The sequence below is a fragment of the Muntiacus reevesi genome, chromosome 6, assembly GCF_963930625.1.
Source record: "Muntiacus reevesi chromosome 6, mMunRee1.1, whole genome shotgun sequence".
Taxonomy (NCBI): Eukaryota; Metazoa; Chordata; class Mammalia; order Artiodactyla; family Cervidae; genus Muntiacus; species Muntiacus reevesi.
Genome location: NC_089254.1, coordinates 107,981,007 through 108,557,722, shown reverse-complemented (window position 1 = coordinate 108,557,722; position 576,716 = coordinate 107,981,007). Strand labels below are relative to the sequence as shown.

Sequence of the window (576,716 nt, the reverse complement as noted above, 5' to 3'; positions counted from 1 at the left end):
CTGAATAAGAACTGGGGATCTCCCCTAGAAAACTCCTCTCACCTGGCCTCATACTTCTTTGTTGTCCACTGATACTCTGGAACTACCTAGGAAAATACTGCTGTATCTAACCAGAGTACTCAGAAGATATTCATCAGTAAAATGAAATATTTCTCCTTTGCCATTTCCAAACACAGAGTTTGGACCTGTCACAAAATAGGCTTTTATGCATTTCCCACAGGTGGAGATACATCACACAAGTTCAAGGTGTTTCTGCTTCTAGGCCTCTGTTCAGTTGCAAAGTCATGCCTGACTCTTCGTGACCCCACGGACTGTAGCATGCCAGGCTTCCCTGCACCTCACCATCTCCCAGAGTTTGCTTAAGTTCATGTCTGTTGAACACGTGATGCCATCGGCCATCTCATTCTCGTGTTGCCCCCTTTGGAACTGAACATGACTTGCCTCCTTCTCGAATCTCTTCATCTTACCTCCTGCTCATCATTGCAACCACTCATGCCCTTTCCCCCTTTCCGATACTTATTGTCTGAGTTGAAACTTCCCCTAGTTTCATACATAGCTTCTTCTACTCTGCTTCCCTTCTCCTCACTTACCACTGTGTGTGGTTAAGGAAGATGTGCAACATGAACACTTAACAAAATACTTTACACACATTTTTATACTCCCCCCTCATCCCACCAGATGGTTAATGCTGAAATCAGATTGATGACATTCTTTGCAGTTGAAGATGGAGACGCTCTATACAGTCGGAAAAAACAAGACCAGGAGCTGCCTGTGGCTCTCAGATCATGAACTCTTTATTGCAAACGTCAGACTTAACTTGAAGAAAGACGGGAAAACCTCTAGATAATTCAGGTATGACCTAAATCAAATACCTTATGATTATGCCGTGGAAATGAGAAATAGATTCAAGGGATTATCTGATAGACAGAGTGCCTGAAGAACTATGGAGAGAGGTTCGTGACACTGTACAGGAGGTGGTGATCAAGAGCCATCTCCAAGAAAAAGAGCTGCAAAATGGCAAAATGGTTGTCTGAGGAGGACTTACAAATAACTGAGATAAGAAGAGAAGTGAAAGGCAAAGGAGAAAAGTAAAAATATATCCATCTGAATGCAGAGTTCCAAGGAATAACAAGGAGAGATAAGAAAGCTTTCCTCAGTAATCAATGCAAAGAAATAGAGGGAAACAATAGAATGGAAAAGGCTAGAGATCTCTTCAAGAAAATTAGAGATACGAAGGGAGCATTTCATGAAAAGATGGGCACAATAAAGGACAGAAATGGTATGGACCTAACAGAAGCAGAAAATATTAAGAAGAGGTGGCAAGAATACACAGAAAAACTATACAAAAAAGATCTTCATGACCCAGATAACCATGATGGTGTGATCACTCACCTAGAGCCAGACATCCTAGAGTGTGAAGTCAAGTGGGCCTTGGGAAGCATCACTATGAACAAAGCTAGTGGAGGTGATGGTATTCCAGTTATTTCAAATCCTAAAAGAGGATGCTGTGAAAGTGCTTAACTCAATATGCCTGCCAATTTGGAAAACTCAGCGGTGGCCACAGGACTGGAAAAGGTCAGGTTTCATTCCAATCCCAAAGAAAGGCAACGCCAAAGAAAGTTCAAACTACCACACAATTGCACTGATTTCACATGCTAGCAAAGTAATGCTCAAAATTCTCCAAGCAAGGCTTCCACAGCACATGAACTGTGAACTTCCAGATGTTCAAGCTGGATTTAGAAAAGGCAGAGGAACCAGAGATCAAATTGCCAACATCCATTGGATCATAGAAAAAGCAAGAGAATTCCAGAAAAGCATCTGCTTCATTGACTATGCTAAAGCCTTTGACTGTGGATCACAACAAACTGTGGAAGATTCTTAAAGAGATGGGAATACCAGACCACCTGCCCTGCCTCCTGAGAAATCTGTATGCAGGTCAAGAAGCAACAGTTAGAACCAAACATGGAACAACAGACTGGTTCCAAATAGGAAAAGGAGTACATCAAGGCTGTATATTGTCACCCTGCTTATTTAACTTATATACAGAGTACATCGTGTGAAATACTGGATTGGATGAAGCACAAGCTGGAATCAAGATTGTTGGGAGAAATATCAATAACCTCAGATATGCAGATGACACCACCCTTATGGCAGAAAGTGAAGAGAAATTAAAGAGCCTCTTGAAAATGAAAGAGGAGAGTGAAAAAGCTGGCTTAAAGCTCAACATTCAGAAAACTAAGATCATGACATCTGGTCCCATCACTTCATGGCAAATAGATGGGGAAACAATGGAAATAGTGACAGACTTTTATTATTTGGGGCTCCAAAATCATTGCAGATGGTGACTGCAGCCATGAAATTAGAAGACTTGCTCCTTGGAAGGAAAGCTATGATCAACCTAAACAGCATATTAAAAGCAGAGACATTACTTTGCCAACGAGGGTCCATCTAGTCAAAGCTATGGTTTTTCCAGTTGTCATATATGGATGTGAGAGTTGGACTATAAAGAACACTGAATGCCAAAGAATTGATACTTTTGAACTGTGGTGTTGGAGAAGACACTTGAGAGTCCCTTGAACTGCAAGGAGATCAAACCAGTTCATCCTAAAGGAAATCAACACTGAATATTCATTGGAAGGACTGATGCTGAAGCTGAAGCTCCAATACTTTGGTCACCTGATGTGAAGAACTGACTCAATGGAAAAGACCCTGATGCTGGGAAAGATTGAAGGTGGGAGGAGAAGGAGATGACAGAGGATGAGACGTTGGATGGCATCACCGACACGATGGACATGAGTTTGAGTCAACTCTGGGAGTTTGGTGATGGACAGGGAAGCCTGGTGTGCTGCAGTCCATGAGGTCACAAAGAGTCGAACATGAGTGAGCGACTGAACTGAAGTGAACTCAACCCACCCAGCAAACTTCTGAAAACAATACCCTCTGGCAGTCTAGATTCAGAAAGTAAATAATTTATCCAAGAACAGCAACTAGCAAATTGAGTTAAATATGAAAAAAAAGTGAAAGTGTTAATCACTCCATCATATCCAACTCTTTGCAACCCCATGGACTGTGGCTCGCCAGCCTCTCTGTCCATGGAATTCTCCAGGCAAGAATACTGGAGTGGGTTGCCGTTTCCTTCTCCAGGGGATCTTCATGATCAGTGATTGAAGCCAGTCTCCTGCATTGCAGGCAGATTCTCTACCATCTGAGCCACCAGGGAAGCTCATTTATTTAAATCTAAGGCCTACCAGAAGAAGTTGGCCATCTACTTCTCATGGACTACAAAGCCCTGGGCTAGACTTTTTCCCCAATACAGTGCCTGTGTTAGCACTCCCCAGATGCTGGTCTGAATTCTGTTACTGAAACGGTCTCCAGGACCACACACCCAAAGAAGTTCCATTTGCATTTCTGCTGGTGTTCCCCTGGTCTCTCTCAAACTCACCTCCCCAAGCTCGGGCGGCGGGAGGAGCGGCCGCGGTCAGGTTACTCAGCTTCGCGAAGGCTCTCGGCGCGCCGCGGCCCTCAGGCACCCGGCTCAGCCGCCCCGCCGCCACGATGCCCGAGAGGAAGGTCAGCTCCGCCGAGGGGGCGGCCAAGGAGGAGCCCAAGAGGAGATCGGCGAGGTTGTCAGCTAAACCGGCTCCTGCAAAAGTGGAAACGAAGCCAAAAAAGGCGGCGGGAAAGGATAAATCTTCAGACAAAAAAGTGCAAACAAAAGGGAAAAGAGGAGCAAAGGGAAAACAGGCGGAAGTGGCCAACCAAGAGACTAAAGAAGACTTGCCTGCGGAAAATGGAGAGACTAGAAACGAGGAGAGCCCAGCCTCTGATGCAGCAGAAGAGAAAGAAGCCAAGTCTGATTAATAGCCACACACTCAGTCCTGTCAGTGGCCCGTCTCCCTTCTTGTACAATCCAGAGGAATATTTTTATCAACTATTTTGTAAATGCAAGTTTTTTAGTAGCTCTAGAAACATTTTTAAAAAGGAGGGAATCCCACCTCATCCCATTTTTTAAGTGTAAATGCTTTTTTTTAAGAGGTGAAATCATTTGCTGGTTGTTTATTTTTTGGTACAACCAGAAAATAGTGGGATATTGGATATGGGAGGCTTTGATTGTCTTGGGTGTCAGCTTAACATTCCATAGATGGGGGGTAGCTTTTATATCCTATAATACAAAAGCATACTAAATGGCAGTTTGGAGTCAGTTGTGCATTTAATGTCTGAACACTTTAAATTACTTCTCTTCCCATATTGTTTTGGTAGAATTATTTCCTACAGCAAACCACTTTTTGATCTTGGCTCTCCTGGTCAGAATTTTGTGCACTATACTATAACATCTTTGGTCGTGGTAGTCCAGTTTTCCTAGTAACTTGGTTAATGTGCTGTGAACGATTGACAGTTTGGGTATGTAGTGTATATGATATTAAATTGTGAATCAGTGGGACTTATGTAACAACATATCAATATTTGAAGATATTGGTACTTGATATCCTGTTAAGGAAAGTTTGCTCCAAATTTTAAGCTGGAAAGTCACTGGAATAACTGTTAAGAATCACAACTACATGATATTTTAGATTTCTGGTACGTATGTGAAGAATTGTGTACAAATTGAAATGTCTGTGTAGTGATCCTCAAAACAACCAATAAAATCTCAGTTATAAAAGAAAAAAAAAAACTCACCTCCCACTTGTTTCTCAAGTAAAGAAGAGGCACATTTCATTTACCTAGAGGATTTTGAAAGACTTAAATGAGTCTGTTGAAGAGCTGAGTTACCCAGATTCCATCTTTGATGTTATGTTCACTGCCTCTCCTATTTTGCCCTCTGAAGTTTGTGTAAATATATTTTTGAAAGGTATTAATTTAATTATGTGTCCATGTTTACTTATCTGTTTATCCATCTGTTTACTTCCTATCCATCTGTTCTGAAAATAATAGTCTCATACACTGAATTATTTGGATCACATTTAGGTTTTTGCATTTAATTTAAAGAGACTTTTTTTTTGAAATGGCTATGGTGTTTAGAGATTCAGACATTTCCTCATTTAAAGAAATGGGTTAATCCATTCTAAAAAGAAATAAAGAGAGATTTGATGCCTGGTCTTGAATATTTGAAGAACTGTTTAACACAAGAAGAATTAGATAATTTATTTGCTTTTAAAAATGTTACCAGGGCTTCCCTGGAGGTCCAGTGATTAAGAATCCATCTTCCAATGCAGGGGACATGGGTTCAACACCTGGTGGGGGACTAAGATCCCACATGCCACGGGCAACTAAGCCCACGCACACAGGTACTGAGCCCTCACACACAGCTACTGATCCCACGCGCACACCTACTGACCCCACGCGCACACCTACTGACCCCACGCGCACACCTACTGATCCCACGCACACACCTACTGATCCCACGCACACCTACTGACCCCACGCGCACACCTACTGACCCCACACGCACACCTAGTGATCCCACGCACACACCTACCGACCCCACGCACACACCTACCGACCCCACACACACACCTACCGACCCCACACACACACCTACTGACCCCACACACACACCTACTGACCCCACACGCACACCTACCGATCCCACGCACACACCTACCGACCCCACGCGCACACCTACCGACCCCACGCGCACACCTACCGATCCCACGCGCACACCTACTGACCCCACGCGCACACCTACTGACCCCACGCGCACACCTACTGATCCCACGCACACACCTACTGATCCCACGCACACCTACTGACCCCACGCGCACACCTACTGACCCCACACGCACACCTAGTGATCCCACGCACACACCTACCGACCCCACGCACACACCTACCGACCCCACACACACACCTACCGACCCCACACACACACCTACTGACCCCACACACACACCTACTGACCCCACACGCACACCTACCGATCCCACGCACACACCTACCGACCCCACGCGCACACCTACCGACCCCACGCGCACACCTACCGATCCCACGCGCACACCTACTGACCCCACGCGCACACCTACTGATCCCACGCGCACACCTACTGACCCCACGCGCACACCTACTGACCCCACGCGCACACCTAGTGATCCCACGCACACACCTACTGATCCCATATGCCGCAATTAGAAACCCATGTGTTGCAACAGGGAGCCCACCTACTGCAACTAAGACTCATCACAGCCAAAAATAAATAATTTTTTAAAAAATGTGTTACCAGGTGCAGGCATTCAGTTCAGTTCAGTTGCTCAGTTTGTCCAACTCTTTGCAACCCCAAGATTCACAGCACGCCAGGCCTCCCTGTCCAGCACCAACTCCCTGAGTTTACTCAAACTCCTGTCCATCAAGACAATGATGCCATCCAGCCATCTCATCCTCTGTCATCCCCTTCTCCTCCTGTTCCCAATCCCTCCCAGCATCAGGGTGTTTTCCAATGAGTCAACTCTTCGCATGAGGTGGCCAAAGTATTGGAGTTTCAGCTTCAACATCAGTCCTTTCAATGAACACTGAGGACTCGTCTCCGTTAGGATGGACTGGTTGGATCTCCTTGCAGTCCAAGGGACTCTCAAGTGTCTTCTCCAACACCACAGTTCAAAAGCATCAATTCTTCGGCGCTCAGCTTTCTTCACAGTCCGACTCTCACATCCATACATGACCCCTGGAAAAACCATAGCCTTGACTAGACGGACCTTTGTTGGTCAAGTAGTCTCTCTGCTTTTTAATATACTATCTAAGTTGGTCATAACTTTCCTTCCAAGGAGTAAGCGCCTTTTAATTTCATGGCTGCAGTCACCATCTGCAGTGATTTTGGAGCCCAAAAAAATAAAGTCTGACACTGTTTCCACTGTTTTCCCATCTATTTGCCATGAAGTGATGGGACTGGATACTTCAGGTCAAAATGACTTCTTTTGGGACTTCCTTGGTGGTCCAGTGGTTAAGACTCTGCGCTTCCACCACCCAAGGGGTGCGGGTTAGATTCCTGGCCCAGGTGGCCCTAGTGGTAAAAGACCCACCTGCAAATGCAGCTGACTTAAGAGATGTGAATTTGATCCCTGGTTCGGGAAGATCCCCTGAAGGAGGGCATGGCAACCCACTCCAGTATTCTTGCCTGGAGAATCCCATAGACAGAGGAGCCTGGTGGGCTACAGTCCATAGTGTCACAAAGAGTCAGACACGACTGACGTGATTTCGCACACACACTGGAAACTAACATTCCCTACATACATTGTAGTGCAGCCAAAAATAGGGGGGAGCAGCAGCTCTTTCCTGGTTGGAACCATGGAGGGTTCAGAAGAGAAGAAAAAGAAGGTTTTTGCTTGGCCAGAAACCCTTAAGAGCACATAAAATATTTTCGCAGAGCTTAAGATCAAGAGCTTGAGAAAGAAGTCTGCCCTAAAGATGCTTTGAAAAGCAAAGAGGAAGCTTATCTATGAAAAAGTTCTAGAAAAAGCTAAGCATTATCACAGGAATACAGGCAGATGATATCACAGGAATATAGGTAATAGACACATCCACCACCTGCAAAAGTTTCGAATGGCTAGGATGGCAAGAAAAGCCAGCAATATCTATGTACCCTCTGAACCCAAATTGGTGCTTGTCATCAGGATCAGAAGTATCAATGGCGCTTGCCGAAAGGTTGGACGGTTGTTGCAGCTTGTTCTCCTCTGTCATATCTTCATTGGCACCTATGTGAAGGTCGACAGCACTTCAGTTAACATGCTGAGAACTCTGGAACCATACACTGCATGGGAGTACCCAGACTTGGGGTCCGTAAATGAATTAATTAATCTACAAGTGTGCTTACGGCAAAACCAACAAGAAGTCAACTGACCTGACAGGTAACTCATTGATTGCTCAATCTCTTGGCAAAGATGGCATCATCTGCATGGAGGATATGATTCATGAGATCTGTACTTTTGGAAAATGTTTCAAAGACGCGTGCAACTTCCTGCGGCACTTCAAGTTGTCTTCTCCACGAGGTGGAATGAAGGAAAAGACCACCCATTTTGTAGAAGGTAGAGATGCTGGCAACTGGGAAGACCAGATCAACAGGGTTATTAGAAGGATGAACTAAGATATCTACTGTGATTATTTTTTTTCCATTATTTTTATTAGTTGGAGGCTAATTACTTCACAACATTGCAGTGGGTTTTGTCATACATTGACATGAATCAGCCATGGAGTTACATGTGTTCCCCATCTCGATCCCCCCTCCCACCTCCCCCCCCCCACCATATTCCCCTGGGTCCTCCCAGTGCACCTGGCTCGAGCACCTGTCTCATGCATCCCACCTGGGCCGGTGGTCTGTTTCACCATAGATAATATACATGCTGTTCTCTCGAAACATCCCACCCTCGCCTTCTCCCACAGAGTCCAAAAGTCTGTTCTGTACTTCTGTGTCTCTTTTTCTGTTTTGCATATAGGGTTATCGCCACCATCTATCTAAATTCCATATATATGTGTTAGTATGTTGTAATGTTCTTTATCTTTCTGGCTTACTTCACTCTGTATAATGGGCTCCAGTTTCATCCATCTCATTAGAACTGATTCAAATGAATTCTTTTTAACAGCTGAGTAATATTCCATGGTGTATATGTACCACAGCTTCCTTATTCATTCGTCTGCTGATGGGCATCTAGGTTGCTTCCATATCCTGGCTATTATAAACAGTGCTGGGATGAACATTGGGGTGCACGTGTCTCTTTCAGATCTGGTTTCCTCAGTGTGTATGCCCAGAAGTGGTATTGCTGGGTCATATGACAGTTCTATTTCCAGTTTTTTAAGAAATCTCCACACTGTTCTCCATAGTGGCTGTACTAGTTTGCATTCCCACCAACAGTGTAAGAGGATTCCCTTTTCTCCACACCCTCTCCAGCATTTATTGCTTGTAGACTTTTGGATAGCAGCCATCCTGACTGGCGTGTAATGGAACCTCATTGTGGTTTTGATTTGCATTTCTCTGATGATGAGTGATGTTGAGCATCTTTTCATGTGTTTGTTAGCCATCTGTATGTCTTCTTTGGAGAAATGTCTGTTTAGTTCTTTGGCTCATTTTTTGATTGGGTCATTTATTTTTCTGGAGTTGAGCTGCAGGAGTTGCTTGTATATTTTTGAGATAATCCTTTGTCTGTTGCTTCATTTGCTATTATTTTCTCCCAATCTGAGGGCTGTCTTTTCACCTTACTTATAGTTTCCTTTGTTGTGCAAAAGCTTTTAAGTTACTGTGATTATTTTTGTAATCTGGTCAGTTATTAAACAGAGGCTGCTTTCAAATAAAAAAACTTAAATGATAAAAATAGGGAAAGGATCTGAGTGGACATTTCTCAAAAAAACTGGCTAATAATCTCACAAAGACCTGCTCAATGTCATTATCTATCAAGGAAACGCAAATAAAAACCACTCTGAGATGGCACTTCTCATCCTGTCGAAAAGTAGATAATCCAGGTGTTGTAGAGGATGTGGAGAAAATGGAGCCTGTGTCCATCGTAGGTGGTGGTGTAAAGTGTTGTGTCTGCTGTGGAAAACACTCTGGAGCTCCTCAAGAGGTTAAGCATGGAGTTTCTGTCAGTTCAGTTCAGTGCTCAGTCGTGTCCGACTCTCTGAGACCCCATGGACTGTAGCACGCCAGGCCTCCCTGTCCATCACCAACTCCCGGAGTTCACCAAAGCTCATGTCCATCGAGTCGGTGATGCCATCCAACCATCTCCTCCTCTGTCATCCCCTTCTCCTTCTGCCCTCAACCTTTCCCAGCATCAGGGTCTTTTCCAGTGAGTCAGTTCTTCGCATCAGGCAGCCAAAGTATTGGGAGTTTCAGCTTCATCAGTCCTTCCAATGAACACCCAGGACTGATGTCCTTTAGGATGGACTGGTTGGATCTCATTGCAGTCCAAGGGACTCTCAAGAGTCTTCTCCAATACCACAGTTCAAAAGCATCAATTCTTCTATGCTCAGCTTTCTTTATAGTCCAACTCTCACATCCATACATGACTACTGGAAAAACCATAGCCTTGACTAGACGGACCTTTGTTGGCAAAGTAATGTCTCTGCTTTTTAATATGCTATCTAGATTGGTCATAACTTTCCTGCCAAGGAGTAAGTGGCTTTTAATTTCATGGCTGCAGTTAGGACACAGCAATTCTTTTTCTTTTATTCCATTTTTTGAGGTATTATTGTACATCATTGTGTGTGCGTGTGCACTCAGTCACTTTAATCCTGTCCAACTCTTCAACTCCGTGGACTGTAGCCCATCAGTCTCCTGCATCCATGGGATTCTCCAGGCAAGAATACTGAAGTGGGTTGCCATGCCCTCCTTTAGGGGATCTCCCCAACCCAGGGGTGGAACCTGTGTTTCCTACAGCTTGTGCATTTCAGGCAGATTCTTTACTTCTGAGCCAGTTAATGGATACAGTTTGGTGAATTTGTACGTATGTATAAACCCATATTATTAACACCACAATACAGGTATTAAACATATCCATCACCTACAAAAGTTTTGCTGTGTCCATCTGTTGGATAACCATGTTATTTTTTAGCAATTCACATGTTCAAACATGTGAACTCTTCAAAATTGTCCTCTTCCTTCCATCCTCTGGACACAGCAATTCTAAGAATATTCTTTTTTTTTTTTTCTAAGAATATTCTAATTCTAATCCTCAGAATATAAGAAACAAAAACATAGGTCCACATAAAATCTTGTACACAGGGCCCCCCTGGTGGCTCAGTGTTAAAGAATCTGCCTGCCAGTGCAGGAGACACAGATTCGATCCCTGATCTGGGAAGATCCCACATGCTGCAGAGCAACTAAGCCCATTCACCACAAGTACTAAGCCTACACCCTAGAACCCGTGACCCGAAACTGCTGAAGCCCACACGCCCTGGAGCCCATGCTCTGCAACAGTAGAAGCCACTGCAGTGAGAAGCCCGTGCACCATAACTTGAGAGCAGCCCCCACTCTCTGCAACTAGAGACAAGCCCTGGCAGTAACAGAGACCCAGCACAAACAAACATAAAAAATACATAATTTTTTGAAAAAAAAAAAAGTGTGCACAAATGTTTGTGTGTGCTGTGCTTAGTAGCTTCAGTCATGTCCAGCTCTTTGCGACCCCATGGACTGCAGCCCGCCAAGCTCCTCTGTCCATGGGATTCTCCAGGCAAGAATACTGGAGCGGGTTGCCATGTCCTTCTCCAGGGGATCTTCCCGACCCAGGGATCGAACCCGAGTCTGCCTCATCTCTGGCACTGCGGATGGATTCTTTACCAGTGAGTCCCTGGGGAAACCCACACAAATGTTTTTAGGAGCACTATTCATAATAGCCAAAAAGTGGAAACAATCCATCAGCCGATGAATGGATAAATGAACTGTGCTGTGTCCATGTGACTTACTGTTACTTGACAATGAAAAGGAATGAACTTTTCCTGGATAGCACTGATACACACTATAAACTGGATGCACCTTGATAACATAGCTCTAAGTGAAAGCAACCTGTTGCTAAAGGCTACATATTTCATAATTTCCTTTGCATAAAATATCGAGAATGGCCAAATCTATAAGATAGGAAACAGATTAGTGATCAGCAGGGCAACTCCCCTGCGGTCCATTGGTTAGGACTTGGCACTTTCACAGCTGAGGGCCTGGGTTTGATCCCTGGCCCGGGAACAAAGATACTGAAAGCTGTGTGGTGAAGCCAAAAAAAAAATATTCGTGATTGACCTAGGGGTGGGTTGGGAGTAGAAAATGGGAAGTTACTTCCAATGGGTGTGAACTTTCTTTTTCGGTTGGTGAAAATGTAAAATTGATTTGTGGTGATGCTTGCACAACTTGGTGAATACACTAAAGTCCGTTGAATTGTATACTTTAAATGACTGAATGATATTTCTATAAAGCTATTGAAAAAGAAAGTAGAAGTATACCACGTGAGAATGTTTAAACAGTAGAAAGGTATTATCTAATTATTAAACAGTGTTCCACTTTATACTCAAATGTGGAAAATGAGTGTTTTGCCAGGATTTCAGTTTTTTTATGTTGAAGTTGCCTTTCCAAGGATGGAGTCAGATACTCCGTCTTTATCTGAAAGCACCCAGGGCTTGTTCCCAAGTTCTCTGCTTTGTGACTCTAGTGTGATTCTTCTAATACTTTTTTCTCATTAACTCCTGAGTCTACTGCTGTCTCTTAACTTCACACACTGGGTTGGATATTTTTTAAGTTTAAAGACCTATTCACTGTGAGATCAAACGAGGGCTTTAAGGAAGATTTTGGGATTCTTAGAATGACAAGAGTTCAAATAAGGACAATGGAACCAAAGCAGAATAACAAGTAGCCAGCAAGTCCTGCTCTACCAAGGAAGGTGAAGTAATCCTAAGAAAGAAAGTGTAGAAAGTGTTAGTCACTCAGTCGTGTCCGACTCTTTGACCCCATGGCCTGTAGCTCAGTAGGCTCCTCTGTCCATAGAATTCTCCAGGCAAGAATACTGGAGTGGGTTGCCATTTCCTTCTCCAGGGGATCTTCCCTACCCTGGGATCAAACCCGGGTCTCCTGCATTGCAACCAGATTCTTCACCATCTGAGCCACCAGGGAAGCCCAGAATTACTCCTAAGACGGGAGCAATTGAACTACCAACTGGACTTCAGAATTCTCCACTTCACACTGAGATTGCCAGAGTTCCTAAAATCCTGTAGTAGGAGGACTTCTTTTAAAAGTTAGGTAAAAATAGAACATGAAAGTTTAAGATCAAGTTAGGATCTAGATTTTTATTTCAGAATTCTTCTTTGTTTAACAAAACTTAAACATAATCAAATGTATCAAGTTTGAATGATATTCTGGTTACTAAAATGGGATTCTAGTTACTAAACAGTAAAACTGTCCCACAGTTTTGAGGTAGCAAATCAGTAACACCTGATACATCTGCTGATTCCTTTTTCAACACCGTCTCATACCCAGGTTTCCAGGTAGCTCAGCAATTTTGGGGGCTTCCCAAGTGGCGCAGTGGTAAAGAACTCACTCGCCAAAGCAGGAGACACAAGAGACCCTGGGTTGGGAAGATCCCTGGAGTAGGAAATGGCAACCTTCTCCAGTATTCTTGTCAGGAAAATTCCCCCGACAGAGGAGCTTGGTGGGTTACAGTCCATGGGGTCACTGAGCATGCACACACGCAGCAATTTCTGGATTACAGGAAATTTACATAATTGAAAAGAAAAGAGAGGAAAAAGTAGAGGAGAGAAATTAAAAGCATCCAACTGAGATAAAGGATAAATAGGGAATGGGGAGAAAAAGGAAATAAAGAGACAAATTTAGGGGAAAAAATAGCAAAGTCAAAAGAATAGCGAAGGATGATCAATGGATTAGAAACAGAGAATCCGATTCTGGCACCAGCTCTACTGTTAGTAAATTGTGTAGTCTCGGGCACAGCCCATCCCTTCTCCCAGCTTTATAGGCCCATATAATCAGTGATACTGGTCTTCTTTGGGTCAAATGAGTAAGTATGAGTTCTGAGTATTAAAAAAGGAGATTTGATTTCCTTTGCAGTTTATAAAACCTGTCTCCTTACTTTGTAATTGGAGTATTTTATGAAAACACTCTCTGAAAAAAAAAAAAATATAGTACTTAAAGAAAGTAAGTTTGCCAGTCACTGACAAGCTCTAGTCTCTTGATGACTTCCTGAACCCAGTTACTGAAACTTATCTGTCACTTTCAGTTTCCTGCATGACTTTGTCCGGATTCAACAACACAAAGTAATGGTAAGATTCCCCTCCTATCAGAAAGTCTTCTGAACGAAAAGTGTTGATAACCTTAGAGACGTAGCCGTGCAGAGTAACCCAGATCATCCCCCCCCCCCCTCCCCCCGGGATCTTTCTGTCCCTTCCTGTGGCCCTTGTCCCGGGGTGGGGGGCGGGGCAGGGGAGTCCTCTAGGAAGTTTAAAGATTTCTTTGTAAAATGGTTACGGCATTTGAAGTCATCTCAAGTCTAAATTAAACAGCTATACAGTACTGCTTTGGGAAAATCTGAATCTTACTGTTTTAACAGAAGTGCAGTTAATTATTAAATATGCACAGCAACTTAAACGAGTCTTTGCTGTCTGACTTGAATAAATGGATCGTTTGTAATGAATCTGACTTTAAAGCAAATGAATACTCTGAAGTGCTTTAAAAAGTTCTAGATTATATTTGAGGTAAATAAGTTAAGAACACATAGTGATCTTTAAAAAACAAAAAAACAATAGTTTTTCTTTAATGCTTTTCAGACTTTTGCATTCAGTGCAAGAAGATCAAGAATTTGCGTCTGCACCAAGTTGCAAAATAACAGTGTAGTTATTATTCTCTTGTCTGATTTTCACAAGGTTTTTAAAGGAGGCATTTTATTTCTGGAGAAACAGTCACAGTTTGATTTAGTCTTCATGTCCAATACATGGAGGAACTTTTAGCTCCTGAATACCAGATAAGCAAGGACTTTTTGTCCTACTTGTGAAACTTACCTAAAGTAAGCTCAGGAATGTATTTTCTCAGATAATACTATCCAGACTTCATTATAATATCGTTGAATTTGAAAATAAGTAAAAACTCAAAGCTCCTTGTCCATATGTGTGGTTCATTTTAACAGAAATTTCAATTAAGTGAGAAGATACAGTGCTGGGTTAAAAATCCTCCTTAGCTCGTTCTCATAAGCAGTTTGAGTAGCCTTTCTGTGATGTCTGTTTTTGAATTCGCATAGCTCACAGGCTTCCTTGGGTGTCAGGACCAGATCTTAACAATCTTTGAGCTCTCAGAGCTCAGCCTTGTAGTCAGTGGAATTCTTCCCATGAAAACCCGCCATCCTCTGGTGCCCAGTCACAATTTCAAACTGGCAAGGGTCTAAAGTGAGTTCTTTCAGTAGCTACCAGTGCGTCTCAGAACTGAATCTACTTGATGCAGAAGAGCTGTTCTGAGTAAACTCCGGAGGTCAGCTGAAACCGCACACCGGACGGAACCCTGTCCCAGCTGCAGGAGTCCCCTGCCCGCTGCGCGCTCCCGCTACGCGCGGCGTCTCTAAGAAAGCCCCCGCGCGAGGCTATTCTTGGCGGACACAAGCTTCTTTCAGTGATAGACCAACATCGCGGGGGAAAGAAGGCTCTCTTTGCGGGTCAAAGGGGAACCACGAGAGTGTTTTAGCAGTGTAGTTCCCCAGGAACACGGGCAGGGTGGGGGTTCCCTTGGCGCGCTCGGAGAGCTCTGGAAAACACGCCTGCAGCTCCGCGGACGCGCGCTCTCCGGAAGGCAGTGTCTGCCTGCAGCGCTTTTTCCTAATGGATTTCCATTTCATCGATCGGGGCCTAGATGCTGGCGAGCAGTTAGTCCTAACCAGGCACCGGGAGCGCCCTGGGGGACTGCCGGCTAGCCTCATTGCTGGCAGCTGCGGTCGCCCCGCGCGCGCCGCGGGGCACGGGCTGTTAACCCTCCGTGTCCCGGGCTCCACACGGAGGCTCGGCCCGGCAAAACCGCGGCGGGTGTGGGCATCGGCGGCTTATCTTTATTCTGGAAAACTGCACGGAGAAGCTTGGGTTACTTTATCTCCATAGATACTTCAGGATAAGGAGTGAACTGTAGAACCCTGCTCCACAGCAGAAATTCATAGAAGGACTGAAACAGGATTTCTTAAAAGCTCTGTCATGAAAACCATCAGAAATTCACAGAAGTGGAGTAGTGGAATAAGTCCATACATCCATCAAATACTGCTCGACATCCTGCCATTCTTTTTCATCTATTTCCCACCTCTGTTTTTCTTTTTACTGTAGTTGCTTTTTTTTTTTTAACTTTTTAATACATGTTTATTTGAAATAAATGAGCTTTGTTCACAGTTCTTCTGTTCCTTTTTTCATAAAAGCTGCCACCTCTCTTTCCTTTACATTCTGTCCTGTTTTTTTCATGATAGGTATTTTAGAGGGATGACAGTTTTTCTCCCCACCCACTGTAGAAATCCCCACAACCACCTCACACAAATGCAGATGACCAAATTCTAATGAAAACTGACTTCATAATGGATTTCCAACCTCTGAGCAGTAGAGACAGCACAGTCTGAAAAACAGGATGGGACAGTAACTTGTCTCCAAAGATGAAGAAGGGCACTTTTGGTTTCCAGAATAGAACAGACTTGCTCGAGAGGCCCACAGAACTCAGCAGATCACCAGAATCCACTTGATCTTTCTGCTTGGGAGGACCGTCACTCCGTCTGGGATATCACCATCCCCCACCCCAGGCCCCCTGCCCTGGTTCATCAGCTGTGCTCCCAGGGCTCCTCAGCTTACTGGACTATTTTAAAGCAACTCGCAGACTTCTTTTCACTTCTAAGTGCTTTAGTGTATGATTCTAATATGTATACAATGTAACACAAAATTTACTACACTCAACAAAACAGCTAATAATTAATAATTCCATTGAATTTGCCTGAATCAAGGATCTAGTCAAAGTCAGATATTGTCTGTAGTTGTGACTGAGGTGACCATTTGTTCTTTAGAATTCACATTCTAAATTTGGGAGATTATATCCTCAAGGCGTACTTTCATGTCTTCCCCATATTTTTTGTAAATCCACAGTAAAATCTAGAAGCTTCATGAGAATTAAGTTTGGGGTTTTTTTTCCAAAGAATACTGCATAGATGGTGCTATGAAGTTCTATCACTTCTTCCTCAGGAGGCACAAATGTCTAACTGTCCAATCTCAGTGATGTTAGGATTGACCACTGAGTTCAAATGTCATCAATCTGATGCATCCATTGCAAAGTTCTCCCCTTACTTTACCTGATAGCTTCAGCAGACATTAATCATCCTTGCCTAGAATGATCCTTTCATTTGGGGTTACTAAGTGGTGGTATTCTAATCTTTTCATTCCTTTGCCATGTATTAATATTAGCCATGATTCTTAAAGAGAAGAATTTCCCTCTCATGTTTGTTAAGTCAGGATAAATAACTTGGTTCCTTTCTCTTGTATCAGATTGATTCCCTGCTAATGCTAAGTCACTTCAGTCGTGTCCAACTCTGTGCGACCCCATAGACGGCAGCCCACCAGGCTCCCCCGTCCCTGGGATTCTCCAGGCAAGAACACTGGAGTGGGTTGCCATTTCCTTCTCCAATGCAGGAAAGTGAAAAGTGAAAGTGAAGTCGTTCAGTCGTGTCCAACTCTTAGCGACCCCATGGACTGCAGCCTACCAGGTCCTCCGTCCATGGGATTTTCCAGGCAAGAGTACTGGAGTAGGGTGCCATTGCCTTCTCCGGATTGATTCCCCAAGACACCTCATAATGTAACTATGAAAAAAGTTTTGAGTTTTTATGTTTGATGTGTTTCAGTCCAATGTAGTCCTAGTTTTTTAAATGCTTAATCATCTCAGATTTATTCAGTGGGGCTTTTCAAACTTATTCTGTACCGTTTTGATTTGTCTCTGTTAGCCTTTGAGACTTTTCTGCCCTTTGCCTGGAATAATAGTTTTCCAAGGAGCCCTGGTTGCTTTTAGTAAACTGGGAATGATGGGTATTCTGTCTAATGGATTGTCATTGTTTCTAGTCCAACACACTATGTTTAAAGAAACAAAATGAAGCTGTATTGAATTCAGGCTGGTATTAGTCTCCTAAGGACATATACACAACTGTACTCATCTTAAACTCCTTCCTGTCCCAAAGCAACAAGTGTCTATGCTTTTGGTATCTCCAGTTCGAGGACATATGGAACTCACCTCCTCGGTCATTCTCATCCTCTCTATCAGCGAGTCAGGGACAGCCACTCGCTCCTCTGTCCCCTAGCTTCCCTCCCAAACTAGAATGAATGCTCTCTGGAAGCGATAATGATTTCTACTCACTTGGGAATCCTCCGTAACACTGAGCACAGAGTAGGTTTTCAATAAAGTTTTGCAGTTAATTGTCACAGATCCCAATCTGTGCTGCAAATTCTCTGCTTTACATCAATCAACCTCCCATCCAGGGACTGGTTGTTTTTTTTTCCCCTCAACACAAAAGAAGCATCATTCCACAACCATTTTATAGAGATGGAATAAAATAAAACTCTGTAATTGATTCTGCTCCAAAGAAGTCATGCATTAGAGAAGAGAGACCGTGCCTTGAGGAGCTGTCGGTTTCATTACAGGCTCCGCAGAAGGCCACGTGGGAGGGCAGGCAGGCTCTGTGGAAAGGAGCCCCTTAATGACCTCCAGCCCTCCTGAAGCACACTCCAGCCTGCACCTCCACGGTGCTGCCAGAAACCAATGGGGTGGGGGGGATCTTCACTCCGTTCTTTGATATTCCAGGATTATTAATGATTTCTCGTGTTTCCTAACTCCATATAAAGGAAGATTATTTCATGGAGCCAAATAAGATGATCCCAAGATAAACCAGCTGTATATCCAGAGAGCCCCTGGACACCACCTATAGATGTCCTGTGTGGGTCTTAGTGGGGAGACCTCGGGAGGAGCAGATAAAATAGCACAGAGTCCTCCACCGCAGAGAGGCATGGGCCCCCCCAGATAGGAGTTCCAGAATTAACCTCCACTGCTGTTTCTTCATTGAGCTTCTAATCACATGCTTCACCCATTATACTATTGATTTGTCTTTTTCCTCCTTAATTAGTAGGTGGAGTCTTTATGTTCTGTGGTTATTGTATGCCAAGGGCAGACAACCCATCAAATTAGCTTAATAAAAGAGTGAACTCATGGACTCTCATAATTGGGAGTCCAGGAGTAGCTCTAAACTCTGGCACAGGTGAATGCAAGGACCCAGACAATTAGGCAGAACTCTTCTGCATTTACCTTTCGGGTCTTCTCATCTCTGTTGCCTTGGTTTGATCCTTCTGGAGTTAGGTTTTCCTTGTGTAGCCAGAAACATCCATGGCAGCAGGAAAACGTTCTTCTGTGCCTCCAGAGCTTGTGCTGTGTGTCTGCCCAGTCACTTAGTGGTGCTTGATTGCGGCTCTGTGGCCTGTCGCCCGCCAAGACTCTACCTGATGATTCTAATGTTTGAGGAGTGATGGGCCAAAGAACGGGGTCCTGAACCGCTCACCCTATTAGAGACATCAGTCCCCTCAGCATATACGTGACATGTGACCTTTCTAAGCCTGTTTTCCCTGCTGTAAAATGGAATGATTGAAATCGTAACCATACCCGTCAATAATAATCGTAACTATATAATTCATATAAAATACTTAGCATAATTCCTGGCGTATAGTAACCCTTGTGTTAATCTTGGCTCTTATTATTTTTTTAATCGTTATATACTTTTTCTAGATGGTCATTTCTTTATACTGCATTCTTCTATTTATGTGAAGTTCTAGAACAAGAAAACTGCTTTTTTTTCTTTATAAAATAATGGTTATAATTTCCTGTACTATACAATGTACCTTTTTGTTTTGTTATAATTTTTTAGTTAATTTATTTTAAATGAAACAGATGACTATTTTTAATGTTAAAAGGTATAATTCTCGAAGAAGATAGACATCATAAACCATTAGATGCATTAACAACAAAGAAAGAAAGGTACATAAAGCAAAAATCAGAAAGGGAAAAGAAAAAATATATACTCATAGTGAGACATGTTAACATTTCTCTTAGAGTATTTTATCGAGTGCAGAAAAAATAAGAATGAGAGCATCTTGAATGATGTCATTGATAATTTAAATATTATAGATTTATATTTAGTTTATATGAATCATATCCTACACAAATACATTTAAAATTTTGTATCTCATATGTTATTAGATGTCCATAGGACATTTAGAAAAACTGGCAAAGAGATCGGCATTACTAAATTTAAAAACTTAGAATTCTTTTTTGTATTTGTAATTCAGTTATACATATACACATGTTATTTTTGAAATTATTTTCCATCATAGGTTATTTTAAGATATTGACTGTAGTTTCCTATGCTAAGAGTAAACTTTTGTTACTTGTTGCATATCTATTTTGTTAATTAGAAGCCTAGCATTCTATTCATACTAAATCAAACAAGTGGAATCAAAATGTCATTAATTTTTTATGCAAAAATTCATACGTTTTCTAAAATATATATTATACATATTATTTATATATATGTATACAAAAGCTTTTCTTCTATGCTTGATAAAGGCTTGAGAAAGAACATAAAAAAAAGAGATGGAGAAATTAGAAAACATAAACTAAATGAAATGGGAGCACTGAATATGAAATAGAAAAAGTGAAACAAACTAGGTGAAAGTAAAAGTTCCTTATGTAGTCCAGTTGTTTTTAAACATGACTGCTCATTAGAAGTATATCTGGAGCTCTAGCAAAAAAAAAAAAAAGGACTACCTGGGCATTTGTATTTTTCAAAAAATTCCAAGATAATTCTGACATGCGTCTGAATTTTTAAAAGTGATTACAGGTTTTTCTATTAAATGGTAGTTTTGATGATATAGAATTCTATCATTTTCTGTTGACCAATCATGATTTTTGTTTTAAGAAGTCACTCAGTCGTGTCTGACTCTTTGTGAGCCCATGGACTATGTAGCCTGCCAGGCTCCTCTGTCCATGGAATTCTCCAGGCCAGAACACTGGATTGGGTAGCCATTCCCTTCTCTAGGTGATCTTCCCAACTCAAGGATCAAACCCAGGTCTCCCGCATTGCAGCAGATTCTTTACTATCTGCACATACAATGGTATTAAGTGAGTAATAGTTACATATGACAATAGTAAAAGATGTTCATCAGTTTTCACAATCAATAACCAGATGAAAAATAAATAATTACAACTGCAAGCCATAATGGGAATAGGATTAACCTAACAATATAAAATAATTACACATAATTTAGGGGGTCAAGCAGAGTGATGTGGTAAGTGGAAGTGCATACTTGCACATGTTTTCATCTGCTCAGCCAGTCTTTGCCTTTTGATTGGTGCATTTAATCCATTTGCATTTAAGGTCATTATCAATATGTAGGATCCTATTAGCATTTTCTTAATTGTTAGGGGTTTATTTTCTATAGGTAGTGCTTTTCCTTCTCTCGTTTTCTGCCTAGAGAATTTCCTTTAGCATGTTGTAAAACTGGTTTGGTGGTGCTGAATCTTTTAACTTTTGTCTGTCTGGAAAGCTCTTGATTTCTCCATCAGATCTGAAGGAGAGTCTTGCTGGGTAGAGTGTTCTTGGTTGTAAGCTTCCTCCCTTTCATCACTTTAAATATGTCATGCCATTCCCTTCTAGCTTGTAGAGTTTCTGTTGAGAAATCGGCTGATAACCTGACGGGAGTTCCCTGGTCTGTTACTTGTCATTTTTCCCTTCTTGCTTTTAATATTTTATCACTATCTTTAATTTTTGTCAGTTTGATTACTATATGTCTGGGTGTGTTTCTCTTCAGGTTTATCCTGCCTGGGACTCTTTGTGCTGCCTGGACTTCGCTGTTTATTTCCTTTCCCATGTCAGGGAAGTTTTCAGCTATTATCTCTTCAAATATTTTCTCAGGTCCTTTCTCTCTTCTCCTGGGACCCCAATGATGCAAATGTTGGTGCATTTAATGTTGTCCCAGAGGTCTCTTAGGCTGTCTTCATTTCTTTTCATTCTTTTTTCTAAATTCTGTTCTGCGGCAGTGATTTCTACCATTCTGTCCTCCAGGTAATTTATCCATGCTTCCGCCTCAGTTATTCTGCTATGAATTCCTTCTAGTATATATCATTCATCTCTGTTTGTTCTTTAGTTCTTATAAAGTGAAAGTGAAACTGAAGTTGCTCAGTCGTGTCCAGCTCTTTGCAACCCCATGGACTGTAGCCTACTGGGCTCCTCCGTCCATGGGATTTTCCAGGCAAGAATACTGAAGTGGGTTGCCATTGCCTTCTCTAGGAGATCTTCCCGACCCTGGGATTGAACCTGGGTCTCCCGCAGCGTAGGCAGACGTTTTACCCTCTGAGCCACCAGGGAAGTCCCAGTTCTTATAGGTCTTTGGTAAACATTTCTTGCATCTTCTCAATCTTTGCCTCCATTTTTTTTCCAAGATCCTGAATCATATTCACTATCGTTTTTCTGAATTCTTTTTCTGGAAGGTTGCCTACCTCCACTTCATTTAGTTGTTTTTCTGGGGTTTTATCTTGTCCCTTCATCTGGTAGGTAACTTTCTGCTTTTTCATGCTGGTTAACTTTCTGTGATACGGTTTTGTTTTAGTTGCTGTGGAATTGTGGTTCTTCTAGCTTCTTCTATCAACTCTGATGGAGGAGGCTCAGAGGCTTGTGTAAGCTTCCTGATGGGAGGGACTGGTGGTGGGAAAAACTGGATCTTGCTCTGGGCAGGGCCTTGCTCAGTAAAGCTTAATCCAGTTATGCTGATGGATGGGGTTGTGCTCCCTCCCTGGTAGCTTTTTGGCCTGAGGCGGCCCAGCCCTGGGGCCTGCGGGCTCTCTGGTCGGGTTAATGGTGACCTCCAAGAGTGCGCCAAAGGGGACCTTCGCAGACAGCTGCTGCCAGTCCTCCCCACCCCCCCGTCCCTGCGGTGAACCCCTGCTGACCCATGCCTCCACAGGACACCATCCAACACTAGCAGGTAGTTTTGGTTCAGCTTCCTGTGGAGTCACTGCTTCTTTCCTCTGAATCTTGGTGCATGCGAGGTTTTGTTTGTGTCCTCCAGTCTATGGGGTCACAAAGAGTCGGACACGACTGAGCGACTACACTTTCACTTTCCAAGCCTGGAGTCTCTGTTGCCCCCAGTCCTGTGGAAGGCTTGTAGTCAAATCCTCCTGGGCTTCAAGATCAGATTGCCTGGGGATTCTCAGTTCCTTTGTTGGGTCCTCAGGCTGGAAAGCCTGACGTTGGGTTCCAAATCTTCACAACAGTGGGAGAACTTCTTTTGTATTATTGCTCTCTAGTTTGTGGGTCACCCACTGCTGGGTATGGGATTTGATTTTATCGTGATTGTGCCCCTCCTACCGTCTTGCTGTGGCCTCTTCTTTGTCTTTGGACATGGGGTATCTTTTTTTGGTAGGTTCCAGCGTCCTCCCGTCCATGGTTGTTCAGCAGCTAGTTGTGATTTTGTGCTCTCAGAGGAGGAGATGAGTGCACATCCTTCTTCTCCACCATCTTAAACTGGAAGTCCTCCCCTAGGTGGTCATTTTTCACATTATTTATGGTATCACCTATTGAACAGAGCTTAAATTTTTTTCTGTAGCAACATCTAAAACTCTTTTCTATATGATTTCTAAGTGATGCTCTGCAGGAGCCGGGCCTTCCCTATACCCCCAAATAAAAAGAAAACAAAAATTTTTTTTGGCCACTCCTCACAGCATGCTGGATATTATTTCCCTGACCAGGAATCCAACCCATACCCCATGTAGAGAAAGCAGAGTCCTGACCATTGGACCACCAGAGAATTTCTTGCAGTTTTATTTTTAGTGTTTAAATCTTTACTTCATGAAACTAATATAATGTTATATGCCAATTATACCTCGATTTTTTAAAGGAGAGGAGGGAAAAAAGTGCTTGAGTCCACCTTCTTTTCCCCACTCATTTAAAATTTTGTTGTTTTTATTCAAATTTAATCTTTATCAAATGCTAAGTTTCTACTGTGAACTGACTTGTTTCTAATTTCTTCTGTGTGATTCTTTACTTCTTCCTATGCCAGTTTTCATTGTCATAGTTTTATACTAAATTTGATATTTAGGAGGATAAGTTTCCCCTGCCGTCACTCCTGTTTTTTTAAATGTGTTTGGCTGTTCTTCCACTCTCTGCTGTTCCAGTTAATCTTTAGAATCAACTTATAAAGACACAATTAAAAATTCATTAGAATTTTATTTAAAATGGCATTGAATTTATGGAACAATTTGGAAGTAATTAATATCTTCCTAATAATGAGTCTTCTTGTTTAGAGAACAAAATAAATCACCAATTTTTAAGGTATTCTTCACGTTCCTGAGTAAGTTTTAGAGAGTTCCTTTACAGGTAATGCCTCCAAGGTAGTACCAATGGTAAGGAATCCACCTGCCAATGCAGAAGACTCAGCTTCAAATCCTGGGTCAGGAAGATCCCCTTGAGTAGGAGATGACAACCCATTCCAGTATTCTTGCCTGGAGAATCCCCATGGGCAGAGGGGCCTGGTGGGCTGCAGTCCATGGGGTCACAAAGAGTGGGACATGACTGAGCACTCATGTGACAGGTAACAGAAGTGACGTATTTATCATTATGCTTATTCAGAGGTACTTTATTTTGTATTTTTTGTGGGTTTTTGTTTTGTTCTTGCAGTTGCATAGAATTCTTCTTTTCCATTAGATTTTCTAATTTATTGCTATTTGTGTCATGACTATTAGTTTTGTTTTTTTTTTTTTACTTATAAGCTGCTATCCTACTGTGATCTTTCTACCTGAAAATCTTAGCTTTTCAGTGGATTTCCATAGATTTTGTAAGTGGCCAGTCATGTCATATGTCAATAAAGATAAAGAAGTCACTTCTGTCTGTAGCTGTCGTTGCCTCTCTTTGTTTTACGGTCGGGGTTGGTCCTGCACTGAAATAATGGCAGTAGTCATGACAAGCACTCCTGCCTTGTTCCTAGCAGGGTTTTTTCAGCTTTAAGTATGGCATTTGTGTTAATTTTTTTTTTAATCAATTATCTATTCCTTGGTTTGTTACTGTTCAGTTGCTAAGTCGTGCCTGACTCTTTGCGACCCGGTAAACTGCAGCACACCAGGTTTCCCAGTCCTTGATTGTCTCCCTGAGTTTGCTCAAACTCATGTCCATTGAGTCAGTGATGCCATCCAACCATCTTATCCTCTGTTGCCCCCTTAACCTCTTGCCTTCAAACTTTCCAGCATCAGAGTCTTTTCCAATGAGTTGGCTCTTTGCATCAGCTATCCGAAGTATTGGAGCTTCAGATTCGGCACCGTGAGTCCTTCCAATGAATATCCAGGACTGATTTCCTTCTGGATGGACTGGTTTGATCTCTTTGCTGTCCAAGGGGCTCTCAAGAGTCTTCTCCAACACCACAGTTCAAAAGCATCAATTTTTCAGCGCTCAGCATTCTTTGTGGTCCAACTCTCACATCCATACATGACTACTGGAAAAACCATAGCCTTGACTAGATAGACCTTTGTCGGCAAAGTAATATCTTTGCTTTTTAATATGCTGTCTAGGTTTGTCATAGCTTCTCTTCCAAGGAGCAAAAAAAAATTGTCTTTTAATTGCATGGCTGCAGTCACTGTCTGAAGTGATTTAGGAGCCCAAGAAAATTAAATCTGCTACTGTCTCCACTTTTTCCCCATCTATTTGCCATGAAGGAAAGGGATCAGATGCTATGATTTTCATTTCCTGAATGTTGAGTTTTAAGCCAGCTTTTTCACTCTCCTTTTTCATTTTCATCAAGAGACTCTTTATTTCCTCTTCACTTTCTGCCATAAGGGTGGTGTCATCTGCATATCTGAGGTTATTGATATTTCTTCCAGAAATCTTGATTCCAGCTTGTACTTCACCCAGCCCGGCATTTCACATGATGTACTCTGCATATAAGTTAAATAAGCAGGGTGACAATATACAGCCTTGATGTACTCCTTTCCCTATTTGGAACCAGTCCATTGTTCCATGTCCAGTCCTAACTGTTGCTTCCTGACCTACACGTAGGTTTCTCAGGAGGCAAGTAAGGTGGTCTGGTATTCCCATCTCTTTCAGAATTTTCCACAGTTTGTTGTGATCCATACAGTCAAAGGTTTTAGCAAAGTCAATGAAGCAGAAGTAGATGTTTTTTGAAGCTCTCTTGATTTTTTGATGATCCAGCAGATGTTGACAATTTGATCTCTGGTTCCTCTGCCTTTTCTAAATCCAGCTTGAACATCTGAAAGTTCTTGGTTCACCATGTGTTTTTCAGGAATGATTGTTGAATCTATTGAAATACTTTTGTTTTTCTGCTTTTCTTTAATAATGCAGTGAATCGGTAGTAGATTTCACAATTTTATGTCATATTAATTTTATGCACAATTTTATGTATATTAATCTTTTTATTTTTGTTTTCCATTGAAGTATAATTGACACACAGTATTATATTAATTTCAGGTATACAACATAGCAATTCAACATTTATATACATTACAAGGTGATCAGCACAATAAGCCAGTTACCATCTGTCACCATTTAAATTTGTCACAATATTGACAATATTTCCTATTCTGTCTATTAGATCCACCATTCTCCCAATCCTTCCACTTCATTCCTCTCTGGTGTCCACTAGTTTATTCTCAATATCTGTGAATCTGTTTCTGTTCTTTTGTTCATTTATCTTATTTATTTATATATTTTAGATTCCTCATATAAATGAAATCATATGGTATTTACTAATCTTTTAATTGATTGGTAGATTTGATTTACTAATATTTTATTTGGCATTTTTCATCAGTTGTGTCCAACTCTTTGTGACCCCATAGACCATAGCCTGCCAGGCTCCTCTGTCCATGGGATTTCCCAGGCAAGAATACTGGAGTGGGTTGCCATTACCTTTTGCAAGGTAATCTTCCCAACCCAGGGATCAAACCTGGATCTCCTGCATTGGCAGGCGGATTCTTTACCACTGAGCCACCTGGCAAATCTCCTCTATGTTTATAGCTCTCCTTTTTGTATCTTTGGCCAATTTTTTGATCAAGGTTTCACTAGGCTTATAGAATGAATTGAAATTCTTTCTTTTTTCTTTCTAGTATCGGAAACAGTTGAATACCAAAAAAATTATAGTGTCTATAACTTTGGAAGATTTAATATAATTTACCTACTATAACATGAAACTGGCTTGGAGTATCGTGGGGAGATAAATCTGTGACCACACTTTCAATTTTTTTCTGTACTTAATAGTTGATGTTTTCCTAAAAATTTTGAAAAAATCGTATCTATGTTTTCAAGCTTATTAAATTTTTTAAAGATTTGATGTCTCTACTTGTGATTGCCTTGTCAAATTTTAGTATTCATAGCAATTTTTACTTTATGATTTTAAAGCTATGTTGCTCAATTCATGAAGAATCATTGTTATATCTTCATAATGAATATCTTTTGTTAGGATAAGTGTCTATTTTTAGTCCCATTAATGCTTCAGCATCCTGTTTTCTTTGTTTTTCCTTGTCTTTATCCATCCCTGGCTTTTCAACCTTCTTGTGGAATTTTGTTTTAGATGTACTTCTTATGAAAAACATATAACTTTTAAAAATGCAATATAAGATTTTTTGTATTTTAATAGAATTTAATCTATTTAATTTTTTACTTAGTCTATTTAAATTTTTAATGATCCTTGATATACTTGGTCTGATTTTTAATATCTTCATGTTTTCTATTTCAGTGTATGTCTTGTAAAAAGCTTATAGCTTTTTTAATGCAATCTGAGATTCTTAGTATTTTTAGGGAATTTTAATAGAATTTAATCTATTAAAATTTTTAATGATCCTTGATATGGCTGATCTGATTTTTAATATCTCCATGTTTTGTGTTTATCTTGCTTTTTATAGTTTCGCTTTTCTCCCTCCTGGCTTTTGCTGCATTGATCTAATTTTCTTTATTCCTTTCTCCCCTCAATTTAGTAATTCTAATTCATTTTGTTATTCTGTTGGCTATATTGCTTTAGCTTGTGTTTATAGTGAAATGGAAAAACACTGTATACAAATAAGTACTACAGATTCTCTTCAGCAAAATGATGACAATGGCAACATCATCAATGAAACTATCTTAAATCTTCTAAATCCACTTCACTTTGCTGACATCATCTAAAACAAAGTTCCTAGTTTTAGGGTTCTCCAGTGGACTTTCTCCTTTTGATTCTCGGACTGCCTACTTGCGTGAATGCTGCTGCCTTGCTTAATGCCTCTTCACACATGTTGCCCGTGACTTTCCACATTTGGATGTTGTTCTTTGAAGTGGAATTCTCTTATCATCTGCCTTGCCATGTAGTTCACTCCATGACTGACACAGCTTCTGTCTACTAAAACTTAAAAGTGGTAATCATAAGTAGTTTCTGAAATTCATTCAACTAGTACTGAGTTTACGGAGCACATGAGATGGCCAGATGATGTTCTACGTTGTGTAGGTACAGGAGTAAACAGATGAAGGGGGGTCAGATTGGCAGTTAACAGATGATAGCAAATATATAAACAGTTAGGTATATAATACAATGTCAGAAGGTAACAAATGCTGGGAGGAACAGTAAAGAAGAGAGAGGTGACAGGTGATAATGAAGTTGCTTCATAAAATAGAATAAAACTTATTTATTAGTTCTCTATTTTTTTAGCCAAGCCACACAACTTGCAGGATCTTAGTTCCCCTACGAGGGTCTAAACAGAACCTGGGGCCTCAGCTGTTAAAACACCGAGTCCCAGCCACTGAACCACCAGGGAGTTCCCTGAAATTGCTGTTTTATTTTATTTAATTTATGTATTTGGCTGCACCAGGTCTTAGTTGCGGCACATGGGATCTTCACTGTGGCCTGTGGAATCTACTTCCCTGATCAGGGATCAAACTTGGGCCCCCTATATGGGGGCATGAAGTCTTAGTCACTGGACCACCAGGGAAGTCCTGTTTTAGATAAGGTGGTTAGTGAAGGCATCTTTGAGGAGGTTCTGTTTCAGCAGAACCCTGGATGCAGTGGTGGAGAATCTTGCAAATATGTGGGAGAGAACCTTCCAGGCAGAGGAAGCAGCAAGTGCAGAGGCCCTCGGGGTATGGGGGATGGGGGGCTGGGCTCACCTGCTCCAGGAGTCCCAGGCCTTTATCAGCAAAAGTGAGGGCGGGGGGTTCCCTCAGGGATGAGTCATCGCGGAACATGGACTGTCTGGGTAAGGATTTGGGGATTGTATGTTAACCATAATCAGAAGGCACTCGAGAGTGTGGGCCTGGGCAGTCATGTTGTCTGACTCGGGTTTTAGAAGGTAAGTCTGGCTGTGGCAGAGAGCAGATGGCCAGGAGCAGGGCTGGCATGGGAGCAGTTAGGAAGCAAGTTCAACAGGAAAGACGGGTGCTGGTGACCTGGACAGCTGGTGGCAGGGCAGAAAAAGAGACACCACACATCCAGCCCCACGGACTGCAGCCCGCCAGGCTCCTCTGTCCACGGGATTCTCCAGGTAAGAATACTGGAGTGGGTAGCCATTCCCTTCTCCAGGGGATCTTCCTGACCCAGGGTTGAACCCAGGTCTGCTGCATTGCAGGTGGGTTCTCTACTGTCTGAGCCACCGGGGAAGTCCTTGTGATATTGTGCCGAGGATTTGATGTAGAATGTGAGAGAGAAACAAACTTCCGTCAGAGATGATGCCGGCATGTTTAGGGTTTTGTTTTTTTTGTTGGTTTTGCTTTTGGTTCTTTTGTCCGTACCATGAGGCTTGCAGCATCTTAGTTCCCCAAACAGGGATTGAACCCACGCCCTCAGCAGTAAAGTGCAGCGTCCCAACCACTGGGATGCCAGGAAATTCCCGATGCCAGGGTTTTAGACCTGAGTCAAAATGATGATGATATTTACTCAGGAAAAAAAAAGACAAGGAAAAAGCTGGCTGCATGATCTTATAATCATGAAAATTTTTACTTTGGTAATCGTGTGCCCAAAGAGGGTGATGCAAGGAGAAACCAGAAAGCAAGATGTTGCGAGCACCAAATGCCGGCCAGATTGTGGAGCCACGGGAACTGCGGGAATGCACAATGGCACAGCCACTTTGGAAGGCAGGCAGGTTGTTCTTACAAAGCTAAACACACTCTTAGCTTGTGATCCAGCAGTCACACTGCTTGGGGTGCACACAAGTGAGATGATAAGTTAAATCCACACAAAAACCTGCATGTGAATGTGAATAGCTGCTTTATTCTTGGAAGCAAACAAAGTATCCTTGAGTGGGTGAATAAACTATGGTACGTCCATACAGAGGAGATAAAATGATAGGAGATTCAGTGATAAAAGTAAATAAGTAATGAACCACAGAAGAGACACGGTGGAAGCTTGTGTGTGCACTCAGTCGTGTCAGATTTGCGGCTCCATGGACTGTAACCTGCCAGGCTCCTCTGGCAGGCCAGAATACTCTGCTAGGCAAGAATACTGGAGCAGGTTGCCTTCCTTCTCCAGCAGGTCTTCCCGACCCAGGGATCCAACCCACATCTCGTGTCTCCCACATTGTCAGGTAGGTTCTTTACCAGCAGTGCCACCTGGGAAGCCCACGTATTACTAAGTAGGAAAAAAACCTATCTTAAATAGCTTCCCCACGTATAATTTCAACTATGTGAGACTCTGGAAAAGGCAAAACTCTGGTGACCATAAAAAGATCAGTGGTTGCTAGGGATTTGGGAAGAGAGAGGGACGGATAAACGCCCAGAACAAAGGGGATTTTTAGGGCAGTGAAACAGTTCTGTATGATACTGTAATGGTGGATACATGTCATTCTACATTTGGCAAATGCATAGAATGCACATCACAAAAAGTGAAGCTAATGTGAACTACAGACTTCAGTTAAAACTAAACTATGGGCTTTAGTTATTTGTTAATAACTATAAATATTGGCTTATGGATTGTAACAAAAGAGAAAAAAAGGAAGCAAGAATTATCATGCATCTTCTGTTAGGTTTACAACTAGCAAAAATGAGCTCACCCAGGAAAAGCCAGAGAACCTTCTTCTACCGACGCTTGGAACGCGGGAGCTGACCAGGTCATTACTCCAGGCTCACTGGGTGGCTTACCCTCTGGCCTCTTTTAAAGATCAGTTTCAGATTCTCTGAATCATTGCCTGAAGAAGGTTGTTTTTGTTTTTGTTTTTTCCGGTTCAGAAAGCACCTCTTGACTTCCCTGGTGGTCCAATGGTTAAGACTCCTTGTTTCAAATGGAGGGAGCACAGGTTCAATCTCTGGTTGGGCAAGTTCCTGCATGCTAAAAGGCCAATGTATATATATATATACACGTAGGCCTTGAAGTGGCTCCTGATACTCAGATGTCCTGCTGTTTACAGAGAAGATAGGCAGGCCAGGCTCTTTCTTGCCCTGCTTTTTGGTGGTTCATCACACATGAACATCCCCCAAATATCCTGTTGATGTAAGATTTGACAAAATTATAGATATAGTGAGTGGCTTTGGGACTGTATCCTTCTTCAGAGACAATAAATTTCTTATAATTCCAGGGTCCAAATAAAATGAATTTGTTATATCACTTCTTAAAAAATAAATTTTATGATATTGATTCTTTCAGGTTTAACATATCAAGCTGTGCAAGCAGAGCACATTTTAAATGAATTGTAATTCATTATTCCCACTGTTTGAAAAAACACATTCTGGTCACACACGATCTTTGCTTAAGGTCTTTGTGCATGCACACGCTGTCGGGTCTTTACTCCGGGACTACAGCAACGCTGGTGGGGATAAGGCAGTAGTCACTTGCTGTGAGTGAGCCAAATGGCTTCTAAAGACCAGTGGGCAAGTCAGGCAGTGTGCAGTAGCCCAGACTGCCTTGGCGTAAAGTTGTTATAGGCCTCCCCTGGTGGCCCAGTGGTTAGAAACCACCTTGCAACGCAGGGGACCCTGGCTCAATCCCTGGTCCGGAAGATCCCATCTGCCTCGGGGCAACCTAGCCTGTGTGCTACAGCCACCAAGCCCCTGCTCTAGAGCCGTGCGCCCCAGCACCGAAGCCCGCATGCCCTAGCGGCCCTGCCCTGCAACGAGAGGAGCCACCGCAATGAGAGACCCACACGCCGCAGCTAAAGAGCAGCCCCTGCCTGCCAAGGCTACAGGGAGGCTCTGCGTAGCAGTGAAGACCCAGTGCAGCCAAAAACAGAAATAAATAACTTTTTAAAGAGCTTTTATAAATTAATAGGAAAAACACTCAGAAAAATGAACCCAGTATGTAAACAGACAATTCTCAGAAAGTACATAAAAAGTCATGAAAAATAATGAGACTAACTGATAAGCCAGAAGTGCAAGTTTAAATGCTGTGAAACAGGACTTCCCTGGCCATCCACTGGTAAGACTCTGTGCTTCCACTGCAGGGAGCAGGGTTCAATCCCTGGTCAGGGAACTAAAATCCTACATGCCTCGTGGCACTGCAAAAAAAAAAAGAAAGAAAGAAAATTTAAAACTAAATTAAATTAAAATTTTAAAATAGTAATAATATGGAACATCATTTTTAGTCAATTCAAGATGATAATTTTGGGGAGAGTGGAATTAAATTTTCAAGCACTATGATAGAAGTGAAAGTCAGTGCAAATGTGAATAGCACTTTGGAAATCCATTTCTAGATCCTTAAAAATCCCTATCCTTTGATCTGGGAATTCCCCTTCTCAGACTATCTTCAAAATATTTTTTCAATTGTAGAAAATAATATATAAAAATGCTGAAGTTATTACTAATAATAACAAATATAATTGAAAACAACCTTATCATTTAAAAATAAAAATCTGATAAATAAGCTAAAATATATTCATATAATGAGATATTATGCAGCCATTTAAAATGATGTGTTTTAGCTATTTTGTTTTAGATGGTTCCCCAAGTTTTCTGCCTGAGTACTAGTGGTAAAGAGCCCACCTGCCAATGCAGGAAATGTAAGAACTGAGGGTTCTATCCTTGGGTCGGGAAGATCCCCTGGAGGACGGCATGGCAACTCACTCCAGTATTCTTGCCTGGAGAATCCCATGGACGGAGGAGCTTGGCAGGCTACTGTCCACGGGGTTGCACGAGTTGGACACAACTGAAGTGACTTAGCATCCATGCGCTCACAAGTTCCTGCCATCTGCCTAACACCTAGAGTCTTCTCTAAGTTTACCATATAAATTTAGCTTATTTTCTATTGGGGACATTTAGGTTATTTCCAGAGAAGGCAATGGCACCCCACTCCAGTACTCTTGCCTGGAAAATCTCATGGACGGAGGAACCTTGGTGGGCTGCAGTCCATGGGGTCACTAGGAGTCGGACACAACTGACTTCGCTTTGACTTTTCACTTTCATGCATTGGAGAAGGAAATGGCAACCCACTCCAGTGTTCTTGCCCAGAGAATCCCAGGGACGGGGGAGCCTAGTGGGTTGCCATCTATGGGGTCACACAGAGTCAGACATGACTGAAGCGACTTAGCAGGAGCAGCAGCAGGTTATTTCCAAGCTTTTTTCCATTTTAGACAACACTCAAGCAATTATTTATGTGAACATTCAGATGCACTCTAAAGACCAAGAAACACCTTGAAAGATGTCTTCAAAAGCAGATCTACCCTTGGAATCCCATGCTGGGTCTCTGAACCAGCCCCACAAGCTTGGTGAGAGCCCCAGCCTCCATCACTCCTTCCAGACCCAGAGGAAATGTTCACAGTCCCTCTTAAGATCACAGCTCCCAGGACCTCATGTTTGTATCAGAACACCATGTTTGTCTTCCCTGAAGTCTCCACAGGCAAATCTGGAAACTGCTAGGGGACAAGCATCCTTGTTCCTGGGAAGAGAGGTAAATCCCTCCGAGGTGTTTGCGGGCAACTGGGCCGCCAGAGAGAAGAAGCAAACACTGAATCGTTCTCTAGGGAGGAACCGAAGGTGCCCGAGTGTAGTCGCAGATGCAGAGGGAAATAGACAAGCGGGGGTGCCTGAGGGGGCCCTGGGGAGGGAGCCACATTAACACTCTGGTCCCCAGTTACGTGCTCTTCAGTTGATGTGGTTCTCCTGCTAGCCAGTTGTTCCAGTACCCTCCCCCGAACCCCCAGGGATGCTGCCCTGCGCTCCGAGGACCAGGGAAGGGGCGGTTACAGCGGTGGGGCTCTGGTCTCGCTGCGCTTCGTTTTGACAGGAGGACCAAAGTTGCAGCAGGAGCCTGAAGTGGCAACTTCTTAGTTTAGGAAATGCACTGTACAAAGCTGGAAGCAAATGACCCAGTTCTTTGTGAACATCATCTTCACAGAGAATTTAGTGATGGGACTTGCCTGCTGAGAGGAAATACAATTGTTCCCCCAGTTAATGAAGCGTCCCAGGTCTTGCTGGTGATGGAGGAACCACCTGGAGCACTGAACAAGCTGCTTGCCTGGAGATGTCATAGTTAGGGTTCCGGCTGTAGGTGTGGGACCGATGTGTCAAGACAGCATTACTTTTTCTGAGAAGCATGACAGGGATGAGAGAGATGAATCCAAGAACGCACAGAGGCAAAGGGAAGTTAAAGGGCAAAGGCCAGTTCGGGGAATAAGTGGAGCCGCTGAGCTGCCTACTAGCGACCTTTACCTGGAAAGTATCAGAGAGCTCCGCCTCCGGGTACCGGTCATGCCAAGGACCCTACAACTACCCTGGGCTATTTCAGTACACCTAGATCACCAATGACATGAATGTTAACATTTTATCATTCCAACTTGCACTTCTAAAAGTCCTCATTAATTTTAGATAAAAACTGGCAAGCACACTGGTGCAGATGAGAATCACAGCCTCCTTGCAGTGTCTGTGTGCCAGCTCGTCTGGGAGCCTGGGATGATTTGCCCTCCCTTTCTCTGCTCCATAAAGGGGCTAATAATTAGCATTTGGAAGCCAAGTCACGCTTCCCCACTGGAGGCCATTTGCTGATTGTTCATTAATTAATTAACTGATTGGTTAGCACTTCCTCTAGCACTGGCTAGTAAAGACCTTTGAGGCACTCTCCCCCTCCCCCCCCCCACACCCTGGTGGGAGAAGAATTTCCATCACCTCCTTGAAAGCCTTAGATGTGTGTGTATGTGTCTCGTGTTGTGTAGCTTGCATAGTGCCCTGCACATGAAAACACCTAAGTAGTGAATGTGTGGATATGTGAATAAATAGACACAGGAAAATATATACTTTCTAGCTTTTTCCCACATAGTAAATTTTCCTTTAAACTTTAGCTTGAAAGAGAACTTCAAGAGTGAAAGTGTTAGGCGCTCAGTCATGTCTGACTCTTTGTGACCCTATGGACTGTAGCCTGCCAGGCTCCTCTGTCCATGGGATTTTCCCAGGCAAGAATACTAGAACAGGTTGCCATTTCCTTCTTCAAGGGATCTTCCCAACCCAGGGATCGGACTCGAGTCTCCTGCACTGCAGGCAGATTCTTTACCATCTGAGCCATCAAGAAAGTCCAGTATCACCCAATCTAATCTCATTTTAAGTCTTAGGAAACAAGAGAATACATATGTGATCTCAGCTATTAAGAGCACAGACTAATCTATATGGGAAAAGAATCCGAAAAAGAATAGATATATGTATCCCAGGTGGCGTGGTGGCTAAGAATCCGCCTGCCAATGCAGGAGACCCAAGAGACTCAGCTTTGATCCCTAGGTCGAGGAGATCCCCTCAAGTAGGAAATGACACCCCCCTAGCCTGAAAAATTCCATGAACAGAGGAGTCTGGCAGGCCACAGTCCATGGGGTCACAAAAAGTCAGACGCCACTGAGCAACTGAGCACATGTATGTGTATCACTGAATCACTTTGCAGTATACTTGAAACTAATGCAACATTATAAATTAATTATGCATATAACATTATAAATTAATTATATTCCAATAGAAAATAGAAAAATTTTTAAAAAAAGATGGGACTTTCCTGGTGGTCCAGTGGTTAAGACTCTGCTCTTCCACAGGGGGCGAGAGTTCCATCCCTGGCCAGGGAAATAAGAGCCCACATGCTTCGTGGCACAGCCAAAAACAGAACCACAGACTAGACTATAAATTCAGTCTTTTTCCGCTAGAGAAAGGTGCCTGGTCTACCTGCCTTGAGCCCCTGCACAAATGCTGTGTATGCCTTCTGCCTCACCCAAGCTGAGTATACTGACACTCCTCCAGGAAGTGTTTGGACAATGAACCAGAACGAGGGAGTGACTGAGGGTATGGGCAGATCATTCTCCCTTGCTCACGGGCAGCTCTGAGTGTGAAGAAAGGTGAGACTTGCCACATTTTGAAGAATCCTATAACCTTCCAGGTAATTGCAGCATCGAAATGAGAGTGGCCACCATCTCAGAAACCCCTGTGTTTCAGAGCTAATTCAGACTGTTTTCAGACCACTTCAGAGCCTCTGGTGTTAGAATTCAATATCACTATAATTATTTAAAACCTAGGATGGAATTAATTTTAAGATGATGATTCTTCAATGAAAAAAAAGTTAAATTCAAATTAGTTGAATCAGGTTTCCTAAAAGATTACAAGATTTAAAATTTTAAACTGTTGACCAAAACGAGGGAGTGAGGCTTGGGAATGTTTATCTTTGCTTTTCATGAGGCACAAATGGTAACCCCCTTGTACTGCACTTTCAACATTTCAGATCTGTTATCTCATTTGATTATTTGAGATGGGTACAGAAAATGTCACTATCCCATTTTAGCAGATAATGAACTCTAGAAATTGAAATAAGTTCATCATGAAACCACCAGTTCAGAGTTGGATAATTAAAATGAGAAAAGATCTTAGAAATTACCTATCCCAATACCTCATTTTTGGAGAAGGAAATGGCAACCCACTCCAGTATTCTTGCCTGGAAAATCCCATGGACAGAGGAGCCTGGCAGGTTCCAGTCCATAGGATCACGAAGAGTCGGACATGACTGAGCGACTAACACTATACATCATTTTAGAGATGAGGAAACAAATGTTCATCCTCTCTTTCATCTTAAAATAACATTTCTCTTGATATCATCATCTTCACAATTTACAGTAAATAACTTCCTGTATCATTAGCGACTAACCAGCCTTATATAATGCTTTGATTGAATAAAGCCTATACCATGAATTCTCATCACTCCTGTACTAAAAGATAATTTGAAAGGTATTATTATTTTAAACATATAAATTACTATTCCTGGGTGAGTCTAAAATGAACATATATCAAAACTTTTATTTAACTAATGGGGAACCAGTAAAATGTTACAACTGATTCAAAGGATAACTCAGAGAATAGGAGATGATACAAAAATGATTTTATAATATATGCAGAATAGATCTGTATGCAGGGTAATGATTAACTTGAGTTTCTAAGGACAAGAATTATTTGCATTATTATCAGTTTTCTGCTGTTTACAAAGTTGTAAAACAGCTCAACGACAAAGAAAGATAGCCTAGAAGCATGAGCTACACAGGATACACTCAGTAATCGTTTGAGCACATTTCAGTCTTTCAACATTTTTTCCTACATTTGTAAGAATTCAACTTGAGTACTCCCAAATATTGAATAAGTAAATAATAGTCATTCTATACAAAATTTTCCAGAGGATCAAAAAGGAAGGAATACTTCCCAACTCATTCTATGAGGCCAGCATTACTCTATTACCAAAACCAGACCAAGACATTACAGAAGAAAAACTGTCAACCAATATTCCTCATGAACATACATGTAACTATTCTTACCTAATTAAATATACCAATATATAACAAGGACAATGCATCAGGACTAGGGGGGTTTCTCCCAGGAACACAAGGTTGGTTTAACATTCAAGAATCAGTTAATGCTGGGACTTCCCTGGTGATCCAGTGGCTTAGACTCCCAAAGCAGGGGGCCCAGGTTCAACCCCTGGTCAGGGAACTAGATCCCACAGGGTGAAGGTGAGAAGTTCACATGCTGCAACTAAAAGATCCTGCATGCTGTGACTAAAGACCCACGTGCCGCAGCTAAGACCAACAGAGTCAAGTAAGGAAATAATACATAGTTTAAAAAAGAATCAGTAATGTAATTCACCAAATAAACAAATTCAAGAAAAGAAATAGCATCTCAGTAGATGCTATTGAGATGCAGAAAAAGCATTTGACAATATTCATCATCCATTCCTAAGGAGGGTACTTCTTCAACCTGATAAAGGGCATCTGTGAAAAACATACAGTTAATATCATACTTGACTTCCCTGGTGGCTCAGATGGTAGGGAGTCTGCCTGCAATGTGGGAGACCTAGGTTCGATCTCTGGGTGGGAGGATCCCCTGGAGAAGAAAATGCAACCCACTCTAGGATTCTTGCCTGGAGAATCCCATGGACGGAGGAGCCTGGCAGGCTACAGTCCACGAGGTCACAAAGAGTCGGATACTACTGAGCGACTTCACTTTCTTTCTTTCTAAGGATGAGAGGCTGAGTGGTTTACTCTGTGATTAGGGAAAAAGCAAGTGTGTCCACTCTCATCTCTTTTTTAACAGTGTACTGGACATTGTAGTCAGGGGAGTAAGGCCTAAAAAATAAATAAAAGAAAGAAAGGAAGCAGTAAAGGAAAGAGAAAAAGCTGTCTTGGGAGTTCCCTGGTGACCTAGTGGTTAGGACTCCAGGCCTTCACTGCCATGGCCTGGATTCAATCCCTGGTTGGGAAACTGAGATCCCATAAGCCACTCAACATGGCCAATTAAAAAAACGGGGGGGGGGGGGGAAAGCTATTCTATTCATAGATGACATCATCTATGTAGAAAATTTGATAGAATCTACAAAAAAGATAACAGAACTAGCAAGAATTTAGCAATATTTTTAAGATGCAATATTAATTTACAAAAATCAATATATTTCTATATGCAAACAATAAACAATTGGAATTTGAAATTTGAAAAATTACATTTATGATCACATCAAAACAAATGAAACAGGGATCCATCTGATGAAAGATGTGTGAGCTCTGTACACTGAAAACTAATAAAACACTGCTGAAAGAAATCAGGGGAGACCTAAATAAAGGGAGAAACATATTTATTTGGAAGATTCAATCTTGTTAGAGTCAACACAATTCTAATCAGAATCCCAGGAGACTTTTTTTAGGTATTGACAAGCTGGTTTTAAAATCCTCATGGAAATGCAAAGGACCTAGACTAGCTGAAACAAATTCAAAGAGAAAGTGTGAGGAAGTGCATTACCTGATTTAAGACTTATTATAAAACTACAGTAATCAAGGCAATGTGATATTGGTGTAAAAGCAGACAAACAGATCAATAGAACAGAAGTCCAGAAACCCATACGCTTATGCAGACATCAGTTATTTTCAACAAACCTACAAAGGCAACTTAGATGAAGGATAATCTTTTCCACACATGGTGCTAGAACAATTTGATATCCATATGCAAAAACGATAACTTAGACCCTATACCATACACAAAAGTTAACTCTGAATGTAAAACCTAAAACTTCTAGAAGAAAATCTGTTGACCTTGATTTTATCAAAGATTTCTTAGCTAGAAAACCAAAAATATATATCTGAAAAAGGACTTCTATCCAGAACTTTTTTTTTTAACTCTCAAAACTCAACACTAAGAAAGTAAATTGGGAATCCCCTGGCAGTCCAATGGTGAGGACTCTGCGCTTTCACTATAAGGGACATCGGTTCAATGAACAAAGATACCACAAGCCATCTGACAAGGCCAAAAATGAGAAAAAAGAAAGAAGCCAGATATGAGAGACTCCATACTGCATGATTGCATTTATATAAATCTGTAGAGAATGCAAGCTAATCTGTAGACACGGATCAGCAGTTACCTTGGTTCACGACTAGGAGCCTGGTATGCAGCGAGGCGTGGGCAGAGGCAGAGAGATGGGTCAGAAGGGGGCCTGAGGAGACTTTGGGGTGATGGATGTGCTCACTGTCTTGTGAGTTCACAGTATCTTGTGGCAGTTCACAATATATGTCAAAACGTATCAGACTGTACCTTCAAGTGTGTGTAGTTTATTGTATGTCAATTACACCTCAGTAAAGTTGTTATTAACTAAGACCTACCATTAGAAGTCTTCATTGCTTTTTTGTGCAATTTAGGTTGCCACCATGGTTTGGGAAGCTTGCTTTGGAATGTTAAGATGATGTAACAAGATAGTCCCATCCCCAAATCCCAACGCAACACCCATGTCCTTATCTTTGAAACTGGATCCACACTGCTGTCCCCCCACAAAGCACAGAGTATTCTTGGGGCATCCCTCGGGATGGTGCCTACTTCAGCTCTAGGTAGCAGCGGCCCCGCACAGACTCACCTTCCACCTTGGTTTGCTGGATGTGTTGAGCTACTCCAGCGGCTGGGCAGGACCTCTCACGCGCCCTCATCTGAAGAGAACAGTCTTCCCTGATGGAGGAAGACTGTTTTTCAGCCAGTTTCAGGGAGGTCTCTGGGCAACCACCACCAAGACAGGCCTGGGTGGGGGATCGGGGTAAGTGCCAGAACCCAAGCTGGGAGACTTTCTGTACTTCTTGTGCTTTGGAAGGCAGGATGTGGCCTAGGGTACCAGTTGGAAAACCAAAAGGATGAGCTCAACTAGATTTTTTTTTTTTTTTTTTGATACTTGAACCTCTTTGACATAAAATCAACCCAGAATATTTGTCACCAAGATAAAAAAGTTGAATTAACCCTACTTCCTTTCCACATGTACCTGTCAGACTTAATTGCTCTATTTAAATTTCATTCCCTTCCACGTACATTTTAACTATGTTTTCTCCTGATGAAACGGTTGGGAAACATGTGAGAGCCACACAGTCTACACCCCGTACTTTTAAGAGGATGTAAGATGGCAGCCCCATCCTCAAAGACCAGTGCCATCTCCCTTTCCTTGTTTTTCGTCTGCAACATCTGTCTATAACATTCATGAACAGAAAAAACACGTAAAACATACATCCGCGTGCTTCTAAGTCTGAGGTTATAAAAAAAAGTCAGCAAAGTTATCTTTTGATATCCAAAAGCAGTGAGAATGAAAAGGTATTGTTACTTAGGAGAGTGGAAATGAGATTCCCGCAAAAAGTATGCTTAGACAGCAGGAAAGTGCTTCCCTCTTATTAATGACTAGCTGCAACCTAGTCCCTTAAAGTCGAGAAGCTTCTTCCCAGCAGCATGAGAATCTCCACCCAGGAACAGAGAACTCTGGGAATCAGGCAAATGGACTTCGTGTCCCAGAGATGAGCACCGCATACCCCCAGGTCCAGCAGAGCACCACTCTAAGGAAGTCACAGCAAAACTGCCAGTGCAGTGATGAACCTCAACAGCAGCAACTGCAATGAAAGCTACCACATACCCGTCACTTACTGTGGCCCAACACCACGCTAACTGCTCTAAATACATTCTTCTATCCAGTCCTAGCAATCAGCGGAGGGGGCGTTGATGAAGGATGTCTCCAGCTCTCTTTCCAGATGAAGAATAAGAACCCAGAAGGATTGGGATGATTTTTCTAACACTGATTCCAGAAAAGTCAAGGAGAACGGCCTGGCGAGAACAAACAATAATATTACGTAGGACCTATTTTTAGAGTTGCAAGCTCTTCGGAGGCAAACAGGCACTGGCGTGACACAGTAAAGCCCTGTGAGATGCAAGAAAGGTGCTGGGCTGGTTTGACTTTGGGACCCACTTGCTGCTCTTTGAAGTCTCAGTTTCTCTGCTGCTGCTGCTTTTTAAAAAATCTTTCATTTATTTATTTTTGGCTGTGCCGGGTCTCTGCTGCCGCACAGGCTTTTCTCTAGTTGTGGGAGTGGGGGCTGCTCTCTAGTTGTGCTAGGGTTTCTCACTGCTGTGGCTTCTCTCTTTGCAGAGCACGGGCCCTAGGGCGTGCGGGCTTCGGTAGCTGCGGCGTGTGGACTCCGTAGTTGTAGCTCCCAGGCTCGAGAGCACGGGCTCAGCTGCTCCCTGGCACGTGGGATCTTCCCGGATCAGGGGTCGAACCCGGGTCTCCCGCTTTGGCAGGTGGATTTTTCACCCCAGAGCCACCAGCGAAGCCCCTCTGCTTATCTTCTTGATACAGAGATATAGGCTCCGTCTTCTCTCCAAATCGAAAGCCATGATAACCAGACATGTACTCCCACCTCCCGTATTAATTCACCAGCATGTAAGGAGGGCTCGCTTAAATGCTTAGCGTACACTGGGCGCGGAGTTACAGACGTACACAGGACAGCTCCCCAGGCTTGCCGCGACCAGAGAAGAAGCAAAAAGAAGCAAAAGGCCATGACGCAGTGGGATGAGTAAGATGAATAAATGGGCAGAACCTGGCATGGTGTCATGGAAGCTTTCCGGAGGCCCAGGATCTCAGGGGAGGGGAGTGCCCTGGCCAGGCCTTCTTGCTGTTCGGGGTACTGGTGGTTCGTTCAGTTTGTGTTCAGGAGAGGTGGTTAAGGAAGGGACTAAGCCAAGTGTTGGAGAGCAGAAACAGCACTTAGGTACCGGAGAGTGGTCAACGCTTTGTTACCAGGGGAAGTCTGAGGTGGGAGCAGCAGGAAAAAACTGGTTAAGAGCCACTCATGAAGGACTGTCTGCGCTCTGTTAAGAAGCTCTTTTTCTTTTTTAAAATTTTATTGTGTGTGTGTGTGTGTGTTTCATTGACACAGAGCTGATTTACAGTGTGTAGTTTCACATTGCATAGCAGGTGATTTAGATTTCTTTTCCCTTCTAGATTATTACAAGATATTGAGTATAGTTAGTTCCCTGTGTTATAAAGTGGGTCCTTGTTGGTTATCTACATTTGACTGTATATCTCTAGACAGTAGTGTATATATGTTAATCCTAAGCTCCTAGTTTATTCCTCCTCTTTCCCCTTTTGTAAGCATAAGTTTGTTTTCTTTGCCTGTGAGTCTATTTGTTTTGTAAATAAGTTCACTTACATCACTTTTTTTTAGATTTCAAATGTAAGTGATCTATCACATAGTATTTGCCTTTCTCTGTCGCTCTGACTTCACTTAGTAGGATAACCTCTGGGTCCATCCATACCGCTGCAGATGGCATTACTTCCTTCTTTATTATGGCTGAGTAATATCCCACTGGGCTTCTCTGGGGGCTCAGATGGGAAAGAATCTGCCTGCAATGCAGGAGACCGGGGTTCAGTCCCTGGGTTGGGAAGATCCCCTGGAGAAGGAAATAGCAACCTACTCTAGTATTCTTGCCTGGAGAATCCCGTGGACAGGGGAGCCTGGCAGGTCCATAGTGTCGCAGAGTCTTGAGCACGACTGAGTGACTAACACTTTCACTTTCACTAATGCCCCACTGTATTTATATACCATTCATTCTTCTTTATCCATTCATTTGGCAATGGACATTTAGACTGAAGAAGCTGTTTTTCTCTTTTAAAAATGTTTACTTAGGTTTGGCCACATCTGGTCTTAGTTGCAGCGTGGGGGATCTTCAGTGCAGCACGCAGGCCCTCTCTGATTGTGGCGTAAAGGCTCAGCAGTTGCCCCATGGCATGTGGATCTTAGTCCCCCAGCCAGGGATCACACCTGGGTCCCACACACGGCAAGGTGGATTCATAACCACTGGACCACCAAGGAAGTGCCAAAAGTCCTTTTCCTTGATGAGCACAGGAAGCCTTAAGAATTTTAGGCAAGGAAAAGCATTGTTTTTCTGGTTCAGTTACTAAGTCGTGTCCCACTCTATGTGTCCCCATGGACTGTAGCCTGCCAGGCTCCATGGAATTCTCCAGGCAAGAATACTAGAGTGGGTTGCCGTTTCCTTCTCCAGGGGATCTTCCCAGACCAGAGATCAAACCCACGTTTCCTGCATTGGCAGGCAGGTTCTTTACCACTGAGCCACCAGAGCTTTAGGCAGATGATTTTTGGTTTAAAATGATCACTCTGTTGACAGTGTAGAAAACTCACATAAGACCAGCTCCTATGTGACTGATGATGGAAGGAAAGAAGGTGGGTCTGAAGGTGGACACGGGATTTTGTTGTCATGGAGTGAGGACAAAAGTTTAAGGGCTCTTTGTATTTTGGGGTGTTTGAGGGGAGAGGCAGGTCCCTGGGCCAGGGCGGACACTGGTCCATGTGTCCTGCGTCTCTGTCCACTCTCCCCACTTGCTCACTGCAGGCCTTCCCACTCCTCTGCTTTTGGATAGCGCCATGGATGGAATAATTAACTGATTAATCATTCTGCTGAGTAAATTGCAGCTGAATGTAAACACTTTTTTCCCTTCTTTTTTGCCAGAGTGGGTGTGGTGCGGAGAGAAGCTTAGAGTCTGTTTCACGTTATTGTAACTGAAATTAAACATTTATGGGGTTCTCTGTGGTTGTAGAAAGGGGTTTCTCATGCGTGGGAAAGGGCAGGAATTAACCCTCCCCATTGTCTGTCTGAGATAAGCTTGCCTAGGGCAGCAAGATTTAAACCCTGCAGGGCAAACTTGAGAGGGAATGTTCTGGGACATCCTAGACCCTCCCAGAACCTTCCCACTCCAGAGAAGACTACAAATGGACATCTTAAGATGGTCAATACCAAAATCAGATTGATTATATCCGTTGCAGCTGAAGAAGGAGAAGCTCTATACAGTCAGCAAAAAGAGGACCAGAAACTGACTGTGGCTCAGATCATGAACTCCTTATTGCAAAATTCAGACTTAAGTTGAAGAAAGGAGGGAAAACCACTAGACCGTTCAGGTATGACCTAAATCAAATCCCTCACAATTGTACAGTGGAAGTGACAAACAGTTTCAAGGGATTAGATTTGATATACGGAGTGCCTGAAGAGCTATGGGCGGAAGTTTGTGACATTGTACAGGAGTCAGGGATCAAGACTATCCCCAAGAAAAAGAAATGCAAAATGGTTGTCTGAGGAGGCCTTCCAAATAACTGAGAAAAGAAGAGGAGCTAAAGGCAAAGGAGAAAAGAAAAGATCAGTTCAGTTCAGTTCAGTCGCTCAGTCGTGTCCAACTCTTTGCGACCCCATGAATCGCAGCAAGCCAGGCCTCCCTGTCCATCACCAACTCCAGGAGTTTACTTAAACTCATGCCCATCGAGTCGGTGATGCCATCCATCCATCTCATCCTCTGTCGTCCCCTTCTCCTCCTGCCCCCAATCCCTCCAAAATCAGGGTCTTTTCCAATGAGTCAACTCTTAGCATGAGGTGGCCAAAGTTTTGAAGTTTCAGCTTCAGCATCAGTCCTTCCAATGAACACCCAGGACTGATCTCCTTTAGGATGGACTGGTTGGATCTCCTTGCAGTCCGAGGGACTCTCAAGAGTCTTCTCCAACACCACAGTTCAAAAGCATGAATTTTTCGGTGCTCAGCTTTCTTCACAGTCCAACTCTCACATCTATACATGACCACTGAAAAAACCATAGCCTTGACTAGATGGACCTTTGTTAGCAAAGTAATGTCTCTGCTTTTTAATATACTGTCTAGGTTGGTCATCGTTTTTCTTCCAAGAAGCAATTGTCTTTTAAGTTCATGGCTGCAATCACCATGATGATGTTGAAATTGAAATTCCAATACTTTGGCCATCTGATGCGAAGAACTGACTCCTTTTAAAGGCCCTGATGCTGGGAAAGACTGAAGGCAGGAGAAGGGGATGACAGAAGATGAGATGGTTGAATCGCATCACCAACTCAATGGACATGAGTTTGAGCAAGCTCTGGGAATTGGTAATGGACAGGGAAGCCTGGCATGCTGCAGTCCATGGAGTCACAAAGAGTCGGACATAACTGAGAGACTGAACTGAAGAATATCCTTGGGATAAAGGTGGTGCTTAGGTGTCTGCACTGTTTTTCTGTTTGGCCTCTGGTGGATCATGGAACCATTGAATTTTAGATCCTCTGATAGGCAGACCCTTTTTTGAGTTTTCTGTGTTTATAGCTGAGAGAAATGAGGCCCAGAGGTTTACTTGCCCAGGTCACAAAGCTAGTTAGTGTGAGAAAAGAAGCCTAGACTCCAGATCAGCAAAAACTTTATAGCTAAGAACAAGCTTTCTAGTATCCTGAAAGCTGCTCTGAGCTAAAACAAAAAACAAAAAACAAAAAAAAAACAGTAATGTATGGCAGAAACCAACAAAATTCTGTAAAGCAATTATCCTTCAAATAAAAATAATAAAAGAAAGGTAAGACTCCCAATAAGCTGTGCAAATCTTCCTCCACACTCCTCATCTGCAGGGAAGAGACCAAACCAGGACTCAGTGGCTCTGAGAACAACTATGTCTGGGGTGAGTGCGGCTCGGCCGTGTCCAACTCTTTGCAACTTCATGGACTGTAGCCCGCCAGGCTCCTCTGTCCATAGGATTGTCCAGGCAAGAATACTGGAATGGGTTGCCATTTCTTACTCCAAGGGGTCTTGGAAGCATGTCTGGAGTCAGTCAGTCAGTTCAGTCACTCAGTCATGTCCAACTCTTTGAGACCCCATGGACTGCAGCACGCCAGACTTCCCTGTCCATCACCAATTCCCAAAGCTTGCTCAAACTCATGTCCATCCAACCATCTCATCCTCTGTTGTCCCCTTCTCCTCCTGCCCTCAATCTTTCCTAGCATCAGGGTCTTTTCCAAGAAGTCCATTCTTTGCATCAGGTGGCCAAGGTATTGGAGTTTCAGCTTCAGCATCAGTCCTTCCAATGAATATTCAGGACTGATTGCCTTTAGGATGGACTGGGTGGATCTCCTTGCAGTCCAAGGGACTCTCAAGAGTCTTCTCCAACACCGCAGTTCAAAAGCATCAATTCTTTGGTGCTCAGCTTTCTTTACAATCCAACTCTCACATCCCATTATTACTGGAAAAACCATAGCTTTGACTAGGCGGAACTTTGTTGGCAAAGTAATATCTCTGCTTTTAATATGCTGTCTAGGTTGGTCATAGCTTTTCTTTCAAGGAGCAATTGTCTTTTAAGTTCATGGCTGCAGTTGCCATCTGCAGTGATTTTGGAGCCCCCAAAAATAAAATCTGTCACTGTTTCCATTGGTTCCCCCATCTATTTGCCATGAAGTGATGGGACCAGATGCCATGATCTTCATTTTTTGGATGTTGAGTTTTAAGCCAGCTTTTTCATGCTCCTCTTTCACTTTCATCAATAGGTTTTTTAGTTCCTCTTCACTTTCTACTAGAAAGGTGATGTCATCTGCGTATCTGAGGTTATTGATATTTCTCCCAGAAATCTTGATTCCAGCTTGTGCTTCATCCAGCCCAGCATTTCGCATGATGTACTCTGCATATAAATTAAATAAGCAGGGTGACAGTATACAGCCTTAATGTACTCCTTTCCCAATTTGGATCCAGTCTGTTATATCTGGGGAGGAAAAATGTTTTTTTTATAAGCCCTTCATTAAATTTCCTTGGAAAAAGATACTAAAGTTTTTAGCAAGCAACAGATGGTAAAGAGAATTTAATTATACATTAACTACCATTAGTAATTTAAAATGTGGAAAATGTCATTGATAATCTCTTGTTTGAAAATGCTTCCTTTAATGCTTCATTTTATTGAAAGTAAGAAATATTTACAAGGTTTTTACAGAGGTTCATTCAAAGTTTACAGCCCTGTTCTCCACTTTGCTCCAGAGGTCTCATGTCCTGAAGTGCAAGTTGTAGCAGCTTCAGGGAGGTATTCTGCCTAAAATAAGTACAGTTGACAGAAAATCTCAAGTTATCAGAGTGAGTTTGAAAATTACTCTGCTCCTATAGGCAACTGCCAGTGTTTTGAGTAGGCAGTGAAGGGATTAAAGCAATATTTTAGGAAAATTTAATCTACCTCAGTCTGTAGGATAAATTAGATGGGAAGGGAGAGAAACTAGAAAGGGTGTGGTCTGGAGACACAGCTACAAGTGAGGGGTGATTTTCTGCTCTTAAGAGAGAACATGGGGGAATCCCCTGGCCGTCAAGTGGTTAGGACTTCACTGCCGAGAGCGTGAGTTCAAGCCCTGGTCAAGGAACTAAGATCCCACATGCTTCACATTGCCACCAAAAAAAAAAAAAAAAAAAATAGACCCGTCATATCATAATGATGATGAGGACAGGCTTTCAAATTAAATACAGCCTCCTTCAGATCCAAGCTGTTTCCCTTGCAAATCATGTGACCTTGGATAAATTGCTTAACCTAATGCTTCAGTTTCCATGTATAAAATTGGGTAATAAAACCTCTCTCACAGGCTTATTATGAGAATAGGACAATGTGCTCTAAAAACTGGAGCCTTGTACTTGGAACATGGTATACCCTTAAATAAACTGGAACTTTTTCTTATTGCTGTAGTTATTTATGATATTATGTAAAAGCTTAGAAAATTCTGTTAATATTGACAATAAGAACAAAAATATCCCCCAAAGACACCACCCGACAATCTATTTTTTTCATATCTGCTCCTTCTCAGAAAGAAGCACAGATTCGTATTGGTCTGGCCTGGTTGCTGCTAACCACAGCTCCCTCAAATTAAACATGGACCCTTCTACTACCAATAGCCCAGTCCTCCCTGACTCTGCAAGTTTGTCCTAGAAAGACTGCATCAGGTAGAGAGCACCCGTGAGCAGGGGTCAGGCCTGGAGCCCAGGCTCCCGGGAGTTCCCGGCAGAACCTTGCCGGTACAGTGGTGCTCGCTAGCAGGACTCAAACAGGGCTTCAGGGCTGGGCTGCAAAGCTGGGCAGGAAGGATGTAACCTTTGCAGGTGGCACATCCATTCTCTTCCTGAATCTCAGCACAGTGGATGGAGTACCAGAGGCAACCATAGCAGCTGCATGTCAGCTATCCCATCAGCAAAGACTCTTCCCAAAGCTGAAGAAGATAGCCCTATTTCCAGCCACTGGTCAGTTTTCCAAGCACCAGGCAGTCAGATGAAAGTGGGGAAATCAACTGAGAATCCACATGTTATTAACTCATTGAAACCTAAAAATCCAGACCTTTACAACCTAAAGTAATGTTTCCTGGGTAAATATTCACTCAAAGTGATTCAAGTTTGCATTGATTTGTTTAGTTCAGTTTTTTTTTTAAGCTTGTTAGAAAACCTGTAATGTCTTACCAGAAACGCCTGTAGAGCCAGTCGAAGAGCTGTTGGGTTCCTGGACACGTAGAAAACTCACTTTTTGGGCAAGAGGAATACCTGGGCCTGATGACCTCAGAGCTTGGTTCGCACAGGTTGTCTTAAAATGGACTCTGGACAGTCACCCCACATCGGCTCCCCGCAGAAAGCCCCCGGACAGGACGTGGCCTCTTTTGTGGAGTAACATGCTGGCTTTTTCAAATAATGGTTGGTGGATGCCAGGCATTATCTGTGCTGTGACTACAATAGGAATCTGTAGGATGGAAGCAAGCTTTCATTCAGTCAACAATCATGTATTTAGTACAAACTGGCCACTGGAAAGGCCCAGAGAATGCAGGAATGCAAGTGCGATCTCTGCTCCTTCCCAGGGCCCAGTCTGTAAAAAACAGAGACAACTAACTGCAGTAGGAGAGTAAGTCTACGAGGGCACAGGGCCAGTGGCTGTAGATACAGACTAGAAGCCTCTGTTCTTCTCTCCCTTTTTTAAGTGAAAGTGAAAGTCGCTCAGTCATGTCCGACTCTTTGCAACCCCATGGACTATACAGTCCATGGAATTCTCTAGGCCAGAATACTGGAGTGGGTAGCCTTTCCCTTCTCCAGGGGATCTTCCCAACCCAAGGATCGAACCCAGGTCTTCCACACTGCAGGCGGATTCTTTACCAGCTGAGCCACAAGGGAAGCGCCCCAGTAAACTCTTTGAGCCTCAGTTTCCTCATTTGTGAAACGGTAATGAAATACCTAATTGGCCAAGTTACAGTGAGTTCCGAAACGTGTCAAGATATGGCAGGTAACTACCATCTGTCATTTACCAAGGTTATTTTAACAAAGGAGTACAACAAAACTATACTGTCACCCTGCTTATTTAACTTACATGCAGAGTGAAGTGCAGTGAAGTTGCTCAGTCGTGTCCGACCCTTTGCGACCCCGTGGACTGTAGCCCACCAGGCCCCTCAGTCCATGGGATTCTCCAGGCAAGAATACTGGAGTGGGTTGCCATTTCCTTCTCCAGGGGAATCTTCCTGACTGAGGGATTGAACCCAGGTCTTCCACATTGCAGGCAGACGCTTTAACCTCTGAGTCACCAGGGAATCAGAGTACATCATGCTAAATCCTGGGCTGGATAAATCACAAGCTTCAGTCAAGATTGCCAGGAGAAATATCAATAACCTTAGATATGCAGATGATCCCACTCTAATGGCAGAAAGCAAAGAAGAAGTAAATGACCCTCTCTTAATGAGAGTCAAAGAGGAAAGTGAAAAAGCTGGCTTAAAACTCAACATTTATTCAAAAAGTGAAGATCATGGCATCCAATCCCATCACTTCATGACAAATAGAAGGGGGAAAAGTGAAAACAGTGACAGATTTTCTTGGGCTCCAAAATCACTGCAGATAGTGATTGCAACCATGAAATTAAAAGACAATTGCTCCTTGGAAGAAAAGCTATGACCAACCTAGACAGCATATTAAAAAGCAGAGATATTACTTTGCTGACATAAGTCCATCTAGTCAAAGCTATGGTTTTTCCAGTAGTCAAGTATGGAAGTGAGAATTGGACTGAGCACCAAAGAATGGATGCTTTCAAACTGTGGTGTTGGAGAAGACTCTTGAGAGTCCTTTGGACTGCAAGGAGATCCAACCAGTCCATCCTAAAGGAAATCAGTCCTGAATATTCATTGGAAGGACAGATGCTGAAGCTGAAACTCCAGTACTTTGGCCACCTGATGAGGGGAGCCAACCCCTTGGAAAAGACCCTGATGCTGGAAAAGATTGAAGCAGAAGAAGAGGGTGACAGAGGGTGAGATGGTTGGATGGCATCACCGACTCAGTGGACATGTTGCTGTTCAGTCGCTCAGTCGCGTCCTATTCTTTGTGACCCCATGGACTGCAGTATGCTAGGCTTCCCTGCCCTTCACTATCTCCAGGAGTTTGCTCAAAGAATGGTGAAGTACAGGGAAGCCTGGTGTGCTGCTATCCATGGGGTCACAAAGAATCTGACACGACTGAGTGACTGACAAGAATTTTAATGACAGTGGAATGGATAGAGAGGCCCCATAGAGGGAGGAGGGCTCAGAGGAACCAGAAGGGCTTCGTAGAGAAGGTAGCATTTGAAATGACTCTCAAATGAGATTTTAATCATCTCTGGTTCCTGGGCCTCTATGGAGTTCAGGTTATAGACCTTGGAGTATGTCCAGAGCATCTGAAATTGTATTCTAAACTTCATGTTGTCTGCATGTCCAGTTTTGGAGGGGCAGAGGACCCATAGTTTGCAAATTACTCTTAAATGGGTTAACGACCATCTCAAAACATTAAGAACCACCACGCTGATCTAGGAGTATAACTAGAAGTTCGCCAGGTAGGCAACATCAGAAAAGCCATTTCAAGCGGCACAAGCAGTTCACAGGAAGCACGGACGTGCAGAGGAAGTAAAGCGGCATGCGGGTGCGCGGCCCTGCCGCCCGCGCTGAGGAGGGTCTTGCTGTCAGTTTAAAGCGCGGCTGTCGCTGCCTTGACCCTCTTGGTTTCGTTTGTGTTGCTTGTGCCACGTCATGTGCAAGGTCTTAGTGCCCTGACCAGGGACTGAACCCAAGCCCCCTGCAGTGGAAGCCATGAGTCGTAACCATTAAACCACCAGGGAAGTCTGGACTTCCTGATTTTTTGACAAAAAGCCCAGTGTTTTCATTTTGCGCTGGACCTCGTAGATTATATAGTCAGTCCTTAGACGAAACGTGATATTTTCAAAGAATTCCCAATAGATGGCGTGAGATAAGGGTAAGAGGTAAGAATAGCCACTTGAAGGAGCTACTATTCCAGCCAAGAGACTTAAAAATTTTTAGAAGTGTAGAGACACGGGAGGATTTAAAAAGGAAAGTAGCGTGGCATTTTACTGTGGAAAAGATCACTCTGGTGGCTTATTAGAGGCAGAACTGGGGGCGCTGACAGCTGTAGGCTGAAATCGGGAGGCAGCTACCACAGTAGGTCAGGTAAACTACAAGAGGGCTTGAATTGGACGATGGTCGTAGAAGAGAGGAGGAGGGCTACTAGGTCAGAAGATGGGGTTCAGTGGAACACAGTGACATTCTGGATGTGGGTTTAATGGACAAGACCAGCACAACTGCTGTAAACCTCACCAGAGCAGTGGATTTTGAAAGAAAATTAATTCTGTTTGGGACCATATCAGGGCTTCCTTGGTGGCTCAGCTGGTAGAGAATCTGCCTGCAATGCAGAGACCCTGGTTTGATCCCTGCATCAGGAAGATCCCCTGGAGAAGGGATAGGCTACCCACTACAGTATTCTTGGGCTTCCCTGGTGTCTCAGATGGTAAAGAATCAGCCTGCAATGTGGGAGACCTGGGTTCAATCCCTGGGTTGGGGAGATCCCCTGGAAAAGGGAAAGGCAACCCACTCCTGGATTCTGGCCTGGAGAATGCCATGGACTATATAGTCCATAGGTTCGCAGAGTCAGGCGCGACTGAGCGGCTTTCCCTGGGTGTCTCTAAGTGTCCCAGGTCAGGAAGTTTCCTGCACAGCTGATGTCTAAAGGATGGAGAGGGAGGGAGGGAGATCTGAGATGGAGAGTTTTTCTTTCTTTCTTTTTTGGACACGCCAGTGTGGTGACCGGGGATCAACCATGGGCCCCCTGTATCGAAAGCATGAAGTCTTAGCCCTTGGACCACCAGGGAAAAATCCCTGAGATGGAGAGTTCTGAGTCGTCAGCCTTGGTTGTGGAGAACGTTCAAGGGAACATCAGAGACCCAAGCCCCAAACCCTGGCGACCGCAGTGGCGGCGAAGGGAGGGGGTCCGAGAGGGAACCCGCCGTGAAGCAGACAGACTGAAGGGCTCCAGGGACCCCGAGGGGCAGAGGGGCCTGGCGGTCAGAGAGACCCCTTTTCAAAAGGGGAGAGCCTCCAGCTCATCAGAGAGGTGACGAGAGAACAGAAAACCGTCCTGAGGGTCTGGCTGTGGGACAGTCTGGCGATCACTGGCAGGAAAGGCTTCTGGAAAAGCCAGCCCAGGGCGGGTGGAGGGGAAGCTGAGAGCCGTGGAGACACTGAGCTAGGGCCCTGCGGGGGGACGTGACCCCGAAGGGCTGAGCAGCTGGAGGATGGAGCAGCACTTGGGGGGCTGGGGGCTGAGCGAGGGGAAGGGGTGAGCCAGCCTGGACCGCCTGTCCTGAGCCTGAAAGTACAAAGTCAGGCATGGATACTCGCGGGGCGGGAAGTGGACTGAGACCACAGTTTTTCTCTGTAGAAGCTGCAGTCACTGCAGGGCAGAGGGCCCAGGCAGGACAGGGGGCTTAGGGAAGGATGTGCCGGGCAAGTCCAGCTCAGCAGGAACAAGAGGAAAGGTGCTGGTGTTAACTGAGGATCTGCTGGAGAGCCTTTTTACAGCCTCTCTGGGCTTCCCTCATAGGTCAGTCAGTGAAGAGTCCGCCTGCAATGCAGGAGACCCCGGTTCAATTCCTGGGTTGGGAAGATCCGCTGGAGAAGGGATAGGCTACCCACTACAGTCTTCTTGGGCTTCCCTGTTGGCTCAGCTGGTGAAGAATCTGCCTGCAATGTGGGAGACCTGGGTTCCATCCCTGGGTTGAGGAGATCCCCTGGAGAAGGGAAAGGCTACCCACTCCAGGATTCTGGCCTAGAGAATCCCATGGACTGTATAGTCCAGGGGTTCGCAAAGAGTCGGACATGTCTGAGCGACTTTCGCTTTGCCTTTGTTCTGTGTGGGCCCATCAGGTCCTCCCCATCTCCTCCAGGCTCACCGGAGCCCAGGCAGCTATGAACTCCAGGTTCCTGCCATGGTCCCCCCCTCTGCCGTCCACCCCTGCACACCAGGCAGTGAGTGTCTGGTCTGATTTACTTCCCTCCTCAAAACCATCCAGGGGCTTCTGCTGTCCCTGGAATAAAACGCGAAGCGCTCCCTTATGTTATTCTGAGGCCCGTGAGCTCTGGACACTTGCCCACCTCTCCAGGGGTGTCCACCACCTGTCCTCTCATCTGGCTCCAGCCACAGGGGCCTTCTCACCCTGCAGACGAACTGAGCTGTTCTCGTCCCAGGACGCTGGTGACTGTTCCTCCTGCTGAGAACGTTCTCCCCCATGGATCTACAACGTGGCTGCTTGCTGCTCAGCATCAAATCTCCCCCTCGTAGTCATTAATACTGAAAATGACTCTATGTGTGTATTTGTTTGCACACTTACTGTCTGTCTCCCCCCACCCCTCTTGCTTCATTGCTGGGCTGATGCTGTTGGGCATAGGACAGGCTGGAGGTGAATGTGTGCTGGCTGGTGGCTGTGGAACAGAGAGGGGGCAGGCAGTCCTGTTGAAGCGGGAATCTGGCCTGAAAGTAGCCGCGGGACTGTGAAGCCCTTGCAAGAGTGTATTCAGGTGTCACGTGTAGTTAAAGATGAGTAAACGAACAGGTGCTGCAGTGGGAAACTAGGAAAATATTTCAGCCAAAATATGGTGAATCACACAACTTTAGAATTGGAAAGAACCTTAAAGATGGAGTCACAATGGTCCCACCAGACAGATTAGCAAAGGGAGTCTCCTCTGGAAAGGCAAGGGACACGGCCTGTTTAGGCTGGCGGTCGGCATTACAGCTAAGGCAGGGCTCCCGTCTGTCTTGCTTTGATATTTTTTAAAATTGTTTTTTGGAAGATAATTGCTTTGCAGTATTGTACAGGTTTCTGCCATACTCCAACACGAATCAGCCACAGGCACACATATGCCCCCTCCCTCCTGAACCTCCCTCCCATCTCCCTCCCCATCCTCGCACCCCTCTAGATTGTCACAGAGCACAGGCTTGAGCTCCCTGTGTCACGCAGCATAGGCCCAGTGGCTGTCTAATTTACGTATAGTAGTGTATATGTTTCCACGCCACTCTCTCAGTTCACCCCACCCTCTCCCTCCCACGCCGTGTCCACAAGTCTGACCTCCAGGTCTGCGTCCGCACTGCTGTTCTGCAAACAGGTTCTTCAGAACCATCTTTGATTTCGAACTTTTGTGGAAGCCCGGTAATCGTCTTCGAAATTAGCTGGGCTATTCAAGATTTCTCTCCACTCCTTCTGAAAGACTACAGTGATCTCTTATTCCCAGGAAATAATGAGGGGAGCTTGCCCTCCTCTTGACCTCTGTTCTCCCAGCATCAGGAGATGGTGTGTGGACGGCTGCTTCATCAGAGCTGACCATGGAGGCTTCTCTCGGCTCCCAGTGACTATTTCTTGTGACGGCTCAGGTTGGGCGTCAGAGTCAGATGAAGTGAGGAGGAACTGCAGCAGATTTTTCATTCATTACATTGATTTTTCTTTTCTTTTTTGGCTGCATCGCGCAGCTTGTGGGGTCTTAGTTCCCTGACCAGGGATCCAATCCCAAGCCCACAGCAGTGAAAGAGCTGAGTTCTAACTACTGGACCACCAGGGAGGTCCCTCCATGGCTTTTTCGTGAAGCAAGAAGTGAGGCCTGCACAAGGAGAGATCCGCTTGTTTTGTAAAGCGTCTAGACCTGACCCGGAACATGGAGCTAGAATGCCCCACGTGGCACCCAGTCAGGAGGAAGCCTGGACTCTCCAGACATGTGACTGTCCCCTCCTGTTCTCTCTCAGGAGCAGAGGGTTTGCTCAGAGGTTCTTGACCTCAGGCCTAAGAGGCCAAACAGAGGCATTTTCCCAGGAGCCTTGGGAAGGAGCACAATTCAGACTTGACTGTGGAGCAGTCAGGCAGCGAGACCCTCCCTGGCTGCACACACCCCAGCCCACGGCTGTCGTGACCTCAGTGGGGTCATGGAGGCGGTAGCTCTCACTCTGTGAAAACACTAACATTCCGGAAAGGCCACATACTGATGGAACCACTCAGCAATCCACACACGTGCTTTTGCGGCCATCAAATATGAAGTGTCCGTGGTGTGTCCGGCCCACTGCTAGACACTGGGGGACAAATGGCTGGAAGCTTTGGCTAGGCGACTCTTCCTCTCCAAACCAGTTCTGAAACTTCAAAACAATTCTCCATGAAGGCTTATTGCACAAAAGCCCTTTTGCTAATTCCTTGGTACAGGTCGATTTCTTGCAACCCGTTCTCTTTCAAGATTCCTCTTTCTTTTTCGAGATGTCCTCCATTCATTCTCTCAGAGAGGGCTTGTAGGTCATAAAACATCTTAGTTTTGGCAGGTCCAAAGATGTCCTTATTTTCCTTCTAATATTGAACAGGAGGCTGAGAAAAAGAGTCTAAGATCAAAGGTAACTTCCTCAGCACTTGGCTCTACTCTTCATTATCTCCTGACAGGCCAGGTGGCTGATGAGGCATCTAGTCCTCATTCCTTTGTAGGCAATCTGTCTTCCTCTGATAGCTTTGGGATTTCCTCTTTAGCTAACTACTACATGTCCAGATGCGGAGACTTTGTGTTTTTATTCTTCTCAAGCCTCAAGAGTTTCTTCAATATGACCATGTGTTCTGGGACATTCTGTGGTCTTTTTCTTTTTTTTTTTTTTTTGGTTAAGAAGTGAATTTATTCAGATACAGAGAGAAGCCCACTCCACAGACAGAGTGCCGGCCGTCGCAGAGGGCGAGTGCGGCCCCGAAATTTGGCGTGGTTAGCTTTTACGGGCTGGCTAATTTCATGTGCTAATGAGTGGGAGAGTTATTCCAACTATTTTTGGGAAGGGGCAGACATTTCCAGGGAGAAGGCAATGGCACCCCACTCCAGTACTCTTGTCTGGAAAATCCCATGGATGGAGGAGCCTGGTAGGCTGTAGTCCATGAGGTCGCTAAGAGTCGGACATGACTGAGCGACTAAGCGACTTCCCTTTCACTTTTCACTTTCAAGCATTACGGAAGGAAATGGCAACCCACTCCAGTGTTCTTGCCTGGAGAATCACAGGGATGGGGGAGCCTGGTGGGCTGCCATCTATGGGGTCGCACAGAGTCGGACACGACTAAAGCGACTTAGCAGCAGAAATTTCCAGGATCTGGGCCACCGCCCACTCCTTGGTGTTTTAACAGTGCCTTGGAGCTGTCAGGGCACCTCTGGGTGTGTCATTTCACTTGCTGATTGAGGATCAAGGTCTAGTCTTATCTGCCAACTTGGTCCCATCTGATTCTAATCAGTTTCTGTTGTGTCCTTGAGCTACATCCTTCTTTCAGAAGTTGTGTTCTGCCCCTTTCCCTCCGGTTACATTCCCCACTCAGAGATGTTACTCCCGTATTCTTATGGGAAGCAGAAGGGCGAAGGTCCATCTTCTGTAATTGCTTCAAGGCTGAGTAGGGGCGTTGATCCTGCCTATCAGGGAGTAAAAATCTCTGGAAACCTGATCTAGGGGCCCCAGGGGCAGGGCAGCTCCTTGTTTTAGTCCACATGGGCTGAAATCCCTGCAGAGCCATCAACGTGATATAGAACTGTTGTAACTGTGTCCTTCGTCTTCTTCCGTATCTTCTTGATGATGAAGCGTTTTTGTACCAGTACCAGTATACAGAAACATCTATAAATGGCAAAAGACTCAGAAGGAACAGTCAAACATTTGATTACAGTGTACGATAAAGTTTGATTACAATACCAGAATTACAAGTGATCACATTTAATATAACATACCAAATAACCCAATTAAACATTTCTTTTTGAGATACCTCAGGAGCCCTCTAAAACATCCCAAAGTTAGTTTTTAATCAAATAAGATCATAAGTCACTGGGAGAGAATACTTATTCCCTAACCTAAAGATTTTTTTCCCTAAAGATTTCAAAAGCAAATACAATTCACTTACAGGCAAAGAAACTCACCTCAATCTGTTTTGTTTTTTTTTTTTTTTAATCTGTTTGTTAAAAGCAGCATTTCAAGAATACTTTGGAGGGAGAAACCAAATCCAGTCTCATCTTCAGTTCAGTTCAGTCACTCAGTTGTGTCCGACTCTTTGCCACCCCTTAGACTGCAGCACGCCAGGCTTCCCTGTCTATCACCCACTCCCAGAGCTTGCTCAAACTCATGTCCATTGAGTCGGTGATGCCATCCAACCATCTCATCCTCTGTCGTCCCCTTCCGCTCCTGCCTTCAATCTTTCCCAGCATCAGGGTCTTTTCCAATGAGTCAGCTCTTCACATCAAGTGGCCAAAGTATTGCAGTTTGAGCTTCAGCATCTGTCCTTGCAGTGAATATTCAGGACTGATCTCCTTTAGGATGGACTGGTTGGAGCTCCTTGAAGTCCAAGGGACTCTCAAGAGTCTTCTCTAACACCACAGTTCAAAAGCATCAATTCTTCAGCGCTCAGCTTTCTTTATGGTCCAACTCTCACATCCATGAATGGCTAGATTTTAGATGCTGCCCCTTCCAAGGGAGTCTCCCAACCAGTTGTTAGTGCCCAAAAGTTGTCACAGAGAAATGGCACAAAGACATCCCCAGTGGTGTTGACGACTAGCTGGAGGTGGTTTAGCTGTTAGTTGGAAATAAAGGGTCAACCTTTGTAAGGTTAGAGGGAGGGGAATAAAAGCAATCTTCTGGGCCTAACAGAAGAAACAGTGCAGAAATAAACAAGAACAACAACAACAACAACAAAAAAGAACAAAAAAAAAATGTAGAAGGAAAACCTCAGAGACAAAAAAAGTATAATTTTGTCCTGGACCTGCTGTTGGACTTGCATAAGCGTACAGGACTGGCCTGCCAGTCACAAATAAGCAGACAACAGCAGAGCGTTTTCCTCACAGGCTCACAGTGTCCCAGAGACCTCTTTAGGACCAAGGCCTGACTCTACTCCTTTTCTTACCTTATCACTAGCCCTTTGTGGTCGCCAGCTGAAACTGTTTATCACAGATTGGGACTCGAACCCACGTGCTGGGACTCATTTCATTTCATTTCAGTTCAGTCACTCAGTCATGTCTAACTCTTTGCGACCCCATGGACTGCAGCACGTCAGGCCTCCGTGGGACTCAAACCCAGCCAAAACCTGGTTTCAGGACCTAATGAAGCTTGGGTTCTTGATGTCTCGTTGCAGAAAGAATTCAGTGAGAGACCAAGTGATAGGTAAGAAGTGGGTTTATTCAGACACAGAGAGAAGCACAGTCCACAGACAGAGGGTGGGCCATCCCGGAGGGCGACTGCAGCCTGTGGGCTTTACTTCTCTAATTCCCGCCTCTTCCAGAATTCCTCTAATTCTGGCCTCTCCAGAAGGAGAGCCTTCTGGGATTCCTGTTTACGGAGCGTTAGAACTCATGTGTCCTTCGTGCTTCTTTCCTTGCATATAGTAATGTCTGTTCTTATTTTTGCTGTGATCTGAGAGAATACATTCATTAAATCTTCCAGGTTTACTTTTCAGCCCTTATCTAATCTTTTATTTATCCTACCTACTGCTTTTAAATTTGTATTTTTTTAATTTCAAAGATATTTAATTGGCCCTCTTTTTAATAATAGTTTCTCTATACCTTGTTTTTGTTTATTGAATGTGATTCCAACTTTTCACAGACCGATGATATTAAATGTACTTTACTCAAGTCCTATTTCTTTGGTGTTAACTGTTTCCTGGGGTTGAAGTTCTTCTATCTGTTGTGTAATTTTTTCTCTTTATGTGTTGATGTTCCTCAAAAGTGCAGTGACTGGCGCTAGCGTTTTCAGAGTGTTTAGTTGCTCAATGATGTCCAAATCTTTGTGACCCATGGACTGTAGCCCACCAGGCTCCTCTGTCCTTCGAATTTTCCAAGCAAGAATACTGGCGTGGGTAGCCATTTGCTTCTCCAGGGGATCTTCCCGACCCAGGGATTGAACCCAGGTCTCCTACATCACAGGTGGATTCTTTACCATCTGAGCCACCAGGGAAGCCCAGTGATTTTGGAGGAGGGTCTTATCTTGAGCAGCCTAAGCTTCCCTTACCGCCGGTTTGTCCTGGATGGGCAGGCACTTCTTGCTTTAAACTCAGCAGCTTCCCCCTGTAGTCTTAGGGGTTCCTGGCTATCGCCTCAGTGAAGTGCTACAGCCTCCTGTCTCCTTTCCTCATTTTAGGGATCATCATAGCTTTTGGTCACAAATATTCACCTTCTCTCCAGCAGTGACTGTACACTTAATGATTTTTCACATCTTCTTCTATCATTTCTATGGATGTGAAGCAGAAAGCGATTTCAGTGTGCGCCAATCACCTTCTTGAAACGGAGTCTGTCATAGGGTTTGGTTTTTTTCGTCATTGACTTTTCAGCTTGAAGAGGGAATGATCAGATATGTGTTTTAGAAAAATTATTCAGTTGGCTATGATGAAGGACTTGAGATAAGCATAAAGTCCTCAAACTGAAAGTTATGTCAACAGCCTGTGCCGGCGGGACTGGAGGGAACAGACTCAACATCTATAGAAATGACAGAACCAGGAGCCTGGTTGGGAGACGAGGGTGAGGGGGGTTGTTTTGCGATAAATGTCAGGTTTCAGACTGAGCTCGAAAGGTAAACAGCGACAGCATCCTCTGAGAAAGATTTTATAGAAGGAAAAAGCAATGATGAGACGTGAGTTCAGTGTTTGCCGTATTAGGTTTGAATTTGAGGTGTCTATAGCTGAGCCATCTGTAAGTGTCTAATTGGCAGTTGGAAGTAAGGGTCTGAGCCCAAGATTGGAATCTGGGAATCTGTACGTAGATAATAATCGAAGTCCTCAATATGGAGTACGTCAGGGAGGGAGAATGTGTAGACTGACAAAAGAAGAGGAAATAGGAGAGAACCTTTATTAAAAAAATATGGATGGATTGATTGATTTTTGGCTGTGCTGGGTCTTCCCGAATCAGGGATTGAACTCATGTCTTCTGCACTGGCAGACAGATTCTTAACCACTGAGCCCCCAGGGGAAGCCCAAGAGAGAATCTCGGGTCACACCAACATTCAGTGTGTGAGTCAAAGAAGAGAAGGCATAAAGGCAGAAAGAGAAGGTATCACCGGAAAGTGATACTGAAGAAGTCAAGGAAGGAGGTGGGTGAGGGAGGGGGCGACCACAGTGTCAGGGATGCAGAGAAAACTAGTCCGATAAGGACTGGCAACTATGAACAAGAGCAGTTGTAGTGCATTTGGGAGAGTAAAGCCGACTCCCCATGGGCTAACTAGGAGGTGGAAGGGGAAAACGGAGAAGACAAGAGCACTCAGGTCAACCATGACCTCCTCCTCCTAGAGGCCTTTCAGACCACACAGCACTGTCACATCACTTTTTATTATTATCATTGTCTTTCATTATCAACTTTTAAAATGTGTGTGTTTGCCCCTTTGTTGTCTGGCTTTCCCCTGACCTCCAACAAGAATAGGAGTTTCTTAATAGGAGAACCTGAGCCTAGTACACTGCTGTAAGCCCCGCTTCTGGAGCTGTATCTGGGCAGAACAGGTGCTGCACAATCATTTGTCGAGTGAAGACAAGGTCTGCTATGAAGAATGAGTTTGGGGAAAAGGTGGAAAAGGAAAGGAGAAGGCTTTGGACAACCCTTGAAAGGGGCGAGGAGGCCAGTGGGCAAAGGAGAGTGAAAAGGGGCCTGTAGCACCCAGCGGTGCTCAGGGCCAACTGGAGTTGACGCTCAGATTAGCAATGAGTCCATTTGCTTTGCTCTTTGTGATTCTTTTTCTCCAGCAGGGCTAAAGAGTCCTGGAATGAGAGTGAAAAAACAGGTGGCCCCTCTTTCTTCATTTGAAAGATGCAAGTGTTACAGTAAATAACCTTTAAGGTCCTTCCAGCTTTAAAAATCTGTGATAATTCAAATATACTCAGAAAGCTAGGTATTAAAAAACTCTTTTGTTAAATGAATAATCACTTATTCCTTATCTATCCTCCTGAAGTTCTGAGTTTGACACATTCAGTTTCCTCAATAGACTCTCCCTTTATATATTTCCCCCCAGCTTTACTGAGGTATAATAGACAATTTTCAATTGTATAAATTTAAGATGTACAATGTGATGACTTAATATATACATGTGAAAAGTCACCACAATCAAGCTAATTAACATTTCCATCACCACACAGTTACCATTTCCTTCCTTCCTCTCTTTCTAAATTTTGTGATAATTAACCTCAGCTCTATACTCCTAACTTCAAATAATATAACGATCTTGTACACAGGGTTGTACTTTTTAAACGTTTTCACATGCCTTCTAAGAGTCGCTGTGCTTTCTTATAGCGACATATTTTCAGTTCGATTTGGCACGTTAGTCTGTCAGTCGTGTCCGATTCTCTGTGACCCCGTGGACTGGGGTCCATGACTCCAGGCTCCTCTGTCCATGGGGTTTTCCAGGCAAGAATCCTGAAGTGGGTTGCCGTTTCCTTCTTCATGGCACTGGCATCCATGGATTTTCCTTATCCGTGGGTTTGGCATGGATACACTTTACTTCTCCCCACAGGTGTAAATTCCTGAAGGGCACACTCTTGTGTTTGAATGGTTTTCCTCCAGCGTCCCCAGTGAGGACAAGAACAGTGGCCACCCAGATGACTGACACTCAGTGAAAGGAGGCTGCTTGTTCAGACTCCATTAGCAGAAGTGGTCCAAGGGTCGGGGGCCCAGGACGCTGCTGTGCTGCACAAACGGAAGGTGCTCGCAAGCCAGAGGACTTGGCACGGGATGCTGAAGTGTGCGGCCTGAGAGATGATGTTTAATGGGGCTGCTGGAGAGCAGCCGGAACCAGGCTCCTGGTTTAGAGGGAACATATACTCAAAACACCAGGCAGGTACGTATCATCCCATCACGCAGAACTGTTCTGTTTCTCAGGGTTATTGTATACCTGTGTGTGTGTATTTACATTGTACAAAATGTACACAAGTCACTCTCACATCTTTCATTGACTCATTCACTAAATATCTATTAGACATCTATAACATACACAATACTGTGGTGCATAGGTCACAAAGAGTTGTACACGACTGAGTGACTTAGCACAGGGCTAATGAGAATACAAATGAATTTCGTACACATTCTTCTTTCAAAAAGCAGAACGAATAGGAGGAAGAAAGATGCACTCCAGTGACCAGAATCCGGAGCAGGTTGTGACATGCTTCGGAAGTTCAAATGAGGGGGGATTCACCTTTGCTTAGGAGAGAACCTAAAGAAGTGCTTCATGGAGGAGGGGGTGTTTGTGTTGGGCCTTGAAGGAGAAGCTTTCTAAGGGCAGGGATGGAGAGGTGGAAAGGTATTATGGGCTATCAGGGAATGTAAAACTGTTGCATGGAAGAGGGTTGAGAATTCTCACAAGTGTCATTGTAGAGGGTAAAGCTAGGACCAATGATTAAAATCATTAAATTTCAGTTTCATGTCAAACTGTTTCGGCAAATGAATACTGAGCCGCTTGTGCACCAGAAGAATTTCTGCAGTGGATGAAGTGTTGGACTGGGTCAGTGTTTTCCATACTGAGAAAGGTACAGGTCCATCTTAAAGGGAAAAAATTCTCACATATCCCCAGATATTACTTTATTACAGCATTATTTTAAAATAGTAAGCATTAGCCTAGGTATAAACTCATGATTATAAATCTTATGCTACACTGAAAAAAAGAAAAGGCAAGTAATCTACAAATACAAGTACAAAGCAAATAAAGTCAGGTGGATAACTTTAACTGAATAGCATAGTTGATGTTGTTTTGCTGAAACAAAACTCAACACTTTGTTTTCTTCATACAAGATTATAGTACAAGTTGCCTGTACCTGGCGTGTCCCGGCCACCGCTGTGAGAAGTCATTTTCTCCTGTGCTTTTCTTTTCTAAGGTGGTCTCTAAATGTATGTCTTATATGTGGATGAAACACAAAAAGCAGGCCTGACTCAGGGCAATGCCAGCGTGAATGCAGAGAAGGTAATAGGTCCTAATGACTTTGGATGTTGAGGTTGGGCCAAAGTGGGACCATGGGTGACGAGACCCACAGTGGGAGAGAGGAAGAAGCAACAGTAAAAGAGATGGGAAAATGACGGCCGCACAGGCGGGGAAAGTGGGAAGATGACGGACCAGTGAAGAGACTTATAACTTGATGAAAAAGTCCAAACCCCAGTCTCCTTCTGCTCATGCTAATTGCAAGTCCACCGACTCAATGGACATGAGTTTGGGTAAACTCCGGGAGCTGGCGATGCACAGTGAGGCCTGGCATGCTGCAGTCCATGGGGTCGCAAAGAGCTGGACACGCCTGAGTGACTGAACTGAACTGAACTGAACTGAAGAGAAAGAACCTTCAGATCATCTGCCAAGTGGACTATGTCATCAATAGAATTGATAGTCCTCAGAGGCATCTAGAAAGATCATATCTATTTGAAGAATGCCATTAAATTACTACACACACACACACACACACACACACACACACACACACTTTAATGGCATCATCTGCCAAGTGGACTATGTCATCAATAGTATTGATAGTCCTCAGAGGCATCTAGAAAGATCATATCTATTTGAAGAATGCCATTAAATTACTACACACACACACACACACACACACACACACACACACACACACACACTTTAATGGCATCATCTGCCAAGTGGACTATGTCATCAATAGTATTGATAGTCCTCAGAGGCATCTAGAAAGATCATATCTATTTGAAGAATGCCATTAAATTACTACACACACACACACACACACACACACACACACACACACACACACACACACACACACACACACACACACACACACACACACACACACACACACACACACACACACACACACCTTAATGGCATGTCCCGTCCTCCTAGGACCCAGAGAGGAAGGGGGAGGAGGCCCCGGCAGAGAGGAGTTCTGCTTTGCGGCTTCTCCTCCTCGGGGGTTCAGAGCCCTGGGAGGAGCCCAGCTGTGTGGGCAGCCCCGCAGGTTCTCCCCCACACTGCTCTTTCTTCCCCGGCCGCAGGGAGGGCGCCCTTCTCCCAGCGGCTCTCAGCACAGACCCCGGCGCGCCGGCTGCCTCAAGCTGTCCGGGAAGCCGCCCTCAGGCCTGCGAGTCTGCGGGCCTGGGCAGCTCAGCAAGCACGCGCTGCGCCTGACAGGGGTCCCCAGGAGCCCCTGACCTCCTCACCCTTCAGACAGGCTCCTGGAGCGAGTTTCAGCCCTGAGCCGCCGTTAGTCCTGGAAAGACTCAGCAGTTCAGTTCGGTTCAATTCAGCCGCTCAGTCGTGTCGGACTCTTTAGGCCTCCCTGTCCAGGGGAAGAAAATGTCTCCTCAGAAAGTGGCATTTGTCTGGAGACCCTCGGTCCCCTCTAAGGGGTGTCTGCTAGACGTGACAGAGAGGTCAGCTTCACAGTAGGTGTCTTCCCCTCTTCAGAAACGTTGGTTGAGACAGAAGCTTACCCTTGTGGGAGTCCACGCTTGGGTGTGGACGCTCATGGACTCATTTCAGGAAAATGAGGAAGGATTTCTACTTAGGATTCCCTCACCAGCAACTGTCCCCACTACAAGAAAAGCACCGCATTCTGAGGGGAGTTTTGCTTTATACTATAACCACCTTTTCTCAGAGACACCCCGCCTCCCCTCTGTGGACGGTGACAGCCGGCGCCATGGGGGCAGCGGAGTCCTGGGAGGGGCCTCACTGCGGAATTTTCTGCTCGTCCTCGCCTTCCTGTTTTTAACTAAAGGTACCTTTTATTTTGCCTATCACTACATTCTTATGTGTAGAATTTAGGGAAAAAATATAGCTACAGTAGACTCAAAAAAGAGCATTAATGTCACCACTACTCTGTTCCTTAGGAGAAAACCATTATTCACAATTTGGCATATCGCTTCATGCTCATTTCTCACTGTGTATATAAACAATTGTTTTATTTACCAAAAAAGGAGAAACAGCAGTTTGTTCTTATAACAAAACCTTGGAATTTTTTCACTTATAGCATATGTATATACTGCCATATTAACATTTCCTTTGCATGTTTTTCTACTGATTGCATGGCATCCCACTCCACGGAAAAGTCCTGCCTCGTTTAATCAGTCTCTCAGTGTTGAACGATTGTGATTTTTAAAGAGTTTGTATGTGTCTGGCTGCTCCGGGTCTTAGCGGCAGCACTCTGGATCTTCAGTTGCCATGTAAGGGATCTAGTTCCCTGGAGGACGCGGTGGTTTCTTGTGTGCTCAGTTGTGTCTGACTCTTTGTGACCCCGTGGACTGTAGCCCACCAGGCTCCTCTGTCCATGGGAGTCTCCAGGCAAAAGTACTGGAGTGCGATGCCATTTCCTCCTCCAGGGATCTTCCCGGCCCAGGGATCGAACCAGCATCTCCTACACTCGCAGGCAGATTCTTTACCACTGCCCCACCTAGGAAGTGCTTGTTCCCTGACCAGGGATCAAACCCAGCCCCCCTGCATTGGGAGGACAGAATCTTAGCTACTGGGCTCCAGGGAAGTCATGAACATTTTTATTTATTTTTCTAACTGTTCCTGGGCTCTGCTTCTGTCTCACTCATCAGCCGTTCAATCTCAAACAGGTAACTGTGCCTCAGTTTCCACGTCTGTAAAATGGGGATAACATGTGACTCACAGACTCACTGTAAGAATTCCGAGATTTTCTATTAATACATGCGAAGCACCCCAGCTCATGGTAAGCATTGGGTAAGTGTTAGTTATTTTTTTGCCATTAAAAAATAGACATGTAAGAGCACAGTTGTACCTTTCTAGAGGTTCAGTGGTAAAGAATCCGCCTGCCGATGTAGGATACGCAGTTTCGATCCCTGGTTCAAGAATATCCCACATGCCTCGAGACAACTTCCCCCATGCACCACCAACTACTAAGTTCTCACGCTAAAGCCCGTGCTGCACAGAGGAGCCTGTGCACCACAACTAGAGAGCAGCCCCTACTTGCTGCAACAGCAAAAAAGACCCAGCACAGCCAAAAATAAAAAGAATAAATATATATATATGTTTTAAAAGAGCACGTAACTGAGAATAACATACCTTTACCATATACTTTGCAATTATTTTTGCCTTGTCCTTTTTTTAGAATTTTTCATGATAAAATCGTAAGGAGAATTTTGACAAGAATAAGAAAGAAGGTTTTTAGAATGACACTATTCCCTCCAGCTGTTACCATGATCAGTGTAATATTGTGTATCCTGAAGGCCTTAGTCAGGAAAGTGAACTCAAGTCTTAGGGGCTGGAAGGGGCACCTTGATGCGGTGCGGGGTGAGGGGGGGGGGCCTGCCCCTAGCCTAAGTGAACTCAACACAGTACGAATTTTCTTCTGCTAAATTTTGTCTGAGAAGAGAGTATTTATGGGACTTAGTGACTATCTTCAACTGCTGGAAAGGTGATGGCGTCGAAGGAAGAGAAATGGAGTTGCTTTTCTTGTTCCAAAGGGTAAAGATTACCAGGAAGTTAGTTTAGGCCTAATCTAAGAAGGGACTTTTTAAACCACCCAGGCATCCTGGCATCACTGACTGGATGGACATGCATTTGAGCACGCTCCGGGAGTTGGTGATGGACAGGGAAGCCTGGTGTGCTGCAGTCCATGGGTCACAAAGAGACACGACCGAGCAACGGAACAGCACCAGGCGACCTGAAGGCATCCTCCTCCCACCAGACTCCCAGAGCTCCCAGGCCCTGCCGCGGCAGCGGGGTTCCCAGGACAGCAGAGGGGAGCCTGGTTTTGCTTTTAGCCGTTTGTACTTGGCCACATCGTCCCACATTATTTTGCTGACGAAGGTCCGACTAGTCAAAGCTGTGGTTTTTCCAGTAGTCATGTATGGATGTGAGAGTTGGACTGTGAAGAAAGTTGAGCACTGAAGAATTGATGCTTTTGAACTGTGGTGTTGGAGAAGACCCTTGAGAGTCCCTTGGACTACAAGGAGAGCCAACCAGTCCATCCTAAAGGAAATCAGTCCTGAATGTTCATTGGAAGGACTGATGCTGAAGTTGAAACTCCAATACTTTGGCCACCTGGTGTGAAGAACTGACTCATTGGAAAAGACCCTGTTGCTGGGAAAGATTGAAGGTGGGATGGGAAGGGGATGACAGAGTATGAGATGGTTGGATGGCATCACTGACTCGATGGACATGAGTTTGAGCAAGCTCCAGGAGTTGGTGATGGACAGGGAAGTCTGGTGTGCTGCAGTCCATGGGGTCACAAAGAGTCAAACACAACTGAGTGACTGAACTGAACTGAACTGAACTGAGCACTGTCCCGAGCTCTTGTCTCCATGAGGCAAGTTTTTCCCATTATACCAAAAAGCTCCCTTCTTATCATCGTGAAACTCAAGGGTTTCTTTGTTTACCCTCCCCCTCCAAAAAGCCACAAAAGACAAGCTAATAATTTATTTGCAGAGATATTCAGGAAAATTAATTGGAGGAGTTACATCTTCTGTATTTGTACATAGTACATTCTGTGTTATTGTTGACAGAAATCCCAGACCCAGATAGGGTCCTGTTCCTACCTCCAGGGAAGACAAATAGGGGTCACTCCTAAAACCTCACCACTGTGCATTCTAGGTGAGGTGTCTTTGACCACCTGATGTGCAAAGAACTGACTCATTAGAAAAGACCCTGATGCTGGGAAAGATTGAAGGTGGGAGAAGGTGATAACAGGATGAGACGGTTGGATGGCATCTCCAACTCAATGGACATGAGTTTGAGCAAGTCCAAACTTTGGTGACAGCTATGAGCCTTCTATTTCTTATAGTATTCCTGAAAATTCCTTATAGTATTCCTGAAAATGTGTGCCAAATCAAAGAAGAGTTTACCTTAGATCACATCTTGGGAAGTTTTGATAGAGCTGTCCCTGCTATATGAGAAACGAGGTGGTTGGATTGGAACCCACAAAGGAGGCAATTGGGTCCCACACTGGAGAGAGGCCTGTAGGGAAGGAAACAGTGAAAAACATTTCCCACCCACCACTAAGAGACCCCTCCCTCCTTTTCATTATCAAGGCCCTTCTCTAAGCTCCCTTTTCCTTCCTTTTATCTGATGGGGAACATTAAAACATTAGTTGGGAATCGAGGAAGCAAACAACACTCCTCCAGAGCTTGAGTCCTTGGGGAGCATCCTACAAACCTAAATTGTCATCATCTTAACCACCGTCATCGCTATGGCCCCCCAGGGCCTCCCTTCCTCTGGTAAACAAGAGGAATCAAACCAACCCCCCAAACATTTCTTGACTAATCAGAAACACTCCCAGAGAACAGTGTCTGGGAAAAGTCCACCCTCCACCCGGGGCCTCTAGACCCGGCCTGGGTTCTCCAGCTCCTCCCCCACTGGCCCAGTTTCCTGTCACTCACTGCCCCACGTGGCCATCTCGCCCGTGGAGAATAATTAGCTGTTGATGAGCACTGGTTGCGTCTTCATCAGCTCCATTTCCAAATTCCTGTAATTTCCATCTCATCCAGTTAGTATATTTTGGCCCATTCTCTTCCAGTAGCCTGGGAAGAGAGGCCTCACCCACACAGAAATAGCAGCCTCATTTCTAAGAAACCAGAAGACACTGCTGTTGGGGTGTTTGGCTACACCCCATTTTTCCAAGGCCTGAAAAATTAACTTCAGTTAATCTAATATTCTAATTCTCTACTGAAGTGGATGCCCTCTCAAGAACGAAATTACCTCAAGTTTCTGGGAACAGTATTTCGGTGGAACTGTAACATTCTCGTTCTAGTCCAGATGTCGAACAGCACACGCAGGAGCAGCTGGTCACGTCACCCCTCACCCACACCCCAGGCTTGCGTTTCAAGGGTCTTCCCACCCAAAGTGTGAGCCGCGCCACTCTGGTCCGTGAGCTCCTCCCTGGCCACCGGGCAGGAGTTCCATTCCATTTCGGTGAGCGTCAGAAGCCTCGGTTCTTTTTAATCCAGTATTTCTCAAACTCCCTTAACGGTGGGCCCTTTCGTGAGGTCAATGCTCAGTCCACTTTCAAGCACTCAATGAACATCTGTCAGATGAATAAATGAACCTTCCACGGAATACACACTGGGAGAGGCTGCTCTAAACCAAAGCATGAAATGGGACGAGGATGTTTTTTCTTTTAAAAAGGTGGGAGATACTTTCTTGGCTAAGTGGCCTGTTGTTGTTCAGTCGCTCAGTCATGTCCAACTCTTTGCCACCCCATGGACTGCAGCCCACCAGACTTCCCTGTCCTTCACTATCGCCCAGAGTTTGCTTAGACTCATGTCCATCGAGTCGGTGATGCCATCCAACCATCTCATCCTCTGTCGTCCCCTTCCCCTCCTGCCTTCAGTCTTTCCCAGCATCGGGGTCTTTTCTAAGGAGTCTGCTTTTTTCATCAGGTGGCCAAAGTATTGGAACTTCAGCTTCAGCATCAGTCCTTCCAATGACTATTCAGGGTTGATTTCCTTTAGGATGGACTGGTTGGATCTCCTTGCAGTCCAAGGGGCTCTCAAGAGTCTTCTCCAACACCACAGTTCAAAAGCATCAATTCTTTTGTGCTCAGCCTTTCTTACTATCCAACTCTCACATCCATACATGACTACTGGAAAAACCATAGCTTTAACTAGATGGACCTTTGTAGGCAAAGTGGTATCTCTGCTTTTTAATATGCTGTCTAGGTTTGTTATTTCTTGTCTTCCAGGGTGGCCTGTTACCCCTTCAAATCACACTCTAGGCGGATACGTGCCCCAAGTCAGCCCTGGGTATCACAGGCTCCCCTCCACCAGCATGGAGACTCCTTGACGGATGAGACCAGCTTTTCGTCCTTACCCCTCTGTTTCTACCATGAGACAGGGGGCCTGGCGGCTAGTAGGTGCTCTTAGGAAATTAATAATTCACCTAATTACTGCCTGCTCTGTGCTGTGCTGTCTCTTCAGTCGAGTCTGACTCTGTGTGACCCTATAGACCGTGGCCCACAGGCTCCTCTGTCCAGGCATTCTCCAGGCAAGAGTACTGGAGTGGATTGCCATGCCCGCCTCCAGGGGATCTTCCTGACCCAGGGGTCGAAACTGTGCCTCTAAAGTCTCCTGCAGGAAATAAATAAATTAACAAGTAAATATCACCCTTAGTACCAGAGACTCTCGCAGCTAAGAGGGAATACCTTCTACGGAATCCTTAGAAGTCATCTCTTCTGGCCCTTATTCTATAGTTGAAGAAACTGAGATCCCTAGAGAATTGAGTGGTTTGCCCAAGGTTATGCTCAGAATTAGTCATGAGGGTGCGTTATCACTACTCTTCCCACAATAATACCTAACCCTGGGGTACTGATCCAGCCAGCATGGCTTGTTTTCAGCTATACACTAATACTATACTATATCGTAAAGCAGCTTCTTCAGCTAAGCAAATACTGGATGCAGGCACTGTTGTTAACCCATAATTATAATACCAACAAGCATATTATAAATACATGTATAATAGTATTAGCTCCAAGCACAGAAATGTTCAAATGTCCGAAGGATTTTTAATCTTGGTAGAATTGCTTTAACAACCAGGTTATGCCGGGGTTTTTCCCTTCGGTATTTCTTACATTTTATGAGAGCTTCCCCAACACAGAATTTTTGGAGGGGTAGTCTCCCCATTAAGTGCTTTGAAAGCTCAGAAGAAATCACATCTATTCCCTTCTGAAATTGGCTTATTCTCCAGGGAACAGTGGAAGGTTTGTTTTGCTAGAAGAAGGATGAATGATCCTCCACAAACTTCTGGCCTTTTGCTGGTAAAAACTGAAGAGGGATAATTGGCTTGGCCACTGGAGTATTGAATTGGTCTGCAGAGAGCCTGAGGGGTCCTCTCTAACCCATCCGTTCCAATGTTCTTACTTACACAATTGCCAAATCCATATAAAGGAGAGATCAGGTGATATAACTTTAGGAGTAACAAATTAGCCCTTATGTCCAAAAAGATTATCTCTCTTATTTTCCCCAGTAACTAAATTCCACAATAAGATTTTAATAATTTGCATTCAAGTTTTGGCCATACCTTCCAGTCCACAAAATATCATGATGTGTGATAGAAAGTTGGATGTTGAGGATGGGCAGGAGAACAGCTTTAAGCCAGACAGTGACTGAGTATATATTCAAGTTTTGCTGTTGTTAGATATGAAACTATGGGTACATCACATCAGCCTTTACTTCCTAGGCTGGTGAGAAATGGAAATGCTATGATGTTCACCTCATAGAAATGTTGTGACAACTGCAAACACAGCAATGCATGTAAAATGATCAACACGGTTTCTGGCTCAACAAATAGTAGCTATTGTAATCCTGTTCATTATCTCTCTCCATCCTCCTATTTTGCCAAATTGAGAAAAGAAGCATTCAAAACTCCCAACTCCATCTGTATATCAGAGGTTTCAGTGTCCTCTGAACCTTGGAGTTGAACCCATTTGTCAGATATTTCCCAGTCTTGTGGACGACCTGAGGACAAGACCTTTTGAGAAGCAGCTAAAATGTTAAAGGGTATGTGGCGTGCCTTGATTGGTGAGAAGGTCACTGAAAGCAGGGGTGGGAAGCTTTCCAGACATATTTAAAAAAAAAAATTGACATTATCAACCTTGCTCAACCTTACTGGTTTTGCTAAGGGTCTGCTCAGGCTGCCTATGATTATTTTCTAATTTTTCAAGCCAATCAAGGATCAGTTAAACTAATCCATGATCCATTATTGAAGCAAAAAAAAATCAGTAGATGTACGACATTGAGTTTATGCCTAGAGAGACTGCTTATCTTTCAGATTCTTTCAATTACTATTGATTAAACGGGACTAGGAGCAACACTAGTAAAGAATAGTGTTCAGGTAAAGAACCCCCCTGCCAGTGCAGGAGACATAAGAGACACGGGTTCAGTCCCTGGGTTGGGAAGATCCCCTGGAGAAGGAAATGGCAACCCACTCCAGGATCCAGGAGGCTGGGAAATCCCACGGACACAGGAGCCTGGAGGGCTACAGTCCATGGAGTCGCAGGAGCTGAACACAGTTTAGCAACTAAGCCACTGCCAAACAGGACTAGAGCACAGTTAAGTCCACTGCGTGCCAGGCACGGGGCTGCCTTCTGGGAACACCGCGATGGACGTGACCCCTACCCTGCCCGCACAGACGTCACCGCAAACGGCGAGACAGGCCGTGAACGAGTGAGTCCCTGCCCTGTGACAGGGGGAGCGCTGCAAAGAGATGGAACAGAGGAAGCGCCGTGAGAATGAAAAAGCGCCCGTCTCCTGAGCTCTTCCGGGAGACTGGCGACTCTGGAGTGTGTCTAGGTGAATGGGAAACTCTTCGCAATTAGGAAGGAGGAAATTCACTACATATAGGAAGAGAAAGAAGAACTGTCAGAACAGGCTGGGCAGCCATGGTGAAGACCCAAGCTCTGTAGTCAGGTTACCTCTGTGTGACCCTAACTAACTGTGTGACCTGAGGAAAATCACTTAATGTCACCTTGCCTCAGTTTCTTCATCTGCAAAATGGGAGCAAAAAGTCTCTGCTTCATAGAGTTATTAAGAGATAGAAAGTACTCAGAGTAGAGTCTAGCCAAAGAAAACACTTACTAATGTAAGCCTTTATTATTAGCAATGTGGTGGTTTAGTTGCTAAGTCACATCTGACTCTTTCGACCCAGTGAACTGTAGCCCGCCAGGCTCCTCTGTCCAGGGCATTTTCTGGGCAAGAATACTGGGGTGGGTCACCATTTCCTCCTCCAGGGGATCTTCCCAACCCAGGGATCAAACCCATAGCTCTTCTGTCTCTGGCATTGCAGGCAGATTCTTTATCACTGAGCCACCGGGGAAGACCCAGATTATTAGCAAATAAGCATGCAATGTAGTCTGAATCCAATTTTTACTCTGAATAAACAAGTAAAAGCAACAAGTTAAATACATTTCTTAAAAGTTCCATTTATTTATCTAAATAGTCTGCATGTTTTGCTTGACTGGCCAGTACCTAATAATATTTAAATCATATGTGTGTATACTGGAAAAAACAAAAACAAAAACCCTAGTATCTTTTGTTGTGTTGCCCATAAATCCAGTTGCCCATAGATCCTCACGAAGGAGTGACATAGGGGCTTCCCTGGCAGTCTAGTGGTTAAGACTCCCTGCTGCCAATGCAGTGTGGGCCCAGGTTCAATATCTGGTCAGGGAACTAAGATCCTGCATACACATGGCTCGGCCAAAAGGGAAAAACAAAGAAGGAGTGAGGTAAATGGTCGTAAGCAAGCCTATTCCAGCTCTAGGTCTCAGTTTTTTATCTATAAAAGGAGAAGGCTGTACTGTTTTATCTTGAATGCTTTTTCAGCTCTCACTTTCTGTGCTCTATTACTGGCTATATTCATGATTGTAGAAAGAAGGCAAGCCCCAAATTTATGGAAATTAAATGTAAATTCCAAGAGTAAAGACAGGGAAAAAGAAAGGAAAGAAACAAACCCTGAATGGTAGATTAACTTTTGATTTCTAGGGTTTTACATAGATTACTCTATAACTACCTGTTCAGCAGTTAAATATGGAATTTATTGCACTGACTTTTAACAAGTTGGAAGTGGTACTGGTGAATGGATTGACTGCAGTCCTCGGTCAGCAAGCAAGCGCTGTTTCGGGTCACAGACTTGGGCAAAGGACCAAGGCAAGCAGCAGGAAGGCCAGTGTGCCTCCAGGAAGGAGACTGTGGGAGTGGGTCGAACCGGCTCACGTCCAGGAGGCTGCAATCAGAGGCGAGCCAGGGCTGCGGTTCCGGCTGAGGGAGTGGCGGCTCAGAGTCCACGAGGTCACAGAGACGAGGTGGCAGATACAGAGGGATGCGTTACCACATGTGAGCAGAACACACAAACAAGAGAACAGACCATGAACAGAAGACAAAGCCAGCTAGTGAAAGGGAAAGTCGCTCAGTCGTGTCAGACTCTTTGCGGCTCCGTGGACTATACAGTCTGGGGAATTCTCCAGGCCGGAATACTGGAGTGGGTAGCTTTTCCCTTCTCCAGGGGATCTTCCCAACCCAGGGATAGAACCCAGGTCTCCCGCATTGCAGGCAGATTCTTTACCAGCTGAGCCACAGGGGAAGCTGGCTAGAGTGGGAAACAAAAGAGAAACGGTAACTCCAAAGAAGCGCTGATTCTGAAGCACACCCCAGGCCAGACTAGATCCTTCTTCGACTCCTCCTGCCATGTCAGAATCAACGCAAAGCCTTTGCCAGCCGCAGGCCTATTATCAAAGGCAACAACACAGTGGCACCTAGACAAAGTATGTGGGTTGAAAAACAGGGACAGACCTTCAACGTTGCCCGGTCAAGGGTGAGCTGTGTCTGGTGAGATCATTTAGAAAAGGCAGCAAGCAGGACCTAGGGGGTGAGATGGCTACAGCCAAAAACAGAACAGGCCTAGGGAATGCACGGAGGCCAAAAGAACAAGAACCAGAAGTGGGCTAGAGGCTGTGTGGATAAAGGTTTAAATCGAAAAGCTACGACTTTAAGAACATTCATTTATTTGTTCATTCATTATATGCCATAAATATCAACTAAGCAGCTTCCATGTACAAGGCATAGTTAATCCAATAGCAACACGGACCTACATTGTCATCACGGGACATTGAAGATCGGATTCCTTTTGACATGGGAGGATTCAGACCAAGGTAGGAAAAAAGATAATAGGAAATTATAATGTAATGAAATAGGAGTCTTAATTCAAGTTCACAAGCAGGGCTCGGGTAATCTAATCCAAACTGGCAACACTCAGCTGATTCTGAAGGATGAACACTAAACTGAATTGGTCAGACAAGGAGCCTGGTGGGAGGAGCTGGAGAGGATGGACAGAAGATTGGAAGAAAAGTGTCCTAACGTTGCGTTCGTGCAAGCTCAGTTGCTCAGTTGTGTCTGACTCTTTTTGACCCCAAGAACTATAGCCCACCAGGCTCCTCCACCCATAGGATTTCCTAGGCAAGAATACTGAGGTGGGTTACCATTTCCTTCTCCAGTCCTAATGTTGCAGATAGCAGCAAATTTCTTTTTTTTTTATATACTTTATTTATTTTTTTCATTTATTTTTATTAGTTGGAGGCTAATTACTTTATAAGGCAGCAAATTTCAAAGAGGAGAGGCACACATTCTAAGAACCATAAATAGAAAAGTAATAAAATTGACTCGTATTCTATAATTAAATAATTGAACAGAAATACAAGGAGAAATAGTCAAATCTACGATTATCCTGGGAGAGTCCAACTCACCCCTCTTCAGTAATTAATAGAACTTTAAAAATCAGTGAGAATATATATAATTTGAACAACAAGATTAAGAAACTGATTAAGGGACATAAATAGAACTCTTCACTCAAAAACTGAAGAATATATACTAGTTTGATGCACACAGAGAATGTTTACAATTGGTCATATCCTGCCTCATGAAGGAAGTCTCAACAATTGTCAAATGATTGAAATAAACAGAATACTTTCTCTGAGCACAGTGCAATTATGCTAGAAATCATTAATAAAAGTTTAAATCTCCATATAGTGCAGGTTTGATCCCTAGGTTGGGAAGATCCCCTAGAGGAGGGAATGGCAACCCACTCCAGTATTCTTGCCTGGAGAATCCCAGACAGAGGAGCCTGGTGGGCTATGGTCCATAGGGTTGCAGAGAGTCAGACAGGACTGAAGCGACTTCACACGCACACACACAGCACACGTATTGTATGGAAAGTAAAAAAAAAATCTAAGTAATTCATGGGTTAGTAAAAAGAAAGCAGTGGAAATTATAAAATACTTAAAAACTGAAATGATAATGAAAGTATTCCATATAAATCTAGCAGGATACAGGGCTTCCCGGGTGGCGCCAGTGTTAGAGAATCTGCCAGCCAATGCAGGAAACACAAGAGAGGTGAGTCTGATCCCTGGTTGGGAAGATCCCCTGGGGGAGAAAGTGGCAACCATTCCAGTATTCTTACCTGGAAAATTCCATGGACTGAAGAGCCTGACAGGCTTCAGTCTATGGGGCCACAAAGAGTCAGACTTGACTGAGCAAATATTTGGAAAGACTATAGCCTTAAATGCTATATTAACAAAGAAGAAAGACTGAAAGTTAATGAGTTAAGCACCTATTTCAAAATTTAGAGCAGGAATAGCAGAAAACACCAACTGAAAGTAGAAGGAGGAAAATAAAGAATATACATTTAATGAAATAGAAAACAAATGTAAAATAGAAATAAATCAGTAAAGTGCAAAATTGGTCCTTTAAAAAAGTTTGTTAAATTGATAAATCTCTAATGAGATTGCCCCCAAAACAGGGAAGAAGAACCAAAAGATGTATTTGTAATGAAAAATGAGATGTCAATACAGATTTTATAGACATTAGAAAGATGAGTATAATATAACTTCATGTAAAAGATTTGAAATTTTTTATGGAAAAACTGACACGAAAAGAACTAGAAAACCTGAATAAGTCCTATAACTATAAATGAGGTTGAATGTGTAATTTAAAAGCTTCCCCTGGAACTTCCCTGGTTCTTCAGTGGCTGAGACTCTGTGCTCCCAAAGCAGGCGGCCCAGGTTCACTCCCAGGTCAGGAACCTAGATCCCACATGGCTCAACTGAAAGATCTATCATACCTCAGCTAAAGATCAAAGAACCCACATGCCGCAGCTAAGACCTGGTGCAGCCTAACAAATAAGTATTTAAGCAAAAAACCTTCCCCCAAAGAAAACCCCAAGCTGAACTGGCCTTCCCCGTGAATTCTAACATGTAAGAAGGAAATAAAATCAGTTTCATGCAAACTTTCCCAGGTAACTGAATAAAGAAAGGACATTCCTCAGCTTCACATATGAGGCTATCATAACTTTGTATGAAAACCTGTTGAGGATATTACATGAAACGGTATAGTTTAAAAATTACAGGGACTTCCCTGGAGGTCTGGCAGTTAAGGATCTGCCTACCAATGCAGGGGACACAGGTTCCATCCCTGATGGTAGAACTAAGATCTCACCTGCCAAGGGGCAACTAAGTCCCATCACCACAGCTACAGAGCCCCCAAACTCTGGAGCCCGAGAGCCACAACCAGAGAGAGACCCACACACTGCAGTGAAAGATCCTGTGTGCCAGGGCCCCAGAGACAAATAAATAAGTGAAACGTGTTAGTTGCTCAGTCGTGTCCAACTCTTAGCAACCCCATGGACTATAACCCGCCTGGCTCCTCTGTCCATGGGATTCTCCAGGCAAGAATACTGGGGTGGGTAGTCATTCACTTCTCTAGGGAATCTTCCCTGACCCAGGGATCGAACCCGGGTCTCCTGCTTTGCAGGCAGATTCTTTACCATCTGAGCCACCAAGGAAGCCAATTAAAAAATAATAATAACATATTTTTTAAATCCCAAATTAAATATTGCCAAAGTGATTCCAAAAATTTAATGCATTAAATGTTAATACATTATGACCAATTTGAGTGTTTACCATGAATGTAAAATTGGTTTGCTAGAATACAGTGTAATTTTAGCATGCTAACAAAATAAAGGAGGAGAATTGTTTTAATCAAAGCATTGAGGTGTTTGATAAAAATTAACCCATGCAAAAATATTTGATAGAAAATGTTTAGCTTTCCCTTTGAAATCAGAGATGAAGAAAGATGCCCGCTCTTGGCACTTGTATTCACCAGTGTCCTGGAGTGGGAGATGGTCTGAGGGAGCTGGAAAGACAAGAAGTTACAGTTTGAGGGTGATCCTTCTTTTTTCTTTTTATTTCTTAATTAATTAGTTTACTTATTTATTTTTGGCTGTGCTGGGTCTTTGTTGCTATGAGTGGGAGCTACATACACTTCCTTGCAGCGCGTCGACTTCTCATTGCGATGGTTTTTCTTGTTGCAGCCCACCCCCCCACATACACACCCCCACACACACACCCATCCCCCACACACACACCCATCCCCCACATACACACACCCACCCTACACACACACACACCCCATGCACCCCCCACCACACACAGACTCCCCATCCCCCACCTGACCCTCCGAGCTCTGAGCACAGGCTCAGTACTTGCAGCTCACGGCTTTCTTGCCTCATTGCCATGTGGGATCTTCCCGCACCAGGATTTGAACCCATGTCTCCTGCACTGGCAGATGGATTCTTTACCACTGAGCCACCGGGGAAACTCTTTTTTCTTACTTTATTTTGCAGGAGGCAGCACCACACAGATTTGGGGATTCCAGCTCCCCTACCAGGGGCTGAACCCCAGGCCCTCAGTGAATGCTCAGAGTCCCAACCACGGGACTGCCAGGGAACTCCTGAAAGTGGTGTTTCTGACAAGCCTCTCTAGTCCCAGGGATGGCAGAGTTTAGGCAGACCACCGGAACAGGTGGCTGAGAGAGAAAGAGGTGACGGCTGTGGGAGTTCGGGGTGATGTGACCTCGGGCTGGAGTTGTATACGGGCTATTCACATGGGCCCCGAGGTCCCTCCAGATGACAAGATGGGAGAGTAGACCCATGCCAAAGCCTTCAGTGAACACAGAAGGGTGGCCAGGACTTGAGTTGACGGTACGGAGGGGAAAAAGTAACACACCCAAGTGGCACACCTTCAACAAGCTTAAGGAGTATTATACTAAGAGATTGTATAATAATTCAGAAAAGTCGGCGGTAACAAGAACCAGCAGAACACAGCTCTCAAGTCCTTGTTATGCAGGGTTTGCATGGACAAACCACCTTCACCCACCACAGCTCTAGAGGGAGCCTGTCATTAAACAAGGAGGTGAAGGGTTTGCGTCAATGTATACAGAGCAGCTCTTGCTCTGTCTGGCTCCCAGAAAAGGTTGAGTGAGTGTCAGCTAGAGGCTCTGTGGATCTACAGGGGAGAGGGGTCATGACGAGTACATCCGGGGAAGGGGCTCCCACCAGTGGGAGGATGAGAACACGCTGGGCGCAGGTGGTGAGCCTGAGCAGGATGTGAGGTCTGTGGAATCATCTGGCCTAACCTGGTTCTTGCAAGTTCAAACTCTTTTGGGATAGCGTCTGGAAAAGTGACATTGGTTCAAGTTCTCCAAGGAGCTTGTGAGGCCTGTGCATTTAGTGGTCACTGGGTTCTATCGTGACCAGTTCCAGGGTATCACTTACATTTTTTTTTCATTTGTGTTTCCATTAACAACATCCTGACTCGGGCCCCCATGATTTCCATCCTGGACAACAGACAATCCCAGCTGTTTTTTCTGCCTCCAGGTCGTTTCTTACTCACTACTTCACAGTTCGTCTTCTGTCATTTCCCTTCTCAAAGCTCTTCAGTGCCTCCCAACTAAAGTAAAATTCCTCACTTAAGGATCAAGACCCTCTCCCATGCTCTGATAATGTTTTAATTCCTGTTTCCTGTGATGTCACCAGTTCCCACTCGTGGTTCCCCAGTTGGCTGTGTTCTTTTGTTTCCTCCCTGCCTTCGTTCATACCGTTCCTCGCCCCTGGCTCTGATTTCTTCTTGTCAAAACCCCTCTGTTCTTGTCAGGGTTGCTTCGGACACTAGCAAGCTCCCCCCTTATCCATCACGCACAGCCAGGGTGGTGTTGGAAACGTGTAGCCACTGCCACACACAGGCACCGTCCAATCAGGACAGACTCTGGCCTGGGTAGAGGAGGGCCTCTGGGTCCCTGCCATGCTGGAGTGCGGGGCCTCTGGGTTCCCGGGGAGGGAGCCAAGGCAGGTGGGGAGGAAAGGAGAGTGGGCTGCTCGGAGGAGCAGGATTTCTCCATTCTCACTGTGGCCCCAGCAGTGCGTGTGCTTAGTCACTCAGTCATGTCTGACTGTCTCTGACTGTGGCCGACTGTTTCTGACTGTGGTCAGCTGTTTCTGACTGTGGCCCCAGCAGTGCGTGTGCTTAGTCACTCAGCCGTGTCTGACTGTCTCTGACTGTGGCCGACTGTTTGTGACTGTGGTCAGCTGTCTCTGACTGTGGCCCCAACAGTGCGTGTGCTTAGTCACTCAGTCATGTCTGACTGTTTCTGACTATGGCCCCAGCAGTGCGTGTGCTTAGTCACTCAGTCGTATCTGACTGTCTCTGACTGTGGCTGACTGTTTCTGACTGTGGTCAGCTGTTTCTGACTGTGGCCCCAGCAGTGCGTGTGCTTAGTCACTCAGCCGTGTCTGACTGTCTCTGACTGTGGCTGGCTGTTTGTGACTGTGGTCAGCTGTCTCTGACTGTGGCCCCAACAGTGCGTGTGCTTAGTCACGCAGTCATGTCCAACTGTTTGTGACTATGGCTGACTGTGACTGTGGCTGACTGTTTCTGACTGAGGCCCACTGTATCTGACTGTGGCTGGCTCTTTGTGACTGTGGCTGGCTCTTTGTGACTGTGGCTGACTGTTTGTGACTGTGGCCGGCTGTATCTGACTGTGGCCGACTGTGACTGTGGCTGACTGTCTCTGATTGTGACTGGCTGTATCTGACTGTGGCCCCAGCAGTGCGTGTGCCATGCTTAGTGGCTCAGTTGTGTCCGACTGTTTGTGACCCCCATGGACAGTAGCCTGCCAGACTCCTCTGTGCATGGGATTCTACAGGCAGTAATACCGGAGTAGGTAGCGTATCCCTTCTGCAGGGAATCTTCCCGAACCCAGGTCTCCTGCACTGCAGGCAGATTCCTTCCCAGCTGAGCCACCACGGAAGCCCGCAGCAGTAAATACCACCGGGCGTTAGTTCCTCGAACACCCTCACGCGATCCGTGTCTTTTGGCAACTTGGAATTCAGCATCTAACCCATTCTGCTCCCCGCGCCGTCGGGGGCGGTCCCGGGCGGGGCTGCGGGAGCGGCGCGGCGGCCCCGGGCGCAGTCCCGGGATGCGGGATGCTTCGCCAGCTGCCTCGCCGCCCGTGAAGTCGCTCGCCCTCCGCCCGCCTCGCCGTCCCGCCAGCCCGTCCCAGAGGTAAGAGGGACCTTCCGGGGGCGACCTGGGGTGCACCCCCGCCGCGGGGTCCCCGGAGGGTCCCTGGACCCTGCCGCCCCACTCCCCGCCGCGTACCGTCCCCTCCACGTACCCAGACAGTGTCGTCTCCGCCTCTCCGAGTCCCGACTTCAGCCTGCACCTGGCGCAGGCGTGGCCGCACGCAGATAGATGGGCGTTGAGTCCGGAGAGTTTGGGACCCTTGAAAATCAGCGTCTGGGATACTCTGCGTTTCAGAACAGGCTTGCGTCTTTCCAGAAAGAAATCCTTTGTGGGGTACAAGTAGTGTAAGGTAAGTGCCGTTTTAGGAGGACTTTGGGCTGAGGACGCTGGCCGCCTTAGGTTTCCAAACGTGACCTTGACCTGCGGGCCTGGGGAAAGCTGGGTGGACGCGGGGACCAGGCACCGCCGACTCGGCCGAATACATAAATGCACCCTGCTTGGAATTTAGGGATTTCCTTTTAATATATATCATTAGACGTCCCCAAAAAATAAAATAAAATAACCCATTCTGCTTTGCGTATAAGTGGTGTCCACTCCCGCCCCCACCCACAACAAGAGGATAAGCTCCTTCGAGACTGTCCCCCTCGTCGCTGTGCGGCTCTGCTACATCTGGCACATCACGGACACGCAACAAACGTTTGCCCCTTGGCAACCAGCAAGCGGAGACTGTTAACTTTCAACTGTCCACAGAGGAGGGTTCCTAAGGACAAAAAGGAAACGATAAGTAATTCTTAATGAATGCCTGCCCTGTACACGTTATTTCGTTTCATTCTGGCAGTAAATCTAAGAGGTTGGTTTTCTTAGTCCTATTTTACAAATGGGTAAATCAAGGCTTAGACTTATTCAGTTGGTCCAGGACCACCCAGCTGGAAGTGGCAGAGGGGAAACGGTCATCCTGTTTGTCTCTAAGCTCATTGTCTCTTTTTCAGAATTTGGTGGGCAGTCATTTTGTTTATTCTATGGTTCAAATCAGAGATTATATGGACTTTACAATATTAATCTGGTGACTTTTTTCAAAATGTGCTTTCAAAGTTAAAAAAAAAAGTCTCCTACTGGACTGGTAACCTAAATGAGCCTTAATAACAGATTCTATGGAAAGATCCCTTGTGTTCAGTCTTTTCAATTACTTTACCACCATTTTCTCTTTCACCAACTCAGTTACATTTGATAGAGTTCTTTTGAGAGAGATCTCTTTCTGAATCTTTGCAAAAGGCAGAATTTCAGCACAGTCAAAAAGTATAAGGGGAAACCATTTTAATTTTTTAATTCAGGCCATTATTAGCTCCCCCTTGCATCAGCTTCTTCTAATTATGCAGAAGTGCACACATCTGACAGAGTGCCTGGCCCTGACTCATGACTTACTAATGAGATCATATTTTTCATTACAATTCCAAAATCCCATCAATCTTTTCTTAATTATTTTTAAGTGAATTTGCTGCTTTATAAAGAGAAAGGGCGCATGTGGTCCTAGCAAGAACTAGGAAAGTTTCATGCGATTTCAATTTCAGAAACTTTGTTGGCGAGAAGGCCTGTAACCGTTGCCAATGTTAATAAATCAGATTTCGATGTCTAGGAACGGGTTTAATGCCATGCACCGCTCCCCCCCTCCACCCCCCATATACCAGAACTCACTCTCAGACTCAGTGAATCAGACCTTCAAGCACTGCCACACCAAAACTCCTTCCAAGTGTCTCTGCCAACACGTATCCTAGTCATGGGTACAGCCGGGGAAACGCTCGCAGAGCCTGACAGTGGATACTAGCTGTAACGCAGACTCGGGCTCCTGGGCACCAGCTCTGCCAGACTTCACCCTTTAGCTGCCAGACATGAAGAAGCTCCCGGAGGGGCCTGGAGGGGGCCAGACCAGACGGATTTTTGAGAAGGTGTGGGTCGCAGCAGCAGCTATTTTAATGACTGCTGGAGGGGTATTTGAATAATTTAATATGCAGTGTGGTTCGGGCGCCTACCAGGGCCTGGCAGCCCAGGCCCCGCAGCAGAGGCTGCCCCAAAACCTGGATCAGGGGCCCCTTTCCAGGCATGTTGTTCCACCACATCCAACACCCCGGATGGGACTTCATTAACAGTTGCAACCTGGAAACTGCCCCCAGCTATCCTCCACCCCTTTGCATTTCGTCAGCTGCCCTGTAAGCTGGTCCTCTCCTCCTAGTCCTTGCCCAGCATATCCAGCAAATACCCACTTGTCTGAGGTTTACATAAATGAGGGGAAAACCCAAGGTGGCTGGGGAATCTCCTCTTCCTTATGAACTTTCATATGTTCCCCCGTGAGACCTAGGTCCTCAGAAATGAAACTCCAGTTGTCTGATTACAAATTTAAAAGGTCTAATTAAAAAAAAAATTTTTTTTTTAATGTAAAGCAGATGTTTGATATCAGTGCCATGTCATATAGCCCTTGGAGGCTTAAGCCCCTTGAAAAGGTGACCGAAGGAGGACATGAACACTGGACGGGAAGGGGCCCCACGGTCGCGAGTTCCCGGCGAGGTTGCCCCTTGGTTCAGGCAGAGAGGACACCTCCCTCCATCCACAGACAGCGTCCCCCAGGCCTGACCGGCCTCTCTTCTCCCATCTTCTCCAACAACAGTCCTTTGCCTCTAACGGGAGCAGTTTCCTTTTTATCATTACTCGTATTTTTTGGCCGTGGACTATCTCTAGTCGCAGTGAGCGGGAGCCCCTCTCTAGTTGCGCTGCGCGGGCGGCTGGTGGAGGGGGCTTCTCTTGCCACGGGGCACAGGCTGTAGGCGCTTGGGCTTCAGCAGCTGTGACGCGTGGCTTTAGTTTCTCCGAAGCACGTGGGGATCTTCCCAGATCAGGCATCGCACCCGTGTGCCCCGCATTGCAAGGCGAATTCTGAACCACTGGACCACCAGGGAAGCCCCAGTTTCCTTTCTTAAGTGTGTCCGTCTTATCTACTGGATTTCGTGCCTGGGCTGCGGCTGAGCCGTCTGCCTTACTCCTGCCCCACTCTGTGCTCTGTACTCTTTTGAGACATGTCCTGGGCTGGTAGGGGCCAGAGCCCTAACAAAGAGGCCGGCCCGGGTCTGCTCGGGGGGAGTGTGGCTGAAGACCCCCAGTGACGTCAGGGCCATCCCCTCAGACTCCAGTGCCCGGCCAGCCTCCAAGTCTTTTCTGCCCCCCATCCAGGCACTGTAATAACGAAGTCAGCTGGAAAAGAAACACTGAAGAAAGACTGAAGGAGTGGCCGGGGCCAGGAAGGAGAGCGCGGCAGACCGGCACAAAGGACCATTGTGCTGGGCCCCGCGGCCGCGGGCGGACTTGGCACCCAGACCAGCTGGGCCCGCGATGATGCGCGTTCTCTGGAGGTAGAGCCTGGGATCCCAGCTGAATAAAGGACGGCTTGGGGTGGGGGTGGGAGGTGCTGGGGGGCTGTCAGGAGGGTCAGGGGCCAGGCAGAGGAGAGGGAGGCCTGAGCACAGAGCCCCTGTCTCTGCTCCCTCACCACCCGGGGTCAGCCAGGGTCCCATCACCTTGGCAGCTGTCTACAGGAAGAGCGATTTTCCCAATGACTCGTCCACGAGTGTGAAAAGCGTGTTCTTGCAGGAAGGAGGGGAAAAGGAAAGGAACTGGGCCTCCGTTGCCGCTGGGGTCCATTGTGAGGTCATGACTGCCAGGCTTAAGCATCCTTTGAATGAATGTATAAGGAATGGAGGAAGATCACGGAAGAAAGGATGGTGGGAGGTGCGGGGTGGGGGTGTCAGATGCAGGGATTCTTTTTCACTTGGTGAATAGCAGCGCCTTCTTCTCAGCTTCCTGGTTTGGGGACCTTCTCCCTGTCTGCCTCCTGCTCATTTCTGGGGGAGATAACGTAGAGCCAGGACTGTCCTCTGAAAGCAACAGTAATTGTTCAGAACAAAATTTACTGAGGAATCAAGAGAATCTGGGAGTCCAGTGCCCAGGTAGGCTTTGAACCTGAGCTCCCCTCGCTTGTGATGGCTCCTCAGCCCCTCACCTGGCAGGCGGGTGCATGGGGTGACATCCAGTCTACCCTGTCCTTTCCAGGGAAAAACCCAGTTCATCCTGGACCAATGATTTGCCCCCAAGTTGGGGGAGGGGGAGACTGGGACGAGCCCCAAAAAAAGAAGTGTTAAAAGAGGGAAAGAGCTGGCACTGGTAAATGGAGAAAGGTTCCAGCAGCTTAATCCATCTTGAACAGAATCATTAATCAGGTGCAAAACTCCTAAAAGGAGCAAAATTAGGACCAGTGCCTTCCAAGGGCAGCCTGCCCATTTCCCCCGCTGGCGTTTTCATGTCCAGATCCTTGGCGTCTTTGTATCAGGGCTGGTCCCAGCCAGCCCAGTCAGGAGCCACCTGTTCTTGCCCCCTCCACCTCCCTGACCTCGGAAGTGAGAGGAGAAATGATGGGAAGCCCAGACAGCTGCTATGAACCCCTCCCCCACAAAACAAGCCGCCTGATTCTAGGAACTGGGCCAGGCCCTGGCAGACGAGTTACTCTCTGTGAAAAATGCTTCTGTAAGCACATTAACTCTTTCCTTCACTCAGTAACTCTCTTGTTTAATAGAAGACACAATCAGGGCTGGAAGGGACATCATAGATTCAAACCTTGCCCTTGTCTTGTTCTGCCCAAGGTCATGACCTGGCTTATCTGCAGAATCATGGAAGCCAGCCTCCAAAGTGGTCTCCAGCGATTCCTGCCACCCAGGGTCCACAGCCTTGGAGCCTCCTCTCAGAGTGAATAGGGCTGGCCTGTGAAATTGGCAGAACACTGCAGAAGTGACCATGTGTGACTTCCAAGGCTAGATCATAAAAGACATGCAGATCTCTCTCCTCTCTGCATTGAGAGGGAGGAAGTCAGCTGTCATGCGGCAAGGGTGCTCAAGCAGCCCTGTGGCAAGTTCCGTGAGGCGGAACTTGAGCCTTCCCGCCAACAGCCAGCACCAGCCTCTCAGCCACGCCGGGGGAGCTGCCTGGGAAGACCCTCCAGCCCCAGTCGAACCTTCAGACGAGTGCAGCCCAGCTAATGTATCTTGGGGTCTCAATCCAGAACCACCCAGCTAGACTTTGCTGAATTCCTGGCCCACTGAAACTCCTCTTACGTTAACAAGTGTTTACTGTAGTGTCAAAGAGAAACATAGCCGCACATTCATTAAAGGCAAAAGTCAGATTTCATGCAGACTGCTGCAGCAGGGGAGCAAGATAAACAGCTCAGCTCCACTCCGTGCAGAGAGACAGGGTTTTCAGGGAAGAAGGAGAGAAGAGGAACTACTGAGGGCCTAGGCAGAGTCAGAGAAGTAGAAACTTACAAAAAGAGGGAAATGGGCTGTTTTCTGAGAAATGTTAGACTAGGTACTAGGTGTTGGGTGAAGGCAAGCCTCACACAGAAAATTCTTTCGGCAACCTGAGCTTTCCCAGGCAGAAACTCGGGAGGGCCGGGGCTCAGGCCAAGGGCACAGTTGTTATAAACCAGGCTTGTATTTGTTCCAGTGTCAGCGTGAGGAGCTGGTTTTGTCCCAAACTGTGCCAAGGTTTTGCTCTTCTCGTAGGTCACACCTGAGATCTGGGGTCAAGAAGTTTCAGAGATGCATGACTGAAGTCAGTCAAGCAGGGAGTCTTTGTCATTAGTTCTCACCACTGTGAGTTCTGGGAGAGTTTGGTGTGCAGCAATAGACGACTCTACCCAGGAAAGATGCAAAGCCAGATTTCCAGGGCCCATGTTGTGTGCTTCAGTCCAAACATGCAAGAAGTTGGGGATCATCACCTTTCCATAACTCATTCTCACAATCACTCAGGGCCCAGTAGATAATCCAATACATTTCTCAACCTGACAGTCCTCATAGGGTCCTTCCTCACAGTGAACTCCTCGCCAGATGAAATTCCCCCAAGGCGGTGCATATTCCTGTGAGTGGCATGCAAGAGTCATCAAAGCCAACACATAACCAACTTGCTGAGCACTTCCATGTGTCAGGCAGGCGCTGATAGTGCAGAAATGCACATCCCTACCCCCAGTGATCAGCATTCTGGAACCCAGTGAAAACTTCCCCTTTAGACGGGGTTTCAGAGTAGGAATCAGGGTCTGCCAAATGCAATGTGAGTTTATCCATCAAACTATTCTGTCCCCAGCTGAGCCGAGGGGCCCTCAAGGGAACACTCACAGCCAGAAACACTTATTTACTTACTTCATGTTTTAACTGTGGGGCAGAACAGAGGGCAGCACCATCATAATCATACACAATTGAGACATGAGATGTTCACAAACAGACACCAAGTGGACTTTGTCTTCTTTCTTTTATTTTTAATTTTATTTCTGTTTGGCTGGGCTCGGCCTTCACTGCTGTGCAGGCTTTCTCTAGTTGCGGTGAGCGGGAGCTACTCTCTAGTTTCAGCGATCGGGCTTCTCGCTCTCTGCAAGTGGCTTCTCTGGTTGTGGAGCACAGGGCCTAGGCACATGGACTCAATGGTGGCAGTTCCTGGGTTCTAGAGCACAGGCTCAACAGTCGTGGCTCACGGGCTCAGTGGCATGTGGGATCTTCCTGATCAAGGGTCAAACCTGTGTCTCCTGACTGGCAGGCGGTTTCTTCACCACTGAGCCACCAGGGAAGCCCTATCTTGTTTCTTAAGTGAAGACATTGCAGACAGGTGTGCACCTGCCCTTAGACCAGCTGAACATCCATCATTAAGCGTCCACATTCAGGGTGGAGTGGCATTCAGGGTGGCGACTACTGCAGCTTGAGAAGGCAGGTCCTCAACAAGACAGAGCAAGGACCATTTCCTCTGGGGGCCCCCTTCAGCCTCTTCCAGCAGAATTAAGTGTCCACACCATCGAGCTTCGGGTCCTTGTCATACCTCCCCGTCTCCAGTCGAATGAACCTCTGGTTTCAAGGACTTTGTTGTCCACCCTGGTGCCTAGAATAGCAACTGGTAGATAGTAAGCCCTTAACAGCGAGTATGTGATGAATGAACAGGATGAGTGAATGAATGAATAACGAAACATGTACAGGCTGACAGCCAGTCATCCTTGAAGTAAATTCTAAATAAGTAGGCAGCTTCAAGGGCAGTCCACAAGGTATCAGAGCGATGGTCTAAGACCATTCCTTAAATGTGGACTGTGTTTTCCCCAAAGGAAAAATGTAGTAAAACTGTGGGAAACATGGTGGTCAAGCCACTAATTCTGTTAACTCACGATGTACCGTGATGCAGGGAAAGACCGACAGCAGGTGGAGGAGGGGGTGACAGAGGGTGAGGTGCTTGGACGGCGTCACCGACTCAGCGGACATGAGTTTGAGCACGCTCCAGGAGATAGTGAAGCACAGCGAAGCCTGGCGTGCTGCACTTCTTGGGGACGTGACCTAGAGCTTGAATAGCAACAAACAAAAACCATGTACCTTGAAAGTGCACTGTTTCAACAACACATAATCTCCACTTTTAGTCCAGGTTCTGAACAACAAATACTTACAGATGAACTCCATTCATTTATTAATTAATTGAGCAAAAATGAAGAAGGCATCAGTTATTCATAGGGAACACCTACTGTTTGCCAGGGTCTAAGAGATAGATGGTGGTGACAGAGAGATGAAAAGCGACGCTCTACCCCAAGGTAAAGCTTTACCCCACCATCTACTGGGGAGAACCCAGGTGTCAAATAGAGCACGAGGGTGAGCATGGGGTACCCCAAGCAGAGAGGGCCCTGAGCCTGAGAATCAGGAAAGGTTTCCTGGAGAAGACACTTGAATCTTAAGAAAAGCGGGCAGAGGAAACAGTATTTTAAAAGACACAGGTAAAAGAGAGTTCAAGATTTAGAACAAGGCTTAAGAGTCAACAGACCTGGGCTTCCTGTAATGCCTCTATGCCTTCCAGCTGTGCTGGCTGTGGGTCCTTAGCACTCCCAAATTTACCTTCTTGTCTGTAAAGGGGGTGACCGCAAACTCAAGGGGGTGTGAGTGCTCGAGCCAAGATGGTGTGTGGAAATGCTGGGGCGGCCCCTGACACAAGCCCTGCGCCTGGTGGGCTTCAGGGCCGGAACGGCACACGGACCATCCTCTAGGCAAAGGGCCGCCCCACTGCACAGGACTCAGGGCACTGGAAGCCAGGTTGGTGCCTAGAGCGATCGGCGTCACAGGAAGAGAGGCGCAGAGGCGGAGCCAGCAGGCGGCAGACAGGAAAGGAGCCTGGGAAACGGAAGAACCTGGAAGGTTACCCGGTGAAAATAAGCAAACCGTGAGCCCATCGCCTGAAAAAGGAAGCTGGGAAAACAGGAAGGCTCTGTGCATTTTGGTCCAAAACCCAAAGCAGAGACACCAAGGAAACTACTGTTCTAGCTGCTTCTAATTTCAACTTTCCTGCACCTTTATTTTAGGTGCAAATTACCCAAGTGAATGGCCATTTTTCTCAGAGCTGTAGATAATATGCCAGAAGTGGAAGAATTAAACTTTGAAGACGAAAGATTTAATTAATTTTTAAGATTCCCAAATGGGCTTTTAAAAATGAAATGGCTCAAAAGTACATTTACATCACAGTCAGATCTCAGGAAAAAAAAAAAAAAAAGGATTATAGAGGGTGCTTGCCTGTCTGCAGCTCACTGTTTGGAGTCAGGCTTAGCCTCACCATCCAAGTACTGTAAAATTCACTAGTAGCTGCTTTGGTCACTTTCTTAAAAATGAAAATGTCCAGTTCCACTGTGAAGACAAGGATACATGGATGTATATATGTAAATATAGAATTGGTACAGGATGATATGGTTCGATGGCATCACCGACTCAATGGACATGAGTTTGCGCAAGCTCTGGGAGATGGTGGAGGACAGAGAAGCCTGGAGGGCTACAATTCATGGAGTTGCAAAGAGTCTGAACGTGTTAACATCAGGTTAACATGTATTAACTGGGGACACTAACTGTCCCTACTCCAGAGAGTTGCTATGAGGAGTAACAGCATGCAGTAACTATAAGCAATAGTGATAAAACTAGGCTTGTCAGTCTTGCCTCGGAAGTATCTCCTGAATCCAGCGTGTGTGGCTTGGGTCCCTGGGGAAGGGGAGGTCCAGAGAGCCCTGTAGGGCATCCCCAGGCCAAAACTTCGTCACTCTCATACCAAGACAGTGTTTGTCTTTTCCACGTCACTCCCTCCCAAGTGTGCAGCAGAGCCCTCCAGAGGTAGCGTGGCAGGAGGTATTGCAGCAGATCAAATGGGAAGCGGACAAGGATTCTACTGTCTCCTGACAACCCAGGCATTGAAGAGATTTATGAAAATATAACATAAGGTCACTTGTCACTAAATTTTGCTTTGTTTGGGAAAACACAGCTATTACTTTTCATAAAAATTAACTTACCAGGGACTTCCTTGGTGGTCCAGTGGCCAAGACCCAATGCGGGGGGTACAAGTTCAGTCTCGGGTCAGGGAACTAGATCCCATGTAGGACAACTAAGATCTGGAGCAGAGGAAGGAAGAGAGGACTTTTTTTTTTTAATTTAACTTAACTCTGTAATGGGTTTATTGTTGTTCCTTTGAAATTGGTTAGAAAGAAAGTGAAAGTGAAGTCGCTCGTCTGTCCAACTCTTGGCGACCCCACGGACTGTAGCCGGCCAGGCTCCCCTGGCCATGGATTCCCCAGGCAAGAGTACTGGAGTGGGTTGCCATTTCCTTCTCCAGGGGATCTTCCCGACCCAGGGATTGAACTGGGTCTCCTGCATTACAAGCAGATGCTTTATGAAGATCTATTTGGGGGGGGGCTGTTTATTTGATAAATCGTACCGCTAAGACCCACATGAGCAAGTCACTAGGGTCTCGGTAAGCACGACCAGGGAACGGGGCCGGGCCCACCTCCGCCCTAGGTCCATGTGGTCACCACCTCCCGAGCCCGCCCCACCCGAGGTCCACTCGGACCCCCTCACCCCACCCTCCGGAAACATCTAAGGAGCCGCTCTGAACCAGACATGGTGTCAGGCGAAGGAAATGCAAACGGTCACAGTCTCTCCCTCCTGGATCTCACATGAGGAATATTGCAGGCAAAAGCAAGTCAGACAAAAGCGTTGCAGGTGCAAGAAGTGTCCCCACCTCCGTCAGCACAGTCCCTCGCCTTGGCCGCCCTCTTGTCATCCCTTGTCCTCAATGACCACAACCCAGAGCTCCTCGATTTCTCCGGTGTCCACTCCTTCTGTAACTTCTCAAGGCACACTGACCTCCTCTCCCCCTTTTGCGCAGTAACGAAAAAACACCAGGAAATAAGCCTCCACCGAAAAACGGCTACAGACACGGGGAGACGTTGCCGAGGGCAGCCTGGAGTGTCCGGGCCCTCCTGGGAAAAGGTGGTGCTGGACCCGCTCCACCCTCTAGGTGCAAGTATTTTTTTTAATTGAAGTATATTTGATTTACAAGGTTGTGTTCCAGGCGGACAGCAAAGTGATTCAGTCATACATACATACGTATCTACTTTTTTTCAGATTCTTTTCCATTATAGATTATTACAAAATATTGAGTACAGTTCCCTGGGATATACAGTAGTCTCTTGTTACTTACCTATTTTATATATAGTGATTTACGTCTATTAATCTCAAGCTCCTAATTTACCCCTCCTTCAGTTTCCACTGTGGTAACCTTAAGTGTGTTTTCTAGGTCTACGGAGGATCTGTTTCTGTTTCGTATATAAGTTTATTTGTATATTGTTTTTTAGACTCCACGTGTAGGCAGTATTGTACACTATTTGTCTTTGGCTTGCTTCACTTAGTGTGATAATCTCTGGGTCCACACATGTTGCTGCAAATGGCGTTATTTCATTCTTCTTAATAGCTGAGTTATATTTCCTTGTATGTATCTCCCACATCTTCTTAACCCATTCATTTGTCGATGGATATTTAGGTTGCTTCCAGCAGGTATTTATTTGACTTTGAAATTTTAAGGGAACGATTAGGCTGTTTAGACTCTGGATCCCTCCTGCCTGGGTGTGAATCTCAACCTTACCCCTTACAAGCTATGTGAGCTTGGTCAAGTTCCTTCACTCTCTCTCCTTCGCTTTCTCATCTGTAAAATTGCAGCAACTACAGAATCTTTCTGACTGGATTGTTGCTAAGATTAAGTTAGCTAGTAAAAGAAAAATTATTTAAGACATTACTTGCCACACAGTAATGACAATTTATCATCATCATCATTAGGACAATGTCCTCTCCAAAAAGAAACCAAATTTTACACACACAAATATGTATTTGCCTCTGTCCTGAATTCCACCTAAAGCTGTAATCTATATGTTTACTAGACACACAATTATATACACTAGTTACCTTCAACTTTGATAGCATTCTCTCATATATGTTTTAAATATCTTTCCTTTTTATTTTGCCTTAAGTATAGATATGAAGTTATTCAAAGTAGGGACATGAAGAAAATCTTCAAAATTCCTGATGACCTTCTGTATTTTTTTTTATTATTATATATACTTGGTAACTCAAGAATTTTTGCTTTGGTTTGAAAATTTTAATTCAAGATAACATAAATCCACCCATTTTTTTTTTATAATTTATTTATTTTTTAATTGAAAGATAACTGCTTTACAGAATTGCGTAGGTTTCTGCCAAGCATCAACATGAGTCAGCCATGGTCCACCCATTATTATTGCAGGCGATTCAAACACAACAGAAGCCTATAGAAAAAAAAACAAAGACTGTCCCATCTGTTCCCCCGCTTTGCCCCATCCCCACTCCAGAGTTAGTAGCATCCCCACCGGGGGTGATTTGCCATCCACTTCTGTGTCCCCACATGTAGAGAGTTTAGTTTTTTTCCTATACACAGGATTATCTGTATACTGATCTTTCAACTTGCTTTTTCCACTTACTATATCATAAACAGCCTTCCGTATCAGGACCTGATGGGCTGATAGATACCACTGCTCTAACTAAACCCGTTGATGCATAGACATCTGTTTCCAATTGTTGTTATTGTAAGCAAATGCTGCAGGGAGCATCCTTCTTACTTGTTCACACGCCCCTTACTACTAAAAAGGCTTTTTTATAGCTAAAAATTATTTTCTAAGTTGAATCCAAATCTAGAAGATGCCAGTTGTGATCCTAGATAACAAGTTGGGGGGAATCAATTGAATGTCAGGAAATTCATAAGTGAATTAAGCGGAAATGCTAATGTGGAGAGGGTAAACCAGATGGGGCTGTGTAATGCGGGATCCAAAGGTTTCTGGAGACACGTTTGAATCAGAAGATGCAGCATGAGCTTTCTTGGCAGCAGAAATTGAAAGCAAAGTGATGTTAAATTGATTTTTTCCCCCCAAACAATTACTCCCACCAAATCACCCTTCATCATTCTATTTTTAAGTAGCAGCAAGAATGTTGTACACATTTCCCATAAGCGAATGTTATTTAATGAAGTTTTTATTTATGAACATGTGTGTGTGTGCTAAGTCGCTTCAGTCATGTCCAACTCTGTGCGACCCCAAGGACTGTAGCCCGCCAGGCTCCTCTGTACATGGGATTCTCCAGGCAAGAATACTGGAGTGGGTCGCCATGCCCTCCTCCAGGGGATCTTCCTGACCCAGGGATCAAACCAACCCTCTCCTAGGTTTCCTACATTGGCAGGCAGGTTCTTTACCACTCGTGCCACCTCAGAGTCCTTATTTATGCACATTTTCCTTTTGAATAAATAATTTCAAACTTTTCCTATCTTTTCATTTCTAATGTTACTAGAAGTGTGATGAGAACCTTGCCCTGTCCCTCCACACTGGCCAAATTAGAAAAAGGGATGAAATCAGCCACACATTTTACTCCCCATGGGAAGATACACACCCATGAGAAGTCTATCCAAAGGCATATAGAAGAGACCCAGTCGAAGAGGGCCCTTCCACTCCCAAACTCTCTAAAGAGATGTTTGGTAGAGACATCGCTCTAAAGGGAATTCCTTCCAAGAGTCAGTAAGGCCAGAGAGTGAACCAAAGGCGGTACTCTGAGGATACACAATAAATCCTGGGAGGATGACTGGCGATGATGTTGGGGAGGGGCCATGGGAAGGAAACTTGAGAGAAATTCAGCAAACAGTCAAATGGGATTTTAATACAAAGGAGGGATTCTTGCCTTCTTCCACTGTTACACTTTTTCTACAGTTAAATCATCTGTCACTTGGTTCTTGTTACCATCCTCCCCAGAGAGACTGCCTCTGCTCAAGCTGGGAGGTCCCCAGGTGACCTCCGTGCCCTAGGACCTGCTCCACCCCCTTTCATTTTTTTTTTTTTTTTTTTTTTTTTTTTTTTATGAGAATACATTTTATTTTAGTGGATAACATATTCAGTACCTTTTTTTTTTTTTTTTTTTTTTTTTTTTAATATTATTTTATTAGTTGGAGGCCAATCACTTTACAACATTTCAGTGGGTTTTGTCATACATTGACATGAATCAGCCATATAGTTTCCACCCCCTTTCAAATCACACAGTTAGGCATCCAGTGATGACTGCCTCCTGTTCTCAAGGCCTTCCCTTCCTTAAGACTGTGGCCCTTGCAGCGGCCAACCTCAGCCATCTGTAAGCCAAGCTCATCCGGTGTGATCGCAGCTGGACGCCTTCAGTGTCTCTCCTGTCTGAAGTCTGGGTCTCTGCCGGGCACCTGTAGCAAACTCCTCTGTGTTGAAATCTTGTTGTTCAGTCGCTCAGTTGTCCGAATCTTTGCGACCCCATGGACCACAGCACGCCAGGCCTCCCTGTCCATCACCAACTCCCAGAGTTCACGCAAACTCATGTCCATTGAGTCAGTGATGCCATCCAACCATCTCATCCTCTGTCGCCCCCTTCTCCTCCTGCCCTCAGTCTTTCCCTGCATCAGAGTTGGAATCTTAGTTCAAGGGTAAACTCGGTATTACTAAACCATGGCTCCTTTCCTCCTCCCCCAGTCATTACGATAAGGACACTCACCTCAGGCAAACGCTGTGCCCGGGGTCGCGCTGGGGGCGTACGGCCCACCCCAGCAGCCTGCAAGAGCAAACTGGTACGGGTCAGGTGTTCTGCAAGCAGAGGGCATCATCCTGGTAGCCAGAAATCAGCCATGGCGTGGTGTTTACACCTCAGAAATCATCACAGAGGGCTCCCCTGCTGGTTCAGTGGGTAAGAATCCCAAGTGCCAATGCAGGGGACACGGATTTGACCCCTGGTCCGAGAAGACCCCACAGGCCGCAGAGCATCTAGGCCCGTGCACCACAGCTTCTGAGCCTGTGTTCCAAAGCCCGAGAGCCACAACTCCTGAAGCCCGAGCGCCGCAGAGCCTGTGCCCTGCAAGAAGAGGAGCCACCGCAAGGAGAAACCCACGCACCGCAACTAGAGTAGTCCTCACGCACCACATTCAGGGAAAGCCTGTGCAGATGTAAAGACCCAAGACAGCCAAAAATAAATAGATAAACAAAAAGTTTAAAGTAAAAAGAGCAAAGAAAGCCTTAAAAAAAAGAAGAAAGAAATCATCAAAGAGTACAAATCAGAAAGAAAAAAAAGAAACGCATTCCAGGGAGTTCCCTCGCAATCCAGTCATCAGGACTTTCACTGCCTGAGGGCCTGGGTTTCACCCCTAGTCAGTGAACTAAGATGCCACAAGCCTCGTGGGGTAGCCAAAAAAAAAGGAAAGCATTCCAGAGAGCTATTTATTTAAAATCATCAGCAGATCGCAGGTTACGTCTACGTCACTGAGACAACTCTCTGAACTCGCTTCTCACTGATAACTGCAGTGACCCCTCTCATATGGGCCCCAGGGGAGTCGGCAATCCTTTTGAGGCTGTGTTTTCAAAGAGCCAACCCGCTTTGGGTGAAATCAGCTAGAAGCAAGCGAGGAGGGGTGGGCACTGGAGGGAGGTGCCGTAAAGCTCTGGCAGATTCCTGGCTGGCTCTCGCACCTGCCCACAAAGCCCTCCTTCCGCACAGGTGACCAGGATCTTCACCTCGTGCCAGGCTACAAACGGCAGAAGGCAGCCAGTGTGCTTCCAAGCTAATTACGGAACGCAGAAGTGGGGGCAGGCGCCAAACCAGCCCGTCGGGTTTCAGTTAACCCCATGGGCCGGACAGAGGCCCTGGGCCTCCTAAACTGACGCCTCACATGGTTTTTACGTTCCCGTTTCGGCTTCATTGAAAAACAGTTTTATTTATTTCCTTGACTGTGTCAGGTCTGAGTTGTCACGTGGGATCTCTCGTGGTCGTCCACGGACTCTCCAGTTGGGGCGTGGGGTCAGCAGTTGAAGCGCCGGCTCAGTGGCTCTGCAGCACGTGGGATCGCCGCCCCCCGACCAGGGATCAGAACCTCTGCCGCTGCATTGGAAGGTGAATTCTCAACCACCGCACCACCAGGGAAGGACCTGGTGAAAATTTTTGTTAGTTGTTTTAGGCAGAGAGAAAAAGAAACAAAGAAACTACAGCGGGGGCAGAGTGCCCACTGGACTAGAATGAAGCATAAATGTTTTGGCTGCCTCTTCTGAATTTCTGGGCTTCCCTGGTGGCTCAGCTGGTAAAGAATGAGCCTGCAATGCAGGAGACCTGGGTTCGACCCCTGGGCTGGGAAGCTCCCCTGGAGAAGGGAAAGGCTACCCACTCGTCTTCTGGTCTGGAGAATTCCACGGACTGTATAGTCCATGCGGTCGCAAAGAGTCGGACAGGACTGAGCAACTTTCACTTTCTGAACTATCTCTTGTGCACATACTTTTTTTTTTTAATATTTATTTATTTTTAATTGGTTGATGATTGCTTTACAGTATTGGTTTGATTTCTGTCAAAATGCATGAACAAACCACAGGTGTTTATATGTCCCCTCCCTTTTGAATCTCAGGAAACTCAAACTAGGGCTCTGTAGTAACCTAAAGGGGTGGGATTGGACGGGGCGGGGGGGGGATTGAGGGGGGCAGGGAGACTCAAGAGGGTCAGCGCACACACTTTTAAGAGCAGCTAAATGAAGGATTGTAGGGATGTAGGTTCAGCGTCCAGCCTGGGTCGGACCCCACTCTGCCCGCTGGGGCAGGCTTCTTACTCCCCGTCTGCCTCAATTTCCTTATCTGTAAAATGGAGATGATAATAACACCTGACTTCACAGCCTCACTGTGAAGCTTAGAGAAGTAACCCCACAAAAGGCTGGCTGCAGGGGCGCACAGTGAAGGCAGTGCCACGAGGCCCTGCCTCCAAAGGGCCCCCACACGCGGGGTGAATGCTCTGGGTCGTGTTTTTGAAATTCTTAGTAATTTCATCTTTGGAATTTCTTTTTTAACTTAAAAAAAAAAAAAAAACAACTTTTTTGTGGCCATGCTGCACGTTCAATCCCTAAACCCAGACCCTTGGCATCGAAAGCTCCAAGTCCTAACCACCGGACCGCCAGGGAACTCCCGAGTGGTTGGAGTTTCCGTTTTGTCGGTGAAGTCTCGTGGGACAGGAAAAAGGCCAGGGCTGCCCTCCCAGGTGGACCCACCCGGCCTGTCTTGCTCGGGAAGGTTCCCAAGCCCCTGCCCCAGTGCCCCCAGCAGCGGGATGTGTGCCCCACCGTGTCTGGGACCCGGGCCCACTCCCGACCCAGGCGCCCAGCGTGTCCAGGCGCCAAGGCTGCAAAGCCCTGGGGGGTCACCTGTCTGCCAGGGATTGGTTGTAGCCGCCCCGTCCACAGCCAGGGCTGGTGTGGCAGCTGGTCGGAGGGGGGCTCAGCTGCTGGGAGAAGCAGACGTGGACTAACAGTCGGGACAGGGCCCCAGGGCACTGGAGGGTCTACCCCGCCGCAGGAGAATGACCTCAGACAGAAAACGGAAATCCTCAGGACAGGCTGACCACGCAAGAAAGCAGCCATGCTCTGGGCGTCAGTGCCTTTCACGCGCTTTCCCTGCTGGCCGAGCAAGGGCCCCATGGCTTCATTCTCTGCTGGACCCTGAGAGTCCAGGCTGGACCCGGCCAGCCCCGCTGAGACCCGTCCCTGCTCACAGCACGGCACGATGAAGGTTAGCTGTCATGATAATTACTCAGCTCCGTGTGCTCTGCGTGGACTCACATGTCTCGCAGGCCTTTTTCCTGTCCTGGCCTGGGAAGGTTAGAAAGAAAGGAAGGAAGAGCGCTCAGTCGTGTCCAACTCTTGCAACCCCATGAACTGTAGACTGCGAGGTTCCACTGTCCATGGGGTTCTCCAGGCAAGAGTACTGGAGTGGGTTGCCATGTCCTTCTCCAGGGGATCTTCCAGGCCCAGGAATTGAACCCAAGCCTCCCGTGTTGCAGGCAGATGCTTTTACCGACTGAGCTACGTGGGAAGCCCGAAAAGGGTAGGGGCCATGTCTATTCAGGGTCCCCCCGGGGCCTCACACAGCCCCCTCCCACTGATACGGACGCCCCCCCAGTGACAAAGGATGACATCCATCATGGAGATGAGTTTTCTCATTGATTCTGACAGGTTAAACCACCACGTTCTATCAAAGCAGCCAAGCACTGAAGCCCTCCTGGATGTCCACAGGGGAAGTGGGGACGGGGCCGTCTGTTCCCCTGCATCTGGAGAGGCCCACCACCCAGGAGCCCTTTCAAAGGAAACTGGGCTCCAAGTGAGACACTGTGGACACTAAATGCCGTCAGAGCTGGTGCAAAGGATGAGGCTCAGCTGCACGCTGCCCCTTGGCCTCGTCACCCAGCCTTAGCTCTTACGAGAAATGGTAACGGCAAATGCGCTATTAGAGTAGGATTTCTGACTTCATTGTAACACTGGAGTTGTGAGCCGTAGAGGTGTTTTTTTCCCCCTAACCCTGTCACAACCTCGGTATGTATGTGAAACACCAGGTCACAAAGGACAAGAACACTTCTGGAAATTAAAACGTTGGTCCCTTAGGGTGTGTTTCTCTATGTCTTCTGATTTTTTAAAAATTGGGTTTATGTCACTCTTCCACTGTAAACATTCCCTTTAAAAGCTTTAAGTCTTTAGATGTTCCCAGTATTTATTTATCCAAGAGTTTCAGTTGAAGTGCCTAGTGGCGATTTTATTTTGATTTGGTCTCCTTTGCCAATCCTGTAATAGGACAGCTGCTGTTTTTCTAAACATTCATGGTGAGAAGGGTAATTTACTGAAAAATATCAAGGGTTTTAGAGACAGGCTGAGCTTTTCCATGGATTAGGAACTTGATGAATGTGTCAGGAAAGTAGAGATAAAGACACCTGTTCGTAGCGGGCAGGGGGAGGGTCAGCTGCAAGGGAGTAAGCACCCCCAACAGTAGATAGAGGTTCACTTCTCTCTCAGGTAGAATGCCAGGGAGATGGCTAAGGCAGGTGTGGTGTTTGGGACATGGACTCCTTCTACCTGTTTCTCTGCTGAGCATCACCAAGTTGGCCTCGTGTGTCCAGGCTGGCTGCTTCAGCTCCTGCCTTCTCCTCTGCAAGCTGGTTAGAAGGAAGGGAGTTTCTAGAAGCTGCATAGACTAGCTGTAACAGGAGCTGAGCTGGGAATTTCCTGGTGTCAGGACTCCGTGCTTTCACTGCTCAGGGTGTGGGTTCAATCCCCGGTCGGGGAACTAAGACCCAGCAGGCCATGCGGTGTGGCTTTAAAAAAAGAAAAGAGGAGCTAAGCAGTGTAGTTTCACAACCTCGTGTCCAGCAAAAAGTCAGGGATACCGTTGCTAAAAAAGAAAGGGGTGGGGTGGGGTAGGAAGGATGAATTAGGAGTTTGGATTTGAGTCTTTTTTAGTTTCTTTTATGCTTTTCCTACACACTACCAGATATAAAATAGATAAACAACAAGGCCCTACTATATAGCACACAGAAGTACAATCAACATCTTGTAATAACCTGTAATGGAAAAGAATCTGAAAAAGAGTAGAGATATGTAAATACGTGTAACTGAACACGGCTATACAACTGAAACTAACACAGTTTTGTAAATCAACTATACTTCAGCAAAAAGTTGTTTTGAAAATGAGAAAAAGGATAGGAATGCAGATACTGGGAAGAACTCATTTAGATTGTATCTGTAAAATGCCGCTGCGGTGCTATACAAAGAGAGTTGTCGAACACTGACCTTTATTATCATCACTGTATGTGTTTCTCCTGATCTTAAACATACCATGAAATTCTGACAAGAAGTCAGCTGTCATTCTTACGTTTGTGCCTTTCGACATACCATGTCATCGTCTCTCACAGTTTTTCAAATTTCTCTTTAATGCTAGGTTTTTTTTTGGGGGGGGGAGGTGTGGTGGATAGTGGCACTGTTCTGGGTCTTAGTTGTGGCATGTGGGATCTAGTTCCCTGACCAGAGATCAAACCTGGACCCTCCACATTGGGAGCTCCAAGTCCCAGTCACTGGACCACCAGGGAACTCCATCTTTTTCACTAGTTGTATGCATCTTTACCATCAGGGGCCTCAGTGCTTCAGGCTTCCCAGCCTGCTCGGCGGTAAAGAATCCTCCTGCCAGTGCCAGAGACACAGAACACACAGGTTCGATCCCTGGGTCAGGAAGACCCCCTGGAGGAGGGCATGGCAACCCACTCCAGCGTTCTTGCCTGGAGAATCCCATGGACAGAGGAGCCTGGCGGGCTAGAGTCCACGGGGTCGCAAAGACTCGGACACGCCTGAGCACGCACATACGCTCTGTTCTTCAGCAGCGCCCAGATGCGTGTGAACTTTTTTTGTTTCTTTGGCTTGGGGTTCATCGTGCTTCTTGGATCTGTGGGATTGGAGTTTTCATCAAATTCAGAAAATTGGGGGCCATTATTTCTTCAAATTTTTTGTTGTTCCTCTCTTCCCTCTACTTGGGAATTCCACTTCCAGGTATGTTAGGCCACTTGAAGTTGTCCATGTTATGGATGTTCTGTTAATTTCTTAAAGACTCCTTACTCTTTGTGTCTTATTTGGATTGTTTCTGTTGTCTTCAAGTTCACTCATCTTTCCTCGGGTCGTGTCTACGCTGTTTATTCCTTCCAAGCGTGTTTTTCATCACAGATGTTGTAGCTTTCATCTCCACCTTTGATTTGAGTCTTTTTAAAGGCAGGTTCTTTTCTGCCTATCCTAACAATGCTTTTGTTGTCCTCAGCCTTCTCTGCATGTAGAGTTCTGTCGCAGTAGCTGTTTTAACCTGCTTGTCTGCTGGCTTCTGTTTTGACCCGGTCGGTGATTTTCCCTCACTCCTGGCCATTTTATTCTGTTCTTTGTATGCCTGGTAATTCTTTATTACAGGCTAAACATTTTGGAGTTTGCCTTCTTGGTGCTGGATATTCTTTTTTTTTTTTTAAATATGCTTATCTTTGCTCTGGGACACAGGTCAGTTACTGGGGGATGGTTTGATCCTCCCGGGGGCTTTATCGGATAGGACCAGGGCAGCCCGTGGCCTCGGGCAGATTCTTCTCTGCTTCTGAGGCCGTCTCTGGCTCCTCTATCTGATGCCCCGCGGGCACGAGGTTTTTCTCCAAGGCTGGGGGGAACACCGCCTATTCCTGGGCCAGGATTCCTCGGCCTGCTCCTTTCAGGGAGTCCTCTCCTTGGCCTCGGGCAGTTGTCTCACCCACGGGCTCCAGTCAGGGAGGGACTCTGCAGATCCCTGCAACTCTGGCTCTGGGGGCCGGTTCCCCCCACACACACACACCTGCCCCCAGCACTCTGTCGAAACTCTGTCTTGGCTTCTTTGGACTCCCAGCTCTCTACATCCTCAGGTTCCAGAGAGAGACCCCCGAATTCCCCAGCCCCTAGGTACAGCAGCGCTCACAACAGGCTCTCTGGACACAGGAACACCAGCCCCACTTGCCTGCATCCTGGAGATGGCTTCCCAGAGGTCTCGGACATGACGCCAGGCGCTCTGGGCTTCATTCCTGCAGCAGCGCCCCCAGACCCCCCAGTGCCCGCTTCTGCGCCCACCTGTGCGCTCAGCCTCTCGCAGTGGCGGCCGTGCCCCCCGGGTCTCTTCTCCTTGCTGCGACTAGACCTGGCCCAGGCGCTCCCAGGACTTCTAAACCATCCAGTGGGTTACAACCACGCCTTCTTCAACGAGGTCCAAGGCCCCCTTCCAAGTTGGTCCTTTGGGGCAGGGTCCCCCACCTCTGGGCTGCGGACTGGTACCTCCTGTCAGATCGGCAACAGTACTGAAGTGCAAAATAAATGGAACATGCCTGAATCATCCTGAAACCACCCCCACCGCCCCTGGTGCCTGGGAAAATGGTCTTCCACAAAATCAGTCCTTGATGCCAAAAAAGGTTGGGGACTGCTGCTTTCAGACTTCTAGAATTTTCTTCCCATCTTGACAATTTACTCACCTATCTTGACTTAATTATCCTTTACGCAAAACTTTCCCCTCTGAAGTTATGGTGTGGTTTCTGTCTCCTGGATGGACCTAGATTGCTAGAGACACTAATTTTTTTTCATAAGTTAATCTTGAACCTGGCATCATTGCTGAATCTCTCATTAGTTCCAATAACTTGTTGATTTTGCTAGCTTTTTAATAGATGATTGCATCATCTCAAATAGTGACAATCCTGACAGTCCTCTTTCTCTTCTTACAAACTCTTTCATCCAGCTCCACTTCTCCTGTGTTGGCCAGAATCTCCAACACTGTGTCCAGTGCTGGAGATGATGGACAGCTTGGATCCTGGTCATGTTCCCTTGAAGGAATACGCCTAGAGAATCCTGTCAGTCCAGTAGTTAGGACTCTGTGCTTTCACTGGGGGCCCAGGTTCAACCCCTGGTCAGGGAACTAAGATCCTATAAACTGTGCAGTGCAGCTAAAAAAAAAAAAAGGTAGAAATTATTTATCACCTAGAATATCTGCTACAGATTTTTGGTACCAGGTTAAGGAAGTTTCTTCCTATTCCTAATATTTTAATATTTTTTAAATTCACAAATGGATGTTAAATTTTTTCACATGCTTTTTCTGGAGCTTTTGAGATAATCCTGAGGACTCTCTCCTTTAGACTATTGCAAACTTATTGATAGATATTCCCCTAATTGAGAGAAAGACAAGGGGTACAATAAACTGTGGAGGAGATCCCAGTTAATATTTTAAAATATTGTCTTCTAATCCGTAGCAGTAGTATCTAGAAAGTATTATCCTATCCAGAAAGAAAGAGGTTCTGGAAAACTCCCTGGCGGTCCAGTGGTTGGGACCCTAAGGTTCAGGTTCAATCCCCGGCCCAGGAACTAAGATCCTGCAAGGTATGCCATACAGCCAAAATTAAAAAAAAAAAAGACTCTGCTTTATTTAGGATCTACACTTGTTTTAAAATCTGACTCTTGATTATAAAATATCAACTAAGAATAGTTTTTATTTCAAAACAGTCTCAACCATAACAGTATAGTATTATAGGTAACACTTTGAAGTTAGGATTATCTTTTTTCTAGAATAATACTCAACAATGGGGGAATTTTTTTAATCAAAAAGTCTTGATTACAAAAGTAAGGCATGTTTACTGCATAAAAACTGAGGCAGTTGTCAAGGTACAAAGTAAAAACGGAAAGTTTCCAGCCTCCTCTTTCTTCTCTCATTCCAGTTACCAAGGCTGGTTTATAACTCAGAACTTGGGGAAACCTTTTTTTACCATGCCAGTTTAACAGTATTACCCATCAATTTTCTGAAAACCAAATAGATATTATAGCAAAGAATACTTATCTGTTAAAAGTAAGGAAGACCCCACATGGCAATCCGTTTTTAAACACGCTAAAATGTCGTCATCTCCACTGAGCTCCTATTCTTATATCATAGCAATAGCCCAGAGGAAGGTAAGGAGGAGGAAATTACTTTTTTCAGTCCCACGAAAACCTGAAGAGACGGAGCGGTGCCTTGCGTGGGTGTGGAGAGCGACAGCGTTCCCCGGGGGGGAGCAGAGGGGTACCTAGAGCAAAGGGCTGAGCTGGGGGAAATTCAGCAGTCCCCGGAGCCCTCCTCTATCAGCCCTCCACGGAATGAGTTCACTGTTTTGCTTGAAATATCATGATGTCCCCAAGCTCTACACCGACTCAAATTCTGATGCATTTATGAAGAACACTTTCAACGCCAACAAAAAAATAATTTAGGACTGGCTGACGCTTTGGGTTTACCCCCGCTGCTGTAAATAAGGACAAAGCCAAGATCTGTCAGTGAATGTCCTGGAAAGCGTCGACCCCATTATAAACACTCAAATAAATGTTAAACCACAGCAGCGACAAACCATGGCCCAGGAGCCTTTGCTCCACAGCCTTTAATTAACGATGGAACAGCGGTAGCTTGGAGCAGGGGTGTGAGGCCAAGGGTTTGGGAAACATGCTGGGGTTCCCATTAGTCTTCATCACCCAGCTCCCTTCCTGTCATGTTCAAAAAGAGGACCGAAAAACACTTGGAGGGAAAGCCAGATATAGGAGCATGTTTGAAAGACTCCCAGATTATGGTGGAGGATCCACAGTATCAGGGATTTTTTTTAGGTTTGTTTGTCTGTTTGTTTTTTTAATTTGGAATTCCCTGGTTGTCCAGTGGTTAGAACTCTGCACTTTCACTATTGAGGGCCAAGGTTCGATCCCTGGTCAGAGAACTAAGATCCTGCATGCTACAAGGTATAGCCAAAAAATACAATTCTGACTGTAGCACAGAGAGGATTGGAAGAATAAATGGGGGAGTCTCAAATAGTCAAAGATTGAGGCTGCAGCTGTGACTTGAACAGGTGGCAGATGATATTTTCTGTAGATAAGCTCAGTTGCCCCTGGAGGAGGGCATGGAAACCCACTGCAGTATTCTTGCCTGGAGAATCCCATGGACAGAGGAGCCTGGCGGGCTACAGTCCATGGGGTCGCAAAGAGTCGGACACGACCGAAGCAACTTAAAACGCATGCATGCAAGCTCAATGGCATCTCCTGTTCTGTGTTCTTCTGCACTGTTCGCACCTGTTTCTCCTCTACCCCTCGAGCCTGGGTGGGCAGTGGGATTGCGTCCACTGTTGCAATGTGCGAAGGGACACTGTGCCAGTTGCAGGCAAAAGCTTGAGCTGGCCTGGCAACTGCCACCTCCTGCTTCTTGGCGCCGTGAGAAGCCCAGGTCCCACGGAGAGGCACACGGGAGACTCCACTGACAGCCCCAGCCAAGCTCCCTGTGAGAGCCCTGGTTGAGACCAGCCCCAGACAACTGCAGCCCAAGCCACCGCCTGAGCAATTCTGAGCAGAGCCACCCCGCTGAGCACAGTCCACCCGCCGGCCATGCGAGATGCCAGTTGTGCTGGTTTGCGAGGGATGCTGCTACTAGCAAGCTGGGTGCTGATACAACAGAAATGTCTTGTCTTGTAGGAGTTCTGGGAACAAGGGTCTGAACCGAGACGTCAGCAGCACAGACCCTCCTGAGGCTGTGGTGAGGGTCTGCTCCAGCCGTCTCTCCTTGGCCCACAGGTGGCCGTCTGCTCACTCTGGCTCTTCCGGCCCCCTGCATAGCTCCATGTCCCAGATTCTCCTTTTTAACAGGACACTGGTCGTACTGGATGGGGACCCACTCTAATGACCTCAGTGTAGCTCGATTACCTCTATCAAGGCCTTATTTCCAAATCACGTCACATTCTCAGATACTGAGGCTGAGGACTTCAGCATAGGAATCTGAGGGACACATAATGATGATAAATTGCTCTCTGAAGCTCTCCAGTTTTGAGGTGGTTTGCTGTGCTCAAAATGTAACCAGTCAGCACTCCTTCAAATCATTTCAGTCTTCATTTTTTTTTTAGACCTGAGAGACATATGAAAAATTTTATTTAGATTTATTTCATCATCTCTAGTTAAAGTGGTATCAATTTTCTATTAAAAATGAGCAAAGTTTAGCAAACGTTTCCCAAAAAAAAAAAAGGTAACCGGAACAGGTGGTTCTGGAGATGGAAGCACATGCTTCAGGAGACAGTAAAAGTCCCTAAAACGGGTGGGATGGGAAGGGAGGTGGGAGGGATGTTCAAGTGGGAAGGAACATGGGTTTGTAAACCTATGGCTGATTCATGTTGACATTTGGTAGAAACCAAAACAATATTGTAAAGCAATTATCCTTCAATTAAAAATAAATAAATTTTTAAAAAATCCCCAAAATGTGGTCATTGTATTGGAGGTGAAGAAGACACTACAGATTTCCTACCCAGACCTCATCCTTCTTTCTCTTTTCTATACCACTGCTGGCTTCAGGACCCCATTTAAGACTTCTCTGGGGGTACAGTGGATGGGAATCCGCCTCCTAATGCTGGGGACGTGGGTTTGATCCCTGGTCCAGGAAAATTCCACATGCCTTGGAGCAACTATGTCCCTGCACCACAACTACTGACCTGCACTCAAGGGCCTGCGAGCTGCAACTACGGAAGCCCGCACTCTCTGCAGCCCGAGCTCTGCAACAGAAGAAGCCACCACAATGAGAAGACTGTGCCCTGCAAGGAAGAGTGACCGCTGCTCGATACAGCTAGAGAAAGCCCGTGTGCAGCGAGGAAGACCCAGCACAGCCAAAATTAATTATTTTTTTTTTAAAAAAGAACTTGGACTTCCCTGGTGGCTCAGTGGATAACAATACGCCTCCCAACGCAGGGGACTCGGGTTGGATCCCTGGTGTGGGAAGATCCCACATGCCCTGGAGCAATTAAGCCCATGTACTACAACTATTGAACCCAAGTGCGGCAACTCCTAAAGCCCGCACCCACCTAGAGTCTGGGGTCTGCAGTAAGAGACTTCTCTGGTGGGCCAGTGGCTAAGATTCTGCACTCCCAATGCAGGGGGCCCAGGTTCAATCCCTGGTCAGGGAACTAGATCCCACATACTGCAACTAAGACCCAGCACAGTCAAATAAAAATAAATATTTAAAAAATAAAAATAAGAGAAGCCCCCCACTTGCTGCAATTAGAAAAAGCCCATGCAGAGCAACGAAGACCCAGCAAGGCCCAAAATAAATAAATAAATAAAAAGACCCCATTCTTCCCTTCTGGTTTTTTCTTCACTAAATTCTGGCCCTATTTACCTCTTAAAAGAAGAATCCTAAATAAGCTAAGGGAATCACAGTAATTATGTTTGGTGATGGGATTAAGGCTCAATGCTGAGAGAGAAACATGCTGAAGGTGCTTCTGGAGAAAGTTTCTCATCTCTTAAATGGTACACAATGAAACAATCATCCCTTCTCTCCCTCTGGATCTTTCTGTGTAAGGATGTGATACCTGGAGGGAGCCAGGCAATACTCTGAGGATGGCAGGAAAGAACGACGAGCTGCTCCCAGCTTCTTGGTGAGCTGGAGTCACTGCATGGGCAGCTGGAGTCAACCCAGCTCACAACTTCTCTTTATGAGACTCTACATCCCATCGTTGCTTAAGCTTTTTTGAGTCAAGTCATCTCTCACCTATGGTTTACAGTTGTCCATCAAACGGATAATTAACTATTTAGGAGCTCAGAAGTTTGAGATGGAAATAGAAAATTTCTGGTCATTTAAACATGAATGGAGTTGGGTGCTGGTAGACACAGGAGACTTGGGTTCAATCCTTGTGTGGGAAGAACCCCTGGAGGAGGAAATAGCAGTGCACTCCAGTATTCCTGCCTGAAAAATCTCATGGATAAAGGAGCCTGGCGGGCTACATCCAAAGGGTCACAAAGAATGGGACACCACTGAGCGACTGAGTACATGCAGGTATATGAACAGGAAGAAGGGCAAATTGCAAAAGAAAATGCACAAGGGATATGTATGGAAAGTTTCTGTTCATTTACCTAATAAATATTGACGGAGTGCCTAGTATACGCCAAGCACTTTTCTAGGCTCTGGGAATAAAGCAATGAATGAAAGAATGCAGAAAACCCCACTGTCATGGAGCTTCATTCCAGCATTGGTATTTAGTGGGGGAAATACACGAGCACAATATCTAGTGTAGACTGGGGAAAAAACACACAGCCTGAAAGTCAAGAACCACGTTTTTTTTTTTTGTGGACAAACCTGAGGCCGGTAGCCCAGGATGCAGCCTCTCAGGGAGCTCCGAAGTCTGGCTCCACAGAGGTAAGGTAGGAGCCAGGATGGGGAGGAGCTTTTGCAACAAATACCAGGCAGTCGGAACTTCAGAAGATTCCAGTGAATTTAAGAAAACCAAGCATCTCAAGTTAAGGAATTTAAGCACTTTTCTATACATGGGAAGTTGCAAAAGTCGGGGCTCACTGAAATCATCCCTGTGATCTGCACCTCAGCTCTCTGGGGCCAGCGTCCTATGCTTCCTCATCAGACGTCTCCTAAAGATGAGGAGCTCCCTTGAGGCTTGGCTCACCGTCAGGGCAGCTGGAATGTGATGGCCACAACATCCTTATTTACTGGTGTAGCAGGCAACATTCTTTTTTTTTTTTTTCACTCACAGTAGAAAATGCTTAACCTCAACCATTATTGCGTACTCTGTTGCTCAGTCAGGTTGGACTTTTTTGCAACCCCAAGGACTGTAGCCCTTCAGGCTCCTCTGTCCGTGAGATTTTCCAGGCAAGAATACCGGAGTGGTTTTCTTCCCCAGGGGATCTTCCTAATCCAGGGATCAAACCCATGTCTCCTGCATTGCAGGCAGACTCTTTACCACATAGCCACCAAGGAAGCCCCTTATTATTGAAGAGGTACAAATAACATATATTTATACTCACTTACCAACCTGGCAAAAGTAAAAGATCTTTACAGTACCTGGCACTGGCGGCAGGGTGGTGAACTCTCGTCCACAGTTGGTGGAACTACAGCCTCATGCAACATTATGGAAGATCAGCTGGGCACAGTTACCAGAATTGCACCAGGATGTTCATCTTCACAGTAAAACCCTGGACCCCCAGCAAAGTAGCTGTCAACACAGCACGGGCTAGACAACTTATTCGTGGTCCATTTTACCAAAAAGCAGCCCTGTATATGCAAATTCAGAAGCACTTAAAGATAAATTATTAAATGAATAGCACAAAATGCAAAAGAGCATGATCTGTTTGTATAATAATTTTTTAAACATTATAGAAACTTACTATAATAATTTAATGTATATTATAATTATTATTTATTATAATATAATAAATGTTAATATGCCTTAAAGTTTTGTGAGTTTTTTTTCCCCCCAGAAGGAATAGTAAGAAGATGCTCCTAGCATTTACCCACTAGGGGCAGGAAATCCCGGTCATTGACGCTGCTTTTCAGCTGTAGCAGACCCTGTGGATGGTTCCCTCGTGGCATTTGTAGCCCCGCCCCGTTGCCTCCCCTCCGGTAGTGCTGGGAGGGCAGGAATGCCCCTGTCCTTAGATTCCCTTGCAGCGAGGCTGGTCTTGTCGTCTGCAAATGTTCGACCCAGGAAAGGAAAGACTGAGCCAGTCATTCAGAAGGGACTCACGGGAAAGCGCTGCGGGCACCTCCCTGTTTTCCCCAATCAGCCGCGTGTGGAAGAAAGCCTGACCTTTGCTCCCAGGGTGACTTCCAGCCCTCATCTGGATTACGGCCACATCCTGGGGAGCCCTGGGGAGGGGGCGAGGCAGCTGGTTCCCCCACTGCCCCTGGATCCTTCACTGCCCACCGCTCCCACCTGAGATGAGTCAGCCACAGAGGCCAACACCCAGGTAGATGCCACTTGCACAGAGAATACTGGAGTGAAGTTTGTGCAGTTGAAGTGGTTATGTTTTATTTGAAAGAACCGATGACCCGAGCCCTCAGGAAGTTCAGCATCTCCAGGGAAGCAACAGCATCACAGCCAGTCATCCCGGAAGTGAAGCCAGCGCTCCAGGAACTGGAGCCACCCGCATGCCACCCACGGCTTTGCACGAAGATTCTGAGCTTCGGAACTCTACACCTACTAAACACAGCTGATTGTTTTTAGTGTCAATAGAGGATTACAGACGGAGAAGGCAACGGCAACCCACTCCAGTACGCTTGCCTGGAAAATCCCACAGACGGAGGAGCCTGGTAGGCTTCAGTCATTGGGGTCATGAAGAGTCGGACACGACTGAGCAACTTCACTTTCACTTTTCACTTTCATGCGCTGGAGAAGGAAATAGCAACCCACTCCAGTGTTCTTGCCTGGAGAATCCCAGGGATGGCGGAGCCTGGTGGGCTGCCGTCTATGGGGTCGCACAGAATCGGACACGACTGAAGCGACTTAGCAGCAGCAGCAGCAGCAGTGGGTTACAGAAGGTGACTTCCAGACACGTTTTTCAATGAGGCATCTGTCCTGGAGAGGATGTAGAGTTATGGATCTTTCCAAATTCCTGGGGGGTGGGGAATGGGCTTTTCTGGACTCGGATGCACAAAGATGGACTCAGCAAGTGTCTATCTGACTTGAAACGAGAGAAATGCTAGCTTGTACCTGCAGCTTTAACACCAGGTCCAGCAGCCAGATTAAAATCCTGAGACCAAAGCCCAGCGCTGAGGACGGCAGAGGAGGCGGTGGGAGCAGTTTGGAGCCTGGTGACACCCTGGACGGGCCGCACCAGATCCTGCAGCTCTCCCCGAACCTGTCACTGCAGGAGAGAAACAGACCTCTCTGCTTCAGACGTGCTGGTCTGGTTTTCTGACGGTTGCAACCAAGCTTGTTCCTAAAGGCCACTCAAAGTTTTCTATATGCCTCTCCAGGTCCAGGTTCAGGCATTGCCTCCTGCAGGGTCCCAGGAGGAGGATCCGTCTGGACTGGAACAACACAGGCTCCCTTGCCCTCCAGCTTCTGCTTGGGCTCAGCTCACAAATTCTACTGCCTGGAGTTTACGCTGTTAAATACTTGCAAAGTCCACTAGGATCTATTTACAAGGATGATCTCTGCAGTACTGTTTAAAATGGCAAAATACTGGAAACTGCTTAAATGTGCTTCAATCAGGGGACTAAGTGAAATAAAATAAAATATTGTGTTGCCTACATTGGAACACTTCACTGGAAATAAAAAACAGCTGACATGGAAAGTTCTTCAAGATTTTGTATATACATTTTGTTTTTGGTTTCCCCTGTCTTAGCTGCCACTTGCAGGAGCTTGAGCTGTGGCATGTGGGATCTAGTTCCCCAACCAGGAATCAAATCCAGGCCCTCTGCCTTGGGAGCATGGAGTCTTAGCCATTAGAGCACCAGGGGGAGTCCCTCCAGGACATATTTTAAATGGAAAAAAAAAAAGTATAGCATGAGCCAATTTATGTAAGTAAATAGGAGCATATATGGATTTTTTTTCAGAAAAGATAATAAGAAACCCTGGTTACCACTTTGAAATACTTAAATATTCCTACCACATTAGTGATACTACTTTAATTTTTATTAATATGTTTCTGAAATGTCAGTAAGGCCATTTAGGGACCCTCTCATCCTGGGTTCCCCAGAAAGTAGAGCCCAAACCACAGTCTTAGTGCTCCTGCTTTAATGGGTAATATAACCCCAGGAAGGTGGAAGGGAGGGACCCCAGAAAAAGCCAGGAAGGGAGGGGGCCAGGGTCCACATGTGCTATCACACGACCAGTAAGCATGATGGATTGTTCAGTCCCACAGAACATTCTCTGAAAGCAACATGGTTCACATCTCAGGATAATGTGTCCACGGCAGAAAGGGGGAGAATTTACTCACTGAGTCCAGCTCCCTCCTTTAGGACCACGCGTGTGCATCTGGCGCTGGGCCGGGCCACTGGCGGCTCGGACCGGGAGCCCCGAGGACGGAAGCTGGGAGGTACTGGGATGGTACGAAGGTATCAGGGCCTCGCAGGCCTGGTTGTAGGACCAGGAGAAGGAAGCAGACGGGTCAGGAGGATGAGACGCAGCACTCAGGGGTCTAATGTGTGGATCTTCTTTCACTGTCTTTTTTTTTTTTTTTGGCCAAGCCAAGGCTTGCAGGATCTTACTTCGAGGATCAGGGATCTGTATTAGCGTCTAAAGGCCATCTTAACAAATGATCACAAACGGGATCACTTAAGCTCCGTAGGAAGCCTGCAGCGTTTGTCCCGTCTGGGGTCCCAGGAGACGGCCGGGTTCCCACCCTCCTGCTGACTCCCAGTGGTCGCTAGCAGCCCTGGCTGTTCTTGTCTGCAGGCGAGGAGTTCCAGCCCCTGGCCTGGCTTCTCACGGCGGCCTTTTCCTGCCTCTGTGTGTGTGTCTGTCTCTGCCTCTCTTCTCTTGTGAGGATGCCAGTCATATTGGATTAGGGCTCACCCTGTTCCAGAATGACCTCATCTGAATTTGACTAATTACATCTGCCTTGACCCTGTTTGCAAATAAGGTCACCTTCTGAGGTTCTGGGAAGGACATGAAATTGGGGGACGGGGAGCCACGATTCAACACAGTTCAATATGTTTATGTATTTTTAAAACTAAGCAACATTATTTTAAAACTGAAATTAAAAGAATGTTATCAAAATCTGAGTGAATGCTCATTCACTTCACTCATGTCTGACTCTTTGTGACCCCATGAACTGTAGCCTGCCAGGCTCCTCTGTCCATGGGATATCCCAGGCAAGAATACTGGAGTGGGTTGCTATGCCTTTCTTCAGGGGATCTGCCTGACCCAGGGATCAAACCTGCGTCTCCTGCATTGCAATTGGGTTCCTTACCACTGAGCCACCTGGGAAGCCCGTTACCAAAACACTCATCTCCCAGAAAGAAGTCTGTGTTGAATGTGAGGATGATTTATCTGCTTTTGCTGTCACCACACTGCTCACCTGGACCGCTTTCATCTGTTTGAATGGACACAAAACTCCCTTTCTCTTTATCACCCACGTATAACCCCCTTTGTCAAACATCTATGAATGGCTTTGTTGTGGTTCAGTCGATAAGTCCCCTACTAATATCTGCCAATTTTTTTTTCTAGTGTTTCAGACAAAAATTAGTTTACTTAATGGAGTTGGCAAAATAGTTTAGAAAAAAGTCCTAGAAGCAGTAGCCTAAACCAGTGGTTCTCGAAGTGTGGCCTCTAGAGCGGCAGCACCGGCACCGCGGAACAGGTGACAAGGCAGATTCAGAAGCACCAAAACCCAGGGAACTGGGAAATCTAGTAGAACAAGCCCTCCAGGGATGTACCGTGATGCACGTGCAGGTCAGAGTCCCATCGGCCTAGACCAGCTACATACTACACACACCACAGTAGGACCACGCTTAAAGCTAGAGAACTCTTCATTTCACAACTTTGACTTCTTTCCATCCAATATGAAAACCATTTGCAACCTTTCTGTCAAAGCAAAAAGTTCTCAACAGAAAGTTTTCCAGTTTTTGGTTTCAGGACAATTTGCCCAGTTAATAATTACTGAGTCCCCAAGGAGGTTTGTTTATGTAAGTTATATTTACCAACACTGAAAGTTAAAATTGAGAAAACTTTAATTCCTTAGCTTATTAACTCTTTGTGTGTGTGTGTGTGTGTGTGTGTGTGTGTGTAATAAAGTTTTATTAAAGTATAAAGGAGATAGAGAAAGCTTCTGACATAGGCATCAGAAGGGGGCTAAAGAGTACCCCCAACTCATTTTAAAAGAACAATAATAAACCTTGGCATGTTAATTTATATAACACATTTAATGAAAAATAACATTTTCTAAAACAAGAAAACCTTGAGTTAGGGTGGCATTGTTTTACAGTTTTGTAAAGCTTTTTGCTATCTGGTTTAATAGAAGACAGCTGGGTCCTGATATCTGCATTCAATCTACTGCAGTAAGATGTTTGGAGTTGAATTATAGGAAGAAAATCTGGCCTCACACAGAACATAGTTAGAAAAGAGAGGACCTCACAGACCCCCTAAAAGGGTCTCCAGGACCCCAGGGGTCCTCTGACCACACACTGAGAACTTCTGTGCTACATATATATATATATATATATATATATATATATATATATCTTAATAAAAATGGGGTAATGGTGGGAAACAAAAAGCTTCACTCTGAGAGCTTTGTATTAATAACTGCTTACAATTCAGTCATTTTCATGATATCTCAGTTGGAGGTTGAAAAATTCTCCACTTGTCAATTCTTCCCCATTTCCAGCACAGCATAAAATATGTATAAATAATAAAATTAAATAAAGGACTAAATTTATCATTTAAAATACAGTTGTTGGCATTTAATGGAGAAACTATATCTAATCATTTCCCTGAGAATTAAAAGTATGAATAAATGTGTACAAATTTTTTTTTCGATCTGTAAATTGGTAGATAAGGCAAAATTCAAACATAAACTGATTCACAACATTTTTAAAATATACGACTCAAATAATAAAAGTAATAAAATTATAGGACTAAACAGGATAAAGATCAAAAAGGCAATTTCTTCAGCAGATAAGAAAACTACTTCACCAAGGCACAAATATTTGACCAATTTAAATTAAAAATTAATTGAAACTCAGCTTATTTAAAAACAATTTGCTTAATAGGGACTTCCTTGGCAGTCCAGTGGTTAGGACTCCAGAATTTCACCATGGATAGCTTGGATTCAATCCCTGTTTGGGGAACTAAGATCCCACAAGCTGCATGGCCAAAAAAATATATATGTTATTTCACTGCATAAAGGCTAGAGCCAATGGAGAAAATCTTAGAGAGTTTTATGAGATTAATTTTGAACTCAATAAAAACAATAGCTGATATTTAGTGGTGCCAGGAATCTTACATAGAGCATATTATTCAATTTTCACAAGAGAGAAAGTAATATAAGTCTTGGTCAGTTCAGGCTGCTCTAACAAAGTACCATAGTTGTTGGTGTTCAGTAGCTAAGTCATGTCCGACTCTTTGTGACCCCATGGACTGTAGCACGCCAGACTCCTCAGTCCTTCACTATCTCCCAGAGTTTGCTCAAATTCATGTCCAATGAGTTGGTGAAGCTTTCCAATCATCTCATCCTCTGTCACCCCCTTCTCCTGCCTTCAATCTTTCCCAGCATCAGGGTCTTTTCCAGTGAGTCAGCTTTTCGCATCAGGTGTCCAAAGTATTGGAGCTTCAGCTTCAGCATCAGTCCTTCCAATGAATATTCAGGACTGATTTCCTTTAGGATTGATTGGTTTGATCTCCTTGCTGTCCAAGGGACTCTCAAGAGTCTTCTCCAGCACCACAATTTGAAAGTATCAATTCTTTGGCTTCTTTATGGTCCAACTCTCACATCCGGACATGACTACTGGAAAAACCATGGCTTTAACTAGACAGACCTTGTCAGCCAAGTGATGTTTCTACTTTTTAATATGCTGTGCCAGACTGGTTAGTACCATAGACTAGTTAGCTTAGCTGGTTCTGGAAGCTGGAAGTCTGAGATCAGGTGCCAGCACGGTCCAGTCCTTAGGAGGGCCTCTCCCAGGTTATGAATGGTAGTGGTATCCTCACAGGGCAGAAAGAGAGTGAGAACAGTCCCTGGGAGTCCCTTTTGTAAGGGCACGAATCCCATTCATTATGGCTCCACCCTCAGAATCTAGTCACCTCCCCAGGGCCTGACTTCCTAACACTACCACGTTAGGGTAAGGGGGGTGGGGACACATTCAGTCCAAAAGAATATAGAGATATATTTACCCCATTTTTCTAATCAGAGAAATAAATGTAAATAAGTTTAAGCAACTTCCCCACAGTCACAGAGTCTGAAAGAGAAGAAGACCTGTCCCTCTGATTTCCAGATCCATACTGTGGACAGCACTGCCTCTCAACAAAGTGTTTGTTCAGCTTCATATATTTTTAAAACTATTTATTTGGTTTATTTCCTTGGCTGGGCCGGGTCTTAGTTCTAGCATTCAGGATCTTTTAGTTGTGGCATACGAACTCTCAGTTGCGGCATGCAGGATCTAGTTCCCTGGCCAGAGACCAAACCTGGGCCGCCTGCACTGGGGCTTCTCACTGCAGTGACTTCTTCTGTTGCAGAGCACAGGTTCGAGGTGCACGGGCTCAGCAGTCATGACTTCCGGACTTAGTGCCAGGGAAGTCCCACCTGGGGAACTTTAAAAAATGCTGATGGCTGGATCTCACCTCTAGAGATTCCAATATAACCGATCCTGGGTGAGGTTTCTGCATTTTCTGGAAAAGATATATTTATCTGGCTTGTCATAGGGTCTTAGTTTCAGCACACAGGATCTCTCCTTATGGTTCTTGGGCTTTCTCTAGCTGCAGTGATCTGGCTCCAGGGTGTAGTTGCCTGGAGGCTGGCTTTCCAGGTGACTCAGGGGTAAAAAATCCACCTGCCAATGCAGGAGACACAGGTTCGATCCCTGGATTGGGAAGATCCCCTGGAGGAGGATCTTCTGGAATTTCCTAGACATGTATCTGGGAAATCCCAAAGACAAAGGAACCTGGCAGGCTACAATCCATGGGGGTGTAAAAAGTCTGTTCATGACTGAACACAAATGCATGCACCCACATGTGGGATCTTGGTTCCCTGACGAGGGATTAAACCCGCCTCTCCAACATTTGAAGGCAGATTCTTAACCCCTGGACTACCAGGGAAGTCCTCATGCATTTTTTCAATAAGATTTCCGCCCATGCTATCTGGTATGCTGCCTACTGAGAACCTAGGTAGCCAGAAATGTCAGATGTCCAGGCAGGAACAGAGATCAGGAACACAGGATATATTGGTTTGGGAGAAAACAGGAAGTCCTTCTGGGTTCAATGAGTCAAAGGAGTGGTGGCATTTAGAGGTAAAAGAGCCCAGGAAATGTTGCAATTGCAGACCAGGAGGGGCTGAGAAGGTTAAATTAGAAAAGTAGATTTAAGAATTCACTGGGTAGAGGTGCTAATTGAAAACGGCTGCTCTGGATATTGTTTGAAAGTAGGTTGGGCATTTGGCAAACAGTAAGTAAGTTACAAAGTTGTCCTGGGAGACAGAGTCAAAGATGGGCTAGTGCTAGAACCTGAGGAATATCACATCGGTGGGACTAGAGAAAGCCGACCGTTTTAATATTTAACACTTGAATGAACTCCCTACCTCCATCCTTTCTTTTTCTTCTTTCTTTGTGTATGTTAGGAAAAGTAGAAAGTGCTGAAGTTACCCACTTCGATAATTAAATTCCCAACCTGACCCACTTTGGCCTCTATCCTGGGTTGGCTTTCCCCAAACATTACACCATCTTTTGGGGGAAAAAAAAAAAAAAGAAGAAGACGACTCCGCTATAGGTGTGGAGTTGACTGTAGAGAGTGCCAGGTATACTGGCCAGGGTATGCTGGAACTCAGCTGAAACTAATTAACCTCTCAGACGGCCAGTAAGAAGAAATCGAGCAAGTCCTGGAGCTTGGTCATGGAGACCAGAATTCACTTCTATTTGGGAAAACGCTGGCCTGTAGGTGTTTGCTTAGCTGTACAGCCGGGGCACCCATCTGGGTTGCCAGGGGCCTCTCGCCTCCTCTTCCGGTAATTCTCCCGTTACTGTGTTGGAGGGCATGGCCGGAGGTGTGGCCTCAGGCCCAGGCTGTCATTAATTTCACACAACGACTTCTTCAGGAGCAAGTACCTTTATTGATTTTTCTGGTGGGGGAGTTCCTGAGGGGAGCAGGTTCTGGAGGGGTGTGGAATCGTCAGCGACGGAGAAGGAGGTCTACTTGCCACATTTTCACCCTCCAAGGAGGCAAAGGAGCAACTTTTGGTACCTTGGGGTCCTAAGAGCCACCTCTGTCTATGCAATAATTGTGAGTGAAGCCAGTCGTGGCTAAAAAGAAACAAGCAAAAAACCCCACACACACTTAAATAAATCAGTTTTGCCAAGGGCTGACCTGGGTGCAGCCATGAAAAGCACCCCAAAGGATGTCAGGATCTCATCCATGTGTCGTTCAAAGGCACACGTGTGCTCCAGTTCTCTGGGATGCAGGTAACAGGACTGAGATTTCCATGGTAGCTCATACTGACACAGAATTAATTCATCTGGATTAAATTTGTTATAAGATTCAAAAACACTATGATCTTGTTTTAGCATCCCCACCCTTACCTCAGCCCTGAGAAGTTGGTAAGGCATGTCCTGGTGGAAACTCACCCTTTTAAAGAGGAAACCCAGGTGTGGGAAGTGCTGAGTGATTAGCCCAAGGTCACACAGGTAGTTATAGCCAAGTCAGAACTGGAGGACAGATTCCTGGGATCTTAGCTCTGAACCCTTGTCATCAACTTGCTTGTTCAACATCATCGTCTATTAATTAACTGATGAGCCGACTTTGAGCAGATTTTCTTTCCTACCCAGTCAGAGCCTATTTTGAATGAAATAGAGAACCAATTCAAGAGTGCCCTGGCTTACTGAATCCTTATGTTAATTGTCTAACCTAAGTTTTGAAATATTTGATATATTTGCTATTAACTTTGTTCAGTAAATGTCCTGCATTATGACTGGAACACTTTAAAAAGTCCTCTGACCCTTTTACTCATCAAAATGGGCACAACTGTAGTTAAACAGAGCCTTTACCTTGCTGCCCACGGATGTCAGACTCCTGCTTTGCTGGGGGCGTGGGGGGCAGGGCCCCCTGTGTCATGAATCCCCCATGCCGGTGCCAGTGAACATCAACAAGCCAATGAATAAACACTGTAAATACAGACTGGTTTAAATGCGTTGTTAAAAGTGCTCTGACAAAGAATAAAAGGTGACTTATTTTCCCCAGAGAGGACTGGGTGTAATTTCTTCAGAAAAGAAGGTGATGAAGAGATGATTAAGGTGCAGGCTTGGACCCTGCAAAGGGAGACAGGCAAATGCTTGGACAAGCCAATTCTATCAGTCAGCCTTGGCTGCCGTCCTGTAGACTGGCTGGCCGAAACAACATTCATTTTCTCACAGCTGCAGGGTCTGGGAAATCCAGAATCAAGGTGCCCACTGACTTGGTTTCTGGTTTTCTGGCTCATGGCTTTCCAAAGGCTGCCTCTTTGCTGTGTCCTCACACGGTAGGAAGAGAGGGAGCTCTCAACCGTCTCATCTCAGAAGGACACTAACTCTGTCGGATCAGGGCTCCACCCTATGACCTCATTTTCCTTAGTTACCTCCTGAAGGCCCTGTCTCAAGATGCATCACACCGGAGGCTAGGGCTTCAGCTTATGAATTAAAGTAGGTATAGGTCAGTCCATGCATGAACTTGCCAGGTGGGTCAGCGGTAGAGAATCTGCCTGCTATGCAGGAAACCCAGGTTCAATCCCCGAGTCGGGAAGATTCCCGGGAGAAGGAAACGGCAACCCACTCCAGTATCCTTGCCTGGGAAATCCCACGGACAGAGGAGCCTGAGGTGCTACAGTCCATGGGGTCACACAGCGTCAGGCATGGCCGAGCGACGGGGCACTGAGCACAGTTTAGTCACTTAAGCATTATTTAAGCTGTCTGTGCCCCAGGTCTGCAGCAAAATACAAATCCTGTGAGGCCTACATAAAAAGGAGTACAGTAGACAAGAAAGTCAGAGTTGACCCAGTGCCATTTGCTTAAGCTGGCTGATTTCCTCTGGGTTTATACTAAGTGATATGGGTGCCAGGCAGTTTTTTTTCTTTTAATTTTTAAAGCTTTGCTTTAGACCAACTAAGCAGTTTAATATTGAAACAAGGGAGAGATGGTTGCTTGCACATGCAGGTTTTTTTTCTCCTGAAGCCAAATATGGTGATATTATTTATTCATTATATGTACCCTTACCTCTTCCAAAAGGGACCGGAGCCTGCTACAGAACGAAATGGAGACTTCTTTGGCTCAAATTCAAAATTCTCTTACGGCAGGCAAGGCCAAGTCAGGCTGGAGTTTGTCTTGTTGTTGTTTATCGTTGCTCTACTTGTCCTTGTTTTTGCTTTCACCTTCTTGAGATGCCACTTCATCTTTCATTACAGACAACACAAGAAATGTGCCAGGACCCAGAGTGCTACAGCGTGTTGTCACGTAGCCGCGAGTTCTTTGGGCGCAGTTGTTGGTGGGTGGTGTACATGTACTTTCTAGGAGATTCCCAAGTAGGCAGGATGCAGTCCTATACATTAAATAAAAGGAGGTACTGAGAAGATCATTTCAGGTATGCAACAGATCTGCTGTTGTCTTACCTTCCTCAGTTCTAATAATCCTCTAGATTGGAAAGTCCTATCTCGAGGTTAGGCCTTAAGATGGTTTTCTTCCATGCTACAGAATTTAAATGGAGCCAACTGGCCAAAATTTTCTGAAAACACAGCTAACTACTCCAACCAGATATTTCCTTCCTTCCTCTCGAAGGCCGCGCCCCCTTATAGTCACACCACTTTTCTTACTAGGACCCAAACAGCCTCATTTCCATCCTTCTGATTCAAGGATACTCGCCCAAGTGTCTCAGTAAACACTGCCAACTTCCCCAACCACCCTGACCTTCGGCTACAGTCTGCACTGTGTCACCCCAAAGCTCATATTCAAGCCCTAACCTCCAGGGCCCCAGAAAGTGACTGGTTTTGGAGACAGGTCTTTGAGGGGATAATGAAGTCATTAGTGTTAGTCACTCAGTCGTGTCCCACTCTGCGACTCCATGGGCTGTAGCCCATCAGGCTCCACTGTTCACGAGATTCTCCAGGCAAGAATACTGGAGTGGGTATTCCCTTCTCCAGGCATCTTCCCAACCCAGGGATGGAACCTGGGTCTCCTGCATTGCCAGCAGATTCTTTACCATCTGAGCCACCAGGAAAGCCCCATTAAGATGTGTCCTAATCCAACCTGGGTTGGGTTTGTATCTCATATGGGTCAGCAGTGGCCTCTGCCACAGGGGCAGAGGTTCTGGGTGCAGCAGACCTGGGTACAGCATAAGCCCTTTTGGAGAAGGTCGCCATTAACCCCACCATAGAGCTGTCAAAACTTACACAGGACTGGGGAAACAGACTCTTGGAAGGCACAAACAGAACCTTGTGCACCAGGGCCCGGGAGAAAGGAGCACAGACCCCACAAGAGACTGACCCAGACTTGCCCGGGAGTGTCCAGGAGTCTCTGGTGGAGGCGTGGGTTGGCAGTGGCCTGCTGCAGGGCTGGGGGCACTGAGTGCGGCAGTGCATGCAGGGGACCTTTTGAAGGAGGTTGCCATTATCTTCATTACCTCTGAGACTTCCCTGGTGGCTCAGAATTACCTCCACGATAGTTTGACCTCAGGTCAAACAACAGGAAGGGAACACAGCCCTGCCCTTCAACAGAAAGCTTAATTAAAGATTTACTGATATGGCCTTCCCCATCAGAACAAGAACCAAATTTTTCTAAGAAAACACACTGGTCATAGCAAACACCCTCTTCCAAAAACACACGAGAAGATTCTACACAGGGACATCACCACATGGCCAACACCAAAACCAGACTGATTATATTCTTTGCAGCCAAAGATGGAGAAGCTCTATACAGTCAGCAAAAACAAGACCAGGAGCAGACTGTGGCTCAGATCAAGAACTCCTTATTGCCTAATTAGGATTTAAATTGAAGAAAGTAGGGAAAACCACTAGACCATTCAGTTATGACTTAAATCAAAACCCTTACAATTATACAGTGGAAGTGACAAATAGATTCAAGGGATTAGATCTGGTAGACAGAGTGCCTGAAGAATGATGGATGGAAGTTCGTGACATTGTACAGGAGGCAGGGATCAAGACCATCCCCAAGGAAAAGAAATGCAAAAAAAGCAAAATGGTTGTCTGAGGAGGCCTTACAAATAGCTCTGAAAAGAAGAGAAGCAAAAAGCAAAGGAGAAAAGGAAAGATACACCCATTTGAATCCAGAGTTCCAAAGAATAGCAAGGAGAGATAAGAAAGCCTTCCTCAGTGATCAATGCAAAGAAATAGAGGAAAACAATAGAATGGGAAAGTCTAGAGATCTCTTCAAGAAAATTAGAGATACCAAGGGAATATTTCACGCAAAGATGGACACAGTAAAGGACAGAAATGGTATGGACCTAACAGAAGCAGAAGATATTAAGAAGAGGTGGCAAGAATACACAGAAGAACTGTACAAAAAAGATCATCACCCAGATAACCACGATGGTGTGATCACTCACCTAGAGCCAGATTATCCTGGTATGTGAAGTCAACTGGGCCTTAGGAAGCATCACTACGAACGAAGTTAGTGGAGATGATGGAATTCCAGTTGAGCTATTTCAAATCCTAAAAGATGATGCTGTGAAAGTGCTACACTCAATATGCCAGCCAATTTGGAAAACTCAGCAGTGGCCACAGGACTGGAAAAGGTCAGGTTTCATTCCAATCCCAAAGAAAGGCAATGCCAAAGAAAGTTCTAACTACCCCACAATTGCACTCATCTCACACGCTAGCAAAGGAATGCTCAAAATCCTCCAAGCCAAACTTCAACAGTACATGAACGGTGAACTTCCAGATGTTCAAACTGAATTTAGAAAAGACAGAGGAACCAGAGATCAAGTTGCCAACATCTGTTGGATCATCGAAAAAGCAAGAGAGTTCAAAAAAAAAATCTACTTCTGCTTTATTGACTACACCAAAGCCTTTGACTATGTGGATCACAGCAAACTGTGGAAAATCCTTGAAGAGATGGAAATACCAGACCACCTGCCCTGCCTCCTGAGAAATCTGTATGCAAGTCAAGAAGCAACAGTTAGAACTGGACATGGAGCAACGGAGTGGTTCCAAATCGGGAAAGGAGTATGTCAAGGCTGTGTATTGCCATCCTGCTTATTTAACTTATATGCAGACTACTTCATGAGAAACGCTGGGCTGGAGGAAGCACAAGCTGGAATCAAGATTGCTGGGAGAAATATCAATAACCTCAGATATGCAGGTGACACCACACTTATGGCAGAAAGCAAAGAAGAACTAAAGAACGTCTTGATGAAAGTGAAAGAGGAGAGTGAAAAGTTGGCTTAAAATTCAGCATTCAGAAAACTAAGATCATGGTATCTGGTCCCACCACTTCATGGCAAATAGATGGGGAAACAATGGAGACAGTGAGAGACGTTTTTTTTTTTTTTTTTTTGGCTCAAAAATCACTGCAGATGGTGATCGCAGCCATGAAATGAAAAGACACTTGCTCCTTGGCAGAAAAGCTATGACCAACCTAGACAGCATATTTAAAAACAGAAACATTACTTTGCCAACAAAGGTTCATCTAGTCAAAGCTACGGTGTTTCCAGTAGTCATGTATGGATGTGAGCATTGGATTATAAAGAAAGCTGAGCACTGAAGAATTGTTGCTTTTGAACCATGGTGTTGGAGAAGACTCTTGAGAGTCCCTTGGACTCAAGGAGATCCAGTCAATCCTAAAGGAAATCAATCCTGAATATTCATTGGAAGAACTGATGCTGAAGCCAAAACTCCAATACTTTGGCCACTGGATGTGAAGAACTGACTCACTGGAAAAGACCCTGATGATGGGAAAGACTGAGGCGGGAGGAGAAGGGGCTGACAGAGGAGGAGATGGTTGGATGGCATCACCAACTGGATGGACACGAGTTTGAGCAAGCTCTGGGAGTTGGTGATTGACAGGGAAGCCTGGCGTGCGGCAGTCCATGGGGTCACTCAGAGTCGGACAGGACTGACTGAACTGAACTGAATTCAGTCTGAGTGGTGTCCTTTTAAGAAAAGGTTCAGACAGATAGAGGGACAGCCATGTGTGGACACATCAGAAAGGCCGTCACCCACAAGTCAATGAGAGAGACCACAGATGAAACAAGCCCTGCAGTGCCTTGGTCCCAGTCTTCCAGCCTACAGAATGCTGAGAAAATAAACCTCTACTGTTTATGCCCCTCAACTGGCGGTACCTCATTAGGGCAACCCTAGCAAGTTGGAATAACTTCTCAGATGCTCTGGATCACATACGAATCCTTCTTAAAGGAACTGGGGGCCAACAGGCTCCAAGAGCTGCAGTAGGGGGCCACATTATATGCCATCCTTCTCTGCTCAGAGCTGGCATCACAGGTGAGGCATCAGTGGACGTGTACTGCAGGTTTCTGCTCCAGCCCTGGGAGGAGATTCTGCTCAGCCCTCCGTCCTTTCTGGCCCAGTCCCCTGAGATGCCTGGAGAACACTTCTGACATCTGGAGATGGTAACCTCTGTCAAAGCAGGATATCATTTTTCGTTTCTTTCATGGAACTAAAGCTCAGTAGGTCCATTTTTCTCAGCTTGATTTTTAATTTCCCCCCCTAGTTCTTATTTATCTTCTTTTGTTTATCTAACTACTTTATGATCACTAGAAAATTTCCTCGAAATCCAGACCACTACTTGGAGAAGGAAGTTCCAACCCACTCCGGTATCCTTGCCTGGAAAATCCCCTGGACAGAGGAGCCTGGCAGGCTACAGTCCATGGGATCGCAGAATCGGACACGACTGAGCCACTAACCCACACAGACCACTACTATTTTGACAAGCTTTCTTCTAACCTTTTATTTTTTTTTTAGTTCTACCAGTTTATTGTTACCAACCCATCTCCCTGCACCCTCACACACATGTGCTCAGTCATGTAACCCCACGACTGCAGCCCGCCAGGCTCCTCTGCCCATGGACTTTTCCAGGCAAGAATACTGGAGCGGGTTGCCATTTCCTTCCCCATCTTCTAGCCTTTTAAATATGTAGATAGAATTATATATGTGTGTGTGTGTGTGTGTGTGTATAATTTTATTAATTTATTTTTGGCAGTGCCGGGTCTTCGTTGCCACTCAGACTTTCTCTAGTTGCAGTGAGCAGGGGCTACTCTCTAGCTGCAGTGCATGGGCTCCTCACTGCAGTGGCTTCTCTTGTCTCGGAGCAAGGGCTCCGGGGCTCGTGGACTTCAGAAGTTGCCGCATGTGGGCTCAGTTGTGGCTCCCAGAGTCTAGAGCACAGGCTCAATGGCAGTGTCATTAGTTGTCCCTCGACAGGTGGCATCTTCCCGGATCAGGGATTGAACCCATGTCTCCTGCATTGGCAGGTGGATCCTTTACCACTGAGCCACCAGCAAAACCTGATAAAACACCTTAATCAATTAAAAATCTGAAATAGTATTTTAACTCCTAAAAATGTGTGTGTGTGGTTTTTTCCTGGCCTCACCTTGAGACCTGCAGGAACTTAGTTCCCCAACGAGGGATTGGACCCAGGCTCTTGGCAGTGAAAGCACGGAGCCCTAACCGCTGGACCGCAGGGGACTTCCCCTCAATATGTTTTCCTAGGTGATTTTATTTTCGGCTATTTCTTCATCTGATACGGCATTGAGCCATCTTACTAAAATGTTCACAAATGTTCTGTTATATGAAAGTGCATTCTGTGTGCTCTTCCCCCAGTGGTGTACCTGGACTCCACCCGAGTGTAACTGCTCACGTGGTCTCCTCCACACTCCAGCAGTCGTCAGACACACAGTCCGCCTGCACACAAGCTTGGGGCCTGCCGCTCTTACTGGGCTTGTTGCTTTTGATGATGGTGGTGTTATGGCTGGAAAGAGCAGGCAGTGGCTTTATACGTCCTGAGCGCTACCCATCTTCTTTCTGTCTCTTCCTTTTACATCTGTTGTCCCAGTCTCGGCTGATTTTCTCTCTTCTCTGCCCTAGAAAAGGAATATTTCAAAAAAAAAGAAAAAGAAAAGAAAAGGAATATTTCCTGGTGTGGTGAGAGGTCTGATGTCGACAGGAAGACACACAGATCATGACAAGAAAAGCCCCAAGACAGGGCAAGAAACTCCAATACTTTGACCATCTAATGCGAAGAACCAACACCTTGGGAAAAAGCCCTGATGCTGGGAGAGATTGAAGGTGGGAGGAGAAGGGACGACAGAGGATGAGATGGTTGGATGGCACCACCGACTCAAAGGGCATGAGTTTGAGCAAGCTCTGGGAGGCGGTGACGGACAGGGAGGCCTGGCATGCTGCAGTCCATGGGATTGCAGAGAGTGGGACATGACTGAGCAACTGAACTGAACTGAAGCTACAGGAAACTAGAGTAGTCACCTCATGTCTAGGTCTTAGAGGGTTCAAGGTAGCTTCAAGAGGACAAGGAAGATGAGGCAGCAAATGGGAAACTAAAATATAATAATGATGAATTCTCTCTGGTCCAGTGGTTAGGACCCCGAACTTCCACTGCTGAGGGCCCGGGTTCAATCTCTGATCAGGGAGCTAAGATCCCGAAAGTCACGTGGCATGGCCAAAACTAAATAATTCAGATAAAACACCTAGAACAATGCCCAGCACATGGTCACTGCTCAGTAATGTCAAGGCATTGTTGTCATTATTGTTATGATTATTCTGTAGTGTTTGGGGGATCCCTTCTTGCACAGACTTTCACAACTGACTACTGTTCCTGGGTTCTACTAGCCAAGACTTTCAGTGAAATTCATTTGAACCAAGGCAGTAACTCTGCAAGCAGAAAGCACAGCACATACACACAAACAAACAATTTCCATTTTTAATTAAAAATTTAACTTGACACAACCCAACATTGCCCTGTGCCAGGGGCCTGATAAGGGGCATCATGAGATGCAACTAGTTGCCATATATAATTCCACTGACTTTTCATTTCTGAGCTCATTATGTTTACTCAGAGCAAAAACCTAGGGTCATCTCTTCTTCCTAAGTCTACCTTCTCCCTGTGATGAAGACTTTCACAATTTTATATGCCTAGAGCAGGTATTCCAAACACTCATTCCTCCAAGGGTCAGGTAGCCAAGGTAACTGATCGCACCAGGCCGAGGGTATAGCATGTATGTGTGGGTGTGCTAAGTTGCTTCAGTCACCTCCAACTCTTTGTGAGGACCACAGGCCGCCAGGCTCCTCTGTCCATGGGATTCTCCAGGCAAGAATACTGGAGTGGGTTTTCATGCTTTCCTCCACGGGATATTCGCAACCCAGGGATTGAACGCGAGTTTCTTACGTCTCCTGCACTGGCAGGCGGGTTCTTTACCACTAGCACCACCCCCGAAGCCCATAGCACGTATACCCCGACTGAAGAGGGAAGCGGCTAGTCAGCCAGAGCACCGCGTAACCAGGCAAGAAATGAGCCGTATTAGTCTAATGTTCAAGAGAAGCTACAATTCTGTATATTCATCTGAAGTCTCCCATTGTTTAAAAAATCTCGGGACACTAATTTTAAAATCTCTAAATATCCTGAGAGGCAAGCAAAACACCCCTGGAGACCACAGGTTTGCAACCTTTAACTCAAGGCGTGTTGGCTCCCGATTCATAGACTCTTTTACCACTTTTGGTCCGAGCTGAATCCCCAAGCACAAAGCCTAGGCTGAGCTGGCCTGAGGACGTCTTTTGTTGCTGTTCTTCAGTCCCTCAATATGTCCGACTCTCTTCGACCCCATGGACCGCAGCACACCAGGCTCCCCTGTCCTTCACCATCTCCTGGAGTTTGCTCAAACGCGTGTCCACTGAGTCAGTGATGCCATCCAACCATCTCATCCTCTGCCATCCCCTTCTCCTGCTCTCAACCTTTCCCAGCATCAGGGTCTTTTCCAATGAGTTGGCTCTTCACATCAGATGGCCAAAGTACTGGAGCTTCAGCTTCAGCAGCAGTCCTTCCAATGCATATTCAGGGTTGATTTCCTTTAGGATTTACTGATTTGATCTCCTTGCAGTCCAAGGGACTCTAAAGAGTCTTCTCCAGGACTGTAATTCGAAAGCATCAGTTCTTCAGTCAGCCTTCTTTTTGGTCCAGCCCTCACATCTGTACCTGGCTAGAGGATGTTTTTACCCTGTGGGAAAGCCTCGCACCTTCCTCCCCAATAGAAGAGGTTGCCTACTTTTTCCTCTGGTCCAAGAAATGCACTCAGTGCTCATTCACTTCACTCATGCCTGACTCTTTGTGACCCCATGGACTGTAGCCCACCAGATTCCTCTGTCCATGGGATTCTCCAGGCAAGAATACTGGAATGGGGTGCCATACCCTCCTCCAGGGGATCTTCCTGACCCAGGAATTGAAGCAGCAACGCCTGCATTTGCAAGTGGATTCTTTACCCACTGAGTCACCTGGAAAACCCATGAAATCCACTACCAACTGAGAAATAAAGCTGTTCCAAGACATTTGGGTAGGGAATTATAAAAATCCTCTGTATAGGAGGGAATTACACATGCAGTGTTTAGGCAAAACAGTAACTCCATTTATAAAGGTAATTAATTTTCCCAATCTATTCCAAAAGGATTTGCTAGCAAGGGGTAGAACAGAAGAAATAATTAAGGCAGAATGTTTCTAATTTTCATATTTGAGGAGAGAAATGGAAGGAGTTAGCTTGCTTATGAAATTAGAACTTTAAAAAGTGTGACACATCTTACTAAAATACTCATTTTAAGAAATGCTGTTTTTAACCCTTTGTTAAAGGAGTGAAAGTGAAAGTGACTCAGTTGTGTCAGACTCTTTGTGACCCTGTGGACTATACAGACCATAGACTTCTCCAGGCCATGGAGTGGGTAGCCTGGGTAGCCAGGGGATCTTCCCTACCCAGAAATCAAATCCAGATCTCTCACATTGCAGGTGGATTCATCACCAGCCGAGCCACAAGGGAAGCTCAAGAATATTGGAGTGGGTAGACTATCCCTTCTCCAGTGGATCTTCCCGACCCAGGAATCAAACCTGAGTCTCCTGCATTGCAGGCAGATTCTTTACCAACTGAACTGTCAGGGAATCCCATGATAGGAGAGAAAGTATACCCTAAAGCAGCGAGATGATTGTTTCACTACTGTACTTGTTTAAACTTAAAAATCTCTAATTTTACTTGCTAATGTGCACTTAGTTCTAGTACCTAAATGCAACATGCAAGTTTTGTATGTGCTGTGCTGTGCTAAGCTGCTCCAGTCATGTCTAACGCGACGCCACGGACTGCAGCCTGCCAGGCTCCTCTGTCCATGGGATTTCCCAGGCAAGAATACTGGAGTGGGTTGCCATCTCCTCCTCCATGGGATCTTCCTGATCCAGGGATCAAACCCAAGGTTTCTGTGGCGCCTGCATTACAGGCAGATTCTTTACCGCTGAGCCACCGGGGAAGCCCGTGTTGTATAAGGATGTAAATTTCATTCTCATGTTTTCAGTGGCTATTTTCAGTAGACTATCGTGTGGTTCATTTGTTGAAGAAAAACACATTGTTTTATTGTCTTCTTAGTGCGTGCTCACTCAGTCGTGTCCGACTCTTTGTGACCTGATGGACTGTAGAGCCGGCCAAGCTCCTCTGTCCATGGAATTTTCCCGGCAAAAATATTGGAGTTGGTTGCCTACTCTAGGGGATCTTCCCTTCCCAGGGTTAGAACCCGAGTCGCTTGTGCCTCCTGCTCTGGCAGATGGATTCTTTACCACTGTGCCACTTGCAGAGCCCCTTCTCAGAGAGCATTAACTGTAAAAATGTGACGTGCTAAGTCGCCTCAGACAATAATGAAATCTAAGAGCTCTTTTTATTGTTAATTTTTACTTTATCTTATTTTTCATTCAGTCATTCATTAATTATTTTAGCTGTACTTGTGGCTTGCAGGTTCCTAGTTCCCTCACCAGGCATGGAACCTGAAGTCCTGTAGTGAAAACTCTAAGTCCTTACCACTGGACCACGGAATTCCCAGATTTTAATTTTGTAAAGGTTGGACGTCTTGACCAACCCTTTATGATCTTATATTATAGAATAATAAATACCGTGTTTCTTCAGCCTAATTAATGATCATGCTCATGTATGTTGAACTTAAAGGACATTTTAGTTTTAAGGGTTTTTTTTGGTTTGTTTGTTTGTTTAACGTTGTCCATAGTTTTCTTTCTTGGTGACCATGATAAATGCAAAAATGTACATGTGTAATTCTGTACACTGATGACATAGTATATTGTTGTTTTCTTCCCCCCCAGTGTGTTAGCTAATATATGTTTAATTCACGGCTGAACTTTTAAAAGGAAAAAAATTATTTTATTGATGAAATATGCACTTGGTAAAGTAATAAGAATGAGCACAATGCTTCACCTGTAAACACATGCAAATATTAGCACACAACGCCTGTATATATTCAAGAAATATTTATTCAAAGAAATGTGAATGAAAAGTAAATGTTTTTCCCTTTGTTCCACTTCACAGTAATATTGCAGAGAAACACTTCAAATAACTGTCAAAAATTTAAATTTACTGTTCAAATTTTAACGTTTTTAATCTACATTTCACCCTTAGCTCACATACAGTTTGGGAAAGGAGTAGAGGAGTTGGTCACCGTCAGTTCAAACAATGCATCACCTTGTTTAGGGGAGAAATTAACCTAATTTGAATGGTCAAGTAGTAAAAATAAAACAAAGACATTCTGTCTATTCAATGCAAAACTCCTCAGCAAAACTGGCATCGAGGAATATCTTGAAGGGACTCAACATATGAGCATAAGTATTGCTTACTTAAAGACTGTGCATCAACATCCATTTTGAAGACCTTAAAAAAGATGGATCTAGCTCTCTTCTGGATCCGTGTTGAAGAGAAGTGGACTTATGGTCTAAGGAGGAGACACACAGGGGCATAAATCCTACGCGACGATGTTGGAGCCAGTTTATGATCCCCGACCGGGACGAGTGCTGACTTCTACGTGAGGCTTTTATTTCACTGCATTCGCCGGGGAACAGTCTAAGCCCTACGTGTCCAGGTGACGCGGGGAGCAGCGTCTGGACGACCGACCGACCAGCTGGGCCGGGCCGGGGGACAGCGAGCGCGTCCCTGCTTATGCCCGCCCGGACACAAAGCGCCGTCCTCGGCCTGCCGCCCAGTCCGCCCGCGGCTCGTGTTGCCCGCCGCCCAAAGAAGGGAGCCTAGTGCCCCTCCGGTGGACACCGGTGAGCGGGGACGAAAGGCCGCGAAGCTCTGGACGGCGGCGACCCGTCGGGGCCAGGCGGGGTACCCACAGCAGCCCGCAGTCGCCCGCGAGACCCGGCGGCGGCGGCTCTGGAGGCGGTGCGCGCGGGATCCCTCCGCCGCCCGCGGGTCCTTCCGCGCCAAGTAGTGCGCGGGCGGCTGCTTCCGCAAACGCGGGCCCGGCCAGGACGCGTCCACGGCCCCCTCGGTCGGGCGCCGTGAGGGCGGCGGGGCTGAGGCGTGAGGGGTGAGCGGGGCGGGGTTCTCAACTCGGCGCGCCCGCTCAGGAGACACACGTTTCCAACTGAGGAGCCGCGGCGGTGGGCCCGGTTCGTCAGGGAGCGACCGTGCGGACAGGCTCCTGCGAGCGGCGGGAGGCCGTGGATCCGGGGAGGCAGGTGTCCCGGCCGGCCACCCCGCCCCCACCGCCGGCCGGAAGAGGAAGCAGCCAGGCCGGGCCCCGCGGGGCCACCCGCCGGGCCTCGCGGGGCTGGGGGAGGGTGCCCTGGCTCCGGGAGGCGCGTGACCTAGTTCGTCCCCAAGTGGATTTGACAGGTTGTCAGCCCGTCTCCCCGCCTCCACCGCCTTCCGGGTCCCTCTCCCTCCCTTCCCCCAGCGCCGGCGCTGGGCCGGGCGGCCGACAGCGCGTTGCGGCTCAGCCGCCCATTGGTCCTCTCGCCTCCACCCCGCGAGCGCCCCGCCTTCGCCCCTGGCTCGGATTCCCATTCGCCCGGGGCCCCGCCCCCGCCCCTACTCCCTTCCCATTGGCCCTCGAGCGGCCCCGGCGCCCCGCCCCCACGCCGAGTCGTTCTCCCATTGGCTCCACGCCCGTGGCCCTGCCCCGTTCCGCCCCGGTTCGCCCTTCATTGGCCTCGCGCCCGCCGCCCCGCCCCCTCTGCGGCGGCCTTAACCCCTACCACTCCACTCTCGGGGAGCCGAGCCCGGGAAGGTGTCTCAGCTCTCGGCTCCTGCGGGCGTACTCAGTCACCAGCGTCCCTCCCGCCCCCTTTCCGCCCCTGTCTCTCGCCTCTTCTCCTCTCCCAATATCTAACATCTCCACTATGTCTTTCTCCCCGCCTCGCTTCCGTCGTCCGGGAGCCCGAGCCGGGAGCACCCCGCCCTCCTGCCCCGCCTACCCCGGGTCTCCGCGTCCAGCGCTGCCCGCGCGCTCGCCTCCTGCCCCTTTCCTCCTTTGCGTCACTTCGCATTTTCCCTTTCTTTCCTGAAATCTCTTGCTCACTCCAGGTTTCCTCCCGGGGTCCAGGAAGACCATCAAGTCTTCACCGCGCCCCCTTTCTCGGCCCTATGCTTCCATTCCCTCGTCCCCTCCCTGGCTTCACTGCCCTCCCACCACCCTGCCTTCCCCTGAACTCAACGTAAAGGGGAGAGGCAGAGATAAACAGAAATATCAGCGTTGAGATGGTTATTGCTTTGTGTCTTTGAAACGGAAAATGAACTGAAACGCCCAGATCCACCCAGCCCTGGGATCGAGATTGAGTTCTTAAAGGACCATGTGAGACTAGAATGACAAACTTGATTAGCAGCAACATAACCAGTTATCTTTCCTTGAGGAATCTACTCTTAATATCTGTTGTTTTAGCAGTACGGTTATCTGACAGTTTAAGGAGTGTGTGTGTGTGTTTAATTTGTGCCAGTTTTGTTAAGTGTCTGCGTTTGTCTGTAAGAATGAATTGTCTGAAAGAGCTGAGGGTTGGAGCAAATCCCCACACAAGTCTTTTCCTTTCCTGCAGGAGAGCCCTTGATGATTCAAATGAGGACACTCCGGTAGCTTTCCCAAGCTTATGAAAGAGGGCGGTTGATATCGAACTTAAACCCAGGTCAGACTCCAGCGCTGCATGGAGAGATTCCATCAGACTTGTGCGGCTAACCCCCGTTCCACCTGTCACAGAGGGTCTTTACAAATCTGCAGTGGCCTCCAAAGTTCTGCCTTAGAGGATCCTGGCTGCCTCTCCTGCCTCTGGTTACTGCACCCCAAGAACAGTGACTTCTTGCCACAGGGCCTTTGCACTTGCTGCTGTTTCCTCGCGTCACCCTGGGAGGTACTTCTCACCCTGTATGTAGCGTGATCAGTTACTGCCATATCACCCTGTTCCTTCCTTCATAGTATGAGCATGGTCTGGAATCATCTTGTTTATTTTCCTGTCTGGCCCCCTGGACACAGGTGCCTTTTTGGTGTTTTTCCAGAGCTGTATCTCCAGGGCACAAAGTAGGCACTTGTAAATCCTTGATGAATAAACACGAATGGAACATTAGCTGTGGTCAGGTGAACTAACCAAACTGTCCTTCTCATCTGGTTCCACCAGAGCTGAATAGACACACCTGTGAGTAAGTGAGCTGGAAAATGGCTCTTCTGTTGGCCACTATTCTGTCTGTCTTTGTGTGCTTTATTTCTGGCTGTTCTCTGACAAGGAGAGTGAGAGACAAGGCCTGTGGCCCCCAGGCCACCCGCTTGCCCCCCTCTTCTCCAGCTGTCACACCGTGTGCTCGCTGCCTGCTCTCACCCTGACCCCAGGTGGGTGGATACTTGGCTGGCAGCGCTTTCCTCCTCCAGGGCAGTCTCAGAGGCGCTTTGCTTGGCCGAAGGGAAGGAGTCAGTGTTGCCATGAGGCTCTGCTGGGCAGCTGGGGCCCTGTCCTGGGTTCAACCTTAAGCAGGAAAGCAAAATAGGAATCCGCCCCTTCTAGTTTCCCCTTCCTTGGTCTCCCTCAGACGTACTGCTGGGGTTCCGCTCAGCAGTGAGCTCTCTGGACCCCTGCACAGGGTTGCATCCTCTACCTGCTTAGGCCCAGAGAACCCCGGGTAGGTTGCTGGAAAGATGAAATCTAGTCCTAAGCACCCCAAACAGGCAGTGTGAGTCTGGGCAAGTTTAGTAACTCCCTGGTTCTCGGTGTCCTCATTGTTCTTTGCCTCTGTTGTTTGCTCATAGTTTTAGAGATACAGACGTCTCATAGAAACTGTCAGCCCAAAGGGCAGTCCCGCGGCTTCCCCTCGGGGCACAAAGAGGCTGCTGGTGCCATAAGGCCAGTAGTTCCTAATTTAGGTTCAGTAGGGGACAGTGCACTTCCCAGCCTGCATTCCAGGCCAGAATCCTCCAGTTCACTCTGCTTGGACCCCCTGGCCCAGGCCTTCAACCGGTGACTGGCCAGGAGAATGGAAAGCCTTGATCAGGTTAAACTAACCAGCCAACCAGAGCATATCCTTAAAGCAAGGGTGGGGTCACTTCCTGATAAGTGAGTGTAGAACTGAAGTCTACATACTTTTAGATACTGGGGTGCTGATAGGCGTCTGCAGTACTCCTGTGAGCAATTAGCTCAGGGCCAGGCAAACAGGGCCAGCTAAGAAATGGTAGCCACTGCAGTTGTCAGCAAAGACAAGGCTGTGTGGGAGAAAATTCATCTTCATCTCAGATCACTAATCCACTAGCCACTAGCTCTGTGACTTCAGACAAATGACGGAAATCGTACCATTTTACAAGTAGAAGAAGACTTAAGATATCATAGGGTTCAAGCCTTCACTGGGCAGACTTGGAAACTGACCCCCACCCCACCCCCACCCCGAAGATTAGTTTGGGTCTCAGTTTCTGCGTCTATGAAGTAGGTCTGATCATATTGGTTCTGGCTACTCTCACAGTGTCTATGTGGATCAGGTGAGGTAATGTTTTTTTAAAGGATTCAGTGTTAGTCGCTCAGCTGTGTCCAGCTCTTTGCGACCCCACAGACTGTAGCCCACCAGGCTCCTCTGTCCATGGAGTTCTCCAGGCAAGAATACTGGAGTGGGCTGCCATTTCCTTCTCCAATAAAGGGCTCAGGAAAGAAACAAAAATGCTGTTTTTATGCAAGACATTTTATTATTAATGTAGTAATAATGCGTTAGTAAGAGAAGAAAGGGATAGTATATTCAAAAGATAAGCTTACTTGCCTCAAAGAGATGAATATTGATACTTACAAATGAGGAAGGGGTGTGTCTGGTTAGGTGAAGTGGGGGAGGTGTGGGGTGTGGACTGCTGCTCCCTTAGGGAGTGGTGTAGGGAGTGGCTGTGAGGGTGGGGAGGGCTGGTGAGGTATTTGGTTATAAACTGAAGTTATCTCTCCTTGAGTGATTTTTGAGAAGAGGAAGGTCATTCACTCAGGAGAACACATCTAGATTTCAAGGTAATCTTACATTTCTTACAGAGGACCAGATCAGGTCCTCTGCTAAATTGATGCCAAGACAGGATTTTCATGCAAGAGACTGATAGGAGGAAATAGCCACAAGGGAAGGAAGGGGAGAGAGTTGGAGGGGGCAGAGATCTGACCCCTGGGATGGGAGGCGGAACCTGTCGAGTAGATCGGCAGGTCTCTGCTTGCAGGGCGGCTTTGAGAGGGCTTTGAGACTGGCCAGAGTGCCAGTCCCTCTGAGGAGCCAGCTTCCCTTTGAGGAGCGTGCTGGTGGATTCCAAGGAAGGTGAGGAGGCATTCAGTTCCTCTGCCTGTAGCAGGGGATGGGAGTTGGGTGTTTACACAGCCCCATACCATCCAGGAGGTTTCAAAACAGCTTCTTCATTCACTCGCTCCATAGGCTGATCATCTACCCAGTGTCATGAGTCAGTGGCTGTAGCAAGAGATGCATGTGACTCTTGTCTTTTCTAGTTATCTTCCGTCTACTTTCTAATATCTCTAAAGGACAAGTTTGCCTGATTGAGATTCCTTGCCTGTTGGCCAAGTTAATTCCTGGTATCTGGGTAGTTCCTAACACTGAGTTGGCACGGAATACATGTTCAAGTTGCGATACTGAATCCAAATGTCCCCCAATCTTACTTGAAATATAAATGGCTACATTTACTTCTAGAACTCTCCACAGTTTACTATGAAGAATGAAGAAAATTTTGGACTCTCAGCACTTCTAGAAACCCATTATTTCGTTAAGTTCAAAATAAGAGAGTTTAGTAGAAGAAAAACTTTATGAAAACAAAATGCTGAAGAGAGTGGAAGAAAGAAGAGAAATTTAAGAAAAAACAATTTTTTTTTGGCCACTTGGTTTGTGGGATCTTAGTTTCCAGACCAAGGATAGAACCCAGGCCCTTAACAGTGAAAGTACAGAGTCCTAACCACTGAACCACCGGCGAACTTCCAAAGGAGGAGAAATGTAATTTATGAGAAGGAAATCCAGATCTTGGGGAGAAAATAGAGAATCATGTTTCTAAAACTGCCAGAGGAAAAAAAAAACAAAAAACTCACCCAAGATGGAAAAGAATAAGGTTGAGCAGGCATTTCAAGAAGCCAGAGACAACAAGCAAAGAATATTAATTACTTGTTGTAATGAGAGCCCATTAAACTGATGGAGAAGTAGAAACCATGGGCAAAAAGAAATGAAGAATTGGTTGCTTAGGGGTTTGAAATAAACCAAGTGAAAAGACAACACAGAAAATAAAATGTCGGCGGGAGGAGAAAAGCAATTATATCTAATGAATTTGTAATATAATAGAAAATGGAGTAAAATGAAACAATATTTTCTCTGAATAAATGTTGTATTACTATTTCTATATTTCAAATCATTGATGATATTCTCATTCTCTCCTGCTTAGTGCCTATCATCGTATAGGGCAAAATAAGCATTTGCACAGAAATAGGAAAGTATCATTTCGAACTGTGACATTAACACCTCAGTCTCTATGGATGGACCTCTGTGATGTGATGCTGAACATCTGAATACAGACTAAATTTCAAAGAAAAGCTCACACAACTCAAAAGCAAAAAACAAACAATGTAATTTAAAAATGGACAGAAAATCTGAACATTTTTTTCCAAGAAGACATAAAAACGCCAACATTTGAGTACATGAAAAGGTGTTCAACACCACTAATCATCAGAGAAATGTAAATCAGAATGGGGAGGGGAGGGATAAATTGGGAGACTGGGACTGACATATACTCACTGTTATATATAAAATAGATAAGTCACTGCTCATTCACTGCTGTGTATACAGTAGATATCTGATAAGCACCTATTGTATAGCATAGGGAACCTTACTAAATATAATGGCCTATATGGGAAAATAATGTTAAAATCGATAAATGTATATATATAACTGATACACTTTGCTGTACACCTAAAACTAACACAACATTGTAAATCAGCTCTACTCCAATAAAAATTTAAAAGAGAAAATCATAATGGGCTATCACCTCCCACCTGTCTATTATCAAAGAGACAGGGACTTCTCTGGTGGTCCAGGGGCTAAGACTGCTTGCTCTCAGTTCAGAGGGCCCAGGCTCGATTCCTGTTCTGGGAATTAGATCCCACATGTTGCAACTAAGAGTTCACATGCTGCAACTAAAGATCCAGCATGTCACAATGAAGATCGAAGGTCCTGTGAGCCGCAGCTAAGACCCCATGCAGCAAATAAATAGATAGCAAAAGAAACAAAAGACAATGATAAGTGTTGGTGAGGATGTGGAGAAAAGTGACTTATACTCCTCTGGTAGGATGTAAATTTGTGCAGCCACTATGGAAAATAGTATGGAGATTTCTCAAAAACTTAAAAATAGAACTGCTGTATAATCTAGCAGTTCTACTTCAGGGTATTTATTGGGGAAGAACAGTTTTAATCACTATCTCGAAAACATACCTGTACCCATATGATCATTGCGGCATTATTTCTAATAGCCAAGCTGTGGAAACAGCCTAAGAGTCCAACAGTAGATGAATGGATAAAGAAGAAGTGGTATAGATACACGGTGGACTATTAATCATGCATAAAATGGAAGGAAATTCTACCATTTGCAACAACATGGATGGACCTTGAGGGCATTATACTAAGTGATAGAAGCCAGAGAAGGACAAATACTATATGACCCACTTATATGAGGAACAACAACAGCAAAGAAACGAAAACTAGCTCAAATACCGAGAACAAATTATCGATTGCCAAATGTGGAGACACTGGGGGTACATGTGGAGAGTGGGCAAAATGGGTGAAAGAGGTCAAAAGGACAGACTTCCAGTTATCAGACACGTGAGTCCTGGGGTGTAATAACATGGTGACTCTAGTTAATATTGTATATTTGAAATTTACCAAGAGAATAGATTGTAAGCGTTCTTATCACACACACACACACCCCCCCACACACACACAAATCGGGGACTTCCCTGGTGGTCCAGTGGTTAATATGCCTACAGCTCTTGGGCTTGGATCGAGTTTGCTGCAACATGATGAAACGCACCGAGGACGTCAGAATCATGGGTAAATACAGGACCAATCCCGGTGCCTCCCTCAGGAAAATGGTGAGGAAAATTGAACTCAGCCAGCACGCCAACTACACCTGCTCTTTCTGTGGGAAAACCAAGATGACGAGATGCGCTGGGGTCACTTGGCTCTGTGGTTCCCGCATGAGAGCAGTAGCTGGTGGCGCTGGACCCACAGCACCACCTCTGCTATCACAGGCGAGTCAGCCGTCAGAAGACTGGAGGAACTGAAGGGCCGGCGGGAGTGTCACCATTTGATCATGTTGCTGCTGCTACTGCTAAGTCGCTTCAGTCGTGTCTGACCCTGTGCGACCCCATAGACGGCAGCCCACCAGGCTCCCCCGTCCCTGGGATTCTCCAGGCAACAGCAGTGGAGTAGGGTGCCATTGCCTTCTCCCGATCATGTTGCTAGCCTGTAATAAGTGGGTTAATTTATATAACAACAACAGAAAAGAAGATGCCTGCCAATGTAGGGCCCTTGGGTTCGATCCCTGGTTGGCGAACTAAGGTCCCACATACTGCAGGGCAACTAAACCTGTGTAGCAAAAATCCCATGGGCCGCAACTAAGTCCCGATGCAGCCAAATAAATAAACACATTTTTCTTAAAAAAAAAAAAAAAAAAACACAACACTTGTAACTACGTGTGGTGATACATGTTAGCTAATCGTTGGTGATTGTTTCATGATATATACCTGTGTCAAATCATTCTGCCATATAGCTAAAACTAATATGTCAATTATATCTCAAGCGAGACTAAATTTCAGTAACATCTTGGTATATTTTGAAATGTTTTCTATTTAAGTTTCAGAAATTATAGGAAGTGCAGATTTTTCTCAGGTTAAAATCTAATGTAGGAAAAACATTCAGGTCTTTTTGTAAACTGTTTTTCACATGAGACAATATTGCAATGGATTATTACAACTTCTGTAAACAAATTGCATTAATAAAATTGAGGGAGAAGGAGGTTTTCAATCAAAGTGAATGTAGGAATGAAACGTGAAGCGTGTAGTATTTGACATCTACACAGGCAAGACCTCTCCTCGATGCTGGGGGTGGGGGCGGGGGTGCTCGGCCAGAGCTTGGGGTGCTTCCCTGGAGGGCAAGCTCAGGCACGCGGCCACAGTGGGGGTCTCTGCAGTGCTAGTTTCTGGAGTCAGGGAGCACCAGAGACAATACACAGGGGTAAAGATGTTTTTAAAATGTGTAATGATCTGGATATGAAAACGTTTTCCGTTGCGCGTTCAGTGAAGTTCAGAGAGGCGCTTGCCGGAATCCACCTCTCCTTTCTGATGCATTCATCGAGTTAGAAGAAAACTTGTGGAGATAGCCATGATTTTGTTTTTCACCTGTGTGATGAATAAAACGGCATCTCAAATCTGTGCTTTGATACAGAAAGACTGCCACTGTAGTCTCTCTTACTTAGCTTCATAGTAACCAAAGGCAAACTCTGCTAGAGTGTCTGAATTCTCATTCGGTCTTTCCATGTGTAGAAAGTTTGAATTTCCAAGCCCCAAGCTCAATGTGTTGAAAAGGTTTCTATAATTAAATGATCTTAAAATTTCTTTTTCCAGTTCCCTTTCTCCCTGATGGTAGAATATTTCGTTTAGTTAATTCCAGATAAATTTAGTCCCTTCACAGTTTTTCTTGATCAGTCTTCAATTTTTTTTAATTGTAGTTGATTTACAGTATTGTGTTAATTTCTGCTGTACAGCAAAGTGATTCAGTTATACATATGTATATTCTTTTTTAGAATGATTTATCACAGGATATCGAATATGGTTTCCTGGGCTATACAGTAGGGCCTTGTTGTTTATCCATTCTGTATATAATAGTTTGCATCTGCTAATCCCAAACTCCCAGTCTATCCTTCTCCCACCCCACCACCCCACCACCCCACCCCACTTGGCAACCACAAGTCTGGTCTCTGTGTCTGTGAGGCTACTTCTGTTTCTATATATACATAGAGAAATATATATATACATAATTGTGTGTATGTCTGTGTGTGTGTGTATCTGTCTGTCTAGGGGAAAGGAGATGGTAATGTTACAGTATGGTTTCTCCCCAAGCAAATTATCGAAAAAATCACTTGTGTATCCAAGTTAGGGCATTTAAAAGATACTAAGTTACATTATTTGACTTACATATGTCTTGGATCTATAACTAAAACGTTCTCTGTGAGCAGGAGCCATCTTTATTTTGCAAAATGAATATGGCTTTTTGCCTAATTTAGAAAACACTAATTGTACATTTCCCAAGGGCCATTTTGAGACACACTTTCTTCATAATCATAGGGGTTATGTCTATGAAAACAACACAACAGAGAAATTTGATTGGGGCAATAAAATAATGAATAAGAGAATGGGTTTTCCACTTCTATTTATTTTGTAACTTTGCCCAATCACTTAATTTCTCTGAAGTTCAATTGTGTCTCCGGCAGCTGAGCGATAACAAGCTTCTTTCTCCTAGGTTTGTTTTGATGATTAAATAAAATGAGTACAAAGTACTTTTGAACTGGTTTATAAAGTTAACTATCTCTGTCATAATCACTATGATTATGGAATTTGAGACTCTGAGAACAATATGGAACCTGAGGGCAGGGGAGAAACATGAGAGCATTTAGTTATATTTGCTAAGATTTAATATTGAGGACAAAACAAGGACAGACCCACCCACGGAGGATGTTGTATAGATCTGAAGTTTCTAACAGCGAGTCTAGTTCTGTACCTTTTCATCCACCATCCATTGTTCACTAACAGATTCTCAGGATTTCGCTTCCGGGTTTCAGAGAATCTTTGCCTTCTGTAAGACAGCTGTTTCTGGAGTTTGGTTCTCTCTCCAAATGCTTAAGCTTTTTTGTTTTGATTCTAAGAGACTGCAGCCTCCCATCACCTCACTTCTACCCCGACATGCTGCTCTCTTCCCAGAGGCAGAGAAACTCAGATGGCTAAGTGGGAAAGGCTTTGGGTAACATGCTCTGGCTCTACTCAAACCCCTCTTTATTGCCCAGGTCACCAGCTTCCCTGGTGGCTCAGACAATCCCTGGGTTGGGAAGATCCCCTGGAGGAGGGCATGACAACCCACTCCAGTATTCTTCCCTGGAGAATCCCATGGACAGAGGAGCCTGGTGGGCTAGAGTCCATGGGGATGCAAAGAGTTGGACACGACTGAGCAACTCAGCACAGCACACCACCTTGTCATAATCACAGCCTGGCCAGAACACCCTGGTGCCAGGTGCTCCCCACCACTCGTCTCCTCCTCCAGAGCTGTGTGTGGTTGTAAGGAGTGTGTTCTTATCTTTTGTTATACATGCTGAGGATGTATATTGCCTCCCACCTCATTTTCTTCTATTGATTTTTTTGCCTTATTTTACTCTTCTTCCCTTTTTACAAGTAATCACAACAGAAATGAGTGGCCACTCCTTTAAGCTGAAACTGATGTTCTCAGATTGTCAGTGACATCTGGATAGAAATTCACATATATTTGAATTCATGCAGGAATACTCAAAATAGTTGAGAAGAGATACCTGCACTATTTTTTTTTTTTTTACATTCCCCAAATCCAGTTACTCAATTTAAAAATCTTTAATGGGATTGAATCTTGCTTTTCTTGGAGGGAAGGTACAGAACCTGATGGAGAGAAACAGGAAATGAAAAAAGCCAAGAATCGGAAAGGAAGTAAATCAAGAAGGACAACTCTGCTTATGATTCTTTATATGTTGTTTTTAACTAAAGAAATGGACTCAAATAGCACCAAACTTGGAGGCAACACAAGGCAAGCATTCATTTTTGGGGGTGGCAGCGCCCTTCTTAGCGACCCCACTTTATTGAGGATGTTGCCACTTATTTTTTCCAAGGGCTCCCTTTTTCTTACAGGGGACGGGCGTGCCTCTTCTTGGGTTCAGGAATCGCGTCCTGCGGAGATTCGGGACTTTTCTTGGCCACGACAACATCATCAACCGTCAGAAGCTGCTGAACCACGTCGGCCACGGCTCGAAGTCCTTCGGCTTTGGCTATGAGGGTGTCCCACACTTCTTCCTGGGCCACGTTTATTATCCCCTCGACCCCCACTCCTATGAGGAAGTTTCCAGCCTGGTGAGCTCCGTTCATTTCTGCCATCACGTCGGGGACGGTTAAGCCCGCGTTCTCTGCCAAGGTTTCGGGAAGAGACTGCAGGGCCTGGGCGAACGCCAGGAAGGTGGGGCCGTTGGGCCCTTCCAGTTTGGTTCCTTTCTCCGAGAGCATCTTCGCCAGGGCCATCTCTGTGGCCCCAGCTCCGGGGAGCAGTCTGGGGTCCTGGCACAGCTGGAAGTAGGCGTCAATGCCGCTGTAGGCGGCCTGCACGGCCCCCCGCAGCCCATGGGCGGTGGCCCCCCTGAGGACCAAGGTGAGGGCAGGGGTGCCTGGACTCTCCCACTCAAACACCACGGCCAAAGCTTCTCCCAGCTCCTGCCCGTACACCCTCTGACACTTCCCTGGCTCCAGCGGAGGAAGGAGGTAAGGCGTCAGAGGGGTGTGCAGCACCTCGCTCAGATAAACCATCTCCCGCCGGGACGCGACCTGGATCACCATGAGGCCGTACTTGTCCGCGTGCGTGAGGGTCTTCTCGTCGATGTCCCCCGAGACCACCACCACGTTAGCCGCAGCGGCCAGCTGGGCCACCTGCTTTTCTATCAGACTCTCGCTGCCTTTCCGGAACCGGATCAGGTCCTCGGGGCTGGAGAGCCGGGGGGTGGCCGGCGCAAGGGAGCGGGCCGGCCCGAAGTCGCAGGCCAAAAGGGCCACGCGGGCGCCGCTCAGCACCATGGTCACCTGGCCGCAGGGCTTGCCGGGCAGGGCCAGACCAGGCAGCAGGCACGAGTCCTCCTGCCGCGCGCCCGGCAGCGCGCACACGCCCACGCGCTCCGGCCGGAAGCCGCCGTCCAGCTCCCGCGTGGCCCAGCACGCATGCGCTACCAGCCCGGCCAGGTGGTCGGTGCGCCAGAGCGCGTGCGTGTTCATGACCGAGCGCAGCGCCCAGACCGGGTCCTCCAGAGGCCCCAGCGCGCGGACGGCCAGCGACGGCAGCAGGGCCAGCGTCTCCGCGGCCACCGCCGCGTAGGCCTCGCGGAGCTGGGCGCGTGGCAGGCCGGCCCGCAGCAGGCGCTCGGCCTGCGCCAGCAGCGCCTGGGCCAGGAGGACCACAAAGGCCGCGCCGTCGCCGCTCTGCTCCGCCTGGCTCTGCGCCGCCTCCCGTAGCAGCCGGGCGGCCGGGTGCTCCAGCTCCAGCGCCCGCAGGATGGCCGCGGCGTGCCCTGTGAGCACAGTGTCGCCTTTGGCGGTGACCAGGAGCTTCTGCCGCCCCTGGGGCCCGTAGCAGGGCCTCAGGACTCGGGCCAAGGTGTGCGCCGCGGCCAGGCTGCTCAGCAGGTGCTTCTCCTCGGCCGGCAGCCGCTGGGGCAGCTCTGGTGCAGCTGGAGGCGCTCTGCGGTCCATGGCATGCGCGGCGGCTCTACGGGCCGCACACACGCGCTACAACAGCCGCGAGGCGCCCAGGGAGACTATCTTTGAAGCCTCTCGAGGGGTCAGTGGGAAATGCAGTCTCTAGAGAAGCAGGCACAAGGGTGATCTGCTGAGACCTCAGCCCTAAAACCACCGCCCGCCCCCCCGAGTTATCTGCAAAGGGACGAGCCCTCAGGGCCTCCCGGGCTTGTGTGCCGAAACAGATTTTATCTCGATTAAGTCACAGAGTGGCACTTGGAACCAGGCAGGGAATGAGGTCACAGAAGGACGGACCATGAGTTGGGAGGCTCTGGGGCAGGCGGCCGTCAGGCCTGTTGTCCAGCAGAGAAAGGATACCGGTGCCCGAGGCCCCGGAGTTTCTTTTAAACTTTGGAGACAACAGATGAGGACAGAGAAGAGAAAACCAAAGGAAAACACCCACTTTCTTCAGATTCTGGGTGATGCTGTGGCTCCTGTTTGGTTGGTTGGTTTGGGGTTTGTTTGTTTGTTTTGAGGAGGAAACAGTTTTGTTTACTTTTTGTGCAGTCCTCTGTAACCCTAACCACCTCAGCTACCTGTGTGCCCGGCCTCTTTGGCTACCTTATCCTCATCAGGTTCCTTACGGTGTCTGCTGGCCTGTTTGTTTTTCAAGCTGCAGGCGTGAGAGCCTGCCCCGCGTGGGACAGCTCTTCCCAATGACAGTGACTGACCTGGCAAAGGCGGGTGGAGACAAGGAAGGGCAAGAGGCGACAGCCTGCAGCCGGTAGTAGACACGTAGTAGACACGGAGGCAGAGGAGTGAGAGTGCGGAGGAGGGCGGCAAACCAGAGTGAGTGGCCCAGCCCTCCTCCGCCCTTAGATCTGAGCTCCTTTCTCCCGACCTCCGTCTCTTCTCCTGCTCCTTCCTTTCTGCAGGTGGCACCTCCTGGAGTAACAGTTGCTTCTTTTTAAGTCTGTGTAACAAGTATTTATGAGCATCCAGCTCATAGTTCAGTGTACTGGGGACACAAAGATGGCAGGCACGTGAGACCAGTGCAGGAAAGAGATTGGTACCAATTGAGTACGGCTTCCTTAGGTGTTGGCGTGCTGGCTGGCGGTGATGAACCTGGCTGTTAAGATGAGGGAAAGACATGTGACATCCGGGGACCCTAAAAAGAATTGACACAAATGATCATTCATAAAGTAGAAACAGAGTCACAGACGTAGAGAAGGAATTCATGGTTAGCAGCCGGCAAGGACGAAGGGAAGGGATCGTTAAGGAGTAGACATACACACACTGCTTTCTTTAAAATGGATCACCTGCAAAGTCCTACTCTACAGCACAGGGAACTCTGCGCAGTGTTCTGTGGAAGCCTGGATGGGTGGGGAGTTTGGGGAAGAATGGATATGTCTGGCTGAGTCCCTTGGCTCTCCGCCTGAAACTATCACAATATCAGCTATACTCTGATATAATATTTAAAGATTAGGGAAAGAGAGGAAAACCATTTTTCATTTGGAAAAACCGTTTTTACTTCATTTAATGGCAGATGAAAAAAAAAAAAAAAGAAAAGTTCTAAAAAATAGGACTCTGAAACTGATTATACCAGGCAGGATTGGTGAAAGTTTTTTTTTGGTTTTTTTTTGTTTTTTTGTTTTTATGGGATTGGTGATAGTTTGCTGAGTGTTGGTTTAATATTTCCACAGACAAGCGGATAGTAATAAAGAAAAGGAAAAGGATGTCACATGAGTGTTAAATACAATCAAGGCAAAAAAAAAAAAAATTTGGAGAAAAACTTGTTCTTTGAAAAACAACTTGATTGCTTTCCTAAAAATGATAGCCATTCATCACACAACTTAAAAGGAAAAATAACAATGTAAACCTTATTTGGAATCCCAGCCCAGAGACAGTCTTTGTTTATATTTTGATGAACATTATTACTTTATGTACATATGTATATATTGATTGTTGTGGATTTACACAGTTTTACATAAGCGGGTTACATGATACATATTGTATATGCTTGACTGCAATAATTTCCCCCTTGATATTATCTTGGATGAGAAGTGTTTCTAAGGACATACTATGTTGCCAGAAGACTGTGGGCAACTATTTTACCTTTTAAATTTTAGAGACTCCATTAGAAAAGGCGTGATCCTCTATGCCCCGTTTCTGAAATCCAGTGCTGAGGAGTGTCACATAATGAATGCTGGTTATAGGGGGCAAAGAGGACTTGCTTGTTTCCTTATAGAAAAGTAAAATGTAAAGACCAACAATGTAGCAAAGTATGGGTGTATACTTGTATACCTCGATGTAAATAGTTTTTTTTTTAAACTTAAATACTCCTATAAGGGATCATCTTAGCTGTATTTCTTAAACGTAACATTTCCCCATTTATTTTACTTATTCAGCAACTCTCTTGGGCCTCTGCTGAGTCATAGGCATAGAAGGTGAGTAAGGCAGACACGAGGGGTGGTCTCCTGTGGACTTAGGCTGGGAAGCAGACAGCTAAGGGGGCCATTCATTACCGGCCAGGACAGCCGTGATGGGGAGGGGATGTGTATTGTAGAGGAATCGAGGGGGACTGCAACCTTCATCATGGCGAGAATGGTGGTCAGTTCTCCCCCTGACTGAGGTGAAGTCTAAATAGAGCTGAAGGGCTTCCCAGGTGGCTCAGCGATAAAGAATCTGCCTGCCAATGCAGGAGATGCAGGAGACGTGGGTTTGATCCCTGGGTCAGGAAGATCCCCTGGAGAGGAGGAAATGGCAACCTGCTCTGGTATTCTTGTCTAGGAAATCCTAGGGACAGAGGAGCCTGGCAGGTGGGCTACAGTCCACAGGGTTGCAAGAGTCAGACACATTGTAGCGACTAAAACAACAACAGAAAGTTGAAGGGGGGAAAAAAAGGAAGTGGGAGTTGGCCAAGGGCTGGCGGGCTGGGAGGGGCTGGGACGACCTAGGGAGGTTTGGAGCCCACCAAAAATAGCCCTGAAGACTGGAGTTCACAGGAGTGGTGGGCCAAAGGAAGAGTAGCACTTTGGAGGGTGGCAGGGACTCTCCAGGACCTCGTGAAACATGTGGAGGAATTTAGAACTCAACTTGAAGGCCGATGCCTGGGACTGTAAGTTCCATGTCCATATTTTTGGTTTTGCTGGGTCTTTGTTGCTGCTCCAGCTTTTCGCTAGTTGAGGTGATGGAGGGCTACTCTTCCTTGCAGTGCCTGGGCCTCTCCTTGGGGTGGCCTCTCTCGTTGCGGAGCACAGGCTCTGGGGCACATGGACTTAAGTAGTTGTAGCATGAGAGCTCAGTAGCTACGTTGCATGGGCTTAGCTGTTCTGCCGCATGTAGGATCTTCCCAGACCAGGGATGGAACCCGTGTCTCCTGTGTCGGCAGGTGGGTTCTCAGCCACTGAGCCACCAAGGAAGCTCTGAACTGAAATTTTCTGATGTACCTCTACACAGATCAAACCAACCACGGAACTACTGAATCTCAACTTTACTTGTTACTGTGTGGACACCACGCAGAAGGCAATGGCACCCCACTCCAGTACTCTTGCCTGGAAAATCCCATGGACGGAGGAGCCTGGTAGGCTGCAGTCCATGGGGTCACAAAGAATTGGACACGACTGAGCGACTTCACTTTCTCTTTTCACTTTCATGCATTGGAGAAGGAAATGGCAACCCACTCCAGTGTTCTTGCCTGGAGAGTCCCAGGGACGGCGGAGCCTGGTGGGCTGCCGTCTGTGGGGTCGCACAGAGTCAGACACGACTGAAGTGACTTAGCTTTGGGGACACCATTGTTAAATTCACTTTGATTTTATTTATTTGCATAAGTTGATTCCATGTAAAATAATGTAAATAACTTTTGTGTGCATCAAGAAGAGCTTGCATGCAGTTAACTCATATAAAAATTTCTAACAACATACACTGTGATCTGCTAAGATGGATAGGCATCAATATAGGCTGTTTGGTGGTTATATTGGGTTGACTATTCCCATTCCTCCCCTGCCCTCCCGCATTCACATTCTCTCCCAGAACCTCAGGATATGACCTTATTTGGAAGTAGGATTGTTGTGGATGTAATTATTAACTAAGATGAGGTCATACTGGTGGAGGAGACCACCAGTCTCCAGACCACATCAATGGAGACCATTAATCTAATATTCCTTACAAGAAGACACACACACAGGGGAGCAGCACGCGGGAGGACACAGAGACACTCAGGGAAGATGCCAAATGATGATGGAGGCAGGTAGGAGAGGTGCATCTGCAAGCTGAGGCACGCCAAGGACTGCTTGTCACGTCCACGTCCCCCCTGACACTGAGGGACGTGGAACCAACACTTCCCAGAGCCCACCACGAGGAACCAGCCCTGCTGACACCTTGGCTTTGGACTTCTAGCCACTGGGACTGTGAGAGAAAACATTTCTGTTGTTCTAAGCTGCCTATTTGGGGTCGCTTTTTGCAGTAGCCATAGGAAGCTAATAACAGTAGTCGTGGGTATTGCTGCAGCAAGGAACCTAAGACAGTGTGTGTGTACTAGGCGGGCCTGTCTACTGCCTTTTCCCACCCCTGCCCTTCCCCCACATCCCCAGATGCATTTCTTTTAAAACTATGGTCTTGTACACAGCAGATGTAAATATTTAATCTATTTGTGTGTTTTCCCATGTTTATTTTTCAGTTGCCTGACACCCTTTTTGTGGTTGTCTTGTTCAGTAGTGCTAGGTTTGAAGTATAGAACCCTAGAGGGCCAGATGCATATCTCTGTAAAATGAGCTCTCGACCATCTCAAACTCTGATACACAGTTATTTCTGAAGGTGATTATTCTGTTTATTTCCTTCTCAGTTTCTCCCCTTAATTTTTCCACCACACAGGTACATGTACACAGGTATGTTATTGAGATAACTTATGTAATGTAATATGAATTTTTAAATTTAAAAATGCACTGTGGACTAAATATGAACTCATTTTAAGTGGCTGAAATTCTTTTATTTATTTATTTTCTGAAATTCTTTTAAAAACATTTTTTTCCCCCACTGAAAAATAAAGGACCAAAAAAGACAGCAATTACTGCAACTTTTTGAAGTGCAACTTTAATAGTAAAAATATGAACAGAAATTTTATAAGATCTAGAATTTACATTTTAGTGGTCTTTTTACACAATCATAAAAGTTTGGTTCCTAAAACACTGAGGAATTTAAGACTATGGGAATACAAAAAGAGAGAGATACCATTTAGTAGTGAACCTATGGGAAAGCCTCATAAATACTTTTATATTCACTGAAGCAAAGTGATAAAGGCTGCTCTCTAAAGAAAGACATATCAGTGACATTTTATAGACCTTCAATTAGTAAGAAAGTCTACTGTATCATGAATTTTTATTCCGTCATTTGTATGTTAGACTCTTTGAGAATCTCCTATGCTTATTGGAGTTTCATGAGATGTTGCTTTGTCTTTTTTGCAGATAACAACCCTCACTCCCCATCCACATTTTGAACATCTAATATATATTTGTGATTAGACTACATCTGCTCTGGAAGACTGATATAGAAAAAATGTAAGAAGTGCAAGTCCAGCCCTTTAGAGTTAATTGCTGTTAACACTGTTGCATACCTACTGTATTTTTAAGGTGCCTATTTAACATGTCTACTTATTAGAAAGAAGGCATTCTATTTTTTTTTTCTTTTTTGCATTTGGTCCTTCCAGATGCTCATTGACTTTCTGATTTTATAATTTTGAGGAACCTACCTCAGCTGCCTGCCTCCTGGATCTTTGCCATTGTGGTCTCAAAGCTGTGTAATTTGGATGACAGAGACGGAAAAACCTTTGAAAGACCTTTATTTATGTTGAATAAGTATTCCTTGAATACTTCCTCTGCATCCCAGGTTATGTTTTGCCTGCTCTGCCCTCAATAAGTTCAAGCTGATGAGCCTCCCATCAGTCCTGTTAAAACAGCTTCCAGTCACCTGTCTACTCACAGCAGCAAAAGTTTACCTTCATCATCTTCTGTTTCTAGAAGCACAGCCTCTGTTTCTACCCTTCCATTTATCCTACCCACTTTTCTCTTCCCAATCCCTAGGTGTTTCCTTTTAAAACTTGTCTCCAGCAGGAGTGACTTACAATTTGCACATTTCTGACCCTTAATTTCTCCAAAGAGCTGACAAGTACACTGAAGTAAATTGCCCTGATGTAGAATTTTGTGCATATGAAACACACAGTTGGAAATGATTCTTCTCAACGCAGTACTTAACGAAGATAAACATTTGGATCGATAATCCAATTTTTGAAAGTATGTTTGTAATGTACAGAAAATGAAAAAGCATGAGTAATAATAAGCATTAAATATCACTTCTTACATTTATCATTAGTCATGTACATGTTGTATTTCTATGTACAAAGTCAGACACTTAAAGTTTGTATTTACCAAGCCAGCGTCTCCTCAGTCTCAAACTGTAGATTTATTAAACGTGGAAAAGTCAGCAGGAACCAAACTCTGAAGGAATTCAAATTCTTATTGTAGTCCTCATTTCAAAAAACGATGATTTAGTCAGAAGAGGCTCTGGAAATCAAACTGTATTTGCCCAAATAAGAAAACACAATTGAAAGTTTATATTCTGGCTACTGGGGAGGAAGTGAAGGCAAACTACAAAGCAGGAAAAACGGCGTATTATTTTTACCTTATACTAGAACTGTGTTGTGAAAACTGATGACAATCCTGAGAGTGCCTTGGGTGTCCGGCCTAGAGTGTATGCCTGGAAAATGAGAGTTTACTCTCTGCTTTCGCAAACGGTTGCTAGTTCTTAGTATTTTGTCCCCACTGAAATCTACGATCTTTCCACTCCGCTAGTGAACGGGAAGGCAGGCTCACAAGAGCACATTGTCCCAGGGTTGATCCCTGTTGGAATAAGAAGCCCAGGATTCCACATCTGTAACTCTCCTTAAGTGTCTATTTCAGGTTTCTGACTCTTAGCCCCGTTTTTCTTTCACCCTTTTCACGTCTTCTAAGAGGCAGCTTACAACTCCTTCGATTTTTTGTCCCCGCATCGCATCTCACCCAACGTTCAAACCAAGTTGTCGGTTTGTTTTTTTTTTTTTTTTTACTGGTTTATTATGTCTTTCAGCCTTTTTATTCCTCAGAATACCATAGTTCTTTTTGTCTGACAGCTTTATAAACCCTTTCAGGATCATTTGGAAAACGACGTGGCAATAACGAAAGTACCCCTGGAATGGGATTAGGACGAAGTTGCACTCCATTTCTTTTTTCTCCAGAGACGCGCATTAAAAAAACGAAAGAACGCTGAACGTGCGCCCGGCGCAGTCCCTCCGGGCCGGTCCCCCGGCGCCCCGCCGAGGGTGGGGCGGGGTGGGGGCGGGGGCGCCGACGGGGGAGCCCGGGCCGGCCGCGCGCCGCTGCGCGACCAGCTCGCACCCACCCGCCCTCCAGTCCTCGGCTGTCGGGGAGTGGGGGGGGGGGGGCCGAGCGCCTCCGGAGCGGGGACGCGGCCCGGCCCCCGTCCTCCCCCTGCCTCCGCGCGCTCCCCGGGACCCCGATCCCGGACTCTCTCCTCCGCAGCTTGGCGCTCTCCTGGGGCCGGGGCCGGGGCCGGAGCCGCGGCGCAGCCGGGGCCGCCGCGTCAGAGGAGGAGGGAGCGGGAGCGGGAGCGGGGGCGGGGGAGGGGCGGTGAGGTCAGCGGCGGCGGCGCGTCCGCGGGCGGCGCATGCGCGGAGCGAGCCCCCCCGTGAGTGGCAGCGGCGGCGGCGGCGGCGCGCGGGGGGCGGCGGGGTGGGGGAGGGGCGGGGGCGTCGCGGCGGCCGTGTGTGGGCGAGACCGGCGGCGAGTTTGAGAGGGCTGAGGTGCGGGGGCCCTCGGGGCAGACCCGGCGGCGGCCCTCGCGCGACGGCCCCGGTCGAGTGTGTGTGTCTGTGTGTGCGTGTGTGTGTGGTACACGCACACCCGCAAAACTTCCTCCTCCCCAGCCCCGGAGGGCGGGCGCGGGCGCTGAGGGGCCGGAGCTCTCGCGCAGCCCGGAACCCACAACAACAACTGGAGCAGCTGTCAAAACTTCGCCGCCGCCGCCGCCCGGCCTGACGCGGCTCGCGCAGGGGAGGGGCCGCCGGCGGGGGGCGCGACCCCCGCCCGTCCGCCCGCCCGCGGGGCCGCCGCTCCCCGAGCCGCGGCCCCTTTCTCCTCCCCGCCGCGGGCGGCCTGGGGGAGGGGCGCGGGCGGAGACCCCCGGGGCCGGCCGCCCCCCGCCCCCCGCCCCCACCCCCTCAGGAGCCCCGCCCCGCCCGGCGCCGCCCGCGCCCGCTCCCGCACCGCCCGGCGCCCGCCCGCCGGCCCCGCCCGCGCTCCCCGCCCCGGCCCGGCCCGGCCCGGCCCGGCCCCTCCCTCCCGCCGCCCCGCCCGCCGCCCCCCGCCCGGCCCCTGCGCGCCGAGGTGCGCGCGCCCGCGCGTATGTGTGTGAGTGCGTGTCCTGCTCGCTCCATGTTGCCGCCTCTCCCGGTACCTGCTGCTGCTGCTGCTGCTGCTCCCGGGGCTGCGGGAAATGCGAGAGGCTGAGCCGGGGAGGAGGAACCCGAGCAGCAGCGGCGGCGGCGGCGGCGGCGGCGGCGGCGGGAGGAGCCCCCCAGGAGGAGGACGGGGATCCATGTGTCTTTCCTGGTGACTAGGATGTCGTCGGAGGAGGACAAGAGCGCGGAGCAGCCGCAGCCGCCGCCACCACCCCCCGAGGAGCCCGGAGCCCCGGCCCCGAGCCCCGCAGCCGCAGACAAAAGACCTCGGGGCCGGCCTCGCAAAGATGGCGCTTCCCCTTTTCAGAGAGCCAGAAAGAAGTAAGTTGAGTGTGAGGGAGCCAGGCCGGGAGCCAGCGGCGGCGGCGGCGGCGGCCGACCCGGAGCTGTCACCGGCGCGCCCCGGGCCCCGCAGCCCTCGGTCGCCCCCGCGGGGTGGGGGTGGGGCCCCGCCGGCCGCGCGGCTCCGGGCCCCGGGGGCGCCCGCTCGCCCCGCGCTCCCGCCCCGCGCGCCGGCGCCCGGCCTCCCGCGGGCGCCCCGCATCGCCCTCCGCGGCCGGGGCCCCGACGGCCCGCGCCGCCGCCACACTTTACTTTTTTTTTTAGTTTGGGCCCGGGCGCCGCGGTTTCTGGGGCTTCTATGTTTGGAGAAATATCTCGTTAGCCGCTGCTGGGCCTCGCCGGTTCGTTGGCTGTCCCAGCCAGAGGTGCAGCTGGGGAGTCGTTAGTCGCCGCGGCCTCGCGGCCGGCACCCCCGGGCGCTCGCCGAGCTGTCAAAACGCCGGGGCCAGGTGGTTCCCCGGGCCGGCCGGCGGGCGGCTGGCTGCGGCCGGAGCCGGGCTGCTTTTGTCAGCCGGCCGCGGCTTTAACTTTCCTCGCCTCCCCACCCCCGCCAGCCTCGGGCTCCGGGGCTTCGCCGGCGCGTCGGGAAGTCTCACGGCCGCTCCCCTCCCCCGCCCGGCCCGCAACGCCCGGCCCGAGCCACTCAAACTCCGTGTGGTGGCCGCGCGGGGACCGCGAGCGCCAAGTTTTTGGAAACGTCGCTCCCAACCGCCGGCCGAGCGCGGGGAGCACGTTGGTGCAGCTCCGGACGGGTGGAAACCGCGGCCGAACTCGCCTCGAGGAGCCGCCTCCGAGCTGTGAGCGGGGCCGGAGCAGCTCTCGGGTGCTTCGGCACCGGCACCTCGGGGCTGGGCAGCGCCGGTTTTCGGTGGTTAGAAATGCTTTTTTGCAGTATGGTTCTCGGACAACTTTGCCCGTGGAATCCAGAAGGCCGTTTCGTATCGGGGAGTGGCCGAGCGCTCGTGGCTCTCGAGGGTGCCGAGCAGGTCCGTGGCCGCCCTCGGAGTTGTAGAATGGCCTGGGTGCTTACTCATTTCATTATATGGTCGTCTCCTGCTAGTGCAAGGGTGCAGCGGACGCCGCGGAGAGCAGCTCACTTACGGATTCTCTCGGTTTTTGTTCTAGTTTGGCTTTTTTTTTGCTTCGGATGGGGTGCATTCATTTAGCAATAGCATTGTTAACGTTTGGCGATACATAGTAAAAATAGGAGCGTGAACCCAGGCAGAGAACAGGGTTGTGGGAACCCCATGAAGCCCTGGACTAAATATGGGCTCTTTCTTGCTTTGCTCTCCTCCTACTGTGAAAGCGATTCAGGGCCTTCGACTTGCCTCCATATTTTATGGCCAGCTCTTACCTAGCAGTGACACATCGCGAGGGAAACCAGTACACTATTGCATTAGCTCCTTTGTGATACAAAGTTAGGGGTTACTGTATCACTCGCATTGTAGTGTCTGGTAAAAAATGCCATTGTTATTCCTGTAGTAACAAATCTGGAGAAGGAAGGTGCAGGTTTAAGTAATTTTAAACTTCTTTGCCACTTTTTGAGTATCCTTTAGAGCAACACATAGGAAGCCACAGTAGGGTTTTAACTTCATTATTTCCCATTTTCACCATTGCATGGTTTGTGAACATTAATTTTGGATTATTACATGTTTTAGACTTGTTTTTAAATTTTTACCCTAGAAAGAGTAGACCTATCGGTGTTGCTCTCATCCCTACACATGCAAGTGTGTGTGTGCATGTGTACGTGTACACTTCCCCTGAAATTGCAATGATCTCATTTGTATTAGTGCAGCTCCCGAGGACACCGGAAGAAAGGTTGGTTTAGGGTATTGTCACTTTATTATTTTAGTTTTTATTATTATGAAGGAGGAGAAGGTAGTCCTTCGAGAGATTAAAACTTTTCTATAGAATGACAATAGTATATCAATATAAAAATTTCAACACTTTGGAAGATGTTTAGAGCAGTTCTAAGTCTTGAGAGTTTTCTTTTTTAGGTTTGAAAACTGGTGTGGTAGTTCTTACAGGTAATTAAATCTAGTGGTAACTTGGATGACTCCAAACTTTTTAGTGAATTGTTTAAAATTAGGTATGTCTTTTGAAGAAGGAAATAAACTCCAGTCGTTTTAGAAACACGTAAATGGAAGCTAGTATCTGAAATGGGAGGCAAGGAGAGGGGTTTTCAATTGTTAAATCCATACTGTACTAAGGTACATGCAGAAAAGACCATGTAGTTAGCTTGATAGTGCAGACCCTGAAAGTGAAACTGATGTGTAACAAATGTAAATTAGGTTTGTAAATATTAAAATTATGTGGCATTGCAAATAATTACCTCAGAAATGAAGATTAGTATTTCTGTGGAATGCAATGGAGATAAACATGTTTAAATTGTTAGTGTTATTTAGATGATTAGTAAGTGGGTTGTTTTACCCTAGAGAAGAGGCCTTATGGTAGTATTTTTTAAAAGTAGGTTAGTGTATTTGTTTTGGATTAAAAGAAAAAGCTAACAATGGATAGTAAATACACATTCTTTTGGGTTTAAATTTTTTAATAATTAGGTAAACATTTCTCATAGTGTTAGATCATTTTTATGTTTTAATCACATTTGAAAAATGCGCAGTTACTGATTTTATAGTAACTATTGTCACTTTAAAATGATGTATACAGAACTTCCCTAGTGGTCCAGTGGCTAAGACTCCAGGCTTTGAGAGCAGGGGGCCCAGGTTCAATCCCCGGCCAAGGAACTAGATTCCGCATGCCGAAACTAAGAGTTTGCACGCTGCAACTAAGTCCCGATGCAGCTAAATAAACTATATATATATGTTTACAACCTAAAATCAAGAAATTTGAACTGAAGTTATTAATCTTAGAGGCAGAGTTTGAAAAGTGGGTATGAAAATGGGGAAATACTAAGTGGGACGGTGAAGTTTGCACATGTCTAAAAGTTCTTTGGCGCAGTAAGGACTGTCTGTCACTTGGTCGTAATCGGAGGTGCAGGTCTTCCCATTGGTACGGAAACTTCTGCTGCTGGGCAGGCACTACCAGTGCCTGGAGTTATTTTTCTGTTAAGGTTAAGGAGACGCTTCCTGAAGCTTTGGTTTGTTCTGTTCTTCCTGAGAATATATATTCCCATCAGTCAGTTGGGAAACCAAGGAAGCATTCCACCCTGTTTCTTACCAAGTCATTAAAGTTGATGTTCAGCTTGGGGGTGGGTGTGGGGATGGCACAGAAGCAGCAGGTGGCGGGGATAGGATTTCTGAGGCTCTATTCTTGACGTTTTCTGAATAAACTTCTTATACCCTGAACCAGGTTTCTTTGCAGAGGTCAGTTAGTGTTATTAGGAAGTCACCTTGAGCTTTATTGTAGAAAAAAGGGAGGCATAACCAGTGATGTCTTCCAAGGGACCAGCAAACATGGCGGTGCTGCACGGGACTGTTGCTCTCCTGTGTCTGTAGGCACATTTCCCTCTTCCCCTCAGAGTTCTCATTTCCATGGCTGTGAACTTGAAATCAGCAGAACAAAAACAAAAAAACTGTATTACATTATAATATATGCAGTTTCATAAAACAGCAGTTTTATAGTTGAGGGATACCACTATTGTTTGTGCTTTTTGAGATGATGCAAATTTGTAACTTTTATGATAGTTGTTCTTTTTCTTATTTTTCACGAAATTAGATACGTGGGAATTTTCAGTAGTTATTGGTCTCTAGCACTTAAGGGGCACTGAGATGTTTTAATTTACCTGAAGAGCTGATCCTGGAATGGTAGCCTCTCTGCTCTCTGAGGTGGGCTCATTAGTTTGCTGTTGCCCTGCTGTTGGTCTTCTTTATGGAATCTCTTGTCTTTCAGAATGCATTTTTAGTCTAAAATACAAATTATATTTGACATAATTATTAATATGTAAACTTGGTCAACATGGATTTCCATGTAAGTTTAAAAGTATTACAACAATTTGCTTTTCTCATTTTACAAATAGTGGTTTAGTACGTTTTCCTATTGTCAGTTAATTCTGCCATGCCAGATTTGTGGTCACTTTGCAGGGTGACAAGACACACTCCTCTAACCTCTCCTTCACCTTGTTGCAAAACTGCATATTTATTCCCCAGGCCATAGTCAGATTTCCTCTGGGCAGAGAGCGATTGTCCAACCTTGTATACTTGAGGCATTTGTGGTTAGGACTGAGGGGCTTCAATGAAACTTCATTGACCTTCCAAAATGGAAATGATCAGTTTTTAGTTATAGAGAACTTCAGATGCTCTCACCTGGTGAGAAGGTGTGTGAAACCCTTGACAGGACTCGACATAGTTTTAAACTTATGAAACATTAGGACTGAACATAATTTTTAGTTGATACAGAATAAACTTTCCAAACTGTGTGTGTCCCTCCCATCCTCCCTCCCTCTCTTTTATAAAAAAATTTGTTTTGGCCCGTCTTTTAATTTCAACAAGCAGATTAATCCCTTCCTCCTTTATTTTAACATTTTCTGTATCATGTTTGTGCTGCAGTGTTTATTTTCAGAACTTCTTGGCAGTGTAAGTTCAAAAGTTGTGGAGTGAAATAGGATTTTTTTTCTTCTCTTTGGTAATGGCATGCATATAAATGTATACTTGTGGTTAGTGTGAATATTCAGTAGAAAGATTAATCTTGAATTTGTAATTGGCAGTGTCAGTCTCTCCACTTGCAGAATTTAAAGAACTTAAGAACACAGGTTAAGAGAAGGAAGAATGACACAGCTCTTTTTGCACTTTCTCTAGAAAAAGCTTCGTATAAAAGACAGGAAAATTGTTTGACTTTGCTTCTGGTATTAATTTTGTAGTAGCAGTAACTATGTATGATGCACAAATGTGGCAACTGTTTGAGAAATACACTTCTGTAACTTTTTAGATCTTTCATGTGACATGTTATTCAGAGAGCATGTAAGTGCCAAATGTATGCTAGGAGGGACAGTCAAATCTGGAAGAAGGTTTACTGTGGCCCAAAGGGTCCTCAGAAATGTGGAGGAAGTAGTGCATGAATTATACCTTGAAGAGTCGATAACATTTAGCCAGTCGGGTGAGAAGAAAGTTGAGAGGGTGTTCTGGGGCAGCAGAGTGAATAAAATTATTGAGGGAAGTGTAAAAGGTGCTTTCTTGGTGGGGTGTGACTAGATCAGGGGCTTAATGTGGGGTTTGGGGCCAACCTGTGATGGTTCTTGAATACAGGGTAATGAGTTTGGGCTTTATAGTTCAGGCATTGTAAACTGTTTACAGGGACCAAGTAGGTAATTTAAATGAGTTGCATGCAGCTTGTAAGCTCCTGAATGACAGCTGCTATCTTTGAGGCCTTAAGTTGGGGAGAAAACGGTTAGTAAAAACAGTCTGAAAAGTCTTAGGGGTCTTTGTGCCTTGCTTAGGAGATGCTGAGAGACAGTTGTGGCTGATGGCTGCCATGTGAGACTGTAAGATGTTGCTAGATACCCTGGTTTTTCAACAGAGGTTGAAAACTTGGATGTTCATGTGAAATCTCTTGACTTTTAAGTATTTTCACCTAAGATCTAAAATGCTATTTGGAACCATACCTTGTGGGCTAGGTTTAATCTGTAGACCACCAGTGGACAAGTTTTTCATCTCTGTGTTATACCTGGACTATTTTATTAAAAGTAGATGTCTCCAGTCTTCCTGAGGACAAGAATGGCTATTATTATATTATTCTGTATTTTGTGTCCATTTTACAGTTGAATGTAGGCACTCTGATACTCGATGATGCCTGGCATAGATGTCTACAAAATAGAAATGTCTAGAGTATTGGAGGGTTTGGGAGTAGAGTTGAGGAGCTAGCTTAGGATGTGTGTGTATTCACTTGTGTCCGACTCTTTGTGACCCATGGACTGTAGCCTGCCAAACCCTTCTGTCCATGGGGTTTTCCAGGCGAGAATACTAGAGTGGGTAGCTATTTTCTCCTCCAGGGGCTCTTCCCGACCCAGGGATCGACCCTAGTCTCCTGCATCGGCAGGTGATTCTTTACCACTGAGCCACCTGGTAATCAATCCCTAGTATGATTTACTTGAAATCACTGAGACTGTGGAGAATGTGTGGAAAATAGTAAAAGGCTTAGAAAGCTCACTTACCCTTAGGAGATGGGGGAAAAGGGTCAAGAAAGGCTATAAAGATGAGAAATGAGATCAGAATATATTCCCAGTAGAAATGAGCCAGTATATACATGTAGACATGTTCATGGCAGTAAAGGAAGGTAGAAAGCTAGTAGAGAAAAATCGGCAAGAACAAAATGCCCATCCATGAACTACCACGTAGTTTTGTTTTTAAACCGTTTTTCTTCTAAATTGAAGTATAATTAATTTACAATGTTGTGTTAGTTTCAGGTGTACAACAAAGTGGTTTAGTTATGTGTGTGTGTATACTTTTTTAGGTTCTTTTTTGTTATAGGTTAAAAATACTGAAATAGTTCCAGATCCTTGTTGTTTACTTATACATTGTTATGTATATGTTGCATAACAATGTGATGTAATTGTTTTTTATTTTATACATAGTAGTATGTACATGTTATCCCAAACCTCTTAATTTGTCACCCCCCATTCCCTTTGGTAACCATAAATTTGTTTTCTATGTCTGTGAGTGTATTTCTGTTTTTTAAAAAAGTTCACATATTATCTTTTTAGATTCCAGATATAAGTGATATGATATCTCTGGCTTACCTCACTTAGTCTGATCATCTGTATGTCCATCCATGTTTCTGCAAATGACTTTGTTTTGTTCCTTTTTATGGCTGAGTAATAGTCCATTGTGTATATACCACGTCTTCATTATCCACTCATTTGCTGATGGACATTTAAGTTGCTCCAGTGCTGCTGTGAGCATTGGAGTGCGTGTATCTATTCAGGTTAGTTTCCTCCAGATATATGTCCAAGAGTGGGATTGCAGAATCATGTATCGCGTAGTTTTTGTCAGGGCAGAGAGGTTGACCTGTGGGTACCAGAATGGGAGCGTATCTGGGGTACATCTGTTGACTTCTGGAAAAATTTTCTCAGGAGTTGCAAAGCAGTAAGTTTATTACTAACTATGTTTTGTAAAAAGCATACAAACACAAACTGTGTATATTTCCTGTATAGAAAATGATTTGGAAGAATATGTAATGAATATTAATACATATGCTCTCATGTACATCTATGCAATATTTAAAAAGCCAATAAATTTAAAACCATAGTCTCTTTTTACAAATGAGAAAAGTAAGTTCTTGGGGTATTACTGATTCTCGAACTAAGATCACCTGAATTCAAATTTAGGTTCTACTACTTGCTAACTATTTGTTGTTGGGAAGTAACTTTTCTGTGCCTTTGTTGCCTCATTTGCAAAGTGTTCTTACCACCACATCTAGTTTAGGATTGTTGTAAGTTTATATATGTGTAGAGTTCAGACCGTGTCTGGCACAAAGGAAATGCTAGCCTGAGGTGGTATTGTAAGAATTTGCTATTAGTGTTATGGCCACTGTCATCAGTGATCATCAAGTGTTATTGTGACGTCATTGAATGTTACTGGCTGACATGTGATGAGGTACCAGACTCACTTCAAAAACACCATGGTGTCAAAAATAAGGTAGTAGTTACGGTAGGGGGAGGTGGGTGATAAAGAGTGCCCTTCTACACAGCTATCCCTGATAAAGAGAGAATACAAAAAAGCTTAATCAGCAGAAATCTCTATAGAATGTTTTTTATTATGAATAACACATGAGAAACAACCAAAGCAACTCCCTAGAAGCTATGTATGTATAAAAATATATGTAGTAATGTTATTACAAAATCATTAAAAAATTTTTTTATTACCCAAACTTGTGAATGTTGTCATAGTGGTCTTTTTATTTTACATCTCTGCTGACCACAGTTTTATTAGTATGTCTCCCTAAATGAGATGAATTATTAGGTGGTTTTAAAATGATTTCTTAGTCTTTTTAGACTGAATCACTTTTAATCTTTACACCTTAGTGTATGTAACCAATTTACATTAGTAACAATATAGTTGATTGTCATGGTGAAGTTTGTGTGGTTTGGTTCTTAAGTGTTCTAATGGAGCCTAGCAAAAAAATCTTCCTTGATTTCCTGATCTTTGGGGATCCTAATGACTTGCAGACGTGTTTGGAGTAACCACCCGGTTGCATGTGAAATAGCAATATGAAACATATGAAAAAATAACCATATTTTTCACCTTAGAACTCTCATCACTGAATTGTTCTCCTAGGGTCGAAGCATTTGGTTAGTATGGCCTAGTTTTTCTCCTGTTAGACTGACTTAGAGTTATAACTCAGTCTCCCAGCTGAGTTTAATCCCTCATCGTCTTGCTTGTTGAATCCAGCTTCAAAACTGACTCCACTGAGATGAGCAGAGGCCCAATCAGCTCAGCCCCGCCCAGATTGCAAAATTATGAATAAATGGTTGTTTTAATCTGTTAGATTTTTCTGGTGGTTTGTTACATAGCAGTATAGGATGGAAGCAGATGACTTTGTGGAGTCAGAGACTCAAGAATAAAAAAATACTTGAGATACAAATGATAAAAATTATTGTTTTCCAGCTTTTACTGAGATACTTTTAAAAATTTATTAAAATTTATTTTTAATTGGAGGATAATCGCTTTGAAAAGTTTTATTGGTTTCTGCTGTACAACCTTGTGAGCTGGTTATAAATGAGCTAGTTAAGCGAGGTTGCTCTCTACCTTCTGCTCCTCATTTCACCAGGGTGCTTTGAAGTAGAGATGGATTTTTATTATTGGGGAATTTAAATGGTGTTTAAAAATATAGTTGTTACAGTACAGATTGGACTATGTATATATAGAGAAATACTAACCTCCTCTTTATGTGTATGCAGAATATCTAGAGTGTGCTGGGGTAACAAACAACCCCAGTTCTTAGTGTATTCAGGCAGCAGAGGTTTATTTCTCGCCAAGGCCACACATTGATCATGGGCTGGCGTGGGAGCTTTCCTCTACAGCGTCTCCAGCCAGGTGCGGGCAGACAGCATCTCTGCCTTCCATAATTGCCACGACAGGAGAACGAGGCAGGTTGTGCTGACGCTCAGAGACTCCAGAAGGGGCATGTGTTGGACCCAGAAAGTCACATGGTAGCATCTAACTTCAAGGGGGTAAGGAAATGAAATCCCCTGGTATTTCTGGAGAGAGAACTGGAAATACTTGGTGAAGAGCCCTGGTAAATGCCACACAGAGTAACATTTAACTCAAACTTAGTCTGAAATTGTGTTTTTTTTTTTTCACTGCACTGAGAGGCATGCAGGATCTTAGTTCCCCAAAGGGGTCGAATCTTGCAGTGGAAGCTTGGAGTCCTACCTACTTGGACTGCCAGGGACTCCCCCCAAAATTCATCTTTGACCTTGGAGTATGTTACCTATAGTTGAATCTGACCATCTATTGGACTGTTGTATTACAACATATCGAGGGGTGTGTTTAATAGTACTGTAAATATAAAAAATGTTTTGTAGAACTAGAAATAAAATAAGAAGCATGGGGTTTGGGCTCTTGATTCTTTTTTCCTTTACTGTACTTCATGCTTTCTGCCTTTCTCCCACCCACATGACAGGAATGTTACTTGCTCTGCTGTGTCTGACTCTTCGCGACTCCATGGACTGAAGCCTGCCAGGCTCCTCTGTCCTCGAGATTTCCCCAGACAAGAATAGTGGAGTGGGTTGCCATTCCCTTCTCCAGGGAATCTTCCTGACCCAGGGATCAAGCCTAGGTGTCCTGCACTGCAGACAGATTCTTTACCGTCTGGGCCATCAGGGAAGCCTCCATGACAGAACAGAAGGGATCACGTAATAAAACCGCTGTGTAACGTTAGTGAGGTTAGAAGTGACTTAGAATCTTTCCCTCTCAAAGTAAGTTCTTAAAGCATGCACCTTATTTTCAGCCAGGGTTCCTTTGTCTGTGTGGTTCTGTTATTCACCTAGGGAAGATGTTACCGAGCATCTGCTGTGCACTAGGGAGACCAAGATGCGATGCGGTCCCTACCCTCATTTCATTCTGCCAACTGGACTGCAGAGTGACAGACGCTACAGTGGACGACCACGTGTAGTGCTGCGAAGCTTAGAGGAGGAGGGACTTTAAGGCAGGGGCCTGAAAGAAGACATCTTCTGAGTGGAGTCTTGAAGAACAGAAACAAACTGGATTGAAGGGAACAGGCAGGTAGGAACAATTACCCAGTGGTCGCTTTGGGTTAGGCGTTTTGGTGCCTGCCAGAGAAATTATCTCTTTTGAAACTCAAGAGTAACATCAGTGGAATCATTAGTTCCAGTTTTACAGGTGAACGAGCTAAATTGCAGGAAGATCACGTAGTTGGTAAGTCACTGAGTCAGGATTTAAATCCAGGTTTGTCTGCTGCTGGTTTTTGCTGTTTAAGAAACTCCAGTCCAACTTTCACCTATAAGATGAATAAGGTCTGAGGTTTTAAAGTACAATGTGATTTCTATAATTGATAACACTTTCTTATATAATGGAATTTTGCTATGAGAGTAGAAGGAAAATAATGTCTGTTACAAACACACACATATGTGAGGTAATGGATGTGTTAACTAACTGGATGGGAGGAATCCTTTCACAGTGGATACGTATATCAAATCATCAATGATATCTTACAGTTTTGTCAATTATAGCTTCAAGAAAGCTGGAAAAAATGCTTACCAAAGAAAGAGAAGGACACTCCAGCCCATTTTGTGAGTAAATGAGGAAGGGAAAGTAAATTGGGAAGTTTGACTTTTTACCATAGGCAACAGGGTGCCACTGATGGTGTCTACAGGAGAAAAGCCTTGTATCTTTGTTAGAAAAATAGCCTTGCCAGTAACAATTGGGAAGATGGTATGGAGGAAGTATAGATTCCCCATTTGCGCTGTTACAAGGACCCAAATGAGAACCCAGAGTGATTTACCATACTGTTTTTTTTCTCTTCCAGTTTGGCTGAGGTATCATTGACATACAGCCTTGTATAATTTTAAAGTGTGTATGGCATAGTGATTTGACTTAACATACATCATGAAATGATTGCTACAATAAGTTTAGTGAACATTCATCATCTTATACAGATAAAAAAGGCAAAAGATTTTTTCCTCGTCATTGATGAGGACATGTAGGATTTCTTCAGTTCTTCCATATACAACATACAGGAGTGTGATGTCAGTCATGTACCGTACATGTGTTGTTACTGTTCAGTAGCTCTTTGTGACCCCATGGCCTGTAGCCCCCCAGACTCCCCTGTCCATTGCTTTTCCCAGGCAACAGTACTGCAGTGGATTGTCCTTTCCTCCCCCAGGGCATCTTCCAGACTCAGGGATCAAACCTGCATCTCCTGCATTGACAGGTGGATTCTTTACTGCTGAGCCACCAGGGAAGCCCCATTACAGCCTTAGTACTTAATTATTTTATAAGTGCAGGTTAGTGCCTTTTGACTACCTTCCTCCAGTTCCCCTCCCCCAGTCCCCACTGCTGATAACCTCAAATGCCATCTCTCTTTCTTTGAGTTTGTCTGTTTTTGAGGTATAATTGACCTTCCATAGTTTTTTCCATTGAGAAATAGTACTTGCCTAGCTTCCATTTTCAGATTATCCAGCCCCTGAACTAGAAAGAGCCTCAAAATTATCTATTCTAGTATCTTCAATTTGTGTATTAAAAGTTGAAGTGCCGTCAGAAATGTTTGACGTCTACATTGTTCTTTCCATTTTTAAAAAAATGTATTTATTTGGCTGTGTTGGGTCTTAGTGGTGGCATCGGGATCTTTGTTGCATCAAGTGGTATCTTTCATTGAGGTGCACGGACTCTACTGTGACTCAGGCTCAGTAGTTGCGGCTCTTGGGCTCCAGAGCACGCAGGCTTCAGTGGTTGTATATGGTATGAGGTAAGGTCTAAGTTAGTTAGTCTGCATGTGAAAGTACAATTATTTTGAGACAGTTTGTTGAAAAGACTATCCTTTCTTCATTGAGTTGTCATGGCGCCTTTGTTGAAAATCACTTGATTATAAACGTACGGGTTTATTTCTGCTGTAGTGCAGGCAGGTTGTTTACCGTGAGCCATCAGGGAAGCCTGGATTCTATTCTGTTTCCTTGATCTTTTTGCCAGTTGTTACGCCAATGGTATATTATCTTCATTACTCTAGATTTATTGTAAGTTTTAAAATCAGGTAGTATAATTCCTCCCAGTGTTCTTTTCCAAAATTATTTTGCCCGTTATAGGTCCTATGCATTTCCATGTAAATTTTAGGGTCAGCTTGCCAAATTCGACAAAAAAAGTCTGCTGGGATTTTGACAGGGATTATAATCAATCTGTAGATTAGAGGGAATTGATTCCTTACCCAGTACATGAAATCATATGTCTCTTCATTTTGGTTGTTTTTAATTTCTTTCAGGCCTTCCCAGGTGACTTGGTGGTCTGCATTGCAGGAGACATGGGTTTGATCCCTGGGTTGGGAAAATACCCTGGAGAAGGAAATGGCAACCCACTCCAGGATTATTGCCTGGGAAATCTCTTGGACAGAGGAGCCTGGCGGGCTACAGGCCACGGGGTCAAAAAGAATTGGACATGACTTGGTAACTAAATAACAGCAATTTCTTTGAGCAGTATTCTATAATTTTCAGTGTGCAGATCTTATGCTTTTTTTGTTTGTTTAAATTTATTCCTAAGTATTCAAGGCTGTTATAAAAGGAATTTTTTGAATTTTATTTACAAATTATTGCTAGGAATACTTTTTTTTAAAAGATAGTCTGACTTTATTTAGGGAGGACTCTACAGTGGTGGGGTTTCGTAGTAGGAGAGATTGGGCTCAATTCCTGAAGTATCATATATATATCAATTCCTGAAGTCTCTATATATGTCATGTATTTTGTTGTCTTGCTGCATTTAATTAGTTTTAGTGTATTTTGGTAGGTTCTTCAGGATTTTCTACATTCTAACAGGTAATCTTTTAACTGATCAGATGCTTACCTTAAAAATCCCAGACCAAGTTTTATCCTGGCCAAAATGTCTTTCAAGTTTCTCTTCCAACACTTGTGGAACTTAAGGTCTTTCTTGACTTGAATGATCTGTCTGTGTAACTGGCAGCCTAGCAGAGATAGGTCTTTTGACGACAAAATCATTTTTCTTGCTGACTAAACTAAAGTTAAACAGAAAGACCCAGTAGCTAGAAGTAGGAAATGTGCACACAAGATAACAGCCATATTTCATTTTGAGGAGTTTTACAGTTTTTAACAGAGCCGCAGTGTAGCTTTTGGCAGATGATTTCTTGGTGCTTTAGTTGTTTCATCTGCTAAATGGGATAATACCAACTTCACTGAGTTGTAAGAATTTAAATAATAAACTAATGTAGGTAAAGCACTTAGAGAGTGGTGTTTGATATACCAATCACTTTTAATATTGGTAAATTTTATTAGCATTAAATAGGTAGAGATTAAACAAGGATTAAGAAAGGAAAACAGCTTAACTGATCTGAGTTCATCAGAGTGTGGGTGCAATTAAATCTTGGGTGGCTCTTAATCTGTTTTGGGGGCTTCTGAGGTAGGTCAGTGGTAAAGAACCTGCCTACCATTGCAGGAGACAGGAGATGTGGGTTCGATCCTTGGGCTGGGAAAATCTGCTGGAGAAGGAAATGGCACCCTACTCCAGTGTTCTTACCTGGGAAATCCAATGGACCGAGGAGCCTGGCGGGCCACAGTCCATGGGGTGGCAAAGAGTTGGCACCCATGTTGTTTGGTGCCGACAGCAACAGTCTTATTTTGGGTTACAGAGTCCTTTGGGTATATCCTCACTTTCCATAGAAGGATGCATTCATGAGTGTAGATATATACATTTTATAGAATTTAAGGAGGAGAGTTCAGGACCCCTGAAGCTCATCTGAAACCTTTCTGGGGTTCATAGCCTCCAGAGTAAGAGCCCGTCCTCTCCAGAGCATGGGCATAGGGGCTCAGTTGTTCTGCAGCATGTGGGATCCTCTGGATCAGAGATCGAACCCCAGTCTCCTGCGTTGGCAGGCAGATTCTTTACCATGAGCCACCAGGGAAGTCTGAAATGGAGGTTCTTCCTCACAACTGAGTCCTGGAAGGGAGTAGTGTAGGAAGTAAACGGCATCAGTGCTTTTTCTCATGGGAAGTCACTTGGTGATGACATTCAAGGTCATGTTCTCTTATGAGTATTCAGATTTCAGGGGACTGTGGGTAATGTGCATTCCAGAGTGTATATCCTGATTGTACCCAGGAAAGCATGTTGAAATACACTGAGTGGAAGTGAGGTTGTTACAGGCATAGCCTTAAATCACCCCAACTTAAAGTAGATTTCCACAAACCTCAGTGCTTCAGATGTGACTAATGAGAAAGCGCTGGTGACAAGCCTTCTGTTACATTCTCCACTGGGGTGTAGAAGTGCTGTGGGTTTCGGGAGTTTTGCAGGTTAGCCAGGACACAGCGGAGGGAGGTGATGGATCACACCGCGAGCTGCTTGAAGGTAGAGCCTTCGGTTTTTCAAAGTTGTATCCCCAGTAAACAGAGCGCAAAGTTTGGGATAGTCTTATGTTTATGTTTTTGTTGTTGTTTTTTAAAGAGTGATGAAGGTTGGTAATAAACCAAACTGTAGCTGTTTATCCTTCAGTAACAAATTTTTATCAGGAATTATTCTCTTTCTGTTGCTGGCTTCATTTCTCTTTCCTTTGTCTTTATCATAAAGCCCTCTTACTGGCCTCTGAGTGGCTCTTTACTCCTCCAATTAACGCTTCTTTTTGAACCACTGTATCTTTTGTTTCATCCTTCTTGAGGCAGGGAGAAATCCCCCTGGAAGTCGCTGGGCTGTGGAAGCCCTGCAGTGGTGCAGTGTTGGGGACAAGTGTCCTGAGTCTTGATACCATGCTTGACCCAGTGCTGCCATTGCAAAATGATCTGGATAAAGAACTTAATACACGTCAAGGTCGGTCTGTCTGTCTTTTCATCTTGTTTCCTTTTGGCTGTGCTGTGTCTGCTGCGGCGTGGGCTTTGCTCTGGTCGTGGCGAGCAGGCCTGCTCTCTGGCTGCGGGGCACGGGCTGCTCGTGGCAGTGTCTTCTCGTGTTGTGCAGTACAGGCTCTAGGTGCTCGGGCTTCGGTAGGTGCAGCGTGTGGACTCAGCAGGTGCTGCTTCCGGGCTTAGTTGCTCTGAGGTATGTGTGATTTTTCCAGACCAGAGATGGAACCCGGTCTCCTGCATCGGCAGCCGGATTCTTCACCACGGAGCCACCAGGAAAGCCCCATTTCAAGTTTCAAAAAAGGGTTTTTAGGCTGTTTTATTGCCAAAATTTCATGTTGGATGTGCATTTTTGAGCTCTCATTATAGTTCTTAATGCTGATATTTTTGATGTTTTGATAAGAGTTCATGGTAATTTTAGAATATTTTTTATTGGCTGCGCTGAGTCTTCCTTGCTGCGTGCAGGCTTTCTCTAGCCGTGGTGAGCAGGAGCTGCTCTCTGGTTGGGATGGGAGGTCTTTCCACTGGTGGCTCCTCTTGTTGCAGAGCGCAGACTCTAGGCTGCGTTGCAGGGTGTCCCCGGCGTTGCAGGGTACATTCGTAACTGCTGGGCCATCGAGGAAACCCCTGTGGTGACTTTTACCTACCTGTGTTATTAAGAGGCTCCTGTCAAAGTAGGCCTTTTCTTTGGAGTAAAGGGCATTGAGGTGATAGTGAGATAGGTTGGAATTAACTTGAGGTTTGGTTAAAATAGAATTTGTTTAGTTTAAAATTAGCATGACGGGGATTATATTATGATATATACAATTCTTTTCTAAAGTTTTTGAAGTCTTAACTAGATTATTTTACTTACTAAAATATGTAGAAACATTGTGTTTTTTAATTTGAGCCTGAATTTCTTCTGCTGTCATTATATAAATTATGAATTTCTAATTGTAGAAATCTGTTACTTCTTAAATTTTGTCATTTAAATTTTATTAAGTGTGGAATAGGGAGAAAGTATGGAGTAAATGGAGAAAAAGAAAAGTTGACTCCTTTTCATACCACTCTAACATAGACACTAATTTTTATGTTTTCTTTCCAAGTTTTTTCATGTGCATATTTTGTTTTCATTGTATTAATCACTGTATACATAGGATTTTATAGCTTACTTTACTCCTTAACATGTAAAAGAAAAATTTCTTGTTGTCAATCTTTATAACCTTTTTGAAAGGTGCTTAATTTTCCATTGAGTAGACTTCCCTGGTGGCTCAGATGGTAAAGAATCTGCTTCCAGTGCAGGAGATGTGGGTTTGATCCCTGGATTGGGAAGAAACCCTTAAGTAGGAATTAGCAACCCATTTCTGTATTCTTGCTTGAAAAATTCCATGGACAGGAGAGCCTGGTAGCCCACAGTCCTTGGGGTCACAAAGAGTTATAAACAATTGAGCAAGTGAGCACACACACGTAATTTACAGTGCTGTGTTAGTTTTTGCTCTTCGTCTCTGGCTTCTCTTCGTATTGTTATTACTGTTGCTTATTATGCCACATAGAGTGCTTGACAGCATTTTTGTAGATAAAATCCTTTTTATATTTTGGATTATATTTATAACATAGATTTTCACAAGCAGGATTACTAATCTAAAAAAAGCATTTTATGATTTCTTTATACATATTTAAAGGTGAGGGAGCTCTAATGTTCTAACTGCTGGATCTCAAGTTCTGGCTGTATCACTTTTTAGATATTGAACTTAGTAAAACCAGTCAATCAACTGGAAAACCAGGAAATTAACTCTGAATATTCATTGGGAGGACTGATGCTGAAACTGAAGCTGCAATACTTTGACCACCTGATATGAAGAGCCAACTTATTGGAAAAGACCCTGATGCTGGGAAAGATTGAGGGCAAGAGAAGAAAGGGGTGGCAGAGGATGAGATGGTTGGATGGCATCACTGACTCAGTGGACATGAGTTGAGTAAACTTCAGGCGATATTAAGGACAGGGAAACCTGGTGTGCTGCAGTCCATGGGGTTGCAGAGAGCCAGACACAACTTAGTGACTGAACAACAGCAAGCTATTTAATCTGTGTGTTTACGCGTCTGTAAAATGGGGGTGATGATCAGATCCCTGTCATAGGGTTTTTGAGAGCAGTAGTGATGGTACATGTTCAGAAAGCCTGTATAGAACAGTGCCTTTTAACTCTGTAAGTTTCTACTTAAATGTGAACTCTTTCTTATTTTAAAATGCTTCCCAAAAGGGATGAATTGAGTTATGATGTTGACAGCAATGACCAGTATCATCCATCTTTGCCATGTGTGGTATACTGAACCCTTTATACAAACCTTTTTATTTGTTTGTTTAATAATTGAGAAACAATACTTAAATTTTTGCTTATTTAATTAGTAGGACTACTGGGCATTTCTGAATTTTATTACTTGTATTTCTTGTGTATTGTTCAATCATGTTTTGTCCATAGTTCATTGGTTGAGGGTGTTCTTAATGTTTTACATGTTATTTTATTTATTTATTTTTGTAAAGTTAATTTTCCTCTACAGCTTCTCTTTTTTGGCTTCGCGCAAGGTCTTAGTTGCCGCATGTGGAATCTAGTTCTCTGACCAGGGTTGAACTTGTTCAGTCTCTCTGTTGTGTCTGACGCCTTGTGACCCTGTAGACGGCAGCACGCCAGGCTTCGCTGTCATGCTCCATCTCCCGCAGCTTGCTCAAATTCATGTCCATTGAGTCGGTGATGCCATCCAACCATCTTACCCTCTGCCACCCTCTTCTCCTCTTGCCCTCAATCTTTCCCAGCATCAGGGTCTTTTCTGAAGGGTCAGCTCTTCTCATCAGGTGACCAAAGTTTTGGAGCTTCAGCTTCAGCATCAATCCTTCCAATGAATATTCGGGACTGAATAACTTTAGGATGGACTGGTTGACTCTCCTTGCAGCCCAAGGGGCTCCCAAAAGTCTTCTCCACACCACAGTTTAAACACCATAGTTTAAAAGCATCAATTCTTCGGTGCTCAGCCTTCTTTATGGTCCAACTCTCACATCAGTACGTGACTACTGGAAAAACCATAGCTTTGACTAGATGGACCTTTGTTGGCAAAGTAATGTCTCTGCTTTTTATACATTGTCTAGGTTTGTCATACCTTTTCTTCCAAGGAGCAATGTCTTTTAATTTGATGGCTGCAGGCACCATCGGCAGTGATTTTGGAATCCAAGAAAATGAAGTCAGTCATTGTCTCCACTGTTTCCCCATCTATTTGCCATGAGGTGATGGGACTGGATGCCATGATCTTAGTTTGTTGAGTTTTGAGCCAGCTGTTCACTCTTCTCTTTCGCCTTCAATGAGAGGCTCTTTAGTTCCTTTTTACTTTCTGCCAGAAGGGTGGTGTCATCTGCGTATCTGAGGTTATTGATATTTCTCCCTGCAGTCTTGATTCCAGCTTGTGCTTCGTCCAACCCAGCATATCGCATGATGTACCCTGCATATAAGTTAAATAAGCAGGGTGACAATGTACAACCTTGATGTATTCTTTTTCCAATTTGGAATTAGTCTGTTGTTCCATGTCCAGTTCTAACTGTTGCCTCTTGACCTTCAAACAGATTTCTCAGATTTCTCAGGTGGTCTGGTATTCCCATCTCTTAAAGAATTTTCCAGTTTGTTGTGATCCACACAGTCAAAGGCTTTAGTGTAGCAATGAAGTAGAAATAGGTGTTTTTCTAGGATTCTCTTGCTTTTTTTTTATGATCCAGTGGATGTTGGCAATTTGATCTCTGGCTCCTCTGCCTTTTCTAAATCCAGCTTGAACATCTGGAAATTCTCAGCTAACATACTATTGAAGCCTGGCTTGAAGAACTTTGAGCATTACTTTGCGTGTGAAATGAATGCAGTCATGCAGTAGTTTGTTCATTTTGTGGCCTTGTCCTTCTTTGGAATTGGGATGAAAACTGACCTGAGGCCACTGCTGAGTTTTCCAAATTTGCTGGCATGTTGAGTGCGGCACTTTCACAGCATCATCTTTTAGGATTTGCAGTAGCTCAGCTGGAATTCTGTCATCTCCACTAGCTTTGTTCGTAGTGATGCTTCCTAAGGCCCACTTGACTTCACACTCCCAAGATGCATTGGGAGCACAGAGTCTTAACCACTGGAAATGCGCGGACGTTCCTGTTTTTAATGTTATTAATTTAAATTTTTTATATTACATATTTTGAGACATTTCCATTAAGTGTTTTGGCTCCTTTGGCTATATAGAAAATCATCTTTTGTGTAGTTAGTTTTATGTCTTTTAATGCATTATGGTTTTTTTTATTCAAGTCATTGTAGAAGGAATGAATTTAAAAAAATTGTGGATTAGGGTAACGACGCCTTATGATTTTTGACTCTTTGGAAAGTTAAACATTTGATTTAGTGTCCTTTTTGTTCAGTCTTATTCTTTACCTCATTAGTCGGGCACAGTACTTGGGAGGAGAAACTTTAAGTTTTAATTACCATGGTGTTCCTTTGTTTTTGTTTTTTTTTTTAAATAACCTAGGATTAGTAATGAGTTCCTCTTTTATCAAGAAGCTAACTTATTTTACAGTCTCATGAAAAATGAGTAAATGTATTACATACATACAGACCGGCTCTCTTTACTGCCGCACAGTCCTCTCTGAGTCTCACTGTTTTCTTCCCTCAGTGTTTGTACTGGCAGTTGCTGTAGAGCAGCCGCATGCACTGTGCCTACAGCTTGTTTCCTAGTATCTGTGATTTTAGGGGAAGTAGTGGGGAAGCCAGGGGAAACACAAAGGGGGTGAGGGGAAGCGGTAAGGTAATTATAGGCAGTGGCGCTTGATTAATCTGCTGCCACCAACAAGGTTCTGTGCAGCGTCTTAGAGTTTGTGCCTTGGTGGAAGGCTGTGAAACTAAAAATGATTACGTGAAAGAAATCTGTTACTTGATAGATAATAAGAATTATTTGGGACTTCCCTGGTGGCTCAGGTGGTAAAGCGTCTGCCTACAATGGGTTCGATCCCTGGGTCATGAAGATCCTCTGGAGAAGGAAATGGCAACCCACTCCAGTATTCTTGCCTGGAAAGTCCTGTGAACAGGAGGAGTGTGGTAGGCTACAGTCCATGGGGTCGCAAAGAGTATTTCCCCAGATACATTATTTTTATTAAATCTTATTGACTAGTTTTCGCTACTGACCAGTCTTTGTGCTTCATATCCATTTTCTAAAAGACTTTTGTAAATTTAATTAGGATAAAAATCTTGATACAAAATGTGTAGAATTTTATCCATATTTGAACCTTCATTGCAGTGGAAGTAAAAATAGAAATTTTTGCATGTCTCTTCTAAAACCATTTAAAATAAATCCAAGGTTCATTACGGATAATCCTTTGGAATGATGTTATTTAACTTGGTGATAATCAAAAGATAGACCTCTGTTGTTTTAGTTGTTTTCTTCTGACCAAAAAACCTAGTCTGTCTGTGTATGCACAAGCATCAGTCATGCGATCAGTATTTTTATAGAAGGGCTGCTTTCTTGGTTGGGTAACTCCTTTAATTTTATCATTCCGCATTTTAGTGGGATTACTATAACTTTGTAGGTTTGGAGAATATTGCATGGAAGATGATGGTCATATCTGTAAGCAGTGTTCTGAGTTGGTAAGATTTCACAAGATACCAGATCTGGGGAAAAAAATTTTCTTGACCTGGCCTTTATGGAAGCAAAGTTAAGAACTTGATTCCTATTTCCTGCTCTCCACCCACATATTGACAGTCTTTAAAATATTTGTTTATTTAAAAATAGGCATTCTTTAGTAACCAAGACCACCAGTTAAGTCATAATTTAAGCTAGTTTATTAAAACAACAGATGTAGGCTGAGGTTACATAGTGTTTCTTTTTATTTGTTCAGTGCCAGGAGCAGAAAATATTGGCCAACTTCCTAGAAGATTAGAAAGTTTGAGGAGGAAAAGTAGAATTGCTTGTTTATTGAGGACGAGGGTAATTGTTTGTAATTACAGATGCTTGTTTTGAGGCTTGAAAAAGGTTGTTTTTAAAAAAACCTTATATTAAAAAAAAACCATAATAAACACCTGTAAATAAAAGGAGTAAGAAGAAATTGTCAAAGTATAGTTGCTGCATTTTAAGTAGACTTGTTTCATGAAAACTTCTTTGTTAAATGGGGAGGAAAATGGCTCTGGTGTGGGTGAGTGATGCCCAAGTGAAGCCCAAAAATGATGCACATTTTTGGTAGGCTTCTAAGACCGTTTTAGGTTGCTAATATTTCAGTGTTGACCAGATAGAATAGAAAGAATTGGTGGAGATGTACCTGTAGGGTTAACATAAGGTTTTAATGTTGTTAAAATGCAAAATGTGTCTGTTTCCCTTTGTTTCATATGCTGAACTTCCAACAAAATTTCATTAAATAGTATAAAACAATAAAATGGACTTGTTGGTTTGTTGGAAATGAAGCGGTAGAGGGGGAAGTTCCTGTGAACGGTTAGCAAAGAGTTAACGTTAGGGACTTTCTCTGTTGGCTGTCTCCAGCAAGGTTCCCGATCTGGGCTTTCAAGAAATCCATCCCACCTTTTTGAGGCGCCTGCTACGCTCGGATCTACTTTCTCCAGTCGTGCCTTTTCCTCCACCTACCCCACCCCTTCCCTTTCTTGTAGGGTGGGGGGGTGTGTGTGTGTGTCTGTGTGTGTGTTTGGTGGTGGGTGTGTGTGGCGGGAGAGCCTCAGAGTGGTAGGCGAAGTTGCAAGAAAGAACGTTAGTGCTCATTTATTGCGTCGTGTGTGGACGGGTGCTGCACGGGGTAGGGTTGGCAGGTCTTGGTTGGGAGCCACGGAGCCTGCCGTACTGAATAGAGCTGCCAAAGGGTGGATGGTGGAGCTCGAAGTGTTCTCATCAAGTAGTGTTGGATCTGGGAGGGTAATATGGCTGATCCGAGCGGTGATAGCAGCTTTCCAAGACGATTTAAGTACAGAAATGTAAAATGACAATAAAAAGAGTCAGAACCCAGAATGCCCCAAGGGCAGAAAGTTCTGTTTCTTTTCAGAGGGTCGTATTTTTGCATCTGGTTCCGGAGGGTGACTTGGCTTGAATTGTTCCTGTAAAAAATAAACAAAGGGAAAACTAACAGAAGCATTGCAGTTCTCTATGATGGATTTAACTGTATTAAAGCATTAACTGTGATGGCACCAGATATTGAGATGTGTGGTTTTATTGTGGCATCGAATCTGGGTTTGTTAATAAGTAAAGAACAGATCACACAAGTTTCATATTCTGGATTTGGAATTTGCTTGGTTGGAGAGTGATGGGAATAAAGTAGTATCTTTAACAGCCTTCTTTGGTTGTCCAAATTTTTCACTTCATTTCTTTAGTAGTTTGACTAGCTATTATAGAATAAATCAGTGTTTTGGTTACAATTCTGTGTAAGTCTACTGTATACTTCTGTAAAATATTTCAATGGATAATATGAATTTGACACATTTTGAAATGTTTATATAATTTGACAACTCTGAAAAAACACTTGGATTCAAGTATTCCATAGTAGGTTTGAGAATCTTCAATGCATTTCTTCATGTGTATTTAGTGACCAGTTTTAATTAAAAAAGCAAAAAAAGTAAAATCTTTAGTCCTTTCACCAGCATCTTAACATTTCTTCTGGTTATCTGCTAGAATTTAATTAGAAGAAGAAGGGGAAAAAAAACACACCACAAAACTGTTTTGTAGCTATTGTGTTTTAGAGAACTTGTTTCAAGCTGAGAGAAAAACAGTTTGTTGAATTTAAATATTTAAAATACATGTTCCTTTGTTGTTAACTGAAGCTATGACAGTATAGGGTTAATTGTATTATGTTACAATTGAACTCATAGTATTTAGACTGCTACTTCTGAAATATTTAATACTTAATAATATTTATATATAATAATGTATTTAACTTCAGCTGATATTAGTTACATCTTTTTTCTTACAACATGTTGTATATGTTAAGTATGATAATCTGGAATAATTTTTTATTATATATTGAAGCTGCTGCACTGATTAGTATAAGTAGATTTTTTTTTTTTAAACTCAGGGGATAAAATCCTGTCTGATCACTTTTCTAAAAGTAAAGTTAAATGATACTAAAAATACATGTTTTATTTTCTCCAAGGCCCATTGGTTTGGAAACAGTGTATTTTAGTAAAATTAGTTTGAATTTTAACTGTTTGGTAGTGTATATCTCAGAATAAACAGTTGTTGCTTCCAAATGTTAAATGTTACATTTATCACAAAATCATGATCGTTCTAGTTGTGTAGTTTCTTTATGTACACATCTAGACCTCTGTGCAAAACAGAAAATAAATACAAGATTGATAAAGCAGAGTCCTTTCTGAACTGTCCAGTGCCCAAAGAACACTGAATCCTTGTTTTCTTCCTTCATGTTAGTGATAACAAAGATGCAATTTCTCTCAAGTGTCAAAGTATGCAGTAGCTTCCTATACTTTGATTTGAGAAGAGTTTGGTAAATTATTTTTTGATGTTTCTTAGCTGTTTGTTGTATTTCATGGATAATGGAAAAGTGCCTGTGACTTAGCTGAAACATGATGTATGAGGTGCTCATCTTGTTTCATCACAGGCAGTTGGCTCTTAGTGGTAAAGTGGAATGTGAACTGTTCTCCCTACGAACAAGTGCACTCATTTATGCTGTTTAATTGATATTGATGACACTGTGCTGTTACAGAAAAATCTCGTCATCATGTGGAAGCTCCTTCACAGTGTAATTTGTATTATGAAGAAGCTAATTTCAGTCTGTTTTTAGATGTTTTGTTTATTTATTTTTTAAAAAGCTGTTTCTTGAGTATTGTTAAACAAATGGTAAACTCCATAGACTGAAGTAATGCTGCCACTCCTCACAAAAGAGAAGCCCTCTCCTTTAGCAGCAGGAAAAAGAGAAAAACAAAACAAGAACCCCAGAAAACAAAAGCCCATTTTTTTTTTTAAAATCTAGGAAGATTAAATGGCTTATTTAACATTTTCCTGTAGCCATTTTTGATACCTCCAATCTTTCATCATGGGTTAGAATTGAGTGTATTTCTCTTAGAATTTGTTCTTATCTTTGTATTTGGTTCAGCTGTCAATCTGTTACTCTCTAGTTTTGCATAAACATCCTTTTTTAAAAAGTAAGTTGTCTCTTTTGAATAGTAATAAATGATAACTTGCTCCTTTTTGCATGTTCCCTTTTCCTGAAAGATTAAAAATAAATAATGAAATAAACTATATTACCAAAAAGTAAAAAGGACAAAGGAAAAGGTGGAATAAAAACTGAAGTAAATTTAGGTCTGATGAATTTGAAATGCTTTTGTATTTACTACCAACACCAGTAGAACCCAAAGCAATCTAGAAAAAGAAATGTTAAAGATACACTTCCATATTTATGGTAAAATAATTATTACAATTGAGAAACTGTGGGAAAATGTGGATGTTTAGGCTTGGTTGATGTGCAGCAAAATTGTGATTTTGATGATAATAATATATACATCCTGTAACTTGAATTAGCTTGTCTACAAATACCTCTAAAGATAGTGGTAGCGTTTTAAAAAATACTTAACATGGCACTTAGAAATATTTGAAAGTTTTATCTGTTACATTACAAGGAAAAATGTAGGCAGGATGTGTTATGAATTGTGTTTTCAAGATGAGATTAGTATTCATTTTGGTTTTTTTTTCCTTAAGTCCATTGAAAAATTTTAGAAACTAACATATGTGCATCTCTGAAAGAAGTAGGGTAGTCTAAATGTTTGTAATAAAAGTCAGCAACCCTTCCTAACTCCTTAGTGCTATTCTCCACAGGAACTTTAAATTATTTCCTTGTGTGGTTTTGTTATGACTAAATAATAAGCTTATTTTATGATTGATCAATTTTGGATTGATTTCAGCTCTGATAAATGAGGATTTGGTTCTTTTTGTTTGTTTTTTCAGTTACCCAGTAGGTGTATCACTTTTAATTCCCCTTTTCTTTTTGCAATATATGTAATATAATAGCCTTTTTCTTCATGTTTATATAGATTGTTTATCTTGATTTCCCAGCAAGCTGTTACTACTTCTGAAGCTGTTACTGCTATTTCTTTTCACATTTTATTTCTTCTTTATGCCATTACGCCTGTCGTTTCTGCTTTGGATTCTCAGGGTTGAGAACGTTTGTATTCTGTTCTATTCTTCCTTATAGTTTACTTTGCCTGTGACTTGGTTTTAATAGTAGGAAATTGATGAATAGTTTCTACATTATTGTGGTGGTATAAATATTGTTCATAGCAGAGGCAGGAGAATACAGTTACATTTCCTATATTGGCTCTTGGTTTGTCTGTAGTTGCCTTTTTTCTTATATTATTTGTCACTATTCTTTCATGTTACCCTCTTTCCACATAGTTTGTTCTTATGACCATTACTTTGAGTACCTTTCCTCCTGAGGAAAGGCTTCTAGTCCTTTATTCTGGACTAGGTGTTAGACTTGGTAACTTGTTGGTTTTAGTGTGGGGTGGCGGGGCTGGGGGCGGGGGCTTGTTTCACTGCCTTTGCAGTTTGACTCTGCTCTTATTGTATCTTTATTGTTTGAGTTTCTTCCTTGTCTTAATTCAGTACACCCCCACAGAAATCTCTAGAAAGAATACGTGGACAATACAATTTTTGAATCCTGGCATATCTAGAAAAGTCTTCATTAACCCTTACGTTGACTGTTGCTTTTATTCAAGCCAAGCTTAGTTGCAGATTATTCTCCCTCAGAGCTCTGAAGGCACTGCTCCAGTGTCTGTAAGCTCCCTTGCTGCTGCTGAGGAGAAGTCCGATACAGTGTGACTCTGGTTCCTGTGTGGTGATGTGTTTTGTCTTCCTCCATGGAAGCTCTCTAGAGCTTTCTTTCTGTGCTTTTTAAATAGAAGCTGCTCAAAAGATGTTTGGAGGTGGTTATTTTCCATTACTGTTAAACTGAAGACCCATGTTTTATAGTTCTTGAAAATTCTCTTATTACTGCTTTAATTTTCTTTATAATTTCATTTAGTTGGTTACTGGGCTTTGTGGATTCATAGCCCCTCCCACCCTCATTCTTTTGTCTTTTTGTTTTATTCTTCTGGGCATTTCCTCTATTTTATTCTCAGACTCTTTTAATTTTATTTTGGCAGTCATATTTTATTTTTTGAAACTTGTAGTCAGTGTTTATTAAACAATGTGTGGCAGTCATATTTTCAGTTTTCAGGATTCCCCCAATCCCACCCCTAGCATTCTTTTTCCATTTTTATGGATTCATAATCTTTGTTAATGTCTTTGAAAACATTAATGGTTTTCGTTAAAGCTGATCCTCCCTCTTAATCTGTTTGCTTTAGGGTAATTGTTGTTGTTTATCTTGGTCTCATTTATGTTGTAGGCTTTTTAATCAGACATCTATTCATTCTTATCACTTATTATTTAAAACCAGTGGAAGGGCTTACAGTGAGTTCTTGGTGGGAATTAATGGTTAGCTTGAAGCTTATAGCCTTTGTATTCTAACATTTAGGAGTCCACTGTTTTACTCTAAAGTGTCTCACCAGTTTCCTTTCCCAGCCCATGATTTCTTTTATTTAGAAAAAAATCTCTCCTTTTAATTTTGTTAAATGATGATTCCTTTCTTAAAAAAAGTTTTAAAACCATTTCAATGATTTTTGATTAAAGGAAGTTCAGTTCAGTTCAGTTGTTCAACCGTGTCCGACTCTTTGTGACCCCATGGACTGTAACGCACCAGGCCTCCCTGCCCATCACCAACTCCCGGAGTTCACCCAAACTCATGTCCACTGAGTCAGTGATGCCATCCAACCATTGCATCCTTTGTTGTCCCCTTCTTCTCCTGCCTTCAATCTTGCCCAACATCAGGGTCTTAATCAAATGAGTTAGTTCTCTGCATCAGGTGGCCAAAGTATTGGAGTTTCAGCTTCAGCATCAGTCCTTCCAATGAACACCCAGGACTGATCTCCTTTAGGATGGACTGGTTGGATCTCCTTGTAGTCCACGGGACTCTCAAGAGTCTTCTCCAGCACCACAGTTCAAAAGCATCAGTTTTTCAGCGCTCAGCTTTCTTTATAGTTCACCTCTCACATCCATACATGACTACTGGAAAAACCATAGCTTTGACTAGATGGACCTTTGTCAGCAAAGTAATGTCTCTGCTTTTTAATATGCTGTCTAGGTTGGTCATAACTTTTCTTCCAAGGAGCAAGTGTCTTTTCATTTCATGGTTGCAGTCACCACCATCTGCAGTGATTTTGGAGCCCCCGAAAATAAAATCTGTCACTGTTTCCATTGTTTCCCCATTATTTGCCATGATCTTAGTTTTCTGAATGTTGAGTTTTAAGCCAACTTTTTCACTGTTCTCTTTCACCTTCATCAAGAGGCTCTTTAGTTTTTTATTTTCTACCAAAAGAGTAGTGTCATCTGAGTATCTGAGGTTATTGAATTTCTCCCGGCAGTCTTGGTTCCAGCTTGTGCTTCATCCAGCCTGGCATTTCACATGATGTACTCTGCATATAAGTTAAATAAGGAGGGTGGCAATACACAGCCTTGATGTATTCCTTTCCAGTTTTGGAACCAGTCTGTTGTTTCATGTCCGGTTCTAACTGTTGCTTCTTGACCTGCACACAGATTTCTCAGGAGGCAGGTCGAGTGGTCTGGTGTTCCCATCTCTTGAAGAATTTTCCACAGTTTGTTGTGATCCACACAGTCAAAGACTTCGGCATAGTCAGTAAAGCAGAAGTAGATGTTTTTCTGGAACTCTCCTGCTTTTTCGACGATCCAACGGATGTTGGCAATTTGATCTCTGGTTCCTCTGCCTTTTCTAAATCCAGCTTGAACATCTGGAAGTTCACAGTTCACATTCTGTTGACTCCTGGCTTGGAGAATTTTGAGCATTGCTTTGCTAGTGTGTGAGATGAGTGCAATTGTACAGAAGTTTGTGCATTCTTTGGCATTGCCTTTCTTTGGGATTGGAATGAAAACTGACCTTTTCCAGTCCTATGGCCAATGCTGAGTTTTCCAAATTTGCTGACATATTGAGTGCAGCACTTTCACAGCATCATCTTTCAGGATTTGAAATAGCTCAACTGGAATTCCATCACCTCTACTAACTTTGTTCGTAGTGATGCTTTCTAAGGCCACTTGACTTCACATTCCAGGAAGTCTGGCTCTAGGTGAGTGTTCACACTGTCATGGTTATCTGCATCATGAAGATCTCTTTTGTACAGTTCTTCTGTGTATTCTTGCCACCTCTTAATATCTTCTGCTTCTGTTAGGTGCATACCATTTCTGTCCTTTATTGAGCTCATCTTTGCATGGAATGTTCCCTTGGTGTCTTTATTGTCTTGAAGAGATCTCTAGTCTTTCCAATTCCGTTGTTTTCCTCTATTTCTTTGCACTGATCACTGAGGAAGGCTTTCTTATCTCTCTTTGCTTTTCTTTGGAACTCTGCATTCAGATGGGAATATCTTTCCTTTTCTCCTTTGCCTTTCATTTCTCTTCTTTTCTCAGCTATTTTAAGGCCTCCTCAGACAACCATTTTGCCTTTTTGCATTTCTTTTTCATTGGGATGGTCTTAATCACTGCCTCCTGTACAATATCACGAACCTCCTCTGTAGTTCTTCAGGCACTCTGTCTATCAGATCTAGTTCCTTAAATCTATTTCTCACTTCCACTGTATAATCGTAAAGGATTTGATTTAGGTCATACCTGAATGTCTAGTGGTTTTCCCTACTTTCTTCAATTTAAGTCTGAATTTGGCAGTAAGGAGTTCATGATCTTGGAGAAGGCAGTGGCAACCCACTCTAGTACTCTTGCCTGGAAAATCCCATGGACGGAGGAGCCTGGTAGGCTGCAAACCATGGGGTTGCGAAGAGCCAGACATGACTGAGCGACTTCATTTTCACTTTTCACTTTCATGCTTTGGAGAAGGAAATGGCAACCCACTCCAGCTTTTTTGCCTGGAGAATCCCAGGGACGACAGAGCCTGGTGGGCTGCTGTCTATGGGGTCGCACAGAGTTGAACCCGACTGAAGTGACTTAGCAGCAGCAGCAGTTCATGATCTGAGCCACAGTCCGCTCTTGGTCTTGTTTTTGCTGACTGTATAGAGCTTCTCCATCTTCGTCTGCAAAGATATAATCAATCTGATTTTGGTATTGACTATCTGGTGATGTCCGTATGTAGGGTGTTCTCTTGTGTTGCTGGAAGAGGGTGTTTGCTATGACCAGTGCCTTCTCTTGGCAAAACTCTTATTAACTTTTGCCTTGCTTCATTCTGTACTCCAAGGTCAAGTTTGCCTGTTACTTAAGATATTTCTTGACTCCCTTCTTTTGCATTCCAGTCCACTATAATGAAAAGGACATCTTTTTTGGGTGTTAGTTTTAGAAGGTCATGTAAGTCTTCATAGAACCATTCAACTTCAGCTTCAGCATTAATGGTTGGGGCATAGACTTGGATTACTGTGATAGTGAATGGTTTGCCTTGGAAACAAACAAAGATCTTTCTGTCGTTTTTGAGATTGCATGAAGTGTACTGCATTTCGGACTCTTGTTGACTATGAGGGCTACTCCATTTCTTCTAAGGGATTCTTGCCCACAATAGTAGATATAATGGTCATCTGAGTTAAATTCACCCATTCCAGTCCATTTTAGTTTGCTGATTCCTAAAATGTTGACGTTCACTCTTGCCATCTCCTGTTTGATCACTTCCAATTTGCCTTGATTCACAGACCTAACATTCCAGGTTCCTATGCAGTATTGCTCTTTACAGCATTGGACCTTGCTTCTGTCACCAGTCACATCCACAACTGGGTGTTGTTTTTCTTTGGCTCCATCTGTTTCTTCTTTCTGGAGCTGTTTCTCCACTGATCTCCAGTAGCATATTGGGCACCTACCGACCTGGGTAGTGTCCTGTCTTTTTGCCTTTTCATCCTGTTCATGGGATTCTCAAGGCAAGAATACTAAAGTGGTTTGCCATTCCCTTCTCCAGTGGACCGTGTTTTGTCAGAACTCTGCACCATGACCTGTCCGTCCTGGTGGCCCCACACGGCGTGGCTCATGTTGAAGGGAGACAGCATGTGTGTGTCTGATCTGTTGTTTGAGCTAGGGACTCTTCGTCAGCTTTTAAGCGGGACTAAACCCAGAGCTAATGAACGTTAAGATGTGTGCTCATCCCGCGTTCCAGAATGAGTTAGGTTGTAGAATAACTGGGTGTAAGTGTTCTGGGTGTTGAGAGAAGAGAGTACCCACTTTGTGTATTGGGCCTTTTACAGCAGGTGGAGGAATAGGAGTTATGAATATGCATAACACAAAGGAGTTATGAATATGCTTCCCAGGTGGCGCTAGTGGTAAAGAACTCACCTACCTAAACAGGAGACGCAAGAGACATGAGTCTGATCCCTGGGTTGGAAAGCTCCCTTGAAGGAGGGCACGGCAAACCACTCCAGTATTCTTGACTGGAGAGTCCCATGGACAGAGGAGCCTGGCGGACCACAGTCCAAGGGGTTGCAGAGTCAGGCATGAGTGAGTGCCTCAGCACACACATATACATACGTGTGTGTATATGGGCTTCCCAGGTGGCACTTGTGATATAGAGTCTGCCTGTCAGTCAAAGAGATGCAGGAGATGTGGGTTTGATCCCTGGGTCGGGAAGATCCCTGGAGGAGTGCATGGCAACCCACTCCGGTATTTTTGCCTGGAGAATCCCATGGACAGAGGAACCTGGTGGGCTGCAGCCCATAGAGCCACAAACATTTGTACATGACTGAAGCGACTTAGCATGCATTCATGCATGATCCATGCTGTTGAAAATATTCAGATAGCTTAGGAGAGTGTCCTTAATTAAAAAGTGTAAGACTTTCTTCCCCTCTCTTCAACCCTATGTTTCAGAGAGAATTATTGTGAACTCCATCTTGTATCCTTTCTGACTATTGCTGTGCGTACATGTTTTCTATTTTTACATAATGTGCTTACACTCATTTTCACACAGATGGGATCATTTTGTGTGTATGCTCTGTGATTTTTTTCTGTCACTTAACAGTTTATCTTGGACATTTTTCCATTTTAGCATCTGTACATCAATATCATTCTTTTCAAAACCTGCATAGCATTCATCCAGCCAATATGAACGGAATGCGTGCTTATGCCAAGGAGTGTTCTAGATTCTTAGGATTCAGTGGCAGGCAAGGGAGACCAAGCTCTTTCTCTCATTGGGTGAATACTTCCTTTCCTTATAATTAATTTCAGACAGTGAGAAGTACCACGAAAAACATAAAATTGTGGTAATGGTGTCGAGAGTGTGTCCTAATGGTTCTGAGAGACAGTAATGCATGTGGTGAGGTTGTCAGGAAGGTCTCATTGAAGTGATGATACTGAAATAGACCCTGGTGATGTGGAGGCAGTTAAGAGAAAGTTTGGAAGCACATGGGTCATTGTGAAGGCTTCCAGACAAGAGTGAGCTTATGATACTCAGGGGACCCTATGGTACTCAGGGGCCCCTTCTGCCTCTCACAATGCAAGACTGGTGTTACTGGATATTGAGAAGAGCTTAGGAGATAGTGTCTGAGAGGCAGACAGGAGCCTGATCACTTGGTGCCCTGCTGGCCATGGTGGGGAGTAGGAATTTAATTCTCAGGGCAGTGGAAGCATTGGAGGGCTTTAAACCAACAAAGCTATTGAAGTAATCGCGACAGGTATGGCTTAGAGTAGGCTTTTGACAGAGGAGAAAGATGATTAGGTTTCATATGTGTTTTGAAAGCTACAATGATAAGGTCTGCTAAAGGATTTGATGAGAGGGATATGGAAAGAAGCAGCAAAACTGTGGCCTAGATTTTTGTCTTCAGCAGCTTAGGTGGACAGTAGTGTCATTTAGCTTAGAAAACCTAGTGCAGAAACGTTTTTTTTTTAAAAAACAGAATTGGAGCACTCTAATTTACTTAACTGTTCCCTTATTGATTGCCATTTAGTTGATTGTCAGTTTTATTGCTATGTTTGTAGCAAACATCCTTGTATTCTGTATAGTTCTATCAGTACTTGTTGGCATATTTTAGAAGGTAAATCTCTAGATGTAGAGTCCTCTTATTAAAGAATACTTGTGTTTCAAATTTTGGTAGCTGCTGACCGGTTGCCCTCCAAGAATGAGATATTGATTTTGACTCCCACACCAGAGTGTCTTTTTCGCTGCATCCTCGCCAGCAGCTCATGCTGGGGTGGAAGCGGTGGGTGAGGGTGGCGTCAGATGGGGGCACAGAGCCTGCAGTTCTGAAAGTGGGAAGGGTAGTTCTGATAGAATTTTCCTTTCCTGAGTCACTCGAGCAGCGTGTGCCCAGAATGAAAATCATTGGCACTCAGCTTTTTCTTTCTGGTGTCCCTGAGGTCATAACGCGCCTCTGACCTTTGTTTCTTCCAGCTGCTGGTCATACAGTTGTTGGTCAGTTCTTCTAACTTTGGTGACGTTTATGAAGACCTTCATCATAATTATGATAATGATGAAAATTAAAACTGTTGATAAAACTGTTGATTAAAGGTAAATTCTATTATGTCTCCGCTTTTTCAGTGGAGATAACTGAGACAAAGGACTTCTACCAGTCTTTGATTGTCTTTTCGTTTTTATCTTCCTTTTTTGTCAAAGTGTTTCTTTCTGGTACGTGTCAAGTGCACTGTCACTTGAATTCTTTTGTTCAGTCTGTGTAGGTCAAAACCCTAAGACACAATGAATGGCAGAAAGAGAGGCAGGGCTGGAGTAAATGCGTAGCAGAAGTTAGGTTTGGGAGGAAGCTCTGCTTGCTGGGCGTCAGACTGCCCGAGTTCAAATTCTAGTCTTACAGCTTAGTAGCTGCTTTATTTGAGGCTGATCATTGATCTATCTATTTCAGTTTCATCAACTTTAAAATGGAAGAGCAATAGTAAATATTTTGTAGGGTTACAGTGGGCAATAAATAATGCATGTAAAAGTGGATAGCATGCGGGTGGGGTAGGGAAAGTCCTTCATCGGAGTTAACTGTTGTTTTTACGTCACTGCTCAGGCGTAAACAATCCTGTCTCACATTCAGAACACGGGGGAAAAGAACAGGCAATGCGATATCACAGTCTTAAGAATTACGTGTTTATGTGTAAAATTAAAAAATACTAAGTACCACTAGTGTTTACCACTGATGTTGGCTTGGGATATCCATGTGTTATGCATTTATGTTTTACTGGGTGGAATTATTTCATGGTAATTCTAACTTGCATGTTTAATGGTTGAGCTCAAATGACTGTGTTAGTCGCTCAATCATGTCTGACTCTCTGTGACCCTTTGAACTGTAGCCCACCAGGCTCCTCTGTCCATGAGAGTCTTCAGGAAGGAATACTAGAGTGGATAGCCATTCCCTTCTCCAGGGGAATCTTCCTTCCCCAGGGATTGAACCCAGGTCTCATGGTGACCCACTCCAGTACTCTTGCCTGGAAAATCCCATGGATGGAGGAGCCTGGTAGGCTGCAGTCCATGGGGTTGCTGAGAGTCGGACACGACTCAGCAACTTCACTTTCACTTTTCACTTTCATGCATTGGAGGAGGAAATGGCAACCCACTCCAGTGTTCTTGCCTGGAGAATCCCAGGGACGGCGGAGCCTGGTGGGCTGCCGTCTATGGGGTCGCACAGAGTTGGACACGACTGAAGTGACTTAGCAGCTCCTACATTGCCTGCAGATTCCTCACTGTCTGCGCCACCAGGGAAGCCCATGTTTGTCACTAGCATTTCTTTCTTTTTGGCCAGTTATCTGCCTGTGCCCGGTACCAGGTGCCTTTTGGTTTCAAATAACAAAGCTCGGTGAGACTGTGGAGGACCCAGAGACTGTCCCCTGTCCTGCCCACCCTCTTCTGCACCGCACAGCTTGTGGGGCCTTAGTTCCTTGACCAGGGATTGAACCCCAAGCAGTGCAAGTGCAGAGTCCTAACTACTGAACCACTCGGGAAGTCCCCTCTCCTGTTTTTTAAAATCTTCAGCCTCTCGTTGATAGTTGCTGGATTAACTCACTTACATAATTATTGAGCACTTGTAGTTCACCAGACAGTAGTTTGTGTATATGGAAAATCATAGCAGTGATCAAAACTGACCACAGTTACCGCCCTCAGAAAGCTTACATTTCAACAAAAAGGAAACCGGGAAGGGCTTGGCTGGTGGTCCAGTAGTGAAGACTCCATGGTTCCAACGCAGGGGACCTAGATTCCGTCCCTGGTCAGGGTATTAAGATCTCACATGCTGTGTGGCATAGCCAAAAGATTTTTAAAAAAAGGAAAGCTTTTATTTTGGAGGTGAGGGAGGAGGCAAGGAGGTAAGCTCTAAAGTATGGCACAGATGTTGAGTGTTAACGGAGAAGAATAAAGCTGCGACGGGAGTAGGCAAGGCTGAGTCTGGTTGTTGTAATGAAGTGATGAGGGAAGGCTTCATGGCGGTGACATGGTGACATTTGAGTGGCGTCTCAGAGGCAGTAAGGATGCACGGGCCCAAGTACCGGGGAGAGCGTTTGAGACAGCGGGCCCCTGTTGAGCGCACAGGCGGGACAGGGGTGTGCTGGCGCCTTCAGAGGTCCAGAAGGGGAGCCCCGAGGGAGCTGAGCCGTGGCCTGTAGACGGTGGTGAGAGCTGCGGGCCTTTATTCTGGCTGAGGTGAGACACACTCGGGGGCTTCTGAGCAGAGGCCTGACCTCCTCTGATGAGCACTCGGAAAGGGTCCTGCTGGCTTCTGTGTTGAGACTGGGATGGAGGTCATGAAGGCTAATGCAGGCATGGTGGTTGGGAGAATGCTGCAGGCAGCCAGGTGAGAGGTATTTTGGAAAAAGAGAAGTCAAGAGGAGTGATTCTGCACCTGTATCGAGGGTTGAGCTGAAAGGGTTTGTTGAGGAGTCAGGTGTGAGATGTGAGCAGGGGAGATATATGTTCATGTTTCTGGTAATCCACTGACCACACCTGTCAAGATGGGGTTCATCTGTTTTATTCAGGAGAAAAGCCTGTCCTGGACACCCTCAGGGTACTTCGCCCTCGGATTCTGTAGGCTGTGATTGTTCGGGGCCAGGATAGCCAGCATCTGTTCCTTTGAGGCTTTATGATAGGAGGTGGCTTCTGACAGTAAGAACAAGTCGGGGGGAGGGGTGACTTATGAGAGTAAGAACGAGTTGGCGAAGTAGGAGGGGGTGTCTGTTGGCTGGATAACATAGTGACTTAGACATGTCACTGTCCACTTTGCTGTTGGGTTGGCCATCGTTTAAAATATTTTTTTGGAAAATGACTTGTAAATAAATAGTTTTCGCACGTTAAGACAATAAGCTCTTGTAATAATAGGCTGTAAATATTTTTAAGCCATATCTTTTATTTCATTCATTTATGTTTTGAATTGTTTGCAGTAGATTTCATCAGTTACCTCCTTTAAATGTATACCGCATTAGCTATTCTGTTTTTAACTGGAGAATAATTGCTTTATAATGTTGTGTTGGTTTCTGCATCAGCATAAGTCAGCCATAGGTATACACGAGTTCCCGCCCTCTTAAACCTCCCCCCACCCCCACCCCACCGCACCCCTCTCGGCGGTCACAGAGCGCCAGGCTGAGCTCCCATGTTAGCAGCCTCCCACCAGCTATCTGTTCTACATACGGAAATGTATATGTTTCAGTGCTATTCTCTCAATTCATCCCCCCTCTCTCCTTCCCCGACTGTGTCCTCAAGTCTGTTCTGTGTGTCTGGGTCTCTATTCCTGACCTGCAAATTGGTTCATCAGTACTATTATCAGTTCCATGTTACACATTAATATACAATATTTGTTTTTTTTCTGACTTCACTCTGTACAACAGGCTCTAGGTTCATACACCTCACTAGAACTTACTCAGGTTCGTTCCTTTTTATCAAGCCATATATTTTGGTGATACTTTTAACCCTGAGAGCAGTTTTCTAATTTTGAAATAAATGAATCCTTTGAAAGTTACAAGTTGGGGCAGGTGAATGCAGGGACTGATGCATAATTTATAGTTTTTCCTACTCTAGGTGCAAGTGTCATTTTAACCTGAATGCTGGCTAGTCATTCTTCATAAAACTATCATTTGTGGTCTTGTAAAGGCAGCCACAGTGTGGAGGGGAAAATCAAAACCGCCCCGATTCCTCCCTGCCCCTTAGGTCTGTCTGTTCTCCCTCCCTTCTGGCCCTGGAGCGGTGCAGCTTCAGCCAAGGCACATCCTCCAGTGAGGCTGTTTCTCCTGCTTCTCTCCCCAGCGGTCACTGTCTACTGACTTGTCCTTCCCTCCCTCTCTTCCTTCATCAGCAAGGCTGATAACCGGCTGATTATCTCACAAGAGGTTTTTGTTTTATTGTGCGACTGCTTGTTCATCCTTCAGTTTCAGCTTGAGAGGCAGTGTGTTCTTTCTCATCAGACACAGCAGGGTTTTTGAGCTTCAGCTCCACTCACTGCTTGCTAGTGGTATGAGCCAGACTGCTTCATAGCACAGCTCCTTCAGTGTTGGGCTGGGGTGGCATTCCCTTAAGAAAACCATGCAGTTGCTGCTTTCTGGGGTTGTACAGTTTGCGTTCTGATGTGACTTTAGACAAGTTAACGAAACTCCGAGCTTTCAGCGAGGTCGTGAATGTGGAATTCTAAAAACCTTGCGTTTAAGAGACTTACGGGCAAATCATGAACAACTCCTTAGCCCTCCCTTTTTACTTTTGACTAAGGGTAGATTACTAGTAACTAACTGAGTTGGAAGTGGGGAAGTAGGGTCATTGTGAAGTAGCTGTGAGCTATTACGGAAGGTATATTATAAAAAGCTCTATTTTTTTGCCTCCTAACTATACACCTCACTGTTAAAAAGAGAAATTGTGAGTATGAGTTGGGATCATTTCCACAGTTGACCTGGTACTCTGAGACTGTTCAAGGCGCAGTTGTGTTGATACACAGGGTGGGGGCTATAGATAGGTGAGGTACATTTGCAGTTTTTGTATGATAACTTATCATGGCAGAGCCAAGAGAGAGAATTCAGTGCAGGCTAGTGAAAACATACTTAGTTTTCCTTTTCCAGAGTGTCCAGTTTAACATACTTTTGGTAGGATATTAGAATAATTTCCAAGTTCTGTACTTGAAAGCAAGAGATTCCTGAAGGAGTCACTGACTTACTTTGTGTTGTTGTTGTTCAGCTCCTCAGGGGTGTTCAGCTCTCTGTGACCCCATGGACTGTGGCACGCCAGGTTTCCCTGTCCTTCACCATCTCCTGGAGCTTGCTCAAACTCATGTCCATTGAGTCAGTAATGCCATCCAACCATCTCATCTTCTGTGGCATCCTCCTCCTGCCCCTAATCTTTCCCTGCATCAGGGCTTTTTCCAGTGAGTTGACTCTTTTGCTGGCCAGAATATTGGAGCTTCAGCATCAGTCCTTCCACTGAATATTCAGGGTTGGTTTTCTTTAGGAAATTTCCCTTAGGATTGACTAGTTTGATCTCTTTGCAGTCCAGGGGACTCTCAAGAGTCTTCTCCAGCACCACAGTTCTAAAGCATCAATTTTTTGGCCTTCTTTATGGTCCCAGCTCCCACATCTGTACCTGACTGCTGGACACACCATAGCTTTGACTGTGTGGACCTTTGTTGGCAAAAGGTATTACATTATGTCCCATGATTCAGATAGAATTACCACACCGTTACAGTAGTTGGGAAGTTAGGATTTTCAGGCTCACAATAAATACACATTTACTTATGTACTTTTTTATGCAGAATATTTTTTCTGGGGGAGGAGGGTTTAAGTTTAGATTCACAAGGAAAATCAATTTAGTGCATGTTAAGTACAGTGTATTCTGATCAAAATTTGCCTAAAGGAATTTTTTCTAGGAAGTGCACCTAGTCATAATTAAGATTGTTTCATTCTTAATGAAGTTATATCTTAAAGCAAGAGAAGGCAATGTAATCTTTTCCTTGTATTAGCCCTGTGTTATACTTTGACTTACAGCCTTGTAGCTTTAGATGTGTAGTGAGTGAAGTGAAGTGAGTGAAGTCGCTGAGTCGTGTCCAACTCTTTGCGACGCCATGGCCTACCATGCTTCTCCATCCATGGGATTTTTCAGGCAAGAGTACTGGAGTGGGTAGCCATTTCCTTTTCCATTAGATTTGTAAGGTGATCACTAACCACCTGTTACCGTGCACATCTATAAAGACTCCGTGGTTAGATGAATGGCTGTCTGCTGAGAAGGATAGGGGGAGTTTTGTGCTGGTGGATATCTGGGCAGAAGGAACAACATAAGGACTGGGGGCACAGACCTGGGAAATTGCTTGGCCTATTTGTGAACTTTTCTGTCTTAATAAAAATACATGTGCTGTATATCATAGTTCCCACGTTCAATTTAACCACAACTGATGATACATTGTGGCTCTAAAGCAGTTGTGTCCAAACTTACATTTGAATCCTGCCTCCATTAGTAAGAATTTGAATACATGATCTTAGCATCTATATCCTTTCTATTTTTTCTTTTCAAAATAAACAGTATATAACTATCACAGTCTTTATTGGTTTTGTCAAAAAGTGTGTCTTTGGTTTTTTCCATGCGATCTTAACACGGGTTGCTAAATTTTAGATCTGAATTTCGCATTCCTTGTTAATCTCAAGTTCTAGAATTTTCAAGCCCACAATTAGGAAGGATGTTTAAGTATCATGTGCACTCTCTGCTTTGGAGGCCACTACTGTAAAAGACTGTCGTATAAAGAATATTTTTCAGAATGTTTGTTTTTCTGCTTTGAATGCTAAGTAATGGTGATGTAGATGAGTAGGATAGAGTGAGTGATGAGTGTAATCTTTGCATCCCAAAGAGGCCATTGGAGAAATCAGAGTATTCATGAAATAAAAAATTTGAGTTCTGGGTCTGCTTAACTCTGTGAAGGTTGTAAATGAATATTCATGTTTCCTTAACATTTATTTAGTATCCACTGTGTGCCAGGCACTCTTCCAAGCAATTTCATATATGTTGCTTAATCCACAACCCTTTTACTGATGAGGAATTCAACTTGTTAATTTATGGAAGTAGAAAAAAATCAGAATTCTTCCAGGACCTTGACTAAAAGCTCTTTGTTTTCCCCTTTCTACTATAGCTATTTGGAAGAGCTCTAAAATCTAGTTAATGAGATAGGAAAAATAGACATGCAGCACAGTATCAAAGAGGAAGTTCTAAGTCCTTGGAATAGTGCCTGTTTTTTGGGTCAGAGCTCCAGCTAGAAAAATGCATACAGCAGATGTTTAATAGGTATCTGTTAAGTATTCAGGAGCTCTTAGTATCAAGCAGTGTGCCGTTTTCAGGCATGTGGAGTGGACTCCAGACTTGTGTCTGTGTGATCTTGGTCAGTTACACTCTCTGAGCCTGAGTTTCCTCATCTGAAAAACGGGGTACTTGATCTCAGCTGCCCTGGGTGGTTATGAAAATTAAATGATAACGTATTAAGATGCTTAACTCACGGAGTCTATCGTGTGGTACCTAGCTTGTGTGATGACGTTTAACGCCTCTGCGAGAAGGCTCTGTGCTCTGCTGTACTGTTGGTTCTCTAGTCTCCAGCAAAGTGTTTAACAACGGAGGTCTCCTCCAGTTTCTACCTCCACCAGTTCCTTTTCGAGCTGGTAAAAATTAAAAAAACACAAGCCTTATTTTAACATAGTATATTGTTATGTTTCAGATGATAAACAGTAAAATAAACTGTAGCTTTTGTGGTCAGTGTATGGTAAATTCTGATGCTCAGGATATTCGATTATGTCATTTAATTTAGTAATTGCTTTTTTGGGGAAAGTCAAAGTGAAATTGCTCAATTGTGTCCAACTCTTTGGGATCCCATGAACTGTACTACCAGGCTCCTCCATCCATGGGATTCTCCAGGCAAGATTCCTGGAGTGGGTTGCCATTTCCTTCTCCAAGTGATCTTCCTGACCCAGGGATCGAATCCAGGTCTCCTGGTTTGCAGGCAGACACTTAACTGTCTGAGCCACCAGGGATGCTTTTTTAGGAGAGGGGGGATAAATACAGACCAATGTGAAAAAGAAAATAAAAACGCCCACAGTCCCACTGTTCACACAATCCTTGTTGGCTTAAAAAAATTCCATGTACATGGTTGGAAATTTAAATCTATAAACCAGAAGTCCCCTCTATTAGCTTGGGTGTCACAACAAAACACCACAGACTGGTGGCTTAAACAGCAGAAACTTATTTTTAGCAGCCCAAGATCAAGGTGTCCGCAGGTTTAGTTTCTCCTGAGGCCTCTCTCACCGGCTTGCGGCTGGCCACCTTCTCACTGCGTCCTCACCGGGTCGTCCACGTGTGGTCTGTGTCCTTGGCTCCTTTTCCTGAAATGACATCCACATCCGTCATGCTATGTGAGGGCCCCCCTGACGCCTGATTGTAACCTGGTCCCTTATTAAAGGCCGTATCTCCCAATGCAGTCTCACTGTGCCATCTGGAGGTGCGGGCCTCAACCTGTGAATTTGGGGGGCAGAGTTCAGCTCATGCCTGCCCTATCCTTAAAACCACTAAAGCTTTTATTTCTATATTTCCAGAAAAAGTTCCTGTTCATATCTGTGGACATATGAATTTAAGTGACTAGGAGTAATTAGTTTCTTTGAGCTCAATGTGGGCAGTATACATAGGAATGAAAAACTGCTGTAGAGTTGTGCTAGGTTGGGGAAATGAACTTATGTGGAATCAGACTTGATGGTATATTTTTGTGGAATCAGACCTGATGGTATATTTTTGTGTATATATGTGTTGTATATGTGAGTTTGTGTATGTAAATACCAATATATTAAAGCCTATTCAATGTAAAATTGACCAGTTTCATATTTGTCTTACGTCCTTAATGTGCTAAAACTGTATGTGTGTGTGTGAATCTATGAATTCGATTTGTCCATTCAGTTTTTATTGAGCATTGTTACTATGCTGGGCCCTCTGTTAGTCATGGGAAGTATGCAGAGTCGGAAGATGAGATCCCCACCCAGAAGCTCTGAAGTTGGCTGAAGGGGCCAGGGTGGAGAGATGTGTGATGTGGGCAGACTTCTGAGTCCTGTCTACAGGACAGGAGAGGAGGAGCTGCTTGTCCCCAGAGGCTTATACGGTGCTTTATGGAGGAGGTAATGCTAGAAGGTAACTGAAGCTTGTACCGTCTGTCCAAAGAGCATTTCAGGCAGAGGGGTTAGCACATGGAAAGGCAGAGAGTTTTGAAGAGGATGGTCAAAGGTTAAATACAATGAAAATACAGCCTGGAGAGGAGTGACAGTGGGTGATGCTGAACTGGTGGCTTAAGTTGCTTCTTCAATATGCAACTTTTATGCTCTATTCTTTTCTTTTTAAGAACTGTATCTGTCTGTAAGACTTGCTATTTGCAACCTTTGAAGGATGAAAGGAGGAGGGTGACGTTGTATTTGCATTTTCAAAGTGACTATCTTGCCTTGGTATGAAGGATAAACGGAGGGGGATGGGAAGTGGTTGGGTGTAGGCAGGTGAGAGGGGAATGGAAGTGAAAGTCACTCAGTCGACTTTGCCGACTCTGCGATCCAGTGGACTGTCCATGGGATTCTCTAGGCCAGGATACTGGAGTGGTAGCCGTTCCCTTCTCCAGGGGATCTTCCCAACCTAGGGATCGAACCCAGGTCTCCTACACTGCAGGCGAATTCTTTACCAGCTGAGCCCCCAGGGAGGAGGGGAATGACTGCCTGAAAGAAGACAGTTCGGGGGATGACAGAGGCAGCTGGCAGGTTGGAAAGAGGTTTCACAGGTGGGATTAATAGGACTTCCTTAGGACAGGAAGAAAACTGGAATGATTGAAGTTTCTTGGTGGATGGAACAAACCTGGGTAGAAGCCAGATGATGCCTGAGTTTTGGATCTGTGGAATTGGAAGTCCTTTTATCCCACTCAGGTGAAGCTGCTCCCTGAGAATTCGGGTGGATGGGTAGTGGGTGTGGACTGGAGCGGAGACTCCCTGTGAAGGTGCGCGCTGAGGCAGAAGAACCTGTCTAGTGAAGAGAAGTGGCGGGGACTGTATTCCTGGGAGCGTTAGCTTTGTCCCTGGTGCTCAGGAGGAAGCGCCGTGAAGTGGCCAGGGAAGCCAGGAGAGTGAGCTCTCTGGTGGGACGGTGTGTGCTGTCCAGTGTCAGGGCTTCTGGGGGTCCCCGGGAGGGGGAAGGTAGAGACGATTTCAAGGGTGTCTGATAGATTTAGATTGGACAATCTGTCTGAAGTCAGTCAGCAGTGGGCTTGTTAACCAGATCGCAGGAGGATCATTGGTGAATTGGAGACGAGAGAAAGAATAGGCGTGAAATAACTGATGGAGCTTTCCAAAGAAGGAAAAGTACATGGTGTCAAAGAGGGGGGGAGCGGGGCTCAGGAATTATGGACGTTTAGGAGTAGATGAGACTAGGTTTGTGGTGGAGATTGAGTGGCAGGAGTAGTGGAGGTGGGCAGAGGTGAAAGACCCAGAACAGGAGGGTGTTTTGGAGTGAAGGGTTGACTGGGGATCCACAGCCCAGGGAAGGGTGGCTGCCTCAGTGTTGCTCACATTTGGTTCTTGAAATGGCGCTGCTGCGGATGTTTTTATTTATTCCTCCTCTACTAAGTGCTTACCTTATAATGTCTTGATTTTGAGTTGGAATATCCTCATTTGTCTCAGGAAAAAGGTGTATTCTGGTCTGGGGAATGAGTTGTTTTTTCTTTCTTTCCAATGATACCTAAGTAGGCAAAGTTGAATTAGTGAGTGTCACACAGCACTGAGATACGTGTCTGGTGCTGGGGAGAGGAATCCAGCTAGCACACGAGTGAGCATGTTCTTTGGGGAGACGGTGGCTCTAGAAGTTTCCTAAGACCCGTGCAGCAGAGCACGAGAGACTGGGTGGCTTAAAGTAACAGGAACTGATTGTTGCACATCCCTGCCGGGCCTCCCTCTGGTTTCTGGGGGTGGCTGGCAGTCCGTGGGGTTCCTTGAATTCCAGCTGCGCCACTCAGTCTGTCTTCTCCATCACAAGGTCTCCTGTTGTGTCTCTGTCCGAACCTCCCTCCTACACGTACACTGGCCTTCCTAGGCTTAGGGTGCATCTTCCTCCAGTGTGACCTTGTCTTAACTTGATTACATCTGCAAATACGGTCATATTCCTTGGTTCCAGGCAGACATGAATTCTGGGGACACCATTCAACCAAATAACAGTAGTTTTAGAAACGAATTTCTAACGTGAAATTTCATGCATCAACTAAAGTTGTGTAGAGGGTTTTCCTAATGAAATTATTAAGGCAGGACATTAGAATTGTTTGAACCTATTTAGGGCTTAAGTCTCTGTGATTATCTGCTTTTTAGTATTGTAAACCAATTCAGATGAAATCCTGTAAATCTAAATCTGAATGATAAATGCAGACTTCCCCAAATTTGTTATTTTTAAGTGTAGTGAAAGTGAAAATGTTTGTTGCTCTTTATTGTCTGACTATTTGCGACTGCATGGACTAGCTCGTCAGACTACTCTGTCTATGGGATTATTTTAGGCAAGAATACTGGAGTGGGTTGCCATTCCCTTCTCCAGGGGATCTTCCCAATTCAGGGATTGAACCTCGGTCTCCCGCATTGCGGCAGATTCTTTACTGTCTGAGCCCCCAGGGAAGCCCTTTTTATGTGTAAGAATGCCATTGTTATCAAGGAGAGCTCATTGATGGTAATATTTTCTGAAAGAAAAAGAAATGCAAAAAGGCAAAATGGTTGTCTGAGGAGGCCTTACAAATAGCTGAGAAAAGAAGAGAAGCTAAAGGCAAAGGGGGAAAGGAAAGATATACCCATTTGAATGCAGAGTTCCAAGGAATAGCAAGGAGAGATAAAGCCTTTCTCAGTGATCAATGCAAAGAAATAGAGGAAAACAATAGACTGGGAAAGACTAGAGATCTCTTCAAGAAAGTTAGAGACACCAAGGGAATATTTCATGCAAAAAAAGGGCACAATAAAGGACAAAAATGGTATGGACCTAACAGAAGCAGAAGATATTAAGAGGGTGGCAAGAATACACAGAACCATACAGAAAAGATCTCATGACCTAGATAACCACGATGGTGTGGTTATCACTCACCTAGAGCCGGACATCCTGGAGTGCAAAGTCACGTGGGCCTTAGGAAGCATCACTACGAATAAAGCTAGTGGAGTTGATGGAATTCCAGTTGAGCTATTTCAAATCCTAAAGATGATGCTGTGAAAGTGCTGCACTCAATATGTCAGCAAATTTGGAAAGCTCAGCAGTGGCCACAGGACTGGAAGAGGTCAGTTTTCATTCCAATCCCAAAGAGAGGCAATGCCAAAGAATGCGCAAACTACCACACAGTTGCACTGATCTCACATGCTAGCAAAGGAATGCTCAAAATTCTCCAGCCAGGCTTCAACAGTACGTGAACCGTGAACTTCCAGATGTTCAAGCTGGTTTTTGAAAAGGCAGAGGAACCAGAAATCAAATTGCCAACATCCGTTGGATCATAGAAAAAGCAAGAGAGTTCCTGAAAAACATCTACTTCTGTTTTATTGACTATGCCAAAGCCTTTGACTGTGTGGATCACAACACACTCGAAAATTCTTGAAGAGTTGGGAATACCAGACCACCCGACCTGTCTTCTGAGAAATCTGTATGCAGATCAAGAAGCAATAGTTAGAACTGGACATGGAACAACAACTCCTTTCCAAATTTGGAAAGGAGTGCACTAAGGCTGTATATTGTCACCCTGCTTATTTAAGTTATATGCAGAGTACATAAGTACAACTTATATGCTGGAATGGATGAAGCACAAGCTGGAATCAAGATTGCTAGGAGAAGTATCAGTAACCTCAGATACGCAGATGACACCACCCTTATGGCAGAAAGTGAAGAGGAACTAAAGGGTCTCTTGATGAAAATGAAAGAGGAGAGTGAAAAAGCTGGCTTAAAACTCAGCATTCAGAAAACTAAGATCGTGGCATCTGGTCCCATCACTTCCTGGCAAATAGATGGGGAAACAGTGGAAACAGCGGCTGACTTTTTTTGGGCTCCAAAATCACTGCAGATGGTGATTGCAGCCATGAAGTTAAAAGACGCTTGCTCCTTGGAAGAAAAGCTATGGCCAACCTAGACAGCATATTAAAAAGCAGAGTCATTACTTTGTCGACAAAGCTCTGTCTAGTCAAAGCTATGATTTTTCTAGTAGTCATGTATGGATGTGAGAGTTGAACTATAGAGAAAGCTAAGTGCCAAGGAATTGATGCTTTTGAACTGTGGTGTTGGAGAAGACTCTTGAGAGTCCCTTGGACTGCAAGGTCAAACCAGTTCATCCTAAAGGAAATCAGTCCTCAATATTCATTGGAAGGACTGATGTTGAAGCTGAAACTCCAGTACTTTGACCACCTAATGTGAAGAACTGGCTCATTGAAAAGAAGGCAGGAGGAGAAGGAGATGACAGAAGATGAGATGGTTGGATAGTATCACTGACTTGATGGACATGAGTTTGAGCAAGCTTTGAGAGTTGGTAATGAATGGACAGGAAAGCCTGGCGTGCTGCAGTCCATGGGATTGCAAATAGTCATACACAACTGAGCGACTGAACTGAATATTTTCTGATGAGAAAATGATGAGAAATGTCATTGTATGTTTTAAAGTAGATGGTTGTAAAATGCTTACTGTTGGATTCTCTTCTGACCCCCCCCCGCCTCCCCCCCCCAAAGACCAGACTGGTTTGTGAAAAAACAAACTTTTAATCCCAAATATAGTAGTAAATAAAGAGTAAAAACAACTTGACTAGTCTGGGTTGATAGATGCAACTGAAGATGGAACTCTTCAGGTTCCATCTTCTTTATTAGACTTATTTAATAAATACATGTGGTAGCCCTCCTTGTTTTCTTTTATTTTGACTTAGTCTTGGTCTCACAGCTTTATTTCCTATGTGTTTACCTCTTTTTGTGACTAAAACTCACATTAGAGCTGGTTAATTCTTTCCAGTGAAACTTAGTTTTGAGTGATGGCACCCAATTCTAATAACCAAGCAGATGGTCCCATTTGTCATAAAGCAGGACTTGTAATTCAAACTTAAAAGTTGAAATTTTCATTCTTTCCTCTTATAGTTACTGGTATCAAGGAAGCTGGATTTAGATTGAACCATATGAAATTATCCTTTTTAAAGGGGATGAAGATGGTCACATACTGGCAGTTTTACGAGGTCGAAACTAATTGACTTTTCCAATCCCACCTAGGAAGCCTGGCTCAAGGAAGGCTGCACAGGTAGAGGGGTTCACAGAGGGAAGCTTGGCTAAAGGCGGTGCATCCGCGCAACACCCGCTTAGAACCGGACGCAGGGTCAGGACCGTGCTGTCATTGATACTTCCTGCTGAAGCATCTTTTTTTCTTAGTATAGCTTTATTTTTAGACATTTTCTTTTCAGAATATCAGAACATTTCTTATACTTAAGCAGATGGGTTGAAAAGACATTTTGAAGCTAAATAGAATTTATTTTAAATGCTTGTTGTTTTGAATTATCTTTATTCTAGTTTCTCACCCCCCCCCCCCCCCGGTTATATTAATATGTGTAATAAAAATTTGTTTCTTGTTTTGCTGTCATGTAGTTGTATGAAATTCTTGGTTAAGGAACATTTATCTTAATATGCTTTAATTACAATAATAACTATCTCTGAACTCTTGACAAATGCTGTTTCTGATGAATGTGATACGATCTTGTGTTAAAGAATCTAGAATAGTGTTTGAGACACAGTGAGGTCCTTGAGAAATGATATTTGAATTTCTCCTTTCTTTTGAAGGGTCTTAAACTTTTGAAGAAAGCATAAAAACTAAGATAGTCTCTGAAAACGTTATGAAGTTGGAACCTAAAATGAAACCTTTAAAATTCTGATCCTGTATTGTTTCTCCTGATGTAGTCTGTGGTATTCTTCATATTGAAACTACATTTCACAAAAAGAAATGTACTTGGTTAACTATTTTCAAAATCCCTTGATTAAAATATATGCCTATTTGTGTATCTGTGTGTGTATTTAAATGTATTAAGAGATATACTGAGATGTGTAGGCAAACATATATATCCACATATATGAGTGAGATTGATCAAATGATATATTCGTTATAAGGGGCAACATTTTTTTTCCCCCTCCAACCTAAATGCTTCACTCTGTGTATAATGATAGTGTGGAATTTGATCACTTTACTGTAAATCATAGATACATCTTTAGTATTTCATATTCTAAAAGTTCATATGCACATCATAAATTCAAACTCTTAAGAAGAGGTATAAATCACAAGCTTAGGTTTACTCCCCAGAGATAATCACTGGAAACTTCCTTGTGTTTCTTTCCGGATGTTTTTCATTTGTGGGTAAGAAATGGATGTGTGTAGGGAGAAAAAAAAAGACAGACACAGGTATATGCTTGTTGACAACAAATGGAATTATGCTGTAAACTTACTTCTTTTGCTTAACAGTATATCTTGTACATCATTTTATAGGTATATGTTGACTATTAATATAGGTCCAATTCAGTGATAAAAATGGAAATAAATTCCCATTTACTGAATCCTATTTTTTAAAATTACTCTTATTAAATCATGTTGTATAATTGTCAATCAACAGGGATGGCTTGGGTAAAATCTAATAGGAAAGATTGGATTAAAATTGTAAATTTGTACTGTATATGGCTTTTTGCAGGGGTAAGGAAATGTGGTCTTTTTAATGTACATGATCTTTTAAAAATATCGTTTTCTAATGTCCCTTGTCTGTTGTAAAACCCCTTAAACTTCTGGGAGCTGACTTCTGTCTTTTTGCTTTAAGGTAACACTGCTCTGTAGTTATTCTTCTGAGAGATTAAAGTGACTTATTTTTTAAAGGAATACATAACAAAATTCTGTATTAATTGTGTTCATTGTAAGTTAGAAATCCTGGTTCCGCTTACTGTTCTTATGGTCTTAGAAGATGCTTAAGAGCCTGAGCCCTGTGTTAATCCAGTGCTGGTTCAAATCCTGGATGCACCACTTAATAATTAGTTGTGTGACCAGGATCCTCTCATGCTTCAGTTTTCCCGTCTATAAAACGAGGAGTGATGATTGTTGGTTGTGATGGGTCCATAAAAAGAATTATGTTAGTTGAAGTTATGTCAGTTGCCGAAACAGATAAACCCTGAAATCTCAGGGGCTTAAGAAAATAATAGTTTATTCTCCTGGGACTTGAGTTAATCTCGTCTCTGATGTCTTCTGCACAGGATTTCCAAGATTGCCCTGGGCATTGATGTCCACCTGGCAGATGGGGGAGGGAGACCTGCAGATTGTGTGGGAGGTTTGGATGTAGGGCCTGGGGGTAGTGACAAGGTCTCCAGCACATTTGCCCACGTGTCATCATCAGGAGCTCAGACAGAGGGCAGGGAGGTTGGGAAAATGTAGCCGAAACTGCTTGCCCGGGAGGACGGGGGAGTGCGTTTAAGTGTGTTTGGTGAATAGTCAGCCAGTCTGTGCAGTAAGTACTCAACCTGAAAGATGGTTCTAAAGTAGTTAAGCAAGTCTCTGTACCTCTTGGGGGTCCGTAAGGGGAGGGTGGTGATGCAGAGGGGAGCAGTTAGCATTTGTTGAGAACTGCCATGAAACACTGTTTTAGGAGAACTCTATATTATAACCGTATTCATTCACTTCATTCTTTAAAAAGTCCTCTAAAGACTATTATTATTATTTTTTAACATCCAAGGAAACTAAGGCACAGGCAGAGTTATGCATGGAGTTAGGATTTGAACTCTGGCAGTGTTCACTTCAGGGTGTGTGCTTTTAACACTCAGCTCAAAGTCTGGTGCAAACGCAGCTCCATTTAAGCCCTGCACGTGGCTGTGTCCTGAATCTTCCTTCTCTTGGTGTCTCGTCTTCCGCAAAGATCTTCTTTGTGCCAAAATAATCCCTTTCAAGTTGCTGCTACCTCCATCCGTGACCCTCTTCCTCCCCTTCACATGTCTTGATATTCAGTAATCACTCCTTTTCTCTTCGCACCGTTTTCTTTAAAAAAAAAAAAAAAAGTTGTTTTGTTTTTTTTTAATGTGGACCATTTTAAAATTCTTTATTGAATTTGTTAGATAAAGAATTGGCTTGCAATGTGGGAGACTTGGTTATGTTCCCTGGGTTGGGAAGCTCCCCTGGAGAAGGGAATGGCTACCCACTCCAGTATTCTGGCCTGGAGAATTCCATGGTTTGTATAGTCCATGGGATCGCAAAGAGTTGGACACGACTAAGCAATTTTCTGTTAAAAAAAAAAACAACAAACCAGTTTGTTTGAATCAGGAGCTGAATAGGGCCCTCACATTGTGATTAATTCTTCTTTAGTCTATACATTGCTGCCTGCTTTTTTCCTTGCAATGTATTTGTTGAAGAAACAACTTACTTGCCCCATAGAGTATCCTCCTTGTCTGGATTTTGCTGATTGTAGGTTTAACATGTCTTTCTAGTCTCTGTATATCCAAGTTGAAGTTGACCCCCCACGCAGTGTTGGGGTCGGGGTGCCTATCCTCTGCACAGTTGTAATTCTGTATAACTTTGAAGTGAGCCCTCCATATCTGTGGTCCTGTATCCACAGACTTGTCCGGCTGTATATTGTGTACTGGGGCAGGACCTATTCACTGGAGAAAAAACCCATGTGCACGTGGACCTGCGCAGCCCCGACCTTTGTGGTGCAGGGGTCAGCTGTAAGTAGTGGAGCTTAGAGGCTTGATCAGACTCAGGGTCAGTAAAATATCTCCCGTGGCTGCTGCTTGCCGTGCGTTCTTTTCACCTGGAGGCACATGCGGGCTGCTTGTCTGTCTGTGACCCTGGCGGCTACTGATGACCAGTGTCAGGGTCTGGTTTATGCACTAGGTTGTCAGGTGGTGTGCTCTGATTCTGTTATGCCTTCCTTTTATTAACCAGAATGCTTTTTTTTTTTTTAATAAAGGGAAAAGTCCCCCACATCTCTTGGTTGCCTAGTGTAACAGTTTATATAGGCAAGGCAGGATAAATGTTTGATTCTTTCTCTTTCTTTACCAGTTGGTGGCGCACTCAGTTGGTCCACAAGCATTTCCCAGTTGTGCTAAATATGTTTTTCTTACTCTTGTTTTCTTACGTTTAAGTCACCACAGGAAAGTATCTGAAAGGCGACGGACAGAGGCAGGGTTGCACCAGTGTCCCTGTCTGGTGGTGGGCCAGTGCGGTGTGACCGAGGTGGTGTGGTGCACACACCGGGGGCGCAGCACGGGGTGCTCAGCCTGCAGGGTGGGGAAGGCTCAGTGCTTGCTCTTGAGCTGTGTTTGAAGGCTGAGTAGCAGTTCGCTTCTGGAGCACGCGACTGCTCTCCAGGCAGAGGAGCCGTGTGTGCGAAGGCTCGGGAGGTGGACGTGTTTGTTAAATGTGGGGATCTTGTGTGGCTGGGGCCAAGTGTGCTCGGCGTGGGAGGGTCAGGAGAGGAGGCCGTGGAGGTGGTGGGGTGGTCAGTCCGTTACGGAAGAGTTGTGACTTCGCTCTGAAGGCCGTGGAGAGCCTCTGAAAGGTCCTTGGGCAGGTAATGACAGAGAAACACGCCTTTGGGGGCGCCCTGGCAGCCTGTGCAGAGCGGCGTGCGGCGCCCTTCTCTGGACGGCTGACAGAGACCAGGTGGGTTCTCTTTCTCGGTGTTGCTCCCTGCTCCTCTTCCCCAGTAAACCCACACACCTGCCTCAGGCCTCCTCGAGTCCTGGCTCCTGGTCTTCTCAGGGCTTGGTCCCCGGGCAAGGCTAGGAAGGAGGCTGTCTGGGGGGAAAAAGTGGTTGTGGTGTTTCAGGAGTCACTGCTGCTGTGCACCATATGATTTCACTTATATGTGGAATCTTAAAAAGAAATGACCAAGCATAGCAAGACTGAAACAGAATCATAGCAGAATAAGCAGGTGGTTGCCAGAGCAGAGGAAAGGGGTGAGGGGATGAGAGAAATAGGTGAGTGAGATGAAGAGGTGCAAACTCCCAGTTTTAAACTCAGTGAGTCACAGGTATGAAATATATAGTGTGGGGAATACAGTCAATAATTATGTAATACCTTTGATGACAGATCATAAGTAGACTTTTGGTGGTAATCATTTTGAAGTGTACAGAAACACTGAATCATGTTGTGTAACAGGAAGTAACAATGTTGTAGGTCAATTATATTTCAAACGCACTTGTAGGAGAAGATTTTTTTATTGGAGGTGGGGAATAGGGGAGTGGGGAATTGGATGAAGGGAGTCAAAAGGTACACATTTCTCATTTATAATAAGATAAATAAGACTAGAAATGTAATGTTCAACATGAAAATCACTCTGTTATATATAAAAGTTAAGAGTAAATCCTGTGTTCTCATTACAAGAGAAAAAATTGTCTTGTTTTACCTGTATAAAATGATGAATGTTCATGATGTATGTAAGTCAAATCATGCTGTACACTTTAAACTTACACATATGTCGATGATATATTGATAAAACTGGAAGAAACAAAAAAAGAGCATTGAAGGGTTTGGGAATGTAAGTAAATACCCCTTCTGTCCCTCATTCAGCTGCCAAATGAATCAATCCCAATTTTAGCTGTCTGCATGTAAAAGAGAGCTAGTGAAAACGGCCCGAGAACCACGGGTCCGGGGTGAGATGAGGCAGGTGGTAGAGATCAGATGTTGTGAGAATTGTTTACAAAGGTGGTAAATTTGGGTTTCCCTGGTGGTCCTTGGCTACGGATCTGCCTTGCAGTGCAGGGGACACTGGTCCCACCCCTGGTCCAGGCAGATGCCACGTGCTGCAGGGAAGCTAAGGTCTAGAGCCCGTGCGCTGCAACAAGAGAAGCCACCGCAACGAGAAGCCCACATGCCACAACCAGAGAGGGCCCCCGTCTGCTGCAGCGAGCAGAGACCCGGCACAGTCAGAGATAAATATTAAAAGAAAAAAGATCACAAATAGGATGGTAAATTTGAAGGGTAAAGTTAAGTTCAGAGGGGGAAAGTTGAACAGGGCTGTTTTGAATAAGGACCGTGAGCTGGGGGTGGGGGTGGGGTGGAGCGCTGTGGGTGGATCAAGATTCCCAATAAATGGATCCCTTATTGCTGTGCTTTAGTTGAAAGCTTATCTCTTAACTGAATGAAGCCCGCGTGGCTTTTGGTTTCTCTGATCTGGAAAGGTTGTTTGTGTGCCTCAGTAACTCATTTTGCTGAAAAAGACTATTCCTGAGGGTAGCAGTGAGGAAAAGAATTGGAAAGGTGGATCCTGGCCAGCTGAAACAGTCCTTGAATGCCAAGCTTCAGGAACTAGGTTTTTATTTGGTATGCTGTAAACCATGTTGAGCAGGTGGGAAATGCAGCGTTACTGAGTCAGATAGCTAGGGGTGCTAGGCACCGGGAATGCCAGGAGCTCCAGAGAACACGCCCGCGAGGTGGTACCGAGGAGGGCATGGGGCATGGGAGGGGGTGTGCTGCAAGGTGAGGCATCGCACGGCAAGAGGAGGCAGAAGGTGGTGATTTGCTGACTTAGGGACACAGAAGGAAAGGGATGATCAGGCTTTATGCAGAGCTTGCAGCCTGAGCTTTTGAGAGTCGTTGTCAGGAAGACTATTTTATTTCTAAAAGGTATTCTGGAATAAGTGTAGTTTAACCAAACCTTGAGATTCATGGTATGTTTAGTTTCACTTGCTAGATTATTAAAATGGTGTTGTGCATTTAAGATATCTTAAGGCCTCTATTGTAGAATAGTAACTGGAGAAAATGGAAGGAACAAGCATTGATAAGTCGGGAAGAGGGAGCAATGTCCCCTCGTGCTTGGCCAATTCCTTGTGGGGGCTGTGTGGGCCCTGAGGGGTGTGTGTGCACTGAGAGGTGTGTGTACTGGGGGCTGTGTGCCCACCAGGGCCTGTGTGGGTCCTGAGGGGTGTGTGCACACTGGGGGCTGTGTGTGCACTGGGGGCTGTGTGTGCCCTGGGGGCTGTGTGTGCCCTGGGGGCTGTGTGCACACTGAGGGCTGTGTGCACACTGAGGGCTGTGTGGGTCCTGAGGGGTGTGTGTGCACTAGGGGCTGTATGCCCACCTTAGGGGTGTGTGTGCACTGAGGGGTGTGTGCACACTGGGGCCTGTGTGGGTCCTGAGGGGTGTGTGTGCACTAGGGGCTGTATGCCCACCTTAGGGGTGTGTGTGCACTGGGGGCTCTGTGTGCACTGAGGGCTGTGTGCACACTGAGACCTGTGTGGGTCCTGAGGGGTGTGTGCACTAGGGGCTGTATGCCCACCTTAGGGGTGTGTGTGCACTGAGGGGTGTGTGCACACTGGGGCCTGTGTGGGTCCTGAGGGGTGTGTGTGCACTAGGGGCTGTATGCCCACCTTAGGGGTGTGTGTGCACTGGGGGCTCTGTGTGCACTGAGGGCTGTGTGCACACTGAGACCTGTGTGGGTCCTGAGGGGTGTGTGCACTAGGGGCTGTATGCCCACCTTAGGGGTGTGTGCACACTGGGGGCTGTGTGTGCACTGAGGGGTGTGTGCACACTGAGGCCTGTGTGGGTCCTGAGGGGTGTGTGTGCACTGGGGGCTGTACGGCCACCTTAGGGGTGTGTGCACACTGGGGGCTGTGTGTGCACTGAGGGGTGTGTGCACACTGAGGGCTGTGTGGGTCCTGAGGGGTGTGTGTGCACTAGGGGCTGTATGCCCACCTTAGGGGTGTGTGTGCACTGAGGGGTGTGTGCACACTGAGGCCTGTGTGGGTCCTGAGGGGTGTGTGTGCACTGGGGGCTGTACGGCCACCTTAGGGGTGTGTGCACACTGGGGGCTGTGTGTGCACTGAGGGGTGTGTGCACACTGAGGGCTGTGTGGGTCCTGAGGGGTGTGTGTGCACTAGGGGCTGTATGCCCACCTTAGGGGTGTGTGTGCACTGAGGGGTGTGTGCACACTGGGGCCTGTGTGGGTCCTGAGGGGTGTGTGTGCACTAGGGGCTGTATGCCCACCTTAGGGGTGTGTGTGCACTGGGGGCTCTGTGTGCACTGAGGGCTGTGTGCACACTGAGACCTGTGTGGGTCCTGAGGGGTGTGTGCACTAGGGGCTGTATGCCCACCTTAGGGGTGTGTGCACACTGGGGGCTGTGTGTGCACTGAGGGGTGTGTGCACACTGAGGCCTGTGTGGGTCCTGAGGGGTGTGTGTGCACTAGGGGCTGTATGCCCACCTTAGGGGTGTGTGTGCACTGAGGGGTGTGTGCACACTGGGGCCTGTGTGGGTCCTGAGGGGTGTGTGTGCACTAGGGGCTGTATGCCCACCTTAGGGGTGTGTGTGCACTGGGGGCTCTGTGTGCACTGAGGGCTGTGTGCACACTGAGACCTGTGTGGGTCCTGAGGGGTGTGTGCACTAGGGGCTGTATGCCCACCTTAGGGGTGTGTGCACACTGCGGGCTGTGTGTGCCCTGAGGCGTGTTGGCACCCCTGGACCCCACCCCCTCCATGTCTCCAGACATGGACAGCAGACCTGGGCAAAGGAGGGGCAGCAACTGTCTCTCCCCCAGGTTGAGGCCGTTGCTCTCGAGTTAGAGCCAGAGTCACTAAACAGAAACTGTGGGCGTGCCTAGAGCACTGTCCAGCACAGAGCTGGCTCTCAGATAGTTGTTGAAGTGATGAATGATCATATTTTGGCTTTGAATTAAAACTCCAGAACTTGAGGTACATTACCACAGAACAGGATGTCTGACGAGCAACTCTTCCAGGTCTCATCTTCTCACCTGGGTTATTAAACTGATAAGGTTTTCTCTCCTTACGTATAGTTGGTTCTGACCCTGGTTAGCTGTAGAACTTTCCGAGACACTCTGCTGACATTTGCTCAGATTTCCCAGCTTGACATTCAAGTCCTTTCCATATCCTGGGTCCATCTTACCTGTCAACCTTTGTTCTCTTCTGAACATGCCTGAATTTTACTCCTACTTGTGCCAGCCATTCCTGCGGCCTGAATTAATTACTCTCCTCTCCTCCCTTCTCTGCTTTCATCCCCTTTCCATTTCCTGTCTGAAGTCTTATGCATCCTTCTTCATGAAGTCTTTGCTAATCATAAAGTGGTCTCTGGTCTCTCAGATGGATTAGTTGCTTTCATGGTGCTGTGTTCCTCATGCGCACATCCCTTCAGTTTGATGAATGTCTCTATTCATATTTGTATCTCCATCTGGATGTTATTGTTGTAAGCTCTGTGTTGATAGAGGTAGAGACCAGATGTCTTGTCTGGGATGTTGTAGGAGGAACTCATTCATTGGGGAACAAGTTGAACAAATCCTGCAAATCTTGAGATATTATGATACTACTTTAGATATGCTTTTAGTCATACTATCAAGTAGTAAACAAGTGTTTCTAGAAGCTTTTCTAATTGTAAACATACGTAAAAGTAGACATGCTTCTATGTCAGACCCGTGCGCCCACTGCCTAGTTGTTCTTGTTTTTCCTTGCCTTGTGGTCAGTCAGTCGTGTTTCCTCTGGGCTGGCCTTCCGCTCCCCTCTGCTCCCTGCCCCTCCGTTTTGAAACAGGTTGTTTCAAATGATCAATAAATACTTCGGTATGTGACTTCTGTGAAATGTTGAACATGACTTCTGTAAACTGGTTCAACTGAAATAGCATGCAGGTGGAGTTTAGAAACTGCTCAAAAAGTGGCCTTGAAAACAGTTTCATGGGTGGTGTGAGGGTCCCATGAGGGGGCGGGTGGGAGGGGAGGGGAGAAGGTAGGCAGGGTGTGGGTTCTTTCCAGAAACTGGGCCTCGAAGGCTCGGAAGAAGTCAGGAGAGGTTCTTTTTTCTGTCTTCTCTTTCTCTCTTTCCTTCTCGCCTTCCTTCCACACAGCATACAGGATCTTGGTTACCTGACCAGGGATTGAACCTGTGCCCTCTAAGTCTCAGCCACTGGACTGCCAGAGAAGTCCCAGGAGATTTCTTTGAAGAGGGAGAAAACTGAGTAACTTGTATGCATTTAATTTTTTTTGGTATCTTGTAAGTTTTTTTCTTTTAATTTCTTGTAAGTTTTTAAAGGAAATAGAGTTTGTATTACTTCATCAAAGTTGAAGAAAGCACAGAAAGTTAGAACACAGAAAGTTAAAGGTGCAGTACCTGAAAAAACCCCAGGACTTCTGACTTACTTAACGCAACAAAGAAAATACTTATTTCAGAGTGAAGAAAATACTGGAACTTGAATTTCTTAATTGGTTTGTGTGGTTCATAATTATTGTTTCACATTAACTGGTTAAGGAACTTGAGACTGGGGACTAGATAACCCAGGTATATGCAGATGTAAATCTAGAATTGGATACAAAAATGAATAAACATCTGGATATCTTCTTTGAACAAAGAAAGGTTCTGGACAGGGCAGGAAGCCCAAAAGAACTGTTTCTGCCTTACAGAGTGTAGTCTAGGTAGAAAACAAAAAGTCAAAAGGAAAAAAAAACTAGTTAACAAATCGCAGTTTAATAATAAAGAATGGCATGTGTGAAAGAGATGTCGAGTAGGACATAATTAATGGTACGAAGTTGAATAGGCCTTGAGGGAAGAAGAGATTTATAGTCAAGGATATTTTAGAAGTCTTTAATTAAGGATTGGAGGAATCTGCAATATTCAGAGTGGAGGGAGATTCTGAGTTAGCTTTTTAAGTTGTGAAATTTCATATTCTTTCTTCTACATGTAATTTTATTTATAATTATATGTAGTTTAAAGAATAACAAGTATTTAGAGATACCTGTCTTACAGACTGGGGAAAAGAATATTCCCCAGTATTCTCTGAAGTTCCCTAAAAGCCTCTCCCTGATCACACCCCTCTTTCTCCTCCAGAGTAATCATTCTGAAGTTTGTTTTTAATATTTTCTCAGTTGTCTTTTAAGGTTTTAGAAACCACATGTGTGTGTCTCTCCATATGCTTTGGAGAAGGAAATGGAAACCCACTCCAGTAGTCTTACCTGGGAAATCCCATGACCAGAGGAGACTGGCAGGCCTCAAGTCCGTGGGGTCATGATAACTGCATATCTGAGGTTATTGATATTTCTCCTGGCAATCTCGATTCCAGCTTGTGCTTCATCCAGCCCAGCATTTTGCATGATGTACTCTGCATAGAAGTTAAATAAGCAGGGTGACAATACACAGCATTGACATCAGTTCAGTTGCTCAGTCATGTCTGACTCTTTGCTACCCCATGGACTGCAGCACACCAGGCCTCCCTGTCCGTCACCAATTCCTGGAGCTTGCTCAAACTCATGTCCATTGAGTCTGTGATGCCATCCAGCCATCTTATCCTCTTTCTTCCCCTTCTCCTCTTGCCTTCAGTCTTTCCCAGCATCAGGGTGTTTTCCAGTGAGTCAGTTCTTTGCATCAGATGGCCAAAGTATTGGAGCTTCAGCTTCATGCTCAAGATGAAGCCTTGACACAGTCCTTGCCCAATTTTGAACCAATCTGTTGTTCCATGTCCAGTTCTAACTATTGCTTTTTGACTCATACAGGTTTCTCAGAAGGGAGGTAAGGTGGTCTGGTATTTCCATCTTTTTTTTCTTTTTTTTTTAAATTTCAGCCTAAAGGAAGATCTTTAAACAGATGGACTTCTAAATGAACATGGACTTGGGAAATTCTCATTCAAATGAGGTATCCACATAAATGATAACAAGAATGTCTTATTTTCATCCTACATTCAATTGCTTAAATAACGGCTTTTTCCCCTGAAGTAAGCATTAGTCGCTCAGTCATGCCCGACTCTTTGCGACCCCATGGACTGCAGCCCACCAGGCTCCTGTGTCCATGAGATTTTCCAGGCAAGGATACTGGAGTGGGTTGCCATTTCCTTCTCCATTCCATCTTTTTAAGAATTTTCCAGTTTGTTGTGATCCACACGGTCAACAGCTTTAGCATAGTCATGAAGCAGAAGTAGAGGTTTTTTTGGAGTTCCCTTGCTTTTTTCTGTGATCCAGTGGATGTTGCCAATTAGATCTCTGGTTCCTTTACCTTTTCTCTCTTTACCATTCCCTCTTACATCTCAGATTTTCCTTCTGGGACAATTTTCCTTCTTTCTGAAACTTTAGAGATTAATTGGCTGGTGTCTTTAGGGTGGTATAAATATCTGTTTTGTTTTTCTAAAAAATTGTCCTTTTTAAAAAAAATTTATTTTTTATTGAAGGATAATTGATTTACAGAATTTTGCTCTTTTCTGTCAAACCTCAACATGAATCTTTGAAAGATAAGTTTTACTTCTGTGTAGTGTTTTGTGTATATGCTTGGTCACAACTTAGAATACATTTCTTACATTTCTAAAATATATTTCTCAATCCATTTTGTACATCTGGAAGGTCTCCGTTCATGTACTGTTGAAGCCTAACTTGAAGGATTTTGAGCATTACCTTACTAGCATTTGCAGTGAGATCAATTGTATGATAGTTTGAACATTCTTTGGCATTGTATTTCTTTGGAGTTGAAATGAAAACTGACTTTTTCCAGTCCTGTGGCCAGTGCTGACTTTTCCAAATTTTCTAGCATACTGAATGCAGCACTTTAACAGCATCCGCTTTTAGGATGTAACTGTATATCAGAGGTTAATATTAATTTGCTTTAATGCAGTCAGTGTTTGTTTAGAAATAGTGATATGTTCACTCTTTTTCTCTTCTTACCTTTCCCTCTATATCTCAGATTTTCCTTCTGGGTCAATTTTCCTTCTTACTAAAATTTTAGAGGTTAATTGGTTGGTGTCTTTGGGTAGTATAAGAACCTGTTTCGTTTTTCTAAAAAGTTGTCCTCTTTGAAAGATAGTTTTACTTTTCTGTAGTGTTTTGTGTATATGGTTGGTCATAATTTAAAATAACATTTCTTACTCTTAATCATGAGTAAAAACTATGCCAGTGCCTCTTAAGCTGTGTACACAGGTCACTTAACTGGGTAATATGGAGTATTTTTTTTAATGATTCACACTCCCATCAGAGTCTGAAAGTTTCTATTATAGTTTCTTGCCACTTCTTATTATTATTGGATTTAAAACATTTCCAATATAGTAGATAAGTATCTTTTAATACTATTTTAGATTTCTTTCTTTCTTTCTTTTTTTTTTTTTTTTGATTATCTATAAAATTGAATTAAAGCTCAACATTCAAAAAATGGAGATCATGGCATCTGGTCATTTTATTTCATGGCAAATAGATGGGGAAAAAAGTGGAAACAGTGTCAGATTTCATTTTCATGGGCTTCAAAATCAACGATGGCGGTGACTGCAGCCCAATTAAAAGACGGTCACGCCTTGGAAGGAAAGCTATGACAGGCCTAGCCAGCACATTAAAATGCAGAGACTCCACTTTTCCGACAAAGGTTTCTCTGGTCAGAGCTGCTGTTTTTCCAGCATCATATACAGATGGGAAAGCTGAACCACAAAGAAGACTGAACGTGGAAGAACTGATGCTTTTGAACTGTGGTGTTGGAGAAGACTCTTGAGAGTCCCTTGGACTTCGAAGAGATCAAGCCTGTCAGTCCTAAAGGAAGTGAAGCCTGAATGCTTATTGGAAGAACTGATGCTGAAGCTGAAGCTCCGATACTTTGAGCACATGATGCGAAGAACTGACTCGTTAGAATAGACCCTGATGCTGGGAAAGATTGAGGGCAAGATGAGAAGGGGACAACAAAGGACGAGATGGTTGGATGGCGTCACTGACTGAATGGACATGAGTTTGAGCAAACTTACGCACATTTGTATGCACTTAAAATATTCATGGACTCATGTATTTTGTAATGTATCTTTTCCTCATGAAACTGTGTCTCAGAGATCTTAGAGAGCTTTCTATTTTAGTACAAATAGGAAGTCCAAATACATCCTTTTATTGTTGTATTGTTTGTGATTGCTCAGGCGCTCAGTCGTGTCCAGTCCTCTGACACCCCATAGACTATAGCCCACCCGGCTTCTATGTGTGGGATTTTCCAGGCAAGAATACTAGCGTGGGTTGCCATTTCCTCCTCCAGGAGATCTTCCTGACCCGGGGATCGAGCCTGCATCTGCTGTTTCTCCTGGATTGGCAGGTGGATTCTTTACCACTGAGCCTCCTGGGAAGTCTTTGTAGTGATCAGAAAGTGCAAATCATTGAGTGGGTAGAGTGTGCTTTATTTAAATATTCCCTTGTTGAGCTTTGAAGTTGCTTATGGGGTAGTGAACATACCTCTTCTCTGTATATTTATGCAGTGCGGTAGAATAGGTTTCTGCATGTGGACCTGATGGATCAGATGGTGTGCGTATTCTGTGTTGCGGTCGCTGTTGGTGAATGGCCTCCCGGGGCATGCTGCACTGTGAACATCCTTGCCAGCTGCTGTGAGTGAGCATTTGTCTCTGCTGCTCCCATGGTCACTGGATATTGTCAGTATGCTTCATTTTCCATCTCAGTGTTTGACTTCCTTGATTGCTTGGTGAGGTTGAACACTTCATCATATTTTATAGGTCAGTTCTTTTTGTCTATGAATTGCTTGTTTGTATTTGTTGTCTCTTTTTTCCTGTTGGGTTTGTCTGTCAATTTACTTCGTTCTTCCATTATGTCCATAAGTAAAGTTTCATTGTATTTCTCATTAAAGTTATTCCTAGTAACTTGATTGTTACTGCATCTCCTTTCATTACGTTCAAATTGATTATCGCTGCTGTTTGTTCAGCATGAGGTATAGGAAAGTCGTTGATATTTTTATTATGTTACTCTGCTGACCAGTCTTACAGAAAACTGTTAGCTTTTCAGTTGGTTAACTTGTGTTTTCTAAGTTGATGTTGGTGATGCTGTCTATCAGCGATGACAGTTTTGTCTGTTCCCTTGTGGTGTTAAAACTTCTTTCTCTTTACCTTAATGACATAACATTCAGCATTAGGTTACATGGCTTTTCTTTAAAAGTTGTCTCCGTATGAAATTTTATTTTTCTGTTCAGTGGGAAGCAGGACTGTAACTTGTGTATCTTTAGAATGGTTAGATAGTTATCTCAGTTCTAGTTATTAAATTCCTATTTTCCTCCTGAGTTGTAGAACCATTGTTACTCATTTAGCAAAGCACATATTGAGTGACTGTGAAATGTCTGGTGCTGTTAGGTGTGGGGGGGTGCAGTGGTGACTAAAACAAAATTCCAGCCACAGTGGTGACTACGTTCTATCTTAAGAGACAGGCAAGCTAGAGATGGTGATAGAACAGTGCCTCTCACGCGCTAAATGCTCAGAAAGGTTAGTTGTGTGATTCCCAGTTGTAATGGTAATAAGAACTGGTGAGTCTAGGCTGTTAGCAGTCGTAATTCCTGAGAAGTTCTCATGTTTGGAATGCCCATTTCTTCTGCCTTCAGAAAACAGAGTTTTCTCATGAAAGCTTTCATCAGATGGAATGACAGAAAGTGAAGAAGCAGTCACCCTATCCTCACCCTCTTTCTTTGAGAAGTGAAAATCCTCTTCGGATTTGTTTTGGTTGGATACCAGTGCCAGCCGCTTGTAAAAGCGACATAAAGTGAACTTTTTGAGAAGTGAGGGATGCGTGTGTGTCTTGAAGGTGCGTGGACGGTATTTGCTGACACGATGCGTGGGAACAAGAGACAAGGACCTGACTCATGGGGCTAGTCAGTCCCGAATGCCACAGTTGAGGGAGGCGGGAAGCGTTGGAAAAGCAAGTTTCCGAGGACAGGGTGTGGAGTCGTGTGTGTGTTTGACGTGTTAGCGTAGAGGTGCTCCTGAGTCGGCAGTTGCTGAGTTGTGACTGAGTAGCGGTAGGCAGCGGGGAAGTGCAGGAGTTACCAGTGTGTTCATAGAGACGGTGCGACGCGCCTGTGCAGAGGAGGGCTCGGTGACGGACCCGACGCTCGGCCATCGCGGGCCAGAGGAGCCCGCAGAGGAAGTGAGAAGGCGCCCGGTGTGGTGGGGGACTCTCGGGAGAGTGTTGTGTCCAAGGAGCTGGGGAGAAAACGGGCCCTGGTCTTACGGTGTCTGACGGGTGGACAACTGGCATGTCGTAGGTTCTTGGCAGTTAGATAACTCAGCGATCTGACCAAGACGTTGTTGAATGTGGCAGGAGCTCAGTCAGCTATTCGAGAATGACAGGCACAGTCCAGACAAACCCAGCTGTCTGTCAGCCTGTTCTTCAGTGACTCGGATCCGGGCCCTTCAGGGGGATGAGGGGAAGGAGGATCCAGTGGAGCTGAAGGGCGGGCCTGGGTCCGGAGCGCTCAGGGAGTGCTGCTCTCAGAGAAGTGGGGCAGGCGCCAAGAGAGGATGTGGCCTCCGGGGAGGGTTTCTTTTTCTCTGTTTTTTTAAAGAAGACTGTGTTACTGCAGTCCATTTGTATGCTGCTCGGAGTCCTTTTTCCGAGGAAAGGTTGGTCATTCAGGAGAGGAAAGGAGTCAGGGCAGGTGCAGAGTTCGCGAATGGGAAAGAGAACGTGATCCGGAGCACAGGCAGAGGGATGGGTGTCAGCAGGGAGGACCGGATGGTCGGTTTGGCGGGAGGGAATGTGGGTTCAACAGGGAAGCTTTCAGGGAAGTCGAGGGTTTGGTCGGAGGAGGATAGGAAACTCTGACTAGCTCTGTGTCCCCACTGAAGTAGCAAGCCAATTCTGTCAACTGAAGGGTGTAGAATGGAGAGTCTTCAATTGTTTGAAGACAGAAAGTATGAAATAAGTATCTAAGGAAATGGGAGAGTGAACCGATTCAAGTGGCGATTGCTGGGAGTAGTGAGGGGCCCGGCGGGGTTGGAAATACAGAGTGAAGGCAGTGACTTGGCTGTGTCTTTTCCCCACAGCTTGAGCTCCTGGGCCAGAGTAGACAGAAGGTTCGTTTTAATCAGTATTGAGGTTTTACCAGGCAAATTTAATGGGATGAAATAAAGGGAGGAAGTGTTGAGGATGAGTGTTAGACCTGCTGATCATGGGGTCCAAGCTGGGAGAGGAGGTGGTGAAGGCCTGGATGAGGAGAGGACCCCAGGGAACCGGCGTTGGAGGCGCTTTTCGTTTAATCCTGAAAGTGGCCCTGTGAGGCGGTTCCTTTACACCGTTTCACTGATGAGGGGTGTGGGGCGCCGGGTTCAAGCCCCTCACACGTGGTTCTGCAGCGGGTGGTCAGCCCTGTGATCCAGGCAGCCTGGCTCCGCAGTCTCTGCTCGTAACGCTGTATTACCGCTGCCTCCGAGCCGGTCACCCTCACAGTTCAGCTGGTAAGAAATCTGCATGCAGTGCAGGAGATCCTGGTTCGATTCCTGGGTCGGCAAGATCTGCTGGAGAAGGGATAGGCTACCCACTCCAGGATTCCTGGGCTTCCCTTGCGACTCAGCTGGTAAAGAATGCGCCTGTAGTGCGGGAGACCTGGGTTCGACCCCTGGCTTGGGAAGATCCCCTGGAGAAGGGAGAGGCTACCCACTCCAGTATTCTGGCCTGGAGAATTCCGTGGACTGTATATAGTCCATGGGGTCACAAAGAGTCGGACACGACTGAGTGCCCTTCACTGAGCTGGATGGTGAGAGGCTGGTAGGGGAGATGAACCAACAGATGCTGTTTAGTTTAGCACCTGTTGGAATGAGGTCCTTGAGGGTGTAAACTCCTGTGAACACGGCTGTAAATCTGAGATATAGAGGGAAAGGTAAGGAGAGAAAAGGAGTGAACATCTCACTGTTTCTAAACAAACACTGACTGCCTTAAAGCAAACTAATATTAATGTCTGATCTACAGTTACATCCTAAAAGCGGATGCTGTTAAAGTGCTGCATTCAGTATGCCAGAAAATTTGGAAAAGTCAGCACTGGCCACAGGACTGGAAAAGGTCAGTTTTCACTCCAATTCCAAATTCCTGTTTAAATTCCTGCTTTCAGCCCTGTGTTTTTTTGAGTGTGTCAGTCAGTGCCCTGTGTTTTTTTGAGTGTGTCAGTCAGTGTCCTGTCCAGTGGAGTGAAATCCTGAGATGCTTGAGGAGAGCTGGTCTTGATGTGTTTTCCCTTTGCCCGTTTTGATGCGTGCGGGACTGAGCAATGGGGTTCTGACTCCGGTTATGTTTGGTAGCAGATACAGGCACTGTCCCAAGGTGGTTAGCTTCCCCACCCTCAACAATTTTTTTTTTTTTAAATTGAAGTTTAGGGCAAACCAGTAGTTTTATAGACCTCAGCAGGGCGAGTTTGTGAATCTTCCCAGTATGTTGACCTCACTACAGTTTAGCTCTGATCAGTTGAGTGACTTTGGGTAACCTATTTAACCTTTCTTAATTTCAATTTGGGGCTTCCTAGGTGGTTTAGTGGTAAAGAATCTGCCTGCCAATGCATGAGACACTGATTCAATCCCTGGGTCAGGAAGATACCCTGGAGGAGGAAATGGCAACCCACCCCAACATTCTTGCCTGAAGAATCCCATAGACAGAGGAGCCTGGTGGGCTACAGTCCATGGGGTCGCAGAGAGTCAGACACGGCTGACAGATTCAGTTTGGTTATCTGGAAAACAGATAATGCCTACTTCAGCAGGGTAGTTATGAGGATTCAGTGAGGAGAATGTACTTTAGGGGTTTTTTGTTTGTTTTTGCTTCATGTATTTTGAAGTTCTGTTGTTAGGTTTACATACACATTTAGAATTATTTGTTGTTGGGAATCAGTATTACATGTAATATCCTTTTTTATCCTTGTCATTTGTTTTGAAATGACATACTGCTTTGTATGATATTAACATATCCATTTCAGCCTAATTTTGATTATTGTTGCATGGTCTGTTTCCTTAAATGTGTCGTCATATTTGATTTCAGCTTCAAGTAGATAGCATATAGTTGGGGCATGTTTTTTTATTTTTTGGGGGGGCATGTTTTTTTTAAATTGATTCACACACAACCTCTGTATTTTGATTGGAGTGTCTAGGCCACATAGTTTTAATGTAATTATTAATTTGTGCTGTTTTAGGGCCATCATTTATTTTTTATTTCTACTGAGTTTTTAATTTTGGTTTTGTAATTTTTTTCTTTCTAAAATTTCCTCTTGTTTCTTCTTTATGTCTTTTCATTATTTGCTGATACTTTCTATTTTAAGCTTTAAATGTTCAGAATTGCTCATACAATTATGATAGCTGCCTTTTGAAAGTGTTCATAAGATCAACTTCTGTCATTTTATCATTAGCCTCTTGTGTTTATTAGCCTCTTGAGTTGTATTTTTTCGGGTGATTTGGTTTTATTGTAGTTCTTTGAGTATCAAGTAATTTTGGATTGTTTCCTGAACGTCTTACATATTATAAGACTGTGGATTTTAGAAACATCTTATGGAGAAGGTTGGTAATTTTGATTTAACAGTCTCTTAGCCTGGGTAGGTACAAGCTGCAGGTTACAGCCAGCCTTTTGTGGCCTGTAGTAAGGTCAGTTTAGCTTTCAAAGCCTCTTGCGGAACTGTTTCTATTTGTACTGTGTGTGCAGTACCAAGTCACCCCTGTGGGACCTGTTAGCCCAGCTCTCAAAGGTATTCTTACACTAATTCGGATCAGGCCCACCCACGGGCAGGTTGTGGTCAGTTCAGGCAAGCTCTTTCTTTTTCTGCACCTCAGCACTGAGTTCTGGGTTTCAGACTTCTTTTAGTTCAGGCCAGGGGGTATGGGAGAGGTAAAATGGTAGTAAACTTAGTGATACTTAGTGAATTTTGGTATCTGTTCCGGGACAAACTGATGTTATAAGTTTTTAAGGCAACTCAAACAATCGTTTCATGAATTATTTACATGCTTGTAGTTAGATTCAGTGGGAGAAAAAGTTTGGCATATATTTCTCCCATCTTATTTAGAGGTGGAGCCCCTTGATAATCTTTTGTTTGGAGTTCTTAAATTGAAAAATAGGCTGTAATTTTATTTTCTTTCATTACCCTTGATTTGATTTGGTGTGTATGACAGTTGTAATATCTGCAAAAAATGGGTGGAAGAGTGTTCCTTTTTTATTTTATGGAACAGGTCTTTGTTTATAATGGATATTGGTTTTATGTAATGTCTTTGATTTTTGCTGTCAGTGGCATGCCAGCCTCATAGAATGAGTTGGAAAGTGTTCTTTTCTTCGTTATTTACAAAAGATAGTGTAGGATTTCTTAAAAGCTTGATGGAATTCATCAGTAAAGCCATCAGGGATTGGATTTTCTTTTCGTGAAGGCTTTTGCTTACAAATTCAATTTTTAAAATACGTAATTGGGTTACTAGGATTCTCTATTCTTAAGTCATACATGGTAATTTGTGCCTTCCAAGGATTTTTGTCCATTTCATCTAAGTTTCTGTTTTATTGACAAAGTTGTTTGTAATAGAATATCATCTTCCTTTAATGTGTGTAGTCTCTCTAGTGATGACCCTCCCCTTTCAAATTTTTTAATTGGTAATTTGTGAGGCTTTTTAAAGTTTTCTTGATCATTTTTGCTAGTTGGTCATCTGTTCTTTCAAAGAACTATCTTTTGTTTTCAGTTTTAAAACAAACTGTTGTGGTTTTATGTCATCAATCTCTGCTCTTTATTATTTCTTCCCTTCTACTTATTAGTCTTGATTTTCATTTTTTAGTTTCTTTTAAGTGAAGACCTATGTTACTATTAAGATGTTTTTAATATAACTTTTTAAAAATTGAGGTGTAATCGATGTACACTATTTCAGAAGTGTCAGATATATGATATAATGATCCTCAATTGATTTGCAGTTATTAAAGGTTACATTACTCTGTTTATACATGGAGTAATATAACCTTTAAAGTAATTTATAAAATAATTATTATAAAATATTATATTTCCTGTGTTGTACTATATACCCTTATAGCTTATTTATTTTATACATAAAAGTTTATACCTCTTAATTCCCTACCCCATCTTGCCCCTGATATAACTATTTAAAATTGTAAGTTTCCCTCATTCACTGATTACCGGAATGTTAGAAATCTTGAAATGCCATGTTTTCGTTTCCATTTGCTCAAGCAATTTTTAAATTTTCCTGGTCATTTCTTTCTGGACTAGTGGTTGTTGATATTTCTCCCTTTCTGAACTCGTGGTTGTTGATATTTCTCCCATCAATCTTGATTCCAGCTTGTGCTTCATCCAGCCTGGCATTTCGCATGATCACTCTGCATATTAGTTAAATAAGCAGGGTGACAGTATATAGCCTTGACTACTCCTTTCCCGATTCGGAACCAGTCTGATCTTGGGATCATGTACTTGAAAGGAGTAGGTGTTCTGTTGTCCTTAGGTAGGATGTTCTTGAACTGTCAGTTCAGTCCATGTGGTTGGTAGTAGTGGTAAATCTTCCATCTCTACTGAGTTTTGTGTCTATCTGTAGCAGTTACTGAGCAGAGGGTTGTGCTCTAAGGTATAATTGTGGCTTTCCTTTCATGTTTTGGAACTCTGCTGTGGAGTGCATGCATTTTTAGGATTGTATCTCCTTGATGAAGATTCTTGCCGCCTTCATTTAATCTGACAAGTTTTGCCTTTCAGTTGTTGGGTTGAGACCATTTACCCTTGACACAATTACTAATGTGGAGGGCTGGAAGAAGTCAAGCTGGAATCAAGATTGCCGGGAGAAATATCAATAACCTCAGATAGGCAGATGACACTACCCTTAAGGCAGAAAGTGAAGAGGAACTAAAAAGCCTCTTGATGAAAGTGAAAGAGGAGAGTGAAAAAGTTGGCTTAAAGTTCAACATTCAGAAAGCTGAGATCATGGCATCTGGTCCCATCACTTCATGGGAAATAGATGGGGAAACAGTGTCAAACTTTATTTTTTGGGCTCCAAAATCACTGCAGATGGTGATTGCAGTCATGAAATTAAAAGATGCTTACTCCTTGGAAGGAAAGTTATGACCAACCTAGATAGCATATTAAAAAGCAGAGACATTACTCTGCCCACAAAGGTCCATCTAGTCAAAGCTATGGTTTTTCCAGTGGTCATGTATGGATGTGAGAGAGAGTTGGACTGTGAAGAAAGCTGAGTGCTGAAGAATTGATGCTTTTGAACTGTGGTGTTGGAGAAGAATCTTGAGAGTCCCTTGGACTGCAAGGAGATCCAACCAGTCCATCCTAAAGGAGATCAGTCCTGGGTGTTCATTGGAAGGACTGATGCTGAAGCTGAAACTCCAATACTTTGGCCACCTCATGCAAAGAGTTGACTCATTTGAAAAGACCCTGATGCTGGGAGGGATTGGGGGCAGGAGGAGAAGGGGACGACAGAGAATGAGATGGCTGGATGGCATCACCGACTCGATGGGCATGAATTTGAGTAAACTCCGGAAGTTGGTGATGGACAGGGAGGCCTGGCGTGGTGTGATTCTTGGGGTTGCAAAGAGTCGGACACGACTGAGCGACTGAACTGAACTGAGGGATTAAATCTACTTGTGCTTTGTTTTGTATTTGTTCCTTCTCTCCCATTTTCCACTTTGTTTCCTTCTATTCATTTCCTATCTTTCTTGGGTTAATTGAATATATTTTTAGGATTCCGTTTTTATTTTCATTGGACTAGAAAACTGACAGTGTGTGTGTTTACAAAAGACTTAGGATTTACATTGCACAGTGTTAACTCTTCAGAGGGTGCCTCAGTTATTGAGATGTGATATAAAACCCATACATCAGCACACTTTTACACTCCTATGTTTTGAACTATTTTTTCCATACATTTAAATTTTCTGTGTATTTCGAAACCCACAATAAATTATTATTTTTGCTTTCAATGGTGAATTAATTTTTAAAGAGGTTTAAGTATAAAAGTCTTTTATAAATTTACTCACATACCATTTATATCACTCTATTCTTTTGCATACAGGAATTTTGGTCTAGATACTTACTGAGTATTGTTTTCCTTTTGTCTGAAGAATTTCCTTAATATGTAATGAAGATTTCTTTCAACTTGTTTATTTTTTGTTTTCTTTTTGCTGTTTATCTTTATTTGGCTATATCAGGTCTTAGTTGTGACACACAGGGTGTTGTTTGCGTCGTTTAGGATCTTCTATTGCGCTGGGCTAGCTTCTCTGGTTGTGGAGCGTGGACTTAGTTGCCCCACTGGTGTTCGGGATCCTAGTTCCCTGACCAGGGATCAAACCTGCGTTCCCTGCATCACAAAGTGGATTCTTAAGCACTGGTCCACCAGGGAGGTCCTACTGTTATTTTTGAAGGATGCTTTTTGTTGTATGTTTTATTCAAGGGTTTATGGGTTTTTTCCCCACCTTTAATTTTCTTCCAAGTACTTTTAAATATGTTGTTTCAGAGTCTTCTGGCTTACATCCTTTCAGATGCAAAGGTTGCAGTCGTTACTTTTGTTACTCTGTAAACAGTAAGTATGTCTTTTGAGGGGAGTTGCTTTTAGGAATTTCTTTTTCTTGCTGTTTGTCAGCAGATTGACTGTTAAGTGCCTTACTGGGGGCTGTGTGTGTGTGTGTGTATTTGTGTGTTAGGAATTTTGTTGTGCTTCTTGTGTCTGTGTTTTGTTTTATTTCTTTTATTTATTTGGCTGTGCTAGGTTTTACTTGACTTCCCTGGTGGCTCAGACGGTAAAGCAGGTTTTTATTTGGCAGCATGTGGGATGTAGTTCCCTTGACCAGGGATCAAACCTGGGCCCCCTGCATTGGGAGCACAGAGTCTTAGCCACCAGATAGCCAGAGAAGTCCCTGTGGGTTTTATTTTTTCTAATTTGTAAGATTTTGTTGCTATTATTTCTCTAAATATTTTTTCCACTCCCTTCCCTCCTACTCAAGCTTCACACATATTAGAGTGGTTGTTATTGTCCCAGAGGGCATTGCATGTAGCTGTGTTTGTCTTTTATTTGGGGAAGGTTTTTGTTTGTTTGTTTTGCTATGTTTTAAAGGTCAGTCATCTTTCTTCTGCAATTTCTAATCAGATGTTGATCTTTCAAAGTGAAGTTTTCATATGATGTCATCATTTGGTATTAACCATCATCATCTTCCATTTTGCTTCTGTTTTCGTGTTTTTCGTACTCAGTAAGCATGAGGCATAGTGATGATAGCTGGTTTAATATCCATGCTTGTCTGTCTGTCATCTCTGTTTTCTGTTTCTATTCCTTGATTTTTCTTCTGGTTATGTCTTTTTTTTTTTTGGTCCACCAGTTGAATTAATTGTGGGTCATTTTGATTCTGTTGTTGCTTTTGTTAGCTCCTTTATGACTGGTCTAGAAAAGTGTTTGTTCTAGGCTTCATGTAGCCCTCTTCCTAAAGGCGCGCTCCAGATGCATTCTATGTAGTCCCCGAGGTCTTAGCGCTCTGGCCAGAGGGAGCATAACTGATTCCTGGCTCACTGTGAGCTCTGGGACTTGTCCATATTGCATCTTTTCTCTATTGGTTCTTGCCTTGGAAGCAGTTCCTATTCAGCCTTGTGAGGTTTTACACCACAACGGTACAGTTTGGTATTCAGATTAAAACTCAAGGGTACTCTTACGCAGATTTCTGGAGCTTTTTCTCTGCTCCCTCATTTTAGTGTTCTCTGCTCCGCAAATTCTACTCCTTCAGCCCCCTTGACTAATGGTTTCTTTCTGCCCATTTCAGCATAGCTGCCAGCCCTCTGTGTGCTGCAGTTCATAAGTTAAGTCCACACAGAAAGCCTTTGTGAAGGTGGGGCTCACCTTTCTGCTTTCCTTTTTCTCGGGGGTTACAGTTCTCTCTCTGCCTGTTGGCCAGTGTCTGATAATTACTGTTTCTTATACTTTGTTTACCACGAGGGTGTAAATCTGAACCTTCTTATTTCTGTGTGACTTTAAGTAGAAGCCTCCTTTGCTGTTTTAGGAACTCATATTAGTTTTTTTTTTTTTAAATTAGTTTTAGTTTTTAAGATTAACAAGAAACATTGAATTTTGGAAAATTTTCTCAAGTAGAATTAGTTGTATTATTTTACTTTTATTTCTTTGCAGCAAAGTGAAACAAGGAAAAGTAAAATGAAAAGGTTATGTGATACAAAGGAAAAAGAGAAGAAGGTAGAAAAACTAAAGAAAGATTAAAATAAATAATCTTTGTGTTATCATTTGTAATTAGACTATTTAAAACCAAAACTAAGAACATGTGAATGCACTATGAAAATGTATGGATCTATTTTGCTATTTAAGTTTGGAAATTGCCAACCGCTATGGGTTTGACAATATGACCTTTATGTTTCGCATTCAGAAAAATAAAATTCATGATGTCGATACATTGATCCATTGACCAGAAGCAATAGAATTCTGATGGATTGATGAATGTAAAAAGTATGTTTTCAGTGGTGCCAAAAATCAAGAATAGAAGAAATAAGTAGAAGCAGGAGGAAAAAGCAAGGCAAAAATAAAAATTTATTTTTTAGGAGTAAATACCACCGTTCAGGGGCTTCCCTGGTAGCTCAGTGGCGTAAAGAATCTGCCTGCCCGTACAGGAGATGCGAGTTGGATCCCTGGATCAGGAAGATTCCCTGGAGTAGGAAATGGCAACCCACACCAGTCAGTATTCTGTCTGATAACTCCCACAGACAGAGGAGCCTGGTGGGCTACAGTCCATTGGGTCACAAAGAGTCGGACAGGACTTAGCAACTAAACAGTAACTACCACCGTGATGCAGACAACCAACATTGAGACCCTAAAAAGATAAAACAGGTTTGACATAAAAGCCAGTTGTGCCCCAAACTTACAACTAGTGATGGCCAGGATGGTGGCGAGAGAGACTTAAAATAGAGCAGGGCATTGGCCTGGAAGATGAGGGTTAGCCAGCAAAGCCACGTGTGTTTCAGTTTTTTTAGCAATGAGTGTACACAGTTATGAAGAACATGAAGGAAAGATTAAATGTAAATTTTACTTCCATAATCTCTTTTGAATTAATTTCTTATTTTCTTTCCCGTTGTAGTAGTCATGTTGGGATTATTTCAAGAGTTTCCTGTCTCCCTGTATCCAGTCATTATATTGGACTGCAAGTTCTCAACAAGTGAATCCCCACCCCCGCCTTTAAAAAGATTTCTTAGGCGGCCCGTCTCCTCGCAGCTCCTCTCAGTCCGTCTGCTCCAGTGGTGTGTCCTTGCTGTCCTGCCAACTGTTCTCTCAAGAATTTAGCATTTGCTGTTCCTTCTACTGCAGAGCTCTTTTACCAGATATCTGCCTGGCTTGGGTCCTGTTCTACTTCACATCTGTACTCAAGTGTCTCTTTACTCAGATGAATTTTATTTCATGAAGTTTATTTTATAAATGTAAAAGTGTTGGACACGACTGAGTGACGGACTGACTGATTTTATAAATGTATTTAAACAGATAGCTAGTCCTTCATTCTTTGCCTGTTTTTCCCTAGTATTTTCTTGTGTTTTATTTGTTTTCAAGAATAAAAAATATATCTTCCTACTAGAGTGTAGTTTGGAGAAGGCAGGGATTTTGTTTTGTTTATCCAGTGTTTTAACAGAGCCAGACACAAGGAGGTTTGATCAAGTTGTCTAACGTTGCTTGTTAAATGTATTGTCTAAATACTTGCTTAAAATGCTTTTAATGTTTCATCTATCATTTTCTGAGAGTGAGATGTTAAAATCGCCCATAATGATTGTGAAGCTAGCAATTTCTTTCTGTTGTTCTTTGTATTTGTGTTTTATGTAATTTGAAGTTCTGTTGAGTTATGTTACACTGCTGAATTATTTTCATTGTTAAGTAATGGCAGCATTAAGTTTTAGGCCATTTATATTTGCTGTGTAAACTCAAATTTATTTCTATCTTATTTTCTATTTACCATGAGTTTTTTTCCTCCTGGTCTGCCTGCTGTTGGACCTTGGTTCCTCTGTTCCTTTTTTCTCCTGTAATTGTTTTAATTTAAACATAACAAGTTGCCTTAATAAATTCTAAAGATAATTATTCTCTCCCTTTTCCCATGAACAGTAAAATCAGCCTTAGCCCCAATCCTCCCTTCCCCAAATTTTTGTCATCTTATTCTGCCTCTTTTCCCTCTTCTTGTGAATGATGGTGTTTTGACTGCTTGACTTGGCGTGTTATATTGGCAGATTTCTAATATTAAATTATGCTTGCATTCTGATTATTGGTATTTTATTTAGATTTTTTTTCATCCATAGTTTTTGGATATGTTAGGGTTTTGGTTCAGGTATCCTTTTTTAATTTTGGTGAGGGTGAGGATGACTTTAAACAGTTTGTAGTAATTCGCTTATCAAATATTTGAACTTTGATTACTCTAACTTAAAAGATTTATATATTTCCTTTATTAGTTTTTATGGATTTCCTTTAAAAAGTAAAATTTAAATGGGTCTCCTGTTGTTTAAAACAGCCTTTTGCTTTATTTTTTTTCATATTATTTTCTCTATTTATTGTTTTCAACTCTTTTGATATTTTTCAAATACTCAGTTCATTTGTGCCTTTTCTCTTTAAGTAATGAAATATTAAAATTATTTGAATACTGATTTATCAGTTTCTAAGTTTTTTTTTTACATGTAGTGTCTTACTTTTTTCTTACTTTATGTGTTTAAATTTTTTTGATTCATTTATTTATGAGACATCAAAGACGTTAAAGGCCTTAGTTTTTTTAATTTGTATTGGTTAAAAAAAAATCTTACTTTACCATGATTCTTAACATTTATTTGACTTTACTGAAGTGTTTTTTAAGTTAAAATCCATCACACTTGTAATGTGATTCAGTTCAGTTCAATCGCTCAGTCGTGTCTGACTCTTTGCCACCCCGTGAATCACACCACGCCAGGCCTCCCTGTCCATCACCACCTCCTTTTCCATGGGGATGGTCTTGATCCCTGCCTCCTGTACAATGTCACGAACCTCCATCCATAGTTCATCAGACTCTCTATCAGATCTAGTTCCTTAAATCTATTTCTCACTTCCACTGTATAGTGGATTTGATTTAGGTCATACCTGAATGGTCTAGTGGTTTTCCCTACTTTCTTCAGTTTAAGTCTGAATTTGGCAATAAGAAGTTCATGATCTGAGCCATAGTCAGCTCCTGGTCTTGTTTTTGCTGACTGTATAGAGCTTCTCCCATCTTTGGCTGCAAAGAATGTAATCAATCTGATTTTGGTGTTGACCATCTGGTGATGTCCATGTGTAGAGTCTTCTCTTGTGTTGTTGGAAGTGGGTGTTTGCTATGACCAGTGCGTTCTCTTGGCAAAACCGTGTTAGCCTTTGCCCTGCTTCATTCCGTACTCCAAGGCCAAATTTGCCTGTTCCTCCAGGTGTTTCTTGACTTCCTACTTTTGCAATCCAGTCCCCTATAATGAAAAGGACATCTTTTTTCGGTGTTAGTTCTAAAAGGTCTTGTAGGTCTTCATAGAACCATTCAACTTCAGCTTCTTCAGTGTTAGTGGTTGGGGCATAGGGCTTCAATTACCGTGATATTGAAAGGTTTGCCTTGGAAATGAACAGAGATCATTCTGTCATTTTTGAGATGGAATCCAATAGTAGTGTGATTAAATCATGTTTAATAGAGGTTTTTTTGAAGGGGGGTGGTTTGCACGGGTATGCCTCACTTTCTCCTTAAGGAGTGAAATTTTAGAAATAGAGATCACATTACTCAGCCGTTAAAAAGAATTCATTTGAATCAGTTCTAATGAGATGGATGAAACTGGAGCCCATTATACAGAGTGAGGTGAGCCAGAAAGATAAAGAACATTACAGTATACTAACACATATATACGGAATTTAGAAAGATGGTAACGATGGCCCTATATGCAGGGCAGAAGAAGAGATGCAGAAGTACAGAACAGACTTTTGAACTCTGTGGGAGAAGGGGAGGGTGGGATGTTTCGAAAGAACAGCATGTATATTATCTGTGGTGAAACAGACCACCAGCCCAGGTGGGAGGCATGAGTCAAGTGCTCGGGCCTGTTGGGCTGGGAAGATCCAGAGGAATCGGGTGGAGAGGGAGGTGGGATGGGAGACCGGGATGGGGAATTCGTGTAACTCTATGGCTGATTCATATCAATGTATGACAAAACCCACTGAAAAATAAAAATTAAAAATAAATAAATAAATAAATAAATAAATAAATAAATAAAAATAAAATTCCACATTAAAAAAAAAAAAAAAAAGAAATAGAGATCACAGATGTCACTCCCCAATTTCATTAGATCTAGAGGTATAACCTGGTGTGTGCACTTTGAAAAGAGCCACCTAGACAGTTAAAAGTCCCCTGCTGTAGACAGGGAGTCATTTTAAGGTCTGGTGAAAGAGGGGAAAGCCTCATCTGAGGAATATGTGGAGAAGTGAGTTATGATGACACGGACATAGTAATGTGCGAGTGTCCCATGTTTGGGTGTAAAGAGAAGCTGAATTTGTGGGGAAAACAACTATGAAGTGTGACATTTACTGTCTGACATGGTAAAATGAAGGGAGAATTGCCTAAATTATTTAATTCCATGTACCTTTCACTTGTGCTTTATTTTGAGTAGAATTCTAAGTCTTAAAATGTACCATTTAATTATATGTGTTTATTCTTTGTCTGCAGGCCTCGAAGTCGAGGAAAAACTGCAGCGGAAGATGAGGACAGCATGGATGGACTGGAGACAACAGAAACAGAAAATACTGTGGAAACAGGTATCAAAACTTGATTAGAAAATTTAAAAATTTACACAGTACTTTGCACAAGTAGCGTTCGTCTGTTCACTGAGTTCTAAAGTGTCCACGTGCTGAAGTAGTTTGACAAGTAATGACAAAGTGAAAAAACAGAGTTTTCTTTCTTTTTCCCCCCCAAAGCTCTGATTTAGTAGAAATAATTTAAACTCTGTATAGAAATATTTTATTAAAGCAAAATTAAAACTAGAATAAACATAATTCTGGGTCATTTGAGTGATAACTCTTGGTAAATTTCTGGCTTATGAACCATCTGGTGTTTGTTTATTGTGTTAGTATGTAGGTGAGGGAAAAAGTACATTTCATGAGCTAATAATGCTGTGGAATGCTGGGTTAAAGCAGACCAAATACTTTCTTGTCTCCTGGACTTCTGGGTGCCTTGAGGAAGCTAATGTGTTTTTGCATCTGCAAGAGGAAGGTAGAGTAAGTTGCCAAGGTGGTTTCCAAAATTTACCCTAAGTTAGTGGTTTAATGAGCTGTCAACGGGAGTAGGTTTCATATCGTGTTCAGAGCTTTGTCTCAGTGAGGTGGCCTCTCTCTGTTTTTACGGTCGTTGGATAGAGTGTAGACACAGTTGATAGGCTTCTTCTCTGAAGTTGAATGGCATCTCCTTGATGCTTAACGGAGAAAATTAGAGAAAATACAGAGAAAACAAGAAATTGCTACATCTTTTAAAGTATTATTTTTCACAAAATACTCTTGGTTATCCGATGTGTTCCTATTATATGCCTGTAATTCTTGAAAAGCCTTCAGAAGTCCAGCCATTTTCATTGCTTTTCCCTTAGAGTCTAGTTAAGTAGATAGACCAGAGAGAAGCTGGAAGTTCAGAATGCATCTCCTTACATTTTACCCCTTTGGTGCACGTTCATTGCCACGTTAATATTTTATACTTGGATTTATTTCCGTTCCCCACAAGTTGTTTTTCATAGTTTTCCCCTGAATTTTAATTTTTTTCCTGTACGTTGTGCTGTTACTTTCCTCTCAAAAGTTACCTGTCCTTTTGAGTAACATTTATGGGTAAGCACATGTCCCTCTACTTGTACTTTTGAGTAGCATTTATGGGTAAGCACGTGTCCCTCTAAGCCGGTGCTCTGACTGCCTGCAGCCCCGGCTCACAGTGGCACGGTCTCCCCGTCTGTCTCATCTTCGGAAGACTCAGCGCCTCCCTGTCCGCTTTCCTCTCCTCCCGTCATCCTTTCTCATAATCTATTCAGTACCCAGACCTAGTGGTGCCTTCCTTTCCTCAACAGTCCTCTCTCCAGCCCACGTGAGACACTCATTCCTTTTATTTATTCATTCATTGGACTGCGCGGGGTCTTCCTCACGGCCCTCGGAAGCTTCTCTTCGCCCTCTGGAGCTGGGGCATGTAGGCTTAGCTGCCCAGTGGCGTGTGGGATCTTAGTACGCTGACCAGGGATTGAACCTGGGTCCTCTGCCTTGCAAGGCAGATTGTCAACCACTGGACCCCCTGGGAAGTCTCAGCCTCTCCTTATGGCCGTACTTTAGCCTTTTAATATTGTACCACTTACTGGGACAATTGCTGTTTCACTTCCAAAATCTCAGTTTCAAGTCTAACTCTGCTTTTACCAGCTCTAGCCACACCACGATAACCCTTCAGCCATAGTGACTTGTCCAACTTAACCTTACCGCTGGGATTTGTCACCCTCTTTTTCTAGTTCAGATTCTGTCATCCATTTGCGTAGTCTCTCTCTTATGCACCTTAAACTCCCTTGCCATCCTCCTGCTATTTTGGTTTCATAACGAAACTCAGACTCTGCATTGCAGCAGCCAGACTGACTGGAGAAAACCTCAGCCCCCAGTAGGTCATGGTTGACCTTCCGCTTATCCCACTTACACCTAGAGTTCTCTCACCCATTATCAGTGATCATCCTTTCACTACCTTCTGTTCTTTCAGACTTTTGACACCTCATTTTCCATTTTCAGTTGATGATCTTAGTTATTTCAATGAAAAAAAAAATCGAAGCAGTCAGGAAAGAAATTCCACCGTTATCCACCATCAGATCTTCTTTCCTGCTCTCATCTCTACCCCTCTGTCTTACCAGCCCTCCTGTTAAAATGGGATGAAGAGTCTCTGGGGTTTCTGCAGCCAGCCCCTCTGCCTGTGTCTGTCCCCCTTGCACTTCAGTTTTCCTTGGTTTCCAGCATCCTGAACTCCCTTCCTGAACTCCCATCCTGAACTCAGGGAATTATTTCCATTAGTGTTAAGCATTTGCTACACTGTCACTTTTTTTAACTTTTTATTTTACTTTGGAGTGTAGGTGATTAACAATGTTAGGTTAGTTTCAGGTGTACTGCCAAGTGATTCAGTTACACCCATACATGTATCATTCTTTTTCAAATCCTTTTCCTGTTTAGGTTGTTAGATAACATTGAGCAGAGTTCCCTGTGCAGTACAGTAGGTGCTTGTTGCTTATCCATTTTAAGTATAGCAGTGTGCAGTATCCCCCCTCTTAAACAAGAGTACCTTCTCTTGATCGGATAACGCTTTCGGTTACTGTGTTGCTTCTTTGCTCATCTTCACAGCAAAAACTCTTGAAAGAATTGTCTGTACTTTACAGTTTGGTTCTGTTCAGCTGCTCAGTTGTGTCCGACTGTTAGTGACCCCATGGACTACAGTATGCCAGGCCTTCCTGTCCATCACCAACTCCCAGCGTTTACTTAAACTCATGTCCATTGAGTTGGTGATGCCATCCAACTATCACATTCTCTGTCATCCCCTTCTCCTCCTGCCTTCTATCTTTCCCAGCATGAGGGTCTTTTCCAGTGAGTCAGTTCTTCGCATCAGGTGGCCAAAGTATTGGAGTTTCAGCTTCAGCATCAGTCCTTCCAATGACTATTCAGGACTGTATGGTAGTTGCTTATTTTTGTTCATTTTCTTATGAACCTGGCTACAGGCAAGCTTTCTACCTCTCGCTCTATTAACGCTGTTTTGATCTCATGTTGCCAAAACCACCATTGAATCTTTGTTTGCCTTAAGTATTCAGTCTCATTTTATGCAGCTGACGTTTTCAGGAGTGAAACTCTGTCTCTTTTTTTAATTTGACTTTCAGGATACCACATTCTCTTGCTCTTTCCTATCTCACTGGTCTCTTCCTTTCTCTTTTGCTCATCTTCTCACAGATTAGGTGGTCTCATTCAGTTTAGTTGCTATAACTACTATCTGTGTGCTGGTGACTCTCAGAGTTATATTGCCAGCTCTTTTCTTACTTTGAGCACAACCAGTATCTTCACCTTACTTCTTAACATCTCCTCTTAAGATGTCTCCAGTGGATCCCTAGCTTAATATGTCTTCTGTGGAACCATTGATTGTTCCCAAACCTTCTCATCCAGTGGTCCCACTTCAATAAATGACATCATGCACCATTCAGGCTACAAACATGGACCCTGTTGGAAAATGCTTCGGGCTTTACCTTAGTACTCCGTACTGATTTCAGACAGCTCTCATCTGTTTACCACGGTCACTCGAGAACTCGCACCACCACTGTTTGTGTGGATTGCTGCCAGGCTACCAGCTGGTCTCACTCTCACCCATTCTAGTTTTGTTCTCTATGTAGTGGCAGGGTGAGCTTCTAATACCCCAAGTAAGGACTTCCCTGGTGGTCCAGTGGCTAAGACTCCAACCTTCCAATGCAGGGGGCGTGAGTTCAGTCCCTAGTCAGGGACCTAGATCCCACATACCACAATTAAGATCAGCCAAACAAATAAATGTGGCTGTGCATTCAAATAAATTAATTAATTAAAAAAAAAAAAGACAAAGCCAAGAGTCTTCTGCTTTCCTTCTGTCAGCTCTCCAAGGCCTCCAGTGACACTTAAAACCCTAAGTCAGTTTGTGATCCTCAAGCTCCCCTGACCTTGCTACCTGTCCAGCCGCATCTCCCGTCTTAGCTCAGAACGCCTTTCTCCCAGACCCTCATGGGACTTACTGCCTGACTTCAGTCAGCTCTCTGCTCGGTGCCCCCTTGTCAGAGAGGCCTTTCCTGCCCAACCTGTCAAAAAGCAGCCCTTGTTGAGCTCCGCCCTCTGCTCCCGCTTTACCTTTCCTCCTGGTGTTTAACAGATGAGGCGTTTTGTATCCTGGAATGTCAGCTTCCTGAGGTCAGGGGTTTGTCTCCTTCCCGGGCTTGCTCCCAGCGCCCGGACGCTTCACACACACAGTAGGCATCACTAAGCAGTGGTGCATTCTTGTGTTTTTCTTACGTGTTTCCTGAGCTACTGCTGTTCTTGGAACATCACCACATAAGTAAAATTTTGGCATTTAATTTTTTCTTACCTGAGGAGCCCCCAAATAGACTGTCTTCTCTTGCTATTTTCTGTGCAATTTCAGAGCAAATAAAATTTACTGAAAGGATTTAACAGGAGCGGGATGATATCTATCTACCTATCTTATCTATCTATCTATCTCATCCTGTCCTTGTGTATGAAAGTTAAATAAAGCCAGACGTCTCAGTCTTCGCTCTGTCTGTGTGCTTGGGGAGACCTTTGTCCAGTTCCTTTAGTGAACACACAGAGCAAAAAGAATAGTAAAGAAAAAGACAAAGAACAATTGTTAAAATCACCAACCTGCAAGCAAAGAGAAGAAAGAGTTCCATAAATTTGTAGTCAATTAAAAAACCCATTCCAGTTTTCTGCAGGGCTTTAGCATCTCTGCACATTTCTGTTTCCAGGCCCAAGATTCATTGGAAGGTCTCTTACCTTGTGAACTGTGTGCCTTGATAGGTTAAAAAAAATGATTTGTAGTAATTTAACATGGTTTATTAACAGTGTTTATTCTTTAGGGTGTGTGTGTGTGAGGGGTAAGTGGTGGGAATGAGTCTTCTACAAGTGGTCATTGGAAGGTAGCAAGAAGCTTCAGTTTTTATGGTGAGAACGTTCTCTCTTTGTAGCTGGTTGTTGCCAGTTCTGTGTGCATTTTTCTTTATAAATAAAATCCACTTGAATGAAGTGCTAGCTGCTTGAGAGAAATTCCACTTTTTGTTTTTAAAGAATCATTATATAATCAGGGCTTTGCAAACTTGTTTTAGTTAATTATAATTGGTTAATTATAATTTAGCTAATTACAATAAAAGTTTTTTTTTTTTTTTAACTGTTTACATTGTCTTAGTGTGGCTAGTGGGAACCTATTTTTGTCTGGCATTTGAGTCCTTTTTAATATCATCTCAATGTTTCAAAGCTACTGTTTGCTGAGAAGAGTATTTTTCAGGCCCATCTTCAATATTCTCTGGGCTTCCAATTATGAATTCGATTATTCCATCAGGTCTCGTAGTTCTTTTTGCTGGAGAATAGTACAAGAGATGAAAGTCTAGGCTCTCAGGATGCATACCTATTTCTGCTGAGAATTGGTTATGTTGTCCATTCTAGTGATAGACTAGTCGTTACAGAGATGTGAGGCTGTCTATATGTGCTTATATATTGCAGTTCCCGCTGATATCTTCAGTTTGTCTCTAGCACAGTTTTAAATAGACTTTAGCTTTTCCAGCAGTTACAGGTTCACTGTGATTATAGTTCTGTAACTATAGCAGTTACAGGGTTTGAGTGGAAGCACGGTCCCTTCCCATTTACTTCCTGCCCCACACCCCCCTGCCCGGCTGCCCATTTCTCAGCTCCCCCACCAGCACTGGCGCATTTGTTCTGATCAACAAAGCTGCATTGCCTCTCCCTTTCGCCTTCAGCCCCTAGTTCACCTTAGGCTTCACTCTTGGTTTTGCACACTGTGGGTTTGGGAAAATGTATAATATGATGATATGTGTCCGTCAGAAAGGTATCGAAACAGACAGATACTGTCCTAAAAGTCCTCCGTGCTTTGCCTGTTCATCCTTTCCTCCCCAACAACCATTGTTCTTCCCACTGTCTCGGTAGCTTTGTCTTTCCCAAAGTGTCATATAATTGGAATCATACAACATGTAGCTTTTTCAGATTAGCTTGTTTCACATAGTAGTATACATTTAAGTTCTTTTCATGGCTTAAAAACTCATTTCTTTTTATTGCTGAGTAATTTTCTGTTGTATGTATGTGCAACAGTTCATCTGTTCACCTACTGAAGTACATCCTGGGTGCTTCCAGGTTTTCACAGTTTTGAATAAAACTACTATAAACATTTGTATACAGAGTTTTTGTGTAAACATAAAACTCCTTTGGGTTTTCGACTCCTTTGGGTAAATACCAAGGAGGATGACTGCTGGATCAAATGGTGAGAATTAAGAGTTCTTCATATATTTTGGGTAACAGTCCTTGATAAGATACATCTTTTGCTAATATTTTGTCTAGTCTGTGGCTTTTCTTTATATATCTATTGGCTGGCAGTTTTTCCTGCAGAGCAGAAATTTTAAATTTTAATCAAATGTGATCTGTCATTTGTTTCTCTCATTATCATACTTTTGATGTTGTATCTAAAATGTCATTGCTGAACCCAAGCTCATCTAGATTTCCGTCTGTGGTGGTCTTAACTATTGGACTGCCAGAGAAGTCCACCCTGAGTGTTCATTTTAGGATCAATTCGTTGATATCCACAAAATAACTCCATAGATTTTGATTAGGATTGCATTGAGTTTATAGATGAAATTGGGAAGAACTGACATCTTGGTAATGATGAGTTTTATATTTATAGTTCAGTAACGTGGAATAACTTCTTACTACTTCTGTGATTTTTCTTCATCAGAGTTCCATAGTTTTTGTCATGTATTAAATAGATCTTGTGCATATTTTGTTGACTTTATACCGAAGTATTTTTGGGGGAGAGTGCTAATGTGAATGTATAAATTTATTTCCAGTTTCACTTGTTCATTGCTGGTGTATAGGAAAGTGATTTACTTTTGTATATTAACCTTGTATCTGGAGACTTTGCTATATAGACAAAGAGATTTTGTTGATTCTTCCAGATTTTCTACATAGGCAGTCATGATGTCTTTGAACAGAAGATACTTTTATTTCTTCCTTCTAAATCAGTATACCTTTCATTTCTAAGTCTTGTTGCAGAAGCTAGAACTTCAAGATGGTGTTCAGAAGGAGTTGTTCCTAATCTTAGTGGGAAAGCTTTAGTCTCTCACCCACTAACCATGGTGTTGATGTAGGTTTTTTGTTAGGAATTCTTTGTCAAATTGAGGAAGTTCCCCTGTATTCTTACTAATAGTTTGTTGAAAGTTGTTTCGTTGGTATTTAAAATCATGAATGGGTATTGTGGTTTTTGTCCGATGCTTTTTCTGCATCTATTGATGTGATCATGTGACTTTTCTTTTTTAGCTTATTGATGTAATGGATTACATTTATTGATCTTCAAATGTTGAACCAGCCTTGTGTACCTGGGATAAATCCCACTTGGTTGTGGTGTGTAATTCTTTATATACATTTTTAGATTTAATTCATTAAAAATTTTGTTGAGTGTTTTTTGCATCTGTGTTCATGAGAGATATTTGTCTGTCAGTCCCCATCCCCCCCCGCCCCCCTTGATATCTTTGTCTATTTTTGGTATTACGGTAGTGCTGGCCTCACAGAATGAGTTGGGAAATAATCCGTCTGCTACTGTCTCTCAGAAGAGATTGTAGAGAATTGGTATAATATCTTCTTTAAGCATTTAGTGGAATTCACCAGTGAACCCATTTGGGCCTGGTGTTTTCTGTTCTAGAAGCTTATTAATTATTGATTCAGTTTCTTTATCGGATGTAGGCCTGTTCAGATTGCTGCTTTTAGTGATGCTTTTGCTTTGCTTTGAAAGTTGCTCAGTTGTGTTAGACTCTTTGTGACTCCGTGGACTGTACAGTCCATGGAATTCTCCAGGTTAGAATACTGGAGGTGGGTTGCCTTTTCCCTTCTCCAGGGGATCTTCCCAACCCAGGGATTGAACCCAGGTCTCCCCGCATTGCAGGTGGATTCTTTACCAGCTGAGCCGCCAGAGTGTTGGCAAATTGTGTCTTTCAGGGAACTGGCCCGTTTCATTTAGGTTTTCAGATTTATGGGCATAGATTTGTTCATAGTATTCCTTTAGTATCTTTCTTAATGCCCATGAGACCTATAGTGGTGGCCCCTCTTTAATTTCTGATTTTAGTAATTTCATCCTCTCTCTTCTTTTCTTAGTTAACCTTGCTACACCTAATCAATTTTATTGAGCTTTTCAAAGAAGCACCTTTTGGTTTCACTGATTTCATCGGCCCCCATCCCCCCACGATTTTCTATTTTCAATTTCATTGGTTTCTGCTCTAATTTGTATTATTTCTTTTCTTCTGCTTTATTTTGGATTTAACTTGCTATTCTTTTTCCAGTTTTGTAAAGTGGAAGCTTAGTTTATTGGTTTTTAGATCCTTCTTTGTTTGTTATGTATACATTCAATACTGCCAATTTCCCTTATTCTGTTGTTGTCTGAGACCAGCCATTGTATGACTTCTATAATTTTAAATTTGTTTCAAGGCACAGAAACAAATTTTTATGGTCTATTGGTAGAAGTTCCATCTGAGCTGCGGAAGAATGTGAATTCTACTGTTGTTGGATGAAGTAGTTCATTATATACAGTTGATTGATGGTGGGTGTTGAGTTCAACTGTCCTACAGATTTTCTGTTTGCTGGATCTGTCTCTCTTTGATACTTGGCTATTAATGTCCCCATATGAATCCATGATAGTGGATTCATAACATCTCTCCTTTTAGTTCTGTCAGTTTTTGCCTCATGTGTTTTGACCTCTGTTGTTAAGTGCATATATGTTAAGAATTGTTATGTGTTGTTGGAGAATCGATGTATCATACATACATATAGTTATGTAATGTTCCTCTTTATTCTTGAGAATTTACTTGCTGTGAAATCTGTTGTGTCTAAAATCGATATAGCTTCTGCTTTTTTAAAAAAAATCTGTTATCTACTCTCTTAGCAAGTTTTCAGTATTCAATATTACAGCACTATTAACTATAGTCATTATTTCTAGTACATAGATCTCCATACGTATTCATTCTATATAACTACAACTTGCTACCCAATGGCCAATAACTCCCTATTTTCCCCACCCCCAGCCACTGGTAACAACTGTTCTTCTCTCTGTCCAGCTTTATATTTTTTATTAGAATTTTGACTTAGATTGTTAGTTTTTCTAGGCTGCAGAGTTTTAAAATCCCGCTGGAGGGAACTTTTCCCAAATTGTTCTGGTACATCAGTTCTATTCTCAAAAACCTGAAGAGTTGGTGAGCTTTGGCTTGAATCCTTCCTTCCATATTTTGATTAACACATGGTTAAATGACATCTTTAAGACTATATCATTAACAGTTTTATCCAGTACTTTCAGTTCATAGTAAATGTCAGTCTTGGCTAGGGGACCTCATTTTTCATGATGAAAGAACATAATTAAAATAGGTGGTGCTTGTATCTTGGCTTTCTCTCAGTATAGACCAATCTCTCAATTATCCAAGTCTTTTTCTAAGAATCACCTCAACTCTTTGTGAGTACCCACTCCAACTTCCTTTTCAGAAATTCTGCCTTGATCATTAGACTTCACTAAGCCTATTTCTCTGGAGTTTCTGTGTAGCCAGAACTGTCTGTACAATAATTCTTTGTGGAGACATTTTTAATGGATATTGTGTTTTACCTGAAAGTCTAGACATGATATTTAATTAATCTTTATATTTGAATGAGTTTAGCAGATCTAGAGGTAAAACTCACTAAAAACCCCAAGGAGGGGAGCTGTTATAAATGACACACACACAAAAAGACATGCTCAGTTGCTAAATTGTATCCCAACTGTTTTCGACACCATGGACTGTATCCTGCCAGGCTCCTCTGTCCATGGGATTTCCCAGGCAAGAATACTGGAGTGGTTTGCCATATCCTCCCCCAGTGGATCTTCCCAACCCAGGGATAGAACCTATGTCTCCTGCCTTAGCAAGTGGATTCTTTACCACTGCACCACCCGGGATCCACCCGCCCGCCCCCAGCCCCTGGGGGTGGGGGTGGGGGTGGGGGAACACCCAGCACAAACTGACCTCAAATTATACATTACTGATATATGCAAATATAATTTATTTTTGTATGTTTGATTTGTATTAAACTTATTTGTTACATACTAATTGTAAGAAACTTTTGTGGATGTTGTTTCCAACTTTTGGAGTAGATGTTTGATTATTAGTATTACTTTTTTTTTTTAAGTAATTACTAAACCGAAAGGAGAAAAAAGGTGTTTAAGGTTGGTGTTTCTTTTAACATGATTTCTAGTGCTTTCCCTAGGTTTGAATATTATAATCCTTATTTTATAGATGGTTTTTGATTGTAATTTTGGTCTCCTCTTTGACTTTTTGAAATTAATTGGAGGATAACTGCTTTACAATACTGTGTTAGTTTCTGCGTACTTTAACATGAATCGGACACAAAGTATACATACGTCTCCTACCTCTGGAAGCATGCATCTCCTCTTTTACTGCTAAGCTGTTTAAGAGAGTTTAAAAAATTTCCAAGTGTTCATGTGAATTTTATCCTTGTTTTATTACTTTTCATTTCTAACTGTTGTATTGGTTTGGTACACTTTTTATGCTTTGGAATTTGAGATTTCTGGGCATATTCATCAGCTTTGAAAAATCCCCAGCTATTACATACTCAAATACTGCTTTTGTACCACTCATTCATTCTTCTACTTGAAGGTTCATTAAACTGATTCACTGTGTTTGGAGTCATTTACCCTCTTTTTGATTTTTTGTACTTTTGTCCTGTGTCCTTTATTCTAGACAGATCTTACAGTTTTCTGACCCCTTTTAGCTATCTAACCTCTTGTTAAACGTATCAATTAAGTTCAAGTTTTTTTTTTTTGGCAGCTCTAGACTTAAGTTGCGGCATGTGAGATCTAGTTCCTTGACCAGGTATTGAACTCAGGCACCCTTCACTGGGAGCCCGGAGTCTTAACCACTGGACCACCAGGGAAGTCCCCATGTATTATGTTTTAAAAGTTCTTTTTTTTTTTTTGGATAGTTTTTAGTTCCCTCCTGAAAATTTTAATACTTGAATTCTATTACCTTTAACATAATACATACAGTTAGTTTAGAATTGTTTGATTATTTTAATATCTGGAGTCTTTAGGTTTGTTTCAACTGTTTCTGCTCCTTCTTGCCCATGTCATCCTGTCTCCTCAGGTAACTGATTATCTGTTTGTGTACAGGATAATACACTTGACAGTTTATTTGTAGAAATAGATTGAAGATTATGAAGATTATCTTTTCCCCTGGTGGTTTTTCTTTGATTTCTTTTTTTCCTGGCACCTAGGGGCACTGGTTTCTAAGGACCACCTCTTACACTTTTGCAGCTCTGTTTTCTGTTCCAAGCATGTGACTCAGAGCTGTGCGGCGGTCCTTGCAGAAACTGATTTCTGTTTCACTCTTCTGTTAATGCCCAGCCCTCTGGGGCTCCTGCCATACTGAGTTCCCAGGGTGTTGCAGGCTTCTAGAACCACCCACGAGCCTTGAGAGTCAGAGCGAGTGCTCCTGGTTGCCTCTCCCCGAGCAGCTGAAGCCCCCTGGGAAAGGCAGCCCCGAACTCCAGGCTCCCCTTGCTCTTTGCCCCTTCCCTGCAGCTTCGTCTCATAATTCCTTACTGTCTTGTCAACTTTGTGATGCTTGTAAGACTCTTCTCTTTAAAAAATATTTCACTCAGTTTTCTTATTTGTGTTCAACTGGAGGTTTGTTTCAAATTACCTAGTCTGCTGTTAGTGAAGTAGACGTTTTTCTGGGGTTTTCTCTGCATTCTAACATGTGCTAGTTAATGTAAATTTGGGGGGCACTTGAATAGAATATATAGCTAGCCTCTTTTGTTTCCTTAGATAGTATATGAAACTTGATACCTGTTTATTAGATTCTCTCAGCCAGGATATTGTTATTAAAGGTTGTTCAGTTGCTAAATTGTATCTTGACACTTTGTGATCTCATGGACTGCCAGGCTTCCCTGTCCTTCATTATCTCCCGGAGTTTACTCAAACTCATGTCCATCAAGTTGGTGATGCCATCCAACCATCTCATCCACTGTCACCTCCTTCTCCTCCTGCCCTCAGTCTTTCCCAGCATCAGGGTCTTTTCCAACGAGTCAGTTTTTGCATCAGGTAGCCAGAGTATTTGGAGAGGAAATGGCAACCCTCTCCAGTGTTCTTGCCTGGAGAATCCCAGGGACGGGGGAGCCGGGTGGGCTGTCGTCTCTGGGGTTGCACAGAGTTGGACACGACTGAAGTGACTCAGCAGCAGCAACCAGAGTATTGGAGCTTCAGCATCAGCCTCCAGTGAATATTCAGGATTGATTCTTCATGTTTGACTGGTTTGATCTTGCTGTCTAAAGGACTCTCAAGAGTCTTCTCCGATACCACAGGTCAAAAGCACCAATTCTTCGGCGCTCAGCGTTCTTTATGGTCCAACTCTCACATCCATACATGACTACTGGAAAAACCATGGCTTTGCCTATACAGACATTTGTTGGCAAAGTGATGTCTCTGTTTTTTAATACACTGTCTAGGTTTATTGTAGCTTTTTTTCCCAAGTAGCAGGAGTCTTTTAATTACATGGTTGCAGTCACCGTCTGCAGTGATTTTGGAGCCCAAGAAAATAGTCTGTCACTGTTTCCATTTTTTACCCATCTGTTTGCCACAAAGTGATGGAACTGGATGCCATGATCTTAGTTTTTTGAATGTTGGTTTTTTAAGCCAGCCTTGAATATTCTTTTCATTCAGTGTGTTTTCTTTGTCAGGTAGTAGAATGTTACGCGTATTTGTTGTGTGTGGTGTTCTTCCTTGACTAGTCTTGCAGCATTTCCACTGTTTCAGATTCTTCTGTGTCTTTTCTCCAGTCCATCCACCACATTGCCAGCGTTACCAACATTGTCTTCAGAGTGGTTGTTGCTTCATGTGATCTTCTTTTTTAAAAAAAGCATATAAAAAATGTTTATTTACGGCTGTGCTGGGTCTTGACTGCTGCCTGGGCTTCTCTGTAGTTGCAGCGCGCTGGGGCTGCTCTCACCGTGGCATGTGAGCTTCTGGCTGCAGTGGTTTCTCTGGTTGCAGAGCGCAGACTCCAGAGCGTGAGAGCTTCAGTAGCTGGGGTGCACGGGCCCCAGAGCCCAGGCTCAGTCGTTGTGCCAGGCTTAGTTGCTCCGCATCATGTGGGGTCTTCCTGGCCCAGGGATTGAACCCGTGACCCCTGCATTGGCAGATGGATTCTTAACCCCTGAGCCACCAGGGAATCCCCTTATATAATCCTCTTGTTTTCAGTTCTGCAGTTACTTGGATTTCTTCAGTTTTTTCACCTCAGCTCAGATTCTGTGAAGTAGTGATTAGTCGTTGAGGTTCTGGAACCACACTGCCTGTGTTTGAATCCAGACCCCGCTGCTGATTGCCTCCTTGAGCAGACCCCTTCACCTCTCAACCTTGTTTCCTCACGTGTGAAATGGAGATGTGCTAGTAGCTGTGGTGGGGGTGCCCCGCCACACCCGACAGGCCTTACTGGGTGTGCCGAGAACGGAAGGCCTGGCCCGCTTCATGCCTGGGCCTTTCCCCAGGGCTGTGTTTGCAGTGGGCAGCCTTGAAGCACGCGGTCATGGCTCCCTCGGGGACAAGGCGCGGGCCTGTTTAGCGCTCACTCGGAGAGCAGTGGCTCCCCGCCCTCTCTGGTCTGTAGCACAGCTCGCTGCACGCGCAGACGGCTGTTCGGGCCCACGGTTCTGCCCCCGTGACACCTGGGGGCCAGCAGTGAACCCCAGCGGCACCCTCACACTTGGCTGCTCGCTGCAGTGAGGGGCACAGTCCTTGTCTTTGATGCAGGAGTCTCGTGTCTCCTACAGCATCTGCGACCCAGTAGCAGACTAACTTCCTAGCTTGTGTAAACCCTGAGGCCCCGCAGCTGTCTTCATCAGGCAGAGTTTAACTGAGTTCACGCATTTAACCACCTATAACAATTACCTAGGAGAGAGGAAGCATGTACTAAACGTTAGCTGTGAAGATGTTTCTTTAAATATTTTCATATTATTTTTGCATTGGATTTGTAGGCCGAAATAAAAATAAGACTCAGAAGAAGATTAAGATTGCTATAATTTTTGCTATAATAATTTCTATAATTATATATATTATGTGGTGATGATGTATACTCTAGTTTGTTGGGTTTTGTTTAATTTCTTCTATTAGTTGCAAAAATTGAGTATCCATTAAAAATTTTTTTTAAAGGTATGTAGAAAAAACTAAAGGAAATATTTCATTTTATTTTTTTCCTATACTGCCCTCTTTATTTTTATTTTCTGTGATGATAACATTTAACATAAGATCTACCTTCTTAGCAAAATTTTTAAGTCTACAGTATTGTTAGCTATAGCTCTGTGCTGTAGAGTAGATTTCTATGACATAATCATATTGTATAACTGAAACTTTGTACCCTTTAAGTAATACCTCCCTATTTACCATCTCCACCAATAACCCTTAACAGTCACCAATGTAATCTCTGCTTCTATGAGTTTCACTATTTAGATTCCTCATGTAAGTTGTATTAATTCTATGTAGTACTTATCTAAAGGAAATATTTTAAACTAAATAATACATCCAGAGAGCAGTTGGATTTTAACAATTACTATTTTAACTAATGTCACTGCGATTCTGAGGCCTTGATAAGTGTTAGTCTTTTTCTTAATTCTTTTGTGCTTGCATCAAAAAATCACATTAAAAGTATATTAGTAATGTATGTTTGTATTTATGAAACTGTGGGTAAGTTACAGAGAGAACTAAGTTAGCTGTATTAAGTGTTAGCTTCTAGGGAACCACTGTTTGACATTTTTGTGTATATATTTATAGTCAGCTTACATTTTAAAGTCTTTACATGCCCTGTGAAAGCAGTATATTATTAATCAGTGTCAACATTTTAAGTAGTTTAGTGAATAAAGATATGATAAGTAAAATACTTGCTATTTCTGATTTTGTGCTAATTGTTTAGCTTTGTAGCACATTTTGGATTTAGTGGATACATTAGATTCAGTAAGCTACAAACACAAATGAAAAATGTAACTCAGAATGCATACTTTTTTTGAGCACCACTGTTCGAAAGAAGGAAAGGACATGATTATCGAGTTTCTTAGATATGTTTTCTTCTGTAGTCTTAGTATTATATATAAAGGAAGCAAGAATAGGGTTGCCAGTTGTGTGGAGATGAAGTTAGGAGAGAGAAAAATAATTTTTACCCTACTTAGTAGTTGCCGAAAGTGTAGAAGCATGTGGTTTGGCTAACTAGTAGAAAATGGATGTTGGTGTTGATTAATGTAATTACCAAATAATAGCCCTTTAAAGGGCTTCCCAGGTAGCACAGTGGTAAAGAATCCACCTGCCAGTGTAGGAGACACGAGAGACACGGGTTCCATCCCTGGGTCGGGAAGATCCCCTGGGGAAGGAAATGGCAACCCACTCTGGTATTCTTGCCGGGAGAATCCCACGGACAGAGAGGAACCTGGCAGGCTGCTGTCCATGGGGTCACAAAGAGTTGGAGGAGCCTGAGCATACATAGCCCATTAAAATTTTGGTTTATTTTTTCTTGTGCTTTTTCTAATTTATGCGTTTCCTTATAATAAGGTTTATTCGCTTGCTTTATATTACACAACATAATTAATAAGTTAATTAAACAATTACTGAACATCTAGGTTTTGTGCAGCACAAATACAGTAGCTGCTTTGTAGAGTGTATATAGTGGGGTGCTGCCTCCTATGTTTGGTACACTCATAAGCAATAGACGGAACCCCCAGATTGTTTATGGTGTTATGTATTTTCTGTTGCAGGGGGATAAAAACAAGGAAATACCTGAGATTGTGCCTCGACTTGCCAGAAGAAAAGTTTTAACTAGAGGCCCGAGTGGTACTTAGCAGGATATTAAGAGAGAGCAGGCAGGCCATACCCTATTGGAGGCTCCTGACTTGTGGGTGCAGGCTAACTGGAGCTGGCTCTCAGCAGAAACGTGTTCTGACAGGATGTAGTGCCATGGCCCTTGTCTGCCTGACCACTGTCTGTAAACTTCTGAGGCCCTCTTCTTATTCCTCTTTTATAGTTCTCATCTCTTCTCTTGACGCTTACCCTTTCTTGTTACCTAGTAATGGAAATGGTACACACAGGGCATATCCCACGTGTGCTCTGGGCATCTCTGGGTAGAAATGAAATGCTTCTTTATAAAGTGTTTTTATACATGGTCACTTTATAGTATTTTGTCATTTTGTAGTGTTTGGGGGCTTCCCAAGTGGTGCAAGTGGTAAAGAATCTGTCTGCTAATGCAAGAGACATAAAGATGCAGGTTCAATCCCTGGTTTGGGAAGACCCCTTAGAAGAGATAATGGCAACCCATTCCAGCATTCTTGCCTGGGAAATTCCATGGACAGAGGAATCTGGCAGGCTATAGTCCGCAAAGAGTCGGGCACGACTGAAGTGACTTAGCCTGCAGAGTATTTTGGGTATGTGTGTGCTCAGGTGTGTCTGACCCTATGGGCAGAGAGCCTCTCTCAAGCAGTCCATGTTCCTTTCTGCCTTTGGCTGCAGAGCGCTAGAGGGCAGGCACCACAGGATGGTTTCTGTGTCTCCGGATGCTTGCCCTAGAGTTCAGGTCACTGCAGGTTGCAGCGCTGCCGATGCTTCGATACAGCGTCAAAGGTGTCAGTTGTTTTCCCAACGCCACTGTCACTGTTTCCTTGCCTGCTCGCCAGCCCACCCACTTTCTGGGTTAATTAGCTGGGTTAAACTGATGTAACAGAGATGCCCAGATACAGCAGTGGCTCAGATATTCATTTTTCCTTCATGTAGTAGTTCTGAGAGGGAGAGGTCCAGGCTGATGGGATGTCTTTGTTTCTTGTGGTTGGTTGTGGACCCAGGTTCCTTCCGTCTAGTTTCTCTGCCCTCCTCAGAGTGGTGTTTTCTTCTGCATTGTTGCAGAAGGGTTGCCGACACCTCCATGGTCCAGTCCATACGTAAGATGGAACACAGGTTCGTCCAGAGCACCTTTCCTTTAAGGCAGTGAAGAGATTGCATGGTTCCTTCTGCTCACGTTCTCTTGGTGACAGTGTGCCGTGCTTAGCTGCAAAAAAAGGTTGGGAAATAAAGTCTGTGGCTGAGCAGTTACATGCCCTACTAAGACTTGAATAACAGAAAGAGCACGTGCATTTTTGTCCATTGTCCATTTTTTCCTACAGGGTTATGTGCCTTGTTCATCTGTGGAGTTCTTTACATATTCTGGACTTGAATACCTTCTTGGGGATACAAATCACATGTATTTTCTCTCCATCTGTGATATATTTTAAAATTTTGTTCATGGAGTCCTTTGTTACACAGAAATTTAACATTTTTATATACTAGAAACTGCAGAACTTTTTCTAATCCTTCTTTGATACAAATGTATTTTGTATTTGTAGATTTGATCCTATACCAGTTTTGTGGCTAGGGTAGATAGGAGAGACACTATGATTAATAGGCTCCACAAGCTCTTAATTTATGGTCAGCTTTTCTGTTTCAACTTGAAAAAGAACCATTATTTTAAATAGAAAAGTCAAAACCATCTCTGATGCCTCATTTCATCATTAATTTAATAATTTGACAGGATTTACAGTTATAGTTATCTCTAAACAAATTGCTAGTTCTCAAAATCATTTGTTTGTCAGAATGAAAGTGAAAGTGAAGTCCCTTAGTCATGTCCAACTCTTTTTGCGACCCTGTGGACTGTAGCCTACCAGGCTCCTCCGTCCTTGGGATTTTCCAGGCAAGAGTCCTGGAGTGGGTTGCCATTTCCTTCTTCAGGGGATCTTGCCGACCCAGGGTCTCCCGCATTGTAGGCAGATGCTTTACCGTCTGAGCCACCAGGGAAAGTGTTTGTCAGAATAGCTCCCTAAAATTCATTTTGAATCTAGAAGACTTTGATAGGGAAGTCCTAGTGAAGTGGTGATCTGAAGGCAGAAAATCAAATTTGATGTCTAAGTGGGTGTTGAACCTGCTAGATGTGCCTTGTATGCAACAAAAGTGAGGTCTGGAGCTCAGGAGAGGAGTTAGGGTTAGAGATACTGATTTAAAAATCAGGAAGACAGGAGACTGTTGAAACCTGGATAATTATGCTCGTCAAAGATGAAAATGTAAAGGACACATAGAGAGCTGTACTCACATTTAGAGGTCTCAAGCTAGCTGAAGGGACAGGTGTTAGACCTTTTAATCTCTGTTAACAACCTCATGAGCTATAGGTAGTTTTCTAACTTTACGGGGAGCAAATTGAAGCTGAGAGAGGTGACTTCTACATCAAGCTGCCTAGTTAGTAGCTGGTGGAACTGGTACTTGAGAAGAGGCCCTCAGGGCTCCAGGCCGGTAGTGATCCCTGATGTCCCTGCATTTCAGAAGTGAGGGGGATTTCACTCAGAAGGGGGAACTCCCTTGTGCAGCTGCATCTCCAGTGTTGAGTGGACCCTGGGTGGTTCGTTCTTTTGCCACCTGTGGAGGTGGAGAGAACTGTGCGGGAAGACGGATGCGGTGTAGGAAGGTCCGTTGACGGAAAAGGTAGTGCAGGGCAGCCCCTCCAGAGGAGGAGCGACAGGGGGAGCGTAGACTACTGCAAGCTGCTGTTTTTTCGGTTTGGGGATAGCGGTGCAGAAAGCTGTAACAGGTAAATTTCACATCAGAAAAGAAAGATGGAAAAAAAAAAAAAAGGAAAGATGGCGCCATGAGCATGGGATTTATTGCATTAGGAACGCTGGTGGAGGAATTGTGCCTGTTAATGTCTAATAGTACAGTGTGAGATACAGTGTGGATTTTCCTTAAAGAGAAGAATGATATCAGGAATAGTGGTGTTTGAAAATCCTATCCGAGTTAGGTTGCGTCCTAGGAACGTCTGTGTGGTGTTTAGGGTGGGAGTCTTGAACATGACTGAAGAAGGCAGTGGGGTCAAGGTGTGTTCTGTTCAGTCATTGTGCTCCTAGAATGGCTGATAATTAGAGACTGTGGCATGATTGTTTTAAGTTAATGGTAATTTCAATTAATAAATTATGAAGAAAATTTTTTACGAGTCACCTTAAAGTGTGTTTGTTTTGTAGAGGACTTGCTGTAATCCTGAAAATAAGTTCTTAACAGGTTTTACTAAGATCGAAACTTAAGTCAGCGGCAATTTGGAGAGCTATGCTGTTTTACATTATTTTGATTACATGTAGCCTGACGTGCTGCAGTCCGTGGGGTCGCAGAGTTGGACACAGCTTAACAGCTGAACAACAAATATAAGTTTTTCCTGTGTTTGTTACGTATTGTCGTTTATTGTTTGGTTATTTTTCCTTCATGCTATCTGCATTATAGATAAATTCACTGAAGAGTGATGTAATGCAAAGTGACTTTTATATTCTCTTGTTTTACTATTAAGCAGAAATCAAAGAACAGTCAGCAGAAGAGGATGCCGAAGCAGAAGCGGACAGCAGCAAGCAGCCGGTCCCAGCCCTTCAGCGCTCTGTGTCTGAGGAATCTGCAAGTTCCCTGGTCTCTGTTGGTGTGGAAGCCAAAATCAGGTTCGAGAAGGAATGCAGCTGGGTCAGAGATGAGTGACAGGAAGAAGGGCAGTGAGCTGGCCAAGAGGAAATTCAGAGAGTGCAAGCTTAGGACGTAAACCTGGGTGGAATTTGAGAGCTGGTGGCTCTGTGTGTCCCTGGGTTGGAGCGTGTCTGGGGCTTACGTGGCTGTAGGACAGAGCAGTGGTCTGGCATGTTACTCTGCTCCCCTCAGACCAGAACAGAGTGTTTGCAGTGTGCAGCTCCTCGAAGAAGAAAAAAGTCAAAACTTTGAGCATAAGGACAGATTTTTTATTTACTTGTAAATGTAAGCTTATACTCTTGTTCTTTACTCTCTCTCATTTTTTAAAAAAAGAAATACAGGATGTTATAACCTCAGTGTATATTTTAACTTTGGAGTCTTGTTAATTTTTTAGATCTTGAAGACATGAATAAAACTGAAACCATCCATCAGTTGACTATTCCCGTCGTCTTGAACTGTTTTCTGTCTTTTGCTCTTGGCACATCTCCCTTCTTGTTTTGTCTTTTGCTGGCTTCTGTGGAGACCTCCCCCGACTTTGTAATGTTGGAGTCCTCAGGTTGAAGTCCTCACCATGTTCACTTCTGTTCAGTCTGATAGCTAGGTCCTGTCTGTGTGCCGATGAACACACATTTGTATTTCCAGGGCCAACCTTTCTCTGCACTCTGGACTTTCCTGTCCATGTCTCTGCCTGACATCACTATTTGGAAGTATTCTAGACACTGCACTCATAACACGTCCAAAAGCACTCTTGATTCTTGACTCCATGCCTACCCCAAATCTTCTCCCCAGGATTTCTTAATTTGTATAAATATTAGCAATATTCATCCAGTTGTTTAGACCAAAACCTTTTGAGTTAATCCTGATGTCTATCTTTTCTCGTACCTCACACCCTGAATTTTGTAGCTCGACTTTGGAAGATGTCCCAGACAAGTACTCACCATCTTACCTTGCCTACAATCTTGGTTCAAGTCCCTGTTATCCTTGCTACCGCTAAGTCACTTAAGTCGTGTCCGACTCGGTGCGACCCCATCCCTGGGATTCTCCAGGCAAGAACACTGGAGTGGGTTGCCATTTTCTTCTCCAATGCATAAAAGTGAAAAGTGAAAGTGAAGTCATTCAATCATGTCTGACTCTTCACGACCCCGTGAACTGCAGCCTACTAGGCTCCTCCGTCCATGGGATTTTCCAGGCAAGAGTACTGGAGTGGGATGCCATTGCCTTCTGTTATCCTTAGGAGGCAACAGTTACCTTTAGCATAGCTGCAGAAATGGTCATTCTAAAACATAAATTAAGTTTCCCTCAAACTCTCTTTAATGGCTATCTCTTCTATTTACATTAAATGTTTCAATAATACTAAAAATTTCAAATCTCTACCATGATCCGCATCTTGGAGAAGATTTGAAAATTTTCAAAATGAAAGAAAAAAATTAATAGGCCACACTGCATTTACCCATTATTTCTGCTTTATTTCCCTTTGTTACACTTTTTATTTCCTAGCAGTTCATTTGATTATTTGTCCCCCTTACTTTTATGTGAGCTCTGTGAAAGCAATACTTTTCTCCACTTTTTCTGCTTTTTATTGCACTGATAATTTTTTTCTATTGATTGCACATTATATTTTGTTTTAAAGATGATATCCCTGAAGGCTCATGTTTCTTTTTTTTTTTCCCTTGGCCACACCCTGAGGCATGCAAGATCTTAGTTCCTGGACCAGGGATCAAACCCCCAGCCTAGCAGTGAAAGTGCTGAGTTCTAACCACTGGACCCCCAGGGAATTCTCAAGACTCATGTCTTTGTTGTTGTTGTTTTCCGGACGCTAAGTTGTGTCTGACTCCTTGTGACCCCATGAACTGCACCTTCCCTCACTTTCACTGTCTCCCTGAGACTCCTCAGATTCCGGTCTATTGAGTCGGTGATGCCATCCAACCGTCTCATCCTCTGTTGCCCCCTTCTCCTCTTGCCCTTAGTCTTTTCCAGCATCAGGGTCTTTTCCAGTGAGTCAGCTCTTCGCATCAGCTGCCAAAGTATTGGAGCTTCAGCTTCGCATCAGTCCTTCCAATGAATATTCAGGACTGATTTCCTTTAGAATTGACTGTTTTGATCTCCTTGCTGTCCAAGGGACTCTCAAGAGTCTTCTCCAACACCACAGTTCAAAAGCATCAATTCTTTGGTGCTCAGCCTTCTCTATGCTCCAGTTCTCACATCTCACATCATCTCAACTCACAACATCTCATATCAGTTAGTAGTAGTGCCTAACTATTGGAAAAACCATAGCTTTGACTATGTTTCTTTATGAATTTCATTTTGAAAGAACTTCAGATTTACAGTTCTAATTGATTTCTTAGATTTAGCAGTATAAATGCTTTATCACTTTCATATCTCTTTGCATTATCATCTAGCGTTTCATTTTCTAGTGATTTAAATACATCCTATTTCTGTTTTCTTTGTTGGCCCCCCAAGATTTTGCTTAGTTTTAAAAACTCAGCTTTAGTTTATATACAGTAAAATGCACCCATTTAGTGGGTTTTGACAGTTGCATACTGTCATATATCCATATAACCCCAAAGGTAAAGAACAGTTCCGTCATACTGAAAAATTCCCCCAGGCTCATTTGCTGTCACCCTGACCCCACCTTCTGCCCAAGGCAGTCACTTACCTATTTTCTGACTCTGTGGTTTTGCCTTTGCAATAACATCATGTGAACAGAATTGTGAATCGTGTGTCCTTTTAATTCTGGCGTTTTAATTTAACATTATGCTTCAGAGAGTTATCTGTGTGGTTGCATATGTCAGTAGTTGTCTCCTTTTTATTGCTGAGGTGGCTTCTGTTTTATGGAGGTGCCTGCCGCAGTTTATCATTTCCCAGTTAAGGGATGTTTGGGTAGTTTCTGCTTTGGGGCAGTTATGAATAAAATTGGGATAAATATTCACCTGTAGGTTTTGATGTGAACCATAGCGTTTTTATTTCACTTAGCTAGCTAAGTACCTAAGAGAGAAGTAATTTTTAAAAGAAAATGCTGAAGTCTTTTTCAGTGGAGCTGTACTGTTTTGCTTTCGCACACATGGTGTGGAGTGGATTGGCAGGACATTTCTTGTTCTGCTTCACCTTCGCCCTCCCGTGAACACTGTCTCTGCGTCCTGGGGGTCCTGTCATTGCCTCGCGAGAGGAGACCTGGCCTGGTCTGGGTCTAGGACGGAGCCTTGCCCCTCCTCCGCTGTAGAGGTCTCCTTCCCACCCCACAGTCCTCCGTCTGCAGCTGGGCTTGAGCATTGCAGGTGGAAACTTTTTCTCTCTCTCTCTGCCTCCCTGTGGCTTTTGTTCCCCCTGGGAAAATGGAGGAGGAGGAGCTGGCTGGGTCTCTGTGTCCTCCCCGAGTGGCTGCGCTTCGGCCCCCAGGCTTGTCCCGTGACCCGTGCGTTCCCAGGGCTCCTGCCCAGGCCCTGGTGGTGGCCCTGAGCCCCCGGGGAGGGGCGTGGAGAGAAGCTGGTGATTGGGCTCGAATTCACCGCGGGTCTGCAGGCCCCAGATGCAGGTCTCTTGCCCCTCCGCTTGGCCTGGAGCAGTTTGTACGGTTGTCACTGAATTCATAGCCTGCTTAGACGACACCCAGGGGCCTCTTCCTCAGGTTAAGCAGGTGCTTGTGTCTTCTCTGGTCTTGGAAGCGCCTTTCGTCCAGTTGCAGGTGAATTGGCTGCTCTAGGACTTCTGTAATCAGAAGTGTTCAAGAAAAGTGAATTTGTATGTTGTGACCATGGGCCAGAGCTCTCTGTGACTTCCACCTCCAGAACAGAAGCTGGGAGTTGCCTTGTGCATCCTTTAAACTTAGCAATAAATTACTCTGTCTGTCTTTATATCCTACATCTCTTGTAACATTCCTGTTTCTTTAATAATTTGAATATTTCTCTAAAAAATGTTTTCGTTGTGGGTCTGTTGCGTGGTGAAATTTCTGAGGTCTTCTAGAGACCTGGGGATGATTTTGTTATACCATCACATGTGAGTGATAGTTTTGGATATAAATTGAAGGTTAAGCTATTTTTTGTTAGTATTAACGCTTTAAAAGTATGGCTCCATTTCCTAGTTGATGTTGATGTCCATCTGATTGTTGCTCATCATAGGTAACGTTTCTAGGGGACAAAAAAACCAGAAACAGGGTATACCGAAGAAAATGTAAATTTTAATAGCTTAAAGAAAATTATAAATAAGAAAATTTAAAAATTAATAAAATACTGGCCAAGGATATTGATGGATAGCATCCTTGAGGCAAGAAGAACATGTTTCCCAAAACATTGGACTTCATTTTTCTGAAAATAGACCACATGTAATTGTGTGTGGGGGATGTGTGTGTGTGTGTGTATATCAATAGACAGCACATTTATTACAAAATGGAAGTAGATAATATTGAAAACACTTAAAATAGATAACTTTTATTTTTTTTAAAAAAGCAGTTTGTCAAGAGAGGTCCAATATGAATTTAACTTATGTTAAACATTATCTGAAAAGATTGTAGACAGTTCTTATCACCTGTTAATGCAAGCCTGGGGTAGAGACTACAGAGGTGATGGTGGAAACTTCAGTACTTGAGAAGGATTTGAGGGTAGCAGCCATAAATATGTTAAGAAGAGAAAATATATCGAAGTGGAGTGGTTCTTTTTCATTCTGTTTTTTTCCTAAGACCCCTTACTAAGTGTATTTTCCATAAATATATATATTGTTTTTTGTCCTTTAGCTTTTAAGGTGCTCTCTTTTTAAAAGAAATAATAGATTTTATTGTTTAGAACTACTTCAGGTTTACAGAAAAATTAAGTGGATGGAACAGAGAGTTCCCAAACCCAATCTCCCCCTGCCTCCCTGCCCCCTGTTGTTAGCATCTTGCATTAGTTTGGTACCTGTGTTACAACTGATCAACCAGTATTGATACATTATTATTAAAGTTCTTAGTTGCCTAGTGTTCATTCTTTGTGTTACATAGTTCTGAGTTTTGATCAGTGTGTGATGTCATGACGCCTTAGTTACAGTGTAGCAAATGAAAGGTCTCACTGCTCCAGGTCACTCCCTTCCCCTGCTCTTGGACCCTGTCAGTCCCTCCCCTCCCTCCATCACTAACTGCTCATTAACCCACTTACATTTTTATTTGTATATCTGTGTGTGTGTATCATGCATAATGAATGTTCCATCTGGTTAAATAAAATTTGGTTACCACTTGCTTTACACAGCTGGGATATAATTGAGTGGCCATTAAACCATACCCTCTTGCCCAACCTTAGCTTTTACTTTATTCCTTTATAATACTTTGATTTTTTTTGGAATCAGATTTAAAGGAAAATTATTTTTCTAAGTACAAAATATAATTTTGGGGTATATTTACTATTTCTAAAAATAATGCTGTAGAAAAATAGAATTGTAAATGTATAATTACTATAGATTTAAACACTTAGCTTGCACTAAAGACAGTACTTAATTTTAAAGCACAAGTATTTCTGCAGTTGTCTGGAGCTTGAGATAGTTAAATAAAGCTGCGTCTCTCTCTCCCTTTTCATTTTGCCAGTGAACAGCTCTGCGCTTTTTGTTACTGCGGTGAAAAAAGTTCCTTAGGACAAGGAGACTTGAAGCAGTTCAGAGTATCGCCTGGGTTTATCTCGCCCTGGGAGGGTCAGCCTGCTAGCAGGAAAGACGCTGGCGACAGCAGCGACGGAGCTTGTGAGAAAACACAAAACTCAGCGCCACGAAAACAAAGAGGACACAGAAAGTAAGTGGTTTTGAATATAAAGGGGTCAGATCCAGTAAGACTATATATCGTTTATTTTCATTGAAATGTTTAAGACTATGTGAATGGGATTGTTACCAAATGATTTCTTGTGTTTCCAACATCCATACAATGCTTTATGACTCACCATTAACCCAGCAAACATTTTCTCAAAAAATTCTTTATTTTAAAAAAAGTTTAGTTGTATATTAACAAAAAAGAAGAAAACTTTAAAGAACATAATAAAAGCCTACAGGGGATTCATATAAACAGAATGAAAAATTTTAAAAATTAATGAGATCTTTCTTTCCTTTTTCTAAATGTTTTAAATAGTTTGTAAGAATATAACAGAATTGGAAAACCAAAGTGGTTTTTACTACTCATGTCCTTTAAGTGTCATTTATTTGTTTGTGTTTATGCTTTAGAGAATGGTGAACTGTCTTGTAAACATTTACACTATAATACAGTGTTAACTTTCTTTCCTTCTGAGTAATCATATGCTGCCCTTTCTAAAGTTAAAGAAGGTCTTTCTTAAATAAAAAAATTTATGTATGTGGTTACCTCTGCAACTAATACATGTATATAGTTGTAAATCAACTGTAATTAAAAAACATTTACTGTTTGTATAATCATACATGTATGTCTATGTTCATGGATGTTTTAGTTCCCTGAAACTCTTATCTAATATGTTTATTTTTGAAGTTAAAATTTTTTTATATGTTGTAGTTTTGTTTGAAGGCCATCTTCATATGTGGACTTGCCTCTGGTAGTTGAGGGAGTAAAGTGTAAAAATTAATTTAGCTTGGAAGGCTCACCAGCTCTGGCCCTTGAGGCTGATGATGTAATCACCCAAGTGCCTGCCTGGCTGGCGGCCAGAGTTAAGTACTGAGGCATTGTTGTGTTGTACTTATTTGATTGGCTCCTTCTTTTGGACTGCTGCCAATGCCCTGAAGACGTGAAGTAGGAAATGAAACAATAACAAGAAAAACTCTTTTAAAAGAATTTAAGGTGGAACAGCTTAAGGAAGTTCAGAAGTACTGTATTTAGAGTTTTGATGTTTTAAAGGCCATGCCTTGCTTTACCTTTCGTAATCAACTTGAGTGCTCACATTCTAATAAAGTATATCAGAAGTCCAGGAAACTTAAAAGTCCATCAGTCATTAGTAAATTTAATGGATTGGACCAGGTTATACCTTATATTCTGGTGTTCTGCCTTGAATGATGGCAATTAGTGAAGAACTGTCCTGGGAAGTACAGTTGGGTTTCATTTATTTATTTATTTTATAAGCTTAGTTAATTTTTAATGTAAACTTTTATGAGCTAAAAATAATTATGTAAAAAATAACCTTGGTTTAGTGAAAGTCTTTATATGCACTTAAGTGTTTAACTAAAGTTATTAAGTGATGATAACAGGCCAGTTAATGGACCTTAGGAATAAAGCATGTTTGCAAAATTTGGAAATTATTTAGCTTGGTAATGATTTTAAATATTTACAGTATTTATGTTGCTAAGGAGTTGTAAACCAGATAGACAGCCAGTTAATTTTTTTAATTTGAAAAGCAGGATTTTAAAATAGTTTTTCCCTCGTAGTGTACTAAATATAGGAATATATAATCAAGGGATCATTTCCTCTCTTTTTGGTTTGTTTTAGACTTAAACTTTGGGGTAAGGGTTGTGTATTTCTGCTGTTCTCTAAGCCAGGCTTCTATAACTCTTAGGGTTGACCTCACATTGTCTGCATACACACTGACTGTAAAACCTTAAGGTCAAATTTGACTAACTTGCTGGTTGGGAACTGGTTAGTAATAGAATATTTAGTCATTCCATTGGTTTTTATATCTGTGCCCCCATCAAATTCTGGTGTAAAGAAAGTATGTTTAAACAATACGTTCATCGTTATAGACAAACTGTTGGTCTTTTTTTTCCTCCTAATAAATTGACAATGATTAGTAATGAAGGTATATTTTCAGGAAGGGAGAGATCATATTTATAGGAGGTTTGTTCTCATTTGTTTCACCGTGGGCATTCATAAAAATGAGATTTGGAATTAGCATAGCATGGTGAACTTAAAAAAAAAAAAGTCTGTGCATTTCTAATGCTGCACATAAAAATACAGGTTATTTTTTACGTGGTTTGATATTTAAATGTACTTACTGAAAAATGTTAATACTTTTTCCCTTTCAATGATTCCAGGTATAAAAAAGTTTAGTTCCCTGGTCATTGTGCTGATTTTCTCTTAATAGGAATCATGATAAATATCCAGCAGACAGATGTGCAGTGAGTTATGATCTGTATTCAATAGTGACTTAATCCAGAATTATCATCAGACTGAATACTTTGATATCAGGAGAAAATTGAAGTTTTAGTGCCAACCATCTGATTTCCTGTGTTTACTGTTAGACACAATAGCAGTCATTGTTTACTTACCAGTCTCAATGAATATCTGAAGTTTTAGGGCTTTGAAAGTCTGAAACCTCCCATCTGTGGTATATCTTATTCAGCGTTCACTTTTATCAGGAACTTTTTGCTGTTGTTACACTATTTCCCTTATTCCCAAGTCACCGGTAGGTAGCTGTTTTGGTTTTGCTTTTGACTTCTGGTTTGTGAGGTGAAGTCTTAGCGGAGGGTACATGTAGCGTCGCAGCATAGATCGGCTGTCAAAATTGCCGAGGGGACATACGAATGCGCCGGCTGACACGTTCCCCTCCCCTTGCCTCCCGTGTCACACTTCGTAGTGGGTTTTCACCTCCCCCGGGAAATAACCTTTCTTTCTGTAAACTTAACTGCTGACTCTGTTGTTGGTAGCCCTTATCTTAAAGCATGTTAGAGATTTCTGATTTGCTCAAGTTATGTTTTTTAAGCATTTAAGTAAGGCCAAAGGGAATATTCATTAGAATGTCAGTTAAAAAATTACAGATATATAACATTTCCTTATGGATTTGGAGACTTTTTTTTTAGTTGTTGCTTACATGATATAATATAACTTCCCAGTTTTATATTAATATTGATGTTATGAACAATGACATATATTCTAGAAGTTGTTTTATAAGCAGTTTATGCAAAATAAAATTGATTTGGCAATACCTTATATTTAAGTCATTATGAAGCGAAACAGTTTTCTCCTTGTTCTCATTTTCACATTTGTTTTGTTTTCTTTTCCAGGGAACGGCCTCAGCAGAGTGTCGTGACTTGTGTCAGTGTGAGCACGCAGACTGCTTCAGACGATCAGCCTGGTAAACTGTGGGATGAACTCAGTCTGGTTGGCCTTCCCGATGCCATTGATGTCCAAGCCTTATTTGATCCTACAGGTATGAGCCAGTCTTCAATAATAGCTACCTCTTGATTCTGCAAGGCCAATTATCAACTTAATATTAAATAGCATTCATCTAGAAATAATTATTGCCATTGTTAAAAACATCTGTGTTAAATATGCCTGCTTAGGTAAAATAAGTTGTCTAATTATGTTTATCTAACTTATTTAGCATCTGCACAGGGCCATAACTGGGCTGGACGCTTTTATAAATATTTGCATTTGCACTTGTGTAGACAGCAGTGCCATGGAAATCTGACAGTTGCAGAAAGAGAGATTATAAAGGGATCTGTGAAAACTTGGGAGTATGGCAGTCTGGGTCTTCCTAAAGTAGGAGTGAAGGATGACAGATCTTAGCCATGTGGATGTCCTATAATACAGTGTAGTAGCCCATATTTATGACTCAGTGCTGTTGGGGCTTTGAGTAAATTTCATTCTGTAGTTGAGCTGCATATAATTGTTCAAGTGATAGAGAATTTAAAGACTGAGCTGTTATCAATGATTGGTGTGGAATGCAGTGGAAGAGTGGTGTATATGTAGTTTGTCATAAAGTATGAAATAAATTTCCTTTATATTTATGTAAATATACCAAATAATACAGTAATATTTAAATAAAATGACTAGAAATTAATTTCTTTGTTGAAGAAGCAATCATTGATACAGTGTGCATTAGACTCACTTGGAGGGCTTGTTAACATAGGTTTCTGGTCACCATGGCAAGAGTGTTTGATTCATACGTCTTGGTTGTGATTTAAGATTTGCATTTATCACAAGTTCCCGAATGATGCATTTTGAGAAGGGCTGCTTTAGTGGAATCACAAATATAGGATGCGTTGTATATTCACATTAGAATCGACTGAAGGATTTTACATCTTTAATTATTAGCGTTAATATGTTTAATGTTTACTTATTTGCTTCTTTTCACTTTAACCATGTTAGGCACTTGTTGGGCTCACCACCGTTGTGTGGAGTGGTCACTGGGGGTGTGCCAGATGGAAGAACCGTTATTAGTGAACGTGGACAGAGCTGTTGTCTCAGGGAGCACAGAAGTAAGTAGAAGAAACACATATTTAAACCATAACTTTATAACATTTGCTGTGTCAACATGAAGATTCACTTGTAAGATTTATTAAATGATTAATGTAAAAACCCTTAAAATAGGAAATTATTGCTATCCAAGGGTAGTTTGTGCAGACCACTAGATAATATAGTATGTTAAGTTGTGCAATAAACACCAATCTTTAAATAATTTACATTTAAATAAGAAATTAAAATTTTTAGAAATGGAGATTACTGACTGTACTTAGGCATCTTACTCTTTTAAGACAAAACTCTCTGACAAAGATTTAAATTAGGAGAGACAGGATTTGACACGTCTTTAGTCCACAGTGTGAGCTAGTTCTGTTTGCTATTTTAAAAATTGATTAAAATAATTTCTTTTCAGTCAAGTTGGCAGTTTAGTTTGTCTTTCTGGCACTATCCCAAAGCGATACCATATACACAGTCTGCCGTCTTTCAGAGATTTCACTGTGACTTTCAATCAAAAAATAAATGCAGCATGTACCTTCTATCTATAAAGGCAACAAACCCTGTGAAGTAAAATTGCTTTGCTACTTAAAAATTCCCCTTGGTTTTTGACAAATATGTTTGGGAGACGTGAAAACAGGCCTTCCAAAGGAATATTAAAAGTGGAATTTTTTGCCATAGAAATTACACAGATTTAATACAGGTAAACCTTTCAAAGGTATAGTTGAGACAAGGATTTAGATTTAAGTAATTATTCAGTTATTGTAACATTTGCTTTACTCAGATGATCAAATTGACCTAATTTAAGTGGACGAGTCGCTCTCACCTCACGATTAGTCAAGTTAGAGTGTTTGTTTTGGAAGTGTGACCTTACATTTAAAGGCTTACATTATTACCACATTTTGAACAGTATAATGCCAGATAATGACTTCCATAGTCTGAGCAGACTTGATGGCCAGGTCATCGTTGTGATAGGTCATGGAGCTGATTCTTCCATGAGCTTCCATGAACTTCCATAGGTCATGGAGCTGATTCTTCCGTGAACTTCTTAAAAGTAGTTTTGGAATATTTTGTGACAGTGAGAAGCAGAAGCGTTATAGGAAAGGCGGTGAAGAAAAGTGAAAGGGCCCTTTGTGGTGCTGGGTTGTTGAACTGTAGCAGCTTATTTTTGATAAGGCCGTAGGGAAATGGGCACTCATATGCCTTGTGGACAGGAATGCAAATGGGTACATATCTTCTGGAGAGAAGGTTGGTAGTACCGCACAAACTGTATGTGCACTTATTTTTTGACCTTTCTGAGATTCTGTCCTGAAAATATGCCTTCAATAATACAGAAACTTGTGCCATTAAAGGTTAATAATTGCTAGCGTTGTTTAATTTGCAAAATACTGTAAAAAACCTAAATGACCAGACAGAATAGAATGGTTGAATAAGCTATATATATCTTTTTGTATAGCTATGATTCCTGGAACCATAGGAATGTTTCACTTAGCCTGTAAATAAGCAATTACAGCTGTCTGGGCTCTGGGGGAACCTTAAAAGGAAGAGCAAAATTCACAGTGAAGGGGGTAGAGAAGAAACTAAGCGCTGAAAAATAGTATATTGACTGGACACCCATAAAGCTAAAGACAAAATCAAACAAAAACCGCACACACATGCCGTAAGCTAGTGAGCACTATTCTAAAATGAGTTTTGTTGTGTTAGAATGGTTATCAGAGTTTATCAGTATAAACTCATGGTTTTTAGCATTTACATGGACAGATGCTACTGAAATCCAGGTGCATGTATATGCAGGTGTTAGTATGCATGTATTTAACTCCTAGCTCTGTCCCTCTGAAAGCCTAGAACCAGTGACTTCTAGCAGTGAGCCTGTCAAGTGCCCGGGTCTTGGTTTGTAACCAGTGTTCGGCTCTTGGAAGTGACTCACAGTGCAGGGGGAATACAAGATGAGGTGCCGGAAAGCAAGGGAGAGCTGATTGAGATGGAGACTTGTTAAAAGCATAGGAGCCAACCTCAAGGAGCTCCTAAGAGCTGGACCAGTTTGAGCAATAACAAAAATTACTGATAGTCTTGGGTTTTCATCCACAGAATGATCCACACTGCCAAATAGACAAATAAGTAGCGAAGGTCAAGTTACATCACTTCTCTGCTTAACACTCTTCAACTACTTCCCATTTTATTAAGAATAAAAAAAAAAGCCAGTCGTTACTGACCATCTGGGCTATCATGATCTTCACGATCCCCTCAGGCGCTTCTGAGACATTGCTCACAGTAACTCTTCCCCGGCCTCGCTTCCTTCAGCTGCCCTGACCTCCTGGGTCTTACTCAGAACCGTCCACCTCTGGGCCCTTGCAGTCACTGTTCCCTTTCCATTGACCATTCTCCTCAGATACATGCCTGGTTTCCTCCCTCGTTTCCTCAAGTATTTACTCAAGTTTACCTGAGGTCTTTGCTGGGCTCCCTGTTGAAAGTTTCAGGCGCCTCATCCCGTCACACCCTGGTGGATTGTCTTCCCCTCTGTACTTAGCAGCCTCTGCCTTGTCTGTCTCTCCTCACTAGATGGTAGTGCCGTTCTGATAAGTGTCTTTTTCTGTTTTGGTCGTTCCTCAGTAAATATTTGTGGCCTAAATGAATAGCACTAAAGATCATTCATGGAATCATTCTTAGTTACAAGAAAAAAAATAAGTGCCAGAATGTTAAAGGATGTCACCAATGTGGTGAATTTTATTCACGTTTATACATTTATACTCGTCAGAGGAACCCTTGTAAAATAGAGGACATTTGTACAGTTCTGCTTAAGTGATGGGAGTGCGGAGGTGTGACAATGACAGTCTCTGAAATCTCAAAAGGTTCCTTAGGGGCAAAGTATGTAAAAGTGCTGTTGAGCCCAGAACAGGCTTTATTTTACAAAAAAAGAGGTGTTACAAATTTGTTGAGCATTATTAGGACAGCATGTAACTGAATGAATTATGGTCCCTGCCTCTGTAAAGAAAATAAACATTTAACCTGCCTCTTCAAGATAAAAGTGATGTTTCAGCAATGAGAATGTAATGACTTCTCAAAGAAATACGTGCTGGTGGTTGAGCATTTTGGTAACAGATGTTTGGAACTGTGTCTATTGTTAGTTTATTGCCAGAAACAATGAAAGTTTGTACTCAAACAAACAACACAATATTCTCACATTTGTTGCCAAAAAATCTTGGACACAGAATTTCCTGAGTAGAGTATTCTAAAGCGTTGATGTATGTTTTAAACCCATTTGTTAAAAATTAATATTTTTTGACTCTGGAAAGGGAAACTCTGCTGGCTAATTTTTGAGAAGTTTGACTGGGATTGAAAAATGGTCGTTGAAAACATGTGCCTCTGTTTAGATCTCCCTGTTTTTGTGGGAATTCTTTTTTAAAAAGCCTTTGACAGATGCTGAAATACACTGAAGTAGAATTGGACCTTTCAGTCCGAGACGATGGAAAAGAACAAGATGCAAAGCTCAGATGAGGGTGTCTGTACGCTCTAAACTTTTGGATTGTTCACATCTTTTAAGAAAGAAATGCTTGAGTACGTGTCCTTCTTGTTGTTGGAATATGTATCTCTCCTCTCTGTCACTTACCAACATGTGTAAATTCATGTTGTTTCTGTGAGCACTTAATTACTGAGCGCGTGGATGCTGCGCTGGTGTGACATTTTATCTCTGGCGCCGCACAGAGTACCCGGAGCGCCAGGCGTCGTGGCCGGGATGAGCGGATCCGAGCGGAGTCTGTCAGTGAGGGGCAGCGCTGAGCGCGGTGGTCCAGGGAGGCGCGTGCGCGGCTGACACCTAGTGGCCACTGCCAGCCATCGTGCGCTGCGCTCAGAGCCCAACTGCAGTGCTGCCGAGGCTGACAGCCCCCGGGATCAGCAACATCATTCCCATTTTAAAACCAGTGCATCATCTCCTCAGTTGTTAAAGTGCATTCAGTATCCAGCAGTTGAGTTTTTCTGGAATTTCCCTGAAATTGTTCTTCAGTGTTTCCACAGGAACTTTTATCTTTTGCTAGACAGAAGAATATGCTAAACCGTTTTTCTCTTTTAATTTCCTCTTTGGATTCCTGGGGGTACTACCAACCATTAAAACATTACTTGCAGCATCTCTCCACTTAGAATTGATAGTTTCTCGTGTTTTCTTCACCCTCATGATTGGGCTTCCCTGGTAGCTCAGATGGTAAAGAATCCGCCTGCAGTGTGGGAGACCTGGGTTCAATCCCTGGGTTGGGAAGATGCCCTGGAGGAGGGCTTGGCAACCCACTCCAGTATTCTTGCCTGAACAATCCCCACCAAGAGAGGAGCCGGGCAGGCTATGGTCCATGGGATCACAAAGAGTCGGACACAACTGGGTGACTAAGCACATACTGCAATTCCATTGTGTTCTGCTGATTTTGTGCCACTTGTGTGTGTAAAAACTCAACTCATTTCTGCAAGAAGAGTTGTAAGTTTTTTAAAAAGTACTTTGGGCTCTTTTTGTAGACTGAAAAAGAGAACAAAAATAGCTTTTCTGTAATAAGGTGGGAGTACAGATTTACAATGTAGGTAAACAATGTAAATGTAATTTTTGTTTAAAAAGCCTTAATGACAATGACAGTAAAAACCTCCATATACTTCTCTAGCCAGTTGAAAGTAGGTTTATATAAGATCATTGAAAACATGGTCTATATATATGTAAGATGGTCCCAGGTACCTATTTTATGAATAAGGTTATCTAATACTGTTGTTTTTTATATAATCCTAGTGCTTTGCAGTGTAAAATAAAAAATTATCAGTTATTTAGTCTGCATTTTACCTTGCAGTTTTTTAAGAGGAAGGAAACGCTCACATACCTGAATTCTGTGTTTGTGTTGAGAGTTCACATGACCACGTCTACACTGGAGACTGACTCAAACTCAAGGGCCTCATCATAGAGTTGTACTCATTATGGCTCAGGCTTACTGCCCTGATGCGGTAGAAAGATCTTAATGGGAAAAGATGTTGACGAGGTCTAGAAGAATCTGTGTGCAGGCTTCCTTTGGTGTTCTCCCTCCCGTGAGGGGTCACACACAGCACCCTTGTCCTCCAGCAAGAGAAATACGGACACTTGTGTGGTGCTTCTGCCCTGAGCTGCTCAAGGTCTTTACTGGGGGCTGGTCGTGTAGGCCCTCCTGCCAGTCAGGTACCAGAAGGGAAGACCACGTTGTTTGCACAGATAATCCAGGCACAGTAAATTACCCTTACCCTTATCACCTCTGGAGCCATGGGAAACCTCTCCAAATCCAACCTCCTAGATGCCCTCTGGGCAGGCAGGCCTTTCTAAGTGGTAGTCTTGGGCATGCCCCCCAAGACTTAAACGCCTCCCCTGCTTTTTTTTGCACTGAAATAAAATTGAATTGTGTCTCAGTTTCAGCCTGTTTCTGTCTGTAGAACTATAGTAGGTGCTTGTTAGTTTACAGCAATGAATTCTTCCACATCCTGGGGAGGCTGTTACAGATTTAGTGGTTACATTAAAAGAACTTCGTAAACTTCGATCAAAGGGACGCTATTGATAAGGATACCTGTGACTATAACAGAAAAATCTTGTATTTGACTCTGAAAGCTACTTTAATATTAACATACCCATCCCAGCTTTCTTTGGACTAATGTGAATATGGTATATGTAATTCCATCCTTTTATCTTACCCTATTTGTATTTTAATATTTGGGGCATGTTTCTTGCAGTAGCACATTAAAAAAAAAAAATCTAACCTGACAATCTTCTGCTTTTTATTTGTAATATTGAGACTATATATATTTAATGTGATAAAGGCTTCCTCTCTGCCCCATTTGTGTTTATCTGTTCATTTCCTTTTGCATACATTTTTAAAAAAATACTTTATATTTTGGCTGTGCTGGGTCTTTGTTGAAGCTTGTGGGATCTTTAGTTGGGGCATGTGGACTCTAGTTCCGCCCTCCTCCCTCTCCCCACCCCCTACTAGCCATTCCCCTGTCTTTCTCCCTCTCTTCAGGTTTCCCTATTCCCTCAGACCCAGCAATATTGAGATGAGGCCAGTTAATAACCCTGCAGAGGTCTCTTAAGTGCTCAAGCGAAAGGAAGAGTCTTAACGTCTCTCACTTTAAATCAAAAGCTAGAAGTGATTAGGCTTAGTGAGGAAGACACGGAAGGCTGAGATAGGCTGAAAGCTAGGCCTCTTGTGCCAAACAGTTAGCTACGTTATGAATGCAAAGGAAAAGTTCTTTCAGGAAATTAAAAGTGCTACTCCAGTGAAGACACAAATGATAAAAATGCAGCACAGCCTTATTGTTGCTATGGGAAAAGTTTGGCGTTCTGGATAGAAGGTCAGTTCAGCCACAAAATTTCCTAAAGTCAAAGCCTAAACCAGAGCAAGGCCCTAACTCTCTTCCAGTCTACAAAGGCTGAGAAAAGCTCCAGAGAAACACCTTGAAGCTGCAGAGGTTGGTTCATGAGGTTTGAGGAAAGAGGCCATTGTGATGACTTTAAAAGTGCAACAGGAAGCAGCCAGTACTGATGTAGGAGCTGCAGGTCTTCCAAAAGATCTGGGGAAGATAATTATAATGAAGTTGGCTACAGTAAACCACAGATTTTCAGTGTAGACAAAACAGCCTTCCGTTGGAAGAAGACACCATCAAGGACTTTCATAGCTAGAGAGGAGAAGTCAGTATCTGGCTTCAAACCTTTGAAAGACAGACTGACTCTATTGTTTAGGGTAGTGCAACAGATGATTTTCACTTGAAGCTAGTACTCATTTACCATTCAAAAAAAAAAAAAACACCCAGATCCATTAGGGATTATGCTAAATCTACTCTGCTTATGCTGTATGAATGCAACAATATTTATGGATGATAGCGCATCAGTTTACAATATGGTTTACTGACTATTTTAAGCCCACTGTTATTACCTTAGTGTTCAGAGAAAAAAAGTGTTCTTTCAAAATCCTACTGCTTATTGACAGTTTATCTGGCCACCCAGGAGCTCTGATGGAGATGTATAAGGAGATTAATGTTCTCATGCCTGTGAACACATCTGTTCTGCAGCCCATGGATCAATGAGTAATTCTCTCTTTCAAGGCTTATTATTTGAGAAAATAGGTTTCATAACGCTATGCCTGCCATAGGTAGTGAGTCTTCTGATGGATCTGGGCAAAGTCACTTGACCTTCTGGAAAGGACTCACCATTCTAGATGCCATGATGACTTAACAGGAGTTGGGAAGAAGTTGATTCCAGCCCTCATGGAGGACTTTGAGGGCCTTAGGACCTCCACAGAGGAAGTAACTGCAGATGTGGTGGACGTGGCAGGAGAACTAGAATTGGAAGTGGAGCCTGAAGATGTGACTGAAATGCTGCAGTCTTGTGATAAGACTCAAGCAGATAAGTTGCTTCTGATGGATGAGCAAAGAAAGTGGTTTCTTGAGAGTGAATCTACTCCTGGTGAAGACGCTGTGAAGATCATTGGAATGACAACAAAGGATTTAGACTATTCCATGAATTTAGCTGACAAAGCAGCAGCAGAATTTGAGAGGATTGACTCCAATTTTGAAAGAAGTTCTACTATGGGTAAAATGCTGTCAGACAGTGTTCATGTTACAGAGAAATTGTTTGTTGAAGGAAGAGTCAGTTGACTTTACAAACTTCATTATTGTCTTTAAAAAATTGCCATAATCTTGCCAACCTTTGGCAACCACCACCCTGATCAGATAGAAGCCACTGAACATCAAGACAAACCCTCCACCAGCAAAAAGATTATGACTTGCTTAAGGCAGAGATGATGGTTAGCACCTTTTAGCAGCAAAGCACTTTTAAATTAAGGTATGTACATTTTTTATTTTAGACAGTGCTGTTGGACACTTAACAGAGTGTAGTATAGTATAAATATAACTTTCATATGTACTGGGAAACAGAATTTGTGTAACTTGCTTTATTTTGGTGGTCTGGAATTGAACATGCCCTATCTTTGAGGTATGTCTATAAGCCTTGTTATTTTATTGATTTCTTTAAGTTTTATAGTATACATCTTTCACTTACCACAGTCCACCCTGAAGTGATATCATATAGTTGTATATATTATAAAAGCATGCTTTCGTTTCCTTCCACTCTCCCTCCTGGACTTTGTGCTGTTGCTGAAACGCATTTGACTTTCACATGCTATAAACTCTTTAAAATATTGTTATTTTTGAGTAAACATATCTTTTAAAGAGAAATAATGAAAATAATTTAAAATATGTTTACCTGTGTATTTACCAGTGCTGTATTGTATTGTATTGTTAGTCTCTCAGTCGTGTCTGACTCTCTGTGACCCCATGGACTGTAGCCAACCAGGCTCCTCTGCCCATGGAGTTCTCCAGGCAAGAGTACTGGAGTGGGTTATCATTCCTTTCTCCAGAACCCGACCCAGGGATCAAACCCAGGTCTCCTGGATTGCAGGCAGAGTCCTTACCGTCTGAGTTATTCACCAGTGCTAGTCTCTTCATTCCCTGGTGTCGATCCAGATTTTCACCTAATATCAGTTTTTTTTTTCTGCCTGAAGAAGTCCTTTAACATTTTTTGCAGGGAGGTCTGCAGGTGATAGATTCTTTCAGCATTTTTATTTCCAAAGTGCTTCTGTTTTCCTTTGAAATGCATGTTTGCCAAGTTCAGAAATCGAGGTGACTTTTCATCCCAGTACTTTGAAGATGTGGTGCTTCAGTCTTCTTGCTTATGTTGTTTCTGACACAGGATGGCATAGTCTGGTGTCATCCTTGTTTTTGTTCCTATGTACGTATCATGTCTTTTTATATGGATGATTGTAGTTCTGTATCACTGATCTTGGACAGTTTGATTATGTTATTCCTTAGTGGAATTTTCTTCATACTTCTTATGGTGGTGTTTTGTCACAGTTTTGGCGATCTGTGAATTTATAGTTATTATTATGGTTAGAAAGTCTTTGGCAGTTATTTCTTGTTATCACAAGTGACGTGATTTCTTTTTTTCTTTTCTTTTCTTTTTTTTTTTTCAGTAAGTGACTTAGGGACTTCCCTGGTAGTTCAGTGGTTAAGACTTCACCTTCTGATGTAGAGATTGTGAATTTGATCCCTAGTTGGGGAGCTAAACTCCCCATATGCCTTGCAGGCAAAAAACCGAAATGTAAAGCAGAAATAATGTTGTAACAGATTCAGTAAAAGACTATAAAGATGGTCACATAAAAAAAAAATCTTAAAAAAAAAATCGACTGAGTGGTATTCTATTGCAGATATATGCACCACATCTTTATTCATTCATCCACTTACGGGCACTTAGGTTGATTCTATATCTTTCTATTGTAAATAATGCAATAAACATATGGCTGCATATGTCTCTTTGAGTTCATGTTTTCATATTGCCAAGTGGAACAGCTGGATCATATGTTGTTTTAGTCTTAATTTTTTGCGGAATGTCCGTACTGTTTTCCATTGTGACTGCACCAGTTTACATTCCTGCCAGCACCGTAGGAGGGTTCTCTTTTTGCCACATCGTTGACAACACTTGTTTTTTCTTGCCTTTTTGATAATAGCCATTTTAGTGAGGTGATAGCTCACTGCAGTTTGGATTTGCATTTGCCAAATGATTAGTGACATTGTGCATCTTTTCATGTGCCTGTAGGCCACCTGTGTGTCTCTGAGAAGGTGTTTATTCAGTTCCTCTGCCCATTCTTTGGTTGAATTGTTCTTGTTACTGTTGTTGAGTCACTAATCTTGTTACTGTTGTTGAGTCACTAATCTTTTCGTCTGCAATTTCTGCTGTTATAATATCCAGTGTAATTTCATCTTCGGTGTTTTTATTTTATGACGTTTGACTTGGACCTTTTTATACCTTCCATGTCTCTGCTTAGCTTTTTGAACATATTCAATATGCTTATAAGAGCTGTTTTAATGTCCTTATCTGGTAATTTTAACATTTCTGTCAATTTGGGGTCAGTTTTCAAGGTTGTTACCGATACGGGTCATGTTTTCCTGCATCTGTGTGTGCCTGGTGGTCTCTGGGTGTCAGGCATTGTTGAGCTTTACCTTGATGACTGACGGGTTTTCACTGTAGGAAATGAGAAGCTACGGTGATGAGTAGCTCACTGGCTTCATGATACCAGGTTCTCACTATCTTTACGTTGTGTACGTACAATGTGTTGGTCTTTTCTTTGGTTCAGTTTCTCTCATAATCAAAACATGGTGAGCAGGAGCTCTTAGGGTCATACACTCATTATAACATTCATAGACAGAAAAAAAAAAGAGCTTTTCTTTTTTATTTTAATTCAGGGAAATCCTTTCCATATGATTTCTCTACCGTAGCAGATTTCTCCTAACAGCTCATTAGCTAGAACTAGTTCCCACTAATTGCTTTAACCCAGTAACTAATACAAGTGTTGGGACAGCCACCATTTGGTTAGACTTTGATTCTCTTCTGGGGCAAGCGATGGTACCTACCTCTCTAAAGCTCATTGCTGCTTGGAAGGGGCCGTGTGAACACAACTGAGAGCCTTAGGAAGGAAGAAGGTGGAATGGGTGTTTGTAAAAGTACGAAATAGTTTAGATGGTTTTAGAGTATGGGTTAAGCTTCAATAGATGGACATAGGAAATCTCGACAAAGGGTCATCTATTTGTTATTGGCAGATTTTTCATTGATAACCATTTTTACAAGTTTTTGATTTTGATATGCATTTCTCTGATGATTAGCAATGTTCAGCATTTTATGTGCCTGTTGTCCATCTGTATGTCTTCTTTGGAAAAGTATTTATTCTAGTCTTCTGCCCATTTTAAAAATTAAAGTCTTTTTTTTTTATATTTTGTATGAGCTGTTTATAAATTGTGGATTTTGACCCCTTATCTGTCATACTGTTTGCAAATGTTCTCCCATTCAGTAGGTTATCTTTTCATTTTGTTGATGGTAAAAGTTATAATTAGGTCCCATTTATTTAGTTTTTGCTTTTATTTCTTTTGCCTCAAGAGACATATCCAGAAGAATTATTGCTGTAATTTATGTCAAAGAGTGTTTTGCTTGTCTTCTCTTCTAGAAGTTTTATTGCTTCAGATCATGCATTTAAGTCTCTTAATTCATTTTGTGTTTGTTTTTGCGTATGGTATGAGGAAATTGTTCTAATAGCCGTCTTTTACAAGTCCAGTTTTCCCAGCACCACTCATTGAAGAGACTGTTTTCTCCATTGTGTATTCTTGCTTCCTCTTCTTAGATTAATAGACTATAACTGTGTGGGCTCTCTATTTTCTTCCATTGATCAGTCTGTTTTTGTGCCAGAACCGTTTTGATTATTGTAGATTTGTAGTATAGTCGAATGTGATAGGCAAAGGGTCATCTTAAGTTTGGGGATATGTGGACTATGAAAGAATGTCACACATGAGAATGAGCAGGTAATTAGTATGGTGGGGAGTAGTGAGAAATGGAAAATGTCCTTAACTTCACATTCCAAGTGAGGAATTTAATTAATAAAGTTTCTTAAGAAGAGGAGCCGCATTAACAGGTCTGAACCTTTCAGCCATCTGTAGTTAAGTTTGGAGATGTTTATTTGAACACAGAAATACTTAGGATTGCTGCTGTGATTAAAGTAAGTGTGGGTTTCTGGATTTAGGTATTATATGTGAAATATCAAGATGGAATGTCATAGAGATGCGATGAGTTACATTTTGAATTAGTGGAGGAGTTGCAAAATATCTCCATAATTTCAAGTGTGAGTGTATGGGAACATTAGGAGTTTGACTGTAATGAGCCTTAAATCCCGTGAAATGTTTTTGGAACTGTGTCAGGGTTGGAATCTTAGACTGTGTTGCTAACTAGCTGTGAGAGCAAATCAAGCTGCCGATGGAGAATGTTCAGCAAGAGGACAGAAGAAGGACAACCGACCCTTTTGGCCATGTTCTGAAGAGGAAGTCCAGTGAGGAGATGGCTGTCACATAGCGTACCAGTTGTGGGAAGGGTACTGAGAATGACTGAGTAGGTGTCAGGGGATATGGCCGTTGATTTCACATGGCTTTTTTTTTTTGTATGATAAAGTTTCCTAAAAGTGTAGCATGTCTTTCTAAATAAAGCATACTTGCTGTATTGAATGGGGCAGGATTAGAAATCTTGACTACTTCTTCCGTGTCTGACATTGTTAGCTAATCTCAACTGGCATCCTCGACAAGCAGGTCTACCTGTCTGCACCTAGTTTTTCATTTTGCGCAGTAAGAAGTTACACGCTGTCTTCATTCTAGAATCAAGGCTGTGAGGAGGACATCAGGGTCAGTACGGCTTCTTTCCTCAGGATGCCATACTAAGTGCAGGGTCTGCGTACAGCAGGACAGTTGAAAGTTTGACGACAGTATGCTTTAGGTACACCTAAGTGTAAAAATCCGTGGATTTGTTTACATTCGCCCTCCAACTTGATTCTTACCATTTATTTAGAATTTAAGTCCTGGGCGGAAGCTAACAGGAAACTAGAAATTTCTGTTACAGAGCTATTAAAGAGTTTGATGTTCCTGTTTGGTTACACATAGTTAAATTTTGAAGGCCCATTTAGTGAAAATGTCCTTAGCCTTAGTGTTTCTCTTAGTAAAAATCATATTTAGATTTTAATCATTCTTTTTAGTTTTAATTAAGTTTGATATAAAGAAATGACCTTACCTTTGCACTGAGGTAAGTGGTGGTATTCTTGGATGTTATAAAGAGTCCCTTTGTAAAACCAGGGGGTGGGTGGAGAATATCATGAATTACGATGTGCATAGGCTATTTGAAGGCTACACAGGAAAACGGGCAAAATTCTTTGCCTCTAGGGAATTTATCCCACATGGCTCTACACAAAGTGACTTTTCCTTGTGTACCTTTTAGAATGTTTTGAATTTTGAAGTTTTTTATAATAAAAAAGTTCCTAATATATAATTAGAATTAGTATAGAATTAATATAATTAATATATAATTAGGATAATTTCTAATATATCCCTGAAAAATGTGTTTCAGAAGTTCATTTCCATAGTTTTGCCCTAGCAATGTGTTTTTTATATATTGTGCGATATAAGTGTCCAAATTCATTTTCTCACATGAGGAGGGCCAGTTGTTACTACCTCGTTTATTGAAACCTCTTTCCTTTCCCCCCTCATCTGAAAGATTACTTCTGTCAGCTAGCACATGTTCAGTAAATGTATGGATTGTTTCTAAGCTCTGTATTTTAGTTTATATTCTTTATCCCAGTGACACTACCTCCACACTGTTAAGGTACGGTTACCGTAGCTTGGTAGTAAGTCTTGGTAGCTGATCAGGCATGTATTACTTTCATCTCTACCTGTAGCAGAGAAATTTGTAGTAGAACAGTCCTCCCACTGTGAATAACTAGAAAAGCTGCATAAAATCTGTTTTCAAAGAAACATTTAAAGGCATTAGAGAAGTGAGGTGAGGACTGGAGGGAGTGAGAGATACCCCAGAGGGGAGGCTCATGTCAAGAGAGTTTCTGGCAGTCTGTAGAGCTGGGAAGACAAAAAGTTAGGGTTTAGGGGCAATTAACGTAATAGACTTTCATTTGGGACCCTTGAAGTCTACATTTGAGGTCAGCATATTATGTATGTGTCCTTTTGTTCAGACCCAGCCCACCATCTGTGTATATGGTCCAGAAACCCAGATAGATTTTATTTTAAAATGTTAAAAAAATTTAAAAAGAGTGTTTTCATCACACATGAAAATCATATGAAATTCAAATTACAGTATCCATAAATAGGGTTTATTGGAACACAGACTTGTTAATGTGCATATTATCTGTGACTCGTGTTGCTCTACAGTGACACTCGGCCTTTGCTGCAGCGACCACTTAGGCCCTGTGTTGTGGGCAGGCTGCAGACCACAGTGACCCAGTTGTAACTCATCAACTTTGGATTGCCACATGTGCTCTCTTGGAATCTTCTCTCTCTTATTACTGCATGCCTTTCATGTTAAAGAAGAGAAAATGAGAAGAGTGGACTTCAGCTATAGCGCTTTTGAGGTATTAGTGGAGTGGATTCAGTTGATACCAAATTAGATGGCAAAGCATTATATTTATTGTGCTGAGACACTATAGCTGTGCCAAAAAAAATACAGTGTATGTCAATATTAACCTGATTGAGCACATACCATGCTAATCCCAACTCATAGGAAAAGTAGTGAGCAGAAAAAAGAGTAAGTTAAAATGGACTGTTTTGGATCCCCTGGAGGAGGAAATGGCAACCCCCTCCAGTATTCTTGCCTGAAAAATCCCATGGACAGAGGAACCTGATGGGTTATAGTCTCTGGGGTTGCATGCATGCAACAGATCCTTTTCAAAAGTGAAGGATGAAAATGAGTTGTAACTAAAGGTAAATTTCTGAGTGGCTCATTTGTTAGCCAAGTAAGGAAAGCCATTTATCAGTGGAAGTTAATTAAATCATGTTTGACTACAGCAGTTAAAGAAATGCGTTCACAGAAAATAAACCTTTGACCGTTAGCCTTTCAGTAAGAATAGTTGTTTTAAAAGTTGAAGACACCTTGGGTAATATCAGTCAGTAATCATTTAAAAAACAAGGCACATGATTTCTAATGGTTTTTATAGGCTCTTGATGAGTCAAGAGATGTTCAGCACTGCTCAGTTGTTTATTTTAGCTGTCAGTGCTCATTTGAAGTGACTGAAGAATTAGTCTTTATGAATAGTCTGCATGAAAATATTTTCAAAGCAGTTGAAAAAATGGTTTCAGTATAACCTGAAGTGGAATCTGCTAAGATGTATGCAATAAATATTAGTAAAAATAAGGATGGAGCATAAAAAAGCCTTAGTTTGACAAATTTGCAAAACTCGTTGAAACAAAAAGGTGTTTAAAAATCTATGCTTATTCACTGTATTCATTCATCAGGAGGCACTTTACAGGAAATATTTAAATCTGTCCAGGTTACTAAATTTACAGTATCATTGGTGAGTTTCATTTGCTCTTGAAGATGTCACCATCTCAATGCTAGAAGTTTTTGTTGGAAATCAAAGCTGAATGGACTGAATTGCCCTACTATGCAGCAGTTTGATGACTGAGCAGTGGTAATGTTTTATTGCAGTTTTTAAAATTTGGGGATTGTGATTAAATTTTTCTGAAGAAGATTGCCCTCATACTGTAAATCAAATACTTAATGGATGTGGAAGTTAACTTCTGTTGCAGGATTGGTAATATTTCCTAGTGAACTCAGTTTAAAATCACAAGACAGAGCACTGCTTTCATGTGAAACCTATACCGTGATAAATTCATTTGTACAGCAACCAGTGTTAGAATCACAGGTAATGTCAAGCTGCTTTATGCACTTTTCATGCGATCAAATTTAAAGTGAAAACCAGAATTTCCATTCACACACAAAAGTTTGATACAGAAATATTTTCCAAACTCAAACTACAGTTCCGATAGCAGTTTTTGGGCCTTGAGGCAAATACAAAGGAAATGTTCATATTTCAGAATCTATTTAATTATGTAATTGAGAGGCTTCCACCTGTGCTTTAATTGAAATATAATTACATGCTAAAAGCAAAGATCAAGACTAATAAAAAATTTTAAGTACCTTGCAAAGATGAATATGCCCAAATGAAATTTTATGCTTATGTATTGGTATGTGGCTGTACTTCTGTGTGAAAGATTTTTTCAAAGATGGATATATAAATTTCATTGTGTATCAGAATGAACAGATGAATATTTACAATCCATTTAGTTACAGCTTTGGACTCATATTAAATGAAGTGTTATCCTCTCTTCAGATCCATTCTTCTCGTTATTAGGCTAACATTGCCCCCTCAATTATATTCAGTTATAATCACATTTTGAATAATTAGTAGTTACTTAAAATTTGTAGAAATTTGTTTTCTCTCTTGATAGAGAAATACTTGTCTAATATTCTTAATTTTGCCTTTGTCATACAAAGCATAAAATATTTACTGTTTGGCCCTTTTGACAAAGGTTTGCTGATTCCTCAGAATAAGAAAAAAACTGGTGGCATGGGAGGCATGGGATGGGGTTGGGAGTGGGAGGGAGGTTCAAGAAGGAGGGGACATGTGGCTCAGTTGTAAAGAATGTTCCTGCCAGTGCAAGAGGTACAGGTTCGATCCCTGGAGAAGGAAATGGCAACTCACTCCAGTATTCGTGCCTGGGAAATCCCATGGACACAGGAGCTTGATGGGCTATACAGTCCATGAGGTCGAAGAGAGTTGGACACGACTTAGTGGCTAAACAGCAACAATCCAAATATCCAGTAAGTTTTTTGAAAAGATACACGATCCCCTTAGCAATCATGAAATGCAAATTGAAGTTGCACTGAGATCGTATTCCATACCTATTAGAGCAGCAGAGATTAAGTCTGAATGTAGCAAGTGTTAGTCTGGTTTGGCCTGTACTCTCAAACTCTGCTGGTGAGAGTGAAAGTCGGAGCAGTCATTTGGGAGAACGTTGTTAATTATCTGGCAGAGTTGAAGAGACCCCTATTTTATGACCCAACAGTTTCATTTCTCTTTATTTACCATCATGACACAGTGTTCTCAAAGTTTTTGCTCTCAGGATACCTTTATGCTCTCGTTTTGAAACACCAATGCGTACAATAACAGAAGAGAGCTGAATTCTCCTATGTGCTCTGCGTTCAGCATGTTAAAATACGCTGGCTTGGTTGAAGAATACAAAGAAAATCCAGCCTCAAAGCACCTCGGAGTCCTTTCAGGACTTTCTGGTTTTCAGCAGTCAGCATGCTGTGCCTGGGGGTGATTTTCTCTATATTCTTCCTGCGTGGGGTTTGTTGAGCTTCTGAAAATTGTAAGTTTTTTTTGGTTTTTGTTTTTCCCCCCATTATGTGAAAAGTTTGGCCTCTTACTTTGTATTCTGTTTTTGGTCCCATTTTCTCTCTCCTCTTCAACTCTGATTACATGTGTATGAATACGTTTGATAGTGTTGGGTATTGATGTAGGTTGCTGAGGCCCTGGTAATTTTTCAATAATTTTCGGTTTCTTCCTCAAAAGGGGTGAACACTTTGTTTTCAAGGTCAGTGACTATTTCTTCTGTCATTTCCATTCTTTTTCTTAAGCACATCCACTGAAATTTTTATTTAAAATTCCTATGTGAAGGAATCTCTGTTGGGTTTCACTGTGTAACTTTCATATCTTCTGTTCTACTGCTAGTTATGACTGGCTTTTGCCTGTATGTTGTTGAATATATTTCCAATAGCTGCTCTAAACTCTTCTGTTTATCTTGTCATTTTCTATTGGATACATATTTTTTTTCTTTGTGGGTCCCATTTATCTCTTTTTGTCAGTAGGTATCATTTTTGTTTTTTTCTTTTTTGGGAGACTTTGATTATTGCTGGCCTTACAGTCCAAACTACATCATCTCAGCAGTCAGTGGCACTGGAAATCTCCCTGCAGTTCCTTCAGCTCACAGCTCAACTGTGATTTTTCCCGAGCTGCTCAGAGTCCCTCTGTGAACGTAATCTCAGTGGTTTTGAGAGTGTGGGGGGCTTGCTTCACTGTGGCTTCCACCCTTCTAGGCTTCCTCTCAAGTTCCATCCTTTCTGTCATTGTGGATCTTTCCCTGTCTTCTCACACCAGTAAGACTGATGCTGTCAGTTTGAGATCTAATACCACTCTGCCCCTTCTGTGCACCCTGGGAGACGGCCTCAGCGGAAACCCTTTTAAATACGGACCTTAGCCTGTGATGTTTTTTCCTGTCAGGAGTCTGATGTCCTACCATTGCAGGCTTGGTTGTTCACAAGTGACTTCAAGTATATAGGTTTTGTATGTTACTGAGATTTTACAGATTTTACTTCTAAGAAAGTTATTCTGATACTGGCCTGTTTGCCCTTACCCAATGAATAAATTACTGTTTTTCTCCCCCTAAGTGAGTCTTTCTTTGATTAAAGTATATTTTATATACAATATAATTTACTCCTTACAAGCACACCATTGAACATATTTCAAGAAATAAGTACAGTGTATGTAACTACCATCATAGTTAAGATACAGACTCTTTCCTTTACCCTACAAAGTTCACTCATGACCCTTTCATGTCAGTCCCCTCCCACTTCTCCAGCTGCTGGGCATTCACGATTAGATCTGTTTCTCTTCCTGAAGTTGTCTTTTTTTTTTTTTTTTTTAACTTTTTCTGTCTTCTCCAGACTGATTTGTAAATGGAATCATCCAGAAATCTTTTCTGTCCTTTGTACTTAGCATAGCTGTTTGGGGATTCATCCATTCACCAGCTGAGCGGTTTCTTCCTGTTTGTGCTCTTATATTTATGAAGTGACTGTGAACATGTATGTAACACGATGTTCTGCATTATTACCACCACTGGACATTGTTGGTATTTCTAAGTTTCAGCCATTTTGGTTGGTGTTTAGTGATACTTCATTGCGAGCTTGAGGGTGTTGCATTTCTGGATGAGTAATGAAATTGAATACATCTTTAGTGAGGTGTCTGTTCAGATCTTTTGCCCCAAACTCCCCTATTTTCTAGTTGATTTGTCTTCTTACTTTTTGAGTTATAATAGTTCTTTATATTGTTGCCTTAGAAGACATTAAGTATTTTTTGAAAGAGCAGAGGGTCTAATTTTGATGGTTTGTCATTTGTTGTTTTGTCTTATGATTATGCTCATTATGCCTTATATTAGAAATATTCCAAGTTTTCCTGCATATTCCAAGGTGGTGGCGGTTTAGTCGCCGAGTTGTGTCTTGACTCCTGCAACCCCATGGACTGTACCCTGCCAGGCTCCTCTGTCCATGGGATTTTGCAGGAGTGAGTTGCCGTTTTCTTCTCCAGTTCTAAAATAACTTTAAGATTATTTATCCATTTTATAGTTAAATTGCATGCATGATAGTGAGAACATAAGCTAAGGTTTAAGGTTCTTTGTTTCCAATGTGGATATTTAGTAGTTCCAGCATAATTCTAAGACTGTGATTCTCTTGAATTGTCTTGACTCTTGGTTAGAAATAAGCCACACACACAGAGAAAAAGATACATATTTTCAAAAACATGAATTCATATTGATATGTTTAAATTCAGTCCAGTAGCTTGTTGTAACATTAAAAATTTTTTTATTCCTCTGTCCAATCTATAATTGTAACTTTTAACTTTGATTAATAACTCCTCTACCTAAATAAGTTACAAGAAAAAGGTAAGTTGTTTATTTGTGCATCAATTTAAAAGAACTCTGAAATAAATATATTAGTATTACACATTCAAAACTAGTAGATCTGAAATGAGATTTAATAATTTCATTGCTTTTTGCCTTCCATCTTTTGAGCCTACTATGAGTATAGACGATATTTTGAATTATTTGCTATGATTGAAAGTGAAGTAGCGAGACAAGTACTCAGGGCTGGTGCACTGGGAAGACCCAGAGGGATGGGATGGGGAAGGAGGCGGGAGGGGGGATCGGGATGGGGAACACATGCAAATCCATGGCTGATTCATGTCAATGTATGGCAAAAACCACTACAATATTGTAAAGTAATTAGCCTCCAACTAATAAAAATAAATGGAAAAAAAAAAAGTGAAGTCGCTCAGTAGTGTCCGACTGTTTGCGAGTCCGTGGCCTGTAGCCCACCAGGCTCCTCCGTCCATGGGATTCTCCAGGCAAGAATGCTGGAGTGGGTTGCCATTTCTTTCTCCAGGGGATCTTCCCGACCCAGGGATCGAACCTGGGTCTCCTGCATTTCAGGCAGACGCTTTAACCTCTGAGCCACCAGGGAAGCCCGTTTGCTATGATTAGGTAAATACTATTTAATACATAGTCAGTTGCTATAAGCATCTTAGTTGACGGTATTAATGTTTTTACTGATCATACTTCTGTGAAAATAATTGCTTCCGATAGCTCTTACGTGTCAGTGGAGAGTAACGGAAGTCTACTCTGTCACTACTCTGTCTGTCTGTGAGACAGGTGGAAAACACTGAAATTTGTTTTCATGGCTCCATTGGATCACTGCTTGCAACTCCTCCAAGGCGAGCTCTGTTATCACTGCCTACAGCAGAGATGAGTCTTGCCTGTGTTAGTGCTTGATGTAATGGTGCTTCCAGGTGGTGCTAGTGGTAGAGAACCCTCCAACCAGTGCTGGAGACATAAGAGATGAGGATTCCATCCCTGGGTGGGGAAGATGCCCTGGAGGAGGGCATGGCACCCGACTCCAGTATTCTTGCCTGGAGAATCCCATGCACAGAGCAGCCTGGAGGGCTCAGTCCACGGGTCGCACAGAGTCGGACACGACTGAAGCGACTTAGCCTTGTTGCTGTTCAGTTGCTCAGTCATGTCCGACTCTTTGCGACCCCATGGGCTGCAGCATGCCAGGCATCTTTTTTTTTTTTTTTTTTTACATGCCATTATACTTGTGAGATTCATTAAAATTATTGCTTGTAATATTATTCATTTATTGTCATTGTTGTATAGTATTCTGTTGTGAAAAAACCATAGTTTATCTACATTTTTCTTATTGGGCATTTGGGGGAGCTTTCCAGTCTGAGACTGTTAGGACTTCTGTTTTGTGAACATTCCAGTGTACTCTTTCTGTTAGGCACCAAGATTAACGTTTAATGGCATTCTAATTCAAAATGATTACCTTCTTTTCTTATGAGTGAGAGTAATCATGTAAACAAGACAAAGTATTTATTATGTTCTGGGGTTAGGTTAGTGGAATTTGCGTTACTTACCCATATCTAACTATTTGTGAATTCCTCAAGTTCAGTTCCTCTTCGTGGCATTGTGAGCATGGGCAAGGTTTGACCTCTGTTCTTCATTTATAAAAATGAAGTCACGGTACCTACCTAAAATGGTGGTTGTTAAATAAGGTAATATTTGTTAAATGCTTGGCGTAGTTGCTCACTTCATCCTGCATGTTATGTATTTTATTGGCCAATTTTCTGTCTTCCCTAAATTATTGGTGTGTATAAAGTGTCATTGTTTTAAGTTCATTTTCATAATCTTTCATTTTTATAATCTTTAAGTTTTATATATTCAGCATACTAGAAATTTGTAATTAAAATTCAGAGGTTTTTTTTGGTAATTTGATTTTCTCTAAGATGTGTATGTGTTTACCATATAAAAGTTTAAAAGTTCTATGAAGCCAGATTTATTCGTGTTTTTATTTTTGGTTAAAACTGTTAGGGAGCTGTAGATTAAAGATGATAGAGGGCTCTTGGTTTAAGGCTTCTGATTTGTGTGTACTTTTGTTGACCAGAAATTTCACTGTAGCCTTGACCCAGTGGGGAGAGGGCACATTTGTGGGCTCAGGAATGCTTGCCTTAGGATAGCCTCTGAGGTTTTGCTTCTATATGTTGAAGATGGAGTTTAAAACATTTACCCTATTTACTGTGGATGGTGACTGTAGCTATGAAATTAAAAGACGCTTGCTCCTTGGGAGGAAAGCTATGACAAACCTAGACAGTGTATTAAAAAAGCAGAGACATCAGTTTGCTGACAAAGGTTGTTGTTCTGTCAGTAAGTCATGTCTGACTCTTTGCAACCCCATAAACTGCAGCCCTCAAGGCTTCCCTGTTGTTCATTTATCTCCTGGAGTTTGCTCAGACTCATGTCCATTGAGTCAATAATGCCATCAAACCATCTCATCCTTTGTTGCCCACTTCTCCTCCTGCCCTCTTATCTTTTCCAGCATTAGGGTCTTTTCCTGTGAGTCAACTGTTCGCATCAGGTGGCCAAAGTATTGGAGCTTCAGCTTCAGCATCAGTCCTTCCAATGAATATTTGGGGTTGATTTCCTTTAGCGTTGACTGGTTTGATCTCCTTGCTCTCCATATAGTCAAAGCTATGTTTTTTCCAGGAGTCATGTGTGGATGTGAGAGTTGGACCATAAAGAAGGCTGAGCATCAAAGAATTGATGCTTTTCAAATTGTGGTGCTGGAAAGGACTCTTGAGAGTCCTTTGGACTGCAAGGAGATTAAACCAGTCAATACTAAAGGAAATCAACCCTGATTATTCATTGGAAGAACTGATGCTGAAGCTGAAGCTCCAGTACTTTAGTGCCTGATGTGAAAAGCCAACCCATTGGAAAAGGCCCTAATGCTGGGAAAGATTGAGGACAGGAGGAGAATGGGGCAACAGAGGATGAGATGACTAGATAGCAGCAGCGACTCAATGGTCTTGAATCTGAGCAAACTCCTGGAGATAGTGGAGGACAGGGAAGCCTGGTGTGCTGCAGTTCATGGGGTCACAAAGAGTCAGACATGACTTAGCAATTGAACAACAACAACCCTGTTTACTTCACAGCATTGAGTAAGGAAGACATTGTGTAATATTAAGTATCATGTACAAAAATTTCTTAAAAATATTTGCTTGGCGGAGACTAAGTCATGGAGGGCCTTGAAATACTGTTATCTGTTGCTCTATAAAAATTACTGTTTAAATTTAATGGTTTAAAACAGCACCCACTTGAAGGCGAGAAGTTTGGGCTGGCTCAACAGTGCTTTTTGTGCAGGGCTCAAATTAAGAGATCTATCAGGCTGGGTGTTTATCCAGAGGTTTAGGAGGAATCCTCTTGTAAGCTCACTTAGCTCGTGGGGGCAGAGTTCAGTTCTGTGCAGGCTTAGGACTGAGGTCCCCATTTCTTTCTCGGCCATTAGCCTGGGGTTCCTTTCAGCTCCTCGGGGCACTCTCTGGTCTTTGTATGTGGTTTCTTTCATCTTTACAGACATGACTGTGGTGCTGAAATCCTTCGCTTGCTTTGAATTTCTCTGACTTTGCTTTCTGCTACCAGTTGAAGAAAAATCTGTGCTTTTAAGTAGTCATGTGATGAGACTGCGTGCGTGCATGCTAAGTCGGCTTCAGCCGTGTCCAGCTCTGTGCTACCCTATGCACTGTAGCCTGCCAGGCTTCTCTGTCCATGGTATTTTCCAGGCCAGAATACTGGAGTGAGTTGCCATTTCCTTCTCCAGGGGATCTTCCTGACCCAGGGATTGAACCCGCGTCTCTTATGTCTCCTGCATTGGAAGGTGGGTTCTTTACCACTAGCGCCACCTGGGAAGCCCCTGAATGTCATTTATCATCTTCCTGAACAGTTTTAGGGTGGTTTTACTTCCTTAGATGGCTCATCCTATGCTGATTCTTACTGGCTTAGTTCTGGTGTCTAGGTTTACTTATTTTTGTTTGGTCTTGAGGTTTGCCTGTTTGCCCACGTTGCGCGACAGACATGTGGGATCTTATGTCCTTGAGCACGTGCCTCCGTGGTGGAAGGACAGAGTCCTAACCAGTGGGCTGCCAGGGAAGTCCCCTGAGTTTTGCCTTTTTCAAGCTGTATTTTTTACTTCTGAGCTAAATTTGCCACATCTCAAGGATTTTGACATGTTTCTTATTTAATCACTTCAAAAATAATATATATATTCTTTTGATTTAAAGGCCATCTGCTGCTATTGAAGGAAATTTTCAGTTTTTCTAGTGGATGGATAGATTTCAGGAGTTTATCCTTATATTGTGAATTTATAATTAATAATGTGTTAGGTTTAGGGCATAAGTGCTTTAAAAAACAAGAGCTAGGAAATACCTGATTTTTTGAATTGGTTGGATTTTATTATAGCCATATATGAAGGTGAAGGTGAAAGTTGCTCAGTCATGTCTGACTCTTTGCGACCCCATGGACTATAAAATAGTCCGTGGAATTGTACAGGCAAGAATACTGGAGTGGGTAGCCTTTCCCTTCTCCAGGGGATCTTCCCAACCCAGGGATCGAACCCAAGTCTCCCACATTGCAGGTGGATTCTTTACCACTTGAGTCACAGGGAAGCCCCGGTATTGTGAGTTAAAAAGAATTCTATGTACATTTAAATAGATTGTATATTTACTATTTTTGGAATTTGGAGATCTATCTATGTGTAAATTGGAATTAGATTTGACCATCGTTAATAAATTATCTTGATTTCTGAGAGCTGTGTTAAGTCCAGTCTATTTATATATTTCTATTTAGCTTTACTTTTTTTTGTAAACAAATTTTTATTGTAGTATTGGAGCTTTTTTTTTTTTAAGTTAGCTCTATCAAGGAAATTCATTGGAAATTAATGACTTTATTCTTCTGTTGAGATTTTCACTCTAACATTAGACTCATTTAATGTGAACTTTATCTTTGCCCTGCTCACCGCTTTTTGGTTTGAACCCTATTTTTATGATCAATAATTGCTTTATCTGCTTTAGTTTTGATAGCAATTGTCTGCTGTTTTCCTCTAGCTCCTTATCTTTGAATATCTTGTGTTACTGTGCCTCATTCACATTGTGTGTATATATATTTCTACAGATAAACAAAAGCTTCATGTGTATTTATATCTAAAGTATGTGTGTGCACTCGCATATATATAAAGTATCTTTCACACATTTTGAAAGGTGCTAATTTTGGGGTTACCTGGTGGCTCAGTGGTAAAGAATCCACCTGCCAATTCAGGAGACACAGGTTTGATTCCTGATCCGGAAAGATCCCACGTGCCTTGGAGCAACTCAGCTGGTGCGCCACGGCTACTGAGCCTGCGCTCTGGAGCCCAGGAGCCCAGCCACTAAACAGCGCACGCCCCACAGCCAGAGCAGCCCTGCAGAGGAGCCCCCACACCTCCGCCAGGAGTAGCCCCTGCTCTCCACAGCTAGAGAAAAGCGCGGTCAGCAACCAAGACTCAGTACAGCCAAAAATAAATACGTAAAATTACCTGTTTTAAAAGTTGCTATTTTTTAGTAGGGACTTTATCCTATCTAGTTTTATTATGTAAATTTTATAGTAATGTCACAGGTATTAAAATTTTAGGTTCAGTTAATTTTTTTGTAGACTTTGGAAGACCCTGCTCTTGGTTTTTGTGTTTAATATTGCCAGTGAAAAGCAACGCCTGATTCTCCTTCCTTTGTAAATGCCTTGTTTTCTTTTTGGTTGGGCTACTAAAATTTTCCCTTTATCTTAAAAGTTTTGCCAGTGTTTCTAGGTGTAAGACATTTTAATCGGAAGCTAGTCTTCGTTCAGGCAGTTTTATTTTGTAGTGATACAGGTATCAGTGGAATAGAAAAAAATAGGCTCTTGTCTTTCAGCTTCCTCATCTATTAAATGGAAAGTATGCTTAATGAATGTTACCTCTGATGTGAGATATATTATAAGTTTTCTTCCAGAGTACTTTCTTTGACTATAATTGTTCTATTTTCTCTTTTCCTGGTACTCTACTAGACAGACATTGGACCATTCTGATCAGTTTCACATGTCTGTTTTATTTTTTTTCTTACTTTCTGTCTTCATTTTTTACTACTGACTACATTCTGGGAGAACCCTAGTTGACTAATAAGAAGAAAATTTGGTAGAAGTTAAAAACAGTTTTCTTCCTTGGAAGAAAAGCTGTGACCAACCTAGACAGCATATTATAAAAGCAGACATGACTTTGGCAACGATGGTTCATCTAGTCAAAGCTGTGGTTTTTCCAGTAGTCATGTGTGGATGTGAGAGTTAGACTATAAAGAAAGCTGAGTGCTGAAGCATTGCTGCTTTTGAACTGTGGTGTTGGAGAACTCTTGAGAGTCCCTTGGACTGCAAGGAGATCCAATCAGTCCATCCTAAAGGAAATCAGTCCTGAATATTCGTTGGAAGGACTGATGCTGAAGCTGAAACACCAATACTTTGACGACTTGATGCGAAGAACTGACTCACTGGAGAAACCCTGATGCTGGGAAAGATGGAAGGCAGGAGGAGAAGGGGACGACAGAGGATGAGATGGTTGGATGGCATCATCAACTTGGTGGACGTGAGTTTGAGCAAGCTCCGGGAGTTGTGGTGAACAGGGAAGCCTGGCGTGCTGCGCTCTGTGGAGTCACAGAGTCGGACAGGACTGACTGGACTGGACTGAACTGAACTGAAAAACAGTTTGGTGTGTTGAAAACTAGTAGGATTTGATACTTCTTAGAGCACGTAGACAATTATAGCAGTTGGTATAGAATAAGCACATGATAATTAATTGAACGAGCTTTGAAATATCCTGAAACTTTTTGTTAGTGCTTCATATTCATCTTTAATTTCGGAAATTTTGTTGATTGTGTTTTATTGGATAGTATAAATTTATTTGGTAAGAGCCTTCCTTATTTTTATTTAGTGACATTAAAGTTTTGGAAATTCCTCAGACTCTTTCTTACAGGTGAGAACTCTTGTATTATGAACTGTCATTGAGAGTTTTCTCTTGGATGTGTTCTTGGACAAATGTCAAAAGATATTATAACACTTTGCTTTTTATCTCCCCGTCTCCTTTCTTTTTTTAATGATTAAAAAAGTAGAAAAAATTATTCAGGAATTTTAAATATTGAGTCAAGTCAATTGTTTAGTTGATAAACTATTTAAAGGCTATTTATCTTACCTGCTTTTCACTAGATGTTAATTCGCTTTGCAATTGTTTATAATTTGTTAGCTTATAATTTGCTTGATTTCTGACATGTGGTATATGAGGGTGCTGATGTTTAGAGAAGTTTCTTTTGGAAATTTATTCTTTGACATTTTCTACAATTTTACAGATGTATTTATTTGATTGAAAAAGATTTATTACAGTCTATATAGAAAATATATATTTTCTTTCAATGCCAAATGTCTTTCATTAGCTGTGCTGTTATAACAGATGGGTTTGAAGCGTTCAGTTAAATGCAGCTAGTATTTTATTTCCCTTCCTGTATTCCCCGATATCTTTATATGTAATTATAAATTAGTATGTTGGCTACATTCCAGATCTTCACATAGTAGTTTAGCCAATGTCATGCAATATTTTCCATTGCAAATACGATTAAGAGAACATGTTGATGTTTCTAAAATGATACAGACAGTGGGAAAAGAATCAATTTAAATTATTTTGTTTCCTTATTATGCAGTTAAATAAAAGTCATTATATTTTATTTGCCAAAATTATTTTTAGAGCACAAGGCTTCTGTACAACTTGCCATGTGCTATAAAAACAATGGAGATTCTGAATTTTAACAGTTTAGCAGACTTATTTTGTGATGTTAGTCAGTTGATGAAAGAGTTTCAGTGGTTGACTGGATGTATACATCCACTTTCCTCCTTCAGCATTATCTTGGCCTTTCCAGCGTGACTCAAGGATACTCAGATTACCTAGATAACATATGTGTCTTTAATTCTGGGTTCTGTTAGTATAACTAACATGTTTAGATACCATGGGAGGGTATGACAAAAATATATTTAGTTTGTAAAAAGCCGATTATTATACTTTATTTCTTCAGTTTTTTTAAATGCAGTAATATCTTTGAGTATAAAAGGAGAGCTGAAATGAGTGTTAATCTCTGAACTTGAGGGCATTATATAAAAAGTAAATGTCCCAAATATAGCTAGCGTTTGAGTTATTTGGGCTTCCCAGGTGACTCAGTGGTAAACAATCTGCCTGCCAATGCTGAAGGTGGGGTTCAGTCCCTGGGCTAGAAGATCCTCTGGAGTAGGAAACAGCAACCCACTCTAGTATTCTTGCCTGGAAAATTCTATTTAAAGAAGAGCCTGGTCGGCTCTCGTCCATGAGGTCTCAAAGAGTAGCACATGACGGCCTCTGAGCGTGCACACATAAGTAACTTAGAAGGTGGAGTGATCTGTTGCCTGCAGCTAAAATGTGTAGAAGACACACGAAGAGGCAGTTAGCTTTCTTACATTCATTTAGTGTATTGGGTTGATGGTTATGAGCGAGAGTTTGATGGTATGTGATATCTTATGTAGATTTACTTGCAAGACATTGAAATTATTTATAACTTAAAAGCTAAGGTATTCTCTAATTGACTACCAGAATATAGAATCAGTATATTAGCATGTGAAGATATCCATGGTAATGTTAGCAATTTTACCCTATTACATGAAGCTCAGTTTTACCATATATTGTTCTGTTTGACTTCAGTTATTTCAGCTCTTCTGTTAGCAAAAATGTAGTTCATTTAGCATACATAAATATGAACATCAGTTTATTAGTGCCTTTCTATGTCAGGCAGTATAGCATTGATGGTGCTAAGAATACAAAGATAGCACAGTCTGCTTGCTCTACTCAAGGATCTTGGACCAAGGTGAAAAAAAGACCCATAAGCAATTACCATGCAATAGCATAAATGCTGAAACAGAAGCATATGGCAGCTAATCATCTATATGCAGAGGGAGATTTTATACTGTGTGATGCAGGCCACCCAGCAGACTCCTGATGCCCAAAGTGGGCTTGGGAGGATGAGGAAGTTTATTGATTATTCTTAAGGAAAGCTGAGTAAGTACATTGGCGAAGTGGATCATCATACTGACTGCTTAACACATTTCAGGTGCCCTAGACTTGCTTTGTTGTTTGTTTGAGACGTTCCTTTGATTTTACCACTTGCCAGTGATTAGAGGCGGATGGCCATGGGGAAAGCAGGAAGTCAGAGGGCTTAACTTTTCTGCACACCTCCGACTTTCTAAGGAAGCTTGAAACTGACTTCTGCAATGAAGTATGTAGATTTGTGTGTGTGCCTTTGACAATGTAGCTGCCACTCATTGGCTAATTCTCTGCTGCACTAATTTACTTCATACTGATTTTTGTGTGTGCTCATGCTCAGTGGTATCCGACCCTTGCGACCCCATGGACTGTATCCTGCCAGGTTCCTCTGTCCATGGACTTTCTCAGGCAAGAATACTGGAGTGGCTTGCCATTTCTTTCTTAAGAGGATCTTTCCAAACCACGGATCGAGCCTATGACTCTTACGTCTTCTGCATTGGCAGGGATTCTTTACTGCTCGTGCTACCCAAGAAACCCCATATTGATTTATAGGCAGGGTGAAAAGAGTAAGAGGTTTTGTAACTAGTTTTTCTCTGTTTTATCTGCTTATTGATGGGGTTTAATCACCTGTTGAAAATAACCCTCGACTAGAAAACTACCCTTTTAACCATATTATTTTTTAAAGAATGGTAGTTGTATGTTTTCGACAAAGTCAGTAGAAAAAAAGTGAGATGCTAACTTTCTAAACTTGATGGAAGAATGAACATATATTAAACCAAGCACTGAATGGAGACTTTAGATTTTACCATTTTCACTGTTTCTTTATTTAGTATTTATTTTGCAGGCTTCAAAGTGTTTCATTAGCAATGTACAGGGACTTCTTAAAATCTTCCTTGCCCCATATTTGAATGTTGCTTTTCCGGATTTTATAAGGAAGTTTCTTTATGCTCTGCTCCCTTCCAGCGATGTGCATTTTGTAAGCACCTTGGAGCCACTATCAAATGCTGTGAAGAGAAATGCACGCAGATGTACCATTATCCTTGTGCTGCTGGAGCCGGCACCTTTCAGGATCTCAGTCACTTCTTCCTTCTTTGTCCAGAACACATTGACCAAGCTCCTGAGAGATGTAAGTTTACTACAGATCCATCTAAAAACACTTACCAATGTCGTTACTTAAAATAACAAATGTTGTAAGTTTCCTAAGTGTCACTCCGCTTGTGGTAAAAGGTAGTATCATATAGTACTGAGAGAGGGCTTCAGAAGAGATCCTTGCGGGGTGGGGGGGGCGAGGAGCCGGGGGAGAAATCTATTATCAACATTATCTTTGATGGTATATCCGAAAAGTTACTTGCTTGAAAACTCATAGTTTGCATGTGGTTTTTTTTTATTCTTATTTTAAGAATCTAATTACTGTATGCTGAGTAGATTTGCTGAGTATATGGTATTTTAATATGTACTATAAGGTATTAACAGGTCATTTAAAAAATTAAAATGTCTTTAATTCAATGTCTTTTACACTAAAAAAGAAAAACGAAAACTCCCTAGTTGGAAATTTGGAAGATGGTTCACTCAGGTATTATTTCAGGATGTATGTTGATAGGATCACCAAAACACTTTGGAGAATCTTGGAAAATGTATGGTCCTGATATTTTGTTAGTGCTTCTTCTTGATTCATCTATCTTGATTATGGTTATCTATTATCCTCAGTTGTCTTTTTTTCCCTTTCTTTTCCAAACAGTATTTTATAATTAGGTGAAAAGGTTTAAGTGTTTTCAATTTATGTTGTACAGAAAATTATAGCTCCTTCCTCTCCCTTTCATTAAATAGAGATCTTATTTGTTTCTTAGTATATGGATTTCCAATGAGTATGCATGTTTTGGGATCTTTTTTCCCCTAGTAAATTGAATTTCCAATCTGCTTGTGAAATCTCTGTAATTCAGTCTTTTTTTTATTTTTTTTTAAATGTCATCTCTTAGTTATCTGTTAGCTTTTACCTGTTTCTTAGAATGTCAATAAAGGCTTTTTTCCTATGTTTTCCAGCTTTGTGAAACATAAATACAGCTACCTAAGGCTTAAACTAATCTCAAACACAGTGAGACTTCATAATCATTGTTTTTTCTTTGTTCAGTACCATAATTTTATCTTTAGTTATTTTGTGTCTACATGTATAATCATATTGCCCTTAATCCCTGTACAGACATAAATTATAGGGAAGGCAGACTGAAATGTCAGATTGTATTTAGGCTAATAAGGAATGTAAAGTTTTAAACATGTTTTGGATTATACACCGTTTCATCTGGGAGAAAAAGAACATTCATGCACAGGTACTATTATGGGCGTTGTTTATTTTAAGACCTCAGGAAGTGAATTACTTCACTAAGTGCACAGACTGGGATGCCAGTTCAGAGCTGATTATATTCTGGGTGTTACAACACACTTTTCCAATTGAATAAAACAATTGTGGGTGTGTTTGCGAGTTTTTATTTAGCCTTTTGTACATCATCATGATTTAGACTTCACTAAACAACATGCAAACTTTTCTATGACTGTGGTTCCAACACAAGAAATTCTGTTACTTATTGACAGTACTACTTTCTCTTGCAGACTATGTTCACATAACATACATGATTTATATACATTTATATGTTAGGGATCATAAAATATTTTGTAAAATAATGAAATGTAAGAACTGAGTTGAGATGAGCTGTCAGTTACCATGCATAGTTCCTGCTGCCAACATAAAGCTAAAAAGATATACTTAAATTGTTGGTGCCTTCCCTTGTCCCAGAGTAGACTTACAGAGACTCAAGGTAAGAAGAGAATTTGGCCAGTGGGAAGAGAGAATAGGGGGAGGATGGATGGGAAGGTTACGGTGAGGTCGACTCCCAGAGGAAGTGCACTGCCTAGGCCTGGGCCGCACAGCCGGCTGTGGAGCGCCCCAGCAGTCAGTGTGAAGAAGGGTGCGTTAGCGGCTGCCTGATTTGTAGTAAAGAGTTCACTGAGACCGTGTGTACACACTACAGGGCAGTGAAGGTTTGTCTCACAGCAGCTTGAGTAGATCCCACAGGGCGGTTTCTTCTAACAGCCCTCAATATAAGTCATTGGTGTAAAACCAAAGCCCAGCCGAGCAAATTCTATTCCTTGGGGATCTTCAACAATGCAGCCTGAAGACACAGCTTTCTGACTCTGTTTCAATGCAAGGAGGTGAAGAATATTGCCAGTAGCGTACTTTGCAGGAATATACAGAGGAGGTAATCCTATAAAATCTTTCATTTGTATTTTTAGTTGTCCTAGTTGTCTGTCACAGCATGAAGCACTTTTTATGTTTTAAAAATGTGGATATCTTAAATGACAGCGTTATTATTGATGCTTAAATGACAGTCAGTGAAAATCATATACCCTTGTACCATATACATGTGTATATATATGAATTACTGTACTAAAAGGTAGTTCTTTCAGCTCTTAATCTAAGGCTCCAGTTACGGGTATACACCAAGTGTAATACTTGGTCCTGCTGGCTAAACTCAGAGCCGTGTGCAGTGGTAGTGAACTGAGTTAGTATGATCGATATTTTTTTTATGAAAGTTGAGAAATCTTAAAAAAAAAAAAACACACAAAAAAACACATGGACCTCAAAAAGAAAAAAAAAATCCCAGCAAAGAGAGTGTCTGTGAGCAGGACCGAGCCTTTTATCAGAAAATAATTTTGGGTGCTGCGTCCTGGAGACACACTGGTCAGGATTGTCACCTTACTTTCATGCTGATGCCAGTGTCCGCTAGCCTAGCCTGGAAATTTTACACTAAATTTCCATCTCGGAGACACAGCCACATGTCCTTCCCGGGTAGTATTCTGCCCCCGAGGGAAGCCTGAATGGCAGAGAGCCAGCCGTGCAAGATCAGAGGAGAGCATTTTCCAGGCAGAGCGAGCAGCTGCTGTGCAGGCCCCGTGGCATGAACTTGGCGTGGTCGTGGAGTAGGCAGGAGTCAGTGTGCTGGGGCTTGGTGCCTGCCAGGTGCATGGTGCAGAGCACGTGCCGGTGAGCGCAGGCCTTGTGAACAAGGGAAGGCATTTGGATGTATCCTGTCAGCCATGAGAAGTCTTTTGCAGGGTCTGAACCTGGGAACTATGCATCTCAAGCCACTCTGCCTCCCCCAGCGTGTTTGCTCAGCTGTAGCTGCTTCTACTTCGTTTTAACTCCCTAGCTGATATCTAATGTTAGCTGTGTTTCTCCTGACACCGCGTCCTGCAGCTTTTCTGTTCCCTTAAATCTGTCAGCCCAGTGACCTTTGTTCCTTACCTTCCTGCCTGCTGTGTGGGCCACCCTCTCTGGACAACATCCATGGTTTGCCTTTTCTTTTTGGAGATTCCATATTGATAGGCAGATCACCCTGCAGTGTCCTACCAGTGATGAAAACCTAGGTCATAGAAGTTGTAACGTCGATGGAAGTAAGAAAGCCGTGCTGGTTTAGTCCTTTTTAAATTGACTGTCTGATGATAATTTCACTTCTGTTCTTTCTTCCTGTGTGCTGTCTAGGCTCTCTTAAGCAGTGGTCTCCCCTTCCAGTTTGACCGTGTTTAGAGATCCATGATAAGCCCCTGTGTAATTTAGGTTCCATTTTTCTGTCTTTTCCTCCATTTCTTCTCTTGTCACCCGGCTGTCACTTAGGCAGTGACGTGTCCAAAGCTTGTCCTTCTGTCTCTCCCCCTCTTTTCTTGCTCCCCTACGTCATTTAGCTCCTTCACACCGTGCCTGTGCTGGCGCTTCACCTTCTACTTTTGTGCGTACTCGGATATTCTTTGCCCTCTTTGCCCTCCCAGTGGGCATCAACATCTTTGGAGAGAGACTGAGCTGGATTTTACTCCTGTCCTTCCTTAAATTGTCTTTAGCTTTGGTCTACTCTGTCTGTTTTGCTTTCCCAATTGCTTAAAGAAAATGTTCACTTAGTCATTTGATTATTGCTTCAAACTTAAGCCTCTGTGACTTTCAGACATACATGTATGTATAAGTACATGTACTTATGTCTGACATGACACGCTATCCAGTAATATCTTCTTATGCATGACCTTCAAAAGGCTGTTTTAATATTTCTACATATTCCTGTATGTTCTCACAGGTTGAACAAGTGGTTGGAACCAACTTTTTTCTATTATTATTTTTATATAATGCTTAATAGATCTTTTATGCTGAATATAATCATGTGGAATTTTTTTTTTGGCTCAATTTATTACATGAGGCATATTAATCAAGCAACATGACTATTGTCATCAAGGAATTGGTGGAAAATGTCATAGAATAAAAAGTAATCCCTGCCACAGTGATGCACACAACTGTCTTGTTATAGAGTGAGCTTTGCTATATAAAACAGGGCTGTGCAATAGAAATATGATGTGATCAATATAGGTTATTTTAATTTTTCCAATAGTTATGTAAAATTTTTTTATTTGAAATTAATCTTAACAGTATATATTTAATCCAGTATATCCAAAATGTTAATATGTCAACTTGTAATCAATAAAATTTTGAGCTATTCACAGTAGTATTTTTTCCTGTTAAATCTTTGGAATTCAGAGTGTGTTTTATGTAAAGCACTTGTTAGTTTGGACTAATTACATTTCCATCGTCCAGTTAACTACACATGACTGGTAGCTCCCAGGCAGGTTGAAGTTGCAGAGTAGCAAACTCTAAAAGTTTCACAGGATGAACTGAATATCTGATAGAGTCCAGTATTTGCCACAATTTCTGTATGTTCTGAGGGTAAGAAAAGTCAAAGGTTAGTTTTTAAATGTACTTGAATGAGTTAAATATGGCACTCTCTTTTAGTATTAAGAGAAATAATTTGCTCTGTTTTGTTGCCATTTCTATAAAAATGAATTAATACGTGTAATTGCATTTTTAAAAGTAATGCTTTCTTTTAAGTATCTCATAATTAACTGGATTATATAACAGTTTCTTCTAAGCATATGGGGAGAGAAATAGTCAACAACCAAATGGGCATTTAGGTGTGGTAACGTTAGACAGTCAGGGTTGATGTCTGAGCAAGAGTTTTAAAGGCCTCTTTGGAACGGGCTTGCAGTGCAGCAAGGGAACAAACACAGTTACAGGCGGAAGAAGCAGGATGCGTGCGGCCTCACAAGGTTGAGCCGTCTGTGGTGTATTCTGCGCACAGCAGACTGCTTGCTCTATCCAGGAAATAGTTCTGAGATTCAGTTGGAAAAGGAGATAAGGCCCCCCTTCCTTTTTTTTTTTTTGCCTCAAAGCCTCAAGAAACTTTTGGTTTTTTTAAGGTGAGAAAGGAGGTATTGATTGATAAAGTTTAAATTTCGGCAGGGCATAATAGTTGCAGAAAATTGCTCTGGATGTGTGGGTGATTAGGGAGAAGGTCAGAACCCTGGGCAAACATTCCATTCAGCAGGTGACTGCAGTTATTAATACCAAGACAGAGTGTGATGGAGTGAGCTGTACAGATGGATGGAAGAGGGATATTTATATAGAAAGTTTACTCGATAAGAACTGCTGTCCATTTGGGTATGTTGGGTCAGGGACAAGTTTAGGGTCAGTAGTGACACTAATACTTCTTCACCCAGCAGGTCAAGAAAGAAGGGGGAGGTTTAGGTTTTAAAAATAAGTTTCATGCTAGAGGTGTAGAGATTGGCTGCTTTTAGAACATGTGGCTATTGAAGTCCGGAAAGACTTGAAAATAACATTTGAGGGTTAGATAGAAAGAAGTTTGGGGCGAGTGATAAGAGTTGTGGGAGTTATGGTGTTTTTATGGTGTAAAGTTGATGTGATTACAAAGAAAAAGCTATCGGGGATTCGGAAAGGAGGAAGAGAATGGAATCCTGGGAACCTCCAGCATTTGGAGGCCTTGTAGAGCTAAGGAGGAGCACAGGTTTGAGACGGAGGCGTGGGAAGCCTCGGGAGTTACCAGGAGAAAGCGGCCATCCTAGAACTCAAGGTAGGACACTCTGTGAGTGAAATGCCGGCTCTAAGTGCCGCGACAAGGCCAGAAAGGTAAGGCCCGAGAAGTTACAGGAGCTTCCGAGGAGTGGCGGTTGCGCAGCCACCAGGCCCAGCTTACATCTCGAGACAGCCCAGGGCCTGTCTGTGCACTGCCGTCACACCGCAGCTTTTGTTTTTTTAACCATTCTAAAAGGACTCTATACACAAGAGATCTGTATGCCAAAGACTTCTACAGCCCACAAGACCAGCTGCCAACTAATTCCAGGTATAAGGAAAAGGAACAGATCATTAAGTGTTTCTAGACTGGGGAAAAGGCAGGTACGTAGGAAGGACTTGAAGCCAGATAGGACTAACCAGATCTTCAGAAAGCAAAAGAGAAAAAAATACTATGTATGATTTAAAACAGTCCTCAGACAATCAGCTGATCAGACCGTTTAATTGAGAGCATACTAAATGCAGATACAGGCATACTCATATATATCATCAAATTGGTACGATTTTAGAATACATTCTTTTCCTTATTATATTGTAATATGCATGAGCTTAAGTTTGTGGTTAGCAAGGCAGTTTATTCTTTATTTTAGATGGTACAAGAAGTGTTAAAAAGTGCCATTCCTTTTAATCCATATTTAGTGATAGATGATGGTGATAATTATATAGATTTTTAATGTTTTGTTTTACAACTCGCAGTTAATATACATCAATATAGAATTAGTATATGAAGTATTGTATTTGTGTATGAATATATAGCTTCCATCTTTAATGTTCTCCCTCATATGATATTTTCCAGTATTAAAAAACCCTTATTTGATTTGAATAAAAATTAGTCTGTTTATGCTTAAGAAGCATCTTAATCTACTTGATACTAGCATTTCTTAATTTTGTCTCTTACTTTATTTTGTTAATTTCAAAACCTTATGTATAACATCCAGATAAAAATGTTTGTCTTTGCACTGCAACGCGTCTCTCAGTTGATATTTTCCTTTTTGGTTCTTTTCAGCAAATATATATTGAACATTAACTAGGTGCCCAGGATTATCATTGGTATTAGGGATATAAAATAAAATAAGAACAGCATATGGTCTCAGGTAGATGTAGTCACAAATAATTGCAAAACTATATGATTAAATTTAATGTGACGAAAATTAGATTAAAGATAGTGTAATGTTTTTATTGAGACCTTATTCTGATTGGATATCAGTTCAATGTGGATAATTTCACGTGTCTGAAAGATTTACCATGAAAATTCCCTTCGAGTGATTTTTTTAAACTGTAAAGTCAGAGAAATATTAAATTCTTATACAACAATTTCGTTGTTTCACTGTTAATTATAGCAAAGGAAGATGCAAACTGTGCAGTGTGCGACAGCCCGGGAGACCTCTTAGATCAGTTCTTTTGTACTACTTGTGGTCAGCACTATCATGGAATGTGCCTGGATATAGCGGTCACTCCATTAAAACGGGCAGGTTGGCAATGTCCTGAGTGCAAAGTGTGCCAGAACTGCAAGTAAGTTTTAATCTCAACTCAAAGGTGTGTATTGAGTTTAAGACAGACCCTCTCATTAGGTCCTAAAGGTTTGTGTAAATATGGTAAAAGTTGTTCATGCTCTAGCTGTATTCGTTCACACTGACTCCATCATGTCTTTAAAGCTTGCTAGGTATTTATTAACTTTTATATTACTTTGAAACAAGTCTAAACAAAAAATAATTTTAACAGTTTAAATTCCTGGTTGCCTAAAAAGCCAGTTTAAATTTGCCAACAATTTTAAATGAATGATTTTAACAATTAAAAGCAAACATTAGAAAAATAAAGCAACTTCCCCCTCCCCCCCTTCTTCCTGAGGGACACTGGGGGTGAAATTTAATAGGAAAATAAACCACTAACTATGGAAAGTAGTTATTAGAGTGAGCCAAAGAATCGGTGATAAGTTTCAGTTTCTATTCCAGGAGGAACAATTAATACTAAGTCTACTGTTTTAAAAGAAATTTCCATATATCTGAAAGGCAGTTACCTTCATTGTAATCCTGAAACAAAATGTTATATGGATGTAAATGTTTGCAATGGGGTTATCTTTTCTTGTTTGTTTTATTCCATCCTTTGATCATTGCTCCTGTCTTCTCTGTGATTTTTTTTTTTCTCATGCTACTAATTAATTAGCATGATAATTTGGGGACGTTACCTCCATCTACGGCGTCTTCAAATTGTTTACAAGCTGAGAACTTGTATAATAAGGAGAAATGATGCTCACTATTGCCACGTTCAATCTGTTTTATTTGTAATTTAATTTGACAACAATAAGCATCAATATCTTAGAATTATGTGGAATAAATAAGACCATGTGAAAATATCAGTAAACACTTAGTTGATACCTTGTATCTATGCCTAGCTTCTTGAGAAGGAATAAGAGAACGTGAAGAAAACAGTGCTGTTCTTCTAGGGTCTTTCCATGTAGCTGAAGAGAGATACAATGTGCAATTTTACATGTAGAATTTATTAAATTAAATAAGAAATTACTGAAGGCCAACTAACCGATCTTCCTTTTTACTTCTGTTTATCCCCAGGTTTTATTCACCGGTTCCTCTCTCAGCTCTTCTTGCATTCCCTAGTTTTTCTTTTCCCCTCCTCTTGAATTAAATTCTTAGTTTCTGATAGGGATGAACAGTCAAGAATCAAGGCAGAGACTATGGACAGGACAAGGGCCCAATCTTCGGAGTAAAAAAGTGTTCAGGGAAAGATTTTAGATTTTTAATTACAATTCTTAATAATTATGACAAGATTATTATTCTTGTATCTGTTTATTTAGCATTTATTATTTAATGGATGTTCTTAGCTCTTCAGCCAGAATTATATTGAATCCTCATGGTAATCTTTGATTTTCATTTACATTTTGTACTTGAAGCCAAGAGGACTCAAGTCTGAGTTATTCAGGAGTCTCACAGCTAGAAAAATAGAAGTCTGAACGCAAATGTAGGTCGGATCCAAATCTGATCCTGTCTTTATTATATCACACTGTTCTTCCAGTTCACTGTGCTAGGATTTGTTCCTTACCATGCAGCATCACCTATTGGTTACAGCTCCTTGCCCAAAAGAGGATGGGTATGGGATGTTTAAAAACTAAAGATCAAAATCACTCATCTTGCCTTAACCCCTCCTTTTCTGCAGGAATCCTAAAGTGACCAAAGCAGGTTCACCACAGGTGAACGTTCAGTAAGGATAATCCTTTAGCGACCTTTGGAAGACTGTCTCATCCTCTGGAGGGTTTGCACTGTCATTATCTGGGCATAGGCAGAGCTGACACTGAGGGCATTTTATGAACTGGGCAGTTCCCAGGACAGATTCTTCTCATGATTACTTATGTCACAAACATAAGTTTAAAGATAAGGCATCATTAATGCTATCTTATTTTTTAGACAATCGGGAGAAGATAGCAAGATGCTAGTGTGTGATACGTGTGACAAAGGGTATCATACTTTTTGTCTTCAACCAGTTATGAAATCAGTACCAACCAATGGCTGGAAATGCAAAGTAAGTTGTTTATTTTTTTAAGAAAAATATCATCTGTATGTTTTTTTTTTAATATATAGAGCAGACAAATCAGATACCTATTCAAATCTGTATATTACATTCAACTTACAAAAATTTAATTGATGTATAATTGATATACAGTAAACGGCACACATATAAAATCTGTAATTTAATTAGACACATGTACATTCATGAAACCATCATCATCTTCAAGATAATGAACAGATTTACAACCCCCTAAAAGTTCCCAGGTACCCTTGGGACTTCCTCCGTTCTCACTGTTCACTGCACTGCTCCCTCTGATTTTCCAGACAGTATGGTTTCTCTCATCATAGATAAGTTTGCATTTTCTAGAATTTTATGTAAGTGATGTCATATAATATATACCCTTTTCTTTTGGGGGGGGGTGGTGAGCATTTTTTAAAACCCAACATAATTATTTTGAAATTCACCCATAATGTTGCACATACCAGTAGTGATTCCTTTTTGTTGCTGAATAGTAGAAGTACCAGAATTTGTTCATTGAGTCACCTAGTGGTGAACATTTGGGTTCCTTACAGTTTTAGGCCGTTTTCAAAAGTGCTGCTATGAACCTATCATCTAACATATATCTATATGGTACTTCATGGCTAAGGAATTGTTTCTGGATGGTTCACCTTCAGTCTTCGAAACTCTTTGAAGTAGATAGTATCGCTGTATGTAGATACTAAAATAGGTATATTTTTTAAATCTATTAATTTAAAATCCAGAAATAAAGCAGAGTATATTTGGTTAGATTGACTTTTAGATGATGTTACTTTGATTTTACATGTATATATATTTGTGTGTATTTATGTATAAACTTATATTAAATATTTGGAATCATTGTACATGCATATGTATATTGTTCCTCCCCCATAGTAGTTTTAATAAGTGCTTATTCATTTAGATCTCTGTTGTTTTTAGATGTAAAATTTCTCTTAGGTTTTGAGAGTTAGGATCTGCAGAGATTTTCCCACTTCTTTTTCATTACTTACAATACCAGTCTTTCTGCTTGGTAGGATACTTTTCATAAGGTGTATTTTCAGCTATTTAAATTTTTTTCTAGGTAAGTCGTTCAGTCAGTGATTCCCCCCAGTTCCATCTCTTCTGTTGCCTTTGCATCTTTATGATCTTCAGGTGTTGCCGCCTGAGTTTCTCTAAGCTTCCTGAAGAACTTATGGAGGCTCTGTTGTCTGAATCTCTAAATGCTATAGGCTAGCTGAAAGCTCCACCCACTGGGCAGTTAGTACAGTACTGGACAACAACAGATTGAGAGTTACTTGTTCATGGAAGCCAGAATATTCACATTCTTAAAGGGAAAGTAGAAGATGAGAATAACAGGTTTACCTTTAATTCCCAACTAGCTGAATAAAACTGTATTTTCTGTTAGGAAGTTGTTTACAAACATTATTTACTTTGACTTTTCTTTGAATGTTCTCTAGGATGAGTCAATCATAAAAATAGTTAATTTGCTTCCTTTGACATATGTAGGGTAAAGTAATAAATTTAGAACTGGTGAGGGACTAGCAATGAAGTGAATTGCTTGAGTTACTAATTTGCAGAGGTAAAAGAGAGACTAAAATTCAGGTTTCTCGTGTTACATTTTAATAGTTTATCCAATATATTATGCTCCCTGTGCTATCATAATAACTTGAGCAACAGAGTAGTTCTTTTTTACCCTGGGCAAGAAGGGGGGTGGCTTGTGGGCTGGGCTTTTGGGATCTTAGTTCCCCAGCCAGGGATTGAACCCATGCCACCTGCATTGGAAGCACAGTCTTAACCACTGGACCACCAGGGAAGTTCCAAGGAATATTAATCTGATTTTCATCTATGTTAGGATTTGGATCCTACAGAACTAAAGACTAGATCCATTAGGCATCTCTACATACCCCCTCAGGCTGAAAGTTTTTTTTTTTCCTAATTATTATTGTAGTCTTAATTTCACAGGGTAGACATGAAGCTAGGCATAAAGTTCTTTGATCTATGGTAATTACACTGGCTTAACTTAGAAAATATAATTAAAGTAATTTTGCTTTTTAAACTACATTGCCAAGATATGGTTTAATAGAATGGCATTCTTTGTCTTTAATAATGTTCATATAAAGAATGCCTTTTGTATAATAAGTATTGTGTAAAAGTAGTTTGATAAAGCCAGGAGTGGGTTTACTGGTTCAGAGTTATCGGACCTCAAAAGTGCCAACCAGCAATTCCTTGCACGGCTGATGTAATGAATAAAGTGATACTCAAAAACTTCAGAAACCTTTTGGTTCACAAGTGCACTGTAACGGCACAGTTGAAATCTGTAGTAAGCGGGGGTATTGATTCAATTATTTCTAACACGCAAGTGTTTCTCTTCTTAAATGACCCGTGTGCTGTTTGCAGTTCCTGTTGTCAGGTGATGTGTGTGAAGAATCCCCTGGCTCCGTGGGTGCTGCTCACTGCTGCCCAAGCAGTTTCCCTGTGCGGTCCACAGTCTCATTCTTACTGTGCAAAATCTTGCATCTTTCACATGTCTTAGAGAGCACTTGGGACTGACATAACAACAAATACAAATGCTAAGTGCAGTTGAAAGTGCAAGTGTTAGTTGCTCAGTCGTGTCCGAGTCTTTGTGACCCCATGCACTGTATAGTCCGCCAGGCTCCTCTGTCCATGGGGTTCCCCAGGCAAGAATACTGGAGTGGGCAGCTATTCCCTTCTCCAGGGGATCTTCCCGACCCAGGGACTGAACCCGGGTCTCTTGAACTGTAGGCGAATTCTTTACGTCTGAGCCACCAGGGAAGCAGTTACATTTTATATTAACTTTTTTAAGAAAATTGACTGATTGATTGATTGTCTTGTGGAACCCTTTTCCCGACCAGGGATTGAACCCCAACCACTTGACCGCCAGGGAATTCCCTGTATTTTTTAGAGTTAGCATTTCCATGAAAAATGTCAGGTTCTCAGGAAACGTAGAGCGCAAAGAATACACCTGTGGTCTCCCTGCGCCCTCGCACTCTAGTCCCAGGGATACAGAAACGCGCTTCTGTCACCTCTGCCCTTGATTTTGCGCTGGGGTTCCCGGTGGTGTCCGCATCCTTCAGGCTGGAGGGGCGTGGCCTTCAGGAGCGGGAGCGGAGTGGGCGGGGCCTTTAGGGGGCGGGGCGGAGACCGAGACGGTCGTTGGAAGCCGAGGCCTCGCGGGTTTCCTGGAGGAGGCGCACTCGCGCGGGGCTCGCAGGCATTGAGGTGGCGTCAGCCTGGGGCTGCTTCCCGAAGCTGCCTGTGGGGACGCGGTGCTGGCCAGTGGTGCGGTAGGTGTTGGTGGTCCCTCCTCGGAGTGTGCTGGAAAGGGCGGCGATCCTGCCGGTAGGTTCCCGGGAATAGGGCCTGAGTGGGGCGGTGGGAGCAGTCGCCGGGGGTCCGCGCCCCGCGCCCCGCTCCACCCCGTGGGAGCGCCGGCACCTGGACTGCCGGCGCGCACCTGGTCCTGGGGCGTGGGGCGTAGCAGGGCGGGGCCGAGCCCGCGGGTAACCGCTCTCAGGTGTGGCCGCCTTGGGAGGGCGACCCCGGGGCGGAGGAGGCTCGGTCTCCTGCAGCCCCGGAGCAGTTGCTTCCTGGCTGCGGGACCCGGCGCTTCCGCGGGTTGTCCCATGGTTTGGTTCGGTTCCGGGATGAAGAAAGAAACCTGCGTCGGGTGCGTTTGTATGTTTACCCTTAATCTCTGCCACCGCTCCTCTTTTTACTTTTCTGAAATAGGAAGTTGAATTCGTGATCTCTTCCTTCGCTTTCCTTAGGAAGAGATATTTCAGACTATAAATTTACCTTTGATTATAGCTTTGGCTGCACTCAAATTTTTTGTACTGGTAACTTTAGGCACATTAATTTTTTTAGGTTGGACTTGAAACATATTAGATTCTGCTTTAATTGTGTTAAATCAGACAGTTTCGCTAGTGTAGCTTTATGACGTATATTTGGATGCCCTCCAGTGGTGACGTTTTAAACTTGTAGTATTTGTGTTTATTAATTAGATGAAGCTCTTTTTCTCTGTTTTTGGCTGTTTGATTCAACAGCATATTCAAATGTAGTTACAATTGACCACTATCAATTTCTCCTTGCATTTTGCTCTTTTTTTTTTCCCTTTAAAAAACTATTTCGTGCTGGTTATTAAGCAGGTAGGTCAGGCTAATGATGATCTGCTTTTTATCAGTGTAAAACTGTACTCTGTATTCTGTGTATGCCCCCTTTTTGAGAGGAGGGAACCAGATATTTTGCTTTGCTTGACAATATGGCCGTGCGGGGTTTTAGTTTACACGTTGAATGTGATCTTTTCACATCGTTGTATTGTATCCTTCTGTGTCATTTTAACTGTACCTTTTGAAGGGTTTAATAGTCAAGCACTTAGATTAATGGATGTAATTGAAATGCTTGGCTGTTTTAAGACAAGTCTGTTCTTTTAGCTTCCTGTTTTTCAGTTCTTTTTATTCCATGCAATGATTGCAATTCAGAATCGTATTTTATGAATATTAAGTTATAAATGAAACTATAAAATTTTTTGCTCCTGTTTCCCGTTGAAAATGAAGCAATCAGAAGTTTTCTCTCTGCCTTCTGTCATGAGTTAACCCGGACTGTAGACCATGTCACTTTTTCTTTGGTGGGGGGGAAAAAAGTATGTAGTTTCCAATGTCATCTCACCACTACTAGTCTTTTGGAGACATGGTTATGCACCTCTATTTTAAAAAAATCTTAAATTTTCTGGACTCTTACAAACGTGAAAGAGACTATTGACTTCCACCTATAACATGAACTTTGGCAGAGTTTTGCATTACAGCTTTTTTCTTTTTACTCTGGAAACTTTTTCTGTGTTGACCATCATTCTCCTTTTAGGCCCAATGGAAAGACCTAGAGAAGTGTTGATTAAATTCACCTTTTTTTTTTTTTTTTTAAAAAAACATATTCACCTTCTTTACATTCTCTTTAATAACTTTTAGTAGCATCTAGGTAATTTTGTTTCCTATTTTAAATCATTATCTTCTTTGTCGTGGTTTTCATTATCTTGGAAAATGTGTCCAGAATTCTGAGTTTATTTCTGGAGGCTGTTCTCTGGCTTCCTTTTGTGCTGCCCTCTTACTGACTTGCTTTCTGTAATTGCTGCTGTTTTTCACATGGCAGAATTATTTATAATACTGCTGAGGATGAGGAGATAGGGCAGTGTGTTTTGTTCTGTTCTATGAAGGTATTATAAAGTGATTAAAAAGATTAGGCAGTGGAGTCAAATCTCAGGTTTCTCACTTAGTAAATACAAGATCTTTGGCAATTTATTTGATTTCTGTAAGCCAAGTTTCATTCTGTAGCTAAAGTACTTACCTCACAGGGGTGTTGGATTTAGTGAAACGATTGTAAAATGCTCAGCATATTGCCTGACATAAGTGCTCAATTATCCTGGGAGTTTTTCATAGGAATACTTATCCTCTGAGCAGTTTGAAGAGTGATACTCTTTCTCTGCTGTTGAATTCTTTCTTATCTGTTTATAGTTTTGAGTCAAATTCAGACACTGTGGTGGAGGCTGGAGGTACAGGGGCAGCTAGGTTTGCCTTCCTGGGGGTGTCAGTCTATTGTGGCTGTTTGAACTCAGGTAAGGATGCTCCTTTCAGGATCTTGTATACCAGTCATTGTCCCGCAACTTTCTTTTCTCTCTTGAGAATGCCAGTGTGTTGGTATGTGATGCATTTTAAAAGGCTTTATTTGGAAGTAATTTCAAAGTTTAAAAGCAAGAAAAAATAATGCCCATATGCTATTTACCTAGATTCTTTAGTTGTTGGGATTTCAGCAGGGTCATCCATGCCCTTTCTCCTTTGTACCTCCTCCCTGCCCACCCCACCCTATGAATTAATATTTTTTTTCCCTGAATCATTTGAAGGGTGAGTTACACACACCATGTTCCCTTTACCCTTAAGTACTTAAATGTGTATTTCCTAATAATGGGGATATTCTTACATAATCACGACACTATTATCACTCCACATATTTACATCAGTCTAGTCTACCCTTCGTATTTCAACTTGGCACTAGATTTAATGTCCCATCCAGCGTTTCCCTCTTCCCTGTAGGTCCTAGGATCTAGTCTAGGGTCAGGTGTTCCATTTAGTTGTCATGTTTCTTTAGACTCCTTTAATCTGGAAAGTTTCTTAAACCCTCCTTTGTCTGTTTGATATTGATAGTGTTGAATAATGGAGTTTTTCCTCATATACCTGGGTTATTTGTTTTAATCACAAATGGAACTTGGCTCCTTTTGTCTGTGTCTGACATATCCTCACGATTATATAGTCACTCATTCTTGGCCAGGAGATTGAGCAAGTCTGTGCCCTTGGCAGGCCCTCACCTGGACGCACCTGGAGCTTCCCTCTCCCTCAGAGGCGCTGTGAGTTCTGAGCATCTGCTCAGGCTGCTGTTTTTCCACTGGTTTTTCTCTCTTGTCTCTAAAAGTGTTCTGTGAGGAAACACTTGAAGACCTTGCAATATCTTATTGCTCCTCAAAATTTTCTCCATGATGATAGGAACCAATGCCTGATGCAGTGTTTTAAACTGTTAACTGTAAAATACGCTTTTCTAAGTAAGCATTTACCTGTCAACCTCTGCATTCTATTGTAATCCAGAGTCCGCTCTTCTTTCACATGTTAAAATTCTTTATATGTTGTCAGTACTGACCCATAAATTCTTGTTGCTGTCAGTAATTTACTACTGTACCTGATTAGTTTTGTGCTCAGATTGCTCCATTTTGCCTTTGGTGGTCTCTCCATTTTGGCTCCTGTGTCTTTGTGAGATGTCCTCCCATTTATGTGAGCACTTCATTATATTTGGGCATAGCAAGACGTTCCAAAGTCATCTTCTACCTTCCCTGCCCCGGAATCGGTGGTCCTCCTTTCTGTAGGTAGGCCATGTTCCTTTAGTGGGGGCGGGCTGCTGGGTGTGCCCACTGCTCTCTGGGTGTGTATTGCTCTGTGGGTGTTTGCGTCTTTGTCCTCCCAGCAAGTGAGGCAGGAACTACATGCCTGTACACACACTTACACATGTGCATGTGTACACATACACACATAAGTGTGTACCTACATATGGACATCACTTATAAATGATGAATTTATACCAGTACCCCAATTCTGATCCCTCCCGTGAGTTCTTTGCCTGCCCTCATTCTTACATATCCATTCTTGTATAGTGTACGCTGAGAATCCTTGTGCTTTGCCTGTTATTCTCGAAGTGTTTTTAATTTGTCATTCTTGGCTTCTTTAGTTTTTAAAAGTACATAGGATATTAACATTGTTTCAAAAACTTTTGGTTTCTCCTTCCTGTGTGTGTGTTTTTTTTAATGATAAGCAAACATGTTTCCCTTTTCTACACTGAAGGTAGCATATTATTATAAGTGCTCTTTGATATGTCACTTCTTTTACTTACTCTCTGGAATTCATTTCAGTTTATAAGAAATCTTCCTCATTCCTTTTTTTTTCTTCCCTCTGTATTTGAAACACAGTTTTTCAACCTGTGTTCTATGCTTCAATATTTAGGTAGTTTTTAGTATTTTACATTAGAATGATTCTGTAGTCAGTAACTTTGTGCATGTGGGTTTTTGAATTGTTGGGAGCAAATCTCTAGAATAAATTCCTAGAAGTGGGTTTGTTGCCTGGGTTGGGGGGATAAATGCATATGTAGTTTTGTTTGGTCTTGTCAAATTCCCTTTCATGGGATTTGCGTCAGTTCCTGTTGCCGCCACTCATGTGTGAGAGAACTTCTTTTCTACGTTCTTGCCAATAGGGTGTCATATTTGGCTTTTGATTTTTTGCCTGTCTGAGTGAAAAATGTTACCTCAATGTAGTTTAATTTTCATTTCTCTCTTGAGTGAAGTTGGCCATGTTTTCTTATGCTTAAGGGTCATTTTCACCCCTTTTTATGAGTAGTCTTTTCTTGTGTTTTGTATGTTATTCTTGAAGATTTTGACCCCCACCCCACCCCAATTAAGAGTTCCTTGTATAGTCAGGATATAAGGTCTTTATCTGTGTTGTATGATGCAAATATTTTCTTCCAGTTTCTTACTCGCCTTTTGACTTCATCTGTGTTTTTGTGTTTTTTTTGCCATATAAAAGTTTATTTAAAAAGAAAAAAAGTTTATTTTTATGTAGTCAGATTTCTCAATCTTCTATTGCTTCTGGAGTTTTTAGTTAAAATTAGAAAGCCTTTGCCTATACTGAGGTTATATGAGAGTTCATTTTTTTTTTTCTAGTTTCTGCATTATTTTTTTACATATGACTCTCTAATCCAGTTTTAGCAGTATCCCACCAGGCTTCTCTGTCCATGGGATTTTTCTGGGCAAGAATACTGGAGTGGGTTGCCATTTCCTCCTTTGGAGGATCTTCCAGACCCAAGGATGGAACCCACATCTCCTGCTTTGGCAGGCAGATTCTTTACCCCTGAGCCACCTGGGAAGCATATGAACTCTAGGCTCCATGAAAAATCTTACTGAAATTTTTATCAGGGTTACTTTAAATGTAATGTTGATAGTGACATCTTGATGTTAGGACATCCTGAGAACATGGTATGTCTTTCCATTTGTTCAAGTCTGGTTTAAAGTCTTTTAGGAATGCTTTCCAGTTTTCCTTGTATAGGTTTTAGACATTTCTTTGTTGTTGTTCAGTCGCTCAGTCATGTCTTACTCTTTGTGACCCTGTGGACTGCAGCACGCCAGGCTTCCCTGTCCTTCACCATGTCCTGGAACTTGCTCAAACTCATGTCCATTGTGTTGGTGATGCCATCCAACCATCTCATCCTCCATCGTCCCCTTTTCCCGCCTTCAATCTTTCCCAGCATCAGGGTCTTTTCCAGTGAGTCGGCTCTTTGTATCAGGTAGCCAGAGTATTGGAGCTTTAGCATCAGTCCTTCCAGTGAATATTCAGAATTGATTTCCTTTAGGATTTAGGTCCAACTCTCACATCCATACATGATGATCTCGGAGCCCACAAAAATAAAGTCTCTCACTGTTTCCATTGTTTCCCCACCTATTTGCCATGAAGTGATGAAACCGGATGCTAGGATCTTCCTTTTTGAATGTTGAGTTTTAAGCCAGCTTTTTCATGACCTTTCTCCTTCATCAAGAGGCTCTTTAGTTCCTCTTCGCTTTCTGTCATGAGGGTGGTATCATCCGCATATGTGAGGTTGTTGATATTTCTCCTGCAATCTTGATTGCATCTTGTGCTTCATCCAGCCTGATGTACTCTGCATAGAAGTTAAATAAGCAGGGTGACGATATACAGCCTTGACACACTCCTTCCCCAATTTGGAACTAGTCTGTTGTTCTTTGACCAGTTCTAACTGTTGCTTCTTGACCCACATGCAGGTTTTGCAGGAAGCAGGTAAGGTGGTCTGGTATTCCCATCTCTTGATGAATTTTCCAGTTTGTTGTGATCCACACAGTCAAAGGCTTTAGCGTAGTCAATAAAGCAGATGATTTTCTGGAATTGTTTGGCTTTTTCTGTAATCGAACGGATGTTGGCAATTTAATTGCTCACTCCTCTGCCTTTTCTAAATCCAGCTTGAACATCTGGGAGTTCTCTTAAGTTTCTTCTTAAACATTTTCTCTATTTTATTGATGTTACAAATTGGACTTTCCCATTCATTATGTCTTTTTAACTGGTTATTGTTTGCGTATGTGAATTCTATTGAGTATTCATTACTAATTTTATATCCTGCTATTTGTTAAATTCTTTTATTGCATTTAAAATAGATTTTTTTAGGATTTCCCAAGTATGCTGTCATCTACAAGTACTGTTAGCTCTTCTCTTCCTTTTCTTGCCTCTGTTTTCATTTGTTTCAGTGTTTACATTGGTTCAGAACCATGTTAAATAGTGGAGATAGTAGACATCCTTGCTTCCTTTCTGACCTTCTTGGGAATGTCTCTAGGATTCCCCAGTTAGAAACAAAATGCTGGCTTTTGAGTTGAACTTTGTGTGTATTTCACATTAAGGAAATACCCACGCTTTTTTATTGTCTGCAAAGTGTTGTGTTTTTTTTTAAATTAGGAGTGGATTTTAATTTTTTTGCAAAGGCCTTTTCAGCATCTCGTGAAATAATTTATCTTCTCAGACCTAATAATACGTTAAATTTTATTATCAGGTTTTCTAATATTTAACCATCCTTGCATTTTTTTTCAAATAAACTCCACTTGGCATGGTTTTATTATTTTCTTAATTTGGTATTGGAGTTTGTTTTCTAACATTTTAGGGTTTTGGCATCAATATGTATCAGCACATCCACTTTATAATCTGTATACAGACTTTAGCAGATCCATGGTTCATGCTAGTCTCTCTTTTTTAGTGAACATCTCTTTTATATCAAAAGATAACAGCAGCTCAAGAAGAAAGTTCTTTTTTATTGATGATTTAGATTGCAAAGTTGGGGGTTGGGTAGTGAGCGTCCCGCAGTTTATGAGCCTCGTGCCCTGGATGTTAAGGCCACCTCTCTCACAGGCCCAGAAGGAGGTGTCGCAGGCCTCTGCCGGCCTGCCATCAGTAGTTCTTTGCTAAGGATGGCACCACTCTCTGTTCTGAAAATACGAGCAGCCATATTGGATTTTGGTGTTGAGTGATTATTTTCATAATTTCAGACACCTAATCATTTGGAGTGGATCACCGTTGTTTCCTTAGCGCGAATTCTTCTTTTTAGTTTCTGAGCTACACATAAACAAACGGAATTCCCTAGCAGGACCATTTTGCTTTCACAGTAGGGAGTGGAGCAGAACTTACTCAACACAAGCTGCTTCCTGATTCTGGATCGTGTTTCTTTTTTTGAAGTTTGGATTGCCATGTTTTTGGTTTTCTTCCCTTGTTTATGTTTTCTTGGATGTCTGTCCCCTACTTAGACTTTCCAGGAAGTTTTAGTGTAAATTGAATGATACCAGATATTCGAAACAAGCAGCTTTTTGAGAAACATACACCCTAAATTTAGTGTCATAAAAATTAAAGTTTAATGTATGATCTACAAATGTTTCATTGATTTTTTACAAAGATGCACACCAGAACTGCAGTACACACGCAGAGCAAACTGTTTCTGTTTCCATCTTTCCCGGTGTTTAGAATTGCAGAATCTGTGTAGAGTGCGGCACGCGCTCTAGTTCCCAGTGGCATCACAGCTGCCTGGTCTGTGACAGTTGTTACCAGCAGCAGGAGAACTTGTGTCCTTTCTGTGGGAAGTGCTACCACCCAGAACTGCAGAAAGACATGCTTCACTGTAGTATGTGCAAAAGGTAAGAAGACACAGTTATTCTACTGAAGTATTTGTGTGTGCTTCTATTCACGTAGTCATGTGCTCTGCCATGTATTTTGAAATCCAAGCTTTTGTCATTCCAGTAATCCTTTTAGTACTGATTGTTGTTATAGATGGAATTAAATGTTTTTCATGAGTCTGAAAGACATCATGATGTAAGTGGGCAAAAAATAAGACCAGAAGCAAGCATTGGGAGGGCAAAAATAAAGAGAAAATAGTTTGAAAATATGGGTTTTTTGGTTTGTTTTTTTTTAAGTCAACACCTTTGGTGACATCCAAAAATGACATCTCCTCTTCTAGAACCCAACGACTGCTAACTCCTCTAACCTCTCTTCTGTCACCTTAGCCCTTTCTGTATCCAGTTTTTCAGTCATTATCTCTTTTCCTTAGGTATTAATTAAACTTTAAATTAGAACATTTTATTTAAATATATTTATCATTGCAGATGGGTTCACTTAGAATGTGACAAGCCAGCAGATCATGAACTAGATCTTCAGCTCCGAGAAGAGTACATCTGTATGTATTGCAAACACTTAGCGGCTGAGATGGACCCCTTGCAGCCAGGTGAAGAGGTGGAGATGTCTGAGCTTCCTGCAGGTACCTGTGAGACGTTTTTTATGATGATGTGCCAGGCAGCCCCCAGTGTATCACTAAAGTACAGTGAGGGACTCCAGTTTCTGTACAATTGTTCTTGGTAATCTCAATCTCATGGCTACCATCTAATCTAGCATCTTTACAACTACTCACCTTATATTTTAATTCCAAGACAAGTGTACTGTCCTGTTTTTTGGGCCAATAAGTGGAAGTTCCTTAATGTTTGGCCATATGACCTAATTTGCACTTCATACTCTAGTTTTATTTTACTCCAAACAAATTTCATATAGTTTTATTAGTATACCATTGATTATAAATGTAATAAGACTCTAAGATTATAAGGGGAACAGACCTGCTTATCAGATTGGTTTTCATTTTCATCATCACGAGTGACAGCATCTATAAAAGTTCTAATTCATCATCTGCAAGGGGTTTAGATAGACATATCTTGGTTACTAGCATTTTCTTTCTAGTATGGCATCAGTATACAGTTGTGTGATGTCCTTTTAAAATAGTAAAATGCGAGTTACCTTTTTAATTCATTATATTTTCCATATTTGAAAAAATAAGATTATGTATTTGGTTCAAAGTAGACAAATCTGAAGAATTCATGGCATTTTTAGTGATAATTTACTCCCATTAGAACAAGGGAATGATTGTTGACTTAGCAAAAACAGAAAAGCTCATTCTAAAGTAAAGGATGAATAATTTTTTGTTAAGATTATAACAATGAAATGGAAGTTGAAGGCCCTGAAGACCACATGGTATTTCTGGAGCAAGCAGTTAATAAAGATGTTGCTGGTCAGGAGCCCACACCTGGAATTGTTCCAGATGGTAAGGATGCTTTTGGTGATATAGTCTGTTCTCTGAAGAAAATGTGTGTATAGAGTGAATATGTGAACATATACTGAAACTTTAATACCCTAAATAAAATTTTGCCAAGACATCCTCATGTACTAAATTATTTAGAGAGGTGCCTTTTTAAGTAAAATAAACTTCATTAAATTTTTATAATTTATTACAGTTAATCAGGTAAAGAGCATGTATATATTATAGCTAGCTGTAATCTAGACTTAAATGTATGCTTTGTTTAGGGATCAAGTGATTCTCATTAAGAAGCAATTTCTTTAGTTATATGATTACTAACTAGAGCTGTTGCTGATTGTGAGATGTTGCATGCTGAGATAATGAAAGATTCATTGTTTCAGATTGTCTAAGCAGTCCTCTTGAGGATTATTTCAGTTATTTCAAGAATATTTCAGTTATGGTTTTTGCAATATTAGTAATAGCTATTATTGTACCTGAGGATCTGGAATTAATGAGAGATCAGGTTGGGGAAAAACCACTTATTAAATTTCATCTTGGTCTCCCCTCAAAGTCCCTGGGGTTGTATGTGATACTGTATGTTATATAGGTTGAATTTATACATAAAAAGTTCTTGAGATTTTTTGAGGTTAAATTTATATTTAACAATTGTCATTGAAAATTATACTTCATAAAAATGGAAAGTGAAGAAAAATAAGACAAAACTATAATAGTCTTATCATAATATACAACCAGATTCCTTGTTTCATCTTCATATCCTACTTCAAATGAGTAGTAGTAACAAGATATTTTATGCTTATATTTGAAATTGGTATTTGGCAGTAGGATAAATATCTTACTGAAAATATTGTTGAGAAAGCAGCATTAGAGAAATACAGAAGTTTTGACTCCTTTCTGGAGCTCCCACAAATGTGTTCTTCACAGCAGTTCACGTCCATCCTGGAGAGCAGCAGAGGAGTAACCCACCGGAAAGCTGTGACGTGCGTGGACTTCTCCTTTCTGGTAGGCAGCACATGATGTTGTTCTGATTGAGTTACATCCTTGCACCTTTATGGTCACTGTGCAGATTTAAGTCATTGTCTTCTCAGTTCGTTTTTTCAAAGTAGAGAATTGTTCAGTACCAGAGAATTGATTACTATTGCAGTATTCACATTATGGTAGTTAAATCTGTGGTTCAGTGATCCTTTTCTTGTAAACATTTGGTAGTGGATTTCTAAAGCAGAAGTAGAGCATGTTTATGCTCTTAATCCTTCCTGCCTAGCTCAAAAGAGAAAGAACATACTCATGTTTCGTGTGTGTCTCTTTACTGGTGAGACTTGTGGTACTTGGTCTCCTGGTAGCTCGTCATTAGGCATTCCAGATAGCACTAAGATCAGTTTGTTTTACTGGAGTCATTCAGATGGTGGAACGTTTGGTTTTAAACCTATAAATGTTTACTTCATTTATGTGTATTTTCTGTTTTAAAATTTTTTTATCACTTTTTAAATATTTTTGAAGCACTTTTGTTTTTAAAATTTTTAGTATGATCAGATCTGTTATTTACTGTTTTCTTTTCAACTGTAGTCTTTTAGTAAAGCAGGAATGAGAAGTGAGGTTTCATCTCAATACCAGAACATATAAAAATTTCAATCACCTTGGTAAATAGTAAATAAGGAAATTAGTATCCTTATTAATGTGCCTTAGAAATTAACCTTGATGGCTTTTGAAAGAAGTGCTGTTTATCGTCAGTGCTCTTACTTAATAGAGCCACTTAGGGTTCATGTCAGTTGAACCTCTGACCTTACTCTTAAGTATATTGGGTTAAAGTTTTAACACACTAGTACCCTGATTTAAAATTTACTGGTCAGTGACTTTAGATACTTCTGATGTCTAATTTTGTTTATTGATTTGTTAAGTCTCTTTGGTTATATAGATGATGAGGAAGAACAAGAATTATATCTACCCCTCCCCCCCACGCCAAAAATATGTTGATTGTGTTAGCAAGTATAGCTAAGCAAAATAAGTCTTTTCTGTCTATGGTCATTACTTTTTTCTCTCTACAGAAGCTTTGTTAGATCTTGTGTCTGTTTATTGCAAAATCCTTTTTTGGACTAATCTTTACTCTTTAAACTTGGACATACTGTGTAATATCACTGAGCCTCATTTTCCTAACTATAAAATGAGTATAACTTTACCTACAAAATTTTAAATCCTTTTGTAAGTGGCTCAAACTGTAAAACATTATATATGTATAATGGTTATATTAGAAATTGACTGTTTCAATATTCATACCAGAAATTACCTTAAACTCTGGGGATCCTATTAAGGCAGTGTAGGTTTTCTGGTCTGATCTGTGACTTATTCTAATCCATAAACCCTGGTGTGTGTTGACACTTATTAAACTTAATAATTGTCTTTCTTGATGAATCCTTTCTGATTTAAGGTGTGATTTTAACCAAAAGTAATGTTTTGGAATCCCTCCCTCCCCCATCTTTTTTTCCATCCAAGCCTGTTACTTTTAAACCATAGAGCTACAGACATTTAAGGCATTGATGTTTTATACCTGCTCATAGTTAGGAATTTTAAAATTCATACGTACATTAACATAATAGATATTCCAAATTTTATAGAATCATCCCAAGATAAAATGAATCCTGAATCGGAAAATCAGATTTCTCGTGAAGTTGATGGTGAAGCAGTAGAGACGTGTCCGAAAGTGACGCGTTCTTGTGAATGTCCAAGTGAGAATAGCATGGAAGTGACCGAGAGCGTCGAAGCCCTTCCTCCCCAGCTGGTTGTGCTGCAGGAGGAAGTGCAGTCGCTGGAGGAGCCAAATGTGGTGGTGTCGCTGGAAGAGTCTCGGCCTCCCGAAGTCACCATTGAGTCTGTCATTCTCCCGTTAGAGACCTTAGTGTCCCCGGATGGGGAAAGCACTTCTTTATGTTCTACAGAACACTTGGCTGTGGAAAGGGAACAGAGAGAAAACCCTGAGCCTTCTGCATTTATGGACTTGGAAGCGGCTCCTGCAGTTGAAGGTCAAGTGAAAGATGGCTTATGCCAAGAGGGCAAATCTGTAAAACGACCGTCTGAGACCGAGCCGTCGTCTTCCTCAGCAGCGGACACAAGCAAGGCTCACGTGTCTTCCTCTCCAGCACTTTCTTCCGACTTGCCTTCCCGTGACATGCTGCACAGTTGCCCTTCCACTCCCAGCGCCTCTGTTGGAAACATCCTGCCAACCACGTACATCTCAGTCACCCCCAAAATTGGCATGGGCAAACCAGCTATTACCAAAAGGAAGTTTTCTCCTGGGAGACCTCGGTCCAGACAGGTATGCTGATTTTAATGATTCTGACAGAAAAGATGCTGGAGCAATTCTTAAAGTAAAACAGTGTATGTGTAGCTTTGGTTTTGAGGGCAATTTTTTTCTGTCTTTAGGTGGAACTCAGACGTAATGTTGACGTATGTGCTTTGGCCACTTAAAAAAAAATTACTATTAATGAAGACTAAGTTACTGAGCTTGAAATGATCTTATTGGAATTAAAATGCAACCTATTAGAAACCACTAAAAATTTTTATGTTGTGGGAACAGTAGAGCTTTAAAAAAGTAAAGTTGTGGATTTAGTGTAACTTTAAAAAAGTTTTGGATATACTGTGACATTTATTTTTCCCCTCAGATGTATTTGTTTATTGGTACTATTCATTATACATATTTTAACTGCTTAAACAACAAATTTTACTAAGGGAATTTTTCATGCAGGAGGATTTCTCAGTTTGGTTTTCCTGTTGTTGACTTTTTGTGAAAAATTTCAGTGGTTTCATACACAAAAATTTTAGGGTTATACTGTTGATCTTCAGGAAGTGAAGAGAGTTCCACAATTATTCTGTAAAGTCTTGTGGGCTCTGTCCTTGATGGGTGCGTTTCAGATCTGTTTCAGTGGGATTTGAGTGAAACTGCAAGGCACAGTGAAGATGCTGTAGCTCAGATTTATGTGTTCCCCAAAATTCCTACTTTCTGAAGTTTTTTTAGAAAACAGCAAGATACTAAACAGTGCAAAGTGTTTAGTCACAGTAGTAGTTTGGCGTTTTAAGTCTCATTATTTAGATTGCCTTTAGTGATTTAAAGTTTAACTTTTTATAGAAATAATAAGTATCTGGTCATCTAATTTTGTAATGCTAAAGAAAAGTAGAAAGGTTAAATTGAATTTTACTTTAATGTGAAAATTGGTTTGTTCTATTTAAAATTCATATATATTTTATTTTTTAAAGGCAGCAGTTTATACCAGAGGCAAAGGAGTTGCCACATGAAATTTACATATTTCTCTATGGCAAAGACACACACAGTAAATGCAAACACTCTATACGTGCCTTTCTCTAAGTATTTTACTTGGTACTTATTTTCTCTTCTACCAAGAGAGATTTTTCTTTTCAAACTAGTTCCTCCCTAGTTTTTTATTTTATTTTCCTTTCCTTTTTTGAATAGCATATACTAATTGTGTAGTTTTGGCTCTGAAAAGACTTTTGCAATGGAAATTTGAGTCTCTAATTTTGGTTCAGAAATTTACAGCCTTTAAGGATTTTACATCATAAATATTCCTATTAAATTTTACTGATAACTCTCCTTAGAGTCTTCTGCTCCAACTGAGAAAACATGATAATTTTTCTGTTGACTTATGTTTTAAAATGGTATGGGAGTGTGTGTGAGAGAGAAGGTACATGTATTTTTTTCTTCCTGGTTCATTCCAATTTATATGAGCCATGTCTTCATATTTGTTACTGCCTCTACTATGTTCTGTTTCAATTCTGTTCGGAGTCTCCTTTCTAGTTAGCTGCCACTGTCTGATCACCACCTAACAAGTTGCTGCTGATCTCAAGCAGCTTGTCGGCCATGTTTTAGTTGTGTAGGAAACGGCCTTCACTTGATGATTCAAAGCTTGTTGATACACTGATGCTTTGATGTGGAACAAGGTACTCTTTTTGTATTACTTTATGAGAAAATATTTAATGAAAACACATGATGGTGATCTACTTCAGGTACTCATGTACTAATTGCTTTCATGGTAATACTGAAAGTTGCTATTAAATCTCTTGTGAAATATGTTTTTAGGCACATTTGATTGAAGTATTAAATGTATAAAGAAAGCTTAAGTACTTTTAAAAATACTTTGATAACTCTATAAGAATTTATTCTTCATTTTACCTTTCCACCCTTTTTTTTTTGTTGCTGACAAATAAGTGGAGGCTTAGGGATGTACGCAGGTTCTAAGACTGACATCTGCTGAGAGAGTTTCGTAGAGAAGGTGAAATTTCTTCAGCAGAGGAGGTTTTCAAAAATAGTACTTCATTAGATCATAACCACTTGGCCATTATGTTGTGAACTGAATTTCTTGTTTTCATCGATTTAAATAGTTTATTAAGAACCTTAGAATTTTATAATATACTTGTGTATTGCAATAGCATTTTAAATGACGTGTTTTAAATTAACAAATCAGTTTCATCGTGTATTCCTGTGAGAGCAAACCCGGCCTCCAGTGGTGAGCTGTAGAGGATTGTAGTTTTGTTAACAATTAATTACAAGTAAGCAATCCCTCCCCTCTCTCCTTTCTCCTCCCCTCCCCTCTGCTCACCCGCCCTCCTTTCCTTTCTTTTCTTTCTTGCATTTCTGGTTTCTAAATGTAAACCTTTTAGTAAGAAGCACTGTTGGCATTTGGGGGGCGGGGGTCAGTTTTGCTATTAAATGACAGGTTGGTAAATCATATCATCCAAATAAAGATTCAGTTCTTGATAAATTATTTCATATCCAACTTATATCTAAAATTTAAAATACCACTGATACATATAACGATAATTCATTAAAAGAAATTACCCTAGTAGTTAGAATTGTCTGTTCTTGATTATTTATGAGTTAAACTTTCATGCTTATATTAAAAAAGTTTCATTAGTAAGTAGATAAATATTCTTTATTCTTCATGAGGAATAATAACATAGAGTGGATGCCAACAGTGATTTTTTTCACATATCTTCTAAATACTACACCACATTTTATAAAAATGACTTTTAAGAACCCTATTTAGTATCATTTATATATATTTGTAGCATAATTAATTGATACTAGGAAAGATTGATTATTATAAATTCACATGAAGATTTCCATAGTGCAGTTTGGCTTCAAAGCCTTATTCTTTGATAACTGTATGTGGACACCAAGCAACTTAGGTTGTGAACTCTCTTGATTTCTTCATCCATAAAACTACATCAGTTGCTTATTAGAATTTAATGATATATAAAGCATCTGACACATAGCAGACCATGTCTGCCCTGTTTTCTTAATTTGCAGAATAATGCAGGTATCATGTCAAAATGGAGACTTGAGAAGGATGTCATATTTATGTGTTAAATGTAGTTCTGGAGAGGTGGTCCTGAAACCCAGCACACTGACTCATAACTATTTCTAAAGAAACGTGCCAGTGAAAATAACTGGAGGCCTGACCGAGTCAAACACTGGTCACAGAAAATGCAAAAGGGTAGTAGGTTTTCAAGTTCAAAGCTGCATAATGGCTGCACACATTTTAGAACAAAACAGCTGTTTAATTATTGTGTGTGTGTGTGTGTGTGATACACAGTAGAGGAGACCACAAGATGCCGTGGGAAAGCAGACAGCAGGAAGAACAACTCTACTCAGGCTTAGGCGTGTTTTCTAGGAGAAATGACCAAACCCCTGCTACTCAAAGTGTGACCTGCAGACCAGCAATATCAATATCACCTCGGAGTTTGTTACTCTGAATTTCAGGCCTCACCTTCGCTTGAGTGGAAATGTTATTTTTAAGAAGAACCCTATGCAGCTGTAAGTCCAAGAAGCACTGCTCTAAACCACTGAGAGACTAGTTTTCATCCCCAAAAGCATCTCGCCCTTTGGGGTGTCAGGCTACAACACGTACAGATTAGAAGTACGCATCCCTGTCAATTTTATTGTGCCTGTTACATTTTTTAAGCCATTACCAAAATGACAGCTAGCACCAGCCAAGTTTGCTTTCTTAAATTACTGAAGGCTAAAGCTGGCCGCAGCTATTTCTCTACTTTATATAGTATATATCTTATCAAATCACTCTCAGGACTAAGCTTTTTCTATTTGATGTTGAACTCAGTTTTGTATATGACTGACTTATGTTAAAAGAATTCTGTAAGTCATAAAAATGAATTGGTTCTGTAATGGCTGTAATGTACATGAGTGAATGTGTATACCAGAAAGACAAATTATAAGCAGTTATGTCTTCAGTTTCTCTTACTGGTTGCCCTCCTTTCTCTTCTCTCTTCACCATTGTCACTTTCTCTAAATCAGACTCACCTGTTAGTAGCAGTCTTGGTTTGCATAGTATATTGGGAGAGGGTGCACTTGAGACTGACTCAGGTGTGAATCTCCCCAGAAGACTTGAACATTCTCTGACCACACTTGAAGCTGATTGAGTATACGAAGGTCCTCGTGGACTCTAACCGTGAGGTTGGTCACACTTCACAGTCAGCAGCAGGACTCGATCTCTGGTAGGAAGTTGCCCATAGAAACCTACCCTCCACCAGTCCTAACTACTCCCACTTGCTTCTTCCTTGAAACAGGAACAGCTGTGTAATTTACTAAGTTGAGCGATTGGCCTCAAAGCAGAAAGGTGAATACCAACATAAAACAGTAATTATTGTTGGAACCTAAATCTGTGCAGAGTAGTATTTTTTTAAAGTTTCTGTGGCATTTGAGAGCAAGTTTGTTCTATTAATATTTACCTCTCTTTGTAACTTAAATTCTCCTGACATTTTTTTAACCCTCTTGTTTCTAGTTCAGTTTGTAGATAGGTTAAGCATCACAGTGCGTGGGATGTGTTGGCAAGTTTTTAATAGGTGAAGAAATCTAAGATTCTGGTCTACCACCGATGGAGTTGGTGTTTCATATTGCAGTACGGTGCTTATTGATGTATTTTGAATATATGCATGCAAAAAGGCTACGTAGAAAGTAGATGTTCAATAGGTGCTGAACAGAATGCCTACTTCACTTAGCAGTGAGCAAAAATAGCAGTGTCTGCCATCAAGCTTATGACTTTAGATAAATACAGGTGCAGTAAAGGTAAAATCAGGTGTAACAATGGGATAAACCACATTGTAGTAGATGGGGAAGCTGACCTCTTCTGAGTGGCCTTGTACATGCTTTTTGATCAGAACTGAGATCTGAAGGATAATTTATAACTGAAGTTGATAATTAAGGCAGTTTCTAGTTTTGAGATCTCAAGTATATATTAGGTAATTTCTTCTTTGTCAAAATATCTAAGAGTAATCATAATTTTTCTTAATCTTCTATAAAATTGCATGGGCTCTAGTTTCCAATGCTTTTTGATAATGCACTTGTTAAAGTTTGTAATGTAATTACCCATGCTTTTTTGTATAAGTTTTTCATAGCAGTTGAAAATGGCATCTAAGCAGTCTGCATCTGTAGAGCCCTTCATTTCCTTCATCCGTGTTATGTGCTGTGAATGCTTTTTGAAAAGAGATACAGCTATAGCATCAAACTGACTTTTAAATTATGATGAATAAATATTATTTTAGAATATGATCTTTTATGGTATATTTTAAGAACTGTCTACTGATACAATAACATTAAATGATCTATCAAAAGAAATTTAAGATGTGCAACACTAGCAAATCTCCTCAGAGAAAAATATTGAGTGGATATATTGAGAGAACTCACTCTAGATGTCTGTCGTCCCGACTCTACCACTGAATAATTCAAGACCCCATGTTGTGTTCATTATGAAGATGCTTTAGGTGTGGTGAGGGAGACCATGGTTCGTTGGAGTGCTAGGGAAAGGCCTCTCTGAGGAGGACGAGGTAAGGCCGTATCCGAGGAGCCGCAAGACGCCGGCCGTTGGACGGTTGGTGTCGCTGTGAGGCAGGAGGAGCCCGCGTGTGCCAAGCCAGGGGAGCTTGGTCGGATCGGCGGCCGCAGGTGAGACTGCAGAGAGGCAGTGGGCAAGGTTTGACTTTAAGTGTCCCAGGAGCTATCAGAAGGTGTAGGAAAGGGGTGGAGGGTCTTGCTGGGCTGGGTTTACAGCTTTTGGGGGTCCGTCTGATTGTCGTGTGGAGAAAAGTGTGAGGAGGCGCAGGCGAGCTGGGACGTGGTGCTGGCCGCGGGGGCGCAGAGAAGCAGGACTCTCAGGACGGCTGGAGGTCAAACGGCTAAACCTCCCTGGAGATCAAACGGCTGAACATCCCGGTGGTTCGGCTCTCAGGAGTGGTGGGGGAGGTCTGAAGGGGCCAGAGGAGAGCACTGAGGGAAGAGAACAGGTCTAGCGACCACCCGTGTACTGACTCGACTGGGATCCACGTCCAAGGGTGGGGAGATGGGGCTTGTGAAGGGAGAGAGGTTAGATGTGGTGAACTGGAGAGGTTTAGCGTCACCAGAGATGCTGAGAGCTTGGAGCTTTCAGAACATGACTGCCCTGGCAGCTCACGTGGTGAAGAGGCGACCTGGGGTCAGTCCCTGCGTCGGGAAGATCCCCTGGAGGAGGAAATGGCAACCCACTCCGCTATTATTCTTGCCTGGAGAATCCCATGGACAGAGGAGCCTGGCGGGCTACAGTCCATGGGGTCGCAAAGAGTCGGACATGACTAAGCGACGACTGACACTTTAATTTTCAGAACATGCTAGAAACAGAAATGTGAATTTGGGGAACAGCAACATCCAAGATGGTGTTTACAGCCCTCATTATAGATACCATTTAGGACAAGACCAGAGAGAGGAGAGTGCTCCAGGCTTCCGAGTCAAGTGGAAGGAGGAAGGTGCCCTGGAGGCTGAGATGGGTCAGTGAGGGGAGTGGAGGAGCCCGGCAGAACTACACCAACTTGTTGAAAGTTGGAGTAAAATTGCAGGAGAAATGGCTTTCGGCAGCGCAGAGGTTACAGGAGACCCTGGACACAGCAGGAAAGAGGCCAGATGTGGCCCGAGATGCGGGATGATCCGTTAGTGGGAAAGCGACTTGTCAGTGAAGTCAGTATAGCTATTAGCTGAGCCAAGGAGAGGTTAATTAAAGCAAAGCCAGTCTCCCTTGTGTGGTCCTTCGCAAAATACTGTTATTTCATTAACAGTCTCCTCCCCAAAGGGTAGTCACGTTCTTCTAGTTGATTATTTAAATTCCCTGGTGGTATTTTAATGTGATTAATAGGCAACTACTTGTTAGTTTGTTAGTGTTCTAGAAACCTGGTAAGTACCATGTTTTTTGTCTTTAGTTTTAATCATTTAATTTGGTAAAACCGTAGCATGCATTGTTGAATTATCTAATTAAAAATAGGTTCTTTATTGTTTGACATTTGTTTTGTGTTTTTCTTTTAAAATGTTAACCTTTGTGGAGTAAACGTTTTTCTTTATGCTGCTTCCTTATCAGATTAGTTCAGGTTATTTCTGAATGTGATTGTTTGGGAGCAAAATGTGTTAAGTTTTATTTTAACTAGTTTGATAAGTACTATTTCTCATATAAATAATCAGATACTTCAGGCATTTTAATTTGCAAATTTAGGACAATTTGCTTTTAACAATTTTCTCCTTTTCAAATTAGTTCCTTGGATGTAATATAAATGTAATAATCTGCTAAATAAAAACCAAAGTCCACAACTAGTGATCACTGAAGGAACAGTAATTAAATGGTAGGATTATAATGGTGTTTACATCTTATGGTTGCAAATGGACTTTCCAGATTTTACAGTGAATGTAAATGTCTGTGATGGCTCATGTTTCTGATTGCATTTTTTGGCCTACTGTTTTGGTGGTTTATAGCAAGACGTATACCTAACATTCTTTAAGTTTACTCATTCTCATTTCTGGCAGAGTGACAGTCATTAGAAGGGACTAATGCCCAAATAGTTTCTTATAGTTTTAATATTTAAAGTTTGATTGACACTTATTTATATCTTCATGCTATAATTGCAGTTCCATAAGTCAATGGTGATGACACATAAACCTTAAATTATTATGCTTTATTGTACTGATGTTTCAACCAGAATATAACATTTAATGTAAATTTGTAGCTGCAAACATTTAAACATAAAGTCACTGTTAAGTGATAAGCTTTCTTTCCTTACTTCCTTGAAGCAATTTGTCCTAAGTTTCCATACGTCTGCATTTGTTTTTGCTGTTCTAAAATTCCTTAGTTGCTGGCTTTGACCTTTTACGTTGCGGAGTTTTATACATCTATTTTCTCACCTGCCATATCCTAGGGGGCTTGGAGTACCCATAATACAGTGAGCCCACCTTCCTGGTCCCCAGACATTTCAGAAGGTCGGGAAATTTTTAAACCCAGGCAGCTTCCTGGCAGTGCCATTTGGAGCATCAAAGTGGTAAATAAAACTGCATTTACATTCATATGTCATTTCTTTCTGGTTGGTTTTGTTCGAATAGAAGTTAAGAATTAAACCTTTCTTGTCTAGTTTCCAGAGCCACTTTTTACATCTAAAATTTTTAATATGAAGCAGCAACATGCTTGCCTGTAAAAACCTGGACTAGGAGGAAATTAAATTGCCATTTTACTTGACTGATCTTAAGTGTAAATTTCTAATACCTTTTTAATGCTTCCTTTTATATTGTAATTACCAGTATTTTTTCTGTTGGGGGAAATCCTTGTCCCATAGGCTATAAAGTAATTAAGGATTCATTCATGATACAAAATTTTGTTGCTCAGAAAAGAACAAAAGGAAAACTACATTAATGTTTTATATGTGATTAGAGAAGAAATAGCAGAATTGCAGATTTCATTGTTAATAAAAATTATAGGAACTTTTTCATATCTTTGGTGGATATTTCTGCTAGTCATTGAATGTTAGTTAAGCAACCTGATGCATTTTGAAGGGTGAAAAATTAATTTGAAAAAATGTTAATCATCTGAAAAGTTAAAACGTTAGTGACTAGAGAAGACAGTATTTCATCTTCTTTAATATAATTCTGGAATAATGGTTTTTAGTTTAAGGATTTCAAAGGAGTTCTAGATTCTGCTTTCTTATTTTCTATCACTATTGGAAGAACTAGTTTTCAACTCACTCAGATACCAGTGCAAGGTATTGAAAATGTAAATATCTTTTTAAGAGCTTAGAAGTCTTGCTTGACCATTTTGAAACGCATACCACTCATTTTTTACTTTTTCTTACCTGTGTCATTAGATGCCGAGGAAAAATGAGTTGAGGGATTACTATAGTCTTGATTCAATCACTGACTTGTAAAAAGTCTTTTATACTGATTAAAAAACAAAAACTATCCAGTTCAACCCTACCGTGTCCCTGTTCTGAGAAGCTTGATATTTGAAGGGGAGGAGCTTAAGAGGATAAAGAGAGACAGATGGAAAACTGGAAGCTGGCTGTACTTACTAAACTGAAGGGAAAAAAGACCCCTTTCCCCTTTGTTCATGTGTCTTTCTTATGCTCACAATATAGCCATAATTTATGTACTTGGAAACCATTCTGCCAAGTAGGTAATGAGCTCAGTATTTCAAACTATAAGAAGTGAGATCCATTGAAGATGTGGCATATTATTTCACTTGTGAGGGGAAAAAAATCAGAATTTTCCCAAGCATTTTAGTAATCTTAAATATATGTAAGTAGGTATGTAGATGCGAGGTTTTTTTCAGGTAGTAATAAATAAATCTGAGAATAAGAAAATCATAAAAACAAATAACCTTAGTACTTATTTGTTGAAATATGAGGGAATTCAACATGTTTTTCTAAAGATTTTTTTCTTGTATTAGGTAAAAATTCATATGAATTATTTCCATTTCAAGTCTTTATCATCTAGGTGATTTAAAGCAAGCCTTTTACTTTCATCAGCTTTTGAATGGTTAAACTCCATGGCTGATTCATGTCAATGTATGACAAAACCCACTACAATGTTGTAATTAGCCTCCAACCAATAAAAATAAATGAAAAAAAAAGAAAATTGACAATTTTAATGACAAAAAATGACTATTGCACACTTAAGAATTATTTCTCATGCACTGTGGCAGTACAGAATACTGGTTAGGAATGTAGACACTGGAGCCAGACCTGCCAGCTGGGTGACTTTGGGCAGGTTACTTCACTGCCTGATACCTCGGTTTGCGTGCGTGCTCAGTTGCTTCAGCCGTGTTTGACTCTGGCTGGACTGCAGCCCACCAGGCTCCTTTGTCCGTGGGGTTTTCCAGGCAAGAATACTGGAGTGGGTTGCCATGCCCTCCTCCAGGGGATATTCCCAACCCAGTAATCAGACCCAGGTCTCTTGAGTCTCCTGCATTGGCAGGCAGATTTTTTTATCACTAGCCTCGCCCGAAAGCCCATATTCCTCAGTGTACTTCTCTCTAACATGGGGATAATAAGATAGTACTGACCATACGAGATTGTTGAGAGGAACAAGTGCTTCGAGCAGTATGTAGTAAGTACTCAGTATATCTTAACTTTTAGTGTACTTAAAAGAAGCCAGCTTCTTAGAAAGAGTCCTTTCCTACACTTGCTGTGTATGTGATAAAATTAGTTGCATGTGAAAGTACTTGGATAGAGGTGTGTCTGTTCTAACCACCTTGGATGTAAGGTTAGGAAATGGAAATACAGTGACAGGGGTTTACTGATGCAGGGCATTCACAGTGACAGACACATGTTTGATTTTTAAGGTTATAGATGTTCAGGTTGTAGAACACGTATCGGAAGATGTAAATGATAAGCCTGGTCACTTAGTAGCTGCCATTCGATCAGAATAAAAGAAGCAGGTGTATTTGTGTAACATTTCATATGATGGTTTATCTCACATTTGGATTTAAAATTCTTCCGAGCTTTTACAGAACGCTGACTTTTCCGTATCTGTTGTGTAGGGCCGGGGGTCTGGATTTCCAGGAAAGCGGAGACCTCGCGGTGCAGGACTGTCTGGACGAGGCGGCCGCGGCAGATCAAAATTGAAAAGTGGAATCGGGGCGGTCGTGTTACCTGGGGTAAGGCCTGTTCCCTTTACATTTGCTGTAGTCGTTAATTTGTCAGCTGATGATGATAATTTCATTTGTACCAGGTTACTTAATGGACATGAGTTTGAGCAAGCTCTGGGAGTTGGTGATGGACAGGGAGGCCTGGCGTGCTGCAGTCCATGGGGTCACAAAGAGGCGGACACGACTGAGCGACTGAACTGAACTTTAGATTCTGAGAGTCACATAAATAGGCTAAAGTTATCTCTGTTTGCGTATTTATTTATTTCTGACTGTGCTGGGTCTTGATTGCTCTACGGGGCTTCTCTCTAGGTGCGGCGGGCAAGTGGGGGCTGCCCTCTAGCTGTGGTGCAGGAGTTCTCGTTGCGGTCCCTTCTCTCACTGCGGAGCTCGGGCTCTGGAGTGCAGACTCAGTGGTTGTGACCTGCGGGCTTGGTTGCTCCGCAGCATGAGGTGTCATCCCGGATCAGGGATCGAACCCGTCTCTCCTGCATTGGCAGGCAGACTCTTATCACTGAGCCAGCTTTCTTTCTAAACCTTTGATGAGGTTTTCTTTTATATTTCCTGCCTTCTCACCCCTTTTTTCTTTTTTTCCCTTTGTCTTTGACTCTCACCTTTCTGTGCCAATCATTCTCAAAATCCAGTATGCAATATATTTGCCCTTCTATTAAAAAAAAAAAACACAAAAATTCCTGCCGTATTCTTGAGTTTATATGAAGAATTTAATTATGTGGGTGCTTTAAGTTTTTTTATTGTAGTTGTTCTCAATGTTGTAATGTTACTTACAGAAGACATTAGGAATGTTGTAGGTTAGTGTGGACTCTTAAAAATGTTGAAGATTTTGATTGTCTTTTAATTTGAATTTCAGATTGGTAAATATTTGCTCACTGGCACATTATGAGGCTTTACTTAAATGTGTTGAAAAAACTGCCCTTGGCAAATAATGGCAGACATTTCATGCAGCGACTTTACTATTTTACTGATACCCTGTTTTTTCAGATTTTAATTGTCATTTTAAGTTCAGGAGACAGGTAGAATTATTCAGTTTTCCTACTAAAGAAGTAAAGAAACCTGGATTCTGGTCCTTTTTCATAAAAGCAAATTCCTCCTTCACTTTCTTCCTCCCTTCCCTCCTCCTCCCCAAAACTGGTAGACTTACTCAGATAAAATTAATATAAGGTACAGATATTTGAAGTGTACAGTTGTGTAGGTTTTGACATATGGTTGCACCCGTGAAACCCACGCTGCAATTAACAGCATCCTCAACCCCAGAATTCCTTTGTGCTGCTCCGACAGCCCCTGGCCTCACCCTTGGGTAGTGCCTGTTATGATTTCCATCGCTATTGATTAGTTTGCATTTTCTGCAGTTCATGAGTGAAATCATACTGAATATTCTCTTTTTGATACAACTTATTTCACTCAGTATACTTATTTTAATATTAATTCATGCTCTTGTATGTTAACAGTTCATTCTGTTTTGTTGCAGAAGGGTATTACATAGTATGGATGTGCCACAGTTTGTATTGTCTTTTCACCTATTTAAAGGCATTAAGTTTGTGTCCATTTTTTGTCTCTTAGAAATAAATATGCTCTAAGCCTTTATATCTCAGTTCCCATGTGGGCTTTTTTTTTTTTCCTCTCTCATGGATAATCACGTAGAGATGGAATGCTGGATATATGGTAGGTATAGGCTTAGCTTTTCAAAGAAAGGCTGGTTTTCACATTGGGTGTGACATTTTATATTTGTAAGACTGTACAGGCTCCATTTCCTCCACCTACCCACCCACATTTGGTGCGGCTAGTCATCTTAATTTTAGCCATTGCAATAGTCATGTTATTAGTGTCGTCTTTGTGCTTCTCTAGTGACTCCTGATGTTCACCAGCCTTTTAGGTGCTAATTTGCTATCTGTGTATCTTCTTTCATAAAGTCACTCTTCAGACCTTTAATATAGTAAGAAGAAAAAAACTGAGTAGTTTTTTTTCTTTAATTTACTGAGTTGAGATTTCTTTATGTATTCTGGACACAAGCTTTTTATCATACATATGATTTGCAGGGGCTTTTTTGCGTTTTGATGTTTGTCTTTGAATGTTCCTCACTGTGTCTTTGAAGAGCAGACAGTTTAATTTTGATTGAGTCCAGTTTACTGATTCCCGCTTTGGATTGTGCTTTCTGGTACTGAGCGATACTACGTAATCTAGGGTCACAAAGATACTCTGCTTTCTTTCAGAAAGGTATTGCGCTTAGATCTGTGACTCAGTTTGAGTTTTTTAGCTACAATATGAATAAGGATGAAAGTTCATTTATTTTTACATGCTGAATAAGCCAGTTGTTTGAGCACTGTTTCTCTGAATGGCCTTTCCTCATTCTTAAAAATTAGCGATTATATTTGTGGATCTGTTTTTCTAATCTCGCTGTGGCATTGCTCCGTTTTTTTAGGCCAGTACTGCACTGTTAGATTACTTCTGCTTTACAGCTACTCTTGAAATCAAAACACTATTTGTCTTCAGATTTTCTACTTTTCAAAGTTGTTTTGACTCTTCTAAATCCTTTGTGCTTCTGTATTAATTTTAGTGTCAGCTTGTCAGTACCTATAAAATAAACCTGCTAAAATTTTGACTGGGTTTGCGTTCAAAATATAGATTAACTTGGCAAAAGTGACATTTTAACCATATTGAGTTTTTGAATCCATGAACACCTGTATTTCCATTTCTTTAGTTCTTTAGTTTCTTTCAGTGATGTTTCGTTTAACAGACAGGTTGAACAGGCACTTAATCAGATTTATCTCTATCTACTATATTTTTATGCTATTGTTAATGGTAGTGTTGTCTTAATTTCAGATTGTTTTTGTCAGTTGCTAGTATTTAGAAAATACTGCTTATTTTTGTGTATTGATTGTGTACACATAAGGTTGTGTATACTACAACCATATCAAACTCCCTTATTCTTTTTGCTTGTTTCTAGAATCCATTCGATTTTCTACTTAAATGATCATGTTGTCTGCAAAGACAAAAATAAACTTTGACTTTCTTTTTAATCTATAGTCCTTTTGTATCTGTTTTTTATTGAATTTGCGATAACTTTCAGTACAGTGTGGAATAGAAGTGATGAGCTTAGGTGTCCTTGTTTTTGACCTTGAGGAGAAAGCAGATAGTTTTTCATAATTAAGTATGGTGTTTAGCTTTAATAGACATCCCAAATCAGTTTGAGGAAATTCTTTTCTATTCATAGTTCACTGTGAAATTTTTAAAATCAGAAGTAAATGTCAGAAAATAGATTCATTTTTTTTTTTTTTTTGCATTTGTACAGATGATTATGTAGCTTATTTGTTGATAAGTGAGTTACATCAGTTGTTTTTTATGTATGTGTGCTAAAGCAGTCTTGTATTCCTAGGATAAATTCTACTTGGTTATGATTTTGGGTTCAGTTTGCTAAAAATTTTGGACTTCTTATATCAGTGTTCATGAGGAGCACTGGTCTGTAGTCTCTTTTTTCTTATCATGATTTTGTCTAGTTTTTGTATCAGCATAATCCTGGTTTCATAGAGTGAATTGAGAAATACATTCTGCTTTTCAGTTTTCTAGAAAAGCTGTGGCGTGTCGGGCATTCTTTCTTATATTATCTATGCATAGAGTCATTAGTGGACCCATTTTGGCCAGGAGATTTGTGCTGGAGATTTTCAGTTTCTTTCATAGCTGTTGGGCTTTTTAGGTTATGTGCTTTTTCTTGCATGAATTTGTCTTTTAAGGAATTTGTCTGTTTTATGTAGGCTGATAAATACATTTTCCTAGAGTAGTTAATAATAGCCCTTTACTCTCCTTTTAATGTCTGTGGAATATGTAGTTACGTTATCTTCCTCATTCCGGATATTAGTAATTTGTGTCTTTTCTCCTTCCTGGTCAGTCTTGCTTGAGGTTTATCAATTTTATTGATCTTCTGAGCCAGCCTTTGCTTTCATTCATTTTTCTGTATCTTTTCCTACTTTCTAGTCCACTGATTTCTACTTTGATCTTATTTCCTTTTCTCTTGCTTTGATTTTCATTGCTCTTCTTTTTTATGTTCCTGCTTGGAAATGCCCAACTTGTGAGGTTTAGGTTAGAGCTTTCTAATAATGTAAAGGTTATGAAACAAAGTATGAAAAACAGTTGGGTCACTAAACTAGGTGATAGTTTTCTTTCTTACATGTACAAATTGCTGGGGTTTTTTTTTTCTTTCTTTTTTTTTTTTTTTTTTTAGTCTTGATGTATGGCAGAAACCAACACAATATTGTAATTATCCTCCACTTAAAGATATTACGAAATTTTTTAAAACCTTGATTTTTATTTTTCTTTTTTAGTACTTAATAATTTAAATATGACCTTCCCCCCACTTGATCTGCATCTTCCCACCAGACTTTATTTCTGGTTTATACTGGGAATACTATATCCTTGTTTTTCATTTTAACACAAACATTCTCTGGGTACATTTTCCTTCAAAAATAAGAATGTTTTTACCATTTGTGAGCTGCTCCATTGCCACCCCATTGTAAAACCCTTTTTGTGTTTTGTGTTGAAGGTGGGGGTGTGGAAACAGGTACTTACTGCAGTATTCTTCTGTTACCTGTGTTGTAACTGTTTTCAGTTACGTATTTTAATGACATTCTCTGTGTGTCATCAATTCTGTAGTCAAAGGGCTGGTTATTCTTAGGCACTTAATTTATCACTGATGAAATGATTCTACTTTTATGAACCAGCTTGTTTGACTGAAAGTTAACTAGGGGATACAAATATAACGTATAGCTATCTTTCCTCAATTTAAAAATTTTAAACATTATAAATAGATCAGAGTGTTTCTATTGCTGCTACCTCCTGAGTCCTAATTCTCTCACTTTCACCTGCTTTGGGCATTTACATTTTAGGCTGATTCATGTGAGAGTGCCAGCGTTGAACCACCTTTGACCGGCACAACCAGCAAGTTCTTAAGCTTGAACCTATGATACGTGTCCATAGGCAGGCACATGATCGTTTTGCATGTGTTTAATGCCATGGTGCTGTAGCTCACATATTTCTCTGCAGCTTATTTTTCAACTCAGCAGTGTTGTGTGATGACTTTCTTTATGGAAATCCATACAGATTTCTGTCTTACTATTTTTTAAAATACTGCATAATTCTTAATATGTTTGGATTTTTTGTAGTTTTAGTCATTCCCTCGTGCTGAATAATTAGGTTGCTTACACTTTTCCCTTATTATCTTTAGGCCTTTGTGACTGTAAATTGTTTTTATTGTTGACATTGTGAAACAATAGAAATGTCCATTAAAACTGCGTTTAAACTCACGTGTATTGAGTATATATACCTTCTGTTTAGTTACTCTTTTGTCAGTCATTTGTCAAGAACAATAATTCTGTTTTTATTTTGTGTTTCAGCTCAATTCTTCCACACTAGATTGTAAGCTTTTAAAGCAAAGAGAATATATAATTTTGGCATTGGTTTTCTTATCCTCTTTTTTAACATCCAGTTCAGAGCTTTTATTCATGATAAGCACTCTGGAAATAATTAACAAGCCAGCGTGTACTTGATTTGGTCAAATTTAAGTAAGTCCATAACTTAATGACTGTGGTTGATAATCCTTTGGCTAATACTGAAATTTTGACAAGTTACTCAAAATGATTATATTCTGAAGCATTGCTGCCCAAAAAGAAATATGTGACCCATGAGGTACTAAGATATTAGTCTCTCAGTCATGTCCAACTCTTTGTAACCCCATGGACTGTAGCCCACCAGGCTCCTCTGTCCATGGGATTCTCCAGTCAAGTATACTGGAGTGGGTAACCATTCCCTTTTCCAGGGGATCTCCTTGACCCAAGGATTGAACCCGGGTCTCTTGCATTGCAGGCAGATTCTTTACCAGCTGAGCCACCAGGGAAGCCCCGTGTGACCTATATATGCAATTTAGAACTTTCTAGGGAATTTCCTGGAGAAGGCAGTGGCACCCCACCCCAGCACTCTGGCCTGGAAAATCCCATGGACAGAGGAGCCTGGTGGGCTGCAGTCCATGGGGTTGCTAAGAGCCGGACGCGACTGAGCAGCTTCACTTTCACTTTTCACTTTCATGCATTGGAGAAGGAAATGGCAGCCCACTTCAGTGCTCTTGCCTGGAGAATCCCAGGGACAGAGGAGCCTGGTGGGCTGCCGTCTGTGGGGTCGCACAGAGTCGGACACGACTGAAGCGACTTAGCAGCAGCAGCAGCAGCAGCAGGGAATTTGCTCTACCCACTAAAACAGAAAACCTTTCTAGTAGCTACATCAAAAAGAAAAAAAGGAACAGTGAAATTTAATTTTAATATATACCTTTTGATTTAGTATGTCCAAAATAGCGTCATATGAACATGTAATTTATAAAACGTGCAAAATTATTTATGAGCTATATCTACATTTTTTGTTTGTTACTAAGTCTTTAAAATCTGATGTGTGTTTTGTATTTATATCTTTATACATCTCAGTGTGGAGTGCACCCATTGCAGGCTTTAAGAGTGAATAGAATGATATATATGTGTGTGTTCGTGTATGTGTACACAATAATAATACACCCTTTGTTTCTTGACTAGAATTTCTGGTTAATCAAGTCTTCTTAAAGACAGATTTCTTTTCTCATTACTTCCTGATCTGTGAGACTTGTAACTCTATAAAGAAACAATTAAGTGAATAAAAAATGCCATACTTTACATGTTTATAAAAGTATCTTGACAATAATAACCTAATTTAGAATTGTTAGTGTGATCTCTGGCAAAAAAGTTACATTTTAAATATGAATCTTCTTAAGCTTTCCAACCAAGTATAATACAGGTGAGAAGTATGACTTCATATTTTGTATATTTTGCTTTTTATAGGTGTCTGCTGCAGATATTTCATCAAATAAGGATGAAGAAGAAAACTCTATGCACAATACAGTTGTGTTGTTTTCTAGTAGTGACAAGTTCACTTTGCATCAGGTTTGAACTAAGTTATTTGTCCTCCACTTTTATATTGCTCCTTGTGCATTCTGCTTCATCTCATTCACACTAACATTGGTGTCATCTGATACTGGATCAGCCAGAAGGTTTGTTAGGTTTTTCCACAGCATCTTACAGGAAAACCCTAACAGATTTTTTGGCCAACTGTTTATTTAGCTCTAGAGCTATATCAACGAAGAAGGTGATTTATACAAATTGTAAAATTAGCATGTTAGCATATTCTTAGTTTGGTCTCGGATTTAAAATATGTTATTGTGTTCTTAATTTCAGGATATGTGTGTAGTTTGTGGCAGTTTTGGCCAAGGAGCAGAGGGAAGATTACTTGCCTGTTCTCAGTGTGGTCAGTGTTACCATCCATACTGTGTCAGTATTAAGGTAAATACACTTAAATATAAATATTAAGATTTGATCTGAGTAGTATCATGCTACCTGTCAGTTCTTATAATTAATCAATGATTGTTTGTTAGGATTATTATACATATGTGACAGTATTTAAGTATATACTTTAAATATTGCCTTTAAAGTGTTACCTCAAACTCCTATAGATCAATGATCTTAATTTGTGGTAATTATCCTGCTTTGCCTTGAAAATGTATAACAACAAATGCATACATTTAATTTTAAAAGATACTTTATACTATTTTTTGGTAAGGCATGAAGTTGATTCATTCTGTCCATTGATCATAAAAGTTGAGAACTAGAGTATGTAGTAAAAACTCTTTATTTCACCCTGCTCACTCTCCACTTTCACCAAACCCTCATTCATATGCAGAAGGACATTTTCTGTTACCTGGATCAGTGGGTTGATAGTTTTCATCAAATTTGGAGCACATGGATTGATATTTTTCATCAAATTTGAAGCACATGTTTTGGTTCACCAACCTACTCTCCAATTTCCACCGTCCACTTCACACCCTCACAAGTTCTTGAAAAGTTTTAATTGTCTGCTGCTTCTATCATACATGTCACATTATATTAACTATTTTTTCTCCTCATTAGGATATGTTTTCCAGCCTTTTTTAATATCTAGTAATTTTTTATTGCACGTGGACATTGTGCAGTATGTTAGCATATTGTTGACAGTCTGGATTTTGTTCCTTTAAAAAAAGGATTGAGTTGTTGTCGTTGTGCAGGCAGTTGTTTGAACCTTTTGAAACTTCTTTTTAAGCTTTAAGGTGAGTCCACAGAGCCTTCACTCTGCGGTGGCTCGTCACAGACTTTGACATTGTTGTTGTTCAGTCACTCTGTCGTGTCCAACTCTTTGTGACCTCATGAACTGCAACTCACCAGGCTTCCCAATCCTCGCTACCTACCAGAGTTTGCTCAGACTTATGTCCATTGAGTTGGTGATGCTATCTAAGTGTCTCATTCTCTGCTGTCCCCTTCTCCTTCTCCCTTCATTCTTTCCCAGCATCAGGGTCTTTTCCAGTGAGTTGGCTCTTTGCATCAGGCTGCTGAAGTATTGGAGCTTCAGCTTCAGTCTTTCCAGTGAATATTCAGGGTTGATTTCCTTTAGGATTGACTGGTTTTTTATCTCTTTGCTGTTGAAGGGACTCTCAAGAATCTTCTCCAGCACCCCAGTTTGAAAGCATCAATTCTTTGGCTCTCAGCCTTCTTTATTGTCCAACTCTCATATCCGTACGTGACAACTGGAAAAACCATACCTTTAATTATATGCACCTTTGTTAGCAATGTGATGTCTTTGCTTTTTAATATGCTGTCTAGGATTGTCATAGCTTTCCTTCCCAGTAGCAAATGTCTTTTAATTTCATGTTGGTTATGACTCCATAAATGTTCACTGAAGACCTGAATAGTATATTATGAGTTTAGTTTGTTTTTCGTGGAGTTTTTTATAGCAAGAAGAAAATAATGATTGATGATTTTCCATTAGTTTTTGTTGTTTGTTTTTACCTACTATAGAAGCACGATAGCACGTTATTTCAGCAAGTGCCTGTTTTTCTGGGAAAGGCCCGCCCCTTCTGTACTCTGCTATTCTCTGTTCTGAGCTGGGCTGGAACCTTCTGGGCCTGTTGCTCAGTTCTCATCCTTAGTATCTCTGGGCCGACGTTTTCTGTCTGGTTCATTGCCCTCAGGATCCCATGTCTTCCTTTTTCTTCCCTCACATCGCTAACTTCACTAGAGAGAGTACTCAGGAGCTGAAGTTTGTATGTCTAAAAGGCTTTTCAGTTTAACACTTAATTGCTGGTTTATCTAGGTTAAGGATTGAAAAGTATTTTCCTGTAGAATTGAACACTATTAGTTTATTTTAGGATCTGAAGTTAGAAAGTTTGGTGCTATTTTGATAGTTGTTCATTTATTTAACTACTCTTTTCCTCCCATGTAGCGTCCTCATGGTCTGAATTTTTATTATGTATCTTGATCACTTGCTATACTATTATTACACAGATTCTTTGTTGTCCTTTTTACACATAGACTCTAATCTTATTAGATTTTTTTAGTTGATTCCAGATTCTTAATATTACATATGTGGCTGCTTTGAGGAATTGAGGTTCTCAAACTTTTCTACTAAGTTAGACCCTTGAAGGAAAGGAGATTAAAGAGAGGAGTGAATGTGAACTTAAAAGTCCTAGGTTCATAGCCTAAAATCCTCCAAAACCATGAAATCACCTTGGGAATTCATGTTATACCGTAAGAGTTTTCATTTTTAATGTTGATTTTAATATACAAGTCCTTACATCGTATATACAACTTTCAGAATCATGAATTCATGAAATGTCATAGATTGAAACCGTATCAATACATTTTCAAGTCCTACATTAAAAATCATGGGGGGACTTCCCTGGTGGTCCAGTAGCTAAAACTCCATACTCCCAGTACAGGGGACCCAGGTTGGATTCCTGGTCAGGAAACTTAAGTTTCACATGCAACTGAAAGTTCACATGCCACAACTTAAGATCCTGTCACCATCAAATAATATGGGATAATTTACTTGATTTCTTTAAAATCCGTAAAATCCAGAGCACATGGTGGTTATATAAACTAAGGCGTGAAAATATGTCACTTACTATGTCCACTAGGCAGACTCCTAAAAGTACATGAATGTGGCCAGCCCAGCATTGGGCCAGTGAGCGTTAGCTGCTCGCCCCTCTCCTGCTCCTGGGCTTGTGAGCACCAGATCAGTTTGTAGGGTATACTCGAGTCTGTTTGTGTGAGGCGCGGGTTAATGTGTGAATGACACGGCTTGGTGGTTTCCTTTGCAGATCACTAAAGTGGTTCTGAGCAAGGGCTGGCGGTGCCTTGAGTGCACCGTGTGTGAGGCCTGTGGGAAGGCGACAGACCCAGGACGGCTCCTGCTGTGCGACGACTGTGACATCAGTTACCACACCTACTGCCTCGACCCTCCGCTGCAGACCGTTCCCAAAGGAGGCTGGAAGTGCAAATGGTACCCCGGGACTTTGGTTTCCTCATTAGATGTTTAAGTTAAGAGCTGAGCCACATCGTTATAGTTTTCACAGATTAACCACTTCTGCTTAATTGTGTGATATGTGTTAACAATGATAGGTATCACTAATAAGAAAGTATTTCCAGTCTGCATTGACTACCTCCCCCTATTCTGTTCATGTGTAGCTCTGTGAGTTTCAGCCACGCCGTTAACTCGATTAAATAGAGCTGAGACCTGTGTGTGTTGGGTTGCAGGTGTGTGTGGTGCAGACACTGTGGAGCTACGTCTGCAGGTCCGAGATGCGAGTGGCAGAACAACTACACCCAGTGTGCCCCCTGTGCGAGCTTGTCTGCCTGCCCCGTCTGCTGCCGGAACTACAGAGAGGAGGACCTGATTCTGCAGTGTAGACAGTGTGACAGGTGCTGTGCTCTCTTACTGCCCCTCTTCTCTTGCAAGCTTCTCTCCCTTAAATATAGGAAAAGAAAATTGGAGAAGAAGTTTTCTTCTATCTTAAATTTAAGAAGATCTTTTCCTTACCAGATTTTTTCATTTGGCTAGAAACTTTTTCATATTCTCAATTCCAGGCTTAGCATGTTTCACTTGGCGTTTCCTGAGGGCTGATTGCAGTGGCCTGTTACTGTGCTATGTTAGCACCGTTCACATAGTGTTGGTCAGCATATCATCTCATCAGTAGCGTAGGAGTCTCAGGACTCTGCCTGCCAATTCTTTGTTGTAAGGCAGAGTGACATCGTTCGTTTCCCACTGACCACTCACTGCTGTGAGCTCTGTCCCCCTCACAGTAGACGCGTCCCCTGGAGCACGCGCATGCTCCACCATGCACAGTCTTGTCTGTTCCTTTCTGCTTGCCCTGACCAGCTTCCTTTGTGGCGCAGACTGTACAGAATCTGCCTGCAATGCAGGAGACCCAGGTTCAGTGCTTGGGGCGGACTGGAGAAGGGCATGGCCACCCACTCCAGTACACTTACCCGGAGAATTCCACGGACAGAGGAGCCTGGCGGACTACAGTCCAAGGGGTTGCAGAGAGTCAGACATGACTGAGTGACTGACATTTTCACTTTGAGCCAATGTCCTGGCTATCTGTGATAGATTACAAAGTGATTGTCCGATCCTCCTCAAATGAAGTGCTTCTGCTTCTTTCCTGATATCTGTTCCCATTCCTTTTTTCTTCTCAGCTCTGACGGGTTTTGTGGGCCAGCAGGGATGGTTAGGAGAGAAACGTGGGCTGGATGGAAGGAGCATGTGAGACTTAGGGGTTTCATGGTTGCAGGCTGTTAGCTACTGTTGCAGTTTTTAAAAGGAAACCATCCTCAGTGTATTCTTTTTTCAAAAATACCAATATGGTCTCTTTAGGTGGATGCATGCAGTTTGTCAGAACTTCAGTACTGAAGAGGAAGTGGAGAACGTAGCAGACATTGGTTTCGATTGTAGCCTGTGCAGACCCTATATGCCTACATTAAACGGTAAGAGGCGGTCTGAGTGGTGAGTGTGCACGGTCTGCAGCTCACCTGTGCTCGTCCTGGACCAGCGAGTGGACTCAGCACTGCTCCTTTTTTCTTTCTGTGAAGCTGCTATTTGGAAAGTGTTTTATGAAAAATAAGTTATTTTTTGTTTTAAATTAACTCTTACTGCCTCAACTTAATGTATTAAAGCAATCTACTTACATGAAGTAAACTAAGAATATATTTTAGCTCTAAGATGTAAGCGTAGCTTTCAAGACTCATAATTTTGTAATTATTAGGCATATGTAGAAATCCAGTATATCGATCCTTTTTTTTTTAACATCAGTTCTTATCAGTGTTTCTTCTACATAGTGTGTATTTCCTCCGCCGTTTCTCCCTATTGAATTTTACCATTTATTTCACTAAAATGGGTGCAGCAGTAGAAACTTTAGCCATATGTAAATCCTTAAATACATTTTAACTTTTTTGAAAAAATTATGAGTTTTTTTTTTTTTTAAATTTCAGTGCCTTCCTCAGACTGCTGTGAATCTTCACTTGTAGCACAAATTGTCACAAAAGTGAAAGAACTAGGTAAAATCTGAAATGCTTTCCTTGACTGTTCTTTACAAAAAACAAAGAAATGCTTGATTTTTATGTAATTGACTTGTTACATGACTCCTGCCTTAATCATGTTCAGTGTAAAGTCCCTAATGTTGATAATCATTTCTCTAATAATATACAAAATACCTGTCTTTTCCAGCTTTAGTGTGACAATATTCCTACAAATCTCAGCAAATTATCAGTGAAAATAACCACTTTTGAAATAACTGCTATCTACATACTTGTTTTGACTTCATTGATACATTATTGTGTTTAGTTATCAATTAAAACAATGAAATTTAGTTAGCAAACAGAAATCTCTTCAGAATTTATTCTCTTTTTCTGTAATAGATCACCCTAGAATAGCGATTAACAGGATACTCTTAAACTGTCATTCTTTTGCATAGTTCTATTTGATTTCATTTGATACAAAAACTTTTGGATAGCACAGAAATTGTTCTAATGAGCAGCAACTTTGTACACTTCCAATTTTGCAGGATTTCTGGTTATTTACTACCTCTCCTTGTAAGTGATTATACTGATACTTTGATTTCCAAGTGGGCTTTTGGAGAATTCTTATTTCTCGTGTGTAAATTCATCCTCACCTTCTACGCTGAAATGCTACTCTAGGAGAAAACTCTTACTTGAGTGGCTGAAGCACTGCTTTTTAGCTTCAGTGCTTGCTTTTTAAATTCCTATATTGATACATGAAGATAGAAACGCCAGGAAGACCATTTTTTAAAAAAAATTGACAAGATGTCTGTCTATAATTCAAGGAAGTTTGGCCAACTATTACTTTTAATTGAATACTGCTAATTATCTGTGCATTTCATAGGTAATTTGTTTATAGAAGTCACATTGCCTTGACATGGGCCTTATTGGAGAGTGATCAACTTATCAATCAAAACTAAAAGGAGAATTTTAATTTGTTTCCTTGGTATATTGTAATTTTAGATCCACCCAAGACCTACACCCAGGATGGGGTGTGTTTGACGGAATCAGGGATGACTCAGTTACAGAGCCTCACGGTTACTGTTCCAAGAAGAAAACGGTCAAAACCAAAGTTGAAGTTGAAGATCATAAATCAGAATAGTGTGGCTGTCCTTCAGACCCCTCCAGACATCCAGTCAGAGCATTCCAGGGACGGCGAAATGGATGACAGTCGAGGTAATACTTAACATGTTTTCCATGGAATACATTTGCAAAAAGCTAAAAGAGCTTTTAAAGGATGTGATTTACCCAAGGGTAAATCCTGCTGGGGGCTTCCCAGGTGACTCAGTGGTAAAGAATCTGTCTGCTAATGCAGAAGATAGGGGTTCGATCCCTGGGTCCAAAAGATTCCCTGGAGGAGGAAATGGATACTCACTCCAGTATTCTTGCTTGGGAAATCCCTTGGACACAGGAGCCTGGCGGGATACAGTCTGTGGGTTTGCGGAGAGTCTGACATGACTTATCCTCTAAAGAGTAACAAAATCCTGTTGACTTAGAGGATAACCCTTGGTGTGACCCTGTCCTAAGAGAGTGATCTTCTTGCATCTTACCTTTTTGGGTTCTTTTCCTTTCATGTATCCTTTTATAATAAACTCATAGAAATTTCCAGGAGCATTGTATGTTTGAAGATCGCAAATCTGACAATTTAGGATTTGCTTGATGGCAGTGAAAGCCTCCTCAGATGGCTGTGAGCTTAGATTCCATGGCCAAGTTCAAGTAGAATCCCATCCATGCATTCTAGAAATGAAAAGCCATCATTTTTTCAAGTGTAAGTGTACATTCACAGATGTTTATCATAAAACATCTTTTGTAAACATTTTTGTGGTTAGAATATATATATATATTTTTTTTTAGCTGAATTCTTGTGATGAAAAAGTAACTTGGAGTGAGTGAAAGTCGTTTGTGTCCGACACTCTGCAACCCCATGACTGTATAGTCTGTGGAGTTCTCCAGATCAGAATACTGAAGTGGGTAGCCTTTTCCTTCTCCAGGGGATCTTCCCAACCCAGGGATCAAACCCAGGTCTCCCACATTGCAGGCAGATTCTTTACCAGCTGAACCATCAGGGAAGCCCATTAAATTCAATATGAAGTTTGTTTTTGCTTATCTCTGAAGAAACTCACCATTGGCTTGTTTATCTTTAGAGTGGTTGTTTCTTTTCAGGTGATTCAAAAATAAAGAATTACTTCTGTTCCATCACATCTCATCATTTACCAGTATTTAGTGAATGCCTGCTGTGTGCCACACATTGGAAGTCCTCTTAGTGAACAAAGCAGATAAACTTCTCTGCTCATGGAACTTTCATTTTAATATTAGAAAAAAAGGATCATTAAAAATATATGACAGCATAAGGTGATAAAAATTGTGTTTGGCAAGTGCTGTTGAGAGGACTTGGGAATGCAGACGGTGGGGTGAGGGCTCAGATGACCTGACCCGCTCTTACCTGAGAGGAGACGGCGTGAATGCCGGTGCAGAGACCCTGGGTGGGGCGCGCCGGCACGCTTGCTGTGCGGCCAGCGGGGTGAGCATAAGGGCAGAAGGCAGTGATGAGAGCAGAGGTGTGTGTGGGGGGGGGCGGGGAGGTGACGCGGTAGGTCCCCCAGGACCGTGCAGGTGTTGCCTAAGGATTCACTGTAAATGGAAGGGGAGCGTTGTCAGAGGCTTCTGATGAGAAGGGAGGCATGATCTTAGTTAGATTTTTAAAAGAGCACTCTGCTGCAGTGTAAACAGAGTTTTAAGCACAAGAGCTGTGGCAAGTAGTTCAGGCAGGAGGCTGTTGCGGTTGTCAGATGAGAGATCCTCATGACTTAGAGTGGGTCTGTGTGTGCCTGTTTATCCTGACATTTCTTATGCAGTAGTGTGGGTTTGGGTCTGTGTGGTTGGGAGAAAAGCGCTCTGTTGCTTCTGTGTAAGATCCCCCCGAAGACCTGTGCCCGGGATGTCCCTTTTGAAGCCTCTTAAAAACAAAACATCAGTAAAAAGACCATATGGCTTTCCCAATGACTGCTGTTCTGGGAAACAACACTGTGAGAAATGGTGGCTATTTCTGCACCTGTACAATTTCCAAATTGAGGCTGCCAGCAGAGACGTCCCCTTAGAAGTAATACCGCGCATCATATCATACACGTAAAACAAAGTCCATGTGAACTTGTAATGCTCCTGAAATACGGCAGCAATACCCATCTTTGTGGGGTTAATTTTTAACTCTCCTGATGAGTGTTTCTTGAGGGAAATAAGTCATAAACAATTACCTTAGCATATCAGAAACAAACTCCTTGGCCAGTAAAAGCAGGCTTCTTTCTAATTCACCTACTGGAATCGGAATACCCTGTTAATACAGACCGTCCCTGTTCACGCCACCCCCCCGCCCCCCCCAATCTAAAGAGTCTGTGTCTCAAGAGTGGGAACACAATGCTTCCCTCTTGGTTGCTGCCCCGGGTTGGCCCCCTCACAACATGGTGGGGGGGGTGTTAGGATGCACCCAGTCTGTGGCAGGAAGGGTGTGGGGAAGGTTCATTTTTTTTTTTTTTTTTATAATGAGAATGGAAATCAAATTTATTGCAAACAGAGACAATACCACAGTCTCGAAATTAATGGGTACAAACCAAAGCAAATGACAAATACTGGAATATTTTTGCATATTGATATTAAAACAAAATAGAATGAATAACAGTATTTTCTAGAAGTGTTTAAAATTCATAAACCTTAAAATATAATGAAACTAAATTGTTACATAAATTTTAATTTTAAAATATGTGAATGTATTACAGAGCCTCAGGGAACAATGTAAAGATATAAAAATATGTGGTAAAGATACATTATTATTTCAATATAAACTTTTGGCACATACTGATCATGCTGCCTCATTTTATTTTATTTCTTTTTCAAATTGTTTTTTACTGGAGTATACTTGCTTTACAACGTTGTGTTAGCCTTCACTGTACAGCAAAGTGAATCAGCTATACATACACATTTATCCCCTCTTTTCTGGATTTCCTTCCCATTTAGGACACCACAGAGCACTGTGCTCTGTGCTGTATAGTAGATTCTCATTAGTTATCTATTTTATAATCGTTGTTGTTGTTGTTTTTATGTTTTCTTTTTTTCCCCCAAGGGTAATAGTCATTTTTAATAACTTCCACTGTGCTCATACTGATTAGTGTTTTCTTTTTCTTTTTTTTTTCTATTTATTTATTTATTTATTATTTTTATTTTTTATTTTTCAGTGGGTTTTGTCATACATTGATATGAATCAGCCATAGAGTTACACGTATTCCCCATCCCGATCCCCCATCCCACCTCCCTCTCCACCCGATTCCTCTGGGTCTTCCCAGCGCATTCGGCCTGAGCACTTGACTCATGCCTCCCACCTGGGCTGGTGATCTGTTTCACCACAGATAATATACATGCTGTTCTTTCGAAACATCCCACCCTCACCTTCTCCCACAGAGTTCAAAAGTCTGTTCTGTACTTCTGCGTCTCTTCTTCTGCCCTGCATATAGGGCCATTGTTACCATCTTTCTAAATTCCGTATATATGTGTTAGTATGCTGTAATGTTCTTTATCTTTCTGGCTTACTTCACTCTGTATAATGGGCTCCAGTTTCATCCATCTCATTAGAACTGATTCAAATGAATTCTTTTTAACGGCTGAGTAATATTCCATGGTGTGTATGTACCACAGCTTCCTTATCCATTCATCTGCTGATGGGCATCTAGGTTGCTTCCATGTCCGGGAAGGTTCAGAGGAACCAAGGAGACGAGAGAAAGCGGCTTGGTGGGTGGGTTTGTGATTTGTTAATGCTTGTTCCCTCAACTCTAAACTTTGTTTTTGGGCAAGTAGTATATTCACATGTTTTAAGAATAAGGGTGTTCCTCTTTTCTGTGTCTGGCCATTTCACTTCTCCAGCCACAGCCATTCTGTGTGTCCTTGAAGAGATGTTTTAATTCACGTACAGGCTCCCGGAGTATACCTTCTTTTGTTCCTTTTGTCTTACTGTTCTTTTCCTTGCCTTTATACCATTCTTCATTTTTCATATTCCTTTGTATGGCTATAAGTAACTCAGTCCCATTTTGAGAGACCTTTAGGGTTTTTTTTGTTTGGGGATTGGTGTTTTTTTTTTTTTTTTTTTTTCTTTTTCCTCATCTACTCTGAGGGTCTTGAGATTTCATATATTTCTCTTTCTCATTTGGTGGACGTGTCTTCTTGAGAGACTTCCTGAGTTTCTTGAGAGTGCATGGAAGGCAAATTTGAGAGGTTATGTATTTCTGAAAATGTACCCACCCACCTGACCGTTTCCAGGTTGGAATTCAGTTTCCCTTCAGCATTTTGAAGTCATTGATCCAGCGTCTTTTAGTTTCTAGTATTTAGGGAACTTGGTATGATCCGTGTTGTCTCTGGATTCTCTTTGGATTTTAGGAAATTGCTTGTCTGCAGTGTTCTGAAATTTCATGAAGATACGTCTATTTCATTCTCTTTTGTATGTTTTCCTTTCTTTCGTCAGACACTGAGTGGTCCCTCATCTCACACCCCTCAGCGTTAGGAAATGTTCTGGAAACCAGAACATTTGATGCCTCCTTCTTTTTCTGGACCCTTTTGTTCAGATGTGAAACCCATTCAGCCCATGTTCCCTGTCTTTTCTCTCCTTTCCAGCTCAGGTCTTCGCATTTTACTCTAAAGTGAATTTTCTTATTTTCTATCCCTTTACTGGTTTTCATTTTCTTTTGCTGTTACACGTCATGCGGTAATCTCCAAGGCTGTCTTCCTTTGAGTGCTCCTTTCATAGCATCCTGCTCTTGCTTTACCTGTGTTTTCTCTCACGGTAAAGTGGTTTTTCTCTATTTCCTTTCTCCTACATAGTCTTTCAATTCCCAGTTGCTTTTTGTGGCCTCAGGTCTCTGTCTTTCGTGTGATAGATAATTCTTGGTTGTCCATGCGTGATTAAAAGTGAAGGCTAAAAGTGGTGATTGGATAAACAAATAGTTTTTTAAAAGCAGGATGAGGGGTTAAAACCTTGATGAAAAGCTTCAGGTCTGTGGGTGATGTGTGTTGGCTGAGCTTTTGTGCCCTGTGCTTCCTGTTTGGAGAATCCCCCAGTGCCTGTCCCTTCAGGCATTTCCCTGGGACTGGTCCGTTTTCCCAGAAGGATCTCCTGTCTCCTCTTGGGGAGTGGAGGTTTAGCTTTTGACCTTCTGGGAGTTAGTGGGGAAAGACCCCCAGATGAGAGTGCCGGCATTTAACCTGCCTGGAGTCGCTGAGTCATGCTTTTAGAACCACGCCCCAGTGTGCAGCTGAAGAGTGTCCCAGAGTCCCCAGCCCTGTGGGTGTGCTTGGCAGCCTCCCAGTGTGTGGAGCTGGGACAGTCGTAGGGCTGACGGCTTACGGCTTCTGTAGTTGATAAAAATAAAGTTCTCTGTTTTAGCTTCCTCCCACCCATTTCCAAAGGTGCCTGGTTCTGCCAGTTCCTCACCCTTTTGAAGATTGTGATATAAGCTGGATTTGTTTTTTTGGTTCCTTCCATGTTTAAATGAGAATTTGCGTTTAACTCAGTTGTCATTCGTCTTTCAGCTTTCTCCTTCCAAAATTATGGCTTTTCTTCTTTCCTGCCTTCTCTCTCTTTGTAGGTTTGTTTTTTAATACAAGTTACTTTACTTTGTGTAGGGTTTCAGGAGAGTAAAGTTAGATTTTAGTTTCCCACCTAACCCTAAATTCCTTCTCATAAATATTTCAGTGGGTTTATTTTAAGGTAAATAGTTACACTGTTTGTTTTCTTTGGTGTTTGCTAAGTTTCAGTAAATAAATTTTCGCGGGTTAATTTTAGCTATAGAAAGCAATTATCAGAATAATTATAGAATTGACATCAAACATTGACCTAATATTAATATTACTAAAAAAAAACAGCGCTAATGGTATTTTAGAAATGTTATGCATAATACTTACAATATTGAAGAAAAGTGTTAACAATTCTTAAATGTTTTTGATAACTTTCTCCCCCTGCAGCACAGCATAAAGCAGCATTTATAAAGCTTTGATTATCATGGTTTTAAAAGTATTCTCTTAAGAACTAAACTTTTGTATGCATTACTTAATTTCATTGATTACATCATTCTAAAAAAATTATTGAGCACCTATTACATACCATGCTAATGATGCAGCTGTTAATAAGAATCTTCATACCTGTTTTTAAGGAGAATACAGTCTAGCAAGGAAATGGACATTAAGAGAACCAATCAAATGAAGCATAATGTACAGGAACATGTAACTGGAAATTCTCTAAGAAATGATAGGGACAGGCAGTGAAGGAAGGGCTTGATGAGCGCAGGAAGCTGAGTCTGAGTTGGTAGGAGGGAGGTGAGGCCGGGGCGCTCACAAGACACGTTACATGGGCCTTGCAGTTTGAATCTCATTCTGAGGCTACTGGGAAGACATAAAAGGGTTCTTAAGCAGAAAATTGATAGGTATTTATAGAAAGATCATTTAGGCTGCAGTTTAAAGAACCGATTAGGGAGGAAGGTAAGCTTGGAGGCAAGGAGAGAGATAGGAGGGGAGGGAATTGCAGTAAGTTGAGATTGGACTGAGATGACAGTCGAGAAAAGAAAACGCCTTTGAGAGATACTGAGGAGCCTTGATGGTATGAAAAAAGAAATGAGGCATTGTCAAGAGTGTCTCCCAGGAGTCTGGCTTCTGCGGGGTACATTTCTTTGCTCTTTAATGACAGGCAAATCCCAAGAAAGGGAGGAAGTTCATCTCAAAATTAGTAGTTCAATTTTGTATGTAGAGTTTTCAGTAACTGGGTAATATCTAATTACAGATTAGTTGCACCTCAGGAGAGTTGCAGGCTAGAGAGACAGCCTTCGGGTCCTGGACCTGAAGATGTAATTAACAGCAAGGAGTGGTAGGTTAAGCGCAGGTTGGTTTGTAACTGTCCTCCCAGGTGTCCTCTCTGCCCCCTTCCTTGAGCCCGGGGTTGCGTCTCCTGGGAGAGGCGTGAGTTTTCCACAGCCGCCAGGTCCTCTCCGTCTCTCTCTGTGCCTTCCCTGGCAGGTGGGACACGAGATCAAAGTGGCTCAGCAGCCACTTTGCTGTCCTCTTACATAGGAGCTGTCCATTCGGTAGTTTCTTCAGTTCTATCTGTACATTTACTTTTTTCCAGAAGCAGAACTTATGGAGTGTGATGCAAAATCAGAATCTAGTCCTGAAAGAGAAGCTGTGGATGATGAAACTAAGGGGGCAGAAGGAACGGAGGGTGTCAAAAAGAGAAAAAGGAAACCGTACAGACCAGGTATAGTGCCTTAGCTGGACATTTTAGTTATAATCAAAATGTAGTTAATTTAAAGAAAATACAATAGGGCTTCAATTATAATGAACTATAACTTCTTAACAACTCTCTAAACTAAAACTTAAATGTGTAGATGACAGAACTAAACTATTTTGATATGCTTTGTAGGTGATAAATGCCTTAGTGTGGGTATGTGATTAATTCACAATGAAACATTATATGTTTCCCCTTGATGTGTACCTCTGTTAATTCTTTCATGATTTAGTATTCACTTTCTAATATTTTTGTTTTTTTAAATTTACTGCATTTTTTTGTGCAGGAGTATCAGCCAGTACGTGTACAATGTGAAGGTGATATGACAGAGTTCTCATGTTTCCTAGAATTTATAGTTTGGTTAATAATGTGATTGTTAAGAACTCTTATTTGCTCTCTGCCTCAGAGGAGGGGAGAGAAAAGTTGTCTTGTTTGTCAAACTTTTTTTGCCTTAATGGAAAAAAACTACTGAAATATTCACAATACAGAACTTCTAGGTTCTTTTTAGGCACTTTGCTTATGAAAATTTTTGCATTTTTTAAGCAAAAAATTTTTAAGTATATTTTTTAACTGGAGTATACTTGCTTTACAAGATGATGTTAGTTTCTGCTGTACAGCAGTGTGAATCAGCTGTTAGTGTACATTTATCCCCTCCCCCTGGCCTGGAACCTCCATCCCACCCACCCTCTGCCCTGAGGTAGATTGAATCAGTTCAATCTTTGTTCTTCTGATTGCTTCTGTTTTATTGATGAGAATGATCTAAATACCTTTTGATGTGTAAGGAAAAGCTTTCTTTTCTGCTACATTTTCCTTCCAGATGGGCCACATCTATAATTAATGCCTAGATGAGTTTCGTCCAATCATTGTATGAAAATAATTTCATTTCCTTGTAATTATGAGACTTATAAGGCACTTACTTTTTAAGACATGTCTGAATTCCTTCCAGGAACTTAAGAGTTAAATGTTGAGGGGTTTTTTTTTTGTTGTTTTTTTTTTTTTTCCCTTATCTGCCTTATATGGAAGCAAGTCATCCATGTCAGGGACCCGTTTGAGGGGCCCATTAGGTCACAAAGTATATTGTTAATGATTAAAGCTGTTCATGCTGCTGTGTGTTAGGCCCTAGTCTCAGCACTTTATATGTGTTCGTTTATTTAGTGCTTGTAACCTGCGTATAGGAGATGCTGTGCATTATCCCTGTTTCACCAGTGAGGGAACTGAAGCAGGGGAAAGTTAAAACAACTTGCCCAAAGTCTACCAGTAACTGGAATGGCACAGTTTGGCACCAGATTCCGTGCCCTCACTGGGGCTACGTGTGTCTCATATCTCGAGCTTTACTAAGGGTACCTGGACACATTTCCCCAAAAGTCATGCTGATTTTCTTTGGGATCATCTGGTTTAGTTTGTATCTTGTGTCTGTTCTCCCTCAGCTAACATACAAATAATTTGAATGATGATCTGTGAGTTACTGACATTAAGGAAACAAGCATCATATACTATAATGTTTACTCTGACATTGTTTAGAAGAAGTACGTGCAGTCAGTCTTCTGTACTTCAATGAATTTTTATTCCTGTTTGGTTAGTAATTAGGTAACAATAACTTTGATGTCTTATTTCCGAACTCTTGTATTTTGCATTAAAATGAGATTATTGATTTAAATTAGCCCATTTGAATTTGAGATATTCCTCACATAAGACTAAACATTTTCATCCTGCTTCTGGAGGAAATACAGGGAAAAGTTAGTTATTTACAGGATTCCCCAATTTCTGTTTTGGATAGGTATTGGTGGATTTATGGTACGACAAAGAAGTCGAACTGGGCAAGGAAAAACCAAAAGATCTGTGATCAGAAAGGATTCCTCAGGCTCCATTTCCGAGCAATTACCCAGCAGAGATGATGGTATGGTCCTGATTTTGATTGATTTTACTGTCTTGTCTTGACATTCCCATTGAAAACAGCTATTGGAAATAATGCTATGTTTACCACCTTAACTGCTTCTTAGCGATCTATAAAGTACCTGTGAAGTTCATATCTGCAGTATAGTAGGTTTGAGAAGAAAATTATTTAAGCCCAATAGATTATGTTGCTTTGAGATTTTTAACAAGTGTTTTTGTTGTTATTTTCCCTCTGTTAAGTATAAGCAGTTTAGGGACTTGATCACATAGATACATTTGGTACTTTCTGGTCATCTCACAACAGGCCTTTCTTTGCCTGCCTTGGCATAAAATCAGAAGCTTTGTAGACCATGTATTTGAAAGTGACAGGGTACCCCAGTAATTTATAACAAAATTGTATGCTGTTTTAGAAATGTATCTTCCAATTAATATTCTGTCATCCTTTCTTAGAGTTTCAAAGAAAGCTAAGTCATTGCTAAAGCCATAGCTTAAGAATTGGTTCTAATGAAGACTTTGCGATCCATATGGTCTTGATCTGTATGTTTTCTGTATTGTAAATATTGTATATAGAATGTAAAGAAAAATGATATATTTTTATCATGTTTTTTGAATAAAGTTTTTCCATTACATTGTGGTAGGCTTTTGGCCTGTGAATTAATTTTTTTAAAATTGCTGTACATTTTTAAAAGGAAGCCCTGTAATGGTTTTAAAGAAGTTTCTGATATTACGTAATGTGACTATAATAAGCCCCAATTAAGAAATGTGATACATTCAGTGAAACTATTTTTTGTATTTTCCATGTTTGTCTCTATTGTCTTCTAAATAATTTTAGTTTCATCATTTAGTTCAGTGTTTTTCATTTGTCATCCATTGAGTTTTTAATTGATTGTGCATATTTTCCTTTTCGTAACTACTATTTAGATATTAGAAACTTGTAGTTTCTTCTTACAACGTACTCCTCACAGTTTCAGTTGATTTAGAGTAAGGCGTTTTAAACCTTTGCGCATCAGATTCTGCGCTGTGTATCTCCTGTGCCCTGTTGCCCAGCGCCTCATTTGATTGTGTTTATTGTGTGAGATATACATACGTATATATTAAACAACAACAAAAGTCTTTTTTAACTGTGAGCTCATATTCTGTAGAGTGTTCTCTGAATTTTTTGAGAATTGAATTAAAGGTTGGTTCCTTCAGAAAATATTTGCATTTGTTGCTGCCAGTAACATGAGGTACTACTATCCCAGGACTCCTGTAAGCTAAGTATTTAGCTTAAAGATTTTTGGTCCACCTGTGTTACATAAATCCAGGTTTCTTACACATCAGGGCTCTATTGAGTTTATGAACTCTCAGGGAAGATGTTCATTTGCTTTACCTTTCTCTTCAGCGCCGTGTTATTCAGTGACAGTTTCCTTTGCTTCTGGGATGGGGATGCTGGTGAGCGATGAGAGGAGGACCAGGGGAACGGGAGGGTGTGTTCAGTGTTCACCCGGCCCTGAGTGTGGAGTCCTGGGTCCCTCCTCTGTAGCAGGCACGCTTGCTTGATCTCGCCACCTTGGGAAGAGGCTCTAGGCTTTGTCTTCTATACCCCATTCCTCACAGTGCTCTGAAAACCAGAGTTCAAGGTCACTAGGTTTTAGCACAGTTTCAGAGAGCTTCATTTCGTTCTTTGCTTATTTTTGTGGTTCCTGTTTGACCTTAATTTTTGGTCTTAGAGAATTCTATATTTTCTGGTTAGATTACTGGTAAATTAAAAAAAATTTGTTTAAAATGTGTTTATCCACTATATTTAGTACTTTTTATTTGATCTATGTAGTCTGGCAATATAAGTGCCCACACTGATTTTCAGAAGGCATGTATGTGTCTTTTGCTTAAAGTATCTGAGACTATCATTTGATTCCTTGCTCACCTGCTCTAAGTGGTGTTCTTATTTATTAGTCCAACATTTCAGATTTTTGCATTTCTTTTATTTTAAATTTGAGCATTCATAACGTTTTTATGAGCAGATTCATAGATAGTCACACATTATCACAATATGTATGTACTACAGATACCTAGTTTGCAATAAATCCCCAAACTTGGAATTGCTGGATTGAGGGATACACATTTTTTAAAAGACTTGCTGGATGGTTCCAATAAACTCTACCTACAGGTTGGACCTGCTAAACTCCTTTTAGTTGTTAGTGAGTAGCTATTTCTCCATGCTCATTAGCATTGAATGTGTATTTTTTTTTTTTTTTTACCTTTAACAAGATGTCAGCATTTACATAAAAACAAATTTCTGCTTTGTAAGAAAATACTCATTAAGACACAATAGGAAGCATGCTGGTACTAAGTAGACATGAAATGAATTTTTATGACACTTAAAATAATTAACTTACTTTGAGATCTTTTTGTGAAAAATTTTGTCAGTCATTATGTATATGTTAAATGTAGACCGCTGTATGTCAGTTATATCTCAATAAAACTGAAAGAATAAAGACAAAACTTGTCTCTGTGTATGTTGGTAAGTTAGTTATCATTTATTATTAGTTACTTTGGTGGGTTTATCTGACAATTTTAAATATCACATATTTATAAGTGTGATTGTTGTTTCAGGCTGGAGTGAGCAGTTACCGGATACCTTAGTTGATGAATCTATTTCTGTTAATGAAAACACTGAAAAAATAAAGAAGAGATACCGAAAAAGGAAAAATAAGCTGGAAGAAATTTTCCCTGCCTATTTACAAGTAATATTTTGCTTTATATTATGTATTTGTTAATGAAAGAAATGTGAAGTGATGTCTTGAGTTTTGAAAAATAGTTTTCTTGTTTTTGTCATCCTAAATGCTATTTTTACCTTCTTGCTTGCTAAGTCACTTCAGTCGCGTCCGACCTTGTGTGACCCCATAGACGGCAGCCCACCAGGCTCCCCCGTCCCTGGGATTCTCCAGGCAAGAACACTGGAGTGGGCTGCCATTTCCTTCTCCAATGCAGGAAACTGAAAAATGAAAGTGAAGTCGCTCAGTCGGCTCAGTCGTGTCTGACTCGTAGCGACCCGATGGACTGCAGCCTACCAGGCTCCTCTGTCCACGGGTTTTTCCAAGCAAGAGTACTGGAGTGGGGTGCCATTGCCTTCTCTGTTTTACCTTCCAGGGGCCCTTAAAAATTACATTTATCCTTTTTGTGCTTTGATACTTTTGACAGAGTTCTTTTTTTATCCCGGTTTTTCACTTCTAAATTTCAGAAGACATAGAAGAACTCTTTGGTTGGGAAAGGCTCAATGCAAACCAGGCACACCTTTGTGCTCTGCACACCCACATCTGGTGGACTCCCTTTGCCAGTACTGGTTATAGTAGTTATGTTCACTGAATGAAGAGGGTTTTTTAGCAGCCAGAATTACAGCTTTAATAACACTTACCACTTTTAGGGGCTCCCCAGGTGGTAATAGTGGTGAAGAACCCACTTACCAGTGCAGGAGATATAAGAAACTTTTGATCCCTGGGTCGGGAAGATCCCCTGGAGGAGGGCATGGCAACCCACTTCAGTATTCTTGGCTGGAGAATCCCGTGGACAGAGGAGCCTGGTGGGCTACAGTCTATGGGGTCACAGAGTCAGACATGGCATGCTTACACCCATTCATTTTAGAAGTATGAAAACTGATCATTCCATACTTTCACAAAAGAGCCTTTCAAAATAGTGGATTGGATTTCCTGATTACTGCTATAGTCATAATCTCAAACTAGATTATTTCTTTTGGTGAACAGATGTAATTCCCCTAGTGTTCATCACTAATTTATAACTTTCTGATATGAAGGAAACTTGTAATGGTACTGTTTCTTGGACATCTTGTGATAGCAATTGTAATTTTTTTTTCCACTGCTTTTTGGAGTAGAGTGAGAAATAGTAACTAGTGATGAAAATCCACGAGGAATTCATAAACAGTTTTTTTCTAGTTTTTCTTTATTTATCACAGCAGTGTCAAGATAAGGTATAATTAATTGTGTAATCTACCCAGTAGAAATAATTCCAGATGGTTGATAAATACCACTAAATTCATGAGCCGTACAAAGAAACAACTTTTGCTTAAGGTATTCTCAGATCTCTCAGATTTATACTGAAGGCATTAAGTAAATAATCTATAAAGTTCCAAGATGCTTTCTACTATTCAACATTTTTCTTAATGATAAAAGCATTGCTGGTATAAGAAGCAAGTCATCTCCTGCCCAGTGCTCTTATCTTTGTGGGTTTTCAGACTTTCATAGTGAAACAACTTGTTCATTTCAAAAAAGGGAAAATTTCAAATCAGGTATTCATCTCCTCTACCAGACATCACAGACCTTTCTCCCCTATCCCTTTTCAAAAGCTAACTGCTTGGTGTTTCTCCTTTGAGAACTTTTTAAATAATTTATTTTTGCACAATCTTAATAGTGTTGGTTTGTATTTTATGTTTTGTTGGACATTTCATTCAAATTGCTTTCTTTTAATGTTGTACTGTATTTTAGAGCTTTATTTTTGACAGCATAGTCCTACATCCGTTTTAAAAATTTATGTATTTTACAGTATGGATGTTTATAATTGATTTAGTCAAATGCTTTCTGACAGACATTGAGGCTATTTTCATTTTGGGATATAACTAAAAAATGATGCAGTGAACCTCTTTTGTTTATGTATCTTTGGGAAGAGTGTATTACTGCAAAATTGCCCTCCCCTTTCCAGACTGACCACATTATAGAAAATAGAATTTTGGAATAGAAGTAAGTGAAGGGGGTCCCCAGCACTTCCTATTGTTCTCCTTATTGATGCTGGAGAAGCTGGGGAGAGAGATCCTGGAGTTGCAAGGAGGCCAGGCTTGAGACAGTGGTCTCTACAATAAAGTGTGTTGAAATGAAGAAAAGTCAGCATGAGTAACTGAATAGAAAGCCAAGGCTTTTAATGATGGTAAATTTTGTACACATAGTTTGTTTAAAATGACTGTAAAAACCCTCTTTCAGATTTATAGTGTGTGAAGTCTTTAATGTGGTTATATGCATCAGTAGGAGATTGCTAAATCTATCTGTGAAGTATAGAAATATTAAAGTTGTAGATCAAACCCTTGAGCTAGCCTCTGCAGATCATCTATAAATGTTAGTAATATTCATGAAATTTTAGCTTTTCTTATAATATGAATTAAGGTACCATAGTATTATAAATTTATCCATTTTCACTGCAGTCTAATTTGGGATTACCAAATTATTATACTGTGGTTGCTAGAAACATTTGACAGAAGTGGGTAGTTTTATTTGGTTAATTTTACTTGATTCTAGTTTAAAAAACACCAAAAAAACCTTACTTTTAAAATAGGGAAATTCATATAAAATAACTGACAGGGTATCTCTATTGTTTACATATTTCTATATTCAATTCTTATATTGTTAAATACTAAGTTTTCTGTTATTTCTGCCTTCTTGTCAAAATGACAATTCTCATTTTAGAATTTTATGACTGAGTCAGTCGTTTCCATGTGTGTCTTTGTCTAGGAAGCTTTCTTTGGAAAAGATCTTCTGGATATAACAAGACAAAACAAACTAAGTTTAGATAATCTATCAGAAGACACAACCCAGCTTTCTTATAAAACAAACACAAACACCAATTTCTTGGATCCTTCTTTAGACCCACTACTTAGTTCATCCTCAACGCCAGCAAAACCTGGAGCTCACGGTATGTAGAGTAAATGACAAGATTTTTTTAATCACAGCACATTCATCTTCCTTTTAGTCAGAACTTTGAAATGCTTATAAAACTTACCTTTATTGAAATATAACTTGCATTCCGTAAATGCAACTATTTTTTAAGTGGACCAGGTCTGTATGAGTTAGCAAATAAATTCATCTTTGTTATTACCATGAAATCAACTCTTGAAAAGAAAATGCTTGGTTTATAGTTGACTGAGGGTGACATATGGGAGTGTAATGAGGCCATGATTGGTAAGTTACAATAAGCTTCAACTTAAGATGTTTTTCAAAATTAATTATATAGCCCCAAGAAATTCCAAAGAAGACAAAAAGAATACTGTAGTTGGAAACTATCTGACCCATTGTGTTAATGTAACGTGGAGTATGTTGCCTTGGGAGAAGGAAATGGTAACTAATTCCAGTATTCTTGCCTGGAGAATCCCTTGGATGGAGGAGCCTGGTAGGCTGCCGTTCATAGGGTCGCATAGAGTCAGACACGACTGAAGCGACTTAGCATGCATGCATACATTGGAGAAGGACATGGCAACCCACTCCAGTATTCCCGTCTGGAGAATCCCAGGGACAGAGGAGTCTGTTGGGCTGCACTCTGTGGGGTCGCACAGAGTCGGACACGACTGAAGTGACTTAGCAGCAGCAGCAGCATATTGCCTTAGATCAGTTTCTCACTGCTGACAGTTCAGGCCACCACCCTTTGTTGATGGAGGGAGGCCATCTGGAGCATTGTGGGATATTCAGCAGCATCTCTAGCCTCATGATGTTGCAATATAAAAAATGTCTCTGGATATTGCCAAATGTCCCCTGCAAACCTGTCCTCTGTTGAGACTCTAGACACAGCGGATACGGGGAGTGCTCAGAATCAGAGAAAGATAAGAGAACGTAATGTGTATAAAGTAATATTAACATCAGCAAGACTCTCTAGAGTTTAGCTATCTTGGTATCACAAAGTTTTTCTTCCACTTCTGTATTTTTGTTTTACTTTCAATTGTGCAGTCCATGGGGTCGCAAAGAATCAGACATGATTGAGCGACTAAACAACGAACAACAAATTTAATATTCTTCTGACAGGCTTCCTTTTTGTCGTTGAATTGCATTTATCACTCATTTAATTTTATAAACTTAATTTTGAAAGTAATCTTAAAGCAGCAGCCCGCCACTGAAAGATAACTTTTGATAATGCTGAGTTGCATTTTCATTAACTTGGCATTATCCTGGATTGAAATACAGGCTATGATTATTTTTTTAACTTCTTGAAATAACTAGAAGCAGTCTTGCTCCCTGTTATTTGAAAGCACACATTCAGCATGAGACTGAAGGCCATACTCTATGTCTTCTCTTTTTTTTTCTTGAGTAAAAGGAGTCAAAAACGGATTCAGAAATTCTGATATTCCTTAAGTGACTGAAAAAGTCACTAAAGGTACCTAAATATTCTCCTACTTGATTAGGCCAGAAACCCTTGTCACTCTCCCTGGCTCTTGATTGTCTCACGTTCTGCATCTCACACACCCACAAGTTTGTCTCTGCCTTCAGATGCCATCCCACACCAGCGGCTGCCTACCTCAGCCTCCGTCCACCGTGTGCAGGCGGGCAGCTCCTCTCACCGGCCCCGGCTCCACTGCTCCCGGATCCAGCTCCAGTCTCCCAGCACGCCTTAGCCTCCTCCACCCTGGTCCACTCTGCACCTGGCAGCCAGTGTGTTCCCTTTAAGACATCAGTCGCACCCTCTTCTCGCAACCTTCCAGCAGTTTCCCATTTTACAGATGACCCTGGAACAACAGGCGTTTGCACTGCGAGGGTCCACTTAGATGCAGGGCTTTTTGTCTCATACGTACCGCAGTCCTGGGATCTCTGCTTGGCTGAATCCGTGGAGGTGGAAATGAGGCTAGAGAGGACTGAGTGTAGGTCATGTTTGGATTTTTTAGTTCATGGAGGATTGGCGGCCCACACCATGTTGCTCTTAATCCTTTTTTCCTCATTGTTTATTTTTATAGCACTTATCCTGGTGTCGTTTATTTACTGTCCGGCTCCCTCTGAAAGAGGAAGCTCTGGAGCATCTGCAGTGTGTGTTAGTCCCTTCTGTATTCTGGTGGCTGGACCAGTGCCTGTTAGCGTCCCCCACAGACGTAATTCTGTGGATGCTGAAGTACCTTCTTGAGTAAATGAGTGAATTAATGAGTCTTAAGAGTAAACCTGGAAGTAAGCATTTTACTCGATGGTATCTGCTTTATACTTTACAAGAAACTTTAAACAGTACGTTTGTCTTTAATATTTGTCTTCTATTGTGTTTTCTAGATGTCATTTTTAGAGGTGCCTTTTTCTAAATTTTTCTTTTTTTTTTGCTTTGTTACAGCATTCCATTTCACTTTCATTGCCTATAGGTTTTTATTTTAAGATTGATTATTAATATACGGTATCACAAAGACAAAAGTCTTAATTTTTAATGTTATTCAAATGTTGGAGTGCCTTGTCTATGAAAAATTTCTTACTTTAGAAGTAATAATCTTTTTATGATTCTGGCACTTACCTCAGTATCTGCTATATTCTCGATATTTGGTAAATGGTTGAATGAATGAGTTTTAGAATTTAATGTCTAGGAAAATGTTGACACTTTGAAAATATACTTACTATACTTAGGTCCTGCTGATGACCCCTTAGCTGACATTTCCGAAGTCTTAAACACAGATGATGACATTCTTGGAATAATTTCAGATGACCTTGCAAAATCAGTTGATCATTCAGGTACATTTGCCCAGTGTCTATTTTATGATGTGAGGTGTGTGTGCGTGTGTGTGTGAAGCAAGCGTAGTCATTGCAATGGAAAAAAAGTTTTTTTCTTTCTTTGGCGTTGTCAAACTCATCGTTATATTTGATCTGCCTTGACTTCCCTGCTTTAGAAGGGGAAGTAGCACACTAGTAATCTCTGTTGTCGTTTTAATGCATCAAATCTGAGACTTTTTGCCTTAGAGTCCTGTTGTGCCTCGTTTCCGCCTTTGTTTGCGTCGCCCCCCCGCTTCCCGCTCCTGTGGTAATCATCCGTTTTATTTGGTTTGGGTCTTGTAGGTCTTGATTTATGCACTTTCCAGGTTGAGAGCTCACCTTGTGCATTTGGTAAGAAACAGCAATGGGTGGTGGCTGGCTAGAAGTAGTCTTGTTTTGTTCTTAGCCGTGATTGCGGCTGAGGCAGGCTGTGGGTGCATGTGCCCTTGCTGCAGTGCTGCCGCGTCACTAACCCAGCTTTGTTTTCTCTGTGCGTGCCGCGAAGGCATGGTACCCCTGTGCTGTGCTTTGCGTGACTTTCTCTGTAGTGTTCTTCTTTTTTAATGAATGGTTTACTCTTGGTAGAAAGTAATCTGTACTATGACCCAAACATATTATCAGTTCCTAGTATAAGCTCAAATAAAAGGAGATGAATTTTTACTTGTTCATAGTAGTAACATTGAGGAAGTGTAATAAAACAGACAAAAAACCATTTTAAAATGTTATTCTTGCTTAAAAACCAATTTATGTAAGATACAGCATGTTATGAACATAATCTGTATCTTATTTTTGACTACAGAATATTTCAGAAATAAGATCTATAGTTGGAATTGTTCACCAGAGGTTGATTTTTACTAAGCATTAAGAGTTTTTGAGCTTTCCATTAATTGTGTGAAACTTAATTGTTTTATAACCTGCATATGATAGTTGACCCACACTTTTGAAACAGTTCTAAGTTTGAGTTAAAAGTATATTGAACATTATATATTGATTCTTCTTAGAGACCCCTAACTTAATAATATGGTGCTTTTTTGTGTGTGGAAATTAGCAATTTAGAACTAGAAGTGTTCTTTTGTTTCTGAGGAAATGTATTTGCGTTGATCAAACCATAACTTTTAAAGCAGAACCTAGGTTTACAAATATATTGTGCCTAATTTTTACTGATCGACTCCCTGGATTGATTTAAGAATCTAGATTAATTAAGAATTACAGGCTTTCTATTGCTCTGTTTTAATCCTGTTGTTGTGTATTAATGCAGGTAAATAGTATAACATGTTTTGTGTGAGTGTTCAGAACTCACTTTCTGATATACACACCTTGCTCCTCTAGCTGGAATAGACGTTGGTCCGGTTGCTGATGACCCTTCGTCTCTGCCTCAGCCAACTGTGGGTCAGAGTTCACGGCCTCTAAGTGAAGAGCAGCTCGATGGCATCCTCAGCCCTGAACTTGACAAGATGGTCACAGACGGTAAAGCATTTGCCCTCCATCTGGGCTTTCTAAAGACATGCAGAAATGTAATAGGATCTTCAAAGATGTCTGCATGCCAATTAACTTCTATTCTGGTCATTCTGTGACAAATACTACATTGCATCTGGATATCAACATGGTGGTAGTTAATATTCCCGTCTCTCAATTTTCTCCTAGGAGCAATTCTCAGCAAGTTGTATAAAATCCCAGGTATTTGTGTTCTGATTCTTTTGTTGATGGAAATAGCACTCGCTGTGCTCTGGCTCTGGTGGTCTCTTAACCGCGCTGTCCTTGGTCGTGTCTCCTAGAGCTCGGGGGCAAGGACGTGGAAGACTTGTTTACCGCGGTGCTCAGTCCTGCCACCGTGCCGCCGCCCCCCGTGCCGCAGCCCCCTGCGCCCCCGCTGCTGCCCGTGCACGGCCAGGGTACGTCGCCTCTAGACAAGTGTCGTAAGTACGGCCCTGCCGCGCGTGCCCCCTCGCGTTGCGTCGGCTGCCGCGTGCCCCTCGGCTGCCATGCATGCAGACTTGACGGGAGAGGGTCCTCTTTTGTGCTGATGGGGTGGGACCAGCCTCTGAATTCCTCGGTCACACCCCCACCTCCCCAGCATTCCCTGGAACTCGGCGGCTCGCTCTGTGGTCAGAGTGCGTTTGCCCGCCTCACTGGCAGTGCCCTCTGTTAACAGTGCCCGCCTCCTTCCCTGCCCCCAGTCCTGGTCCCGCGGAACTGCTCAGCCCTCACTGGCCGCCTGGGACTCATCCATCTGCTCTGAGTCTCAGTCCAGCCCTCCGTGGTCAGCAAGTCTCCACGCCCACACTCCCCCCATGCTTTCCACTCCTGGCGTGTGGTGCAAATACAGATGCCCATTTGGGGCATTATGGTTTTCCCTGTAGATGGTGAGCTCCTTGAAGGCTAGAGTCACGGCTGTCTTCACTGTTTATCTGCCACAGAACATGGCCTCAGTAAATTCTTGCAGAGTAAATCGGTGCCCTTCCTACCACTGTCGACTGAAATTTCTATTTCTGTGGAAATTTGCCTACTTTGTTTAACACACTTTCTTCTACCTATTTGTAACTAGTTGCAGAACAAATTTCAGGCTTTCCTTTCTCCCTCTTTCTGAAGAGCTGAAATCTGATAGGCTAGGATCAAAATTTTGTGGGCATAGGTAAGGAGATATTGCTTTAGACTATATTCTTGATAATTTGAGTGTTGGGTCCTCTCTGTATCCTGTTGTCACTGCTTTGTGATTCTGTACTGAACTGAATAACTTATAATGATGCTTTTATAAGCTCATACACTGTATTTGTGTAAGTGCTGAGAAGTGCAAGTAATTTAATGTTACCTCAGCCACCAATTTTGTGTATACATGAAAATTTCTATAATGCATATAATTGAAATATTTTAGTTTCTACCAGTTTAGCCACTAAACATCAATTTACCATGATGTTTGCTAGACCCCAAATGTGATTTACGTTTGGATCAAACAGATTCATAAGTGCTTCCTGACATAATTGTTCCCATACACTTTCTTAATGACTAAGAACTCTTCCGTGTTTCTCTTCACAGGATATAAAAATAAAAGCAACTATCTCCAAGTTTTCTGGAACTAGAACTATTTCAAAAATCAAATCAGTTAAAGATGTATTCCTTTATAAAAAGGTTTTATGATCATTGTTTAAATCATTTCAAAGTGCAATCTCATGTTTAGTAAGATACTGAGGATTAGGGAGGTTGATGTTTACTTGGAGGGGAGGTGGGTTTTGGCCTCGTGCTTACGTGTAACTCAGAGATGACTAAGGCTGACAACCCACCAGAGTTTGTAGTATTGTAGACTTTCAGGTAGACAACTAATTTCTATTGTTGATGTTGTTCAGTGGCTCAGTCGTGTCTCTTTGCAACCCCATGGACTGTATCATGCCAGACATCCTTGTCCTTCACTATCTACTAGAGTTGGCTCAAACTCATGTCCATTATAGTGAGCATAATTCAGAGCTGTAAGAGTCTCTGAGATTTCAGCATTTGTGTTTGAAAGAATAATAAGGATAAAATGTGGTCAGATCACATGCAGGGAAACACGTACCTTTTTAGGAATGGCAGCTCTGCTACTTCCCAGAGCAAAGGAGGAGAGATAAAATGGGCAGTGTTTATGGAGGCCAAATTAGAAAGTGCAACATTGGGGCTATATTTCGTCTAGACAGCTAGGCATTGGCAATTGGCCTTTTTTCTTCCAGCCTTTGGAGATCTCACACCAGTGAAATGATCCAGTGAGTCACAGGTGTTGGCAGAGTAGCTCTGGTGTTAATTTTGGAAGTGGATTTGGGATGGGAAGAAGTTGTATATTGATGAGTTTATTTCAGTTGGGACTGAATGAAAAATTGGGTTCCGTGTGAACGTATCTGCAGTAGTAACTGAAAGGAAGAAATGGATTTGATAGACAGCGATGTTAGCATAAGTAGGAGCATGCTACCAATTGCGTGTATGATGTGAGGAAAAAGGAAAGAAACTGAACTGGGCTATATATATGTCAGGCTGGCCTAGAAGATAATCAGTCATGCTGTAAACTTGAAACCTGGAACAAAGGAGAGAGAGACAGAATGCGTGTGTGTTGTAGAGAGGGGGTGGAGATGTAGTGAACTTAGTTTTAGGCCGTTTTTACTTTGTTAGAAATGAGCATTATACATTGTTCTGACTTACAGGCGTTTGTTCAGAGCTGTAGATAAAAACTTAGGGCTTGTCTGTGTAGTGGTCAGAAAGGTAAGATTTCTTAAAAGAATATACTTCAGTAGAATGTAGAATCTTGAACTCTTTTTAATTAAATGAAATAAATTATATGCTTAACAACTGGTTTTTATTAGTATACAATTACATGCTCCTTTTTTCCCCTCTTTTAAGGGTTAGATGAAAGTGAAAACCAGAGATGGAGACAGTGAGTGAGAGGTATAGAATCTTAGCAGTGACGCTCGTTAAACCGTTCATAAGGCCAAGCAGAGGAAAAGATGTGTTGTTTCATTGGATCTTTCAAGACTGTTGTGATCCTTAGTGGAGCAGCCTGGTAGGAGCGGAGAGGAGGGCAGAGCGTGACGTGCTGACAGTTACACGGAAGGTCAGAAAGCGGAGAAGGGGAACTTCAGGAAGACTGAGCAGAGCAACTTGAAATCACTTTAAGTGGAGGTTACATGAAGTAGCTTTTCAATCAATTCTTATCCGCGCGTTGAATAAGATGCTAGTATGACCAGGTATGGTAAACTTGAGAGGGGCGGGGTAGCAGGTGGAGACCACCTCCTAATTAAAATCATAATAAAGGAAAAATGCTTTGCATTTATTTATGTGTACAGCAGCAACAGGCTATTTAATATCTCTGGGTCTGTCTGTCTTCTTTTTTGCATAAATGGAGCGACACATAATAACGCATTCCATGGAGTTGGTGTGAGGACTAGCGAGTTAATAACGCATGTAAAGCCTTTAGTACAGGGCCAGGCTAATAGGTAATAGCTGCTGTTGTTATGTAAGCTTCCAGTACGACTGTGTTGCCAGCACAGTCTTCAGTGCCGGCAGAGCGCCACGGGACTGCTCATGTTCTCAGGGCCAGGAAGGGAGCTCTAGTTTAGCCTAATTACATGAAAGACACATGATATTTTTCAGTGAAATACATTGCTTAGTGGAACCCCCTTTTCTTTCAAGATGAAAATACAGTAGCATTCTACTTGGAATGCATGAAGAAATCTTGCTCCTTATCTAATCCTTGGAGAGAGTTTAGGTGTCCTCAGACACTTGGCTCCTGTGGCGTCCCAAGCCAGCGGGCCCAGCCCTGCTGTTCTGCAGGAGGAGCCCTAACTTGATGTCAGGTGTTTTCAGGACCAGTACCCTTGAGACAGAGCCTGCGGATCTGTGGGGATTCAGCCCCAGCATCCTCAGACAGAAGCATAAGGGTTGTCATGGTTTAGCTGACCGGACACACTGTGGTGCAGAGCATGTTATGGGCAAGGCACTTCTGATTATTCTTCTTTCTAACCATTTGGCAAATGATCACGTTAGGAGTGCTCTGCCATTATGCTGGGGGTGCCAAGTAGTAGCTAACCTCATGACTGATTTTTATTTGCATAACTAACTGGTGGTACAGGTGTGGATCTTCAGTGTTGTTCTGAGTGTTACAATATCAGTACAGGCCATGTATTTATTACTTGAAAGTGTGTCTCTAAGTTGGAGGCGTTTTCTCCCCTCTTCCAGTTTTATTGAGAGATAATTGACACACAGCTCTTTATAGTTTTGGGTATATAGCATAACAGTTTACCTTACGTCATGAAATGATTACCAAGTAAGTTTATGGAAGGGATTTTTGAAGATACATTCAAAAAAGGTGTTTTTGTGTGTGTGCTTTTTTTTGGGGGGGCTGGAAAATTGCTTGGCTAAGGAGAGTTGATTTACTACCAAATAGTTTAGGAAAACAGACGATCACAATAAGGGTTGGAGTTCTATGTTTGTGGAGAGTTTGGGGAAACACAAGGTGGTCTTGTTATGGTTTGCCTAATGTCTGTGACGAAAGATGTGAAGGTGATGGAATGTGAGTTAAGAATAGACTTGGTGCCTGAAACTCCAAGTAATAAAAATTAGGTTAAAAACAAATTATATTTATTTTTTTTACAGTAATCATCTAATTTATAATGATAGGTGAAATATTGCTTGTTCCAAACTACTTCAGAGATAAAGTGCCAATTTAAGAATAATAGGTGGGATTTTTATTTGTATATGGAATATCTGTTCATAAATTTTGAGTGACGAAGAGGATTTGATAAAACTTAGCTATCATTTCTTGAGATTGATTTTTTTTTTTTTCTTAGAGTTCATATGTGCTGCATACTTACTATATAGTAGGCACTGTGCTGAAAACTGCATATGTAATATATGCCAGTTACATATATTACAGAACACCTTCATTTTATAGAAATAGTGATTGATTCTGCTTCTCACGAGTATCAGAATGAAGATTCAAGCCCAGGGCATCAAACCGCAGAACACATGCTACTCCCATCATACCATGATGAAGTAAACAGAATTACAGAGAAATATTTGAGAATTCTGCAGCCAAAAGTCACTCTTTCAGCAATATTTTGCAGTATAATATTGGGGGGACATTCTACTTTTGAGTAGTATTACACATTTTTATTTAGAAATATTTCTACTGCTTTTAAATTATTTTTGAATAATATGCAAACCAATTCACCGCTTTCTTCTTTGAAGATGTTTTTTCACGGATGCCACTCATGAATGGCCTCATTGGACCCAGTCCTCACCTCCCGCACAATTCTTTACCTCCCGGAAGTGGACTGGGAACTTTCCCTGCCGTAGCGCAATCCCCCTATGCCGATGCCAGGTATTTGAAAGCCTTGACTTTATATGGAAACATAAATCTTTTCTGTTATATAGGTATTTGTCTGACTTACTGTGACCAGTGTTAGTGTCTTAAAATCATGGTGATTTTTGCTAAAACCCACCAAACATTGTAGCTGTGGGTTTAAAGAAAGTGTACTTGACCATAGTACTTAGAAAACTATTCTGCGTTTATGAAGTAAAATTGATTATCATTTGGCAGGGATAAAAATCCGGCGTTTAATCCAATGGCCGGTGATCCTAGCAACTCATGGACGTCATCGGCTCCCCCTGTGGAGGGAGAAAATGACACGCTGTCAAATGCCCAGAGGAGCACGCTGAAGTGGGAGAAGGAGGAGGCCCTGGGTGAAATGGCAACAGTAGCTCCAGTCCTCTACACGAATATCAATTTCCCCAACCTGAAGGAAGAGTTCCCGGGTAAGTGCTGCCACTTACCACTGCTTTCCGTTTGACTGGCCTTCCCACACGTGTGCTGACAGGCTCTTGGGGTTTTGCTTCCCTGCACTAGAGGGCCCGGTGTCGTCATCAGTTCTTACCTAGTGTGACTGCACATCGTGAAGATTCCCTGGATACCTAGAGACACCTTGCATTTTCTTCGTCCTAAGCCCTGTACCCATTTGCATATTTCCTCAGGGTTAATTTCAGTTAATGAAATGACTCTAGCTCTTAGCAGTCTTCTTAAATATGTGGAAGTCAGTATTGTGTTACATGCGTATTTCTTAAAAAAAAAAAAAAAAAAAACTCCTAGAATAGAAATTTATTATCTAATCAGAAGTATTAAGTTAGGCTAAATTATACCCAGTTCCAAGTATTATTCACATGGAAACTAACTCATTATTTCCCCTTCTCCCCAACTGTCCAACCTGTTTAAAAAAAGCAGATGGTGCGGTGTTACCATTTTTTGAACATTCTTATTAACTGAAGGACGAAACATTTGGATTAACGAAATGTCACTGACAGAATATTTGTAAGCAAATGCTGATTTATTATCTTGAGTTAATGTTGCAAGACAAACCAGCATTTGAAAAGGACATTTAAGCTCTGTCTTGAAATAGTTTCCCAGCTGTCAACATAACAACGCTTTTAAATTACTAGAAGGGTACCTAGAAGTGGATTTTCTTATGGATGATCCCTGTCTTTTATGTGCCTTTTTGGTTCAGATGCCTTGTAGTACTTTATTCATCATGTATAGAAATAAATGCTACGTTATCTAACAATAGAAATCAGTGGTTTAATGCTGATAAATCAATGGTTTAATGTTGAAGCAATATACACATTCTTCAAGTATTTTTTTTTTTTAATCACACTTCTTTTGCTGCTTAGAAAAGTCTGTTAAGTCACTTAAAACGTCAGTGTAAATTGTCCTTAGATTGGTGCTATAGATTTTCTTTTTTAAAAGTAATTTCCTTTAATAGATGTACCATGCGATTCTAGAACTCATGAAATATCGTGTTACGGCTGTTGGCCTCTCAGCTGATTGCCTTTGTCACTGGCTTTGTTGAAGCTCTTTTTCTAAATATAGACAGAACCATTTGTACATGTATTGCTGACTGTTGATCTCACCCAAACTTGAGTTTCGGTCCTGTCCTGACACAGGTTTAAATCACTGCTTTCTCCTGTCTTTGTTATAAGCAAATACCGATGCTTATTTTTAATACTGGTTACTTCCTTTTGGTCAACATGATAGACTTATCTCATGCATAGATGTTTTCCAAAACTTTTAGCTTTGATTCTTCTAGCATCTTACATAGTTGAGGGAATTTATTATATTTGGCTTAACTTTATCTTGGCTGCTTATAACTTTGGTGTAAAAACTTCAGCTCTGCAAGTGGATTGTTAGTGAGTCAGCACTGCATTCAGAGGCATGTTTGACCTGTTGTGTACCAGGAGCTCAATAGTGTACAGAGAACTAAATATAGGACTATTCACTTAAGAAAACATGGACAAGCCAGATTGAACCCTTAGTAGTTTACCAACTGTTTTATTAAGACACGCCATTGTTGTGGCTCTGTAAGTGTGTATGCTCTGTGCTTTTGTTGCAGACTGGACGACTAGAGTGAAGCAAATTGCCAAGTTGTGGAGAAAAGCAAGTTCACAGGAGAGAGCACCATATGTGGTATTTACAGAACTCCTGTGTGTTACATCCTTCAACACAACACTTGAACCTTACTCTCATTGTCTTAGTTTAATAAAAAAATTTTCCATTGCAGAAAAAACCTATGTTGAATACTTGTACACCTAATAACCAGCTTTGTTTTATAGTGATTTCCTCACTCATGATGTCTTAATATCGAGGGGGGTGACATTTGCACAAGCTGGTGAACAGAACCAGCATGTTGAAGATTGAAGTCCCTTATTCTGAGAGCATGGCTAATTCATTTCACTTTTAAATTGTTTCGTCACTTCAGAAAAGTATGAAATTTTGCAGCGGCATTAATGTGCCTCAGTTATTTCCACAATAAGCCCTTTTTGTATTAAGTTTAGTAGAGAATCTTTGTGTATCTTAAAAGAGACATATCTGGACACTTTGAAGGAGTTTTTGAAATACGGGCTTTGCCAGGAATTATTAGGGTGTTTTATAAGATTCACCATTCAGATGGTGAATTATTTTCTCCCAAAGAGCCAAGTTAAAAGACTGTCAACTGGATCCAAATCTTTGCTTTCATTTTAAAGCATTTTAAATCTACATTATTGTTTTGAAAAATATGCAGCTACTTTCTACTTTGATCTTCAGCATATGTATTATCAGTGATATTGACTGCTTGGATAAAGCAAAACATTTCTGTTTCGGGGAATGTGTTTATGATTCTTTGTTTTCCCTTGACTGGCAGAGGTAATGGGCAGGGTATTTTTAATGTTTCTCAATGGTGGGTTTTTTATTTGTTTATTTTTGAATGTTAAGCTTCAAATTCCTGATTTTAGATTTGGAGAATTCTGTTGGTATTCTCCTTTTCTGTACATTGAGAGAGGTATTAATCTTTCCTTTTTTGAGGAGTTTCTTACCAGAATTAGAATTGAAAAATGTTAGATTACACCTGGGTTCTCTAACCTTGTTCAAATAGAGAGATGGAAGTAAGTCCTCAATGGAAACATGCCTTATGAAAGGGGGCTTTGGGGTAGCATTTGTCTTTTCATGTAAGAGACTGTAAGTTCTCAAGGATGATATTTCAACTATTTAACCTGATATTTTCTTGCTTTGGTATGATAAAGTTTTTCATAGTTTTTCTAGTTTTAGCATATACTGGGAGATAATCTTCTTCTCCTTTTTTCAAAGCAAAAAGCCAGAGATAACAGAGCTGCTTTACGCATTAATAAAGTACAGATGTCAAATGATTCCATGAAAAGGCAGCAACAGCAAGACAGCATCGATCCCAGCTCTCGCATAGATTCGGATCTTTTTAAAGATCCACTAAAGCAAAGAGAATCGGAACATGAACAGGAATGGAAGTTCAGACAGGTGTGTTGTCTTTTGGGTTTATTTTTAAGAATTGACTTTTTAAGTTGGTTTTTTGGTTTTTGAGAAAAGAGCTATTTATGTTATCATTTCAGATACAGTTCTTTCTAGAATATAAAAATGTGATTAAAAATAGGCCTTCCTTTTTTCAGTAAAATACATTTATGTTAACTTTGGAAAGTTATAGTAAATACTATAAGCAATATACTTTTGTGGACATTAGGTATGCTCGGGTGAATAGCTCTCTTCCCTCTTTAGGAATTTATAATTTAATACAGGAGCAATCTGGAAACTGATGACAGCAAACACATTTTCTGTTGCCCCTACCTCACCCCACGGGGGTGCTATATTCTTCCTTAAACATAGGCTTGTTTTCCTGTTTCAACAGCAAATGCGTCAGAAAAGCAAGCAGCAGGCTAAGATCGAAGCCACGCAGAAGCTGGAGCAGGTGAAGAGCGAGCAGCAGCAGCAGCAGCAACAGCAGTTCGGCGCTCAGCCTGCGATGGGCCAGTCTGGCTCTGACACGCCCAGTAGTGGGATCCAGAGTCCCCTGACCCCGCAGCCCGGCAATGGAAGTCTGTCTCCCGCCCAGTCATTCCACAAGGACCTGTTTACAAAGCCGCTGCCCAGCACCCCCACTCCCGCCTCCTCAGATGACGTGTTTGTGAAGCCGCAAGCTCCCCCACCTCCCCCGGCGCCCTCGCGGCTGTCGGTGCAAGAGAGTCTGTCTCAGGCTCAACCTTCTCAGCCCCCGTCCCCACAGGTGTTTTCCCCTGGATCGTCTAACTCCCGACCCCCGTCTCCAGTGGACCCATACGCGAAAATGGTGGGTACCCCACGGCCACCTCCCGGGGCCCACGGCTTTCCCAGAAGAAACTCTGCGCTGGCGGAGAGCTGTGGGCCGCTGGCGTCGGGCTCCAGGCCACCTCAGATGGGTGAGGCTGTGGCCAACCGGCCGTCCCCAGTCCGAGAGGCGTGCACCACCTCTGTGGCAGGCAGTGACCCCTATGCAAAGCCTCCAGACACCCCTCGGCCTGTGATGACAGAGCCATTTCCCAAGCCCCTCGGCCTGCCCCGGTCTCCTGCTGTTTCTGAGCAGACCTCACAAGGCCCTCTCGCCCCTGGCACCAGTGACCACTTCCCCAAACCATCTCGGGCAGATGCGTTTCAGAGACAGCGGATCCCTGACCCGTATGCTCGACCCTTGTTGACACCTGCTCCTCTCGATGGTGGTCCCGGCCCTTTTAAAGCTCCGATGCAGCCCCCTCCTCCCTCCCAGGATCCTTATGGGCCAGTGTCCCAGGCACCAAGGCGATTGTCCATCGACCCTTATGAAAGGCCCGCGTTGACGCCACGACCTGTAGACGGCTTTTCTCATAACCAGTCCAGTGATCCCTATAGCCAGCCTCCCCTCACCCCACATCCAGCAATGAATGAATCTTTCTCCCATCCCTCGAGGGCTTTTTCCCAGCCTGGACCCATATCAAGGCCAACATCTCAGGACCCGTATTCCCAGCCTCCAGGAACTCCACGACCTGTTGTAGATTCCTATTCCCAGCCCCCAGGAACATCTCGCTCCAACCCAGACCCCTATTCTCAACCTCCTGGAACTCCCCGGCCCACCACAATGGATCCATATAGTCAGCAGCCGCCAACCCCACGGCCATCTGCACAAGCAGACTTATTTGCTACATCTGCAGCCAGTCAGAGGCATTCTGACCCATATGCTCATCCTCCTGGAACGCCAAGACCTGGATTGTCTGTTCCTTACTCACAAACACCAGCAGCACCACGGCCAAGGATTTCAGAGGGTTTTACTAGGTCTTCGACAAGACCAGCCCTCATGCCGAACCAGGATCCTTTCCTGCAAGCACATAATCGAGGAGCAGCCTTACCTGGCCCTCTGGTAAGGCCGCCTGATGCTTGTTCCCAGACTCCCAGGCCGCCTGGTCCTGGTCTTTCAGACACTTTTAGCCGTGTTTCCCCATCTGCTCCCCGTGACCCCTACGATCAGCCTCCCATGACTCCAAGACCGCAGCCTGATGCTTTTGGAACAAGTCAGGTTGCCCATGATGTTGCTGATCAGCCACGGCCTGGGTCTGAGGGAAGCTTCGGCGCACCTTCCAACGCGCCCATGACTCCGCAAGGCCAGCAGTTCTCCGGCGTCTCCCAGCTTCCTGGACCTGTACCCACCTCAGGGGTCACTGACACGCAGAGCACTGTCAACATGTCCCAGGCTGATACAGAGAAATTGAGACAGGTAAACGGCTTGAATCTTCTTAGTTGTCTTAGATGTATTATTTGAGAAAGCTGTTTTATCAAGTAACTTATATACAGATGTTAAAGCCGATCTTTTCAGTAGAATTTGTCATACTGCAAAGAAAAGTGAAATTGGTAGAATCGACACTAGTGAATTGGACTTACTCTTTTATCTAATTTCAGTCTTCATGAGTTTGTAGGGGAATTCTTAAATATGAAAGCTTCAGTTCTTAAATATGAAAACTTCAGTTCTATGGCAAGGAAAAGGACCCAAATCATGTTTATTTTTTAAAACTTGTTGACTATTTAAATGTAACTCATGTTTTATCATACTTTGAAATACTGAGATTCAAATAGTACCGTAGTGGAGTATTAGAATCATTGAGGCTGAAAAAGGCACGAGTCAGCAGAAGTCCCAGTCACCTTGTGTTTCTTTACATCCAGCGACAGAAGCTCCGTGAGATCATCCTCCAGCAGCAGCAGCAGAAGAAGATGGCTGGTCGGCAGGAGAAGGGGACCCAGGACCCAGGAGCAGTGCCCCACCCGGGGCCCCTGCCACACTGGCAGCCAGAGAGCGTCGGCCAGGCGTTTGCCCGGCCTCCACCCCCCTACCCTGGGAGCATCAGGTCTCCCATGGTCCCTCCTATGGGACCTCGATACACCGTTTTCCCGAAGGAGGCCCGTGGAGTCTATCCTGATGTCAGCGGCATGGGGATGAGGCCGCATGGATTCAGGTGAGGCTTTCCGTTTCACGCCAGAGTAAACTGCCAGCAGAAGGGGATGCCGATTGAAAGGACTTCTCCTTGCCCTTTTTGACTGAAGTGTGGTTAATGGGCAGTGCTGCGTGGTTTTAGGCGTGCCGCAGCGTGATTCGGCGTTTTGTATATTCGTGTGTTCTTTGACATGACTCTTCATCAAGACCTCATTGCTCAGTTTTACTTCTTGATTCCTTTGAGATAAAATCAATGTTATTTTCCACTAATGAGAGGTCATAGATTTTTTCTAAACCTCTAAGTACCCTATAGACTAAAAACATTCCCTTTGTTATTAAATATTGACTGTACTAGCATTATGTTACAGCCACAAGGATATTGTTTATCATACTAATCAAATCTCTAATATGTTACTGCCATATTCAGTCCAGTATGTGATGTGAATTATTTTCTTCTTAGACTTTTAATTTACACTGTAAATATTCATGGAAATTTCCAAATCGAAAGGATGATTTCCTGTAGGAACTTCTCATGAATGAAATAGGGTTGTAAAATTGGTGGTTTTCTCTTTTGAAATGGCTAGTAGAATGGTCAAAGCCAAATGTGGGCCTGAGTTGTAATGAGGAGGCATTTCTTTAACACATGCTCTTCATTTTATCAGGTATATTTTTTAGTCTAATACTTACCTTCATTTTAAAGTCTTCCCCTTGTTTTTCTTTTTTCTTTCTCCTTACTTTATGCCTGTTTCTCTGTTTGTATTTATTTGTACGTGTTAAGTGGCTTCAGTCCCCATGGACTGTAGCCCGCTAGGCTCCTCTGCCCATGAGGTTCTCCAGGCAAGAACACTGGAGTAGGTTGCCATGCCTTCCTCCAGAGGATATTCCCAACCCAGGGTTGGAACCAGTGTCTCTTTATTAAGTCTTCTGCATTGACAAGCATATTCTTTGCCACTAACACCACCTGGAAAACCCATATTTGTTAGTAACTTGCCTTTCCTTCTTTCTAGGATGAGGTACAATATAAATAAAAGTTTTTCTGTTATTCATTCATTTACTGAGCCTTTACAAATAATGTCTATCATTCTTGTCTTACTACCCCTGGTTCTCATTCTTTGAGCAAACAGGTTAATCTGTCCAGTTATCATGCCTTTGTTTTCTTATATGCAGAGACCTGAAGTCTCTGGTAAAATTCATTAGACCTCCCATTCAAGCGTCCCCCTAAGTCAGCTTCCTCCATATCATAGCTGCCTTTGCAACTCCAGTAGTAATGCTGATTTGTAAACAACCGATTCCATCTGCTTGTTTGTTTTCCTTTGTCTTCGTTTACGGTGTCTGTAGGATGTCATCAGAGCTCAGGTATGGTATTTACTGTCAAGTATTTGGCAAAAGTTTATGTTCATATAGATTCTTTATAAATACTTTCTAATGGTGATAATTTTGTTTTTACTAAGTCATTATTACATTTGGGAACATTTTGTGCACTTATTTGGTCATGTCTGACTCTTTGTGACCTCATGGACTGCAGCCCACCAGGCTCCTCTGTCCATGGGATTTTCCTGGCAAAAGTACTAAAGTACAAAAGTGCTGAAGGAACTGGGTTGCCATTTCCTTCTCCAGAGGATCTTCCCAAGCCAGGGATCGAACCCGGGTCTCCCACATTGCAAACTGGTTCTTTACCATCTGAGCCACCAGGGTAGTCCTATCAGTATTTAATCTAAAATGCTTCCTTTTTGTCAACCTGACTCTGAATTCAGTACAATACTTTATGTTAACTCTCTGTGTTGTTTGTTTCTTCTTTTAGGTTTGGATTTCCAGGAGGTGGTCATGGCACCTTGTCAGGTCAGGAACGCTTCCTTGTACCTCCTCAACAAATGCAAGGATCTGGAGTTCCTCCACAGCTCAGAAGGTCTCTATCTGTAGATATGCCCAGGCCTTTAAATAGCGCACCAATGAATAATCCCGGTGGCCTTCCTGCACACTTTCCAGCACAGGGCCTGCCAGTTCAGCAGCATAACATACTGGGCCAGGCCTTCATTGAGCTGAGGCACCGGGCCCCGGATGGGAGGCCCCGGCTGCCCTTCCCTGCTGCTCCTGGCAGCCTCACTGAGGCGCCCCCCCACCCCCGCCATGGGAGCTTCATTCCCCGGCCGGACTTCCCAGGCCCCGCGAGACGCCCCTCCCAAGGTCTCCCTCATCAGCTGCCCACGCACCCAAGTTTGGAGCCAGTGCCACCATCTCCACAAGAGCAGGGCCATGCAGTCCACCCGTCTGCTGTGGTCATGAGGTCTCTGAGTCACCCCTTGGCTGAGTTCTCAGAGGCCCCTTTGTCAGCCCCTGTGCCAGCTGAAATGACATCTGAAAATCTGCAGATGACCACCCAGGCTTCTGATGGTCTCCAAGAAAAGCTTGATTCTGACGACCCATCTGTCAAAGAACTCGATGTGAAAGACCTCGAAGGGGTCGAAGTCAAAGACTTAGATGACGAGGATCTTGAAAATTTAAACCTGGATACAGAGGACGGCAAGGGGGACGAATTGGATACTCTGGGGAATTTGGAAGCCAATGACCCCAACCTGGATGACCTTTTACGGTCAGGAGAGTTCGATATCATTGCCTATACAGACCCGGAACTTGACCTGGGAGACAAGAAAAGCATGTTCAATGAGGAACTGGACCTCAGTGTCCCAATTGACGACAAGTTAGATAATCAATGTGTATCTGTTGAACCCGAAAAAAAGGAGCAAGACAACAAAAGTGTGGTTCCTTCTGATAAGTCTTCTCCTTGGAAAAAATCCACTGTCAGCAGCGAGATAAAAACAGAAGTACTGTCCCCAAATTCTAAAGGGGAAGCCAAATGTGAAAGTGAGAAAAGTGAGGAGGGTAAAGATACAGTTGACCCCCCTTGCCCGCCGGCCTCTGCCCCTCTGGACAGCACTGATGGGGACAAGGCTCCTGTGCAGCCCTGCGATGCAGACCTTCTGGAGAAGAGGGCTACCCAAGAGACGCCTCTCTCCAACCCCGGTGTGGCTCGTGGGGCCCCTCAGCTGCCTGCTGAGGATGCCGTCACCCCATGCGGCGTCCCTGGGCCAACTCCAGTTCTCTCAAGTTTACTTGCTAACGAAAAACCTGATACTGCAGACATGAGGCCGCTGACATCTCCAGCACCAACTTTGCCGGCCTCCCCGTCCGGCCATGTGTCAAGTTTGCCTCCCCCTCTGATGACATCGCCTGGTCATGTTTTGGATAATGCCATTAATTCTAACGTGGCAGTAGTCCCTCGACTAAACCATGCTTTCCCTCAGGGTGTGCAGGTAAACCCAGGCTTCATTCAGGGTCAGCCGCCAGTAAACCACAGCTTTGGGACAGGCAAACCTGCCAGTCAGCCTGTGCCCCTGACGAGTCAGCCTGGGACCAGTGGCATGTCTGGAGCCCAGCAGCTAATGATCCCTCAGACGTTAGCCCCGCAGAGCAGAGAGAGGCCCCTTCTTCTGGAGGAGCAGCCGCTACTTCTGCAGGATCTTTTGGATCAAGAGAGACAAGAACAGCAGCAGCAGAGACAGATGCAAGCCATGATCCGTCAGCGGTCTGAGCCATTCTTCCCTAATATTGGTAGGAGTTCCTCCGAGTTTCAGAAATAATTACCATGGGCTTTGGGTGGAATGCGGTATGCTTACAAGCTTTTTTCTGTATTAAAATTACATGTGGACTAGAGTACTGAGGGTTGTATTTCTGTTCCTTCTTCAGCTTTGAGATGAAACTAAGAGTTTTAAGGTTCCTCCCCGGTAAATCAAGAAATTAAACTCTTGGAGTTTCAGATGTTCTCAATTCTATTTTTTATGGGATGACTTAATAGAAATCTTTTTTGGTTCCTTCCTTCTAACCATTATTGCCAGGTATTTTCAGTCATTGAAAGGTGAATTTAAAGAAATTATGCTAGGAGTAAACTTCTCACTTATACAATGAATGCTTGGCAGTTCTTTTAGTCATATAAAGCTCTTTAACTTATTTCAGTAACTTACTAATTTGCGGGAACATCCCCCCCCCAAAAAAAACAGCAATGCTCTAAAAATGCCTGAGTGCCTCTAAGAGAAAGAACTAGCGATCAAAGGACACGTGTCCAAGGAATCCTTTCTTTTCTTTTGAATGCTTCTTTTTCTAAACAATAAAATCGAACCTTCTGTCCTACATTCATTACCAATTCCATCATTTTAGCCCATTTCTATATGCAAAGAGGCCTTTTCCCTTAACCTATCCTTATTGTAAGAACTTGATACATTTTTCTCTTGAGTAATAACCAGTTTAGCAGTATTCCTTAGTATTTGTAATAAGTGCAGATCCTCATCGTGGTGGAACATTCTCCTGAGCCTTGTGAGAGTTTAGGTGAATGGAATTGCATCACTTTAGGTTACTGCTATAATTTCCCTTATGCCAGTATTTGACAAATATCTTGTTTAGATTCTTGCAGGACTAAGTTATTAAATGTGTTGATCACTTAGATGGGAGTAAATTCAGGATGAGGTTCTCATAATTTTTTACCTAGTATAGAGACCTGTAATAGTGATTATTAAATAACAAGGAATAAGAGTCTAAGTTATGTAATGTTTCTGACAGTTACCTTACTTCTTAGTGTCACTTGAACAAAGTACTGTGAAATAAGTAACTTTAAAATATGTTTCTTCTTTAGATTTTGATGCAATTACAGATCCTATAATGAAAGCCAAAATGGTGGCCCTTAAGGGCATAAATAAAGTAATGGCACAAAACAATATGGGCATGCCACCAATGGTTATGAACAGGTAGGTAAAGATGTTTCTCATTGTTACTGTGCGTCAAAAGTGCATGAAATTATTACCAGTTACTAGAAGGAGCATATAGTGACTCAAAACTTGTATTCTAGGAATGAACAGTAATTATTCCAGTTGGTTGTGATGTCAGCTGAATATGATCAAAAGCAAAATGCTGTACGAATGTAGAGATTGAATTTTCATTCGTTTCAGGGTAAACATAATAAAGCATCATAGAATGGTTTGCAAGGTTGACTTGACTAAGCAGGAAATTCAACATATTTAAGTACATGCTTGTTTAAATACTTTGGAGTAGGTAGTGCTGACCAAAAACTGCTTGGGACATGCTTCATCCTCAGTAGGCAAGGGTGAGCAGGAAAACAGACGTTAAACTGTTCTGCGCTGAGAACAGAAGATAGTGTGTTAGTCTGAAGGTTTTTTATTCCATCAGAGGACATATGAGAGTTAGCACTTTGAAACTTTATAAGCCTTTTCACTATTAATAGGAAAAAATGTGAAAATTATACATTAGAGAAGATTATGAGTTACTCGACTCTCTGAATTTCTGAAATTATTTACACCCCCCCAAGGGGGTGTTAAATAGCAACAGGCAAGTGTTTCTTAAGTTCTGATTGCGGACCATCTTCAGAATTTATGTGGTAGCTTTTTAAAAAAATGTAGGTTCCTTCCCTCAACTGCAGACATACTGAATCAGAGGATCTGGAGATAGTGCTTGTAGTTTTAGCACGCGCCATGGGTGATTCTTTTGTATATTGCTGTTTGAGAACCTCTGTCCATAGAGTAGGCATAGAGCCTCAATTTAGCCTAATTGCTTGTTGAGTGTGGATGATCGTGGAATTGAATATGAAGTCTACATGAATTTAAACACAGTTCTTCAAAGGTGCTTTGTTGGATACTTTGGAAATGGTTGAGAAGCATTGTTGAGATCAAAGAAGAGACTGTAATGACTTGCATGCATAGCGTGTGTGAACACTTTCTCTGTCATGAGGGTTCTTAACTTTTTTATGTCGTGGACTTTTTTGACATTCCAGTAAAGCCTTTGAACTCCTCAGAATATTTTAATGCCAAACCAAAAACATAATATTACAGAGGAGAACAATTATATTTGAAATACAGCTATTAAATGTGAAAGTTACAGTATATGTGCTTCTCTAATACATGAATAAATTTGGCAATAGGTCTAATAACTACCATAACTTCAAAAGAATGATGTGATGAACCTAAATGACTGATTGGGTTTGTGCAACAACTTTTGCCATGAAAATAACAAGTTCTGTTTGTGAAAAGTCACAGTACTGCTGATAATACTGTAGTTTACTACCTGTAGTCAAAATAGAAGGAAATTTAATTCTGGACTTACTTTAAAATACAGACCTGAGATTTGAAACCCTTGCTCCTTCAGCATCAGGTCTCCACCACTTAGATACACTGATGTGTTAGTCACCTGGCGAGTTGTTAGTGCTTCTGTTGAGATCTTTGAAGAGGCAGAGATGATGGTCCCTCCTCCACATGGTGGCATAAGCTGACCGAGGGTGATGGACAGTGAGTGCTCTGTGGATTGAGAGACCATTCCACCCCAGGCTGTAGTGGGGCCAGGGGGCAACAGATGAATCAAAAAGCTGAGTAAAAAAATTAAAAAGCATGTGTTCCAAATTCTGCTTAGACATTAATTATAATGTTAGGCATAATTATCTACTTAGACATTAATTATAATGTTCGATAAATAATTTGGAAGATATACGTTGAAGCATTTGGTAACTCTACATGCAGTGTTTTCATTCAAAGCAGTACTGTTTCTGAAGTTTTTTAACTAGAATAAGTAACACTTTGCCAGATAGTTTTAACCATCTAGACTTTTTCTTGGTCTGACCAGTTTTTGATTTGCTCTAACTTTTAGGCTTAAAGATATATGAAGCTTCTTAATAATTGAGATACATCTTTTGTTTTAAATAAAGATCAGAATAAACAGCTTGATTACATAAATTCTAAGAAAACTATGCCTTCATTATTTTCTAAAAGATTTGAATTAATTTTAATGTATAATGAGGCACATAATAGAGTGGACCCTCTGAGACAACCTCATGGGCAATGCAACCACACTAGTCCCTGTGGGGAAAATTAATCTCTCTGGATCTTCCCTTTCCTCATAAGTAAAACGAGTAGGAAGAATTTGCACTCCACAGAATCGTGTAGTAGGTTGGGGCACAAAAATACAGGGCCTGAGTAAGTGTTTTTGACAAGAGACGCATTGCCATTACTCCTCCTTCCCTGGAAGAGAAAATGGTTAAGTACGTAAAGATGATGTTAGTTCCAAATATTTCCTTGATGCTCAGTTATTCTTTCTACAGGTTCCCCTTCATGGGCCAGGCAGTGACCGGGACACAGAGTGGAGACGGCCAGACCCTCCTGCCACAGGCCGTTGCTCAGGTATTGCCGCCTGTCACTCGTCACTCGAACTCCAGTGCCGTTCCCTGTGTGTCTCCAGTCTTCACAGAGAGGCCACTTGTAGGAAACAGGACAAGTTCTAGCACACTGCCACACTGTTACCGGCTCAGCAGAAATAAGATATTTTACTGTTTTTTTAAGGGCAAGACAAGGTCAAAACGTTGGCAGTTTCTGAGAAGGATCTGTATGTGTAAGGGTAGGTCACTTGGAGGGAAGCCAGGTGCTTAGGGTCTTTAGGGTTTGGTTTCATTTAGTTTTTAACTCCACGGAGACGTTTTCACGTCCAGCATTTTAGAATTCACTCATTACATTTAAACGTCAAACTGCTACAAATTGCAGAAAACAATGATTATAGTCATTTTATTTAGATACAATCACATGCTGCAATTTATTCCTTATTATTTTTTGAAGTACTTAACATTCACAATAATCAGCTTTAAGTGTAAATATTTAGTGTCAAGTGATGTCCAGGAAAGTTAGAAGCATACTTTATATTGTGTTTTCAGTTTTTCTTTTCACAAAGTTCTGCCTAGGGAAAAAAAAAAAAAAGGCTACCTTCTTTCTACATGTCTTTTGGGCACTTTCTTTTTGCCCTGCTTTAGATTTATTATGCTGATAATTATATTTTCATTTAAAAAGAGCCATCTGACACTGTTGAAGAAACATAGGCTTCATAGCTGAGTTTAATCTGATTTCCACTCTGAGTTTATTAGGATTTGGGGGCAAACTTTTTAGCCTCCGTTTTCTGATCTGTTGACTGTTACACCACCTGCTTTGCAGGATTTTATGGTTTACATTTAGTGCATTCTGGGTGCTGATATTTGTCGTCGTTTGTCTACAGCTCATGTCTAACAGAATTTGTGAGAACTCAGTAAATGCTTTTTCAAAGTTAATTTTGTATTTATCAGATTGTTACCGGGGAATTGTGAGATGATAACTATTTATTCAATCTCCCTGGGAAAAATGACATTCAACTAGAAAATGAGAGTAATATTTAATGCATATTTGTTTTATTATTTGTGCCTGTTAGAGATACTGGTTCTCTTTATAAATAACTTTGTGAAGTGGAATTTAGTAAATCTGGAACCCATGTTTCTATGTCTTAGTTGCTGAAGAAACCAGGCAGATTTGATCACAAAGTAGGGTTTTATGTGACTCTGTAGCTAAGTACTATTTGATTTGCCCTACTATCATATTTTTGATGAATAACCTCTTAGTTAAAAAATAATTGTTTTTCAATTGAGACCTAGCAAATATAACAGTTCAGAGGTAGTTTAAAATTTTCAAAAAGTAGGTTGTCACCACAAAATTCATTCTACTTTTTATCGAAATGAAAGCTGCAAAGATGTCATAAGAAATTAAAGTTTTTTCCCTTCCACTTCTTTTTCCTTTTTTTAAGTTTTTGTCCCCCTTTAACTGAAATGTGGAATAAACCTATTTGTAAATTTTACTTATTTTAGGATGGCAGTATAACACATCAGATTTCTAGGCCTAATCCTCCAAATTTTGGTCCAGGCTTTGTCAGTAAGTATAAATCTAATCAGTTACGTGTTCTCTGGGGATTGCTGGTTTGCACTATATCTGTGTTCTTCTAAAATCTTGGAGTTAGTGTAGGTGTGTTATTTGAAATCAAAGTGCCCTCAATCTTTTATTAAACATCACTGCTGCCCTGTTAGGGTCCTCTTCCTCAAGGCATGTCTTTCATTGCTTTGCTTTTCTTTTTTCTGTGCATGAATACTTATGGTTAGAGATGAGTATTTTAATAGAGAAAAATCATCTCCCCTGTTCTCTTCAGTGTTGCTATTTTTGTATATAGACTGGGCACTTTACAATCTGTGGCATAAAACCACTTCTTTTCTAATGACTGTCTGTGTCAGTGGCAAGGACACCAAATGGGAACAGCAAAGGGCGTGTGCTTAAAGAGGAGCCGGGTTTAGCAGCATGGTGTGAAGCCAGGGATGCAGGGTGCTGCCACACCCTCCTAGTTGCCTTCAGGGGTCCCACGGTGCTTCAGGATAGCGTTTAAAGTTCTCCCCAGACTGAACCTTTCTGAACTCTCCAGACTGTCTAGCTAACTTTTTTTTCACCGTTATTTTTCATTTTGCTCACCTCTGCTCTCCTGGTTCCAGAAACCAGAAAGGCTTTCCTTGCGGTAGGTCTCATTCTACCAGAAGCAGAACTTCTGAAATCTTGTGAAAAAGCCTGTTCTAGAACAATGCCCTGCAAATTTAGTAGACGAGATTCAAGTTCATACACGGACGGAACTTCTGGGTTTAACAACAAACCCAAAGTCCAACCTTTTGAAATTCCCCTGTCATTAATGATTATAATTTGAATACATATTTGCCTTAAAAACAAGTGAACTACTGTAACCAACTGGCTTTTTCTGGCTTTATTGTGCCCATTGACTTTGGGTGGATTCTTAATGTATGATGATATTCTGTTAAATCATTGATGTAATTTTTCAGCTAATGTCCTTCTTGGAATTGTATTTATTCATTTCTTTGTCTTAAAGTGAGTCAAAATGGTATATTCTGAATTTCACAACATAAGATGACTTTTTTTTTTCCTTAACTTGGCATCAGTGAAGTAAAGTGCCCTCAAAGAATAAAGTAGGAATATTGCTACAAGATGAAGAGATACAACTGTTTGGGGAGATATTAATGACAGTCATACAAGTGGAAAAGATTTTACTCGGTTAATGGCTTATTTATAGAAATATAAATGACAAAATTCTTAAAAATCATCAGTTTTTTTAACTTACAGATTTCCTTTATAAAACAGACTTCATATTGGTCATTTCTAAAACATTCTAGGTTCTTTCCCTGTTAATTCAGGAGATGTTTTCACTGTTTAGAAATAGAGGAAACCTTATCAACGTAGGAAAATTAGCGTGGGAAACGACACCTGACCCATGCCCTGGACCTTGGCAGGCTGTGTCTCACTTCGTCTCTTCAAAATCTGTAAAGCTGAGTTAATCAAATACAAATGAGTTTATTTTAGTAAACAGTGGCTTTTGGGTCAGAGATTTCAATAATGTGGTAGATGAAAAGTATCCTATCAGATAAGTCATCTGCTTCTCAGAGGTTGGGTTTATAGTATTTATGAGGTTAGCCTGTGTCCTAAGAATATACATTCTTTAGTTTTCTTAAATATTTTTCTAAAATCTTCTACTCTGTAGGTGCATTATGGTCTAAAATTTAGTATTACGTTTTCAAAATACCTATGACAAGGTCATGATGAAACTGTTTCCTTACAAAATGGATTTGTGTATCTTGTATTGAACTCTTTAGAAAATTAACACAGATGAATTTTAATTTTTTTCCTCAGATGATTCACAACGTAAACAGTACGAAGAATGGCTTCAAGAGACCCAACAGCTTCTTCAGATGCAGCAGAAATATCTTGAAGAACAAATTGGCGCACACAGGAAATCCAAGAAGGCCCTTTCAGCTAAGCAGCGTACCGCCAAAAAGGCTGGGCGAGAGTTCCCGGAGGAGGACGCCGAGCAGCTCAAGCATGTCACCGAGCAGCAGAGCATGGTTCAGAAGCAGCTGGAGCAGGTAACACATAGCTTGGCCAGACAGTCTGCTCTTGATTAATGATGAATGAATTTGGTTGGTGGTACGGCACACAGAAGTGTGCTGTTGGAAATGACAGCTCTCAGACCTCTCACCGAGGGAGTGACTGCCCAAGTCCTTGCCCCAGAGTCACGTACTGCCTGAGTGCCTCTGACGAGGCGCGTGGCGCCGGACCTGACTCGGGGGAACCGTGCCCGTGCTCTGGTAGGAAGCCCTGCTGGAGCTGCTGGAGCTGGAGGAACTGGAGTGCTTTCCCCGCACCGAGGGCTCACCATGCAGTCTTCAGCTTCCCTGGAGATAGCACGTGGCGGGAGCCTCGGTTTTCTCTCAGTACTTGGGGCTGACCTGTGCCTTGCCCTGTCTTTGGCTCCCTAGTCTCCAGTGGAGTTTCAGATGCAGCATTTTTGAATCATCCCACTGGGTTTTTTTCATGCTGTGTCTTTATTAGTGTTCCCTCTCAGTATTCTGGTCTTAATATACATTGACTGTAAAGGACTCGCTCCTGAAATACAAGACCAGTTTGTCGTTATCTTCCATTATAGACGTGATGGTTCTCAGAATGTTCATACTGAAATAGCAGTTATACTTACAAAGAGGTAAAACTTGAGCTCTTTATTTAAAATAAAACAGTAGTAGTGTTCAGAATGCATAAAGGGATCCTCTTGGGTATTTACTTGAATTAAAAACTTAGGTTCACCCAAAACCTGTGCGTACACATACAGACAGCACCTCTAACATAGTCACCAAAAACTGGGACACCCCCACGTCCCCCCGAACCATCCTTTGGTGGTGAATGTTTGGACAAAGCATGGCACATTCGAATGATGAAATACTTATTCAGTAATCAAAAAGAATGGAACTGCTGAAATACACCACAGCTGGGGTAGATACAGCAAGAGCGTTGTACTGAGTAAAAGAAGCTAATCCCAAAAATTATATATTGATTCCATTTATAGAAAATTCTTGAAATGACAGAATTACATAGTTGGACGGTAGTTTAGTGGTTGCCAGGGCCTAGAGCTGGGAGAGGAGGATTTGATTACAAAGGGGTAGTAGCCTGTTTCTTGATTGTGGTGATGGCCGTACTGATCTTCACCTGTGTTGAAATTCATAGAATTATACATCAGAAAAGTCCATCTTGCTTTTGATTGTCAACATAAATTTTATTCTCCAAGTTAATAGTTTCTAAGAGTAGTTTGATTGACTTGGTAAAAATCACAGAAGAGCTTTCTGCATAAGAAAGTTAGTCACATCCCCTGTCTTACCTAACCTTCTGAACAAGGGGGTATTATCACCATTTTATACAGGAAAGATTGAGGGCAGAAGGAAAGGGGATGACAGAGGATGAGTGGTTGGATAGCATCATTGACTCATTGGACATGAGTTCGAGCAAGCTCCGGGAGATAGTGAAGGACAGGGAAGCCTGGCGTGCTACAGTTCATAGGGTCCCAAGGAGTCAGACATCACTTAGCAACTGAACAACAAAAGGTAAAGAACCTACCGAGTCACTGTGGAGATAGATGAGGTAGCTTGATGAGAAGATTAAGGGTTTGGACTCAGGCGTTTTATCTGCAAGCTGTGTTGTTGATCTGTCACAAACTCATTGAAACCCTGTGTTCTGTTGCATGCCAGGTTCTCCTGTCCTTGACTGTCTCCCAGAGTTTGCTCAAATTCACATCCATTGAGTCAGTGATACTGTCTCCCCATATTCTCTGCAGCCCCCTGGTGATTACAGTATCATCCCCTTGTTTAAAACTAGGATTCTTCCAGAGTGAGGTTTCATTTCTCTTTCAATTTAGTTTCTGGGGCCATTTTTTACTGCAAGTAAATATGCTTTTAAGGATTCTTTTATAAATTATTTTTATCTTTGTTATTGCCTTCTGTTATATTTCTATAAATATTTTATGATGAGGGCCTAGTTTTCGCATATATGTGGATTAAATCCTATTTAGAAATTAATGCTATACTTGGAAAATGGGACATATCATCTGTTACATAGTTGGCAGCAATCCAGTGTAATCTCATTAAGATAAGCAGTTAATGACAGTGTTTTTAAGAGAATTTTAAAATGTCCTGGGATAATAAAAAAAAAAAAAAAAAAAAAAAAAAAAATAAAATGTCCTGGGAGAGGCCTGGCTCAGCACCTTCTGTATTCCAGATCGTGTGCTGGGTGCTTGATGTGTGTTCATTCTCCTTCACCAAAGCCCAGTGGTGACTTCCTCAGTTCTAGTAGGAAGCCAGTCAGGAGAGAGAAGAGAACAGGTAGGAAACAGCTACTGGGAAACAGGCCCAGACAATGTGTGCAGCGAATATACTAGTCGGCCTGGGAACCTGTTGATTAATAAGTTGAAAACGTGCTGGTGTTTGGGTCAGTGCCTGAGTCCAGTATGGGGAAGTGCAGCCATTGTGAAGAGCACCCGCGTCTCGCGGTCCTGTCCCCAGCTCCCTGTGTGAGGCGGTGCGTCCTCAGGACGTGGCTTGTGTCTTTACCGAGGTGGTCCCGAGCGTCTGCCCTCGGGGCCACCACGGGTCTGGGATGAGCTCGCTGACACAAGTCAGTCATAGTGTTAGGAGCCTAGTAGGAAGTATTCAAAATACCACCCTGGATCGTCTCTGTACTTCAGAAATTATACCCATTTAATTTCAAGGAGTTTTACCAATCTAGTCTTTTTAACATGGATGGGAGGGTGTGGTATGTGTACTAGTAATTCATCTTTTTTTTAACATGTACAATTTTGTATACTTAAATGAAATCTTTGCATTTAAATGGTTAAAGTTTGAGTTAAATCTCATAGTTAGTCTAACCTTATGTATTAATGTAACCTCTGCTGTTAAGTAGCTTCAGTCGTGTCCGACTCTGTGCAACCCCATAGATGGCAGCCCACCAGGCTCCGCCATCTCTGGATGGCGATTCTCCAGGCAAGAACACTGGAGTGGGTTGCCATTTCCTTCTCCAATGCGTGAAAGTGAAAAGTGAAAGGGAAGTTGCTCAGTCGTGTCTGACTCTTAGCGACCCCATGGCCTGCAGCCCACCAGACTCCTCCGTCCATGGGATTTTCCAGGCAAGAGTACTGGAGTGGGGTGCCATTGCCTTCTCCAAATGTAACCTCTAAGACATCACAATTAGCTAATTCCTGTATAACCTTTGTTTATGGGTTTGGTTTTGTTTTGTCCACGGCACATAGTGTGTGGGACTTTAGTTCCCCAACGAAGGTTTGAACTCGGCCACAGCAGTGAAAAGTGTGGAGTCCTAACTGCTGAACTTCTGGGGAATCCCCTATTGTCTTTTTTTTTAATACTTTAAAAAATTTATAATTTTCAGAGTAAGGTTTTCTTAATATTACTATCAAAAAAATGTTTTTCAAATTTGTTTTTAGTATTTCCTATTTAGAAGAAACATTTTATATTATCGAAAAGATTGGCAGTTTTAGTTGATGAGGATTTTGGAGGGCGGTGATGTTTGCCATCGCCTAATAAGCAAAATAATTTTGCCTCTACAAGATCTAATTGCCTTCCGTGTAACCTGCACCTTTATCATCAGCCAGTGTTTGTAAAGCCTGTAGTACATATATAATGAGCAAGACTTACTTTTATGATTCCAGATTCGTAAACAACAGAAAGAGCATGCTGAGTTGATTGAAGATTACCGGATTAAGCAGCAGCAGCAGCAGCAATGTGCGATGGCCCCCCCGCCCACCGTTCTGCCTGGTGTCCAGCCCCAGCCGCCCCTGGTCCCGGGTGCCCCCCCGCCTGCCCTGAGCCAGCCCGGCTTCCCCGTGGTGCCCCCGCAGCTGCAGCACCCCGCAGTCATGCCTGGCCACACCAGCCCGGCCAGAATGCCCAGCTTACCGGGGTGGCAGCCTCCCAGCGCTGCTCCTCACCTCCCTCTCAACCCTCCTAGGATTCAGCCTCCGGTTGCACAGTTACCAATAAAAACTTGCACACCAGCCCCAGGGACTGTGTCAAATGCAAATCCCCAGAGTGGACCGCCACCACGGGTGGAATTTGACGACAATAACCCGTTCAGTGAAAGTTTTCAAGAACGAGAACGTAAGGAACGTCTCCGGGAACAGCAGGAGAGACAGCGGATCCAGCTCATGCAGGAAGTCGACAGACAGAGGGCTTTGCAGCAGCGGCTGGAGCTGGAGCAGCACAGCCTGATGGGCTCGGAGCTGAGCAGCCGGCCGCCGGCGCCCCAGCTCCCGTTCTACAGCTCGGACCTTCCCCGCGACTTTGTGCCGCCCTCGCGGCCCCTCCCGCCATCCCCGCAGCACCAGATGGGGCAGGCGGTGCAGCCCCAGAGTATGCAGCAGGCCTCTCTTAGTTCACCCCCCGCTCCAGGTTTCCTGCAGACCAACGAGAGAAGGCCGACAGGACCGCCCTCCTTTGTTCCCGAGTCGCCCTCTATTCCGGGGGGAAGCCCGAGTTTCCACCCCGTGAAGCAGGTCCACACAGGTCTTCCCGGGCCCGGGTTCCAGCCGTCCCCCGCGAGGCCGCCATTCGCACCTGCTCTCCCCACGGCACCCCCCGCGACCAGCAGCGGTCTCCCCGGCAGCCAGGACCCGGCCATCACCCAGGGGCAGAGCTACCCGGGTTCAGCGCAGTCACTCATCCAGCTGTATTCTGACATAATCCCAGAAGAGAAAGGGAAAAAGAAGAGGACCCGGAAGAAGAAGAAGGACGAGGATGCTGAGTTGGCCAAGGCGCCATCCACCCCCCACTCGGATGTCACCGCTCCGCCGACCCCAAGCGTCCCAGAAGCTACCTCCACACCTGCAGCGCCCGCGCCCGGCGAGCCCCCGCAGCCAGCGGGACCTGAGGCGGCGGAGCCCACGGGCCTGTCCCCGCCCGGCATGGCAGCAGGCCCGCTGTGCGCTGAGTCAGAGGCCCAGCCGCCCGGTGGGGACTTCGCACAGGGAAACCCAGATCAGCAGACCTATGCAGAGTCAGAGGTGGAGAAGCTCTCCGTGGAGACCGCCGCCCAAGAGGCGAGACTGGAGACCCCCGAGCTGGAGCAGGGCCCGGGCCGGGGGGCGCCTGAAGCTGAGCAGCTCCCCGGGGACCAGGCTGAGGAGCAGGCCGCGGCTGCCACCGCCTGCCCCGCGCACAGCCCTCCCCGACCCGCCGGGGCTGCTGCTAGCAAAGGGGACTCGGGCAATGAGCTTCTGAAGCACTTGCTGAAAAATAAAAAGGCATCTTCCCTTTTAAATCAGAAACCCGAAGGTGGTTTTTGTTCAGAAGAGGATTCTACGAAGGACAGCAAACTGGTCGAGAGGCAGAACCCAGCTGACATGGTAAGTATGGCTCAGGAAAACCACAGCGTCCTTTGTCCTCTTTTATTTCACATTATGGTTACAACAGATTAGTGCCAACCTTTTATAACCTTTTTTATTCTTGAGGAAAAAGCATGGACCTCATCTTTTGATTTATACCCATAAATTAGTATCAAGCAATAATTTATTATGTTTTTCAAAAATCAGAGATCTGTAGGGTAGTGCATTTCATACCTCACATGTTCCCATCAGCTGATTATTACCACGTTGAGTGGATCTAACTCAAGCAAAGAAGTAAGTGTCTATGTGTCCTAATTAGAGATTGCGTGCAGTTTAAATTAACTTCTTGGAAATAACAGAAAGTAGCTCATGCACCCCTGTAATGCATACCGGGGATCCATTCTGTTTCAGAGTCTTAATACTTCATGTTATACACACACGGTCTTAACGTGTAGATGTTATTTTACCTTTGTGGTTTTCCGTGTGTCAGTATTTTGCCCTTTTTAAGTTAAAGAACACTGGATTTGCTGCTGCTTTTGTGTACAGAATTTTCTTGTAAATACTCCCTACAAGATTCCATCTCCTGCATTCCAGTGAACTTCCCTGAGATATTTCCCACAGCAGGTTTTTTTCGGTTGTAGGAGTTTTATCTACTTGTCTTATCTTTCGAAAGTTGCAGTGCTATTACTATTGTATTCATAAATTCCCTACAGAGCTTCTCAGATTAGGTTTTCTTTCTTTTTTTTAACTGAATGGAGTAGACTGGTGAATTTAGTTGGCCTTGTGTGCAGTTGTTCATGGAGCCTTTCGTTTTGCAAGTATTGGCTTACTCTTTGTTTTCTCTTTATTTGTCTGATTCAGTAGAGATTGGGTGCTAATTCTAGAGATTCACATATGAATTTTGTGGATTTTGGTGGTGGTAAGGTTTTCGGTCATATTTGTCATCAGCCCAGAGGCCTGCTCTATTGCCACTTACTCTGTTGCCTTCTCTGCCCCTGGGAAGCCTGGGTGCCTTGCAGTCCCTGAAGGTCTTAGAGAATTCACATCTAGCCAGTGCCTTTGTCTTTGAAAACTCAGTTCTGGAATCATCTTCTCCATATACTGTCTCAGCCCAGCTAGTGGTTGAGTGCCCATGTGCTCATGTGGCAGCGTCTAGCGCCTCTGAACAGGCGACTCCTGGAGGTGTAGACTGCACCCTGAGCCCCTTTCTGTGCTCCGTACCTGACTCAGTGCTTGCCACAGAGTCGGCACTTGGTGGATTAAGTTTGTCCTGACACCACTAGCAATTACATGTAAAAAATGTTGATGCTGGGTGTTGTGATGGAACAAGGGTGAGGTCAGGTAGTGTGTATATGTGTATAAATGTCTGCACTGTGTCACATGTTTGTCCGTCTGGGAAGCAGCGAGGAGCAGGGCCCTAGGTTACTAGGGTGATGCCTTCTTAACCACATTCCAGGGGTCACTGTGCTGAGCACTTGCCCTGAGGTAGCACAGGCACAGTTACTACTCCCATGTTACAGACGGTGAGATCCATTTATTTTGTAGTCACGCTTAAGGCGAAACTGTTGTGGCCGTAGTTGGACTGCCCCACCTTCCTCCGTGCCGAAACTGTTTTCCCTCCCAGAAGTGGCCGTTACTGGTAGTGTTGGGGCGAAGCGTCTGCTGACGTGGGGTGGTCACCCCCCAGTTTGCGTTAAGGCCGTGTTTCCTCTCTCTGCAGCGTGCAGCCTGGGCAGGTCAGGCTTTCTGTGCCTCAGACTTTCCCTGTAAAACAGGACCAGTAACGCTCCCTGTCAGTGGGTTGTCGCAGGGATTAAAGTAATTAGGGAACACCCTGTGCTTGTGATATGATGAAAGGTGGTGCGTACCTGTGAGCACCTGGCAACCAGGCGGGAGGAATGTAACATCCTAGTAGGTGCAGAGACGTGACCACACAGACAGCAGCTGAATGGCTTTGTCTTTACTGATAGATGAGAATGAGAGAAAGCAACCTAAATCCACTACTCTAGGTACTGATTTGATGTTTCCATATATATATCTGAATGATATACGGATTTTTTGCAGCCATTAAAATTTGTGCTATGTGTGAATGTTTAATGTCACAGGGGACAAACCACATGTCAAGCTTAAAAGACAGCCACCAGAATAAAAGAATATTGAGTATGGTTCATTGTGTTTTTATCGTAGTATATGTAAGCATAGATAAAAGATCGGAAACATTAAAATGTGAACTGTTCCTATCTCAGGCAAACTTTTGGATTATTTTTAATCTTTTGTGTTCTTCTATAATTAAAAGTATTCTTTGAAGTATAGTAACGGCTGGTTTTTAGGGTCATTGTGAGGACCGGAGAAGTCTCTCAGGCACTTAGAGGGCCTGACCCTGCACATCTAACAAGCAGTTGCATTATCCTTCTTTTATAAGCCAGTAAGAAGTGCTTGGGGCTTCCCTGGTGGCTCAGTGGTAAAGAACCTGCCTGCCAGTTCAGGAGACCTGGGTTCGATTCCTGGGTCAAGAAGATTCCCTGGAGAAGGAAATGGCAACCCACTCCAGTATTATGATCTGGGAAATCCCATGGACAAGGAGCTGGTGGACTGCAGTGCATAGGGTCGCAGAAGAGTCAGACGTGACTTGGTGACTGGAGAACAACAGAGAGGTGCTCGGGGCTTGCGCCGTGCTGCTCACCATGCAGTCCTTGGGGATCAGCCTCATCTGGGAGCTGTTTAGGAAGCGGGATCTTGTGCTCCCAGCACCGACATACCAATCAGAATGTGGTTTTAACAAGATCCCAGGTGATTCACACACGTGGGCACCAGAGGCATAGCTGGAGGCCAGGGTCCTTGGAACGTGAGCGTGCCAGAGTCACCTGGAGGGCCTGTTAAACCACTGGCTGGCCCCGCCCTGGGTTCACATCCGGCAGGTCTGGGGTGGGCACCCATCCTGGGGGCTGCTGTCTGCCTCCCTGGGGCCCTCCCTTGGAGAACCTCAGGTCAGCCCTGGAGTGGGCACTCTGTGCCTGCTGCCACGGCCTCGTTTGTATGAGCTAACAGTTGTTTTTGCGTTTTTTTAATGGTTGAAGAGAATATGAAACAGTGATGTTACACAGCACGTGAAAATTCTGATCTTCAAGGTTGGTGTCCATGAATGCAAAGTATTTTATTAGCCCAGAGCCAAACTCATCAGTTTATGGGTTGCTGTACTTCATCTTGTAGCGCTGGGCAGAGAGTGGAGTGTTTGTAACAGACGGTGTATGGTCTGCAAAGCATAAGATATTTGTTGTTGTTCAGTCGCTCGGCTGTGTCCACTCTTTGAGATCGCATAGACTGCAACACATCAGGCTTTCCAGTCTTTCACCATCTCCCTGAGTTTGCTCAAACTCATGCCCGTTGAGTCGGTGATAAGATACTTAATTTTTGGCCTTGTACAGGAAAATGTTGCCACCTATGCACGATGTTATTTAGACTATAACCTGTAAACCCCTGAAGATTCATTGCAGAGCACGTTAAAGTGAGTCTAGGAACTGTAGTTGCCTGTAGCAAAGTATTGACTGTCAAGTTTAGAAATAAAGGCTCCTAAAGAGAGTCCCATGTTTTTAAGGTATTGGTAGCCCTGCCCTTAAAAACTTCTTTAATGCCTGGTTTATTCTTAGCCATAAAGATGAAAGTAAAGGAAAGGCTTACTTGTTACTGTGTTGAAGTGTGTAGTGGTTGTTAGTCAGATGTGTGACTGTGAACTCACTGGGATGAAGCATGTGTGTTTTCATCACTCTCTGAGGCTAGCTGGGCCTCTCAGCTGAGAGAGAGAGTCTGTGATGCTTTTCTGGGCCTAGCAGTGGTTTCCAAACACCTGTACTTCACCCCTTCCTAAGGCGAGCCCAGATAAGGCACCATGACTGCCGTGCAGAGGCCGGCACAGCCTTCACTCAGGGCACCTGTTCCCAAGCCCAGAGAAGAGGGGCCCCGGACTGTCGGCAGCTCCAGGGCAGGCGGGCAGGCCGGGGTTGCGCTTCTCTGAAAGGGGAGGAGCTCTGCTCGCTCGCCAAGCTTTGCAGCTGTCACTGAGAGTCGTGTCTGAAAAGGGGGATGCTGTTCTCAGGAGGCTTGCCTTTTGAGGCCACCATCTTCCCTCCTTAGCTTGGGGTACCCATCTTGGGAGTGTGTGTCTTAGGATGGAGCTGGGTTAGCAGGAATTGAAAATCAAGCACATGGATGGTTCACTTCTTTCTTAACCTTTCCAATTACATTAGCAAACTTTGGGGGCTCAAGTGCAAGGTGGTTTTGGATGTGGCAACAACCAGTTGCCAAAAACAGATGGAGGAAGTGAAACCAAGAAACAGCGAAGCAAAAGGACTCAGAGGACTGGGGAGAAAGCGGCACCTCGGTCAAAGAAGAGGAAAAAGGAAGACGAGGAGAGACAAGCTCTGTACTCCACCGGCGACACCTTCACCCACCTGAAACAGGTGAGTCTTCCCGAGAGCCCCTGTAAATTTCAAGGAAGTGAGACGTCAGATGCTTTTTCAGCCCTATGTAACTCTCTTGGTTGCTATCATTTCCAAAACATTAAGGGGTAAGAGATATCTCAACAAGGAGCCTAATAGATTTCCTGTTTGCAAGCAAATTGCACCTCCTCTATTGGCACCCCAAAATTACAGTAAAATAGCTGGATTGTCGAGATTTACTTACGTTCTAAGGAAGCAGCCTCAGCACCCAGGAAAGTTCTGTCCACATTCCTTGTGATTCTGGACGCAGAGAAACGCAGGCGTTGGTCTCTCCCGTAGTAAAGTCCATCCTTACACCTTCGTGGCTGTCACAGAAGGTGGGAGACAGCTGCTGAGAGGGCCGCTGGGGGCGCCGAGCCTCAGGTCCGCCCCGAGTCTTGCTGAGCTGAGAGAAGGAAGGTGTTTTTCTTGCTAGATGCCGGGCAGCATCTCTTTAAGACAGATGAGGATAAGGCTCATTTTTAAGTATATCTCAAAAAGATCCTGTAGTCTCTGTCACTTATTCCAGCATTTTGACACTTGAAATTTTTAAGTCTTATTTTTCTCAAGCCTTATTTGACTGAGTTGCCTTGGGTCTTAGGAAAATGGAGAAACACTTGTTTTGTTTATCGTGTACATTACTCTTAAATGTGTTTTTCAATAGCAGCTCTCTCTGCTCCCTCTAATGGAACCGGTCATTGGAGTGAACTTTGCCCACTTTCTTCCTTACGGCAGTGGCCAGTTTAATAGTGGGAATCGACTTCTAGGAGCTTTTGGCAGTGCCGCCCTTGAAGGGGTTTCGGATTACTATTCTCAGTTGATCTACAAGGTATGTTTCTCTGCCAAGGTGTTGCCTTGCCTCCTCTTTTGGATACCATAGCCGAACTGGTAGAGCTGGTCTCGTTTTCCATCCAGTTTACATCTAATCTTCCAAGTTCCATTTAAACTTGAGTTCAACTCAAAGGTTAAAACTTTACCAAGTAAAGTGTTTTCCAGTATAAACTTCTGAAATTTTTGTATAGGTCAGAATACACACTGTGGAAAAGCATCCATTATGTGTTTCTGTGGTAGGGGAAAATACTTAAGTGTCTTAGAAATCTTTATTAATTCTTAAGATGAATCCGAATTCATAGTAAATAGAATAAAAAAATATAGTTAGGAATTTACCCTAAAAAACACAGTGAAAAACCCTGAAAAATGTGTTAAGTCTAATAATTTAGGTACGAATTGCAACTATGCATTAATCCTTAGGCTATTAAAATAATATCAAACTAAACCATGTTTATCCTTTGGTATTTTTTTTTAAACAAAGTTTTATGATAGGCTCACTAGATATTCTTGACTTCACATCTGACTTGTGTAAAGTGATCTTTTTTTTTTTTCCCAAAATTACTGGGGAGCGTCATCAGTGTCCCTGGGGCTTCTCTTCTTCAGCGTAATGTCCTTCTCTTGTGCTCTGTGTATTATCGTGGTCCACTCTCCTCTCCAGTTAGAACCTCTCCTGACTCTTGTAAACTCCTTCTCTTCTGATGCGGGCTGTTCACACAGCTTCATCATCTTCATGAACTCCTAGGTCTTTGCACCATGTTTGACTGGGCCCTGCACTTGGTTAGCATGATGGTGTTGGTAGATTCCAACAGTCCCCGAGAGACTAATGAGTCAGATGGAAAAGTGGTGACAAACAGGGAGAACTGTTTGCAGGGAACCATGTTTGCTAATGGCTCAATCCGTTTAGTATTAGTGCTACTCCTTTTGCTTCTTTTTGAGATTTCTGGACAATCCAGATGCTAATACCTAAGATACCAGTTGCAGTTATTGGAGTGGGATCTTAAATTCTCAAATTTTTTATAGAACTGGGGCATATCTTAATTTAATTACTATTTATTGGTTGAATTTAAAGCTATCCTTCACTGACTTTAACAGTGAATCTTAAGTGAGTCGAATAGAACTGAATGAGGCACAGTGTCAATTTGCTTCTTAATTTCCAAGCTGGGAAAGCGAGCCTGTGGGCAGTATGCCCAGAGGATTGTGGGTATCTGCTCCACTGAGGAGCCTCCCGGCCTGCACGTTTCTCGTTCTTGTTGGTGTGCACTTTAGGAATGAAGATGCATCTGATTACATTTCTGTAGCCTTGCTTCCCTGTGCTAAAAATTCACAGAACTAAGTTTTAGCAAGGTCGTGGCATATTTGCTCTGTAGCATATAATTTTAAAATTTTTTGGTCTCCTGCAGCAGAATAATTTAAGTAATCCTCCAACACCCCCTGCCTCTCTTCCTCCTACACCACCTCCTATGGCTTGTCAGAAGATGGCAAATGGTTTTGCAACGACTGAAGAGCTTGCTGGAAAAGCTGGCGTGTTAGTGAACCACGAAGGTAGGATGCCAAGCCCGTGTGTGCCGCTGCGTGCGGTGAGATGGCGGTCAGATTGTGGGGTTCTTCCCGCCCATTGGTTCGATTGAACGTACTTGGGGGTTTGTGTTTTTACTTTTCCAGTTACCAAAAGCCTAGGATCTAAAGGGTTTCAGCTGCCGTTCAGACCACAAGACGACTTGCTGGCCAGAGCGATTGCTCAAGGCCCTAAGACGGTGGATGTTCCAGCCTCACTTCCAACTCCGCCTCATAATAATCAGGAGGAATTAAGGTACGCCTTCCTTGTTCTCAAATACTTTTTAATTATTTCATTTATTAAAAAGTGTTATTTGTGTTTGTATATAGCATAATGTCTATGGGAAATGCATGTAAAAAGACTTAAAAGGTAAAATTTGGTGAATAATTGTCTTCAGAACTTAACTGTTATAAAACATTCTTAGGATTTAATAGAAATTTGTTTGTGCATTTTAGAAATCGCCTGATATAGGAAGTTCAGCAAATAATCAATAGGCGCTAAGGCAGTGGGAGTCTCCATGCAAAATATTTCAAAGATCATTGTCCTTTATAAGCTGAAGTTCCTCTGCTTTATTAATGAGAAAGCTGTGGGCCGACAGGGAGACCTTGTCCAGAGCTAGAATCCAGATCTCCCTCCTGCATCTCACTCCTGGGTTTGTGCAAGTCGTGAGTCAGGAGCCGTGTGGTGGGCGGCTTCCTAGGTGTGCGTGTTTAGTGCCCGCCCTGGGTTTCTCAAGGATCCTCTCCTGGGTCCCGTTACACACTGCTTCTCACCACCTCCTGCAGTACAAAGGTGCCTGCTCAGGGACGGGTGAGACCCCGACGCGCGGGCCGCCCTGCCACGTTTAGCCCAGGACACACTCTCCTTCCAGCCCCAGTTGCCTTGGTAACCTTTAGCTTCTGGTCTAGTCTGTTCCATTTTCTTCACCTTAACTTTATCCATTAAGGAAAATACGGACCTCTGAAGCCCTAAGGCCTTCAGGTTCTCACCCTTCTCCCCTCTAAGTCAGCTGCAGCTGTGGGAGGGTTGTGTGCCTCAAGACTGGTAGCGTGGGGGGATGCCCTTGCCCCTTCTGGCCGCACACGTGTCGCTGGTCTCGCTGGGCTGGGACCCTGCTGGGCCGGGAGCCGTCTGTCTGTGCTAAGTTACAGATGGAGCCTCTTCCTCCTCTGGCAGGTCTTTAAACTTGGATGCTGAAGCTTTAGTCAGAAGACATGTACATTTCAATTACTTTATAATTCAACACGTGTCTTATTTTTTTCCAAGGGATTTCCTGTTTGGCCTGAACTGAATCTGTGGCTTCTCAGGTTGCTGTCGCTGTGCAGTCACAGTGAGGTCACAGGCATGGACAGGCAGGGCCGGTGCGGGACGCCCTCGCGATGGACGTGCCCGTGTGCCCACACGTATTTCCCCTCCTCTCAGGATGCAGGAGCACGGGGCAGAGCGGGACACCCCCGACAGCTTTGTCCCCTCGTCCTCCCCTGAGAGCGTGGTTGGGATGGAAGTGAGCAGGTACCCGGACCTATCGCTAGTCAAGGAGGAGCCCCCAGAGCCCGTGCCGTCCCCCATCATCCCCATCCTTCCCAGCAACGCCAGCAGAGGTAGGGGCGCCCAGCGCAGGGGAGGGTTGGCTACTGCCTGAGTCTAGAAAAGGCTTAACACACAGCTTGTCCTTGCTGTTTTTTTAAGGCTTGGAATCCAGAAGGAATGACATCAAAACTGAGCCAGGCACTTTATTTTTCACGTCACCTTTTGGCTCATCCCCAAACGGTCCCAGGTCGGGTCTGATATCTGTGGCAATCACCCTGCACCCTACAGCTGCTGAGGTAAAGGTGCACTGGCTGCCTGACGCTGTAGGGCAGCGCCGGCCTGCGGCGGGGTGCAGTCAGGCCTCTGCTTGTTCTCCTGAAGAATGCACAGACGGGGCGCTCCTTAGAGAGAGAGAGAGAGAGTGTGTGTGTGTGTGTGTGTGTGTGTGTGTGCGCGCGCGCACAGAGCACTCCTTAGAGTGTGTGTATGGAGCACTCCTTAGAGTGTGTGTGTGTGTGTGTGCGCGCGCGTGGAGCACTCCTTAGAGTGTGTGTATGGAGCACTCCTTAGAGTGTGTGTGTGTGCATGGAGCACCCCTTAGAGTGTGTGTGTATGTATGTGAAACACTCCTTAGAGAGTGTGTGTGTGCATGGAGCACTCCTTAGAGTGTGTGTGTGTGGAGCACTCCTTAGAGTGTATACGTGTGTGTACGGAGCACTCTGTGTGTGTGTGTGTGTGTGTGTATGGAGCACTCCTTAGAGTGTGTGTGTGTGTATGGAGCACCCCTTAGAGAGAGTGTGTGTATGTGTGTGTATGGAGCATTCCTTAGAGAGAGTGTGTATGTGTGTGTACGGAGCACTCCTTAGAGAGAGTGTGTGTGTGTGTACGGAGCATTCCTTAGAGTGTGTGTGTGTGTGTGTACGGAGCACTTCTTAGAGTGTGTATGTGTGTGTACGAAGCACTCCTTAGAGTGTGTATGTGTGTATGTGGAACACTCTTTCGAGAGCACTCTTTTGATGACGGTTTTCACGCAGCCGGTTAAGCAGTGAGGAACTGTATCATCAGCTGCGAACGTGTTCCAGTTCCCGTATCAGACATTAGTACATTGCTGAGGACTCTCCCAATTCTTGAAGGTGTTTTGTTGGCAGCCATGCACATAGTCACTGACGGGGTGTTTTGGTTGTCAACAGAACATAGCAGTGGTGTGTTCTCATAGACTGTGGCCGACTTCTGCCCAGAGCTGCAAGAGTCCACTTAAAGGAAGCTTCTGACCAGCTGTAAAAACCATGACAAGGCTTATTAGCTCACTGCTTGTGCTAAAACTTCTAAAACAGTTTAATGCCTTGACAGATACTTAACATTAATTGGAACCCCTGTACGAGGATCTCTCCTTGTTTCATGAGAGCTTTATTTGGATATTGACCCATCACAACCCTTTTTCCACTTGAGACTCTCAGGTCTGAATAAGAATGGCTGGATTTGCTTGCAGTGTATGCGTTTGTCCCGGCGTGAGTGTTACCACAGTGTCCTCTGTTCCTCTGGGCGGTAACGCAGCGTTTGCCTTTGTTCTAGAACATTAGCAGTGTTGTGGCTGCATTTTCCGACCTCCTCCATGTTCGGATTCCTAACAGCTACGAGGTTAGTAATGCTCCAGATGTTCCATCCATGGGTTTGGTCAGTAGCCACAGAGTAAACCCAGGTTTGGAGTATCGACAGCGTGTATTTCTTCGTGGGCCTCCACCAGGATCTGCGCGCCCTCCCAGGCTAGCCAGCTCTTTCCACCTGAAGCAGCCTAGCACGCCGCTCCCTCCGGCAAGCAATGGTGAGCTGGTTTACGTGTCACTAACTCGAAACGCTCTTGACGCCAGGGTCACGCTCCTCCTGTACAATCTCACTTCAGTCTTACCAAATAACAGGTCCCACGCTGGCCCCCAGTCCTTGGTGGGTTAACCCCCATGTGTTCTGTCCTCTGTGGTGACCTGAACTGCGCTGCCTGGGGATGCAGTAGAACCTGTATCAGCGGGGTGCTGAGTGTGCACCCCCAGACCTGTTCACCCCCCTGCCCACTTCCACCTGCGCCCAGGGTGCAGATAGGCTGTCTCCACCTGCGTCCTTTTCCTTGTCTTCCACGCCGTCTCCAGGCTCTTCTCTCCCGCAGGCATGCCAGCACCGTTGCCGCTGCCGAGAGGGGTGGCCCTTGCCTCAGCCGTGCGAGGCCCCCCCTCCTGGCCTTGCCCCGTGTCCCTCGTCTCTCCACTCGCCAGGCTCCTGTGTCTTGTTCGTGCTCGCCTGCCATCTGAGCCCAGCCGCGCTCGGGCCTCGCCCTCGAGCCTCCCTGGGAGAGGCTGAGTCCTCAGCTCCGGCCACTCGGTCACTCCGGTCTGCCCTGCTTCTCCCTGTGAGCCTCCACGGCCACACCAGCGCTGCGCTCTGTGGGGCCCTCGGGCCTTCTAATCCGGGTCCTGACCTAGTTTTTGTCTTGGCCCCGAATCTCTCTGTGACTTTCCTGTTGCACTCATGTGAGACTCTGGTGCGTGAGCCTCTTCACCTTCCATGAGACAGTTTGTGTCAGAAGCACTCTCCCTCCCGACTCACTTCCACACGTAGACTGGAGATGAGACACACGTGTCCAGAGTTCACGCATAGACTGGAGATGACACGTGTGTCCAGGGTTCACACATAGACTGGAGATGACATGCATGTCCATTGTTCACATGTAGACCGGCGATGACGTGTGTGTCCAGGATTCACGTGTAGACTGGAGATGAGACACACGTGTCCAGGGTTCACACGTAGACTGGAGATGACGTGTGTGCAGGGTTCACACATAGACTGGAGATGACATGTGTGTCCATTGTTCACATGTAGACCAGCGATGACGTGTGTGTCCAGGGTTCACATATAGACTGGAGATGAGACACATGTGTCTGGAGTTCACACATAGACTGGAGATGACGTGTGTGCAGGGTTCACATGTAGACCGGCGATGACGTGTGTGTGTCCAGGGTTCACATGTAGACTGGAGATGACATGTGTGTCCATTGTTCACATGTAGACCGGCGATGACGTGTGTGTCCAGGATTCACGTGTAGGCTGGAGATGAGACACATGTGTCCAGGGTTCACACACAGACTGGAGATGACATTTGTGTCCATTATTCACAAGTAGACCGGTGATGACATGTGTGTGTCCAGGATTCACATATAGACTGGAGATGAGACACATATGTCCAGAGTTCATACATAGACTGGTGATGACATGCATGTGTCCAGGGTTCACACGTAGACTGGAGATGACATGCGTGTGTCCAGGATTCACACGTAGACCGGAGATGATAATGCGTGTCCCAGGTTCCTTCCGCGCTTCTCCCAGCCCCGTGTCGTCCAGCCGTGTGAGGAGAGCTTCCTTTCCTTGTCCCCCAGCGTCCTGCACAGAACAGATGCCCCACAGCCAGTGCCTAGAAGGTGGCTCTCGCTAAAGGACTGGAGTGCCATGCTGCGTGCCGCGCTCTGGTGGACGCGCAGCCTCACACCCGCGTTGCTGCTCAGCGTGTGTCGCTGACGCCAGTGCTCTGTTCCCAGGTCTCTCGGGATACAAGGATGCCGGGCACAGTATCTCAGAGAGCTCGGCGCTCAGGCCCCAGTGGTGCTGTCACTGCAAAGTGGTCATTCTGGGGAGCGGCGTGAGGAAGTCGGCCAGAGATCTGGCCTTTGTCAACAAGGTACTCGGGTGTTCCCTCCCTGACCCCCCGTGTCCTGGGCGCTGCCCTCTCCCACGTCCAGAGGAGCCCGCTTATGGGCCGCTTGGACGCCTGCTCCTGGAAGTAGCGTTGGTGTATGTCTGATGTGCTCGTAGCTACAGCAGCCTGTTCTGTAGGATCCAGGGAGAAGCACATAGTTTTAAATACAGTGAAATAGGGAGAGTATTTATTTGTTAGTGTATTTTCTCTGTGGCTAAATATTATATGCTAAATATCGGCTTCTTGTTACTTTTTTGCTACATTCAAGAACAACAGCAGAAACTACTCTGTGTGGATCTCCTCTCCATTGAATTTTGACTTGTTGAGCTGCCCACACCCTTCTCTTTGCTTTTCAGGGTTCCCGAGATGGCCCCAGTAGAGTGGAGAAGGACATTGTCTTCTGTAGTAACAACTGCTTTATTCTCTATTCATCAACTGCACAAGCAAAAAACTCAGAAAGCAAGGTGAGATGCGGACCATCTCAGTCTGAGTCTTAGTTAACAAGCAGTAGTGCCCAGTGTGATAAAATTCAAGCTAAGTGCCAAGTTAAATTTAGACTGCAAAATATATGAGCCTCGATGAGAGAAGGAGCTGTTTTTTTCACCAGATAGTTGCTTAAGTCAGTGTACAGTGTCTGCCTGCTTCTGGATTTTCTGTGAGACTTGTCTTTTTTTCAGACCAGTGCTGGGTGGGGGGAACCTGTGGGTTTTATCTAAAAAGAAACTAACCAAGCTTCTGTTTCAGCTCAGTCCCTTCAGTGGCTCAGTGGGAGCCAGGCAGCCTCTGAGAACAAGTTAAATACAACTTGTTGACGGGAACATCTTCCCCATCTTTCACATTTATGCCCACTTATTAAGCCCAAGATGAACAAACAGGAATTTCAGAGGGTAGGACAAGCTCATAGAAGATTATGATCTGAAGTTCTCATTTGGTTAAACAAAGAACACTGCTTCATTGTGTAAATTAGCTCCTGTGGCAACAGAGTTTTCAGGGTTTAGTATGATTTGAAACAGGAGGATCCAAGTAAGTTTAAGAGCAGAATGTTCAGAAAAAAGAGCAGAATGTTCTCCAGAGCTAAGTCTTTGTAGAGAAACCCTCCTCCCCCCACCCCCCGCCCTGCCCCGCCGTTACTCGATCCGTGCATGCAGTGCAGGGGGCCTCAGTGTGGACTTCTCCTCTATGTGCATCCTTGCCACTTGCTTACAGACCCAAACACGCTGTTAGAACCACTGCTTGGCTTCTTGTTTTAGGCAGAATTGCTTTTGAAGCTTTGGAATGACTTACGTGTTTCTCTTGATGGCACAGGAATCCATTCCTTCGTTGCCACAGTCACCTGTAAAAGAGCTGCCTTCCAAAGCGTCACATCAGTACAGTAACAACATCTCCACGCTAGACGTGCACTGTCTCCCACAGCTCCAGGAGAAAGCCTCGCCCCCGGCGTCCCCTCCCATCTCTTTCCCTCCTGCTTTTGAAGCGGCCAAAGTGGAGGCAAAGCCTGATGAGCTTAAGGTCACAGTCAAGCTAAAGCCTCGGCTGAGGACTGTCCATGGTGGGCTTGAAGACTGTAGGCCGACCCCCAAGAAGTGGAGGGGGATGAAGTGGAAGAAGTGGAGCATCCACATCGTGGTCCCCAAGGGGGCCTTCAAGCCCCCCTGCGAGGAGGAGATCGACGAGTTCCTGAAGAGGCTGGGCACCTCCCTGAAGCCCGACCCTGTGCCCAAGGACTTCCGCAAGTGCTGCTTCTGCCACGAAGAGGGCGACGGGCTGACGGATGGGCCTGCGAGGCTGCTCAACCTCGACCTGGACCTGTGGGTCCACCTGAACTGCGCGCTCTGGTCCACGGAGGTCTATGAGACCCAGGCTGGCGCCCTGATCAACGTGGAGCTGGCCCTGCGGAGGGGCCTGCAGATGAAGTGCGTCTTCTGCCACAAGACGGGGGCCACAGGCGGCTGTCACCGGTTCCGCTGCACCAACATTTATCACTTCACTTGCGCCATTAAAGCACAATGCATGTTTTTTAAAGATAAAACTATGCTTTGTCCCATGCACAAACCAAAGGGCCTCCACGAGCAGGAGCTGAGCTATTTCGCCGTCTTCAGGAGGGTGTACGTGCAGCGCGACGAGGTGCGGCAGATCGCCAGCATCGTGCAGCGTGGGGAGCGTGAGCACACCTTCCGCGTGGGCAGCCTCGTCTTCCACGCCATCGGCCAGCTGCTCCCGCAGCAGATGCCGGCCTTCCACTCCCCCACGGCGCTCTTCCCCGTGGGCTACGAGGCCAGCCGGCTCTACTGGAGCACGCGCTACGCCAACCGCCGCTGTCGCTACCTCTGCTCCATCGAGGAGAAGGACGGCCGCCCCGTGTTCGTCATCCGGGTCGTGGAGCAGGGCCATGAGGACCTCGTCTTGAGTGACACCTCGCCCAAAGGTCAGGCCCCGCCCCTGCAGCCTTAGGCCAGTGAAGGCTTCACGGCAGCGTTTCCCCGTGTCTCACGTGTGTTCATGGTTCCCAACGGCGGGGGTGCGTCCTTCATCGACAGATGCTGACTAACTTCCCTGTGTCCTACCTTGTCTTTCCCACTCTGTTCTCTAAGCACTTGCTAGGCTTGCTCTGTGTCAGAATATGCACATAAATTCTAGCAGTTTATAGACAGAATGATTTCTAGGTAGAGACTGCCTGTCACCTTAGGGGCTCTCTTAACATAATCTAGAAGGTGGGAACCACATTTAAAGCATATTGTACAGATTGTCTTATCTCAGCAGCATCAGATACTAAATTGAGAGCCAGAAATGAGACACTTAGTTTTGGCTTCTAGGTTAATTAAATCTAGATTGTTGTTTTTATTGATGTAGAAAGTGGTGCAGAACTGCTTTTTATAAATAAGTTTAGTAGTTGTTTTTTTTTTTTTTAAAGAAAATGCTCTGAAGATAATTCCAATGAAATATCAATTTCAGATTTTGATTTAACTCTGAGAGGAAAGGATCTATCTGCAGATGTTAGTTACTTAAGTGGATTAAGCATTTGAAAATCTGACAGGCTAAGTGGCCAGCATGAATTTCAGTTATGTTAGACTTTACTTTCCAGCTTTATTGTCTAATTCTCTGACTGTAGCATATTCTTTCCCCTAAAACTTTCTAAAAAGTCTTAATAAAAAACTGCTGCCATCTGATAAGCAGGTAACACCTGCCCACGGGCTTTACTTGGATCCGGTAAGTCTTTGTGAGCAGTGGGTCTTCATTTTGGTTTTGTTTTTATATGGCATCGTTTTTCCTCTTTACCTGAGAGCAAGTTTGTCATTAAAAAATGTCTTTTGTCCATATGTAGGTGTTTGGGATAAAATTTTGGAGCCCGTGGCCTGTGTGAGGAAAAAATCTGAAATGCTGCAGCTTTTCCCAGCCTATCTGAAAGGGGAGGACCTGTTTGGCCTGACCGTCTCTGCGGTGGCACGGATCGCGGAGTCAGTGAGTGCCGGGCCGCCCTCCTGCCCCGCCACACCCGTCCCCTGACCCCGGGCTGGGCGGGCACGGTCCCCACACTGCAGGGAGTGGCTGGCCGGTAATGAGCTCCTGCCTGAGAGAACAGGCCTTCGTGACTCGCTCCTGTGTCCGTGTCGACATCCTGAGGCAGGTCACAGGCCTCAGGGCCTCCGGGGCCGGGTGTCAGTCATGCAGTGGGATGAGGCCCAGCTCCTGCAGGGCAGCAGGTTGGTGCCCGGCGTTCACAGCCACTCTCCCGTCAAGGCCCAAGTTGGTCACTAGCACGCGACTGGCGTTCATGAGCCCCGAGTCCCTGACGCCTGTGTGTCCACACATGTGCGATAGTGAGTTTACATGCAGTGCTCATGGAAAACGGTGTAGTTTGTAAGGCACTGTTTCAAGAAGAAAGTCATTGACGGGCTTCCTCTGGAGAAGAGAGGACACCCCGGAAGCCACCACTTGCTTCGGTCACACCCTACCCCAGTGCTGTGCCTCTGTCACGCCTCCCACAGACACAGTCCACAGGCGATAGATTGTAGAAAAGGCGTGTAACACAGGTGATCTTAGGAGGTACCCTCCCGTCACCCTAACTCCCAGGACCCCGACCGTGGTGAGCTCGCCATAGTCAGGCTCTGAGGGCAGCGGCTCCTGTTCACACAGAGCCTCGTGTTGCCGGTGTTCTGAAAATGTTGACACGTTGTTTTCACAGATTTGAGTTTGGGTCGTGCTCTGGCTGGTCTGTCTTGCCTGCAGTCTTGATCCCGTGAGTTACCTGTCTGTCTGTCTCTGCTTCTCTCCAGCTCCCTGGGGTTGAGGCTTGTGAAAACTACACCTTCCGGTATGGCCGGAACCCCCTCATGGAGCTGCCGCTGGCCGTCAACCCCACAGGTTGTGCGCGTTCCGAACCTAAAATGAGTGCCCATGTCAAGAGGTTTGTGTTAAGGTATTTTGTTTTGACTTCACATAGTACAGCCCGGGGTTTCTAGGCCTCCTAGTGGTTTCTGTGCTTGACTCGCCTGCTGCTTACAAACCCTGCTGTCCCTGGCTGTGTCTGTGCGGCCTCCGCGCGGCCTCGCCGTGGGGCCCCGCTAGGCGGCTGTCCGTGTGTGTGCCTGACCCGCCCGGGCCCTTTCAGAGGTGTCTTCAGTCTCCCTTGTGTCCCCTGTCGGCGTCCGCCCCCCACAGGCCTCACACCCTGAACAGCACCAGCACCTCCAAGTCCTTCCAGAGCACCGTCACGGGGGAGCTGAGCGCGCCCTACAGCAAGCAGTTCGTCCACTCCAAGTCGTCGCAGTACCGGAAGATGAAGACCGAGTGGAAGTCCAACGTGTACCTGGCCCGGTCCCGCATTCAGGTGAGCGGAGGCTGGGTGCCCAGGACGACGAGAGGCAGGCAGGGCCCTCTCAGGGGAGAAGGTTGGCGTCCGGCGTGTGAGACGGGGCTGCAGGCCGCGGGGAGAGACGCCCTGTTGGCTGGTGTCGTTTGAGGCCGGGGCACTGGCCGCTCCATCTGCGGTCTCAGGGTGCAGACGCTGTTCTTCCCAAATGGGAGCTGGCCTCTGAACACGTCCTCACATTGAGCCGAGAGCCCACGGGATGCAGGGAGCGCTGCATTCTCTGTGCACGGGGGCCGTGGCAGGCTCACTAGGGCTGAAGGCGCTTGTGAAAGTACAGATGAAAATGTTTTCAGAAGGTGCCCAATTTTGGAAGCCTTCTTTTCATGAAATCATCATGTATTTTCTGATGGTTAGATTGTGGAACGGGTAAAACCATCTCGAGACGAATAGGCATTCAAGTTTACCCAGGTCACACTTGCTGAGGCAGGTCCCAGGACCCAGGTCACACTTGCTGAGGCAGGTCCCAGGACCCAGGTCACACTTGCTGAGGCAGGTCCCAGGACCCAGGTCACACTTGCTGAGGCGGGTCCCAGGACCCAGGTCACACTTGCTGAGGCAGGTCCCAGGGCCCAGGTCACACTTGCTGAGGCGGGTCCCAGGGCCCAGCTTCTCCCCCAGGCTCCTTGTGTCACTGAATGAGGTCACCACTCCTAGTTCTGTGCGTTGGCCTCAGTGTACAGACCCAAAGCATCGTCAGGGTCTGTTGCCTTTTTCTCTCTGAAGTTGGCTCCGACGCACCGCAGCTCTGCTGGCCGGCTGTGACAGCCCGTCTCCCCTCTGGGCACCCTGCAGGCTTGCCCGCCCCTCCTGTGCAGTCCCATCTCAAGCCACGCTGGTCCCTCGGGTAGAAGGTGACCGTCACACTGTGTTCATCCACATTCTTCTTCACGTAGAAACTTCTAGGGCCTTTTCTTGACTTGCTATTTGAGTGTCTCAGCAAAGTGGGCCCATTGCTTTCCCCAGTGGTGAATCCTTTCGGCCTGAAGCAGTGTGGCCTTCAGCCTTAAATGTTTCTGTGCTGATTCTTCTGCGAAGTCCTACCTGTTTCTCTCCCTACACAAACACTGGGTCCCTGAGATCGGGGTCTCGTGGTGTGGCCCCAGCCCCCAGCACCAGCGTCCCCGGGGGTTTGCCCGAGTGCAGGCTTGTGGTCCCTGGCCTCACGCGTCTGGCCCCCCAGCTGGGCCCATGCTGGTCCTCGTGCCGCTGGAGTAGACTTCCGTCTCAGCTCTGACCTCTGTCTGGTCTTGTCTTCGGGTTCCTTGTCCTTACTCTGAGATGCTCCTGCTTGACGTCTGCACCTTCTTCTATGTCTTTTCATGTGACGCTTTGTGTTCGTATTACAGACAGTCTCTTTCTTATCTTTGGAGGAGCCTGTCTCAGACTCCTGGGGCAGTCAGTGCTCCACTGCTGCTCCTGGCCGTGCCGGCTTCCTCGTGCTCAGTGATCTGTCTGTCTTAAGACGTCTCCCAATGGCTCGTTCACGCCTCACTTCCTGCTCCTCAGTCATGCTAAGGGTTTTGTAACCACCTGTGTTCAGTCTGTCATCTTTTTTGAGAGTTCTTGGTATCTGGTCACCTTTTGCTTCCTCCAGTCTGTTACCTCCCTTCCGTCTACCTCCCAGGTCATCGTGCCAACAACCTACTAAATATCCTGTTTCTTCCCCCATGCTGCTGTCTTAACAGCACCTAGATGTCTTTGTGCGTCTGGGAAGGCAGGGTCATGTTACCTGCACTTTCCTATGTCTTCCTTTTCTTGCTAGTATTCATACACCTCTAGCTCTGAATCATTCTTCAGTGGCTCTGTTACTTTCCGTGAAATTGATGAGCTGCGACAGGTTAAACCATTGCTCTGCTGCTGAGAATTAATTTTGTTTGGAGTTCTTTCCCAGCATTGCTGTCAGGATTTGCACAGATACCCGTGTCACTTCACTTCTGTGGGGTGTGTGCCCCCAAGTGAGATTTCTGCATAGAAGTACATGTACTTTTCATTTTCATAGACATCGCCTGTTTTCTAAACAGGCTGTAATTGTATGCTCTTCTGCAGAGTATGAAACTTTCTTGTTTTCCCATTGGAAGTGCTAGGACCCTTTTATATTTTTGCCAGCCCGTCAAGCACAGACTGATGATGTCCCCTCAGTTGCAGCTTTATAGGTTTTCCATTTGTGTTTGCTTGCTATGAACTGCATTGTATATTCATATCCTTTGTCCATTTTTTCAGTTTATAAGAACTTGTACTATTTGGCAAAAGATGTATTTTAGGGGAAAATACCTCAGTAAGTGGAATGTTTTTTATTATGAGTATTTTTATACAGTCAAACATATATAATTTTCTATAGTTTCTATTTTTGGTTAAGACTGTAGATTGCATATGTAGTTTATTAGATTCTTTTTGTTTCAGTGATTTTATTTTTTGTGTTTTAAGACTTCTTTTTTTTCCTGTTGAGTAACCAGTTGTGGGAGCACCATTTAGTAATATAAAACCCATCCATATAAAACTGAATTTCAGTACCACCAAGTTACTTCACGAAGTGTTCGCGTGTGCCTGGCTGCTTGGATTCTCGGTTCATTTCCAGTGATCTTCAGGTCTCTCACACTGAACTGCACTCATCTCCATGCAGATGGTTTCTGTATGCCCTGCCTTGTCACCTCAGAGTCACACCTGGAACTGAACACACACACCGCATGAGGGCTTCTTTTCAGAAGTTAACTCCCACCCCAAAGTCTCCCAGCAGCCCCCGAACCATGGTACTCGACAAGGCCTGTGTCCAGTGGGGGGCTTCTGGTCAGTTGAGAATGCAGAAACTCACATTGTAATAGTCCCTTGCCCTGTTCCTGCTTCATAAGTTTGTTATGTCTTTTTAGAAATCACGGTGGGATAAAATAAAGAGCAGAAGCTATTAGCCTGTTTAGTTGGTGGGATCTGGTTGTGATACCACGTTCAGGAGAAGATGTGTGAAAGTCACTCAGTCGTGCCCGACTCTGCTACCCCATGGACTATATAGTCCATGGGATTCTCTAGGCCAGAACAGTGGAGTGGGTAGCCTTTCCCTTCTCCAGGGGATCTTCCCAAGCCAGGGATTGAACCCAGATCTCCCGCATTGCAGTCGGATTCTTTACCAGCTGAGCCCCCAGGGAAGCCCAGGAGAGAAGATGGCCAGATAGAAACAGTTTGTAAAAATGCTCTCAGGGTTTACTGTAAAAAAAGACACAAACAAGGGAGTGATATCACGACTTTAGGTGGGAAGATCGTCCAGTGTTGAGGGTCCAGATGAGAGTCGAGGTCAGTACAAAGGTCACGTGAGTTCAGGTGGGGTCTTCTGGGGCTTCTGCTGTGACCAAGGGCAGGACCTTTGCCTGAAGGAGCACGCAGACCTGTTGTCCACAGAAGCCAGTGGCTCTGAGGTGTGCGTGCGCGTTTCCGCAGGGGTTGGGCCTGTACGCTGCCCGGGACATCGAGAAGCACACCATGGTCATCGAGTACATCGGGACCATCATTCGGAACGAGGTCGCCAACAGGAAGGAGAAGCTCTACGAGTCCCAGGTGAGCTCGCGCCCTCCTGTGCCGTGGGGCGCCTGGGGCCGGGGCCGGGTCTGACCCTGGAAACCGCACCTGGGTAGGCCTGCATTTCCCCCCCGTTACCGTCTGCGAGGCTGTCCCGGCACCAGTGAGCCTGGCCTCACAGGCACCTGCCAGGTGTTGCTTCAGTTCAGGGCGCCCGGCTGGGGTGAGCGGCTCCCCACCGGGCGTGGCAGGCGCTGAGCGCTTTCTGTTTCAGAACCGAGGCGTGTACATGTTCCGCATGGACAGTGACCACGTGATCGACGCCACGCTCACGGGAGGGCCTGCCAGGTGAGGCGGGGGCCGGCGGTGGGGCCCTTCAGTCCCGGCCAGAGTTCTTCCTTAGCATTTCCCCGGACGTTCGGGAATTCCCTGGCCGGCCGGGGCGCTGAGGTCCTGCGGCTGTGCGGCCGTCTGGGTCCGTGGGCGCAGGGTGTGAGCGGGCCGGTGGGGAGGGGCCGCGGGAGTGCGGGCACCGGCCCCGCCCGGCTGTTGGGCGGCGAGCCATCTCCGGACTGCTGCCCGCAGGTACATCAACCACTCGTGTGCGCCCAACTGCGTGGCGGAGGTGGTGACCTTCGAGCGCGGCCACAAGATCATCATCAGCTCCAGTCGGAGAATCCAGAAAGGAGAAGAGGTAAGCTCCGCCCCTACCCGCCCGAGGCGCCGCCGGGGGTGCGCTCCTTGCCCCTCCCGCCCCTCCCGCGGGGCCCCCCCTTACAAAGGACCCCTGCGCGGAGCTGATGGCCCTGCTGGCGCCTCTGGCCGCCGGGTGACCCTGGGGCTGTGGGCGGCAATTCCGGGGGGCCGGGGTCCCTGTTGCGTGTATGCAGTCTGAACCAGCACCCGCTCCCGGATTTTCTGCGAGCGGGTTTCTGGAGAGCTTGGCTCCTCCCTTAGGAGTCCCTTCCCTCCACCTGTGAGGATGGCCATCAGCCTCCGTCATCGCGTTGGTGTTCCCCGACTTGGTCACAGACGTGATGAGAACATTTGGGGGCTGAAATCAGGGGCCCTGGGAAGTGACTGCTGGGCAGGCGGGTTCTGTGGGGGCCTCCCCTCTTTACGAGGGTGAGGAAGCCGAGGGCCCTCACTTGGTTGGAGCCTCCAGCCCTGCCCTGAGAGGACGCTTCTATCTTGGGTCATCTTAACTGGAACGTACTTTTTTAAATCGAGTTGACCCAAGGCTCGTCTTGCACGTCTCACTAACTGGATGAGTAAGAACCCATTTGAGGCCCCGGGCCTGGGGACAGAGGAGGTGCCCCACTCGGGCCTTGCTGCCCCCCACCCTGCTCAAGTTGTTCAGGGGACCCCCTTGACCCCCAAGCCTCTGCTTCATTGTTTGTGCAAGGAGCCGCCCTGAGCCCTCAGGAAAGAGCTGTGGACGGTGGGAGTGCCGTGAGGAAGGGGAGCCCCCCAGGATCGCGGGGCGCCCCTCAGGGCGGGAGGGTGCTTCCCGTGGGGTGCCGGCCGCAGCCTGTGCGTCCTCCCGGCTCGGGGTCTAGGGGGAGGTGGTCCCGCCGAGGCCCAGCCGCCCTGACGACAGCGGGGGAGACGCGGGCCCAAGGGTGTCCCCGCGGGCCCGGGGCGGCCGAGGACGGGGAGCGGCCTCTCACTGTGTGTCTCTGGCCGCAGCTGTGCTATGACTATAAGTTTGACTTTGAGGACGACCAGCACAAGATCCCCTGTCACTGTGGGGCCGTGAACTGCCGCAAGTGGATGAACTGACGCGACCCCGCGCCTCGGAGGGCGGCTCGTCCCTAGGAAGAAGCGAGTCCACGCACCATTGGAATTTCGCAGACAGAAAAGAGGTTTTTGTTTTCTGTTTTATGACTTTTTTGAAAACTAGCTCCTGGGAGTCCTGATTTCCTCGGAACTTCAGTTAAGTTGGGAGCACCAGGAGGAAGCCGACCGAGGCCACTTGACCCGAGCTGCCGAGGTCGAAGATTTACAGAATGGTCCAGCACTTTTTTTTTGTTTCCTTTCCTTTCTTTCTTCTTTCTTTCTGTGGGTGGGTTTTGTTTCCTTTCGTTTCTTTAGTCTCACTAAGGAGAAACTTTTACTGGGGCAAAGAGCCGACGGCTGCCCTGCCCCAGGGCGGGGCCTTCCTATGAATGTAAGACTGAGATCACCAGCGAGAGGGAGATGTCCAAAGTGCTGGCCACGGCCTTATCTGAGGAAGGGGCAGGCCCTCTGACTTAGGAGTTTTTTAAAACTAAAGTAGACACCACTGAACAAGGAATGTACTGAAATGACTTCCTTAGGAATAGAGCTAAGGGACAATAACTTGCACTAAAATACATTTAAATACTTGATTCCATGAGTCAGTTTATTGTAGTTTTTGATTTCTGTAAAATAAGAGAAACTTTTTGTATTTATTATTGAATAAGTGAATGAAGCTATTTTTAAATAAAAGTTAGAAGAAAGCCAAGCTGCTGCTGTTACCTGCAAAACTAACAAACCCTGTTACTTTGTACAAACATGTAAATATTTTGAGAAGAAAAATACAGTATAAAAATAGTTATTGACCAAATGCTACCAGGCTCTGCAGCAGCTCGGGTGCTTATAAAATGTTCATAGGGATGTTACAATATAATTTTGTTATTAAATATGCCATTATAATTATGTAATAACCAAAATTTCCACCTAGAGTGTTTGGGGTTTTTTGGAAACTACAGTCTATTAGTACTTACTTGTTTTATACACCTTACTTCTGATAGAACAGAGTGTATGCTATGACTACAACTTTTATAGCCGTTTTGGTAACTTAAACTAATTTTTTCACATTATATTGTTGCATCCCTACTTCTTCAGTCAGGTTTTTTGTGCTTTTACAATTTGTGATAACTGTGAATAACTGCTTAAAAACACCCCCAAATGGAAGCTGAATTTTTCTTCAGCAAAAGTAGTTTTGATTAGAACTTCGTTTCAAGCCACACACAAAACAAAAATCATGTAAACATACTAGGATCATGTAGCAGGAACTCAAATTGAACTCTCTAGCTTATTTAACACGAAAATTTGAAAAAAGAAAAAAAAAAAAAGGAGAGATGTGACTGCTTGCCACTGCAGGACCCCGGCAGTAGGGTTTGGAAGATGTAATTTTAAGATGTGTTTGTATGAACTGTTTGTTTACATTTCTTTAATTAAACACACACACACACTGTTTTGTGTTTGCTTGTAGAAACTTAATCAGCATTTTGAACCAGGTTAGCTCTTTATTTTGTACTTAAAATTCTGGTACTGACACTTCACAGGCTGAGTATAAAATGAAGTTTTTGTGTGCACAATTCAAGTGGACTGTAAGCTGTTGGTATATCCAGTGATGCAGTTCTGAACTTGTAATGTATATGGCATGATGTATTTTTATCTTACAGAATAAATCAATTGTATATATTTTTCTCTTGATAAATAGCTGTATGAAATTTGTTTCTTGAATATTTTTCTTCTCTTGTACAATATTCTGACATCCTACCAGTATTTGTCCTCCCGGGTTTTTGTTTTGTTTTCTGTTCTGTATAATAGTATCTAATGTTGGCAAAAATTGAATTTTTTGAAGTATACAGAGTGTTATGGGTTTTGGAATTTGTGGACACAGATTTAGAAGATCACCATTTACAAATAAAATATTTTACATCTATATAAGCTGCCTGAGTCTCTGTTAGTGTTCCGGTCGCAACTCAGAAACCGATGAGTGTTTGAACTAAACCAACAAGCTGGTCTACCCTTTTTGAGTGACTGGCCTGTGGATGTAGTCAACTTGCTTCTCTTTCTTTTTAGATGTAAGTTCATAACTCAGTCCAAACAGAGACTCTTTCTGTAGTTGGGTAAAGAAGGGTAACTTTGGTTTCTTTTTAGGATGTTTTCAAGGCCAAAGTGAAAAATCTTCCTAGTGTTTCATTCCCTTGTTTAAAGTCTGTTTTTATTGTTAAATTCAGTCCACTGATTGTTTTTTTTTTTGGAAGCAGCTCGTCCAGACTTGCTGTGTGTGGTAGGGACTTTATTTCTCCTGTTGTGTGTATTTCAGATTTAACTCAAAGGATTGCTAAGAATTAAAGTGCCCAGAATCCCACTCACTTCGTACAACAGCTTGTGCTTCGTGAACAGCCAAACAGCTTCTGTACCGCGCCGTTTTACAGCAAGTCTCCAGGCACGCAGCCTCTGACCGTCGGCGCTTGCTGCTCCTCGGAAGCAGCCCGCGTCTGTGAAGCTGTCCGTCAGGACGGGCCTGGACGTGCTGGTGTCTCGCCGGGCTGGGAGGCCCTTCTTGGGCGGCCATGCCGCCTCGGATCTCTCTCCGGCTCTCACCGCCCAGCAGGCAAGGAAGGAGACTTGGAGGTGCCGCCACCCCGAGGCCCGCCTGGCCGGCGAGCAGGGCGGTTCAGGACGCCAGCGTCTGCCCTGCGTGAACCTGGCCGCTTTCTCGGGGCCCCTCTGGTGACCGTGTCTTTCCAGGTCTAGAAATCCTCACTGGGTTTCAGAATTCGAGCGTTAATGCTATGTTGGGTCATGTTGTGCTCTTTTACAAAACCGTTTGTTTATTCTGGTGGCAGTTGAGTGACGTGCGTCGATTCGTTTTGAAGCTTGTTCTGGAAGCGTCCTAAGGAGGAGTCTGACCTGGGGGGGCACACAGATGCCCTGGGTGTTGGGCGAGGGGCCTGCCTTGGCCTGTTCAGGTCACAGCTTCCCACAACTTAGCCTTTTCTTGGAATGTATTCTTGGCTCATTCGCGGGGGGTCACACTTAGCTGTGGACAGACGGACAGAGCCAGACTCAGAGACCCATCTGCACATTTCTGGACCCTCTCTCTGTGGCTCCTTCCTGCCCCACATTCCTTCCTGCAAATTCCAGTCCGGAGGCCCCCCGGCTCGCTCTCCCACCACAAGTGGGAAACGATTCACAGCTTCCAGTCGATCCCTGTTCCCGATCGGGGATCTACCCAGAGGCTTCCTCCTGTTTCCTGTCCCACGTGTCGGTAACGCACGGGCCTCTCAGCGGTTGACTTGTCCAGAGTTGACCTCGTCACCTAGGTAACGTCGTAGCCATCACTTACTCTGAGCAGACATGAGGGTCCTCTGGGGTGGAACCCCAGAGCTGCACCGCAGTACCTTTTCTGTTTCCTCAGAACCCGTCAGTCTGTTTGTTGTAACCATTTTAATGGCATCTGACTGGTTTTAACCTGCATTTCCCTGACAACCGTCCGTGACATTTAACCTTTTTCGTACGCAGAGCCATGCATCGTTCCTTAAGCGTCTCTCTGAGTATTCCGTTCATTTTGAAAATCGGTTTAAATTTTTACCTTCAGCAGCGCTGGGTCTGTGTGGCCGTGTGCCGGCCGCTCTCCACTCACAGTGCGGGCTTCCCACTGCGGTCCCCTCTCGGTTGCGGAGCGCAGTCCCGTAGTTGTGCCGCGTGTCCCCAGCTGCCCCGTGGCACGCGGGATCCTCCCGGCCCAGGGATTGGACCCGTGTCCCCTGCACTCGCAGGCGGAGGAGTCTCAAGCACTGGCCCACCACAGACGTCCCTTACATTGAGTTTTAAGCACTTTATACAATTTGGGTACAAATTGTATCTTCTTCCTCAGTGCTGTCTCTTCAGAAGCTTTTAATTTTTATAAAGTCCAATTCATTGATCTTTGATGACTGCTTTGAAATGAGTAAAGAAATCTTAAGACTCTCCTATAGGAAGGTATTTGTCATTTTTCTCTAAAAGCTTTATAGTTTTCTTTTTTCTATGTAGATCTATGACCATGTTGAAATAAATTCTGTATGCAAGATAGGAGTCAAGGTTCGTTTTTATCTGTAGAAACATAAAATTACTTCCAGCACCATTTTTATAAAGATCCTTCACTATCTCCGGAGTTTGCTCAAACTCATGTCCATTTATTTAGATTTTCTTTAATTTCTCTTAGCAATGTTTTTTCTCACTGTACAAATCTTAAAATTATTTTCATATTTTTCATGCTATTGTAAATTAGTTACAATCTCAATTATTTTTTATTTTGAACTGTTGGTATAATGTGCCCAGTTGCTTCAGTTGTCTGAAACTCCGCGGCCCCGTGGACGGCAGCCCGCCAGGCTGCTCTGTCCATGGGCTTCTCCAGGCAAGAACACGGATGGGGTACCATTTCCTTCTCCAGAGGATCTTCCCGGCCCAGGGATCGAACCCCGGTCTGCCTTCATCTCCCGTACTGCAGGTGGATTGTTTACCATCTGAGCCACCTGGGAAGCTACATAGAGGTACGGTTCACGTTTTTAATATGTTTGTGTTTTATTTTTTTGGCTGCGGAGCGTGTGGACATAGTTCCCTGACTAGGAGTTAAACCTGGGCCCTTGGCAGTGAGAGCTCGGAGTCCCAACCGCCGGGCCACCAGGGAGTTCCCACAGTCATTTATGTATTTTTTTTCCACAATCATTTCTGTGTTGACGTTTGTCTTGTGGTCCTTTGGGTGTGTTTGTTAGAACCGACACACCTACCCTGACACGTGGTTCTCACCCCACGTCCGTAGCCGACGTGACACTTCTCACTTGGGCTTACTCGCCCCGCGGGCTCTGACTGCCGTGTCCGCCGTGACAGGATCATGCACAGTGGCTGCCCTGCCCGTGTCTTCCTCCCACACCTGCCCCTGGCAACGAGTGACGCATTACTGTCTCCGTGGTTCTCCCTTTCCCAGAGTGTCACAGAGTTGGAATCATACAGTATGTAGGCTTTTCAGGTGGCTGCTTTCACTGAGTAACATACATTAAAGGTCCCTCCAGTTTTTTTTGTGGCTTGATAGCTCATTTCTTCTTAGCACTAAATATTCCATTGTCTAGATGTAGCAGTTTACCCATTCACCTACAGAAGGACATCACAGTTGCTTCCAGACTTTTGGCAATTACAAATGAAGCTGCTGTAAACATCGTGTGTGCAGGTTTTTGATCGTATGATGCATTTAGTTTTGCAAGAAACTGCCAAACCGTTTTCCAAGTGGCCATACCCTTTTGCATTCCCAGCAGCAGTGAATGAGAGTTCCTGCTGCTTATCTGTTCTTAACATCTGCAGGATCTCTAGTGACGTTGCCACTCATTATTGATGTTGGTAATTTCTTAGTAGACAATTTATCAATAATCTTAATCCAGCTTTGGTTTCATTAACTTCTTGTTTTTCATTTCTGTCTAGTATTTCGTCTTTGCTTTTTTAACTCTTTCTACTTTAAGGTGGAAGCTTATCATTAATTTTAAACCTTTATCCTTTTCTAATAGAGCTCAGTTCTATAAACTTCGCATGTAGTGAGTGAGCTACATCCTATAGCCTTTGATATGTTGTGTTTTCATTTTCAGGCAGCTGAAAGTAGCCTTTTGATTTCTTTGGTGACCCACAGAGTATTGGGAAATATGTTCCTGGTTGATCTTCCAGGGATCCAGGAACTGACTCCTGCAGCAATGAAAACATGGAGTCCTAACCAGTGGACGGCCAGGGAATTCCCCCAGGTATCTTTATCACTGATTTCTACTAGTTGTTATTGATTGCTAATGTAATATGCATAAGTTGAATTTATATAAATTTATTGATTTCTTTAATGTCCTGGCATGTGATCTCTGTTGGTAAATATTTCATGTGCATTTGAAAAGGATGAGTATTCTTTGTCAACCTGGTTAATAGTGTTGTTCATTTACGTTTTCTCTATCCTCCTGTTCCACCCACTTGTTCGGTGACACAGTTGAAGTTGTTAGGTTTATAGATGCTTGAGATTGTTCTTAATGAGTTGATGCCTTCATCATTATAAAGGGGGTATTATCTCCAGGGGTGTTCTTTGCTCTGAAATCTCCTTTGTCTAATGTCAATTTAGCTATCTGTATATCTTCCAATGGGTGTTCAGCATTTATGTTTCCCCATCCTTTCATTTGTAACACTTGTGTCATCTTCTTTAAAGTGAGTTTCTTACAGGCAGCGTATATTTGGGTCCTACATTTTTATCCACTCTAACCATCTCTGCCTTCTAACTGGGGACACTTTGACCTATTTACATAGCTAGTGCCAGCCTGTTGGTGGGCAGAGCAAGGTCCTCAAGTCTGCTTCCAGGGCCCAGGGGTCCCAGAGCTGGTATCAGATTGCTAGTGGGTGGGGTCTGCAGGGCTGTGGTTTTTGACTGGTGGATGAGGCTAGGCCCAGGGTCTGATGCCTGTGTGCTGGTGTGTGGGGCCAAGTCCTGGGCCTTCTGGTGAGCAAGGCCATGGCCAAGGTCAGCTGAAAGCCCAGGGGTCTTGAAGGCACCCTGTCTTAGGTGAGATGTCTGGCCTGAGATGTGCTTGCAGGCTGCTGGGCCAGCGGGAGAATTCCAAACTGGTGTTCACCAGCGCCCCCAGGGTAGAACAAGCTCCCGGAAATGGGTGCACCGGGGTCTGTCCCCCGGGTGCCCCCTGCTTCCTTGGGAAGACTGCAAGATCAGCAGGCAGGTCTGTCTGCCCCAGGCCCCTCTGCTTCTGCCCTGGGCCCCAGCGTGTGCAGTGGTGTGAGCGTCTTCTCGGTGAAGCCTCTCCTTCCCCCGGCTCTTTCTGACTCCTGGAATGAACTGGGCTTGTCTTCCCAGTGCAAGACCCCAGGGCCGGGGAGGGCCGCGTGGGGTTTGGAGCCCTCCACGCCCTTGGGTCACACACCTGGACTAGGTGGCGACTCCACCCTTCTACCTGGCTTGTCGTGTGGCTGGAGAACTTTTCTGATAGGTTCTGGTCTTTTTCATCAATGGTTTTTCTGCAAATAGTTGCAATTTAGGTGTGCCCGTGAGAGGAGGCAAGCTTAGGGTCTTTCTACGTCACCATCCTGGCCACTCTCCTCTTAGCTGCTCCAAGATGTCACGGAGTCAGACTTGGTTTCCAAGACTTTGGTGAGGCCACACAGGCACTATCTGGGGTCAGGAGGACCCGTTTATCTCTAATCAAATTATATTTAATGTGATTATTGATTCTGATCTTTGAAGTTAATTGTTCAGTGTGTGTGTATACATGTATTATCCTATAACATCTTTCAAATATGGTACTTAAACTTTGTGTTTCAACATAAAATAAGTTCCCCATGAGATTGTCTCATGAGATGTACTTTTGGTGAAAAAACTCACTTTATATTTGGATATTTATAATCTATACAGATGATTTCTAAATTCATACCTCTGAGATGTATCTTCTGAAATCCTGACCTCCTATTTAAGAACTCTACCCGGGTATTTCACTGGCAACTTTGAGGCTGACTCAGTGAATCTGAATACTTAAAACTCAAACACCGCTGAGGTTACTGAAGGCTGTGACCTACCTCACTTATTGGTCCATTAGCCAAACCTCAGTGAACTTACCATGTATCACACACACAGGATAAGTCAAAGCAGAGGCTCCAATACAAGAAGAAAGAAAGAGCAGACAAAGAATCCTAGGGTAAATAATCAAAAGGATCCTTTAATGTAAATGTGGGTAGTACCATATTCACCAAAATAATTTATAATATTAACTCTTAAATATAATCTTATAAATGAATGCCTTCTAAAGTTAAAAGTAATGTGGATTCAGTATATTTAAAATTATTCAGAACATGGTAGTAGAAATTTAAAAATTAACCATCACCTATGAAATCTAAGAAGGGAAATCACAAACCTGAACAGACACATCAATCTCCTGGACTTTATCCTTCTACACAAACCTGACTCTCTAGAGTTAACACTGCATTTTGGTTTCCTACCATAAGGAAGAAATTCCTTAACAGCAGTCCAGAAATGACTTCAACCTCCCGGGGAAGCACACTTCTTCAGCTCCGTGCTGGGGATGAGCTTGACAGTCACGTTCCGACCACAGCGTCCACCTTAAGATTCCAAATGCCACTGCTGTGAGGAGGAGCCATCACAGATCGCCATGGCAACAGAGCCTTTGCGACTCCGTGGATCAGCTGCTCTGAGGCACCGGCCCGCTGACGCCTGGTACAGCCGGTTATTCCTCTGAAAATAGGGGAGAAAAAACACCGCCAGTTACTCGCCAGTTAAAAACTTCCTGACTTAGGGGCTGCTGCACACTCGGGACCACCAGCTACAAGGCAGACTGGGACCCCTCGGCCCTGTCCGGCTCCTCACACCTCCTGTCACCATCAGGCAGGTTCCTCACCCCGAAGGTCCACTGCTGGGAGCCTCCGGACCCATGGCACTTCATGAGTCGCGGGGGGTCAGATGAGCGAGTTTCTGACATATCCAGGCAAAGGAGATTATTTAAGACCAACTCATGTTCTTCATTGTAAATCCAAACCTAAGGAAGAAAAAAATATAAATGTTAAAACCTCCAGTTTTGCCTTAGGTTCTGAAATTCAGATTGCACGACCCTTGGCATGTTCCATGCGGGAGTGGACAGAGTGGACTGACGGACGATCCCACAGTTGTACACTGCTTTAGTTCTCGGCCTGTGTAAGGACAGCGGGAGACCAGCGAGGCTGCTGATTTGCCCTGTGTACACAGGAGACTCACAAGGTCCACATTCCTCATCACGTCAGCCTGGAATATTATACTCTAGTCCCAGGGCCCAAGGTCACTGATCGTCTTTATGGTCTCTCAGAGTCTTTTCAGAAAAACCAAAGGCCTGAATGTGGCTGAAATGGACAAGTGCAATGAATAATTTTTCTCCAACATGCAACATCGATAAATCTAAAAGGAAAACATTTTCTCCTATCCTCTGAATTATTTTACTCATTGCTAGTTTTTCAGATGGGTCCAAAACATGTGTGCTGAGTCTGTTAACATGGAGACAGGGCTCCCCATCAGCGCTGTGATAGATCATCATCTGCGCCGTCTGACAAAGGAGCCATCGGCCCACGTGTGGCTGCTGAGAACTGGAACTGGATTGTTAAAATGTATTTCAATTAAATTTCAACAGCCACACGTGGCTAGGGTGTTTAAGTACAATTCTGTACAGTCACAATGTAGACAGGAGAATAACTCTGTCTCCTCAAGCACCCTAACATTTTTCTGGAACGAGTTTCACTCGTCTCCTCACTGTGACAGACAGCTCTCGCGCCCAGATGTGGCACAAAATCCTTTTTCAACTGTGTTTTCCAGTATGTTAACATCTCAGTGTGCATGGACTCCTAGAAATTTCAAAGCGTGCAATCTATCCAAAAAAGGCCCACGTTGTTCTTTCTGAGTGGCAGACGGGGTCATGCAGGAATGGAATCGCTGAAAGGACACATACAGTGTGAGAATAAATTATGTGAATGACATGAATTGAAATTTTGTTGTGGTTCCTCTGAACTACTAAAAATGGGGAAAACTCAGAAAGCTCTGTAAAAGATACTCTGATTCATTCAGTGCAGATTTAATGCTGTTGGCCAGAAAGAAAGTGTACTTCCTTTGCCATTTCTAACAAATCCATATAGCTTTCAATTTATACACTTCAAATTCATTCTGTATAACTGAGAAGAATGCTCTAAACAAAATACTACAGGAGACAACAAATTAATGACCTCTAAAATCATTCCCAAACTAAACAACAATTTAACTTCAAGCAGTGTTTGAGAAAGTTCGACAGCCCCATGTAAATCAATGAAGTTACACCATAATACACAAAAATACTCAAAAGAAAGACATGACACCATAAAACTCCTAGAAGAGAACATAGGCAAGACATTCTCTGACATTTTAATTGTACCAATGTTTTCTTAGGTCAGCCTTTCAAAGTAAAAGAAAGAAAAGCAAACATAAACAAATAGGACCTACCCAAGCTTACAAGCTTTTTACACAGTCAAGGAAACCATAAGCAAAATGAAGTGACACCCTACGTATGGACTGGGAGAAAATATTCACAAATGATGCAACCAGTGACTTAACTTCCAAAATACAAAAATAGTTCATACAGCTTAACAACAAATGGGCAGAAGACTCTAAAGAAGACACACCAATGGCCAACAGGCATGGGAGAAGATGCTCAGCATTGCTCATTATCAGAGAAAATGCAACCAAAACCACAGTGTGCACTGTCTCAGTGGTCAGAAAGGCCACCAGTAAAAAGCCTACAAATAACATGCTGGAGAGCGTGTGGAGAAAAGGGAACTCTCGTGTGTTGCTGATGGGAAAGTAAACTGGTATATCCACTGTGGAAAGTAAACTGGTATATCCACTGTGGAAAACAGTATGGAAGGTCCTCAAAAAACTAAACAAAAGAGTTGCCACATGACCCAGCAGTCCCACTCCTGGGCACATATCTGGATAAAACTAATTTAAAAAGATGCATGCACCTCTGTTCACAGCAGCACTGTTCACAATAGCCAAGACACGGAAACCTATGTGTCGGTCAACAGATGGAGGATGAGACGATGCGGTGCGTGTGCTCGGCCGCGAGAATGAAGTGATGCCATGTGCAGCGACATGGACGGGCCTAGAGATTATCCTACTAAGTGAAGTCAGGCAGAGGGAAATAGCACATGATGTCACTTACATGTAGAATCTATAATAGACACTGATGAGCTTGTCTGTGCAGCACACAGATCCACAGGGAACAGGCTTGTTGCCAAGTGGGGAGTGGGAGGAACTGAGAATTTGGGACTAACAGATGCAAACCATTAGGATACCACATGGTCCTACCGTACAGCACAGGGAACTACATTCAACATCCTGTGATAAACCATGATGGAAAGGAATATGAAAATATACATGTATTCTGCTTTCCTGTACGTAGCAATTAGAATAAAAACAAACCCAGAACCATAGAAGCAAAGTCAGAGTAAAACCCTGATGTCTGCCCCACCCTTCCCTGAAGGACCCCGTCGCGGGCGTCACTCACCTGGTTTGGGTCACTGTAGTCACATGCCTTCAGCACTACGAGGCCTCCCTTCTCGCTCGGGCGGCCCTGGGCCACCAGACACTTGTTGGTCTGAAGGTGGTAGAGCTGTAAAAGAAGAGACTGCTCCTGACAATGGGGTACATATGGATGAAGAGAAAGGAAACATGAAAGTATTTCAAAGGTGTGGATTTTCAAGGTCCTAAAAAGGGAAGCATTTCTTATTACTGAATTCTGGCTTCAGCACATAGGATCATCATAACAGAGACATCAAGGTTATAGGCAATTTTAACAGCATACGCAGGTGGTATGTCAAGTAGAAATTCCACCTACAGAAAGAAGACTGCTCATCTGTTCCAGGGGAGGAAGGAAGTCAAATTTACCATCTCTGCAGTAAAGAACCTAGAGATGACACTGAGTAAACAGAAGCAAAAAGTAAAAACAGCCAGTACCTAAACTGATACACACACCTAACTGGAGGTAAAGAGAGACTGTAAACGCCACAGGAATCCCAAAGAAGAGCTACATAAGAGAGTGTCTCGTCTAGGCGAAGTGATCAGCACTTGCTTAGTTGCTCAGCCATGTTCAACTCTTGGCGACCCCGTGGACTGCAGCCCGCCAGGCTCCTCTGTCCATGGGCGTCTCCAGGCAAGAAGACTGGAGCGGGTGGCCGTGCCCTTCTCCAGGGGATCTTCCCAACCCAGGGATCGAACCAGGGTCCTCCCACATTGCTGGCGGATTCTTGACCAGCTAGCTGAGCTAGCAGGTAAGCGCAAAGTGATCAGTTTTGAACATTAAACATGATTACATACGCAAGGTAATAGTAACAGGGATTTCAACTATGTGGTATGCATCCATTTTTACTTAAAGGGAAAGTACATAGTAATAAACATCTCGATGACTTTTATAAGGTAGACAGAACAAAATAGGAGAAAGGTCTAGGCTTAATTCCAACCACTGAAGAACTGCTGACACTGAAAGAACCCAGGACATGGGGTTGTGCAGTCTGCCTTCACACTACCACCTGGACCAGAACCACCAGTTTTCACCTCCTGTCTGCAGCGGCCCCATTTCTCCTTTCATTTTCCTTTCTGGTCTCTGCCAAATGAATTTTACGCTCGTGTACAATGTCTTCATTTATGCCTTCACATTTATAGCCTCTTGGAAGCTAGCACATAGCTTAGAGAAGTTGTGTTTTCTCTAATACTGGCAGGTAAAGGATCTTAATATAAACAGCAACGATACTAAATATACCTGAATTGAGGAAATTCTCCTAAAAAATATATAATGAAAAGCAAGCTAAAGCGTATCCTTAAATATTCTATGAAGTATACAATGTCATTTATTTATTAGGCAACGTTTACTGAAACATTGTGATAGAATCACTTTCTTACCCTTCCGCGCTGAAGGACTTTGGGGCGCTTTGGCCCTCTGTTGATAAAAATGGGTTGCTGAGGTTTGACGTTGGGCCCGGATATCTGCATCTCCGGGTAAATGTTATCCAAATACCATTTAAATGATTTACAATCCAACTTCTTCCTCAATTCAACACGCTCACTGATGTTTCCATAATTTCTGGTTCTCAGATCAGGTCTTAAAGAAAAATACTGCTCCTGAATTTAAAAGAAAAAGTGAGTGAATGGATTTTTTTGTCACCTCAGCCAAGTCATGAGAGAGGAAACACTGCGTGCAGCAGAGGAGAAACGGGGTGTCCCCTGACGCTGGCTAATTACCTCTCACAGACTAGACACTGGGAAAAGTTAAAAAGGAGTCAGAATAAAAAAAACTGAGTGAAAGCCTGAGTGAAGAAAAGAGGAAAGAGACCCAGACAGAGATGAAGGTCATCAGACAGGCAGGAGAGCGGCGGCCAGCGCCCCGTCCCCGGGGTGAGGGGCTGTCTGCAGCCGTCCCGAAGCCGGGCCTCACCTTGTATTCGTCCAGCCACACGTGTGCCAGCCGCAGGGAGTTGTGTGTCATAGTGTCCTGGCCCTCGGGGGACCCATACGGCCGCCTTTTCCGGAAAATGTGTCCAACTCTAGAGCAAGGGATGATGAACAGCTTACCTCCACACATCCAGATCTGGTCAGAAGCAGAACACATGTTAACAGTGCCCACGGTGCTGAGGGGTCAACACATGGCTTTCATGAGGTTAGCCTCTATTAAACAGGTGTCTTATCAGAATAAAGTCAAAGTATGTGTTTTAAAATTATCTGTCTTTATGATTAAAAAGAAACAAAACCTAAAAACAATGTGACATTCTTTTACTCTCCTGTGTCTAAAACTGTCTTCCCAGACATAATGTTTTGACAGATCAAGGAAGCTGACCTTCAGGACTTAGGGACAAAGAATGCTAATCAATCCTCTAATCTCAGTTTCACACATACTTTCTCATGAAGCACACACATTTTTAGAAAAGTATTATTTTATAAAAAATAGAGACTAAGAGTCAGAAGATCTTAGTTCTGGTCTAAATTTTGCCCTTGAATGAGTCACTTTATTTAGTTATTTTAATACCTTATCTACAAAGTAAGACTAATAATATCTTATTACAGCTCACAACTTACAAATTCTAAAGATTACGTAGGAAAAACTGGGATCGATACATTTGCAAAAATACAAAACAACATACACAAGGTATTATGGTATCTGAACAGGGATCCCGTGACACACCAGGAGATGGGAACAAGAGCGAGAAATCTGCATTCTGTCCCTTGCCCTCTTTCCGCCTTTTCCAAAGCTTGCGTCCTAACCACTAGCACAACTCCCTGAGCCACAGACCCCACCCACAACCGTCATCTTTTCAGCCTCAGCAATGAGAGAAGAGATTCTGAAAGGTGAAATTTCCTCTGTAGGTTGGAGCAATCTGTGTATACAATATAATTTATCTGGGCTACTCCTGAAAGTAAATGGGAAGCTATTAATAATTTCTTCAGGAGACAGGTGTGAACAATGGTGATCTCGGGGAGTCAGGAAAATATGACCAGAACTGTATTATCCTAGGTCATCAAATAAGATTAATGGACAAAGGAAAAACAAAAACTCTAGAGTCAGTGCACACAAAGACCTCTAAATTTATACCAACTATCACTCTAAAATTCTTGTAAAATAAATATAAGGCTTCTCAGAGGCTTTTGCTATTTTGAATGGTATTATCTATATCATAAATTATGGTGAAATAGTAAGATGATTTACAGAAAACATGGGATCACAGATGAAAATTACATTTCACTGCACAGTTAATTGATTAACATACAAAAAAAAATTTACCCGAAAAGATATTTCTAAATTTTCTCCTCCCCAGATATCCATGCCACTGTCATACTGTCCAAGTTCATTGAAATAGTTTCTGTTCATGGCAAACAATCCTCCAGCCATTGTAGGTGACCTAGAAAAGGAAGACAGTTACTGTACCAATTCTATAGTCAATTATCTACTTTTTTTTTTTTTAATTCACTGCAGTTTTAGAACATTACTAATAAAAACTCATGTCACCAACTCAAAGAACGTGAGTTTGAGCAAGTTCCCGGAGACAGTGAAGGACAGGGAAGACTGGGGGGGGTACAGTCCATGGGGTCACAAAGAGTCAGACATAACTGAGTGACTGAACAACAATAAAAACTAGGTTAACTATTCAGAAATGTTTAATTTATGAGGGAATGAGCTGGGCTGCCTACTTAAATTTTCTAGATTGTGAGAGCTGGCAAGTAAAAGCTACTTAGAATTCTAAGCATCACAAGTCCTTTCTTTTTTTATTTATGACTACAGTTGACAGAAATCCACCTAAACTGTTTAACTTCTGTTGACAGGCCCGCAGAGCCCCCTGGGGTAAAAACTGGGCTCCAGGGCCTGACAAGGAGAAACCAGACAAACCACACTTTGGCCTGGATGCAATCGCGGGAGACCCGTGGTGCTCAAGCAAACGCTTTTTGAGGTGAGGTGTGGAAACATTTTCAGCTATCACAGCTCAGGGGGAGGAGTGCTGCTGGTATGTGATGGGGTTGATGATAAATATCCTGAAATGCACGGTCAGCCCTACCCCTCCACCAAGAAGAACCATCTGGCCCTAAAGGTCAATCCTGCCGCAGCAGAGAAACCCTGTGTTTGTGAGAATCTGAGGCAGACTGGCTCCCACAGAGACTCCAGCCTGGATTTCAGTCATCTCACTTCCTGGAACTCTGCACCAGGAGTCATGGTGTCTAGTCCTGAGCTGCTTCTCAGAGATGCAGTATTCTCTGCAGGAGAAAACACTACCCCTGTATGACTGTGTTGCTGTCATTTTTCATAACAATGTCTGCCTTTAGAAATAAACAAGCAAACTAACAAATAGCCAGACAATCAAGAAAATAAAGAGAAACAATCTAAAAGAAGCAGATGTGCAGGGTTTCAAATAACAGTTACCAGGCAGATACCTCCAGCTGTTTAATACGTTCAAGCATAACAGACAAGACTGAAAATTTGGCAGATAATTAGATGCTATCAATAAACCAAATTTATGCATATCTGAAAAACACCTCTGACAATGACAGAAAGAAAATGTAAGCAGCCAATGAAAAGAGATTGCCTTCAAAAGAAATAAAAATAAGACAGCTGTTGACATCTCACCAGAAACAGTAGAAGCCAGAAAGTTCTTGAATGATACCTTCAAAGCCCTAATAATGCATCTGCCAATCTAGAACTGAATATCAAGTAAAATTATTTTTCAAAATAATGATGAAACAAAGACATTTTCAGAAAAGAAGGAGTAATCTCACCTGAAGGTCCAGCAAAAACAAACACTAAAATGTGTCCTTTAGTCATAATGAAAATAAATCCTAGGGGGAAGCTTGCAGATGCAGAAAGGATAAAAGGGAAATATATAGCTAAACCGAAATGAATAACGCCTGCATAAAAAGTGGCTTGTGGAGGTTAAACATACACACCCATATTCAACACAACCTGAGGTGGGTAACTGGCATAGGAATATTCTGAGATCCTTGCTCTGTCTGGAGAAAGTACCAATTTATATTACACTTTGATAAGTCATGGATGAAGGTTATATTCTCTAAGGTACCCACTAAGAACAAAATGTGAGAATGTTTATAATGTCTAATAATGGGTGGCAGTTGGGAACAGAATAATAAATCAGAATTCAAACCAAAAGAGCAGAGAGAAAAGAAAACAACAGATAGAAAGCAAACAGTACCACTGTAATCACAGACAGAAAAATATAAGTGATATTACTGAATGGAATCAAGTAAGCCCTAATTAAAACAAAGTTTCCCACACTGGTTTAGAAACGAAAGTAACTATCTAACTACCTATGACACATAAATATAAGACCATGGGAAGACTGACCACAAAAAGGAAAGGAAGTTATCTAATTCAATCCTAATCAAAACAAAGCTGGAACAGGCATATTAATGTCAGACTATAAAGTGAAAGTTTCTCTACTGTAGAAGTATACATTGAAAGACAATTCATAATAATACATGGTCTTCATTCACCAGGAGATACAATAATTCTAAACTGTCATGCATCTATTAACATGACCTCAAAGTATATGAACAAAATATATAAAGAAACAACTGATAGAACATAAATTTTTTAAAGAGAGTATTTTTACAACACAATAAACCTGGCCCAACAGATGCTGAATCCCATCTTGACAACTGCAGAAAATACAGATTCTGACCACAGTGTAAGCTAGGATTAAATAACAACTACAGGAGGAGACGGGGACGACAGAGGATGAGATGGCTGGATGGCATCACTGACTCATGGACATGAGTTTGAGTAAACTCCGGGAGTTGGTGATGGACAGGGAGGCAAGGTGTGCTGCGATTCATGGGGTCGCAAAGAGTCGGACATGACTGAGTGACTGAACTGAACAAAATTTCTATATGCCTGTAAAATAATAAATGTACTGCCAAATAAACTACAGGTCAGAGAAAACACAACAAGGAAGACATTTTTAAATAAATGACAATTTTAAATGATATGTCACAATTTGTGGGATGCAGCTAAGGCTATGATTAGAGGAAAACTTACCATCTTAAATATATATATATATATATATATATAAAAGAAAAAAGGCTAAAAATTTAAAAAATCTAAACTCAAGAAGTTAGCAACCTCGCTATCTTGAGAGTGAAACAGCTTATCCTTACCATTCAGAGAAGGGTGTCACCTGATGCTGTCAAAAGTCAGAACAAAAAACAAATTTTTTTTAAAAAGGTATCAGAACCAATACAGAAACAAAATAACCAGACTGCAACACTAAGAGATAAGGAGTACCTGGAGTGATGTAAAATGAACTACTACTTCCTTTCCCCAGCAGAGCAGGACTGAAGTTGGTGTGATGTTGGAAAGAGGACCACACATATTGGTTACAGTTCAGGAAGTAAGAAACGGAAGACCAGAAAATAAAACTGGTTAAAAGGAGCTGCCTCTGGGGGGCAGGACTGAGAATGGGGGCAGAGGTAGGGTTGGCCACCTCTCACCCTAAATTGTTCTATACTGTGATACGTTACTGTGAATACATGTTTTTGATTAAAAATATTGAAAATTAAACAAATGTCCTGAAGATGATGAAGAAACTGGCCACTGCACTAATACTGAAACTACGCCAGCGAAGGAGCGCCTAACGTGGAGGCGGCACGCCGTCTGCCTCCAGTTCCAGACTCGTGGGTGCAGATGGAGACACGCACGGTCCCCACAGGCAGCCTGCTCTCCTGAGTGGTGCTCATGATCGTGCTCCCATCGCAGAGCAGGGAGCAGAGGTGGGCAGAGAGCCACACTGAACGCCCTGGCGGGAAGAAGGGCTGCCAGCCTGTGAAGACACAAGACCGCTGAGAGCTGTGGGTGTCTCATGGACTTCCCAGAAAACCGCCACAAAGTCTAAGAGCAGAAGACACGCCCACCCTGCCAGGAACTCAGGTCAGCAACCTGAGTGGAGAAAGGAGCATCGACACATACACTCCATCACGTGTAAAACGGACAGCTGGTGAGAAGCTGCCACATAACACAGCGAGCTCAGCCTGGCACTCTGATGACGCAGAGGGGTGGGATGGGGAGAGGGGAGGGAGGATATGTGTATAATTATGGCTGATCTGCGTTGTTGTATGGCAGAAACCAACACAACATTGGAAAGCAATTTTCCTCCAATTAAAAAACACATTAAAAAGAATGCTGACAACAGTACTACTGTGTATAAGGTGACAAAATAAAAACCACTTGAAAACAACCCAACTGCCCCACCAACAGTAACTGGATAAATGTTATGATATGTTAATAATTATAAAAAGCAATAAAAATGATTCAACTACAACTGTGTAATGCAGCACAGAGGCTTTTAAAGCAATGTGACTAAAAGCAAGATGAGTCACAGCCTCATTTTCATGAAGTCTGAGAGCAGAGAAAACGACTAAATTACCCTGTCTGGTCACACAGGTGGAGTACCGGAGAGCAAGGAGGCGGTGAGGGTCAGCGCAGCGGCACCCCTAGGGCACCTGGGCGCCATTTCTCCACCTGGGTGGTCGTTCACAGGTGTTCACATTACAACCATTTATTACATTGTATGCATATATATACACTCCCACAGATGTGTACTTTTTTACATATGCTATTTTTTTTACCAAAGAAAAGTCTAAAAAAAGAACAGACCCAAGAACTTGAAAAAGTATAAATACAGATAAACATGAGATTGACATGAGAAATTTAGAAGCAAAGAGAAATAAGGAGAAATAAGACATAAGAGAAGATTTATAATATTCGAGAACATGGATGAAAACTGAAAACAGTTCACATACTATGACTTGGTCATAGCTACTTCCCTTGTAGCTCAGTAAAGAATCTGCCTGCAGTGCAGGAGACCCGGGTTCGATCTCTGGGTCGGGAAGACCCCCTGGAGAAGGGAGTGGCACTCACTCCAGTATCCTTGCCCGGGGAATCTCCATGGACAGAGGAGTCTGGCGGGCTACAGTCCATGGGGTCACAAGGGTTGGACACCGCTTAGTGACTAAACCACCACCACGGCTTTGTGCACTGCTGGTAGGAATCCATCCTAATACCCTACTTGTAGTTATGTATTAAATGTTCTTCACAGCACCACTCACACTGGCAAAGAACTGGAAACGTTAACGACCAACGCAGTAACCATGGGGTCTGATAAAAACAACACAACACGGGGTCCTTCCAGGCTGTCCTACGCAACAAGTATCCCAGGATACTTTTCACTTCTCCTGCCTTTCTCACTGAGATATAAATCCAGAGAGTATGGACAATTTCTTATCCCTAAATCTTTCCTTAGGTCTTGGCAGAGTACATAAAATTCAACAAGCACTCAAAAATCTGTCATGGACAAACAAGCCAACGCTTGTGCTTTTTGCAAAGAGAAAGGAATTGTCTTTGAGCATGTTTTCTCTTCGGGGAGTTTTACCGACAGACAGGAGAAGGCTTACCTTATTGGTGCAGTCGCTCCCTCCGGTCCCCCGAGCTCGGAGAGCGGGACGAGGTCCCACTTGAAGTGCAGCCCCCAGTTGAAGCCACCCCGCACCACAGGGGACGAGCTGTAGGCCAGTGTGTCGGCGCTGATGATGTCGATCACCGGGCACACCACCGTCCGCCGGTCCTCCCGGATGGCGGCCAGCAAGGGCTGCAGCCACAGCACGTTCACCTCGCAGTGGCTGTCCAGGAACACCAGGACTTCTCCTGTGGAGGAAACCACAGAGGCCCTGAGGGCTGTGCCACTCGAGATTCAAGAGTGGGCACCGCCGCCATCCTTCCAGCCCCAGCTATCAAATCGGTCCTGGGAGTCAGTCAGCCGGGACATCCTGCTTACAGGGTGCTGCCACGGCTGAAGAACATACACAGACCATAAACCAAGTCTTGAAGAAAGCTACAGACAATTCATAGTCTCCTCAGTAAAAAAAAAAAAAACACAAAAAGACTCTGAGTCTCACGGAAACAATCCAGTTCTCTGACAGCCAGATATGGAGCAGTGCAATACGAGTGGTCAGCTGTGTGTATTCTTATTACAATTACTGTAATGGATATATTCGTAAATTTACTATGTAACATGTCCCTGCTTCAGCAAACCAAGGCTAGAGAACGTAACTCACTTTCACTGGTGACTCATAGACGTGACCCGTTACCGATTATTTCGACAACAGGACTCAGGAGCGAGGGGCATGCAGCCGGCTCATCACGCTGCTGCCCGGCTCCCTGCTCCCGTGGATCCACCACTCGACAGTCCGTGACCATCTCGCCCTCCATCTCCCACCTTTCCTTCCCAATTCCCTCAGTCTCATGGGCCACAGGATACACTTTTCTTCTTGTCAGTAAAATAGAAACCGTGAAGGTTTTCCCATTCATTTCTGACTCTGCTTGATAAACATGAACAGGACTGAGGGTTTCTTTGGTAACTTAATGGTTATCCCTGAACACCTGAAAAACTCAGAATCTCATCATCAGACAGCATGATTATTATTCCAAAGCTTTACCCATGAAATAAGTGTGTTGATATAGATTTTACATGGATTTCATAAAGCAACCGATGCACCCTATTTCAATTAACAGCAGCAGAACCTCCGGCAAGAAAGTCCTCCAGTATGACGGTGACTTGGCCGTGTCCTTCAGCACCTGTGAACGACCTTCACGAGCTCACCAGACGCCATTTAACACAGAAAGGCAAACTGTCCAACCTCTTACCAAGGTTCCTTTGAGGAGAAAATTTAATAGCTTTTCTTAATTAGAAAAATATTACTTTATCTATTAAAGTCAGTTTAACTAAATGAAGGAAGATAATACATGATCACCCTGAACCTGAGACCGATTTTCCCAACTTTTTTTTTTTTTTTCACAGATCCCGAACTATATTTGAACAAGGACCAACACAACATAAAGGAAAAAACTAGATGACTACTGTTGCCTGAAAAAGAAAAGCTTGCAGTAACAATGTACTGGGAAAGTACAGTGTTCTGTGACACGATCTTGCCGTACCCCACAAACATGCCAGTTTCCTATCTCGTGCCTTCTGTAAGTCAAAACAGCCAAGTCACAGAGTCTTTATTTGACTAGAACTCTACAGAAGAAAGATGGTAACAAGCCTTGAATTCAGCCTGCATGTGACTGTGGACTGGATGGAGCGGAGCTGCGCCTCATTTTTTGTTAACTGCTTCTGCTCGCTGCAGGTGTGAGAGAAAGGAGGGAAAAAGGAAGACTGTACAAATGAAGTCACAAATAAACCCCGCAAACGGGACAGGGGGTGTACAGGAGGGGTGGTGGCAGACAGCAGCGCCAGCCACCGTGAAGCCCACGACTGCTCATCCTGAGGAGGGCAGTGTATGGGAAGGCAGATTTTCTCACTACGAGGGGAGGCCCCACCAAAGTTTCAGAATTCTAAAGTCATCTTTATGATTTTTTTTGGGGGGGGGTGCATATTTCCAGGTACTACATGAAGTATCAGACACCTACTATTTTTAACATTTTCATTTAACTTAAATAAATGTATTTTAAAAAGGAAAAGCTTTTATCCAGATCTAAATGAAAATTACCAGCACCAGCCTTCCACAGAGATAAAGAGAAATCTGAACTGATGCAGTGTAGCTGAAGAGAATCAGAGAAGCCGACCAGTGAGGACTCCAGAGCTCGCCTTCCTGGGGCCTGGGCTTTGGGGCAGCGGGCTCCATTAGGGACAGGCCTTTCCAGAACAGCACAGCCTCGTCTCTCCTGCTGCCAGTGGGCACTAAGACTCCACCCGTCACTGAGCGCCGCGGCGCCAGGAGCGCAGGAGAGCAGAGCTCTCACCACGCAGGAAGAGCCAAGCAGAGTCCTACCTGTGGCGTGGGCCGCTCCAATCATTCTTCCTCGAATCAAGCCCTCGCGCTTTGGATTTCTTATCACTTTGATTTTTCCAGGGAGGTATTTTTGGATGTATTCATCTAGTTCTCCTTTCAAATCATCTGAAAATTGAAGATTGTTCAAACCACATGAGACACATGCACAGGTATTTTAGATACTCGAGCTGTATCTGGTGCTTGCAACAACAAATATTCAAGTGAATATTACAGAATCTTCTGCTTTATTTTAAAAGGAGAGCATAGCTTATCCTGAAAGGAACAAAAAGGAAGAAAATGAGGGATAAGAGTTGGAATACTAGCCTAAAGGACTAGTTACTTACAGACTTTTTGTATTTCCATAGCAACTAACTCAACGCTTTGCATAAAGAATGTTTGAAATAAGTATTCTGAGTGTATGAATGTTCAGCTGACTACATACAAATCAGACTTAAAGAAGAAACTGATATGTAAATGCCTTTTTTCAAAGTAATTTAAGTCCTACTCCATTTCAGAATAGTTGAGAAATAACTTGTTTGCCCTACCAAGAATTATATAATAGCAGCAGTAAATATATTCTTATACTAATTTATAATTTAGCATCTTCCATGGGCACTATTTTTTATAAATTCTAGCTCATTTACCTTTAAATTTCATAACTTCAGAGATCATACAAGATCTAATAAGTAATTCTTTCCATAGTTAGCATATAAACCACTGTAACTGATCATGAATTTTCTCTTTTAGAAAAAAATACCCACAGAATGAAAAACAAATCACAGGCTGACTTAAAAAAATAAATTCAACACCAACAATTCTAGAATTATATTACTTAGCCAATCTTCTACTTGGTCCAGACTCAAATTCTTAGGGTTTTTTTTAAATCATTTATTTTTAAAATTAATTTCTCCTTGTTTCTCCTATGAGGTTTCAATGTTTACCAAGGTTTGAGAATTTTGCTCTTGTTGGTCTCAACGTACATTTCCTCATTTTGTATACTTAAGTATACTGGCATACCAGTTCTGTTATTGATATATAAGGAATGCTTAATAAAGACTCTCAACTTGTGAAAAGACATACAACTGGCATATAACTTACCAGTGTATCTCTGCAGCTTACTGTTAGTGAAAAGAGCAGAAAGCTTGAATGGTGGTGGTTTAGTCACTCAGTCGTGTTCAGTTCTTTTGCAATCCCATAGACTGTAGCTTACCAGGCTCCTCTGTCCGTGGGATTTTCCAGGCAAGAATACTGAAGTGGGCTGCCATTCCCTTTTCCAGAGGACCTTCCTGACCCAGGGATAGAACCTGAATCTCCTGCACTGGCAGGTGGATCCCTTGGGTCTAATTTCAACTCTACCAGGTAACAGCTTGAGAAAATTACTATTTCCTCCTCTGTAAAACGGGAATACCATCTCTCACAAGGTTGAGGACTGCCCTCCATCCTGCTCTGTACACAAAATCACTCTTAGGAAGAGTCTATGCTGAATTAAAGGTAAGAAGTATGTACTAAAGGATAAAATACCAGCATTCAGAGACTATCTAAGAGCCATCACAATGCCATCCACTTGATCTGCAGGCAGCTGATGTAACAGACTGACAAGATAAACCTAAGCCAAAGCATTACATCAAGTTAAAGCTAATCCTAAAAGGTTACATACTGCGTGATTCTGTTTATATAACAACCCCATGACAATACCACAAAGATGGAAACAAAATCACAGAGATGAGGGTTGCCAGGAATTAAGGATGTGTGGGGAGAAAGGTGTGTGTGAATACAGAGCGGTAGCAGGTAGGAGATCTTCAGGGTGATGGAGTAGTCCTGTCTGTACCTTGATTACAGTGGTGGTTACAGAAATATACTCACAGGATAAAATGGCAAATAACTGTACACACGCATGGTATCAATGTTAAATTCTGGCTTTCAATGAGTGAGTGAGTGAGTAAAGTCGCTCGGTCGCGTCCGACTCTTTGTGACCCCGTGGACTATAGCCCACCAGGCTCCTCCGTCCATGGGATTCTCCAGGCAAGGATACTGGAGTGGGTTGCCATTTCCTTCTCCAGGGGATCTTAAGGACCCAGGGATCGAACCCAGGTCTCCCGCATTGCGGGCAGACGCTTTAACCTCTGAGCCACCATGGAAGCCCCCTGGCTTTCAATACTATGTTATTATTGGATGTAGAATGTAACCAATGGAAGAAACTGGGTGAAGGGGTACACAGGACCTCTTTGTAACTCACTGCCAATCTATGATTATTTCAAAATAAAAATATTTTTTAAAAAGGTAAGCCAAGGGGAAAATTTCAAGAGCCTAATTTGGATAGTATAGTTTGAAAACAGATTACACAGTTAATGCAGTTTCTTTGAAATTACCCTAGAGTCAGGGGTGTAACTGTGGTTGGCTCTGTTACAACTGCATGCATGAGGGCCCTCCTGTCTTTCAGGGACTGCATGGCCAGTTGTCATTACTGCAGTGAGCCAAAGCAGAGATCCCACACTGCCAGTTACAGCATTCCTCACCGAAGTCACTGTCATCGTCCACAAGGATGACTTCATGAAGAAGCCGGGCGGGCGTGCGGTCCAGGACACTGTGCACCGTTCGCAGCAAGGCAGACAAAGCTTCATTGTAGAAACAGATAACAACACTAGCAACTGGCAGATCCGCTGGGTAAGACTTGTCTTTACATCTGTAAGATAAGTATCAGAAAATTCTGACATTTCAAAAAGCCCAAGTGTTGTTATTATTCACTAAACATTAACTGCTCCCTTGTTGAACCTCTTCTTTACATCATTAACAATTTTTTTTTTTAAGCGGTTAAGGAAACAATGTGGTTTCTTACTCAAGAGTTTTATAATTGCTAATAATTTCCCCCTCCATTTTCTGCTTATTTTTAAGTCACTTCAAGTTTTTAAAACTTGAATTTTTTCTTCTTTGGTAGAGGTTACACAAAAACGTGTTTTTACTGAAATCACTGCAAGTTTTTAATGCAGCACTCAACAGCTGATATTCAGTTTCTTCTCAATGAAGTTTCAAAAGGAAATATGAATATCTGTATTTGACAATTTTAATTTTTGCTCAATCATATAAAAAGATTTGAGTAACTATGACATACACCAGGATAATGGATGAGCTTCAATGTAAGCAACTCTTTGATTTAAAGAAGGTTAGGGGGCTTTAAGTGTCCACAATAAAAAAAAAAAAACACACCACTGACTCAAAAAATAATATCTGGAATTCCATGTTTTTCTGCATGGCGTACAATGCCTTACGATGTCTGGGCCCTGCCTACTTTCAGCCTCTTGCCATGCTTTCGCTACAGGCAAAACAGAACTGTCTCAGTGCCGAGACAAACAGGACACCTCCCGCCTCAATCTGCTCCCACATGGGGGACTCCGTGCGGCAGGGCGCTGCTCGGCGGGGCCCCCCACTCTTGGCGCCTCCCCTGGTCACTCTGGTGTGGGGGTCCCACCTCCCCCGTCCTATCACAGCCTTCATTCTTGTGCTCCTGTAATTACTCACTTCCTTATCAACCTCCCCTGACGGATACGAAGCCCTGTGAACCGGGGAGCTATGTCTTATTTTATTTCCAGGGCCTAACAGAGTGTCCAGCAAACAGAAGGTGCTGAAACAGATCTGTAGAGTGAATGATTGATTGACATATGAAAGAAAAGCCTCTGAAAAGACAAAAAGAATGAAAACAGAAAAGTGAGATCATGAGTGGAATTCTTCAGTGATGTGAATTTCTTTTTGTTATGAATCCAATAAACAAACATTTAAAATAAACATATGCTCAGAAGCTTACTTAATTATATGCAGTCAGTACCTCCCTCCTTTTTCCCATGATTTTAAATTTCAAAAGAAACACAGCAAGTTCTAGAACTCTGTCAGTACAATCTCAAACCATGTGGCTTCAAGCATAATAAGAGTGGAAACAAATCTGTCTTAAATTTTCTAGTATCCCGAATGATACTGATACTGGAGCCCACCTGCAGATTATGAACACCACCCCCGTGAATGAGTATACCAGCACTGAAAGCACTGTCATTAAAATGCGAGCAGAAACTAGGAAGGAACGTACGCCGCATTCCTCGTATCTGGCACGTCTCTGTGGTAGCCCAAGCGGTTACTAATAAGCATATTGAAGGCATGTTTCTGATACCCCAAGTCTCTCAACTCCTGATCACGTTCATTAAAAATCATACCTGCAAAAGAATGAAGTCATGGTCAGTGCATTAAATCTGGAAAAGAATGCTACAATTCCTGTTATGATCTTAAGAAAATCTTCGGGACTTCACTGGTCATGCGGTGGGTAAGAATCTGCCTGCAATGCAGGTGACACGGGTCCAACCCCTGGTCCCGGAAGATCCCACATGCCGCGGGGCAACTAAGCCTCTGCATCAAAGCACTGAGCGTGCACTCTAGAGCTCGCGAGCCCCAACTACTGAGCACACGTGCTGCAAGTACTGAAGCCCAGGAGCCTAGGGCCTGTGCTCTGCACAAGAGCAGCCAGCGCAGTCAGACGCCCACGAAACACAGCCAAGAGCAGCCCCTGCTCGCCACAACTAGAGAGCCCAAGCAGACCAACAGTGCAGCCAGAAAAAGTAAACGAATAACGAAATTTAAAGAAAATCTTGGGTTTAACTTCTTATAAATAGGTAATAGCCATGTTTCTCAAACTTAGTCTGTCTCCATTTTCAAAAAAACTAAATCGAGGTTTAAGTCAAATTTTCCTCGGTTTAGCTCAAAAAGCAGGTATACCTTAACCCTAAACTATGGTTCATTAGCCATAATTTAAGAATATTTTCAAGAAAAAAAAAAAAAAACTTACCTATGACCAAGAAAAAAAGAGACTTAATGATGATTTATACCATAAAGACAACATATTACAGAACCCCATATGGATCTCAACAGGCCCCAATTAACTGGGCAAGGTGTTTTTTTGGTTCTGTTTTCTAGAAAAATTTTTTTACCCCAAGTTTTTATATGGACTCCTCCCCTAGAAAATTAGACCATTGATAAACCTTTCTGTAAAAAGTCTCCAGTTCCAGACTTTAGTCAACTTCACAGTCAAGAAAGTCCACCACAGAGCTGATCAAAATCACCGTAATTTAACACCTTTGCTCTCACACTGTCAGAAATCTCCCCTTTACCTGGAACAGTAAGCCTCTTTTGCTTTCTCTTTCCCACATCAAATATTTAGCCTCTCCTCACAGAATGACTCCCCTCTAATAGCATTTCCTGAAGTCGAGCCATGAAAACTAATTTCACTGGACGTTAGCAGAGGTTAAAAGGAAAAAAAGATTTCACGGCCAGATACTCAGGAAAACATCGGATTTTAAAAGTCAAGTAAGAGAGTTCCCTGATGGTCCAGGGGTTAGGACTGAGCACTTTCACTGCCACTTTTTTTTTTTGGCATGGGCAAATAATAACAGAAAAAAAAATTAAAGTTGAGTAGACTTTTGTTTTTAAGAATGCTGATTGTTTTACAGATACACAGGTGTGAGGGGATGAAATACAGAATGCAGTGTTTTCCCAATTTATTATTTGATATATTCCGAAGATTTCTTCTAAGGGTTTTATGGTCTTTGATCCATTCTGAGCTACTTTAATACAATATGAGGTAAGGGTTCAACTTCATTCCTTTGCATGGGGGTATCTAATTGGCCCAGTACCATTTGCTGAAAAGACCATCTTTCCACATTAAGTGCTCTTAGCACCCCTTTCTAAAAACCAACTGACCACACATGTTACTTGTTCTTAGGCATTACCATACATGCTACTTGACCACAGATATTGCAGGGTATACTTGTGGATTCTCGGTCTATCCTCCGATCCACGTGTCTGTCCTTATGCCAGTATCACACCGTCAGGAAGCTTTGAAATAGAGAAGTGCGTGTTCTCCAACTTTGTTTTTTCAAGGCTTCAGAGCACCATGCAATTCCTTATCAACTTTAGCCTCAGCTTTTCCATCTTTTCAACAAAGGTCATTGGGATTTTGACGAGGTTTACATTCAATGTGAGTTGCTCTGGGTGGTACTGACGTTTTCACAGCATTAAGCAATCTATCCATGAACCTAGGACATCTTCCTATTTGTTTAGGTCCATTTTTATTTCTTTCACTTCTGCTCTGCAGCACAACTCCTTGGTTAGACTTATTCTTAAGCACTTTATTCTTTCTGATTCCATTGTAAATGGGATTGTTCTCTTAATTTTACTTTTAGACTGTTCATCACTAACGTCCAGAAATACAACTGGTTTTTGTGTGTGTATCTTGTACCCTGCGACTTTGCTGAATTCATTTATTAGCTATAATTTTTTGGTGATCTTTAGGATCTTTTATAAAGAATTTAGTGTTTCAGATGGGTAATTTGAGTTTGTCACTTTCTACAATTCCCTCCTGCTTCATTCAAAGGCAAAGTCCATTAAAAATGGCAAACCCAATGTTACAACTTTATAAAAATTTTATAAAAATTACTATAAACAAAAAATTAGAGAAGAATTTCCATTAATGCTTTTAAAAAGGTCCCAATGGTTCTTTGAAAATGAATAGAAGGTATATTTAATGAAAACTAAAGTAAAAGCTTCCTTTTCCCTCATATAATTTTCAATACTTCTGACCTCCTATATTAGGAAATGATTAAATTCTAGAAACTGATTTTATTCATTGAAACTATGAAATCTGTTTTTACATTTCCTTTATATTCTGTGGATCTTTCAATCTCTCAGAATCTCTCACTATATGCTTTTACTCTTACTTATTATTTGATTCTTCAATGAAGATCAAAGTTCTTAAGTTTTAAAGACAACCAAAATGGCTCATATAGCCCTTAAAATAAAATTTGCTGAAACCAGGACTCTATAACTGCAGTATTCAGTCTTGCTTCCAAACTGAACAGAATATAATTTTTTAAGAATAAAAAAACTCCTATATTTAACAAATATATTCCAGCACCTTAATAATTCTTGTAAGTAGAAATCTTTTCAGATATATGTAGTCTCAATTTATTTCTAAACCCAAAGGTTTATGTCCTGTCTTAATTAACTCTGCCTTTCAAAATATGTTAAAACAGTCACTTTCAATCACTGCTTTCCCTTATTAAATAATGCTAGCAATTAAAATCTTCCCGCATAAAATCTTCCATTTTCTTTCCAACCACTTAATTTTTCTTCCTTTCTGCCCTCTCCCCTCCCGCCACCCCCCCCCCCCCAATTTTGGACCTCATAGTTTCTCCAAAATCTTCATAAAATACTGAAGTCAGAACTGAACAAAATAGAATATAACATCCTACTGTGTCTGCAAAAATCACAGGACCCCAGCTAGTTCAAGAACAAAATATATCAGTACAGAAGAAAGTCACATGTCTAGTCCTCTGAACAATACACGATTTAAAGAATATTTGAACTTCCAACGATGGAATACTTTGACACATTGCTAGCAAAACTCAGGTACACTTACCCAATTCAGAAGAGAATTTCACATTGCCTCTTTCTGGATCTTCAACGTGATTATCTATCACATCATCAATTTTGTTTGCTTTGAACTGTGATTCTAATACTTGACTTGGGCCTCTAGTGAAACGGGGATAAAATTTTTTGGGGAATGGTCCGTGGGGCCCAGACCCCTTGATGGGCACATTCTTAAGTGGCTGAGTCACTTCACTGAAGTTGAAATAAATAAAAAGCAAAAGTGTCCAGGCTGCAGATGTAAAAAGGCATCCATAACAGAAATATCGAACTGTGACACTTCCCATTATAGACCTAGCATTGCTGAAGGGCCATTTTCAATTTCCTAGAAGAGAAGGATAAATATGTTAGACACTTTAGACACTGAAAAAATCAAATACCAACTTTACATTCACTGTTTTCCAAACTACAAAGTAGCAATTCTAAACAATTTACTTAAGACCCCATGTGTGTCATCAACAGAGAGTCAAATGTAAGATACAGGGATAGCACTGAATAAAAAAAATAAAGGAATTCAACAATTAAAACCACAGACCAGTTGTGTTAGTACTGAGAAAACCAACAGCAGCAAAACAGTTGACTTATTCATCAGCCCAGGTTAATGGATACCTACTTCACCTTTGATCTGGACCACTTTCACTTTGCTCATATTTTCGAGGTTCTAACTTTTCATAAGTAAAACGTAAGTACTACACATGTCATGACAGCACATCTAAGGTCCCTTCTAATTATAAAATTATAAGACTACATCTTTTAATCCAAGGATATTAAAATCTGTTATTATAAATAAGCAACTTAAAGTTTTACCTTCCAATCAAAGATTAAACCTGCCCTAATGCCCACTCTAGAGCCAACAGTTTCATTTCAAATTTACAACTGACAGAGTTCAGACAATCCCACTTTCTGTCTCCTTACGATGCCGTACGAACAACAGGACACTGAACAGCACTGTTTTCCTAAGCCTCCTGTGACAGCGGGTCTTCACGCAGGCTTCACGCAGCCCCCTCAGGAGCTGTTTGTAAAGAGCCCACTGCACATATAAAATCGTCTCACTGAGCATGAGAGCAGAGACACTATTTAAGTCATGTACAAACAGAAGAAATCTACAAAGCAATACTACTCATACATTACTAACTTCTATAGTATAAAATAATTTTTTAAAAAACTATCATGCCTCCCCCAAACCAGGACAAAGCAAATCAGCATCAGTAAGCTCCAATTCAAAAATTAAGCTGTTTTGTACAATTTTATGCCATAAGCCCAGAAGACAGCAAATGGTTCAATTTCTTAACTATCTGCCAACCAAGAACTATTAGTTCTTTCACCACATGTCAATTCAAAAGCTTGAAAAACAGAAGAAAACACCAGTACCCAAACAATCAAAAAAATCCCACAACAGTAACACCAACGGGAAATGACCACTGCACAAAAGGAGAGTCAAACACAAATCAAAGTGCTGTCAGGTCAGCTGCAGCACTTTTTAAGTTAAAGACAGGCACAGAAAAAGATCCACTTTATTTGGAAGTGGAAGAAAATTTTCTCTAAGCAAAGTGAATGGAGCCATTAAGAAAAATGAAAATATTAAAGTTACAAATTTGTAACTTTGCAACAAAATGTTGCAGACAATACTGAGTAGAAACATTTAGGTGAAACATTCAGTTCAGTTACTCAGTCACTCAGTCCAGTCACTCAGCCGTGTCCGACTCTTGACTCTGCGACCCCATGGACTGCAGCACACCAGGCCTCCCTGTCCATCACCAACACCCAGAGCTTGCTCAAGGTCATGTCTATTGAGTCAGTGATGCCATCCAACCATCTCATCCTGTCGTCCCGTTCTCCTCCTGCCCTCTATCTTTCCCAGCGTCAGGGTCTTTTCCAATGAGTCAGTTCTTTGCATTGGCCAAAGTATTGGAGTTTCCGCTTCAGCATCAGTCCTTCCAGTGAACACCCAGGACTGATTTCCTTTACGATGGACTGGTTGAATCTCCTTGCAGTCCAAGGGATTCTCAAGAGTCTCCTCCAACACCACAGTTCAAAAGCATCCATTCTTCGGTACTCAGCTTTCTTTATAGTCCAACTCTCACATTCATACATGACCACTGGGAAAACCATAGCCTTGACTAGATACACCTTTGTTGGCAAAGTAATGTCTCTGCTTTTTAATATGCTGTCTAGGTTGGTCATAGTGAGAGAGTCAATTCCTAGGCAGGTTGATAAGAAGTCCAGGATCCCCAAGGATTAAAAAAGGGTCTGGTGGTCCCGAAGTGGAGACAGGGGTCTGGAATTCTCAAGGAAAAGGAAAGGACAAGTGTTTTTTTCCCCTCTACATTTCTTAGTCTTAGTCACATAAAACTAAGAAGAAAGCCTCAAACGGATGATTACACAGCAAACAAGTCAGCTTAAACTCTGTACTAAGGATCAGACGACAACAATGCGTCCTGCCTGAGGACAGCTTCTCCTCCCTGAAAACCTTCGGGCTGACCCTGTCGTCTTAGAATGTAAACTGTGGGTCTAGTAAGATCTTTACAACCTTGAGACATTCTTTTGATTTATTGTAATAACTAATTAAAACAGTATATAATTCCCTTGCTAACACTAGCAAGGGGGGCACTCTCCATCCCCTTCTGAGGTCTCTTTCAGAAGGTTTCTCTGCCCCTTTTCGTACTTTAATAAAACTGCTACACAAAAGCACTTGGGTGGCCTGGTTCTGCAACTAAATCTTTGGAGATCAAGAATCTGACACCATTCACCGCAAGCTATCAATAGCTTTTCCTCCAAGGAGCGTCTTTTAATTTCAAGGCTGCAGTCACCATCTGTAGTGATTTTGGAGCCCAAGAAGATAAAGTCTGTCACTGTTTCCACTGTTTCTCCATCTATTTGCCAGGAAGTGATGGGACCAGATACCATGATCTTTGTTTGTTAAAGCTGACTTTTAAGCCAACTTTGTCATTCTCCTCTTTCACTAAGAGGTTCTTTAGTTCTTTGCTTTCTGCTCTGCACATCTGAGCTTACTGGTATCTCTCCCAGCAATCTTGATTCCAGCTTGTGCGTCATCCAGCCCAGCATTTCACATGATGTACTCTGCATTTTTCCAGTAGTCATGTAAGGATGTGAGAGTTGGACTATAAAGAAAGCTGAGCACCAAAGAATTGATGCTTTTGAACTGTGGTGTTGGAGAAGACTCTTGAGAGTCCCTTGGAGAACAAGGAGATCCAACCAGTCCATCCTAAAGGAGATCAGTCCTGGGTGTTCACTGGAAGGACTGATGTTGAAGCTGAAACTCCAATACTTTGGCCACCTGATGTGAAGAGCTGACTGATTTGAAAAGACCCTGATGCTGGGAAAGATAGAGGGCAGGGGGAGAAGGGAACGACAGGATGAGATGCTTGGATACCATCACCAACTCAATGGACATGAGTTTGGGTAAACTCTGGGAGTTAGTGACGGACAGGGAGGCCTGGCGTGCTGCAGTTCATGGGGTCGCAAAGAGACATGACTGAGAGACTGAACTGAACTCTGCATATACATTAAATAAGGAGGGCAATAATATACAATCTTGACGTACTCCTTTCCCAATGTGGAACTAGTCCATTGTTCCATGTTCAATTCTAACTGTTGCTTCTTGACCTGCATACAGATTTCTCAGGAGGCAGGTAAGATAGTCTGGTGGAATTCCCATCTCTTGAAGAATTATCCACAGTTTGTTGTGATCCACACAGTCAAAGGCTTTGGCGTAGTTAATAAAGCAAAAGTAGATGTTTTTCTGGAACTCTCTTGCTTTATCTGTGATCCAACGGATGTTGGCAATTTGATCTCCGGTTCCTCTGCCTTTTCTAAATCCAGCTTGAACATCTGGAATTTCTCAGTTTACATACTCTTGAAGCCTCGCTTGGAGAATTTTTGCATTACTTTGCTAACCTGTGAGATGAGTGCAATTGTGTGGTAGTCTGAGCATTCTTTGGCATTGCCTTTGGGATTGGAATGAAAACAGACCTTTTCCAGTCCTGTGGCCACTGCAGAGTTTTCCAAATTTGCTGGCATATTGAGTGCAGCACTTTCACAGCATCATCTTTTAAGATTTGAAATAGCTCAACTGGAATCCCATCACCTCCACTAGCTTTGTTCCTAGTGATGCTTCCTAAGGTCCACCTGACTTTGCATTCCAGGATGTCTGGCTCTAGGTGAGTGATCAGATCATCATGGTTGTCTGGGTTATGAAGATTTTTTTGTATAGTTCTCTGTGTATTCTTGCCACCTCTTCTTAATATCTTCTGCTTCTATTAGGTCCATACCATGTCTGTCCTTTATTGTGCCCATCTTTGCATGAACTATTCTTTTGGTATCTCTGATTTTCTTGAAGATATCTCTAGTCTTTCCCATTCTATTGTTTTCCTCTATTTCTTTGCATTGATCACTGAAGAAGGCTTTCTTGTCTCTCCTTGCTGTTCTTTGGAATTCTGCATTCAGATGGATATATCTTTCCTCTTCTCCTTTGCCTTTAGCTTCTCTTCTTTTTCCAGCTATTTGTAAGGCCTCCTCAGATGGCCATTTTGACTTTTTGCATTTCTTTTTCTTGGGGATGGTCTTACCACTGCCTCCTGGACAATGTCACAAACCTCTGTCCATAATTATTCAGTGAAACATTAGATTTCAACTAAAATAGGCATTATAAATGCCTAAAATATGTCCTTGGAGGTAGGGAAAAAACAAGCAAGTAATAACAAAAACAAAAGCACTAATTCTTCAAAAGGCCATGAAATTCTTTAGTTTAAGACTTAACTGCATGGGACTTCCCTGGTGGTCCAGTGGCTAAGGATCAGCGTGTCATTGCAGGGGACATGGGTTTGATCCCTGGTCCAGAAACTAGGATCCCACATGCCGTGGAGCAACTAAGCCCATGTACCACAACTACCCACACGCCTTAGAGCCTGTACTCTGCAACAAGAGAAGTCACTGTGCAGCCACAAAGAGCCTGTGTGCCCCAATAACGACCAAGCGCAGTCAAAAATTAAATAGTAATAAAAAGACTACCTGTACAGGTTGCTCTGATTCCATAAAGAACTGTGAATAAGCTGCCAATCTCTTCTTCAACTGTATAAGGAGACTTATATTTAGATTCTTTGCTCAAACCACTCCAGGCCTTCCCACTTCAACCTTGGCCTCCCTGACAGGGAACACAGAAGGGAGCCCCGCCAAAGGGACCAAGAGAGGAAGCCAGCCAACATTTCCAATCACAGAGAAGCCAGAGCATGCTAATCAAGGGGTATGCGATTAAGCAGCTCAGGACAAAAGGGGAAGGTTAGGGTTCAACAAATGTTAACTTTTTCCTCATTAGGTCTAATTTTAAAATATAACATGAAAGGTATTTGTGACCCTCTGTTCCTTACAATGACCTACAAGTCCCTATGTAATAGTTTGACTGTATCTCCCACTATTTCCCTCCTCATTCATTTCATCCTAGACACAGTCTCCTTATGGGTCCTACGTGTGAGGGATTATGCATGGGTTCATCCCTCTGCCTAGAATACTTTTCATCCCAGCCCAGCTAGTGCTAGTGGTAAAGAACCCACTTGCCAATGCAGCAGATATAAGAGACATGGGTTCAATCCCAGGGTCGGGAAGATCCCCTGGAGGGGGTTTGGCAACCCACTCCAGTATTCTTGCCTAGAGAATCCCATGGATGAGGAGCCTGGTGGACTACAGTCCATGGGATCGCAAAGAATCAGACACGACTGGAGTGACTTAGCACACAACTTCACCTCTATTGAATCTTTGCTCAATTATTACCTTCTCAACAAAGTTCTGTCTAGACAACCAAATTTAAAACTGCAACTCAACCACCAAACACTAGCACTTCCCACTTTCCCTACTCCATACAACTTACCACCTTCTTACATACATTAATTTCTTACTCATTATGTTAATTATTGCCTGTCTGCTCCCTGTTAGAATGTATGCTTCATCAGAGCAAGAGTTTTTTGTCTGTTCTGTTTGTTGCAGTATCCCCTGAGCTTATAACAAAAGCTAGCACACAGCAAACATTTAACAAATATTTGTTGAAATTAATGAAAAAATTTCTGGAGAAGACTCTTGAGAGTCCCTTGGACATCAAGGAGATCAAACCAGTCAATCCTATAGGAAATCAATCCTTAATATTCATTGCAAGGACTGATGCTAAAGCTCCAATATTTTGGCCACCCAATGCAAAGAGCCAACTCATTGGAAAAGACCCTGATGCTGGGAAAGATTGAGGGCAAGAGGAGGAGGAGGCAACAGAGGATGAGATGATTAGACAGCATCAACGACTCAATGGACATGAGTTTGAGCAAACTCTATGAGATACTGAAGGACAGGGAAGCCTAGCATGCTACACTCCATGGGGTTGCAAAGAGTTGGACACAACTTAGTGACTGAACAAATGAAAAAATTACTATAAGGTGGCTATCGTGTGCTTGCAAAATGCTGGGATTTCCAAACAAATATACTACTATCCTCTTTGAGCCAAGCAGTACCTTAATGTTATGCATGGAGATCTTATTTCAACCTTACTTCAACAACAGTATGGGCTTCCCAGGTGGCTCAAAGGTAAAGAATCCTCCTGCCAATGCAGGTTCAATCTCTAGATGGGGAAAATCCCCTGGAGTGGAAATGGCAACCCACTCCAGTATTCTTGCCTGGAAAATTCCATGGACAGAGGAGCCTGGTGGGCTACAATCCATGGGGTTGCAAAGAGTCAGACACGACTAAGCAACAGAGCATGACAACTAGGCAGGACAATAACCATATTTATTATTAGAAATGGTACAAAAAAAAAAAAATCCCACCAGACTCTCATTGTCCAATTTCACAAATTAAATAAAGCTCTCTGCTATAAAGAGAGGGGCTACTTTCTACTTGGTTCACTGCATGATTTTCGGCTGCCCCTTGGCTGCCAGCACCTATCGGCAAAATGAGAAAAGTTTTCTCCTCACCCATAAGGTTTGACCCACTCCATCAAGATTTTTCACATATTACCCCCAACTCACCCTCTCCGCAACAGCACATCAAGAGTCCTTGGTCTAAACTACAAAGTGTATTAACTCTCAACAATTTTATAGGTAAATATAATTTTTCAAGCCATATTATGGCAATGTTTTAGAGAATTTTTTATGTAGTGAATCATTGTACTAAATTGAGGAACCTATAAAAATGAAAGAAATTGACAAAACCTGGTCATTTTTTAAAAATATATTTAACTCCAAATCTTCAGAAGCAAAAGATTTCAGGAGTCTTTTAAATAGGGCAAGAAGTTAACACCCAAATATAAAGAAAGTAGAAACCAATCAGATGCCTGTTATAAATAAAATAACAGGTCCTTAACTGGTTAAGAAATCAAAATATCCGAACAAAAATCAAAAGGCTGAAAACTTAATCTATGCTAACAAATAATGAATCCAGAATCTACACGATAAAAAGTTTTTGCTTCATACTATCTGCCATTCCTTCTATATAGCCATGGCCTCAATATCCGAGGCTTGAAAGCTTTTAAAAAGAGGATCAAAACAAACAATTAAGGCTAGTTAATACAAAACAACTAGTGACCAAATACTTTCAATCATAAACTTGAATAGTTAACAAAGCAAAAACTTCAGCAGTTAGATACCAAGGTAATATATTCTTCAAAATGTAAATGAATAAAAGGCTATGCTGAGTTTAGTCGCCCAGTCGTGTCTGACTCTTTGCAACCCCATGGACTGTAGCCCGCTAGGCTCCACGGTCCATGAGGATTCTCCAGGCAAGTATACTGGAGTGGGTCGCCATGCCGTCTTCCAGGGGATCTTCCCAACCCAGGGATCAAACCCAGGTCTCCCGCAATGCAGACAGGTTCTTTACTGTCTGAGCCACCAGGAAAGCCCAAATAAAGGGCTAACCGCCTGTTTTTGTGAATTTTCAGTAGACAAGATGGTGTGGCTTCATGTTTCCTCTAGTCACGGTCTGGGAGCTGCCCGGGAACAGATGGCTAGTAAGCTGAGAGTCGGTTTTGCCGACTATGAGGAGATATACAGAGGAGATAAAAGGATTTGGTACAGAGGAAGAACGGGGAAAGGTATATGCAATGTGCTGATTAGAATGACAGGCCACAGATTTAAGCCAGACAAGGAGAGATGAGAGGGTCAGGAAGAATGAAGCAGGATGAAACAATGTGGATGGGCCACTGGGCCCTGGTGTAGCTGAATGACCATTGGAGTTGTTACCACAGAGTGATCTGAAAAGATGCATGTTGTGTTGGAAAATGAGAGGCTAACACTCAGATTCTGGAGAGGTACTGTTAATGAGAGAAGAATCCTTTCCAGACACACAAACTGGAGATACCCCAATGAACAATTTGCCTATAGTATAAGCACTGCTATACTTACTGTAAGCAACCCCCTGAAGACAAAAGCATTTCTGTCTTTTCAAACTCATTATGGTTAGCACAGCATCTATTGTGAACAATTAAGGTGTATTTATGTTCCAAAAGAAGTTACAGGACATTGTTTAGGTTGTGTACAATGAGAAGAGTATAATAATGTAGGCAGGGCTAAACAGTTTACACAGTTTCATTAGACATTGTTATTATTTTTTTACTGAACTATAACTGGGGTATATTTTTATACCTTACAAAGTGATCACGGTAAGTTCAGTGATCATCTGTCACAACAAAGTTATGACATCATCATTGACTAATATTTCTTATGCTGTACATAACTGGAAGTTTATGCCTCTTCATCTCCGTATCTATTCCATGCATCCCCACCCTCATCCCCTCCCGGAACGACCAGTCTGTTTTCTTTATCTATGAGTCTTTTCTCTTTTGCTATGCTTGTTTTGTTTCTTAGATTCCACATGAGTGACCTATTTCACATAGTAGGTCCAACCGTGTTGTCACAAATGGCACGATTTAAGATGATACTAAAATCATTCCACTAATTTTCCAGTCACAGCCTACTAAATGTACTGAACAATCTAATATTCTTCTTCTGAAAATCATTAAATAATTCTAGAGAAAAGGCTAACATTGGAATCATTTAAGAGTTTTATATGCCAAACACCACTCAAGGTGCTAGGGATTGATACTTTAAGTTTTGCTATTATGCTAAAAAAAAAAAAAAAAATCAGAAAATAATAGGTTGGTGCAAAGGTACTTGTGATTTTGCTGAACTCTGCTGTTTGATATTGGAATATAGTCTTAAATAAACATGGTTATGTTATACTCATTTTAATGGGCACTTATCACTTTGGTTTTTTGCTAAGCACTTATTACTTGCTATTTCATATATTTATTTAGAGTAGGAAAATGATGTGAGACAAAAACCAAATTCAAGTCATTTTCTTACTCAAATTCAAAACGGGTTGTAAAGCAGTGGAGACAACTCACAACATCAACAATGCATTTGGCCCAGGAACTGCTAATGAACATACAGTGCAGTGTGATTCAAGAAGTTTTGCAAAGGCAATGAGAGCCTGGAAGATGAGGAGCACAATGGCCGGCCATCGGAAGTTGACAGCGACCAACTGAGAGGATCATCAAAACTGATCCTCTTAAAACTACAGAAGAAGCAGCCAAAGAATTCAACGCTGACCATTCTACAGTCATTTGGCATTTGAAGCACACTGAAAAGGTGACAAAGCTCAATACACATGAAAGTGAAAGTGAAGTCGTTCAGTCGTGTCTGACTCTTTGCGACCCCATGAACTGTAGCCTACCAGGATCCTCAGTCCATGGGATTTTCCAGGCAAGAATACTGGAGAGGGTTGCCATTTCCTTCTCCAGGGGATCTTCCCAACCCAGGGATCGAACCCAGGTCTCCCGCATTGTAGGCAGACGCTTTACCATCTGAGCTACCAGGGAAGCCCGCACACATGAGCTGACAGCAAATTAAAAAAATTGTCATTTTGAAGTGTCGTCTTCTCTTATTCTACACAACAACAAGCCATTCCTCGATTGGATTGTGACGTGAGATAAAAAGTGGAATTTCTATGACAATCGATGATGACCAGCTCAGTGGCTGGACTGAGAAGCTCCAAAGCACGTCCCAAAGCCAAACTTGCACCAAAAAAAGGTCATGGTCACTAGTGGTCTGCTGCCCGTCTGATCCACTACAGCTTTCTGAATCCCGGAAAAACCATTACATCTGAGAAGCACGCTCGGCAAGGCGGTGAGATGCACTGACAGCTGCAAGGCCTGAAGCCGGCCCTGGTCACCAGGATGCGCCCGGTTCTTCTCCAGGACAATGCCCAACCGCATGCTGCACAACCAACGTCACAAAAGTTGAACAAATTGGCCTACAAAGTTTTGCCTCATCCGTCACATTCACCTGATCTCTCACCAATCGACTACCACTTCCTCAAGCACCCGGACAACTTTTTTCAGGGAAAACCCTTCCTCAACCAGCAGGAGGCAGAGAATGCTTTCCAAGGGTTTGCTGAATCTCAAAGCATGGAATTTTACACTACAGGAATAAACTTATTTCTCACTGGCAAAAATGTGATTATGATGGTTCGTAGTTTGATTAATAAAGATGTGGAGCCCAGTTATAAAGATTTAAAATTCATGGTCCGAAACCGCACTTATGTCTGACCTAATACATGCGCTGAGAAGCTGGAGCTGGTGTACTTAACTAAGAATGCTGAATGAGGAGGCACAAGCCAACCACTTGGAGGCAGCACGGAGCTCCTCTCAGCATTCCGGTCTCACCAAGGAGAAGTGAAATCCACAGGGCTATGGGACTGAAGGCACTCTTTTAATACACCCTCACCAAGGATGGAGGCTCAGGTGTCAACTACAACTGGGCACTTGCCATCTAACGCTACAAGGATTAAATCATGTGCTGCTGCAGCTGCTGGTTTGCAGCACCCTCTGAAAGGAGCTCAGGGTGGAAAGCGGGAGAGGAGGCACGCTGTGCTAGGGGAAAAACTAGCAGGACAGGCCTTCAGATAGTTAGACATCTTCAGGAGCTGATTTTATGAGCCAAATCCTTTTATCTCCTCATATCTAGAAAAGCATTCAAATTCCTCATGGTGACAACTGTCTCATGACTAGCAGAAAGCTTCACCTGACTAGCAGAAACCTTTTGGAAAAATATGTGTTTGATTGCATGTATGCCCCCTTCACTAAAATCACATATATGCTGTCCTTCCCCGCTGCCTCTCTGGAATAGTGTCTCAATGCTATTGGAGGTGCTGTCTCCCAGGCTGCAGTCCTCATTTTGCCCCAGATAAAACTTAACTCGCAACATTTTGCCCCAGATAAAACTTAACTCGCAACTCTTGCATTGTGTTTTTTTTTAAGTTGACATATGAGACGTATTGTTACTTATGGATCCCAGAATCGGGGAGATTGGGGGGGCGGGGGCGGGGCACAGGACAACCACCCAGGCGAAGGGCAGTTCTGTCTGAGGACATCAGCAGGAGAGAGGACAAGGTAGTGAGCGCCTCTGACTGACTGGGGTGGTTGTGACTTTCTGAGGGCTTAACGCTAAGTGGCTATTTTATAAACGATGCCCTGGGAAAAGCAAAGTGGCAAACTGCCAGCATCCTGACCAGGAGTTATTATCATGTAAAAGGCCCAGACAGCAACTCAGAAAAACAAAAGTTGTCTTTCTCGTCACAATGCAGATGAACAAGAAGTTAAAAATTAAAATAACCCTGAAGTCTATCAATGTTTTGCTGCAAATTCTACTAGTTATTTTTAATCTTCCTACCCTAGCCACAAAATGTTATATTGCTATTTGTAATTAATGAAAAATAAATGTAATAGATTCAAGTTAGTAGCACTATAGATAATATTCTATCTACTTTTCTTCATTTAAAAAGAAACATAGAGTATGTATTTCTTTAATAATAAGGGTAAAATTTTTCTTAGGAAAAAACTTCCTATTTAAAAACAAAAACAAATTTGGAGAGGATTAAATATTTTAAGGCTTCAAATGAGATATATGGCCTTTTAACTTCAGAAGCACAGAGATTTTAGCATACTTAAAGGAATAAATATTTTAAATCCATTAATTTGTCAAAAATTTGACAATAAAATTTGGACACTAAACAAATATTCTAAAAGCATGATTTGAAAAATTACGTTTTCTCTATAAATCATTATCTAGTCTGAAATCAGCGTGCCTCTTTCAATAGCCATCTTTTTTTTACTACGAGACTAATGAGACACTTCTATTTAACCAAACAGGACAGCCCTCATTTTCCTTCAGTACCAAATAATTATCATAATATTTAATGAAGTTTAAAATATTTATCTCTATATGTTAAGTATTTACCTTTCAGTAGTTTCCAGCTGTTTTCTCATCAGTATATATTCCAAAGGGTCAAACAGTAAACATTTTGTTAGCTTTTTCCATGAAAGAGTTTCATATTTTAACTCAGCTAGAGTCAGTACTGATTTATAACAGTGCCTGTCCTACATACCCTGTAAAATTACCAAGTGATGACAACACAAAAATACACACTATTCTTTCCCATTCCTTATCTACTCTGAAGGCTAGAAAGAAATCTATTTCATAATTACAATTAAGGCGATTATTGAACTAGGAAAGGTTCAGAGCAAATTCCAGACATCACGAGCTCTCTGGGAATAATCCTTTGACCTTTTGATATTTATGAATGCCCTCTCTATAAGAAAATCGAGGAGCATAAACACATGTAAGTGTATATATATGATATCTCAAATGTAGAGGAAAACTGCATGGTAATGTTGACTGGATGGAGACAAAAGCAAATTTAAACACTAAAGGAAACCAAAAGGATAGAAAATATGACAAATTACTTAAAATTACCACCTGCTTTGTCAGTGAATAAGGGCTGATAGAAGCTAACAAGGCTAACTATTGTTCTTTAATATTGTCTCCCATCAAATGCTCCAGTAAGGAGCAGCTCTCCCTAGGTAAGACCTACAGAAGACAGGAAGAAGAAAGTGGCCACAGGCTCAAAAGGGCCTGCACAACAAACATTTACTTCACGGAATCATTGCTCTCAAGGTCTTTCTAAGTCTGTATTCTATTATACATACTAAAGCTTCTTTATTACAACCAGTCATACTTTTTAACTCGTTTCTGACCCCATGGATCTGGTCAAGGTTGCCAGGCATCCTCAAGAAATGCCCTGACTGCAGCTGGCATTTGGTCTTGTCTTCAGTCCCAGCAGAAACAGCCCATATTATGTCAACACAGGGATTTAAACTCAAATGTAGTCAGAAGCCAAGCAAATTATAAAGAGGAGAGAGAGAGAAAATAAGTGTGGTTCTAAGTGTCAGGGCATGTCCCCCACCTAAAGCAATTCAAATTCAAAACTCCAAAAGCTGCTGACCAGCCTCCAGATTGCAACTTCTTTTTTTTTTTTTGGCTGCATCAAATGACTTGTGGGATCACTTCCCAGATCAGAGACTGAACCCAGGCCATGAGAGTGAAAGCACCAAGTCCTACCCATGAGACCACGCAGGGTACGCCCCAGACGGCAACTTCTGATGGAGGGTCATAAAATGAGCAGTACATAAACACAACCCCCAAAACCACAAAACTATTACTTCTTGTTTCCTTTCTGCCCATAAGAAGGAAGATTAAGTCAAAAGTATATCAGATAAAGATAAAATGAATGAAAAGGAAAAAAACAGTTGTTAGAAATAAGTGTTCTGAGATACCCAAACACACAGAATACATACAAGCATACATACATCTATTGTCAGCATGGCCTCTGTAGCCAGCTCTGCCCCAGGGTCCAAAGAAATACATTAGCAGAGCTGAGGATCCCTAAACCATGGCTACTGATGGCTTTATTCTGCAAGCATGTCAAGACTCTCTAGTGGTGTACAGGCTGACAGAGCGGTTTATGTACATTAGTCAACTGTGCAAATTAAGAGGAACAGAAAATAGTCCAGGGTCTAAGATAGACAGGAAGAGAACAATGAGTCTTATCTTTTCCCCTCTTAGATTTAGAGAAATTAAGTAACTTGCTTTAAGGATATACAGCTAGTAAGGGGAGAAACTAAATTTGAATCCCAGTGACCTTATGTCCTGTTGCTTTGTAACTATCTGGCAAAGAAGAGCCCAGTGATTCTCAATTTGCCATTCCTTAAAAAAAAAAAAAAAAAAAAGTCATCCAGTGATTTTCTTTTTTTAACATAAATTTACGTTTCCCACAAGAGTCAAGCTATCTGTAACTCACTTCCCAAAAGATGTTCGTTCACCTCTCTGGATTTCTATCATCTCCTAAAATTGAAACCCAGTAATTCTTTACTATTTTTAAAGTCTCAGGCTTTTCAGGAGCATCAACCATCTTGAATGAAGCTACCCAGACAGCCATCACCAGAAGCACAAGACCAGGACTATGTTCCGAACTGTTGCTTTTTGTATTTCAAAGGGAACAGGCTAGGCACCGCTAATGAAAGACAGGAGAAAACCATACTGTGACAAAATATTGGATTTTTTTCAGAAACTCATTACTGAATGCATTCTACCACCTCAGGAGGTTTAGAAAGCAAATGAATCTAATTGGCAAACAGCCAGTTTCATTCCTAGCTGCTCCTGTTGAATGAGGCTGCAGGAAATCGATACAGCAGAATCACCTGCATATCCTCTGGGGCCTCACCATCCTGCAAGGGGTTGACTTCTAAGCGCCAGCACCTGCATCTCCAGCCTCTGGAGTCCATCTGCCCACCTGCGGGGCGGGCCCACACTCTGGGGAAGGGCCCTCCCAAGCGGTGGCCCTCACAGTGGGCTGGTAGAAACAGCCAAAGGAACTGCCACCCGTACTCTTCACCGGCCCCTGTTTCCAGCATGACTAGGCTTCAACTGCCCACAGTGGAAACCGGCTTGAAAACACGCCCCGTACCGGCTGGCTTTCCTACCCTCACTCCCTCATTCCCCCGCTGGTGTGTCCTGGATCACTCACCATGTGGATCTGAATTTACATCTCAGGGTTTACTTCAGGGGGCTTCCCAGGCGGTGGCAGTGGTTTAGTCTCTTAAGTCGTGTCCAACTCTCGTGACCCCGTGGACTGTAGCCTGTCAGGCTCCTCTGTCCAGGGGATTCTGCAGGCAAGAATACTGGAGTGGGTGGCCATTCCCTTCTCCAGGAGGTCTTCCCAACCCAAGGATCAAACAAGTCTCCTGCATTGAGAAGATGGAGCACCACAACCAAGAGTAGCCCCTACTCACCACTACTAGAGAAAGCCAGAGCAAAAGCAGTGAAGACCTAGCACAGGCAAAAACTAAATAAAATCATTTAAAAAGTCCTTCTGAACAGTTGCAAGATATTTTTTCGACTAGTAAAAAAAATTTCAAAGTGATAAGCTTCTCCAAGGAAATCAAAAGCTCTCAGGCAATGTAGCTTGAAATAACTGTTAATTAGCAGGTAAATATAAAGAATCAAACGCAGCCAATACAAGCAACTCTCAAATACAACATTGCAGTCCTCAACCTAAGGAGCCAGTTCACTCAAGATGGTAACAAGTCATAAAATCTAAGTTAAAAGCATGCTTTCAGCTCCTATATGAAAAGGGCTTAGAAGCCATCTCTTCTATCTGTACAAAAATAAACCGAAAATCAATGACTTTTGAACCCATCAGAGAACAAAGGTTATAGGACAAACTACCACTGAAACTCTGGAGACACACAGCTGAGATCTGCTTACCTGGAGCAGAAGCTGCACTATAAACTGGCCGAAAAGGGAGAGAATGCAGTCTGGAGCAGGAGGGGCTGCACCTCTGAGGGTTTTACCTCCAGGAATCCCACCACATTGTATGTGCAGGCCCCAGACAGATCCCTTCACGACTAAGGCAGGGGAGGAGAAGAATAATCACTGCAAAACATGAATCTAGCCCAGAGTCTTCTTCCCAACATAGGCATATGCTCCAGGGGGAAAAGACACCAAAGCTTTCTCCAGACTAAAGAAAGACATTCCTCCAGCCCCTCCTAGTCCTCCGGTCAAACCTGAGGGGGAAAAAGTGTTAGTCATTCAGTACAGTCGCTCAGTCGTGTCCCACTCTTTGCGACCCCATGAACCACCAGGCCTCCCCGTCCATCACCAACTCCCAGAGTCCCAAATCCATGTCCATTGAGTTGGTGATGCCATCCAACCATCTCATCCTCTGTCGTCCCCTTCTCCTCCTGCCCCCAGTCCCTCCCAGCATCAGGGTCTTTTCCAATGAGTCAACTCTTCGCATGAGGTGGCCAAAGTATTGGAGTTTTAGCTTCAGGATCAGTCCTTCCAATGAACACTCAGAACTCATCTCCTTCAGGATGGACTGGTTGGATCTCCTTGCAGTCCAAGGGATTCTCAAGAGTCTTCTCCAACACCACAGTTCAAAAGCATCAATTTTTCGGCACTCAGCTTTCTTCACAGTCCAACTCTCACATCCATACATGACCACTGGAAAAACCATAGCCTCGACCAGATGGACCTTTGTTGGCAAAGTAATGTCTCTGCTTTTTAATATGCTGTCTAGTTTGGTCATAACTTTCCTTCCAAGGAGTAAGCATCTTTTAATTTCATGGCTGAAATCTCCATCTGCAGTGATTTTGGAGCCCAAAAAAATAAAGTCTGGCAGTGTTTCCACTGTCTCCCCATCTATTTCCCATGAGGTGATGGGACCAGATGCCATGATCTTAATTTTCTGAATGTTAAGCTTTAAGCCAACTTTTTCACTCTCCTTTTTCACTCTCCTTTTTCACTTTCGTCAAGAGGCTTTTTAGTTCCTCTTCACTTTCTGCCATAAGGGTGGTGTCATCTGCATATGTGAGGTTATTGATATTTCTCCCAGCAATCTTAATTCCAGCTTGTGCTTCTTCCAGACCAGCGTTTCTCATGATGTACTCTGCATATATGTTAAATAAGCAGGGTGACAATACACAGCTTTGACGTACTCCTTTTCCTATTTGGAATCAGTCTGTTGTTCCATGTCCAATTCTAACTGTTGCTTCCTGACCTGCATACAGGTTTCCCAAGAGGCAGGTCAGGTGGTCTGCTATTCCCATGTCCTTCAGAATTTTCCACAGTTTATTGTGATCCACACAGTCAAAGGCTTTGGCATAGTCAATAAAGCAGAAATAGATGTTTTTCTGGAACTCTCTTGATTTTTCGATGATCCAGTGGATATTGGCTATTTGATCTCTGGTTTCTCTGCCTTTTCTAAAACCAGCTTGAACATCTGGAAGTTCTTGGTTCATGTATTGCTGAAGCCTGGCTTGGAGAATTTTGAGCATCACTTTACTAGCGTGTGAGATGAGTGCAATTGTACGGTAGTTTGAGCATTCTTTGGGATTGCCTTTCTTAGGGATTGGAATGAAAACAGACCTTTTCCAGTCCTGTGGCCACTGTTGAGTTTTCCAAATTTGCTGGCATATTGAGTGCAGCACTTTCACAGCATCATCTTTCAGGATTTGAAATAGCTCAATTGGAATTCCATCACATTCACTAGCTTTGTTCATAGCGATGCTTTCTAAGGCCCATCTGACTTCACATTCCAGGATGTCTGGCTCTAGGTGAGTGATCACAACATCGTGATTATCTGGGTCGTGAAGATCTTTTTCGTACAGTTCTTCTATGTATTCTTGCCACCTCTTCTTAATATCTTCTGCTTCTGTTAGGTCCATACCATTTCTGTCCTTTACTGAGCCCATTTTTTCATGAAATGTTCCCTTGGTATCTCTAATTTTCTTGAAGAGATCTCTAGTCCCTCCCATTCTGTTGTTTTCCTCTATTTCTTTGCATTGATCACTGAAAAAGGCTTTCTTATCTCTCCTGGCTCTTCTTTGGAACTCTGCATTCAAATGGGAATATCTTTCCTTTTCTCCTTTGCTTTTCGCTTCTCTTTCTCTTTTCACAGCTATTTGTAAGGGCCCCTCAGACAACCACTTTGCCTTTTTGCATTTCTTTTCCATGGGGATGGTCTTGATCCCTGTCTCCTGTACAGTGTCACGAACCTCCGTCCATAGTTCATCAGGCTGTCTATCAGCTCTAGTCCTGATAGATCTAGTTAGTCATTCAGTCCTGTCCAATTCTTTGTGACCCCATGGACTGTAGCCTGCCAGGCTCCTCTGTCCATGGGATTCTCCAGGCAAGAACACTGGAAAGGATTGCCATTCCCTTCTCCAGGGGATCTTCCTGACCCAGGGATCAAACCTAGGTCTCCTGCACTGCAGGCAGATTCTTAACCATCTGAGCCACCATGGGAAAAAGTAATCAACAAAGGTGAAGGCTTCTAAAAAACAGACCGGAAATTCTGCAGCTAGGGAAGGGAGTGGATTGCAGGGAGGGGAGTGGGTTGCAGGGAGGAATAAAGCTACAGCAATGGAGAACACTTGTGAAGGTCACAGACACAGGCTGAGATTTAATTGGAAGATTACAGAATTCTTACCCTTCCTCACACTTCACCATAACACAAGCAGGGCTCCAAACAGAATACTGGTGTGTTACAGCTGATGCAGGTTTCCCAGGTGACACTCTGCCCATGCAGGTAGACCTAAGAGACACGGGTTTGATCCCGGGGTCGGGCAGATCCCCTGGAGGGGGGCCAAGGCAACCCACGCCAGTATTCTTGCTTGGAGAATCCAATAGACAGAGGAGCCTAGTGGGATACAATCCATGGCGTTGCAAAAGCAGGGCATGATTAAAGTGACTTAGCACTCAGAGCTGACGCAGACTCTCTCTGGGGAACAGTACTTACACGAACAGGGCACTAGAAGAATCGAAGCCTCTGGAACCTGTAACTGCTGCAAACATTAAACACTGCCAAACCTCTATTACTTCCTATTACCTGATACAACATAACAGCCTTTCAAAAACAACAACAAAATGCAGAGCTTAATAAAAGAGAAAACAGCAAGACAAAGCAATCATTAGAACCATAATTAGATGACACAGATTTGGGAATTGACAGACAAGGAATTTAAAATATCTATCATTAATATGTTAAGGGCTCTAATGGAAAAAGACAACATGCAAGAATAAGAGGATGATGGAAACAGTAAGAATCAAAAGGAAATGCTAAAAACCAACAGCACTGCAAAAGCTATGAAGAACGCCTTCCCTGGGCTCATCAGACTTCACAAAGCCAGAGAAAGAAGCAGTGAGCTGGAATATAGGTCAACAAACACTCTGCAAACTTAAATGCAAAGAGAAAAAAAGAATGAAATAAACAGGATATCCAAAAACTGTGGGGCAATTTCAGAAAGTATAACACATACGCATTACTGGAATATCAGAAGGAAAAAAGGAAGCAGAAAAAATATTTGAAATAATAATGGCCAAGAACTTTCCAAAATTAACAGACCCTAGGAAACTGAGAGTACAACCAAATACATTAAGTACCCTCAAAAAAACAAACTCACTTAGGTATACCATATTCAGACAATCAAAAGACAAATACAAAATCTTGGAAGAAGCTACAGGGAAGGAAGAACATTTTATCTACAGAGGAAAGAGAATTACATTATGCAAGCAGGAGCAGAGTAAAATATTTAAAGTATGAAACCCCATTACCACCTCAGAATTCTATATTCATTGATTCATTGATATTATTATTCAAAATGAAGGAGAAATAAAGGTTTTTTCATTAAAAAAACAACAACTGACAAATTCATCGCAAGCAGACCTGCCCTGCAAAAAAATGGAAAAAAACTTCAAGCAGAAGAAAAATGATATAGGTCAAAAACCTGGATCCACATAAAGAAAATAAGAGCATCAGAGAAGGGATAAATACACTGAAAATAAAATCCTTTACTTTTCTTATCTGACCTAAAAGACAACTAGAACAAGGGCAGAACAAAATAACAGGACAAGGGCATTCCCACTGGCTCAGCAGTAAAGAATCTGCCTGCAATGCAGGAGACATGGGTTCAACTCCTGGGTCTCGACGATCCCCTGGAGAAGGAAATGGCAACCCACTCCAGTATTCTTGCCTGGGAAATCTCAAGGACAGAGGAGCATAGTGGGGTACAGTCCATGGGGGTGGCAAAAACAGTCGGACAAGACTTAACAACTAAACAACCACACAACAACTGGGTGATCACAGCACACTGTTAAGTGAATGACAAGGTCACAGGGGTGGGTGGGAGAAACCTATACATACACCAAGCAATATTATTATTGTTGTTTAGCTGCTAACTCGTGTCTGACTTTTATGACCGTGTGGATTGTAGCCCACCAGGCCCCTCTGTCCGTGGGATTTTCCAGGCACGAATACTGGAGCGAGTTGCCATTTCCTCCTCCAGGGGATCTCTCAACCCAGGAATCAAAACCACGTCTCCTGCATTGGCAGGAAGATTCTTCACCGTTGAGACACCAGAATTGTGTTACTTTAAGGCAGATTCAGGGGTTAGTTTAAAATGTATATTGTAAACTCTAGTGCAATCACCAAAAAAAATTTTTAAGAAATATGATATGCTATGTGGTAGGCAGAATAATGGTCCCCCAGAAATATGGTTTTTCCAGTAGTCATGTATGGATGTGAGAGTTGGACCATAAAGAGGGCTGAGAGATGAAGAATTGATGCTTTAGAACTGTGGTGTTGGAGAAGACTCTGGACAGTCCCTTGGACAGCAAGGAGATCAAAGTAGTCCATCCTAAAGGAGATCAGTCCTGAATGTTCATTGGAAGGACTGATGATGAAGCTGAAGCTCTAATATTTTGGCCACCTGATGAGAAGAGCTGACTCACTGGAAAAGACCCTGATGCTGGGAAAGACTAAGGGCAGAAGAAGGGGGCAACAAAGGATGAGATGGTTGGATGGCATTACTGACTCAATGGGCATGAGTTTGAGCAAGTTCCGGGAGTTAGTGAAGGACAGGGAAGCCTGGCGTGCTGCAGTCCATGGGGTCACAAAAAGTCAGACAGGACTCAGTAACTAACAAGAACAACAAAAAGTAAAAGGATGGAAAGCTACATACCATGCTAACAGTAACCAAAAGAAAGCTAAAGTAACCACATTAACTTCAGACAGAGCAGATCTCATTGGACAATTAGGGATAAAGGGGGTCATTATATGATAATGGGCTTCCCTTGGTGGCTCAGAGGTTAAAGCATCTGCCTCCAATGCAGCATCTGCCTCCAATGCGGCATCTGCCTCCAATGCGGCAGACCAGGGTTCGATCCCTGAGTCAGGAAGATCCCCTGGAGAAGAAAATGGCAACCCACTCCAGTATTCTTGCCTGGAGAATCCCATGGACAGAGGAGCCTGGTAGGCTACAATCCATGGGGTCGCAAAGAGTCGGACACGACTGAGACTTCACCTCACTTACATGATAATAAAGAGGTCAATTCTCCAGGAAGACATAACAATCTTGAACCTGTATATACCTAACAAGAAGGAATCAAAACACACGAAGGAAAACCTGAGAAAAAAAGTTAAAGACTTCAACAACACTGGCAGTAACTGAGTGATCTAGTAGACAGAAAAATCAGTTAGGAAACAGATGCCCTGAGCAGCACTATCAATCAACTTGATCTAATTGACATTAAGAGACAACAGCTGAAAACATATTCTTTTCCAGACCACAGTTCACCAATGTAGATCATATTCTGGGCCATAAAACACATTTGAACTGATTTAAAAGAACAGAAATCATGCAAAGTATATTCTTGGCTGAAGTGGAATTAAATGAGAAATCAGAAACAGAAAGGCAAAAAACAAACAACCCCCACCCCCACACCCCCAGATATCTGGGAATTACAGTCTCAAGAGAAATTTTAACATATTTTGCACTGAATCAAAATGAAAATACAACTTATCAAAATTTGTGTGATACAGCAAAAGTGCTTAGAGGGACAGTTATAGCATCCAAATGGATTAGAGTTCAAGATACCAGTATGTGCATGTGTTTGGCTTAACATGTTAGCTTTAGACAGATTGTTACACATATATGCCCATATATGTTCAGTTCAGTCACTCAGTCGTATCCAAGTCTTTGTGACCCCACGGACCACAGCATGCCAGGCCTTCCTGTCCATCACCAACTCCCGGAGTTTACTCAAACTCATGTCCATTGAGTCGGTGATGCCATCCAACCATCTCATCCTCTGTTGTCCCCTTCTCCTCCTGCCTTCAATCTTTCCCAGCATCAGGGTCTTTTCAAATCAGTCAGCTCTTCACATCAGGTGGCCAAAGTATTGGAGTTTCAGCTTCAACATCAATCCTTCCAATGAATATTCCGGACTGATTTCCTTTAGGATAGACTTGGGTACGGCATAAGCCCTCTTGGAGGAGGTTGCCATTAACCCCACCAGAGAGCTGCCAGAACTTACACAGGACTGGGAAATAGACTCTCGGAGGCACAAACAGAACCTGTGCACCAGGACTCGGGAGAAAGGAGCAGTGACCCCACAAGAGACTGACCCAGACTTGCCCGGGAGTGTCCAGGAGCCTCCAGTGGAGCTGTGGGTGGGTGGTGGCCTGCTGCAGGGTTGGGGGCAGTGAGTGTAGCAGTACATGCCTGGGATCTTTTGAAGGAAGTCGCCATTATCTTCATTACTTCCACCACAGTTTGGCCCCAGGTAAATAGCAAGGAGGGAACACAGCTCCACCCATCAACAGAAAATTGGATTAAGTATTAACTGAGCATGGCCCCGCCCATCAGAATTAGACCCAGTCCCCTCAGGCAGTCTCTCCCACCAGGAAGCTTCCATAAGCCTCTTATCCTTCTCCATCAGAGGGCAGACTGAAAACCACAATCCCAGAAAACTAACCAATCTGATCACATGGACCACAGCCTTGTCTAACTCAATGAAACTATGAGCTATGCCGTGTGGTGCCACCCAAGACGGATGGGTCATGATGGAGAGTTCCGACAAAATGCGGTGCACTGGAGAAGGGAATGGCAAACCACCTCAGTATTCTTACCTTGAGAACCCTATGAACAGTCCACATATGTACACATATATTTTCTTGCTTATCAGCTGAGAGGGTCTAGAAGAATAACACCCCCATGACAACAAGCATACCTAGTGCCCAAATCTTGGTTTCTAAGAGAATTCTCTAATAAAAGGAACGAAAGCTCCTTGAAGAAATGACTGACTCTTGGACTGGGAAAGGAAATATGTAAGATGAGCCTGAAGTACCTTGCAGTCCCATAAAGAAAGAAAATGACACACACAAAAAATCCCAGGAAAAAAAGAATCCCAGAATGATGGGGATATGTTAAAAGAATAGATGGAACAAAATGAAAGAGCTTACAAAGGCCATACCTAAAACAATTTAAGCAACAAAATAAAGTGGTACTGCATTATAATCCAAAGTAAAGATAACTATCCATGATTCCATAATGACAGAGATAACAAAAAAAAACTGACCATTAAGAACTTTTGTACAGTCACTTTTCTTAATGTCTTGAAATTTTGCAAAGTAAAACATTTGTCTTTATACATATATATATAAGTGTGTATATATATATGAAGTGAAGTGAAAGTAGCTCAGTCGTGACTCTTTGCACCCCATGGACTGTATAGTCTATGGAATTCTCCAGGCCAGAATACTGGAGTGGGTAGCCTTTCCCTTCGCCAGGGGATCTTCCCAACCCAGGGATCGAATCCAGGTCTCCGGCATTGCAGGCAGATTCTTCACCAGCTGAGCCACAAGGGAAGCCCATATATATATGTGTGTGTGTGTGTGTGTATACATAATATATATCACCAACAACCAAATGTTCCTTTGACTCTGTATGTAGGTTGGTTTCCAGGGGTCATTACATGATTAAGTCCTCAACTAATTCTTGTCCATGGAATCACAGGACACACATTTGAGTAGTCTGTCCTTATGGGTTGTGTTATTTGTATATATTAACTGTTTTCTCCTCACTTCTGCTTCCTCCTCATTATTTAACACAAGATTCACTGGAGATCAACTTTACAAACTAGCCTGCAGAAAACAGAATGTTCACGTGGAAATGCCTGTTGCAGGCTATGTACAGACACAGTATCAGAAGGGTGAACTGCCCCACTGAAGTTGGGCTTCTGGCTCCAAGTCCACTCCACACTCCAGTGGTTCTCAGCCACAGCCCGAGACATTTGGCAATGCCTGGGGAAACTCAGCACCACCAGAATCTTTTGGTAGTGTCTGGAAATGTTTTTGGTTGCCACGACCAGGGATCCTGCTAACACCTGCTAGGGAGAGGCCACGGATGTTGCTAAATCCCATACAATGCACAGAACAGCCCCCAACAATGAAGAATTATCTGGCTCAAAATGCCAACAGTGCCAAGTCTGAGAAACTCTGTTCTGTAACACTGGGGCTGGGACTCTACATGCAACATTTTTCAAACCCTTGAACAACAAGGCAGGTAGAAATGCCAACCTTGTAGGCAGTTGGAAAATCCACTTATATCCCTCCATATCTTCAGTACCTCTGTACAGCAGGGTTCAACCAGTTGCAGATTTTGCTGTACTGTAGTATTTACTGTTGAAAAAAAATCTGCAAATTAACGGACCTGTGCACGCAGTTCAAATCTGTGTTGTTCAAGGGTTAGCTATACTGATAAATGAAACAACTTGGATGAAGAGGGAAACACATACGAAAAAGTCTTCAGTCTCAATAATTACTACAGAGATGCAAATAAAAATAAGATACTATTTTCCAACTCTTGAAAAGTGAAAGTGTTAGTTGCTCAGTGGTGCGATTCTTTGTGATCCCATGGGCCCACCAGGTTCCTCTGTCCATGTAATTCTCCAGGCAAGAATACTAGAGTGTGTTGCCATTCCATCTTCTCCGAATTTTCCCCACCCAGAGATCCAACTTTTGGTCTCCTACATTGCAGGCAGAATTTTTACTGTCTGAGCCACCAGGAAAGCCCTTAAAAATCTTTATATCCTTTGGCCAATAATCCCACTTTCTCTAAGAATAAAAATCCTAAAGAAATAATAAATCGGGTGAAAAACTAGACATTTCCTAAAGCAAACTCCAAAAAACGCTACAATACAGATATAAACCACAGTATATAGAAACAAGTACAAAGGACAAATTAAATGTGTATATTAAAAAAAAAAAAACTTAAAAGAAATGCCTTATAGAACTTAAGATTTAAGTTTGACTTTGAAGACTAAGACTTCAGTAGCCCAAAAGCTAAAATATCTCATGCAGAAAGCTGAAGTCTAAAGAAACTACAACATGTATTTGTTTTCCGTTTTTCAAACAGAATAGTAAGTAGGAGAGTTGGTTACAAGGAATATACACATCTGGTTAAGGTCTGTAGAACTGATTAATTCTATGAGGACAGGCTGCGGTTACGACCCTGAGGGTGAGAATTAACTCATTCTACAAGCAAAAGGAAGCTAATTAGTGTTTTTAAGCAGATATACCTTAGGAAGAAAATCCTAGGAACAATGTATAAAATGATTTGGGACAGAGGGAAATAAAATCTAGAACCAGGGAGCCAGTTAGAAAAAAAAACAAATTCCATTAAGAGGCATTCACGGTTCGCAATAGAGCTGTGAAAGTGAGTGGTAAGGAGAATCAGAGGCAGAACTGCCGGCACTTGTCAGCTTGACCAGATATGGGACCCTGAGGGAGAAAGGAGGAATAAAAACACTCAGCTAAGTCTTAGTGACAGTAAAGAGCACTTCCAAATGCAGGGTGTGCAGGTTCAATCCCTGGTCCAGAACTAAGATTTCACATGCCTCATGGCCAAAAACCCAAAACACAGAACAGAAGCAATACTGTAACAAATTCAATAAAACTTTAAAAATGGAAGCGGGGGAAGGGTTCTTTAAAAATAAAACAAGTAAAAAAACACATACATTTACCATATGACCCAGCAATTCCACTCCTAGATATGTATAGCCCAAAGAATCAAAAACGGAGACTCATGCAGACACATGTAAACACATGTTCACAGCAGTGTTATTCACAGTAGACAAATAATGGCACCAACCTAAGCGTCCATCAATGGATAAATTGTGATATAGCTGATCAGCCATATGTATGTTATGTATCCAGCCATACAAAGGAACGAAGTCTGAGATACACTACAGCATGGATGAATCTTGAAAATTGAAGGGAAATAAGCTGAACAGGGAATATATTGTATGATTTCAATTCTGTGAAGCATCTAGAATAAACAAATTCAGAGACAGAAGGGACTGGGGGGAGAGCAAGTGGGGAGTTATTGCTTAATGGTTAGACTTTGTGTTTAGGGTAAAAAAACTTCTGGAAATAGTGGTTATGGTGACACAATATTGTGAATGTACTTAATACCTACCTGAGTTGTATACTTTAAAAACCGTTAGAACAATAAACTTCAAGTTATGTGTACTTTACCACAATAACAAGAGACTAAAAAAGAAAAGTGAAGATAGAACTCAAATTGCAAAGAACAGCACAGAAACTGTCAAGAGAAGGCAGGAAAAGTGTGGAATATTTCATAACGTTTAATTTGGAAAACCTCAGCTGATAGAGAGGTTTTCTGGTTTCGACTTTTTCTCGGGGCAGAGTAGAACTTAACATATGGTATTTATCTAGGTAATAGCAAAGAACTGAGAGGAGTTAAAGGGGCGGGGGAAGGTCTGGCTTGTTATTTCGGGGGACAAAACTACCACCACACTATTTTATTGGTATTTTATTGGTGCACGGCAGCGTAAGAAGCATTTCAAAGTTATAATTTCATCTTATATTTGGAAAACCAACCAACCGACTGCTTTCCTAACACACAGTAAAAAGGCACGCAGGAGGAAATATCTTCGATGAGAAAAATACACGAAGCTCTTCCATCACAGGCATATTCAAATTCCTTAAAGGGTGAAATCAACCCGAAATGGAGGAGGGTGGGGGCTCGATATTACTGTATTTAAACCACACGGATGTTAAGAGCTTGGGCAACTGTACAAGGAACCCAATTTCTTCAACAAGTGCACTCCAAAGAAACAGAAAAGGCAAACTTCAGATGCTCACCCACCGAATGCCCTGCAAGGACCTGGTCAAAGCCTGAGTGGCACAGCCCAACCATGAAGAAAGCAAAATTGTGTTTTCCTTCAAAAATCTTTCAAGGAACTGTTGCACACTGCTCGAATACTGTGGGAGCCGAGAGCTGGGTCCCAGGGGGTGCACTACTCCCGTCGCTCCCGTGTCCAGACGTTTGCGATTCGCCGCAGTCGTTTCTGGGGCACCGCTTTCTCTCAGAGGCGGCCGCAACCCCCGGGACCGCGTTTTCTCAGACGCGCCGGCGGGGCCGGGGGTGGCTCCTCGCGCCGCCCGCCGCTCCCACAGGGCCCGGTGTCTCCTCAGGCCACCCCCGGCCCCACGCCGGGTCTGCGGCCCGAGACCCCGCGGAAGCAGGCGGCGGCTGAGGCGGAGGAAGCCACCGGCGCTCGCACCTTCGGGGCACCCGGGGCCGCGGCCGCTCGCCTGAGGCGCTGAGGAGGCGGACGGAGGCCGCGCGGGCTCACACGCCGCCGGGCCGCCGCTACTCACCCCGACGCCGTCAGCGCAGCACCCCGGCCTCTCGGGACTCGGGCTGGAGCATCCTCCCTCCCGCCGCGGCCCGACTCCGAGCCGCATTCGCCGCCGCAGCGGGCGGAGCCGCCTGGCAGGAAACGCAGCCCCGGGCACACAGGGGCTTATCCCCGCCGCCCCCACCTCGGGCTCAACCCGTGCCCGCGCCGCAGCCTCGGCCCGAGCGCGCGCCCGCGAGCGCCACGTGACCAGCGGGCCCCGGCCCCGCGCTGACGTCACCGCCCGCTGCGGGCGAGCGGCGGCCCGGCCACTGCCGGTGGGCTGGGGGAGGGGGTCGGTCCTGCTGGCTGCGGGTTCTTAACTCTTGTATACATGGGCTCATTAAGGACAGGTGTCTTAAACATATTAAAGATGTGCGGGCCCAGTTATGATGGGTTAAAAATGTCGAGGCTGGGCAGAAGCTTGGGTTAAAATCTCAGGAGCGAGTGACAAGAGTGGAAAAGTAGAGCACACCTGCAAAACAGCAGCAGCAAGGCACCTGGGGAGTCGGGCGGGGAGCTTGCTAGAAATGCTGACTCCAGCCACGGAGCGGTGAGCCAAGGCTGTTGCGGTCCTCAAGCCATCACATTGCAGAGTCCTGCCGCAGCCCCCAGCCACCTCGCCACCCCCAAACTCTGCACTCCGCCGATGGGAAGGAATAGGATTCTGGCTCTGGTTTTTGGCTAGGCTGCATTTCAGAGGAATGATCTCAGTAAGCCCGGACTCTTGCATCTTCCCGTGCGTAGAAAAGCACTAAATTCCTTTCCTTGCAATATCTGATTTTCTTTAACCTTTAAGGTTCCTACTGTCTGACCTTCGTTGCAGAAATTCTTCTCTATCCTGGCTCCTCCCTTACCTCTTCAGAGCAGTCTCTCAGAGCTATCTGAGAGACTGCATTCCAGGCTTAAGTCCTTGGTTTTGTCCACTGAATAAACGGTAATACTCAACGTGTAGGTTATGCATTTTTTTTTCAAATTAACAGGCCCCACGCCAGACCAACTTAGTAATCAAAATATGCGTTTTACCGAGACCTCCAGATGATTTATGTATAAAAAGTCTGAGATCAGTATCCAGGGTACACTCAGTGCAGGAGACCTGCCAGTGCTCCACTCTCAACCCTTGATGGTATTTAAATATTTGTCCTGATGAGCCTGGAGCAAATCTGTTTCTAGCTCTTACTTCAGATGGGTTCATCCTGTCCCATCAAATTAACGTACAACCATACCATCCCAGAAGTTGAAGTTTTCGGTAACTTCAGCTGGTGGTGGTTTTGTCACTAAGTCATGTCCGACTCTTGTGAGCCCATGGACTATAGCCCCCACCAGGCTCCTTTGTCCGTGGGATTCTCCATGCAAGAATACTGCAGCAGTTTGCCATTTCCTTCTCCAGGGAATTTTCCCAACCCAGGAATCGAACCCAGGTCTCCTGCACTGCAGACAGATTCTTTACCAACTGAGCTACAGGGAAGTTCCAATTTTTTACCATTAGAATGACATGAAAATACTTTTTACAGTATGGCATTTAAACCCAGGGTCTTTGAGGCTGGATGAATTAAGCTAGCATATGGGCTGTGTTCATTTATCCATAGATAGAGGATAAGATGGCTGGATGGCATCACTGACTCAATGGACATGAGTTTGAGTGGACTCCAGGAGTTGGTGATGGACAGGGAAGCCTGGCGTGCTGCGATTCATGGGGTTGCAAAGAGTCGGACACGACTGAGCGACTGAACTGAACTGATAGTTGCCAGAGGAAATACAGGAGGCCTAAAATTTAAATTTCAGTTAAAAGAAAGCAATTCATTGGTATATCCCAAGGAATACGTGGGACATACTTATATTATTATTATTGTTTATCCAAAATTCAAATTCACCCGGGCATCCCGTACTTCTTTTTTTTTTTTTGCTGTGCAGCATGTATCTTAATTCCCTGACCAGGAACAGAACCCCTGTACCTCCCACGGTGGGAGCTCAGAGTTTTACCCACTGAACCATCAGGGAAGTCCCTATCTTGTACTTTTATTTGCTAAATCTGGCAATGCTAACCCTGGAGAAGTTCTAACGTTAGTTTTCTGGTTTATGAAATGGCAGTAACAACAGGAACTATTTAGTATCTTAGAAAGTCGTGTGGATGAAATGAGATCATCTATGCAGTGTACTTACCAAGGGGCATGAAACAGCATGAGTGCTCAGTAAATGTTGGCTCTTTTTTAATTTGGTATCTGTGTGTCTTAGGTAAATTCCTGGAAGTATGCTTTTCTTACAGAATTCTCTGGCTAATTTAAGGTTTAGGGAACGGCTACCCACTCCAGTATTCTGGCCTGGAGAATTCCAAGGACAGAGGAGCCTGGCAGGCTACAGTCCATGGGGTTGCAGAAAGTCAGACACGACTGAGCGACTTTCACTGAGCTTTTGGTCATACCCAAAACAGTTCTGTGACAAGCACTGTGCAGGTGAGCAGATTCTTCTCAACTAGCTCCAGAATACAAATCAAATTTTAAAATGTCTATACAAAAACCCAAATTGCCACCTACGGGCAAGTATGGATTTCCTTTCAATCACACCAAACACTAGGATGTTGATTCTGATTTGTTTTCTCTTCCAGAGTCAGCTGAAATAATATTCAAGAGGAAACTGTATGGGCAACCTTCTACATCATTTCTAAGACTCATTCATGTTATCTAAATTGCATTAAAACTAAATTGCATTAAAAAAACTGAGACCATGCTAGGCCCATGGCTCTAAGAAAAAGAACGTTTTCCCCCCTTGGCTCAGTGTTGGTATTTACATCTCTCTTTATGCTTACCAAACAAGAAGATTCTCTGAATTTATACTACAATTCTCTTTTTGCCTTTGGCTACATAACTTTTATTTTGTATATTACTCTTAACTTTAATAGATTCATTGATTTATTACAATTGATTTTTTATTACTTTCTAGAAGCAGCTAAGGTATAAATATGTGCCAAGAATATGATAATAATGTGGCTATTACTTTGTTCTGCCAGACTGACTTTGTAAAAGCTCGATCAAGTCACCCTAACCACCTGTAACAAACATGTGTGTTGTGTGTGCTCCGTCGTGTCTGACACTCTGCGACCCCATGGATTGTAGGCGGCCCCCAGGCTCCTCTGCCCATAGAATTTTCCAGGCAGGAATTCAGGAGAGGGTTGCCATTACCTACCCCAGGGGATCTTCCTGACCCAGGGATTGAACCTGCATCTCCTGCATTGGCAGGTGGATTCCTTACCACTAGCACCACCTGGGAAGCCCTGTACCATATGGGCACAGGTTTTCCCCATCTCTTTCTAGCAATAGATTTTATAGAGTATTTTGCCAAACACCATGGGTTTAGAGACATTATAAACTGTTTCTTTTTTTTTTTCACACTGTATATATTATTTCAAAAAACACGAGCTCCATGAAGAGACGGATGTTTACCTGCGCCATTGTTTGCTGTGTCCCAGCACCTAGACACACACGGCCTGAGCTGACCATTCAGTTGTTGGTAGAATGAGCTTAATAGATAAGTTGTTTCCTGCTATGTAAAACTATATTTTCTCTAGTAGAAGCTATGTTTAGTGATTCTAAGTCTCCTCCTTTCTACTCCTTTCAATGTGTTCCTTCCCTCATTTTTTTATTCTCTTTGTTTTTGAATTAAATATATTTTCACTTTTCTAGCTGCGTGCACCATGGTGAATGCCACCGCCATCCCCCTAGCCTGATAGAAGTACTTTAAGACACCCGGGAGTGTGTCCACCCGGCATAGATATGGAAGCTCGTTACTTCTTCCCCAATCCCAGCTAAACAGTTCTCAAGTCACATCAAACACAGATTATCAACAAGGCGTGCGGGCCAGGGAGTGTCAGGAGAGCTGTAGGCCAGAGCCTTAGGAGGGAACAGGCAGGAAAAAAGGCAAAATCAGAAACCAGGAAGAGGGAATGTCTCCAATTAACTGAAGGGCTGACAGGAACAAATGGGGAGGCTGGGCTGGAGAACTGGGTCATCCAAGCAAGTGGCTGGACATTAAAAACTCAGGAAACCAATCAAGCAAGGCATAAGGATCAGAATCTGCACCAGCAGCGAAAAAGGAGCTCAATACAGTTGAGCCAAAATTAGTATGGGCCAACCAAGGCTCTCTGAGAATGTCTTTCTGGGGAGGTCACTGGCCCAGTCACCTATCTGTGGTAGGAACTGAGTTGCCCATGAGTGGAGCACCCCTTATGGTCTACCAGGGCGAAGTAGGCTTGGCAAATGTGCTAAGCTCAGTCATGTCCAACTCTTTGTGGCCCCGTGGACTGTAGGCCACCAGGCTCTTCTGTCCACAGAATTTTCCAGGCAAGAATACTGGAGAGGGTTGCCATTTCCTACGATCTTCCCTACCCAGGGACTGAGCCTGCATCTCTTTAGTCTCCTTCTTTGGCAGGTGAGTTCTTTACCGCTAGTGCCACCTGAGGCTTGGCAAATAATTGGAAATGATGCACTGCACCTCAATCAATTCTGATAGTCTAAACTGTGTGACAACATGCATTTCCAATGTTCAAGGTCTTGCCGCCCCATAAGGGGCGAGAAACTAAGTACCCAGAGCCATCATTAAAGGGAGGAAAAAAGGCAATTCTGGTGTCAACCATTCTGGTTGTATTTATTATTGTATTTCACATAATTTCATAATGGTCCAAACTTGTGCCTTCTCAATGTTGAAGGACTAGGGGACTTTTTAACCCCTTTTTAATGAAAACGACTGGTGTTCCTCTCATGAGATTATCTCAGATGCCTCCAATTCTGGGAAGATAGTATTCAAGTACCACTGAAATGACTTGCAACCCAATCGTTTCCTTAACTCCACACGCTCACTAATGTTTCCATAGGCCGCAGACTTCAGAGCGGGTCTTCGTAGAAAATACTGTTCCTAAATGGAAAGAATCATTTCATGAAACCAAACAAATCTTTGTCCATCAAGTCATGATATCTAACAGAGCAGAATCTAATTTCATCATCTAACAGAGCAGTATACATTTTCATCGTCTGAACTGAAACAAAACAATCAACGATAAACCTTTTCCTGTGTGTGGGGCGGGCAGACACCTGAGACCTGGGGCTCACTCAGCCGCAGCTGTTCAAGGCTGAGCTGTGACCACCGTGACGAAAGCAGCTAGAGGGACTAGGAGACCTAGGTCCTGCTTCCCAAGAGCCCCGAATCACAGTTACCTGTGGTAGCGTTCCCCCTCTCTCCTGATCTCCCAGTGAGGCTACAGGACAGAACCCCTCACTCCCAAGTCCCCGTCAACACTTCAGTGGTTTCAGAAACAGGGTGGTGCAGTGGCTGAGGGAAAACTGGCTCTGGAGGAGGGCATCCTGGCTTCAGTTTCTCCCTCCGCCACGGTGTAGACACGGAAGCACAGTTTGGACATTCATCAGGATTTAGGCAGGCACTAATTCCTGGCCCATGAGTCCATGTTTCCAGATTTATTCAAGATATATCTCTACAAATGTGCAAAAAGACGTGGGGAAAGGATGTTCATTTCAGCAGAGTTAAGGAATAACAAGAAGCTGAGACGATCAGAATGTTATCTATGGGGGCTGTTTATTAATGGGATCAATTTTAGGAAATCTATTCAAAGGAAATATTTAAGAGAGTGACAGGTTTATATGTTCTGATTTTAAGACTTTGAAAGTATGTTTTTAAATTATATAAATAACTGGAAAATTCTAAAACAAAATACTGATGCTCAAATCTAGTTATGTAAAAGAAAAGGCTATATACTCCTGTGTATGTGAATATAACAGAAACTACAGAGAGTAAGTTAGTGATGACTTCTGAGGGGTAGAACTATGGGCTTCAGAAGCTTACTTTTCACTTCATACTTTTCAATACTGTAAGACTTTTAAAAATGCAGATGCTACACCTTTTTAAAAATAATTTTTAAACATCAGGAAATACAATAAGCATACAAAAGAAGCACATAAAATATAAATGTGCACCTTAATGAATTATCAAAAAAATCAATCTGAGTAAACTTGGCTAGGTCAAGAAATAGAACAAAACCAGTACCTCAGAAGCCACTTACCTTTTCCTTCATGATCATAATTCTTCCTCTTAAGTTTCAAGTGCTATCCTGATCATGTGTTCATTTCTTTGCTTTTCTTTCTAGCATTGATATCTAATTATTCATGCATAAATGATATGGTTTGATATTATGTTTTTAACTTTATAGAAGTGGAAAAATACAGATGTATGCTATTGTGTTTGGCTTCTTTAGTTCACTGTCTTGAAGATTTACCTATGCTGCTGTATTTGTGTCTAAAGTTGGTTAATTTTCATTGCTACATAGAAGTATATCGATTAAACATATCATATTTACCATATTCCATTCCCTTCCTGGTAAGCATTTGGGTCGTATTCTGTTTTGGCTAACACAATCAGTGCTGTTTACAAACATTCCTGTTCATCTGTTCTGGTGCACAGAAGCACCCATTGTGTAGTGTCTACACAGGATGGACTTGCTAGATCATGGGATAGTCATTATCTGTTATTATTTTATTCAATAGTGCCAAACTGTTTCCCAAAAGGAGTTTGTAACAATTAACACTCCCACCCACAGTGTCTGAGACTTGCCCACACATGATCCTGTCAGGCTTCAAACATGTTTCACCCCTCCGGGTGGCTATGTAAAAATATCTCATTGAGGTTTTAATTCATATTGCCCTGCTTACTAAAGAATTTGAAGTATTATTACTTTTATAATTTAAAATAATAATAAAGAAATATTAGATCAAGACCAGGACATATACTATCACAGAGACAGTCTTCCATATTTCTACCCATGTATCTGCAATGAGGTCGTGTGGCTACTGTCCACATCAGTTTGAACTTTCAAATTAAAACAAAGCTGCATCTATATATTCTCTATATGCACATCCTAAAGGTCCTGGCAAGAGGCTGAAAGCATGGGGAGATGCACGCATGAAGGGGCCTGGCTTTGATGTAAAAACATTTGACCAGAAAGGAAAAGAGGTAGCAAAGATCCTCGTGTGTGGCGCTTCAGCCGAATCACTTGGGACTTGGTAGCGAGTCGAGGAAGAGAATCTAAAAACGTATGCATGGGAATGGGGACAGAGAGGTGTCTGCTGCAGAGGGGTAATCTTGGGAGTGGAAAATAGACCTGGGGAAGAAAAAAAAGACTTCGTGTGTTGGTCGATTTACTGCTGAGAAACCTGAGTTTCCCTAGAGATTAAAACAATGAGTAAGGTGCAAGTGTAGTGGGTTAGAAGGAAGTAATCACGAATAGGGTCTGAAAATGAGTGGGTGAGGAACTGAAAGGGCACATGTGTGCTAAGTGGCTTCAGTCCTGTCCGACTTTGCAATCCTGTGGACCGTTGCCCCCCAGGCTCCTCTGTCCTTGGGATTCTCCAGGCAAGAATACTGGAGTGGGTAGCCATGCCCTTCTCCAGGGGATCTTCCAACCCAGGGATGGAACCCATGTCTCTTATGTCTACCTGCATTGGCAGGCGGGTTCTTTACCACTAGCACCACCTGGACCCTAACGTAAGGAAAAGCACAGAATTTGGTATCTGGAAGGCAGTAGAAGGCTTCTTCAGAGCTAGTCCCTCTCTGTTCTGACTCATCTTCCCTAACCAGGAATGTATCCTTCACCTTGTATTCATCTAGCCAAGTGTGTACCAGTCTGAGATTGTTATATTCCATGGCTTTTATAACTTCAGAGTGGTTTGTCAAGTGTTGCCTGTTGATGTGTCCAACTCGAGAGCAGGGGATTACATAGAGCTGGCCTCCACACATCCAGATCTACAGACATAAGGAAAACAGAAAACGCATTAATTAATGATAGTGTCTGCTTGCTAGTAACAGGCAACTGCTGAATTAAAACAGAAACAGCAACAGCCATCGTTAAGTGTCTTATTTCATTTAATCCTCACACAACCTTACACTGTGATCATCCCCATTCTACAAATGAAGAAACTAATACATACATTAGTCAAGAAGTTTTCCCAGTAATATAGCGGCAGAGCACAAATTTCAAACTCAAATCTGGCCCCAGAGTCATGGCTCTGAATACTAAGTGGTCCTGCCTTGCTCCTACATGACCAGCTCTGATGCTGATCATAGGAAGACTGACAAGATAGTTTGTCTTAGGATATTCTCAAACAATATGCTGAAAGTAACATTTTCTGAGACTCTTAAGTACTTCTGGCTGTTAGGTTCAGTCGCTCAGTCGTGTCTAACTCTTTGCAACCCCATGGAATGCAGCCCACCAGGCTCCTATGCCCATGGGATTCTCCAGGCAAGAATAGTGGATTCGGTTGGCTGTTAGTAGATAACAAAAGAAACATTGATCATGGGTGACTTCAGTTATTCCTCTTTTTTTGTACTTAAAACACTTTATACTGCTTATTTTTAATAACTTTTTTTTTTTTTACTACACACACAAAATATGACCATAGGAAAAATAAGTGTAGAAAAGCAAACAGGGGAAAAAATCACTTTTTAAAGACTTCATCAGTCAATACTAATTGAAATTGTTGTTGTTTAGTTGCTAAGTTTTATCCAACTCTCTCACAACTCCGTGGACTATAGCCCAACAGGCTCCTCTGTTCATGGGACTTCTGAGGCAAGAATACTGGAGTGGGTTGCCATTTCCTTCTCTAGGGGATCTTCCAGACCCAGGGATTAAACTTATGTCTTCTGCATTGGTAGGGGAATTCTTTACCACTGAGCCACCAGGAAACCGCCTAATAATCCAAGTATGTATGTGTGTATACATAGATACACAACAGTAAGACAACTTGCTTTTTTAATTTAATGTTTGGCAAAGTTATTTTTATAGTCTTGTATTATTTGGAATAATACAAGAATATTGGAATGTTGGTAGTTTTAAGTTTTTTTATTATTATAGATAACACGACAAAGAATGTGCTTGTAATGTAAACCTTACGTAGAGTATACTTACACAACTCTTCCGTTTGAGTCAGTGACGCTTACATGGTTCCTAGGTCAGCAGCAGCAGCATCAGTAGGGAACTCACAAATGTAAATCCCTGGGCCTACCCAGACCTACTGACCTAGGAACGCTGGGTCTGGGGGCCCAGTATTTCTGTACTTTAATCAGTTCTTTAGTTGATTCTGATGCATTCTAAAGTGTGAGAACCACTGTTCTAATTAATCAAGGTCACACATCCCAGTTTTATAGATGTTTTCTTAGGAAATCCACCTAATCATTTAAAATAAGACTCATTGAAAACAATATTCAGAAGTATTATGGTGAAAATATCAGATAGTCAGAAAGGATTATGTTAAAGGGAAAAGCAGAACTTCTGACATGAGACCTAATGACTGGTACAACAAACTTCCAGGGTTCTTTAGAAATACCCAGAAATATCCAACCAGTCCATCCTAAAGATCAGTCCTGGGTGTTCATTGGAAGGACTGATGTTGAAGCTAAAACTCCAATACTTTGGCCACCTGATGCGAAGAACTGACTCATTGGAAAAGACCCTGATGCTGGGAAAGATTGAGGGCAGGAGGAGAAGGGGACAACAGAGGATTAGATGGTTGGATGGCATCACCGACTCAATGGACATGGGTTTGGATGGACAGGGAGGCCTGGCGTGCTGTGGTCCATGGGGTTACAAAGAGTCGGACACGACTGAGCGACTGAACTGAACTGATTCCCATAAAATGTCTACAAAAATACACATTGAATGCCTTCTCCAGAATGCATGCCACAGTATCTTCACCTGGCTCGCTTAGTTGGTAGAACTTGAGACTCTTTAATGAATCACAAAGAGATTTCCCTGATGGTCCAGTGGTTGAGAATCCAGCTTGCAGTGGGGGGGACATGTGTTTGATCCCTGGCCCGGGAATTAAGATCTCACATGCCGTGGGGCAGTTAAGCCCACACGCCCACACCAAAACTACTGAGCCTGCTCACCACAGGGAGGATCCTACGTGCCACAGTTGAGACTCAATGCAAGCAAATAAAATAAATTTTTAAAAAATAATAGAATAAAATGAATGATACAGTAGAAAATCCCTTAGACCAGAAGTCCAAAGATTTAGGTTTTTTTTAATCATCTTTGCTACATGCTGATGCTCAGACATATCCTCTCTGAATCTCTTTTTCACCTGCAATTGAGAACTAAATAGTTGATCATTTAAGCTACTGCTTGGGGGTGCTTTGTTATGCAGCAAAAGTTAACTGATACCAGTCACCTGCAATGTTTTAATCTCTTTTTCAGGAGATCTTAAGGAAATTTGGAAAATCAGTAATATCCATTTAATAATTAGGACAGATACAGAAGTATTTATTATTGTTGGTGCAGTCTTACATGTGTGAAATGTTTCTAATCAAAAAAGAGATCTGGCTATGAACATAGAATAGAAAAGTAACCAAAGTGATCAAGGGGGAGTGAAAATAAAACACATACTAAAAGACTTTCTCAAAAAGTCAAATTGAGGATGCAATCGCAACTTAGCCCCATTTTCACAGGACCCATGCAGTTGCTCTTTTCCTCTTGATTCATTCTCAAAGGGACACAATCCATCCGGACATGTCTTTTGTTCTGCTCATTGTCCATGTAGGAGATGGTCAGCTTTCTTTCTCGGATATACTGCTGGAAGGAGTCTGTCCAGCTCCCAGTATTACTATTATTATTAGAGGAGGAAGAGGATGGTGAGGAGGGAGAATATCCCATCAAGAGTTAATATAGTGGGACTTCTGTGGTGGTCCAGTGGCTAAGACTCCACGCTCCCAAAGCAGGGCATCTGGCTTCGATCCCTGGTCTGGGAACTAGACCCCACATGCCACAACTCAGAGTTCACAAGACACAACTAAAGATCCCACGTGCTGCAACTAAGACCCAGTGCAGCCAAATAAATAGATTAATAATTTAAAAAAAAAACCATAAAAAAACAGTTAGTATAGTTTAGTACTTCAGAGTCCAAACTCAGAGGCCACTCCGTGTGGTTCAAATGCCCTATGAGCCGTGGGATCTGGGGCAAGTTACTCAATCCATTTGTGTATCAGTTTCCTCATCTGTAAAATGAGAATAACAATAGCACTGGCCTTACTATTGAGTCTGCACACTTCAGAGCCTGCCTGCCACAACTAGAGAGCCTGCATGACAAAAATAGAGAACCTAGGCACCTAGAAAGTTCGTGCGCTGAAAAGAGAGATCACACAGAAAGCAACCAAGGCCCCACATGCAGCAACTAAGATCCAACACAGCCAAATAAGCAAATATTAAAAAAAAAAAAAAGACAGTACCTGCCTCATGGGATTGTTATGAGCATCAGATAATCTGACACTTGTGAAGTGCTTAGGGTTTGTGTTTTGTAAAATGAGAGTGTCTCTGCTGTAGTGAAGTGTGGTAGGTTATAAGCACAGTCACATATGCTTTTCATTCCTACCTGCACATTTAACTGCTAAGTAACTCTGTACTCCACTCATCAAGAAACGAGGTTTATTTCTCCATCTCTTGAAACTGGTCTTGGCCTTGTGACTTGCTTTGCCCAACAGGACATTAGCAAAGGTGATGCTTGAAAAGTGTGTGCAGCACTTGGGAACCTTTTGCTCTTGGGAACCTTGTGACCACTTCACAGTGAATGAACCTCGCTAGCCTGCCTAACCACGAGAGACAAATGGTCTGGTCATCTCCACTGCCCCAACACTGGACACTGGCCAATGTCCAGACATGTAAATGAGGCCATCCCATGCTAGCCAGCACCAGCTGACCCTCCAGATGAACACAGATGTGTAAGCATCACTAGTAAAATCAGCCCTCCTGGCTGTGACCGAAAAAACCATTTTAGCAACACAACAATTTTTGAGGAGTAACAATTGTTTGTTGTTTCAAGCCACTGTATTTTTGGGACAGTTTGTTACACAGCAAAAACTAACTGATACACTAAGGAAGTAAATGGGACCTCTTATCCACTTAGCTGCTCAAGAAACTTGGTGTGATTGATGAAAATACTGTTCTGCAAGTATTGTCTCACTCTCTACCCCTCACCAAGGGGCAGAGTATATTTCTCTGACACACTGACATTGGACTTGTCCATTTGAGAAGCCTTGGTCCATGGAAGGTGAGCAGACATGGTGTCTCTGGAGACGTTAGATAGGCTGTGTGGTTTGCCTTGACTTTTGGCTTCCTACTGTCACATAAGAACATGCCCAGAGTTGGTAGTAGAATGACCAGAAAAGCTGAGCAGACTCAGAGCCCAGCCCCGCCAGTGTAAATGCACAGGCAGAGCCATGCTGGCCGATCCGCAGACATCTGAAAGAAGAAAGTAGATGCTTCTTGTTCTGAATTGCCTGGTTTTGAACTGGTCTGTAACAAGTATCATCATGGCATTAGCTGACTGGTAACTGGGCTGTCCTTGACACCCTTTTTTCTCAGCACCCACCTAGCTGGTCAGCATACCTATGGGACATTCTAATGATGGTAACGTGTAGGCAACTGGTCACACAAGCTTATGACTCAGGAGAAGGAACTGGGAAGGGGCGAGAATTGGTATCACTTGCATCCATCAGTCAGGCAAATATGATCTGGATAAGATTATGGAGCAGGTGGAGTGAGCAGAGAAAGAGAGACTTGGGGAAACCCTACAGGGTGAAATTTCTGCGCAGATGGGCCAAGAAAAGTCACTGGTCTGAGCAGGGGGCTGGGTGCTGAGCAGCTTGCCTCATCCTCAAGGTGAAGATGCAGGAGAACCCACTTTAGCCCTTCTCTAGCACAAACCAGCGCTTGTGGTTTGCTCTCAAACTACAACCTCCCTGGGCTGCAGCAACTGTGGGCTGAATCTGAGCTGGCCTCCGGGTCTAAGCACCCAGCCTGGAGGTGAGGCGGGCGGTTCTCCGGGTGTAGAGCAGGGCCCTGGGCCCCGAAGCAGTGTCCTGACCCTTTGGGGTACAGTGGGATAGAGCACAGAGGCGGGGGGCCAGCCAGGGCACAGGCTGCCTGTTCTCTCAGGGAAACGGAGGTGCCGACCTGGAGCCTGGTTCTGAGACTTATTCCAAGGTTGGAATTGAAGCTGCAGCTCCAAGGGCAACAGCGAATCATCACTTCCCATGAGCAATGGTAATACTGACCTCAGGGCAACTAAAGCAAGTTCTGGGCACTGGAGACATCCAATATATGGCCAGCCTCAGCGAGAAACCTGGGCTCCCCTGGTGCCTTAGATGGTAAAGCGTCTGTCTGCAATGCGGGAGACCCAGGTTCAATCCCTGGGTTGGGAAGATCCCCTGGAGAAGGAAATGGCAACCCACTCCAGTATTCTTGCCTGGAAAATCCCATGGACGGAGGAACCTGGTAGGCTACAGTCCATGGGATTGCAAAGAGTCGGATTCGACTGAGTGACTTCACATTCATTCATTAGCGAGAAGTGACTTAGAAACAGGGTAAACCTGTTCTAAGCTGGGGGGCCGCAGGGGCCTTAAGACCTGAAGTTGAATAGATCATACAAGCCAGGAAGGGACAGGCTGGAGCACACTGCTTATGAGTTCTGTGAATTTGCCAAGCTATACCACCTCTCTGTGACGTGGTTTCTCCACTCTGAACAGGAGACAATGTGGGTGCCTCCCTCCCAGGTTTATTGTGAAGATGAAGTGAGCTAGCATCTGTAATATTTCAGAGTGGTGCATGTCACACATGGCGACAACTGGAAGATGAAATACACTGTATCCTTCACATCTCACCTAACACGCCACTTCTGTAGGGAAGCCACTGAAGACACACCCCTCCCCCAAGACAAGGCCAGGTTCCCCTTCTGTGTGACCTCACAGTACTCTGTATTTCTCCTTCATCGCAGTGATCAGAAATACAACTAAATAACTAATCATCTCACTCTTCCCCGAAGAGAATGGAAGCTTTATGCCATTCGAAACCACTTCCGCATTAAGAGCTGCTGTATTTTAGCACCCAGCGCAGGGCTTGGCACATAACAGGTTCTCAGTAAATACTGTTGAATGAGCGAGTGAGTGAATGAATGAAAGGGGATTGCATCTTCTGAATACCCAGCACGTGGCACAGCCCGACGCAAGAGCTACTCCTTAGATGATGGGCATGTTGAACCTCGAACTTCACTTGAACTCTCAAGAGAGTCTGAAACTGAGAAGACTCTCTTTCGTTTAGTCCGAAGCTAAAACGGGACGTGGGTTTTAGCACCACACAGGTGTCAGTTACAGCCATGGAAGCTGACGGGGTATATTAGGAAAAGGATCAGCCAGGGGATGGCACAGACACAGGCCAAGGAGAAGAGACGTGCTGCTACAGATCCTGGCGGCCCTGGCTCGCCTTTTGACCCCTTTGGGTCCCTTTTGCTTCTGGGTCATGGAGGGGAAGTTTGAGATGCGGAGAAGGCTGAGCGCATGGTGGACTGCAGGTGGCTGGCTCAGTGGAGAGGTTTTTTCCTAGCAGATAAGGAAACATTGCACTAGGTTAACAACAGGCACGGCTTCACAGGTGCAAAAAATGGCTCCATATCAGCCCTGAGCCCTGAAGAGCACATGGGGTGAGAAACAAGTGTTGTCAAGAAAAGTCTTGGGAACAGCCATGCTTGAGAGATACACAGAAGAATAAATTCCTGGGAAGGAATTGGGCACAGCTGAGCAAGGCAAGGGGATTTTCTTGGATTTTGCTCTAAAATCCAAGAACTCTTCTGGAAGAGACTGGGCACTAGAGGTAATCTGTCTGCCAATGCAGGGGCTTCCCAGCTGGCACTAGTGGTAAAGAGCCCGCCTGCCAATGCAGGAGACGTAAGAGATGCAGGTTCGATCCCTGGGTTGGGAGGATCCCTTGGAGGAGGCCATGGCAACCCACTCCAGTATTCTTGCCTGGAGAATCCCATGGACAGAGGAGCCCGGTGGGCTATAGTCCATGGGATCTCAAAGAGTCGAACACGACTGAAGTTGACTTAGCCCACACGCCAATGCAGGAGACACAAGAAATGCAGGTTCAATCCTGGGGTCAGGAAGATCTCCTGGAGGAGGAAAATGGTAACCCACTCCAGTATTCTTGTCTGAAAAATTTCATGGACGAGAGGAGGCTGGCAGACGACAGTCCATGGAGTCACAAAGGGTCGGACTCAACTGAGCACACGCATACTGCATCAAATACTACAGTAACCTCAAGCACACGTAAGACCAAAAGTCGTCCACTAGGGACACCAACATGGAACTGGGGACAGTGCCTGAAATGACATCAGAGGGAAGATGCTGAGGGCCTCTAGGCAGTGACTCACTGCAATGAGTGAGAAATGAACTGGATGTAGATGTAGCTAACCCTTCCTTAGGAAAAATCAGGTTCCTTGGGCAGAGGGGTCCACCAGTGTCAAGAGAGTGCCTAGCTGTTTATTAATTTACATGTTTGTTTATGAAAAGTGAGACCCAAGCATCCTTGAAACATATCAAAGTGCCATTAGGAATGAAGTAGCTGACTATTGAAGCAAAAATCATGAGTGAACTTGAGTAATAAGCTAGCTGTTATTTGCTATCTGGAGGGAAGGTAAAGCCAAGGCAAGGAATATACTCAGTTTTCAAAGATGCATCATTCATAAAATCGATTCTATTCCGAGACACAAGGATGTGCTTATTAAGTTGCTAGGTCCTGAAAACGGGGGATTTTTCATATGCTTCATTCTCAGAGCCCAAGGTAATAAAATGAGGAATGATCAACCAAGCAATAAAAAGTACCAAAAGCACTGAGGGTCACAAAAACAATGCCTGGATCAGAAGGGAACAAGTGAGTAGGAAAAAAAGCAATGAAAATAAACTTACAAGATACTGCTAAATAGGGGTTTTGGAGGAAGAATACATTGCTCTAAATGCCCCTATAGTCAAAAAAAGGTATCCAAAGCATTAGAAAAGATGTTTGGGCTTTAATTTTTAAAAATATAGAAAGTAGCCAGCCAAAAAAGAAGAGGGTGATAAAATCTAAAGCAGAAAAAAAAAAAAAAATTGAAAAAACACAAAAAGCAGATCTGATAAACATCTAAGTACATGCTGAGAGAAATGCAATTCAAAGTACAATCTCTGTAAGTGATCTCAGAGAATATAAAGGATGGTTGACAAAATTAAAGTAGAACAACATGGCCATCACTTAGGTATCAGCTCCTATAACTATCTTAGGGGCTTCCCCCCAGTGGTTCAGCAGGTAAAGAATTCACCTGCAATGCAAAAGATGCAGGAGACTTGGTTTGATCCTTGTGTTGGGAAGATCCCCTGGAGAAGGAAATGGGAACCCGCTCCAGTATTCTTGCCTGGAGCATCCCATGGACAGAGGAGCCTGGCAGGCTAAAGTCCATGGGGTCACAAGAATTAGACATGACTGAGCGACTCACACACACACACAAACACACACACACACATACACTTCTAAGGAAGCTAAAGCTCAGAGAGAATAGGAATTTTCTCATAAAGGAAGCAGTTTTCTCTACATCTGATTGTCTCTGTTAGAAAAGACACAAAGCAGAGAAAAGTGAGGGAAAAAATGTGAAGGGCAATGATGATGAGCTGACAGCCCACATGTTTATGCACAGTTCAAAGTTATCATTATAAAAATCTATTAGAATTCAGTCAAATGTAAAAAATGACCTATAATAAACATATGATAAATGTTTGAATTGTCATACCTTAGTATCTTCTTCAGACTTTCCAGGCATATCTACTTTGTACCTTATTCTCCACCCCAATTATTTCATTAAGTCTTTTTTTTTTTTTTGGTCATGCCATGCACCTTGCAGGATCTTAGTTCCCTGACCAGGAATTGAACCCAGGCCTTTGGCAGTGAAAGCACAGAGTCCTAACCACTGGACAACCAGGGAATTCCCACATTAAATTGTTATACAGTTCTCAGAATGGGATTTTTATTTATTCCTATTTAACGGTGTGGGCTTCCCTGGCAACTCAGTGGTAAAGAAACTGCCAGTCAATGCAGGAGACACAGGTTTGATCCCTGGGTCGGGAAGATCTCCTGGAGAAGAAAATGGTAACCCATTCCAATATTCTTGCCTGGGAAATTCCATGAACAGAGAAGCCTCGTGGGCTATAGTCCATGGGGTTGTAAAGAATTAGATATGACTTAGCAACTAAATAACAACAATTTAACAGGTGAGAAAACCTAGAACTAGAAAAGTGAATGACCTGCCAAGCATCTTACACCAAGTGAGGGATAGGGCTGGGACTCACCCTGATGTCCAGTGTTCTCATAGAATTTTTTTTTTTCATTTTTTTCTGAGGTTTAATTTTAACTAATGAATTTTTAACTAATGAATTTTTAAATGATGAAGGTAACATCAATCCAAACCTTGAATTATTTGTAATGTACAAACTATTTTTTGTAATTGTAGGTGAAATAGATTATTTTCACCATGGAAATGCCTTCACTCTTATTTCTGGTCTTTTTCTTGAGTTCTTTTTCCTCAACAGTTTAACAAGTCACTTCTGGTTTGGCTAAAGTGCAATCCTAGCACAATAATGTTTCAGCTTGCAAGAAAGAACGCCCTTATTGAGTTGATAGAACTCCACCAACTGGATTAGATCTGTAAATCTTGTATATCTCATCTAGGGTGTGGGACATCTCACCATCATCTTCCACTGGTATAATTTGAAAGTGCTTTATTTTTTGTCCATGACTCATTGACAGTACAAAAGTTTTGGGGTTACTCTGACTATCCCGTACCAAGAAAACTCCATCCACTAGACCTTGCTGAATAATTAATCGCTGAGCTTCCTCTCTAGAAATTTTGTGGTGAAACCATGGTTGGGACTGATGGATAGCCAAGTTTGTGGCAGAGCTCTGTGAAGACGAGGTGGGGCTACCGTGACTGCCCAGGCGTAAACATCCTTTCTTCCTCCAAGCTAGTCCTTCTTCAACTGCAACGGAAAAGGCTTCAGTGGGATTTTCTATAATTTTCTGGTTTTCTGGCCTGAGAAGTCCATTGCTACCAGGAAATTCTCTGATTTACTTCTCATGCGAGATACACTCTGAGAACTGTAGCCACTTCTGCCTTGATAGGGATGCATGTAATTCCGGTACAGCTGCATGCCATACTTAAGCAATCTAATCGAGGTGACCCAGCACATCCTACTCTGCTCTTCTTCTGCACAGAGCATTTTCAGGTCTCGGGGCCCTCCTGCTTTGTTGGGCTTAAAGCAGAATCCATGGTTAGTCGGTGCTCCGTGTTTGTTTGTTTTTTTTGCCTGCCAGTGACACATAAATATCGCTATTGCCAAATTCGCTGGAAAAACTGCAAATGCCGTGGTTCCTTTGATATCCCTTTAGTAGAAAAATATAAACCGGATCTTCTTAAAAGGAAGTAAATCTTTTCCCAGGACTTCTTTCCCTGTTCTTTTGAATGTAAGAAGCCATGGATTTCAGGATATGTGCTTGAACTTAGAAACATCTGTAAAATCTGTGTGGGGGATATGTCACCATTGGTTTCAGTTGCAAGAGACACCATATGCTCTGGGGGAAAGTACATTGGGTTTTTAAGGAATTCATATTTGGCATAATTTTTTTCTAAAGTAGAGCTTATTTTCTTCTTCCATCCCCCAGTTAGATAGCACTTCAATCACCAGCTCGTGGTCTTCTACTGTTCTTTCTAGACCTACATGAGGCAGGTGCTCAAAAAGGGCCCAGCTGTGGTCATCAATGTAATGATTCTTCAGGACCAACAGCTGGCAAACATCCCCGGCAGTTATGTCACTGAGTACCTCTAAAGCTCTGCTGGTTTCATCTTCACTGTATACTTTAATTACCTGTTTTTTCCTTGAATTTGCTTTGGGAAACAGGCCTGCTGACAACACAGATGTAAATGGAGAGCAGCATAGCTCAGGAAAAGGGTTTGGAATAGATGGCATTTCCAGAACATCAAGATCTTTCTTTTTTCTCCTGTCTGCCGCACAGCCGCGGGTCGCGTCCGGAGGGGGCAGGAGCGCCCGCGCGTGCAGCAGGGGGCCGGTGCCAGGTCGCGGGCGTCGCCCCTCTCCTGGGCAGCGCTGCACACCTGGGCGGCCAGCGGCGAGTCCTGGGCAGGCGCGCGACCCGCGGCGCTCTGCCCATCTTGCAGGGAAGTGGCCACTGTCGCCGGCCGGGGGGCTCGGGCGTCATGGGAGGAGAAGGAGATCGGGCGGCGGGAGGCGAGGTGCCCGTTCGGCAGCGAGCGCGCTGCAGGTGCGTCGGCCTCGGCGCCTGCGCTCTGGACGCGGGCGGCTCAGACGCTCGGCCGAGCGGCAGGCGAGGCCAGAATTTTTTTTTTAAGTTTAATCTATTATTTTTTATTGGTATAATTTGTGCACCACCAGAAATTCACCCTTCTAAAATACATAACTCAGTGATCTTCAGTATTTTCACAAGGTTGCATAATCCTCGCCACCATCGAGTTACAGGACATTTCACCACCCCAAATAGAAACCTGGTCCCCATCAGCAGTCACTCTCCTCCCCCTGCCCCTGGCAACCGCTAATTCACATTCTGTTCCTGCCGATGTGCAAGGTCTGGACATTTCATATGAATGGACTCATAAATACATGGTCATTTGCATCTGGGGCTTCCCTGAGAACTCAGCTGGTAAAGAATCCATCTACAATGAGGGAGACCTGGGTTCGATCCCTGGGTTGGGAAGGTCCCCTGGAAAAGGGAAAGGCTACCACTCCAGTATTCTGGCCTGGAGAATTCCATGCACCATATAGCCTCTGGGGTCACAAAGAGTCGGACACAACTGAGCGACTTTCACTCACTTACCCCATGTGCATCCGGCTTCTTTCACTTAGCAAAATGTCTTCAAGTTTCATCCATGCTGTAGCAGGTATCTCAAGATTTAAGAGTCAGGACAAAACTTAGACATCTTTTACCAAGTCCTCTTATTTTAAAGATAGAGAACCAGAGGCCTAACTCAGCCCACATATTTAGTGACACCCAAGTCCTCTCCCTCCTAATCCCGTGTTTTTTTCTACCATGTTACTACCAAGAGATTCCACAAACAGATGAAAAATATCATATTAATTTAACATATCTGATGTTAGAAAAAAACACAGGTAAGAAAATCTGATATTTTATGAAAGGTTTTCCATTTCTGTAAGTGAAAGTCGCTCAGTCGTGTCTGACTCTTTTTGACCCCATGGACTATACAATCCATGGGATTCTGCAGGCCAGAATACTGGAGTGAGTAGCCGTTCCCTTCTCCAGGGGATCTTCCCAATCCAGGGATCGAACCCAGTTCTCCTGCATTGCAGGCAGATTCTTTACCAGCTGAACCACTAGGGAAGCCCATTTCTGTAAGGAATCCCAAAAATCATTGACTTGATGTGACACCTGAATAACACCTGATGTGCCTGTAGGGAATCAGGGCACAGCTGCCACAACATATTATGTGACTTAAAGTTAGATTTTACTTTCTATGTATAAAGGTAACTATTGAAAACATAAGGTTGGAATTACCCTTAGTGAGAGTTCCAGGTTTTCTCCTCCCCACAGATTCATGCCCTTGTCGTACTGTCCAATTTCATTAAAATAATGCCTACTTATAGCAAAAATTCCTCCAGGCATTGCAGGTGACCTACAAAGAACACACAGATATTAGATTGATTCCATATGTGCAGGCATTATGGATTTTAGCCAAAGTTATGTTGAATATAGCGAAAACAGTTAAAAACTAGAAAACACCCATGTTAGCTTCAAAATTATCTTCATATACATTTAAGTATGTACTCATTTAATTCTCATAACAGCATGTGAAGTTATTCACCAGACTTACAGAGAAAGAAATAAGGTTCAGAGAGGTTAAGTAACTCATAGAAAATCACACAAGTCTAGCTAAATTAAAATAGAGGCAAAGATGAAGGACTTGCTAGGCTACGGTGTTAGAAAATTGACTCATATAGTTTGTGAAACAAAGAGGGTAACATTAAAGGAGAAGTGAGCCTGGAGTCATAGTTATTAGAAAATGTGGGAAGTGATTTGGAGAAAGTCTCTTGAGAAACAGCCTCATAAATGCAGTTAGAAGCCCTAACAATGAGATTATTCTCACATTTAGAAATATATTTTCCAAGACTAATATCCAAGGAAAATGACCTTCTTCTCAACCTATAAAATTATAGACAGAAGCCCTTGGATAAATATTTTATATATGAATTTGGCAGACATTGACTTTTTCTGGGCTATCCACAGTGCTAGTATTCTGATCATTGATCAATATGCAACTGATCCCTGAGAATCATGTCTACATTCTAAAGCTGGACAGCTGAAATCCGAGGGATACGAACCATGTGGTATTCTGCACCGGGATAAGATGCTCAATTCAGTTCAGTTCAGTTCAGCCACTCAGTTGTGTCCGACTCTTTGCGACCCCATGAACCGCAGCACGCCAGGCCTCCCTGTCCTTCACCAACTCCCAGAGTCCACCCAAACCCATGTCCATTGTGTCGGTAATGACATCCAACCATCTCATCCTGTGTCATCCCCTTCTCCTCCTGCCCTCAATCTTTCCCAGCATCAGGGTCTTTTCCAATGAGTCAGCTCTTCACATCAGGTGGCCAAAGTATTGGAGTTTCAGCTTCAACATCAGTCCCTCCAATGAACACTCAGGACTGACCTCCTTTAGGATGGACTGGTTGGATCTGCTTGCAGTCCAAGGGACTCTCAAGAGTCTTTTCCAACACCACAGTTCAAAAGCATCAATTCTTCGGTGCTCAGCTTTCTTTATAGTCCAACTCTCACATCCATACATGACCACTGGAAAAACCATAGCCTTGACCAGACAGACCTTTGTTGGCAAAGTAATGTCTCTGCTTTGGTCATAACTTTCCTTCCAAGGAGCGTCTTTTAATTTCATGGCTGCAATCACCATCTGCAGGGATTTTGGAGCCCAGAAAAAAAAAGTCTGACACTGTTTCCACTGTTTCCCCATCTATTTGCCATGGAGTGATGGGACCAGATGCCATGATCTTAGTTTTCTGAATGTTGAGCTTTAAGCCAACTATTTCACTCTCCTCTCACTTTCATCAAGAGGTCTTAAGTTCCTCTTCACTTTCTGCCATAAGGGTGGTGTCATCTGCATATCTGAGGTTATTGATATTTCTCCCGGCAATCTTGATTCCAGCTTGTGCTTCATCCAGCTTAGTGTTTCTCATGATGTACTCTGCATATAAGTTAAATAAGCAGGGTGACAATATACAGCCTTGATGTACTCCTTTTCCTATTTGAAACCAGTCTGTTGTTCCATGTCCAGTTCTAACTGTTGCTTCCTGACCTGTATATAGGTTTCTCAAAAGGCAGGTCAGGTGGTCTGGTATTCCCATCTCTTTCAGAATTTTCCACAGTTATTGTGATCCACACAGTCAAAGGATTTGGCATAGTCAATAAAGCAGAAATAGATGTTTTTCCAGAACTCTCTTGCTTTTTTGATGATCCAGCAGATGTTGGCAATTTGATTTCTGGTTCCTCTGCCTTTTCTAAAACCAGCTTGAACATCTGGAAGTTCACAGTTCACATACTGCTGAATCCTGGCTTGGAGAATTTTGAGCATTACTTTACTAGCATGTGAGATGAGTGCAATTGCGCGATAGTTTGAGCATTCTTTCGCATTGCCTTTCTTTGGGATTGGAATGAAAACTGACCTTTTCCAGTCCTGTGGCCACTGCTGAGTTTTCCAAATTTGCTGGCATATTGAGTGCAGCACTTTCACAGCATCATCTTTCAGGATTTGAAATAGCTCAACTGGAATTCCATCACCTCATTTCAATTAAAGAAACAAAACCTACCACCATCCTATGATTACAGACTTTTAGAAACAAGATAAATGATGAAATATTTCTCTTCATTAAGCTTGAGAAATCAAAGTAATAATCTCTGCAGGCTTCCCCCTGCTCCCACTACCTCTATGCTATTTCTCCATTACCAGAAGAAATCTCACCGGATAGGTGTGGTGGGTCCTTCTGGTCCCTCGATCTCATAAGAGAAAACATGATCCCATTTAAACTCCAGATGCCAGTTGAAAGCTCCTCTCACAATAGGAGAGGGCTGGTACTCCAGGGACAGGTAATCAATGACATCTATCAGAGGACACACCACCATTTTGGGGTTCTTGGCAACGGCATTCAGCAAGGGCTCCAGCCAGACTTTATTCACCTCACAGTGGCTATCCAGAAACACTAGAACGTCCCCTGGGGAGGCAAAAACAGGCGAGTGTTAGCCCATGTGTAGGAAACACCCGACAATACAAATCGAGTTTCAATGCAACAAGTATTTATCCAACACTTACTATAAAAGTGAAAGTGAAGTTGCTCAGTCTTGTCTGACTCTGCAACCCCATGGACTATAGCCCACCATGCTCCTCTGTCCATGGGATTTCCCAGGCAAGAATACTGGAGTGGGTTGCCATTTCCCTCTCCAGGGAATCTTCCCAACCCAGGGATCAAACCTGGGTCTCCCGCATTGTATGCAGACACTTTACCATCTGAGCCACCAGGGAAGTTTGGCTATTAAGGTGCTTTCAGTTTCCCTAGGAGGAGGCAAGAAACGTATGTTTGATACTGTATCAAAAATGCAGGACAGTGTGTGTCACTGATATTCAGAAGGAGCTGATGACTGTGGGTTAGAGCTGCAGGCCCTAACCTTTTTTGGCACCAGCGATCAGTTTTGTGGATTTGGGGAAGACAATGTTCCCATAGACCAAGGGTGGGGTGAGGATGGTTTCAGGATGATTCTCATAAAGAACATACAACCTGGATCCCTTGCATGCACAGTTCACAGTAGGGTTCGTGCTTCTGTGAGACACTAACGCAGCCACTGACCCGACAGGAGGAGAAGCCCAGCGATGGGATGCAGTTGTAAATGCAGATGAAGCTTCGCTCACTCGCCCACCTCCTGCCATGCAGCCCTGCTCCTGACAGGCCATGGACCACTACCTGTCCGTGGCCCAGGGGCTAGGGACCCCTGATCTGCTTGCTCTCTCACCCAGACACATTGCCTGTGCAAACCCTGCCACCAGAAGAGAGACTAACACAGATGCAAATGTCCTTGGCTCCGCAGCCCTTCTTCCGCCCTTTTGGTTCCCTGGTGAGAAGCCAACACCAGTTCATTTCTCTTCCCCCCGGGATGTTTCTGGTTTTGCTGTACGGATGTTTGAGGATGCGCTGAGCCCCCAACACAGGAAATAATTCACATCAAGTTCCTCTCACCAGGCTTTAGCAAGCAGCTTTATCCAAAACTCCTAATTCTGACAACGTGACTGAAGGTAGCTGAGTTCTCTTACTGCTTCTCAGACATCTATTTAGAAATTTCTTTATGGTACTGTGTCAAACCTGGAGGAGGGCATGGCAACCCACTCCAGTATTCTTGCCTGGAGAATCCTCATGGACAGAGGAGCCTGGCGGGTACAGTCCATGGGGTCGCAAAGAGCCGGACACGACTGACCCACTGAGCCCACGGTGTCAGAAACTCACCTTGGAACATAACATCTGTTGTCTTCATGCCTCGATCAAAACCGAGCCAAAAAGAGCCTGACAACTTTTTTTCAATCAACACTTTGCATTTTTCATTAAAATAGCTTCTATGACGTTACATCATACAAACATTTAAAAAAATCACGTCAGCTAATTTGATAGGTGAAAAATACCATCTGGGTCTCCAAAGAAGATATACAAATAGCCAACAAGCACATGAAAGATGCTCGACATCACACATCTTTAAGGAAACGCAAGTTAAAACAGTGAGGTACCACTGCATACCACTTCACAACTATCAGAGTTAAAACAAAAAAGAGAAAATAATAACTGTTGGGAGGATGTGGAAAAATCGGAACTCTCAAACACTACTGTGTGGTGTGGTAAGTCACTTCAGTCATGTCTGACTCTCTGCAACCCTACGGACCATAGACCACCAGGCTCCTCTGTCCATGGGATTCTCCAGGCAAGAATACTGGGGTGAGTTGCCATGCCCTCTTCCAGGGGATCTTCCCAACCCAGGGATCGAACCTGCACCTCTTATATCTCCTGCATTGGCAGGTGGGTTCTTTACCACTAGTGCTAACCAGGAAGCCCAAAATGGTCCACCTGCTGTGGAAAATAGTTTGGCAGCTCCTCAAAAAGTTAAACAGAATTACCATGTGACCCAGAAATTCCACTCATTGGCACATTTTAAAAATAATTCAGGGGACTTCCTCAGCAGTCCAATGGTTAAGACTCCATGCTTCCAATGCAAGAGGCACAGGTTCGACCCTTGGTTGAGGAACTAAGATCCCACAGGCTTTGAGAACAACAACAAAAAAAAATTAAAAAGAATTCAAACGTACCCGTGTATATGCATATCTATAGCAGTACTCCTTATATCATCCCAAAGATGGAAATAGCCCAAATGTCCGCCAACAGATGAGTGGAGAGACAAACTCCATATACACATACAATGGAATATCCTCCAGCCATAAAAAATGAAGTATTAGTACATGTACATGAATCTCAAAAGCATTATGCTAGCAAAAGAGCCAGACATAAAAGGTCTGATTTCATTTCTATGAAATATCCAGAATAAGTAAATCCACAGACAGATGAAGACTGGTAGTTGCCAGGGGCTGGGAGAAGTGGAAATAAGAAAATTTCCCTATTTATGGGTGTGGGGTTTTCTCCTGGGGTGATGAAAATATTTTCGAACTAGAGGGGATGATGGTTGTACAACATAGTGACTCTGCTAAATGCTATATGCCCAGATTAACTTCCTAATTTCTCCTTAGGATCTAAAACCACTGAAGGGCCAGGACTTCCCCAGTGGCTTGGTGGTAAAGAATCCACCTGCCAATGTAGGAGACACGGGTTCGATCTCTGGTCTCGGAAGACCCCACGTGCCACGGGGCAATCAAGTCTGGGCGCCATAACTACTGAGCCTGTGCTCTAGAGCCCCCCGAGTTGAAACTACTGAAGTCAAAAACTACTGCACTCACATGCTGCAACTTCTGAAGCCTCCACGCCTGGAGCCTGTGCTCGCAACAAGAGAAGCCTCAGTAGTGAGAAGTCCGCACACTGCAACTAGAGCGTAGCCCCTGCTGCCCACAACCAGAGAAAAGCACGTGTGCAGCAACAAAAATAAACAAACAAAATAAACAGCCAAAAACAAACAAACAGATTTAAAAAAAACAAATGCTGAAAGACACTAGTTCAATGGGCCTGATAAAGGAGCTTTCCCATCCTTTCTCCTTAAAAAACATATCTGTGGAGTGTTCACAACTGAATTGCTCACTGAAGTTAAAAGTCAGGAGAAATATTCTTCCTCTTCCCTGAGTGGAAGCTTGCTTTCTGCTTTCCTGTAGCAACCTTTGTTGCTCTGGTCCAGTTGCTCAGTCGTGTCCGACTCTTTGCGACCCCGTGGACTGCAGCACACCAGGCCTCCCTGTCCTTCCCCATCTCCCAGAGTTTGCTCAAACTCATGCCCTTTGAGTCGATGATGCTATCCCACCATCTCATCCTCTGTCGCCCCTTTCTCATGCCCTCAATCTTTCCCAGCACAGCCTATTCCCACAACTTCTCTGAGAATAGCGTTTTGCAAGTTTTGTTTTCATATTTAAAAACAAACAAACAAATGCTGTGTCAACCTCTCTCAATATTTTCAGTCTCTTTCTCCCCTTGTTTCATTTTATTTTCTGCTTTTCCTTAGTGTCAACATTTTTACATTTAAACATTAGTTTGTTGTTTTTCACTTGCTAAGTCGTAACCGACTCTTTGTGACCCCATGGACCGCAGCATGCCAGGTTCCCCTGTCCTTCACTATTTAATATAGCTCATTATATCTATTTTAAATATTCTCGATTTGGTCTCTAAGGCAATTATTTTTAAGGTATTAAATGTTTTCATTTTTATTAACAATAAAATTGTTGTAAACAATAATATTTTATTTCAGTTTATTGTATTATGTTATGGCTATCTGTCTTAATTTTTTTGTTTTGAGATTGATGTTTAATAATGCAGTGCACAAAATCTAGTTATGGGGAGTTTACAGAGAATCTCTTTGTGCTTAAGTGTATGATAAACTTTTATAAAATATCCAAGCATTTCCACTTCATTCACACCATAAATCTGTTAAACATGGCCATTTGGATTTTGTGAAAAAAATTCAAGTGACTCTGCTATTTGAATTTCTCTTTTTTGTTTGTCTGCTATGTTTCCATGACCAGTAGTGTGGTAATACTATTCACTGCCATGGTAATCAGAATTTGAGTGTTTGTGTCCTGAATTATGTGACCTGGAGCAGGTCTTTAGTCTTTTGGGGAGATTAGTTTCTCTAGCTGGAAGATAAGGATGGTAAGTTCTAAAATCTCTGAGAAATTTCGCACAATGAATGGTCTGTATTTTCATTCCTTTTCCCTGTATTTCTCCTACTTTTATTTTACATATTTTATCATTTTGAAGCACATAATTAAATATCTATGTTTTAATTTCTTATTTATTTGTACTACTCACTGTCTGGGCTTCCCAGGTGATGATAAGTGGTAAAGAACCCGCTTGCCAATGCAGGAGATGTAAGAGATGAAGGTTCAATCCCTGGGTCAAGAAGATCCCCTGGTGAAGGGCATGGCAACCCACTCTAGTATTCTTGCCTGGAGAATCTCATGGAGAGGGGAGCCTGGCAGGCTACAGTCCATGGGGTCGCAAAGAGTGGGACGTGACTAAAGCGACTTAGCATGCACACACATAATCACTTTCTAATAAGCTATTGTTTAATACTTAATGCTTAAAAAAGACTGCTCATAATGACCTCATTCAATCATTGCAACAACCATGTTAGTTATATATCTTTGTTCCCATATCATGGAATAGGAAGGTGGGATTTGGAGAAGTGACTTGCCCAAGATCCCGGAACTGGTAATTGGCACATACCAAACTTGAAATGAAGGCTCTGCTTCAAAACCCAGTGCTTTTTGTTCTGTTCTCCATTACCTCCCTGGGATGTTTGTGGCGGAGACTCAGACACTGCCCTCTGCACCACATAAGTAAACATGTTAACAGGTTTTGGGAATTAGGAGGACCCCCTTGGGGAAGGGCATTCTTCTGTCTCCCACATGAGACAACAAAACCGTCTCTCGTTCTGTGTGACGGTCAAGTGACACCCTAAGTTCTCAGTGGTGTGCTCGATTTTGCTAACCTGTTGCCTTTAGGATGGCAGTTGAAACCTACACCTCATCTGCCCTCTTGGCCTCTTGATGACCATCCAGGCCAATTCAGTGGAAGAGGCTCCATTCTCATCCCCAGACTGCCTTGTATTTATTCCCCCAAATCCCCTGTTCCACTGTGGACTACCCTTTTACTCTGTCCACAGTTCCCTTATTTAAAGTACATTTCCGGACTACCTTAGTGGTCCAGTAAAGAACCCACCTGTCAATGAAGGGGACATGGGCTCATCCCTGGTCCGGGAAGATTCCACATGTAACTGGGCAACTTTAGGGAAAGAGCAAATTAGCCAAGATGGAGGTGGTCAGGCTTTCTCGCCCCATGCCTCTCGCTCTCACCCCACATTTTGTAGATGCATGGTTTTGTAATAGCTGAGCTCACTTGTAGCACTGTGAGTGTGCATCACGATGTACCTGCCTGGCCACGGGCCACATTTGTTCTGTAAGCTCCACCTGAAAGGCCTCTGAGGCTGCATTATGGCTGCGTCCGCTGGGTCAACCGTGAGAGAACACAGCGTGTCTGCTGCTGGAGCTGCTGGGCCGGTCAGGAGAGAATAAACGTGTCTGCAGTTGTGATGGCTCCTTGAGTTTCCTTTCAGCTTCCTTGCCCGCACCTCGCCTACCCTGGCTTCAGTGAACAGTGTGCACGGTGAGATGCAGCAAGACAGCAACTAAGCCCCTGAGCTGCAACTACTGAGCCCGCGTGTCCCAACACCCTAGAGCCTGCGCCCCACAAGAAGGGAAGCCACTGAAATGAGAAGCCCAGACATCACAACTAGAGAATAGCCCCTGGTCGCTGCAACTAGAGAAAAACCCTCAAACAGCAATGAAAACCCAACACAGCCAAAAATAAGTAAAGCTCTTTTAAAAATAAAAATCCTTAAAAAAAATAAATTTCCCTACACTAAGTTCTCCTGCAGACCTCCTTGTCTGATATAACCCTGACTCTCCCGAGAAGATGCTGTTTCTCATAGAAAGTCCCTCCTTGTCCTCCCTGACCACAAGAATCCTTGGGTTCAGGACAACACCAGCATTTCCTAGCTACTTATGGCTGCTTCCAAACCATAACATTCTGCTCCCATGCAAAAAAGTACCCTTTCCTTGTGATTCAGGCCATCTAATTAGAGCTTCTCTTTCTCAATTTTTCTCCACTTTGCAAAACTCTAGCCTTCGAATTCTTCCTGATGGAGTTAAACCCACCCAGCAGGGGTCATTTGCCCTCCTGCCAAGAACACAGCACAGACTCATCACAGCTGTCTCAGTTTGAGGGCAGCTTCGGTCATCACATAGGCAGCGTCACCCACAAGGGTGAGTGGACAGGCAGCCATAAATATTACCAAGAAAACCCCATCAGAGGCAGGATGATAGAGAAGAACAGGACCTCGCTGTTTTGTACAGGGTGATTTCGAATGGCCTCTCTGATAACGTGCTGCTGAACCAGATACCTGAACAAAGTGAAGTAACAGGTCACGCAGGGGACTGGAGGAGGAACATTCTAGGTGGGAAAATCACACGCAAAGAAAGGCTCTGAGATAGGAGTACGGCTGGTATGTTTGAGGAGCAGCGAGAGGTCAGTAACACAAGGGGAGAGCAAGGGGGAGGTGAGTGATGAGGGCAGGGCTTCCCTGATGGTCCAGGGGTTGAGAGTCCGCCTGCCAATGCAGGGGACACGGGTTCAATCCCTGGTCTGGGAGGATTGCACCTGCCACAGAGCAAGTAAGCCATTGGGCCGCAGCTAGCGAAGCCCACAGGCCTAGAGCCCAAACTCTGCCACAAGTGAAGCCACTGCAATGAGAACCCTGCCAACAGCAACTAAAGAGTACCCCCGCTCACCACGACTAGTGAAAGCCCAGCAACAACAAAGACCCATGCAGCCAAAAATAAATGAATGAAATTGAAAAAAAAAAAAAAAATGCAGCGTGAAAAGCAAGCATTTTTTAAAAATGTAGACTATCATCAGGATCTTAGAGTAAGGAAGAACTTCTCAAACAAGACACAAAAATCATAAAGAAAAATATTGATGAATCTGATTATTTCATTAATAAGTTAAAGCTAGTGGCCATGACTTTTTAAATGAATTTCACTTCTCTCTTCCTTTCTACTTTTCCTTTTAGGTGGCACCATGTGGCACGTAGGGTCTTAGTTCCCCCACCAGGGATGGAACCCATGCTCTCAGCCAGCTCAGAGTCTTAACCAGTGGGCCACGAGGGAAGTCCCAAAGCTACTGGCCCTTAAAGTAAGCCTCCAAAATGCAGAACAGCTCCTATGCAGTCAAAGTTTCTCTCTACTCATTTAACTCTACCCTCATCAGCCAGAAGGGAAATACAGAGTGGAGGGGGAAAAACCAACTTCCTGCGCGCCTTAGTTAGGAAATGTGGCTGGAACAGTCACGGGCCATTCCTACCGAAAGGAACGCGGGAGAGTCCCGCGCGGCCCTGTGTCCAGCAAGAGGAAGCGGATTTTGTGGTAAACTTCTGTTCAACTTCCCTGGTAGCTCAGATGGTAAAGAGTCTTCCTACAATGCGGGAGACTCTGGTTTGATCCCTAGGTCGTGAAGAGCCCCTGGAGAAGGAAATGGCAACCCACTCCAGTATTCTTGCCTGGAAAATTCTCTGGATGGAGGAGTCTGGCGGGCTTGGCAGGCTACAGTCCATGGGGTCACAAAGAGTCGGACACAACTGAGTGACTAACACTTCTATTCAATGCAAGACAGCATCAACAAAGATGGGAAGAGCAACCACAGACTGGGGAATGATATTCTCCGTGTGTATAACACAGGAGTCGTATCATAAAGGCACCTTCGAATCAATAACAAAAGGACAAACAACCCAATCAAAAAACTGACAAAGTATATGAACAGACCAAATTCATAGAAAAATCTATAAACAATCTACAAAAATATGAAAAAATACTCCATGTTGCTAGTAGTCAAGAAAATGCCAAGAAAATAAAGGATACAGCTTTTTGACCAAAATTTTGTCCAAGACTAGAATGATTGGGCTTCCCTGGTGGCTCAAATGATAAAGAATCCGCCTGCAATGAGGGAGACCTGGGTTCGATCCGTAGGTCAGAAAGATTCTCTGGAGGAGGGCAACCCAATCCAGTATTCTTGCCTGGAGAATCCCCATGGACAGAGGAGCCTGGTGGGTTACGGTCCATGGGATCACAGAGAGTCAAACACAACGGAGTGACTAAGCACAGCACAGAATGATTGGTAATAAATAACCAGTGTCAGCAAGGCTCCAGGGAGAGGGTCCTCTTATACCTTGTGATGGAGCTGTTAATTGGTGCCATCTGTTTTAGGACAATCTGGCACCATCCATCAAAATTTAAAATAAGAATCCCCTTTTGCCCAGCAATTCCACTTTTAAGAATTTATCCCATAGGTGCAAGCATTAATTTCCACCAAGGTGTAAGTACAAAAATTGCCAGTGCAATTTTTTTTTTCAGTAATTGTAAAAAATAAAAATCAGGAAAGGACAAGTGGCTATGTCAAGGCTGTATATTGTCACCCTGCTTATTTAACTTATATGCAGAGTACATCATGAGAAACACTGGGCTGGAAGAAACACAAGCTGGAATCAAGATTGCCGGGAGAAATATCAATAATCTCAGATATGCAGATGACACCACCCTTATGGCAGAAAGTGAAGAGGAATTAAAAAGCCTCTTGATGAAAGTGAAAGAGGAGAGTGAAAAAGTTGGCTTAAAGTTCAACATCCAGAAAACTAAGATCATGGCCTCTGGTCCCATCACTTTATGGGAAATAGATGGGGAAACAGTGGAAGCAGTGTCAGACTTTATTTTGGGGGTCTCCAAAATCCCTGCAGATGGTGACTGCAGCCATGAAATTAAAAGACGCTTGCTCCTTGGAAGGAAAGTTATGACCAACCTAGATAGCATATTAAAAAGCAGAGACATTACTTTGCCAACAAAAGTCCATCTGGTCAAGGCTATGGTTTTTCCAGTGGTCATGTATGGATGTGAGAGTTGGACTGTGAAGAAAGCTGAGCACCGAAAAACTGATGCTTTTGAACTGTGGTGTTGGAAGACTCTTGAGAGTCCCTTGGACTGCAAGGAGATCCAACCAGTCCATCCTAAAGGAGATCAGTCCTGGGTATTCATTGGAAGGACTGATGCTGAAGTTGAAACTCCAATACTTTGGCCACCTCATGAGAAGAGCTGACTCATTGGAAAAGACCCTGATGCTGGGAGGGATTGGGGGCAGGAGGAGAAGGGGACGAGAGAGGATGAGATGGTTGGATGGCATCACCAACTTGATGGACATGAGTTTGAGTAAACTCCGGGAGTTGGTGATGGACAGGGAGGCCTGGTGTGCTGCGATTCATGGGGTTGCAAAGAGCCAGACACGACTGAGCGACTGAACTCACTGACACAAATTATGAAATCCATATGGAATCCTATACTATGCTGGAAACAAAAACTGAGGTAACTGTCAGGCATTGTCATGGGAAAAGCTACAAAACATTAAATTGAAATGAAAAGAGGAAGTCTCAGAATAATAGAGATAGTACAATTCCATATATTTAAAAACCCTTAAATCTATGTGTGTGTGTCTATGTGTACATGTGTGTATATATATACATACATATGTACAGACACATGCATATTAATGCATAAAATCAACGTTCTGAAAAGACACATGTCATTCCGTTTTAGTGGTTTGTACTAAGTTTTGGACAGTTCACATGTATTATCTGGTAGAGGGCTTCCCCGGTGGCTCAGACAGTAAAAGAATCCGCCTGCGGATGCAGGAAACCTGGCTTGATCCCTGGGCCAGGAAGATCCCCTGGAGAAGGGAATGGCAACCACTCCAGTTTTCTTGCCTGGAGAATCCCATGGAGAGAGGAGCCTGGCAGGCTACAGTCCATAGAGTTGGACAGGACTGAGCAATGTAGTTAAGTAAGAGAATGTCTCAATTGATCAGGTCAAAATAGACCAAAAAAAAAAAAAAAAAAGACCCCGATTTTGCTTTTAGTTGGCCTTCTACTCAATAAGGAAACAGCCTTGCTAAGGAAGGGAGACATTTCCTCAGACTGCCACATGGCCGGACCCTTAAACATCACCCCTCGCCTTGGTCCTAGGTTAATTTTCTGGGAACAGCCCTCTGATTACCCGGCTTCCAGGAAGCTCGACCATCGGGATTCCCCTCGCGACTCATTCCCTTGCTGGTGTCCCGTGTCTCACAGCTCAGGAGCTGCCCTTAGCGGAGGACGGGGCTGCTGTCCCAAGGGATGCCGGAGGCCAGGTGGGACCCCTGCTCCCGGCGGCTGAGACCTCCCTTCACGAGAAGCTGCCCCGGGGGGTCCCCCAGCTTTGGGGTCTTCTGGAGTGTTCACGCCAAGGCCACGCCCTCCCGGGGGCTCCCAGCCAATCACTGCACACACTGTGTGGGCCCCCGGCAGCCGGGGGAACCCCACCGGCCACAGCGGGCCCACGCAGGACTTCAGCGCGCGCTCTTTGCTCCGGGGCTCCCGACCGGCCCACTCGAGCCCTTTCTGGGAGCCACGCAGCAGACAGAAGGGCTTTCGGGCTTCCCTCCTTCCTTGCCTCCTTCCGCCGGGGTCAGACCAGAAGCGTCCAGCCTACACTTCGTCCTCTCCCCTTCATCCTCGCAGACATTTCTCTGTAAGCACGCCTCCCTGTCATCCGGGCCTCTGCCTCCCGGAGGACCTGGACTGACCCCTCCCTAGCTTCCGAGGCCCCCATGGGGTCTGCAGCTACTTCACAGCCCCGCTCTGCCTGTAAAGTCTTGCTTTCCTCGCCGCCTTACTGGTTCCCAAGACCACCTGGGGGGCCCCCTGCATGTACAGCTCTATCCCAGAGTCAGTACCGGGGGGACTGGTCCTGTAACCGGAGGCTGAGCTTATGCCTCCCCACCCCCCCAACAAAGGATAACTTCTATTTGTCTTCTATTAGAAATAACAAATTAACAGCTTGAGGCAGAATGCTTTCAGAGTCAAAGATTTACGACTCATAAGACTGAAATATACTCCCACCCTTTGTTTATGCCATGGAGACACGCGAGGATGGTTTCCACTCGGGCAGGAAGACCTCTGGGACACAGACATGGGGTCCTGTCTGGAGTAAAACCTTCATACCTGAAGCATGGGACGCTCCGGTCATCCTTGCTCGAACCAGCCCCTCTCTCTTTTTGTTTCTTATTAATTTAATCTTTCCTCGAAAAATTTCCAAGTGATAGTCGAGTTTCTCTTTCAAATCATCTGGAAAAAAGACTCAACATTTGAAAACTGCAAAGTATATTAACCAGTTTCTCATAATTAAACCAGTTTCTCATAATTATGAGAAATTAAACCAGTTTCTCATAATTTCGATTGATTCTTAAAAACTGCTATTCTGCAGATGTTCCAAACTTAAAAAAGAAAGTTTGATTGAATGAACATGCACAAAATGTGCACAAAACGTGAACAAGAAGAGATTCAGCATTGAAATCAACTGTGAATATTCTTCTGTGTTGCTACTGAAATACTCCTTTTTTTTTTTTTTAACTTTTTGGCCACATTTTGTGGCATGTGGGCTCTTAATTCCCCGACCAAGGATTAAACCCACGCCCTCTGCATAGGAAGCACAGAGTACCAACCACTGGACCACCAGAGAAATCCATGAAATGCCTCTATTTTAATATATCATTATTAAAATTTTAATAGAAAAAGCATATATTATGGTGCTTTGGAGCATTCTGACTTTATTCATAACAGTTGTGCCTGGGGGTACTAACCCCCAGGCCGGTTATCAACCACTCAAGTCTCAGCTTTCTTATCAGTGAGAAGGCAAATCTAACATAGTCCTTGCAGGCCTGCAGTGAGAAGAAGAAATATATCACCAAGCACAGAGCCTGACACATAACAGTCACTCAATACTCAGAGGTTAATATGATGATGATAAAGGAGGTCCTTTCCTTCTTGGAAGGAAAGCTATGACCAATCTAGACAGCGTATTAAAAAGCAGAGACATCAATTTGCCCACAAAGGTCTGCATAATCAAAGCTATGTTTTTTTTTATGTTTATATGACTGTATATATAGTCATATATAGATGTGAGAGTTGGTCCGTAAAGAAGGCTGAGCGCCGAAAAATTGATACTTTTGAACTGTGGGGCTGGAAAAGACTCTTGGCATAGTTCTGAAAGGCTGGGGCCCCTGGGGACTTCCTCAGTCCTCCTGGGACTGCCCCTCCATGCCAGGATCTTCGTCCTTTGGGTGAGATGTTAGACTTCACAGTCCAGCAAAGATCCCCCGGCTGCCTGCTCATGGCTTTACTGGGGCCTTTTGCCCCACATGTGGCCAGATGTGTTGTTCAGTCAGATGAGGAACTTAGCCATCCTTCCACATCCCCTCCCATCCACAAAACCAGAAATAAACAGCACTGGACTCCTCAGATTCAGGTGGCTCCTACACAGTTCAGTTCAGTTGCTCAGTCGTGTCTGACTCTTTGTGACTCCGTGGACTGCAGCACGCCAGGCCTCTCTGTCTATCACCAACTCCCGGAGCTTACTCAAACTCATGTCCATTGAGTCGGTGATGCCATCCAACCATCTCATCCTCTGTCATCCCCTTCTCCTCCTGCCTTCCAACTTTCCCAGCATGAGGGTCTTTTCCAATGAGTCAGTTCTTCGAATCAGGTGGCCAGAGTACTGGAGTTTCAGCTTCAGCATCAGTCCTTCCAATGAATATTCAGGACGGATTTCCTTTAAGATGGACTGGTTTGATCTCCTTGAAGTCCAAGGGACCCTCAAGAGTCTCCTCCAGCACCACAGTTCAAAAGCATCAATCCTTCGGGCTGAGCTTTCTTTGTAGTCCACTCTCACATCCATACATGGCTACTGGAAAAACCGTAGCTTTGACTAGATGGACCTTTGTTGGCAAAGTATTGTCTCTGCTTTTTAATGTGTTGTCTAGGTTGGTCATAGCTTTTCTTCCAAGGAGCAAGCATCTTTTAATGTCATGGCTGCAGTCACCATCTGCAGGGATTTTGGAGCCCAAAAAGCATAAAGTCTCCCACTGTTTCCATTGTTTCCCCATCTATTTGCCAGGAAGTGATGGGACTGGATGCCATGATCTTAGTTTTCTGAATGTTGAGTTTTAAGCCAACTTTTTCACTCTCCTCTTTCACTTCCGTCAAGAGGCTCTTTAGTTCTTCACTTTCTGCCATAAGGGTGGTGTCACCTGTGTATCTGAGGTGATTGATATTTCCCCCGGCAGTATTGATTCCAGCTTGTGCTTCATCCAGCCTGGCATTTTGCATGACGTACTCTGTGTATAAGTTAAATAAGCAGGGTGACAATATAAAACCTTGACGTACTCCTTTCCGGATTTGCAACCCGTCTGTTGTTCCTTGTCCAGTTCTAACTGTTGCTTCTTGACCTGCATACAGTGCCTGACCAGTGAGTGAAATTCCTAAACAGAGCTGACACTAGCTTGAGTTCCGTTCCACTTTTTTTTTTTTTTTTTTTTTTTGGCTGCACTGGTCTTTCTTGCTGTGCATGGGCTTTCTCTCTTGTGGCGAGCAGGGGTCTACTCTCTACTTGCAGTGCGTGGGCTTCTCACCGCGGTGGCTTCTCTTGTTGCAGAGCATGGCCTCTAGGCATCCAGGCTCAGTCGTTGTGGCACGCAGGCTTGGTTGCCCTGCAGCGTGTGGGATCTCCCCAGATCAGGGGTCAGACCTGTGTCCCCTGCAGGTGAATTCTTAACTGCCAAACCACAAGGGAAGTCCCCATTTCACTTTTGAGTTGATGCATCTCAGTTGCTTCTCCAAGGGTAAACCTTCTCTTCTTTTCTTCCCTTGCCTACTCCTCTTCCTTCCATTTCTCCTCCTCTTTTTTCTGTCCCAGCCCATAGTGGGTCAGATTCACAGTAGGTTAGGTAAACCTTTAGGTAGTATCCAATATGCATGCATTGCTTCCATGAGAAAAGGACCCCACAGGCAACCTGGAGACCCCAGAGAGCTTATCCTTTATCTGGGTCCTCTCGGCTTGCCTCAGGTTTGGAATTAAGTTGTAAAATAGACAACTGAGTTCAAATGCTAAACGGAGCTCTAGAGATTTTGTTCTAGTGTTCTAGTTCTTTAAAATCAGTGAACATGAAGGAATAAACCCTTAAGTGTAGTTGGTGTGATTGGAATTCTTTCATGTAAAGCACCTGGGTTGTGTCGTTACCCTACATTAAGTCTTGGAATCATTCCCCATTTTCTCCAAATAAAATTCAAACAATGCCTTCATGAGGGGCTACCTTTTTACGTTTCTGGTTTTATGCCCACCCCATCCCTCCTAAAACTATGCTCATACATAATTTACGTAAGTCCTTTCCCAGTGATGCAGTGGTTAAGAATCCCAAGAGACCCAGGTTTGATTCCTGGGTGGGGAAGATCTCCTGAAGGAGGAAACGGTAACCCACTCCAGTATTCTTGCCTGGAAAATTTCATGGACAGAGGAGCCTGGTGGGCGACAGTCCATGGGGCCACAAGGAGGAGGACTCGATTGAGTGCACACACACACACACACACACACCCTACATAAAATAAAAAACCATTCCAAACTCCCCATATTTTCTGTTGCCTCTGGGCCATTTTCTCTGCCTAAAATACTTTTTCCTTCCCCTTCATCTATGTAATCCCAACTCATCTCAGTTCAGATGTCACTTGAAAAAAATGTTACTTTCTTGAAGTAGAGTTGATTTAAAATGTTGTGTTAATTTTTGCAGTACAGAAACTTCTACTGCTAATTTCTACTGTAGTGATTCAGTTATGCATATTATTTTTCATATGTTTTCCATTATGGTTTATCGCCAGACGGTGAATATAGTTCCTTGTGCTCTACAGTAAAAGCTTGTTGTTGACCCATCCTAGACATCACTTCTTCAACACCATCCATGACCTCTAAAGACCGGCTTGCCCCTACGTTTACCTCATGGAAGTGCTAGCCACCCCATTAGCCCAACCAGAAGGTCAGGGACCACACACTCACATCACCATCAGTGCTCCAAAGTGCCTGCCTCAACACCCACCAAAAATGTTTTTTGTATAAAATAACTCAAGTGCCACAGAGATAGCACTGACTTCAAAGATGATTAGAAAGATGGTTAGCATTCTCTCTTACCAAAATCACTCATGTCATCTACCAAAATAATTTCTTCAAGGATATACTGTGAAGTGAGGGTCATGATGCTGGACAGTGTTCGAAATAAGGCACTAAATTCTTCATTGTGGAAACAAATGATGATGCTGGCAGTAGGTAATTTGGCTGGGTATGTTTTTTTCCGACACCTGCAGAAAGAGGAAGAAAATGATTCATCTAAAAGCATTAGATGTTTTGAGGACTCGTCAAAACACTTTATTCACATTTTTCCTCTTTATTCCTTTAATTTATGATTATGATGATAAGATGACAGTACTTTTAAAATACAAAAATTTATTTAAACGTCTTATGCTGTTCTAATATTGTCTAAATCATCCCCCCCTTCTTAATGCCCGTCATAATTGCTTTTTCCTGAGACTCTGTTTTGATAAAATTAGTTCTACTTTGAATATAGTATAAACATAAATTATACCTATATTTTCATTTCTATTATAAAAATCAATTAATAAGCTTATACACATTAAAAGGTTCAAATTAACTTTATTGTCCTATCTTCAAAGAAAATCCATGTGCTATTCCTACACTTGTATAGTCTGTTGCAGCGAAGAAATGTAATAATGGAGATGGTGTAATTAGATTTCTTCCAAGGATCTGGCAAAAGATGTTTTATTATTTTTTTGTGCACTTGAGAGAAATATGGACTCTGAATTTTAGTAATATTAGTTTTTAGCTATTAAGCGTTGTTTGGATTGCTAACTTATTGGGTTGTATTTTGAAATATTTTGGTTGTAAATGATAACTGGAACTAGCTTAAGCTTAAGAAAGAGGTACACTATAAAGGGGACCCAGATGTCCCACAGGACCTAGTGACAGGCATGATCCTGGAGCAGTCAAGAGCAATTCTAACTAGAGGTTTGAAAGTCACTCAGACATGCTCCGTTACTGCTCTTGTCTTTTCTTTCTTTAATATTTATTTATCTGGGTTCCCTGGGTCTTAGCTGTGGCGCGCTCGATCTTCAGTCTTCCTTGTTGCATGTGGGTTCTGCATCTGCAGCATTCGGGCATGCAAACTCTTAACTGTAACGTGCGGGGTCTAGTTGCCTAGGGCTGGCAGTCGGGCCCCCTGCATTGGTTTCCCAGAAACAGGTAGGATCAAAAGGCTGACATTCCAGTAAGATCACACCCTGTGCACGTGTGTACTCAGTCGTGTCTGACTGTTTGCAACCCCGTGGACTGTAGCCCTCCAGGCTCTTTTGTGCATGGGGTTTTACAGGCAACAATCTTAGCCACTCAAATTCTTAGCCCCAGAATCTTAGCCACTAGATTACCAGGGAAGTCCTGCAGGTGTTAAGTATTCTATAAGGCTCATTACGGGATTCTCAGGTGGCAGAGCAGTAAAGAAACTGCCTGCCAATGCAGGAGATGCAAGTTCAATCCGTGGGTTGGGAAGATCTCCTAGAGTGGGAAAAGTCTACCCACTCTGGTTTTTTTTGCCTGGAAAATTCTATGGAGAGAGGAGCCTGGTGGGCCATGGTCCATGGTGTTGCAGAGTCAAACACGACTGTGCACACACGCACACGAGTCTCATGATGTGGCTCATATTCTCTCTCTGCAGCCTGACTTGCTTCCTGTTCTTTACCCCCACAGAATGGCTATGTCGCTGACGTCAGCATGCCCAATAGTCCAGCACTCAAGGAGAAACTGGTAAGACTTCCTCCTTCCCCAAATTCACAGGACAAGGATTCACTAGCTCAGTTTGGCTCAGGTGCCCCTTCCTGGGCTAATTGATTGTGGCCAGAGAGTGGAGTCAAAATAGAAAGTCACTCCATGCGACAAGGCGGGTGGGGTGGGAAACACCAGGGAAGGACGTGCTGGGCAGAAGCCCCACTGGGATCCTGGACAGACCTTCAGGATATTGGTGGATTGATGTCACCATGGAAGAAGAGGACCTTGTCCTTGTCAACATTTTTATCCAAGACTAGATGAAGATATAGAAGCCGTGCCTACTGGGTGGAAACAGACATCGTGCTGGAAGGGAAGAGAATATGAGATGACGGAATCAAGAAATGACCTGAGGGGGCAGCCAGGGGGGTGAATACCATGTGTCTCACGTGGTCCAAATCGTCAGATGAGAAAATGTGGCTTCCCAGAAACAGGTAGGATTAACAGGCTGACATTCCAGTAAGATCACTGCCTTGTGAATGTGTGTACTCAATCATGTCTAACTGCTTGCAACCCCAAGGACTGTAGCCCTCCAGGGGGTTTTTCAGACAAGAATACTGGAGTGGTATGTCCTTTCTTCCTCCAGGGGATCTTCCTGGCCCAGGGGTCAAACCCACATCTCTTGTGTCTCCTGCATTGGCAGGCGGATTCTTTGTCACCACTGTCACCCGGGAAGCCTAAGATCACTGCCTCATCAAAGAGTAAGTAGGTGGGAGACGGGGGTGGGCAGGGGGTGAGGGTATAACCCCAAGAATGAGAGAGATGGTGAACTCGGGCTACTGGATCACATCTCTAATATTCCATCTAGTCCAAGTTCATCATTTTGAGAAAACTACAAATTGATCCCCTTCAGAGGAACGAGACAATGATACTGAAGGAGGCTGAATTCATATCACGTGAGTGTAAACCGCTAAGAGAAACCTAATGTGTATGGGTTTCTCCAAAATTAATTGCTGAATGTTGCTGTGGTCTTTCTGTAGAGAAAACCTTTCAGGCCTAAACACGTTTCTTTTCAGGGTGAAGGTCATTTGGACAAGTGCTTGGCTGTCCACAGTTAGCTGATCTTGTGCTTCGCTAGCACGGTTCCCAACGGTCTAGTTAAAGCAGGACTGTTACGGGTTGACTTTTCCCCCTACTCCGTATTCACGTATTGGCCTCCTAACCACCAGTACCCCAGAGTAAGACCAATCTGGAAATGGGGCTGCTGTAATGAGTGAGAGGTCGTTCGGGTGGCCCTCATCCAATAAGGCTGGTGTCCTTCCAAAAAGGGGACCTGGGGACAGAGACAGACACAGGGTGATGTGAAGAGACCCAGGAAGAAAAGGGCCGTCTCTAAGCCAAGGAGAGGGGCCTGAACCATCCTCCCCGCAGCCCAGAAAAGAACCAACCCTGCCGACCAAGGTTTCTGACTTCCTAGCCTCCAGAGACCCGTGAGACAACAAACCGCTGTCACTGGAGCGTGCCAGTTTATGGTACTTTATTACAGCAACCCTACCAACCCAGCTGAAGAATGTTGCACTTTAATGTGCAGAAACATTCCTGAGTTTCTTTCCAGATGCATGTTTGATTAAGTACGTCTGGGGTCGGGCCTGGCATTCAGTGGGGCTGACACGCTTCTAGGGGCTCCCAGTGCTGCTGGTCCTCAGGCCACACTCTGAGTCGGAAGGGTCTAGTGGGCACTACACGAAGTAACAATCCTCTAAGCGTACGATCCCGCATGCTGGGGGGCAACAAAGCCCATGCGCCTCAGCTACTGGGCCTGCGCTCAGAGCCTGCAAGCCGCAGCCACTGGAGGCTGAGCACCTAGAACCCATGCTCTGCAACGAGAGAAGCCACCACCATGAGAAGCTCGTCCTCCACGACTAGAGAGTAGCCCCTGGTCGCCACAACTAGGGAAAACACACGCAGCAACAAAGACCCAGCACAGCCAAATATAGAAGAACTGTTTTTTTTTTAAAAAAACCCTAATGTATATAGCTGAATCCTAATCAGAATAAAATGAATGTTTACAAATGTGTTATTATCATCTAAGGAAGAGATGAAACAAACTATTTTAATCTTATAGAAGGGCAAAAAGACCACAAAAATACATCAAAAGAAAGAAGAAATAACCCCAGAAAGGCAACTAGAAACTAATGAGTTAGAAGACAAAAAAAGTAAAATTGATAAATCAAAGCAAAAGTTAGTTTTCTGGAAGATGACTAATATATACACATTTCTATCCAGCTTTTGAAATCGAGAAGAAAAATGTACAATAAGAATGAGAATGAAGGCAAGGTGACAGAAAAGGTGAAAGAGAATTACGAAAACAGGATGTGTGACTTTAAGTCAATAGATCTGAAAGTAGATGAAGTAGATTTTTATTAAAATAGATAGTTCTGAATAGACCCTAGAAATAGAAAGCCTGAGCAGAGCAATCAAGAGCCTTAGAAAAAACTAAACTTGTTCCATGTCTGACAGCAGAGAATGGAGCAGTGGTTCATAATTACCAGACAAGTTCCAATTCAAAATAAGAAATACATAATGATAGTATTTCAATGATTTTAGAGCATAGAGATATAGAGAAAACATACAAATTCATTTTATGGAACTAGTATAAATTTGATATAAAAATGTGATGAGAGTAACTCAAAGAACAAAAAAAGCAGAGTTTCTTAAACTTGAGTCTTGCATACGCTCAGAAGAAAAAAACTGTCAGCCCTCCAGGGATGATTTCAGTTACCTTAATGTTTCCCAAATATGCATATGCAAACAAAACTCAATCTTGTGTTTATAAGCTCTTGGAGGTGGTGGTGGTGATGCGTGCTCAGTCATGTCTGACTCTTTGTTACCCGTGGACTGTACCCCTCCAGGCTCCTTTATCCATGGAATTCTCCGGGCAAGAATACTGGAGTAGGTTGCGATTTCCTTCTCCAGGGGATCTTTATTACCCAGGGATCGAACTTGCATCTCTCGTGTCCCCTGCATTTGCAGGTGAATTCTTTACCACTGGTACCACCTGGGAAGCCTCTTATAAGCTCTTATATAACCATAAATAAAATCGTAAAAAAATTAGTAAAATACAGCTAAAAACAGTTAAATTACAATTAAACTAATTTTACTTTCGGGTTGTGTTTTGCTGAAATGAAATCACTGCATACAACATGTGTGCTTCCTGTTACAGGAAGGTTTCTTTATATTAGACAAGTCAGTGCTTGGGTGCTAAGTCAATTCCGTCACGTCCAACTCTTTGCTGCCACATGGACTGTAGCCCACCAGGCTCCTCTGTTCACGGGATTCTCCAGGCAAGAATCCTGGAGTGGATTGCCATGCCCTCCTCCAGGGCATCTTCTCCACCCAGGGACTGAACCCTCATCTCTTCCACCTCCTACACTGGCAGGCGGGTTCTTTACCACTAGCACCACTAGGGAAGCCCTGACTAGCCAGTGCTACTAGGTATTATATGACTGCTCACATCTCCAAGGACACAAAATTTTTAAATTTTCACAGAGAAATTGTAGACTTCTGAGGAACACTGATACAAACTAATTAATTTATACAGGTCAAAACAATTAGACAAAATATTAGCAGATCAAATAAAACAGCATTTTAGAAAAATAGTATAAATAAGGTTAGTTTATTTCAGGAATGTAAGGATGGCTCAACATAACTTATCAATAATTTGATGGAGGAAAGCCATAGTGATCATTCTAAGAAATTATTTGATAGAATTTAGCAGTCATTTCTCATTAGAATAAAATCCTAAACCCACTCTCAATTGACATAGCTTTGGCCAGTCATTGAACATGCCAGAAGTGGACTTTGCTACCAACAGAGCAATTCTGTTGCTCCTCCAGAATCCTCTGGCATTATTGTGACACATCCATGAGAAGAACCATTTTTAAAGAAAGGAAAGGAAAATTAATGTCAATAAATAAAGGAGAAAATTTCAAGTGAAGGGACAGAAAGAAATGTCTTTAGTGTAATCAAAAGTATTTAGCAGAAATCAATCACAAACATTAAAAAATTAAATCCTAAAAAAATAATTCCCAACTACAAGGCCAACAACACTCTGATGATAAAACCAGACAAGGATGTTCAATAGCGCTCTCACAAACACTGATGTAAAATTCCAAACAAAATTTTGGATTTTCAGCAAAATCAAATGCAATAATATATAAAAAGGATAAGGCATCATGACCAAGTAGGGGATATCCCATAAATGTAGCCTCTATTTAACATTAGGAAATCAACATAATTTACCATCTTTACAAGCTAAAGATACACATATCTCAATGCACAGAAGAAGATATGACAAAATCCAACATCCATCTGATGAAAAACTCTCAATAAACTAGGAAAAGAAGAGAATTTCTGCAACCTGAAAAAGAACATCTATGAGAAGGCTAAAAATAACATCACACTTACTGGTGAAAAACTGAGTGTTAAGATCAAGAACACAACAAGGTTGTCCAATATCACCCCTTCTATTCAATGCTGTACTAGAGATTTTAGCCAGTGTGATAAGTTAAGACAAAGAAAAGCATCCAGATTGGAAAGGATGCAGATGTCATGATCATCTTCGGAGAAAATCCAATGAAAAATTTTTGTGATCCTGGTCTAAGGAGGAACAAATTATAAAAAATATTGAACTCCATTAAAACTAAAAACTTTTGTTTTTCAAAAGGTACTGATGAGAAAAAAAAAAAAAAAAGGTACTGACTATTGACAGAATGAAAAAACAAACCATGGACTAGGGGAAAATATTTGTAATCATATATTTGACAAAGGTCTTACACCTAAATATATAAAAATTCCCCAAAACTCAATAATAAATAAATTTTATCATTATTTTAATTTTTAATTGCCAATTTTAAAACAGGCAAAATATTTAAAGTTTAAATTTAAAATGGGCAAAATGTAAAAAAGATACACAGATAGCAAATAAACACGTAAATAGATGCACAATATCATTAGGTATCAGGAAAATGCAAATTAAACCTCCGTGAGATCCCACTACACATGCATTCGAATGGCCAAAATTAAAAAGACTGTTCACACCAAATGTTGGCAAAAAGGTGGAGGAATTGGAAACTTCACAGATTGCTACAGTAATCAAAGCAGTATGGTACTGGCACAAAAAACAAACAAACACGTAGATCAATGGAACAGAGTAGAAAGTCCAGAAATAAACCCACACATATGGTCAATTAATTTACATAACAATGAGCTCAAACAAATGAGCCAAGAATATAAAATGTGGGAAAAATTCTCTTCAATAATTGGAAAAACTCAACAGCCTCATGCAAAGAAGGAAATTTGATCTCTATCTTATACCATACCCTCAAGTTAATTAGAAATGAATTGAGTTCAGTTCAGTTCAGTTGCTCAGTCATGTCCAACTCTTTGCGACCCCACGAACCAGAGCACATCAGGCCTCCCTGTCCATCACCAACTCCCGGAGTTTACTCAAACTCACGTCCATCGAGTCAGTGATGCCATCCAGCCATCTCATTCTCTGTTGTCCCCTGCTCCTTCTGCCCCCAATCCCTCCCAGCATCAGGGTATTTTCCAATGAGTCAACTCTTTGCATGAGGTGGCCAAAGTATTGGAGTTTCAGCTTCAGCATCAGTCCTTCCAATGAACACTCAGGACTCATCTCCTTCAGGATGGACTGGTTGGATCTGCTTGCAGTCCAAGGAACTCTCAAGAGTCTTCTCCAACACCACAGTACAAAGGCATCAATTCTTTGGGGTTCAGCTTTCTTTACAGTCCAACGCTCATATCCATCCATGACCACTGGAAAAACCATAGCCTTGACTAGATGGACCTTTGTTGGCAAAGTAATGTCTCTGCTTTTTAATATGCTATCTAGGTTGGTCATAACTTTCCTTCCAAGGAGTAAGCGTCTTTTAATTTCATGGCTGCAGTCACCATCTGTAGTGATTTTGGAGCCCCAAAAAATAAAGTCTCTCACTGTTTCCACTGTTTGCCCATCTATTTCCCAAAAAGTGATGGGACCAGATGCCATGATCTTAGTTTTCTGAATGTTGAGCTTTAAGCCAACTTTTTCACTCTCCTCTTTCACTTTCATCAAGAGGTTTTTTAGTTCCTCTTCACTTTCTGCCATAAGGGTGGTGTCATCTGCATGTCTGAGGTTATTTACATCTTCTCCCGGCAATCTTGATTCCAGCTTGTGTTTCTTCCAGCCCAGGGTTTCTCATGATGTACTCTGCATATAAGTTAAATAAGCAGGGTGACAATATACAGCCTTGACATACTCATTTTTCTATTTGGAATCAGTCTGTTGGTCCATGTCCAGTTCTAACTGTTGCTTCCTGACTTGCATACAGGTTTCCCAAGAGGCAGGTCAGGTGGTCTGGTATTCCCATCTCCTTCAAAATTTTCTACAGTGTATTGTGATCCACACAGTCAAAGGCTTTGGCATAGTCAATAAAGCAGAAATAGATGCTTTTCTGGAACTCTCTTGCTTTTTCAATGATCCAGCGGATGTTGGCAATTTGATCTCTGGTTCCTCTGCCTTTTCTAAAACCAGCTTGAATATCTGGAAGTTCACAGTTCATGTACTGCTGAAGCCTCACTTGGAGAATCTTGAGCATTACTTTGCTAGCGTGTGAGATGAGTGCAATTATGCAGTAGTTTGAACATTCTTTGGGATTGTCTTTCTTTGGGATTGGAATGAAAACTGACCTTTCCAGTCCTGTGGCCACTGCTGAGTTTTCCAAATTTGCTGGCATATTGAGTGCAGCACTTTCACAGCATCATCTTTCAGGATTTGAAATAGCACAGTTGGAATTCCATCACCTCTACTAGCTTTGTTCATAGTGATGCTTTCTAAGGCCCATTTGACTTCACATTCTAGGATGTCTGGCTCTAGGTGAGTGATCACATCATCATGATTATCTAGGTTGTGAAGATCTTTTTTGTACAGTTCTTCTGTGTATTCTTGCCACCTCTTCTTAACATCTTCTGCTTCTGTTAGGTCCATACCATTTCTGTCCTTTATCGAACCCCTTTGCATGAAATGCTCCCTTGGTATCTCTAATTTTCTTAATGAGATCTCTAGTCTTGCCTATTTTGTTGTTTTCCTCTATTTCTTTGCACTGATCACTGAAGAAGGCTTTCTTTTCTGTCCTTGCTATTCTTTAACTCTGCATTCAAATGGGAATATCTTTCCTTTTCTCCTTTGCTTTTCACTTCTTTTCACAGCTATTTGTAAGGCCTCCTCAGACAGCCATTTTGCTTTTTTGCATTTCTTTTCCATGGCGATGGTCTTGATCCCTGTCTCCTGTACAATGTCATGAACCTCCATGCATAGTTCATCAGGCACTCTATCAGATCTGGTCCCTTAAATCTATTTCTCACTTCCACTGTAAAATCATAAGGGATTTGATTTAGGTCATACCTGAAAGGTCTAGCGGCTTTCCCTGCTTTCTTCAATTTCAGTCTGAATTTTGAAATAAGGAGTTCATGATCTGAGCCACAGTCAGCTCCCGGTCTTGTTTTTGCTGACTGTATAAAGCTTCTCCATCTTTGGCTGCAAAGAATATAATCAATCTGATTTCGGTGTTGACCATCTGGTGATGTCCATGTGTGGAGTCTTCTCTTGTGTTGTTGGAAGAGGGTGTTTGCTATGACCAGTGCGTTCTCTTGGCAAAACTCTGTTAGCCTTTGCCCTGTTTCATTCCCTACTCCAAGGCCAAATTTGCCTGTTACTCCAGGTGTTTCTCGACTTCCTACTTTTGCATTCCAGTCCCCTATAATGAAAAGAACATCTTTTTTGGGTGTTAGTTCTAAAAGGTCTCGTAGGTCTTCATAGAACCGTTCAACTTCAGCTGTGATGGACCTCGAGGAAGCATGGCGGTTGCGATGAACGGCGCAGAAGCGCAGCCGAGAGGAGCTACCCCTTGCCCAAGGTCAGAGGCTGCGACCGAGAGTGCAGGCTCCTGCGACGCGCAGGAGTGGCCAAGAGGAGTTACCCCACGCCAGAGGTCAGGGGCGGCGGCGAAGAGGAGCTACTCCACCTTCAAGGTCAGAAGGGGCGGCCGTGAGGAGATACCTCTCCTCCAAGGTAATAAGTGGCAGCTACACTTTGCTGGAGCAGCCCTGAAGAGATACCCCATGTCCAAGGTAAGAGAAACCTAAGTAAGATGGTAGGTGTTTCGAGAGGGCATCAGAGGGCAGACACACTGAAACCATAATCACAGAAAACTAGCCAATCTGATCACAGGACCACAGCCTTGCCTAACTCAGTGAAACTCAGCCATGCCGTGTGGGGCCACCCAAGACGGACGGGTCATGGTGGAGAGGTCTGACAGAATGTGGTCCACTGGAGAAGGGACTGGCAAACCACTTCAGTATTCTTGCTTTGAGAACCCCATGAACAGTATGAGAAGGCAAAATGATAGGATACTGAAAGAGGAACTCCCCAGGTCGGTAGGTGCCCAATATGCTACTGGAGATCAGTGGAGAAATAACTCCAGAAAGAATGAAGGGATGGAGCCAAAGCAAAAACAAGACCCAGATGTGGATGTGACTGGTGATAGAAGCAAGGTCCGATGCTGTAAAGAGCAATATTGCATAGGAACCTGGAATGTTAGGTCCATGAATCAAGGCAAATTGGAAGTGGTTAAACAGGAGATGGCAAGAGTGAATGTTGACATTCTAGGAATCAGCGAACTAAAATGGACTGGAATGGGTGAATTTAACTCAGATGAACATTATATCTACTACTGTGGGCAGGAATCCCTTAGAAGAAATGGAGTAGCCATCATGGTCAACAAGAGTCCAAAATGCAGTACTTGGATGCAATCTCAAAAACGACAGAATGATCTCTGTTCATTTCCAAGGCAAACCATTCAATATCACGGTAATCCAAGCCTTTGCTCCAACCAGTAACACTGAAGAAGCTGAAGTTGAACGGTTCTATGAAGACCTACAAGAAATGAATTAAATGAATATAAGACCTAAAACTATTAATCTCCTAGAAGAAAAGATAGGCAATAAGCTCTTTGACATCAGTTTTGAATTTTCATAGATCTGACACCAAAAGTAAGTGTAAAAAAAGGAAAAATAAACAAGTGGGACTATATCAAACCAAAAAGCTTCTGCACAGCAAAGGAAACCTTCAAGAAAAGAAAAAGGCAACCTACCGAACAGGAGAAAATACTTGCAAATCATACATCTGCTAAGGTGTTAATATCTAACATATGTAAAGAAGTCACACAAGTTAATAGTGAAAAAACAAACCAATCGGATTTAAAAATGGGCAGAGGATCAGAAGAGACATTTTTTTTTCCCCAGAGAAGACATACAGATGGGCAACAGACACATGAAAAGATGCTCAATGTCACAAATCATCAGGAAAACGTAAATCAAAACCACAATGACATACCACTCCACACCTGTCTGAAAGGTTCTTATCAAACAGCCAATAAGTAACAAGTGTTTGGGGTATGTGGAGAAAAGGGAATCCTTGTGTGCCATTGGTGGAGATGTAAATTGGTGCAACTATTATAGAAAACCAGTATTGGAAGTTCCTCAAAAAATTAAAAATAGAACTGCCATATGAGCCAGAAATTTCACTTCTGGGTATTTATCTGAAGAAAACAAAAGCACTAACTCAAAAAGATGTATGTACTCGCCGCCCCCCCCCCCCCCCGTCATGTTCATTACAGCATTATTTACAAGAGCCAAGACATGGAATCAACCTAAGTATTTATGAGTGGTGAATGGATAAAGAAAATATGATCTATATCTATACATCTATATCTATAAAATTCCTCCATTAAAAAGGAGGAAATCTTGCCTTTGCAACAACATGAATGGATCTTGAGGGCATTTTGCTAAGTGAAACAAGTCGGAGAAAGACAAATACCACATGATCTCATATACGCATAGAATCTAAAACAAAGGAACAAAAAACAGTACCCCTCCCCCCAAAAAAACAACTTCGTGGATCCAAAGAACAGACTGGTGGTTGCCAGAGGTGGGTGAAGGAGATAAGAAAGGTACAAAATTCCAGCTGTGAAATAAATGTCATGGGGATGTAAGGTACAATATGGCAGCTGTAGCTGAAAATACTGTATCGCATATTTGAAAGTTACTAGGAAAGAGGATCTTTAAAGTTCTCATCACAAGGAAAAAAAAAATTGTATTCATGTATGGTGCTCCTGTGCTGGGCTCAGTCCCTTCAGTCCTGTCCGACTCTTTGTGGACCCATGGACTGTAGCCCACCAGGCTCCTCTGTCCATGGAATTTTCCAGGCAAGAGTTCTGGAGTGGGTTGTCGTGCCTTTCTGCAGGGGATCTTCCTGACCCAGGGATCAAACCAGTGTCTCCTGCATTGCAGGCGGATTCTTTACCGCTGAGCCACTGGGAAGCCCCTGGGTATGGTGATCAGTGTTATTTAGACTTACTGTGATGATCGTTTTGCAATATATACAAATATCAAATCATTATGTTGTATATCTTAAACGAATATGTAATATGTAAAAAAAAAATATCAGAGGGAACATACATGACATTCCTGGTATCTGGCACGTTTCTGTAGTGGCCCAGGTTTTTACTGATAATGGGATTAAATCCATATGTTGAATATCCATGCCTAAGTTCTGGGATTGAATAGTTAAAATTCTCACCTGAAAGAAAAGGTGTTAAGTCACATAAGTATAGGTTTACCACCGTCACGTTGATAAAGGACAATAACAAAGATATCCTGAATTCACTCCTTTTATAACATGTCAGAGTAGTTTTTGTGGAACCTAAACCTATCACCTGCACCAGATGACAAGCTTAAAATCAAAGGATTCACACACACTAAAGCAGAGCCCTTAGCAAAACCTGAACAATGAGTTACCCTCAGTCATTCAGTCTCTTCAGAGAAGTTATGTGCTCAGCCTCCTTGGTCACATCACGATTCACAACCGTCCTGCGAAGCTATATTGACTGAGGGGTTTAGGGGAGGTGAGAGCTAAAGTCCCTCTTCCAGAACTCTGTTTAAGAGAATACAATAAGATGACCGAGGACAGCCAACACAGCAGTATGCAGCGGTGTTAGTCACTCGGTCAAGTCTTGACTCTTTGTGACCCCATGGACTGCAGCCCACCAGGCTGCTCTGTCCATGGGATTCTCCAGCAAGAATACTGGAGTGGGCTGCCACTGCCTTCTTTAGGGGATCTTCCCGACACAGGGATTGAACCCAGGTCTCCCCCATTGCAGGCAGACTCTTTACCAACTGAGTCACCAGGAAAGCCCATTAGTCATAACAATAAATAAAGTTGGCAGAAAGTGAAAGAAAGTGAAGTTGCTCAGTCCTGTCTGACTCTTTGTGACCCCATGGACTGTAGCCCACCAGGCTTCTCCATCCATGGAATTTTCTAGGCAAGACTACTGGAGTGGGTTGCCATTTCCTTCTCCAGGGGAATTTCCCATTAAAAGATAAAAACTAAAAAAAAAAAAAAAGATTAAAAACTCTTAGATGGTAATAAAAACCAAAATGAAACCATAAAAGATAAATAAGATGAACTAAAATGGTTAAAAGTGGAAGAATGTTCAAAGAATACAGGAGTCAAAATATTTTTTAAAGTATAAAATTCACTGGAAGGACAACCCAGAAAGTCATTTTATACTTACAATAAGTTACAATAAAGATTTAATAGTCATGATCTTGTAGACATCAAGTAATGCTGCAACAAACTACTTAAGGAAAAATTGTTAAATATATCAATATATACTGCCACAAATAAACAGAAATGCAATTTTTTAAGAACAGCTGCAAATCAGAGAAAAAGTCAGAAACTTGAATAATGTAATTAGTTAAGTTTCCTTAGTAGATTTACATTGTGCTCTGTTTATGGGAGAATGAACTGTCTTTTCCATTGCCTGAGGAATGTTTTCCAAAACTGATATAAATTCTATGTTGCTTATAAAGCAGGTTCCTATCAAAAATCAGTGACCTCATTTCTTTTAGGTCCTCTTTCTTACAACTAAAAAAATCCTTGGCATGACACAGCAGATAAGCATGGGGTTCTCTGAAGGATGAAGGTAAGGGGGCAGATTGGCTAGGGATCTCAGGACGGGAGGAAGGAGACAGTGGGCTCCTGATTTCTCTGTTGTCTCCTGTAAATCCCAGACAGTTCAGTTCAGTTCAGTTCAGTTGCTCAGTCATGTCTGACTCTTTGCGCCCCCATGAACTGCAGCATGCCAGGCCTCCCTGTCCATCACCATCTCCCGGAGTTTACTCAGACTCATGTCCATTGGGTTGGTGATGCCATCCAACCATCTCATCCTCTGTTGTCCCCTTCTCAGACAGGGTGCTGTCAAAGCCTGCAAGTGGAACCACTAATAGGCGCAGACAAAACGAGCTCCCAGATAAGCCTGTTCCACCTATCCACAGGGCCAGGAAAGGGGACAGATAAAACCACGGAAAACTTTTGGCAACAGCCTCTCTAGTCCAACCAGCACCAACGGGAGAACCACAGCGCCCCCTGTGGCTCCCAGTAACACATATGCGTGCTCAATCGCTCAATAGTATCCAACTCTGACCCCATGGACTGCGGCCGGCTAGACTCTTCTGTCCGTGGAATTTCCAGGCAAGAATACTGGAGTGGGTTGCCATTTCCTTCTCCAGGAAATAATACATAATGATCCTAAATAGAAGCATGCCAAAAACCAGCCTCAAAATACATGAAACAAAGCCCAATAGAGTTGAAAGTAGAAACAGAGAAACCCACAATTATAATCAGGGTCTTCAACACCCACTCTTAACAACTGTCAGAACTACCAGCCAGAAACTCAGCAAGGATACAGAAGAACTGAACAATACAATCAACCAACCGGATCTAATTGAGATTTTATATATATATATATATATATATATATATATATATATATATATATATATGAAGCACTTCACCTAACAATATAAGAATACAATTTTTTTTTCAAGTATCCATGGAGCATTCACCAAGATAGACCATATCCTGGATCATAAAACAAACCTCAAAGAAACCTAGAAGAATTGAAATCAGGCTCTCCTCCTTACTAAGGAGTAGTAAATTTTGCTTCTGGAATATGTGCTGTGTTCAGTCATGTCCGACTCTTTGTGACCCCATGGACTGTAGCCCACCAGGCTCCTCTGTCATTGTAATTTTTGAGGCAAGAAGCCTGGAGTGCGTTGCCATTTCCCACTCCAGGGGATCTTCCTGACCCAAGGATTGAACTCTTGTGTCTCCTGTTTTGGCAGACGAATTCTTTCCCACTGTGCCACTTGGCTTATTGAATAAAACGCACCTTTTATTTTATAATGCTTCTTGAATAAAACCCTTCAAAACAGAATAAAAATGTACAGCATGGTGACTACTGTTAATATGCTGTATTACATACCGTATTGTACACTTGAAAGTTGCTAAGAGAGTAGACCTTAAAAATTATCATCACATGAAAAAAATTTAACTATGAGTGATGATGGATGTTAATGAAGTTTATTGTGGTAACTGTTTTGCAATACATACGTGCATATGTGCCTGCTCAGTCCCTTCAGTCCTGTCTAATCTTTGCGACTCTATGAACTGTATGTAGCCCACCAGGCTCCTCTGTCCATGGGATTCTCCAGGTAAGAACACTGGAGTATGTTTCACGCCCTCCTCTAGGGGATCTTCCCAACTCAGGGATAGAACACACCTCTCCTGCATTGCAGATGGATTCGTTACTGCTAAACCCCTGGGGAAGTGCTTGTAATGTATACATATATAAAAATCATTGTTGTACACCTAAAACAAGCACAATATTATATACCAATCACATCTCAGTTTTAAAAAGAATGAAAAGAGAAGGCACAGACTTGTGCAAAATATTTGCAACTCACGTATCAAAGGATTTGAAACTAGAATATATTTTTAAAGTCTTAGAAATCCCAATCTTTAAAGTCTTAGAAATCAGAAGACAAACATCCCAATTTAAAAATGGACAGGGACTTCCCTGGTGGTTCAGTGGTAAAGAATCTGCCTGCCAATGCAGGAGACACAGGTTTGATCCCTGATCTGGGAAGATACCACATGCCTCTGAGCAACTAAGCCCAAGGGCCAAAACTACTGAAGTCCTAGCTCCTAGAGCCCGTGCTCTGAAATAAGAGAAGCCCACACACCATAACTAGAGAGTAACCCCCACTCGCCTCAACTAGAGAAAAGCCTACGCAGCAACAAAGACCCAGCACAGCCATAAATAAATGAAAAGATGGACAGAAGACTTGGAGAAATACCTTAGAAAAGAAGATGGATGTGTAGCCATTAAGCACATGAAAAGGTGCTCAAAAATCCTTAGTCATGGGAAAATGCAAATTAAGGCGACACTGATACCTACCATTTCTCACCCATCATAATGGCTAAGACCTAAATATCTGACCATGTCAGCTGTTGACCAATCTGGAGAAAATGTATTCTCCTCCACTGCTGAAGGGAATAGAAAATGGCACCCTTACTTTGGAACACGGTTTGTCATTTTCTTTAAAGCTGAGCATTTTGTTGTGGTTCAGTTGCTAAGTCATGTACGACTACTCTCTGCAACCCCATAGACTGCAGCAGCCAGACTTCCCTGTCCATCATCAACTCCTGGAGCTTGCTCAAACTCATGTCCATTGAGTCAATGATGCCATCCAACCATCTCGTCCTCTGTTGTCCCCTTCTCTTCCTGCCTTCAATCCCTCCCAGCATCAGGGTCTTTTCCAACGAGTCAGTCCTTCACATCAGGTGGCCAGAGTATTGGAGCTCTACCTTCAGCATCAGTCCTTCCAATGACTATTCAGGACTGGTTTCTTTTAGGATTGATTGGTTTGATCTCCTTGCAGTCCAAGGGATTCTCAAGAATCTTCTCCAACACCACAGTTTGAAAGCATCAATTCTTTGGCACCCAGCCTTCTTTATGATCCAACTCAGACATCTGTACATGACTACTGGAAAAAGCATAGCTTTGACTGCATGGACCTTTGTTGGCAAACTGATGTCTCTGCTTTTTAATACACAGTCTAGGTTTGTCATAGTTTTTCTTCCAAGGAGCAATTGTCTTTTAATTTCTTGGCTGTAGTTAACCATCTGCACTGATTTTGGAGTTCAAGAAAACAAAATCTGTCACTGCTTCTACTTTTGCCCCTTCTCTTTGTCATGAAGTGATGGGACCAGATGCCATGATCTTAGGTTTTTGACTGTTGAGTTTTAAGCCAGCTTTTTCACTCTCCTTTTCACCCTCATCAAGAGACCCTTTAGTTCCTCTTTGCTTTCTGCCATTAGAGTAGTATCATCTGCATATCTGAGGTTGCTGATATTTCTCCTGGAAATCTTGATTCCAGCTGTGAGTCACCCAGCCCAGCATTTCTCATGATGTACTCTGCATATAAGTTAAATAAGTAGGGTGACAATATACAGCCTTGAAGTACTCCTTTCATAATTTTGAACCAGTCCATTGTTCTGTGTCCACTTCTAACTGTTGCTTCTTGGCTTGCATACACGTTTCTCAGGTGACAGGTAAGGTAGTCTGATATTCCATCCCTTTAAGAATTTTCCACAGTTTCTTGTGATCTATACAGCCAAAGTCTTTAGTGTAGTCAATGAAGTGTTAAGTATCAGTTTCTCTGGAATTCCCCTGCTTTCTCTATGATCCAATGAATGGCAGAGGTTCAGATTATGACAAGACCTGGAGCTGACTGTGGCTCAGATCATGAGCTCCTTATTGCAAAGTTCAGGTTTAAGTTGAAGAAAGTAGGGAAAACCACTAGACCATTCAGATACGATCTAAATCAAATCCCTTGTAATTATAGTGGAAGTGACAAATAGATTCAAGGGATTAGATATGGTAGAGTGCCTGAAGAACTATGGACTGAGGTTTGTAACATTGTACAGTAGGTGTTGACCAAAACCATCCCAAAGAAATGCAAGCAGGCAAAATGGTTGCCTGAGGAGGCTTATACAAATTTAGCTGAGAAAAAAAGAGAAGTAAAAGGCAAGGGAGACAGGGAAAGATATACCCAACTGAATGCAGAGTTCCAGAGAATAGCAAGGAGAGATAAGAAAGTCTTCTTAAGTGAACAATGCAAAGAAATAGAGAACAATAGAATAGGAGAGACTAGAGATCTCTTCTAGAAAATTGGAGATACCAAAGGAACATTTCATGCAAAGATGGGCACAATAAAGGACAGAAATGCTAAGGACCTAACTGAAGCAGAAGAGATTAAGAAGAGGTAGCAAGAATATACAGAAAAATTATACAAAAAAGGTCTTAAAGATCTGGAAAACCACTATCCTGTGGTCACTCACCCAGAGCCAGACATCCTGAATTGTGAAGTCAAGTGGGCCTTAGGAAGCATTACTATGAACAAAGCTAGTGGAGGTGATGGAATTCCAGTTGAACAATTTCAAATCCTAAAAGATGATGCTGTGAAAGTGCTGCACTCAATTTGCCAGCAAATTTGGAAAACTCAGCTGTGTTCACAGTACTGGAAAAGGTCAGTTTTCATTCCAATCCCAAAGAAGGGCAATGCCAAAGAATGTTCAAACTACTGTACAATTGCCTTTACTTCACATGCTAGTAAGATAATGCTCAAAATCCTTCAAGCTAGGCTTCCACAGTATGTGAACTGAGAACTTCTAGATGTATAAGCTGGATTTAGAAAAAGTTAAGCATACAGCTTCCATATGAACCATCCATCCTATACCAAGGTATTTACCTAAGAGAAACAGAATATTTTTATACAAAGACTTATATGTGAATATTCATAGGGGCATTGCAATTCATTCTAGAACAGCTACAAATACACTTCAAATACATGCTATACTTTGCTTAAAGAAAATGAGGAAGCTATCCAGGGAGGAGGGGGAATGGGGTTGAAGTTTTTACTGTACCTATTAAAATTTATTTCTTAGAAACACAGAAAGGTATCTGAAGCAAATATAGCAAATTACTTTAAAATTCTCACATTTATGAGGCAAATACATACAAGCCTATTTGTGTTATTTTCTCTCTGTGGGTGTATATATATATATATGTATATATATGAACATATATGAAATACTTCATAATTTACAATTGCATTGCTCTAAAAAGGGTAGTCTCTTCCTCTTCCCAATATTCAATGTATGGTATATTTTTCCCTTACCATGGCTAACAGAGGAAATCAAAATACTTACCTAATCTTAGCAACAACTTCGGTTCTGCAGGCTCATCCTCACTTTGCCTCTCCACTCTTACGTTGTAAGCTCTCGGAATGTGCACTGAGTCAGGTTTACTTTGCAGTTTTTCTCCAAGCGACCAGATGAACGGATTTCCTTTCTCCTGGATCTTCGCTTGCTTCTTCACATGATTGTAGCGAAGATAAATACTAAAGACGGCTATCCAGATGCCGAATATCACGGAGGCACAGAGTAAGCACTGAATTATAACATTTCTCATTGTAAACCTAGCATTTTTGAAGGTCCATTTTAATATTTCCTAAACCAGAAGGATTTACGAGAAGCTGTATTAGATATTTTGATGGTGTGGAGATCATCTACTTGGCTTAAATTCAATTTACAGTGTTTCTAAAACAGGATCATTTTGACATCAGTGCTTATTTCATACTTTGATAAGAAAAAGTGTACCCTTAGGAAAAAAACTCTTAAAACTCCATATTCATAAGATTTCTGCTTGGTTGTAGTTGTGCCACGCAGGATCTTCATGCCAAGGGTGGGCTCTTAGTAACAGCATGTAGGATCTAGTTCCCTGAGCAGGGATCAAACCCAGGCCCCCTGAATTGGGAGTGCAGATCCCCAAGGAAGTCCCCTCATAAGATTTCTTAAAGTTAAAATGTATAACATGCTTATAAAACATACAATATCATTTAAAGTCATTGACCCAAACTCCCGAGATAAAACTAAAGGAAAAAAATGTGAAAGAAGGGTTTTTCATCCCTACACATGCTCAGCCCATGTAGGAGTGATAGCATAGGTCTCTGTTTTAAAAAAGCAGATCTGACGCTGGTCAGACTGTTGCTGCTGCTGGTCAGTCGCTTAGTCTGTGCGACCCCGTGGACTGTCGCCCACCAGGCTCCTCTGTCCACGGGGATTCTCCAGGCAAGGATACTGGAGTGGGTTGCCATGCCCTTCTCCAGTCGATATTCCTGACCCAGGGATCGAACCCAGGTCTCCCACATTGCAGGCAGATTCTTCACCATCTGAGCCACCGGGGAAGTCCAAGAATACTGGAGTGGGTAGCCTATCCCTTCTTCAACGGATCTTCCCAACCTAGGAATCGAACCAGGGTCTCCTGCATTGCAGGTGGATTCTTTACCATCTGAGTTACCAGGGAAGCCCCAATCAGACCATTAGAAATGTATTAATAAAAACATGCAACATCCCATGGTGGAAAGAAAGTGGGCAAGGAGCAGTGCGTGCCCCACTGATGGGACTGTGGAATGCTACAGCCACTTTAAATCTCGGTCTCAAGTCCACTCCTGGCCACCGGATCGGTAACGAGGGCCAAGTCACATCATAGTGTGACTGGGAAAGTGCAAGACCCACCCCCAGGGAGGAGAGTCTGTTCCTGAGATCTGCAGGGCCCAGGCATCACCACCAGTGGAGTCAGGCCCTGTGTCTGGGTGGAGTCCTGAGGATGCCGGGGAAGGGGAGCGGGTGTGTAAAGCTGGATTCGGTAGTTGACTAACACAGGAGCATTCTCCAAGGACAGAGGACCTAACACCCTCACCAAGATCTTGGTCGCACAATAAAGGTTTGCTGATTGAATGAATAATCCCTTTAAAAATGAAATACTTGATTAAGGAAAGAACTATCAGGATTTCCTTGGTGGGACAGTGGATAAGAATCTGCCTGACAATGTAGGGGACATGGGTTCAATCCTTCGTCCTGGAAGATCCCACATGCCAAGGAGCAGGTCAACCTACTAGACTACTACTGAGCTCACATGTTGCAACTACTGAAGCCCATGTGCCTAAAGCCTGTGCTTTGCAACAAGAGAAGCCACCGCAATGAGAAGCCTGGGCACTACCACTAGAGAAGGCCTGCATGTAACCAACAAAGATCCAGAGCAACCAACTACGTTAATTAATTATAAAAAGAAGAAATAGCCAAAGTGTAAGAGAAGAAGATAACTTTTAGTAAGGGAAAATGGGCGGGTTAAAGGAACTGGAAAGAGAATGAAGCTGTTTGAACATCGTCCTGTTAAATGTCACTTTAAGAGACTTCTGTGTTGAGGTTCTCCAAAACCCAAAAGGAATTAGAAACTAGTTAAAGGAGAAAATAGTGACGGGAGGCCACCAAGTTTAATATACAAAATATACACATGAATTCATATGATAGAAGTATTACTGGACAATAAATCGACACTCTCTGGAATTCTACTATACTAAGGAAAAGTGGGAAAGAATAGACATATGTATATGTGTAACTGAATCACATTGCCTGAAATCACATATACTTGAAACTAACACAATGTTGCAAATCAACTCTTTGTTGTTTAGTTGCTCAGTCCTGTCTGACTCTTTGTGACCCCATGGACTGCAGCCTGCCAAACTCCTCTGTTCAAGGGATTCTCCAGGCAAGAATACAGGAGTGGGTAGCCATGCCCTTCCCCAGGGGATCTTCCCAACCCAGGTACTGAACCCATGTCTCCTGCATTGGCATTTACCGCTGAGCCACCAGGGCTTCCCTATACTCCAATATAAAATGAAAAGATATACTTATAAAAATAAACACTTGGGGAAAGTTTTCTTTAGATGTGACCACATAAAAATCTCTTTCCCTCCAGACTTCTTATTTTACTAATATAAGTTATCCCACATTAGATTTTCTTAAAGCAGAGGAAAGTGGACCTCGTCTCCCATCCTCCCCACCCCGCACCCTCCCCCACACTCCCGCAAAACACAAAAAATATCTCCTACCAAGAGATAGGTCTGTGATTGGCTTTTCAACTCTGCCGTCTCAGAAGGAAATCATGTTCGATTATTTTCTTCACTGAAACTTACATGCTGGAAAAATACAGAATTAATTTGTTAAAACATATTTCAAAGAAAATTTGTATGTATAGCAAGTAAAATGTTAAATGCATTTAAAAAAAAAAAAACCCTGAGTTAATGAAAAGAAAGCAGTAAAACAGAAAAGAATGCTGCTAAAAATCACTAACAGATGCACACATGCACACACACACCAGGAAACCAAAGCCCTAAACTAAATCTGTATTTACGGTCATTGAGTTTTAAAATGTAAGTCTCTGAGCCAGGAAAACATGACCATGCTTTACGTAATGTCACAGCTAATTTTTTTCTGCAAATAATCAGTATTTGCAATCCTTTGCTTTCCTAGAACAGTCTTAATAGTGATCTCTGCACAAGATCCTTTCCCTGATGAGGGAAAGATGGAAGGCAGGAGAAGGGTATGACAAAGGACGAGATGGCTGGATGGCATCACTGACTCAGTGGACATGGGCTTGAGCTAGCTCCGGGAGGTGATGAAGGACAGGGAAGCCTGGCGAGCTGCAGTCCATTGGGTTGCAAAGAGTTGGGCTGCATAAGTCCATGGGGTCACAAAGAGTCAGACACGACTGAGTGACTGAACCCCAACAAAAGGTCTTTTCCAGTGAGTCAGCTCTTCGCATCAAGTGGCCAAAGTATTGGAGCTTCAGCTTCAGCATCAGTCCTTCCAATGAGTATTCAGGTTTGATTTCCTTTAGGATTGATTGGTTCTGATACTAGGAAGAGGTTTTTTTTTTTTTTTTTTTTTTTTTTTTTTTCTATTTTGCTGTTTTAATAAGTAGTACTTTCATTTTGTATAAATCTTAAGAAGTACAAAAGGTGTACCTTTATAGTATACAATGATAACTGGCCCTGATTTTTAAGAACTAAAGTTATTACGATGCCCAGTAAGCCTCTTGGGTGGCATAACCCAGCCTGAAAAATCTGACCTTTTTACTTGATTCCCAGAGCCAGCGTCCTATTCAAAATTCAGAGATTTGATGCACTGCGCTCACTTTTTCTATGTGGAAGGACACCCCCTCCCCATCATCTCACTTTTCAGCATATGGATCTCAGCCACCTACCACTGAGACAAACACTGGTTGCTATGGAGTCGATGTATTCTCCAAGCTGGGTCATAGGCAGATTTGGGCAGGACTCTATGCTCAACAAATGATCTCAAAGATGGAATTTCGTCCTGGATGGCTGACTCAGTGGCGCCTGGATTCTGAGCAAATTACTTGATTGTGCCAGGTACCCTGCCTGCATGGCGGGGCTCAAAACACAGGCTGCCCCAGGCTGCCTCACAAAGCCCTGTGACATCATACAGGACCTCGCCAGCCCCAGTGGCCCCTGCCTGGGAGCTCCAATCAGTGGGCAGGATCCAAGAATTCCAAAGCTGGAAGGGTCTTTCCGGATAGTCTCAGAACCCTCGCTCCTCTGCTGAGGAAATAGGAAAGTCCTTGCTTCAGCCAAGATGAAATCCTAGCCTCCTCTAGGGTTTTGACTTTTCTGAAATAAACTTTAAAAAAAATGAAGAAGCCTTCAGAACATCTCAGGAGACTTAAAGATGAGCCAAAGTGTTACTTGGCTGCCTTTTTATTTCTTACTCTATTGCTCAACTTTAGACATTAGTACATGAGTTCAGCCAAACACTTGTGAAATTTCTTGTCTCTTAACAAGACCTGACCCTCCCCCAAATTCAGGAAGCTGACTCAGTGTTTTTCCTTGGACCAGACATCTGCTGGTACATGAGACGAAAGGGGTGAGTTGAGATTTTGATATCTTTCCAGGGGCAGATATAATGCCCCTGGACAACCAATAATGACCTTCAAGCATAACTTCGAATCTCCTTTAAAGTGTAAACTGTAGTCACTCAGTCGTGTCCGACCCTTTGCGACCCTGTGGACTGTAGCCCACCAGGCTCCTCTGTTCATGGGATTCTCCAGACAAGAATACTAGAGTGGGTTGCCATTTCCTTCTCCAGGGGATCTTCCCAACCCAGGGATCGAACCTGGGTCTCCCACATCACAGGCAGATACTTTACCCTTTGAGCCACCAGGGAAGCCCAGAATCTCCTTTAGACAGGCTCAAAGAAAAGGTCCCTTTATCATAATATTAATATTAAAAAGTAAGCTTTTATTTATAATCACCCCCAACTGGAAAGGACCCAAATGTCATCAGCAGGAGAATGAATAAACTGTGCCTCTCCATGTAATGGAATGCACAGCAGCAGTGAAATGACTGAGCCACAGAGCCACAGAAGAGGGAGAATCCCACATACATAATGCTGAGTGAGACAGCAGATGCTCAGTTGCTTAGGTTGTGTCCTACTCCTTGCGAACCTATGGACCATAGCTCGCCAGGCTCCTCTGTCCATGAGATTCTCCAGGCAAGAACACTGGAGTGGGTTGCCATGCCTTCCTCTAGGGGATCTTACCAACCCAGGGACTGAACCCTCACCTCTTATATCTCTGGGCTTTCCAGGTGACACTAGAGGTAAAGAATCCGCCTGCCAATGCAGGAGACATAAGGGATGAGCGTTCGATCCCTGGGTGGGGAAAATCCCCTGGAGAAGGAGAGGGCAACCCACTCTGGTACATGGAGTCGCAAAGAGTTGGACACGACTAAACAACAACACGTTTTTGCTTAACCAATGGCCACCCAGCAAGAGGCTACATTCTGACACCCTCTGGGTCCCCCTGGAACTTTTCCTGGGTGCTTCTTAATCCTGGGAGTGGGTGTGAGTTCCTGGGGTGGACAACATTCTTTCCTTGACCAGAACATCTATGCCTTTATCTGATTGACATATTCAGCTTACACTTAAGGCTTAATGTGAGAAAAAAAAATTCTTCATCTAAGAAACCATCTGCAGAGTCAATGAACAATTATATGATTCTGTTCAGTTTGAAAAATGCTGATATAACGTCTCTGAGCCTGGCTGTCTGATCCCTAAAGGGGGAGGGTAATGCTGATGGCCTACAATGTGAAGTATTTGGAGGAGGAGTAGGCACATTGCAATTTGAAGAAAATCCGCAAGAGGAGAACCAGTGAACCACCATGGAGAGTCACGGGATAACACTGAAGGACAGTCTTTCCAGGGAAACTTGGTAATGTCCTGACATGAAGTTTGGTTGAGCTAATATCATGGGGATGACTGCTGTCGGCTTAATGCAAACTAACAGTAACTGCTGGTGGTTCCTTCCTACCAGGCTGTGAGCTCCCGGAGAGGAGGGACTGTTTCTTGTTCATCTTTGAATCTTCTTTTTTTTTTCTGGCCACACTGTGGGGCATGTGGGATCTTAGTTCCCAGACCAGGGATCGGACCCACACCCCTCACATTGGAAGCTCAGAGTCTTAAACACTGGGCCACCAGGGAAGTCCCCTCATTTTTGTACCTTGGACTCTAGCACACAGCTAGGAATTCTGCTGTGAATCCATAAAACACCAGCGTGATTTGAAGTGGAAGTGGAGGGGCTTCCAGGTGGTGCAGTAGTAAAGAATCCACCTGCTGATGCAGGAGATGCAGATTTCATCCCGGGGCAGGGAAGATCCCCTGGAGAAGGAAATGGCAACCCACTCTAGTATGCTGGACTGAGAAATCCCAGGGACAGAGGAGCCTGGCGGGCTACAGTCCATGGGGTCACAAAGACTCAGATGACTTAGTGACTGAGCATGCACACACGATTTGAAGTGGAAGCCACCCACTTTTGCACCTGCAGGGAAAGGATGCGAAAGAATACAAGGTTTACAGCATCCGACTCTTGCGACCCCTCCCCCAATCAACTGTACTTCAATTAAAAATAAATTAAAAATTGCTGTATTGCAGAAATTAAAACAACAGTGTGAATCAAATAGACTTTAATAAAAAATAATTAAAAAAAAGAATCTAAGGTGTGGGATGGCCCCTTTCTTTCCTGGGGTGGGAGGTGCAGCCCGTCTGAGGAATAGTGAGGGTAAATAACACTGTATACTTTCCTCACACCCCTCCTTTTAAAGCCGATTTAAGTAGGTCTTAAGGACAATCACCATGGCGGGAACTTTGAGGAGAATATCAACTGGGTAAGTAGTAGGTAGAAGTACTATAAGGGAGGGACTTCCCTGCTGGTCCAGTGCCTAAGAGCCTGAGCTCCCAGTGCAGGGGGTCCCAGCTTCGATCCCTGCTTGGGGAACTAAGTCCCACATGCAGCAACTAAGACCTGCTTAGTTATTTATGCAGCCACGTAAATAAATGTTGTTTTAAAAGTAGTACAGGGACGAGAGTGAGAGGAGAGGACAAGAGTGTCTTCCCTGCTGACCTTAGTTGCTGACACCATTGTCCACGTATCATCTGATCCGATTATGGGTTGAATGGTGTCCCTGCCTCCCATTCGTATGTTGGAGTCCTAACCCCTTGTGCTTCAGAATGTGACTGTGTTTGGAGACTGGGCCTTGAAAGAGGTGAATAAGGTAAAATGAGGTCTTGTGGGTGGGCCCTAAGAAGAGATTAGGACCCAGGCACATGCAGAGGTGTCTTCACCCTTTGACTCCTGCTAAGAAAACGATGCCCTCATCCACTGAGCACTTAATGTGCTTTTTTTAAAAAGGGGTTTCATTTCCACACCACACATTCTGCTTCCTGTCGACTTCCTGTAACACTTGCTAACTTTCACTTCTAGTTTGCTTCGATTGTTCTATTTTGGACATCATTTTCTTCTGAAGTAAACAGTAACGACTCTGATAAATAGCCCACATATTGTTGTCTTAGTAAAAACAAAAGCAAGGAAACACCCTAGCGCTTTTCTCCTTTAATTCAAGTAGATGTCCAATATGAGGCATGTCAGGCTCTGATGGGTTTTGGATTACTTAACTCCCACTCTGACTTAAAAATAAAAGGAGGAAGTTTTATTAGAAAATGCACAGAGCCCTGTGCCCCAAAGGACTGGCTCAGACCTACACAGCACAGGCAGCTCGTAGGAGCTCGGAAGCAATTCAGAGCTCCTTTGGGGGCTGAGCAGAGAACAGATAGAAAACACACTTTCCTGTCCTCTTTTCTTCCACCTGACTTTTATTTCTGTTTTTCTGTTAGTTCCATGTCTTCCCTATTGTAAACAGTGCTGCAATGAATATAGGGGTACATGTATACACATATATATTAATATATTTACATATATAACGGAATCACTTTACACCTAAAACATTACAAATCAACTCTACTTCAATTTTAAAGAATCCCAGCTGGGAATCAAAGTGCAGAAGAGGGCTACTTGGTACCCTGAATATCTGTATTAAAATCTATGGACTCTGTCAAATTCTAAGACTTTCTGCTTCAAAGGCCACCTTCAAGATAGTGAAAAGACAACTCACAGAATGGAAGAAATTACTTGCAAACTGTATATGATCCTTCACACCCGTAAGGATGGCTAGTACAAGAAAGACAGACGAACTAGTTAATTGTTAGAGAAATGCAAATCGGAAGTACAATGAGGTATCACTTCACACCAGTCAGAATGGACATATCATTAAAAAGTCTACAAATAGGAAATGCTGGAGAAGGTGTGGGGAAAAGGAACCCTCCTGCTCTGTCGGTGGGAATGTAAGTTGGTACTGCCACTGTGGAAAACAGCATGGAGGTTCCTTAAAAAACTAAAAATAGAGTTACCACGTGATCCAGAAGTGCCACTCCTGGGCATATCCAGAAAAGATGAAACTCTAGTTAAAAAAGATACATGCATCCCTATGTTCACAGCAGCGCTACTCACAGTGGCCAAGACATGGAAGCAACCTAAATGTCCATTGACAGATGAATGGATAAAGAAGATGTGGTACCTATGTATTAATACAATGGAATACTACTCAGGCATTTAAGAGAATTAAATAATGCCATTTGCAGCCACATGGATGGACTTAGAGATTATCATGCTATGTGAGTAAGTCAGACAGAAAAAGACAAATATCATATGCTATCACTTATATGTGGAATCTAAAATACAACACAGATGAACTTATCTATGAACCAGAAACAGATTCACAGACATAGAGAATAGATTTATGGTTGTGTTGCTATTGTTGCTCAGTCAATAAGTCGCGTCCAGCTCTTTGCGGCCCCATGGACTACAGCACGCCAGGCTCCCCTGTCCTTCACTGCCTCCCAGAGTTTGCTCAAACTCATGTTCATTGAGTTAGTGATGGCATCCAACCATTTGTCCTCTGTTGCCCCCTTCTCCTGCCCTCAGTCCTTCCCAGCATCAGGGGCTTTTCCAGCGAGTCAGTTCTTCACACAGGTGACCAAAGTGTTGGAGCTTCAGTTTCAGCAAAAATATGTATGGAAGAATCAAATACAGATTCAGACTAATGGTTATCTTATTCTCTCTGTGTGTGCAGCAAAGGAAGTACACAGCCCTCAGTTTTATCTATTTTATTTTTTAAAATATCTAAAATATGGGGTAAAATCGTAAGATTTGATAAAGTTGGTGTGTGGGTGCATGAGTATTTTTATATTACTCTCTATATACTTTTTATAAGTTTGCAATATTTTGAAATAAAATGAGTGAAATGTCCTATTCAGCTCTTAGGATTCACAGAAATCGATTCTTTATCATCTGTAAGAGTCTTCATAGTATCTATTAAAAGTAGTTGGTGTGTTCTATTTCATAGATGGCCCACAAGAGGGAGACCTAGAACAATCCAGTGACCTGATGTGTGTGTGTGTGTGTGTGTGTGTGTGTGTGTGTGTTTTAGTCACTCAAATGTGTCCAACTCTTTGAGACCCCATGGATTGTAGCCCACCAGGCTCCTCTGTTCATGGAATTCTCCAGAATACTGGAGTGGATAGCCATGCCCTTCTCCAGGAGATCTTCCCAACTCAGAGATCAAACCCGGGTCTCCTGCATAGTAGATTTCTTTACTCTACATTTATTTATTGTCTTTATCTGGCAACGACATCATTTTGCCTACAAAGGTCCTTATAGTCAAAGCTATGGTTTTTCCAGGAGTCATGTATGGATGTGAGAGCTGAGCCATAAAGAAGGCTGAGCCCCGAAGAATTGGTACTTTTGAATTGTGGTGCTGGAGAAGACTCTTCAGAATTGCGTGGATTGCAAGGAGCTCAAACCAGTCCATCCTAAAGGAAACCAACCCTGAATAATCATTGTAAGGACTGATACTGAAGCCAAACCTCCAATACTTTGGCCACCTGATGCGAAGAGTGGACTCACTGAAAAAGACCCTGATGCTGGGAAAGATTGAGGGCAGGAGGAGAAGGGGGTGACCAAAGACAAGATGGTTGGATGGCATCACTGATTCAATGGATATGAGTTTGAGCTAACTCTAGGAGACAGTGAAGGACAGGGAAGCCTGGCGTGCTGCAGTCCATGGGGTCATGAAGAGTTGGACATGACTTAGCCATTGAACAACAACAAAGACCAGATGTATCAATGAGTATAATGACAACCGGCACCCAAGGACACATGGCCAGAACCTCGATGAAACCAGGGACTGTTGAGCTCCTGTCTGGCCTCTGTCTAAGTCAGGACAGACATGTTCAGAAATCTGCAGAGCAACCACTCATGGTAAAGGAGACACATCATAGGATGCAGTGCTAAACCAAACGGTGTTTTAAAACTGCAATTTAATGAGATGTCTGCAGAGTGAAGAGCCCATGGCAGCAAGGGGACAATGGGCTCACAGAGTGCTGGCAGACACGGGGACCCACAGGGCCCTCTGGAGCCTGAAGCCGGGTGCTTGGGGTCTGTTCCCCAGCACAGCAGAGAAAACCAGAGACTCCTGCCACTTATTCAGTGAACATGGAGAAAGCTGATCTAGCTGGTTCTATTGCTGCAGCTAGAAACTACAGCCAGTGATGAACAGAGCTGTTTGTCAATGTAATTTAAATTCACCATTAGGAGGACCCTTCACAGATTTAGACTGTGTGTGATGATTTGCAGCTTTTCCATTTCTATTTCTGCTATTTATTTTACTCTTTGGAAAAAAATTTTTTTTTTTTTTTTTTAATTTTTGGTCATGCTATGCAGCATGTGGGATCCTAGTTTCCCAACCAGGGATCAAATGCATGCCCCTTGCAGTGGAAGCATGGAGTCTTAGCCACAAGACCACCAGGGAAGTCCCTTATTTCATTCATTTTGAATCAGGTACCCAGAGGTTTTAGTAAAAATTGTGGAGGATACATAAATTAAGAATAGTCTCTTCATCAGTGTCTTTGTAAACTGTTCCTTCTAGCCATTACAATTTAGTGTCTCATCACCTCTATCTAGGGCTTCCCTGGTGGCTCAGAGGGTAAAGCATCTGCCTGCAGTGAAGGAGACCCGGGTTCAATACCTGGGTTGGGAAGATCCCCTGGAGAAGGAAATGGCAACCCACTCCAGTATTTTTGCCTGGAGAATCCCAAGGACAGAGGAGCCTGGTAGGCTACAGACCACAGGGTCGCAAAGAGTTAGACATGACTGAGTGACTTCACTTTCACTTTCCCCTCTGGGAGGGCAGGGACCCCCTAGTTACCTCGACAGCAATCTTATCTCCAGCAGCAAACCTCATGCCTGCTACATCAGTGGCACTCAAAAGATGTTTGCTAAGTTAATACTAGAGCCAAGTGTCCATCGACAGATGAATGGATAAGTAAACTGCAGTCTATGTAGAAAAGGGATCTTTTTTCAGACTCTGAAAGGAAGGTATTCGTGTTACCTGCTACAACACAGATGAACCTTGAAGGCATGAAATAAGTCAGTCACAAAAAGAAAAATACTGTGTAATTCCACTTCCATGTGCTACTAGAGTCATCAAATTCATACAGACAGGAAGAAGACTGGAGGGTGCCCAGGCGATGGTGGCAGGGAGTGGAAGAGGAATGGGGTTAAAGAGTCTACTGAGGACAGAGTTTCCATTTAGGGAGAGGGAAAAGTTCAGAGATGATGGTGGTGATGGCTGCATACCATGATCGTGAATATGCTTAACACTATGGAACGGTAGGACTTCCCTAATGGTGCAGTGGATAAGAATCCATCTGCCAAGGCCGGGGATGTGGGTTTGATCCCTGGTCTGGGAAGATCTCACATGCCACGGAGCAACTAAGCCTGTGGCCCACAACTACTGAGCTTGCGCTCTAGAGCCTGAAAGCCCCAACAACCAAACCCTCATGCTGTAAGTACTAAAGCCTGTGTGCCTAGAGCCTGTGCTCTGAAACAAGAGGAGCTGCCGCAATCAGAAAGGAGCACATACACCTCAAGGGAGAGTAGCCCCTGCTCACCCCAATAGAGAAAGCCCAGCAACGACAAAGACCCGCGCTGCCAAAAATAAATGAATTTTAAAAACCCATAAAGACACTATTGAACCATACACTTACAAATGGTTAAAATGCTAAATTTCTTGTTATGTATATTTTGAAAGTGAAAGTGTTAGTCGCTCAGTCCTGTCCGACTCCTTGTGACCCCATGGACTGTAGCTGGCCAGGCTCCCCTGTCCAGGGGATTCTCCAGGCAAGAATACTGGAGTGAGTTGCCATTCCATTCCCCAGGGGATCTTCCTAACCCAGGGATCAAACCCGGGGTCTCCTGCATTGCAGGCAGATTCTTTCCTGCCTGAGCCACCAGGGAAGTCCCCATGTATATTTTCAGTTCAGCTCAGTTCAGTTGCTTAGTCACGTCTGACTCTTTGCAATCCCATGAACTGCAGCATGCCAGGCCTCCCTGTCCATCTCCAACTCCTGGAGTTTACTCAAACTCATGTTCATTGAGTCAGTGATGCCATCCAACCATCTCGTCCTCTGTCATCACTTCTCCTGCCTTCTATCTTTCCCAACATCAGGGTCTTTTCAAATGAGTCAGCTCTTCGCATCAGGTGGCCAAAGTATTGGAGTTTCAGCTTCAACATCAGTCCAATGTATATTTTACCATGAGAATGAGGAAAGAAAAGTAGTGCAACAGAAAGAACACTGGAGAGAGTGAAACTCCCTGTTCAGGTGATGAGCCTCTGGGATGGTTCTAAACTCGATCAGTGGGTCAGTCTGTCTCCCACGGTGGGATCTGGGGCATGTGGCCTCCTTGCAGGGGCACGGTACTTCCAGGGGGAGGAAGAGATGGCCTGGAGGTTGCCCAGGTCCCAAGCTCAGGAACCTGGGAGAGGCATGAGAAACTGCCTCATGAGCAGCACTGTCACAGGTGAGCAGGGTCACAGATGCCAGCAAGCAGCCTGAGGGGTAGAGAGGGAAGAACAGAAAGGCCTTTGTGCTGGAAGCCACTGTGCGATAGCTTCCTTCCCGTCAGCCTCCTCCACCAGGGCACAGAATCATGGTCGCACCTGAGGAAGGATGGGGAAAATGGAGGAGAGAAGAAAAAGAGAAAGAGAATGCTGGAGGAACAGTGAACACCTAGCACATCTTCATCCTTACAGACAGAAGCTGGATTCTGCAACTCGCACATCTGTGACTCAGATGTCTCCCTCCTGGGTGAGGTCCTGGATCCGAGGACTCAGAACAGAGCACCTCCTCCAAGGAAAATTATCCCAGGGGAAATCACAGCCCTCCGGAATTCTCAGAAAAGAGCTGCCACCGCCCAGTTCCCTAGAAAAGGGCTTGTTCGTTACATAATCATGTGATAACTATGACCCAAGAGCTGGCTTTTGTCCCACAGGTCAGTCTATGGCCCTGGGAGGTGATAGAAAATATGTGTCTCTCTCGGTCTCTTGGAGAAGGAAACGGCAACCCACCCCAGTATTCTTGCCCAGTATTCAAGAATACTGCCCAGTATTGTTGAGAATCCTGTGGACAGAGGAGTCTGGTGGGCTGCTGTCCATAGGGTCGCACAGAGTCGGACACAACTGAAGCGACTTAGCATGCATGCATGCATTGGAGAAGGAAATGGCAACCCACTCCAGTATTCTTGCTTGGAGAATCTCAGGGACAGAGGAGCCTGGTGGGCTGCCGTCTATGGGCAGAATTGGATGTGACTGAAGCGACTTAGCAGCAGCAGCAGCTTGGTCTCTGCCCCAGGTTCCTGGCACAGACCTCCTGAATCCCGTGGGATTCCCTGGATGATGCAGTGATTAGGAGTTTGGAATACTCAGCCCCTGCTCCCCCCACCCATTCTCCTGGGAGGGGAGACCAGCTGAAAATGGAACTAATGACCTATCAGGCCTCTGTGATGATGAAGTCTCCATAAACATCTGCAAAGTGTGGAGTCTGGAGAGCTTCCGGGTTGGGGAATACATGGCAGTTCAGTGGGGTTGGCAGCTCTGCAGCCCCGTCTATAAACCTTTTCCTGGGCATCTCTTCCACCAGGCTGTTCCTGACTTGTACCCTTCCAATACAAATTGCTAATCTAGTAAGCAGAATATTTCTCTGAGTTCTGTGAGCTGCTCTAGCAAGTTAATTGAACTTGAGGGGTCATAGGACTCTCCAATATGTGGCTGATGGGCCAGAAATAAGGCGATAGCCTAGGTGGTTGTCTGAAATAGCGATGATCCTATGGGACTGAGCCCTTAACCTGTGGGTTCTCACTCGATCTCCAGGTGGGTAGTGTCAGAATTGAGCTCAATGGTTTCCGGTTCAAGATGGTGGAGTAGGACATGCGCTCATTTCCACCTGCAGGAGCATCAAAGTTGCAGTCTGCTATTGAACAACCATCGACAGGAGGACGCTGGAACCACCAAAACAAGATAGTGAAAGTTGCTCAGTCATGTCTGACCCTTTGCAACCCCATGGACTATACACTCCCTGGAATTCTCCAGGCCGGAATACTGGAGTGGGTAGACTTCCCCTCTCCACGAGATCTTCCAACCCAGGGATCAAACCCAGGTCTCCCACATCCAAAGACAAAGATACCCCACATCCAAAGACAAAGATACCCCACGTCCAAAGACAAAGAAGCCGCAATGAGATGGTAGAAGGGGCACCAATCAAGATAAAATCAAATCTCATACCTGCCGGGAGGGTGACCACAGACTAGAGAATAAGAATACCAAAGAAGTTCTTGCACTCTTATGCATGTTCTGAGCCCCATATCAGGCTTCCCAGCCTGGGGACCTGACAAAGGGACTGGGAATCCCCAGGGAATCTGGCCTTGAGGGCCAGCAGAATGTGATTATAGGCCTTCCAGAGGACTGGGGGAAACGGAGACTCCAGTTTTGGAGGGCACAAACAAAATTTCGCATGCACCAAGACCCAGAGGAGAGGAACAGGGTCCCCACAGGACCCTGAACCAAAACTACCTGCTAGTGTTGGAAGGCCTCCTGTGAGGCGTGGGTTGGCAGGGGCTCACAACAGGGACGGGGCCACTGGTGGGTCCCCCTTGGCATAAACCCTCTTGGAGTTTGCCACTGACCCTACCATAGAGCCCATAGACCCCAGGGTTGGGCTGCCTCAGGCCAGACAACTACCAGGGAGGCAGCGTAACCCCAACTATCAGCAGATAATTAGATTAAAGCTTTACTGAGCAAAGTCCTGCCCAGAGCAAGACCCAGTTTTTCCCACCATCAGTCCCTCCCATCAGGAAGCTTACACAAGCCTCTTAACCTCCTCCATCAGAGGGCAGACAGAAGAAGCAAGAAAAACAGAGTCTCAGAGAGGGTAAACAAAAACTATATTACAGAAAGTTAATCACGGTGAAAAAGCAGAAAGTTGTGTCTCAGATGAAGTGACAAGATAAAACCCCAGAAAAACAACTAAATGAGGTGAAGACAGGCAACCTTCCAGAAAAAGAATTCATAATAATAATAGTGAAGATGATCCAGGATCTTGAGAAAAGAATGGGGGCAAAGATTGAGAAGACAAAAGAAATGTTTACCAAAGACCTAGAAGAACTAAAGGACAAACAAACAGAGATGAATAGTACACTAGAAGGAATCAGTGGCACAATAACTGAGGCAGAAAAATGGATAAATGACCTGGAGGACAGAATGGTGGAAATCAATGCCACAGAACAGAATATAGAGAAAAGAATGAAAAGAAATGAAGACAGCCTAAGAGACCTCTGGCACAACATTAAACAGCCAACATTCGCATTATCAAGGTCCCAGAAGGAAAAAGGAGAGAGAAAGGACCCTGAGAAAATATTTGAAGAGATAATAGCTGAAAATTTCCCAAACATGGGAAAGGAAACAGTCAACCAAGTCCAGGGAGCACAGAGTCCCAGGCAGGTAAACCCAAGGAGGAGCACACCCAGACAGTAATCAAACTGACAAAAATTAAAGACAGATAAAACATTAAAAGCAACAAGGGAAAAATGACAAATAATATACCAGAAAACTCCCATCAGGCTATCAACTGACTTCTCAACAGAAACTCTACAAGCCAGAAGGGAATGACATGATATATTTAAAGTGATGAAAGGGAAGAATCTACAACCAAGAATACTCTACCCAGCAAGACTCTCCAGATTTGATGGAGAAATCAAAAGCTTTTCAGACAAGCAAAAGTTAAGAGGATTTAGCACCACCAAACCAGCTTTACAACAAATGCCAAAGGAACTTCTCTAAGCAGGAAACACAAGAGAAGGAAAAGGCCTACAGAAAATTAACCCAAAACAATTAAGAAAAAGGTAATAGGATCATACATATTGATAATTACCTTAAATGTAAATGAATTAAATGCACCAACCAAAAGACAGACTGACTGGCTGGGTGGATGAAAACATGTGCACGTATGCACTTCCACTTACCACATCACTCTGGTTGACCCCCCCAAATTGTATGCAATTATTTTATATTGTTAGGTTAATCATGTTCCCATTATGGCTTGCAGTTATAATTATCTTTTATTTTTTGTCTGGCTATTGATTGTGAAAACTGATAAACATCTTTTACTATTGTGATTATGTAACTATTACTCAATATCATTGTATCATGATTGGTCAACAGAAAAATAATAGAATTCTATATCACCAAAACTAGGATCTAACAGAAAAACCTGTAATCACTTTTTAAAATCCAGATGCGTATCAGAACTATCTTGAAGATTTTTGAGAAATACAAATGCCCAGGTATTACTTTTTTCTCCAGAGCTCCAGATGTGTTTCTAATGAGCAGTCATGTTTAAAAACAACTGGACTATATGATGATCTTTTACTTTTATCTAGTTTGTTTCACTTTTTCTATTTCATATTCAGTGCTCCTATTTCATTTAGTTTATGTTCTCCAATTTCTCCATCTTTTTTTTATGTTCTCTCTCAAGCCTTTATCAAGTGTAGTAGAAAAGCTTTCACACACACACGCACATAAATATAATATATATATTTTAGAAAACTTATGAATTTTTGCCTAACTAAAAAAATTATGACATTTTGATTTCACTTGTTTGACTTAGTATGAATAGAATGCCAGATTTCAAATTAAAAACTAGATAATGCAACAAGCCACGAAGGTTTACTGTATATAGCACAGGGAACTATAATCAATATCTTGTAATACCCTATGCTAGAAAATAATTTCAAAAATAATGTATGTATTATTTGAAAATATATGTATTGTTAAAAAATAATATAGGTATATATGTGTATTTGTATAACTGAATCACCTTGCGTGTGTACCTGAAACACTGTAAGTCATCTATACTTAAATAAAATATATATATTTTAAAAATAAATAAATTAATTAGAAAACAGAGTTGAGCTCAGCTGTAGGCCACTTTGCTGGTGTGACAGAGAACTGCTCAGCGGGACACGCCCCCAAGCATCTGGTGTCACAAGTACTGTGAGTGTATCGTGAGTGTGGTGGGGCAGTGAGAGCAAAAGAGAGACACAGGAGGCAGGCTGAGGTTTTCTAAAACACTCTCAGAAAGAGGAGGGGGCCGTGTCTGGCCGCCTCTGGAGGATGGGCTTCCTACGGGAAGTCTAGGGTCTTTACCCAAGACAGGACCCGGAAGCAGGAGCAGCCTTAGAAAAGAGCAGGCTTCTCCCCTCCCTTAAAGGAACTAGCCTCGAATGGCCAAGTTCTAAAAGAATGGAGGAAACCTGGGCACTTAAGTCTGGTTCTCTCTCTCTGCAAGGCAGTTCACAGAAAAGAAAGCATAGACTTTCAACTAAGACAGGCAGTGCGTGTGAATCCTGGTTTCACCATTTACCAGTTACATGGTCTTCAAAGTGAAAGTCGCTCAGTTGTGTCTGACTCTTTGTGACCCCCTGGACTATACAGCCCATGGAATTCTCCAGGCCAGGATACTGGAGTAGGTAGCCTTTCCCTTCTCCAGGGGATCTTCCCAACCCAGGGATCGAACCCACGTCCTCTGCATTGCAGACGGATTCTTTACCAACTGAGCTATGAGGGAAGCCCCACATGGTCTTGGGAAAGTTAGTTAACCTCACTAAGATTCAGCTTTCTCTCTTTGTAAAATTAGGATAATGTCACTTGGATTGTGGGCTGGTTACTCTAAGAATGAAGTGAGTACTAGTAGAGTGTTTCATTCACTGACTCATTTATAAGAACCCACAGTCTACTAGGGCAATGGTCTGCCTCATAGATGTCAGTTTCTTTTTCCTTCCCTCTAAATTAGGAAGAGAGGAATTTGTTTCATTACCACCATCCTGTAGAAGATATGATAAAAATTTTTTTGCATTTACATTGGTACTCAGATTATTAAGATTATTTGGAGAAATAATTTGTATGTATTTATATGTATGTGTATATAAACATATGTATAGATTTGTATGTATGTGTATATATATACACATATACATATACACATATTTGTATGTATGTGTATATAAACATGTATAGATTTATATATCATATTTCATATAATATTTTAATCTGGTTTCTAAAAAGGATTGCATCTGTTTAAGGAAAAAACAGGGCTTCACAGGTGGCGCTAGTGGTAAAGAACCTGCCTGCCAATGCAGGAGACATAAGAGACACACATTTGATCCCTGGGTTGGAAGGATCCCCTGGAGAAGGAAATGGCAACTCAATCCAGTATTTTTGCCTGGAGAATCCCATGGACAGAGGAGTCTGGCAGGATACAGTCCATGGGCTCGCAAAGAATCAGATACGACTGAAGCAACTTAGCATACAAGAAAAAAACAAGAGACTTGAAAATTGTGCAGTCATTTAAATATTTTTTTCTGCTGGTGTTAGGGCCAATTAGTAAAATGTTTTTGAAATGCATTTTACTATATCAGGAATCTTAAAATCTTTTAATATTTTGATGATTTCTAGAAATATATCCTACATAAGTATCAGAACTTAAGTGAAGATTATGTTTTAAAGGCATTTATTACAGCCATTACTTATAAGAACAAAATCTGGAAAATGCCCACATGTTTAACAATAAAAAGAGAAGGTAAATAATTGAAAATGACATAACATTAAGCGAAAAATCAGGACACAAACGGTGTACACAGTATGACTGCAACTATGTAATAACACAGAGTTACTGTTTCTGCTCAGTCCCATCTGTCTCTTTGTGACCCCAAGGACTGTACCCGCCAGGCTCCTCTGTCTATGGGATTTCCCAGGCAAGAATACTGAAGTGGGTTGCCATTTCCTACTCCAGAGGATCTTCGTGACCCAGGGATCAAACCTGCGTCTCCTGTGTCTCCTGCATTGGCAGTTGGATTCTTTACTACTGAGCTACCGGGGAAGCCCGATTGATAGTTACACACGTGTGGGAAGCCTCTTATCCTCATCCATCAGAGGGCAGACAAGGAAAAACAGGATCACAGAAAACTAACCAAAATGATACAGACTGTGTTTCCGAACCTGGGGTCTGGCTGCTTGCCGCTCAACAGCCAGTAAAGAGGCAAGGTTGGTGGAAAGGGAAGCTTGCTTTACTTAAAAAGTTTTTAGAAGCTTATTATTTACGCTTATTATTTTTGGCTGCACTGGGTCTCCGTTGCCATGGATGGACTTTCTCTAATTGCCGCGAACAGGGGCTGCTCTCTAGTCGCAGCGAGCAGGCTTCTCACTGCGGGGGCTTCTCTTGGGGGAGAATGGGCTCTAGGATGCGTGGGCTTCAGCGGTTGTGTTGCACGGGTTTAGCAGCCTGTGGCACGTAGGATCTTCCTGGACCAGGGATCGAACGCATGTCCTCCGGGTTGGCAGGTGAAGTCTTAACCACGGGACAACCAGGGAAGTTCCAGTTCGCTTTATTTGGGATGCTGGGCACTGGGGGGAAGGGTGGATGCCTGTCCAAAGGCCAACTCCCCCCAGTGACAATCAGGGGGCAAGAGCTTTCATAGGCAGAGGGAGGGGGTTACATGCAGGAAGAGCCCAGGCCGCTCTGACAGTTATCTCGAAATTGATCATTGATGGTCTGATCCGTGTCATCTTGACTGTCTTAACTACAGTGACTGTCTTAACTACAGTGACTATCTTAACTACGTCACACCTTCATTTCCAGGGTCGGTTTGTTCCCATGTCCTTGAGGCTAATTCTCAAGACTGTGGTGGCTTCTATCACGGCTGCTGCTAAGTCGCTTCAGTCGTGTCTGACTCTGTACGACCCTATAGATGGCAGCCCACCAGGCTCCCCCATCCTTGGGATTCTCCAGGCAAGAGTACTGGAGTGGGGTGCCATTGCCTTCTCCACAGCTACAGTCTGGTAATCACGTAGTTAAATTCTTCCACTTGGTGGGGGTTTCAGTATCTATAAGACAGCTCACAGGACGTGGCTCAGAATATTACAGCCCTTGAGGAGGAAATAAAGATCCTTGACTTTGTTTAGTGACTAAACTATTAGTGTTTTGTTCTGTGTGTTTTCCTTTGTTTCTGTATTTCCTCATGTCTCTGATTAGACTTATTCTTTAGCTAAAGTTTTTCCATAGACAAAAGGCAGGCAGAGGACATGGGCCGCGGGGAAGGACCATAGGATCCTGCTCTGTTTATTTTTTGTCCCCCCTCCCCCCAGATTCACATGTTGAAGCTGAGTCTGAAATATTAGACACTTTTTGGACACTGCTGTTATTGCTATTTAGTTGCTAAGTGGTGTCCAACTCTCTGTAACCTCATGGACCGAAGCATGCCAAGCTCCTCTGTCTTCCACTATCTCACTGAGTTTGCTCAAATTCATATCCATTGAGTTGGTGATGCTATCTAACCATCTCATTCTCTGCTGGCCCCTTTTCTTTTTGCCTTCAATCTTTCCCAGCATCAGTGTTTTTTCCCAAGGAGTCTGCTTTTCGCATCACATGGTCAAAGTACTGGAGCTTCAGCATCAGTTCTTCCAGTGAAGGTCTTTCTGGACATAGATTCCAACATTTCTTGGTACTAACTTTGACAGTCCTTGGATTGCAAAGAGATCAAACCAGTCAATCTTAAATGAAATCAGTCCTGAATATTCATTGGAAGGGCTGATGCTGAAGCTGAAACTCTAATACTTTGGCCACCTGATGCAAAGAACTGACTCATTGGAACAGACCCTGATGCAGGGAAAGATGGAAGGCAGAAAGAGAAGGGGACAACAGAGGATGAGATGGTTGGATGGCATCACCAACTCGATGGACTTGAGTTTGAGCGAGCTCTGGGAGTTGGTGATGGACAGAGAAGCCTGGTGTGCTGCAGTCCATGGGGTTGCAAAAGAATCAGACATGAGTGAGCAACTGAACTGAACTTCATCCCCACTGCCACTGTGATGACATTTGGATGGAGGTGGAATGGGAGGTGACTAGGTCACAAGGGTGGAGCCTTAGGTGTGGGCTCTGAGTCCTTGGAAAGAGACCCCAGAGAACTTGCCTTCCCTCTTTGCCATGTGGGGACATGGCAAGAAGACAGCCATCTGTGAGCCAGGAAGTGGGCTCTCACCAGACAGCAAGTCTGCTGGCACCTCAATCAGGAGCACAAGGCCTCCAGAGCCGGGTGGAGTAGGGATCTGCTGTTGACAAGCCCCCTCCTCTCATCTCTGCATCTGGTTAGAGTAGCCGAGGGGACTAAGACAAGGGGCATCTCTTCTCCTGTCACTTCTCCTCAAATGACCCTGGCCAGGCTGGGTCTGGCACCTCCATCATCTCGTTTGCCCAGACCTGCAGGGTTCCCTGGTGGTGCTAATGGTAAAGAACCTGCCTGCCAGTGCAGGAGACATCAGAGATGCAGGTTCAATCCCTGGGTCAGGAAGATCCCCTGGAGAAGGGCATAGCAACTTACTGTAGTATCCTTGCCTGGAGAATCCCATGGACAGGGGGGCCTGGCAGGCTACAGTCCCTGGGGGTGCAAAGAGTCAGACACGACTGAAGTGACTTAGCAGGCATACCTGCACGCAGGGTGTGGAAGGATTAGCATTGCTGATGGAAGCAGACATGCATTGTGAGACCGAGGGACCGACTGAACAGGGCAGAGCCTCCCCTCAGCCGTCCAGCACAGATAGAGCAACGTGGCCCTTCCCAGGACTGCACGTCCAACAAGACAGGGTCGCCTTCCCAGTGGCTCAGAGCCTGCAGGAAGCTCCCAACTCCAGGACACTGGACTTATATAACCACCTCCACTGCCCCGCTCCAGTTAACAACACTTTAAGGCTGTGTGCTTTGTACAAACTGTCCAAATCTCAGGGGATTAAAACAACCGCCGGTGTGATTCTGCGGGTTGACTACACTGGGCTGGACGTCCTCTTCCACTCGATGTCCATCAAGGCTCTGGCCACCTCAGGGTTGGCCTGCACTGGAGCCTCCAGAGGCTGGAGGGTCACCTGGTGGGTGGGTGGAGCTGGGATTTGGAGTGGCTCTTCTCCAGGCCTTTGCACATGGCTTCTTCCTGTGGGTTTCCTCATGGGCAACAGACTTCTTCCAGGATGCCCCAGAGCATCCCCGAGCACAAAGGAGGAGGAGGCGGCTCCAGGTCTCTGATGGCCGAGCGCTGGACCACAACATCACTACTCGGAGGTCACAAGAGGCGCCTGGGTGTGGAGTGGGTGAGGCCACACCGGCATAGAACACGGGAGGGGTGGAGACCTGGGTTCAGAGAGAGGACTGTCGCTTGAGCTCACAGCTGGTGAGAGCTAGTATCTTTGCCAATGTTTAAGATCCAGACTCAGGCCCCCCGCTAACTTCAAACCCACGTTCTCAAGGCCGGCTAGGCTGGTCATAACCCAGAACCTAACGGAGGAGGGGCAGGGGCTAAGCCCGGGTCCGGAGAGCTTTCTGGCCCCACTCCCCCTGCACAAGGGCATGTGGCTGGTGCTGGGTCAGCCTCCACAGCAGATTTCAGTCGTGCTCGTAGAGCGGGAGGCCTCCCTGCTTGGGACAGATGGTGAGATTTAAATTTAACAGATGAAAACACCAGAGCTGCTGAAGTCTTCCTTGGCTTCCCTTCGTTCAGGGACCGTGGTCTACAAATCAGCCCGAGGCAGGCTGCGTGAGGCATCCGACGTTGAGTCAGAAGATGTGGGGTTTGCCAAGTTCTTCTCCAACCAGCTGCTCTAATGGGAGCAAACCACATCCACCCTCTGAGACTCTGGCCTGGTCCCTGAGAGGAGATGAGAAAAAAAAACAAAAAAAAACAAGGTCACAGGGTGTTCTGAAGGTTCCACAAGATGATGCGAGCATTAACGGGGACAGACAGCCTGGATCTATCAACAGCACAGAGCTAGGCTTGATCCACCTGAGGAAATCTTAGCCCATGACTCACTGTCATATTGCAAACTTAATGATCAAGTAAGGCCAGGGAAAAATTTGCTCCCAGCTTAAAATCAAGAGCTGGCAGGGCCTCAGAGTTCTTAAGCTGGGTTCAAATCCTCATATAGCTCCGTCGATAAAGCATCTGCCTGCAATGTAGGAGACCTGGGTTCAAATTCCTGGGTTGGGAAGATCCCCTGGAGAAGGAAATGGCAACCCACTCCAGTATTCCTGCCTGGAAAATCCCATGAACAGAGGAGCCTGACGGGCTATGGTTCATGGGATCGCAAGAATCGGACACGACTTGGCGCTGTCTTTCTTTTCAAATCCTCACTGGTTATATTAGGACATTGAGTAGATGAGTAGAACCGCTGTTTCTCTTAACCATTTCCTTCTGTTAACATCTGACTCCTTCCAGGGTAATCTCATTCTCATCTCAAACTGCATTTCAGACCTTCAGAGGGGTGGTCTATTTCCGTCAGCCCATCCTCCCAAATCACTGATTGCCCCCACTGCCCCAGGCTTGGCTGGACCCCGTCTTCACACAAATGTCCTGCATCCTCACACATTCTTTCAACCGCCCCTGACCCCATCTCTGCACCCCACTTCCAAGTTTCAGAAAAAGATATCTCTACTTTCTGGTTTTATTTTTTCACCGTCCCCACTCTGACTTCAACCCAACCTAACCATGCTTTTGCCTGACAGTTTCATTGAAGAGAGTCTTAAGTCAAGTTGCCCATTATTTCCATGTGTCCAAAGCCAAGCGGTCAGGCATGTCTCAGCAGCGCGCGGTCAGCGGGCTGGTCACTCCCTCCTTCCATGGAGCAGAGCACCCCTCCTGCCTCGTGGGACCACCCTGCCATGCCCTCCCTGCACCCCCTCGCAGGCAGCCCCTTCTCCTCTCCATCCTCCCAGCATCAGAACTCAAAGCTCTGTGCCCATCAGGTCTCCCCTCGGTCCCTGGGTAACCGTCCAGGGTTGAAGAGCAGAATCTGTGAACATGGCCTCATTTGGAAACAGGGTCTTGGGAGACGTCCTCAAGTTCAGATGAGGTCACGCTGGGGGCGGGTGGCCTGAATCCAGCAATGGGGAGGGAGATGTGGGCAGAGACAGACACACAGAGGATGCCCAGTAATGATAGGGCAGGAGCTGGCAGCGAGGCAGCTGCTGGCCAAGGAACGCCCACGACACAAATGGTCGACCAGATGCTAGAAGGCGCCAGGCTGGACCCTCCTCTGCAGCTTACAGAGGAGCAACGTTGCTGTTGTTCTGAACCATGCAGTTTGAGCGGCACTTTGTTACGGAAGCCACAGGCAACCCAAGCAGTAACCCGACCCAGTCCCACATCTCCCTCCACCCACCATCTCTGCTCTGATGATTCTGAAACATCTAACTCCAGTCCTGACCTGGAATCTGAGTCCCACACAGGACGACCTGACCGTCTGTCAGAAGTCACTTCTTAGAAGTCAAAAGCGCACTGAACTCAACATGGCTAAGAGAAAACTACTGAATGCCCCTCAACCTGCTCCCCAAGTGTCCCCTCTACTCCACAAATGAAATCCACCCAGTTTCCCAGTCTAAACTCACTAAGTTTTCTTATTTAACTTCAACATCTTTAATGATAAAACATAAATACAGGTCACCACTGTCACTCAAGTGAATCACCTTGCCACCCCTGGGCCCTCCCCCTTCCCCGGACCTCCCCTCCCCTGGACCATCATTCATCCCCTGGACCACTTCCTGCATCCCAGCTTCTGTTCTTAGTCTACACACACAGGGCATCCCATATACAGCTTCGCAGGCAACTGTTGGACAGAGAAAATCAGATCTGGCTGCTCTCAACACCTCAGATATAAGGATGATATCACTCTAATCACAGAAAGCAAAGAGGAACTAAAGAGCCTCTTAATGAAAGTGAAAGAGGAGAGTGAAAAGCTGGCTTAAAACTCAATATTCAAAAAACTAATATCATGACATCCAGTCCCATCACTTCATGGAAAATAGAAGTGGAAAAAGCAGAAGCAGTGACAGATTTTATTTTTCTTGGGCTCCAAAATCACTGTGGCAACTCCAGGTTTAGAAAAAGACAGAGGAACCAGAGATCAGATGGCAAACATTCCTAAGATCATAGAGAAAGCAAGGGAATTCCAGAAAAACATCTGCTTCACTGACTATGCTAAATAAAGCCTTTGATTGTATGGATCACAAACAACTGTGGAAAAATTCTTAAAGGGATAGGAATACCAGATCACTTACCTGTATCCTGAGAAGGTAAGGGACAAGAAGTAACAGTGAGAACTGGACATCTAACAACTGATTGATTCAAAATTGAGAAAAGGGTATGTCAAGGCTGTATATAGTCCCCCTGTGTATTTAACTTATATGCAGAGTACATCACGGGAAATGCTGGGCTGGATGACTCATAAGTGGAATCAAGACTGCCAGGAGAAATACCAACAACCTCAGATATGCAGATGATACTACTCTAATGGCAGAGAGTGAAGAGGAACTAAAGAGTCTCTTGATGAGGGTAAAAGAGGAGAGTGAAAGAGCTGGCCTAAAACTCAACATTCAAAAAACTAAGATGGCATCTGGTCCCATCATTTCATGGAAAATAGAAGGGGAAAAAGCAGAAGCAGTGACAGATTTTATTTTATTGGGCTCCAAAATCACTGTAGATGGTGACTGCAGCCATGAAATTAAAAGATGCTTGCTCCTTGAAAGAAAAACCATGACAAACCTAGACAGCATGTTTAAAAGCAGAGACATCACTTTGCTGACATAGGTGTGTATAGTGAAAGCTATGGTTTTTCCAGTGGTCATGTATGATGTGAGAGTTGGACCATAAAGAAGGCTGAGCATTAAAAAAAAAAAAAAAGAAGAAGAAGGCTGAGCATTGAAGAATGGGTGTTTTTAAACTGTGGTGTTGGAGAAGACTTCTGAGAGTCCCCTGGACTGCAAGAAGATCAAACCAGTCCATCCTAAAGGAAATCAGTCCTGGGTGTTCATTGGAAGGACTGATGCTAAAGCTGAAACTCCAATACTTCGGCCACCTGATGGGAAGAGCCAAGTCATTGGAAAAGACTCTGATTCTGGGAAAGATTGAAGGTGGGAGGAGAAGGGGACAACAGAGGACGAGATGGTCGGATGGCATCACAGACTTAATGGACATGAATTTGAGCAAACTCTGGGAGATAGTGAAGGACAGGGAAGCCTGGCATGCAACAGTTCATGGGGTTGCAAAGAGTCGGACATGACTTAGTGACTGAACAACGACCACCCCCTAGACAGGCCTGGGCTCTGCTGGACAGAAGGTCTCCCACATCTGTTTGCTCACTGCTGGATAAAGTTCATTTTGAACACATACTATGGAACCAGACATACCTTTGAACATACTGTTCCATTTGAAGGACAAGAAGAAAAACTCTGCTAGTACAGTGTTTTCCTGGACTTTGACCTCCAGAAGAAATGCTTCCTCTAAGAGTCTCCAAAACTAACAAGATAAAACCCAGGCTGTGCACAGTCAAGGGTATGAACGCCCTGTCTGGTGGGCAGTGCATGCAGCCCACACCCTGCCCACAGCATCAGGGACGGGGTGGAAAACAAGGGGGACCCTCCCCCATGAATGAACCCTTTCTCCTGGGTCACTACCCAGCACTTACAGGGCTCTCAGTGTGTACACAGTACTTGGTTCTATTTTATTGACAGCAGCAAGGTCCTCAGCAAACACACACACTTAAGATACAAATGTTGAATCAGGAAACCTTGGATTTATTCCCAGGTTTGCTTCTGACTTTTGCGATTTTTATAAAGGTCGTTTGATTTCTCAATGCACCTAGAGGAAAGCTTGCCCTTGCTTTTCTACACGGAGAGGTTGCAAAACCAAACGAGGCTGTTTGTGAATTGTCCCAGGTACTTACAATCACAGAATGTAGTTTCAGCCTCCTGTAAAGCATCACCAAAGATGTCAGTATCGATGAAACCACTTTATAGAAGAGGAAACTATGGCAACCATAGTGTGAATTCAGCCTGGAGAGGCCGTTGGCGCCTTCTTTTGTAGTGATGGAGAAGGCTGGGGGTGGTAAATAGGACCCCAGGAGTCCCGCACTCTGCAGTGCAGATTCAGCTGTCCACACCCACATGTTGGATACAGTCTTGACACATTCCTCTTTCTTGACCATGTCCTGCTTGTTTCTGTTTCTGTATGAGTTTCCCTTTGTCCCTTCCTTTTCACTCCACAGGGTTACTTTCTTCTCTTTTCTTTTTTTATTTGGGGCGTCAGGTCTTAGTTGCATGACTCGGGATCTTGCATCTAGGCTCTAGTTGCGTCTTACTAGTGGCACGTGGGATCTGTGTTCCTCAACCAGAAATCGAACTGGCGTCCCTCGTGTTGCAAGGCGGATTCTTAACCACTGGACCACCAGGGAAGTCCCTCCTGGACTTCCAATGTCTCTGAAACAGGATACATGGAAGCAAGAGGTCCCCTTCCTGTGACCATTGTTTCCATATATCCCACCCGATACCACAAAACTAATATTCCCCTAATGCTGCCTGTTGAGCTCCTCCCCTGCTCTAAAACCTTCTGTGTCTCCCCAGTGCCTCAAGGATAAACTCCACACTCCCGAGGGATGACTGTAACCTGGACGTGAACCTGCCTTTCCCACTGGATCCTATTTCTCCACCTTCCTGCGTTTACACTCCTGCCCTGCCTGTGTCTACCTCTCTCCTCTCTTCTCAATGGCCCTCCTCAGCTCCACCCAGATGGTATCCATCCAGCCTGTATTTCAAGGTCCAGCTGCTAACAACACTTCCAGACTCTCAAGCACCCGAACCCTTGCAACTCCTCTGAGAGTCAAGCAGGCACTGCCTCCTGCTGTGAGCGTGTGTGTTTTCTCCCCAGGAAGATCACAGCTCTTTAATAGGAGACGTGGGGCCTCGTACGTCATCAAACCCCAGACACACCTCTTTTGACATCCTGTGTGCTCGGTTGCTCAGCTGTGTCTGACTCTGCGATCCCATGGACTGTAGGCCACCAGGCTCCTCTGTCCATGGTGTTTCCCAGGCAGGAGTACTGGAGTGGACTGCCACTTCCTTCTCCAAGGCATTTTAACAGCTGTGAAATCAGGATGCATCTTACGATCGATAAGCGTCACGGTTTAACTGCCGGGGCATTTCTTTCTCGACGGTAAGTATAACAATGGTCTGCTATCCAAGCCACTGTGTCTTGCGTTCCATGCTTCTCTGCATCGCCTGCAGCTCCTACCCGAGTCTCAGATGGTGACTTTTACGAGTCTCACTGGTTGTCTGATGAGAGGATGTATCAGTAGCTTCAGGTGAGCCGCAGAGATGCAGGTTCTGGACACACAAGCGCCACACACACTGGTCGCTACAAAGCAACTGTGCTTCAAACCGGGGACTTAGTGATCCAGGGTTTAGGAGAGACACAGGCTTCAGAAGGAAGCATCCTCTGACCGGGGATGCATGTTGGACCATCATCTCCACAGAGGGAGGGTGCTCTGCGTCCTGCCATGTGTCCCTGAGTCACCTGATGGAGAGCAGCTCTCCTACTGAAAGAGGGCTTTTTTTTTTTTTTTAAACCTGGGCTTCCCCAGTGGCGTTAGTGGTAAAGAACACGCCTACTGATGCTGGAGACGCAAGAGATACAGGTTCCATCCTTGGGTTGGGAAGATCCCCTGGGGAAGGGCATGGCAACTCACCTCAGTATTCATGCCTGGGAAATCCTATGGACAGAGGTGGGCTACAGTCCATAGGGTCTCAAAGAGTCGGACACAACTGAAGCGACTTTGGATGCACAACCTAGACAGTGTGCTAAAAAGCAGAGAAATAACTTTGCTGCCTAAGGTCTTGTAGTCAAACTATGGTATTCCCAGTAGTCATGTACAGATGTGAAAGGTGGACCATAAAGGAGGCTGAGCACCAAAAATTGATGCTTTCAAACCGTGGTGTTTGAAACTTTGAAACTGTGGGACTCTTGAGAGTCCCCTGGACAGCAAGGAGATCAAACCAGACAATCCTAAAGAAATCAACCCTGAATATTCATTGGAAGGACTGATGTTGAAGCTGAAGCTCCAATACTTTGGCCACCTGATGCAAAGAACTGACTCACTGGAAAAGACCCTGATGCTGGGAAAGATTGAAGGTGGGAGGAGAAGGGGATGACAGAGGATGAGATGGTTGGTTGGCATCACTGACTCAATGGACATGAGTTTGAGCAAACTCCGGGAGTTGGTAATGGACAGGGCCTGGCGTGCTGCGATTCATGGGGTCACAGAGTTGGCACTATTTAGCGACTGAACACCAACAAATCTACTTACTCATCTGGCTGTGTTGGGTGTTAGCTGCAGCAGGATCTTTGTTGCATCAGGTGGGATCTTTCTTCGCAGCACATAGAGTCTCTAGTTGTGGTACATGGGCTCCAGAGTGGGCGGGCTCAGTAGTCACAGTACAAAGGACTTAGCTGGTCCACAGCATGTGAGACCTTAGTTTCCCGACCAGGGATTGAACCTGCATCCCCTGCATTGTAAGGCGGATTCTTAACCACTTGACCACCAGCGAAGTCTTTTAATGAGGTCTTTAGTAGGTGCTGCCAAGGGTAAAAATTACCTGAGCAATTTCTTTGAACAATAACAGTTATTATTCATGAAAGTGAAAGTGAAGTCGCTCAGTCATGTCCCACTCTTTGCAAACTTATGGACTGTAGCTCGCCAGGCTCCTCCGTCCATGGGATTCTCCAGGCAAGAATACTGGAGTGGGTTGCCATTTCCTTCTCCAGGGGATCTTCCCACCTTAGGGATTGAACTTGGGTCTCCCATATTTCGGGCAGACTCTTTACCATCTGAGCCACCAGGGAATGCCTCTATTATTCATAGTACTTTATAATTTACAGATTATTTTCACATGCAGTGTTTTCTTTCAAATCTTAATGCTTTATGTGTATCAGCTGGTAAAGAATCACCTGCAACGAGGGAGACCTAGGTTCAATCCCTGGGTTGGGGAGATTCCCTAGAAAAGGGAACGGCTACCCGCTCCAATATTCTGGCCTGGAGAATTCCATGGACTGTATAGTCCGTGGGATAGCAAAGAGTCAGACACGACTGAGCAACTTGCACTTTCACTTTGTGCACTATTAGCTTTGGCATGGGGCTCCCTAAATTCCATCCTTTAGCCATCCCCAACCTTCACCCCAAAACTGGCCCCAGCAGACTTGGAGCTCAGAATGCCCCCGGCTTCCTGCCCTCCAAGGCCTACAGACCACCAAGGAGACAGACAGCAGGTCCTTACCACACCTAAATAATAAAGCTAGCAGGCTGCCTTGGAAGGCAGGTGTCCCCTGGAACCAGAACGATGATGAGGGAAGCACTGTGATGGCCTCATCTTCTGTTGAAGAGAAGGAGGTAGCCTGATTGTTCCCAGCTGTAAAGTCAGGTGGGCAGTGTTCCGTGTGCTAGGACCAGCCAAAGATCAGCTGGGTCTACACCCCAGGGTCCCACCCTACACAGGGACCCATCCTTTGTCCTGCTAAGGAGTGACCCTGCTAATTCCTTCTAGTTAATTCAGTAGGGGAGTTGTGACTGGCTCCTTCTTCCTGCGCGCATGCTAAGTTGCTTCAGTCATGTCTGACTCTTTGCCACCCTATGGACTGTAACCTATCAGGCTCCTCTGTCCATGGGATTCTCCAGGCAAAAATACTGGAGTGGGTTGCCATGCCCTCCTCCAGGGAATCTTCCCAACCCAAGGATCAAACTCACGTCTCTTATGTCTCCTGCCTTGGCAGGCGCGTGAAGGCTCAGTTGGTAAAGAATCTGCCTGCAATGCAGCAGACCCGGATTCGATCCCTGGGTCAGGAAGATCCCTCGGAGAAGGGAATGGCAACCCACTCCACTATTCTTGCCTGGAGAATTCTATGGAGAGAGGAGCCTGGTAAGTTAATTACTGTCCATGGGGTCTCAAAGAGTCAGACACAACTGAGAGACCAACACTAGCTCAGAAAACACATTTAGAGAGGTACAGAAAACTTTTGAATTGTGTTGGAGAAGACTCTTGAGAGTCCCCTGGACTGCAAGAAGATCAAACCAGTTAATCCTAAAGGAAATCAGCCCTTAATATTCACTGGAAGGACTGATGCTGAAGCTGAAGCTCCAATACTTTGGCCACCTGATGCTAAGAGCCAACTCAATGGAAAACACCCTGATGCTGGGAAAGATTGAGGGCAGGAGGAGAAGAGGGTGACAGAGGATGAGATGGTTGGATGGCATCACTGACTCAATGGACAGGAGTTTGAGAGATGGTGAAGGACAGGGAAACCTGGCATGCTGCAGTCCATGGGGTCACAGAGAGTCAGACATGACTGAACAACTGAATAACAATAGAAAAGCACAGGTTAATTCCTCCAAATACCACCCCTCCCTGTAAATTCATGAATAAAACCCCAACAACTATTAGAGTCTCTAGCAATTGATTAGAGAGGCACCTGATCTGGACTTTGAAGAAGAGATGAAGGAGGAGTAGAAGAGGGGTCACAGATCAGGGAGGGAATGGGGAGGGCTTTTGGGGCCAGAGCCGGGGCTGAGCTTTAGGAAGCAGAGGTGAGGAGGCTGGACGGGCAGGGTGGAGCCTCAAGTGCTGGAAGTCTCCACACCAGGTGCTTTAGGTAGTGGGAAATCACGTTAGGTTTTAAAGCTGGGAATTCCTATAATAAAAGCAGTTTTTTAAAACAAAATGTAGTGGGAAAAAATAAGGGCTCTGAAATTAGAACCAGGTTCAAATGCTGGCTTTCCCACTCTCCAGCTGTGTGACTTTAAGGAAATTGGTTAACCACTCTGGGAATTAGGTTTCCTCGGACTGTAAAAAGGAGATCTCGGGGGAGTGCCTGGGAGAGATGTGTCTTTGAATATATAATGCTTTTGTGTGCAGGTGTGCGAAGTTGCTTCAGTTGTGTTTGCCTCTCTGTGACTCTATGGACTGTAGCCCGCCAGGCTCCTCTGTCCACGGGACTCTCCAGGCAAGAATACTGGAGTGGGTTGCCATGCCCTCCTCCAGGGGATCTTCGACCTAAGGATCCAACCCACGTCTCTTACATCTCTTGTGTGGCAGGTGGGTTCTTTACCACTAGCTTCACCTGGGAAGCCTTGAATATACTTTTGGATCTTCCCAAATTCCCCAGTAACAACAGGCAGAGCAACCAGATAGGAAAAAAAAAAAAAAACCCTCTGCATGGGACTTTCCTGGTAGTCCAGTGGTTAAGACTTCACCTTCCAATGCAGGAGGTGCCGGGGTTCAATCCCTGGTTGGGAAGCGAAAATCCCACATGCTTCCTCACCAAAAACAGCAAAACATAGGACAGAAGCAATATTGTAACAAATTCAATAAAGACTTCAAATATGGTCCACAGGAAAAAAAAAAATCTTTAAAAACAGCAACAAAAACCCTTTGCCTGACATTTACCAGCTAATTAGATGCCAGGGTGTCTCCATAAACTCCAAAACACAAGCAGGTGTGACACGGTACTAGCATCCTCATGGGAGGACGCAGAGAAGCAGGATGACAGGGAGAAGCCGGCAGACCCATCTGCACACGCGGTTTGGCCCATTTCAGTAGAGACCGAGCCTGAGGCTCCGGCAGTAAAACCTCGAAGAGCTGGATCGGTCCCACTCTGTGAACTCCTGAAACCACCCCCCTGCCCACCCCCCAGGCTCTCTTCCTGGACGGGAAGGAGAAACAGCTTGGAGTAAAATCAAGACTGAGGTGCACAAGGATGATAGAAGCGAAGAGAGAACGTCCAGATAACTGAGAGCCAAGCCAATACATGTCCTTAGCAGGCTGCTCATTGAAAACAACAGAAGGATCTCTGTTAAGTTAAAAAAAAAATAAAAAGCTATTAGCACTAAGCCTTCTCATAAAAGTTCAGGGAAATGAACTTCTTATAAAAATCAACAGCAGAGAAATATCAAGGCCAAATCTCATACAAAGATATTGCTCAGAAAAAGAAGGAAAGGGGCAGAATAACATGCATAGAATAACAGCCAGTGCAAGGAAAGACATGCTCACGAAACAGGGCGACACTGCAAGGCACTCTTCGTCTTCTGCTGGTGCGGAACCAATGTCCACACTGAGCAGCTTAGAAGGAATCGGTTTTCGTGCAGTTTCTGTGGGTCAGGAGCCCAAGCACAGGTCTGCTGGTCCTCGGTGAGGGTCTCAGAAGGCTGGAATCAAGCTGTGGGCCGGCGCTGGGGTCTTCTCTGAGGCTCAGGGTCCTTCTCTAATCCCACTGGTTGCTGGGAGGATTCAATTCCTCGTGGTTGTAAAACTAAGACCTCTGGCAGCCAGAGGTCGCCCGCTGGTCCCAGCTCCAGGCCCTCTCCACCAGTGGCAGTGTGCCTTCCCAAGGCCAGTAGAGAGAGTCTCTGCTACTTTGAATCTCTCTCCTAGATTCTCATTTAAATAGTCTCCTGGTTAGCCCAGGCCCACTCAGGGCTCTCTCTCTTGTTTACCTTAGAGCCATCCAATTAGGGATCTTAATTATATCTGATAAACACTCTCACATTTGTCAGGTAATGTAGCCTAATCATGGCGACTATATCCCTTCTTGGTCCCAGGTTCTACCACACTCTGGGGAGGGGATCATGGCAAATAGATGGGGAACATGTGGAAGCAGTGACAGACTTTATTTTTCTGGGCTCCAAAATCACTGTGGACAGTGACTGCAGCCAAGAAATTAAAAGATGCTTGCTCCTTGGAAAGAAAGCTATGACAAACCTAGATGGCGTATTAAAAAGCAGAGACATCACCTTGCAGACAAATGTCCACCTAGTCAAAGCTATGGTTTTTCCAGTAGTCATGGAAGGATGTGAGAGTTGGACCATGAAGAAGCCTGAGCACCAAAGAACTGATGCTTTTGAACTGTGGAGTTGGAGAAGAGCCTGTGGTTTGCAATAAGAAGTTACTACAATGAGAGGACCATGGACCACAACTAGAAAGCAGCTCCTGCTTGCCACATCTAGAGAAAGCCTTCACACAGCAATGAAGACTCAGAACAGCCAAAAATAAATCAATAAACAAATTTTAATAGAATAAAGAGAAAGGTAAAAAGATTAGAGATTGTGCCAAATATTGAAGGCAGAAAAAGAATATCCAACACATGGTTAACAGGAATCCCTGAAGAAGCAAAACAAAGCAAGGGGTCAGATCAAATATTAAAAACTGTAATTCCAGAAAACATTTCTAAAGTAAACATTTAAAACTATGTACTGCTAGAGAATGGGGCTTCCTTGGCAGCTCAGGTAAAGAATCTGCCTGCAATGCAGGAGACCTGGGTTCGATCCCTGGGTGAGGAAGATCCCCTGGAGGAGGGCATGGCAGCCCACTCCAGTCTTCTTGCCTGGAGAATCCCATGGACAGAGGAGCCTGGCGGGCTACAGTCCACGGGGTCACACAGAGTTGGACGTGACTGAAGCGATTGAGTGGCAGCAGCATTGAAAGAGAACAACATGAACCTGAAAATAATGACCCGCAAAAATCAACACCAAAGCATGTCCTAGTGAAATTATAGACTTTCGGGAAAAAGAAAAGATAAGCCTGGAGTATGTAGAAAAAAGAGAAAGTGACTTATAAATAATACTGAACTATCACAAGACTTTTCAATAGTGACGCCTTATAAAATGATAGTAATATATTTCAGGTATTCAACAAAGGATGGGAGCCATGGAAATTATACTGAGCAAAAACTACTCTTAAGCATAATGAGGACACATTCTTATCAGCATCAAAGAGTATCTGCATCACCTGGCAGAGGTGACCACCGAATAAGATACCACACAGTGCCTCCTACCACCTGGAGCAAGTTAACTGTCAAGGCGAGTTCAGTTCAATTCAGTTCAGTCGCCCAGTTGTGTCTGACTCTTTGCAACTCCATGGACAGCAGCACGCCAGGCCTCCCTGTCCTTCACCAACTCCTGGAGTTTACTCAAACGCATGTCCATCGAGTCAGTGATGCCATTCAACCATCTCATCCTCTGTCATCCCCTTCTCCTCCTGCCTTCAATCTCTCCCAGCATCAGGGCCTTTTCAAATGAGACAGATCTTCGCATCAGGTGGCCGAAGTACTGGAGTTTCAGTTTCAGCATCAGTCCTTCCAATGAATATTCAGAACTGATCTTTAGGATATACTGGTTGGATCTCCTTGCAGTCCAAGGGACTCTCAAAAGTCTTCTCCAGCACTGCAGTTCAAATGCATTAATTCTTCAGTGCTCAACCTTCTTTACAGTCCAACTCTCACATCTATACATGACTACTGGAAAAAATATAGCTTTGACTAGACGGAAAGGTCAATGCACATTATAAAATGTTATTTACAAAAAGTGGTCTGGTGGCTTTATGTAGCATGGGTTTCTCTCTGCCCTGCTTCCCACATTATGTTTTCCAGGGGTGGGAGCTATATCAAGCATAGGCCAGGTCTTGATTTTCGAGCAGGTGGGTGCAGCTGTGGGGAAGTCCTGTATCTGTTCGCTATTGCTTTGCTATTCCTCAAGAACAACTGAAAGGTTAGACAGCTCTTAATCCTGCTGAGAACAAACATTTTCCCCAGTGGCCTAGTGTGAACCTTTGGAACATCACAAAATAAGCCTGTTCCCTTCTCCATCACGTAGGTGCCCAGGTAACTGGTAGTTCTTAGATTTTCTCTATTCACTACCTTGCTTTTGCCAAAGGAGGTGCAGCAGCAACCAGACTTTTCAAAATGTGGAACAGGTGGTGAGCGGTGTTGCTAGGCAACAGAAGCCTGCCTGGTACAACCCTCCCCCTCCCCTCCCCCACACTATTCCCTTTCGTCCTGCTAAGACTAGTACTAATATAATGATGTTTTTAGGTGCTAACCAACTGAATTCATTCATTCCCCACCCCAGCCCTATGAGGTAGGCACTATTACCATCATGAGACCTCAGCAAATCGAGTTAAGTGGTCAAGCTAAGATTCGAGCCCAAGCTCTAGAAGTTACACTCCAAAGCCTGTGTGTTTCACTACTGCCTGCGGCTGCACCCAGTCCTGGTACCACCGAGATTCAGGGCTGGGCTTCAGAGAGGTGAAACAGACCAGGCCTCATGACCCACTTGAGTCAGAAAACTGAACAACCAGGAAAAAGGAATGCTTTTTCCAGCCCAGCTATAGAAGTCCTCTGCAAGGGATTAGGGAATCAAGGCAAGGTCACCACTGGCCTTGTCATTTCCTTTCTCTCTGGATGTAAATTTGTTGTTGTTGTTTAGTTGCTCAGTTGAGTCCGCCTCTTTGCGACCCCATGAACTGTGTGGCCCACCAGACTCCTCTGTCCATGAGATTTCCCAGGCAAGAATACTGAAGTGGGTTGCTATTTCCTCTTGCAGGGGGGTCTCCCTGAGCCAGGGATCGAATCCACTTTTATAACTGATCCAGTTCCCAAGGTTGGATCGTCAGTGTCTGCTGACAGAGAGAAGGATCTGGTGCCACAGTTGTTAAAGCACTGAACACGGGCACCAGTGATCTCAGACTAGCAAAGTGCTCGACAATTATCTAAACGATGACAGCTCATTACTCAAAGCTTTCATTGCAGGCTTCCCTGGAGCAGGCCTGAAATATTAGAGGCAATTCACAGGAAATGATGTATTTAAAAGTTCTTTTAAAAATGTTGGTTTTTTTTTTTTAATGGACATAATATCACATGCGGTAGCATTTGCAGCATCTGGCCTGGAAATACCCTTGGGAGATAGTCTTTGAAATATTATGGCAAGGCAAAGAGGATGGCTTGCAGTAAGGGGCGGAGACCCTCCCCACAAAGTGTCCTGCATCCTTTAACACAGGCCCTCCACACAGCAGATTCAGGCTTATGAAAACGCAGACCCTTCTAGGAGGCAGGAACGCTGTTTTCTCAGATGTGATAATGACTTCCCGGCGGTCCTTCCGCAGATTAACTTTGATGGAAGAGAAGAGAGTAATCTGCCGCCAGAGTGTCTTTCATCTTCGAGGATCCAGAGGTTTCCTGTCCGCTCCTTCCTTCCCAATCCCATGACCCACTTTGGAAGGAACTGGAGAAGCACTTAGCCTGCGGAAGTTGTTGAATGACAGCAGCCCGTGTAACCTTCCCGACGGCACTGTTGTATAAATTACATGAATAGTCGCCCACCATGGAAAATGTCACAGTCGTCATCTCTTCCCTGATTATTTGGGGTTTCATGGACCTGCCTGCTTCCTACGGTCCCATTAATGCACTGTCTTCTACTAACACACTGCGTAACTGTACCATTCCGTCTGCTAAAGGAAGTCTCCTCCGCTCATCACACGTTCTATCCACCCAAACCACTAATGGCTCTTCTCCTATGCGTATTCTTCTCGAGGAATTTTAAAAGGATGTATCCCAGGGTTTGAAAATCCTGCGAGGGGCGATGAGATTGGATTCTGCCCACAGTACTCCAGGAGGTGATGGGGGCTTTGCTATCAACACATGGAGCCTCCCTTTGTACCAATGGGACCGCCACCCGGGGCACATTCCTTTCTTTCTCTATTTTTGGCCGTGCTGGGTGTTTGCTGCTGCTTGGGCTTTTCTCGAGTTGTGGCGAGGGCGGGGTGCGGTGGGGGGCTCCTCTGGGGTTGTGGTGGTCAAGTTTTTCATCGAGGTAGCTTCCCTTGTTTCAGAGGACGGGGTCTAGGGCACGTGGGCTCAGCAGTGTCGGCTCCTGGGCTCCAGAGCGCAGACTCAGTAGTTGCGGCACACAGGCTTTGTTGCTTTGCAGCACAGGGGATCTTCCCCGACCAGGGATCGAACCGGTGTCTCCTGCACTGGCCGCCGGATTCTTGACCACTGAGCCATCAGGGAAGTCCTGCACATTGATTTTTGTGAACCACATCTTCCCTCCCTTTAGTTTTCTAACTGGTTTCTTATTACATAAGAAAAGCGTTGAGTCTTGAGTACTTTCCAGGCACTCGGGTCATGGAATCACCTTACTCGTTCTAAGCATTTTCAGTCGATTTTAATTTGTTAATCTAGGTAGGTGATTATCAATAAAGCAAATAAATTCGTGTCTCCTTTTCAACATTTACAATCCTTAGTCTATTTAGAATTGATTGAGAATACTTCTCTTGTTTGAGTGATTTTGTTAGGGATTTTTCATCATGGTAAGGAAAAACATAATAAAAGTAAAGTGATGCTTGATGACTCTTTTACTATCAGTTCAGTCACTCAGTCGTGTCCAATTCTTTGCAACCCCATGGACTGCAGCACGCCAGGCCTCCCTGTCCTTCACCAACTCCCGGAGTTTACTCAAACTCATGTCCATCGGGTCAGTGATACCATCCAACCATCTCATCCTCTGTCATCCCCTTCTCTTCCCACCTTCAATCTTTCCCAGCATCAGAGTCTTTTCCAATGAGTCAGCTCTTCACATCAGGTGGCCAAACTGCTGGAGTTTCAGCTTCAGCATCAGTCCTTCCAATGAATATTCTCCAACTCTCACATCCATACAAGACTACTGGAAAAACCATAGCTTTGACTAGACAGACCTTTGTTGGCAAAGTAATGTCTCTGCTTTTTAAAATGCTTTTGCTGTGGATTTTCTTTATTCGGAGAAGAATTCTGAATAGTTGTTTAGATGAAGACTCCGTAGCCAGACTTTTGTGTCAGGTCTCATGGAGCAGGTGGAACATGAAATGCTGTGCGTCAGGAAGACAAACCTATCAATGAGTAAGAAGACGTTTAAACGTCTAGGAAATTTCAGTCATTATAAACATTTAGATTATCCCAGGTAACCCAGGGCGACTCAAGGTGGGATTAATGGCATGCTCCTCAGCCACCACTTGCCCAGCGGTCACCCTAGCCCTTCCTCTTCAAGCCCAGCCGTGGGGAATGCATTTCCCAGGTTCCCTCGAGCGCCGGCTCCGCGCCGGCCTGGCTAATGAGAGCACGGGAGAAGGAGTAGAAGCTGGAGACGAGGGGAGGCCAGAGTCTTTCGCCTCCTCATTCTCTGTCTCCTGGGGTGTCCCTGGAAGAAGCTGGATGACCTTCTTCTGTCCACCGTCATTGAACCGTCCACTTCTGATGGCCGAGTGACAGTCAGATGGCCCTGGTTTGGGGGGCTTTTGGTAGAACCACCTCAAACCCGCCCCCCCCTTGCCATGGAAGCCCAACCCTAAGGGTAGCAGCAGGCAGGGTGGGCTTCGTGGGCCTTCCAGCCACGTGGCTGCGTGGAGACCATGCTGGGTTTGAAGACCTGTATTAAATTGTCTCTGGCTGAAATGGTGGGCGCTGAGCAGGCAGGTCACCCGAGTCCACGTGGTTGCTGAGGACTGTCCCCCCTCCAGCCCGTGCCCCTGACCTCTGCAGTCGGCTTCCTGAGCATGCCTCTCATTGTCCGTGTGTGAGTGGGCAGCCTCGAGTCCTGATGCCAGAAGCACTCCTTTCCAGATCTACCTGCTTCTCTGCACTAAGAGGACTGGGAAGAGCTGCTGTGAACCTGCCCTGCCTCCTCAAGCTCCACACCCGCAGGGCGCACAGCCGCCGGGCTCTGGATGGGCTTTTCCACGGAGCACCTGCTACAGGGAGAGGCCGGGCTTTGGAGCAGGCGACAGGCTCTCCCTGTTACAGAAGTCGTGCTGATAAATGTGTCGATCGCTTAAGGTTTCTTGCCAGCAGCCTGACCACTATGCTGGAAGCAACGCCAAGTCCAGTTTTAATCTGGGCATCAATCAATTCTTTTCCATGATCCCTGACATCAACTTTGTCTCACAGGCCGTTCCCCTTCCGCTCTGTTCAGCTGGATGAAGAATAACCACTACAGTGGTTAAGAGCTTGCTTTTAAACCCAGCTCTGCCACTGACTGACTGTGGCCTTGGGCAAATTACTTAGTCTCTCTTTGCCTTAGTCATCAAGTACCGATGTGAGAGCTGGACCGTAGAGAAGGTTGAGTTCCCAAGAACTGATGCTTTCAGACTGTGGTGCTGGAGAAGACTCTTGAGAGTCCCTTGGACTGCAAGGAGATCCAACCAGTCCTGAGTGCTCATTGGAAGGACTGATGTTGAAGCTGAAACTCCAATACTTTGGCCACCTGATGCAAAGAACTGACTCAGTGGAAAAGACCCTGATGCTGGGAAAGATTGAAGGCGGGAGGAGAAGGGGACGGCAGAGGATGAGATGGTTAGATGGCATCACCGACTGGATGGTCATGAGTTTGAGCACGCTCCGGGAGTTGGTGATGGACAGGGAGGCCTGGCGTGCTGCGGTCCATGGGGTCGCAAACAGTCAGAAACGACTTGGCGACTGGACAACAGTAACAACAAAGTGGGATTAATAGCAGCACCCACTCTTCCCCAGCTTCAAATCTCTCTCTGACTCCTCGCCAGCCACCAGACAAAACCCAGCGCCGTGGGGATAGAGCATATGGAGCACCCCTGCGCACCCCCCCCCCCCACTGTCTGCTTCTGTGCAAGACCCTTGCACACATCTGACCTCGCTTGGTTCTCAACACAGATTTGCACGGCAGTATTACGGCCTCTATTTACAGACGAGGAAAGCAGCTTAAGATGGTTAAGGAACCTGCCCCCCGCCCCCGCGTGGGAGAAAGAGCTGCGTCAGCCAGGTCTGCAGGACCCAGAGTCCTCCCCCCCAGCCCGCACCCTGAGGTCCCCACGTGCTCCAGTCCAAACCGAACTTGCTGCTGTTTCCTGAACAGGCTCTATCTTTCCTGCTTCTTTGCCTACACACCGTTCTCTCCGGTGCATTTTGAGAATTATGAGTAAGTGAATTAGGCCAAGCCAAGTGGTGTGGACTTGCCGGGGTAGGGAGAGTGGATCGGAGCGGGTGGACGCCAGGGATGGAGAGAGGAATCCCAGTTGCAGTTCGATTTCTGAGCATGCGTGGGAATACACACCCCATGCCTTCCTGCTCCTGAAGGGGGCGCTGTGGTTTTCTGCTTGGGAGGCAGACACCAACACCTGTGAGTCAACATTTCGGGCTGAGGTTGAAAAGGGCTTGTCTGCATCTGATTGACTTAAACCAAGCTTCGCTTGGAATGGGGGAGCAGTTTTCATGGCGATGTGTAATTACCACGGCACTACTGAAGAGGGGGGCTTCCCAGGGGGCGCAGTGGTAAGCAGGTAAAGAATCCATCTGCCAATGCAGGAGACGCAGGAGACACAGGTCCAATCTCTGGGTCGGGAAGGTCCCCTAGAGGAGGAGATGGCAACCTGCTCCTGTATGCGTGCCTGGAGAATCCCACGGACACAGGAGCCTGGCGGGCTGCAGTCCATGGGGTCGCAGAGAGTCAGACACGACTGAGCAACTGAGCATGCACATGCTGGAAATGGGAATAAGCACCCCGTCACTGACCGTCCATCTGACCATAGACCTGCACAACCGTTGTTTCTTCCCCAACACGACATTCCCTCCAAGACAAGTCCACCCACGAGAAACCCCTTCAGGCTGACCAGAGTCAGAATCCTCAGTGTGTATCCCTCTTCATCTTCTTGGCTGGGGCCAAGGGGAAGAAATGGGGAGAGTGTGCCTCCAAAGGTAGCCTGTGACAGGGGCCTGACAACTTGCTGCAGCCCCCAGACATCCCAGGGGCCCCCGCCCCTGACCCTTGCGCTCGATTTCAATTCCCACCCACAGATGTTCCTGCTTCACATCCCAACTCCCTGACCCTCCTTTGGGCTTGACTTCTCCAGGCTCTGACCTTACACTACCTGAGAGTCAAGCTATGCAGAAATAGTTCCTAAGGTTTTACAAGTCTTACAGTTTATCTCAACTATATTATTATTATTTCTATTAAATTTTACCCTTCTTTCAAGGCTCAGCTCCAGTCTTCATAAAGCCCTCCTACCACCAAAATTTAGAAATAATCCTTGTGGAACCTAACCCTGGTGTTCCTCCTCCCTTTCTGATCCCCCATAGCTTTTGGTCTGTATCACATTCATTCATTCAACAAACACAGATTGACCATCTAAATGCCAGTGTCCTTTTCATTATCGGGGACTAGAATGCAAAAGTAGGAAGTCAAGAAACACCTGGAGTAACAGGCAAATTTGACTTTGGAGTACAGAATGAGGCAGGGCAAAGGCTAACAGTTTTGCCAAGAGAACGCACTGGTCATAGCAAACACCCTCTTCCAACAACACAAGAGAAGACTCTACACATGGACATCACCAGATGACCAACACTGAAATCAGATTGATTATATTTGCAACCAAAGATAGAGAAGCTCTATACAGTCAGCAAAAACAAGACTGGGAGCTGACTGTTGCTCAGATCATGAACTTCTTATTGCCAAATTCAGACTTAAATTGAAGAAAGTAGGGAAAACCACTAGACCATTCAGATGACCTAAATCAAATCCCTTATGATTATACAGTGGAAGTGACAAATAGATTTAAGGGACTAGATCTGATAGACAGAATGCCTGATGAACTATGGATGGAGGTTCTTGACATTGTACAGGAGGCAGGGATCAAGACCATGCCCAAGAAAAAGAAATGCAAAAAAGCAAAATGGTTGTCTGAAGAGGCCTTGCAAATAGCTGTGAAAAGAAAAGAAGCGAAAAACAAGGAGAAAAGGAAAGATATACCCATCTGAATGCAGAATTCCAAAGAATAGCCAGGAGAGATAAGAAAGCCTTCCTCAGTGATAAATGCAAAGATAGAGGAAAACAACAGAATGGGAAAAACTAGGGATCTCTTCAAGAAAATTAGAGACACCAAGGGAACATTTCATGCAAAGATGGGCACAATAAAGGACAGAAATGGTATGGACCTAACAGAAGCAGAAGATATTAAGAAGAGGTGGCAAGAATACACAGAAGAACTGTACAAAAAAGATCTTCATGACCCAGATAATCATGATGATTATTCCAGATGTCCTGGAATGTGAAGTCAAGTGAGCCTTAGGAAGCATCACTATGAACAAAACTAGTGGAGGTGATGGAATTCCAGTTGAGCTGTTTCAAATCCTGAAAGATGATGCTGTGCAAGTGTTGCACTCAATATGTCAGCAAATTTGGAAAACTCAGCAGTGGCCACAGGACTGGAAACGTCAGTTTTCATTCCAATCCCAAAGAAAAGCAATGCCAAAGAATGCTCAAACTACTGCATAAATGCACTCATCTCACACCTTAGTAAAGTATTGCTCAAAATTCTCCAAGCCAGGCTTCAACAATACGTGAATCGTGAATTTCAGATGTTCAAGCTGGTTTTAGAAAAGGTAGAGGAACCAGAGATCAAATTGCCAACATTGCTGGATCTTCGAAAAATTCAAGAGAGTTTCAGAAAAACATCTATTTCTGCTTTATTGACTATGCCAAAGCCTTTGACTGTGTGGATCACAATAAACTATGGAAAATTCTGAAAGACATGGGAATATCAGACCACCTGACCTGCCTCCTGAGAAATCTGTATGCAGGTCAGGAAACAACAGTTAGAACTGGACATGGAACAACAGACTGGTTCCAAATAGGAAAAGGATTACGTCAAGGCTGTATATTGTCACCATGCTTATTTAACTTGTATGCAGAGGACATCATGAGAAATGCTGGGCTGGATGAAGCACAAGCTGGAATCAAGATTGCCAGGAGAAATATCAATAACTTCAGATATACAGATGACACCACCCTTATGGCAGAAAGTGAAGAAGAACTAAAGAGCTTCTTGATGAAAGTGAAAGAGGAGAGTGAAAAAGTTGGCTTAAAGCTCAACATTCAGAAAACAAAGATCATGGCATCCTGTCCCATCACTTCATGGCAAATAGATGGGGAAACAATGGCTGACTTTATCTTTTTGGGCTCCAAAATCACTGCAGATGGTGATTGCAGCCATGAAATTAAAAGACGCTTACTCCTTGGAAGGAAAGTTATGACCAACATAGACAGCATATTAAAAAGCAGCAACATTACTTTGCCAACAAAGGTCTGTCTAGTCGAGGCTATGGTTTTTCCAGTGGTTATGTATGGATGTGAGAGTTGGACTATAAAGAAGGCTGAGCACTGAAGAATTGATGCTTTTGAACTGTGGTGTTGAAGACTCTTGAGAGTCCCTTGGACTGCAAAGAGATCCAACCAGTCCATCCTAAAGGAGATCAGTCCTGGGTGTTCATTGGAAGGACTGATGTTGAAGCTGAAGGTCCAATACTTTGGCCACCTGATACGAAGAGCTGACTCATTTGAAAAGACCCTGATGCTGGGAAACATTGAGGACAGGAGGAGAACGGGATGACAGAGGATGAGATGGTTGGATGGCATCACTGACTCTATGGACATGAGCTTGAGTAAACTCCAGGAGTTGGTGATGGACAGGGAGGCCTGGCGTGCTGCAGTCCATAGGGTTGCGAAGAGTCAGAAATGACTGAGTGTCTGAACTGAAGTGCTAGGCATTGTACTAGGTCCTGGACTCGGAACAAGACAGGTGGACATCTGTTTGTATACAATAAACACAATATATATAAGTTATGCAGTGAATTAGGAGGCGACATGTGCCAAGGAGAAAAATGAGCCAAGAAGGTAGATGGGGAGTGTCCAGAAAGGGGATTTCGATGTAAAAGCAGTGGTCTGGGAGGCACTCACTGAGTCCCTTGGGGTGGAGAGTCAGAGGAATGGGGAAAGTAGATCACTGGGACCCTGCAGGCAGAGAGCAGCCAGTGCAAAGGCCCTGAGGTAGGAGGACAGGTGACCCGCTGGATCACAGGTGCGCACATGGCTGGCTGCACCAGGGCGAGAAGTGGACAGGGGGTGGGAGACGAGGCCAGCGAAGAGTGCAGGCAGGTCACTGTGGGTCCGTGGGCGTTCGCTGAGTGAGATTGGAGCCTTTGGGGGTTTTTGGCAGAGGATCACTCTGTTGTTTTGAGACTAGACCACGGGGACCGGGGGTGGAAGCAGAAAGCCGTTACCAGGTGACAGATGATCCACGCTGGAGCAGACTGGCCCTGAGGGGGTGGTGTGATGTGGTGGTTCTGGCTGTGCTCTGCATTAGGGCCACCTGGATTTGATGAAGGGATTGGACATGTGTACGGGAAAAACAGGCAAAGACATCTCCGTTTCTGGCTTGAGTAACAGGAAGGCTGGCAGGGCTGTGGTGAGAATGGAGGATGGTGAGAAAGAACAGCTTTGGGAGGGAGAGGAGGGGCAGAGTTTCAGCTCGGGGGGCTGTTCAGTTTGAAACCTGCATCTGTGGACACGCAGAGGAGATGCAAGTAGGTATTTGGATCTGCGCATCTGGAGCTTGGAAAGAGGTGTAGACCAGAGGCGTCCACTTGTGACTCACTGGGGAACAGACGAGTTCCAAAGCCACAGGACGGGATGAGCACACGAGGGTGTGAGGGGAGGTCCCAGGACAGAGCCCTGTGCCACCAGCGCGAGTAGATCAGGAGGAACCGGTGGCGGAGACTGAGGATAAGTGGCCGGTGACGGAGAAGGCAAGCCACGGCATGCTGTCAGTGGGGGAAGGAAGAGACGGACAGTCAGTGCTGCCGGAGCTGAGTGTGATCCGGCTGGGGCCCCACATGGTCCAGCAACGTAGCAGCCCTGCGCTTCCAGGCGGCGTCAGCTTCAAGGACAATTGCAAGAAGGTCTGAAGGAGATCAAACCAAGGCCAACTGCATGAGGGTCTGCAAGGAGATCCAACCAGTTCATCCTAAAGGAAATCAGTCCTGAATATTCTTTGGAAGGACAGATGCTGAAGCTGAAGCTCCAACACTTTGGCCACCTGATGCGAAGAAATGACTCCTTGGAAAAGACCCTGATGCTGGGAAAGATTGAAGGCAGGAGGAAAAGGGGACGACAGAGGATGAGATGGTTGGATGGCATCACCAACTCAATGGACATGAGTTTGAGCAAGCTCTGGGAGTTGGTGATGGACAGGGAGGCCTGGCATGCCATAGTCTATGGGGTTGTGAAAGAGTCGAACGCAATTGAACTGAACTGGAGAGGAATGTCAGGGGTCAAAGCAGGGACCATAGGGCTTGACAGATCTTTGGAAGAACTTGGTTGGGAAGGTGGACGTGGTGGGAAAGAGCAGCTGTCCGTGAGCTGGTGGCGGTGGTGGGATTGGCAGGGAAAGCTTGCTCCTGGTGGGGTTGCAGACTCCTGGGAGCTCAGGTCTCCCAATGCCTGGAGGACGCAGGCCACTGAAGTCAGAATCTTGGGGCCCCTTGTGTTTTTTTTTTTTAAAGTTTGGTGATTCCAACCTGTAGCCAAGGTTAAGAACCACTGCATGAAAGAAAGAAAGACTGACGGAGAGGGAAAGAGAGGGGATCATTATTTGTGTAGAGCAGGGGGTGTCTGGTGAAAAGCAGGGAGCGTCTTTCATGGGGCGGGAGGGGAGTGGGCATGGTGTGCCTCTGTGGGTGTCACTGCTGGTGGGGGGCCACGGTGGGAGTCCCCTTCTGATGGGCCCTTTGCTGGAGAAACAGGCGAGAGGTTATCGGGGGAGGCAGGGAGGGGGGCATGCTGGAGGCTCGAGGAGGGCGACGAGAGCTTGAAACGTCACCCAGGGGGATGGGAGAGAGAAGGCTCTCTGGAAGGGTCCTGTGGTCCCAGGCACGCCTGTAAGGGTCTCTTAAGCTTGTGCCCGGTAATTGAAAGTGAGACCACTCAGCCTGGGGACCCTCTTCCTGCACCTGCTTCGGGGCCAGCGGTCCTGATTGAAGTCCTGGCTCTGTCGCTTGATGCTGTGTGGCCGTGACCATCTTAATCTCCCGAGTCTCCATTTCTTAATCGTGAGTCCTCCACCGAGGACCCAGGCCCCCCGGGCTGAACCCCCTGCTTGCTCCCACACCGTCCACTCACAGGCCTTTGCTGCTGCCTGTGGGCCTCTGACTTGTCCATTCCAGCAGGAACATGGTTCCTTCCTTCCAGGGCCTTCTCTGATTCATGGGCCATAACATATTAGGAGAGGACTTCAGACTTTACAAACGGCTGTGACACATATACCCTCCTTCAGGTCTCAGAATAACGGGCCAGGTGGGGTGGATGCCCACTGCCCAGGTGAGGAAGCTGAGCAGGCCAGGCCCACCCTGCTCATGGGGAGGGGGCTCAAATCCAGGACCTGACTTGCTGTGAGCAGGGCTGAGGCAGTGAGTCAGCTGACAGAGGAGGCGAGGATGAGGGCCCCGGGGTTGGCCAGCATCTTCCTCATTGGAAAGGGATGATGAGAGCAGAGGGCTGCTGGGTCCCCCAGTTCTGACACCCCAGGATCCTGTGACAAGGATTACTCTCACACACTCAGTTCACACATCAGAGGTCGGGATGAGTCCTTGGGGTGGCACCACTCAGCCACCGGGCGTCACGAGGCAGAGCTGGTCTCCAGGAGGCCCTGCACCCCCAGCTCTCTCCGCAATCCGCCGGATTTCACGGTGTGTCACGAGAACCGATAGTTCTGTGGCCTTGACTGGAGATGAGCCAAGTCTCTTCCTCAGTAAAATGGAAGCTTACAGGCATAAATGCAGCCGCTGCCACGCTCCATGCAAACTGCTTTGATTAGCATTTGAAATAGGTCCCCTGTCCCCTTTTTTGTGCATTAACTTTCATGTGGCAAGGTCTGGAATCTAATTTGTTTTCCTATCGAGAAGTACTAACGGACTTGGGGAGTCTCAGACTTGTTGCTGTTCAATCACTCAGTCATGTCCAACTCTTTGCAACCCCATGGACTGCAGCACTCCAGGCCTCCCTGTCCCTTACTATCTCCTGGGGTTTGCTCAAGTGCATGTCCACTGAATCGGTGATGCCATCCAACTTTCTCATTCTTCTTCTCCTCCTGCCTTCAATCTTTCCCAGCATCAGGGTCTTTTTTGGTAAGTCGGCTCTTCGAATCAGTTGGCCAAAGTATTGGAGCTTCAGCTTCAGCATCAGTCCTTCCAGTGAGTATTCAGGGTTGATTTCCTTTAGGATTGATTGGTTTGATCTTCTTGCAGTCCAAGGGACTCTCAAGAGTCTTCTCCAACACCACAGTTCAAAAGCATCAATTGTTCAGTGCTCAGCCTTCTTTATGGTCCAACTCTCACATCCACTCGTGACTACTGGAAAAACCATAGCTTTGACTGCACAGGCTTTTGTTGGCAAAATGACGTTTTTGCTTTTTAAAACACTGTTTAGATTTATCATAGCTTTTCTTCCAAAAAGAAAGTGTTTTCTAGTTTGAGACTTGGGTGAGTTTAAATTCTGTTCAAACGCCCAACTGACTGTCTTCTTGTAGCTTTTGCTGGAGTCTGGCTGGTCAGATCATAGACAGTCAAGGCCTTCAGAGAAGCCTTGAACTTAGAACTCCTGCCAGAATGTGGTGGAGCTGCTGTCCATCAAGAGTGGGGAGATGGACACAGTTGGGTTGCAGCCAGTTTGGTTTGTACGAGGCCTGCACCCAGGAGGTGTGGCCGCCCCTCTGGGCAGGCCCTGAAGACCTCGTGTTGAGGCTGGCTGTGTGTGGGTTCTGAGGTTAGAGACTGACTCCAAAAACATTTCAATCAGTCTTGAAAAAATAAAACAAGTAAACCTTTCGGCAAACAAGAGGAAGTTGCCTAAAATCCTTAGTTTCCTAAAATCCTTGCACGGAGCAAGGTGAGATACACAAGTAAGTCCAACAGGGTGGTTCATCCTAAGTGCTGAGGGGTGTGATATGACATGTAAGAGAGGCTGTGAGCTGAGTGGCTGGGCTGCCACATGTCTCTCTGGGGACACGATCCAACCCACACAGGTGCTTATGGTCACAGAGCCCATGAGAAGAGCCCACGGTGACCCAAGACCAGCTGCATTGTGGGGGGCTTCCAGTCACCCCACCTCCCTCCGCTTAGTCCCCTCCAGACAAGAGGCCCAGGAGCCGTGGGGGAGCTGCCCCCCAAGCAGGCACAGAAAGGCGGGCTTGTATGGTACAAAGCAGGACGCAGTGCCATGGAGGGGAACACCCAACTCTCCTTCCAAACGACCCGCTGCAGACGCACCCTTGATGGACATTCCGGACACCACCCCCTTTGGGGTTCACGCTGCATTTGACCTGAGGTCCCACTTTCCATGGCTGTCCCCACGCAGTCACAGAAGACATGGGGGCTAGGAGGGTCTACAGCTGCCCCTTCCTGCCTCCAGGTTTTCCTCTGATGGCTGACTTCTGCTTGGAGAACTCCTCACTGGTCTGTAAGAGTTTGCCAGAACTGTGTGGTCTGGGGCTTTCCCTACCCAAATCTGCCTTCCTCAGCTCTGAGCACAGGTGTCAGACCCACATTTGGTCTGAGGCTCTCCCCACCTTGATCCCTCTATCCTTCACCGCATTTCCCCCCAAACATCTCTTGCATATCTAATCCCGTGTTGGCATCTCCGTTCCCAAGGATCCCCACAGACACAGACACAGTGGGAAACAGCAGCCTCTGAAATTGTACAATAAGGGAAGGAGATACACTGAGTAATCCCTGGGATGCCAGTAGTTCCACCTGAAAGAGACCCCAGTTTTCTTTAAAGAGGGTCATGCAGAGCAAAAGTCGTAGGCTAGTGAGATGTGGACAGAGACTGTGACAAAGAAATTGCACTTTGACCTGCAGCAGAAAGTTCCACTGGATTTTTTTTTTTTGGGGGGGGGGGGGGCTGTGCCACATGACATGCAGGATCTTAGTTCCCTGACCAGGAATTGAACTCTTGCCCCCTGCAGTGGAAGCACAGAGTCCTAACCATTGGACAGCCAGGGGACTCCCTCCGCACTGGATTCTTTATGCACCACTTCCTCGCTAAGGATTTTGCCTGGTACTTTTACAAATATGTCATCATAAATTTATCAACATGGAGACTTTTTGTTCTTTGCACCTCACCAATTGGCCTGAAATTATTTTTTAAAAATAGTTTCAAAATATTTTGAGCCGTGGGAAAATCATTAGAAAAAATACAGATCTTCCCAATGGACTATTATAAAAACCATTATTTTTGTCTGTTACCTCACTCTTGAGCAAAGCAGAATAGTGGTAGAATACAAGGCAGGGTGCTTTGCCATCTCATGTGGCCCTAGGATCTGCCATTTTGTGAATCTGAATTTAAAAACAGAGATACTAGGATCCAAAGAAAATGAGGATGTGGTAAGAGTAAACCAGAGGAAAGTGGATTCTTCTGCATCAGATCTGAGTAATTTTCTGGACTAGCAATCTGACCATGTATATGAGCCCAACAACCTTGTTTTCCCATTACTCAGTCTGTTCCCCAGTCTGGAAGTATCTGGTTACAGTGCCACAGGAGTTTAACCAAAAATAAAGAGAACTGAATTATGCCCGTCAAGGCAAATGCCCGGCATATACGTGATGATGCTGAGCTTTAGCTTCTTAATCACTACTGTTTTTTCCTGCTCAAGTAACTTGAAAAATTACTAATGGACATCGATAATCCCAGTCATTAGTATACTTTAATCGGGCTGTCTCCAATTACAAAGGGAAAAATCCTCTTTTTATAAAAGATTTATGGACTCCAATTCCATAAACACCCATCAGAGACACTCACCTGAATCTCCAGACTAACAAGAACACCCAGGGCTTCTGCCTGAGCTGAGCCTCTGACAATGGGCCTGGCAGCCCACGAACACTGCTTGGGCGTTGCAATCACCATTCTCACAGGTACTCAGAACAGGCTTGGGGATACACATGCTGGGGCTTGCAGGCCCTCTGGGAGATCCCTGGTCAGAAGGGCCACCAGGGCTCCCCAACCACAGTGAGGAACATGTCAGGGGTGGCCGAAGGGCAGAGAGGTCAGGATGTAACAGATCACAGGTAGTGGTGAGAGTTATAAACGCTGCTCCTACAGCCTTCCTTTCCTTTTCTTCACCCTTCCTGCCTCCATTTCCCCGCCCCCCCTTGCCTTGTTCTAGAAAGAATAACCTAGATAATATTGTAAAAAATAATAATCATCTTGTAAAAAATACAAGATTAACTAAAAGTGAGAAGTTACTTAGTGAGGACTCCCACCTTGCAAGAGACAAAAATCCAGGTCCATCTTAAGATGGAGAGGGAGGAGGAGCTGGTTTTGGGGATGATGGGGAGCAAGCATGTTCTCCCCCTCCTGTGGGGATGAGGGAATTGAGCTGGAGGTTGAGCTATGTTCAATCTCTCAGGCTACTGCCCTTCAGAGGGGTCAGCCCCAGTTAGAATCCCAGAGAAGGGCTCTGATTGGCTGCCCAGGACCACGCCCCCAAGAGAAGGTCTTATGATTGGCTGAGCTGGTGGGCAGAGACCAGAACCCAGAGTCAGAGGGGCAGCCTCTACCAGTGCGGGAAGCAATTCTCCCCAAAGGAGGATAAAGCAATTAATGGACACCATGTGTGTGTGTGGGTTACAGTTTCCAAGTTCTGTGTTCTGGCCAGTCTTGAAGACAGTTGTCAGTCCCCATGTCCACAAGGAACAAATAAACCAAGAGTTCAGGAGAAAATAACTGTTCCTGGTTTTAAAACTAAACAGGACTTGTATACTCGGGGTCTAAACCCAGGTCTTTTGTATGATTCAAATGATCAGATCCCCAAGTTGACCAGCCACATGCAGCCCCCGGCCCTCACAAATATGAGTCGTCGCAGACACAGCTCTGGTTGGAGCAGTTCCAAGTAGAAACAGTTTTTCTACCAGGGTCCCCCACCCTCCTTCTTGGAACCTGAACCCCAGATAACTCTGTTCCCCATCTTCTGGGCCGCCAGTCCAAAGTCCACCACGCCTTCCAAAATCCAGTGTGATCCCTTTTTTGCCTTAATAAAAATTCTGCTTTCCATCTGGAAACAGTATCCCATCTTTCCATCTTAAACAGTATCCCATTTTCAGGCCTCTAACTCATTCCCCTGTCATTCACTCTTAAAAGTCATTCCGGAAAACACGTAGAAAATCAGTAATGCTAAACCCACATTTGCACCTCCTATGACATAACCTCTCTTCAGCCAGCGTTTGGTGCAGATGTTTTGTACGTAAAATGCAAAGGGGATGTGAGTGGGCATCCCCTCCCCCACCTTCTACGCTGGGAACGTGGACTTCCGGGCTTTCCACCCACACAGCCAGGAAGCTGGCTCCTGGGAAACAGTGTGCTCTCCTGCCTGGTGATCCCGAGGGATGGGGCTATTCTCCAAGGACATCCCCCAAAGCCACACACCTTCTGGTGACAGGCAGGCATGGCACTGGCTCTTCTCTTGGCAGGAAAGACCACGTGTGCAGGCGTTTTTGTCTCCAGAAGGAGACCAGGAAACTCCGAGCCATTCTGAAGCAAGTGCAGGAGGACCGCTCTGTGAGAAAGAGGAAGGTGGCTCCATCTCCGAGGTGTCAGGCCCCGGGACCCACGGCAACTCTGGAGCAGCGCTTCTGGGAAACGAGCTCTCCTCCAGGGTGGACGTCACCTCTGAGTGCGGGCCAGATAGACCTCAGATGGCAACAGGACGTGTCAGGAAATGATGGACTTTTTGCAATTTTCCACAGGGATTCAGGGAAGCAAATAGCACTGACCGTGTGACTGCCACGTGCCTGCTTTGGGGACTGACGTGGGGAAAAGAAAGGAGCTAACTTTGGTTGGTTTTTTTTTTGAGGCTTTACATTTTTATTTAAGAAAAGATTGAGCCTGAAGCTATGATGGTTCAATCTAAGGCGTCCGTCTTTCAATAGTGGAGTCAATTTAGGCAAAACATTTTTTCTCTACTATGAAAAGCACATTGAACAGCATTTTGGTTATAAGGAAATAAAAATATAAAAATATGAAATACAAATACGTACTTTAAACTGGTCAATCTGCTCTACCATAAAAGAAATAGGATGCTCTTTTCCTTTCCTTCTTGCATCTTCCATGCCAAATACACTCTCCCAGGAACATCAAGATTGACCAAAGACACTCCTTGGGGGTGGGGGTGGGGTACTTCCCAGGTGGTGCTAGTGGTAAAGAAGCCACTTGCCAGTGCAGAGGACCTAAGAGACACGGGTTCAATCTGTGGAGGAGGGAATGGCACCCCACTCCAGTATTCCCACAGACAGAGGAGCCTGGCAGGGGCTTTGCGATGGGGTCACAAAGAGTTGGACATGACTGAGCATCTGAGCATGCCTTCGCCAGGCAGCGGCAGAGATGACTTTTCTCACCGCCCTTCTGTAAACAGGATTGAAAACCCCAGGAGCCATACAGAACTAATCAATAGAACAAACTACACAAAAAGGGGACAATCCTGAATGAAAAAAGGGCACAATCCTGAATGAAAAAGGGTAAGATAAACAAAGCCCAAACACAAACAGACTGGGAAGAAAAGTTTGTAAACCACAGTACTGACAAGGGGCTAATTTTTTGCATATAAAAAGTTCCTATAAATAGATGAGACAGGCAAAGGGGCAAAGAGTAGAGACAGATAATCACAGAAAGGGAACCGTAAAGGAAATACAACTGTACAGAAAGCTGTTCACCCTCATTCACAACAAGAAAGACACATAAAATTACAGAGACACCACTGTCACCCAACAGTTTGGAAAATACCAGAGCTAGAAACTATCCTGTATTGGAGAGGGCCTGGGGAGATGGATGTGTGCACACGCTGCAGGTGGGAGCCAGGATCGGTGGACTGCTGAGAAGGACCAATCTCCTGTCTGTGGAAATGAACAAGGTGCGCACACACTCGGCCCCAGCAACCCCCATCTGAGCGCGAACCCTCACACCAACTGCCAAACGTGTGAAAAGACGGGTGTGCAAGCATTCCAGCTCTGGAAGCAGCCTACGTTTTCATCAGGAGGGGATGGTTTAAACACACATAATGTGATAAACCATAATCGCGACTAATCGGGTATATTTATACAATGGAATGCCATGAGGCTGTTCCCAAGGATGCCGCAGGGCTCTGTAAGCAGACATGCACGATGCTCCAGACATGTTCCTGAGTTAGAAGCAGCACAGAGCTCTCCATCCCACTTGTGGGGGGAACGTCTGCAAGAGCCACCCTGCCACTCCCCACCTTTCCTCTCTCAACATCCCCCTGCCCCCCACACACACCTCTCCCCCCCAGTCCAGTAGTGGCATCGCTTCCTAGTCCCGAGGAAACTAGAGGTGGTCAGGAAGACCTCCCCCCACCGCTCCGGTCTCAAGGTGGGCTGCCCTCTTGTTGGCACACAGCACCCCTCCTGCCTGTCCCAGCCTTTCGCTCCCACGTTTCTCCTCCTCTTTTCTGCATCCTCAATTCCCGCCCCCTCCCCACTCCCGACAGAGACGGAATCGTGACACTGGCAGACGAGCACGCCATGACATTCTCCTTGTCCTTAAGACAAGGCAGCCCCTCTCCTGACCCCCGTTCCTCCCCCCCCCCCCACCTGTCTCTCTGCTCCCCGGGGAGGGAAGCTCCAGGAACAGTCGTCCACTTTGTGCTGTGTCCACTAACTGGTCCCTCTCGAACCCACTCCATAGGGCTGCGGTCCCGGCCAGTCCGAGCTCTTGTCCAGGCTTCCAGTGGCCTCCGTGTCACCAAACCCTACGGTCATCTTTCTTTTCCCTTAACTTTTTAAAAAAAATTTAAGTATGGTTGACTTATAATGTTGCTAGTTTCAGGGGTACAGAAAGGGATTCGGTGATACACAGACATGCATCTGGGCTTCCCCCGTGCAGTGAGTGGTAAAGAACCTGCCTGCCAATGCAGGAGGCGTTAGGAGATGCTGGTTTGATCCCTGGTTTGAACCTCGAGGAAATGGTAACCCTCTCCAAGATTCTGGCCTAGAAAATTCCATAGACAGAGGAGCCTGTCAGGCTACAGTCCATGGGGGTCGCAAAGAGGCGGACACCCCTGAAGTGACTTAGCACACACACAGACATGCATCTGTTCTTTTTCAAATTCTTTTCCCATGTAGGTTGTTACAGAGTTTGAGCAGAGTTCCCTGAGCTACACAGGAGGCCCTTGTTGGTGACCTGTTTTACACACAGCGGTGTGTGCCCGTGGTCATCTTGCGTCCCCGTCACTCACAGAGCACTGACCGCTCCTCCCCTCCCCGGAAGCTCTGTCTAGTGGTCTCTGGATCCACCTCTCCTGGTCGTCTTCCTAATCCTCGACTGCTCCCTCGTGGGCCCTTTGCTGGTTCCTCTGTATTTCCCCAGACCTCTCCCCAGGAGGGCCAGCCATGCAATCCTCACCCTTTCTACTGCTGTCTACACTCTTGCCCAAGTGTCTTTCTGCTTCATGGCTTGAAACACCAGTCTTTGGTCGATGACTTTTCAACGCACGTCTCCAGCCAGATGTCGCCCTGGTGTTTTCCCTCTGGTTTTTCCCCGAGTGTCCTACAGGCATCTCAGATTCATTGCAGCTAAAAGCAGACTCTCCACTTCCCAGCCCCTCCCGGGAGATGGATCATTCCACTCGCTCAGACACCCCTGAAGTGACTTAGCACACACACAGACTGTTCTTTTCCCATTCTTCAGAGCCATAGGGTACACTTTCTCTGCCAGAACTCACATCCAGCCTGTCCACACATCCAGGGGATTCTGCCTTCAAAAAGCTATTCGGAAGTGACGACTCACCACCCTGCTGCTCCCATCCTGGCCTGAGCCATGCATATCTCTGGTCTGAAGGTCAGTGACAGGTCCTCACTGGGCCGCCCGGGTCCCTCCTGCCACTTGGTACAGCACGTTCATGTGTCGGCCGGGCTGGTCCTTCTAGTTGACCCCGTCTTGTCTCGGATACAAGTCTCCGAGCCCAGCCCCTCTGTCCTCTTGCCCACGCTGGCCCCCCTGCCCTCTGGAGCCCCTGTAGCATCTTCCACCCCAGCTGCCCACTTCGTTCACCCCCACGGCTGCCAGATTTCTGCTCAGGGATTTAAGGTCAGAGCCGTAGTCGAGGCTGCCCGGTGGCAGCTGGACCTGGTGGAGGGGGAGCCATTGAGGACGAATACACTATCCAAGATGCCACCCAAGGCAAAACAGTGGGGGAGACGAAGTTCCTCCTAGCCTCCAGACTCCTCCACCACCTCCTACTGGCTGAGTCTGGCCAGACACCGGTTGGCCGAAGATCCAGGGCGTGCCCTTCCTGGAAACACAGAGGAGGCTGGAGAGGGAACCTCTAAAAGCAGAGGCAGTGATCCCCCCTCTCACAAAACACACCCCCATGGAAAACAGCAAGTCTCCAGGAAGGCTGCAGCATCAGAGTGAAGGAGTGGTTAAAAGGCACAAAGCCCTAGATGCATCGGTTCTTAAAACTTGGAAAGATAAACCAGAGATTTTGTAACTATGGTTCTGTGCTATGGAGATGTAGGTGCTCCTTGAAGCTCAGCTGGAAAGAGCTGCTCTGTCGGCCTCCAACCACAAGGGTCACGGACAATGTGTTGGCTTCAGGGTACAAGCCCTGGCGCCTTGGCAGTGAGCCCCGCCGGCCCCCAACCCTGCACTACACACCAGGACCCTGGGTGCCCAGAGAAGCTGGTGCACCCACCTCCGCCAGATGCTGGGAAGCCCTGAGCCATGGGTGAACGAGCTACAACCGCAGGAAAAATGTTCTCTCAGGCTGGTCAAAGAACAATGAGCACTGTAATTATGCTTTATTTTTTGACCTAGAGGGTAAAGGGCCACAGTGAGTGGGGAGAGGAAAAACAAGCCAGTCCTTTGGCACCAAGATGCTGCCGGGAGTGTGTGTTGCAATGATCTAACAGGAGCTGACGCAAGCCCTCGCTCGGCAGGGAGTTTTACTTGGAAAATCGCTCTCTCCCATCCTCTCCTAAGACCTCATGCAACTCTCGGGAGTTATATTTAGAAACATTTTTACAAAATGCCGCTCTGACCCACAGGCACAAGGAGGGCTATGTCAAAACCCCTGTGTCCTTGAGAGTCTGCCAGTCCGTCCAGAGCCCTTGGACCGAGCCTCTTACGGGCTCTGTCTGGGCACCAAAGGGGCACTTATTGATTATGGAATAAAGTGCTACAGGACAGGGACGGGGTAGAGGCTGGCAAGGTGAAGCATGGGTTTGCCTCTGGGTGTGGCTGGGCCCTCATAGGAGGAACATGTCTAAGAGCCAGATGATAACCGTGGATCGCAGTGGGGTTCAGAGGTCAGCAGGTTTGAACACACCTGGAAATCCAGGCTCCAATCTGGTGCTCTGTTCCACAAATGTGACCAAGCCTAAAAAACTGCAAATACATTTGTTCTGGAATCTTGTTGAAAAGCTATAACTGGCACTCTCTTTCTTTTTT

General features: G+C 43.5%; 4 protein-coding genes, 1 non-coding gene and 3 pseudogenes across 26 annotated transcripts; 3 read left to right on the top strand and 5 right to left on the bottom strand.

Moving 5' to 3' along the window:
* Positions 1 to 3,352: 3,352 nt before the first annotated feature.
* LOC136170722 (non-histone chromosomal protein HMG-14 pseudogene) lies at positions 3,353 to 4,683 on the top strand (annotated as a pseudogene).
* A 133,156-nt stretch (positions 4,684 to 137,839) lies between these two features.
* Positions 137,840 to 138,177, top strand: LOC136170387 (large ribosomal subunit protein eL43-like; annotated as a pseudogene).
* A 3,565-nt stretch (positions 138,178 to 141,742) lies between these two features.
* Positions 141,743 to 143,347, bottom strand: CCT8L2 (chaperonin containing TCP1 subunit 8 like 2). Its single transcript, XM_065938533.1, has one exon. It carries the CDS (start codon positions 143,345 to 143,347, stop codon positions 141,743 to 141,745), a length of 1,605 nt encoding a protein of 534 aa, XP_065794605.1.
* Positions 143,348 to 151,801: 8,454 nt separating this feature from the next.
* On the top strand, positions 151,802 to 407,214 carry KMT2C (lysine methyltransferase 2C). Of its 19 annotated transcripts, none has more exons than XM_065939504.1 (61): positions 151,802 to 152,162; positions 227,465 to 227,553; positions 246,945 to 247,083; positions 252,651 to 252,851; positions 256,010 to 256,155; positions 257,097 to 257,206; positions 286,336 to 286,498; positions 293,668 to 293,839; positions 295,744 to 295,858; positions 306,976 to 307,145; positions 307,611 to 307,762; positions 308,480 to 308,593; positions 309,512 to 309,586; positions 311,194 to 311,891; positions 319,811 to 319,930; positions 322,420 to 322,536; positions 329,391 to 329,492; positions 329,784 to 329,888; positions 332,735 to 332,916; positions 333,171 to 333,335; positions 334,288 to 334,397; positions 334,902 to 334,967; positions 335,931 to 336,143; positions 343,120 to 343,248; positions 345,056 to 345,175; positions 347,764 to 347,894; positions 350,664 to 350,844; positions 353,511 to 353,615; positions 353,937 to 353,984; positions 354,963 to 355,100; positions 355,278 to 355,310; positions 355,409 to 355,549; positions 360,339 to 360,471; positions 360,691 to 360,905; positions 362,531 to 362,604; positions 363,763 to 363,945; positions 364,331 to 366,202; positions 366,646 to 366,935; positions 368,715 to 370,522; positions 371,598 to 371,709; positions 374,067 to 374,145; positions 375,624 to 375,687; positions 377,494 to 377,726; positions 381,347 to 383,038; positions 387,262 to 387,474; positions 388,157 to 388,321; positions 389,724 to 389,865; positions 389,986 to 390,133; positions 391,301 to 391,479; positions 391,568 to 391,704; positions 392,981 to 393,230; positions 394,990 to 395,129; positions 395,504 to 395,611; positions 396,453 to 397,572; positions 398,470 to 398,606; positions 399,422 to 399,564; positions 399,807 to 399,975; positions 403,444 to 403,560; positions 403,796 to 403,869; positions 404,107 to 404,215; positions 405,211 to 407,214. In XM_065939504.1, exons 1-61 carry the CDS (start codon positions 152,002 to 152,004, stop codon positions 405,301 to 405,303), a joined length of 14,910 nt encoding a protein of 4,969 aa, XP_065795576.1. In that variant the 5' UTR covers positions 151,802 to 152,001; the 3' UTR covers positions 405,304 to 407,214. The 19 variants fall into 19 exon arrangements, 18 of the variants coding, with proteins under 18 accessions (XP_065795576.1, XP_065795572.1, XP_065795573.1 ...); XM_065939500.1 differs by having other exon boundaries at positions 309,509 to 309,586; XM_065939501.1 differs by having other exon boundaries at positions 246,942 to 247,083.
* Positions 276,823 to 276,894, bottom strand: TRNAF-GAA (transfer RNA phenylalanine (anticodon GAA)). The gene has a single exon. It is a non-coding gene; the product is annotated as a tRNA-Phe (tRNA).
* A 5,769-nt stretch (positions 407,215 to 412,983) lies between the features above and the next one.
* Positions 412,984 to 462,258, bottom strand: GALNT11 (polypeptide N-acetylgalactosaminyltransferase 11). 4 transcript variants are annotated; one of them, XM_065939492.1, is made up of 12 exons: positions 462,050 to 462,258; positions 434,625 to 434,957; positions 431,247 to 431,370; positions 429,688 to 429,854; positions 427,172 to 427,297; positions 424,796 to 425,045; positions 419,625 to 419,742; positions 418,284 to 418,436; positions 417,752 to 417,970; positions 416,361 to 416,465; positions 413,700 to 413,837; positions 412,984 to 413,536 (listed from the first exon to the last, which is right to left on the bottom strand). In XM_065939492.1, the coding sequence occupies exons 2-12, from the start codon at positions 434,917 to 434,919 to the stop codon at positions 413,405 to 413,407; spliced, it is 1,827 nt and encodes a 608-aa protein (XP_065795564.1). In that variant the 5' UTR covers positions 434,920 to 434,957; positions 462,050 to 462,258; the 3' UTR covers positions 412,984 to 413,404. The 4 variants fall into 4 exon arrangements, with proteins under 4 accessions (XP_065795564.1, XP_065795566.1, XP_065795565.1 ...); XM_065939494.1 differs by lacking the exon at positions 462,050 to 462,258 and adding an exon at positions 461,531 to 461,980; XM_065939493.1 differs by lacking the exon at positions 462,050 to 462,258 and adding an exon at positions 461,535 to 461,980.
* Positions 462,259 to 466,821: 4,563 nt separating this feature from the next.
* Positions 466,822 to 519,508, bottom strand: GALNTL5 (polypeptide N-acetylgalactosaminyltransferase like 5). The gene is made up of 8 exons (XM_065938975.1): positions 519,247 to 519,508; positions 512,589 to 512,709; positions 500,370 to 500,536; positions 496,358 to 496,480; positions 484,995 to 485,244; positions 482,522 to 482,639; positions 469,723 to 469,872; positions 466,822 to 466,977 (listed from the first exon to the last, which is right to left on the bottom strand). Exons 1-8 carry the CDS (start codon positions 519,506 to 519,508, stop codon positions 466,822 to 466,824), a joined length of 1,347 nt encoding a protein of 448 aa, XP_065795047.1.
* On the bottom strand, positions 479,474 to 480,942 carry LOC136170621 (growth factor receptor-bound protein 14 pseudogene; annotated as a pseudogene).
* Positions 519,509 to 576,716: the final 57,208 nt, after the last annotated feature.

What these genes read in the sequence shown, in the direction of transcription:
- GALNTL5 (XM_065938975.1), bottom strand. Translation starts at nt 519,508, where the DNA reads ATGAGAAATGTTATAATTCAGTGCTTACTCTGTGCCTCCGTGATATTC. An exon ending in AGATGACATGAGTGATTTTG is followed by an intron (nt 496,481 to 500,369) that starts GTAAGAGAGAAT and finishes TCTTTTTTCCAG; the next exon opens with ATGATTTGAAAGAGAAACTC. An exon ending in GGACCCACCACACCTATCCG is followed by an intron (nt 482,640 to 484,994) that starts GTGAGATTTCTT and finishes TGTTCTTTGTAG; the next exon opens with GTCACCTGCAATGCCTGGAG.
- GALNT11 (XM_065939492.1), bottom strand. Translation starts at nt 434,919, where the DNA reads ATGGGAAGTGTCACAGTTCGATATTTCTGTTATGGATGCCTTTTTACA. An exon ending in GAAATTCTCTTCTGAATTGG is followed by an intron (nt 431,371 to 434,624) that starts GTAAGTGTACCT and finishes ATTCTTTTGCAG; the next exon opens with GTATGATTTTTAATGAACGT. An exon ending in TGGAGCGGCCCACGCCACAG is followed by an intron (nt 425,046 to 427,171) that starts GTAGGACTCTGC and finishes TTTCCTCCACAG; the next exon opens with GAGAAGTCCTGGTGTTCCTG.
- KMT2C (XM_065939499.1), top strand. Translation starts at nt 152,002, where the DNA reads ATGTCGTCGGAGGAGGACAAGAGCGCGGAGCAGCCGCAGCCGCCGCCA. An exon ending in AGCCTTATTTGATCCTACAG is followed by an intron (nt 256,156 to 257,096) that starts GTATGAGCCAGT and finishes TAACCATGTTAG; the next exon opens with GCACTTGTTGGGCTCACCAC. An exon ending in TGACAAGATGGTCACAGACG is followed by an intron (nt 355,101 to 355,277) that starts GTAAAGCATTTG and finishes ATTTTCTCCTAG; the next exon opens with GAGCAATTCTCAGCAAGTTG.
- CCT8L2 (XM_065938533.1), bottom strand. Translation starts at nt 143,347, where the DNA reads ATGGACCGCAGAGCGCCTCCAGCTGCACCAGAGCTGCCCCAGCGGCTG.